This window comes from Equus przewalskii, chromosome 1 (assembly GCF_037783145.1).
Source record: "Equus przewalskii isolate Varuska chromosome 1, EquPr2, whole genome shotgun sequence".
NCBI classification, from domain to species: Eukaryota; Metazoa; Chordata; class Mammalia; order Perissodactyla; family Equidae; genus Equus; species Equus przewalskii.
The window spans coordinates 20,138,000-20,568,446 of NC_091831.1; the positions used below are offsets into that span (position 1 = coordinate 20,138,000).

The following is a 430,447-nucleotide window of genomic DNA, read 5'->3' on the forward strand; positions in this document are numbered from 1 at the left end:
CTCCCGGGGTGCCTGGGTTAAGTGAGTAAGACAACCTTGAAGAGAGTCCTATCCCTTTTTACTGGCACTATCTTCTCAAGCACGAATTTGAATTACTTTACAATGTCAAAAAAGTCAGGACTACTTAATTGGTTACAATAGAAGGTATAATAAAGACATCCCCAAATTCAGTGTCTTAAAGTACTTGCAAGTTCATTGCTTTCCCAGCTGCTAGTCCAGGGCAGGCAGGCAGCTCTCTCCATGAAGTCATCTGGGGAAGCAGGCAAGCGGGGAGGTTCTATTATCCTTATCGATACCTTCCAAGGTTGTTTGTCATTGCTTTTCCAGACGGAGGGGAAGAGAGAGTAGAAATTCATAGCTAAAGATCTCCTTTTAAGCATGGGATACAGAAGTTGCACCCAACATTTTTGCTTAAATTCCAATGGGGAGAACTCAGTGACAACAAGACTGGGACATATCACCTCTCTCCAGGCATGCTTTTTTATGTCCCAGAAGAAGAAAGGATGGATTGAGGTGGGAGACAAATACTGAAAAGAGAGGGCTGGTCTTAAGTATTTAATAAAAGTAGCTTTATCTCCATCATTGTAGTTAAATAGAGACGTACATCACATGGCATATAGTTAATATTTCACCACTCTACCATAAACTCTTTGGGGCAAGGATCGATATAGCGCCTAACACACAGAAAGTGCTAAATAAATATTTGGGAAATGAACAATTGAATGGATTAATGAATGAATAAATAAATTAATGAAATATTTTCTAGGTCCCTCCAGCCTTGTTTGGAGGACGTATTTCCAACCATCTCTATGGTACTTTTTCCCGTGCCATACTTCAATTGCCTCTGAATAAATGAGGCCTTTTGTCTACTAATCTGATAATCCCTTGAAGATTCACTCACTCTGGAGGTTTCTGACTCTGCCCACCTCTCCATTCAACTGGACCCTGCACCCCGGCGTCACTAAGCCCTCATTCTCTTCTCAGCTCTATTGACACTTGATTTTACCAAGAAAATCTTGTGGTAACAGAAATCCTGGGAAGATTTTAATTATTAGCATCAAAAGAAAATCAAATCAAAACAAAACACAAAGAGAGCTTACATCAAACACAAGGGAAGAAAGAAGAAAGAGGACAGTTATTGATTACCTATTGCATTAAGAATGTGAAAAACATCAAGATAGATCCTGAGTACCCAGAATGTTTACCTCACCCCAAGGAGGTAGTTATTATTGTCTCCAATTTGCAGATGAGAAAATGAAGTCTCGGAGAGGTTAATGACTTTTCAAAGGTCACCAATTAGTAAGAGAGACAATAGAATTCAGACTCAGAACTATCCAAATGAACCAGTTCAATGCCCACTGAACAAAACCATTCACTGAAGGTCAACAAATCCAGAGCTCATTTCTGAGTTGACCTGTGTAACTGTGGCTTGTCACTCTGTCTCTAGCCTAAAGAAAAAAACGCCCCTACAAAAATGGGCAGAGCTGAGGGCAATAAGAGACCTTAACTTCCGTTTTGTAAAGGGGATTTTATTGAAAAGACGGAAATACCACGTAAATCTTCTTTACAGTCAACAGAGCCTCTAGACCGGGAGACTTTGGCATCATATGACAGTCCAGAGCATGAGCAAGACAAGATGTTCTTTAGTGATTGACTCAAGAGTGACAGGCGACAGCTTCCCGGTTGGGGAGATACCCTTCAGGGAGCAGACAACCCAATTATTTAAAAAGAAAGCCAGCCAGGCTGACTAACACACCTTGTTCCTCTCCTTCTTCTTCAAGAAACTATCGCCTTTCTAGAAATGTGCATGGCATAAGATAGATGATAAGAATGAGAAGACATCAAACAAAATCATATTTGGCTGGGTAATTAGAAATAACTCCTGAGGCCAAAACTTGCACATTGCCCTCAAATGCAGGTACAGTGGTACCGAAAACAAGGAAGAATAGGTAACCAGCATGAGCGGTAGATTGTACTGGTTACAGGGCTTAGGGCTAACAAACCAGCGTCGCACCAGTCTGTCAAGGAGTCTTCTGCCTTCTAAGGCTGGATTAGGGATGGCAAATATCTGACACACATGCTTCACTCCCACCTCCATAGCAGACATAATTTATGAACCTTCACCAAATTTTAGAATCCTTCTCCACATAGTAATCCCTCAGCCACTAAAAATCAATCCAAATTGGCAAAACATAATCCCTAATTGTCACCCTTGCCTAAATGAACCTCCTGTAAAGTATTTTTGATGAAGGGGAGCCAGAACAGCCCTAAGGCACAGAGGAGCCTGAGAAATTTTAAGTGAAGGGAAAAATTACCCTCCTGCAGATCGGTCAATGGTTGAAAGCATGTTGGGAAATTCCCATAATTCCAAGCCTCAAAGCAAAATCCAAAAAGACAGCCACAAGGTTTTCTCCCCAGCCTGTCTAAAAGATAAATGACACCAAGAGTATATTCTAAAGCACTTAAAGCTTTGAGGCAAAACCGGAGAGAATTATCGCAATGTTTGCGTTCTACTAAAGTGGTTTCCAACCCATCTGAGGTAGACGGATGGTAAGCTTAGACTCTTTTTCTTGTTCAAAGGATTCTGCCTTGCCCCCAATGTTTTTCTCTTTTATGTGTTTATCTCATTCACAGAGCTCTGATTTTTAAATGGCAGCTGAGTTGCATTTTGCTTAGATCCTTCTAATCACTTCACCTGTTAGGAAGCCCACACTTTTCAGAATGGACCAACACATTTGAAAAGAATATATTAAAACTTAAAAGTAATGTCCCTTATATCTAATGACCAAATTTGTGCTAATCCCCAGCAGTCTAACTTCCTACTTAAAAGTGTGATCCATAAATTAGCAGCGTTAGTATCACCAAGTATTTGTTAGAAATGCTGAATCTCAGGTCTACCCAAAGCCAACTAAATCAGAATCAGCATTGCACAAGATGCTCAGGGAATTCTGATGCACATTAAAATTTGAAAAAGCTCCAACTAGAATAGAGACAATTTAGTCTCAAATATCTAGTTCTGTCTCCGAGGCTTATTGACTCTTCTGTAGCACACCGTGCTAACTGGTTTGCTAACAAGCTGCCCAGTCCCAGAAGACTAAAAGGTGCAGATTTGAAAGAAAACATGCAGAAGGCAATTAGGATTAGGAAAAGGAGAAAAAGAACAAGAGCAAAAGCAGAGAAAGCTATGAGCATACAACGAAGCACACACACACAACTTCACTATCAGACGACATCACAACAGAGGTCCTTATTAGCATCCTGATTTCAGAGAAGTGCCCTGCACATCATCACTCAAACAAATATTTATGAACCTTTGCTGATTAAATCAAAAGTTCTTCTACGGTCAGCCTCATTTTTAAGCAGCTAAGGAAGTTATTCTCAAAATCAAAAGGAATGCTATTACTTAGAACTCAAATCATTTGAAACGTTAAATCTGTGCTAAATGAATTTTCTAGAAACCTAAAGTTGACCTTTTTATTCCAGGATAACTGGAACTTTACTACACATACATACACACACACACACACACACACACACACAAATAAGTAATTAAAATTTTTATTTTAGCGACCTGAAAGTTTTAAATGATCTAAGTGGAAATAAGGGAGAAAATAGGGGAGGACAAAGAAACAGAAGATTTTTTAAAAAGGCTGTAATCAGTTTTTGTTATTACATGCCAATCTAAATTTATGAAAGAATATGATAATCATATTTCTTCAATAGCTACACACTATTGACCCTCATGGGATATTCCTCTGTGTTCTATGGTTTCCTCGTTTGAAGATTAAGAGGACTTGTATAGTCAGCAGACAACAGTCATTGTGGGTCCACAGGTTCTTGGAAGAGTCTCAAGGCCTTGGTTCTATGTGACTCTGGTACAAAGTTTGCCAGCAGCTATGGGATGCACACACACATACATATACACAGTCCCACACACAGATGCACAGCATTTGCCATCTTAATCTCCTTGGATTGGATTGTTAATCACTCCATCTCTTTCCAAGTGGGCCTTTGTAACCAGGGAACTAGCTCTATGTCTCATTTCTGTGCTATTCTCAGGGACACAAAGGCAAAGGAGACGGGACTCTTGCCTTCAAGACATATAGAGCACTTAAAATAGAGCCACGTTCAAGCTGATCTGGGAACACTGAAGAGACAATGATTCATTCTTCCTGGGGTGTGGGAAAGAGATGCGTCAGGGATTTCATGATTCCGTCATCTTTAAACCAAACATTGACAACACTTTTTTACACTCCAGTGTTGAAGAGTAACTTGGTCAATATATGGTCTCAAGAGCTTCTCTTCAAGTAAAGTACTTTCTGCCCCCTTCTCCTCTTAAAAAAAGAAATCCCCAGAAACAAAGGAAAAAGAAACAGAAACTTAGTTTGCAATGAAACTAAAACATATCTGTAAGTCCAAACAGTAGGATATGAAGATTGAAAGCTAGTAAAGGATATATCAGGCAAAGTCCCAGCAGAAATCAGACGGATCACACAAACAGGGCTATTGAGTTTTTTTAAGGCATAATTTACAAAGAAGGCCACCAGGTTAAGGGATGACCACAAGATGCAGTTACCAGGGCGAACAGGGGCAGGGAACTGTTTTCTATCCCAAGTCTGAGGGGAGGAGGTGAGGGAATAGTTTCTGTAACCCAGGAAGAGAGTTGTGGAGAGGACTGCCTGACAGGAGCTGTGGTCTTAGGCAGAGAGATGCAGAGACTTGTCAGGGAGGCAGGTAGGTGAATAAACGTCCAACTTCATTTTCCTCTTGCCCTCCTATCTCTGCTAAAACATTCTGTTGGCCCAAACCAGCCAGAAACCAGAGTACAAGGGAGCCTGTTGGTACTTAAGAAGTCTGGTTTTGTCAAAAAAGAAAAAGCAATGGTTACAAAATATTAGCATTTTATTATTAGCATTTATCATAACTCTCAGACAGAAATGTTACAAGAAAAGAAAACTACACATCAACATTCTTCATAAAGATGGATGCAAAAATTCTTAAACTATTAATAAATCAAATCCAGCACTTTATAAAAATAGTAAAATATCATGGCCAAGTAAGCTCTATCCTGAGAATGGAACATTGGTTCAACATTCATAAATCAATCAATGTAAGCTATAAAAAACGGTGGAATTCTGCCATTTGTTACAACATGGATGGATCTTGAAGATATTGTGCTAAGTGAAATAAGTCAGACCAAGAAAGACAAATACCATACGACTTCACTCATATGTGGAAGATAAACACGTGGATAAGGAGAACAGATTGGTTGTTACCAGAGGAAACAGAGGAGAAAGGGATGAGGGGAGGAAAATAGAGGTAAAGGGGCACATGCATATGGTGATAGATAAAAACTAGACTATTGGTGGTGAACAGATGTAATCTATACAGAAGCTGAAATACAATAATGTACTCCTGAAATTTACATAATATTAAAAGCCGAAAAGACCTCAATAAAATTTAAAAATATCGATGTACTTCAACATGCCAATAGTGTAAGAAAGAAGAAAAATATTTGATCATCTCAATAGATGCAGAAAAAATAGTTGACAAATTTTAAATGCATTCATGATAATAACTCATGGCAAACTAGGAAAAATAGGCAGCTTCTTCAACTTGATAAAAACTATCTCCAAAAAGCTGTAGTTGACATGATACTTAATGGTAAAAGAAAAAAAAAAAAAAGAACTATTTACTCCTAAGCTCAGAAAAATCAAGGATGTCTACTCTCACCATGCCTACTGAACATCATACAGGATATCCTAGCCAGTCCATTAAGGCAAGAAAAGGAAATGAAAGGCATAGAGGCATATAGGATAGAAAGGAAGAAAGAAAACTCCCTTTATTCACAGATAACATGAATATGTTATTTTCTATGTAGAAAATCCCAAATAAGCTACAAGAAGTTTACTAGATAGAATACATGAGGTTAGTAAGGTTGTAACACAAGGTCAATATATAGAAATCGATTGTATTTCTATTCCCTAGTAATTAAAAGTTGAAAATTGAAATAATTAAAAATTCATACTATTTACAGTAGTTTTTCAAACATATGATACTTATATAAATCTAACAAAATATGTGCAAGATTTGTATGCTGAAAACCAGAAAATTTGATGAGCTAAATCAAAGACCAAAATAAATTTTGAGATATATCATGTACATGGATTGGAAGACTCAGTACCATCAAGATATCAATTCTCCCCAAATTGATCTACAAATTCAATGCAATCTCTATCAAAATTACAGCAAAAGTTTCTATAGACGTCAATAAGTTCGTTCTAAAATTTATATGGAGATGTGAAGTACTTTTGAAACACTTTTGAAAAAGAATATCAAAGTAGCCTACCTGATTTCAAAATAAAATTACAATAATCAAGACAATATGATACTCACAAAAGGATAGACAGTAATGAATGGAATATAATAGTGAGTCCATAACTAGACCCATATGTATATGGTGAATTGGTTTTTAACTAAGATGCCAAGGTAAATCAGTAATGAATAGGTTTTTCTCAATAAATGGGCTAAAACAATTGGACTTTCACATAAAGAAATAACTTTTAAAATTTTCAACCCAGGGCCTGGCCTGGTGGCATGGTGGTTAACTTTGCATGCTCTGCTTCAGTAGCCCAGGGTTCTCACATTCAGATCCCAAATGCAGACCTAGCACTGCTCATCAAGCCACTCTGTGGCAGCAGCACCCATAAAATAAAGAGAGATTGGTACAGATGTTAGCTCAATGACAATATTCCTCAAGCAAAAAGAGGAAGATTGGCAGCAGATGTTAGTTCAGGACCAATCTTCCTCACCAAAAAAAAAAAGAAAAGAAAAGAAAAGAAAAAGAAAAAGCCTCAACCCATATCTCACACTTTATACATAATTAACTGAAAATAAATCATAGGTAAAACCTAAAACTATAGAAGAAAATCTCTTAAACAAAACATAAGAGAAAATCTTTGTGACCTTGAATTAGGCAAAGATTTCTCAAATTAAACACAAAATACACAACAAATAAAAGAAATCTGATAAATTGCACTCAATAAAATCTAACCTTCTCTTCGAAAGTCACTGTTAAGAAAATGAAAAACGTCATAGACTGGGAGAAAATATTTACAAAACACACGTCTGATAAAAGACTGGTAACTAAAGGATGTAAGGAACTGCCACAATTCTTTAATAAGAAAACAACCTAATTGTTTTAAATAATAAAGAATTTGAACAGATACTTCAAAGAAAAGATGCACATGGCAAATAAGCACATGGAAAGATGCTCAACACTTATGGCTCTCTTAGCCATGAGAGAATATAAGTTAAAACCATATGAGATATCACTACCCCCTATTAGAATGACTTTTTAAAAAGAAAAAAGGAAAGTGACAATTCCAAATGCTGGCATGGATATGGAGCAACTGGAACGCCTACACACTGCTGATGCTAATGGGAAATAGTATAGCCAGTTTAGAAAATGCTTTGGCAGTTTCTTACAAAGTTTAACATACAGTTACCATATGACCCAGTAATTCCATTCCTAGGTATTCAACAAATTAACTTGAAAACTTAGGTTCACACAAAAACCTGTATGCGAGTTATTATATCAGCTTTAATCATAATCATGATAAACTGGAAACAATCCAAATGCCCATCCACTGGTGAATGGATAAACACATGCAACGAAATAGCACACAGCAATAAAGAGAAACAAGAGATTAAGACATGCTACAAAATGGAAGGATCTCAAAAGTATTATGCTAAGTGAAAGAAGCCCAACTCAAAAGGTGTTTATCATATTATATGATCCCATTTATATGACATTCTGGAAAAGGCAAAACCAGAAGGACAGAAAACATGCCAGGAGCCAGGCTTGGGAGAAGGGGATTTTCCACAAAGGGACACTAGGGAACTGTTTGGAGTGATGGATGTAAACTATATCCATCACACTATATTCAGTGTGTTGGTGGTTACAAAATTCCGTTCGTCAAAATTAATAGAAGCTCTCACCTAGAAAGGTAAATTTTTCTCCCTTAAATTATACCTCAATAAACCTGACTATTAAAAAGATGTTTTCAGTGTCTAATTCTCAAGATCACAACAAGGTTAAGTCATATTTTTCTTTATCCTCTTTTCTATTTTTTAAACTTCCCAAAAATTCAGACTTTACACCCTACTCCCAGAAATTCTGATGTAATAGCTGTATGGTGAGGCTCAGGAATCTCTACATTTGGCCAAATCTTCAGGTCGTTCTGATGTAGGTGGGCCTCAGAACGTGCCTTCTCTCCCTGGTCTTGTGTTGCTCCAAGATGGACAAGCCAGTCTCCTCCCCACCCCCTGCCGGGAAGCTCACAATATCACAGGAGCTTCCCGTCCAAGTGACTTTCAACACAATTTACCTCGTATCTCTGAAACTCAGTTCTCTCATCTTCATAAGAAAAATATAAAATCTAACTCAAAGAGCCTGGGAAGGACTAGGAAAATGGAATATATGAAAGTGCTTGGCATAATGTCTGACACACAACAGATGCTCAGAGTACTATCACCAGTCCACCCTTTTCCCCTGATGGGTTACACGTGTCTTATGCCATACCTTAGGCTATTCTATCATTTTCTTAATCCTCGTGTGACTGTATTTTTTAATCCATATGTTTATGATCTACGTCCCTATCTGAGTTGCTGCCTCCTTGAAGGTGTAAAGATGATTTGTGTGTGTCTTCCGTATGGTAGAATGTACATTGTGGTCATTTATCTTATCTCATTGATTAGGAAAATGCTAATAAAAATCACCCATCCATCCATCTGCCCCAGCATCCTATCTGAAATTCCTCCATTACCAATTAGAACCTCAAGTTAAGCCATCGTTCAGAGCAAATGTAAAAATACCCATGGGTGGGGAGCGGAGGGAACACACTGAGTTATTCTCGATCTGTCCTACCTAATGAAGGAGGCTTTGGTCCTCAATCAGAGTTCTTCCTCATGAAGCTAGACATCTGGATCAGGGAAATCTCGAGGAGGTGGGAGTGAGAGATGAGATGAATAGATTTGAGAAGAGGAAGAAGCCAAAGGAAGGGAAGGCTAAGTCGTAGAGAGAGTGCTGGGCACCTGAGAGCTAACTAAAGAGAGGAGATTAATCCAGTCCATATAGTCAGCCCAGGACAACACAGAGTCCTGAGAAGAGACAGGGATAATGAGTGGATAGTGAGTGTAGTAGGAAGGGGAGGGAGAAACTCTAGGAAGCCCACCATACTGCAAAGACACCCTTCCATTTGCCCATTCCCCTAACAGGGATTCAGGTGGCACCGGCCCCTCACAGGCTTCTGAGTGGCAGCTCCAGGTGGACCCACATGAGCCTACAGTGGGTTGTCTCATAGTGCCTTCTCCCACCCAAGGCAGGAGAGGGCACCTGCGTGGATATTTGGCAACTTCCATCCTAGCACCACATGAGAGGAGCCATCCATTGGGACATCTAGTTCCTTCCGTGGTCACTGTTCATGTCAGCACGAGCCTTTCTCCATGTTCTCTGAGCTCAGAAACCAGTACGTGGAAAAAATGCACAGGCTATATTGTAGCTGAAGAAAAGTGAATAGTGGTATTTTCCAGAAAATTCATCTAGGGCCTTCAGGCCTGTGGGTACCAGTTGAGTCACACAAGGGGCACTCACCCACCCCATAGCCTCACCATGTGCTCATCTTCCTCCTCACAGCCTCAATGAAGAGTGGCCTTGACCAGAAAGGATTAGGTCTTTGTTCAGGCTTTTGCAGGGGCAGATTTCTGTGAAGAGGAAGTGCATATCCTTCTACATCTGAAAGTCAACACTCCTGAGGTTTCTCCTCCTCAGTGCCAGGCCCTGAATCCATGTGCCAGTGGCTGTAACTCCATCCACACGGAGGCTGAGGGCCAGGGCGGCTACTTATGGCAGGGGAGGGCACGGGGTACCTCAGGGGAGTTCACTTCTGGTCATGCAATGCAATCAAGTCTTCTGGTGTTCATTATATTTATGTGTATAAGATATTTTCGTTTAATATTAATACTCTGTGAAGGACACTTGCTTGTTGCTAGGGGAGACAAAACTAAGCAAGCATAGTCCCTGCTCATATTCCAAGTATGTAGGGCTTAGGAAGCTTAATAAATATAGTTTATTGACCATGTGCTAGGCATCCTATCATGTTATAATTTTAAATCTTGCAATATATATGTGTATGTGTGTATACTTATACCCATATATATAGGAATACATATACTTACATATATGCTTATGCAAATTTCTTTTTTTACCTATGTAAACATATATATCATTTCTATATATAAATATATTTTATGCCTTTATTTCTTATATATAATTGATATATTTTGGTATATATCTTTATTATATATATAAAAACATATGTTTGTGCTTTGGAATAACAATGGCATTTTTTTCTAATAATAATGGTAATAGAGGAGTGGTTAAGAGTACAAGATTTAAAGTCAAGTTGCCTTTGAACTCGGGCAAGATACTTATTTGTTTAAAAAAAAAAGAGTCAAGTAATTCCCAAAGTGCACAGAGAAGGAAATGGGAGTGTCCCATAAGCCCATCACCCAGAAGTAAACTAGTTGTTTTGCTAAATACAATTTATGCATGTTTTCTCTGCATTTTGCTCCCCTAAACACTTGTGTACTCTGCTTTTACAAAAACGACATCATATTCTACCAACTATTCATATCCTACTTTTTTCTCCAATATGAAGTAGACATCCCTATGAGTCAGTATATGGAGAACCCAACCACCTTTTTAATGGCTTCATAGTATTTCACAGCCTGCAAATCATGATATTATCTCCTCAACTCTATTTCTTTTCCTAATAGAATTGGCATGTCTGGAAAAAACACTACCAGACAATAGTCCTGACAATGAACATTCTTTTTGTGTTTATGTGTTTAATGGGAGTTTTACCCCTAAGCATGAGGCCAGCCATGGATTATAAATACCTGGTTAATAAACACTTTGAGCATATCCATTTATTGATATTTTATTGAGAGTTTCTGTATCGGGAATGGATGCTTTTTCAGCATCTGTCAAGATGATTAGTTACATTAGTTTTTTTCTTTGCTGTTAATAAATTAAATTATATTGATTTCCTAATATTAAATAATTAATGCAGTCCTATAACAAACCTTACCCTGTCATGGGGATTTTTGTCTTAACACACTGCTGGATCCCATTTGCTATGATGATTACAGATGCCAAAATCCCAAGTAAAATGGCTATGACAGATATATAATTGTTTTGTGTGCTCTTTGCATTCATATTAGGGTTAACACTGTTTTTTTATAAAACCATTGTAAATATTTTGTTCTAGCTTTATGCTTAAAAGGCTGGGTAGATTTGTCCTCTGAAGGTTGAAATTGTTTGCAAGGAAAACAATCCTTTAACAAATTTTTCAATTTTCAACCCTAGATACTATGTATTTTAGTGTTCTACCTCTCTTAGGGTATTTTTGGATCATTTACATCTTTTCCCATTTGGGAGCGAGATAGTCACAAAGCCCCAAGGCTCTCTAGCTATTTGATGGAGTCAGTGCATTTTCCTCCACACAGCCATTTTGTCTAATAATGTTTCTCTTGCTCTAAGAAAATGGTTTTTCCCACCTCTCCTACTATTTGTTGGAACCTCAGTTAAAGAATCATTCCTCCAGGGACAGCCCTGTGGCCTAGCGGTTAAACTTGACATGCTCCACTTTGGCGGCTGGGGTTCAGTTCCCAGGCATGGATCTACACCACTCCTCCATGGCCATGTTGTGGCAGCCACCCACATACAAAATAGAGGAAGACTGGCACAGATGTTAGCTCCTTGGCAATCTTCCTCAAGCAAAAATAGGAAGATTAGCAACAGATGTTAGCTCAGGGGTGAATTTTCCTCAAGCAAGAAAAAAATCTTTCCCCCTACAATATCAGAGTAAAATCGCCTGGCTGTCGAGAAGCTGGATCAAGAAACAAAACAAAACAATACAAAATGCGTGGTGACACGCAACCTTGCGTTGTGGCCTCCATCCCCCACCACAGTGCAGAAAGAAGACTGGGCATTGCCTGCCTCTCCCGGCCTTCCCAGTCCTCCAGTCCTCCCTCCTTTAAACTCGGAGGCCTATTTTATCTCATTGAATGCCCACCTTATGAGGACATAACTATGACCTCCATTTTGCAGAGGGCACTGAACATGGGAGATTTCTTAACCGAGCTGAGCTCACACAAATAGTTAGCAGTACAGAGCCAGAATTTGACCCCAAGGCTGTCTGCCTCCGAAGCCCGTGGCCCTCCCCCCTTGCTCTTACAAGCACGTTCGGGGGTCTGAGCTCCAGTGATCCTTGAAGCCCTATTACACTCTGTGCCTCCCACAGTGTTGGGGACATATGGCAGTAAGTGACAGGGTTAATTCTGTCATTTGCAACCAAAAAGGGCCCAACTAATAAAACTGCTAACATGCATTCATCCAGGCCTACCTACTTGCAAATCCTCTAAATGGCACACTGTGCTCCCTCCATAGAGCCTGCCTCACACACAGACTCCCGTAAAAATGCAGCCAAGAAAACCAAGTTCCAAGTAAGTTTGTAATCATTAGATTGATTCTGGGTTCTAACTATAAATCATAGGAAAACTAATTTAAAATGTACAACATAATTAAACATTAATAAATATAATATGCAAATGGAGAAAAATAGCAAGCTAGAGGGGTTGAACCTTAGCATCCTACACAGACACTCTGTGGTCAACGCTGGCTAATTTGATTATCTCTTTAGATTTTAATTTCGCAGCTGTAATGTAAATCATTAAATTTATATGGTATGAAATGTATGTGAATCCCGGAAGATTAAGAAGCGCTGGATGCAACCAAAATTAAACAAAGAAAACTTTTCTAGAGACGAATACAGCAAATCTCAGAGTCCCTTGATGACAGCAAGAACATGACAAGAAACCTATTTTGCCACTTCTCAGATGAGAAATCCGACCTCGGGCAAGTTTCTTTGCCAACCTGGTCTACCTGAAAGAGCTCAGATCATATCTTAAACAATTCCTGAGATCCACGGTGTAAGAGAAACTAAAACCTCAAGAAAAGGCCCCCGTCCTCCTTTTCTTCTTCATCTGCATTGGTATAGATATCATCTTGTGACTGTGAAAACTTAGTGCTACGGGAACACTGAAATCTCTAGGGTTTTCTCTTCCGCTGCTCAAGTATTTTCATATTTAGAGTTCTCTGTCTTCTTTCCTTAGAAAGGAAACATTGGTATCCAGAGGCATGCTGCATTTTTTTTGTTTGTTTTTTGCAGTTCTCATTTTGCTGACATTGCCAAACACTGTCATTTCATTTAATGGTATCATTCGTAAGAACAGCAACTGCGTCTATAATGCCCTGATTCTCCTGGCACGATAACAGCAGCAATACTGAAATGTGCCCACCTCCAAACACTGGAAGGAGAGCCTTCCCCACCCACCTGACAATCACTTGGGGGATGTGTAATGCTATGGGCTCAAGGTAAAGTAGAAATGTCCAAATGAATCATATAACAGCACTGTTTACTGGATTTACTCATTAAAAACATAGAAGATCCACTTAAAAGTTGAACAGCTATTTCTCCTTCTTCCTATCTTCAGGCTTGAAAAACAATTATTTTCTTGCAACTATAGCTGAGCTTCACTCATCAGCTGATGTGCTGGAAATTAATTATGCAGCACAGATTTTTGCTGCATCAGGGCTTTCTACAATCCTAAGAAATAAATGTGGTCTATAACTATATAAAAGGAAAAGATCAGATGATGGGCTCAGCTTTATTTCACCAATATCTGCAATGGAAAGGGAAAAAAGCACCTTTTCGTGAAAAACAGTTCATCTCGAGGGGCTAACACTGTACTCCATGCCCGGAATAACAAAGCGGACGTTGCTGGGGAAATCATGAGGATGTCTTTGCCTTTTTCTGAAAAAACAAAAGACCCTTACTGTACACAGCTCCTAAGCTCCAAAAGAAGTCGAAATGTGAATCTAGCCAGTTAGTGGGCATTTTAGGAAACAATATTTTCTCCATATTCCCCCCTGGACTCCTGCCGTTCTACAGCCAGATGCCCTTCCCCCATCTTCTGAGTGATGGAAAATCCCATCCATCTTCACTCCATCTCTGGTCTTCCTCCTCCAAGAACAACCCGGTGACGGAGAGCCTTCTGTGGGCTAGGTTCCAGGGCTTTTGTCGGTGTGATATCTAATCTTCACGACAGGTCTACTGTAGAGAAGAGGAAAAGTGAAGTCAACTGGCTCAGACCCTTGGCTGAACCACTAAAAAGTTAGGAAGGAAAAAGGCAGCCCTAACATCTGGGAACTGATAGCTGAGCCCTAATCATTTTACAAACAGATCTGATGCTTACAGTGAAATGATATTATTCTCCTCTTGGTCAGAAACAGTTTCATAGAACAGTCTCTCAAACAGGTCACTGTACACACCAAATAGCCCTCCTCCCCTTAGCTAAATGAGTGACTGCAACTTCGGAAGCAATTACAACTTTTTCCTCTCTGGTCTGCCCTCCTTTTAGATAAGATTTGCTAATCAAACAGAATTGCTAAATCAAAAGAGAATCTCTGCTTCCTTAGACACTCCCCAAATTTACCAATCTAAATCCCAAATCCTACAGTAGTTCTTTCTAATATCCTCTGATTGACATCCCACGTTCCCATGGTGTATGTTCTCCCAGCACTGCAATGAGACTCAACTTTCTCAACCACGGGTGTGTTCCTGGGGTCTAAAGCCTGTGGATTCTAGTCACTCTACCGAATTCTCTCTTGTTCCCTGAACTGAGCTAAGCCTTCATTTTTCTCACCTCTAAATTGGGAATAATCAAGGTATCTAATTCCTGGTTGTAAGGATTAAATGAAATGATGTGCTTAATAAATGTGAGCTCCTCTAGTTATTATTCCACCATGATCATAATTACTATTTTTATTACTATGACATCTGACTGCCTCACCAAGACCTTTCCTGAGAGCCCAGTTTCAAAGGAGCCTCTCCTTCTAAACCTCACACAGATGTTAAGCTCCTGCTGCATGCAAAACACTTTTCTCTACCTCTCAGAATTCCTTTTAGCTGACAACTTCCAAAATTTTCAGGGCATGGAAAGCCTTCACTCACCCTTAAAAAAGTTCTTTACATGCTTCCTTGTATATTTATTTCTATTTTTATGCTCTTTGTCTCCAACAAGATGGCTTCTGCCTTTAAGGAGCTTGCTCTATCTGGAAGTTGTAACGCCATAGCTCCTGGCACATAGTAAATGATCAATAAAACATGGGTTGATTGATTGAAGCAAAAGGCCAGTATGGACAGAAATGTACCACTGAAAGTGTAAAGGAGCTGACTTTTTAAAACCGCAGGCTCCAAGGCCTAGGGACAGGTAGGAATAAGCAATTCAGGTGCCCTTCGGCTTAAGGCTCCTCCTTGCTGACCGGTTCCCTCCTCCCAGGGCTCCTGGTTTCCGCATCCTCCAGGTTAACAAGATCGCAGTGCTAGTTAGAAAAGAGTCTTACAAAAAGAATAATTTCATAGCATTCCCTTTCGGGAATTTTTTTTTACACTTTTTTTCTTTCCCACTCTACTACCAAAACGTTTTCTTTTTTGGCTCCAGATAACATAAATTTCTATTAATAATGAGGAAGTTTCTGATCACTAATTTTTAACACACAAACAACTTTCAGTTTTATTTTTTTTTTAAATAGTCATGGGAGGCTTTCAATGGCATATGAATGTTTCATTTGCTGTATGTAGCAAGTACTAAGACGTAGTACTTCCTAAGTACTACTAAATACTACCAAGTACTAAGTATTACGTCCTAAGATTACTGTGTTAGATTTTCAGCATTTTTTAGAACGTGGGGTAGGGAAACTCCTCTTTCCGCTGGTAAATATATCATTGTCTTTGAAAATTGCTTAGCTTTTATTACTAAGAAAATCATTATTTTCATTAAAACTAGTGAGCAAGTCTCCCTACTCACACCCTGACTGTGAATATCATCATGACTGGAGGGTCCTGATGTGCATCCTAGTTCAGCAAAGATATGTAACTGTGCCACCACAATGACCCGGTTGAAATGACAAGTCCTTCTCCCCCGACCTCCCCACCAAGACTATTGCAAGAAGGACAATTCTTTTCCTAATTCACAACCGTTTCCATTTTTTCCTCATTCACTTCCAGAAATTAGAGGCTGGAGGTTGGCATCCACATCATGGACGTCCTGTGGCTATTTGCATGCATGCATTTAATCAATATCTGTGCATCTGAGATAGCCTCAATGTAGTATTTTAAGAGGGAAAAGTAAGACACAGATATATATAGTATATTGCCAGTTATGTAAATTCTGACAACCAAAATCTCTATATACGTGTTTAAATGTTTACGTATGATTGTTGAAACATGAGAAAGGTATAGATGGATATAGAGTTAACTGTATCAGTTACTCTGGGCCACCAGAGGATGTGGGAGGAACAGAGGGAATAGGACAGAAATTATTATATTTTCTTTATAGATTTTAGGATTTCTCTTTACTTCTTAGAATAAAGCATATGATTTTTTAAAATTAAGAATGAAAAAAATGTAAAAACACAAAGGTATCTTTTAGTCCTTTCTGACTCTTGAAGTTGTACCTGCTGTGCTCAAAAACTGGTTCTGGCAAGAGGAAGAAATAGAAACCTCAGAGGACCACAGCGTGATGTGAAGTAAAGAGCCCTGGCTTGAAGTAAAACGACCTGGGCAGAAAGAAATTTCAAATAAGCAAAATAGGTTACTGGATGTCCCCAAGGGAAATGTATGCATTGTTTTGCTCATAGCCCTCAGAATTATCTGAGTCTAGTTTTTCATTGATTTTGAGCAATTTCACAACTCTGTAAATCGTAGATGACTGAGAGCAATGCAAAAGAAGTTTTTTCTGTACACATGCAATTGAATTGTTTCTGGTAGAGGGACAAATCCCACTCCTCCTCCCACCCACTTTCCTGATCTATCACCATGTTCGTTCTTTGGATTTTTCTTTGAACTACTCACAACATCTTACCAGTTCCCTCATGAGTGATGAGTTAAATACAATCTTTAACACATGTTTATTTTATACCTGAGTGAGAGTCATCATGATTTTACTTTTTTTTTTTAACTAGCCCTTAACATGGGATTGAATGCATGGTGACCAGGGCCACACCAGCTGTGTCACCTAAGGCAAATTCCTTCACTTCTCTGTCCCCATCCATCCATCTCAGTACCCTTCTTTCTGTTACACTCTCTCTCTTGCTCACATCCCTCTGTCCACATGGCGTCAGAAGGCTACATCTGTAATGATGCTCACTGGTTAACTCTGGGTGGTGGGATTTGAGGAGTTTTGTAGCCTTTTTTCACTCGTCTGCATTGCTTGAGTCTTTTATTGTGGACATCTGCCATTTTTATAAATCAAGATAGTATGTGTGAGCAAAGTTCTGACACTTGTCCCAATTTGTCAAGTGCTTCTTTTTCTCCTGATTTTTTATAGCTTTGATCTTCAAAGAACCAGAGCAGTGAGAAATTTGAGATATTAGTAGAAGCCAGTGAATTTACGGAAGAAGAAATTAAAAGATGAGCACAGCTCAAGAAGCCAAGTTTCTGAAAGGCTGCCCCACATGCATGGATGCCTCTGCATACTGCCGTATTTTCACACGAAGGTCTCACCCATGAGACACTCCCAGAGCCCAGCCCCCTGCCCCTGGGTTCCTGCTGCACCATATGTTGTCCCTATAAGGTCTTTTCCAGGTGGCCAGCAGTGTGTTGGGGCAGGTTTGACCCCCTGATGTATTCCTAGCTGCACCATGGAAATCAGCACATCCATTTTGCAACAGCGTCCACCAAAGGCGTTTGAGGGAAACACACCACTCTGACAGCTAAGTGGATCACACCCGGGTTTACAAAGGACATCATAAGATGTTTAGCAGCATCCCTGCCTCTCCCCACTAGATGCCAGTAGCACTCTCCCTCCTCCACTCTCCAGTTGGGACAACCAGAAATGTCTCCAGACATTGCCAAATGTCCTCCAGGGAGCAAAATCACCCCTGGTTCAGAATCACTGGTCTAGGGCATTGAGCTGCTACTCTAACCTTCTAACCAAGCATTGGGCTAAATTCTGGAATTAGAATGTTCTACACAACACAAGGGGGCAGTTACCTGGGGGTTTCCACTTGCAAACCTTGATCATCATTTTAGCTGTAAAAAGTAGGTAAGACTTGTGTTCCATAGGACTCTCTTGGAAGAATACTGCTCTGACGCAGTTCCAAGTGAACCTATATACTCTACGATGCTGTCTGGAGCACAGCGCCAATGTTAAAAGGAATAAATCTCTTATGAAAACCCTGCACATCTGCCCTTCAAGACAATGCTCATCTATCTTTCTTGGCCCAGCTCAAAGGATTGTTATTTGCCAGAGCTCACAAGATTCAGACACCAATGATATTGAAACTCTTCATCTGGTTGGCACATCGGATTAGCTACTCCTCTGCTTCGATTGACTGAGGAAGCTGAAGGAATTGAAATAAGGCAGAAAGAATCATTTAGGCACGGCTCATCCAGTGAGAACTTCCAGTTCCCCCTTGCCTCAGGTACCAGTGCCTAGGGCTAGATTAGATGAGGGCCACCAACCCTTCCAAGGGTTGAAGCCTGAATTCCACCACAAAAATGTCCTTTTAAAAATACAGTGCCTACTTTTTAAAAAATTGTCCTAGATAGCACATGTAAATGATTACTTATTCATCTTCTTATCTACACCCAAGAAAAATATTTTTTTTATTTTTGCTTGGTTGCCTTTTTTATTGGAATTTTTCTTTGCTCTTACATCAAGAGCCACAAAGCCTTGGGACAGGAAATAAAGCCCAGCACTGATCTCTCATAGAATCGACCGTCTAGGTAAAAATTGTAACATAAGCAAATCCTACATCGTTATTGTGCAAACCACAACAAGGGGAACTGGATCATCTCCACAATGATGCTCTCTTTCAAAGGAGTACAATCTCCAGCTGATGCGACAACCCGGTTTACATGGGCTAGGCTGTGATCATAGGATCAGCCTGCAGATGGACTAAGCCCTCAGCATTCAAGCTTAAGACTCCCAACCTTAAAATGTGGGCACTTTTCAAAATTTAGTTTCCCAGTTCCTTCCCAAACTTACTGAATAGATTCTATGAGCATGGAAATTTAAACTTTTGCAGTTCTGCCGGTGATTTTGATGACTGGCCAGATTTTGAAATCATTGCACTAAGTTTTCAAATTCTGGTGATGTTATACCATCTTCAATAAGGAGGTTCACTGGTACTTGAGCTAGCAGCTACCATGTTCCCTAACTCAGAGATCAATGTAGTAAAAAATGGGAAACCAAAATACATTAGCATTACCAAGTGCTTTGTCCTATGGCAAATACTGGATAGGCATGTTGAAAGATCTTATGCCCTGATTTTCCTGGAATATTTCTGAGTTAAACCTTTGTCTTTGTAGACCAATAGACAATCAAAAATTGTGAAACATTCCATTTGATATCTATCTAAATCAAATATTGCAGACAACTTCTGATATATAACAAAATTCTTCCCAAATTCAACATACCAAATTTTGGTCCATTCAACAGAAATTGTGGACACTTTTACTTTTTAGGAGTTGATCTCAATAATCAGCTAGCTTTGGGGCTGGCCAGGTGGTGTAGCAGTTCTGTTTGCGTGCTCTTCATTGGCTGCTCTGGGTTCAACGGTTTGGATCCCGGGTGGGGACATACCCACCACCCATCAAGCCATGCTGCGGCAGGCATCCCACATATAAAATAGAGGAAGATGGGCACAGATGTTAACTGAGAGCCAATTTTCCTCAACAAAAAGAGGGGGATTGGTGGCAGATGTTAGCTCAGGGTTAAGCTTCCTCACAAAAAAATACATCAATTAGCTTTTCATATATTTGTGGCAGCAAGTGCTCAAAATTAGAATGCAAAGGTCATGCGTAAGTGAGTGCTGAGTTATGGAATGCCCCACAATATCAGAAAACGTTTGAGATTGGTGAAAACTAAGGCAGTTAGAAGAGGCATCCCAGAGAATAGAGGTGGGTTCTGAAGAATGGAGAGGATTAGGAGCGAATCTGAAGACATGCTCCAACTAACCCTTTACAATTTTTCCCCCACTGCCTGAGTCAGTAGCAAATAGCTAAAAAAACACTACGGTCCTTAAAAAGTTGATGCTTGGAAAACAGCAGTAGTAAGGCTTTGTGACACCTACTGGAGGACCATCCATGACAGCCAATAACTCCTTCACCATCAGCAAGTACATCTATTTGACCCAAGACCTGATCCTATCCACACCAAGTCCACTGCAGCTAGCTTCAGCCTCACCACCCACAGCAGGGAGGCATTAAAAGAGACAAGCAAAGCAGCCTATAAGTCAAACTTATAACTAGTAGTCTACAGAGACAGAGCAGTTGCTACACTGCTTAGCTCATCCTAGCTCATTGCTGTCTAATGGAATATACCAGGTCTTTGTGGGGTACTGACTTTTCACAGATCAAAAAACTCAGGAAATGTATGCATTTAGGATCTTGGCCAATTTACTGGAAAAATGCAACCTCTCAAGTCACTGGAGTGTGGTGTATAATATAATCCCTGGAGGGAATGCTGACCAACACAAAAAGTAATGCTCATTGTAGATAAAATTAAAATTTAATATGAAATGTATCAGCAGGCTGATTTCTCTTAACATTATTAGAAAAATAGAAAAGCTTTTTGTTGTATTATTGCCAAAAGCTTGCCTATTTATCACATTTACAAGCTTATTATAGATTGATATTTGTGCCTAAAATTATTAAACAAGAGAATTCTTCTCTCTTCCCAAACTTCCCTTTTAAATTCATTTTGATTTGTTTAAGCATCAACACAGAAATGATAATAAATATGAAGTTATTTTTGAAAATAAAGTTTATAGATATCTGGGGTCTTCTTGAGCAAGACTTAGTGGAAAAGCATTCAGAGTGACTTTGCTCATATCAGAAAAGCAGACTTCACAACAAAAATAGTATCAGAGGTAAAGGCCAGTTCATAATGATAATGGGTTCAATACACCAAGAATATGTATTACATCAAGAAGAAGATATAACAATCCTAAAACCGTATGCACCTAATAACAGAACTTTACAATACATGAAGCAAAAACTTATAGAAATAAAAGGAGAACTATACAAACCCACAGCTACACTTGGAGATTTAAATACTCCTCTCTCAGCAATTGGTAGATCAAGAGGACAAAAAATCAGTAAGCACGTAGAAGACTTGAATAATACTATCGGCCAGTTTAACTTAATTTACAGCTATAGAACACTCCACCAGCTGCAGCAGACCACATATTGTTTTCAAGTATACAAGAAACATTCACCAAGATAGATAATAATGTGGACCATACCACAAAGCGTAATACATTTAGAATAACGGACTCATACAAAATGTTCTCTGTGTTCACTAACCATAACAAAATTAAACTAGAAATAAATAACAAAAAGATACCTGGAAAAGCCTAGATTGTTGAAAATTAAACAATATGCTTCTATTTCACTTATGGGTCAAAGAAGAAATCAAAACAAAGTTAGGAATATTTTTAACTGGGTGAAAGTAAAAACATATCATATCAAAATTTATAGAATACAGCTCACACAGTGCTTAAAGGGAAACATAGCATTAAATGCTTATGTTTAAAATAAAAGAAAAAAGGTCTCAAATCAATAATCTAAGCTTCCACCTTAGGAAACTAGAAAAACGAGAACAAATTAAAGTCTAAAAAAGCAGAAGAAGGAAAATAATAAACATAAGGGTAGAGATGGATAAATTGAAAATAGAAAAACAATAGAGAAAATAAATGAAACCAAAAGATGTTTCTTGTAAAATATGAATATTGTTGATAAACATCTAGCCAAATTTATCAGGAGTAAAAAGAGAGAAGACAGAAACTAGCAAACTCACTCAAGAAGAAATAGAAGATGTGAATAGTCCTGTATCTTTTAAAGAAATGAAATGTATAGTTTAAAACCTTCCAATAAAAAAACACCAGTCCCAGCTGACATTATGGAGGACTCTACCAAACATTTAAGGAAGAAGTAAAATCAATTTAATAAAAATTCTTCCATAAAATAGAAGAGGAGGGAACATTTTGTACCTCATTCTTTGAGGCCAGCATAACCTTGATACCAAACCAGATAAAGATGTTATAACAAAATAAAACTGCATATCAATATCCCTTAGAAACATAGAGGCAAAAAACCTTAACAAAATTTTAGCAGTTTGAATCCAGCAATATATCAATAGGATAATATGTCAGGACCGAGTAGAATTTATCTCATGAATGCAACATTGATTTAACATTCAAAAATCAATTGAGGAAATTCAACATATTAGCAGATTAAAAACTAGATAACTTCGGGCCGGCCCGGTGGCGCAGCGGTTAAGTTCGCACGTTCGCTTCTCGGCGGCCTGGGGTTCGCCGGCCTGGATCCCAGGTGCGGACATGGCACGGCTTGGCATGCCATGCTGTGGTAGGCATCCTACGTATAAAGTAGAGGAAGATGGGCACTATGTTAGCTCAGGGCCAGGCTTCCTCAGCAAAAAAGACAAGGACTGGCAGTAGTTAGCTCAGGGCTAATCTTCCTCAAAAAAAAAAAAAAAAAAAATAGATAACTTCAACTCATGAGGTATTTAACAAAATTCAACAGTCATTCCTGAAAAAATTCTCAGTCAACTAAGAATTGAAGGGAGTTTCCCAAATGGATAATGGGCATCTACCAAAAACAAAACAAGGAAAAACAAACAAGGAAAAACATCTTGTAGTTAATGGGGAAAGACTAAATTATTTTGCCTAAGATGAAGGAAATGGCAGGATGTCTACTTTTACACATTCGTTCAACATTGGCTTGGTGATCGTAGCAAGTATGAGACACGAAAAAGAATTTAAAGCCATAGATTGAAAAGGAAGAAGTAAAATTGTCTTTATTTGCAGACTGCATGATTATATTTAGAAATTCTAAAGAATTTTCAAAAAAGTTACTAGAACTAATAAGTGAGCAAGATCACAGATGCAGTGTCAACATACAAAATATCTTCCTAATCTTTCTACATGGAGCAATAAGCAATCAAATGAAATTAAGAAAAACTATTCCATAAACAATAGACATTTAAAAATACTTGCACATACGTTTTAAAAACATTTTGCAAGACCTGTACACTGAAAAGTAAGGCAACAATTCAGAGAGAAATTAGAGATTTAATAAATGGAGAATATCATACCGTGTTCATGGGTTGAATGACTCAATACTATTAAGATGTCGATTATCCCTAAATTGATGCACAGATTCAGTACAATCTCAGTCAATACTCTAACAGGAGTTCTTGTCGAAATTTGGCAAGATGATGTCCTAAAATAGCCAAGGCAATTATTTTAAAGAACAAAATTTGAGGTCTTACACTACCTGATTTTAAGACTTTCTATAACATCCCAATAATCAAGACATGCGAGGGGCCAGCCTGGTGGCGCAGCGGTTAAGTTCGCACATTCCGCTTCTCGGCGGCCCGGGATTCCCCGGTTCGGATCCCGAGTGCAGACATGGCACCGCTTGGCTTGGCATGCCATGCTGTGGTAGGCATCACACGTATAAAGTAGAGGAAGACAGGCACGATGTTAGCTCAGGGCCAGGTTTCCTCAGCAAAAAAGAGGAGAACTGGCAGTAGGTAGCTCAGGGCTAATCTTCCTCAAAAAAAAAAAAAAAAGACGTGGTATTTGCAAAATAAAATATGAATGTGTGTATATACACAAACAGAACCAAACAGAGTCCAGAAACAGACTCACACATACATGGTGAATTGATTTTCATCAAAGATACCATGGCAATTCAATGGAGAAAAGGAAAACCTTTTAACAAATGGTGCTGGAAAAACTAGATATCCAGATAGGAATAAACGAATATTGTCCCTCATGTGACATCACACACAGAAAAAATAAATTATAAAACTCCTAGAAGAAAACAAAGGAGAAAATATTTGCAACCTTAGGGGAGAGGAAAATATTTCTTAGTAAGACACAAAAGCCATGAACCATAAAAGACAAAATTGATAAATTGAACTTTGTCAAAATTTGTAAAATTTTGCTCTTTGAAAAACAACATTAGGAAGGCAGAATTGTAAGCTACAGAAAATATTCACAATGCATACATCTGACAGAAGACTTATATCCAGAATATATAAAGAACTCTTATAACTGGATAATAAGAGAACAAACCATCTAATTAAAAAACGAGCAAAAGATTTGAACAGACATTTCACCAAAGAAGATATTCAGGTAGAGAATAAGCATATGAGGAAAGGCTTGACATCATTAGTCATCAGAGGAATTAAAACTAAAACCACAAAGTGATACCACTACACACCCACTAGAATGACTAAAATTTAAGACTGTCTTATTATTCTTCTGTTGCTATGTAACAAATACCATAAAATTAGCAGCAAAATTTTTGTTTCACAATTCTGTAGGTCAGGAGTGGAGGTGGATTTGACTGGGTTGCCTTCTCCAGGTCTCACAAGACCAAAATGAATGGCTACAATTCTGTACAGCAAAATACTCTGATCTTTTGACCCCTCTGAGGTTTCAGCAAAAGCTCCAATAACTTCACCCTCAGCCTTTTCTTTATGCCATGCGGTCAGCAGCTATGTCTAAACTGTAGACTCTTTTGTCATCTGGAGATGCTCACAATTTCCCAACTTTCAAGTCCTTGTTCTTTTTTGTTTAATGATTCTTCGCTCAATTTCTCTCTATCCTCTCACGTTTTACTAGAAGCAGCAAGGAGAAACTAGGCTGTACCTTCAACACTTTGCTGGAAAATTTTCTCAGCTAAGTGTCCAAGTTCAGCATTTCTAAGTTTTGCTTTCCACATAACTGTGGGACACAATTCAATGAAGCTCTCTGGCACTATGTAGCAGGATCTCCCTTCCTCTAGTTTCCAATAACATGTTCTTCTCTTTGTTCCAAGCCCTTAGCATTCTCAATGTCTATTACTATGTAATATTCTACTAAAAGTCTTTTCAAGGTAACCCAGGCTTTTTCTACTATGCTCCTCAAGATTCTTGTAACATCTGCCTGATTCCAAAGCCACTCCCACATTTTAGGTATTCATTACAACAACACGCACTTCCCAGTATCAAAATGTATGTTAGCTTTTTTATTGCTACCTAAGAAATTATCTCAAACATAACAGCTTAAAACAACACCTTTTTAATGCCTCACAGTTTTATAGGTCAGAAGTCCTATAAAAGGGGCTCAACTGGGTTCTCTGCTTCGAGTTTCATAAGGTTGCATCTGAGGCTGAGTTGGGCTTTTCTCTGGAAGTCCTGTGGAAGGATCAGCTTCCAAGCTCATTCAGGTTGTTGGAATGTCCTTGTGTTTGCAGGACTGGGGTCCCTGATTCCTTGCTGGCTGTCAAACAGAGGTCACTGTAAGCTTCATAAGGCCGCCTGCAGTTTCTAATCATGTGGCCTCCTCCATTTTTAAATTAGCAAAGGCAGGCCAAGTCTTTCTCATGCTTTAAATTTCTCTGGTTTCTTCTGCTGCTCCCAGGCAGAGAAAACACTCTGCTTATAAGGGACTCGTGTGATTAAGTTAGGCCAAGCTGAATGGTCTCCCTTTTGCCATATAACATATAGAATCATGAGAATGACACCTCGAAATATCCACAGGTTCCATCCACACTCAAAGGATGAGCTCCACTGCAGATTCTTAGGACTCTGCCTATCATCAAATTTTTGGTAATGGAGGTGATGGAAATGGTCATTATCTTGATTACAGTGGTGGTTTCAGAGCTGTACACAATGGTAAAACTCACTGAATTGTACACTTCAGATGGATGCAGTTTATTTTGGGCAAACTATATCTCAATTAAAGTTTACAAATTTCATCACAAGAAAAAAATTTTTTCTAACTATGTATGGTGATATTATTGTGATGATCACTTATTGTGATCATTTCACAATGTAGGCAAATATTGAATCATTATGTTGTACATCTGAAACTAATATAATACTATATGTCAATTGTACCTCGATAAAAAAGTTTCATCCGTCATATTCAAGCATGAAATATTGAAAACATTCCTTCTGGTGTCAGAAGCAAGATAAGGATATACTTTATTGCCCTGTGCATTCAGGATTGTGCTAGAAGTCCTAGCTAGTGCAATAAAGCCACAAACATATACATAAGGTATAAAGATTAGAAAGAAAAAAGCATAAATGTCATTTTGTGCAAGTGACTTGATTGGGTCTATAAAAGTTCCAATAGAATCCACAAACACTTCATTAGAATTAATAAGTAAATTTAGCAATGCTGCATGACTGAAGTCAATATACCAAAATCAGTTGGGTTAATGTACATTATCAAGAAAAATTTGGCAAATGAAATCTTAAAAGAATCTAATTTGGGACCAGCCCAGTGGTGTAGTGGTTAAGTTCATGTACTCAGCTTTGGCAGCTTGGGGTTCGCAGGTTCAGATCCCGGGTGCAGACCTAGCCCGCTTGTCAAGTCACACTGTGGTGGCATTCCACATAACATAGAGGAAGATTGGCACAGATGTTAGCTCAGCAACAATCTTCCTCAAGCAAAAAGAAGAAGATTGGCAACAGATGTTAGTTCAGGGCCTATCTTTCTCACAAAAAAAATAAATAAAAATATAATAAAAGATATAATTTAAAATTATCAAATATTTAATAATAAAGAAATGTGTACAATTCTCTACACTGGAAACAACAAAACATAACTAAGAGAAATTAAAGGAGACTTAAATAAACAGAGATATACACTATTCTCATGAATTGTGAGTCAATATTATTGAGATGTTAATTCTCCCCAAATATATCTATAGATTTAATTCCCATCAAAATCTCAAGATTTTGTGGACATTGACAAGTGTATTATAAAGCTTATATGAAAAATGCATCAAATATAAAACAACCTAAACAATTTTGAAAAAGAAATTTGTAGAACTTATACTACCTAATTGCAAGACTTCTTAAAATGCTATTATATTAATGTGCTATTATTTCAAGAATAGACGAAGTAACCAATGAAATGAAATAGAGAGTCCAAAAATAAACCACACATATATAGTCACTTGATTTACAATAAAGACATAACTACAATTTGATGGGGTGATGGTCGGTCTTTTATAATGAATACTGCTTCAGCAATTAGATATCCACATGGGAAAAAAACTTTAAACTTAATCCCTATTCATGCCACACATAAATATTAATTCAGGAAGAGGCCTAAATTGGAAAGAAAAATGTATAGAACTTCTAGAAAAAAACATAGGAGAAAATCCTACACTTTGGAGTAGACAAAGATTTCTTAAACAAGATAACAAAATTGGACTTCAACAAATTAAGAACTTTTATTCATCAAAAACAACCCTCAAGAATGCTTTTATTTATTAAAAGCAAACCATAGATTGGAAGAAGGTATTCTCAATGTGTGAAACTGACAATCCAATAAGAAAAAGACAAGCAACTCATATAAAACAGGCAGAAGTCTTGAAGAAACATTCACAAAAGTGGATCTCCAAATGGCTGATAGATCTGTGAAATGGTGCTCAACAGAAAAGATAGGTAAATTTAAACCACAATGAGATCGCCAATACACACTCTCCAGAATAATTTAAATTAAAAAGACTGAAAATACCAAGTGTTGAGAAGATATGGAACAATTAGAACTCTCTCTATACAGCTGCTCGAATTGTACGTTGGTACCACCACTTTGGAAAACTGTCAATATCCCACAAAGATTAACATATGCTTACTCTATGATCAAGCACCTTCACTTCTAGGGATTTACCCAAGAAAAATGAAAATATATGTACAAAGCAAAACACACATACAAAAATGTTTATAGAAGCTACATCCACAATAGCCAAAAACTGGAAGCAACTTAAATATCTACCAAGAGAGGAACAGATAAACAAATGGTAGGATATCTAAGCAATGGAATAATTCAGCAATAAAAAAAAAAAAACAATTAATACATGCAACAACATGGATGAAGCTTACAATAATATGTTGAACAAAAGAAACTAGCCATAAATGGGTCCAAACTCCAGCCCACATGCTGTATGACTGCATTTATGAAGACCAAGCACAAGCAGAATAAATCAACAGTTATAGAATCAGATTACTACAGAGTTTCTCAGTCTTTTTTTCCTTCATTGCCCACCCCCTTGCAGGAGTCTTTTAAGACAATTTTTTTTTCTAAAACACTTCCCCCATAAAATTTTAGTGTCACAGGTATATTGTAGTTTTTTGTCTATGTCTTGTGGCCCTTTGGAGGAACACAAATCATTGTAATGGGGGAAGGTCGTTTGCCTCCCTCCCCCAAGAACCATTTCTCATCCCATTGGTTGATATCACCCCATTGACAATGCATAGATTAGCAGTCCTCTCTGGGAAGTTATTATCTGGGAAGAGGCATGAGAGAACCATCTGGGATGCTTTAAATAGCCTACGCTTAGATCTGTGTAGTGGTAACACAAATGTATACATATTTACAAATATGTACAGATATAATGAGTTGGCTTCTTGAGATTAGCGTATGCAGGTTATACTTCAATTACAAAGTAAAATAACATTGGCAAAGAGAAGAAGGAATAAGGATCCAATCTTTCAACTATGTTTTCCTCTGCTCCATTTTCAGACAGACGTTTTCATCACGGTGCCAGGATGGAGTTGTGAGAGTACAGATCTTGGAAATGCTAGCAGTCAACTCCAGCAGAAAATAGAGACCTTCTCTGCTGTCACAGTTAAAGCAAAAGTTCTGCACTAACTCTCTTTTGTTCAAATTGGGTCACATGCCCATTTCCTAAACCATTCACTGTGATCTAGGAGGGAGTGAGATGCTCTGATGGGCCAGGCCTGAGTCACATGATGACTTATAGAGCTGGAGGCAAAATCAGCAACATTCAGATCACTTGGACCCAGAGTCAGGGTGGAGTATTCCACAGAGGAAAATGAGAGAACTGTTCCCAGGAGGGTAAGTGGACACTAGGCAAAAAAAGGAAGATAAAAGATCTCACCTTCCCACTGTGGGGAGTTGAGTAGGCTTTCTCAGAGGACTACATGCAAACAGACCATTGTGATCCCTTCCTAGGATCTCAGGGCCAGGTGGGAAAGCTTTAGTAGCAGACTAGAATTGATTCCAATGCTCTTTTTCCATCTCGCTGTTCCCCCAAACTCTTAGAAATAAAAATAAAATACCATTTGGGATAATGGATAAGCAATCTTCAGAAAAGAGGAAAGAATGTTAAACCAAAAAGCCAGGTAACATGGACTGTAGTCACTGTCACATGAATAAACCTCAGTTTCCTCTTCTGTAAAATCTGGAAAGTGCTCTGTGTCCAGTCGCACTCACAGGAGGTGGTGAGGAGGAAGACCGTACATTGAGGATGGCACTCATGGAATTAGAAGGGGATTCTGGGCTTCAAGATCACAGCTGCTCAAGGTCAGGAATTGTTCCCACTCCCTGCCACTTGGGATTAAGCAATCCTACAACACTGTGGCTCGCACTTCCCTATTTAATGAATAGAACCACCAGATTATTCCTACTTTATTCTCCACGTCTCACCCAGTTGATAGGCAAATGTTGTGTAACCTTGGATATCTGCCTGCTGAAATATTAGTTCTGGAAAAGATCGAGAATCCCACAAGCCAAGATGTCTGGTAATCCCAATTACTTGGTGTTCATGCTCAGATTCTGAAGATGCCAGAAGTTTACAAGGAGAAGGCAGACAGGGAACTCCCAGGGTGAAAGACAAAGGCTGTTACAGCAAGCGCAAGGCTCCATTCTCTTCCAACAATGCTCCCTCTGACCTTCCTCTGTCATCCTGCTTTACGTCCATATGCTGGGAGAAGGGAGAAATTTAGGATACTGGGGAAGATCAGCTGGGAGAGTGACTTCTAGTGTTTTGTATGTCAAGCTTGAACCCGTATACCCATGGGCTCTCATACTTAACACAAATATCACTTCTTAGATCATCTGTCAACTCTCTATCTTAAGTTATCCCAAAACCCAAAAAGATTTGCAATTACTTGGAATATAGGCCATACATAGCAGGTACCTCTGAAATTAAAATGAAAAGCTACCAGACAGGTGATATTTTTACAATCACCTCTCCTCTACCAGTATATACATTTTTACTGATACAGAAAATTACCCTTAAATGCTGGAGCTTGCATTAAAACAAGGTCAATGACTAAAGGGCAGGAGGTCAAAGAGGAGAAAGGATCAGTCCTGATCTTGCCAGCTCTTGCTTCCTGGTGGTATAACTGTATTTCTGGAGGAGATACCCCTGCCCTTACAGCCAGCCTGATAGAATCATGTTCTGGAAGCTCGATTCTCTGTCTCATGTATGCTGAGGGCCTGTCCCTGGTGGCCTCCAGAGCAATAATCCACAGCCTTCTAACAGAGACAACTGTGGGAGGTTTTATGAAATGAATAAAATCCTATACCCAAGGATGTATGTGCGGATGTCAGTTGGAGGATGAAGAAGAGATGGTTATTTACCTGCAATGCTCAAGTTTAACATAGAGGTGAGTTTTCTCCCTCTGTGAACCTATCACTCCATGTACGCTAACCTGTCTTCATTTCCAGCACAGAAGCTGCTGCAGACTTTTCAGTTGCCATAAGGGACAGGAGCTAAAGTGGAATATGAACCAGAAACGAGAATGAATATACTCATTTGCTAAATCCCACAGCAAATCCAAATATTAACTTTCTAATTGAATTGAAAGTTTTTTTAAAACTAGTGAAGCAGCTTACATTGGAAATGAACCTATATATTTTCTAAAACTACTAAATGGAAAAAAAACTACTAAAGGAAAAAAAGGGGAATTTATAAAGTCTCAGAAGTGTTTACCCAAAAGAAATAAAAACATCCATCCACACAAAGACTTGTAGGCAAATGTTCATAGCAGCGTTATTCAGAATAGCCGAAAACTGGAAACAACACAAATGCCGGTCAACAGAGGAAGGCATAAAGCAAGTGCAGTGTATCAATATGATGGAATGTTATTCCGCAATGAAGAGAAACGAAATACTGATACACCTCACGATATGTAGGAACCTCAAAAACACTATACTAAATGAAAGAAGCCAGACACAAAAGACCACATATTGCATGGTTTCATTTATATGAAATGTCCAGAAAAGGCAATCCATAAAGAGAGAAAGTAGAATTGTGGTTGCCTAGGGTTTGGAGTAGGAACAAGTGGGTAAGGGATCTTTTGGATGATGGAAATGTTCTAGAATTGCACTGTGGTGATGGTTGCATAAATCTGTAAATTTACTAAAAATCAATTAATTATTCACTTAAAATGTCTCAGAATCAATGGATATGGTTTCAAGTTGCTGATTCCTACCTTTGTTTGTTTGCAAACAGCATATCTGGAAATGCCTTGACCTACTGGGACCTGCTCATCAGTTCCACGAATACCCAGCTGTAGTAAAGACATGTTGGAGAAGCAGTTTACAAGTTTTCCCAGTGGTCATGTCTTCTGGTAAAACATCTGTTCCTCACACCACCAAGGTGGGCATATAAGCAATATTAGGCCAATCATTGTATCTCTCAGGCTGGGCATCAGCGATTGGTCCAAGGAATGGACATAGAATCCAAACCCCGCCAGTTAAGAGTTGCCCTATGAATTTTTTTAATTGGAAGCTGGAAGCATCTCATTTTCCTCTCAGCACAAAACTGGAAGATGTAAGTTCAGAGCTCCCTGGTGCCATTTTCCCCGCCTCATAGTGCAAGTCCATTTGCAACAGAAAATGAAACAATCCATAAAGAAGTGCAGACATGAAACCTAGCAAGCAAAAGGCTGAGAACATCCAACTCCAGGAAGCAAACCAAACTTCAACCCAGCTCCACCCCTGCCTTCTCTGAATTCTGGTTACATTTGCCAATCAATTCTCCCCATTTATTTGCTTAAACTAGTTTGATTTGGGATTCTGTTACTAGTAAATAAAACACCAGAGACCAAAATAGAACTCAAGGTGACCTCTCCTGGGAAAACTGTTGAGTCAATCTTCCCACTAGAAACATCTCTTCAACCCCAATGCATTCAAATGTCAACGTTTTCTTCTGCTGATCCCATGGCTAGGATCCAGTGTTCATCACACTCGTACAGTAGAGCACAGGTCAGCAAACTTCTTCTGTCAAGGTCCAGAGAGTAAATACTTTAGGTTCTATGAGCCATTTAGTCTCTATCACAGCTATTCGACTCTGCCATGGTAGTGTGAAAATGCCATAGATAATGCACAAACGAGTATAGCTGTGTTCCAATAAAACTTTATTTACAAAACAGGTGGTGGTTCAATTTGGCCATCAGCCATAGTTTGCCAACCCCTGCTCTATGAGATTCTATTTATTTATTTGACCACAGGTTCTCAGAACTGGATTAATCATAATCCTTAATTCATGACACAGTATCACCATTGGTTGATGATAGCCTTCTTTTTACTTGAGTTATTGATTAATTTTAATAACATAATGAACACTAGTGAACCCACCACCTGCCCGAGGCCTGAAATATTATTAACAAAACTGACCTAGGTCTGGTGATCAACAGAGGGCTGGCTTTCTAGGGAGAGGGAACAGCATGGGGAATGACATGAAGACATGTTACCACATTGTTCCTTTCAGAGCGTGGCTTGGCTGAAGTATACAGTGAAGTATGGAAGCAGTAGGAGATGAACCAGGACAGGAAATTTTGTCCCAGGTAATAAAAGGTTGCCCAAACATTGCTTTATATATATGTATGTGTGTGTGTATATATATATATATATGTATATATACTATGCTATATACTATAACTATAATTATAACTATATATATACTATTCCTTGGAGAACTGCCTTTTAAAGGCCAGCCCAGCCAAAAACATCCGTCAGCCCTAGTCCTTTCTAGGAGTCTGGAACTTGAGAACTTGAATTAGGACGCACCTTTAAGAAACTAGAAAGTGAAGATTTTAAACAGGTTTGTCCATTCAGCTGTGGGGTAACTCATCCTCTATTTCTAACGGGCTCTGGCAGTCAGGAATGCCAGGCGAGCTCTGGCACAGGTAAGATCCAAGTAGGGGCACCACTGTAAGCTTCCAGAAGGTAGTAGAAATGTTGTGGAAATGCTGACTTAGGCCAGGCCTGTGGAGACGAGCTGACCTGAGGATGCTGAATGAACGGCAGGAAGCAACCATTGCCCCACCTGTTGGAGCAAGAAGAGAACAGGGGCTTTCTTGTGAACTTTGGTCTCCCCACCTGTGGTGATCATTAGTGCAAAGTGCCCACCCCAGAATTCTGGCCCTCTCTCTGTGCATGTAAGATTGCATCCGCCTAACCCTTTGAAATTAGATGTGACCATGTGACTTGCACTGGCCAATGAAAAGTGAGTAGAAGTGACACCTCTTCCATATGGCAACTTCAAGATCCAGTGTGCCGTTCAACCATCTGTCTTCTCCTTGCCAAACGGACTGCGGAAGCGGCTGAGATGGAGCCTCTGTCAGTCTGAGTCCCTGAGTGACCGTAAAACAGAGCTACTCTTTTGACCTACACTGGACGTTTAGTAGAAGCCAGAAATAATCCTTTCATATGTTAATCCATGAGATAGGAAGTTTGTTTGTTTGTTTTAATCAAGAATAACCTAGACCAGGGTCAACAAACTACTGCTAGCAGGCCAAATTCAGCCCACAGCCTGTTTTTGTAAATAGTTCTTTTGGAACACAGCCACGCCCATTCATTTATGTACGTTTATGACTGCTTTCACACACCAAGGGCAGGGTTGAGTAATTGCGACAGACATCTGGTCCATACGGCCTAGAAGATCCACTGTTTTGCCCTTTACAGAAAACGTTCACTGACCCCTGACCTAGACGGTTCAAGCCGGGAAGCAATGATCACTCTGACGAGCTTGTTGTCTACACGCCCCAAGCTCTTCCTTCCCTCCAGGCCCTCCTCCCCTCAGGTGGGCCCTCGATTCTCTCAGGAGAGTACTTGCCCTCAGCCATGTGTACCTCGGTGGGAAACGCCTCTGAGGCACGGTGTGACCCCAGCCAGGAACACATTAGGCCATGCCTTTAAATTCATAGACCCCACTACAGAAGGCACTCATGAGAAGGCATACGGATGGTTTTAGGGAGAAAGTAGGGATCTCTCCAGAGTTCCTTGAAGTCACATCATGCAGGTGACTGCTTTCTGTAACTGCATGCAAGAGAATCCTGGGTGTAACGTAAGGACAGGTGTCTTTCAAAATCTCACCAGTTTACCTCCAAAACAGAGGCATTCAGTTTTCTAACAACTGAGAACCAGGAAGTAAACTAAAAAGTGTTCAGGGCAGCCAAAAAAGTGAATATTATAAATCCAATATACTAGAATACAAGGAATTTACATCTAGGGAATTTACTGTAAGTTTACACACAATTCTAACTTGAGGATCTAGATTATAAGATCTCATCAAGAACCAACTCATAAAAATTCACTAACTCCACCCATTCATTTATCACCTATTCATTCAACGACAAATTCACCCGTTGCCTCCTGTATTTTCAAATGCCACTTAACGTTTATAGAACGATATGTACTCTAACACTTACATTTGAGCTGGCTTCTACAGGAAACACAAACACGAGTGAGATTGGGCCCGGCCCTCAAGGAAATGATAACCCACTGGAAATGCAGGATGGTCAGCTACCGAGCCTGACTCAAGGCAAGATGAGGGAAAGGCTAAGGAAGGTAAAAGAGAGTTTCTATGGGAAAGTAGAGGGGGAACGAAGTCTGACTTAAAGGTCCAAGCAGAACCCAGCAAGGCGGACACTAGCAGTGGTCACGAGTGAGAGAGCAAACAGGACAATCCAGAAAGGCAGACAGGGCAGATGTAAGATCGCGACGATGTTCGCGCATCCCCCCTGCCTGGACCACCACCTGCGGGAGCCTCCCCTGCATCCCCCCACTGCGTTCTTCACCTGCAGTTCAAGTGACCTTCAAAATATAAATCGGATCATTCATGCCCCTGCTCAGAACCCTTCAGTGATTCCCTACCCCCGTGAGCACTTTAAGCCAGGCCACCACGGAGCCCCTGGAGGAGTGGCCTGCCTGTCTGTGGCGCAGCCCACATCAAGCACTCTGCTGGCTTGCTAGCCCAGCCATGGCACTCCTTTTTCAGCTGCTCCTCCACAGTCTGTTTCCTCCTGCTCTGGCCCTTGCAGCCTGATAGTACAAGAATAAGTCTCCTTGTCCTTAATAAACCCTAAAAGCATCACCGACAGTATAATACAGGGTGCGTGTTAAGGTTTAGATATCAGCCTCCATGCTTTCCATTTAGAGAACAAAAAAAAAAGCCTGGCACGCAATAGGCACTTAATAAATTCCACATGCTCTAATTTGGGAGGGAAGGAGGAGTGCCACATCTGAGAATGATTTCACCAAAACGGCTAAATCATTTTAAGTCCTGGTGTTTAAAAGAATAAGTGTCCATTTGGAAAACTGGGCTAAACCACACTAATTCCCCAAGCCTTCCACACTCATCACGTCTTCCTCTGAGGCTGGACGCCCAGCAAACGTGCTTGTATTCAGAGTCCACACCATCTCTCTCCCCTCTCCCTGCTGCCTGCACCCCGGATATTGCTGAGCAGAGCATCTCTTCGAGCCCAGGCGGAAAAGCGTTGATTCAGGTGGGAAGTGAATTCTGAGAACAGATGTTCTTGAAATCAAATATCTGGTTTCATGCAAATATTGTCAGAAATAGACAATGAGAGAACCACAGAGGAAGTGCAATTCGACACATAAACCTTGTTTCTAAAACAAATTTCTAAGCCACCCACGGGCCTGAAGTGAGCCTCCAGGAATGTGATTCAGAGGCAGCCTGAGATGCAAGCAAAATACACAACTGCCTAAATTACACTCTTTTAGGGATCCTAAGAAGTTCTCTCTACTTTTCAATAGCTAAACTATCCCAGGGCTGAAGTGTTAGAAATTTCACGATTAGAAACTCACTCCTTTGGACTTATTTTCTCTATTCCATTTTTAAAAGATGGGAAGAGGGAGTTGTCATTCCTGAGCAAGATAAAACATTAAACTAAAATCATACAAAGTATTAGATAATAGCAATAATCACGTTTTATGTTGATACAGCATGTCATACCTTCCAGATTCTCTGGGAAGTGGGTAGAAGAAAGACGCTTTATCCACATTTTACAGATAAGGAAACTGAAGTTCAAAGAGGCAGTAGGACTTGCTCAAGAACACAAAACAAGAAGTAAAACAACAGAGCTCAAGCAGGTCTCTTGACTCCTAGCACAGTGCTGTTGCAGAGGTGGCAGCAGTGGCAGAAGCAAAGGGGACGTGGGCTGGGGAGTGGTCTTCAGCTCACCAAACAATGTCCATCAACGCTTCTTTGATCTACACAAAGGTTTTGTGAATCACAGACGAAGTGCATTGCACACTGCCACATCAAGACCCCCACACACCCACCTCCAGCCCTTCCAAGCAGAGCACATCTGCAAAGCCCCTTCTCTGTAGAGGTCTTGGCACTGAGGGACCACTAAGTACCAGGTCCCCAGGGCGCAGTGAGAAGGAGGGGCAGTAAGCCCAGCAAGGGAAAGCAGAAGGAACAGATGCTAGGCGTGAACCATGCAGATTTTTCCACAGTGTGAACAGTCATCGTGTTTCCTCCGTGCCAAGTTCATTTGCCTCGTGGCAGTGCTCGCCAACACCCTATGAATAAATATTGTTCAATTCCCATGTAAAAAGGGTAAACTGAGACTCAAAGACAATTGACTTGCCTGAGACTGCACAATGTGTGAGCAATGTGTGAACTCAGGCCTCGGGCTTTGCATATCGGATCTCAGCCAGAAATCTTTTTGTCCCAAGAAACTAAGAGGATGATCTGTTCCACACCTTTAGGCACAAATCAAGTCTGTTATAAAAATTGTTTACACGAATAACAAACTATGGAAAGAATAAAGAGAAATGAAGAAAACAATTCCATTTATGATTGCATCAAAAAGAGCAAAATACCTAGAAATAAATTGGACCAAGAAAGTGAAAGCCTGTATACTAAAATCTATAAGATGTTAAGGAAAAAAGTTGAAGACCAAATAAATAGAAAGATATTCCATGCTCATGAATTGGGAGACTTAATATTTTTAAAATGTCCATAATCCCTAAGGCAATTACAGACTCAATGCAATCCCTATCAAAATTTCAATGGCATTTTTCACAGAAATAGAAGAAACAATCCTAAAATTTGTATGGAAATACAAAAGGCCCCAAATAGCCAAAGCAATATTGAGAAAGAACAAAGCTGGAAGCACCACTCTTCCTGATTTCAAACTCTATTACAAAGCTGTAGTAATTAAAGTAGTATAGTATTGACATAAAAAGAGACACCTAGATTAATGGAACAGAATAGAGAGCCCAGAAATAAATCCACACATATATGGTCAATTAATTTCCAATAAAGGAGACAAGAACATACAATGGGGAGAAAATTTCTTCAATAAATGGTGTTGGGAAAACTGGACAACCACAAGCAAAAGAATGAAGCTAGACCACTATCTTATGCCAGACATAAAAAATCAACTCAAAATGGATTAAAGACTTGAACATAACACCTGAAACCATAAAATTCCTAAAGAAAATATAGGCAGTAAGCTCCATGCCATAGATCTTGATGATGACTTTTTGGATCTGACACCAAAAGTAAAGGTAACAAAAGCAAAAATAAATAGGAGGGACCACATCAAACCAAAAAGCTTCTGCACAGCAAAGGAAACCATCAACAAAATAAAAAGGCAACCTACAAATGGGAGAAAATATTCACAAATCAGAGATCTGATAAGGAGTTAATATCCAAAATATATAAAGAACTCACACAAATTAATAGCAACAAACCATTCAATTAAAAATGGGCAGAAAAACTGAATAGACATTTTTCCAAAGACATGAATAGCCAACAGGTACATTAAAAGATGCTCAACATCATTAGTCATCAGGGAAATGCAAACCAAAACCACAATAAGATCACCTTGCACCTGTTAGAATGGCTATTATCGAAAAAACAAGAAATAACAAGTGTTGGCCAGTATGTGGAGAAAAAGGAAAACTTGTGCACTGTTGATGGGAATGGAAACGGGTCCAGCCACTATGGAAAACAATATGGACATTCCTCAAAAAATTAAAACTAGAACTACCATATGATCCAGCAATTCCACTTCTGGGTATTTATCAAAAGAAAACACTAAGTCAAAAAGATATGCACACCCCCATGTTCTTTGCAGCACTATTTACAATAGCCAAGATAAGGAAACAGTCTAAGCATCCATCAATGGATGAAGGGATAAAGAAGTGCTATGTATATATATACACACATACACACACACATAAACATACAATGGAATATTATTCAGCCATAAACAAGGAAAAATTTTTCCATTTGTGACAACATGGATGGACCTTGAGAGCATTATGCTAAGTGAAATATATCAGACAGAGAAAGACATATGCTCTCTCATATATGTGGAATCTCGGGAAAAAAAGCTCATAGATACAGAGAACAGATTGGTTGCCAGAGGCAAGTGGTGGGGAATGGGAGAAATGGGTAAAGGGAGTCAAAAGGTAAAAAAAAAAAAAAAAAAAGGGATCTGTTAAATGAATGCATTGGCTAAACTGCAATCTGAATTATCTCATAAAAAACAAGAATACAGAATTGACTTTATTCATTCAACTTTCATTCAGTAAATATATTTAATTCAATTGTAAAAGAACGAGGGATGAAAAAATGATTGTAAGCACAGGTTGAGCGTGGACCCACATCTGATTTATTTCTTCAAAGACACAACAGCCACAAAAGCCACTTGGTCACATCTTGGCGTTCACGCTCCCCGTAGCTGGAAACTGCAGTTTCTTCCATCCACTGGGCTGGTGAAGCATGTGAATGAGCAGAGGGAATACACGCAGTAGGCATGCCCACTCTTCCTTGCCATTTGCGTGAAGTAACTCAATGCCCCATGGGCACAGAATTCCAGTGGACCCAGGATGCTTGAGGGTTTAGCCAGACTCAAAGGGAGTACAAAGTAAGCATATTTAGCCCAAGATAGAGTAGACAGGGGCATTGACAGCCCTGGGATGCCACAATTTCCATTTGAACCAGAACTTACTTTGAACACAGAAAGAGGGTAGTGGTATTCTAAGAAACTCTAAAGACCTAGGAACCCTATCATAGCCTTTCTCACTTGTGTATTAGCCACCCTCACACTAAACCCCAGTCTTGTATCCCCAGCTGTCTGAGTGGTCCTGCTGAAGCCCGATCTTTGACTTAGGTTAATGGGGGAAGCACTCAACACAGAACTCTCCAAACAAATCATCCACACAAATTTTCCTCAAGAATCCTGCTCTCAAATAAAGTTCACATAAAAATCAGTACACAAATATTTATGGCAAATAGTTAGCAACAAAACTAGAAACAAGCCAAATATCTTCAACTGGTGAATTGAAAAACAAACCATATTATATCCTTACCATGGAATACTACTCAGCAGTAAAAAGGAATGAATTACTGATACACAGAATATAGATAAACCCCAGATGCATTATGCCAAGAGATAAACTTGTATGGAAATCTTCTGAGATGGGCTCCATCAGGGAAAACAGAGGCTCGGACTGATTCAACTCTTTTTGGAGAGGTCAGGGCTCAAGCTTCAAGGGGCCCAGCTGTGGAGCTTACAACTGATAAGAAAAGGCAACAGGCAAAATCAGCCGAAGATTCAAGTAAAACAAAGCCACTTGCCCTTCCCCACTGGGCGGTTCCAGAGCAGAACCAGGTGAATGAATCAGCAGCAGTTCACAACAGCTGCACAAGATGGTTCTCTGCTATGTCAGCTCAGCCCATATTGATCCAGCTGACAAGCCCAGAACTACCACTTTGCCTGAACTATAAACTGTCACTTACCAGGGTCAGTAATTAATACCAAGAAAATCTGCTGAGCAAATAGATTTCATTTTCCATTCAGGGTGACTGGAGCTATTTTTATTCGGGGTAATTTGAATTCAAAAGCAGCCATGGAAAAGAGAGAAAGAAAGAGACCCTCATTACAATTCATTTTTTTAAATGTATCAGAAATTATGAAAAATAACTCAACCATTTCAGCTGCAATAAGGCTAAGCTAGACCTTGGCTGCAGCCCCAGGCCCAATATACCTGCTGCTCTTAATCTGTTTTTAAAAATCTCCTTTAAAAAGGAAACTTTATTCTTGGCATCATTAGAGTGTGCCAGTCCCTTGACCTGGCCTCAGCCCAGCACTTTCCAAGCACTAGGCCATCAAATGGAAACTGCCACTAACCGTGTTCTTTTTCTGAGCTGCAACTATAGTCAATCCAGGAGAGTTTACACCAAATGTCTTCCATGAGTGGTGCTGAGCTGGGTGCAGTGGGGGATACAAGCCCTCAAGAACCTTATATACTTATTGCCTCACGCATGGAATAACTTTCTCCAAAAAGGAAATGAGGAAAGACAATATAAACCCAGTGCTAAAATTTCACACCAAGGTAAGGATATTGAGTTTAAAACCAATGGTTCTCAAGCTTTACTGCAGTTCAGCATCACTCAGGGTGCTGGTTAAAAATTCAGATGCTTGAGCCCCACTCACGGAAGTTCTGTATCTCTGAATCTGGCGTGGACCTTAAGAATCTGCATTTTTAACAAGCCTCCTGCAGCACCAGTAATTCTGATGCTAATGGTGCCAGATCATACATTGTGGCCCTCCACTAACTACTGTTTCTGCAAGTGAGAGGACCACTGCCAAGAAAGATCAGGAGAGATCATGCAAAGAGGTTCAGCATCATTAGGGAAGTTAGAAGTGTTTCTCTTATGAAACCAAATAAAACAAAACAGAGGACCTGGCAGAAAGGAAACAAACAAACAAACACCCCCTCCTTTCTCATTTCCACCAATTTCAGACATTCAGATCTCTGGTCTCATCTCTTTGATGAAGATGTCCTGTGATATGGGAAAGATCAATTGCTGAGCCTGCAGCTAAGGAAGTAGTTGCACTAGGAACATGATGGCCAAGAGAGGCCAAATGGGAGATCCAAAGGGCAGGTCCATGGTTAGCAGATGCCACTGTTGGTTTGCTGCTGGTTGACTGCCCCCTGGGTTTTGGCTTTGAATGAAGGAAGTCCCCAGGAGGCCCACGTAATTGTGAGAACCAGCGTGGAAGTTCTCCACAGGCTCTGGGAGAGGCAAGGAAGGTTAGAGGGATGACAAAATGGCTCCCAAGGACACTGACTGCCATCTTCTAAGTCTTGATCACCTCAGTGGATCTCACAGCTTCCTCTTTCTTGCCTTGAGTTTTCCCTGGCAACTGACCCATGAGAACTGGCAGGAAAATGGTTTCTCTATAAAAGTTGCCATAACAGATCTCTGTACAAAGGGGAAAAGGGAGAAGTCAAGGCAAAAATTCCTGTGATAGATGAAACCAAAAGAAGAGAGGCAACCTGGTAGTTTCTGTCCAGGCAAAGAAAATTTGAGCACATGTGGTTTCACTTATAACTATTTTTGTGGTGTTTTGGTTTTAGGCTATGTGAATTGCCAGTCAAAATGAATAATGATGATATGTAAAAAATGTTTAACACGATGTTTGTCACAAAGTAAATGCCCCGTGAATCAATAGGTCTCAACCTTGGCTGCACATGGGATGGAATTTCCCAGGAGCTTTATAAACACTGATGCCTGGATCCCACCTCCAGAGAATATGTTAATCAACCTGGGGGGGTAGCTGAGCATCACAAAAAATGCCATTACCTCACTCAGTTCACACAACCCTGCAAGTTAAGTACCCTAAGCTCCACTTTACAAGTGAAAAATGACTATCTTCGTGGTTAAGAGATTTGTCCAAAGTTATTCACCTACTATATGATTAACATAAAATGACCTGAACCTGAGTCTGTCTGATCCCCCAAATATTTATCCACTATGGAAATATTTAGATATTGAGCCACTGTGGAGATATCTAAATATCCCTGTTGGAGATATTTAGAAAAAGAGGAACCTATGGTTTGGGAAAATCAAAATCAAATGCAGTGCAGCCAGTGTAGAGGTTTTGGCAATAAAGCCTTTGGAGAAAGGAATTAGGGCACGGAGAGTGAAGCCAGGCCCTTAAATCAGCCTTCCAGAAGCCTCTGGAAGGAAGGACTACAGGAAGAGTCTTCCTATGAAGCTGTGAATTTTGTCTCCTAAATAGCTCTTGAATTTCTTTGCTTCTCACCATCTCCAAGGCTGCCACCCCACTCTAAACTACCATTTTCTCTCACCTAAACAGCTTTAACTTACATTTAACTGACTTTGGTTGCTTGCCACAGAAATCCAACTATATGGCTTAACCAAATAGTCTCTATTTCTCAATAAACACAGAGACTGGAGGTAGGCTGTGTAGGGTGGGACAGTGTGTACAAAGTTATCAGTGTCCCAGGCATCCTCTCAGTCTTGGGTTCATGTTTCATGCAGAAAGAAAGGCAGCATAAAGAAGGAACGGGTGGCATGTACATCAGGAGAGCCCAAACTAGACCAGAAATCTTTAGCAGATTTCAGTATATGTCTCATTGGTCAGACCTAGGTCACATGGCCTTCCTTATCTGCAAGGGCATCTGAGCAGATGAATATTGTAGGAGATGCATTTCCACTCTGAAAACAAAAAGAATACTGAGGTTTGGTTGGTAAAGCAGCCGGCCTAAAGCCTGGTTCCCCGTTCCCATTCTTGCCTGGTCTTTTCCCCACATAGTAAACAACGTGTTATTTCTAAAAAGCAAAAGTGAACCCACAACTGCTCCAGATTAAGATCTTTCAAGGACTTCCCACTGCTTGGGTGCAAAAGCAACGTGCCATACATGATACAGCCCCTGCCACCCCTCTGCCCCCAGCTCTCAGCACCCCATCCACTAGTCTTCCTCCAGTCCTTTGAACTTACCAGGGTCCCACCAGCCTCCAAGCCTTTGAACATGCTGTTCCTTCTGCCTGGCATACTCTCAAATACTCTTTCTTCTACTTTGTCTCTCAACTTGAAGGTCCTGTCCCTGACTTTCGTGGCACCCCTAGGCAGACCCCCTATTATGTGATCTCAAAGCACCTTATGTTCCTGTTTTGTCGTTCTTGCCACATTTTATTAATTGCATAAGTAGTTGTTTAAGGTTTGTTTTCTCCCTTACAATGTGATTTCCATGAAGGCAGGGTCCACCTCTGTTTTACTCACCATTGTTGTCCTGCTTCAGTGCCTGACACATGGTTGGCACTTGATATTTTTAGGAAGTATGAATGGACGGGTGAATAAATGAATGGGAAAAACTGAGGCAAAATAACATCAAGTTTCAGGGAGCAGCTGGAGATATACAGCCGAGACAAATAACCAAAGCTTTTTGTCTAAGTATTTATAGAATCCATGTCACTCTGTCCTCACGGGAGCTTGTTGAAGTCTAGGAGGAGGCTTCTAGGAGGTAGGAATTAATGAGTCCAAATCATAAGTCCAAAAGCATTGAACATCCATAGGAAGAGCTAGACTCCTAAAAAATCACACTTCTTGGTTATTTTCTGCAACAAAGCAAAATAAGTTGACAAACATCTTGTCAAAACTACAGGAGAAGAAGCTCTTGAAACATTCCTAATAAGAAAGTGATAATGAAGGAAATTAATTATCCATTCAGGATATGTAAAATGTCATTGATTTGCCTTTTGGTGTACAGTTGCTATCATTGGATTTTAATAAATGTTCAGGAAAAGAAGTATAAGACTATTCTGAAACTCACTCCTGGCTTTGTTCTCACAATTCCCAACTCCCCAATCCCCATACCCAGGATCTTACGCTCCTAAATGATTTATTCTACAAACCATGGAGGTCTCCATGAATTTAAACCTAAGAGTGGAAGGAACTGAGAGCATTTCTCCCAAGTTACTGAGATGAGGAAGGGTCAAGAGGTAATACCGCCAAGAGAGGACCTCAAGCCAGGTCATACTCAGGCAACTCTATTGTTTTTAATCAGGCTTACTGAGGTGCTTCACTTACGGTAAAATTCACAGTTTTAAGCATATATATGGCTGGATGGATTTTGACAATTGTCTAGAATTGTGACACCATGACCATAATCAAGATATCGAACAATTCCATCACCATAAGAAGCTCCCTCATAACAATTTGCAGTCAATTCCCTTTGCCCAACCCAGGCCCCAGGTGAACCTCAATCCGCTTTTTATTGTTGTAGTTTTGCCTTTTATAAACATTCGTATAAATAGAATCATAAAATATGTAGTCTTTTGTCTGGATTTTTTCACTTACAATTATGCTTTTAAGAAAAATCTCTTGCTGAATGTATAAGTAGTTCACTCATTTTTATTGCTCAATAGTATTTCACTGTACAGATATACCACAATCTACTTATCTATTCACCTGTTGATGGATATTCTTTTCCAATTTTTTGTGATTATGAATAAAGCTGCTGTCAACATCGGAGTAAAAGTCTTTGTGTAGACATGTGTTGTTATTTCTTGGGCAAATAGATAGGTGTGGGATTGTTGGATCCTATGATAAATGTGTATGTTTAACTTTCTAAAAACCTACTAAATTTTTTCCTAAGATGGCTATACCATTTTGCACAAGCACCAGCAAGGTATGAGAGTTTGATTATTCCAAATTATAGCCAACATTTGGTATTGTCAGCCTTCTTAAATTGTGGTCCTCCTGGGAGTATGTAGTAACACCTCATCATAGATTTAATTTTCCTTTCCCCAGTGACTAATGATGTTTAACATCATTTCATGTGCTTATTGGACATTCACATATATTCTTCGGAGGAAGCATCTGCTCACCTATTTTTCCCATTGTAATTGAGGGATTTTTTTTTTATTATTGAGTTGTAAAAGTTCCTTATATATTCTGGATATAAGTACTTTCCCAGATGTATATTTTTCAAATACTTTCTCCCAGTTTGTGGCTTGGGTTTTCATATTTTAAGTAGTTCTCTCAAAAATCATGTTTTTTGTTTTGATAAAATTAAATTTATCAATTATTTTATAGTTCATACTGTTTATATCATATGTAAGAAATCTTTAATCCAAAGGAATGAAGATTTTCTTTTCAAGTTGTGTGATCTTTAGCTTTTCCTATTAGATTTATGATACAGTTTTTCTTCAACATTGTGTGTTGTATGAGGTAAGAGTTCACGCTCATGTTTTTCCATATGAATATCCAGTTGTTTCAGCACCATTTGTTGAAAGACTATCCTTTCCTGTATCAAATATACCTTGACACTTTTGTAAAACATCAGTTGAATTATATGTGGGGTCAATTACTGGATTCTCTTCTGTCCCACTAATCTATATGTCTACCCATCTGTTAATTCCATGCCACCTTGATTATTATAGTTGTACAGTAAGTCAAAATCTTATAGGATATGTCTTGAAACTTTGTTCTTTTTCAAAATTATTTGTCTATTCTAAGTCCTTTAAGTTTCCATTTAATTTTAGAATCATCCTGTTAATTTCTACACAGATATTTTGCTGATATTTTGATTGTGACTATGTTGAGTCTATACATCAATTTTGTAGAGATGACATCTTAACAATATTGAGATCTCTGGTATACGAACAAGATGTATCACCCTATTTCTTTATACCTTTTTTTAATTTCTCTCAGTAATAGTTTATAGTTGTCAGCGAACAGCTCATGCTTATTTTATGTGGTATTTATACACAATGGAATACTACTCAGCCATACGAAATGATGAAATCAAGCCATTTGTGACAACATGGATGGACCTTCAGGGTATTATGCTAAGTGAAATAAGTCAGAGGGAGAAAGTCAAACACCGTGTGATCTCACTCATAAGTAGAAGATAAAAACAATGAAAAACAAACACATAGCAATGGAGAATGGATTGGTGGTTACCATGGGGGAAGTGGGGGAGGGCAACAGGGGTGATTAGGCTCACATGTGAGGGGATGGACTATAATTAGTTTTTGGGTGGTGAACATGATGTAATCTATACAGAATTCGAAATATATTATGATGTACATCCGAAAGCTACATAATGTTATAACCCAATGTTACTGAAATTAAAAAAAGAACAATTTTCCTAAATATTTCATGTTTTTGATGACACTGCAAATGGTATTGTTTTTTACATTTCAGTATCCAGTTGTTCATTGTTAGGGTGTAGAAATATAGTTGATGTTTTTTATTGACCTTGTTTCTGTGGCCTTGCTAAACTCACTTATTAGTTCTAGTAGATTTTGTTTTGTTTTTGTTTTTATTTTTGGTAAATTTCTGAATTTTCTACACAGATAATTGTCAGGGGGAACAACAGTTTGATTTCCTTCTCAATATATAAGGCTTTAATTTTATTTTCTTGACTTATTGTACTGGCTCCGACCTCCAGTATGATGCCGAATGGATATGGGGAGAGTGGACATTCTTCTCTTTCTCTCAAATCTACAGAGAAAACATTCGGTCTTTAACCGTGAAGTATGATGATATAGACTAGACACCCTTTATCATACCTTAGTAGTGGGGCTAAATTAGCCATGGACTAAAGATTTCTCAGGACATACTTTAAGAAAGCTTAAAAGGAAAGCTTGTACACATCACACTGATCCACAATTTACTTACAATACGCCAGAACAAATCCCAACACTCAGTAGCTTTTAACTTAGGGCTGACATGCTCTCTCTCAGACATTCATTTATGTGACAAATGTGTATGGTTGGATAGCTTATTTAAGATATGAATTACTCTTTGTTCTCCTTATATCCCCCACCCTGATCCACCCCACATTTCAAGCCTTTTCTGGTTTTTCTGGAAGTTTTTAATTTTTTTTTCCTGGGAAAAAGGTGTAAGATACTCAAGTCAGTTGTTCCTATCTTTTGCAAAAGCCTAAATCTGTTGAGGAAGAGTGGAGCATAGAGGGAGAGGGGAGAGAGGAGAGTAGCAAGATGGGAGAGGGGGATGTTTTCCCCAAACTGGGAAGTAAGCAGAAGACATGGACCCCAAGAGCAGTAGGGCCCCTCATGTTCCTCCCTGGTAGGTTTGGTAAGACATCAAAGGAAAATGATGTGTGACCCATGCAAGGAGCTTGGCCCTAAGAGCCTAGATTCTAGGCTTCAACAGGGCCTCCTGTGCCCTAGACCTGGCCTGGAAGTTGAAAGTTGTAGGGCCTCAGGGAACCGGGAAAGCAGGGACAAAAAGGAAATCAACAGTGAACCTGACAGACCAAGATCAGTCTCCTCCCTCATCTGGAAGCATCAGTAAGTCTAGATTCTTATACATCCCCAGGAAGGGTCAGAGACTGAAGTCATAAATAAATGTCTACTCTGCTATCTTGGATGGAGAGAACGCAATGGAAGAGTTGAATTGAAGTTGGTTTAGAGAAAAAAATCTTAAATGTCATGGTTCTCAGACATCTCGTTTCATGACCTATGATATGTACTGGCTATATAGATATTGAACACCTAGAGATGAGCATGTTGGGCTTAAAATCAATTTTTACATTGTACAGAGGTAAGTTGTAGCACTTTTTCAAACATTCACTAGCCTTGTTCAGGCACGATATTGTGGTACTAACATGTGCTTATGTGATTGACCTAATGTAGACATCCAGAGAGTGACAGCAAATGATACATGCCCCATCCAGTACAGACAACTCCCCTTAAAAATCCCTAAAGGGTTTCCTTTGGGACTTTATAAGAAGAAATAAGGATTTGTTGTAAAGCACTGTGCCCACACATCCAGAGGCATCATATACCTCTGGAGATGCCTTCAAAAGCCCTCTGCTTTGCACTAGCAGGGTGTAGTGGGTCTATAACCCTCCTCCCTAGACAAGCACTATGGTGCCTTCTGTGCTGAGCTATCCGAATGCCTCTTCTGTATTATTCAGAGGCTGTTTCCTCTGGAAGATTTTTTCATGTCTTGTCTCTTAATCCTTCTACTCCAGCATCTGGCCCAGCTGGAGCACCTTGGATGAAAAGACACTCTTCTTGCTTCCCTGGGTATATTAGGATCCTTTAGGTCACAAGTGACATAAATTCAATTCAGTTAAGTGAAAAAGGGGATTGGTAGCCTCAAGTAATCTAAGAACTGGGCGAACTAGAAGAGGGAAGGACACGGGGAGGCAGCTAGGACTTAAGGCAGTCCAAAGCTGGACTCAGACATCCTCATGGCCATCTCTCCATTCTGCTTCTCTCTGTATGTGTCAACTTTTTCTCTTTCCCTGAGACCAGCTTTCTGCACATGGTGGAATACATGGCAGCCGACAGCATCTAGACTTTTACCATATAGTTTCAACTACCAGAGATCCTGCTTTGTTGATCTTTCTGGTCTTAACACCAAAACTCTCAAAGAAATAACTTATGGGTCTGACTTGGGCCATGTGTCCACCATTGGTCAATAAACTGCACAGAAACATGCAGCCAGCTAAGAAGATGGCAACTCCTGTGGAGATGATACAGATAAAATGGTAGAATGGTAGGGGGATGTGGAAATGAGAGGAGCAGTAGTCAGAAGAAATGGGGGCCAGGAGTACTGAGCAGATAAAGCAATAGCTGTCCCTACATAGGGACTCTGTAATAACATTTTGGATATATGTTAAGTAAAGAGCAAATCCATGCAGTACCCATAGCTGAAATACCTACAAATGCATGCACGCACACACACACATACACACATGCATACACACACATAGAAAATGAAGCAGCAAATTGCATCAAGTTACTCAACCTTTTGGTCACTTCCTTAAGACTACTCAGGCCAGAGACCAACACTACTCAGGAATCTTCTCAAAAGACACAGGCCTCAGTTTCCATTTCTGCCACATTAAGGAAGTTGGAATGGCTAACCACAGAGCTCTAGTCTGACCGTCAACTCTATTCTTCTGTCTCTTTCAGAAAGTGTCACCTGCAGGGAATCAGGCCAGACCCAGGTTACAATTTTCATCCCAAAATAGACATCTTCCTACATCTGACATTTGGGGCCTTCAGTCGAAGCGTGGCACATTTCTGAGGACTTCTTCTGTCAAGGAATCACCTAATGGGGGGAAACTTCTTCTAACTAAATGGTTCTTTAGCAAATTAATTTACATATGGCTTGACTTTGTTAATAAAAATGGATTAAACCCTCTCTCTTCTGGGGCTGCCATGCTTCATTGCAATCAGAGCACCAGAGGAGGACGAAACAAATGAAATGTGATTGCCAGCGCTGCCTCAACGTGAAATCGACTCCGAGAACAGAGTAGGGAGGACTATCAAGACAAAGTGGGCAAAGGAGGGTGGGCAAGAGTTCAAAGGTCGGGGACAGAACGTTCAAGTCCACTTTCTCAAAGTCACAAGGTAGCCCAGAAGCTGACCATCTCTCACCAGCTAATTCCTTGGTAATCATCTTATTCTGGTTCATCCCAGTTGCCTTGATGCAGGGATTACAGTAGATAACTCTGCTTTTGTTCCAACATTCCTTTTAAAAATAGTTAAAAATCACTGGAATAGCCAGAGCCGTTTGAACTGAACCTCAAATCCAAAAGTTCAAATTCAAACTTAGGCAACTGGTGATCCTCTGGGGATTTGCATGGGCTAGCCTTCACGCCAGCGAACATTCCCTCAGCTGACAGCCTGTGCCGGACACAGGGCGTTACAGACACAAGTCTCCTTTCCTCCTCTCAACAACCCAGTGAGATGTGTTGTTATTACAATTATCATCAAAGCTGTGCGGTGCCACCGGAGTCAGACCTCCGGGCTCCAGATCCTGGCTTTACTGCTTTCCAGCTCTGTGACATTACGCGAGTTATTTAGCTTGTTCGTGCCTTGGTTTTCCTGTGGATTAAAAGAGGATGGACAGAATAACACCTATCTCAAGAGTTCCTGGGAGAATTATTAAGCTAATAAATATCAAGAGCTGGCAGCACAGTCTGACACTCAGTAATGTGCCCCATAAACGTGGGTGTTGTTAGTAGTTCCATGTTATTTATGAGGCACAAGAAAGGCGAAGGAATTTGCCCAAGGTCGCTCAGCCCATAAATGGCTGAGAGGGGATTCAAATTAACCCACGCCATAGCCTCTTGCCCTGCTGAACGAAAACTGATACTACACAAAAGCTACATTCTCATTGTTACTGTTGTTGTCACTGGTTCAGTTCAAACTTGGGAATGCATTTGGTCTCGTGGGTGTTCCAATATTTTATTTGCATGCCAAAGTTTTTTCTTCATTAGTGATTATCATGCCTGGTGATGCTTTCCAAATGGCCTGGAATGGATATTCAAGTTCAAACTATGGAGAAATGTTTCTTTAAGAAACTAGATACTGGGCATAGATACCTGCTGTTCTTAACAGATTACTAAAGAGCAGCTTTCCCAATGTCAAGTTCAGGTCTGAGTGGATAAATTCAAAAGGGCTTTGAGATGCCATTAAAAGGGGGAAAAAAAAAGATGCTCAACTTGGAGAAAAACTGAGGTAAAACAAATGTTCTCTGGAGCGTATGATTGATGTCAGCACAAAGTCTGAGACAGCAAAGCGAGGCTACTGGTTCCTCCAGCTCCGAAGGAAAATAAAGAGAAATCAATGCAGCCGGAGGAGGAGGGCAAATTTGCTGGAGGACAGAGAAGAGCTGGGTCAGTCCCGGTTTTGCTGAAACTCAAATGAAGCAAATAAACAACTATCATCCCCAAAATTATATTTTCCTCCCAAGGAATTTTTTCTCTGGATCTCTATTTCCTGGCAAGTGAAACAAGAAGCGAGAATCTGAAGTTCCCTCCAGGGAATATCTCTGTTTCATTTAAAAAAAAATATCCACAGAAGGCATCTGCTTCAAACCGCTCTACAGCACAACGTTTCTGACTTGAAATTAGGGTTGCGAGTCTGTATGGCTTCAGCTCACTTTTCAAGTTGTCCGCATGACTACCTTGTCATCGTCTCCCCCCTTGCATGACACTGGTCTCCTGTATCATTGAGCAGCTCCCACCACTGCAACGCAGGGTGCAGATCAGTGCCGCAGGGCTGGGCTCCCCGAGAAATGCCACCTGAGCCCAGCTACGCTCATTCTGAACTTAGCAGGCCTTAAATCAGAAGTCAGGGGTCACGTCTTCCCAAAAGCACTTCCTCGTTACCTCCCTCTCATCCCCAAGCCCTACCATCCATGGAGAGCCATCCTTTCACCTCATCCCTCCCTCCCACACTGCCACACTGAGGGTGACAGTAAAACTGGGGTGAACTGTTCCACAGCAAGCAGATGTGGTCACATGTCTCTCATTTTTACAATTAATAACTTGATCTGTCACCTGTGTTATTAGCCAGAAATATGGCGTGTATGGCTTCCTCCCTTAAGACATACCCCCTAGGGGTTTACACAGCCCAAAGATGATCTTGCCAGAGTCTCTGTCTAGAGACAACTCAAGTCTATTTGAGCCACCACTGCTTCTTCTTGCCACAAGGTGTCACTGTTGGAAACCCGACCCGCGCAGTCCAGTGCTTGCCTATTGCGGCTCAGATTGCTAGCTGTGGGTAGACATTCCCACACAGGCTACAATGGATTTGAGGAAGGAGAAATGTCTCCCTCATGGTCAAACCTGGCCACGGTTCCCTTGCTTGGACTCCAGGGTTGTAGCTCTTAGTGTCCAGTTCTGTCAATACCCACAGAAAGAATCAACCAGCCCAAAATGGTGAGCCAAGACAATTATCCCACACCCAGTGGGCTGCATTGCAAAGTTACCTAGGAAAAGTGATGTATGCGGGGAAGGGTAAAGCATTAGGGCCAAATGATGCAATCTACTACAGTGTGAGAAAAAATTATCACACATCATGTGTGACCATGGAGAAGGAGCACTAGATAACCATATGGATTCCTTGTGCTTGGTCAATCCAGACCTGTGTATTAATATGAATTTGCATAAGACTTACATACTAAAAATAAAACATTCATAACCTTTTCCATTTTTATATTCTACTTCTTTGTAAAATTTATTTGAAACTACCCATTAAAAATTCTCAAACACAATAAAAATTAAAACAAGAACCAAGTAACAATGGCAAGTAAGGGAAAAATTGCTTTAAAAATTCTAGGGTATGGAAGGTCCTGCAGTTGAGCTCCAAATTTCCTTGAGCTTCCAGGCAGCCAAGGCAAAGAGGGAAACCCAATGGCTTACATCTTTCCTATTGTCTCATAAAAGGACAAATTCTACTTCATCATGACAGACAAACATTTTCCTACACCTAAGAACTGAGAATGTGAATGTGGTAATAATAATTTGGTCCATTAAAAATAAATATTAAAAACATTTTAAAGGAAGATAGACCATGAGGTTTTAGACAGGGTGACCATATAACTTGTTATCTAAACCAGTGCACTTTTGAGAGTGAAATGGGGTGCCATAAGCAATGATGTTGGAACAATGATGTTTACTAGACCTGTTCTATGCAAGCTGGGATATATGTTCATCCTAGCTCTAGGACATGTGATAATGCATTAACTTTGGATTAATGCAGTCGGGTTCAGCACAATATACTATTTCTTTTCAAGAGATATTCTCAAAAATTAGGTGCAAATCCCCAAAGCAAATGCTATACTTCCTGTAAAAACTGCTAGGCACTTAACTCAGAAGATAGGAAAGTTTTATTTGCTGTTAAATGGTTATCTTAAAAATACGGACCAGCGGGGCTGGCCTGGAGGCACAGCAGTTAAGTTTGCACGTTCCGCATCTCAGCGGCCTGGGGTTCGCCAGTTCAGATCCTGGGTGTGGACATGGTACCGCTTGGCACGCCATGCTGTGGTAGGCGTCCCACATATAAAGTAGAGGAAGATGGGCACAGATGTTAGCTCAGGGCCAGGCTTCCTCAGCAAAAAGAGGAAGATTGGCAGTAGTTAGCTCAGGGCTAATCTTCCTCAAAAAAAAAAATATATATATGGACCAGCATCATGACCAACTCAGATGACTGGATATTTATCCCGGACACTATATATATCCCTCTCTATATTGATTTAAAGTAGGCGATAACTGAGCCTTTCTCAACTACCATTTCCTCTTGACAAAATGTGGACAAACTTTTCTCCAGGTTTGAAGTCCAAAATTAGGACAACTGTCTTCAGTTTCTCAGTATAAATGGCCTGCTGATAAAAGCGTTTCTGAAAGTCACATTAACGCTCACTCTGGACAAGTAGAGACTCCCTTAAGATTTATGAATTACATTAAAAATCCAGACTGATTCTTCTGCCCCATGACAGCATGCAAACCTCCTTAGATAAACTAAATTGTATCTAATTAAATTATATAAATTAAATACTGCAATAATAACAGATAACATTTACTGACCACTTAGTATGTTCTAGACTCAGTGCCAAATACTTTATTTATATTTTCTCCTTTAATTTCGCTACAATCCCAGAAAGGTATTATTATCTCCATTTTACAGACAAGGACACTGGGGATCAGAGGAGCCAAGCAACTTGCTCTTGTTATGTGGATGGTAAATGGCAAGGTTAGGATTCAAACTCAAGTCTGTCTGGTTCCAGAGCTTAAACCCTTAACCACTACATTAGTTCCCTGATCATCTTTGTCTCCCCTGATCCAGTGGGGTACGGCTTAGGAAAAGTATTCAAGGGAAAGGGCTCATAAATGGGAAAATAAAATACCCTACTTGACTATTTTCTTCTGTCTTCCCGAGGGAAGGGCTTCCCAAAGCCCCGCCCAAGAGGAGACCCCAGCACCATCTCTGCCACACAGGAGCTCTGGCGACCAAGTTCCAAGAAACAGGAGCACTTTCCAAAGTTGAATCTAGGACCTGATGCTTAGAAATATATATTGTTTATGAGTTGGACCAAAGAAATGCTGTGGTCAAGTAATGTGGTTAGAGAATTAAATTATAGAATATTGAAAAGGTCAAATTCATGGGGAGAGGTTTGCTAAGATAATTAGATAATGACATTTTACATCAAACTAAAGAAGTCTGAAGATGAAACGATATGTGTGATAGGCTGAGTGGGCAAGCAGAACGTGGCCATCATCTCCTCTGTTGCTTATTAAGGATTGCAGTTTGCTTTCCATTTCTGAAGCAAAAGATTCCAAGGTTTTAAAGTCTTGGGTCTTAAAAGATGACCAGCCTCTCTTGATCCCATTTATCCCAAAAAGGTGACCCCAAAGGAAGGAGGAGCTGGAATTGATGTGTTGAAAGCACTGTGAGAGCAAGTCTGTTCACTCATTGCCATTAGAAGTTAATCCAAAATGGTAACAAGACTGTAGATTCTGTCACACTAGTGACACAGATGCTACTAGAGCTTGTCCAGGTCCAAACTTTAAAATCACTGTTGAGAAGAGCTGCAGGAACTTGCATATGTGTGCTCTCACGTTCTTCTGATGGTACCATTCAAAACCGGATCTTTCACCAAGATTCTGCTTGCTGGGAGCTCACAGTCATTTTTACCCCCAGAATAAGAGTGAATAATGGTGGCAAGAACGTGGTCAGCCTACTCAGTTTTGAGCTGGCAGAGGATGGGGTGTAAAAAGAGAGGCGTGCTGTGCCCCTGCACATAATTAATTTAAAACCCGTAGATCTCTACTCCCAATCCTCTCATCCGTTCTCCAAAGGGAAAAGTAACAAGTATGTATTCAGCTGTTCTCCTAGAGAACACATGACAGAAACCCAATTTAAACGAGATTAGGAGGGCAGGGAAGAGGATTAACTTGCTCATGTAACCCAGACTGCAAGAAGAACAGACATCGAAGGCCTGAAGGGCTGATGCTTTCTGAGCTCTCCAGCTCTTGTTTCTGCTTCTCTCCAGAAGTCAGCTCCATTTTCATCTCCTTCACACTAAGTCCTTCCACAAGGCTGGCACAACAGCTGCTGATGAATTTTGGCCCCCAATTTTTCCGGCTTCGGTAATGTGGTAGACTATTTGCTTATATTACCGCAGTGATGCCCTCCAGCCCTGACACAAGACCCTTTGCACTACGATTTTGCTTTCCTTCCATTAAGACGTGGGGTATATTTCCTCTTGTCTTAAATCTGGGCTAGATTTACTTTGTGATTTACTTTGGCCAAAATACAGTAGAAGTAATGTTGTTTGATGTCCAACTCTTGGCATCAAGAGGCCTTGAACTCCCATTTTTGCCCTCGTGGAGTGCTCCCACTGCCATGAAAGAAAACTCAGGATGGACTTACATGGAAAGAGAGGCCCAGACAATGGCCAACACCAAGCCCCTAAAAATATAGTGAGGCCATCGCGGATCTTCCAGCCCTACTCAAGCCATCAGCTGGCTTCAGCAACATGAGGGTAGGCATTTGAGACCAGCACAAGAACCACCCAGGTAAAGCACAGAATTATGAAAGTAAGGTCATTGCTGTATCAAATCACTAAGTCTTGGGCTGGCTTGTTACATAATAGAGTGTTAGCAATAGGTAACTGATACAGGTGAAATGCCATCTTCAGACCAATCACTGCGCCCAAAGAGGCAGGACTATCCTCCAAAATGTCAGGTCCTATTGGACTACATGTCAGAATGAAAGACAAGGAAAAGCAATTCCCTCAAAAGAAAGGTAATGTTATTCCCAAAGCAGAGAAGAGGGTCAGAGAGGATGCAGAAATGCCTGGTACCATGCTGTAGCACTTTACAGTTAGTAAATATCTTGGTTGAAATTTCACAACTATCCAATGATGTGACACAAGCAAATATTATTCTAATTTTACTAATGGGTAATCTGAGGCTCAGAGAGGTTTCAAGCCTTTCCCAAGGTCACAGAGCTATTTTGTAGCAAAGCCAGAACTCAGATCCAAAACTTCTTATCTATGTCCAGTGCTCTTCCTCTTAAACAGAGTCCTGGAACACGCAGGTAGTTATTTAGTCCAATAACAGCTATTCTGTCTGAAATGGAAAACTGGTGGCCAACTCAGCCTCTCAGCCATTGGCCAAAGCATGTGACCAGCATCATACTCCCCTAGCCCAGGGCCTCCATGTTAATGGATGGGCCCCATCGGCCTAATGTATTAATAGATCCATCACCAGTAGCCATACTGAGGAATAAGCAAACAGCAGGAAGGCAGAACAATAAATCGCAGAAATGGGGAGCTCCATTAGATTAAGGTACAAGACTGCTACTGCATCTAAAAGAAAAATCATTTCAATTTACACTGAAAATCGAAGCCCCTTCAGTGGGAGCCACAGAGGAAGAATCCATTCTGTGATGTCACCTGGTGTCCCCAAGAGGACCAGAGGCAGCTCGAACACCCATACACCCAGTATCTTCACTGCAACAAGCCCCTGCCATTTTTTTTCCTCCAAGAACATGAGGCTTTGAAAGTCTGGGCTTCCAAACATACTGCAATTATTAATTAAGAATTTATTTCCTGGGTTTTTCTGCATCAAAGACGTGTCTGACTGCCAATTAAACAATCTAATCGGCATGAGATAGAGTGTTACCACACTGAGTTGCCATAATTTCAGCCAAAAGGAAAGAAAAATTTTAGTTTGCATATTTATCCACAGTTAGACTTCACAGGCTAGTTCTGTAAAACTTCTTTTAAATATTGAAGAGAGTTGCAGGACTCTCATAAATACCTTCTATGATTTATAAGGGCCTAAACTACTAAAAAGAAAGAAGAAAAGCAGTGAAAAGAAAAACAGTCAACAGTTTTTGACTGTCAAAGATCCATGAGTATTCATGGAATTATATTTATGCACATATATATATGTGTAGAGAGATTGAAAGTTTTACTTAACTCTGCCCTCACTGCCCCAAAACTGTGGAAGATAAGATTGTAGAATTATTCTTTATTAAAATGGGCACTCTGCCCACTTCCCAAGAGAATTTGAGACAGTTTTAAATAAAATAGTCTTATACAATAAGCAGAAAAAATGAAATTAAGATCATTAAATGCAAATTTTAAAATTGGAAGGGAGGAGGGAAGAAATAAGTTAATCAAAACCAAGGTTAATATAATTATTTCTATCAAACAATAAATTAACCTCTGAGCTTCCTGGCAGCCAAGGCAAAAAGCTAAGAATAGGAAGTATATTTCTAGGGACTAAAGCATATCACCACATTAGGGGGAAAAAAGACAACTGTATCAAAAAGAGAATCTTTCTGTACTTTTAATATTGACACATATCTAAGGTAAGTTAATGAAAGCCTTCTATTTTTTTTTTTTTAAGTATTGCAAACTTACTATAGAAAATCTGGAAAAGACCAAAACAAAGTAAAAATAGAAAAAGATGTTACTCATAAACCTATTAGCCAACCACAAGCCCCATTAGGTTGAGCTTTGGCATTCTTCTTCAGCCTTTTTCCTATGCAGGAGGTGGTTTTTTTGTTTTGTTTTGTTTTGTGAGGAAGATTGTTGCTGAGCTAACATCTGTGCCAATCTTTCTCTATGTAATGTGGGATGCCACCACAGCATGGCTTGAGGAGGGGTGGTGGGTCCACGCCCAGCATCCGAATGAGTGAACCCCAGACCGCTGAAGGTGACAGCATGAACTTCACCACTACGCCACCAGGTGAGCCCCTGCATGAGATGTTTTTAAGCTCAATTTTAATCTGAGTGCTTATGCAATTTTGTGTTCTATTTTTCTTCACTTTATATCATAATCATTACCCTGTTTTATCACTTAATAATGTCAGAAAAAATTATGATTATAAAATACTCCATTGTATAAATATTCCATGTTTTACTCAAATATTGCCCAGTTGTTGGACATTTTACCAATTTCTCACTATTTTAAATAAAACGGGCAGAGTAACTTCATGCATAAAGCTCTTCCAATTTCATATAGTCATTTTAGGATATGTTCCCAAGAATGGTATAATGATAAAAGAGCATTTTTGTTTATTATTTCTGGTTTCAAAAGGAAAGGGGCCTGCCTGGTGGTGCAGTGGTTAAGTTCACACGTTCCACTTCTCCGCAGCCCAGGGTTCGCCAGTTCAGATCCTGGGTGCAGACGTGGCACAGCTTGGCAAAAGCCATGCTGTGGCAGGCATCCCACATAAGAAGTAGAGGACAATGGGCATGGGTGTTAGCTCAGGGCCAGTCTTCCTCAGCAAAAAGAGGAGGATTGGCAGTAGTTCGCTCAGGGCTAACCTTCCTCAAAAAGAAAAAAAAAGGAAAATAAGTTTATCACGGACAACTTGGAAACTGTAAAGAAGTGTGGAGAAGGAGAAGAAGGAATCTCTCACACAGACGCACTGGCTGCCGACGGCTTATCAGATGTCTTTTAGGCGCAGTTCTGTCTAGCTGGGGGTCATAGTGTATCTAACATGTTGAACCCTGCTGGATTCACGAATGACACCATAACAGTTTTCCCCTCCTTATGAACTGTTCTTAAATACCGACATTACAACATTCTGCATACAGCTAATTACAATTTACTCCACCCAAAATTCCCTCAAACCAACCCTCAGAAGGATCAAAACCCAAACTCTCAATGATTCTCTACAACAGAGATTGCAAATTGGAAGCGAGGTGCCAAAATGTGGCTGTGTTTTGTTTGGCTCACACCATGTTTTTTGTTTGCGGTTGTGTGTTTTTTTAATTTTTGAATTGCCGATATTTAAAATGTGAGAAGATTCCATTTAAAATCCGGACTTCCTATTTCCCTTATCCAGTCAGAAGGTGTGAGAATCCAGGGCCCACGTTGCCGCTTGGCAGCAATAGGCCAGAGCAGAGGAGAAGGTGGTGGCTTCGATGGGCATGCGTGATCTAGTCGCCTACAGCCCTTCCCTGCCTGGGCTCGGGGGCCATTGGAGGATGTCTTCAGGTATGGATTTGTCTCGGTGGAGAGTGTGGCAGTGTCTAGCTGCACCCGCAAAAAGTTACACCCACAAAAACTTGCTTCCTGGGCCTGGCATGCACGTGTTTTAAGTATAGTGAATGTATGGGATGGTGAAAAAGGACCGGGATGACAGATTAACCACCTGGCTTCTAGGCTAGACTCCGCCAACAATTTGCTGGGTAACCTTAAGTCACAGAGAGTCTCTCTCAACCTGGTTTCTGTGTTGATAGAAGGAAATTTGACAGAATTTATGGTTTCTGATGTCCACCCTGTATATAAATACATTAATTAGTCAATTAGGACAAACAAAATAAAATACATGTCACATGATATCAAAGAATGAAGGATTTAAATTCATAACTGCCAGCGCCTTAGAAGTGAACAGATACTGAACATGACTTCTCTTTAAATGTCAACAGAAAGTTGCCAACTCTCTTTTCCTAGGAGAAACTATTCTTTGTTCTGAATCTCTATCCTTTCTGAACTTTTTAACGTTAAAGCGCTCTTCCATTTAAGAAATGCTGGTAGCGGTACAAGGTTGCTTTGTAAAAAATTATCCTTACTAACAAAATTAAAAGCTGTCCACTCAATCAGCCCCAGATATTTTTTTCACTGGCCTGTGAAATCAAAACATCTGGGAACCACTGAACCGGATGATCTCCACTGTCTCTTCCAGATCTAATACTATATTACGTTCTTTCCGCGATGGGTTGATTTATTTGAAGAGTCCTCTCAAACTTTCACTTCAAATCATCTGCTTCACTAAAGCGGTCTCCTTTTTTAACGAAAGTCGTTCATCCCAGAACGTTAAGCATGATTTCTACTTTACTTACTAAATGCAGTGAGTACATAAGGCCCCTCCAGCATGTGAGAACCCACAGGACCACAGACGGTACCGTCCTCTCTCTGCTCCACTCACTCGCCATCTTGGCTCCATGGGAATGTCCTTGCAGTCTTCACAACCTAAAAGCTCTCTCCACCTCAGCCTGAGGTTTTGAGATGCCATAAGTGTTTTGGTTCAAGTCTCAATGAAGCCATTTACACAACTGTCATCGGGGACAAGTCCCTCTGCCTTACCTGTAGAAATGAGAATAACATTAGACGCTACCTCATAAGAACAGGAGAAGGATTAAATAAGCAGTTGTGACTAAAACGCTTAGAAGAGTGCTTGGCACACAGCAAACTCTCAAATGTTCCAAAGAAACAAATTAACTTCTGAGGCTGTTCTTGGTAAACCCCAAACGCCCACAACTAATGAAGCCATTAATTGTACACTTCAAAGGAAACACAAATTCTCATTGTTTGCTATCTCCTAAGAAGGCAAGCTGACACCATTGGTCACAGCTCTACATCCTCTCAACAAGCACGAAAACTTGATCAAGTGGATGTCCAACTTAAATGACCCTTTTGTAGGAAGGAGGAGGGAACTGACAGTTCTTAGCAGGCCATTCTTTCTTCAACCCTAGACATCATGCATTAATTTCCTCCTTCCGCTCAATCATTCACCCAACCCACAAACATGGAGCCAATGTTTATCAAGCTCTAGGCACTGTGCTAGTCACTGAAGATATGAAGAATTAGACACAACCACTGCCCCAAAGGAAGAGGCATCGTCAGTGCCAACTCCTCTGGGGGGTCTTGGGTGCCAGGGGTTCATTCAAGCCCTGGCAGACATGTACCTAGAAGGAAAGGACTATTTTAGTAGAAACTTCCATATTTTCTCCTTTAAGGAAACGTGGATATGATTTCTTTTGCCAGTTTTCCTTCCTGGCATCACAGAAAGCGATACACTGCTGGTAGGAAGTTCTTCTTTTCCAGGGGAGCATTAATAATGGGGTAGCGCAGGCCTGCGTCCACTCAACAGTATTCATTACAGCTGCAACTCCGTGAGTGTGCAAACTTTTAGGGCTTTATTTAGTCTTCTTCCAGTCACATTGAAAGGATCAGATCGCTTACTACCCTGCTTCTCCCATCAGGCATTTTTTTATTTGCAGATACAAGGCAAAGTGTGTAAATGGTTATGTAACAGCAGGTTGGTGCGGCTTGCTGAACTTGGAAGGAACAAAGAAACAAGGTTGCAGAAAGGCCTTTTAAAGCAGAAATTACAGCAGCAAGGGGGCCATTGGCCAAGACAGCAAGAACACAACAGCCTGGGTAGAATGGCCATTAAAGGGTAATCAGTTCTCAGTTCTCAAGCCAGATCCGAGCAAGACAAGCTGATCCCTTCCCCCCACATTCTCGCAGCTCAATGTGCATTTCCAGCAGCCTCCATCGGAACTGCCACGTGACAGCCAAAACTAATATGGAGCGTCCACTTGCCTGCCATTTCAGCTTTTGTGACATCTCTATGATCTTTACAAACCTCATTTCGGAGACACTAGGTTTGCCTTCGTTATTGCTTCTGCTGTACCCACAGCCACTGAGCAGAACACAAAACAAATACTTGCCCCAAGGACTTTTTAGGTTCTTCTTAAGTTTCTGAACACATAGAGATTGCCACTTGTCAGAGTCTTTCAGAGACAAGAGAGGGCTAAGCCACATCTATTTGGGTTTTTGCTTTATTTGCAGCTCTCAGAATGTTGAAAATGAAAAAATGTTGTGCCATAGTTACAAAATTATATCATATTTTAAATGCTTACATTTCACAAATTGTCATCTAAAAAATGGACACAATTTTAATATCATATGATGAATGTCATCTATCAGTCTTGTCAGAGTAGATCCAGTAGACATGTCAGTGTAGACAATGTAAACAATGACATCAGAGTCTGAACTTGAGGCCCTTCATGAAGCTGAGGCCCTCCTGGCCGCATCTGTAAATTCCTTCAGCCAGGTCTGGAAGGGGCTCTCTGGGGTCTGCACTTTAACTCACTTGGGACATGTGTCCATCTCCTCAGTCAGATGTCTTCTTTTTGTGCCTTGAGTCAGACCCAGAGGAGATACTCAATGAAACCATGAAGGTGGGTGTCTGCACCTCCTGGAGGCAATCACGCTCCTGGGATCAAAGGGGAGAGATAGGAGTTGCCGTTACAGCGTGAAGCTGCACCCAAATGACACCGAATCTCTCTTGATAGGACTTATCACTCCTTCCAGTTGTGGAGATCGTTATATTTCCCAGATTTCCATGAGGAGTCAGGGGAAGGCAGACTGCGGGGCTGTTTTCTACAAGAAATGCATGTAGATTAGGGACCTGACTCCCCCAAACAGAGGGGGTGAGCAGGGAGAAGGTTAATGAGGCCAGACTGTGGGCTTTTGAAGGGGGCACCAATCAGTGGGAAAGAAGGCGACGCAGCCAGGAAGTCTCAGGGTGTTGGTACACCGCACCATGCGATGCTCCTCAGAGCACTGTGAGCATGCCGCTGACACCTTCACTGGAGGTGTGGGAACCTGTATGTCGCTGGATTTTGCATTAGAAATAGTACTCTGGGCGGAGTCTGTGTCCTTGGACCTAGACATTGCACAGCAGAGCAAAGCCTGCACAAGCAGGGCGGGAGGCTCTCACATGTCCGGAGGAAGCTCTTTAGCCATCCTGGGTTCAGAGCAAGTTTATCCACATCTCTGAGGGACAGAGGGCATTAGTCAACATCTAGATTACCTGAGTCACACATTACCTGGAGAAAAACTTCCACCCTCCTTACTCTTTCCCAGCATTTTTTCCCTTTCTCTCCATCTCCTCCACTCTTTTTTCTTGGCTCCCTCTCCCTACCAACTACCTCTAAATCTAGTGAATCTGGGGCTGTAGGGAGTGGGTGGGTTGGTCAGCTCAGTAATGGAATCCTGCCAATCTCCATTTCCCTGGCGGCTGCTACAGCCCTGGCCCCGGGGTGTGACAACAAGAGGGCCCACAAGGCCAGCACAGCCAGGAGGGAAGGAGGGAGGACCATTGGGTAGTGTCACCCCCAGGGGCCCTTTCTGGTGTCCACCACTGGCTTAAGGAAGCAGAGCCTCTCAAAATGGATATCCTCAACCTGACACCTGTACTCACTCTTCCTCACTGTGGGGAGCATCTGGTCCAACAGAGAGAACCATGGCCCCCAGTCATCCCACTTGCCTCAGCGCTGCAGCAACAGCAAAGGAACCTCACACTGGCTCTGTTCCACTGGACTGACGGCCATGAAGCCAAACTGTACAGGTAAATGCTACAGCTATTCCTATCGCATGTATTCATTCATTTAGCAAATGTCAATTGGGCTTCTGCTATATGCTAAATACTGGACAGGCAGACAGTAAAAGTTTGTTGAATTAGCAAATGATGAGCGAGATACCATCCTCGCCCTGATGAGTTAAGGAACGTGTGAAAGCGTTTTGTAAATCTTATTCTATTTATTTTCCTTTGATTTCAATTATCTTTACAACAAATCTATAAAAGGAGTATTATTACAAACAAGAGAGCAAACCAAACTTGGAGGATTTAAGTTTTTTCCTATCACGCAACTAATAGTTTAACCAGGGTTCAGACCACTTCCTTCTTTCTTAAGGCAGAGCCTGGCACAAGGGAAAAGCTTCTGTTAATATTGGCCAAGTGATCTGAATAGAACCAACTTCACCACACTCCTTTGTCAAATCAAATGTCTGCTCAAACTAGCTCATCACATAACTCAAGGATCAGTCTTGTTCTGAAAGCCAGAAAGAATATATTATTTTCATAAGATTTCTAGAACTTTCAGCAATAGGGAAAAGCCCAGCACACCCAGATCTCCTGCAGAAAAGTTGCTTGTTATCAGGCCTAATATGCTGAGACGCTCCCATTTCATGTACCAAGAAATTGAAAAGAAGACGGTTTCACCTCTGGGAACCTTAGACTTTCAATAGTGGTGCTAAAAGTCATTACTCTTAAGAAGGATACTGAAGCCACAGAAAAAAAAAAATTAAAATTAAAGATTTACAAAGTGAAGGATCATACAAACAAATGATGTCCCAGATTTCTGATAAAAATGGTCTTGGGTTATTGTTCCCACAAACTTTCTTTCTGTTATGAATCAAGCCTTTGCCCACACCACTTAATATCTTAGCAAAATCTTAGTGCCATGCTTCCTACCATAAACTGTCTTTCTCAACCATGCTACAAAGGATTTTCTTCGACGGCCACCACTCAGCCAAAGACCCATACTCTTACTCTCCAATGCGTCACTAAATCTGGAGTGGAAGGCAGGATTGAGCCTTTCCTGGTCTTTGCCCACAATCAAGAGACTCTATTCTCCTTTGATACTTGGAAAGTCTCTCTAGATGGCCAAGTCTCTTTATCCATCCGTGAGACATGCAAAGGCCTTGCCCTAGCTTCCTCTAAGGAAATCCTTCGGCCCAGACCTCTTCTCCCTAAGTAAAACTCTTAGGCTTTTATACCACCTGACATGTTTTAGAAATGAGGAGCAAGAAATTAAATGATATAGCATTGTTCCACTTATCTGTTGCTGCATGATAAACCACATCAAAGTTTAATGACATCCAATAATGATGATCATATGATGCTCACAGATTCTGTGAGTCAGGAATTCAAAAAGGGCACAGAGGGAAAAGCTCTTCTCACTCCATGATGTTTGGGCCTTCAGCTTGGATGGCTCTAATGGCCAGAGGAGTCGGGAACAGCTAGAGCTAGAACAGCTGGAACAGGAGGAACCCCTTCTGAGATTGCTTTTTCATGCACACGTCTGGAACCTGGGCTGGGAGGGTAGAAGAACCAGATAAGCTGGAACTGTTGACCAGAGCACCTACATGTGGCCTTACCAGCCTTCATGTCAGCTTGCCAGATATCTCAGTGTAGCTGGAAGTTTTACTTGGATTCTGAGGGCTCCAACAGCAAATGTTCCTAGCAGTACGAGGAGGAAATTGCATGGATGCTTATGATCTGGCCTCAGAAATCATAACTTCTGCTGTAGTCTATTTGTCAAAGCTGCCTAAACCCAGTCAGATTCAGAAGAGGGGACAAAGATACCACCTTTGCTGGGAGGAGTGACAAAGCATTTTCAGCAGTTTTAAAATCACTGCAGTCCTGGCTCTAGCCACAAAACTATTTGCGTTCCTCCCACACGCAAAATATACTCAGTCCCCTCCCAAGACCTCCCAAGAGTTTCATCCCATTACAGCATCATTCTCAAGCTCAAGGTTCTGAGCATCATTTCCTATAAATCAGGGCCACGTACAAATGAGGCTTTTCAAGTTCAGCGCCTTGATTATAGTTTCTCATGATCTGAAAGCCTGCTAACAAAAGAGACTAGTTATCAGCACCACCCTCCCCCACCAACACACACATAATGGTGGAACAGCCATGAGATAATGAATATAGACACTCCTGTTCAAAGAGGGGGAAAACTAGGGACACACAGCAGTCAGTGGTCCATGGCAATTCTGTAATCCAGCCAGACCACATGTTGCCAGTTTCTTTTCTAGGGCTCAGTTCTGCTCTTTAGGAGTGATTTTCCCAAGCTCTTGGCTCTGCCCTGGGTCATCCTTCTTGTCCATTAAAGCTGCCCTTGTCTGTAGCTGAGTAGTTTCTCCACCTGCCTCCTGCCCATAGCAATTTGTGGGGGTGAAACACTTCTTTTCATTTTGTAGTTTCTCTTTCCCTTTTAGTGCAATCTCACACAATTCCTTTAAAATCTTTGTGGGTCTCCTATAATCAAGCTAAAATCTATCCCATTAGGCAGAAGCTACATCCACCATATCTTCAAGATAAACCTTGCTCTTTCCTGGGCTCCCTGTGAGGCCACTGTGGGATACAACCATTAATATTCTTAGGGTAGGTGAGAAACATCCTTAAGATCCTTAGACGGTTATCTATTTGAAAGTGTCCGTGAGCCATCATCTTAAACTATTTTGAAATCTTACCAAAAAAGGGAGGATTTTGCAGCACGCTCTTGGCTGCTTCTTCACCCCGAGACCACATTTTCCTGACAGTGGCCTGGATTTAATTTCTTCCTGTGGGGCTCTTTGTTAGTTTGAGAACATTTTTCTGGGTGGAAAGACTGTCTGGGGGCCTTCATGTTTGCTCCAAATTCCATTCAAAAAACTGAGCAGTGTATTCTTTAATTCATCGTTCTCCACTCACATTTACTCAGAGGCATAGTGAAAAAGTCAACCAGCCCTTGCAACCCTCTGCCTGAAAGTCTCCTTAGTCAAATCATTAACACCATTAAGTACATTCTTAATTTCCACGTTACCACAGGTCACGGTGTTGACCAACTTCCCACCATTACACAACAACGCTCCCCTTTGCTTCAGCTTCCAATATCGTCTCCTCGTTTCCCTTCCCCTCCTCACCACAGCCTCCTCAAGGTCTGTCGGGCTTCTGCTAACAGTATCTTCAAGGCCTGCCTGGTGTCCACTTACCATCCAGTCTCGAAGCTGATGCTGCTTGTTTCAGGTTTTGTTTTAGCCTTTTGTTACAGTGGCACCCCATTTCTAGGTACCTCCTTAGGTTCTAATTATCTATTGTGTAACAAAGCATCACAAACTTAGTGGTATAAAACAACACTAATTTTTCATGCTCAGGGATGCTATGGGTCAGGAATTGGGAGATGGCACAGCAGGGGTGGCTCTTTTCTTGTCCACGGTGTTTGAGTCCTTAGCTGAGATGACTCATACGACTATCGGAGACTCAATAGCTGCAGAGCTGGAGGCTAGACTAGCTGGATTCGGAGGATTCAGTTCAAGAGAGCTTCTTCACTCGTGTGACTGAGTGGGGGCTGGAATGGCAGAAGGCAGGCTCGGCTGTACGTGTCCACTAGAAAAGCTTTTTGCAGTCGTGCCAGCATGACAGTCTCGGGATTGGACTTTTTCCCATGGCAGCCTATGACTCCAAGAACAAATGTTCCCAGAAGCCTAAAGCTTTTCATGACCTAATCATGGAAGTCACATAGCTGTGCTTCCAGTGCACTCTATTGTCAAAGAAGGCATAAGCATCCCAGATTTGAGAAGAAGGGACACAGATCCCATCTCCATATGAGAGAAGTGTCTAAGAATTTGCAGCCATGCTATAAAACTTCCAACAGCATTTATTGCCAAATGTGTAGTCAACAATAAAAATGAAAAAGTTGGAATGAAGAGGCTACTTGACAAGTTTACGATAACTGAAAAGTTGATCATCATCCATCTGAAGAGATGTGGGACCAATTCCAAGAAATTTAAAGGGCTGAAATAAATCTTCATCCCAGAGAGGCAGAAATCAGAAAGAAACCTTAAGAGGAAAAATCACAAAGGGAAGATGAATTTTCCAAAAGAATTAAGACTTTTGACCTCTTTTCAAAGACATGCCGCCAAAAGAGAGGAGCCAGGGAGGGCTACGGAGAAGGGAGGGCAGTCATGCGAGTATTCACAGGCCACAAGTCTTCATCTTTAAAAAGAAAAAAAATCACAACAAATGTCGTTTGAGTGCTTTGTTTGTGTATTTTTTGTTTTATTTTGTAGTTCTATGCAAGGAAGATTTCTTCCTCTAATGCTAGAGAAACAAGCAAGAAAATATTTTCTAAGACTTAAGTGATTGAGACCTTGGAAGAACCTTCTTATCAGGAAGGATGATGGAAGTGGTTGGGCATCTTCTCAGGTCATGCAGTGTGGTGCTAAACTAAAAGTACTGCACTGGGAGCTGGAGAACCTGGGTCCTAATCCTGGCTGCATCCTGATATAGCTGAGGACACCACAGCCCAGAAAGAGGAAATGATTAACCTAAGGTGATCCCAGGTACCAGAGTTTCTCACACTCCAGGCCCAAGGAACACCAATATTCTATGAGTACACAGAGTCATTCCACTACTAAAATCAAACAGTGACAGTCTTCCAGGTCACATAAGAGTAAGTTAATGTATGACATGCTCTCAATTTAAAAGCTTTATCCCATAAATTTTTTTAAGCCGTGGGTATATTTTACTACTTTTATCTAGTTTATTAAACTCTAAGATATCTAGTTTATTAAACTCAATATATCACAAAATAATGTATTTTGTGATGTTCCAAAAAGCATCATGAATTCCAGATTCACTTTGCTGCTGGACCAAGCTTAAGAACAATCTCAGCACTGATAGTGTATATTCAAGAGTAAGACATATTCTCATTCTTTTATTATTCCAGAAGTGTGACTTGGCACAACACCTCACAATCTGGTACTAGCAAGAGAATAATAGATGAAAAAGATTCTCAGGTGAAAGCAGGAGACTGGTTTGGGTGACCTTTCAGAGAGTGTTTTAGATGTCTGTTTTGGATAAAGGTATCTATTCAGTACTTCTAACTGTCAGTACCCATTATCCTGTATCTCAGAACCATAATTATTATATGTACTATATATACATAATCTCCATTTGGGCTGCTATAATAAACATGCCAGAGACTGGATGGGTGGCTTGAAAACAAACATTTATTTCTCATAGTTCTGGAGTTTGGGATGTCCAATAGCATGACACTGGCAGATTCGGTCTGGTGAGGCCTCACTTCCTGGTTCATAGACAGCTGTTTTCTCACTGTGTCCTCACATGGCAGGAGGGCTGAGAGGGCTCTCTGGGGTCTCTATTGTAAGGGCACAATCCTATTCATGAGGGCTTCACCCTCATAACTTAATCACCTCCCAAAGGACCTACTTCCTAATACCATCACATTAGGGGTTAAGATTTCAACATATGAATTTTGAACACAAACATTCAGTCCATAACACATATATAAATTGTCAATTTCATACTTTGAACCAAAATGCTAAGAAGTTTCCTGCCAGCAGACAGACAATATTGGGAGACAATTGGGTCTCTCACATTTCTGAACATCTTGTGAATAAAGACATTGATTGCCTTTGTCCTGGACTATCTTTTCAAGGATACATGTATAGTGAATGGTCTTGGAAAATAGAGATGGGTGTCTCCCTCCAAAGCAGAGGGTAAATCTGTTTACTGTCCAGAATAATAAAGACTCAGATTCCCTTAGTTTGGAGTTCCTTTCCTATAACACACTCTACTGTGTGTGCAGCTATCATCTGGCCCTCTTCATGTGGCACTGTGGGAATAGGGGCTCAGGAAACTGATGAAAATGCTGATCCTTGGGCTACTTTTATTGCTGTGAGTAATAAACCGTCCTTTGCTTCTGACCCAGGAGTCTCATGTCTTCTGCTAGCCTCCGCAAAACTGTGGCAGGCTAACTAGTTAATTTACATAGTGAATTTTCAGACCCTTCACAATTTTTGACATACAATGCCCAGCTACCAGACTTTGCTGCCAAGGAAAAGTGTTTTGCTGAACATTCGGGGCCAAAGTGTCCACTTTCTTATAGATATTCTCTGTATTTCTGTTCAGGGCCTTAGCTATGCAAAGGTATTCAGCAATTCTTCCATCTTAAGAAAGAAATGAGGTGTATGAAAATTGATGTTCCCTGTAGCATTGTTTATAAATGTAAAAATTTATAAACAGCTGAACTTTCCAAAAATTGGATATTGGTAAAATTGGTAAAATTGTGGCACAGCCATACAATAAAGATTGCACATCAAACAAGATCTGTATTCATAGATGTGTGTCTGTTTATATGATGCAACATTCACAGTGTTTTATGCGGAAAAAAGCAGGCTATGAAATAGAAGTGGTCCCATTTTAGTACCAGGAGGCATATCTTTACATAGAAAAAAACTCCAGAATGATATATACCAAGACAATAATGGCAGATATTCAAGATGGGAAAATTTCAGAACTTTTTTTCTCCCTTTTGGTTGACCCATGCTTTATTATTTTTCTACAATGCACACGTATTTCTTGTTTTTCACGGATGGAGAAAAATAACCTGATCAATAGTTCTCTTTCTTTGAGTGCTTTTGTAGAAGTTTTTGAAGCCCCAGAGAAAAAGGAAGTAGGACAAACACGAGCAGTAGTGGTAGGGAGACCACCACGGGGGAACATTAGGAGCCCAGACTCTCAGGATGGAGGTGTGCAGTCTGGTCAGAAGCACAGAACTCTCCAGACACAGTCTGCTGGGTCTTTTCTGGTTTTTGACTGTTTGTCCTCTAAGCAAACAGGCTGCTTTTGTGACAAGACCCATGTGTTGTCTTGCTCTGGCTTTATTGGAATAACCCTTTGAGCTTGTCAGAATTTTGATGTGCTCAGGAAGTAGATCTATAGATATACCAAGCAATAGCCCCACTCCCCCCGCTGCTTACCTTCAGCAAAAATTGCTGTACTATCCTGTCTCCAAGGCCAGCTCTCTGGCAGCTGGCTTCACTTACACATAGAGATTACTGTCAATATGTTGCTTTCTGGCCCAAAATATGGAATTCATTTCTACTCTGGCCAAAGGTCTCCAAATGACCTCCTACTATATGACTAGTTTCCCACTCATGCAAAGATCTGACTCTCCCAAGTCTTGGCGATATGGTTCCTGACACTCAAGTATAGGATATACTAAATTGTGAGTCCTAACACTTGGGTTTGAATTCTGACTCTGTTGTTTACTGGCTGTGGGTCCTTGGGTAAACTGGACTTCCTCCTCTGTAAGATGGGGATTACAACATTCTCTACTTCACAAGTAAATGGGGTACTATGAACTGAATGGCCCAAAGACCAAGAAAATCCTAAATGTACCATTTCAGAAAGGGGCATTTCAAACCCTTTCTAAGGCCTAAGGAGCTTCACTTCTGCAGGACTCATCCCAACATGGCATCAAACCTATTAAATCATAGTTATATCCTGTAATAGACATAAATGTACATGTGAATATAAATAAGTATTCACCATAAAAATATTTTGAAGAAGATTTTTATAATTTTGCCTTTAAAATCTGGTTACGAGTCATTTACCGCTGACTATGGCTTCTTAACGATTATCATGCATTTTCAGGAATTCTTGTGAAGAGAAGAAAAAAACCTAGCCTACAAATTGGTCTCAAATGTAATGAAATTTTTATGAATACTAAATTTAATAATGAATAGAGTTGGCATGTTATGTTTGGTAAACAATTTTCATTTTGCGGTTGTCTCTCGCTTCCTGTTTTGGAGTCAACACAATTTTTTCCAGTCTCAAACATTTCTGTCAGCCCCCAAAAAGCTTTTAGGCCCCAGACACTGTGCCTAAAATGCCCAGCAAATAAATGACTAGGTTCCCCAAGAGTGTCCCCAGAGGCCTGGTAGAGCAGTGGCCCACCAGGGATGCTGGTTAAAATGCAGATTCTCAGGCCTCGTTCTACACCTGGTGAACTAGAATTTCTGGAATCTATATTTTACATAAGCTCTCCAGGGGACTATTTGTGTACCAACGTTTAGGAATCAGTGACCTGGGCCCAAGTACAGGGAAGGTGGGAATAGCCAAAAGAAGTCGTTAGAAATCTTGGTTGCCACCCTAGCCCCACATAACAACCCTCTGCAGGCACTCAGAAGGGCGAGCAACCTGCAAGTTAAGAGAAAGCAGCCAGCACCCTATGTGCCCTGATGGAAACTGAAATTCCATCTTTATAGCAATAGCATAAGCGATCTGCATGCTGCATTCAGCCCCCAGATGTTGAGTCGAGTTCCTTTTTTCAACTGGGAATGAATAATTTACAATCCCATTGTGTTAAATCCAAAATAATAAGCCTGTCTGTGGAAGCAATGCTGAAGTCCACGCTTTGAGGACATACTCATAAATCCTTAAGCACTTTTCTAACTAGCTGAAAAAGATTTATGAAGTGGCTTTTGAGAAACAGTGAGCTGGGGTTCTGCAAAGTGTGATCTGGAGCACGCCTGTGACAGAATCGCCCAGTACCTGTTAAAGTGTGGATTCCTCGGCCGCGCCTCTGACCTCACAAACCAAAATGTTAGCAGGTAGGGCTCAGAAAACTGCGTTTTCAATAAGGGTCCTGGGTGACTTTTCTGCTTCCAGATTGGCTCACAGATTGGGCCCAGATTTGAGCTGACCCCTGGGGGCTGATTTCCACCCTGAGTTAGCTTTGACTTCTGGGTAGAACTGTGGCCTCTGCCAACAGGTCAAACCTGTTCCCAGGGTTGCAAGCATAACTCCTCTTTCCCCAGAAAACTCTAAAGGTACAAAAACTGCCAGCTAATCTCCCAGAGACCAGAAAATGCCCAGGTATTCTCTGGAGAATCCCTCCCTGTTCCCAGGAGCCATTTCCCAGGTCTTTCCAAAGACAGAGGCCACTTCATAGAATGTGCGATCAGACGCTGCCTGGGACGTGGAGAGGCCCGGAGTTGGGGAGGGGAAGCACTTTCTCCCAGCACTTTCATTTCTGACCCATCTGCTTGGCTTGGACAGATTTTGGTCCCCAATTGAGTCAACTTCACCTCATTTGTCTGGGTTACCTCGCAACAAGTAAAGCAATTTTCACCTCATCCGTCAAGACAGTGACTCCTGAAGTGTGACCAGCCACAAAACTACCCTGGAGGCTTATGCCCTCTCAAGAGAGAGCTTAACGGACCCAGAGAAGCGACTTATTTTTAAAGAGTAGTTGCCACACTTACAGGTTTGGTACCATGGGAGCAAAAAGTAATTGATTCTTACAATAAGAGTGTTTTATTGCACATTCTAGGAGACGTTCTTTGGGCCATTTAGAATTACCTTCACTCTTAAGGGAGACACCATTTGGCACGGGGTGTAGGTGGGGGTGGGGAAGGTCTAGAGAGAGGAGAGAGAGCCAGCCTGACACACTGTCATTAGCAACAAGAACGAAGTCTCTCTTTCTATGAGTCATTTGCTGGGGCTGAGTCCTTTTAAAGAGAGATAATGCATTTTGCTTAAAAATTTCCTCCTATAAAAGAAGGAAATCAAAGAGCTCTTTAAAATGGAGCTGGGTCTCCACAAGCTCATTTGCAAAAACAGAAATCTGACCGCTCCACCCTGCAGCCAGGAAAGCTGCAAGTGAGACTGCATCCACTAGTCTTTTGGCAGAGACATGGATACAGAGAAATACTTCCCCGTTATTAAAAAAAAAAAAAAAATAGCTCAAGCATAGTAGCAAAGAGCAAGAGTTTCACCCCTGACTCAGTGTTGAAGAAGGGTGGAGGGTTCGGGGTGAGCAGGCAAGCACGGGTCCTGCCTGAAATGGGGGCAGCTCCTCCTGGCCTCCAGTGAACCACTGGTATACAGGAACACGGCCTGGGCTTTGCCAGATCTTCCCAATTCACAAAAGACACTCAATAACCAGAATTCCAAGTGACTTCTCCCAATTCTTAATTATTGGCTCTATTTTACTTTTTCAACACTATAAATAAAATGCATGTGTAGGCTGCAATCTCTGCCCTAAAGACTAAGGGCTGAAATAGCAAATATGTTCTCTGCAGACCTCAGGGACTGAAGGAAAAAAGAGGTTGTCACTGTCCAGCTCGCTCAAGATCCACCATTGGACTGAGGACTCTGTCCTGTCTGAGGTACCAAGGCCACTGAGGGGTTTGAACCGTCTGATGTCACGGAGATTAGTGGTCAGGCAGTTAATGTAGGCAAAATGCCCAGCCTCCTCCAGCAGATCCCCAAGGGGGACTTCCTGAGCCCCTTTCACCTCCAGCCAGGTGAGCTGTAATTACCCAGAACAATGCCCAAAGTGTCTGTCTTCCTTCTTCCTTGTCTTAGTGAAATCCTAATCACTCTTTAAGACCCAGCTCAAATGTCACCTCCTCTGGGACATCTTGCCCGATGCTTTCCACAGAATCTAATCCCTCCTGCCCTCCCTTCTTCGTGTCCCACGGCAGTCCAGAGAGATCCACCAACTGGAGCACAAGGTCACAGATGGAACAACATACTGGGAACCCCGTAAAGGCTGGGGTTGGAGGTCAGGATGCAGATCACTGTCACTGAGCAATTGTAGTGGGCCTGGTGTTCCTCAGTCACTGTTTTATTTTCATTGCATGTGCTCTGATGTAGAGAGGCATTTAGGCATTTTACAAAGAAGAACGTGAGACTCAGGGAGTTTTAGTAAGCTGTTCAAAGTCAAGCAGCTGGAATGAGGCCGCTGAACTTGAACCCAGGCCTGGCTGGCACAGAGCCTGTGTTTTTCATACCCCAGGGTCCAACCCAGTGCCATAAGTATTTGTAATTCAAGAAACAACAAAAACAAAAAGAAGTTCTATTCTATAAGACTTGTTTAGAAGACGAAATGTAGAGTTCTACAGAGGTTGAAGTGTGTGTGTGCCCCAGGATGAAACTCTAAATTAACAAACGTACTGGCATGAACAACCACAAGGATATTTGGTTAACGAGAACAAGGAAGGTATGGAAGAGTGTGCACCATGTGCTGCTCTCTGTGTAAGGGTCTGTAGGTTTGAGCTTAGGTTCCCCTAAAAGCAGATCCCAAGCCAAGAATTTGGGAGCAAGTAGTTTATTTGGAGGGAAATTCCAAGAAACCCCCATAAAAGGAATGGGGAAGTGAGTGAGGGAAGGGAATAAAGCTAATAAAGGGTGTATTCATGAGCAGGTTTCCACTCTGGGCAACTGAGATTGGATTCCCCTGGGGACCTCTGGGAGACTGTGTGAACACACGTCAGAGGCCAGAGAAAGCTCTGAGCTTCTTTTTGAAAAGTAGGAGACGGGAGGGAGGAGAAGGAGAAAATGGGGGCAAGACAGAGGAAAATTGTGGGGGGAGAAGAGGGGGACAGAAAAGGAGGAAGAGGGAGAAGGGACCCCCTTGGCTACCTGGGCGCATACACCCAGAAACCATCCAAGCCAAACGTTCATTTGAGGAAATCCCTGACTCAAGCTGGCCAAGGCTGTGCTTACTTGTAAAAGAAACCCCCCCGCCCCCCGCTCCCACCCCACAGCAGACACACATGCTTTCTATCTCATTTAAGGAAAGCTCATGTCCATTTTTGACACCTTGTGTGGTTAGCTGCTCGATCTTTCATGCCATCGTCAGCTCTGGGTTTCTGGCCCCAAGACTCCAGTGGTCATCCATGGAGAAAGGTTCAAGTTCCCACAGCAAGTTAGTGCCAAATTCAAGGTCAAAAGGCACGAGAAACCAATGCCACCGACAGTAGCTAAGCTTCATCCAAGCAGCTTCGATGGGAGTATCCTTCCTGGACTCCTGTCTTAGCTGTTCAGAAGAGCCTGCACAACAAGCAGCAACATTAAGCCAGTATAATGCTGAAGATACTTTTGCCTAAATTGTGTCGTGCTTGTTTATTTTCAAAGAATATCTGTAATAACGCAGTATCATAGCTGTTGCTCATCTTTTCCCCGTGTGGGCTCACCTCGTCTTTCTTACGTGGCTAAACAGTAGAACCCTTTACACAGGATCATTTCCTTCCTTTCTTTGCAATCTCTCGGTTCATGTATGAATATGTGAACTCCCTGTATCGGCTTGGTTACTTTGGTCCACCATCCGGGGATCCCAGGCAATATGGTTATGGTGTCATGGGCAGGAACAATACCAGAGAGTAAAACCTAGCTAGAGGATAAAGGGATGGTGGGGGCCTTTAGCACCCCGTGAGATATCTCCATGAGTGCTGGGGCCTTATTCACTCACCACTGCATGCCAGGACGCAGAATAATGCCTGGCACATAGAACACCTTCACTCAATATTTTTTACATGAATAATCTCCATCAGCAGCATGCCCAGCTCCCAAATAAACTTGAAATCCAAGAAAAAGGAGTAAGCTTGCTCTCCAAACACAGGTTAGGGACAAGACCCCTGGCACCCAACACGCTTCCCACTTTCAATCAGACTATTCTTCCTCCCAGACAGGCATTCTAGAGCTTCCACTGAATCATGCACATGCCCACACCTACCCCCGACACCCTCCTGTCTCCATTCACACACTCCACCCTCCAGCTGGGCATCCAGCATGAATGAGTGAGTGGAAGTTTTCGAAATGTCTGGCCTGTTGGATTTCTATAGCTACAAGTTCCCTCCTGGGCCTGTGCGTCCTCTCTTCCATCCTACAGATCAAAAGATGCACACCCACAGGCCAGCCAGCCTTGCCCTGACATAACCCAGAACCTGATACACAGCAGTAGGCAGTACACGAGGAAGGGGCTTGCTCCAGTTCCCACAGCAAGGCAATGGCAGAAGCAAGACCAAAAGGTGCTGACAAAAGCGGGAGCTAAGTTGCCTTTTAAACTGTCCCTGCTTCTTCACAATCGGGCTCCCCGCAGGGCTAACCTGGTCAGGAGAGGTAGAAGTTTCATTTTAAACAGTTTACACATACTCTACCATGCTTAAATCAGTGTCGCAAGACTCCAGAGAGTTCGGGCCACATCTTAGTTGTTGGTGTATCTCGGGGGCCCTACTCAGTGTCAGGCGCACAGTAGACACTCAATAGGTAGGGGTGAACTGAGTCAGGCAACTAGTTGAGGGCCTGCTAGGTAGCAGATACCAAGCAACTTGATTTATATGTTATTTCATGCAGTCCTTGTATCACCTCTAGGATAAACATCATTTTCCTTTCACAGAAGAGGAAATAGATTCAACAGAATTGATAAATGGTAGAGGCAGGACTCAATTCCAGATCTGAGTGACAGCAAAGAGAATCCTTCTTCCAAATATTCAGTGCCATTTGAAAATGTTCTGATTCCCTGTAGCACTGCATCCTATCAGATGCTCCTAGCTCCAAAAGCATTGGGTCACTATGTAATTTGGGGTGTTAAATAATTAGGAGTTGTGGCGGTTCATCAAAATGTGAGGGCACCTGGACCAAAGAAATGATGGCGACAGTGTTTTGCTGGCTCTTGTTTGGGTGACAAATGGGCAGTTCACCCAGTGGGACCTGGGGTGGGGGGAGGTTTTATGCACACTTGCACTTTGAAAAAAAGGTCTGAGTGCAATGCCGGATGCCCCTCCCCATGCATTATGGCTCCAGCGAGAAACACAACAAAGCAATTTGCCTCTGTAACTAATTCCTCTTGTCTATAGCACTGAAGGAGCAATACTTTAGCAGCCAGTGAGTTGGATAATTGGAAATAAGGGCAACTCTCTGAGCAGGCCGAGGAAGGCTGGTTTTTATCAACCTCAGAGCTATTTTTTATAATCAGTGTTTATGTGCAAAAAATAAAATAAATAAATACAGAAGGAGAATAAGCAAGCCTTCCTCATCCACCAACACAAATCTTTTTTAAAAAAAAAATACTACCTTGCAACTCTAAAACGTTAGTGAAACTTTGCTCCTTGGCTTTGGCAGGAATCTTGAAGATCAGCTATCAAACTAACGCTTCTGCAGATTGAGCAAAATTTTGCCAGAATCAATGTTCTTTCCAATACAGACAGAGAGGCGACAAGGACGGGACTTTTCTGTAAGGACTTCTGTTTTCTGATTGCTAAGCAAGAGCCAAGCTCCTCTTTGCTTTTACAGTTACTTGCTGCCTGGAAATGCTGGCAGACCTGTGTGCCTGGGGCTTCAAAAGATCTGTGTATACACACACACACACACACACACACACCCCTGCCAAACTCAGCCCCTTCTCCATATGCTATCTCATACGTTTGTGATATCAACCAATGTGCACCCCAAACCAAACCAACATCCAATCCGTGGTTTAGAAAGTATCACGGAGCCCCACAGTAAGAATCTGCATTTACACGCCAGGCAATTTTTCATTCCCCATTTCATCAACCCACTTCTGATTTACATAGCCAAAGATTTTTAAGTGTAAGAGCTATGGGAAAAATTATAGGTTGGAGTCTTCTTTTGGGTGAATGATGAAGGAAAACCAGTCCTGGAACAGGGGCCTTTTTCCAATTAAAGATTTTACACATCGTACAACAATTCAGGCATAATCTTTGGTACTGCATATAATATAGAGAGAAAGATGGAGAATATTCCATTCACTAAAATCTTTCTCGAGGTGAACACTTTACTCTGAAGAAAGGCCTTGAGAACCTGCTGAAGGTCAAAGGTAAGACTTCCAGAGCAAGCTCAAGACACAAAGGAGATCAAGAAATTATTCTGGGGGGGCCAGCCCCATAGCATCGTGGTCAAGTTCACATGCTCTGCTTTGGCAGCCCAAGGTTCATAGGTTCAGATCCTGGGCATGGACCTACACACTGCTCATCAAGCCATGCTGAGGTGATGTCCACATACAAAATAGAGGAAGATTGGCACAGATGTTAGCTCAGCAACAATCTTCCTCAAGCAAAAAGAGGAAGATTAGCAACAGATTTAGCTCAGGGCCAATCTTCCTCGCCAAAAAAAACAGAAGAAGAAGAAGAAAGAAATTACTCTGCATAGGGGCCAGCTCCGTGGCCAAGTGGTTAAGTTCACACGCTCGGCTGTGGCAGCCCAGGGTTCGGATCCTGGGTGCAGACATGGCACCACTCGTCAGGCTACGTTGAGGCGGCGTCCCACATCCCACAATTAGAAGGACCTGCAACTAAGATATACAACTATGTACCGGTGGGCGGGGGGGGGGAGGAGGTTGGGAAATAAAGCAGGAAAAAAAAAAAAGATTGGCAACAGTTGTTAGCCCAGCTGCCAATCTTTAAAAAAAAAAAGAAAGAAAGAAAGAAAGAAAGAAATTACTCTGCATAATAAAGGAACAAAAAATTTGAACTTCCTGGAAAAGAACAGAGGAGGAAAGAAATTGATGTTGCCTGGCAGCAAGGAAGGAGGAAAAAAGGAAACTTCCCAGGTGATAGGGTGTTTATGTCTAACGGGGAATTTTCAACACTGACTTGTCAATTATTCTAAATAAAACATAGATATCGTAACATAGCTTCTGGCTCAGACACCTTCAGTGGCTTCCTGTTGCCTCCAGGATACAATTTAAAAACCTCAGCCTGCTATCCAAGGCCTTCCCACTCCAGACTGGCTCCAGCTGTTCCCCAGCTCATCACGGCATCAATGAGGACACTGCAGGCTGATGTATGAGGGCGAGGGGGCTCTGGCCCTGGTCCGGGTCTCCCTACATCGGGCAACCTTTGGGTTCCTCACTCTGCTCCAGCGTCAAGTGAGAGGCAACTGACCTCTGAAGGCCCTTTCTTCTCCACACTCCAGAAGGGTACGTGAGCTCTCTGGAGCTTCTCCTCCCACCAGCCTCTCCTCTTCTCTTGCTCTCCTTCCCTATCACTAAATGGCACTATTGCTCACTCAACTGACCTTTTCCTGCCTGCCCTCCCCCTCTTTGAGAACTACCCATCCTTTGGGTCGCAGCACGTTCTCACTAACTAAAATCCCCAAATGCCACACACACAGGCATCACGCCCTTCTGAGAACTGCTGTGGCCCTCACCATCTGGCTTGTCACTTGTTTGTCCTGCCCACTGCTTGGCATCACCGCTCAACGCTTCCACACAGCCCTGTCCTGCTTACCTGGAACCTAAACCCTCTGAAGCCTAAAACAATTTAACTTCCCTGTTGCTGCTATTCTGGTGTCACTAACAAATTCTTGTGCATTCTGAGCACCAAATAAATACTAAAGAAACAAATGAACAGTCAATGAACTGGCCGCTCTCTACCAGGCTTATTTTTTGGCTCAGATCCACGGGCTCCCTTTAATTTAGAACTTTCGCTTTAACTTTCTAAAACTCCACCTGCTGGAGAAAAACTTTACTGCTTTTTCACGGAGCCTGGTTAGGCCAGATCTGGGACAGCAAGGGCACCTGTATCAGCCCAGGGCGTGCATTTATACACGTACACGCAAAGTGAAGGAGGGGGCACTCATTTACAAACTAGTGAAGAAATAGCTCATTAAGGGTAAATAAGGGATTCCTACAACAGCTGGAATCGGATGCCTTGCCTATTTGGAGGGTCACAGTGAACAGCGAGAGGGGTCTTTCTTCTACTCCTTCATTTGGGCAAGCCATGTTCTGCCACTAGCACATGAGCTCCTTGGGAATGGGACCCTGGTCTGTCTGCCTCTTTCACCACTGTGTCCCCTGGCACAGATGGGCCCTTGAGGTGTGGGGTGAAGGAGTGAATTAGTGCACAACTGCGAGCACATTGAGAACCCTGGGGTATGTTCCTGGCTTTCTCACTGACAGCCCCATCAGATGGTGGCTTTTGTGGGGCTTCTCTTGAGGAGCAGTCAGGCGGATAGGGGATGTTGCGCACTGGACGATGTTCAAATTCTCGCCATCTGTTTCCTCATTAGCAAAACGCTGCTGCTGATGCCCACCTCATGGCACAAGTGTAGGAAGCGGGAGGGCAGTGGCTCGTGCGTGGCCCAGGCCAGGCTGCAGCCCAGGGGCTCTGAGCTCCTGACATTCAAATACGTTAAAAATGATGCCAGCTGACCTTGCAGCCTCCCTGCAGCTCGAGTGGGTCTCAGGAGACCTCCCTATGTGTGGATGAGACACAGCTTCCCTCAGATCTGGAAAAGGGTCTCCAGGCCCCCAGCAGCAGGGGTCGGCCTTCACCTGGAGGAGAACAGAGTCCTTCAGGTGGAAGAAGGCCACACCCTGCCAGGTACTGCTTCTGAATGGTCTGTCCGGTGGCGGGGCTTGTTCGCACAAGATGCTCACTTGCTCCTGTTCCTCCTGCAACACGATACCTATGGGATGGCTGCCTAGAGCGAGTGGTCAAAGTGCGGACTTGATTCAGGCCAAAACCAGCTGACCCCACACAATCGAACTTGAGACCATGGCACAGCTCTAAGCGTCTCACTCAGGGCGGAAAAGGTGCAGCCACACTCAGAGAAGCTGGGAGAACTGGGGGAGTAGAGCCCAGGGGTTCATTACAAGCAGGGACACTGGAGCCAGACTGCCTGGGCTTGAAATCTGCCTCCATGGCTGCCGGATGTGTGACCTTAGGCAAGTTTCCTGGCCTCCCTGCCTTTATCTCCTCATCTGTAAGGCCCTTAGCTTTCTGGATGTGAGACCAGGTCATGCACACTCAACGTGAAAGGGTAAATTAACCACACATTCTCAGTGGGGCTCTGTACTACAAAGGCTGTCATGAGAACAAAACATGGTCATACTCAGCATGCTCGTCTCAGTTATCTATTGCTGCGTGACAAAGCACCCCAGAAGTTAGTGACTTGAAACAACATTTATTTGCTCACAATTTTGCAATATGGGCAGGGTTCGGCACAGATGGCTCGGCACTGCTTGGTGTGAGCTGAGTGGTTCCATTGTGTCAGAGAATCAAAAGTGGCTTCACCCACATGTCTGGCACCTAAACTTGGAAAGGCTGGCATGGCATGGGGTTGTCCGAGTCTCTCTTTTTATTCACAGTCTCTCACCCTCCCAAGTAGCTGGACCCCTTTGCATGGCTGCCAAAAAGCAAAAGTAGAAGCTGCAGGTCTCTTAAGGGCGATGGGGTGGAAACTGACACAGCATCAAGTCCACGCATTCTCTCTCTTGGTCAAAGCAATTCACAAGGCCAGCCCTGATTCAAAGAGGGGAGAAATAGAAGCCCGCCCTTTGATGGGAGGAGTAGCTTGGGCATCCAAGGAGAGCTGGAATTGTTGCCGCTGCATTTGCAGACAATGTACCACAGCACTCACTATAAAGTCATTACCATGTGGGAAACCTCAAGTCTAGACACATGGATGGGCAGAGAAGTAATAATGTGCTTGACCTGAACTATCTCAAGTGACCATGGGCTAAACATAAAACACCGAGCTACAGCAAGGTGAAGTGCAAATCCCAGGACCATCACTCCCCAGCTGTGTCATGTTAAGAAAGTCACCTTATATTATATACTTAAAATACCCCAGTGGCCCCCTGCTGTCAGATGGGAGGAAATCTCACACCAGCGGGTAGTGCATAGCGGGTGCCTTGCCATTTGTAGGTACTCAATTAACATTTCTGAAATGAATAAATTCTAACATGATTTGTTGAATGGATGAACAAATGACAATCAATAAATTACGAATTAGTGAATAAATGGGGGAAAAAAACCCAACAACTAGCTCCTCTCCAGGACTGATGAACTCAATTTCCAGAGGAACAAGTTACATCAAGGACCCTCTAGTGTCTCAAGCCAAACATCTCTGAGTCCCAAGACACCTTTACCAGCTGTGTGACCTCAGGCAAGATAAGTGTCATGCACATAGTAGATGTTCAATTAATACTTGTGAAATTTGTGAATTCTAAACTGTTTTTTAAATAGTCGAATGAATCAGTGAATGAACAAGAAAATGATCTCTACAGCCAGCATTCACCCACCCTTGTGCTGGTGAACTCTGCTCCCTAAAGGTCCCTGCCTGCTGGAAACACCATTCCATGGAAATTTCCCCTCCCCTCCTGCTGCTTCTCTAATATCACAGCTGCCAGACTTAGCCAGACGCTGTCAGCCCACTGGATAAGGAGGTGCGGGTTTCACTTCTTTGCAGGTACAGAATCCACCCTAACACAGGCTTCATTTTTGACCATGCATGTGCTGGTCCAGCATCGAGAAAAGCTGAAGTCCTGAGTTTTGCCTGGGGCTCTCCAGACCTCCTCAGGCCGCAGTTCGGCTGAGCATCTGTTGCACTTCTACCTCGCTAAGCACCCCCTTGAGCTGTCTCCACCAGCAGCAAGAGCAGCAAGAAGCACAGTTACTCGTGTCCCCCAACGTTCCTCTAACTCATTAGCTCCCTGAGAGGCGTTCTGTACACTTGAGGCAACACATCCAATGCTGCTGCCTCCACCACTGCACTACGACTGCTAGGACTCCTCCTACGACTTCTCCTCCTACTGCTACTTCTAATACTTCTGGTACTACAACTTCCACTACTACCACTACCACTATCACTACTTCTACTACTACTAATAGTAATAATAATAATAGTCTCAGCTACTATTATTATAGTTGCAATGTGTCAAAAAATTTATCCTCATTATTTTCTTTAATCCTCTCAATAACTCCATGAAATCAGCATAACTATCATCCCAAGTTTATCGATGAAGTCCTGAAGCCCAGAGAGGTCAGGTGACCTGCCCAAGTCCCACGTTTCTAAGCGGTCAAGAAGAGATGTTTCGCCCAAGCAGCCTGACCTCAGGGCACACCACAGCCACGACCACGCTGTTCTCATCTATTCGTCTGTCTCTACCGTTAGATGGGGAGCTCCTTGAGGGCTGGGGCTGCTTCGGCCCCATCCCAGGGGCCTCAGTGTTCAGCACAAGGCCTGGCACAGAGAAGGTGTCCAGTGGAAGATGTTAATTGGATGAATGAGGGCTCTGTGACCTGACACACGGGGCCATTCATTCAATGGCATTAACCATTTGAGAAAACGTCCCATCCATCTGTCAGGCCTCATTTCTCTGCTGGAAACGGCATGCTGAAACCAGGCCTGGGGACACTATTATCTTTTGGCTCCAGGAGATATTCAATTCATCACTCCTGGCCATCACAGGAATTGGATTGAGTTGGGCTAAGATGCAACAAGACAGATTAGATTCCTCAAAGCTGCCTTTATTTTTTAAGGCTCTCTTTCTTTCTCTCTCCACCCTTCTCTCTCTCACTTTTCCCCTCTTGTCTGGTAGTACACAAGTGCCAAATACTTAAGCTTGTCACATTGGGGTAAACAATGACTGCTTTAATTTATACTTCTCTGGCATTTCTGCTGGGAATCACTCTCCAAAGACACGCCTCCCCAGCTTTCCTCATCCCTCTCCCTCTTCCTTAAGCTGCTACCTGTTCAGGTGCACAACCCAAACAAGGATGGGAAGAACCCCAGAGGAAACCCAGGTACCTCTTCCTGAATGAACTTCAGCCACCAGGATGGGTGCGGCGTGTGGCTGGATCCCACAGGAGATGGTCTGGGCTGGTCCCTGAACACCCAGAACATGTCGGTGCGTCCCTCGATGTGCCAGGTTGTGTGCTGGAGACTTCCATACATGCTACTTCATTTAAGCCCACAGCAGGTCAGGGTGTTGTTAACCCTTTGTGTACAGGTGTGAAAGTTGAGTCCAGGGGCTCACAAATCCCAAGAGGCTAGCATTTAAACTTTAATGAACTGGCTCATATCCCAACCTCTTTCCTCCTCACCTTGGAGAGTGTCACATGAAGAGCAGGTGGGGATGTGGAGGCTGAGTATGTGGAAGTAAAAACAGGACAAGGCCAAGTAACGAAGAATACAAAAAAGTTAGTCACCTTAGGAAATTGATCTTAATTCTGGCACAACTAGTCCATATGGAAAAAGATAGAATTTTTTCAATCTGAGAAATCTCCCAGAAACACTCAAAGCATGACCCATGAACCACCTAGGGAACTAGTTAGAATGCAGATTATTTTTTCCTACCTCAAATCGACTGAATCAAAATCTCTGGGGGCCTGGAAATCTCTGTTGTTAACAAGTCTTTCTTACTCCCAGGGATTCTAATGTCCTCTCAAGTTTGAGAACCTTTGTCCTAGAGGCAAAGGATGAGGTCCATTGCCCCTGGAAGAGAGTAGGCCCCGGTGGTGGGGTTGGAGGGACCACCACACACCTGGCTCCACAGATGTTCTCCCAGTTGCCACAGGAAGTCCTTGAGAGACTGGCCCAGAGACTCTTTCTCCGGACAATGCTGTGCCTCCATCTTCAGGGAAATACTGAACTGCCCTTTCTCAATGCCAGAACCATTGACTCAGAACTTTCACCTACCAGCTTTAGGCACAGGAAGCTGAAGCTCAGAATCTCTAGAAAATTGACTTATTTTGTCTTAAATTCGAAGACTCTTGTAAACAGAATTTTGTAGGGCTAACTCTTCTCTACCCCATTCTGCTTGCTATGCAGGGGGGCTAACTGGGAAAAGGAAAAATGTCAATGCATGAGCTTTATTTAAAGTTTCGGGTGTCTGCAGTCTTGTCCCCTCTGCCAGAGAAGTTTCTTGACGAGTCTCAGCATCTGTGCACAGAGCAGCACAGAGTGTAAATTTTCTCTAGATCTTCTGTGGATGCACAACTGAAATTCTAGCAAACCATGAGATAATAGCCTAAGAAGTCAAATTCTAACTCAAAAGTTCAATTCTCTACTTATCCTCCAATCTTCTCATTGGTTAAGTTCCTCCCGTCCTGCTGTCCCAGCCAGCCGTTGGCCCAGCCGATGTCAGACCTGGACAGAAAGCACTTTGGTCAAAAGCATCTCTCTTTCTTCTTCCTTTGTCAGAGGGATGTAAAGGTTTGGCTTTTAAAATGTTCTCCAAGTTGAAAAATGTGATATATAAACTCAGTACCCAGAGAAATAAAACTTGCTTTAGCGTAGATCTAGCCATTTTTTACAATTTGTGGGAAGGGCAAAGAAAACATACTGAATTCCATACACTTTTTAACATGTCGTAAAGTGAAAAGCCACTTTCCATTTGTAAGAGGAGTTCTGACAGGCTGCCGGGTCCCCTGGAAGAAGACAGAAGCCAAAGAGCCAAGAACAGAGCTGGATGTTCCCTGGGAAACATTTCCTGGGAAAAGGAGACTGAGAAAGTGATTCAGGGCGAATCACTACATGGTGTAAAAAAAAAAATGCAGGCCCTTTGCTGTCTTTGGAAAATCATGTCTTACGAGCTGTCAACTGATCCAGGATGGTGATGCTCAGATTTCTTTTCAGTTGTGTGTTGATCATTTAGGGATATGAATGCTACAGTGGCAGGATTTCTTGGCCCAGTCTCTCCTCTGGAACAGGGCTCCTAGGTCTTCAAAAAATTGAGCTGATTCAACTCTTTGCCAGGTGCCAGGACCTCAGCTCAGAGATAAAGACCAACTCGATCACCTCTGGAGTCTCGCTCTGTGGGCACGGGCTACAAGCTTTGAGGAATGGACTCACACATGCTGGTTTCTATGACAATGCTCATCAAGGCTTGGGTCAAGGTTATCAGACTTAGTTGAGTCCTTACAGAGACTGAAGACAACTTCCTCTCTGGTGCCTTCCCAAGAAGGATTTTTTCTCTTCCTCAGCCTGGCTTCCGATAGTCACTGACAACTCAGTATAACACTTATGCTTCTGCTTCCCAAATATATCCCACAAATTCCAGCTTCTAACAAGCTGTTTTTCTGCCTCCAAATAAGACTAAATCACAATGTAGCAGGTTGCAAAGACAGCATGGTTGTTTAACTCATGGCTTTCTTGCAGTGGAAGGTTATTTACACCTATTATTAACTACCATTTAACGAATACCTACAATATGCCAAGCACTGTCCTAGGCACTCCACATACATAATTTCATTCTTCAAAACAGTCCCGCAAAATCAGGGTTGCAATCCCCATTTCATAGATAAAGAAGCAAGTAGCATGCCTGATGTTCCACAGTTATATATGGTGGATCCAAGATGGGAATCCAGCTCTTCCTCATTTCACCAAACCCATTCTATCTTCCCATCACTCACTGCTGCCTACCTTGGACAACAGGTTGCCTTTATCCTCCTTCTTGGAATATGTAATCACTTGTCAAAAATCTTTGTTGTTTCCAAGCTTCTTCTCTGTGCTTTAAATTATCACATCTCCTTTAAACATTTCTATTGAATTATATCTTTTAGTTTTTTCTCCACCACCCATTTCTGAGCCATCTTAATATTTCTCCCTTCCTCAGTAGAGCCCTCAATGAGAAATATCATCTTAATAAGACTAATGGCAGTTTTCAAATTTGTACATGTCAATGCCACAACGTGCCAAGATCATGGCCTTTGGGCTGCCTCGTGCAACTTCTTTGGGTTATATTTATTCTGCCAATTATCTTTTGGGTTTCAATCTCCTGAAGGAAGCAGTGGTGGAGGAGGACTGAAGAAAGATGGGCGAAAGAGCAAACACAACTTGTCTGGAATAATTAAACAATCTGACATTATCAACAAATAGTGGAAAGGATAGGACTCTACCTTATAAAATATTCTAAAGCAATGGAGGAAGAGTGCTCACTGAAGATCAAAATTCAATGCTAATCTATCATTTGGGATGAAGGCTGGCATCTTTATCCACTTGCAAAATTTTCCCGAATGCCAGCATCCTAAGCCAATGATCACAGCAAATAGGCTGCCTCCTAAGTAAATTTCACATCTGCAAACTTGATTATTGTGTTTTTCAGGCATTAACGTGCAAAAAGGCTGAGAATATTGCAGCTATCTCTCAGCGCAGGGGTTACAGTGACAGGGCTAGAGCTGTTTCAGAGTCTTCTCAATTTTCAAATGCTTTTATACAGTTTACCTTTCTGTAGGGTTTATTTATTGGCCCATCCTCTTTTTACTGGGCTTTATGGTTTCTGCTTTTGCTTATAGCTTGGTCTCCATTTACAGGATCCCAGCAAAGGGCAACATCCAAGCTGCACAGAGAAACAACACACTACTGGGCATCAGGAACATAATAATTATCTATGAAATAAGACACCTAAGTTCTCTCTACAAAAGGCCAACTTTTCAATTCACAATAAGCAAGAAGGACATCATATCATCAGCTATTTAGTCGTTGTTAGAGTCATTAAACCTTTTAAAGCAGAAAGTAAAATTCAGATTCCTTCCTCTGCTTTCCAGGCACAGAGCATTCTGGTCCCATCCTCTCTGCCCAACTCCTCTCCCCACTGCAAATGAAAGAAGTGCTTTGCTCTGATCTACTAACAACTGGTTCCTATTGAACCAGGCCCTTTGAGAAAACGCATTGCACGGATTATCTTGAACTACCACCAGTTGCAGATGAGAGGACCAAGGCACAGAGAGGTTTGCCCAGCATCACACAATCTCCTAGCGGTACAGTCAGATTTTGAACCCTGGATAGTCTGATCCCAGATGCTGAGATCTTTATGATGACATCACTCTGTCTCTCAAGCCACCCAGGACAGGCCGACCTTTCCCCTCCAGCTACCCAAATTTTGATTGACCTTCAGAGCTCTTCTGACACTCCACTGTCTATGACCCCTTCTTGGACCACTGCAGGCCACGGCGAATTCTCTCTCTTTGGATCTCCTCAACCATTTGCTGTCACCACACTGATTCTGGAAATGATACTCTGCTGCCTTCTATTCTACGACAGTGGAGTATAGCGGAAAGAATTGTTACTACATCACACAGACTTGGATTCCAAACCCACCTTGGGCACTTTCTAGCTGTGTGACTGTCCACTCATTCATCCGTCAAATATTCATTAAGCACCAAATGTGACAGACTCAGGATCTCCATGGTGGCACATCACAGACCAGTCCTCTGTCCCCTTAGAAGTTACATGGATCTTGGGCAAGTGACCTCATCTCTTTGAGCTTCAGTTTCCTCATCTGTAGAATGGGAGTAATATTACCAATCTCATGCGCTCAGCTCATAATAGCCAAAAAGTATAAAACTACGCTGTAGAGTGCCTGGCAGATAATAAGTCCTCAACAAACTAAGGCTATTATGATAACTACCATTATAACTGCTAAGTTTTCTTCGCTTCAGTCTTATTTCCCCAATAAGGCTATAAATATCAGTGTATTTAGTAATCACTACTCACAGCACCTAGAATCAGGCCATACACATAGTTCACTGTAGAAAGAGCACTTGACCAGAGCCAGGAGTCATGGTGCCACCAGGAACTTGCCACATGGCCTGAGTGGATGAGTCCTCTCTCTCTCTCTCTCTCCCCTTGTGATTTCCAAATGGCAGAGTCAGGAATTGGTGAGCAGAGAGAGACATTCCTGGAGACAGTTGCAGTGGTGTTCCTGTGGCTTCCAGTAACCAAGAGTTAATTGCAACCCATCAGGTATTCTTGCAGCCAGACTGGAGCTGCTCCTCCTTATGGGTAAAGCTGGCCCAGAATCCAAAGTATTGGGGCTGATTCAACCCACTCAGCATTATCAGCTTCTACTGGACTGTAAGAACTCCCCAAGACATCTCTTGGTTGGTGTTATTCAAACTTTCTACTTTAAAAGGAAGTGGTTCTCTAAGTCCCAAACAGTAACCATCCAATTCACCATAAACTCCGGGCCCCTGCCAGTCACCCTTTTATAGTACAGCAGTTCTTTGCAGCCACAGGTGAAAAATGGCTTATAGGTAAGAGCATAGCTGTCCAGGCCCCTGGCTTAGACTCCAGATTAACATTGCTCCACTTGGGAACTGAAGATGCCATGCTCACCCCAAGGCTGGTCATCTCACAGCACATGTCACTGGTCCCTGAGGAAATGGGGAGAAGGGGATAAAGGATTCATTTCAAACTCACTCTCACCACCCGCCAGCATGCTCTGCTGGTGGTAACTCATCTTCATTTGCAAAGTCGTGATGAAGAAAATTAAACACAGAGGCAGATTTGATCCAGTCCTTTACTTGCACAAAGTCTGCCAACTATCCAGAGGATAAGGTCCCAGTTCCTTCGCTTGCAGGCACTGCCTTTTCTCATGTGGCCCCTGCCTACCTTTCCAGGCTTGTTTCTTGCCAGCTCCCATGCCCTCATGCTGCCCTCTGGTCATAACTTCAGTCAAACCTCTTGCCACCTCCCAAACACACTGTGCTGCTTCTCTCCATGTGCCTTTGCCACTCTTCTCCCTCTGTCATTCTTCACTTTGCCCACCTGGTCACTTCCCTCTTGGTTCAGGCTAACCTCATAAGTGAAGCCCTGTCGCATTTACCCAGGTAGAGCTGACCCCTCTCCTCCTTGGTCCCACACGATCCTTGTCCTACTCTTCTGCAATGGCTCCTACCACCCTGCAGGACATTTATGTGAGAATTGGAAACAGTGCCCCAAAACACGTGGGATGCCAACCCTGCACTGAACACAGCAACAGATGCTTCTTATAAACTCATTCTGTTGTCTACCTAATGCTTTCCCCATTAGATTATAAGAAGGGTGAAGGCAGGAATCACTTCTTTTTTGTCATAGCATCTGACACCTGCCACTCTGTAGGTGCCCAAGGATGTTTACAAATTTAAATTCAACTCACACCACAGTCAACAACTGAATGACCAATGACTACTATAAAAGCGTCCAAGTGGTTAACGTTTCATGTAGTAAGACCAGCAACAGAGACGTTTCTAGGCCTTCATCATTAGACGGAGCCCAGGAGGCCCTCTTTTAAGGTCAGCTTTCGGGGTTGGAAATAACAGAAAGAAGAAGAAGAAAAAGCTCTCACTTACCAAAGTAAACAAACATCAACTGCAAAAAGCAGGCAAGAGATAAGAAAAGGATATAAAGATTTGGCGATATCCTAGAGAATTCCATCCAAGCTACCTCGCCGCTGTGCTCTCCGAACTGGATGGGTGGAGATATAATTTATATGCCCAGACTTCATCATCTTGAATTTTTTTAAAGGTGATAAGTTGTTTTAATCAACCTGGCTTATTCTTTTTTCCCCGTGTCTGATACAGTCGTAAGCTGGAAGGCAGTTTCGTGCAATTTCTCCTTCTATTTGGTTGATGTATTACACTCTCTTCCAGGTTTTTCTCTCGAGAGCACCCCTCTTTTATTACTTTTCTTCTCAGTTCTTATAATGAAAGTTTTGCAAAGCATGACTACTGTTTTTATTCCTGATCTAAAAGGGAGATGGTGCAAAATAGAAAGAATATGAGTACAGCTGGAATGATTTTTGAGCAAAACATTGTGTTCTTATCGGATAAGCATCATGCAAATTATAGAAGCCGGGGGTCTTTGCAATCAGGGCACAAGCCTCTCAATTGTACGAAGGTCCCAAAGAGAAACAAAATGAAACCAGAGGCTACCTGTCCTTCCTCATTTAGGTGATCTGTCTTCCCCTGCTGCTTCCTTAAAGATCACTGCCTTTTTTTTTTTTTATGAAGACTGCATCCATATCTATGTTTGGCACTTTGCTAGCTACACTCTCAGTACACAATAAAGTTTTATCTTGATTAATGGTAATAATAATCATGCAAGGTGAGAAAGATTCAATCAATTTCCCACGGCTTTATTTACCAACTCCTTTGCAGCTTCCCTGAAGTTACTGAAAAGAAAAAGTCTCCATATACACACACATACACCCTGTGCCTCAACCATCCCGCTTTCTTTATATGCCAGGTGAATTTCCCAGGATCGCAAGGTGCCAGGAGAAAAGCACCATAATTCTGAAGCTCTACTCAAAACAGTTCTCTAACTCGGCTGCGTGTCCTTGAGCAAGCCACCCAGTGTCTCCAAGATGGCTCTGCTCCCTGCCCGCAAAGATTATGGCCCCTACCTCTGGCAGTCTACCCTATCAGATGACACTGCCTTGGGACCAAATGCACTGACGAGTGACATAACACTGCCCTTCATGGTCTATCAAGGGGTTTCTTGCATTTCTCTTCACTTTTTGCAGGAAAGGGGGTTGAAATAATGCTGGTCATAGTTGCTGACTAAATGACTGAACCAAACTGGATTGATCATCCATGGCTAATCTATTGTTCATTCCTAGAGGCTCAGCCCAACAGCCATTCCTTTCATGAAGCCTTTCTCATAGGACCACACACACAAATAGACACACGCCTTCTGCGCCCACAGCCTAATGTTTACACCTCAGTTTAACATTTGCTCCCTCTCTGTTTCTCCCTTCAGGACAGAGACCATGTCTTATTCATCTTTGGGTGCTCCACAGCAATGTCACCCAAGGAGAACACATAACCTTTGAAGATGGGTTGCTACAAGGGTTCAAATAGAGATCCACTGTAGAAGCCAAAAACATTATGTAGATAGAGTGCCCAACTAGGCAGTGAAGTGATGCCATCCAAGGGAGTTCACCTCAGTGAAGCCATGGAACAGAAACCGGAAACCACAACATAAACCAGATAGGACCAGGGAACAGAGGATGTGGGTTGGTGTTTGCTGTGGTTCCCTAATTTTGTGGCTCTTAAAGCAAAAGTGCACTGAAATTCAGTAACAGACCCAGAGTCTGAACAATGGTCCCTGACTGTCCTCAAGAGAGAATGAGAAGGTATTACAGTGGGATGGAGGCCAGAAGCCCAGAGCCGAGGTGAGGTCACCAGAATCAAGAATATTGCTCAAAGCAGAAAAAGATCTGTGAATACTATGGAAATTCTAGTAAATATGTCCAGGTCTGTAGTACTGGACACTTCATAAAGAGATATCACGGGTTTACATGGCACATACATTGTAGTAAAAATGAATACAATTATTACTCGATCAGTTAGGATTTGTTTAGTTGTAAGGAATGGAAAATCCAACTCAAACAGCTTTAAGTTAAAAAAAATAAAAAGATACTTACTGTTCATGTAAAGGGCTTTAGACCTAAAATTTCAGACACAGCTAGATCCAGGTGCTCAGATGAAACCATCATAAATCTCTCTCTCTCTCTCTCCAGTTGCTTCCCTTCTCCAAGTGGAAGCGAGGATAGCCATTGAGAGTACCAGGCTTAGAAGTGAATAGTTGAGGAGGCCCAAGGGTAAAAGAGAGAGCCTCTTTCCATTAGCTTCAGCAAAAATTCTGAGATTGAGCCTCATTGGCTGGTTCAGATCACGTGTCCATCCTTAAACTAATCACTGTACTGACATGAATGGATGCCCTCATTGGACAAGTCTTGGTTATATGTCAGAAGAAGAAAGAATGGATGTAACCAGTAGAAGAAGAGATAGTGGATGTAACCAAGTCAGGACAAGAAAGACTGGATGGACAGGGAAACCTACACAGCTACTTCAACAGTATTTAGCACTTATTATGCACCTCTGGTGTCCTAGGCATAGTCAATAAATAGAGTCCGAGCTGAGTTCACTTTTTCTGAACACTCAGCAAGGAGAACCATAAAGAAAAGCTTTCTCCCCCTAAAGTTGGTCCAAAAATGGAGAGCAATTTATTCCAAGAGCAATGTGATGTAGATTTCCTAGTCATTGTGTTTCAGACATTTTAGGAACCAAGATCAAAAGTTTAGCCATTAAAAAATGGAAAGAAAGAGGTAACTTACTTACAAAGTATATAATCAAAAAACCAAAAAGAATCATGGATAAAACTACTAAAAACAATAAAAGAATTTAGTAAAATAGCCAAATGGAAAATTAACATACTAAGCCACCTACAATGCTATTGTCCTTCAGCCCCAAACCCACTCATGTATACTCAGCTCTGTGATGCAGAAATTGGACTCTGTAAACCCAATTTTGGTTTTGTTGGCTGAATGAATAATGTATTCACTATTACTAGAATTTATAGGTCATGTAAACCTCTGAGATCTCTTTATTAAGTATCCAATACTACAGACCTAGATAGATATTTTTTTCCCTGTGTGGCTTTAACAGTAGGGGGCCCCAGCAGGAGACTGTAAGGCTGGAGGAGGAAGGAGCTCCTTGCTTCTTCCTGTTGGCTTCCTCCCTACTTCCTGTTCCTGTGAATATCTCCAAGCAATAAGTTCTCACTCCCAGAGCAGTGATTGGATCCAGTTTTCAGGTTATCAAAGTGTTACAGAACCAGCCTCATCACGTGCCCTTCAGAGACACCAGCTCCAGCCAGACAACGTCCTCTCCTCAGAGGTCCACTTCCCATGGACCCTTCCCCTGAGCTTGGAGAGGCCAGCACCAGCTGAGCACCACCCTCCTCAAATTCTGAGTGTCACCTCCACAGAGCCCCTCCCCAAATTTCTAGATTTAATAACTCCATCCTCTTCCCTTTCTACCCACCCCTAGGGGTGGTAGCCACTTCCTGCTGTTTCTTCCTCTGTGATACCTTGGGGTTCTATTTTCACCTCTTTAGTTACCTGCTTAACACCTTCATACTAGTTAACAATTCTTCGTATTAAAAAATCTCTTTTGAAATAATTGGTACTATTTCTGTCTCCTGACTAGATCTTGACTGATTCTATGCAGAAAGCAGTAGACTTCCCATATACAAAATAACCAATTCAAAGATACAAGGGAAGGGAAAGAAAAACCCATTCACAATAACAAAAGGGGGAAAAAAAGTAAGATAAAATACCTAGGCACTAAACTAATAAGAGATATGTATAACCTGTATGACAAAACCTATAAAATACTCCAAACACAAAAATAGTTTGAACCGATAGAGAGACATGATAGATAGAAAAACTCAGAATCATAACGATGTTTATTGTGATGCCTATAAAGTTTCAATCAGGATTTTTTTTTCTGGAGCTAAACAAATTGATGATGAAGTTGATATGGAAGAATAAAAAAGCAAGAACATCCGAGAAAGCCCTGAAAAACAAAGAGTAATGTTGAGGTGGGGGCTAGAACTACTGGATACTAAGACGTATTACAAACATATTATATTATAAAGTCTATGACTATTATAGTATGGTGTGCTATTATATCATTGATAGGCAGGCAGACCAATGATCCAGAATAGAAAACCCAAAAATAGACCTAAGTATATATGGCAATTTCATATATGATGAAGGTGTAGGGAAGGAAGACATTTCCTCTTCCCAAATGGGGGTTCGTCTGGCCGGAGAAGGAATTAAATTCACATGAGACAGAACAGCAAGAGAAAATTAAACAAAGCTTTATGAGGAACCATGGCCCAGGGCCTTTCTTCCCGAAGGAAGAAAGGGCACCACAGAAGTGGGGTGCACAGAGTGGTTATATACCCCCAAACAGGGTGTTTCACATATGATTGAAATGTCCCTCCCACAATAGTCACAAGATTGCCCTGTTGGCACAGTGCTTGATGGACACAGTAGGTAATGGTCTGCTATCTCGGAGGGCATAGCAGGAGGCAAGTCTATTGTCTGGAGCTGGGTGGTCACAGGTGAGCTCAGCAATCAGTTCCTAGCCTAAGGAAAGATGCTTAATCCTTAAAGAAATGCCAGCGTTGGGAGGGGGAGGGAAGTCAGTTACAGGAAGTTCCAGACAAGCACAATAAAATGCAGATTTAAGTCCTTGCCTTTGTCATTGACCAAGAGTTTCTAGAGAATAGGTCATCTCCTTTCTTCTTCCTGGTACAGAGAGGGAGGCACCTTTTACAAATAGAGATTTACCTTACCAATGTAAGTGTCCCAACAAAGGGCAAGTTCCATTCCTCAGAGCCTCCTTCCCTGTCCCAGTTCATCAAAAGCAACCAGCCTCAAATAATCCTGATGCCAAAGAGATATATCTTGGGGTGGCCAATTTCAGGTCCCTACAAAGGCAATATCTCAAATGAATGAGAAATGATAAAGTTTTAATAAATGATGCTGAGACTACTGGATGACCATATGGAAAAAACAAAATGGATTCATTTCTCATTTCATACTTTACAATAAATTCCAAATGAAGTAGAGGTTTAAAAGTTTTTAAAATAAGTGAGGAAAATCTGTCCTAGCTTTGACTCAAAGTCTAAAAGCAATAAAATAAAAGACATATAAATCTGAGGACATTAAAAAACAAACAAACAAAAAACACCTGCACAGTAAAAAGAAAAAGAATCCATTACTAAAGTCAAGGAAATGGCAAGCAGGAAAAACTACTGCAATGAATATCATGGACAAAAGATTAATATTCCAAATATATGAAAATCTCCCAAAATTCAGAAGAAAACGACTAACAACCAATTTTAAAATAAGCAAAATATACAAACTGACAATTCAAAAAATTCAGTGGTCCTTAATTAAATAAAAAGTTACTCAACCTTGTTCAAAATTAGAGCAAATAAAAGTACATACATATATGATGAAAGAGTCATATCTAGAATACAAAAAGAATTCCTAAAATCATTAAGGGAAAATTTAATATAAAATGGGCAAAAAAAATTTAGCAGGCATTTCACAAAAGAGCATTCAAATGACTATGACAAAGTACTTAACATCATTAGTCATAAAGGAAATCCAAATATAAATCATAATGAAACATCACTACATACCCACCAGAAAGGCTAACATTTTAAAAGACTAATAAAAAGTGTTAGCAAGAATATGGATCAATGAGAGCTCTCACAGGCTGTGAGGGAGATGTAAATTGGTACAACTATGTTGGAAAACTATTCGGCAGTGTCAGCTAAAGTTAAACAGATGCTTACCCCATGACCCAGAAATTCTACTTTTTCTTTCAGAAGTTCTGTTTTTTTATTTATTTATTTTTTGGTGAGGAAGATTGTTCCTGAGCTAACATCTGTGCCAATCTTTCTCTGTTTTGTACGTGGGACACCACCACAGCCTGGCTTGATGAGCAATGTATAGGTCTGTGCCCAGATCCAAACCTGTGAACTCCCAGCCACTTAACCACTACACCACTGGGCCAGCCCCCAGAAATTCTAATTTTAAATAAATACCCAAGAGAAATAAGTGCATATGTCCAAAAATGACATGAACAAAAATGCTTATACCGGTGTTATTCAAAAAAGCCAGTAAAACTGGAAACAACCCAAATGTCCATCAACAGAGTGAATATGTCACAATTTATTTATCCATACAGTGAAATACTACACAGCAATAGAAAATAACCAATATACTATATATAATCATATGGATGAATCTCACAGATGTTATGTTGTGTGAAAGAAGCCAGAAACAAAATAATACTCGCTGTGTGATTCATTTATAGGACGTGAAAGAGTTTCTGTGGTGCTAGAAATCAGAACACTAGTTACTTCTGGCAGCAATATTGACTGAGAAGGAGCAGAAAGGAGCTTCTGGGTTCTTGGAAATATTTTATGTCTTGATAATAATCACAGTTACACAGATGTGTATGTAAACAGAAATATATCAAACTTTACACTTAAAATTAGTTCACTATACACATTTTGCACGTTAGACCTCAATAAGCTTCAAGAATACAAGAAAACGTAAACTAAAATACCATTTCTCATCTGCTAAATTGGCAAAAATCACTAAGTATGACCACACTCTGTGTTGGTGAGGTTATGGTGAAACGCTCACTCATACATTGCTGGTACAACTTTTATGGAGGAGAATTTGGCGATGTCTAGCAAACCACATACGCATCTATCCTTTCCCCTAGCAATTCCACTTCTAGGAATCCTCACCATCAAAAAACACAAAAGGATGCATGTACGAAGATGTTTATTGAGGCATGTTTTGTAATGACAAGAGATTAGAAATAAGAGCAGTGTTCATCAGCTAGGGGTTTATTGAATAAACAATCTTCCATATGATGGAGGATCGTGCAGTAAAAAAGCTTATGGAACATTTTCCTGGTTATGTCCTTCTCTGACAAAAGGTGCGGAATGTTCTTTAGAGTATGTTAGTTGAAAGAGCAGGGGGTGTGGTGGTTTAAAGACAATTATGAATTCTTTGATACTCCTTTCATCCAGAATTGGGACCTACTTTCCTTCCTTTTGAATCCGGGCTGGTTTGCCACTACTTTGACCAACAGAATATGGTTGAAATGACACTAGATCAGTCAGAGCCCAGCCTTTGAAAGGACTGGCAGCTTCCACTTTACTCTTAGAACCCTAAGCCACCATGGAAAAAGTCCTCCTCTCCTGCTGTGAGACTATCCCATAGGAAGGCCCTGAAACTACTTGGAGAAGAAGAGGAGAGTTCAGCCAAGCCCAGATTCCCAGGCAGCCTTGCCAAATCACCAGGCATGTAAGCGGGCTGTCTCAGATCCTCCTGGCCAGCCCAGCTAAAGCTCAGCCACCACACAAATAACACCGACACCACATGGAGCGTGAGACTCACATACAGTAGTCATATGCATATCGTTATTTTTAAGTTGTTACGTGTATTTTGTAGCAAATAATTTGGTGTCATTAGGAATCAAAATGTTGAATACAGAAGAGTATAAGTCAAAGAAGTTAAAGAGAGACCCTGTAAAGTTAAATTTGAACGGAAAATATCAGTATGTACTCATACTTTTTCTTTTCCTAAAAATATGCATTTCCTAGTTCTGACAAGTGAAAAGGCCTGAAAGCAGTGACAACCCAACCCAGCAGCACAGAGCAGCCCTAGCGCCCAGACTGTACTCTGTAAACATCGTTACCCACAAAGAGGCACCAGGACTCCTCATAGAAATGGCTGATTCCAAGTCCGGGGTTGGAAATACGCAAGATGGGCCTGAGATATCTTGCTGTGCCAGGGAGGCAAGGAAAGTATCGAAGGCAAAGAGAGTCACGCAAAAAGGTCACAGCAACCAAAGCAAAGGCACATACTGGCCTAAGATGATATCATGTGAGAAAAAAGATGACCACAATGGATTGAAACATATCAAATATATAAAAATTCATGAGTTCATCACGATACGAAAAAAATCTCATTCATCACCACTGGAGGTTGCTAAGGCACCAACTTATTACTCCAAAATTTGATTAAGTGAAAAGATCAAACGTTTACTCTGCCTTTCCTGTATAAACTCCATTTCAGAGTAACGAAAAGGTTGTTGGGAGAAAGTTCTTCCACACAGAAAAAGCCCAGGTAAGAAAGGCAGAAGGAGTGGTGGAATTAGAAGATCACCATTTGACAACCCCATTGAAGTAACAGGTTTAGGCAATAAGTGTGAATGGATGCTATGAATTCATTAGCTGGAAGGTCGATGGGGAACATTATGATGGAGAGATCAGGCCGGCACCATTTAAGCACACAAATCTATCTTTGCAACACTAAAAGCAGGAAAACCACAGGTTATATTCCTTGTGATGTATTGTAATACAAAACATACAGCTCCACCTGTGAACCTATGAAATGCTCCTGTCGAAAGAAAAATGAACCTACATCTGCTCAATCTGTAAATATAGCTGCAAGATAACAGGAAATACCAGGAATTGAGGAACAAGCCAAATGACATAATGAGAATGTAATCAATCAAATCCAGAATGTGGAATATTCTGCAAGCCAAATGTTCTCAAATCTCCAACAAATAAAACCACATAAAAAAAAAGGGAAGGAGAGTTTGATAGAGATATAAAAACTAAATGCAGTATGTGGACCTTTTTTAGATTCTATTCAACTAAGTGAAAAACCACCTGGAAAAAAAAAGCCTTTGAAAAGTTTATCAGTTTCTTAGTTAACAAGGTAAAAGTTAAACATTTACCTGCCCTATGACCCAGAAATTTCACCCCTAGTTATTTTCCTAAGAGAAATGAGAACACAGATCCACAAAAAGATTTGTACAAGAAAGTTCATAGTCATTTTATTCCTAATAGCCTAAAAGTGGGGGTGGGGGGAATGCCCAACAACAGAAGAAGGGATAAGCAAATTGTGGTACATTCATACAATGGAATATTAGTTCTTAACAAAAAGGAATGGACTACTATATATACAAGATGGATGAATCTCACAGATATGCTAAATGAAAGAACCCAAACACAGAAGAGTATCGTATGATTCCCTTTATAGGAAGTTCTAGAATAAGTAAAACTCAATCATGGTGAAATAAAAAAGAAAAGTGATCATCTCTGGAAGGGAGGTTGACTAGGAAAGAGTATGAGAGGACTTTTTAAGGTGATGGAAATGTTCTATATCTTGAGAGGGATGTGGACTACGAGAGAGTCAGCATTTGCCGAAACTTGCGGAAATGTACACTTAAGATTTGCACGTCACTCTAAGTAAATTTTACCTTAAAAAAAAGAACTACAAACAAATACTGAACTCTAGTCAACAGGTTCTCTTTTCACAGTGGTGGGGATTAACATTCTGAAACCACTTTCTCTATCTTCCAGGCTTGAGCAAACAAGTCAACACATAGAGTATAACAGAGCCAGGTTCCTCAGCACTGCAGGGTGGAGATACAAATGCGGAAAGGGGAACAATTAGAATGCACTGATTGGGACTAGAGGCATCAGTATTAATTTAGACTTTTTAATAAGTTATAGTTTTACAAATAAAAGTCAATGTGTGTCTACCTGTATTTCCTATCTGTGTCCACTGAGACAACATAGAAACAGTGATACACCAGTAGCCATGAGCACTCCTAGCACAGAGCTTGGTTTCTAAATATTATTTTCCATGAAAAAGAATAAGAACTTCTTGAAAAAGCTGATTCCAGCGCTGGAACAAGGAAAACACAGTAGATCCTGGAACACCTTGCTGCACCAGAAATTAAGGAAGTGCTCAAAGAACAAAGAGCTCCCCCCAATTACTTGTTAATTAACTGTACAATGGAGAAACCTGGAGACACTATCTTAACCAAATGATCAAAGTCAACATCACCCAGATCCTCCTGATATGATGCACTGAGACCAACATGACATCACAGCTTTGGTATCACTGTCAAAAATGCCCAACTTAAATCTAAACGCAAGGCAATTTCAGACAAATCCAAATCGAGCCATTCTACGAAATAACTGTCCTGTAGCCTTAAAAAAAATGACATCATCAAGAAAGACAAAGACAGGTTGAGGAATTTTTCTATATGAAAAAGATTAAAGAAACATAGCAACTAAATGGGTGATCCTGGATCAGATCTGGACTGGGAGAAAATACATAACTATAAGAGAATTATCGGGAAAATTGCCAAATTTTGAATGTGGACTGAGGATAGATAATAGCTGCTAGTAATTATACTGTGGTTATATAAGAAAATGTCTTTGTCTGCAGGAAATACACACTGAAGTGTTTACGAGTAAAGGGATATGATCTACTCTGTCACATAATTCAGAAAATATATATATAAGAAATAAATCAAATAAAGCAAGATGTAAGTGTTTGGGGAATTTAGGCAAAGGATATGTGAGAGTTCCTTGTGCTATTCTTGCAACTTCTTTGTCAGTTTTAAATCATATTTTTTTAAAAAGTAACAAACCGAAAAATAATTATTTGATAAATCAGGGAAATGAGTGTGCACCGGGCTAGATGATATTAACCAATTCCCGACACTTCCGAGCGATGTGATAATGACGTGGTGATTATGTTTGTTTATTTTCTAAGAAGTCTTTGCTAGTTAGCAATACATACTGAATTATTTGTGGGTGGTACGACAGAGGTCTGGAATTTGCTTTAAAATACTCCAGTAAAGACAAAAGCTGAGGGGATAAACAAAAGAAGAATGGCTGAATGCTGATAACTGATAAATCTGGGTGACAGGCACAGAGGACTTCAATATAATAATATACTATTCTCTTTCTTGTTGCTAGAACAGAAATTTTCTATTAAAAAAAAAAAGGCCAGCCCTGGTGGCCTAGTGGTTAAGTTCAGCATGTTCCACTTCAGTGACCCAGATTCAGTTTCCAGGCTCAGACCTATACCCCTCATCTGTCACTGGCCATACTGTGGTGGCAGCTCATGTACAAAAAGAGGAAGGTTGGCAGCAGATGTTAGCTCAGAGAAAAAAAAGAAAGAGCCAGCCAGCCCTGGTGGTCTAGTGGTTAAGATTCAGTGTTCTCACCGCCATGGCCCGGGTTCGTTTCCCCATCGTGGATCCACACCATCCATCCATCAGTTGTCATACTGTGGCAGCGGCTCGCATAGAGAACTAAAAACCAGCAACTAGGATACACAGTCATGTACTGAAGCTCAAAAAAAAAAAAAAAGCATTGCCAAATATGTAAGGAAAGAATTCTCCAAATAATGGAAAGGGAACCTTATCACCCCGGTCCCAGTTCCCACTCTACGGTGGCTTCAGCAGGAGCCTGAGCAAGACAGTGACCATCTGGTCATCTCTGCCTGGTCACCTGCAAAATGAGGCTATCAAAGCTGCCCCTGTCTGTCTCACTGTCAGGGCTCTTCTGAGGTGCAGAGTGGTAACTATTTGCAAAGTCTCCCAGGCAGTGACCACGTGTGAGAGGGCGGAGCTGGAGGTCACCCCGCTGCCCACTCCCTGCTGGACCCTGACGGCCTTGCTGCACCCTGCATGCATGCCTTTTGCTTTTCCAAATACATTGGCAGCAGCCAGCTGTGGAGGCAGAAAGCTGGAGGGAGAGCCGCGATCAGCCTGCCTTCATTATGGAGGAAATAAATATATCAAGAGTGATTTTTCTCTCTCAGGAAGAAATTAATTTCTAAATGAAATAATGAGTTTCCTGATAGTCATTCGCAAGGCTTGGGACCTCAGAGCCGGTCCCTCTCCCTGTCTCTGCTCATGCCCCTCCACAGGCTGATTAACTCACTCTGCCATGTCTGCAGATTAATGCCTCTTTCCCTGGTGGAGCTCACCCTGGCGACATGCGAGCCCTTCTTGGTCAGCAAAATGGGATAATGAGACATCCAATTAAGGTGAGGTTCCATGAGCGACGGCTCTGGAAACAGCCTGGCTTGCAGGAAAGGCCTTTCAACTGGTGTTGGGACAAGGGAAAGATCACCTTGGGGACCCCTGTCTTTTCATTGCCTGAATGGGCCTTTCTCAGGGCAGCTGTGGACATGCCCAGCTGTGAGGCAAACAAAATGTGGCTCCCAGGCCTCTGGCAGGTGAGGGAGAAGGCCCAGGAAGGCCTTGGGAACCAGAGGCACTTGGGTCACTAGATGTCTTGTTGCTGTGCATCCTGTCACTCCCTACCTTTCAGACTGCTACTGGCCCAGCCACTGAGGCCACATGGGATGGGGAGGGAGCTGGGTGGTTCTCAAGGCAAAAGGAGTACCCCTCCCTACTACCAAAAACAGTAGAGACAAAAGAGCTACATCCATGATAAAAATAATGATGATCGTCTATCATGCATTAGGGTTAAGTGTTTGAAATGAATTATTCACTTAATTCCCAGATACTTTTATTATCTCCACTTTTGCTCTATTTTATATATTTTTAAAGTATTGAGATACATTTATTATCTCCATGTAAGAAACTTGAAACTGAAGATCAAGTGACTTCCAGAGGCCACAAGGTAAAAAGCGGGGAAGTGGGATTTGAACCTAAAACAAGTTTGAGTCTTGAGTTCCTGCTCTTCACCTCTGTGTTATCCTGCTACCAACTCTTAGGAATCAAAGGCCAAATCTGAGTGGCAACTGCCCAAGGGACCACCAGCTCCAGGAATGGAGGACTCAGTCAAGGGGAGTCTGGAATTCCAGGGCGAGAAATGTACCCCTGGGCCTGGGGTACGAGGTGACATCCAATCACTTAGAAGGCCACCAGGCAAAAAGCCAGGGATGTAGAGGTGAGAAAGTCCAACCTTGGGGGACAGAAATCCAGGGCAGCCATTGAACCAGAAAATTGCTTCTTCTGAAGCTGGGAAGAGAAGACTTGGTGGTAAGACCATTAAAAATTAATTAGGAGGCTTTGTCGGATGTATGACTTGCAAATATTTTTTCCCAGTTAGTGGGTTGTCTTTTTGTTTCAATCCTGTTTTCATTTGCCTTGAAGAAGCTCTTTAGGCTGCTGAAGTCCCATTTGTTTATTCTTTCTATTGTTTCCCTTCGCTGAGAAGAGATGGTGTCCGAAAAGATCCTTTTAATACTGATGTCAAAGAGTGTACTGCCTACATTTTCTTCTAGAAGCCTTATGGTTTCAGGTCTCACCTTTACATCTTTGATATAATATATAAAGAACTCACACAACTCAACATAAAAAATCAAACAACCCGATCAAAAAATGGGCAGGAGACATGAACAGACATTTCTCCAAAGAAGATATACGGATGGCTAATAGGCACATGAAAAGATGTTTGTCACCGCTGATCATCAGGGAAATGCAAATCAAAACTACACTAAGATATCACCTTACACCCATTAGAATGACCAAAATAACTAAAACTAATAGTAACAAATGTTGGAGAGGTTGTGGAGAAAAAGGAACCCTCATACACTGCTGGTGGGAATGCAAACTGGTGCAGCCACTATGGAAAACAGTATGGAGATTCCTCAAAAAATTAGAAATAGAACTACCATACGACCCAGCTATCCCACTACTGGGTATCTATCCAAAGAGCTTGAAGTCATCAATTCCAAAATTCCTGTGCACCTCAATGGTTATTGCAGCATTATTTACAATAGCCAAGACATGGAAGCAACCTAAGTGCCCATCAACAGATGATTGGATAAAGAAGATGTGGTACATATATACAGTGGAATACTACTCAGCTGTAAAAAAGAACAAAATCATCCCATTTGCAACAACATGGATGGACCTTGAGAGAATTACGTTAAGTGAAATAAGCCAGATAGAGAAGGACAATCTCTATATGACTCCACTCATATGAGGAATGTAGACAAAATGTAGACAAAAAATATAGACAAAGAGAACAGATTAGTGGCTACCAGGAGAAAGGTGGGCTGGGGGGGTGGGCACAAAGGGTGAAGTGGTGCACCTACAACACGACTGACAAACAATAATGTACAACTGAAATTTCACAAGATTGTAACCTATCATTAACTCAATAAAAATTTTTTAAAAATTAATTAGGAGCCACTGTGGGTGGGGCTGATTGAATTCAGTTGAAAATTGGAAGGGGGAACAAACTCTGTGGGCTGAGGCAGTCACAGAATGCTTCCTGGAGGAGGGGGCCATCCAGCTCACCCCTGATGGCAGATAGGATTACAAAGGGAGGAGGAGAGGGGGAAACACCTTCAACTGGTCGCCAGGATGAACAGGGAAAAGATGTGCTTAGTATTTGCTTCTCTGGCACCAAGTGAGTTTCTGATTTTCCTTCTTTCTTAAGATAAAACATCTCCAAATGGGACCTTTTTAGGGAACAGCACTCTACGAGGCACACAGCATTTTGCAGAAGAGGGATCTTAAGCTCAGAGGGAGCAACCTGTGAGCAGGAGCACTTTGCTCAGGAAAAGACAAAGCCTGTTTCAAATCCGTGTCTCAGAGACCTTAACCCCTGCCGGTCCAGGCACAGGGCAGGAGAAGGCCACTTGATGGGTTTGAAGAGGCTTGTTGTGGCGGCTGCTGGGCAGAAGAGTGAGATTCCAAATGGTGGTGTTTCATTTCATCGCTGATGCCACCAAGCTTTAGGTCAGCATTTCTGGTTAATGAGCTGGAGCCAAATACACGGGAAGGAGGCAGGGAGAGAAGAGAATGAGTCATTCACTAATGCATCCATTCATTCATCAGATATGTGCTGAGCATCCACTATGTGCCAGGCTTTGTGTTTGATTCACCCCGAGGCCCCAGTTCCTGGCAGACACAGCCGCTGTGCTTATGATGTGCACAGTTTTGAGGTGGGGGTGAAAGACATTGATCAAACAATGGCACAAATATAGAATTACATTCTGGAGTAAGTGACATGAAGAAGAAGTACAGGGAGGTTACGAGAATTGTAATGGGGGCCCTGATCCGATCTGGGAAGTAACAAAAGGCTTATTAGGAAGTGGCATTTAAGCTAAGATATGAAAATGGATAGGAATTAATATGGGACTGGCCCGGAGGCATAGTAGTTAAGTTCGCGTGCTCCACTTCGGCAACACAGGGTTCGCCAGTTTGGATCCCAGGGGCCGACCTACCACTGCTCACCAAGCCATACTGTGGCAGTGTCTCACATACAAAATAGAGGAAAATCGGACAGACGTTAGCTCAGCAACAATCTTCCTCAAACAAAAAGAGGAATACTGACAACAGATGCTAGCTCAGAGCCAGTTCTCCTCACCAAAAAAAGGAATTAACAAGAGAAACAGTGGCTTGAAGAGCATTCCAGGAAGAGCAGGATACCAGGGTCAAGGCCACGAGGCAGGAGGGAGCTACTACGAGGCAGGAGGGAGCTACTACGAGAGGACAGTGGAGCAGGGGAGAGTGGCCTGGAAGTGACACTGGAGAGGCAGGCAGGGCTAGACAATGGAGGACCTGGAAGGATGGAGGCCTTTGTCCTAGGAGCATGGGAAACTAGTGAAGGGTTTTAAGCTTGGGATCCTTGAGTAGAACTGTGTTTTAAAATGTCATTCTGGCTGCTAGATAGCTACTGAATCAAATGGGGACAAAAGTGGAAATAGAAAACAGAAAATTAGTGCAACAGAGTAAGTGGGGAGTAAAAGTGACTTCTACGCAGGTAATGGCCATGGACACAGATAATGATGGATTCAAGAGATACAAAGGAGGCTTTGTCAACAGAAGAACATTCCCCAGCGAGGAAGACAGATCTCACTGGACACTCCTCCTGTTCATCATCTAACCCCCAGAGGGCGTTTTTTAGTTTCATGAAAGAAGAACTGTTAACCCGAGAGGTGATCTGAACCACCCAGAATCACCCAGCCAGGAACAGAACCCCAGCCTCCAAATCTGTGCCCAGTAGCCCCGCTTCTCCATAACGGATCTCTCCCTGGGAGAGCACCGAGAGATGGCACTGCCTCCTAATGCCTCCCAGGGCTAGTTTAGCCTTTTCATAAAACAAGACCTATAGTCTAGTGATGTATTTCACACTCTTTATTCAAAAATTTACTATCTTAGCCATTTTTAAGCGTACAGTTTATTGGCATTAAGCCAATTCACATTATTTGGCAACCATTACCACCATTTATCTCTAGAACTTTTTTCATCCTCCGGAACTGAAACTCCACACCCATTCATCAATAAATCCCCATTCCTTTTCCCCTATCCTCTGGCAACCACCCTTTTACTTTCTGTCTGTATGAATTTGACTACACTTGGTACTCCACATAAGTGGAATCAAACAGCAGTTGTCCTTTGCAACTGGCTTATTTCACCTTGTCTTCAAGGTTTATCCATATTATAGCACGTAGCAGACTTTCCTTCCTTTTTAAGGCTGAATAATACTCCATTGTATGTATATTCCACATTTTGTTTATCCATTCTTCCATTGATGGACACTTGGGTTGCTTCCACCTTTTGGCTATTGTGAATAATGGTGCTACGAACATGGGTGTACAAATATCTATTTTAATCTCTGCTTTCAATTCTTTTGAATATATACCCAGAAGTAGAATTACTGGATCATATGCTAATTCTATTTTTAATATTTTGAGGAACCTCCAAGTTGTTTTCTATAGTGGCAGCACCATTTTACCTTCCCACCACCAAGAGGGTTCCAATTTCTCCACCTCCCAGCCAACGCTACTTATTTTCTGTTATTATTACTATCATTATAGCCATTCTGATGAGTGTGAAGCTGTATTTCACTGCAGTCCTAATTTGCATTTCCCTAATGATTAGTGATGTTGAACATCTTTCAGGTGCTTATTGGTCATTTGTATACCTTCTTTGAAGAAATGTCTATTCAAGTCCTTTGCCTGATTTTTATTGAGTTGTTTGCTTTTTATTGTTGAGTTGTAGGAGTTCTTTATATATTGTGGATATTTGGATATTGACTCTTCATCAGATATATAATTTGTAAATCTTTTCTCCCATTCCATGTGTTGTCTTTTCACTCTGTTGATAGTGTTCTTTAATATAAAAAAGTGTCTAATTTTAATTTAGTGCCGTTTATCTATTCTTTTGTTGCCTCTGCTTTTGGTGTCATAGCCAAGAAATCATTGCTAAATCCAACATTATGAAGTTTCTCCCTTGTATTTTCTTCAAAGAGTTTTATAGCTTTAGCCTACATTCCAGTCTTTAATCCATTTTGAGTTACTTTTGTATATGGTGTAAGGTAAGGGTCCAACTTCATTCTTTCCACTGTGGATATCTAGTTTTCCCAACACCATTTGTTAAAAAGACTATCGTTTCCCCACTGAGTGGTCTTGGCACTCTTGTCAAAAATTATTTGACTATATACGTAAGGGTTTATTTCTGGGCTTTTTCTTCTTTTCCATTGTTCTATATGTCTATCAACAGCACTATTGTTAATAGCCCAAAAGTAGAAATTACCCAAACATCCATCACTAGCAGAATAAATACATAAATTGGGAGATAGTTGTACCGTGGAATACTATAGCAATGAGAGCAAAAGATTGACAACTAACAACAGCAAGGAGGAATCTCACAAACATTTCGAGCAAAAAAAAGCCAGACACGAAAGAATGCTTACTTTCTGATTTAATTAACATAAAATGCAAAAGCAGGCAAGTTTAATTTCTGCTTCTAGAAGTTAGGATATTTGTTACCTTTAGAGGAGGGAAGCAATAGTGACAGGCAGGGGCAGGAGGGGCTTCTGAGATGCTGGTGATGTTACATTTCTTGATCTGAATGTTAGTTTCCTGAGTGTGCTGAATTAGTAAAATTCATCAAACTACACATTTATAATTGTTGCATTTTTCTGAATGGTATATTACATTGCAATAAAAAAAGTTTTTTAAAAAAATAAGTATTCTATAGCTATAAAGCCTAGGAAACATTATTTCGCTGCAAGAGCCATTATCACGGCCAGCAGGTCTGTCACTATCAGATGAACTGTCAGAAAGCTCAGCCAATCAGAACTCAGCAAGGCCCAGACTGTCCCAATTACATACATGGAGGGGTGGTCGGCCGAAAATAGCTTATAAGGTTCCCAGCGTCATCTACTACAGTTCGTGCTCTGAGTTCATAAACACAGTGCATTATCCATGATCAGTGTCTAATAATAAAACAATAAGATTATACCTGTTGCTAATATGTCTACAACAGGGAGACAGCATGACAAGGGCAGACAATTAAATCAGGATGTGCAATAAGTTAATCCTGGGAGACTCTGGAAGAATGAAACATGCCTCATCTATGACTGTCACCGGGAGCCTTGTGAGTCATTCCAAAGCACCTCTGGCTGCAGGAGCCTCGGGAAGGATGCCTTTCAGCTTGTTCTGCCCCTTGTACTGCCTCCTGCAAGGCTGTCTCTCTTTTGCTCCCCTCATGCCTTTCAAATGATTCCGTCCAACACTTGTGAGCACTCACCACATGCCAAACACGGTGCTGAACACTCTCTCTACCATCTCATTTGCATCCGCACAGCAACTCTGGAGGGAGGGACTGACTGCCCTCACTCAAAGGGGAGAAGACTGAGGCTTCCAGCAGGTGAGTACATGGGGAGGCTATACACACAGTGGGGGGCGGGGGTGGGGGGAGCATGTGGGAAATCTCTGTGCCTTTCTCTCAATTTTGCTGTAAATCTAAAACTGCTCTAAAAAAAAATCTTAAAAAAAATATATGTAACCATCTTGCCCAAGCATAACTAGTAAGTGGCAAACTAGGATTCAAAATAAGGCTTTCAGACCCTACAAGCTGCCTCTGAAGCACTATCCCATAGTGCCTGAGTATCCTGATTTGTCCCCTGCCACAAAGAACTTGGGGCCTTGCTGAGGAAATAAGACCTAAAAAGACCAAAGGAGAATCCAGTGTCCTCAGACAAAAGGGGCCCACCGCCCTCGGCACCCACGAATCCTGCTGCCATGCAGCTCAGCAATCATCACTTCACCTGTTGTCTTCCTCACTGAGCAGGGACTGTGTCCTGTTTATCTCAGGGTCCTCAGGACAGAGGACCAGGACACAAAGTAGGCATCGCAGAATGGGTGCTTCCTAAGTGCGTGTTGACTGAAAGGGAGGGAGGAACCATTCCTTTCACAAGAGACCAGAGAACAATCTAGAAGCCAGCATTACTCTCTGAACTTCACGGGGTGGAGAGTCACAGTCTCCTCCCACCAAAATATAGGAATTTGAAGGCTGAGTTTAGTGGGTGGCTTGGTGCTATTCAGATCCTGCCTTTATTTAAAATTTCAAATATTTTGTTCATCATGGATTTTTCCCGGTAATTTTGATTTTTAAAAATATTGCATTAAAATATCATTCATGTTGATCTTTAGATCTTTTGGAGCACCCTTACTTTTTGCTCCTGAGGTGAGTCTCTCACTGTCCTCTCCCTTGTCCACGTGACACATTATTTTCACACTTGAAGCAGAAGTCACACTCAGGATACAGAAATCCTGTGAGCGCAAGCATTGTGCTCTTAGCTCACAACCAGAGAGTTCGCGCCCAGAACATTCCAGCTCTGACGTCCCCAATTTGTTGGCAGTGCCTCACAAGATTTGAACAATGTTTCAGTGTCTAACTAAATTGCAAGAACACGTGTTTCATCAGCTTATAAATTCCAACTAAATTTTAAAAGGCTTCTGTTTAGCACGCAGAGTTTTTATTTTCCAGGCTGTAACCACAGCAACATTTTTTCCTTGAATATCCATCCTTCACTCCTGCCACACACACCACACCCTCAGCCCCACCTTGGGTGGGCACGGGAGCTCGCCCTGGCTTTTCACACTCCCCATTCAGCAACCTGGCTGGCAAAACAGCAGCACAGTAGCCTTTTGTGCTGTTGGTTTTCCTTTGCTTGATGGATCACCTAAAGTTTGGACGTTTGTACAAGAAAGCACAGTGATATGAATAGAACTTCCATCACTACCTAAAACCTAAAACAGTCACCCTTTGCTTCAGCATCTCTAGCCCGTAACCCAAGCCCTAGCTGCGTGCCTCACACACTCGCTCCCTCTCTGAGCTTCAATTGCCTGCTCTGTGAAAGGGAGGCGATACACTCACCCCACAGCACCGTAAGGGTTGGGTTACTCTCGCTGAGGTCACACGGCTAGGAAAGGGTAGAGTAGGGACTGGAAGCCGGGCCCTTCAGATTCCAAACTCTGCCTGCCTCACCGACTTCAGGTTCTAGGACCCCAGAGTGACTCTATGAAGGGTCACCTGGTGGTACAGCAACAAACAAATGTCAACAATGCCGTGGCTGGGATGAAACCCTTAATACCATCATCTGCACGAAGGCTGGATTGGGAGGGCAGGAGAGGTGCCACTCAACAGTCCCCACCTGAACCAAGAGGAAGCCCAGACAGACAGGAATAGGGAGACGGGCTGTGTGATAGTAATGAGAGTGGGTCTGCAGTCAGCTACACTCTATACTGACTGGCCTAACTTCTCTGTGCCTCAGTTTCCTCTTTTAGGAAATGGAGGTAGTAGTTTCTAACTCACAGGCTTGATGTATGAATTAGAGGAATTAATTCATGTAAAATGTTCAGACTCGGGACTGGTATATAGTAAGAGCTCAATAAGTGTTAAATTATCATTATCATTATTGTTGTTGGTTGTGCTATGTGCCATATAAAGTGCTTTTGCCATACCATTGCCAATAACTTCCACCAGCTCCAAGACAAGCTTCAGACTCCTGGCAGTTTGGGCAGCCATCGCTCACCCTCGCCGTGTGCTTTTCTCCGCAGCTTCAGCTCGCCTTGCCTCATGCCCTCAGGTCCCCCTGGGGTACCCTCCCCGAACCCAGACTGTAGGAGCACATTCGGGCCTGTCACTTCTGTCGAGCCTTCGCTGACCGCCCCAGTCCTCAGTGACGTCCCTCTCTTCTGCACTCCAGGGACACACGCTGCCTCGTCTTCCCATTCACGTGCCACCTCTGAAGGCCCCCTTGCCTTGCCTGTGCCTCTGGGGATGGAGACAGACTGCGGACCGTCCCACAGCCTGCGCTCAGTGCCCGACTCAGCACTCCCCAGTCCCGATGCTCCTTCATCAGTGCCTATCCTGAATATTTACCACATGCTTTGTGCTAGAACCTGGGGCACAGCCATGAGCGAAGCAGCTGCAGAACCTCCCCTCGTGGAAGACGATAAACAGGTTATTAGAGAAATAACTATGAGATTCTAAATTGTATAACTGCAATGAAGAAGAAAAGAGTAAACGAATTCTCTGGGGATTGATAAGTATCCTGCCCCTTTACATCGACTTAAAATTGAGAACCTTTCACAGCCTCGCCCCTCTTTCTAACCATCCCTTTACTAGGTACATCATAAGCTACCATCTTGAAGCACAAAATCCTCAAATTAAGGTAGAAAAGGACCAAATGAGCCTTCCTCGCTTTTCCCTGCCTGGGTAAAGGGATGGCTTGCTCCATGGTACAGAAGTTCCTGGGCCCTGGCTCAGAGGCACTCTTGGTTTGGCACTGGCCTCTGGTTTGCAACTGAACCACAGGGAGGGAACAGCTCATTGGGACTTATGGCGAGGCCTCCAGGAGACAGCAGCATTCAGATTGCCTTCACCTAATTTTTTCCCAAACTAAAACAGTGGTTGGGTTCCTAAAAACCCCCAAATTAAGAGAGTTGGTGAAAAATAAGAGACTGCAAGCAGAAAATGCAAGCTAAGCCTCATGGCTGGGTGCAACCTGTGCAAACATCTGGCGAACTGTTAGTTCTAAATCTGAATGGAATTTTCCAGGTGCTTTTAGGAAATCATGAGATTTTATTTTTCTCTGCCAATTAGAGCACTCTCTAAAGGGATTTTTGGATAAGCCTGGCAATTCTCGCCTTTCTTTCCTGGAATAGACGGCAGTCCACTTTCTCTCACCTTTACTTTTTAGTCTAACCTGCGATCCACTTACTCATTCTGGTTGCTTTTCTTGGGACTGTAATTACTGCATGTGTTGGCCGCAGCTGACCCTCCGCTAACAGGCCAGCCCTGCTAATGCTGGAAAGGACTCATTTCCCACACAGCCTGTCCTCTTGCACTGATGCCCCTGATCTCTGTAGCCCTCCCCTCCCGGGAAGCACAGGCCTGCGTCCGTTTGCTGCCTTTGTTGACTCTTCTGACCCCTGGACTCCAGAAATATTTTCCTACATCTGTCCTCCTTGCTGCCTCCCCTGCCTTAGCTGACTGCCTTGGACTTGACGTTACCCATTCCTGTTTGTGGAATGTTCTGCCATCCGCCAGACAGGTCAAACTCCTGACCATGGGTTGTGGGGTGTACCTGAGAGAACCCGGCCTTTGAAATCAGGCAGACTTGGGTTCCAATCCCCAGCAACACCATTACCAGCTGAACTTTCCTTTAACCATATGCAAAATACAGAGTTCCACAAAGTTGAAAAGCAGATAAAAAATATTTTATTAGTTTGCACATTGAAGACGCCATTAATGACATTATATATATTCGCCTGGACTTCCAGATGTAATGGACTGGAAGTGGTGGTAATGACACAAGCCCCACAAGACGATCTTGAGGATTAAAGGGGTTAATAGACGCAAAGTGCCTGAATTCCTGCCAGGCCCTCAGAAAAGACTCCATAACTACTTGGTCCCCTCCCTCTCTAGCCCAAACTGGTCCTTTTCCCACCTACACCATTATAACACATGCTGCATCACAACTGTTACATGCCTTCTAGACCCATGCTAGATGGTCTTAATGACAGTCCTCTGTGCCTTTCTAAGCAACTGTCAGTCAAAAACATCTACTCTCTTGGAAGGAAACAAAATCAGGGCTGGCTGTTGTCATTTTCACCCTGTCTTTTGGAGCCCCATGGAGCTTAGGATTTTTACCAAAGTATATCTTAGCAGTTGCAACCATCTCATGCTGAAATTAAGAAGTCAAGATGCTTATTTTCTATTAGAAGCCCAAATTTCCAGCAACAACCTGTACCTTGTCTATTAGGAGAAATGATTGGGTCTATGTATGACTTGGAGCCTCTGTGGGGGCTTGGTTTAGATTGTCTCCAACTACACGAGAAGGTACATTTTCCAAACCCAAGAATTTATCAGCATTACTTACATCTGCAAACCTGTCATTTATGTATGCTGTACATTACTTTGAAAAAAAATAACTCTGCTTTGTAACTAGAATTTCCTTTTGCTTGATCGTGGCTGTGGGCTGAATTAATATGACAAAAGGGGTTGTTGGAGAGAGCCTATTATAAAGGTGTGGTAATAATTGCTTTCCAGAGGAAGTAACTAAATACACTCCAGTCTTGTTAAAAAGTATACCTCTGATGAAATACACACGTGATTTCAATGGAAGACAGCTCACAGTTGCTTAGATTTTTAAACAACAAATATAATCTAGTTCAGCCTCTCCCCTCCCCCATAATAAGAAGCTCATAAACTATTTCAGTTTCTTGCATCCCAAAGACAAGATGCATATACATCTGTGCATCGGTTTGTCTATATGTGCATGCACTGCCCACACTGTTCCATTTTAAACCTCTACTTTTCTCTGCTTGGGAACAAGATAAACCACCAGGTGATGACTCCAAGGCACATGGATGGGAACATGGCACTTATTTCATTAACATCAATAAGTGCCTAGGAAGCTGCCTTGCAGGGGAGGCTTAGAAACACTTCTCCCACTACCCTGTAAGTCTAACCTTCTTAGGCCCAGGGAAGACAGCAAAATAGCAAGAGCCACACAATTCTGCCCCCAGCACCTCCACCAGGTAGTTCCTCTTGGCCTGCCCTGCTTGGATTCCCTCTATAACTAGCTTCTTCAAGGGAGAATAGCACACATTAGCGTTTCCCAAATGTACTTGGCCCAGGACCTCTTTTGGTGAATTATCTCATAGGATTAATATTTTAGGAATCATTGCTTCACCAAAGATGCCGTGGCTAAGAGGACAACTTAGAAGAGCCAGAGAGGCCATCCCAATATATTCTTACCTCTCATCATTTGGCATCCCTGATTGGCTCCTGGTTTTTCACTAAAGGCAGAGATGTAGAGATTTTAAAGGGCTTAAGCAAGCTCTGCTAGGGAATTCGAATTCTCTACAAAATAACTCCAAAGCCAAATGGCAGACATAGAGGCTGGAACATGCCCTCATTTGGGGTTCCCATAGCTAGGACCCACTATTACAGAACAGTGGATGCCCGGGTGTGTGTTGGATTCCTTGATGTAGATAATTCAAGAGAGGAAACCCATCAGCCATCTTTCCCCCTCCAACAGAGCTCAAAAAAGCGCTCATCCCAGGCCCTGAAGCGTAAGCACTAACTTCCTTTTCATTGGCCAAATGTGAGCCAGGGCAGGCCAAGGGGCACCACGGAACCTGTGTTCCTGGCCATTCCTGGAGGGACAGCCTTGGCACTGGGTGCCTGTGACAGAAAACTAACACTTTTCTTACCCTTGGAGAATTAAATGGTAAAGTACCAAATAGGAGCTTGCCTTCTTTCCCCAGGGCTCTCCTAGACAGGCTGCAACGTGTTCCAACTCCTCTGACTTTCACATCAATTCTCAGGTTAACTTAAACTCTGATTTCACATCTCCTTGGTCCCAAAAATCTCTGGGACAATAAGGAAGGTTAAGATTTCCCAAGGCTAACGCCAGGTGAATCCACTCATCCCTCCCTTGCCCCTTCAGGGACAGGATCACTGCTAAATGTAGAGATTAAGTGATGACCATTCAATTAGAAGCTATACTGATTGATAAAACTAACTGGTCCACCGAGATAAAACTAGTTGGGTTAAAGGCACTTAACAAAAGAAAAGCTTGTGAAATTTGAAGCCCAGAAAATGTCTCTGTTAAGTTGGTGGTGAGGTTTAAAATAAAAGAAAAAACATCAACCTGGGGGAACAAACGTTCCTGGAAGCAAACACATTCAATGAAAAGATACTGCCATTACATCATATTTTCCCTCTTTCTGTGAGGCTAAGACAGGACAGAACATAGCCATTTAAGGGTCCAGAGAAATCTCTTGGTCTCCTCAAATTTTGAAAACCAAGCAGCTGGCCTCAAGCAACCAGTATCAACTCAGAATGTAGTCCATCACATTGAAATTTTCCAAGAGAACATTGGTGGCAAATGTTCCTTAAGTTATAAAAATTCCCATGAGTAGTGTCACGGAACATGGAGTTTTTTATGTAAGTCTGGGCCTCCCTCCAGCTCTTCCAAGGTTCCAGCTTGGATTCCTTCACTTGTGAATTGTTATCTTTTAGAGCAGGGTTAGGGGAGCCCCACAGAGAGCTGTGATATCAGGTGCCAGTAGTCTTAGCAACTAACAGATGTATGCCCTCCCCGCTTCACTCTCCCCACCACCAAAAGCACAATGGGTTTAAAACCCTTCTCTCCAGTTCCCACTCCCAATAGCATAGGGTAGCTCAAGATCCAAGCCTTGGGACTAAGTGGATCCCTTGCAAGGACTTTGGCTAGTTTTCTAAGAATGTCTTCTCCTTCTCTCCCAGGCTGGCTTCCTCTGCCTGCTGGGGAAGTATCAGCAACTCTCACCACAGCACTGGGCGTTCATCTCCGAGGACAACTTTGTGATAAAGTCAATCCAGCCCACCTGTGCATTTGCCATTATCAAATATTCGAATGGAACCAATGAATGCCTTTTACTTCCCTTGAACATAGAGAGTTTGGAAGAACTCAAACCAGCAGAGCCTGCCGACTTAAAGGAATGAGTCTGGTCTTTGAGAAAATGAGTTTGTCACTCCCACCCCCCAAAACAGTTCTCAGTTCCTCATGCCCACCTAAATGGATAATAATATCTTCACCATTACTATGCCAGCAAGAAAAGTGTTTCTTTCCCCAGGAGGCAGAAACACATTTTCTGACTGAGCCTAGAAGAAAAAATGCTAAAATTTGAATTTACTTTCCTTAGACTATCTTTAAAATATCTGGGATCTGTCCCTGAGTTCTGTACAGTCAGCAGTTTCTCCAGTAAGCTCATTTATTTTTCATGCTGACTAGAACTAGAGTTTGATTTTCCCCAGCCCCATTTCTATCTCCCCTGGAAACTTCCAGAGGAAGGACCCTGATATCTAGGAGATGAGCAGCTTGGAAGAGAAGTATGGAAGGGCTGGCCACTGAACAGAGCCCACAGCGGTTTCCTGAGGAAGGCAACTTTGGAGAGCATGTCTCAGTGATTTTTCTCCATTTTCTTTCCTGAAGTTCCCCAAATAGGGCAGGTCCCTGAGAGGGCTCTGGGGAGAGAGTTTTGAGCATCTGCCTGTAATGCTCCATCACACCATTTCGCAACTGCATGAGGAAGAAAACCCAACGTGGTGCAGGATGGAGCGGACACAGTTTCTGCAGTCAGGAGCAGAGGAATCTACTACTAAATGAAACAAAAAGGGAGTCATATCAAGGCTCTTGTCAAAATGATGAAAGTAGTAGAGTTCTGAAACAAAAACATTCTCATGGGCTGAGCCCTAAGGACAAGAAGGAATCATTCATTCCCTATACTCCCTTATATGAGCTCCAAACCACCCAGCTAGAACTATTGGGTTGACTTCTCTCAAACTTTGGAGAGTTCTGAAAGGACAAGGATGTAGCCTATTGAGGATCAGAATTCAACCTCCCAGTCAGCCCCATCGTTCAGTCTGTCTTCCTAGCAGCAAAACCCCCAAACAGGTTAATAAATTATGAAACTGCTCTCAGATGAAAAAGGACGGCAGTTGTTAGAAGTGGACCAAGGCATGGGAGCTGTCCCTGGTGCTGCCTCAATGGCCACTGCAGCCCAGGCACCCAGAGAGTCTTGCCTCATGGCTCCTGTCCACGTCCAACTCCTTATCACTGTTCTTGCAGTTATATAGCCTCAATTTATGCATTTATAGCCACATTCATTCTTAATCTTGGCATATCCTGCCACACTTCACAACCTCAGTGGACTGAACTCCATCTGCTAATTGAGATCCTCTGCCCACAACCCAGGCCACTACTTCAGATCACCGAACGCAAACACATTTGGACTTCATCCTGAGAGGAATGTGGGGTCATTGAAGGCTTTTAAGGAGAGGAGTAATGTCAACACATTTGACCTTTAGGAAGATCACGCTGACCTCAGTGCAAGGAATGGAGGAGGAAACAAGAAACGAATTAGAGGCTGATGCATTAACCTGGCAAAAATATAATAGACTAGATAAGGGTAGTGGAAGAAAAACTAGAGAGAAGATAGTGGTTTCAAGAAATTTTTAAGCACTAGGATACACAAGATACGGCTGAGGAAGATGTGGCTTATACAGAGAAAAAAGAAGAAAGGATGTCAAAGATAACCCCAAATTTTCTGGCTAGACAGTAGGTAGGATGGTGCTGCCAAATATTGAGTTGGAAACACCGGAGAAGAAGCAAATTTGAAGGAAAAAGATCTCAAATTCAATTTTGTATGCATAGAGTTTGGGGAATTTGAGGGATATCCATCTGGAAAGGCTAAGTGTACAGTTGAATATAGATCTGGAGCTCGAGAGACACATCTGAACTCAATATAAAGATGTTTGAGTTGTCAGATGCAGGTGGTGATCAAAGGCTTGTGGCTGACTATGAATGCTCCAAGTCAAAAGATCCAAGGAAAGAACTCCAATGAACCATTACTTGATACTTTGGAACATGGTTTTTCAAAGTGATTAATAAGTAGTGGGGAGACAGATGAGAGATGCACATAGAGGACTGAGGGTCAGGAAAGCCAGATGAAGAGACTGTTTCCCTAAAGAGTGGTCCATGGTGTCACATAACACAGAGATCACATAAGATTAGACTTGAAAAATGTCTACAGGATTTAATGACAGAGAGACCTCAGGCAACCTTCATCTAGCTGGCCTTTACTGCAGAGAGCGGGTGAGAGTGAAGCCAGTTTGGAGTGGGTTGAAGAGAGACTGGAAGGTAAGGAATTGGAAGACTGAACAGATAACAACTCTTTCAGAGGTTTGGCTGTGAAAAGGAAGGAAAAGCCAGAGGAGTGGGCTGAGGACACCGTGAAGAGTTATTTTTGTTGTTAAGATGGAAAAACTCAAATATATTTAAATGCTGACTGCATTGAGCCAATTGAGATGGAGAGATTAACATTAAAAAGGAGATAATTGGTAGAAAGAAATCCCTGAGGAAGCAGGGGGAGGGGGTCTGGGATCCCAGGCAGGAGCATCTCTTCCCTAGAGAGAGAGGAATAGAGGTCAGAACCCACAGATCTATAAGTAAGTGGGTGGAATGAGCGGCTAGAAATTAGGGAGTTCCTGCCAAACCTGCACCAGAAATGCCAACAGTAACACACTCTCGCCCCACCACTTTATCATCCAAAAGAAGAAATAAGTGTGTTCTATCAGGAAAATTGGAACATATTGGTAGACGTTAGGAGGAGGCAGATTTTGATTCAAGAGAGGAAAAAATTTTCTAACAACTGGAGATGCCCAGTAATAGAATGGCAGCTGTAGTGAGCTGTCTGTCAAGGAAGTATTCAAGTAGAGAACAGAATGCTGGAGCCATCCCAGAGGATCTCAATGAATCTTTACTGGAAAGAAGCTTGAGCTTGATAGTGTCTAAAGACCTTTTCAAATATAAACTACTTCTGCTTTCAAGGTAGCCCCTGGCTTTTTCCCAGGAATCATGGAATTGGCTACTGTTTTGCCCATGAGGGATCCTGGGGGCTCTTGGACCACCAGTGCTACAGCTGCCATTTGCAGAGGTGCTCCTAAGAAGCGTTCAGGAGAAAAACTTGGTTGCTAATAAACAACCCTACATCCTGTCATTTCACCGTTAGAATTTTATCCTGTGCTTACCCTCAAGAATTCCCTATGAAAATTACATTTCCCTATGAAAATATAAACATGCTTAGGAAGATTTCCATTTTACACTGGCGTCCACCAATATCTGGGAGCAGACTTCCATGGGAATAGGCAGTTCATTGTCACAGCTGAGAGCTGAATTCTAGCATCATACTGCCAGGGCTTGCATCCAGCTCCATCAGTGTCAGCGGGGTTAGCCATTGGTGTTTTACTTAAACTTTCTATGCCTATGTGGAAGATCAGAAATCTAATACTCTACACTCAAAGTGCCCAGCATACAGTAAACACTCAATAAACATTCATTAAATGCACAAACAAGGCAACAATGCCAGAAACCTGAGAGAGACTGCAGTCATGGTTGGTGAGAAGATGCTAAAGAAATGGCATTTACTTCATTATCCTCCATCAAAATTTGTAATTTGAGATTTACCCAAATCCCAGCCTGTCAGAAGATCTTGTTTCAATGTTGTAATTACTAGCTGACCAGGAAACACAAACATATTTGTATTTTCAAAAAAAAAAATGCTCTGAGCTGTAAAGACGGACCAAGAAAGTAGGTTCAGGTTCCTCTTCATTATGCTGCAGGAGGATCACTTCAGTCCAGCTAAGGATGCTGTACTATTTCCACCTAAATGGTATCGGTAACTGATAATTATTTAGTACTTAATATGACCCAGGCAACTTAATTGCATATGTTTTCTATAATCCTACAAAAACTCTGAAGGGCAGGTGTTAACCCCATTTTACAGATGAAGAAACTTAGTTTAGGGAAATTTAACAGTTTATCCAAAGTCACACAGCTAGTAATTAGCAGGGTCAAGATTCAAAGTTAGGTCTGTCTAACCACCAAGCCCACATTGGCTACTGTGCCTCGTTTCTTTTCTGTGAAAGATGATAAGCTCCTCACAGCCAGGGTAATACCTCTGTGTCCCCTGCACTGCCTAGTCCCATCACATAGAAAGGGCTTAGTAAAGGACTGTTAAATTAAAATCCCAAGGACATAGTAGGAGTTTGGTACCTTCAAGAGTGTTAGCCACCGTTGCTGTGTCCTATGCTTTACTTAGCTTCCAACAAACAACAATCCACTAATAAACTTGGGTCCCAAAGCCTCTTTACTTTCATCCCTAAGAAATAAACCCTAGACAGCCCAGAACCCATAGAAAGTCATTCTACTGCTGGTCTTTAACCTCATGGAGAATCTACACTTCCCGTAGTCTGCAGTAATCAGCACTGGAAATTCACCTAGCATTTGGTTCAAATGGAATCAAGGAAAGTCAAGATCGGAGGGATGCAGAGCAAAGAAAGCCTCCGGTGGGGCTGCATCAGGAAGGTAATCTTGCACCTTTGGCGGAGGCCAGTGCATTCCAGGTTCTTTATCACCCAGTCTTCCTTGCTTCCCTACACCTCCCACCAGGGTACTTTCCAACCTGGCTCCTACACACATCCATTTCCTCCTCTGTGGTGTGATCTATAGCACTTCCTTCATCTGGCATAGCTCTTCCCACTACTTTGTCAATTCCTACTCATGTGTCAAAGATTACCTCCAGGAAGCCTTCCCTGACTGTTCTGGCCCTCTCTAATCCTTGTCTCTTTATTTCTAACCCAAAGCATAGCTTAGACATAACTATGTGCAGCCTTTCATCGGTCATCAATATTTCCTGCCTATATTCCAAGTCTCCACAAGTAGACTGAGCATCCTTTTTTAAGTAAGAATGATGCTTTCTATTCTTTCTTCCCCCACCCCAGTGCCAGGGTCATTGCTCAATGAACCCAAAGACACAGGATATCCCTAAACTGAGTTTCTCATGCTGTGATACAGAATGCTCCACCCCAACAAGCATGGGAAGTGCCCTTTCCATCAAATCCAAGAGCCACCCTCATCCCATTGGCTTTCCTAAATTATCTCTAAGCAGATTATCCTTCTCCCACAGAACACAGAATCCTCCAAGGAGGCTCAGATGGATCCTGGCCCCAGCTCTTCAGCTAATTGCTCTCATCCTCTTCCGATACAAGTCAGGAATTATCCTTCTCAAAGCAATACAGTCCTGGAAAGATATTGTTGGTGACTCATGCAGGCATGGGGGTGGGGGGCAGGAGAGGAATAGAAGAAGGAAAAGAGAGAACATACAGCCTAGTTATGGAGCCACAGAATGAGGCACATTAACCAATTTAGCCAATTATGCAGCTGAAGCAATTAAATAACCTCACAATGGTAGGAGGAAGTGTAAACAGAACCCACAATACTACCCTGTAGGCCAACATAAGAAGAAGCTTGGCTGCTGTGGTAGAAAGTCATTGCTTTCATCTCTCCAGCATCCCTTTTCCCCTTTTCATCTGATAATAGAACCTCTTCTCACCTTGGCAAGCCTATTCCATGCATTTAGGGTTGGACTCAGCTCTAGGTGAGGTGGGCATTAGCTGAGTGTGCCTTCCCCCAACTTCAGTGCTTAATTCCAGGATGAGTATAGCACTCTGGCAGAACTGATTAGAATCATGCCTGAGAATGGATATACAGATACTAGAAGAAGTCAGTCCTGCCTCCTTTTGGATTGTGAATTTTGAAGATGCCGGCTTGGGACTACCAGTTACCATTTCTCCTTTCACATGGTAAAAGCTTGCCTGAGAATAAAGGCAATATGCTGAGGGGAGCAGAGCCAAGAGGTGGAGAGAAAGTGGAGCTTTGATGCTTCATTTGAGTGCTAGATCCAGCCATGCCTGAAGACTGAAAACTTAGCACTTACAAAAGACAAAGATCTCCCCTTTCCCCTCAAACTAGTTAGATATGGGTTTCTGGATTTTTACTTTGTTTTGTTTTTGTTTTGTTTTGTTTTTGTGGAACAGAGACCCAACTAATATAATCACTGAGCCAGGGAGCCAATGTTCTATGGGGAAAAGATGCCAAATATCAGAGATCTGTGAAAGAGTATCGCCCCCAAATTTTATTAAAGCTGCAATTCAGCAGGACTTTCGGCCTCCTGCACAGTAGAAACAACCTACCAAACTGTGCTTAAACCAACAGAAGAGAGCCGTAAGAATAAGGCTCAGAGAAGATGCCGAAAACGGAATTATCTCAGTCGTCCCCTAAAATCTCATCTAACCTAAGCCTCAGGGTGGCTGGAAGCATAGTCCTACTTTGACAAAAGACTCGCCACCAGCTTCTGTGCACTCCGGCCCTCGGCCTAAACAGCTTCTGCAAGACTCTCACCTAAGCCCTGAGCCAGCTTTTCTAACGTCCTGCCTGGATGTAGACCATCATGTTAAAATCCCCACAGCCACCTTTCAAAAATGAGGGGCAGGGTACAGAGGCAGAGATGTCGCCAAGTCACTCACTTACTCCCTCCCAATGCATTGCTCTCCTCTCATTTCCCAGGCAGAACACCAATGAGGCATCCACAGCTCCCTGGAGGGCAGAGAACAAGTTATTAACTAAAGGAAAGATCTACACCTTCCAGGTGATTTATGCAGGGACGGATGTCTCCCTGTGGTGGCACTCACTCAGACGCTGGCCCTAGCAGAGGCTCTCTGGACAGAGCTGGCATCGATGCAAAACTGCTCCAGCCCACTAAATTCCTTGTGTACTCGCCATTAGAAGTCCCTGAAAGACTAGAGGGAGAGTACAATCGGTCCCCTGGTGCCACCAACACACAATGGTAGTATAACGCTGATTCTACGTGGGACTTCGTTTGGAGTCAGAAGATAAGGGACCATGAGAAAGACAAAAAGCAAGCCATTTTCTCTGGTTGCTGACCTTTGCAGCTCAGCTGGGAGCCTTGAACTCTCTCGCACAACCACAAACTAGAGCCAAGAAAGGGGCTCTCAAACCTGGCTACATGTTAGAAACACCAGGGTAATTTTAAAATTTTTTGATGCCTAAACTCCACCTACACCAAAAAAAAATTCCAAATTTCCAGTGGAATCACCCCAGGCAGGACTGAGAACCACTGAACCAAGAGAGCGTTATTCTTTCATCTACTTCCTGTCACTTCCAAGGTACCCTCAGTACAAGTGGTCCAGAGGAGCCAATGATGACATCTTGGTCTCGCTGCCTCCATCTTCTCTCTGCTTCCTCAACACACTCAAGTTTCCAGTTGGCATTAAGCAGGACTGCACCAAGGGTTGAGAACCCCAGAAACTGGAAGCAAAAGTGGCAGGGAAGAGAAAACAGATTAGAACCCAGCTGGTTGACAACACTTCCAGGTCCTTGTTCAGGACAGTGACTACTGAATGGACAACTTAGAGGGGTGCACGGATGGGCAGAAACACTGAGTGGAGAGGGGGCTTAGTGCTTGCTCAGCCCACCCAGCCATGGTGGACCAGACAGGGCTGGACCAGGCAGACCCTCTCCCCTGGGGCTGGAACACAGCTCCTATGGTCAATCTCAGTTGGTGTTTAAATGGCAAGGACATTTTTATCCTTGTGCAGTGAGGATTGAGATGTTGAGAGAGAGAAGAGGGGAGCAGACCCTGTGAGAAGAGGAATAAGCCAGAGAGAGGAAAGTTGTGCCATCTCTCGGTGCCTTTCAGGCTCGTGCCCCAGCCTGTCAAGAAGCCCAGCAGCCATCTTTGCCTTGGGCTCTGAGAAATGCCCCAGTGGTGAGCAAGGTAGCTGACGTCAGCCTCTCCTGATTGAACACACACCCCAGGGCTCCTGCCCTCCTCACCGCCGGAGCCGGGCAGCACAGCAGAGAGAGAATCTGGCTCCAGAGTGCAGATAAGGGCTTTCCAGTGAGAGAACTTGGACACGTTTCTTAACTTGTCTACCCCAGTTTTCTCATTATAAAATGGGGCCTGGTAAGCATTAAAGGGATTAATACATGTCACAGTATCCAAACAGTGTCTGCCACGTTCGCTCTTAAATAAATTCCAGTAAAAGTTGTATTTTACTTTTTTCTAGAAGCAAGTCCTCTTTCCTTCCAGTCCCAGAAAGGAAAATACATTGCCCCATAACCCAGGGGGTCAGTGCACTGACTTCCCTGTGAGGACGTGGTGATGTCTTACAGTATGTAACTCCGTGGGAATCACACAGCCAGGAATGCAGTCCACCCTTATCTGCAGGGAATATGTTCCAAGACCCCCAGTGGATGCCGGAAGCCACGGAGAGTACTGAACCCTATAGATACTGTGTTTTTTCCTGTAGTAAGGACTTATCACACACTGTGGCCTTAACTTTTGCAGTTTGAGGTATGACAGCAAAACTAGCATGAATTTCTTTTTTTCTTCACAATTTCATGAATAGAAGAGTCGTTCTTACTGTAGATTTTAGCAACCTCAGCATACAATTTTTTTTCTTTCCTTGAGTCAAGAACTTTCTCCTTTTCATTTAAAGGAAGCACTTTATGGCTTCTCTTTGGCATATCCAAATTGCCAGCATCACTATTCTTGAACTTTGGGGCCATTACTAAGTAAAATAAGGGTCACTTAACACAAGCACTGCAATACCACAACAGTCAATCTGATAACCGAGAAGGCTACTCAGTGACTAACGGGTGGGTAGCCGATACGGTGTGAATATACTGGACGAAGAGATGATTCACATCCCAGACAGGATGCAGCAGGATGGCATGAGATTTCATCACGCTACTCAGAATAGCGTGCAATTCAAAGCTTAGGAATTGTTTATTTCCGGAATTTTACATTTAATATTTTGAGACAGTGGTTGACTGTGGGTAACTGAAACCAGAAAGCAAAACCGTGGATAAGGAGGAACTAGCGTAGTTCAGAGCTCTCACTGCCTAGAGTAGAGTTGTGTAAGTTATGATCTTGGCCCTGAAGAGTCTTGCCTCTTAGTTGGGGAAAGCAGGCATGCACAAGAGAAAAAATAATGATAAATGCCAGTGACATTGTAGGTGTTAAGTACCAAGGGGGGTTGATAGATAGTGATTACTGAAAACATCAGGCAGGCCTGACCAGGCTGGTCATGGAGGCTTCACAGAGGAGCTGGGATCCAAGTCGTCATGCTGTGACACCAGGCCCAGCAAGGTGGCCACAGTACCCCTCCCCCACCCTCCCCACCACTCCTCTTGGGAGAGACTGGAAATTCCACTGAAAGGCATTCTCCATGCTCTAAAGAGTTCTAAGGATCACATTCCCACTGAGGGCCCATCAGATCCTATTTTTAGATGAGGAGATTTGGATTTGCAGTTAACCAGACACCAATGTCCTTTTTGCTACTAGAGGCGGAACACCCTTGGCCGTGCCCGTATATCGGCCGCGGAGCCACCCGAAGACGGTTCCTGGAGCTGCTGGCTTCCTGTGTCTCTACCCGGGGACGTGCTCTGCCTTGGGACCTTGCTCAACCATGTTCGGGGCAGCTGAAGTGCCAGGGAGTTAACATCCAGGGGCAACTCTGAACCACCAAAGGACGGGAGTTCACGATAAACACCCCCATCCTTTCTGCCCTCAGTGTGAGTAGGAAGGCCAACTCTGGGGTGTGTTCCACACAGTTTCTTAGAGAGTCTCCAGCAGGACTGAGCCCCCAGCAGCCCCCGGTGGTTCACACTCGTAAGCTCACCCTTTATTGGGTTTCCTCTGCTCCCTGGCTCACTTCCCCAATTCCTTCATGGTGGTTCCTGAGACCCCCTCCCAAATGAACTGCTCGTACCAAATCTTCATCTCAGGGTCTATTTGCAGAGGAACCAAAACTAAGCCATGAGGGGAGCAGCCCCTAACAGCCAGATGGAGTGTGGGTCACTCTGAGAAAACTTTCCTCATCTACCCTCATGCCTTGCCTTTCCTGTGCAATCTGGAATGTTCATTCCTGCCTCTCTCCTGGGTGGTTTCTAATCATGTTTGTTCCTGTTCTCTGCTAATCAACACCATTTGGTCCTCCTCGGCAGGTCTCTGCTCCTGCAAGTGAATTAGCAATATTTCCTGGATGTTTTTCTAATAAGCATCTTTATGGGGGTTTTATGGCGTTCAGCAGCTATACTCGAATCAAATGAGCTGTCACATGTGGAGAAAGGAAGTCAGCTGAATCCCTGCACAGGCCCCTGCAGCCCCACTCATTGCGTGATTGGGGTGAAAGTGGGGCCCAGATTAGACATTTATGTGGACTGAAGCTCCTTACAGGTAAATAAACAGGCCAGTTTCCCCACTTGGCATGTGAGCTGGGTGTTGGTGAGCAGGAGCCAGCTATTAGCCTGGTTGCGGCAACAACCCAGCTCCTTAATGAATGGCGCATTCCAGCCCAGACGATGCCACAGCCCAGATGACCAGAGTGGAAAAGGTCAGGATGTTGGCGCAAGGGAGGTGACACAGGTGAGACAGGTGAGAAATGTCATGGGGCTGCACCTGATTCCCTCAGCAAGTCTCTCTCTGTTGATTGATTTCAGCCCTGTTTCAGTAAATGCCATCCTCCTTTGAAGACTAGAATGAGATGCACTCAGAAGGAGCCATGTGGAAACCAAAAACAAGTGTGCCTCCTGGACATACTGAGGGCTTGATCACTCAGCAGGGTTCAGCGGCAGGATCATTTACCAAAAGTATTTTGGCTCCCAGGACAATAAAAGAGGAGAACATAATTAATCTGGGGGCACAGCGTTCACCGGTGACCCAGGGACTCAGACTATGAGACGGAACAGTTTCCTTCCTCCTGCTGTATCCAAGTATGTGCAGAAGAAGGTTGAAATCAGGAGGACCTGGGCTGGGAAGTAAGGACACACCTGAATCACGCAGGGCTCTCCAACGCCGCCATGCTTGAGAAGGATGTTGGGAAGGAGACGAGAAGGGAGACAAGAGGGGGAAGAAGGGAAAAGGTAGCCTAGGAGACAGTAGAAATAAAGTCACCCAAAGGATGAAATCCACTTTAGCAGATGCTGATCAGAACTGCCAACACTAATCCCTTCATTCAAGAAATAAGTACCAAGCACGGACTACGCGCCAGTCACTGAGCCAGGTGGTGGGAATATGAGGAAGATGCGGTGCACGCCCTCAAGAGTTTTCCACCAAGCAGAAAAGAATTTGAAAAAAAAAAAAGTCAATGAATATTAAAGGATTTCTACCTAAATGAAATCTTAGGGGACCTTAAACAAATGCAGCGGGGAGTAACATCATCCAGCTGTGAGGCATGCTCCCCAGGGTCTCAGAGGGAAGTCTCTGAAAAGGAGGAATGTGCAGGAGTCAGCCAGAGGGAGGCTGGGGAGAGGGAGTTCCAGGCAGAGGGAACAGCATGTGCCAAGGTCTCAAGGCCAGAAAGCACGGCTTCTCTGAAGACTCTGAGGAGAGAATGTAAGCAAGAGGATGGCGGGAGAGAGTGCTAGAGAGACAGAGTGAGGCTTAGACATAAAAGACTAGTTAAACTGTGGACAGATTCAACCAAAGAAGGAATTCACGAACCTGTAAAACTTACTCAGAATGCCACCTAGAGAAATACCTGATGGGGAATGTGAAATAGAACTTAGGGGGCCAGAAGAAAGCGCAACAAGTAAGGAAAATAAATAATGGAGGAAAGGCCATGTCCAAAGACATGATAGCGGAGAACTTTCCAGATTAAAGAGAGGCTCCTCAGACTGAAAAAGCGTCAGTCATGAGCAAGATAAATTTAGGTGGTTTCAGAATTGCTAAGCCATATCCTTGTGAGAAACAAATTTACCAACTAGAGTATCATGTTTGCGAGCAATTCTTTTTGCCTTTTTTATTAGGTTCTGTAAGTAACACTGTTTTTCCAAGTTTATTTCAGTCAGCTCCTTTCTTCGACAAACCCCTCAGGGGGATCACATGATTCACTTTAAATATATTTAGATTCATTTGTCCTAGTCTGCATTCCTACTCTCCCCCACCACAGGCACGTACACATCCTGGCTGATTTCTTTTAATTTACATACAACAAAATATATTCTTTGTAGTTCTATGCATTTTGATAAATGCATGGTCACGTACCCACCAACCATAGTTCCATACAGAACAGGTCAACCTATGATTTAGGGACTATAATGATCGTCCCCATTTTACAAATGAGGAAATAGAGGCATGAAGGGGTCAGTAACTTTGCCTGAGGTCATCCAACTAGCAAGCAAGGAGCTGAGATTTCGCTTGGATGGTCTTGGCTCCAGGAAACCAGCTAAAAAACCCTGTGCTACACTGACTTGGATTTCTACACCACGTCCAAGTCCACATGAACATTTAATTGCCAGAAACCCTGTCACAAAGGATCCCAAATGTGCATCTGCTGGAATCCTCAGTCATGGGCACCGCTAGGGGCATGTGGGAAGCTTGGCCCAACTTCCTGGAAAAAGAGTCATGAGGACAAAACATAGCACCCCTTTTCAAACTGTCAAGTAGGTTGGGATTGGAGAGCATGAAGGGGATAGACCTTGTCTCCTAGCTCAAGATTCACTGAGGATTAGTTTAAGCCTCCAGCCTGTGACTCTTGGAAGGCACAGATCGCATCTTACTCATCTCTATATCCCTAGTATTTAGCACACGGCAGGTGTTTAATCAACATTTATTGAATGCATGCGTATTTCAATGAATAAGAGATTATAAATTTAAATCTCAAGAGGTACCAGAGAAGAGCTGTGAGCTAGAGGACATGCTCCCTCTTTCAAATGACATTTTACATCCTTCTCATCATATGAGAAGACCTACAGTCAAGTTCTCCCAGTTTTACTAACAGGGTCTCAGGCATCACAGTGCCCACACTTAGAGGGCAGCAGAGGCCATAGACATGCCTGACCTGTTAGCTAAATTATGAATAATGACATGGGGCTTAGTGTTCCGCTGTAGCCCTTCTAGCCACATGGAATTATGTGGCAATGCAAGACAATCTGAAGCAAACACATGGATGGATGATGAGTGGAGGATGGATGGATGGATGGGTGGATGAATGGATCAAAAGACTGCAGTAAATTTAAGTTAAAAGCTACACATATACTCCTTGAGGACAGGAATTTTTGTCTTCCTTTATAGCCATACCCCCAGTGCCCAACACATTGCCTTAGACATAATAGTTTCTCAATAAATATTTGTTGAATAAAAGCAAGGTAAAGGAAGTAGTTAACAAGTGGTATCCCTGTGCCAAATGCCAACAGGTAGAGGCATTCTCAGCTTGTCCATATGTTCATACAAGTTTGACACCTGTGTCTCAGCTTCTCTAACAGGTTTCACTAACGCTGATGAGGAACATTAGAAGAGCAGTTCCTTCTAGGCTGATTTTTGAACACACAGCCCACATGAGTTGAGAATACCTAGAAGTCAAACAGGCTTTTGAAAGCCCTAGTAGAACAGCGCAGAGTAGAGGAAACAGGACTTTCCAAAGCATCCCTGAGGAGATCTGCTTGGCTACCATCGACTTTCTTCACTGCACCCACAAGAATCTGCAGGCAGTGGAGTTCAGAGGCGTGGCACTCCCTACACAATCTGAAAATAAAGCATTGCTAAGGACATCCAGGGCGACCCTCACCAGAGGAAGCTGGCCTGGGTGAGCATAGAAAGGCAAGAAGCCGACAGTCTGTGGCGGCAGATGTTCTGGGCATGACCATATGAAACAGAAAATCCTATTTTTAATGTTCATTCCTTTCCTTGTGTCACGTTGGGTTGGAGGAGGGCATGTTCTCCATTCCACGTTGCAGCACTGCTTTCTCTTCAATAATCGCTTATGCAGGATCATGCGTAGTGAGTCAACACGGGCATCACACTGTCCTTGAAATCAGTATAAATACGCTCGACTTAAAAATAACTGGAGTGTTGCTTGGTCCCCTGGGCATTCTCTGAAGAACTCCTGCCAAGGAGAGGCTCTGCTCCTCAGGAGCAAGAATTTATAAGAGAAGACTGAGTTTCATATATCATAAAATTATTTCTGCAGAAGCGAAATTTTGTCTTTAGGACACGCAAGATCACAAGGAATAGCCCCACTTTGAAAAAAGTTATTTGTAGAGACAGCATGCAAACACTGACCCTCAGAATCTGCAAATTAGGATTTGGGGCACTCTGCCTGTCATGGAGGAGTAGGACTTTGTTAGCAAAACCCAGTGTCATGGTTTGTCCAAACTCATCAGGTGCACACCCATGAATCACGAATGCCAACCGTGCAGAGACATCTGCTCTGGAACCCGGCACATCTCTCTTAGAGTTGCCCAGAGCATTCTCTGTCCTGTCGCTCATTCTCTCCCTCCACATGAGGAACCTTTTCCTCCCTGGTCCCTCAGAAATTCAAGCCCCTGTCAGAGGAGTCGACTCAGAGGGAACACGGAAGATGTTCACAAGCTCTAACCTCACCACCAAGTACACAGGCACCAGGAAGCCTGCCTCGAAATATGCTGAGGTCTTGCCCTGTCTCCATCCGCTACCCTGGGCGGTTGGAATGACTGTGTAGTTAAGTTGTGCTGGTCATGTTCTGTCCCCTCAGCTCCATTCTCTGCCTTTCTCTGCCCCTAGGAACCGTATCAGCAGACACTTTGCTGCCTGCCTTCCCGTGGGCTCACCCAATGGAGGCACTGCCAGAAGACTAGAGGACAGGGGAAGAGAAGTTGGGGTATCCTTCCGCTACCCCCCTCTGCTGCATTGCTGGCAGAGGCTGCCTGCCTTCACGCTTCAGCCCCTGCTGGAGGCCACTCCTCCACCCGCAGCTCATGTTGGGTTCCAATAATGCTATTTTCTACCCTAGACTCTTCAAGCTTAGGGACGGTGGAAGCTTCCTCCTCTTGCTCGTCTCTTGGTGCCTCAACATCCCTTCTTGCTCTCATAACCCTGCCCATTCCTCTATAAGACTTCCCCTCATCAAACCATCCAAGAGGAACTGTGTTTCCTGGCAGGGCTCTGGCTGGTCAAGAGGTGCAATGGAAAAGGCATTAATCTTGGATTCAGGGAAGCTGAGTTCTAGACACTGCTCTGCTTCTGACCAGCCATGTGACCTTGAGCCAATCCCTTCCCCTCGCTGGGCCGCAGCTACCTACGTCATCACCAGAATGGGGAGGCCGGATCTGTGCAGGGAAGCCCACTCCAACCTCTGGGCCTCCCTCTTGTTCACACAAACACCAGCTTCCCTGGGGCTCTGAGGAGCAGTGTTTGAAAGCTAGACGAATTCGTCATTTCAGTTCCTTTAGTGACTTTGATATTTGATATATAGAGATTAGGTGACCTTCTCTGGCGAATTAACACAATGATTAGAATAGCAACTCGCTTAAAAGGAGCTGTTTGGGGTTCATCAGGTACTCTGGAGGGATGTTGGGGCACCAATTGCACCACGGATCAGCCCTCTGGATGCCAGGAGGCCGGCCTTTCTTTTGTGCTCTCATGTTTGGCCATGCCTGTGGGCTGCAGGAGGCCAGAGGGTGGTCAGAGGAGGCGCCCACTCCTCTGAGAGCAACTCTCAGGAAGGGTGCAGTTGGGCATCGTCACGGCCAGCACTCTCAGCCATGGGTTCCAGGGGGCTCTGGGGCCAGCAGCCCAGCACCTACAGCTTCCCAAGGCCTTCCCGGTAAACCATCACACTCAGTCCTCAGAGCCTCCCTGTGAGGCTGGCAGGGCAAGAACATCTGACAATTACACTTGACAAGTAATAGACAAGTGTGTTCGAGGTAACTGAGTCAGAGAGGCGTTTCTCAAAGTCACACAGCTAACGAGGAGGGAGCCGTAACCAAATCCAGGCCTTAAGTGTCTTTTCCAGAACCATATATTCGATTTATGTAGATGATTAAACTAAATTCCTGGCTTTAAGGACTTTGGATTTGGAATGAGGCCAACTTTTGCATGTTTCTATTCATGATTAAAAGCTTGTCCCCTGGCTGTTCTCCATAATATCACAGGCTCAACGGGAAGTGGAGACAACTCTCTGGGAACCTTGGCCTCTTATCTCTACTTTCCCACGTGCTTTTGTGAATGTTCTCTCACACAGATGGGGCTGTTCAGGCCAAGGTCACACAGCTATTTGGCCCCCTCAAGTCTGCTCTAGAGCTCACATCCTTTGATTCGCATTCTGGTGCTGTTTTTGCTTCCTCAAAATCCTTCAGTCATTCAACAAACATGCTGAGTCCTGCCACAGGCCAGGTCTGCGCTGGGAGCAGAGGAGGAACAGCAGTGAACAAGGCCCAGCCCTTGCTCTTAGAGTTGTTTAGAGTCTGGAGGAAAATTGATGCACAAGCCACAATGGACTGTAATCCTCACGAGCCCTGGGGATTGCTGTGAGGAAGGTGTGCACTTAGGGTGTGCTGAGAGCACAGAAGGAAGAGTACCTCAGTCTTCCTTGGGACACTGCACAGAGGAGTAGGGTAAGAGCTGAGACTTGAAGGCTCTCTGGATGAGCAGGCATCTGACAGGCTGGAGCATGGCAGGAGGAAGCAGCATTCTAGAAGCTGAAAGGAGCTACCTGTACAAAGGCGTGAGCAAGCATGGCACGCCCAGGCAGCTCAAGTGAAGCATCAAGTGCAAAGGACACACTCGTGATGAACCAGGACAAGTCAGCAGGGGCCCAGGGATAGAGGGCTCTCTCCAAGTCCATATGTAGAGCAGCGACGTCCAGGGGAGATCACAATGACATTACGGAGTTGTCACAGGATTTCAAAGTCAGCCACAGCAGTGTCTTCTTGGCAACACCTGTGCCATGGCTGCCCTGCCTGGAAGGATGGTATCTGATGATTTTCAAGAGCCTCTTACCAAAAAGGATGGAAAGCAACAAGAACAATAACAATACTTTACAATACTAGCCGCCAAGCATGCTTGATGCTAGAATGAGCCCTCCTGAGTGTTAAGAATAGAGTCAGAGTTTTACTGCAACATCTTTTTGACTTACCTCACTCTATGAGATGAGGATGTGAATGTGTTTCAAAAACTAGAAGCCCTCACGGCCAGTCAGGCCCAGCTCCTGAAGGAAAGCGCTCTGAGCCTGGGAGGTGAACTCAACCCTCTGGGTCTCCAGCATCCTGGCAGGGCACCCAACTGACCAATTCTGGAGTGGCTGAGGGTTTCCTGAGTTCTGTGCCTTGCCTCCTCAGCAAGCCTGGGCTCCTGGGGCCACAGACCACAGCTGTACCTTCACAACACCTGGAGCCACACTGCACATGTTGAGGAGGTTGAGTAAACAAGGTTTATGGAAGTAGCTCCCTCCTTCCCCCAAACATGGTGGCACAGCACAAGCTGTGCGTGCCCTTCCTGACAGCTCGTCTGTCTGTGCATCTCCCTGGGAGAGAGAGCAATCGATTCCCCAGCATCCTACCTTCCCTGTGGTCAATTTCTCCCGGCATTTGTTAGACTCTAACACCTCCTCTGCGGCCCTCCAAGGGCCAGTTCTGCTCATGGAAACTGTGAGCACAGCCCATCTGAAGGAAGATGCCTTTTTTCTCTTTTCCTCTACTTTTCAGTAGAGGAAAATCAAGGCAAGGAGACCAGAGAGAAGAGAGGCTAGCCTACAGTAGAGACCCGAGAATGCAGGTGCAGGGCTCCCAGCGACCGGTGTTCTCAGAGGGTCACAGAGCTGGGCCAGGGAGGGGCACAGTTAGCAGCTTCCTACGTGCTGACTTTCTTTTGATAAGAAGCTGTGACTTTCCTCCCTGCCCCTAACAGAACCCAGAATTGCACCTTAGGGAAACAGACCCATGGATTCTGAATGTATTTTCACCTCCGAGAGTCCCCTTTCCTGTGTCAAGGGTCAAAGACGAGGTGATTAAACCGTAAACTCTTAGTAGCCAAGGTCTCAGAAACAAATTAATTTAGCAGATACTGCTGATAATTTGGCCCTGGGAAAGTGGGACCAATGTATGGCCTAGAGGGAGGGCGAGACTTCAAGTGGATGGAAAGATCAGAAGAAGGGAAGAGATGTTGAACTCACCCTGATTAAGCGCCCATCCCATGCCCAATGCACAACATACACCATCTATTTTCACTGCAAGAGCAGGTGTTATTATCCCTATTGACTGATGAGCTACCTGAGGCTCAACAAGGTCAGTTTACTTGGCCAAGGTCTTGTAGCTAGGGCAGGGCAGGTCTGGATTTGATCCCTGCTGGTGAGCACACAGCCACACGGGGAGCTTTTTAAACACAGATCTCCTGGCCCCACCGTTAGAGATCCTGATGTATCAGTGTGGGTTGAAACCCAGCAATCTGCATTTTTACTCAGTACCCCAAAGTGACTCCCATGCTCATGGATGTCAGGTGTGGTTTATAACCTGAGCTGTGGAAAGACACTTGGGTTAGAAGCCCAGTTCTGTGACCTTGAACAAGTCACTTAAGCTTTCTAGGCCTCAGCTGCTCCATCTGTGAGATGATAGAATGCACACTACACAGGCTCGTCGTGAGGTTTAAAGGGGATAATGCAGCAACAGTGGCTGGTATAGGCCCATCCCTAACATTTTGGGCACCTGGTGCAAGAGCACAAGCAGAGTTCTCCTGGCCTGTAGCCCACTCCCCTTCACTTCCCCCACCCAGGTTCCATTCTACACCACCAAGCTCTTGCACTGTCACATGTGGGTATCGCAGGCCACATTCCAAGCTTCATCCACACACAGCCCCTAAAAACGACACCCTCTCAATGGCCACCCTTTGGGCCTAGCCTTGTGCAAACTGGCAGCATGGTCTGACCTCAGGAATACGGATTCAGGGAAGAGGTCTGCCCGAGAGGGCCATTCAGGCAGAGAATTCTAGGGTTCCTGTTAGTCAATGGAACAAAGGCTTTGCTGGGCACATTCCATTGGTCCCCAGACACCTTACATCTGGGGAGGGCACAACAGGAGGACAGCCAGAGCAGGGCCCTCCAAAGTTCAGGGCACAAAGAAAAGGTCCGGGTAGCCTAGATCCAAAGCCAGGATCTAGTGCACAGCAGTGTGATTAGAGATAACGCTACTGTATTAAACACTTAAAGGTGCTAAGAGAGTACATCTTAACTGTTCTCACTATGACAGAAATGGTAATTATGTGACACGATGGAGGTGTTAGTTATGGTGGTAATCATACTGCAATATATACGTGTATCAAATCAACACATTTCACACCTTTAACTTACACAATGTTATATGCCAATTGTATCTCAATAAAGCTGGAGGGGGAGACAATCCTGCTTGGCAAAGGTTAGCAGATTCCAAGTGCCCAAGAGACACATTGCTATTGTTGCCTTGGCATTGGTCTTGGTCTTGGTGTCGCTATTGCTGAGCCCATGCTTTGCTACACCCCAAATCTGAAGCCACAGGCAGAGACCCATGGCATGTCTCACAGTGACACAATGTTGGTCATGGGATCCAGAGACACTGAAGCCTTTTCTCAAAGGCAGCTGCAGAAGAGGTGATGCGGGCGTGACAAACAGGTGAACACTAAGAGGCATGCCTGGCAGAGACCCTGCCACCAGTGCCCCTGGGAGGGCTGGTGAGGTCAGGGTCCTCCTCTCCACCCTCAGACCAGCCCTGGGACCAAGAAACACGTGAGTGGAGCAGAGACCTTCTCCTCCTTGTTTCTCCCCCAGAGAATGGCAACTCGCGCTTAGCTGAACAGTGAGACCACACGTGCCACAGCAGCCAAGGCTGTGAACACAGTGTCCTGCAGGAGGCAGGAGCTGCCTCTGAGCAAGCAGGCTCCTCCCGTGATGGGTGCAGGGAGCCCGTGTCACACAGAGTTTCTTCCTCTTTTCTTTCTGGACTCTAACCACCATCCAACCAGAAAACAAATGTCAATCACATGGCTCCCATGTGGCTCTTAAAACACTTCCACGCATCCTCTCGGGTGCACTCTATCTTCTCAATGGCCCTGTGGGGAGGACAGCAGTGGTGTGATCCCCATTTAACGGGTGAGAACTGAGAGATGAGAGAATTATCACTACACTAGTCCTTCCTTATTCATGGAGGATATATTCCAAGACCTCCAGTGGATGCCTGAAACCACAGATACCCATGTACCAACCTTATATATACTATGCTTTTTCCTATACACACATACCTACGATAAAGTTTAACTCATAAATTAGGCACAGTAAGAGACTAACAATAACTTCCCTGCGGCATATCCAAGTTGCCAGCATCACTACTCTTGCACTTTGGGGTCATTATTAAGTAGAATAAGCATTACTTGAACACAAGCCCTGCGATACCATGGCAGTCAATCTGGTAACCCAGAGGCTGCTAAGGGACTAGTGGCGGGTAACATATGCAGAGTGGATCCACTGGGCAAAGGAATGATTCCCGTCCTAGGCAGGCCAGAGTGGGACTGTGGGAGATTTCATCACACTACTCAGAATGGCGCACAATTTAAAACTTACGAATTGTTTATTTCTGGAATTTTCCATTTAATAGTTTCAGACCATGGTTGACTGAGGGGAACTGAAATCATGGAAAGCGAAAACTCAGATAAGTGGAGACTACTGTACAATGGCATTTATCACATTTTACCTTATAAGGCTTGGAGTTGGACAGATATGAGTGCAAATCCTGCCTCTGGCACTAGGACCTGGAACCAGCTATTCACTTCCCCAGCCTCAGCTTCCCCATCTGCAAGATGGCGAAATACATGCTTTGAGTACTACAACAATTGAAGGCAATGACATATGAAAATCAATTAACATAGAGTCTTCCAACTAGTAAGTGCTCAATAAATGTCACTTGTTATTTACCTTGTATTATTTACCTTAGTTGGGAATACAGCTCATCCCTCTGACTGAGTTGCAAGGTCTCGGATGAAGTCAAGACCCATATCCAATTTCAGATCCCTCTTCCCTCTAGGGCTGTGCACAGTGTTTGGGACACAGCAAACAATTGGTAAAGGGTGGAAGAAGAAATAAAATAACTTGAAAGTGAATGAGAAAGGGAGAAGAAATAGTGGTCCAGAAAACCCACGCCTCCCTGACCCGAGCAACATCCAGTCAGCCCAGAAGCCAGGTGAAAGGGCAACACCAGCAAACCTAAATCCACGCCCCTAATTGTTCCAAGCCTGGCTCAGGCTCCAGCGAGGCTGGAGAGGTGGTGGGAGAAGGTTGAGAAGGATCTGGGAACACAGCTGACATTAAATGACTCATTTCCAAAAGCCATCAAGCTAAATTCAAACCATATAGTGGGTCACATGAATAATATAAATTTTTAATATGCATATATATATATATATATATTCATTTAGTCTCCTTGGACAGTTTGACAACCCTCTTGGGACCCACTTTATGACAGGAAAGCTATTTTCAGACAGACATGTTAAGAAACCAAGTCTCTGTTGAGGACCTTAGCGTCCACCCCAGGGCCCAGTGGACTGGGTGGGGCTCCCATTGGCTCCTCCAAAGTGATCTGGGCACAGCCTCCCCTTTCCTCATTCAGACCAGGGCTGGGATTCTAAGCCAGGAAAAAGTTCCCAGAAAAGAGATGGGTCATGAAGCACGAGGGCCAGAAAACCAGAGGAAAGATCAAGTATTTGAAGGAATCTAAAGAATGAAGTGACTTTGCTTTCACAACAAATTAATTTAGGCAGTGTGCACATTCATTCTCTTTCAAGCCTACTTTAAAAAAATACCCATATTAGCCTTGGTGTAGAATGATCAAGACAATGCCCAAGTGACTCCAATGTGATCCACATTTCCAGGGCATTTTCTGGGTTTAGAGCAAGGCTGAACAAAGGTGAGAAGTAAACCAGAAGGCTTAGAAAAGGCTTAGAAAAGGAGGTGGGAAAGTCCCCCCCAATCAGAAGCGGCCCTGTCTCCATCTGAACTCTCCCAAGCATCCCCAAGAATTTCCTTAAATGTGAGCCTCCTGGGTCTTACCATGGACTCCACACCTCCCCAACCCACTCCTGAAGGCCTACCCACATAGCATCCACAGCCATCACTGACCATAGAAGTCACCTGATGCATCTGATTGAGACCTGTGTCAGGTACGTGACATCTTCTAGGAGGCTCCTGTTTCTCTAACAAGAAGTGCGGTACAGAGTCAAGTTTTCTGCCCTTGGAAGGCTGCAGGGCCCCAAATGCTGCACTAGCTGTTCCTACCTGGAATAGCCCTGTCTGCCAGCCCCTCCCGTGCGCAGAGCGCCCCCGCAGGCCAGCCCTGGCCATGAGCTCTGTCTGTGCTTCTCCTCCAGTCAAGTTTGCAGATCCTTCCCCAAAAATATACCAAGATTCAGTGTGGGAAAGCAGTAGCTCAGAGGGAAGGATGGAGGAAAGGATTCAGAGACTGAGGAAGGGAAGAAGGAAGGAGAGAAGGAAAGAACATTGCTTGAGCATCCTCCTAACAGCTCCATGAAATGGTCCCTTCTATTCCCCGCTTTACAGACAGGAAGCTAAAGCCTAGAGAAATTAAGTAACTCTCAGGATTACACAGCTGATCAGTGCAGAGCTGAGAGGTTAACCCGCAACGCCCCGGCTCCAAAGTTCCTATTCTATCATTTTCCTGAAGAGTCAAAAATGGATTCATTTCTGGAATTGTTAAAAATTAGCAAATTGCCTAGGAATACAAAAATCATCAAACCAACAGGATGACTCCAAACTCACCACACTTCCTGTCACAATTGCACCTAGCTGGACCCAAATTGAGGCTGTTTGGCGGATCAATGTCACAGCAAAGACAGGCTCCCTGTCTCCACCCTGCGAGTGACAGGGAAGTCCTGAGCTGCTTGTCACATCCCCTTGAGCCTTCTAGAAAATCTGAAAAAAAACAAAATTTGGTCTTTTTTTCCCCTTATGTAGTGCTTCCAGGGGAAAGGAGGCTGCAGGTGGTCTTGGTACACATCCCAGGGTTTGGGTTTCATAAAAGCAGTCAAGGTTTCAACCTCTTCAGGGTCTAATTAAAACTCCTAGGCCCCAACTGCCACCCCACATGTCATTCTATTATATATGTGTATGTAGAAGTAGATAGATTGATATTCATGTGCATTTTGTTTCATTTTAAGGTCTATTTCTATCACATACACATGCTTTTTGTTTTGTTTTGAAATCTATCCATATCACATACATGTTTGTGTGTATAGATACAGATATAGACAGAGACACAGATATAAAACAAAATATACGTAAGTTTCCTGTTGGGAAGCCTCTGTCTTGCTGACACCCTAAGCATATGTTTAGTCTGCCTGTGGACTAATATAACACTGTACTATCCAAAACTTTCTTCCCTGGAAAATAACCAGAGGGAATAGAAAGACAGGCAGAAGAAAGCTGCTTCATTGCATAGAAGAATGTGTGACCTGGGAAAACCTCTTTGTCCCTCCTTTCCCTTCTGGGTGCCCAGGAAGTTCTGTCGATATTTAAATGAAGGCAAGGTACTCCTGAGTCCTCGCTCAGAAACCATTTATCGTCGCTCACTTTCCAAGCACAAGCCGCCCAGAGCCTGGATGGAAAAGCCCAAGTAAGATGAGCCATTGTGGACAGAAATGCAAGGCCTTCACTGGCCACTGCCCACTCCCTCTGAGGGACCGGGAGCCCATGCGTAGTCACTCTGACTCATGACTGCAACTTGTTTTCATAATTGAAAGCAATTTCACCTGTGAGGTTCCACGCCCCTTAGAAGTACACACATAGAAATGTTTTCTTCCTACAATAAGACTACTACATTATGATCTTGGTACGAACTAAGCAGAAATCACTAAGCTAGGAAGAGCAAGGTGACTTTATCGACTGCTAATGAACTGGGGATTTCTCTTCAGAGGATGTTCATTTTTAATTCAGAGAATATCACTTTCTCTGTAATAGGAACCTCCCTCCCCATCACTCACATTTCTGGGGTGGATTCACAGTCCATAAAGTTCCTCCTTTGAGGCTCCCCTCCCCTCATCTCTACATCCCCTTCCACATCCACAACACCGGCGCCTTAAGGAAATACCCAAGTGGAAGTAGCTTTGGAAGGAGCCAGTGTGAAAAAGCAGGCGTGTGCCAGGTGTGTCTAGTAGAGAAGGGAGGGAACACTTCAAGTTATCCTGATGAAGAGGAATCTGAGAAGTGACAGAGGTGGGAAGCTGACTCAACCCAGGCGGCTGATGGGTGGGGATAAAAGACTTGAGAAGTTGAGATGAAAGGAGAAGAACTGAGGAAGAGTTGGTCGATCTAAGGCCAGCTAGGTTTAAGAGGATGCAGGTCGAAGACCTTACAGTAAGCCACTGTGACTCTCCAGGCGAGGGAACACGCCAGCAGAGAACCAATCTCCCATTTGGGGAGACCCAAATGACTGGATGGACGTTAAATAATGTAGGACTGAACTCACAGTGTCTCCAAATTTAAACACTGCCTCCCCTAAACCTTCTCAACCTAGAATCAAGTTGAGTTGTACATCAAATGGATTGTCTTGGTTTTGCCACTGTATAGTCAAGGCCTATGGGCCCAAGACACCCTCTGAGGGAGCATAAAGCAAGGCTCTAGGGCCAGAGTTTAGTCTAGCTTACCGTGCCCTCTTGCCAAACATATGACTTCCTTACACGTGGCAACTTTCCTCTTCTACCTGGATATAGTGGCAGAATTCTCCTTCACAACTAGACTACTTGCCTAATTTGAAACTGCATGTTTGTGTGTATATGTGAGCGTTTTCTCTAATTTAGACTATGGTGAAACAGTGAGACTGCTGGGAGACTGAGTTCCTATCAGGGGAAAGCAAGGAACAACAAATGGCAGATCTTGTGGGTACCGACATCAGGAGCTGGCACTGTTGGGAAAAGAGAGCTGTTCTCCTACTTTTTGCCCTCAAGCAATGGTGTCCATATGAGAAATGAGATCTCTTAAGCAGGGGACACCAGGCCTGCTTCTCTCTCCGGCTTGAAAACTTCTAAGCAGCTCAGGAGCAACCCTTCCCAGATAATGTGCACTTCCAGCTGAGCCAAATAAGGAGAGAGCTGCAAAACAGACGTCCCACAGTCATCAGCAGGCTGCTTTCCTTCTTGAGGGACTCCAAGCAGAGAGAGCCGACATGAAAATGAGACTTGCAATTTTCCAGAACCACTGAAATGGGTGACAGGTGTGCGTAATGAGCCATTAGGATGAGTGGGAAAGGCCAGGACAGTTCACTCAATAGAGGAACAGACAAAATGAAGACGCCTCTTTCAAGGGAATAGACATGAGTAAGGAATCTTTTGGTTCCCATAAGAATCAGAGGTGGAGCGTGACATCTTTCTCCAGTGTCTACTGTGACTCCAAAAGATATACGCTGAGATATGTAGCAAGAACTATACTGAAGTTCATATCCTTTACCCAAAAATACCATTCCAAGGATTTTTCCAAAGGAAGTCAGTAAACTGAAACAAAAAGCACATTATATGAAAAACGACATTAAGTATATTATTATCTAGACTGGCCCCAAACTGGAAATAACCTGTCAAACCAAATGGAAGGGAGTTAGTCATAGTGGTTTATATTTGCTTTATAGACTATTATCCAGCCATAAAAATGACCATTATAAAGATTACATAGAAATATGAAATTATGTTTACGGAATAATTTAAGGTTGAAAAATGGTTTCTATATATTGACCATTTATATGAGCTCAGCACTATATTTTGCAATTTACGTGCATTCTCTCTTTTCATCCTCACAGACCCCTGGGGTGGGGAGGACACCATTACTACCCTCATTGTACAGACAAGGAAATTGAGACAAAGTTGCTTAGTAATTTTAGTAACTTTCCCAAGTTCACAGTTAGTAGAGCCAGGTTTCAAACATACACTAACTGATATTGAAGCCATTTCTCCTTACCCAATATGCCATAAAAGCTCTAGACCCCAGAGGATAATAAGAAAAGTATAAATATACACATATGAAAATAGGAGAAATAACAGATGGGACAAATAGAAAACAAATAGCAAAATGGTAGATTTAAACCCAACCATATTGATGACAACATTAAATGTAAATAGTCTAAACAGTCCAATTATATGGTGGAGATGATCAAATTGGGTAAAAATAAGTAAGATCTAACTATACACTGAGAAACAGGTTTTAAAAGCAAAGACATACATAAGTTAAAAGAGGAAGGAAGGCAAAAAATCAAATTTATTTCTATATATTAACAACAATTAGAAATTGAAATTTTTAAATATCATTACAATAGCATCAAAGAAAATGAAGTATTTAGGAATAAATCTAACAATAATTACAATATCTGTACACTGAGAACTACAAACTCTATTAAGGTAAATTAAAGAAGACCTAAATACGTGGACTAGAAGATCAATACTGTTTAGATGTCATTTCCCAAGAAATTAATCTATAGATTAAATGTTATGCCAATCAAAATCCCAGCAGGATTTTGTATAGAAATTTCCCAGCGGATTCTAAGTTTTACGTGGAAATTTCAAAGGACTTGGAATAGCCAAAACAATTTTGAAAAAGGATACCAAAATGAGAGCACACACATTAACAGATTTCAAGATTTACTACAGAGTCACAGAAATCAAATAGTGTGGTAATGACGTCATAAAGATGAATAAAACAAAGAGAGTCCAATTGATTTTTGACAAAGATTCCATGGTAACCCAATAAAGAAAGGAGAGTCTTTTCAACAAATGGGCTGGAACATTTGGATATCAATAGGCAGACTGAAAGAAAGAATGAAAGAAAGAAAGATTTCCAACCCTTATCTTACACCATATTCATAAACAATATAAGAGTTAAAACTATAAAATTTCTTGAAGAAAGCAAGACAAAATTTTACAACTTTGGATTACTCAAGATTTCTAGATATGGCACAAAAAGCATGAACTATAAAGGAAAAAAATATGATAAATTGGACTTTGCCAAAATGAAAAACTTCTACTCTTCAAAAGACTGTTATGAAAATTAAAAGAAAGGCAACATATTGGGTAAAAATGTTTGAAAAACACATCTGACAAAAGACATGAATGCAGAATATATAAAAAACTCATACAGCTCAATAAAACAAAAAGCAATAAAAATGGGCATAAGATTTCAACAGATGGTTCACCAAAAAATGTATACAAGTAGTCAATAAGCTCATGAAAAGATGCTTACATCACTCATTTGTAGCTCAAATGAAAAGGACTGACAACCCTGAGTGTTAATGAGAGTGTGGAGCTACTGGAATTCTCACAACCTGCTGGTGGGAATGCAAAATGATACCGCCACCTCAGAAAACAATTTGACAATTTCTTATGAAGTTCAACGTATACTTACCATACAACCCAGAAATCCTGCTACGTGTTATTTACCCAAGAGAAATGAAAAGTCTAAGTTTACACAAAAACCTGTATGTGAATGCTCATAGCAGTTTATTTATAATAGTTGAAAACTGCAAATGAACTGTCCTTCACCTAGCAAATGGATAAACAAGTTTTAATATATCACCACACTGGAATATCGCTCAGCAATTAAAAAAAGAACTACCTGGAGTCGACCCCGTGGCTGAGTGCTTAAAGTTCCGCACAGTCTGCTTCGGGAGCCTGGGTTGGCAGGTTTGGATCCTGGATGCAGACCTCCTCCACTCATCAGCCATGCTGTGGAGGCAACCCATCTACTAAGTAGAGGAAGATTAGCACAGATGTTAGCACAGGGCTAATTTTCCTCAAGCAAAAACAGGAGGATTGGCAACAGATATTTGCTCAGGGTGAATCTTCCTCAAGGAAGAAAAGAAAAGAAAAGAAACTACTGATACATGCAACAACATGGATGAATCTCAAAAACATTACATTAAATGATAGAAGCCAGACACAAAAGCCTCCATCTTGTATGACTCCATGTATGACACATTCCACAAAAGGCAAAACTATAGGCACAGAAAACAAATCAGTGGTTATTGGGGCTCAGAATGTGGAGAGGGCATTGATTGCAAAGGGACACAGGGATCTTCGGGGGCAATAAAAATGTTCTAAAGTTTTATTGTTGTAGTGGCTACACAACTGTGTACATTTGTCAAAACATCAAATTGTAAACTTTAAAAGAGTGAATTTTGTTTTATGTAAATTATGCCTCAATAAACCTGACATTTAAAAAAATTTGATGGAGCTTGTCAGGCGTATTAAATATAAATACCACTTTACTTAACAGCAAATAAAATAAAGACGGGAAGGATTTTTTTTGGCCTAGCTGGGAACTCTCCTGACCCTCCTGAATTACGAGCCTCTGGGCTAACGCTCACCTCTGGGCAAAGTGGTTTGCTGCCTGCAGAAAGCTCTCTGCTCCGCCTTCCTTAAAGAGGCTCAGAAGATTCATATTTCTTTAACTGGCACTTAATAATCTCCGGAGCAATGTGCTAACTGTAAATAAATCACAAGCATGTAGACTGAAACGCTCCTTGAAACAGAGACTAACATTTAGGAGGGAGAAAAGGAAAAAGTTTTAAAGCAATCTATGTGGCAACTGAACCATGAAATAACGATACCAGAGAACAAGTAGACTGTTCCACACACACTCCTCACCCTGCCTCTCTCAACTCACCCAGGATGAGACCCATCAGCTGCAGGTTCCTGTCAGGGATGATGAGGAGGAGGAGGAGAAGGAGGAGGAGGAGGAGGATGATGAGGATGATGATGAGGATGATGGCGATGATGATGATGATGGCAATGGCTGCAGCAGTACAGTGGCAGGTACACCCTAAGCATTCAGTCAATTTTCACTCTGAGTTTGACGTATATCTCATTCAGACCACATGACAGCACTATGAGTAAGCACTTTAATTGTCCCACTTTACAGAGGAGGAAAATGAAGCACAAAGATGTTAGAGGTTAGATGTTGCTCAATCCCCACAGTTCCTAAGTAGCAGAGCTGGTGTGATGAATGTTATGTGTCAACTTGACTGGGCCCTAGGGTGCCCTGATACTTAGCCAAACATTATTCTGGGTGTGTCTGTGAGGGTGTTTCAGGATGACATTAACATCTGAATTGGGAGGCTGTGTAAAGCAGGCTGCCCTCCCCAGTGTGGGTGGGCTCGTCCAATCAGTTCAAGGCCTGAGAAGAACAAAAAGGCTTAATAAGAGAGAACTCCTGCCTGACTGCTTAAGCTAGAACCTTTAGTCTTTTCTAGCCTTTGGATTCAGACAGAAACATTGGTTTTTCTTGGTCTCGAGCCTGCCGGCTTTCTGAACCAACAGAATATAGGTTCTGTTTCTCTGGACAACTTAACGAATACAGAGGGGCTTTGAATCCACGTATCTGTAACTCCAAAGCAAGGACTCTCGCCAACGCTGCCCATTCTAAAGACGTAATATGTCAATGAAAAGTCAACTCGTCTTCCTAAAAGTTGAACGGCTTCTCCAAGTTCCAGGATGTCCAGAGTTTTATGGTTAGTTGTTTTACTTCTGTCCTTGACTTTCCAGTCTCTAATGCTCAGACATACAAGGCCTTTACCATGCATGGCGGTCCTAAGTCCCATGTTGGGACCCATAGTTTCTCATTCATTTCTAATAACTTCCAAGTCCTCCCTGAGTCCCAAGTCCTGATAAAATGAGGGCCTCCAGTTTAATTTGAAGTTTTTGTCAAAAAAAACAAGCACAAAATAGGAAATCAAACACTGAGACAAGGAGGTCAGGTGGCTAAGCAGTAAGTGATTAAGACCTAGGACAATAGTAAATTATGGGGGAACTAGAAAAACAACTCCCATTCAGCCACCTCTAGGCTTTATGGCCTGTAATCATACCCACCAATTTCCATCCTCACCATCAAGATCTACATGGAGGGAGGAGAAAAGAGTAGGGATTTGAAAAGTGCCCCGGAAATGAAGTGGGAGGAAAACCAAGTTTACCACCTGAGTCTCTGATACAATGAGAGAGAACAACATGAAACGTTTTCATCTCAGCCAGATCCTCCCAAAGTGGCTCCTCCAGCTGAGGAGCACCTCTCAGCCTTCAGTGGTGGGAATCTGTTCTTCACGAATATGTCTGGTCCTTCTAAGAGGACCTATTTCTGGACTCTCTCACTCCTTAGGTTGTACGCTTACTATCTGTTGGGTTATGTTGTATCTTCTTTAAAACACGTCAAAATACCAACTCCATCTGTAAAGTGCTTTACAGTTCTCATTTTTGCATGATCTCATTGTCTCTTTTCTGTGGCCCACGTGACCAGTTCTGGCCAATGATTTACAAGCATAAATGATGTGTCATTTCCAGGCCAGAGAATTATATTGCTGTGCAGAATGCGCCAAAGGTATCTTTTCCTCTGCTAGGAAAACTGCAGGGCTTAGGATGGGCTGCTCCATCAACCTGAGTCTCAGAAAGAGAAGACATGGAGCCAAGATCCCAGCATATACGCAATGGGTATGTGATGTGAGCTGTGACAGCCACTAAGATTTTGGGGTTATTACTGCAGCAAAACAGAGTCTATCTTAAAAGGTACAAGTAGCTATAACTACCTCTTTTATGCCTCAAAAAGGTATGTTCATGAATCAGAAGAGCTAATTCATGTTGACCTTTCTGAGTCGTTCATGAGTTGTAGGCCTTGATCAAACCCCTTGTCAGGTTTGGTATTTCTGGTCCGAAATTTAGTCCACCCTGATACACTTCCTCCACCGTGATCACTGCCTAGCCCACTCATGGATACACTCACACACACACTCACACATGTACACATGAGTGCACACACACATTCACACATACATACTCACACACACACGTGTGTCCGGCCAGCTCAGCAAGGACCTAGCAACCTGGTACCTTCCTCATTATATTGGTTGAAAGTCACTTCACAGAGCGACAGAAAGGATTTAACGTCAAAGGAATGTCCAGAGAGAGTGGCCTCTTCCATTTTACGACTATGTGGCTAAAGAGGGGAAAATACAATAGATGGGGCTTGGACTGCTGAATCCAACAAAGCAAGACAAATTGTGGGCAAAGTGAGACGCACCCCGGGGTCAGGGACAGAGAGGGGAATAAAACTGGAGCCTTGAACAAATTCCCAATCGGGAAAATCAGAAGATATTCCCAAACCAGGCTGTCCATCAGAATCCAGAGCTAAGGCTTGTTAAGATGCAGACACCTGGGCCCCACCCAGATGTCCGGAACCAGAACCACTAGGCACAGGAACAGGGACTATAACGTTTTTACAAGCCTGCAGGAGATTCTGATGATGAGCCAGATTGGGGACCCACTGAATTAGGGGAACTGTGAAGCCCTTGCTAATTCTGAAATCTCGTGGTCTATAAGTAAAGGCAGGAATTTAAGAAATCAGTATTCCCGATGTGAAAACAGGCGCTACTCTGTGCTCAGGTGAACCTCAGCTCATTAGGTGAATGAATGAGAGGCTTTGATACAGGGAATAGTAAAATATTTGGACAAAGAATAAGAAAAATGGCCTCCTATGGCCAGGGTTAGACATGAGGGTGAACTTCCTGGCAATGAAGATGGTCTAAGCTGGGCCGCGTGTGGTAAGGAACCTGCATTCCTCCAATTAGCCATATTCTGTATGTCGAGGCAGAGCTGGCTTCACGTGTGTGACCTGCGCAGTCACAGAGGGCCGCTCTTCCAGAAGGAGCCCATGCTTTGGTTTAATGCTCTACTGTTGTTCTCTTGAAATTGTTAATAATTTTTTTCTTTGAATGTGAGTTTTGTAAGTGAAGTCTGATGAGACAGTGAAGCATGCATGTGAGCGGAGAGGATACACCAGGCAGCAGTAATACAGGCTCAGGCCTTCAGGAACGGGAAACCGGGGACAGTCTAGGATGTCATGGGGCCCTGAGGGGTCAGCCAGCGCTGAGACCTAAACCCAAGTGGGTGGCAGCAATGGCAACAACAGCAAAAGCAGCAGCCCTGGCCACAGCAGTGGGAGGCTGGCTTGCCCGCCAGCCCTTGTGCCCACCTGTGTGACACATGCATGAATACGAACTCTGTCCTGAGTGCCAAGACAGGAACTGCTGGGGCTCAGACAATAAACCCTGTCAATAAATTATTACAAAATAAAAGTGTACACATGGATGCTACAAAAAAGCATATCCAGGAGTTGCTAGGGTTCTTCGAAGAGTTTAGAATCTCCAGTTTTGAAAACTGCTACAACATGGCAAAGCAAATATCCACAGGCTGAGAAAGAGAAACTGAATTTAAAGGTTGTCACACTCAACAGAAAAGAGCACCATTTTCACATGAAACTTTAAATGAACTAATTATTGGCAAGAAAGACAATTTTCAATCCATTTTTTCTTAGATGAAGACAAACAAGACTGCATAAACAGGCACTTTGAATTCTATACAAATCGTGAAGACCTTTCAGCTGCTCACAGGATCTCTATAAGTTGCAGGAAAGGTCAGAGAAAACATTAAAATGCCATTATATAAATTCACATTGAAAATGAAATTCAAACTTACACAAAACTGATCTGTATGAAGAGTTAAATCTTTTTAGAAAAAATGTTACACAAGAATTTGTCCGCTCTAGGCATACGGAACTCCACATTTCAAAATAATGTTTTAGAAATTTATTCTAATCTGTTACAGCCAATAAGACACCATTAAACCACTCCAGTAAGAGTTGCATCAGCATAAAGATCTTTCTCAAAATTAAAAATTACCAAAAATTATTTATGATCTTACATTTGCAAAGAGCAACTGACATCACTTTCAATTATATCAGTTGAAAATGAAATTGCTGAAAGTATAAATTTTGATAATCTGATAAAAGAATTTACAAAAAAAACAGCCAGAAAAGTCTCATGGTCAATCAAGATATCACTTTGATAAAGTATCATTTTTTATACTATATAAAATTATGACTACAAACATATTTTGTACTATTTATAATAGCTGTTACTCATGTATCACAATTACACCATTATGTTTTATAATAAAATATTTTTAAAGGAAGGAGTTTATATCTTAATACCTTTACTTTTTTGAACAAGGAGCCCCACACTTTCACTTTGCATTTGGCCACACCTACTATGTCCCCACCCTGCTTGGAGGGTAACTAGTCTGAGGCTTTGCTGGACACTTCAGGATGGGGCTGAGCTCCCCATCTTGCCAAAGGTCTTTAGTGATTTCATTAAGCACAGGAGAGTCCAGTGTATCCTGTAACCCAGAGACCAGGAGCATTCTGGCCACTACATCCTCAGTGTCTACATTCTTAGGAGTTCTAGGGCATCCTTGACTTTGGGTTTCTCCTTTTAGACTAAGGCCCTCATCCTCTGAAACAGAAGAAGCTGTATTTCAAGCTCTCACCCAATGATTCATGAGTCCAACATCTTTAAATAAAAACAGGGCAGGAAGGGGAGAAAGCATCAGACTTCTTTGAATTTGGGCCAGTGTTTCCAAATGCAAAATACTCAACAGCCAATTTCCCCTGGCTTTGTAGATAAACAACAAGATGACCTTTTATGTCAGAAAGGAGCAGTAGAATTTCCATTCCCTTGTGGAATTTTGGGTTTGGGACCAAATTTTTCTGTGTTTCTTCTCAAGATAACAACCCACAAAATGCCCCCAATAAATGCAAATTATGGGATTCCTGTGGCCAATCCAAAAGTTCAAACAAGTGGTCTTGTCTCTTTTCCAAGCAAAATATTACAAACACAGCTTCAGGAACTTTTTCCTGCAGGAGTGGAAATCCCCCTCTCCTTGTGATGTTGCCTCCTCAGTCTCCTGGGAAATGATGCTCTGTCAGTGACTAGGTGCCGTGAAAGCAGGGCATGCCTCCAGGCTCCTTCCAGCCATTTCATGGTGAACTGAGGCCATTTCCTTGAATCCCTTCCCAGCTGGGGGGGCTAGAAGGGTCGGGGAGAGAGTCCATTTCCCCCAGTGGAGAAAAATGAAGCCATTATTCATTCGTTACAGAACTTGTGATCCACTCTCTCTTCTTTCACTATTCCCAAAGTTCCCTAATAAAATCACATTTCCCAGGCCCCACTAGTCTGGAGATAAAACCAAGATGGCTGTAAGAGTCATGTTCCCACCCTCCTTTAAAAAAATCTGCTGCCCCCACCAACTCTAACATTCAGGGGGTTCTGATTATTCTTTTTACAGGGTTGCTTTAAATAACAACTCTTCGGGGCGAACTTAAAATAGAACTTGAGTTACAAAATTTTGGTTTACATGCAATCTTCCAAGACTGAGTGAAGTATATGCAATGGGGTTCACGCAACGATCATTTTACTTTTAACCTCTCACAAAATATTTAGTTCAAGAATGAAATATTGAGAAAAATTACTTTTTAAAACCTTTGTTGTGTTCTGTTTAATTTTTTTTTTAAATAGCCCTGATGTAAAAGCTCTTTGTCAGAGTTGAAAACATAAGGGAGCTCTCTTCCAAACCAGCCAATAGGAGAGAAAGAGAGAGAAGACCTTGACTTCACCTGGATGATATGAGAAGAAATGGATAAAACTGGAATAAGTGACTTTGAGTCTTTCTCTGACTCCTCAATGGAGTCATGATCCTTGACATTCATTCCACCTGCATCATCAACATCAACATCCATTGCAAGCCCACTGGACCAGAAAGCTTCTGTGTTCCTGCCAGCAGCACTAACACATTAGCAATGATGCAGGCACTGTTGGAGGTATGCCATCTATGAAATTGCCAGAGGTGGGGCCAGCCCGGTGGCACAGCAGTTAAGTGCATACATTCCACCCCGGGGTTCACCAGTTCAGATCCCAGGTGCAGACACGGCACCGCTTGGCGCGCCATGCTGTGGTAGGCATCCCACACATAAAGTAGAGGGAGATGGGCACAGATTTTAGCTCAGGGCCAGGCTTCCTCAGCAAAAAGAGGAGGACTGGCAGTAGTTAGCTCAGGGCTAATCTTCCTCAAAAAACAAAAAAGAAAGAAAGAAATTGTCAGAGGTAGGTGGACTCTACATTGGTAGAAAGCACTACCACAACCATGTAAGTTCCACACAGCCAGACACAGGAACAGTGCCTGGCCCAGAGCAGCCACAGACCATCTATTCATAGAGTGAATGAGCGAGCTGCATTTCTAAAGAGCTTACCATCGAGTTGAAGGTATGACAAACATGGACAAATTCCACCCAAACTTTATATTCAAAAAACAACAGATGGGGGCCAGCCCAGTGGCATAGTGGTTAAGTTTGTGTGCTCCACTTCAGTGGCCCAGGGTTCGTGGGTTCAGATCCCAGGAACAGACCTGCATACTGCTCATTAAGCCATGCTGTGGCAGCATCCCACATACAAAATAGAGGAAGATTGCCACAGTTGTTAGCTCAGGGACAATCTTCCTCAAGTAAAAAGAGGAAGATTGGAAACAGATGTTACCTTAGGGCCAATGTTCCTCACCACAAAAAAAAAAGCACAACAGATGAGTGAGCCAGACAAGAGTTACAGCAGCTCAAGTGAAAGAGAGAGCTCATAAGGTGTTTTAGAAGAAGGGTGAAGCTAAGAACTTCACCCATAGGCGATTCCAGACAGACTTTCATTTGTTCCCTTGTCAGACTGAGAGTAGGGATGAAGATGATACCTACAGGATTGCGGTGAGGATGATTTCATGGGTGACAGTACTTTGTAGATGCCAAACAAATGGCTCTGCTGGTGGGGAGTCACCCTCAGCATCATAACTCCCTGTTCACTTTCGGTGCCTAAGTGTGGAACTACCTAAACCTCTCAAGGTTTAGAAGCCACAACAAAATCATGATGAAACTGCTCTCTTTGTAAAGAGCTGGGAAACATACACAGCATAGGAAATTGTCTTAAGAACTAGCATTCCTGCTGAGTCACCAATGGTCACAAGAGGAGGCCAAAAGAAAGGAGCCTTCCCTCCCATCCACAACTGAGCGAAGCAGCCTGCAAATGGAGTCCGAGCTGCACCTGTGCGCTGGGCTGGTGACAGCGGCCTGGGAAGATCCATGGATGGCTGGAGGATGCACCTTCTGAACTGACTTTTGTGAAGACTGGCTCCTTGTTCTAACAGGAAAATTACTCTGTTCTTGAATAATACATAATTACTCTCTGCTTTTCTTTATTTTTCCCTCTTTTTGCTTTAGTGGCTAATAAATCATTTAAACGAATAGTTTAAAAGGCATATGAGGTAGTCATGTTCCATACGAGCTGGGTACCCAAGCAAACAATCCATTCACCTTAAAAATATCTCCAGTAGGTGCCATATTGCCCAGTGCCATCCCTGCACTCTTAAATGTCCTTGCCGTGCCAAAACCAGCCCTTTACATAGGGACATGTGAAATATTCCATGCCAACCCCTCCCTACACACAAACACACATACATACACACCCACACCCACACACAACGTGATTCATTTTATGCCTCATTTCATTTGTTCATTTGTTCATAATAACCAAAAAGATATTGGGAAACCAGAAGAAGAGTTGGAACTGGACCATCTTTACCTGCTCCTATCACAACACGGCCCACAGGAACTGAAATTTGAAACGCAAGGAGTCATGTCCCTTAAGAGAAGAAATGCTGACTTGCTCCTTTAAATAGAGATTTAAGAAACAGATATTTTATAACCTTGTTTTTCCTAGTCATCTGCTTCTCATTTCTATTTTCTTTATGCCAAAATTTGTATCTTTGCATAACATGGGAAGTAAGATAAAGGATTGATAAATCTTGTATTTCAGGGGAAAAAACCAGTCTCTTCCAATGAAATTTCACTGGTTTGACTAACCGCTGACTGCCATTTATATGTACTTAATGCTGTGTTATCTCCACCTTCGTAAAAATATACAAATGTCCAGTCTATGTAGAGACATAAAAAACCACAGTGTTTTAGAATGAGAAGAACCTGAAGGATCCTTTAACGCTGATTATTCACTCTATTGAAAGCATTAGCCATGGGGTCCCTTAAAATGACAAGCTCCGTGTGTGCCATTAAAATGGAATTCAATTACACAAATTAAATTTACATAGATGTACTCACATTTCCAGGAATATGGCCACTATATATACAACAAGGTGGGCCTATAACGTTATTTGGTTTATCTTGTGAGAGCTATAATGCACAAAGATAAAGCATAAAATGAAAGTTCTTGGTCATCTTATCATGCAGAAAAATAGAGTGGTTATTGCTGTCAAGCATGCTCCCACCCCACGGCCTTTTCACTGCTCTTCCTTCAGCCTGGAACACTTTTTCTCAGGTATGTGAACGGCTGACCCCTTACTTCATCCAGGTCTCTGTTCCCAGAGAAAGTTTCCTTGATCATTCCAGCTACAGCAGTTCCCCCACCCCTCCTGCCCCTAGTGCAGCCTTGTTTCTCTTCCTCATGCTTGCTACAGCCTGGCTTATCAGAGCTCCTCACTCATTATTGGTGTCCCTCACTAAAGTATCGGGGATTTTTTGTTGTTGTTGTTCATTAGTGATATTTCTAGCATCTAGAACAGTGCCTGGCACATATAGGTCAATAAATATTGAAGGAATGAGTGAATGAAGGAATAAGCAAGCAAACAAGTACTTGGTCATGCCTCAGGTAGATTCTGGAGAACCTTGAGAATCTTCTCATGCTGCCCCACATCTCTCAGACGTGACATTCTTGTAACGTGAAAGAGCTCTCTCCTTTGACAAGCCTCTCACAGATGGCAGTGGGTACTGAACAGGCTGTGTAATCCCTCTGACCCCTATTATTTTATTTATCAGGTTAAATGATTAACCATCTTCCCTCCCTATTTCCTCAGCTATTCAAAAAAATACCTGTCATGTGCCAGACAATGTCTGAACAAACAGGAAATGACTGAATAGTATAAGAAAAACTAAGATGAAAGTGAGTGGCAAGAAGGAAAATGTGAGCCAACCAGGGGCCACATTCTAAAGGATGAATCAGGGCAGCCAGACAAGGATGGGACATGGGCATTCCAGGAGGAGGGAACAAAAGACAGAGAGGTGTCAGGACAGCAGAAATGGAAAGGAAAGAAATGAGCTCAAAGGTAAAGCAAAGAAGAACAATAAATGAAATTTGAGTTTCTTGTCCTGGGTAAATGAAAAGTCTTTTGTAAAGGTCTAGCCCCCTAACTGCCTATAACCCAAACACAGACTATTCTATGATGATCCTAATTGGCATAATCTGTGTAGCAGCCCCTACAGCCTGTCCTGGTCACAGCTGCTGGCAGCCCTCGTGGAAAGGCCGCACAGCTGACTTACCAGGCTGCACGTAAGGGACAGAAACTGCTACCTGTGCAGCCAGTCCCCAAAACTGTCAGATAAAGGTCAGCCTCACCTGGCAGACCCAGTAGACTTTCACAACATGAATTTGATGATAACCGTGGTAGAGATCATCTGCCTGGTTTAATTTTCTGGTCTGTAAGCAAAGAGAGGCAAGGAAATGATACAGAGTCATTTTGGCATTCAAGTTCCCTGCAGCTCACATCTGGCCTGGACACATCCAGGCCATAGTTTTATACCTCATTTTACAAAGAAACTCTACAGCCAACTAGAGAAAACTTCTCCTATATCAGATGTGACAACTAGTGCTCTTGAGGATATTACCGCAATTAGACCTGACGATAGCCCTATGGGGTCACCATACTCATGCCCCATCTTACAGATGAGCCAAGAGAGGCTCAGAAGTGGTACCATGACTTTCCCAAGAGCACTTAACTACTGAGTAGGAAGCTGAGCCTCAAAGCAAATATGTCTGACCTCCAAAGGCCACGATTTTCCCACTTATATCCATCTGCCCGGACAGTAAGATCCTTATCTACAGGCAAAGGTATTTATTTGTCCTCATGGAGCCTGGAGTCCCAGGGTCCTACTTCCCACAGCCCAGTGCCCCCTCTCTCCCTGTCTGCCGAGGCCTCTTCAAGACTAGGGCACATCCCAGGGCCTGAATCCATTCCTGGTCTTGCTCTTCAGTCAAAATGCACAGGTAAATACAAGAGAACAATAGGCATCCATCTAAAACGATGTTCCTAAGGAGCTTTTAATGATGAGGCAAATGCTTGTGAAACAAAGCAGATTCAAAATCTAGGCACCGTAAGTCTTAAATACGTAGAAATAATAAGTACGCCTTGATGGAGTAACTGGGAATGCACATTCCCTCTTAGTGTAAATAACCAGAAAGTTGGGAAAATATACAATGGTTTCCAAGTATTAAACAACAGTCATTGTAGGACTATGATCTCTGAAAAGATGGAAACAAGGTAAGCCCTGTTTTTGCCCTAGCTCTTGAATGGAGGAACTTTACAGATAAGACAGAGAGAGGAGAATCCCAAGCAGGTTGGCAGGACTGAGGATATGGAGATCTGAATTGGAGTAAGCTGAGGCAGCTGGACTTTGCGAGGACAAAATTCCAGAGAAGAGAGAACTTTACAGAGAAAGAGCTTCAGAAAACTCCTAAGAGACCCCTTTAGTCTATTGCCAAAGCCTAAGGTGTAATTAATAGGGTGAAACTCCACAAAGCCATGAAAACAATGCTCACAGATCTGTAAGCTGAACACTTTCCAGAACTGAAAGGGTTGAGAGAAATTTGACTGCTGACCAGCAGAGTAGTGACTCCTTAGTGATCACCTGGACCATTCAGCAGAGTCTAGGGGTGGGGCTAAACTAGATCTAGAGTAAAGTTACTATAGAATTGCCCTAACAAAGTGAAAACGAGCCTTGAAAGATTTAAGCTGATCCCCAAGCAACAGAACTCCCTGCCAGCACAAAGCATGGCCCTCATTAAAGGAAAACAAAACAAAGCAACAACAATGGTATAGTATAGACTGAATTGTGTTCTCTCAAAATCCATACGTTGAAGCTCTAAGCCCCCATGTGACTGTATTTGGAGAGAGAGCCTTTGAAGAGGCAATTAAGTTTACATACCGTCATAAGCCCTAATCCAATATGACTAGTGTCCTTATAAGAAAAGGAAGAAACACCAGGGAAGCATGCACACGGAGGGAAGGCCATGTGACTCAGCTGGAGAAAATCAATCTGACAAACAGATCCAGAAATGATGGAAACAGCAGATAAGAATTTTAAAACATCTATTATAAACATGCTCAAGAATAAAAAATAAAGCAAACATAATAAGTGCTGATATTAAAAAACATGGGAAAAAAGAACCAACTGGAACTTCAAGACATGAAAAACACATCAAAAATGAAAAATTTACTGAATGTAATTGTATTAGTCAAGGTTCTTCAGAGAAACAGAACCAACTGGAAATATATCAAGACAGAAAGAGAAAGATTTATTTTAAGGAACTGCCTCATGCGATTATGGAGGCTGGTAAGTCCAAAGCCTGCATGGGGGGCTGGTAGCCTGGAGACCCAAGGAAGAGCCAATGTTACATTCAAGGTGAAGGCCATGCGGGCAGAATTCCTTCTTGCTCAGGGGAGGTCACTCTTCGTTCTATTAAGGTTTTCAACTTATTGGATGAAGCCCACCTCCATTATAGAGGGCAATCTGTTTTCCTCAAAGTCCACCATTTTGCCAAGAAGACCTAATCTTAAATTCATACATACCCAATAAGAAAGCTTCAAATTACACAAAGTTTCAAATTACCTAATAGACCAAAGGGAAAAATGGAGAAATCTAGAATTATAGAGATATTGACACTCCTCTCTCATTAAAGTAGCAAAAAAAAAAAATCAGTGAGGATATAGAAGATTTGAACAACCCTTTGAACCAACTTGACCTAATTGACATTTAAAGATGTTTTACCCAACAATGACAAAATACACATTTTTTCCAAGTGTTCACGGAAATTTCATTCAGATAGGTCATCATCTGGGCCACAAAATAAATTTCACAAGTTTAAAAGAATTAAAATCATGCAGAGCATGTTTTCTGACCACATTGAAGTTAAGTTAGTAATAAATAAAAGCAAATATCTGGAAAATCTTCAAATATTTAGAAATTAAACAAATATACTTCTAAATAACCCATGGGCCAAAGAAGAAATTACCAAGGAAACTAGAAAATATTTTGAACCAAATGAAAAGAAAAGCCAACACATCAAAATCTGATGATACAGATAACACAGTGTTTAGAGGGAAATTTATTATTTTAAATACGTGTACAAAGAAAAGAAGAAGGATCTAAAATCAAAGATCTAAGCTTCTACATCAAAAGCTAGTAAAAGAAGAGAAAGTTCAACCCAAAATAGTAAGAAGAAATGAGATAAAGAACTAAAATTAATGAAATAGAAACTGACAAACAATAGAGAAAACCAATAAAACCAAAAGCTGGTTGTTTGAAAAGATAAAAATAAATGAGGAGGCTGGCCCAGTGGCATAGCAGTTAAGTTAGTATGCTGCATTTTGGTGGCCCAGGGTTTGTGGGTTCTGATCCTAGGCACAGACCTACAAACCTATCGCTCATCAAGCCATGCTGTGGCAGTGTCTCACATAGAAGTACTGGAAGGACTTGCAACTAGGATGTACAACTATGTACTGGGCCTTTAGGAGGTGGAGAGAGAAAGCTTGGAACAGATGTTAGCTCAGGGCCAAGCTTCCTCACCAAAAAAAAAAAAAAGCAATGGATGGAGAAAAAATATTAAAAAACAATTTTTTTAAATGAGTAAAAAAAGGGAAAATAACAGAAGTGAATACTCAAAAATATTAACATTTCTTTTTCTTGGACAGTTAGATTATAATTAATTTCATTATTCATATTTTATATTTTCTAAATATTTTTAACGAGCACAAGATACGGTCATAATTAGACAATCAAAACCCTATTTTTAAAATTACCATTCCTGTGTTTATTTCAGAAGAGCTGCAGTGCCTTGCTCTCCAAGGAAATATATAGTTGTCCTTCCTAAAGTCTACTGATCAGGTAATGTAACTCTTAGAGGAGGAACATCTCCCACCCAGAGTTCCACTGAAAGGAAGAGATCCCCCTCCTCCACTCCTGGAAGGAACACTCCTATTTCTGCCCACCACACCCTTTCACCTCCTGGAAAGCCTGATATATGATTGGTCCATGTAATCCACTGGTACTTTAAAGTCAATCTGATCTTCTCTGCCTTCTCCTTCTCCTCCCTTACTGTCTAAGTCAAGTCTGCTTTCTTCTTCACCTAGACAGACATCCTCCACCTTCTACCCCCACCTCACTGCAAGTAAGATCCCCTGTTCTCTACCTCTATCTCAGAGCAGCTCTTACGGTACACTTGACAGGATGATGCCCCACTCTGTTCTGCAATCCACCTTCATCAGAATCAAATGCAATACTATGATCTGATTCCCACTTGGCAACTGTGTGTATTTCCAGTTGGTTAGAATCTTGAGAAAAGGAGAAGCTTTGCCTAACCTCCTTGTCAATATATCATTGGATGCGAAATCTGCTCCTCTGAGATAACATAAACCCTTTCCTCATTAAACTGTACCTGTGTGACAAATGAATCTAACAATATTACGAATGTATGATGTAACCTCACTGATGGGGAAGGGGAAGAAAGCAGTTGATCTAAATCACTCTGGAAAACAGGGTTTTATGTAGATACTGTGAAGGTAAAGACTTATAGAACTGTACAACCACAATACTCTAGTTGGTAAATTTGTTTCTCACGGGGCAGGCACAGGTTAGCATGTCTAAAACTATATAGATACAAGGATTGAACAATAAATAAATACATTGGACATAATGAGAATCAGGTCTTTCACAACCAGAGAGAGAAAATACAAACAAGAAGAGAGAGGAAGTCTAAAATGAGCCCTGTGGTACTAGACTTGAGTCAGAGATATCAGTAGAAACTCATGTTTTATTCAGACATATACAAGCAGATATAGAAATAAATTTAGATGTGGAACATTATGCGTGTGTGTTATATACATAATTTTCTAGCTCTGTCCACTGAGAAGCTCAGAAGCACTGACATCCCAGTAGCAACAAGCACAGCTAACTCCCAAATCTTGGTTTCTAAATACCATTTCCCAATAAAAGGAAATGGCTAATTCTAGGTCTGGGACCTAAATCATCTCACAGAGCCAGAAAGCAAGAAAATGTTAAAAAAAAAGTGAAATAAGCTAGTCACAAAAGGACCAATACTGCAGAGTTTCACTTATATGAGGTAACTAAAATAGTCAAATTCATAGAATCAAGGAGTGGAAGGAGAGTTGCCAGGGGCTGGGGAGACAAGGAAATGAGGAGCTGCTAATCGTAAAGCTTCCGTCAAGCAAGATGAATAAGCTGTAGAGATCTACTGTGCCACATTGTACATATTGCAACAATACTGTATTGTACACTTTAAGCATTGTCAAGGGTAGATCTCATGTTAAGTGTTCTTACTACAATAAAAAAAAACCTCAAAGAACACAGGAACCAACCTAAAAGAGCTCCCAACGGCCAAAACTTGAAAAATTTGAGCAACAAAATAAACAACAAAAGTATAGGATTATAACCCAAAGAATAAATATCCATGAGTCCATACTGATTTAAATAAATTACTGAATAAGACACATCTTTTTATAGAAAAATCCAGTTTAAACAAAGTAGGGATGAGACAAAAAGAAAACCACTATTAGGACACCACAGTAATAATTGCTGCAGCCAATATCCACTAATGAATGCTAAAATCAATGGGTACAACTTTGAGAAACACGACATTCGCATAGCCTCACAGTATGTCCCCTAAAATATTTATTAGTTACTATGAAGGCTTTAATGCTGCCACAAATCCTTTGATACTCCTCCCTCCAGGGGGTGGAGCTTACTTTCCCTCATCTTGAGTGACAGCCGACTTAGTGACTAACTTCTAATGAACAGAATATGGAAAGGGAGAAACAGTACCTGTACAGTGGAGAACTCTGGCAGACACCACCTTAACTAGGTGATCAAAGTTCATACCAGCAGTACTATGTCACACTGCTATCATGTAACCCGTGATATGATGTAACGAGAAGGAGTCATCCACCTCTGTGGTGTTCTTCTCCAATAACTGTAACCTCAGTCTAATAATAAGAAAACAGCAGACAAAACTAAGTTGAAGGGCATTTTACAAAATACCTGACCAGCAGTGATTAAAAGTGTCCCAGCCATGAAAGACAAGGAAAGACTAAGAAACTGTCACAGACCGGAAGAGCTAGAGAGACGTGACAACTGAACAGTGATATAGTATCTTGGACCGGACACAGGAAGAGGGGGGAGAAAGGACATTAGTGGAAAAACTTGGGGGATGTGAATAAAATCTACGGCACAGTTAACAGTATTGTACCAATGTTAATTTTTCCATTTTAAAAAAACGCACCATGGTTATATAAGATGTCAGCATTAGGGGAAGCTGAGAGAAAACTATATGGGAACTTTCTGTACTATTTTCCCAATTCTTGTAAATCTAGAATTACTGCAAAATCAAGTTTTTTTCCTGAGGAAAAAATATTTCCCCAAAAGGAAAACAAAAAATACATGGCTTCAATCAACAAAGCCAAAAGTTGGAATTTTGAAAGATTAATAAAATTGATGAACTCTTAGGATAACTGACCTGCAGGCGGGGAAAGGGTGACCTTTTCACCAATAGGTGCTGATTCAACTGGATATCTATATGGGGGGGAGAATTAGTCCTGACCCTACCACACCCTACACAAACATCAGTTTCAGATAACTGTGGACCTAAATGCTAAAGGTAAAAACCATAAGATTTTTAGAAGAAAACATAAGGGAATATTTTTATTACATTAGGGTAGGCAAAGATTTCTTAGATCACAAAAAAACACTAGTCACCAAAGAAAAAATTGATAAATTCTGCTACATTAAAATTAAGAACTTCTGTTTATCAACAGACATCCCTAAAAGAGTTTTTAAGCCACAGATATATGTACTTACAATACATATCTGCAAATTGCATACTGCAATACAATACACATGTGCAATACATATATCTAACAAGACATCCAAAATACGTAAAGAATTCCCACAATCATTAAGTAAAAGACAGACAGCCCAATAGAACAATGGACCAAAGACTTGCAGAGGTGTTTCAAAAAGAGGAATCCAAATCAGTCAAAGTAAATGAAAAGGTGCCTGTCTTCATTAGTTATTGGGGAAATGCTAAATTAAAACACCACAGTCAGATACCACTACGCCCCCACCAGAATGGTTAAAATGAAAAGGGCAGACCATGCCAAGTATTGGAGATGATGTGAGGCAACTGAGACTCCCATACAGTGCGGCTGGTAGGAGCGTAACTGGCACAACCACATCGGAAAGCCAGTTAGCAGTAGCTACTACAATGGAGCATACGCATTCCCTATAATCTAGAAATTTTACTCCTAGGAATATGCCCAGCAGCTATGAGCACATATGTTCACCTAAACACATACACAAAAATGTTCATAGCAAAATTCCTCATAATACCCCAAAACTCAAATAACCAGGATGTCCATCAATAGTAGGATGGGTATTCATAAAAGTGGACAATGGTAAGAATGCACAAACTACAAATAAACGCAACAACACAGATGACTCTGATAAATGTGATGTTGAACCAAATAAACCAAAAACACATAAAAGCATAATTCCCATTACATAAGGTTGAAACAAGGGCAAAACCTAAGGCCTTGGAAGTCAGCATAGGGGGTAGCCTGTGGTAGGGGGGTCGCCCAGGAGACAGATTTTGACTGGAGGGGAACCTGAGGGTGGCTTCCCAGGTGCTGACAATATTCCGTGTTTTGGTCTGAGTGCTGATTCGACAGGTGTGTTCAGTTTGTGAATATTCATCACTTAAACGTTTTGTGTACCTTTCTAAATGTATGTTATATACAATAATAAGTTTAAAGGGGGTGGAGCAAAAAGTGATACACATACCTCTAAAGGCCCTTAAGGAGACTTGCAGGGGGAGAAAACAGGTTAACAAGAGAAATGTGAGCACCCTCCAAACACACTTCACCAATCAAATGCAGCCCAGAGGCTGTGTAGGGGGCCAGCCAGCGGAAACAAACTGGTAGGAAACAAAGATCCCCAGTCAGCCCAGATGAAAATCCCTGGTTGGGCATAGCTCCTTTTAGGCAAGGAGTCCTTGCCTCTGTCGTCCCGTTCTTCCCATCAATTTGCCGATTTCTCTCTCTCACTGTCCCTCCCTAGCTCTTTATCACTAGAAGAGAGCTGGATAGACACTGCTCACATTGGACACACTCCATCCTGAACTGTGCTTCCTAACACCCTCACCAAGTCGGGAAGCCAAGGTCTAACAAGATGCTCTCCAGGGAAATGCAGCACCAGAGAGACTAACCGTAAAGACCAGAGAAAAGGGAGGCAGGTCACTGACGTGTTCACTAGAGCCCCTCGTGGCATAAATAAATGTGAGGACAATGGGAAAACATGAAGTTCTTTTTGTCAGCAACAAACTTGAGGCTCTGTCCTTCACCCTGCCATCAATCAAAGCATGCTGGTGATTTCATCTCTAGATAAATATTCACTCTGTTGACACTTGTGTCTTGCCTCTGGACCATAAAGTCAAGATTTAAGAACAATGTGATGCAGGAAGCTTAGGGATTAATTAGAATTGTCTAGAATTCATCCTTAGATCACCGCCTAAGTTCTGATTTAATGTCAAGTTCTTTCAAGTGGGGGAACGTGCAGCACCATGTGATTGGTCTGTAGAAAACCTGAGTTGACCCTCTGTGCCTCCCTATCTTTAGATACCTATAGATAGATGTACCATCTATCTTTAAAATGTCCCCTGCACCGTCTGGCCTCCAGTGGCATTTCATGAGTCAGAATGTCCCAGGGACTGAGCTACTTCCCAAGTTACCAACAGACTAGTGACCACTAAATCTTCGCTTGGCACTTGTTATAGTTGCCGGCACTCTGTGTACCCTTCTTCCAGACATAGCTCAGGATCACCTTCTCTACAAAGCCCTTCCAATGCCCCTCCCTCTCCCCTGCCCCGACACAGAGTCAGTAGCCCCCTCCTCACTGCACCTGTGCCCCTGTACACAGTTCTATCAGGGCTTACAGGGCGGTATAATTCCTTTAGCGGCTTTCCCTCCTTCTAGACTTTGATTCTTACAAGGGTGGGAACAGTAACTTACGCATGTTATCTGCAGCTCCCTGCACAGTACTTAGCATCTTTATTACCTTTTCTGATAATGCATGTAATAAAAGGCAAGATAAAATTCAAATCTTATAGAAATACAAAACATAGGCAGTGAAACTTCCCAAGAATCTCTGTCACAAGATAACCACTGCCAGTTTGGTGCATATTCCATCAATAATTGGTGTATAAAATATATATATAAATGATTAATTTTATAATCTTCTCTAAAGGTGAAATCATGGTCTACATGCTGTTTTGCAACTTGCTTTTACCACTAAGCCACATAAGACACAAGTACACTTCCTCGATGAAGCACATGGCTCTCCCTGTTCATTTTAACAGCTGCATGGTATTCCACTGTAGAGAGGTATCATAGTTTATCTGCCCACTCCCCTGTGGAAGGCCATTTGCATTATATCCATCTTCCTTGCTATATAGCAATACTACCATGAACTTTTTAAATTTACATCTCTTTGTGTCTATGAAGGAGTATTTTTCTGGGATAAATTCTAGAAGTTGAAACACTGGGTCCTTATAGCCTTTCCTTCCCTCTGCAGAGAACTGGTGCAGTGTCCATAACCAACAGCTCCCCAGAAATGATTGTTGACTGACCAAACAATGGGAGTCAATAAAAGAAATGGTCCTAAAAAGACAATTTCTGTTCTTTGGTAAAGTGCTTTTGGAAACTGGCCCCTGTGTTGTACTTGGTCCCTTCTGTAGGATTCTTATAATAAACTCCTCCCCACTAGGCTGAAGGCAAGGATCATGTCTGATCTGTATTTGATCCATTCACCAAATATTTTCTGAGGCTACCCTAAGCTAGAAACAGGTGATAGAATTATTAGCAGTAATTTCTGGTAAAAAGTTGATGACTCCTGATGACATACTGAGCCTCCTTTATTAGCTAATTTCCCTTTATGCCTCGTCTACCAGGAATCTCAACACCTGGTGCTGAGAAGAACTCTCTTACCTCGGATCTCTGCTTTATGCAGGTGTCCTTAGTAGTCCATCACATTGCTCTGTTACATTTTTTTACCCATACTTCTCCAGTTGTATTGTGTATGCATCTTATTGCAAGTTGTATCAAATGCACATTAGGCATAACAAAAATAACTAATTTCTTTATAAAAGATTTACATGTTATTTTTTTAAGTTGTAACGAAGATAGAACAGGAATTATCACTGTCATCTCAAATTTTTGGTGAACTGAGACTCAGGAAGATTAAGAGACTCACCCAAGACAACACAGCCAGGAACACACAGATTTGAGAATCGCACTGGGGTCTCATGATTTTATAACTGAAAAATAAAATGAACTGATGCGCTAAGTCATACGAACACCTGCCTCCTCCATTCCCCTTTACAGCTAAGTACACTTGCCTTCTCTCACCTGGGCACCCACAATCTCGAAGTAAACAGATAAGAAGTTCTTAGGGGAGGGGAAGTAGAACCTCGCCTCAGTATTGGCATGTAACAAGGTTAACATTGTCTCCCACCGCTGCCGCCACCACCGCTACACACGTCACTGTCTTCAACCTTGATTTCTCACTTTGCACTTTGACACAGTTATTTCTCTAATGTCTCTTATGACTCCTGCCTAATTCCTCTAGAATCTTCCAGAACTGTCCAGTCACATGATAGAAGAGGTGAAGAAGAAGGGAGGTTGGGAGAAGGGTGTGTAGGGAGAGAGGGAGAGAAAGAGAGAGAAATGAAGGAAAATGGGACTGTCAGATAGGTTCAGCCAATGAAACATCCTTTTCAATGTCCAAACCAAAGCCCTTCCTTTTCTTCCCAGCTTTTCGTTTTTTCATTTTCTGCTCTGATGGGGTGAGGAGGACTACGCTTTTTACACTGTTACAAAACAAGTAGAACTATGAGCTACATTTCACAATGTGTGCAGCGATTTCACTGTTAGTATTTTTTCCTCCTGGGGGAGCTTAGGAAGCATGGGCCTGGCACCCTTCCCAGCACCACATATTTGTGACCTGCACCCTGGGCATTTCACACGCTGGTTTCTATTGATGTTCCTCACCAGCCTCCCTGAACACCTGACTCAGGGCTTTTCCCTGCTCATCCCCGGTGTTGTTCATCTTCCTTGGAGCTTGCTTACCTGACCCTCGATGACTTTTGGAACCCATGGGTTGCTCTCCAGCCAAGACCTTCAGGTATGTTGTTTTCATCTGCTCTCTAGTTGATGACAAGCCCTGGTCCCACGAGGCTTGGTGACCACTGCCTGCTGCCTCAGCTCTGTGGACACTAGTTCCTCACAGCGATGGTTAATTTCATGTGTCAGCCTGATTGGGCTAAAGCTACCAGATGGCTGGTACAAAGTTACTTCTGGGTGTGTCTGTGAGAGTGCGTCCAGAAGAGATTATCATTTGAATCAGTAGATGAGTAGAGAGGAGCACCCTCACTGATGGATCATCGGCATCATCCAATCCGTCGAGCCCTGAATAGAACAAAAAGGCAGAGAAAGGCGATTCTCTTTCTCTGCTTGAACTGAGACATCCATCTTCTCCCGCCTTCAGACATCAGAACTTCTGGTTCTCAGGCTTTAGATTAAGACTGGGAATTACATCACTGGCCTCATGCTTCTCAAGCCTTCAGACTCAGACTGAATTATACCACCAGCTTTCCTGGATATCCAGCTTGCAGACGGCAGATCATGGGAGTTCTCAGCCTCTGTAACTGTGTGAGCCAATTCCTATAATAAATCTCCTCATATACATAAATATATATACACATATATACGTGTGTGTGTATATATATATATATAATCTCCTTTTGGTTCTGTTTCTTTGGAGAAGCCTGATCAATACACTAACCAAAAGAAAGTGTGAAAAACGAACAATGCTCAAAGATCTTCACTTTGAAGGGGTTTCAAACACCAGTTATTCAAAGTCTGAGTTGGTGGGACAAGCGTTTGGCACTTTTGTGGATCCCACACAGCAGTTGAAGTGGTAATGTTCTTCAAGCAAGGGACACTTGAAGGCAAGAAAAATCTGTGCTAGCAAATGGTGAAATTTCAAAAATGTATCTCTCTGGGACAGCTCTGTGTTCTGAGTGCCAGACCCACGTATCACATGCCTTCTTGCCCACTCCACTTGGAAGACTCATAAGCAGCTTCAGTTTCACAAGTGCGAAACTGAACTGGCCATCTTCTGCATCCCCAGTCCTCTCCAGGTGCCCCAGCTCAGAAAACAGCACTTCTGTGTGTTCACAGAAGAAATGCTGGAGTCATTCTGACACCTCCTTGTCCCTCAGTCATCAACAATTTTGCCTCCTGGATATTTCTCCAATATATTCATTACTCTCCAATTTCACTACCGTCACTGTTTTTAAACCACCATGATCTCGTGACTAACCTATTCCTGTGGCCTCCTGGCTGGTCTTCCTACTCCTCACTCATGACCCCCTTCAATCAGCTTCAACGCTAAAGTGAGCTTTTAAGAACACAAACCACTGCATAAGCATCCCAGTGGCTTCCTCCTGCTTTTGGAATTAAGCACACAGATGTGGCTTTGCCTTACAGACACCTGCCCAGGTCTGACCCCTACAAATCTCATCTCTCACCCTTCTATACCATATTCACCTGCTTTTGATTGCTCAAACGCACCGAGTCCTTCCCTGCCCCACAGCTTTTGCACCTGCTGCTTGTTGACATCTGCATGGAATGCTAGGCCCCTACTCAACTTCACTCAGACAACTCCTTCCCCATCACCCCTGAGGTCTCAGCTTACATGGCACCTACTCAAGGAAGCCTTCCAGGCCTGCTATACGGAGCTCTCACAGCACCTGTATTTTTTCACAGTATTTATGACAATGGTAATTAATTATCTTTGTAATTATTTATTAAATACCTATTGCCCCCTCCCTCATCCCAATCCTCAAGCTGCAAGCTCAGCGAGGGCAGAGACTCTATACCAGGTGCCATCCTACCTTCTGGGTATGCAACTTTGAAAAAAGACCCAGAGTAAAGGCTCAGTAGAGGTTTGTGGGAAGAAAGACGGGAAATGAAAGGGGAAAACAGGAGGGGAGGACAGTGGGTTCTTTCTTTTCTGAACTGATTTCTCCTTTATGTTTGAAATAAAGGAAATAATAGTTTCCTAGATGACTTGAAGGAAATTTGTTTCAAAAAACTTTGTGTATATGTGTATGTATAAATATATTTTCTTTCTTCCTCATTACTTTAACAAGGAAACACAGAAAATCCAAGCTTACGCTGACACATGGAACTAGATAAAAATGGAACCATTTGAAGAAAAGGCGTCCATCATAAATAAGGACTGTGTACAGAAACTCTGCTCACGATGGGAAACCACCATTTTCCCACAGAACTGGAATGAGCAAAGAACTGAAGTCAGCCCTAGGGTTTTACTCTTTGTGGGATAATCTTCTTTTAATAATCTTTTTTTTTCCCTCCTTCCAAAAATGGCACCAGTCCCTTGGAGATATTAAGGATTTTCAAAATCTTTGGTAGAATCAGTGTGGCTCTAGAATCCGTTGCTCTGGGACGCCATCAAGTCTGTCAACAGAAAATGGGAAATGTCCACACCCAGGTGCCAAAGCAGAAGGTCTGCGCAGCGGGGTTCAGTGTGAGCTCCCCTCACATGTGCCAACGTCTTCTGGGTTCAGGGCTGCTGTAGACTACGTGACAAACACGCCCAAACTCACCCATTCGTCAAACAGCATCCACGTCCCTACCGTCACCTTTATTCCTAATACTATTCCTGTGGCCAACATTTATTCCTAATACAGACCTGCTACTCAAACTAGTTTTGCAACCACCTTGACATATCCTCAGTGGTGGTTACTTTTACCTGTTGAAGTTCAAAGAATGAGCATTTTTGGAAGTGTCTAAGAGACATTTGGGGTCAAGCCTGGTGCCTAACTAGACGATCAAGCTGAGTAACACCATCATTTGGTTTTCAAAATACCTGCTGCATATTATCACAGGCATGGAAAGTCCCCTTTCTCATTAGGCTTTTCTGCAGGCACTTCCCAAAGAGGACTCGTTTTCTGCAGGCACTTCCCCCAAAATTATCTTGAGCTGTAGCAGCATGTAAGGAAACTGCACTTACATTTCCCATGAAAGTATGGATCACCCACGTTAGAACCACAGGGTCGGAGGAGTTTGCTAAAATGCAGATTTTGGAGCCCCATCTGGACCTATGAGGAAATGAAACTGGATCCACAGATGGAGAACAACCAGGGAGGCTGACAAGGCCTCTGATGAGACTAGAGGACAAGAGAAGCCACCGTGGGAGAAGCAGGAGGCCCAGTGCTCGAGGCAGCGGGAAGGAACACAGAAGACTCTGACCTGAAGATGTGTTTCAAGACTAGAAAGGAGGCCTGCACAGTGGGAGCCCCTGGGTGAGGAGGGGATCAGACAAGATGGGGCGAAAGGGCAGGCTGAGAATGGGGAGTCTTTGAAGAATCTTAAGCAGTCAAGTACTCTGGGTGGTTGGTGTTTTGTAGAGACTATCCTGATGCCGTGTGGAAAAGACATTTGGAGGGGCAAGAAATCAGAAGACCATTCGGATTTGGACTAGGTTGGTAAAAGTGGAAGTAGAGAGATGTGTGAGTTGAAGGTATGAGGTAGAAATGACACAAGCTCATGGGCAGAAGGCCGGGGTGGGGAGAGGGGATCTGGGATGACATACCAGCTTCTACAGGGTGGAGGGCAGCACCATGTGCTCAGATGGGCACGGCTGAGGAACAATGGGGGGATCAAGAGAGCTCTTCAGACATGTTCAATGTGGTGTGTATTAGCTGTAAAATGGAGATAATTCCACTAGCCCGAATGGTTTCTGTGATGACCGGAGATAACATATGCAAAGTACCTCAAGAAACATAGTAGAAGCTCAATGAATGAATGGCATCCATTTTTTATTATTGTTATTATTACCAAACATCAGAATATTTGTTGGTACACTGGTCATGTTTAAGCCGGTATTTCTTCTCCTTTTCCTCCTAAAAACACCATTTCTTGAAGCTGGACTGGACAATGCCCACTACACATGCCCAGCCTAAGAGACCTTGCACAGAAAAGCTCTCTGCCTCCACTTAACTCCAAGGTCCAATATCTGACACTGCACACTTGAGCCACTTAATGCCACTTTATTGACAGGAAACATCCAGAACCGTTAGGAGTGTGTTCCCAAGGATTTGTGTTGGGGGAGGCAATTCGTCAATTCTCAATCTTGCCAGCCAACGCCTTCTTCCCCTCTTTGGTCTGCCCCTTGCACTCCTCAAGCCCAGGAGTCTTCTCAAGGTTCCCCAGTACAGATCCCACCACCATCATTTCACCACCCCTGAGACTCAAAGATGTTGCAAAGAAAGTCAATCCCACCATTAAAATCAGCGAGCCGAAGGAGACTCCCCTGGCCATGGGAGGAAGTGGGTGATTGACGGGAAATCAAATCCCTAAGGTACTTTTGAAATGCATTAATGCGATCAAGAATACAGCCCTGTCTGCACCCAAAGAATTCTGACGGGCTCTGAGGAATTAAGTGATTCCAAAAATGCTTGCTGGAGAGATCTTAAGTCATTGGGGAGCAAGCAAAATACCACTTAGAGAAAACTGTTCCCTGACACGGGTGACAGCGAGGCCTCTGCAGCCATTCATCGAGTTTCAGGAAGGTAGGCTTGACATCAAAAGTCTTTTGCTGCCAGAAGAACAAGAAAGTGATGATTGTGGCTGAAGGGACAAGTAAGGAAAGAGAAAACTATTCAATAACTCCAAAGCACACAGGAAACAGCATGACTGGGGACAGAGACTAGGAGTTCATCAGAGCAGCCTCAGCCAGGAACAATCAAGCCTGTCTGTTCTGAGCCACTAGCGGGGTGGGGGTGGGGGGGCAGAGTAAAAGCCTCTGGAACTCTCAGGAACTGGAGCACTCAACCAGGAGGGAGTAGTCCTAACCAAGGGACCACACCATTCCAATCCAGCCATCACAACTGGATGCAGCCAGGAAGGGGGAAAAGGACAGAGAACAGGCTGGCCGAGGTGGTACTGAAGCAGCTGCCAGCCCCTCCCCATCCATCGTGATGGAGGCAGACTCCTCAGCTCCCCAGGTAGATTGCCGGCATGCCGGCCTCTCTAATCAGGGAGAAGACAATCGTCAGGCTCAAAAAGCACTCAGCACTACTGGGACTAGTACAAATGTCAGGCCACAGCTGCAGTCACGGATAAAAGGAGTGTGAGACAATCCCACTGTCCTCTCCCCAAAACTTCCTCCACAGGGCATTTAATGCAGACCCCGGCCCACAGTATTGCTTCACCAGCATCCTACTAGACCGAAAAGTGTCAATCCCACTTATCAATTACCTCCCAGTCATAGGCCATTCACGCAATTGGTACTCTTGATTATCCCCTTGGGACTGCAACTGAGGAAGGAGATCAACATCCAGAGAGCAGCTGTAGAAACGAGCCTTTCCCTTGCATAGCTGTTCCACAGAGCAGGACTCGCGTCTTCTCAAACGAAGTTGGAAAAAGCAGGGATTGAGGAGTTTTTGATTTATTTTTCATTTTAATTTCTGAGACAAAGCAGGATGTAATCAGCTTATGAGCTAAATAGAGATGTCTGTCTGGTTCTACCTGAGACCTCCCAACTTGCTATACACATAGCCCAGTGCTTTTTAATAAAGCAAGAGGATAAAGATATATAAATATGCACACACGAAAAATGGAGAGTGGCGCCAGCTCCTTCCCATTGTCTCCCGCAACTCCCCTCAATCGCTGGTTTCCTGCCCTATCATTGGTTCCCCTTGTCTACCCAAATGCAGAGGCACTGTTCTCTCCAACAGGTGAGAACCAATAGCCTGCCTGTAGCCAAACTTTATTGAAACGTCATGGCAGCTGGAGGGGCAGAGAGGCAGCTTCAAAAAAAGAGAAAAAGCCCTGCAAGATTGGGGTCTTCCCTGTTCTGCCCTGGTTATGGATTCCCAATACTGCTGCCACAACTGGACACCAAAGGCCTGGAAAAAGCATTCAGTCAGCCATTCAACAGGTATTTATGGAGCACCGACTTTGTACCAGGCCCTCTCCTGGATGCTAAAGAGACAAAGCATGATAGACACGGACGTTACGTGCAAGTGGGAGGGCAGAATGGAAACAAGCACACAGATGAGCCAAGTGAATGTTGAAAGGTGAAGGGCCACAAGGGAGACAAGTGGGGTGATGTAAGAGAGGGTCACTGGGGCGTGGTCAGGGAGGGCCACTCTGAGGACATGACACTTGGGTCAAGACCTGGAGGCTATGAAGAAGGCAGCTTTCAGCAAAGGGAGCAGAAACATAGCATTGGCATCAGCATGCATTGCAGTGAAGCCATTCCCAGCCTCAAGAGGAGAAAAGAGAGAACAGACAGATGTAAGGAATAACACACAAGGCAGTTCCACCTCATCTACATGCCTGGCAGCGTGTGCCCATGTACATGTGTATTTGCATATAAGATGTCCCATGTTCCTTCTGCGGCTCGAGTTCCCATCTGGCTTTATTTAGCAAGCCTAAGGCAGACCCAGAGCATGAAAATAAATAGCCAGATTAACATATCAAGCCAGTCTGCAGACCATGGAAAACCATTCTGCACTGTTGCTGGGGTTTTCTGTTCTTCCTCGCTCTGAGTGTAACATCACCTGCTCCTCCTCTGTGTTATTAGGGAAACCTATCGGTCACCCAAAGAGCAAGGCACCTTTCCCTCCAAGAGGTCTGGAGCAGACAGAGCTCCCTCACATTTCACAAGGAGCTTGGGCCTGGATTTATGCTGGGTCATTGCACCCCATTAAGGTTGCCATGGTTACGCCAGGCCCGTGTTACCTGGACTTTTCATGTGTTGGATGCAGGGGCTTTGCTTCTTTTATAATTCGCCAGGAAAGTGGCAGAGAGGCTCAAAAGGTAGAAACGCTGGACAAGACCCCAGAGTTCAGAGAGACTGCAGGTGGTAGGAAGAGCATACCACCCACTACTGAAAAATTAAGGCTCTTTCCTAAATCCACTAGCCTGTGAGCTAGCCCCAGCAGGGCAGAGACCCAGACTGATAAATCCTGGTCTCCCTCAGCACCTAGAACAGGGCATGGTGCATAACAAACTCTCAACAAATGTGACTGATTCATTTTTTGGCAAGACAAAAATTCACAAAAGAATTCCAAGAATCCATCTTGGGCTCTACCCTCTTTAGAAGTCAAGGGGTAATAAGGAGATTACAAGGGAAACTATGCCTGTCTCATTGCAAATGGGAGATCACAGTGGGTGAAATTTCTGTAGACAAGGGAAAGGATCTGAACACGTGGGAGGGCAGGCATGTTCTCAGTCCTCCAAGAAGCTGACGGCCAAGACAGCATTAAGGATGCAAGAAAACTGTTTGAGGAAAATGCCTGAAAAGGGTAAAAGGGAGGAAGCAGGAGTGGGAGGAGAGAACCTTCAGACCACAGTGCAGGTCTAACACCCAGAGAGGAGAAAGGGAAAAAGGAAGATTGGGTAGGAAGAGCCTTCGACTCCAGGGCAGTTCCGGGAAAGGCTCGGCCAGGTGCATGGAGAGGCTCCGAACAAAGACTGTCCGTTAGAGGAGTCCCATGCTGAGCAGAAATGGCCAACTCTACTGTCCCCTCCGTGCTCAGTCGCAGGCAAGGCCCAGGGGAAGTGTGGTCTCCACATGAATGTCATGGGGGATCCAAAGGCAGGCATCTGAGGCCGTCGAGCGGCTGTGCTCCCCAAGGCAAGGAGATCTGAGCAGGGCCCCCTATGACCACCCAGGGTCAGGGGTATTTGATGATTGGGGTAAGAAGATCCCTAGGAGGCTAAAGTCTGGAACCAATGTGGCCGGAGGTGCAGGGAACATCTTCAGGCCACAGAGGCAAGACAAGGAGGAGGCTAGGAGGCTGAGCCTCTCACTGCTGGTCCCCTACCCAATATCTGCTCGGCCCTGCCTACTGAAGCACAGAAACTCCCTAGATTCCCTTGCAGCTAGAAGCAGCTATGTGACCCAAGTCTGGCTGGTGAGATGGAAGCAGCAATCTGCTGGAAGTTACTGACAAAAAGGGACCTGCTCAACTGGCATGTGCCTGATGCTCTCTCCTCTTCTCCTCCTTCCGACCTGGAATGTGGACCTGAGGCCTGCAGGGGAAGCAGTCATCTCACTGCCATGAGATGACAAGCCTGAGGATGAAAGCCACATGCTAGAGATTACAGAGCACAAAGGCAGACAAAGCCTGGAAAACCAACAACATGGTGGAGCTGCTGCCTATGGGAAGCCCACCTCCAGAAATCTTGTTACATGAGAAAATAAACCCCCATGGGGTTAAGTCATGAAAGTCAAGCTAGCATCCTAAGTGGTCCAGCCCAAACCCTAAATAATCCAGAGGAGATTCAGATGGCGGGCTACCCTGAAGTGAGCAATGGGACTCCTTCCCCTGTCTTCGTCCAAGATATTCAGTAAAGGCAACTCACCAGGGCTGGTGGACAGCCTTGGCAGGGTGAGGGGGGCCTCCTAGAGGGAAGTGGGCAGGACAACATTACTCTGTGTTTAAAGCACACACAGGACAAGAGAAGAGGCTATCCAGAAGATCCAGTCAACTGCATCACAAACGAACATGTCCCAAACCCTGCCCTCAAGTAGTCTGCAATCGAATTGAGGAAACAAAGCAGAGAAATCCTGCCTTAATCTAAACATTAACCTCTACTTGCTTCGGTTTAATCACTATCGGCTGGCATTTCATCACCATGCCACTCTGATTCCCATGACCACCACCATGGCAGACACCAGTAACAGCCACATCACTCTTCCCCCTTTTGGTCTAGGAAACTCTTCCATGGTCCCTGCCTTCAGACAGCCCCGACCACTCAGTTGAGGTTAGCCCTTGAAATAAGACCTATTTACCTGACTTGATGTCATCCACACACTTGAAGATTTTAGACCACAAAAAAGAGTTGAATTACGTGTTTTCTCTCATCTCAACAGACTTGAGACGACTCTCCTCTAAAGATTCCCCAGAATATGATTTGCCTCCCAGATACCAGTGAACATGAAACAGGCACCCAAACCCATCCCCCTCACTCTGGCCGACCTTAGACAGTGATCCAGCCCTTCAACTGGTCTACCAGCAAGAACTCCTGCTTCTGAAGCTCTGCAAGGAGGACTAGCCCAGAGTAATTACCCTGACACACACTGTACATTTGCCGTGATGGAAGAGAGATTTCCTGGCCACACTTCACCTGTCAGCATGTCAATCTCAGAATGTCAGCAGAGACGTTCACTTACCACCACTGTTCCACGGGTCAAGCACTGGAAATCTGATCAGCCCTCTGTGTTCCGTGAAGGCACGGCTCATGGTCCAGAAAATTAATTAAGGCCTCCAAAGGAAAACAGAAAATTCTGGTCTTTAAAAAGTGAACCCGCTTCCCTCTCCTCTGTTGGCATCCCCAGGAGACTTGCAGAAAGTCAATCTTCTCATCTAAGCACAAGTTCCATATCCTTCCCTAATTGCCTTAATGAGAAAAACTTCCCCATGGACCTTTTGAGTTGTTTCTTCAATGCAGAGAAAATACATTTGATTAATAATCATGTAATTATATTTCCAATTCAATGACCATTATCACTGGACGGGGCAACCTTGGAGCTCCAAAGAGGAAGTCCATCAATAACTCTGACAGTGAGTCTTTCGTAAAAGGGGTGTGATGGGTGACGGGGGGAGGCTTTGTGAGTACCGCAATCACCATGTGGTTGAATGATTGGAGTCCAACCCTTTGCAGACGTTTTTTAAGAACAAACTTACCTCTATGAAGTCAAACAGATAAAATTAGGGTGACAGTGGTAAACGGAATCTGGTCCCTTAGAAAAGCTGCCGAAGAAGAGGTGGCAGAAGAGGCAGGCTGCTGGGTTCTGCTCTCCCCACCCATCCCCCAACCCCAACGGCTAAGCCCCAGATTGCTGAAATACCCATCACCACCACCAAGCACAGAAAGCCTCACTCCCAGGCCTTGAACTTGCAACTCCCTCCCTCTGGGCCTAACATCCAAACCACTTGCCCCACCTGTTGGCTCAGGTTTCTCAGCTGCCCATCATCTGCTTATCTTCTTCACAACCTCATCAGGCTATATATAATGTCACCTGTGCTATTATATAACGGAATGTCCTGTGTATCAACTTGGCTAGGCACCAGTCCCCAGTTATACAATCAAACACTAATCTAGGTGTTGCCGTGAAGGCATTCTGTAGATGCGACTATAGTCCATAATCAGTTGACTTTAAGTAAGGGAGATTGTCCTAGATAATCTGGGTGGGCCTGATTCCATCAGTTGAAAGACCTGAAGAGCAGAACCGAGGTTTCCTGGAAGCAGAAGAAATTCCACCTGGGGACAGCGGCTTCAGCCCATGCGTGAGAGCTCCAGCCTGCCCGCCCTGAGCAACTGCCCTGTGGATTTCAAACTCGCCTAGCTAGACCCCACACCATGTGAGCCAGTTCCTGGCAATACATCTCTTAATACATATCTCCTACTGCCTCTGTTTATTTGGTTGAACCCTGACTGATACATGTAAGATATATATAGTGTAGAATGTCTTCTTTCAATCCACTCACTTTCTTTAATTAAAATAAATTTATTTTGTACACAAAATTCATATCCCTATCCTAAGCAGAAAACCAGTACCACCAGCCATAATGGAAGGAAACCATAAAGATACATACAATTAAAACAAAAGCAATGCCATGGAATTCCAGCTGGATGCTACTGCCTGCTAAAAACTCTTGAGCATGAGGCCCATCCCGCTGATGTGAGAAAGAAAATGAGAGAGGTGACTGGGCTGGGGTGTGTCCACATCAAGGACAAAGTCTCAGGGAGATGCTGATCTGAAGGATTGATAAAGAACTCAGAAGAGAATACGTTTCTCACCACGTTCTCCCTGTTATTTAATGCTACGTCCACGTATGTCTTATCGGCAATCCCTTCCTGTGCAACCAGAGGTTTCCATCCAGCACTTGCAGATACAACACTTCAGGTTGTGGCAGAGCCGCCTGGGAGCACATGGAAGGATTTCCTTCACGGTGACTCCTCAGTGTCCGGAGCCACTGGTGTTGGCTTAACTGCAGGGAGTTGTCAAACCCAGTCACGAAGACAATGGAATCAACTCACTTGCCTCATCCTTCCTATGCGCCCGGAGAACAGGCCCCTCCCTCGGTAAAGGAAGCAGCAGCAGTCACAGTAATACGGTCCCTTCCCCAGCAGCAGGAGGAAGCATCACCCCCAACATCTCAGGTGTGACTGCTGGGGCTCCCTCGACCAAAGGGGAAGGGTCACAGGCCTGGGAAGCAGTATTCAGAAGGAAGAGACCCCTGGTGACGCCCCTGCTTCCTAAGGAACTCACTCTGTGCCTATCCTATCCGCTGGGCCACAGTTCTTTGGGCCCTACTCACTGCATACAGTAATCTGACTCACAGCACACAGCAGAGCTCTCGTCTAACCCCACACCTGTGTCACTGGGTTACTTCTTGTTCGATACCTGTCTTCAGTTGTTCACAAGTCACCTGCAGGAATCCAAGCTAGCAGAAAGACACAATAGGTGCTCCTGAGACAAAGACTGTAATAGATTTGAACAGGCCCAAAATAGGCCAAATAATGGGAGGAAGATAGGGTAAGGGTTCAAATCCCAGCTCTGACACTTCCTAGGGGTGAGATCTTGGAACGAATTACATAAATTCTCTGACCCTCAGTCTTTTCATCTATGAAATGGACCCAATAACAGAACTGTGTTAGATACCTGATGCTTTGTCTTCTTTGGGTTAAAGGGCCCTGATTTCCTTTGAGAGTACCATCCCTCCCACCTCAACCAATGTGCTATGGTTGGGTGAACCTTACTCCTCACCCTAGCCAAACACTTGGGGTACACACATAACCCAGCTCTGGCCAATCAATCTAATCTACCTCCCTGGTTCAGATATGAGCATGTGACCAAAAGTAGTCCACTGAGAATGAATGCTGGAGCCACTGGGCCAAAGCACTTTCTTTCTGCTTGGGTCTCTAGGTTGGTAGGATACAAATCAGAGCTACTGGTGGCCATCCTTGCCACCTCATAGAGAGTTTCTGCTGAGAACAAAGTCAATACATATAAAGGAAAGCAGAGCAGTATGAGGAGAGAGAAAGACTTCAATCATATTATTTGAGCACCTGGATCCAGCTAGACCTAAAAGCTACCAAGATTTATCCCAAGGACTTTTTTTTCAGTTTCGTCATTCAATAAAACTAGCTTGGACCTCGAAGAGAGCTGAGTCGAGTGACTATCACTTGATCCTCACCAGGTGACTACAACTCATAAGATGATATGAAGATCAAATGAGGCCATAAAATCACGGAGCACAGTTTGATGCAGAGTAAGCACTCAATAAATACCAGCTGTTGATTTGGGGTGCTCAACTGAAATAATGCACCTAAAGTACTTCTCTCCTTGCTCACACAGCGTAAGCACTTGATACCTGATACCTGATAGATGTTACTTCTCCATAGGAGCCACCTTGAGCACCAATTAATTCATCCAGCCACCCAACCAGCCAGCTGCCTCAAATGAAGATACTGCTGAAGCCACACATTTTAGGCTTTGGAAACAAGAAGTTAATAAACCAAAAAACTATTTTATTGTAAATAGCAAAGCTCATTACAGTCACCACTTGGTTCTATATGGCTTAGTAGACCTCAGCAGAGCTATTCAAATGGGAAAATCATTTTGTAACTGGTTAGGTCAGGACAAGCTCTGAAAAGTAGCCATTAGGCTGCTGCAGAGGCTGAACTGTTTCAAAAGGAAAAAAAAATTTGGCCAAGGAAAAAACTCATCTGGTTTCTAAAATCCAGATTTAGATGCTGCCAAGAGTTATCCCACTACATCTTGATGACAAGAGAGATTTAATAATTACTTTTTTTAAAGGTTGATGTACTTAACCATTCTTCCAAAAATACCAGTGAAACGGGGAGAGGGAAAGGGGAACAGATGGAGAGTGACAAAATGCGTCAACTGCCCACATCATTTCACAATCCCAGCAGTCAGGAGGAGAAGTCAACCAGCCAGCGATCGAACTGCCATCTCTGGATCCAGCTACCATCGGCAGAGTTCACTTGTACCTGCTGCAGGCAAGCCCCACCCTCTGAAAGACCAAAAAAATAAATCTGATAAGAGAAGACATTACAGAATAGATCTTGCTGGCTAAACCTCTCACAAATGATCTTTTGATGGCTTCTGAATTCTTCCAAGGTCTATGTCATGGGCAGGCAACTTATGACATTGGTTTCCTCTTGCTGGAGTAAGGGCAGGAGGAGGGAGGTAAGAAACTAACACTTATTGAGTAGCTCCCATGTAAGTTATTTCCTTTAATCCTCACTCCCATCCCATAAGATAGTTAAATAGTAATGCCACTGTATGGATCTTGAGTTCAAAATGGTTAAGCAATTTACTTAAGGTCACACTAGAAATGACAAGGGTAGGTCTATTAGACTCCAAAACTTGTATGTCCAACACAACCCCCACCCTACAGATCTTTCTTTTCTCTCCTCCTCTCTCAATTCTTTATTTTCTCTCTTCCTTTATGCCCAGTCTGTAAGAATTGGAGCTCAGTGAGAGCTGGACCAAGTCTGTCCTGTTCAAAAATTATTTGAGGAAGGACACAGGAAAGAAGGGAGGAGAGCTGGTCCAGCCAGGGCACTGGTCCTCAAAAGGAGCTCAAAACCTGGATAGCTGTTATGATGACCACGATTTGAGTGGCTTTCCTCTGTTTTTTCCTTTCAACCCGCCAGAATCCATGAGGAGTCTACGCCAATTAGAAATTTCCAATCAAGCAAAATCTAAGAACAGGAGAATAAGCTTGAAGTTACAATAATAACTGCTAACATTTTTTGACCTGTGTGCTTACTATCTGCCTGGCACTCTTTTAATCCTTTCATTCATATTAACTCAGAGAATCTCCACAGCAATGCTTGAGGTAGGTACTATCATTATCTCCACTTTACAGATGAGCACTAAAGTCCAAAGAGGTGAAGCCATGTGACCAGGATCACTCAGCTGATAAATGGTGCACCCCAAAGCAGCTGGCTCTGGAGCCCACGCGGGAGTCCACCAGATTGGACCCGATGGGTAAGCATGTCCCATAAACTATGTTCCCCCTAGACTTCAGGCACATCTGGACAAGAGGGCTTTGCCTGAAGAAACAAGGAGTCTAGGAAAGAAGAGACATGGAGCTAAGACAAGTCCTCTGCAAACATAATAAGCCAGGTCAGGCTGGGGAAGGGGCTTCGCAGACAGCGGCCCATCAAACCATCTCCCAGCCCAGTCCCCAAAGACTCACGTGAACCTTAGCAAGGAGATGAAATAACAGAGCCGTTAAAATTAAAATTGCTGGAACCCTGAGCAGACTCAGTTGCTACCAGAAGCAGCACCCTGCTGCAGACATCGTCCTCCGTCTCATGGGTGTGAGTCAGCTGGGCACAGACAGCAAACAGCAGGAGCAGCTGCAGAACTGGAGGCAGAGCTCCCACTGTTGGCATCCCCCAAGACGGGAAAACCAGAGCAGCAGAGATGGCAGACACATAGGTTATGAAGAGGAGAACAGATGCGTTCATGAGTGCTTTGAGAAGGGCTGGCATTTCCATAGAATGCGTGAGGTAGGAGGGAGACATTCTTATTTGTCTCTATCATCAAGAGCCTACTTTTACCCCAGGCTGGTGTAATCTGGAAAGTACAGTGATCTTTATCCAGAAAAAAAACCAACAGTAAATCAAACATCAGACAGGTACATATGCACCTGTACACACACGTGGGTATTGTATGTGGTATGTGTATAGACATGTGTATTCACATTTCCTTCATGTATAATTTTAATGAGGATGTACATTTTCTTCTCCCCTGAGTCACTGAGCCATTTGAAAAAGTAGAGAAGAAATTCTTACCCCTTGTGATGATTTCTTCAGCTCACCTGAATGGAGAACTTCGTAGAAGAGTCCTTCAGGAGAGAACCACTTGGAGCAGACCTCCATGTCTCCACTCATAAAATGCATCTTGACGGTTCTTAAGATCCTGCCGCAGCACCTGTCCCCCACTCCTACAGCCCTATTCCTCAAAGCCACACATTCTGTTCCTTCAGTCCTCAGGGGCACGGGCACCTGCTTCACCTCCCCAACCTGCTTGGAAATCCCTTCAGCTAGGGACCCGTTCACCTACTTATTTCCCTCCCACCCCAGTGCCCAGCCAACAGTGATGAACTCTGCAAACCTTTACTCCACATGAGGAAGCTGAAGTTTGAGAAGGAGACCCCCTAGTATCAGCTTTCTCCATGCCGTCCTGTCCTCTTGCCTGCTTCACCCCTAAGAGCCACAATCTCCAATTCTGCAAGGATTTGTGGAGATGGAGTGAGCTGAAAACCGAGCCAAGTCAGAGAAGCAGTGTTGAAAGGCACCGTGGAGGTCTCTTGCTCCATCACTCACTGAGCAGATGTCAACTGAGCACTTGCAGAATGCCAAGCAATTCTGGAACCCTGGTGGAGGGTCAAGCAATGAGATTAGCTTATTTCCTTAGTTGTCAATCCCTTCTCTTTTTGTACAGCTCTAAATCATTAGAAATTTCATTCACATATTGAATCAAAATCTTCCTCCCCATAACTTATTTCCTTTGATTTGGATATGAGCTTAAACTGCTTTGTAATTAAACTATGAGGAATTAAAAGTAAAAACAAAACCCAGAAGATATCAGGGAAAAAATATAGGTGAACATATATGATCTTAGGTCCAGAGAGATTTTTCTAGATATGACACCAAAGGAAAGATTAAATAAAATTTTGATAGATTTGGCAATATAAAAATCTAAAATATGCATATGCTAAATCAAAGGCCAGAAGCAAACTGAAAAGAAATATTTTCAACCTAGATGGCAAAAAAAAGAGGCTTAATAGTCTTAACATTAAAAAGTTTTTAAGTTAATAAGAAAAAGATTAAACCTGCAGAAAAAAACAGGCAAAAGACACAAATAGGCAATTCACAAAGAGAGATTAAAAATTCCACATATGAAAGAAAAAATATTTAACCTCACTAATAATCCAAAACACAAATTAAAACAAGACAGATACCACATTTCACTTACCAATCTGGCAAGATATTTTAAAATCATAAGACCCACTACAAGGGAGAATGTGGGGAAACCGGTATTCGCACACACTGGTAGTACGGCCTAGGGCACAGTTTGAGAACACATCATAAGCAACAAAATAAAACCCTTTAAAATGTTCATAACCCTTTGAATTCTAGAACTTCCATTTCCAGGACTTTATGGTAAAGAAATACTCAAGAGTCTGCACAAATATTTATTTCCAAGGCTATTCATCCCAGCATTCACTATATTAGACAAAAATTGAGGGGAAAAGTGTATAAATTACAGTGAATCTCTAAAATAGAATACAACACTTTAAAATGGTGTTGCAGAAAAATATTTAATGGCTTTGAAATTTGTTTATAATATTTAGTTATAAAAAATACAGTTTTCAAAATATGTTCTTTCAAAACTTGGACCATATTATATCTACCATGTATATTTGCCTAGGGAAAAAAATAGGTCATAACCCCAATGGGTTAACAGATAATCATGAGAGATGAGATTAAGTGTAACCACTGCCCCAAAAACTTTTTCTCTTTTTCATTTCTTTTTAATTTTCTAGTTTTCTTACAATGAATATGAGTTTCTTTTCTAATAGTAAAATTTCGCAATGTAAAATAAGATTAGACTCAATGTTTTAAGAAGCTCTCCCACACAATTGGTCCATGTTAAGCCTTTCATAAAAAATAAAGCCCAGGGAGCCGGCCCGGTGGCACAGCGGTTAAGTTCGCACGTTCTGCTTCAGCGGCCTGGGGTTTGCAGGTTCAGATCCCAGGTGCAGACATGGCACTGCTGGGCAAGCCATGCTGTGGTAGGTGTCCACATATAAAGTAGAGGAAGATGGGCACACATGTTAACTCAGCAAAAAGAGGAGGATTGGCGGCAGATGTTAGCTCAGGGATAATCTTCCTCAAAAAAATAAATAAATAAAGCCCAGGGACATTTTTTTCCTGGTCTTATATAGTTGACTTTTTGAACCTAAATGCCAACTTTTGCGCTTACTCTGCAAAATCTCATCATTTTGGCTTTGACTCTGACTTCCAGCCTGCTGGGGTCCTTCTGACTCCTGTTTCTGTCATGGATACCTTAGCTTCCTGGCTCTGTACCTTGGGGAAATTTATAAGCGCACTTTCTCTTCCCTCCTCCACTCCCTGTGGGTACAGAATTGAGGATGAGCCACCGTGGGGTCATCCCCCGTCTGATCCTGCGTGAGCAGTGGATCTGGAAGGAGGACAGACAGAGCAGTTTACCACGTCCACCCTTAGGACCGACAGATAACAGAACAGCAGAGGAGGGGAAATGGTATAAAAACAGAGAGACTGTGCGGAGGAGCCACAGAAAAACATTCTGCCTCCAATCTGATTACAGAGCTGAAGAAATAAAACCTCTCGGGCCAGCTCTCCTGGCTGCCTGCCTCATCTGCAGACCCAGGCACTGTGGTTGACCCACTCTGCATCACTCACTTAAATGGCAACGACATCTGACAGACAGAGCACCGAGCCATGCCCCGCTGTGTCCCTAATGCAGTTACAGTCGGAGAAATTATTCATCAGAGAATATACTAAAGCATTTAGTGTCCCCTGGATGCATTAGGGGCAGGTTCTGTCGGCCTCCACGAAGCACCTCTGCGTGTTTATCCTGAAACCCCCAAGCCGGCTCCACACTGATGCCCTCATTACTCATCTCCAGAACCACAGCCGGGCTCCATGACTCACAGCCATGTGGCCTCATCGCAGCCCTTTTCTCTCTCCACTCCCTCCCAGGACCCCTCTGGGCTACTTGCCTCCCTCAGCCCCAGGAGCCACAAGCTCCAGCCCAGATACAAAGGGCTCCCACTTGCTGGCCTTGCCCTCATCCTCCCACTCTCCCTGCCTACCCCCAGTTGTCCCCTGCTCCCCACCATCTCCACCTGTCCTTCCTGTCCTTCAGGGCCTGGCTAAGCCCACCTTCTCCTGAAGTCTTCCCACTCTCATTAGCCAGAGTTAAGAGCACTCCCAAGGGTTCACAGGGCACCTCTTTTGATTTCTCTCGAACACTTCCCAAGCAAGCGTGTGAGGGCGGCAGGGGCGTGGGTGGGCAGAGAGGCCTTTTGAGCAAGATCGTCAGCTCCCACCAGGAGGAAAGACCACCATCTCCTGCTCTTTCATGCTTTACATACAGCAAAAAAACAGTACATGGGCTTGGTGTGCACAGGCTGCAACTTTCTGTGTTCTGACTGCCCATGTCCCAACAACGATTATTCCATAGATACTTACTGCCTAATATTCTGAAGTCTGAGGTTAGGAAAAGGTCTCTATAAAAGAAACATCATAATTATTATCATTATTATTATTATTATTATTATTATTATTAATGCCTTCACTTACTAAGCAGCTGCTATGAACCAGCTCCTGCTCTATGTGCTCTACGTAAACTGTTTCTAATCGTCGCAATAATGCCACAAGGTAAGTCCTAACTCCACGTTAGAAATGAGAATATTAAGACACAGAGAGGGTCAGTGGCTTGCCAAAGGTCTAATGACCCCAAATTTGTAAAGTCAGGATTTAAACATCAATCTAATTGTACATGCCCGTTCTCTCCACTGTTCGGTGTTTCCTGGTAACCTTTAAGGCTCCTCCTGCACACTGTGAACTACTGAGCCGTCCTTGGGTGTTTTTGTTGGGTGAGAACAGTGTCGTGGTAAAGAACAGGGTTCTGCAGCCAGGTGCACCGGGTTTAAACCCCGGCTCCGCTGCTTACAAGCTGGGAGACCCTGTTCAAGGCACTCGTCTTCATGGCAGAGTCTCCTCATCTCCGAAACAGCAAGTTGGCCTGAGGAAGTCCCAGCGCTTGCAGACCTGCGTGCCAAGCACATCACAGCCATGAGCTCATTCATCCCTCCGAACAGCCGGATGAGAAAGACATCACCAACGTGGCAGGAAGCCTTACGACATGAAGGGCTGGAAAGAGTTTCGAAACCACCACAACTTGGAAGATTCCCTCAGAAATTTAAAAAATAAAATCCAAAAGTATCTTGCAGGTAATTTGGAAGTCATTTTATAGTTTAAAGAATGCTTATGATGAGCACATTTTCAGAGACATGGGGTTTACTGCTTGTCCTGGCAACGAGGGAAAGGTTGTTAGGGCATGAGGAGCAGAAAGGAGCCCTGTGCTCTTAGGAGCTCATTTAAAACTCTTCCTTCCACAGGTCCTTAATGCCAACAGGTCAAAGTCCAAACGCCTGAGCCTGCCCTATATGAATCTTATCAAGCTGGTCTCAGGCCAAATTTCTAGTCTTGTCACCTCATCCACTAATCTTTTATTTCTTCCTATTGCAAGCTTCTACTCCTCTTTCAAATATCCAACTCTAACGTCCCCCGCTCAGTCGAGCCTCCATTGACTTCCGTGGGGAGAGGTCATTGTTACTCCCTCCCCGTTGCCACAGTTCTTTTGTACACCTCTCTACTGCAGCACTTCTTACGTTGTGGGCTAATTAAAGGACAATGTGTCTGCCTCCACTATTAGGCATGGATAGTGAGCTGGTCAAGGGCTGGAGTCACGTGCTGGTCATCTTTCATCTTTGTACCCCTAGTACCTGGTATATATCAAGTACCGAGTAAATATGTTTGAGCACACACATAAATTAATAAATAACTTTCAATGTTAGTGAAAAAAATCACTCCAGTTAAGCCAGAATTTTGTTTGAGCTAAATAAATAAGTAGCTCCTTCATCACTGTCATCATCATCAAGATTATTAAGATCCCAGCAACACAACCTGTGTAACGGAGAAAACTTAAGATCCTCTGTGGAGGGTTTTCTTGCCTTATTCTTCTAAATAATCAGTGTCAATCAAAAGCTTTCTTAGAGGTCTCAGATATAACTACTCTCCTCAGACAGTCGGTCTGCTAACTACGAAACAGCAAAAGTGCAAGGACTCTTCAAAAGTGGATGTATTGCTCCAGCAGGATCATGGAAGCCCATGTTCACAGGACAGCACACAGTAGGCAGCCTGGTAAATATCTGCAGCATGATGAGTATTTGTGGTGTCAGGCAGCTCTCCTGTGGTGCCCACTTGGAAGCCAACTGTCCACACACCTCTGGTTCGACCACCCCAGGCATGAAGGAACAGGTGGTGCTGCAAAGAAGAACCGCAGTCCGTCAGAAGACCCAGATCCAGGCCCTGACCCTGCCACGAAGCGGCTGGGTGACTTTCTGCAAATCTTGTCTCTCTGGTAAGCAGTTTTCTCATCTGTAAAATAGGGATTCCCTTGCCTTGTTGTGAAGATCCCACAGATTCAACACGTGAGAAAGTATCTAACAGGGGCCTGACCTGGTGGTCAGCGGACATCTATAGAGTATGGACTTGGTTCTGTAGCTTCGCTCGACTTCCTTCCTGACCCTCAGCCTCAGGACCCAGAATTTTATTTGCGTCCATCCTACCAGACAAGAAGATGAAGGAAGAGTAGAAAAGAGAACTGAAGGACGGACTGCTTGGAAGAAAAGGTGCCTTACTCACCTGGACTAGAGGTGGGGCCAAGGGAAAGCATCAGGGAAAATCATTACACACATACACCTCCACTCCCACCCCCGCCTGAAGCTTAGTATGATACTGAGGACAAATTAAGAGGAAAACTCAGTTTATTTTGGCTATATAAAATTTGACAAAAGTACTCTCCTTTATGGGACCCACTGACCATTTGTGCCCAGTTTTATGACTATGCACATTATTAAATTTACGTTGGCTTCACTTGGCTATATGTCAGTATGCATGCTGCATTTTCATAATGTGTTGCTTATTTTTTGGAGTCATCACAGTTACTATTTTTAAAAATTAAAGGGTATGTTGGCTCTTGTTCTTGTTGATATTTGTGACCAAGGAAAGACCAACTTAAAAAAATATATGGATGTACTCATTAGAATGGCAATTAACAACAACAACAAAAAAGGAAAATAACAAGTGTTGGTGAGGACACAGAGAAATTGGAGTCCTTGTGATTGTTAGCGGGACTTTAAAATGGTACAGCCGCTGTGGAAAACAGTATGGCAGTCCCTCAAAAAGTTAAACATAGAAATTTCATATAATCCAGCAATTTCACTTCTGGATGTATACCGAAAAGAATTAAAGGCAGGGACTGAAACAGTTACTTATACACTAATGTTCAAAGCAGCATTATTCACAATAGCCAAAAGGTGGAAACAACCCAAATGTCTATCAAAAGATGAACGGATAGGGGCTGGCCCCGTGGCCGAGTGGTTAAGTTCACACACTCCGCTGCAGGCAGCCCAGTGTTTCATTGGTTCGAATCCTGGGCGCGGACATGGCACTGCTCATCAAGCCACGCTGAGGCAGCATCCCACATGCCACAACTAGGACCCACAACGAAGAATATACAACTATGTACTTGGGGGCTTTGGGGAGAAAAAGGAAAAAATAAAATCTTTAAAAAAAAAAAGATGAACGGATAAACAATATGTGGCATATACATACAATGGAATATTACTCAGCCTTAAAAAAGAAGGGAATTGTGACATATGCTGCAACATGGATGAACCTTGAAGATGTTATGCTATGTGAAATAAGCCAGACATAAAAGGACAAATCTTGTATGATTCTGCTTCTATAAGGTAACTAGAATAGGCAAATTCATACAGACAGAAAGTAGAACGGTGGTTCCAAGGGGGTAGGGGGAGGGGTAATGGGGAGTTATTGTTTAACAGGTACAGAATTTCTGTTTGGGATGATGAAAAGTTCTGGAGCTGGATAGTATTAAAAAACAAAATTCAACTGAGCAAATTTGAAGCTCTAATTGGCTTCAACTCATGAATGGCTTCAACTCATGGCTAACAACTCATGAATCAGGCAGTACCCCATCTAGCAAATAAAAGAGCACTCCAAGGAGTTGTACAAAATGGAAGGTTTTTATGGGCAGAGGGAGGGTGGGCATGAAGCCATTAGCAAAAGAAGAAAAGGGATTGTTTCAGGCCAGGACGTCTTCTTTTGGCGAGAAGGGGACTGCAAGTGTCTCATCATGCAGATTATCTCACTAGTGCTAGTCAGGAAATTCCAGACTGGTCCAGGAAGATCACATTCCTGTCTAAGGTCAAAACTGCACTTAGGTCAGGTGTTAAATCTAGGCCTGGTATCACAGGCTTTCACACAAACGATGCCATTTTGGGCCTGTGATTTTTTCTTTAACAATTCGCCCCTGTTGATCAGACTCTCAGCTTGACTGAGAGATATGATCGAAATTTAAGGCATTAAGGGGCCAGACCCATGGTCTAGTGGTTGAGTTCAGTGCACTCCACTTCCACGGTCCAGATTCAGTTCCTGACATGGACCTACACCCCTCATTGGCAGCTTATGCTGTGGCAGTGACCCACATACATAATAGAGGGAGACTGGCAAAGATGTAAGCTCAGGGCAAATCTCCCTCAGCAAAAAAAAAAAAAATTAGTCATTAAATTAACGCTACCCTCAGCTACCACTCTGTAGTTCTTGCAGCTTCTTTGATCCTTGGTGTGGTATCCACAGCTCATGATGTTTTGCTTAATCTCTGTGACTTTCACAAGTCACGATTCCAGGTTCAAAAATTTTAAGTCGGCCATTCTCTTTATTGCTTTTCTGATACTCCAGTCTTAGAGAGATCATTTGCTTGGCAATTATCAGCTGCAAACAAGCATTTAAGGCTTTTGAGAGAAAACAACAAGCCAGGGGAATTTTTATGATAACTATAAGTAGAACAATTTCCAATGTTTGGAGTGCGCTTCAGAGCCATGGTCCCCAAGACCCAAACCAACCAAAGAAAGGCCTCGTTGAAGCAGTCACCCTTTCCAGCTAAGTGGCTTGCTCAATGATCTTATGTAACTGAGTTTTAACTTCCCAAGGGGTGTTGATCCAGGTACAGCAGGTGGTGTTGGCCACAGCACAGATATCTCCTTGCGCAGCTAAAACATAATCAAGGGCTATCCTATTATCAAGAACAACCTCGGCCAGAAAGTCCAAAGATCTTTGATGAGCAGCGAATGTCTTAGGAATGGAATCTGCAGTATCCTGAAGAATTAAGGAGAGGTTTCTGATCATAGCCTCATTTACATTTACTTCTAACCAGGGAAGTAGGGCACTGCCAAAGGAAGTGAATCAGGAATCATGAAAGCCTCCTCGTACATCCTTTCTAGCACAATTAGGGGCACAGTCAGACATCCTAAGAGGCACTGCCCAGCTGTGTGCCAGTCATCCAGGCATTCATAGGCCCAAGGAGAACGCTAATCACCACAGAGAAAGAAAAATCCTGTCCGGACACAAACCACTTCCACGAAGGTGGCACTGTTAATGGATTCATTGGCAGGAATTGTCGCATTTTTCCTGTTCCAGCCAAGGGGTCAGTTAGGGTTTCTCCTAGCCTGAAATAAAGAGTTGTTCTAAATTCCAGAGGTTACTCCCCCTAGTAGTGGCCTGGGAGATACGACGACGGCGTTATCTTTTCAGGTCAATGCCATAGTAAAGGAAAGAACGGGAAGGAAAAAGGGTTTCATGTTTAGTTAAAGGATAAAGTCTTGGTCTATTGACTTGGGTGGAAGCAGTTTACCTCAGCCACTTCTCTTCCTCATCAACTCAGTTCGGAGGTCTTCGGGCTTTGTACGGGACCAGGTGTCGGGTGGGGCCTTCCTCAGTCCTGAGGTGGATATCCAAGGTTCGAGTCCCTGAAGTTTGGCTGCCATCTGGGTCATGGGGAGGACCTGGTATAGCCCCTTCCAAGCAGCCTAGTGACTGCAAATCAGAAGTGTGGGAGAAAAGTGGAAACATTAGCTTGGTGAGTCACAGCCAGATGTTCGCGGAGACCAGAAGTCAGGATCCAGTTCAGTCTACAGGTGTATAACAAAACCTCAAAGACAATTAACAAGACTGAAATCTACTATCTACAAAGGTGCACACATAATTTTTCTCTCTACAATTACCCCCATTTTTTACCAAGATAATCACAGTAAATCTAAATTTGTTTGCATTAAACTTGGCCTGATTATTTCTATAAGTACAGTGACTGACCATACAAGCTCTTTTTAAGACTGCTTTGCTGGAACCTTGCAAGCAGGGAACCAGGTGGACTTTTCCTAGCAGTTTCTTGAAGTTGTTGAGTCATACCTGAGCCTATGCACATCTCTCTCAAATATGAAATTCTAGTCAAAGCCTTCGTAATATAGCCAGTGTTTCTAAATGTGTCCTATTACAAGGAGAACAGATTCTTTTTGTCTGTGTGTGTGAGGAAGACTGGCCCTCAGTTAACATCTGTTGCCAATCTTCCTCTTTTTGCTTGAGGAAGATTGTCGCTGAGTGAACATCTGAGCCAATCCTCCTCTACTTTATGTGGGACGCCATCACAGCGTGGTTTGACGAGCGGCACTAAGTCTACACCCAGGATCGGAACCTGCAAACCCTGGGCTGCTGAAGCAGAGTGCACAACCTTAACCACTACGCCACTGGGCCGGCCCCTACAAAGAGAACAGATTCTTATTGATCTTATACAAACAACTAACTAAACTGCCATGAAAAGAATATTCAAGAGTTTCAGAATTCTGGAGCAATCAGGAAGGGAGAAAAGGTAAATGCTTTCATCTTTGTTTACAAAGGTATAATTTACCAAATTGCTGTAAATCATAGCTTAGCTAAAGAGGAAAGAGTACCTTATACCTGGAAAAAGAAAACATTAGCATATCCTCCTCAGTTCATGCAGTCCTATGTAATTAATACTTGTTCTGCTTGAATCCAGATTTTCCATTAGTTCCCCCGACATTGCCTGATAATCGAGGTTGATAGGAACAACGATAATTGCAAGCAGCTTACAAGGTTTTCATTAAGTCACATATGATCTGCCCAGTGAAGAGGGTGTCTTGATCACTGGAGATGGTGGAAGGTATACCCCAAGCAGGAAACACATTTTCTAACACTTTCTTTGCTACTGTGAGGGCTTCAGTCTTGCAGCAAAGGAAGGCTTCAAACCATCTAGAAAACATACATACCACAAGAACATATTGATAACCTATGCTAAGTGGCAGTTGAATGAAGTCCAGTTGCATGTGTTCAAAGGGTCGAGAGGGAGGAAGTCTGAGGTCTCTAGGGATAAAAACAGTTTTTCTTAAAGGCACTATGGTGGATGAATGAATGCAAAAACTAGAAAATGGGGCTTGCCAGGGAGCCGGGAAGAACCAAGTAGCCACCTTAGTTTTCCCATGGCCCCGACTATTCATTTAATTTACAGCCATTATTTACCCATCTTAATTTCTCTGATAGACATCAGAGAAGGACAAGGACATCAGAATGGCAAAATTCTGGCAATGAAGGGTCAGTTTTTGCAGAAGCAGAATGGACTTCAACCACATGTGCTGCAATTTCCTACAGTCTGTTGCTGCTGCCTTTGCATGAAAGTCAGCTAGGGAAATTACTTTGGCAAAATACGGAATCCTTGTTTTCTAGGCATGTTACACCTTTTCTTAGCAAAAAGGTCCCCCACATCCTACTTTGCTTGCATACAAAATTGTTTCCCTTATTATTTTTAGTAGCTTCAGTTACATATATTTGAATTTTTAACCTTTAAAAGCCTTAATTTCCTAAAAAATAAAGAAGTAAAAAATCATGAGCTGTCTTTTATATTAGCATTCTATAGCTTGGCAAGTTTATAAATACTTTTTCTAATTTCTAGAAATATATGCTTTTCAGCATGACATAAAACATGTTTATTAACAGACTCAAATATCCTTAATTCCTCTATAAAAAGAAGCAAAAAGTAAATAACCTATGTTCAGTAATTAATGTTTCAGTATTTCTTCTTATTTGGAAATGATATAAATATTCAATAAGTTTCCCATAATTTAATTTAACTTAGCAAAATTCTAAGGTTTCAGGCTACCAAAAAGATTTGGGGAAAGTATTATTAAGTACACATACCATAAAAGGTAATTGTCGCTAAAAAGTTTATCTATAAACTCTTATCTCTCTTACATCTATCTAAACCATTTGCTCCCAACAATCATGTTTAGATTACCCACAAAAACATCATGCGACATTAGACAAAGTCAGTCATCATTTTAAGTCCAAATTTTTTTTTGGCTGATAAATTTTATGACAGAAATAACAAGAACTTATTTGACTTTTAGTAAAGTTAGGTAGAATAAAAGTTGTATTCAGTGTTGATAGCTCTAAAAATGTGCCTGCTTTAATTAAATCAACAAACTTAAACTAGCTTTAATTAACTAAAGATTGATCCTAGATCATGTGAACTTGAAAAATATTTGAGTTTGTTTTTATTATATTTCTGGGAGTTTAAGCACTTAATTTTCTTTAAGCCAATTAAATAGAGCTCTTTTACCAATTAATTTTGACAGTACCATCCAGAGGTAGAAAACATCACATATCTACAACAAACATATATGAACACACACAGAAAGGTGCAAACAGAGATCTTACAGCTTTTGTTTTTACCAATATTTATGGGGAGGACATTTAAGATTTTTCATTAGCTTATTTTCCACATACCTTCCCTTTTTTTTTTTCCTTCTGATGAAAAACTTCTCCCTAAAGCTTGCATTTCAAAAAATGGCTCTTAGGTCCCAGAGAAGATAGGGGTAGAAAATCTACATTACAAAGGCACAGCAAAAAGTATGCAAGTTTTCTTAAGAAGCAGTTTGGGGGGCATATTTGCCCATTATCAGAGGTCTAGTGCACTATTTTTAAGCACAAGACAATTCTGTTTCTAATGTCCTGATCTTTTACACTATGCATGGGGAAGGTTTGGGGATTGGCAAAAAAAGACAGTGAACTTTGAACCACTCTCTAGAGCTGTACCTTTGGCCCTGCAGAGATTTGCAAGACAAAGACAATTCTTTCCAGTTTCCCAAAGAACCCCAAAGAGGCTGACCCACTCTTCCAATTACATTTTCTTCAAATTGCCTCTTTCCTTCTGGGTACTTAGTTTAGGGGAGAAAGCCGAAGGAAAAAAAGTTTCTATCAGGCTCTGAATATCAGCTTTCAAATTGGCCAAATTTTTGATCATAAGGTTATTAAATCCTTTCAAATATCTTGACAGGTTTCAGCCAGGACAAACAGTAAATGTTTCTCGCAGTATTGAATAACCCCATGAATTTTAATTTTAGTTTTTCCTTGGCTGTTTAAGGGAATAACGCAGCAGTTTACCAAAAAAAAAAAAAATCCCTCAGAGTTTCATCAATTCTGGGAGAGGCCCCTTTGGGGGCATTTAAGTCAATGCTGAAGAATTTGCACAGGGCCTTTGCAGACAATCTCTTTTCCAGTGTCCCAGTTGATTACAATTGAGCCATCGATTTCTGGGCGAGTGTTTTGATAATGGACCCCTAGGAGGGTAAAATGGGGGAGGCCTAGGTGTTGTTTTAAACAACTTTTGTGTCTTTAATTTTTCATGAGCTTTTTGTAACAAATCTCTCAATGAAGCTATTTTGGAATCCTGAAGACTTTCGGAAGCTTCTACATACCGTTTAAAATAGGTATTCCATTCTGTTTGTTCAAACTGGGTTCCCTTGCTCTCGAGTGCATTTCTTAAGTGAGCAATCCTGTCTAATGGTCTTATTGGAACATTCCCCATAATGGCTATTGTAATTCTAGATTGTCTTTAGTAAGATTTTGCCATTTTTTTAGATACCTACCACTTGCAGGACCATAGTTCTTAGATATAAAACAAGCAGGTGTGCCAGAAGGTGGCATACTCAACTCTGAATATAAAGGGTCCCATTTCTTTAGCTAGTCCTTTGGGTTTCTCAGAGCCAAACTGATACTTAAGAGGGTTATACATGGGGTCAGAAACTGTGGGGTGTTTTACAGTGTACCCACTGCAAGGAAATTTTCTTGAGGTTGACAGGTGATTTAGTGCCAATCTAATCCATCCCATGACCAGCTTATCCCAACATGGGAGTCTCTGGGTTAGGTGGCAAGCACTCTAACAGCTTTTAAATGTTCCACCTATGCCAATTTTGCAGCTTTTTCGGCTTCTGAGATTCCCGCTAGCAATGGTCTTTACTTCACGTGCACATTAACATACCAGCAGTAACCCAAAAACTAGGGACTGGGGAAAGGATTGAACCAGTAGACCCCAAAGAACGGGGACTGCAGACTGTTCCCAAACAAATGGGGAACTTCAGCTGCCACCGGTAGTTTCCAACATGGAGTCAGGGGAAGGATTCCAGACAGACAGGGAACTGCAAACTGAACCAGAAACAGTTCTCAACATGGAATCCAGGGACAAAAGCAAGGGCTGGGATTTAGATGTTACTGTGGTCTAAATCAGACCCAGGCGGATCCCAGACGCAGGGCTGTCTCGAACCCAGTCTGGTTCTTAAATCGGACCCATTCTGATCCTGGGCCTAACCCAGCCCCTGACCCAGTCCAGGTCTGGCCAACAATTCCTGTGGAACTTTGGACTGAGGGACAGGACTGAATCAGCAGCCCTCAAAGCATGGGGACCGCAGACTGATTCCAAACAAACGGGAACTACAGTGGTTCCCATGTGGAAATCATGGGATGGGCTTTCAACTCAAAAGCCTGGGAATTGTGGTCCTAAAAGCCAATTAGGTTGGGAGCTCGACACAAAAAGAGAGTGGAGCTCAAACCAAGAGGAACTTACCAACAGCTCTCAGAAACGGCAAGACAGACAGAGAACTCAAAGGGTTTCACAGGGTGCCACGCCTGTGTTTTTCATTGTCCCCAAAGCCACTGGAAGTTTCCTCCTATCCACCGACTGCCACCAAATCTGTTAAAAAACAAAATTCAACTAATTGGCTTGATTAAACAATTCATGAATTGGGCAGCATCCCATCTAGCAAATAAAAGAGTGCTCCAAGGAACTGTACAAAATGGAAGGTTTTTACAGGCAGAAGGAGGGTGGGCAAGAAGGCATTAGCAAAAGAAAAGAGGATTGTTTCAGGCCAGGACATCTTCTTTTGGGGCGAAGAGAATGGCAGGAGATTTATCATGAAGATTACCTCATTAGTGTTAATCAAGAAATTCCAGACTGGTCAATCAAGATCACATTCCTGCCAAAGGCTGAAACTGCAATTAGGTCAGGTATTAAATCTAGTTTTGGTTTTTAGCACAAGTGATGCCATTTTGGACCCGTGGTTCGTCTCTAACAACAGTGATGATTGCACAACATTATGACTGTACTTAATACCACTGAATTCTACACCTAAAAGTGGCTAAAACTGTAAATTTTATGCTGCATATTTTTTATCACAATAAAAAAGACTTTAGAGTATCCATACGGAATACATTTCTGTGACACGGTGATTGGGATGGTTCTCAATTTCTCCTTAATTGTTTCAGTATAATAGCTGGCAAACTGGTAGAGGGGGAAACATCCCGAGCTGGCAAATTTCAGTTCTCTTCTGGAGACCTGCATTTGGAAGGCTCCTGAAGGGACACAATTTTCAAGTCCTCCTCCTGAGTGTCCAAAACACTGCCAACAGGGTTGGCAAAATGTCGAACTAGGCCACTCTCATTCCAGAGCCTGGGAGTCCCCGGCAGGTCCTTGACTGAAAACGTCCCCACCCTGGAGTCCTGTCCTGAGCCTCTATATCCAGTCGTGAAGATGACTTGCTGGGGGTCCTCAGTGATGTGGGACTGGTGAGCCGAGGAGTCGAAAGAAAGATTTCTTGGGCTCTCAAGGTCTGGCAGTAGTGCTCTTTTATTTAGAGAATAGTGTGGAATAGCATGGGGACAGGACCCATGGGCAGGGAAGAGCTGCTGCCTGGGTTGAGGGTCGGGCTAAATTTAAGGCATAGGTATGTGAGTTATCTCTTTACAAGACAAAGGAAAGAATATGTAAAAACATCGCTAGAATGGTATCAGTGCAGGTGGGGGCTGGTTATTGGGTGGCCCTATACCTTTAGATAAGAATCAGACCAGATTAAGTCAGGACGTCCTATGCTTCCCAGAGGATGTTGGTGGTGGGGGGATCCAGCTACATGAGGTTACCAGACAAGCACAATAAACAAGACTCAAGTCCTTGCCGTCCCCATTAAGAGTTTCTAGAGATAAGGCCATCCCCCATTCCTCCTGGTGCAGAGAGGGAGACACCCCCACAGATGGAGACTTCCTTCACAAATGCAAATGTCTCTCATCAAAGGGCAAGCAAATTCCACTCCTCTGAGCCTCCATCCCATCTGCAGTTTTTAAAAGTAACCAGCCCAAAATAATCCTCATCACTCAGGATCCAGTTAGCTAACCAGAAGTCATTTAAGAAATTGGTGTTATAGACGTAATAGTTTAATAAGCTGCCTCTCCTGGAAAACACGCTTGCATTTTCACTGAGTTTTCTGGAGACAATAGTTTAAATGGAAGGAGCAAACACAAGTCCCTTCTCTCAACAAATATTTGTTGCTTACGGGACACACAGCTACAGAATACTTTTCCTTTCAAGGATGTACAGGTCACATGTTGCACGTAGCTGCAGTTAAGGCCCGAGTTAACCTGCTCCAGTGGAAAGAAGAGAACGCTGGGCAACTGCAGAGAACCAAAGGCACCTCTCTGTTTTGTGCCAGTCTCGGCATATCAATTGTGATGCTATTGGCCAGAAAAGCCTGGCAGCACTCACCTGGGCCCAGGTTCCCCTTTCAAAACTAATGTTGTGGCTGGACCAGCCCTCATGGTCCTTATGACTGGAGGACGCCCTCAGCAATAACCGTTAGGAAATTCTGAAAGACAAGGTTTATTACTCACATGTCCTGGAAGGTCCACCACACACCTGGGGCCACATGGCGAGGTCATGGGGAGAGGGAGAGAGAGCATGGGCTGGAGTTCTGCTTTTATTGGGGTCAGGTGGGGGCCTAGAGTTTCACAGGTTCATTCTTTACTGGTGAATTTAGAACATAAGAGCGGGAATTAAAGTGAGGGAAGAGAAGGAAAAAAATAGTGGCCAACTTGTCAGGTAGCTAAAGCAAGCAAAAATCTCTAAAATAAAGGAGCTAGGAGTTGGGGGAGGCTGGAAATGTGTTTATTTGAGATAGCTGTCTTTGAAGTGGATGCCTCAGCAATCAAAGCTTAAGTCAGGCACTGCATTACAAAAAGAAAAACCAACTGTCAGGGCTTACATTACGCTAAGCTTGGGTCCCCTTGCTTATAAAGGAGATTCTTGGGCTGCATTCTCTCTTGGGGCCTTTTCAATTCTAAATTTCAATAATTATGCTACGCTATGATATTCACCAGCTCAGCTCCAGCCACACAAGCCTCTCAGGTTACTCACCTGAGCCACATTGCAGACAGAGGGCTTGGTGAGTAAACAGCACTGCCTTCCTACCCAGCTAATCCCATAGGTTGCATGAACAAGGGCAAGGCCAATGCAGCTTTCATCCTCAGTGTGTGGTTATTGGAGTACCCCTCATGTTCCCAGCTAAATTCCCTTAACTCAAAGTTTGACTTTTGAAACAGACTGAAATTCATTTCCAAATGAACTGGGGCAGGGCCCCAGAGGCACCTTGCTTGTACTGGCAAAAACAGGCAAGATGAACACCCCAAAATGGCTCTTGGTCCAAAGGACTAGGGGGTTCATGGCTTAGCATCCTTGAAGGAGGCAGGAAAGAACAGGGTTCTATGAGAAGAAGGAGCCATGGCAACCTGTCCCTCCTCTCCCCACCCCTCCCAGGGAGCTCAGACCATGCCGTCCCAGACAAGCAGTTCTAGCATGAAGGAGTAAAGATTCTCTGGAAGGAGCATGGAAGAAAGGACTGAGGGGAGACTCTGGGCTGAAGGCAAGACCCACACTGCCCCTTCAGCTGGGTGAATAACCTCAGCCAAGAGGATAAGAGCAGCTGCCCGCCCTTCAGCACCTACAATCGGTCAAGAATGTAATGGGTACGTCAAGCTCTTACAATGGGTACTCTATGTGGGCATTATCTCATTTAATTTTCCAATAAAATAGAAACCAATATCTCCTTTTTATAAGTAATGAGACTGAGACTCAATGAGGTAGGCTGACTGTGCAAGAAAGCAAATTTGTAGCTCCCTTCAAAAATAACATTTTTTTAGGGGCCAGCCCAGTGGGGCAGCGGTTAAGTTCGCTCGTTCCACTTTGGCGGCTCGGGGTTTGCCAGTTTGGATCCCGGGTGCAGGCCTACACACTGCTTGCCCAGCCATGCTGTGGCAGGTGTCCTACACATAAAGTAGAGGAAGATGGGCACAGATGTTAGCTCAGGGCCAATCTTCCTCAGCAAAAAGAGGAGGATTGAGCAGATGTTAACTCAGGGCTAATCTTCCATAATATTTTTTAAAGGCTCAATTCATGGAATGCCTTTGGCTCACCGTCCATGAAGCATTTCTCATTTCCCAATTGCGGTCCCCAACCTAGGACAGCACTTTTCCTGGCATCTGCCCTTGATGCCCCTTTGGACTAGAAGCACATTGGGTATCAGGCTCATGCCTTATCCATCTTGGATCCCAATTGAGCTGAGCTCAGTTCTGGAGCCAGACACCCATGATGCCATGTGGGATGACACAAGAGGAAACCATAAGAAGAAGGGACGTTTTGTGAGGTGTTCCTTCCCATGGATGCTGACATTGAAAAGACACCCTGTCCCCACCCTCTAGGCCCAGGGGGACAGCAGGGCCGACTCTTGACTGCTGTCTATAACTAACATCGAGGCCAGACCTCACATTGTATAAGCCCCATGTATTTTCTTGGTCTTATGGAGTCATTTGCCTTGAAAATATCCAACAGCTGTGCATTCCACAGTCGATTGTACATTAATCACGCGTCAGAGGGGAAAGTGCCATCGTTGCTTCCAAATCTTCTGCTAACACGCAGACAGGCACCCAGCTTCTGAGCTGCTAGGGAAGAGAGACAGGCCTCCAAATTCCAGCTGGCCCCTCTCTGCATGCTGGAAAGCGTCAGACATCTGGCTAGAAAGATTGGCAAATGTGCAGCCCCTTGGCTGTGGAGTGCTTGATTATATAAGGGTTTGAGCACCATTTGACAAAGCTAGGCTCACTCTCTCTAGCCCTGGGATGGTTTAAGGGTGCCGATCTCAGCGCACCCCTTTTCCTTCTCCCTCTATTTTCTTTCAGTCTCTGTTCCACTTCTCTGTGTATGTGTGTGTCTTTCTCTCTCTCTCCTCCAATGGTTTAATTCTAAGTAGAATTAGACTCACAATATTAATTTTTTAAAACGCAGCATTTCCCATTTGCTGAAGGCCTACCACATGCCAGGGACTTTTCAGGCGCTGCTCTAAGCCTCATCGACACCCTGCAAGCTGAGGGGTATTATCCCCATCTGCAAAAGAAGAAACTGAAGCAAATGGAAATTAAGTGACTTTCCCAAGTGACACAGCTTGGAAGTGGCAGAGCCAGGATTCAAATCCTGGTCTGGTTGCTTCTCTTATCACACTTTCTTTTCTTTCCCACAATCCTATAGGGTCCTCCTGCAATTGCTATTACCTGGGCATGATCCCGAAGACCGGAAATGACAAATGGCTCACCAGAGAGGCCAGGCCAACTCAAGGCAGAGCAGAGGCCAAGAGGGGGCAGGGAAGGAGAGCTGTCAGAGCAAGAGAAACCTATAAAGAAGGTTATGCAGAAAGAAACTGTTGTGAAACATTTAATTATTGCACTTGGGGGTAATTTATTATCAGGGAAATTAAGTGATTCCGTTAGCCTTCTGTCGCTTTCCCAAATAAATCTGTCAGAGAGGGGTGAGGGAGAAAACGGAGATGAGAGCTTCTCTGTTTTAATTTGTTTTTCTGCCGATTGCCAAATGGAGGTCCAGGCTCCATTTATCTATGGAAAGGGAGTTGGCAATGGTCCTGCATGAGCCTCCCTGCTACATTCAGCCTCTCTGTGGCCACATTTCCATATCGGAGCAAAAAACGAGTCCAGCTTGGGAAAATGGGGCAAGTGCCCAGTCTACGCAAAAAGGGATCAGAGGTCTGGAAGCTGGAACCAGTTCCGCCACCAACTGGCTCTGGGACCTTGGGCAACTCACTCCCCAGCTCATAAATAAGATTCTGAAATGGTAATGCCCCTCCCCCCCAACATCCCCTAATCACCCACTGATTCAAGTTTCCAATAACCATGCCTTAGCACAACCTTTGGCTTAGAATGAGAGTTGGGTCAATGTCAATGTTCTCCTTCCAGCCTCACCACCAGGTACTCTTGCTATCTACACCTAACAGATGTGGCTCTGAGGGAGCAGATGGTGGAGTCAGAACAGGAATCTAGGTCTGAGTCCTCAGCCAGAGCTCTAAGCCACTGTCCTGCAATGTGACCTCCTTCCATGTGCACCCAGGGAACACTCTACATGCATCTCAATCGTTCACATCACAGCAACGTGAAATCCCGCCTGCCTGGACGGTGAGCAACGGGAGACAAGACACTGTTGTTTTCTTCGTTACATCTGAAATCGTCCAGAGCCCAACCAAATGCAAAAGTGCTTTATTACTCCCTGTATTCCCAGAGCTTGGCACTCAGCAAATACCCAACATATATTTGTTGAATTAACTGATCACTCTGTAATATGAAGTTTTTTACTTATTTGAATGGATAACCAGATCTTAACCACGGGAGAGGGAACTGTGCCTTTTTTCATGAAAAATCTAAACATCTGGAGAGAGAACTGCTGAGGACAGTCTCGTAATTCCAGTGAGGAGAAGCAAATTACGCTCCTCTGCCCAAGAGCTCTGATTTCCTCAGCAACTCCACTATGGCTCCACGGAGATGAATGCCTCCAACTGATAAGGGTGCCAGAGGCCACCGGCCACAAGAATCTGCCTCTCCCAGCTGCCCTGCCCTGGTCACGTACCCAGGGAGCTACAATCTTTCTCCTGGCACAGTTCCTGGTCATTTCCTCGTCCATAACGTGATAACAGAGCAGCATTGTTCAGCCCATGTAGACAGAGCCGGGACCTACAGGGTACCAAGATCTGTGTTCTGGCCACTGGCAGAGCTAGGCACCTTGTGAGATCTTCCAGAGGGTTTAGCACCAGGGGGTCAGGGCACTTCATAGTCCAGGCAGGCACCAAGCTCAGAGTCAAGGGGGCCCAACTCTACCATCCACAGAGTCACCAAGACATGTGGCTACCATTACCAAGGAAGCTCTCCAGTCACTTCCTGTGTGCTAGGAATGAGATGGTGTCCCATAGACACTGTGTCTGACCCCACCCTCAGGCCACCACCAGCGTTCACTCAATGATCCTCAGCTGGAAGGAACACATGTCCTGGACACACAGTCTGGATAGTTTTCTTAGTTAAACAAATAGCTTTGGTTACCATCAACCACTCAAACTGGTTGAAGACGTGCCTGCCAGGGGAGCCTGTGAACACAGGCTGGGAGGGAGATCCAGGTGCCTGACCAAGTCCTACACACCCTGGTCCCCACACTGCTGGCATGGGGTTTGGGGTACAGCCATAGCCATTTCTGGAACAATGGCTACCTGCATCCCTTATCCATATCTGCCAGGAGCTGGCTAGATAACGTCAGGTAAGTCCCCCAAATCAAACTTTAATGGGTACACGAACCACCAGGGGAGCCTCTTAGAACATAGATTTTGATATAGTAGGACTGGGTCAATGCATTTCTAACAAGTTCTCAGGTGATACTGATGCTCCTGGTCCACAGACTGCACTTTGAGTAGCAATGCCCTAAACTCTCTGAGCCTCAGTTTCATCTGTGAAATGGGGCTCATACTAGCTGCTCACAAGGCTGTTGGAGATTAAACACCATAATATATGTGAAGCACTTGCCAAGTGTCTGACACATAATGGGGCATGTAATAAACATGAGTTTTGCCTTCCCTGTTCTTCCACACCTAACTGACCCCTGAGCCAGTGGTCCTTGACCTTGTCTGGCTAATAGACCCCTCTGAGAACCTTATAAAAACTAGAGGCTATTTACCAGTCAGGATGAGCTATGCTGTGCTGTGGTAACAAACGTGTCCACAATCTCCGTGAGTTAACACAACCAAAGATTACTTCCTGCTCCTGCTACATGTCCAGCATGGGTCAGGGGTCTCTGCTCATTATAGTCATTCAGAGACCCAGACTGATGGAGGCTCCATCTCAAGATACAAGTGCATGATCATCACGGTCGAAGGAAGGCAGATGGTGAATCACACATTGGCTCTCACAGTATCTGCCCAGAGGAGACATATGTCACTTCCACTCAAATTTCAGAAGCCAAAACAAGTCCCAGGGCAATGCCTCATTTCAAAGGGGCCAAGGAAGTGCAATCTTACCCTGTGCTCAGAAGATGGAGAGCCAGAAGTATTTGGTGAGGAACACTAATGATTACTACCAACCCACCTCCCAGGGGAAAGAATGCAATATAGAAGCTTACCCATAATTCCAGGAGGTCCACGGACCCCCTCAAGCGGGATCCATCCTTTATACTTTCTGAGCATGGTCAAAAGAGACTGGGGAAAAGTAGTACTCAATCATCAATTCAATACATGTTGACTGAGTATCTACCATGTCAGGCACATTCTGGTTGGGGAACAAGATAGAGCAGGTCCATGCTCTCAAAGGTCTTATATTCTAGAGGGGATAAACAGAGAAGAAATGAGGAACATACAGCATGTAGTAGGCACTCTCAAGGTGAGGAACAATACCGTGATGTAACAGAGAGCAACTGGGAGGTACAGAGTGATGTACCTTAGATGGAGAGGTCAGGGAAGGCCAGTCTGAGAGGCAATATCTGAGACAAAAACTGGAGGATCAGAAGGAGCCAAACTTGTACTGAGCTAGAAGAAAAGCTTTCCAGGCAGAGGGAACAGCAAGTGCAAAGGCCACGTGGCAGGAAGAGATCAGTGTGCTGGATGGATAGACAGAAGGCCAGTGTGGCAAGGACTTAGTGAGTGAAGTGGGAAGTGGTAGGAGATGTGGTTGGAGGTGGGGTCAGAGAGGTCAGGGCCCAATTGCGCAGGTTCCAGGTATGTGTTCATGCTGCCTGACCCAGATCCTGGTGTCCTTCCACCACTGCAAGTGGAGTTGGAGAAATCCTGAAGATCCTGGGCAGGAGTCAGCTGGACTCTCACGACAACACAGCCTGAAGGCCAAGGCCTTGAGGGCAGATGACACTACAGCTAAATCCAGTAGCCTAGAGAACAGTATCCTTCTTAAAGCTTTGCCTTTCCAGTCTTCTCCCTCCTCCCTACAGGACCCAGCTTGAGAGCTTCCTTCTCTAACGCAACACATCTCTCTTTCCCCTTGTACAAAGACCCACGCGGCCCTCCTCTCCTCCCCTCGGCTGCACCAGACTGGCCTCCCTGTCTCCAGAACAAGTCTCCTGCTTTCCTACCTCCAAGTTATTAGGATATTCCTCCTTAAAATGCTGTTCCATGTCCTCCCTACCTGAACATGGACTATTCTTCCCGCAGAAAACAGCTTCAATCTTACCTCCTTTCTGACACCGCTAAGGACCATTAGCAGCTGAAGCCAGTTGATATCTTCTTGAATTTTTAAATTTTCCCAGCATCATTGACCTGGCCTAATGGCACTGGTTCTATTTCACACACATTTCTCATCTCTCTGGAGGAAACTGTAAGCTCTTGGGGGGCAGGATGATATAGATGAGCAACTGCCCCTTGGGCACCCACCAGAGTGCCTAGCACAGAGTTAGTTCTCAGGAAACAGTGTCACTCATCAAGACAGTGGCAGCAGGCTGGGAAAGGTGCCAAAAACGTCATCTGTGCCCAGGTCCCCTGGATGACAGGGTGAGGCCTGCTCATCGCTGCATCCCCGTCCCGTAACACAGGGCCTGGAGCTGGCCGGAATTCAATGAATGCTTGTGAAATAAACCACCAGACTCATCTTAGAATGGTGATTTGGGAAAGGTGATCTGACATCACCAAGCCTCTGTTTCCTTATCTCTAACCCAAGGATGATGAGTTCCTCCCACATAAGGTTGCTGTGAAGAATAAATGGAACATGAAAGGGTTTTGTGAACCATGGAGTCCTCACATATTATGAGTGGCTGAATGGATCCTTGGTCAACAGACTTTGTCATTTCCCAGCAGGCACCACACCCAGTGGAGAAGGATGTGAACCAGAGAGTTGGCTGAAGCACATCCTGCTTCCTACTAACCAGCCTACTAAACAAGAGCAAAGATTAACAGGGCCGTGTTTCAGGAAGAATGTCTGTGCTTTGAAGGGTGAGTGTCTTCTCACCTGCCATGTCTGATATCAGCTCTACTTGTCCTCTGGTTCTTTCTGATCTCATGGGGAGAGAGAAGGAGAGCTTGGGCAGCCAGGTTTCATACTGTTCTTGGCCTTCAGCCTCCTTTCCCCTTATTTGCTTTTCATGGTGCTTGTTTGAGTTGGGTTGCCCTCTGGAGGTCTGCTCTGGCTTCCTGCACATTCTACACATCAGAGGAGATCATGAGTAGCAGCAGGCAAGGTCAGTAAGTCCATCATATTCACGCACAAGAGGTTTAGATGCTGCCAAGCAATGAATGATGCTGACTGGAGGCCCACACCACTTTCAGCACCTACAGGCCCAGGTAACATTCCACAAGCAGGTAGGGTTGAGTGGCATTCTGGCTCTGCCATGAACAAGCTGTATGATCTTGGGCAAGTCCCTTAACCTTTCAACCTTCTGTTTCCTCCTAGTACCTACTTCACAAGGTTGTGGTAAGAACACATCCAGATGATGCTTATGGAGCACTTAACACAGTGCCTGGCACATGGAAGAGCTCAATCCATTTTGGCTATTTTCATTATTATACCATCAATGCACAGGTTTGGGCTTTGAAAAGTGTCCATGCAGAGGGCTGGAAGCTAGGACCCCCATGTTCTCTCACACACCTCCCAAAAGGAAAAGAGCCACAATCCTACAAGGCATGCCCCTAAGACACTTGGGGACCCCCTCCATCACTCATGTGCACTCCTCACACTCTCAGAGACAAAGGTGTCCGAGCCCTGTGAGCTCCCATTGTACAGCATGAGTGGAACAAACTGGAAAGTGTCTACACTGGCAATCCCAGACCCTGACCACTCACATAATGGCCACACATGGAAACTCCCCTTTTGATTAGGAAGTGAGGGAGGTGGTAGGGACAGAAGGCAGAGCTCTAAAACACTCCTATGCCAAAGCTGAGCCAAACCCAGGCACACACTAAGTACCAGCATGGAAGTCTCGCCTTGTCAGCTGGTGAACCAGGAAGTAAGTCTGCCTCCCCCTCCCACAGGGCAGGAAAGTGATGCTGTGCTGCTCACCCATCTGCCTGGCTCATCAGACTCTGAATCCCTCAAAGGCAGGGACAAGTCTATTCACCTTTGGGGACCCTACACCTGACAAAAGTATTCACTCAACAAATGCTTGTTTAATTCAATTGAGTTGAGAGAATCTTTTTTCTCTCCCCACAGGTGCAAAGAGCAACAAGCCCCGCCCAGGAGGACTGCTCCCTGAGAGCTCCACCAGCTTTCCTGGGGCAGATGCACATCCAGCCTGATGACCAATGTTCTCTGCTCCACACCGGCATTTCAGTCCTGGGCTGTTGGTTACCTGTTCACATCTTCCCTTCCATCTGGATGTATGAACTTCTAAAGAGTAGAGACACTGTCTTCTGGAGCAGAGGGGGCAGGAGCATTATTAGTATGAAGAATTGGCTGCTCTCCATTTGCGCCTCCAGATCCCCCCTCCACCCTTCTCTGCTCGGCTCTGTGTCCTGGGAGGCTGAACTCCATGAACTCCATCAACAAGTCTTCCTCGATATCTGGCTTCCAGATGGTCAAAGCCAATGGGAAGTGCTAACAGATCAGAAGGTGGGAGGAGAGAGGGCGGGTATTTATTTCTCCAGCAACCTCCCTGAAAGGTCACTGCTTGGCAGTGGCCACAGTCCACCCCTCAAGACTCCTGTCAGGTGGCCCTCTCCCTTACTCTAGCTCTCTCCAGGTTCCTTATCTGTTACCTCCCCTCAACTCTAAAAACATAGACATGGTAATGGCTTTCTGCTGTTACTAACCCTGGGTCCTTCACCATCCTTGTCAGTGTCCTTTAACCCTGCCCGCTCCTTTGTAAATAGTCCCCTCACTGAAATCTCCCTAATTACCAGCCTGACTGTGACATCTGCTTCCTGCCAGAATCTTAACAGACAGACTTGGGAATCTGAAGCGCTGGGTTCCAGGCCCGGCACTGTGGCAGCTGACTGAGTGCCTCTGGGTTTGTCTTTTCCTCTGGACAATGGATGACTTGACTAAGTGTCTCTAAGGCTCCTTATGTTACAAAATTGTTCTCACATGTCTCCCAGGGTCCCTAGGACAGGACTGTACACAGAGATGGTGCTGGAAACTGCTCGATCAAAGGCCATGAGGGTAGAGAAAGGAGAGAGCGTCTGGAGAACACAGGGTACAGGAGAAGGCCTTTGGGATAGAGATTAAAGCTAATCCCAGGTTGCTCATTGGCAGAAACATGAACCATCAGAAGCAGAGGAAACTGGTTTCCAGGGATCTAGTTTTTGTGCTTTATGTGGCTGAAATGGCTGGTCAGGGGCAAAGAGGTTGGCTGAGGAGAGGATTGGAGAAACAGGACAGTGCAATGGACAAACGAGCCTACGAGGAGATCAAACAATCCTGAGTTCAGGGCTCAACTGTGCCATTTCCTCACTGTGTGACCACAGTTGTTTCACCCTCCAAACCTCTCGTCCCTCACCTTACAGTGGGGATTATATGAACAAGTCCCTCAAGAGACTGATGTGACAGTAAGGGAGACATGTATTCACAGCATTTATCGCTGTGCCCGGAACATGGTGAGTGCTCAATAAATATTACACAATAAAAAGCCTCTCATGCCCAATCAGCTAAACTGGGAAGCGAGGCACTGTGGGGTGAGAACCAGGAAAGCTGGAGAACCACATGCCCCTATGGCCTGAGATAGGAGACAGGAAATGAAAGCCAAACTTTGTTAGGTGTTACATGAGAAGAAACAAAGGAAGAGCTCAATAGTTGCCCCTGCTGTCTTTCTAGGGAAAATTTCCCAACTTTGAAGCAATGAACTTGAGTCCAAGCAGACAACGGCAGTTCCGAGGAGCTTCAGCATCAGAGATCAGACACTGAGGCGGCTGAAGCAGCTGAAATCTGCAGGGCAGAGCACCACAGAGGAGAAAGCCATGCAAAGTGGGGACAGAAGTACCTGCGGAGGATCCCCGGAAGTCTCTGGCTGCAGGCTGGGCTGTACATGTGCAGGATGAGACTACCCAGTCCCTCCCAGAGAGTGACTGCTACAGGTTTGGAAGCTGAACAGAGGTACAAAAGGCTGAAAAGTGCTGGGGGGCACTGGAGCTGTGACTTGCTGGAGTGCTGAGATCTAACACCTCATCAACATGCTATGCATCCAGATGCGACGCCAGAATTCACGGCATTAAAGGAAAAAGTTGTCTTAATGAATGCACAGATGGGGAATTTCATCAGGAAGAAAAATGAAAACTATAAAAAAAGAAGCAAACAAATTACACAACTGAAAATGATCATTGCTGAAATGAAAGTTTCCCTAGATAGTTTAACATCAAGTAGGAGACAGCAGAATAAAGAGTCATTACTAAAAGACAGTTCCATAGAAATTATTAGTCTGAACAACAGAGAGAAAAGAGATTGATGAAAAAGTCACACAGAGCCTCAGAGACCAGTAGGATAATATCAAATGGCTTTGCACATCTGTAATTTGAGTGCTAGAAGAGAAGAGAGAGAGACAGGGCAAAAAAATTTTTTGAAAAAATTCTATTAAAAAATCAAAATTTGATGAAAAATATCAACTGACAGAACCAAGCAGCAAAAAATAAACAAAAACAAAAATAAAACAAATGAAAAAGCGCAAGCTGGCACATGATAGTCAAACTGCCGAATGCCTCACTTGCCTCACCCTTGTCCTGGCCCTTCACCCTCTTAACTGGTCTGGTTTGAACACTGCTCTGATTTCAGAACTGCCCTGAACCAGAAGGCAGAGAGACAGGTGCCCAGGAGGATCCAGAACCATGGGACCAGCAGGCGTGGGTGTAGGTGCGGGTGAGGTGTGACCACATAGCTGACTGCTGGGTCCAGACTTAGGCTACTGTCCACACTCTACACAGCAGAGTGCAAAGCGAGCTACGTGGGGAGGAATACCTTGTTATATTTCATGGCAGCAATGAGTGTCTCTTGGTGAAACAGTCAGGCTCTCCCTTCACATTCATCCATCTTCACTGAAATCCAGAGCGAGGTGTTCCCCAAACTGTGAGTCTTGACTCCAGAGAAGAGAAGGAGAGTGGGCTGTAGCTACCCAGGCCTCCTCATGCCTTTAAAAGCAGGATCCCTCAGGATTTAGGGCTTGAAGCTCTCTGAGATCTAGCACCAAGAAAGCACCCAGGCCACAAGCCTCCTCCTTAGACGTACCTTCTCAGGTGTGTTAGGAGACACAGTCCTGCTACATCTACTTCCCAGAGCAGGAGGGGAAGGTATCATTTGGACTCAAAGTCCAAGCACAGCCATTAGCTCAGGCCGTGTGTCCAAGCAGCCCAGAGCCCCAGAGGGGCCAAGGCTTCCAGAGAAGGGGATTCCACACCTCCATCCCTTCCTGCTGATGCCTGCAGCTCTCAAATCATGGCGGAGGACGGTGGGGGGCCCTGAGAGTGAATGCCAGGCTCACTTAAGACCAGAGAGGAGACCAGGGTAACCCAAGCAGCTTGGGCCTGGCCAGGGGCTGCTTTGGAATTTCTAATGGCGGGGTGCTCAGGAGCGCAATCAGTTTGGGGGGTTGGAGAGCAGCTCTGGGTTCCCAGGCATGGCACTCACTCACCACTGGGAACACTCAGTTGTCCACATCAAAGACGCGAGGCTGCTGGGGACTATTACATGGGAAATCTAATGCCATTCACCGCCTTGGTGCTGCCTGAACTCCAGTGACTGCAGCTGTAAGAGGGAAGGTATGGGGGGCCTTTCCCCCAGACACTGTTAGAGAAGAATAGGACCCCAACCCCCAAATTAGTGGTGAAGTTTCAGGAACCAGTAAGAGAGAATCTTGGAGGAAAGGGAACTTTCTTTCACTCTTCAACTCACACTGCCTGTTCCACCCAGGATAATAGCGGGCCCTGATTACTGGTTCAGCTTAGGGGCTAGACAGTGAAATAATAAAATTACCTGACTGGTCCTTGGCTATCTGTATCAGCCAGGGTTCTCCAAAGGAACAAAACCAATAGGATATATGTGAAGCGAGAGAGAAAGATTGAGATAGATTTTACAAAATTGGCTCGCGCAATTGTGGAGGCTGGTAAGTCCAAATCTGCAAGGTAGCAGGCAGGCTGGAGGCCCAGGGAAGGCTGACGCTGCAATGTGAGTGGGAAGGCAGCTTCTGGCAGAAATCCCTCTTCTTCAGTCTTTTTCTATTAAGGGAGAGGTCAGTCTTTTTTATTAAGGCCTTCAACTGATAAACTGAGGCCCACCTATGTTATGGAGGGTAATCTGCTTTACTCAGAGTCTATTGATTTAAGTGCTAATTTCATCTAAAAAAAAAAAACCTTCATAGAAACATCTAGAATAATGTTTGACCAAATATCTGGGTCCTGTGGCCTAGCCAAGTTGACACCTAAAATTAACCAACACACCTTCATTCTGACAAAATGTTCCTCCTGAGGGAAGGGCTCGTGCAGGACAAAGATGAGCGTGAGGACAACGTCAAATAGGGTAGAGAAGGGGCTGTGGCTATCAAATTCAAACGTGATCCAGCAGGATCAAGAGAACTCAAGGGACCCATTTCCTTTCAGGGAGGTTAGATCAGAGCTTCCCCGATTTAAACGTGTACGTGAATCACCCTGGGTGGCATTCTGGGGGGCCGGGGACCTGAGATTCAGCATTTCTCTCAAGGCCCCCAGCGATTTCCCGTTGCAGGACTATGGGCCACACTTTGAGTATCAGGGTGGAGGAAGGGGTTAGGAGGCCCGGGGGTCAGACTCCCAGGTCCAGGCCCCAGCTCTACCCGCTCACATTGCAACATAACTTTGATGACGGGAGGTCTTTCCTCTACCTGAATCTCAGCGTCCTCACCTATAAAGTGGGCAGTAATAACAGCAGCGACTTCAAAAGGTCACTGTGAAATTAAAGAGAAAATGAACATGAAGTATTGTGGCACAGAGTTCAAGCTCAATAAAAGCTCTTGGCCACTACCATTAATATCTACCCCAGATTTTAAAAGAGTCCATGTCAGGTAAGAAATAAATCTATATCCACTGATCAGCATGATAAAAGGACCTAGACATAAAACCACAGGAAGAACAGTTAATATAATTGAGAACATCCTCCCTAGAGAAGAATAGATGTAGGAAGGAGGCAGAGGGGGAGTGGAGGCAGGAAAAGAAATGATTAAGGGCTCCCTGAACATACTTGAAACAGAGCGTCATGGAAATGAAAGAGAATTATTCTGCAAGGGTCCATAAGTTAAACAAAGACCAAGACTGGAGCTTCCTAGGAGGCCAAATGGGATCGATAACAGAACGCTGAGCAACCAAAGCTGCCCAGAAGTGAAGCAGGCTGTGTGGACTGAGATATCCGGCTCCCACCAGAGCCAGGCCAGCAAACTGTGCCGCCACCCCTTAGTCAAAGACCAAGAGGCTGGTGCTGCAAACTCATATGACAATTCCCCAAACCCTCCAAGCACTTCTAGAACTCAGAGCATCTTACATCCATGGCTCTCTCTGGGAACCGTCTCTAGCATGGTGTCCTGAACACCAGGCCTGCTATCCGAGGGTCTCTCCTGGGGGACACTTGGCACATTGCAAGCTTAGGCATGACGCATCAGATGATTCATTCAGATTTCTTCAATCCCATTACCAGGCCCTTCGGGAGCCAAATGGGAAAAGGAATCAGTACTATGTGCTAGTCAGAGAAGCAGTCACGTCTAAACAGCCTGCTCGCATGAACTCACTGGCCTGTCCTCCCGCAGCCTCCCAGACCAGGGCTGCCATGTTGCCAGGACGTTCGCACAGCCACACTGCTTGGTCATATGTGGAACACTTTGTATACCAGTTGAGACAGTTCCCCCAGTACTCTCTGCCACAGACCCTCCCCGAGGACCCCCGGACTGCACCACAGTCTAGCAACAGAAGGGTTAACACCTGGCACAGCAGAGGCCTGGGTCTGCCCAATAGCCAGCCACCAGCTGTGAAATATTTTGGACATCACCCTATACCTTCTGGATGTGTCCCCAGGACCCGCCGGCCAGGTGCTCCTCGCCTCTTGCACGTGGCTGGGAGTCCCCTCCACACTGAGCACAGTCTCCTCAGGAGCTGGGACGACATGGGAAACCATTGCTTCCCAAACACATCTGCTCCACCCAGCCTTATATCCTCATTCCCTCCCCCCACCACCCTTCCCGTGTAAGATAGGCTGGAAGAGAAACAGGACGAGGAGGGCAGCACCTGGGTGGAGTGGGAATGCCTGGGCCCAGGCACAGGGCGGTGTGGTTGGACCACCCAGAGAGACTCTGCTTCACCGTGGAAAGGAGCAGCCCTCCTTGCCCTCCACCCCTTGGGGGTGGGCGGCTCACGTGTTCTCCCTGCGGGGACGGTGAGCCCCTCAAGGGCAAGGACAGACTTGGATGTCAGACAGACAGGCCTGACTGCAAATCCTGGCCCTGCTGCTCACTACTGTGTACCTGTGAGGTAAATGAACCTCCCGGAACCTCAGTTTCCTCACCTGTAAAATGGGAATGAAAATAAGAATAATATCTGCCTTGCAAGGATATCGTGAAGCTAAAAGAGATTAAAGCAGAAAAAACACTTAGCCTGATCCTTGGCATTCAGGACTGAGTAAATGAGGGAGTACCTGAGTACCTGTAGGGGTACTGAGTAATGAGGGGTACCTCATTAGAAACACCCACAGAGTAGGTTCTGACTAAATGCTCATCAAACTGAATCGAGTTGGAGTGTGTCAGGAATACTCACCGGCTCCCAGGTCTGTCTTAAAGTGGCAGCAGTCTCCCGGCACTTCCTCACCTGTGTCCTCAGGAACCAAGGCCAGGGAGATGGGGCTCTCCCAGTCTCAGCTCTCCCAGGGGAGACAAGAGCTCTGCAGAGTTCCGGGAGCCCAAGGTTCATGCAGCTGAAGCTGCTTCAAAGTCATAGCTCTTTCAGCCCAGGAGTGGGGAGTGTGCAGGAATTGGTGGGGAGACCTCCACGGCAGGCCTGCTCCCATCTCCATCAGCCCCAGGCAGCTTTAGCCTGGACATTCCGGCCTCTCTCTGTCTGACGCCTCCCCATCCTCAATTAAAGGGCCTCCTCTGCAGGGGCTTCTTGCAGTGAATCCAGAACAGACTTAGACCCACGCCTGTCACATCTGGCCCCAGCAGGCTCCAGTGACTGCCTGACCAACCTATTAAAACAGGCCTACAGGCAACTGTGGCCTTGGACAAGCTAACCAACCGTCAGCTGGCCCAGGCTCCTGGCGCTGGGCCTCATCAGACAACTCAGTTAACAGTCAGGCATCTGTTGTGCACCAGACTCTGTGCCCCTTACAGGGGAGAACAGGGCACTCAGTCTGCTGAGGGAGGAGGCTGGCTGTCCGATGCTGGCTGTCTGAGGCTGCCGTGGACAGGGCCACAGGGACCTCTCATAGAAGCAACGTGGAACTGCAGGGCTCCTGGGAATGCTTCCGTGGGTACAAAGGACGAAGAGCACGTCCATCAGAGAGATGCTTACACACCCGTGGAGAAGCGCCCTTGGGAAGAGGACAGAGGCAGCAAGAGAACACAGGGCTTTCCCGGTGAGGTGGGGCCACGGGAAAAGCAGGGGTGAGCACCTGAGGCAGAGGGACGTTAAAGGCCCTGCATCTTGGATCCGAAATGAGCAGCTCCAGGTGCTCAGAGAAAGACTGACCTGGAAAGGACACCCGCCTGCAGGGTAGGGGTGAGGGGTCGGGAGAGAGTGCCCTAGAAGCTGTTCTCAGGCCACACTACCCCTCTCCGTGGAGCATGGGGGGATGTCAGACCCCGAGGCCCCACGCAGTTCACACACCCACTCTCCTCTCGGTAAGAGGCTTCTGAAGAGGCCAAGCTCCTAGAGGCTGGTCTGATTGCTTTCAGCCAATCATAGTGGTCCTTTGGGCATGGTCGCGCGATTCTGGCCAACGAGATGCAAGCCTGCTGGAGGGCCCTGGGAAAGGGCTCCTTGCAGGAAAGCGATGGCCACCAGGTGGCAACCATGTGGATGTGGCACCTAGAGATACGGCATCCGTCTAGGGACCCTGAGGGACGCCATCCTGGAGGCAGAGCCTAGAGAACCTCGGAGCAGTTGGAGCTGGAGCCCAGGGGCCTCCCTGCCTCTGGGCTCGTTATGAGAACTAATAAATTTCCTACTGCCCAAGCCCGTGCTTGAGGGTTTGTTACCGGTTTCTGTGGACCTTCCGAGACATTTGGGGAGCCAACCTCCTCTCCTCTTCTCACTTCTCATTTGCTGAGAAACATCCAGAGCTTACCCAAACTAGGGTTGCCAAATAAAACTAAGGTTAGCAAATAAAAATTCGGAACACCCAGTTAAATTTAAACTTCTGGTAAACAGTGAATAATTTTTCTAGTATAAGTATGTCCTTACTATATTTGAGACATACTTATACTAAAAAAAAATTATTCATTGTTTATCTGAAATTCAAATTTAACTGGGTGTCCTCATTTTATCTGGCAGCTCCACTCCAAATCCCACGTTTTCTCTCTCCTAGTAGTGGACTATCCTCCAAAAGGGTTTCGCGGCCCCGAGGGGCGTCTGGGATGGCACCAATACACCCCCTGGAGCAGCGTGGGAGGTACTCACGGAGCCCCAGGGACCCCCCTGCAACCCGCTCTGTGCTGCGGGGTTAGGGCTGGAGGAGGCCCAGTGGACGGCCCCTCCTGCCTGCCAGGTCCTGACAAATGGGGAAGAGAGAAGAGTGAGGAGGAGGGAGACGGAAATATCCCCTGGTTGGCTAAGAATGCCCGTTTGAGGGAATGTGGCTGAGAACCGCAGGCCCCTGGGCCTCCTAATACTGAACCCCAGAATTAGACAAATCCCCTACCCAGGCCCAGGCAGCCCTGGACCCCCCAACCCTGTCCTTCTGTGAGTGTGGCAGGGGTGGGGCTGCCGTCCCCCTAACTCACCCTGTGACCAAGAACAATGGACACACGGGCAAGAGGAAATGGTGAAGGTCGCACCACCTGTCTCTGCTCTGAAATTCACCCATTGGCTAATGCCTTCATCCCACTTTCCTCCCCGCTTCCCTGCCACCTCCTTGGGGGAAGAGAGGGCTGGAGTACAGGCTAATGGAAGGGCCTCCACATGGAGGGATCAACCCCGGGCCTTGATCCCACCCTCATCCTGTGGGCAGCCCTTAGGAAGCCCCTGCCACCCTCCATGGCAGCAGACCACTCACACAGATGCCCTTTGATGACTCGGCCTGGATCATGGAGTTACTAGTCAAAATGAGCCGTGGCCAACACACAGAGGTCACCCCTAACCTCGCTGTGCCTCGGTTTCCCTGTCATTGAAAGAGAGGAAGAGCATTTACCTCAGAGGCTTGTTTCTAGCTAGGCCTGCAGAGCGGCCACCAGGCAGAGGGCGCTCGGCATGGGCTGTGGCTGTTGCCATCCCTAACTCTGATCAGGAGGGGAAGTTGGGGTGACTAGGCAAGAATGAGGCTCTTGAGGGAAAAGAGAAAAGAAGAAAGGGAGGGCAAAGCTGACTTAGTGTGAGATCCATACGTGGAGGGCAGCTAGGGGGCGGGCAGGTGTGAGGAGAAGAGATGAAGAGATGAACAGATGAGTGGAGGCCGGGCTGTGCTCCTAGGTGAGCTCAGGGTGGAAGCAATGCCCTGCAGGGAGCATGGGAACAGAGGAGGGGAAGCCCTCTGTCCCCCATCACACCCTCAGAACCTGATGGCCTTGGGGTGCTGGCAGGCTATGACTCGGTGTGGCTGCAGGCCCAGCCAGAGCAGGATGTTCATGGGACCCAAACAGAAGCCAGAGTAAACCAACAGCAGAGACAATGAGGAAAGATAAAGGGCCACTGGCTAGACCCTTGGATCCCCCAAGTTCACAACAGATTCCAGACTCAGGCATTCGTTCACTCACTTACTCACATATACCTTCATTCATTCATTCATTGAACAAAAATGGATTGTCTCATCTTCCCTGGGCCCTGTGCAAAGCCCTGGGGATATGACGGTGAACACAACAGCCAGGGCCCCTGCCTCCGCTTTCTTATATTGGGAGAGATGGACCCAAACAAATACATGAAATAATTGCACATCATGGAAAGTTCTGTGAAAGAAACATGAGAGCTGAGATAAAGAATTGTAAGGAGTCCAGTTCACAAAGGTGATCAAGGAAATCCTCACTGAAGTGGTGACATATTCCCTGGGATCTAATGGCTATGAAAGAGCCAGCTTTGGGAAGAACTTTTCAGGCAGAAAGTGCAGCAAGTGCAAAGGCCCTGAGGAGGAAAAAGGCAAGAGGATTTAGGGCAGCAAGACCAATGCCCAGCCCTGCCCTCTCAGAGGCCACAGTGCTTCCTCCACATCCCGCCAGGGGTGGAATGGCTCAACCTGAGGCTGGGATGACACCTGTTGAGTGAAGGACTAGGAGTAGGCTCAGGGACATGATTAGGACAATGGCTCCTGAATGTCCACTCATCTAATGGAGAGTCAGTCACCACAAAGCAGTTAGAAAGCATGCCTACTTGTGAGGCCACAGTGTGGGGAGGCTCCCTGAGGGCTGGAGGCCTCTGGAAGGCTTTCTGGAGAAGCCTCACAGGGGGCCCTTTTGGACAGGCTGGGGGTGTCCAAGAATGTGAACAACAGAAGACAGGAGTGAGCCCTGGCTGTCTGCAAGCGGAAAAGAAACAGTTGTGCCCTGGGTCCACTGCAGGGCAGCGACGACGTCACAGGGGAGAGTTTCCCTTGTTCTTGCTGGGGTGGAGGGAAAGGAGAAAACCCACAAGGGTGTTTGTTGGCTGCCCACCCATCTCCCAAACCTCTTTTCCCCCTCATAGCCAAACCCAGGTTGCCACCTGGACAGCGACCCTCTATACACACACACACACCCCCTCCCATGTGGTTTGGAGTAACTGAAACCTCCGGATTTAGGCCCCAATTGACTTAAACCAATCAGCACATTCCATCTCCTGTGGTCAGAGTCATTGGTCCGAGGGACCACATGGAATTGAATCCCATCCAATGAGAGGGATCCCCGCGACTCTTGCCTGGGGCTGTGAGCCCAGGTATGAAGCCTGAGGCAGCAGGCAGTCACTGTGCAAGCAGAACAGAGCTGGAGAGAACCTGGGTCCCTGGTGACATCACTGAGCCCTAATCAACCAATCCCGCAGCTGCCCACCCCCAGGCTTTCTGGTTCCACGAGCCAAACATTGCTTTTCATGACTAAACCAGTTCGAGCTGGGCATTCTACTCCTCACAAAGACAGCAAAAGTTGCCGTGCGTCTCGTATGTGTTGGGTCCTGAATTAATTATACACGTATATACCTTCATCTTCACCCTAAGGCACTTGCCGTTCCCCATCCGGAATCCACACTCTATAAGGCACTTCCTAAGGCTTCAAATATCCTTATCTAAATTTGCACCGTATGGTCTGTGGCCTAACCTAATGGAGGTCAGACATACTTATCAGGGGTGAAATAACAGGGGTTCGAGACAAGGGCTGGCTAGAAAGACTGTCCAGCATTCTGGCCTTTGCATAAACACAATTCAAGAATCCAGAAGGCCAGCCACCTAGCAAAGCACTGAGACTAGAGTGCTCTTTGGTCTGTGGGCCCCACCCCCTGCTTAATGGAGAGGTCTGTCACTTGGTCTGCCTAGAAGGGTTGGGGGTCTTGCCATCAAAACACCATTTCCTCCACCTGGAGTGTGGAGCAGGAAGCATTCTGAGTTCTTAAGGAATGGGCCTGACACTTTAGTAGTTACTCACCTAGAGTTCTTCACGGGGCAGAATCTGGTCTGAAACTCACTCTCATTGCCACATATCTCCAAGCAGCAACAAGAAGAAGCAGAACTCCAGTCCAACAGCAACCTTGGAAGCAGCATATTGACCCAAAAACCCTGACACTGGTTGAATGGCCACGTTGATTTAGATTCCTTCCCAGCTGCTTCTTCCAGGTTGTTGAGAGGATTCACGATAAGAGATGTGAAGTATTGGTGACCATTGTTATCGTCATTCTGGTTACTATCTGGGCCTCTATCTTTTAATCAAAAAACCTCCCCATGGTGGGAGAGGAGCTGAGAAGAGGAGGGGAAAGGAAACAGGGGAGTTGTTTGCTGACATTTAGGCCATGGCACGCCCAGCCAACATTCCCAGTTCCCAGAGGCTGCAATGTATTAAATCCAGGACACATGGGGCTTGAAGAGGCTCTTCCACTGGTGGCCAGAGCCCACCCAGGGCCTCCACAGCCACGGTAATGAATCCCCATCACCCTAATCTTGTGGCCACACAGGAGCTGCTAGAGCCCTCTTCCCTTTGTCACCCACCAGCGACACATGACTTTGGGATATGGCTATTTGATGCAGGCACACTTTGTTATGGAGATATTTTGGCGATGATTATAAGAATAATAACATCAGAAATAATCATTTTATTGCACTTTGTACATAGTAAACAAAATAAATGCTAGCTGAGTTCTTTATATGAATGTTCTCATAACACAATACCTTATGAAATATACAATGCGGAAAGTGAAGCTTTAAAAAATTAAGAAATTTGCCCAAACTTGCAGAGTGAATTACCATTGGGATTTGAATGTAGACAATCTCATTCCAGAACCCGTACTGCTAACCAGTGTTTTAAAAAATACCAACAGAATTTGGGACAGAAGGTACAGAAGTAGACAATCAGATTCTAAAGTTCAGATGAAAAGATAAACGAACTAAAATATCCATGGAAACTCTGAGGAGCTATGGGAAAGAACATACTATAACACTCCCAATAATTAAATCAGTGTGTCATAGCATATGCCCAGACAAATATCCCAATAGAACAGAATAAAAATGTGAGAACTTGTGGAATTGAGTGTGTGATAAATGTGACATCTCAGGTCAGTGAGGGAAATATGGATAAATCAATAAATGGTATGGGGTCATCTGGAGAAAAATAACGTGGGCTCCATACCCCACACCATACACTAGGATAAACCCCAAATGGATCAAAGATTTAAAACTAAAAATATATGAAACCGTGAGATGCCTGGAAGAAAACAGCAGAATTTCTATTCAGCCATGGTTAGAAATCTCTAGCCAAGGCTCAAATTCCATAAGTCATAAAAGAAAAGTTAGATCAATTTAACTAATAAAGATGAAAACTTCTGCATGGAAAAAAAGTGATGAGCAATGAAAAACTGGAAGAAAATATTTATAACCCATATCACAGACTGAGGGCTAATCTCTCGAAAATGGACAAACTCTTACAAATTGATAACAAAAGGACAATAACACAAATGGATGTGAGTAGACACTTCTTAGCAAAGGAAACATAAATGGCCCTTAAATATACGCACAGTTGCTTGACCTTATTCATAAGAAGAGAAACGCAAATGAAAATTACACTGAGATATTGTCAATCTATCAAGTTGGCCAAAAGCCAGGAGTTTATCTGCTCTGTCGTAGAGATTGTGGAGAAACAAGCTCCACATTCGTTATTTGGGGGAGACCCCCTGGAGGGGCAGGTAATATCTATTTGGTAATATCTATGAAAATTACAAATATTGCACGTGCCAGTTAACCCGGTAATTCCTCTTCTGGGGGCTTCTCCTACAGATAGTCTTGCAAGCACGTGAAGTGACATATTGACAAGGTTATTCACTGCAGCATAATTTATTACAGCAGGAGAAGATGAGAAACAGCCAAGCGTCCATCACTCGGGATGGCTCAATAAATCATGGTCTCACGGCACGTCCACCCCGTGAAGGGCTGTGCAGCTGTTGGAAAAAAATAAGAAAAATGAGGAAGCGCTTTACGTACTGATACAGAAAGAACTCCCAGATATATAACGATTAGGGGACAAGTGCAGAACAGTGTTTATAATATGCTATGTTTGGTGTAGAACACCGGAAGGGGGATTTTTTTCTTATTTACTTATATTTTGAAAAAGAAACTGAAACGTACAAAAGAAACAAATAAAACTGGTTGTTGGCACACCCAGAGGCACTCACAACTGGAATATACAACTATGTACTGGGGGCTTTGGGGAGAAGAAGAAGAAGAAAGAAAAAAATGTGATTGCCTGTTAAGGGTCAGGGGGCAGGAACTGCACAGGGGGCTGAGGTGGGTGGGAGATTTTTCACTCTCAACCGTGTTTTTTAACTATGTAAACATATTACCTATTCAAAAACTTAAACTTTAATTTAAAAAATTAATATTACATTTTCAGGTTTTTTCATGATTTATGAAGCACCATGTGAAAACACACATCCTCCCCCACTGCCTCAGCCTCCTCCCTCCCCAGACCCTGGCGTGAGGCTCAAAGACCATATAAGTGAAAAAAATAAGGGTCAAAAATAACTGCTGGGTGTGTTTCTTGGAAATTAAAAACAGCAATTTTGCATTTTGATGGGGCTATATCAGAATATCTCGCATCCGGTCACACCAGTAGGAAACTCAGAGAGCGCCCACATCCAGGATCCAAAGCACCCCCACGCCCCATGCTCTGCCTCACCACCCTCGTGGTTCCCAGGCCTGGCTGCACCTTAGAATCACCTGGAAAGCTTTAAAAATAATGTCAATGGCCCCACTCAACACCAAACTAGTCAGATCAGACTGGAGCTCCCCTGATGCCTGCTCTCCACCCCGGGCACTGGTTACAGTTGGTACCGCATGATTGTGCGTGCGATTGTCTGACTAGTGTTTCCCTCCCTTGGACACTAAGCTCATGGGTGCAGGATCTCTGTTACTCTGCTCGCCACTTGTCCCGTTTGCCCAGCAAACAGTGCTTATAAATACTAGATAGATGAATGAATGAATAAATGAATGAATCCTGGGACCAGAGAAGGAAGCAGTGGGCAGGGAGATGATAGGCAATAGCTGGGCCAAGAGGAGGCCCCTCGGTGAGACCCCCGAGGCCAAGCGGCCCACAGTGAGGGGCACAGGAGCAGGTTCACAGCCCCCAACCAGGCCTGGGCCCCTTACAGAGCTGTGTCAGGCAACTCATTTTCTCCAGGGAGCTGATCAGTCCTGCCAGGGGCCAAGGAAATATTGACCCACAACTTTGACGGGTTGTTGAGGGCCTTCTGATTGACACATGACACTAAGTGCACCCCAGGGCAAAAAGCAAGGCTGGGCTCTCTGCTCGGGACACCATCACTTCCAGAGCCACTAATGCAGCCCATATGTGCACATGGGAGAAGCTGACCAAATGGTGAAATGCTGTACGGAAGGTCCTGCCCCACGTTCTCGGCCTTTCTCCTTAGAGCGGCCAAAAGGAGTCAGGAGAACTGGCTTCTGGACCCAGCGCACCACTCAGCGCTGTGCCCATGGAGAGGTCACCTGGCCTCTCTAGGCCTCACTTTCCTCATGAGTTAAATGAGGAATAATTCCTACGGCTCAGGCTTACTGTGGCACAACATGCAGAAGTGGTCTGGAGGAAACAAACCACATCCCACCACCCAAAGCAGCTCACAGAGCAGTGCCTGGGGAGTGGGGGTTGAGGGCCCCTCCTTGGGAAGTATCCCCGTGCCCCTAGCGTCTTCACTCGGGTGGCTTGTCGCCCAGGGAGGCGTGGGGAGTCCTAGAGAGCCAGAGGGCAGGGACCAGGAGCCAAAGGGTCAGTAGGAGCCACTACCAAGGTGGACACAGGAGCCATGTCTAGAGAAAGTTGCTTCCGAACCCAAACCCAAAGGGTGTGAGGCGATGGTCCACCCAGGCATGTGGCAGAGTGACGGAACCGAGGTGAGGAGCTTAGAGTATGGGGTCCACAGGCAGTTAGGGAGGCCTAGAGTGGAGGCCACAGGGGTTTCTACCAGGTCACCCCCCTCCTTCCCGTCCAGGTTCAAGTCCATTTCAGACCCAGCCCCGTCAGCATGCCTCGAGCCTACCAATAATAATAAAATGAATGCACACAGACTAAAAGCTTTCTGAGCCAGGGGCTGTTCGAAACCCTGTGTAGGTATTATCTCTAGGTACTGTTATCACCACCATCTGTCAGATGAGGAGACTGAGGCACAGAGGGGTTAAATAACTTGCTTAAGCCTCTGAGACTCTGCCATCCAATACAATCGCCACCAATAGACGCAGCTATTGAGCACTGGAACGTGGCTGGTTTGAACCGGGATGCGCTGCAAGGGCAAAATACACTGTAGTTCAAAGTATGAAAAAACCTGTAAAATCTCATTACCAATTTTTATATTGATTTACCTGTTGAAATGATAATGTTTTGGATACATTGGATTCAATGAATTCAATTAGATTCAATTATTAAAATTAATTTCACCTGTTTCTTTTTACCTTTTTACTGCGGCTACTAGAAATTTTTAAATCGCATATGTGGCTCACGTTAGGTTTCTATCGGAGAGTGCTGCTTTGAGGAGTAAGTTGGGGGAACAGGGCCTGGCAAACATTTTAGCCAGGCCAGACACTGTTTATGACTGAAGCTCATCTTGCACAACTTTCCGAGGATGGATCTTTTTCCCCGACTGACAGCAACGGGCCACATCCAGACTGTGCATCTGTCAGCTCTCGCTGTTGGTCTCTCTCTCCTGAGCCCTGAGCACTCAGGGCAGATGCTACGAGTAAGTGCCAGGACATGGTGCCAGGTCCCAGCACAGCCTCAGTCAGGGTCAAGAGGGTGATGATGGAAATGACCCTTTTGGAATCCTCATCGCCTCCTCGAGAGAGAAGCTGTGAGGGCCCGACTGGGCCTGCTGAACTTCTCTGCCCTATGGGGTGGGCCTGAGGCCTCAGACAGCCCAGTTGTCCTGGGGGCAGCCCTTGTACGTGCCTGAGCTCCTTCTCCTCTCCACTCACGCTCAGCTCCAAGGGGCCTGGGGACCCCCTTCCCTCCCTGGCTGCACTCGTCCAAGGCTGCCGTGCCTGGGGCTGAGAAGGGATGGGTGATGGGTTAGGACAGTGGCTTTGGGAGGGTCACCCTCCTTCGGTGCCTTTCAAGTTAGTGGGAGAAGCTGAGTGTGAGGATGAGAGAGGGCCACAGTGCACTCCTCTCCAAAAGATGCCACCTGCCACACAGGCAGACACATACATTAATGTGCCCAGCCCCGGCACATGCTGTTCCTTGCCTGGAACAGCCTCCCCACTTGACAAACTGCCACTCTTCCTTCAATCCTTGGCTCGGGCCTCTTGTTCTCTGTGACACCGTCCCCGCCCTCCTCCAACCTCTGCCCCACTGCCTCACCTGGGACTGCCCTCCACTGAGGCTCGGTGCCACCTTCCCCACCCCTGGGCTCACCAGGGGAGGATTAGAGACACAAGCCTTGCCTGGAGAAGCCAGCTCAGATGTGACACCAACTACTCAAAACAAGCACTGTTTTATCTCAACCTTCCCTTTTTTATTCCAAACACGAAATGGAGAAGTTTTATCAAGCGCATTTAATCACTGCTCTTCCTCCTCTGCTCTCCTTACAAGGAGGGTGATTTAAGCCGCATCCTTGGCAGGCTGGAACAAATGGGAATAGAAATTCAGACTGCTTTAACACACGGCCAGGAGCTTCTCCTCACGTTGGTTCAGTCTATAAACCTTCCCATCCTCCCCTTCTGTGAGCCAGGGACGATGCCACACTGAAGAACCACACAGCGGTCCCCATCCTGTGGAGGCCGACGGGCTAATGGGGAACCAGCTTGCTGCATCTTCAGGTGTCTGTTTCTATGTCCACCACGATAACAGGGAGATGAACAGAATGCTGGGGAAAACAGAGGATGGGGAATAACTGTCTGGAGGGATCAGGTAAGACTTCACAGAGGAAGTGACGTGTTAGCTGGGTCTTATAGGATATGAAGAAAGGGAGAGACGTTCCAGGCAAAGGGAACAGCATATGCAAATGCAAGGAGGTATAAAAGAACTTGTGTTGAGGAGACTAGGGAGGAGGGTTGGGTCCAGAATTTGAAGGGCCACATGCGTTGCTGCAGACAGCAGGGAGCCGTTGGTGTCTACATTATAGGAAGTTCACTCCGAAAGCTGAGTAGAGGATAGAGGATTCTGGAGTGTGTAGGGCACTGTGCTGGGTGCAATGTATTGGAGTCCCTGTATAAGATGACTGACCTTTTATTTTAAAGTTCTTTTGACTACAGACGGGACAGGCAGGGGTGGGGAAATTTAATTTAATCCCCCAAGTAGGGGATAGCACTGGCACCACCACTCCTCTGTCCGTGCCCATGGCAGGCATTGCTAATCAATCACAGCATCCTCCTCATCCTACAACTGAGGAAACAGATAGAGATAGAAAGGTGGGCCCAGGGCCCCACCAAGTTAGGAAGCAGCAGAGCCAGGACTGGTGGCCACAACCATAGTGGGTAGTGACCAATGTGGTAGGCTAGGGGTTCAGACAGACAGGGGTGTGTAGCCGGGTTTTTCCATTTACTGGTTGAGCATCTGCACAGTCACTTATCTTCTCTGAGCCTCAGTTTTCTCAGCGGTAAAATGGGGACGATGATATCCCTTCACAGGGTGGGTGGGATAGGGTAATAAATGCCAAGTGTGAGTCCAGAGCCAGGCACGTAGCAAGTGCTCAACAAACGCTAACACTTAGTAATATTAATAATACTATTATTTCTCAGTGCTAATACACCTCTCTCCACATGCTAGCCCGATCTTCCTGCCTCCCCTCACTGCAGGGTGCCCATCTTTGCTACCTTTCAACACGCTGCCAAGGAAGCTGGTGTGAACAACTAATTCTGTAAAGAGCCATGGCACAGACAGCCGCAGGCCCGCGTCGGATGTCTCTGTTCTGTTCTGGATGAGCTGAGAGACATCCTTTGTCCTCTCGGCAGTGAAGGGTGATGAGGACAGGTGGCTGCAGTGTGGGCTCGGCTCTGACCCGGTATTGTCCGAGCAGTTGCTGCCCTTTATGGACCTGTGGTTTCTCAGAAGGGAATTATCTTGGAACCTCAGCAATATTAGCATGTGGCTGGCTGGCCAGCTGCCTGGAGCCCCATCTGTAGGGGACACGAAAACCTCATTGGAAATTTAATGTGATAGGGAACATTTAACACAGTTGTTCTCAGGGAAAGTCCTATGATGTTGGAAGACGTTTTGGACAAGCTGTTTTGGGGGAGCGAGTGCTCTCTCACTGGTGTGTGCTAAGAACATAACATGATCCCTGAACAGGGTGGAGACAGCGCTCTGATGAGCTTTTGGTTTGCTGGGGGTGTTTGGGGCCAGAGCTGAATGGTTTGGGGCCGTGGAGAAGAGGCTGAGGACTAGCACCCCGGGTCCTCCCTGATCTCCGAATTCAGGAGGACGTAGCTTTTAGGTGGTACCTAATGAATTGCCAGCCTGATGCAACCTCATCCTTTCTGCCAGGGCAGCACAGGTCTCAGGGTCCAAGGGACAGCTGCTGTGAGCTCCATGGAGTGCCTTCCATGGAAACCCTAGAACCCCCTTCCCAGGGGGTGTGAGGGTCTCTCTGTCTTGAGTCTGAGCAGAAACAGGAAAGCTAGATAGAGAGGAAAGTGAGGGGGTATCGGGCATCTAACTCTCCTGCTTTTATGTCACTCACCGAGAGTATCAGGCAGATGTGGGTATTAGACAGACGTTGTGGGAACTCCCTGAATGGGTGCCCAGCAGCAAGGGCCAACCCAGTCACACTGAGAGGAAAATGGACCCCGGCGGGAATTCAGGTGGTCCTGGAGGTGGGTGTGGGGAAGAGGGCATGTGTCATTAAGGCCACTGACCCAGAGGCAAAGGCTGACCCTGTGCCTTCTGGTCCCAATCCTACTTGGCATGTCATGGCCTGCGGGGTGACTGTGGACTGAGGGTTGGCGCAGCACTGCTCCTCCACGGGCAGAACCCTCACGCTTTACTTCTCGGTGACAACAGCAACCTCCCTGCCACCCGGTAAGAGTGAGGGATGATTCCAGCATCTTGCCCTCCCCATGGGCTAAGAGGGCCATCCAGCTGGATGTCCAGCTCCTTTCGCATGGATACTCCCTGGAGACAGCGAGCTGAGGCCCAGAGGACAGCCAGCACATGCTAAGTCCCTGTCATATGGCAGGTACCCTTTAGGTGGCTCCTACTGCAAATGGTCACTAATCCTCCTGACCAGCCTGCAAAGTCAGTGTTAGAGCCACCACTTTACAGAGGAGAAAACCAAGGCCCAGGTTAAGGACTCAGCCCCAGTTTGGCCAGGGACCTTGCCCTGGTCTGGAAGGAGCCTTCCATGGGTGTCCTACACTTCTAACGGTGACTACAAATGAGGTCTCTATTCTGCAGCATGGCCCTGCCTGCAGGGTCCCAGTGGGGTTTGCAGGGGTCCATTCCTCCATGGTTCGGGGTAATCAGAGCTCACAAGTGCCGGCTGGTTTTAGGTGTGGGAGGCGGGTTCCTCAGCCCAGCCAGGTGACGGGCTCTCAGCCCATGAGGGACATCAGGGCTCTGTACACCACGGTGAAGGGGAAGACAATATGTGCTTGTTTGCAAAGCCCAGCGAGGGAAGGGGGTGCTTGTCGAGGGAATGGGGTGCGTGTGCAGAGGGTTGGGGTGGGACCCCCTCTCACAGCACCTTGCAGACTGTTCTAAAGCCAGGGATTTGGGGGTTCAGGACACCAGGGGCCAATATCACTTTCCTTCTGCTTCTTGGGGTGGGGCTGGGAGATGTGAGAAGGAAAGGCAGGCCCTAGGCCCGGTCAAGCACGAAAGGGGAGGGTTGAAAGTCCAGTGAGGTGTTTGTTTGTCCCATTTGCTTGCCAAAGCCACAGGGAAGCTGACTGACTGGCAGCTGGAGCACAGGTCCCGGATCTTCCATGGAACTTGAGCCTTGCTGTCATTCTGGAATTCTCCGCCGGCAGAGGGCAGGGGGAAGTGGTCAGATAGAATCTCACGTCTTTCCTAGCCAGGGGCTAAGCAGGCCTTCTTGGGCCAAGGAATATGGCTGCCCTGCCCCCTTAGGGGCCCAACTAGACGATTTCTTGTTTATATCACACTCTGCAACTCCCTTCTCTTTCTGCAGGCCAAAGCGGAAATTGGAAGGCAAAACCTGGGGCAACAAGGCCTTGAAAATTTCCAAGTGTGTGGGAGAGAGTGTGACAGGTTTATGATGATTACTGTGTGATTCTGCTGCTTTATAGGAAAAGTAATCCCAGGTTACTATTTTTTAAATGGTACTTTCTCAAGGTTGTGAACTTGATTCTTCCCCATCAACACCCTGTATTTATTTTGGTGTTTTGTTTTTATATTGTTTTTATTTTTTGGTGAAGAAGACTCTCCCTGAGCTAACATCTTTGCCAGTCTTCCTCTATTTTGTATGTGGGTTGCCTCCACAGCATGGCTGATGAGTGGAGTAGGTCTGTACCCAGCATCCGAATCCATGAACCTGGGCCGCCGAAGCAGAGCACACAGAACTTTAACCTCTCAGTCACGGGGCCGGCCCCAACAGCTTGTGTTTATTTTGAATATGATTTCTTGGGAACTTTTATATTAAGCTTTCCTAGCTGGTGCTGCTTAGTTTGGACTAATGTCAACATTAGGCTGTATTTCCCTGGGGCAGGAATAGCAAATGTGCCTGATTTCATGTGCTACGTCAGCTAAATGGTGGTGGTGACCTGCAGCTCTGCATTGGGAAGAAATCCGTAGCCAAAGCCAGACTCAGCAGGTAACAGTGCTGTGAGTGATTAGCAATGCCTGCCATGGGCATGGGAGAGAGGAGTGGTGGCATCTGTGTTATCTTCTCTTTGGGGAATTCAATTAAATTTCCCCACCCCTGTCTGTCCAGTCTGTAGTCATAAGACCTTTAAAATCAAAGGTCAGTCCTCTTAGACATGGGGTCCAATTCGCTGTGCCCAGTGCAGCAACCTGCACACTCCAGAATGGTCCAGCCTCCAATCAGCTTCCAGGGTGAACTTCCTACAAAATAGACACTAACCACTCCTCACTGCCCACAGCAACACCAGTCACTCTTCAAATTCTCGACCCACATCTCCTCCCTAGTCTCATCAACGATGCTCCTGCATGAGCACTTTGTAGTCTAGGCATGTCACACTTCTTACCGTGCCCAGAATTCGTAGTGCTCTTTTATACCTCCTTGCATTTTCACATGCTGTTCCCTTTGCCTGGAATATCTCTCCCTTTCTTCATATCCTTTAAGACCCAGCTAACACGTTGCTTCCTCTGTGAAGTCTTCTCTGATCCCTCCAGATGGTCAGCCCCGGTTGTCTGGTTTCCCACAGCAGTCTGTTCATTTCTCTATTATAGTGGTAGACATATAAACAGACAAGGACAGAAAAGCATTCTGTAAACTGCAAAGGACTGTGACCGCCGAGCGTCTCCTGGCGTTCCTGTTGAATCCGAGTGAATTCCTCCAGTGGAGAACATCGCCCCTCTTGGCTCCTCATAACTGGAAGGCACTCGTTTCTCCTCTTCTCCTGGGAAACGCTTTCGGAAATAAACACGCTCAGTGTCAAGCCCCAATCACGCCAACTTTAGGAGCCTCAAATCCTGAGTCCTGATGTTCCTTCCTTCATGCACCCGCATGATTCAGAGCAATCACATGATGACACGCGAAGCCAGGTTATGTGGGGCCCCAACATGGGGAAATGGCTGGATTTTTCCCATGTGAATAAGTGACACAAGATATGAAAATAGAAATGGACAGAGGAACTCCGCTGCACTGAGGATTGGTCTCCCTGAGCTAAAAAGGAGAACGGGGTTTTAAGACCCAGGCAAGATCAACAATGAATTGGCTTGTGGGGAGGAAAAGAGATGGCATTTTCTTGAGCTAAGGGCACTAAAAATAGTGTGAGGTTTTCCAAGAGGCTGTAGTGGTACTTCAGGGTGTAGCCGGGAAGCGTTTCTTTCCACAGCTATGGGCGCCCTCAAAGCCAAAGCCGGGCACAGTGAGGACTGGTCGCTCCCCGCACATTGCTGGGGCACAGCGCCTCCCCGGATGCCCTCCCTTGTCCCCGACGCTGAGCCAAGTCGCCCCATGCCCTGCGTTGCAGCCACTGCTCTGAGCAGCATTTCTCGAACGTTTGCACCAAAGCACCCCAACAGCAGAGAAGAAACGCAAAAGAGGGGTGGGGAAAGAGTGGGATCTGAGACTTGCCTGTGGAGGTTATGCAAGCGTGAAATTTCCTCCGAATCTCAGTTTTATCCTAAGAATTCGTGAGAATATCTCAGTCTACTCCAAAACAAAAGTCCAACTTTATATTAGTGTTTAAAAATCAGTTTGTTCCCCAATCTCAAGGTTACATTATCACTCTAGCAAGGAGAGCTGTGTTTACCCTGTGAGTAAAGAGCCCCCTGGCTCAACGCTGCCAGTGTGTGATGCCCCACAGTGACGAAACAGAAGCCTTTGCTGAGAACCTCAGCCTCGGAGCAACATCAGCCACTGAGGCAACTCATTCATTCATCCATCGGTTCATTTATTAATTCACTCACCAGGTATTTAATGAGCTTCTTTTAAATGCCTAGAACTAGGGATGAAGCAAGAAGGGTGCTAGCCCTTCAGGAACTCAGTCTCACAGAAGAAAAAGCCAAGGAGCCCAGCTGTGACCCTGCTCTGTGACAAGCGTTCCAACAGGGAATGATCACGCAGGCTTTGGGAGCAGGGAGATGGGAGAGCCTTCCTTCCAGGCAAGGTGCAGGCCGAGCCACTCCAGCCCAACAGTTAAGATCATGCATCATTGGGCAAGAGGGTTGACTGCTCAGTTTCCTCATCTATAAAGTGGGTATAATAGCTTCATATGGTTTTCATGGGCATTAAATGAGTTACACAGTGCAAAGTGCTGTCTATTAAGTGTTCAATAAATATTATATATTAAGCTGAGACCTGAAGAATGGATGGAACTGGGATGCAGGGGAGCGGCAGAGATAAAGAATGGGGAGGGGAAGAGTGTGTTCCAGACAGAGGGAACAACACGTTTAAGAACAAATGTTCAATAAATATTTGTTGAACAAACAAATTCTTTAAAGAAAGTGAGAGTAACGCAATCTTGATAAGCCACACCCTTTATCTATTGTTCCCTGGTACATGTGTGTGCACCTGAGCCAGACGCCCACAGGCAAGACCACTGTATTTTCTAACTCAAGTGTCAAATTCTTAAGGGCAGAGATTGAGTCTTTCCCCTCTTGGGGTCCCATAGCCCTGAGCCTTTAATCCCCTAAGGGTGACAAATTCCCTGCTCTGCTCCCTCCTTCTGCTATTTCATCACCACTTCCATCCTGGGGAATTTGTCCAAGATCACTGGAGAGAGCCTCATGGACAGAGCTGAGAAAGGCAGACAAGGGGCAAAGAGCCCAGAACTTGTGATCAGAGGCCCTGGATTCAAGTCCTCCCTGTGCCAGCTAGCAGCCCTATGACTTTGGGTGAGTCACCTAGGACACCAGTCCAGAGAGGACACTGGGCCCCCATGACGAGCAGGTTGGAGGTTTCGATGCAGTAGGGTGACCAACCATCCCATTTTCACAGGATTGAGAGGTTTCCTGGGATTTACTAGTTTCAACGCCAAAACCAGGAAAGTCTCAGGCAAACAGGGACGAGTTGGTCACTCACAGCCTTGCTTTTCCCTCCCATGTCCTGCCTCCCCACCCACCAAGACCTGAGTCACAGGTCAGAGCAGCATCTGAAGCCTTTGGTTTCACAGCTGACCCATGGGGCCGCATCTACGCAGAAGGAAGGAAGAAGAGGAAGAACAAGCCTTTGGTGTTGCGCCATGACGTTCACACACCGGAGGCTGGCATCAATCCACTGTTTGAGGTGGGAGGGCCAGGCCAGCGTTTCTCAGAGATTCCATGTACAGCCAAAACCAAGCTAGCCAGGGTGTCGACAGGCTGGAGGGCAGCAGAGGCTGGTCTGTGCTACTCTCCAAAGGGTTAGGGTGACAGAATTTATGACCCCAGTGGCACTGAGCCCACCACTCCACCCAACAAGAGCCAATTGGGCTGGTCAACCTGATGCTGACCCACTAGCCAGAGAGTGGGCAAGAGGCTGCAGGGGGGCTGCCCTTGGCTGGGCCCCAACTCTACCCACACTGGTAAATCTGGGAGAGCCCCAGGGGCTTCTGCTCAGATCCCCATGGTGTGCTCTGCCAAAGAGATCACAGCAGGCTCCCTGCCATCCCATCAGAGAGACATCTTGTGTTTTCAGTTACCAGTCCCATTTACGTCCTGGTTTGGGCTTGAGTGCCAGGCTATCTTAGGTGATGCCAAGCCAGGCCTTTTGTGCTTTCCTGTTAGCTGCATCACTTCGTATTTTTAGGGGCAGCCAAGACTGGGACGATGCCAGTGGGCTGCCTTTCTTCCTGAGTTCCCAAACACCACCTCCATGAAAATGTCACACTTGAGGGTCCAAGGGCCCCCCTAGTTCCTGCTGCAGAATGGAAAGGAATCAGCTCAGAGAACAGGGACAAGTGACTGGACAAATCGGAGGCAACAAGGGACCTGGTCCCTCTGCCTGTTTTTCCCTCCACTTCAGCCCCCTCCACTCACCCCCTAAAGCTCTGCTGGGCCCCTGCTTTCTCGCGACCCAGCGCAAAGGGTGAAGACCCAAGACTTTTGAGAGGGCCAAACTGCCTTCCTCAGAGGAGCAACTTTTGCTGTCCCTCCCGTCCTTCTGCAGACCCACAGCACTGCAGTGTGAGGTCCCTGGGCTCTGTCATCTGTGACGTCCACCATCACTAGGGCAGGAACATTACAGTTTGCAAAGTGCTGCCTCACCTGTGGTCCCCTCTGACTTACCACTGGGGGTGGGGGTAGGATACCCATTTTATGGATGAGGAAGTTGAGGCAGTTAAAACGGAGATGATGTGTCCAAGTCATAGAGATAGCAGTGGGAGGCTCAGGGCCTCTGCATGGCCCCAAGGGCTCAGCTCAGAAGCCAGGCCCAGTGCCTATTAAGTCCACATACTTGGCAACCAAGGAGGAGCTGTTCGGTTTCCTCTCCCCAAAGCACATTGGTCACTGCTGGAAGTGAGGAGTCTTGCAAATGCCTGGGCCCTCTGTAGGTCACTCCCACCCCAGCCCCCTTGTGCCTCTGACAGTCACTATCCACAGGGCTGGGGACCAGAGCAGCGGAGAGAGAGGACATGCTTTCTGTGACTTTCCACTTGTCCCTGCCCCCATTCTTGTTTAATCTTAAATCAGTCTGTCTGTCTCTCTCTCTCTCTCAGACTCTTTCTCTCTCCCTCAACACACACACACACACACACGTACACGCAGGAAAGTCTGGATCCAGCATCCAAGAGACAATTCAGACCATCTCAGGTGGGAGGGGGAGGGACAAGGCTATTCCTCTGGAGAGCTGTAAACTTCTTTCCCGGTCCACAACCAAGCACAGTGCCAATGTGCATGGCCTACAGGTGGGGGGTGGATCCCAAGGAGGGGTAGCAGTCATCCTGGGGTGGAGGTTGTGGGGATGAAGGCCCATTTCAAAGCAGCTGCTTTGGGAACAGGGCTTGGACCTTCGAGATTCTGCATCCATGAGATCCTTAGGATAAGGCTGCAGACAGTAGAGTATTGGGGACCAACTCCAGACACCTTCGACACTCTCTGCTCAACAAGGGCAGGAGCAAGCCCTTTGCCCACAGCTCTCTGGCTGCTAGCCCTTCAACATCATTCCTACCTCTTGGGTCAGGACACAAACCACCTAACAGGGCTGGCCCAGGGGAAGGGCTCCAGACCAGCAGATCAATTCAGCTGGTTTAAGGGGCTGTGGTTGCTTTTGCTTCCACATCTCCAGCTCCACCTCAAGCCATGAGTCTAGGTTCACTCTGTTGAGGGTTCCGTGCAGCCAAGGGGGCACATGAGCACAGATTGGACAATGGACCAGGGCTGCAGCCTCCTTCTTGTACTGGCCACCCTACCTCCACCTCCCCTACCACACCTAACTTCTGCCCACAGACTCTTCCCTCACCCCCACTGGCCATCCCCCATTCTCCACGACAGCAAAGGCCCGAGGGTCAACAGGGCCACACCAAACACCCTCTAGATGCAGGGCACTGTGATAGATGCCAGGTGGGCAGTAGGAGAGGTTGGTTTGTAGAAAGGTAAGTCACAGTCTTGACCCACCCAGTAGTTTCAGGCTAGTTAGTGAGAGAGGAAAGGCTTACATAGACCGCCCTCCAAAAAATCAAATAATATGGCAAGACAAAGATCCAGAATTCAACCCCCTATGCGGTGAAATTAAGCAGCCCAGAAATGTCATAGTGGGAAAAAACACACAGGAATTTGAGGAGTTGGTGACATTCTAGCTTGTCTTAGCAAGATAAGAGAAGGTGCTATCCCCAGACATTCCTCTTTCTCTGGAATTGCATAGCTTATAAGGAACACAGGTCTGAAGACTACAGGTCTTGACTACAGTGCGCCTTCATTTTCCCTGGACTCACTTACACCCCCAGCTGCTTATTGGTGCTTACAGGATTCATGTCCAATCACCGTTGCACAGTTTTGTAGGCTGAACATCCACGGGAATGTGAAATGCGGCAGAATGTAAGAGCAGATAGCTAGAAGCCCAAACGGTCCAAGTTCTCAGCTCCTATGATGTCATTTCGCCGGCTAGATCAAAGAAGAATACCCCAAAAACTCAACACACAAAAATACACGCACATTTCAACAACTTCTAAACCCATTTCCTGGAAGGTGTAGCCATGAAATAAATCACTGGGTGGCAACAGCTCCTGTTCAGGGACAGTCAAGATTTGGGCCATGAAGTCCATTGCCTTCAGAGATGATGACTGTGTTGTAGTCTTTGCTCAGCCAGGAAACTGTTGTGAGAACAACTGTTCCATCCTCTTTAGAAATACTTGAAGGGTAAGCTGGACCCTGGGACTGGAAGCCCAGATGACCAGAAGACTTCCACCTCCCCCCCACAGCATAAAAGAATTCTAGGACTTGATAGATGACTGAAGGTTCCTCCCAACTCATCCAAGGACTTGTACCAACTAACCTGATAGACTCGATATGTTGGTTCCCACAGGACTGCAAGTGGGTTATGGGTTTCTGACTTTGGAATCATGGCCTCCAGACAAGCTCAAAGAACTGTTTACAGCTGTTGAAAACCAAGAGCAGTGTCAACACAGTTTGAATTAGAGAGTTGATCATAACACAAGGACTAAGTTGCACCCAACTAAAGAAGGAAAACAGCTAGACTCACTTCAAAATCATGCAACCTATGAGAATATTGATGAGGTGACTTTGACCCAAAGGTCACAGGGCTATCTCCATTAGGATTTTCTTGGTTGCAAGTAACAGAAAACACAACTGAGATTGGCTTAAATAAAATGAAAGGAACTTATTAGCACACAAAAAAAATGTCTAGAGATAGGTCTTACTTCATACGCATCTGGCTAAATTAATGTCATCAAGACTCTATCTCTTTCAGAGCTCTGCCATCTACTGTGGTGACCCCCATGTGATAGATGGACTCAGGAGGTCCAGTGGGAAAGTACACCTGCCTCTCTCCGAACAATTCCAGCAAAAGTCTGGTGGCATCTCATTGGCCCTGACTGATTCATGGATGAGACCATGATTGCTATGATCTAAATATTTACGTCTCCCAAAATTTGTATGTTGAAATCCTCACCCTCAATGTGATGGTATTAGGATGGGGCCTTTGGGAGGTGCTTAGGTGATGAGGATAGAGCTCTCATGAATGGGATTAATGTTCTTATAAAAGATATCCCACAGAGTTCCCTTGCCCTTTCTGCTATGTGAGGATACAATGAAAAGTCTGCTACCCAGAAGAGGGTCCTCATCTAATCATGCTGGCACCCTGATCTTGGACTTTCCAGCCTCCAGAACTGTGAGAAATAAATTTTTATTGTTTATCACCGCTGAGTCTGTGGTATCATGGTCTATGTTACGGCAGCCTGAAAGGACTAAGACAATGACCCAATCACTGTGTTCAGGGCAAGGGATACACTGGCAGGTTACAGGAAGTCTGGGTTTAGCCCATTTGGCCACCATAGAGCCCACCCCCACCACGTGGACTGAGAGTGGTGAGAGGGGAGTGCCCAAACATAGATTGGGGAGGACAGTAGTTATGGCCATAAGAGGAAATGGGGGCCAGGGAGGGAAACCACAAATGTCCACCACGGCACCTGTAACAAATGGATCCATTTTCACTCCTGGACTCCATCATACACGTGACCTCGATGAGCTACAGACAGAAACCATCACGTGTGTCCCCACTGCCCCAGTGCAGGGGAGATTCTGGGAATTGCTGTGGGAAAGCTGGGGATATGCAGAAGTCAAAGTGTCCAAGCTCATGAAAAGCTGGGAGGTGGAACCTAGCAAAGAGCATGCTATCTCTACTGCCTCCCTCCATTGTGGTCCCATGGTCCTCCCCGGAGCCTGGGAACTCTGCAGGCCTCAACTGGAAAGCTGAGATCAACAGAGTAGAAGTCCTCCCTGTCACTCTCAGTGTAGGGTCCCAGGGACTGCATCAGAGAGGCATGCCCAAGACATCCTCCATGTGCTGCTGGGACAGAGAGCTGATATCACTATTACTGAGGAAGTATCATCATCATCATCATCATCATTGAGAGGAGCCAAGACCCAGAAGACAACAGCATGTGCCAAATTCAAAACAAAACAAATTAAAAAATGAGGGAGCGAGTGACCACATCGGTCACCAGGACACCCAAGAGTAAGATACAACAGTGTGAGGCAAATGAGTTGTTTGAGCAGTTTAGGACTAATTCTAGAAACAGTGAGTATACCCCAGAGTTGCTTGAAGATGAGTGAGATGATGATAAGGAGGCCCAGCACCAGCCAGGTCCAGGCCACCTAACAGAGAACCCAGAAGAAGTGACTATTAACGGATGCTCAGAGTGACCCTGACTTTGAGGCTCTCCTCTCACAGTCTCCATGGAGAGTGACGTGGAGGAGCTGAGTCACCCAGAGAGCAAAATAAGACTTGTGTCTGTGGCTGCACACACAAAGGATCCCCAGGAACGTGATTGTGAAGCACTGACCATGTGAGCTGATTAGTTCTGACCCCTTTCTGGTCCTTCCCTCCTGACTCAGGGCCAGTCTTAATGAGCTGAGACCACACTTATGTGAGGGCTAAAAGCTAGGACAGCAACACCTGGCCCCCAGGTCCACTATCCTGAGTACAGACAAACTTCTAGCTCAGGGTTCTGTTTTAAACCCATCCATGTGGTTAATTTTCTTCAACTTGGCTAGGCCACAGTACCCGGATATTTGACCAAACATTATTCAAGACGTTTCTGTGAAAGTCTTTTTTAGATGAGCTTAATATTTAAGTCAGTAGACTTTGAGTAAAGCAGATTACCCTCCATAATGAGAGTGGGCCTCATCCAGTCAGTTGAGGGGCTTAATAGAAAAAGACTGATCTCCCCCAAGCAAGAGGGAATTCTGCCAGAAGACCACCTTTGGCTTCAAACTTCAGCTCTTTCCTGGGCCTCCAGCCTGCTGGCCAAACCTGCAGATTTTGGACTTACCAGCCTCTACACTGTGTGAGCCAATTTTCTAACAAATCTACATAGGTAGGTAGGTAGATAGATAGGTAGGTAGGTAGATAGATAGATAGATAGATAGGTAGGTAGACAGATAGATAGATAGACAAGAGATTAGAGATAGATGATGATGATGATGATGATGGTAGAGAGAGAGATGAGAGATAGATTAGAGATAGAGATAGAGATATATACACACACATCCTGTTGGTTCTGTTTCTCAGAACACTGACTAATACACCATCTCTCTGAGTTTAAATGGTGAAACCTTTTCCTATGTCCCCAAGCACTCACCCACTGCCATATGAGATATAGATATCACACACATGTGCATGCAGACACGCACACATCCACTCCTCTATGCCCTGCACAAAGGCATTCTCTCTGGGGGGTCCCTCAAGGACCCTTCAGCCTGTGCTCATCCAAGGCCCTTTGGGACCTCTACAGCCTTTAGGTCTGTCCACATACCCTGGCACCCCGGCCTTCATTCTCTAGGCTCAGGCACTAAAGCAGAGCAGAACCACAGCTCCTGGAGGTCAGAAGACCTGCAGATCTCAGCTGGTTCCACCTTAGCCCAAGAAAGAAGCCCTTTTACCAAGTCAACCTCTGCTTAAATACCTTTAGGAGAGGGGACTTCATCAACCTAGAGGCTGGTTCTTCCCCAACAGACAGCACGCCCCCGTTCTTCAAGAATATTAATCCCCTTGGTCTTAGCCAGTGGGCACGTACGTGTGCGTAGCGTTGCACAGCGTGCAGACCTGCTTTAGCCTTTCCTCTTCACACTTGACTCTATGTACTCACCCCTGCACTCACCATTCCATGTTTGAACATAGTTTTCAGTGGTCTCGTCTACTGACTTGGGTATATTCCATCATTTTAAGCATGATTCACTCAGTCATCTGACAAGTGCTTATTGAGTACCTACTATGGCTTGTTGGTGCCTGGGATTCAGGAGGAGACAAAGTCCCTCCCCTTGTGGAACTTACACTCTCACGGATAAATCATGAGAAATGTGTGGATATGACATGATAACCATGGAGACATGACACCATCAAAAAAGGTAATATTTTACCCATTTTTCAAATAAAGACATTGAGGCTCTGGAAAATGAAAGAACTTTCCCAAGTTCACATAGACAGCCAGAGATAGAGCTAAGTGCAAACCCGCATCTGTCTAACACAAAATCCAAGCTCCTCTTAGCCAGGTGCTAAAGAGAGAGCTTGGGAGGACTTGTAGGCTAAGTGGCTGAAAGGGGAGAAATCTTTCCAAAAGCAAAATGTCTACATTTCTCATGATTTCCTCTTGGTTTACATCTGAAACTCTTCTGACCAAAAGTTTCCCCAAGAAGTGGGCGCAGTATAGTTGGTGAACACACCAGTCCCTGGCGCCAAAGCATTGAAGCAAGAAGAAAGAGTGGTGAAAAGACCCACCCTCAAAGCCTTGGAGGATGGGCTGGGCAGGGGACAGGCCCACGAGCAGCCCCTCCCCCAGTTGCACGGTGTCCTTCACCATGCACGCTCAGTGGGCATTTGCCCCCTTCAGGGACAGGGAGGGAAGCTGACACGGAGCCAGACCCAAGGTTTAAGCCATGAAATAATTTATGCCAAACCCCAGGTTCTTTTCTATTATTAAAATAAAAAAGTGTGGGGTGTAGCTTGGCTTTCAAGCTTGGGTGTGATTTTGCTAGGCAGCTGGGGAAGAGTAACGTGGCATTCCACGTGCAAGAGAACTGCTTGAGCAGAGTTACCGAGGCAGAAACGAGAGCGTTCTAACCAGGAGACAGGAAAACCAGCCTGGGGTGCGACAAGGCAGCCAAGATCACTAACCTGGGCATCAGGAGACCTCAGTTCCAGGGCTTGACTAGCAACCATCGTGGTCATCATGGATCTTGTCTATACAAGAGGGCGTCCAGTCCCACCCTCTTGCTCTGTTGAAGAACACAAGATCTTTCTTTCTTCAGGCTGGAAAGAGAGAAAGCTAAGAGCGTAAGAGGCCAAACCCCTGTGACAAATTGCCCTAAAACCCCGGTTCTAGGGACATGATGCCAGCCCCACCCCAACTGGCAGCCCTGCCCGCCTCAGCCCAGAGCAGCTTCATGAGCAAAAGCAAGTCTCCAGCTCCCAAACTGGAGCATAAAAGGCTGGCACCACTGGATCTCTGCCTATGCCAAGCACTGGCCTGGGCAACTCATCAAAACACTAGGAACCATAACTTTCAAGTGACAGGTGGGGAAACTGAGTGCTGGTCATCTGTTCAAGGTTAAAATCAAAGCTTTGTGATGGAACCAGGATTTGTAATCAGGTCTTCTAACTCCCAAGCCTTAGCTTTAAAGTACCGTTCCCAGGAGCACCAGCCATTCCCTCTAATATCTGGACACCCTTTCTGGGAACTCCTGGGAGAGAGAGCTCCCTCGCAAACAAGCAGCTGTTGGAAGTGTAGGCATCAGGTGTCCAGCAAACAAGAAAGTGTGGAGAGTCATAGGAAAAGGCCCCGCCAGGGGCAGTGAGCTGGCTGTGGAGAGCTCCTCGGCCAGCAGAGCTGACAGTGCATCACATTGCGGGCTTCCCGAACTCCTTGCAGACAGAGGGCTTTTCTCCTGGAGGAGCCTGGACAATCCTGGTGCAAGAGTAAACACTTGAGGCTTATCAGGTCTTCTGATCTCAAGCAGAATCCACATTCTCATTCACCCTCGTCTTGTCAACCAGCCTTCGGGCTGCCCAGCAGAGCACGCAGCCTCCTTGTTCTCGGGGTCTCCTCTAATCCTCCGTGATCTGTCATGTAGATAAGGCAGCTGAGGTTTGGAAATAGGAAGTGAATCAGACCAGGTACCATGGCCAGTGAGGTCTGCATACCACCAAGGCTGACTGAGTCAATTCTCCAAGGAGAGGTTTGCATGTAACCGTGAACAGGAAGCTCTGAGCCCAGGAACCACTCTCTAAAGACGGGAAATTACAGAGGGGAGGGCGGTGGTGTACAGCATTTTGCAAGCAAGGGCACCTCTGAAATCCCAATATCTGGGTCTGCACGGAGACTGGCATTGCCTTTGGGTGGCCTATGGGGGAGGCGGGGTCCCTGAGCTTCCCTGAGTGTCATGTCAGCTCCCTAGTCAGGCCACTATCAGATCTGGGTTACCACTCCAAACACCCTCCACACCACGAGGCTCCGCTCAGCAGCCAGAATCATTGTTCCAACAAAACAAATCTGATCACGTTCATCCTTTGCCTAAAACTCCTCCAGTGGCTCTCCGTTGACCTCCAGATAAGTCTTTCCGGTGGCTGCATGATCCAGCCTCTCCACTCTCCCTTTGGCCGCTCACACTACACTGTCCGCCCAAAGTGGACTTCATTCAGCTGCTTAAACATATGATTCCCCCCCTCACCCCAGGCTCTTTGGCAGACCTATTCCTGCCTATCCCTCAGCTCCCATCTAGCTGTCACTTCTCCAGGCACCCTCCTCAGATGCCTTAGCCCAGGCCAGGTTCCCCCCAGTGAGTCCCTGTCACCCACTGTACCACCCTTATCAACCTGCTTATCACTGCCTGGTGTCCACGTGATATGTCTCTCCTGCAAAAGAAGATGCTCTGCATGGTAAAGATCCTAACTATCTTCTTCACCACTCTACCCGCAACACTGAACACAAATAGAGCAATATCAGTGACATTAGTTTGGAGATAGCGCCAAAAACACGGTTGTTGAATGAATGAATGAATGAGGAAAGGAATCTGTCATTTATTAAAACTGTCGGTGCCTTCTCCAGGGCCAGGGCACAGGAAAGAATCCTCAAGGTTTATCTGCTGAGAAGGAAGGCTAAGGGGTGCCCAGAGGTGCTGAGTAAGGAGCAGCAGAATCCTTAGTGTACCCAGGGCATTGGTGGGGTCTCTGATCTGGGCCGGTCCCCAAACTCTCCTCACTCAGCCCCCAGTCTCATTGGTCAGCACGGTAGGACAGCTCGGTATCTGCTCCTTGGCCTCCTAAGCTGGACCCGAGAACTAGAAGATAGAGAACATTGGCCAAGAGCCAGCCACATGGCTCCCTGGGGCTCTCTCTCACCTGACTCACCAGCTGGCAGGGAGGATGGTGTGTGAGTATCCGTGTGTCTGTGTGTGTGCGTAGTCTGGCCATCCTCATAACAACACCAACACATGCCCTCACATCCACAAAGGTCGAGAGGAAGGAGAGCCTATATGCTTCCTCCACAGCTGCCCAGTGGCCCAGGCAGCTGGCCTGTAGACAAACTGAAAGAACTAGATGGCTGGCCTCCCTCCAGCCTGTCCCCCAAAGGGACATCACTCGGCTGTAAATTCTCCTTGTCCACCCTTCGAGCCCAGAAGGCTGCCTCGGGAGCTGTTCCCTGCTCTCTGAGTTCCGGCTAGGGGCAGACATCCGGATACAGGAGTGAGATCGGCGAAGGTGTTCATTCCCTGGGCTCTCTCCCTGCCCAGAAGCGGTTTGGCAATGGCTGTGCTGGCTCTCGACATACAAGCCTGCCAGGCGTCCTTCCCCACAGCTGCAGTTCTAATGGTTTGGGTGACAGCTCCCTCCCCTCACCCCTTCCTGCCAAGGGTGCTGGCAGCTCCACTGTGCATGTCCCAAGGTGCTTCACCACCCCTTGTGGGTTTCCCTTAACCCTGCCTGCACCTCATAAATAGTCTCTTCTCTCTTCACTCACCCCTATGCAGTGTGCCATCTTGTTTTTCTCAGATACAGATTCCAAAGAGGGCTGGAGTTCCTGCCCTTGAACAGAATGGAAAGAGCCTTAAAGGCCACTTCCACCTGGCCTTCTGAATTCCCTGTAGTCAAATAAACTCCCCCTTCCACTGAGAACAGGACGGCCTATCTACTAAAGAAAACGTCTGCTACAGAACCAGTTTTGCCCTCTCTCAAATGCCTACGTCCCCTCATCCCGCCCACCTCCTTCCACTCAGCTCCATCCCCCGTAGGGGAGCGGTATTCTACCATGGGTAGCAGGGACAGGGAGCCAAGTCGCAAGTTGGAGAGGGGTTCATTGTAATTAGAGTCAATGACATGACACTATACTCCTCTTTAAGTCCCTTTGGGACCCCTTCTCCTGGTACATACATAGCTATCCTCAACTCCCCTGATGCTTCCACGCCAGGTCCTGGTGAGCAAAATATCCCTTTGAAACAGGTTATACCTGTTCACAGACACACAGACACATACACACTCACAAAAACTTTCACACATGGTGACATACCCATTCACATGTGTGTACACATACACACTTATTCACATGTACACACACCTACACAAAGGCATAGCCCACACTTGAAAAACACACCGAACTCTCACTACTACCTCAGCCCTCAATGAGGCCAATGACTCTTAGAGCCAGCTGTCCCCAAGGACAACATATGGCTTGGCCCCTGCCCAGTGTGCCTCACCTCAGGCAGGGACAGAAGGAGAGGGCAGAGCTGGCATTTCACAGAATCTTAAAACGGATCCACAGAAAAGCCCAGTGAGGTTCCTCAGCTCAGTATCACCCAACAAGCGTTCCAGCGAACGTGATTCACTGCGATTCTCTATAAAAAATGCACTTCTGCAGTCCGGGGAATTTGGGAAACAGAGCACATCTATCTGCTCCTCTCAGGGAGTCCCAAACCACGCTGGCATACTCAAGAATCCATGAAGTCCTGAAGAAAAGGTACCCGTTACAGGTCGCTTAACCCAGATCAATGATAGATGATAAAGAGACAGATGCATAGATAGATAAGTGAGAGCAAGAGAGAGATTGAGGTTGATTTTGTAGTTAAAGAAACTCTACGGAACACACTTTTAGATAACACTGTTCTAGACCAACCGTTTTCATTTTATAAATGAAGAAACGGGCTCAGGAAGGGCTTCGCCCAAGGTCGCATGGCTAGCAAAAGGCAAAGCCGGAACTAGAACTCAAGCCTCCTAATGCCCAGATACAGCCTCCTTCCAACAGGCCCTGTTCCCTTTTTGTATTTAACTCTAAACCCCAGGATATCTGGTAATCAAAGAGATCGATGATATTTTCAAAACAAATCCTGGTGTTTGTGATGGTGTTCACGGGGCTTCCCTCGCAGGGACGCCCTCTGCTGAGCGAGGCGCCCTTTCCTGCATCCCAGACTCTGGGGCCCACTGCAAGGGGGAGGACAGGGCCCAGGGCAGAGGCCTGGGGACAAGGCCTGATGTTGGGCCCTGGCTCTGGCAAGGGCAGGGGCCTGGGTGCCTAGATCCTGCCACTCTACTTGAGTCGGGGAGGTAGGCTTCCTGATGGTGTCTCCAAATGGGGACAGGAGCTCAGTCTGCCATCCCTAGGGATCAGGTTGGAGAAATGAAAGGTGAGGTCTGACTCAGGCCTGGGTGCACCACCTAGGCTTGCTTCCACAGGGCTCAGCTGCTAGAACCCCAGCTGCCGTCCCCACCCCTCCTCCCTCAGCCAAAGTCCTGCTACCCTGGCTTCCACATCCTACTCCCTGAGCTCCCAGCCACAGCGAGCTCTGTGCACACTCATGGTACACACAGATGCCCATTACCCTCACTGGGCCGCAGCATCCACCACCTCCCGCCACACTGTCACTGATGTATGGCTACTTAATGCTCCACGCAGGCACATCCCGTCTCCCCCTGCAGCCTTAATGCTTCCCGAGTGCAGGGAAGATCCTAATCTCTGCAGGGACCCTAACTCTCCCAGGGACAAGTGCAGGCTCTGCAGGGCACGAGCATGGCAGTAGCCTCGTGGCGCCTGGCACAGCCCTTGGCACAGAGCAGGTACAGAGGGGTACCTAGGGTTTATCAGCAATTCCCCATAGGGAACAGCAAAACAGAACTCATGTTGAATATCTATGCCATCGGACAGAGAGTCACAGGGAGGAGTGGGCTCGAGGGACCCTGGGATGTCACATAAACAAGTTGGCTTTTCAGGGTCTTAGGTCCTTCAACAGCTCAATGTGGGAGATGTGGGAGTCGAGGATGTGTGCCAGCACTTCTGGCTCTAAAACTCTGATTCGATTATAGAATCGTAGAAGGGAAAGCCTATGCCACTTTTGCATCCCTCTCTCCTCCAGCCCCTTAGCACAGAGTAAATTGAACAAAGCCTGTAGGGAGGAGGTTGTGTCTAGGCTCAAACAGGGCACCACCCCACCACAACTCAAGGCACCTTAAGGAGTCAATCCGGCAAGACACCTTCAGACCCCAAAGCCAAAGTTACCCCAACCAAAGTTATGTAAAATAGGAGGTTCAGCCACAAAGAGATTCTCCTGGCCCAGATAAGCAGGATCAGATGTAGACAGGAAGCTGCTGAGTGACAGTCTCATCGCCTGACCTTTAAGATAAGATCTGGTGTGAGCCATTTCTCCTCCTCAAGTCTCCTCCCACCCCAGACCTTGGCAGACTATTGCTTGAGCCCTCTGCAGTGAACAGTGATGCCTCCTGTGAACTCAGGACCCCAGCATCCGAGCCTGGTCTCCCGTCCTCTCTCCCCCACTTTCCCCAGGCCCCATCCATCTCTGAGGCTTCTCGGCTGCTGGAATTGGGGGGCAGGGAGTGACACCGGAGGCCTGCCCTACGTGGCACCATTGCCCACACTTCTCCCTTTCCCAGGGAGCAGGGCCTCTGGGGGCAAGAGCAAAGCAAACACTTCCCCAGCAGACAGAGCAGAACAGAGAGTCAACAGTGAGCAGTGTTTGTTTCTGCCCCTGCGTCTGGGACACACAGCCCAGTTCCTGGGGGCCTGCCAGGTTGGCCTATTGTCTGGCATTGTTTGCCTTTGGGGTGATGGGTGCCTAGGAGTGGGGAGGGAGAAAGAGGATAGAGTAGGGTTGGGGAGCAGGGCACAGCATCAGACCAGGTGGCCAGACTTGGTGCCAAAGGCCATGTGTGTGAAGCCCCCAGGCAAGAGTCTCTGGAGCCTAGTGCCTGCCCACCATCCCGCCTGGTGGGAACTTCTTCTGGTCTCTAACAAAAACCCCTCGGAACCATTGTCTTCCCTCCTGCAGATGCCTCAGAGCCCAAATCACTTCTCAAGCTTCTCTGACCTCTCACCCCTACGAAAGAAGTTAAGGAAGATAAGGAGACACAGCAAGTGCTGCCCTCTAGGAAGATAAGGAGACACAGCAAGTGCTGCCCAGAGAGGGCAGGAACGCCTCGAGGAGAGCTGGGGGTCTGTTGTTGGGGGGCATCCAGAGCTGGTCTGCACGTGTGTCGTAGGTGGCTGGCCTTACAAAGTTCGGCCTTCCCCAAATCACGACCTTTCACTTGTGATTATCCCTCAAACCCAGCCCCTCGATGCGTGGCTCTCCTTCATGAGCACTGCTGCTTCCTAACTGAACAAGGCAGCGTGGGTCCAGAGCCCTGTCACCCAGAGCTGTGGGACCCTGAACAAGTCACTTCCTCTTGGAAGATGAGGAATTGGATGCCTGGATCTCAAGGGGCCACCCTTCAAAGTGCCATAACCATCACCATAGGGTGAGCATCTTAAGCTCTCCTAGATGACAGGGTGGAACTTGATGGTACAGAAATGCAACAGGAAGGACTCATGTATCTGTCCAGAGACAATTCAAACCACCTACTAATGTATGGTTCTTCCTAGGCGTTCATACCATGCTTTGTGCATAAATCACACTAGGGGTTATATATATGTCGTATGTTATCACACTGTAAGGCATTATATATATTTTTTAGCATCTTCCACACTTTGTACATCTACTACACTTTGGGGGTATATACACACTTTGACGTATAGACACACTTCATGTCATATAGACACTTTGCAACATGTACACATTTTATGTATATCTACACACTTGGCCTGTATCCCATACTTTGTGCATATAGCACACTTTGCATAGAAACCTCACTGCTGGCAGCATTCTGCAAAGCATTAACGATGCAACCCCCGCGAGGCTTTGGGGTTAAGAGTACAGACCTGAAACCAGAAACAGTTAGATACAATACATTGCCACCACTTGTTGTTAACCTTGAGCAAATCACTGGCCCTCTGGGACTCAGTTTGTTCACCTGTAAAACGGGGATAATAATACTACTGACCTCATAGGGTTTGGGGGAAGATTAAATGAAGCAGACCTGTAATGGGCTCATGATAGTGGTCCAGCACATAAGAAACACTTGATAAATGGTAGCTTTGTTATTGCTCACACTATTAGCGAGTGTTCTATAATGTACACATATTTTTTAACTTAAAAAATATATATATAACCAGATATTCCCAGAGTCTTAAAGCTTTTGGAAACTCAGATAACAGGCAGAACCATTTAATTCATATTTATTTCACATTTGATCTGTAAACTTTTTATTAAAAAAAAATCCACTGTCATTAGCAACATGTGCTGACATTAGTTTTTCTTTAATGACAGGAGAGCGTGGGCCTTAAAGAGTCTCTGTCTACGACACGGAGAAGCTCAGATGGAAACAGGAGGTCTCTGCCCTCCTCCCTAGACAGTCCGATCTCATCAAGGACATGCTCTCCACCAGAAAAGAAGGGGAAAAGGTCAGCACTCTGAGACCTAAGAGCTCCTGGGGCAGGAACTGTACAGTCTGGCAGGCCCATTTGTCTTTTCAAACTGTTTACCTTGGGCAAATTGTATCAGGTTTGCTTCTTCCACATAATTTCCACTCCCCTGTGTCTAAAATCAGCAGCTAACAGATTTCCCGCAGTCAGCACTTTTGGGGAGGGAAGGGGCACAGAGATACAAGATAGAAACATACATATTCTTCAAGCAGGGGCCCCAGAGTGTTGGAGGAAGGGGACAGAAGAAAGAGATGGGTTTAGAGTGGGTTTCTGGGGCAAAGGGTGCCTCAGAGGATAATGGCTTTGTACACCAGGCTGATGCAAGGCAGAACGATTCATTTACTTCTGTCTTGGTCCATTGTTGTAATATTTACATAGGAAAAGGCAATTATGCTGTTAGGCACAGGGAAAAAATGGACAAACCTTTTCCCTCTTAGGAAATCTCAAAGCAGGTCCAGACCCAAGGGACAGTCACCAGTTGCTGGTGAAAAGGACACAGAGGCAGGTAATGACACTAGAAAAGGGTTTGCATTGCAAATGGGCTTAGCCTGAACCAGACACAACGTGTCTGCCTCAGGGGCATCTCCAACAGCCAGGATTCCAACATCAAAAGCCAAGCGACACTGGGACCCTCCCGCAGGTACTATCAAAAATAGTGTATATTTACAGTGGAGGAGGGGAGGGCGGGCAGGACTGCCCTGAGCGTTTGTTTGAAAATAGAGTTGGGAGGAGGGAGAAGCAATTAGCAGGGGCTGGGTAACCCCGTCCATTAACCCTTTGTGAGCATACGCTCTGCGATCCAGCGCTTGCTTGAAGTGCTGTCAGAGCTGGACTGGGAGGTGAAAATATCTTTAGGAAACAATACTGATTAGGAGCCGCCCATGAACCTAGTTAGATTGCTCCGAGTCAGGAGCGGCCCTACCAACAGTTGGGCGGGCGTGTGGCCCTCCCGGCCAGTACTTTTCCCTGGTAGGGAAGAGCAGATGCCCGGAGGCCGCAGAGCAACCTCCCGGGCCAGGAAACGCAGAGCAGGCAGGATCCGGGTTTCAGGATGCTGGGCCTGCGTAGACGCGCCCCTCGATCCCCGCGGTCTGCGGTCTGCAGGAGTCTGTTCGCGCGGCGCGGGCTCGGCGCTCACACGATCCGCTTCCTGTCCCCGCGGCAGAGGATCTTCTTGAAGGCGCGGCGGAAGTCGTGGTTGAAGATGGTGTAGATGACCGGGTTCAAAGAGCTGTTGCAGTAGCCGAACCAGAAGAAGAACTTGAAGAGCGTGCGCGGCACGGAGCAGCCGACGGCCGTGAGCGTGTAGGTGAAGAAGAAGGGGAACCAGCACACCACGAACACGCCGATGACCACGGCCAGCACGAACGTGAAGCGCTTCTCGCGGTTCTGCCGCCCGCGCCAGCGCGACGCCTTGGCGCCCCCGCTGCGCTCCTCCCCGGGCCCGGCCGCCTGCGCCCCCGGCCCCGTCGCCCCCGGCCCGCGCCGCGGCACGCTGTCTCCGGGCTTCACCTGGCTCGCCCGGGCCTTGCCCTTGGCCCGGGGGCCGCGATCGGACCTGCGGGGTCCCGGGGGCCGCTCGGCGTGCTCGGACGACGAGCTCTCCTCCAGGTCCAGCGCGTCGGTGTCGCGCGGCCCTGCCGGCGCGGGCTCCCCGGGGGCACCGTTAAGCTGGGCGGGCAGCGGCTCGACCTCGGCGCCCACGGGCCCCAAGCCGCGCTCCGGACCCAGGCCGTTGGGCCTGCGCTCGGCGCCCCCCGGCGGCGCGGCGGGGGCATCCGGGCCCCGGCGGCTGGGCGGCACGCGGGTGCGGCGCTTGGCGATCTGGTAGATGCGCACGTAGACCAGGATCATGATGAGGCAGGGCGCGAAGAAGGAGCAGATGCACGACGAGATGACGTACCACTTCTGGTCGTTGATCTCGCAGCGCGGCTCTGCAGGCTGCTGGTCGCCGCCGCCGCCCTTCTTCTTGATGGAGATGAGCGGCGGGAAGGAGATGACGGCCGAGATGACCCACAAGGTGATAATGATGGTCTTGATGCGGCGTGGAGTGCGCTTCAGGTTGTATTCGATGGCCTGCGTGATGGACCAGTAGCGATCCAGGCTGATGGCGCACAGGTGCGCGATGGACGACGTGCAGAAGAGCACGTCGAGGGCCAGGTAGATCTCACACCACGCCTTGCCAAAGTACCAGTAGCCCATGACCTCGTTGGCCAGCGAGAAAGGGATGACAAGCGTGGCCACCAGGATGTCGGCCGAGGCCAGAGACACGAGGAAGAGGTTCTGGGGCGCCTTGAGCGCGCGGCTTGTGAACACGGCGATGATGACGAGCACGTTGCCGAACACGGTGAGCAGCATAAGCAGGCCGGCCAGGCACACCAGCGTCAGCGTCACCTGCAAGGAGTAGGGGGTGGCCCTGGTGCCGCCCCCTGGCGCCTCAGTCCCGTTCCAGCTCCCGTTGCCCGCGTCCGGCTGCAGGGAGCCCATGGGCGCGAAGCTGCCCTCGGCCAGCGGCTGCTCCTGGCGGAACATGAACGCGGGTGCCCACTGGCCTGGGCCTGCTGCCAGCTGCCTTCCGCCCAGCGCCTTGGGTCCTCCTCTTCCTCCTGCGCCCCGCTCGTTCCGCCGAGCCTCACATGGGGAGGGGGCCGCAGGAAGGTCGGGCCCGAGCTGGAGGACCTCTAGCGGCCCATGGGCCCGGCTCCAGCGAACCGCGCCCGGCCCACGCTTCGGGCGCTCGGGGTGGGCGCCTTCTCGCTCCCAGCTCCTAAATACAGCCAAGTTTTATTTCTAAGAGACGGGAGAGAGTAGGTTCAGCCGATGGGGAAAAAGAGATTTATTCTTCAGGAAGGGAGAACAAAAGTCATCGGTGGCCTGATGACTTGAAAGGATGACAGGAAATTAAATATATACATATATCTTGGTTCTTGAGCCTGAGCGAAAGCAAGAGGTCTTACCGTGTGCGGGGCCCGCCCCCACCCTGGGAGGCGGCCGAGGGGTGCTGATGCGGGCTTGGGGTCCTATGTCTGTCTCCTTACATCCCTGAAGCGATTACCGACTCTCTCGCTTCCCCCAAGCGCGGCGGGGCCAGCGGGGCCCGGGCTGGGGCCGGGGTGCGGACTCTGCCGCCTCTCAGAGCGCCGCGGGACTTCCAAAGTTGCGTGCTCTGCTGGGGCTGGGGCGCAGCGCGCGGAGCTCGGGGGCAGCGGCAGCGGCGGGGTGAGGAGGGTGGGGACCGCATGAAGGCGCCCCGGTCCTCAGGCGGGCCGGACCGGGTGGGCAATCGGCCCTCCAGGAGCCGCAGCCGAAGCAGGAGTCTCCTGGGCGTCGGCCCGGCGAGCTGCGGGCGCTGAGCGCGACCGGACAGGCCAGGGTCCGAGGACAGCTTGAGTTGGGGCAGGAGCGCAGGGCTGGGGGCAGAAGGTGCTGGGGGAGGCCGGGCGGCAGCGCGCCGGCTGCTGGGCGTCTGCACCGAAGCCAGAGCCGCTGCTGCTCCGCCGCGCTCACCGTGGACTGGTTTTATAGCCCCAGGATCAAGCCGGCGTTGCCGAGCAGCCGGCGTCAGCCCCCACGTGGGAAACCGACCCTCCCCCGCCCCTTGCGCCTCCCCTCCGCTGGTCTAGAGCCCGCGCCCCGCGCCAGACCCAGGGGAGCGCTACCGTCTTCGCGCGACGAGCTCTTTGGAGAGGCGGGTACCTTGAGCGAGAGGTTTAAAGAGCGTGCCCGGGCAATGGGGAGCGGTCCCTGCTGGGAACTGACCGGGCAGCTCCGGGCCAGGCCAGCAGAAAGCAGCGGGCACCCGAGAGTGCCCCCATAGAGCTGGGTCCTGGGAGGAAAGGGTGTTGGGAACCCCCAGCACGAATCGGGAGAAGCAGCCACCAGTACGGGTCGTATCCGGAACAGCCCCGCCCTGGGCCGGGCCGCCCTCGTCTGCGAGCGCTCCTCGCGGCTGGGGCGAGTGGGTCCTGGTGAGAGAGGAAGGCGCAGGTTTGGATGGAACCCCTGGGGCTGAATGGGAAGCGCGCCCCGGGGAGCGGGACTGGCCAGAGTTCAGAGCTCCGCATAGGGGCGAGGTGGCCACGTGCCGTCCCAGCCACAGGGCTGTCTGCGAGACACACGAATGGCCCAGTATCTGGACCGCGACCCCTTAGACCGCGGTGGGGAGGGGTCCTGGAGGCGGAGGCCGCGCGCCGCGACAGTGCGAGAGCGCACTGACACCTGCTGGTCGCTCGTTGTCACGGCTGGGAAGCTCCCCGCCGGCGCCGGGCGCCTGCTCCCGCCCCTGTGGTCCCTTGACTACAGCGCCTTCTCCTATTTCAGGCCAAGTTTGGATTCAAGCTCAGGAAAAGAGAACCCAGACTTTAAATTGCACTTTGTCATGTCGCAGAAATCTTCCTAAAGCATGCACTCTTGTGTGTCTATCCCCGGCGGGAGTGGGGACCCGTCTGATAAAGTCACATTAGGTGGGGCTCGGTGGGCATTATTGTCCAGGACTGGCATCCCCCCCTGAACCGGCTTAGGGCAGCCCACGGTTCCCACAGATCCGAGAGGCCTGGACCGCGCCTCAGAGGTGCCCAGCTCTGGCCTGCTGTGAACCGTTGTGCCTTTGTAGAGGAGGAAAGCCAGCCTCCACCCTCCCCCAACCCCCATTTCAGATGCACAGGCACCATCTTTCAGTAAAGGGAGGGTGCTGGCCAAGGGAAGAGAGAATATTTTCTGTGTTCTCTCTGATAGGAATAGCATGGAGTGGGGTGAGCGGCCAGTTTTTCTCTGTGTGCTAGATGTCCTACAATAGATTTTAACAGTTGCTAGAGTACCAGCTTGTATTGTGCTATCGCACTTTTCAAATAAGCAGCAGGCAGTTTAAGGGTAAGGCCCAGGAGGATAGAAACTGTCAGCAGGAGAGAGATTAGACCTAAAGAAAAGTTGTCTTATTTAAAGACCCACTAAACCAAAATACCTTATGTAGTCACCTCACTGGAAGCTCCAAGGACTGAACAGATCGCCTCTCTGACCAGCGGGGTGCAGGCTCAGGTCTGGCTAGGGGCTAAGGACTAAATTTAGAACCTTGAGCATCCCCTTCAACTGAAGCTTCCGTCTACAGGCCCCACCAGTGATACAGTTATTGATGCTGCTGCCCTTGATGTAGATAGTCACAAAGTCTGTACTTGTTAAAGTACTTCACCGATGTCTCATTTGATTCAGTACATTTATCTTCTCAAATTTGCTCCAGTGGGATGAGCTCCCCTTCCAGTCTTAATTCTGAGGAGCCTCTCTAATCCCCTTTTCTGGAGAATCTAAAGAAAGCTGGAGAAGGCAGAATTTCCTCCCTCTGCTGACTCCATGGTTTTCCATCTTCTACTCAAATCTCAGGTCTGAGTCTCCTGGCAGGGCGCAGAGATATCACACTAGGTTCAGTTGGAAATGTGGTGACATTCATTTTTGCACAGCAACCGGGAGCCCCAGACCTCAAGTGTGAATACTAAGAGAGCCAAAAATCAAAGCCCTGGGCAGTCTGGGGTTCACCATGTTGTTCACAGAACTTAGGGATGGAGTATTGGGAGGCCCCCCCTGTCCATCTCCACACCAGCTGCTAACACACCACTCTCCTTCCTGTCTCATTTCAGAAGCAAAAAGGAAAATGAAAACAGAGGCCACAATGCCTTCCTTTTTTGAACTCTCTGCTGCTAGCCTGTGTGTGACACCTCTTGTCACATTTTCTAAATGCTTCCCAAACAGCCAGTTGGTCTCTTAATTCCTGGGTTTGGAGTCTTTTCCCCTAAAAATGGAAACAGGCCTTTCAAGGAACTAAGGTCTGTGAGGTCAACACACAACGATTATTAATAATAACAATAGCTGCCTTTTGTGCAGGACCTAGTACGCATCATGTCCAGGGTACAGAACCCCTTTATATGCAGAGTTCCTCATCTTGTCACATGTACCTTATCACCAAGGGCTCTGCCTCCTTCGTTTGACACACAGGGTTGGTATCTCCGGGCTTTGAAAAGCTATGTGGACTCCGTTATTTTTTCCTAGAAGATTTAGTGCTGTGCTAGCTGAGTGAGACAGTGTTGAGCAGAGAGATATCCAGGAAGACGATAATTCTTAACCAGGCTTGTATATCAGCACAGCTTGGGAAGGTAAAAGAGACTCACCAACCCTCCACCAGGGCAATTAGGATTCATCGAGGTGGCGGTGGGATGCAGCATGTGTATTTTAACAAAGCTCCTTGTGAGACGCTAACATGCACACTCTGCTGAAGACACACTGCCAGAAGCAATAAATCTCAGCTGCCGGCAGGAGTGATGAGCAAGTGCCTTGGTGGGGGCAGGGAGGGGCGTCCAAATGACCTGGGAACTTGTATCAAGCCAACCTGAGCTACAAAGAATGGGCCCCAGATTGAGAATCACTGCCCTGGTGAGCCAGCGGGACAGGCAGGAGGGTGTCACAGCCCTCCAGGGATCTGGGGCAGAACGAACAGTTGAGAGCCACCATAAATATAAAGTTTGGCCTACATGGCCTGAGGAAGAATCACTTCTGGGCACACAAATGGGGATCCATTATTATTTCTACTATTAATAAAAATAAATACTCTTAGCACTGACCCCATGCCAGGCACAATGCTGAGAAGTTGATATACTATATATTATTTTATATAATTCCCCCAAACAACTCTATAATGTAGATATTATTACCTGCCTTTACAGATGGGGAAAACAAGGTTCAGAGAGGCTAAGTAGATTGCCTAGCTAATAAGTTAGCAGGGTCAGCTCTGGCCCCCGTGTTTCCTGACGATAAGCCCGATGAGCTTCCTAACTCCCTTTCTGTGGATCTCTGCCCGCTCCCACACTGACCAAGGGCAACCTGCAAGAGGCTCACCAGAAAGAGTGTGTTGATGAGTTGGCAGATGCTCTCTATACCCCCGTCCTCCTGGTCCATTCGTGGTTACTAGAGCAGGCAGTAGAGGACAAGGCGTGCTCCATCATTCCGCATCTGATGCCTGCTGTATCAGAGGAAGCATCAGGCTCAGGCTGCACAAGACCGAACATTTCCCGACGACCAACCTGATGCAGAGCAAGTGCCGCACCACCTGATTGCACAACCCTGGAATTTCTGGCCTCCTCTTGGTGGAAGCAATCACTCCCTCTCATGGGTGCCCATGCTTGTTTCCACCATAACTTGGGTCAACCTTTATTGCACCAGTGGACCTGTTCCTTTGTATGATGCTGTAATAAGAGGGAAAGACTGTCCTGTTTATCTTTGTATTCCCAGAACATACCTAAAACAGATTTTTAAAAAATCAAATTTCTGGAACCTACCCCTTGGAGATTCAATAGGACGAGCATAAGACCTAGGCATTTACTTCTATTTTCAACAAATACCTGAGGAATCAAGTAAACACCAAAATGTAAGATGCACTGGCATAAATATTTGATAAATGCGTGTGTGATGAATGAATGAAAGAATTAGTGAATGAATGAATACTGCTTATGATTAAGCTACCCAACAGGTAAGCAGCCCAGAAGAAAGTGGCTAAGATGGCTAGCAGTTCATTCAAAATTAGGATTTAGTTGAGGGACATAGGTATAGGATTCTGTCATTTTTTTCTGTAGCTATCTATATTTTTTTTTCCTAAAAGGAACACGTTCTATTTATAACTATCAGCTAGGCAACTTACCAATAAACGAAAGCTGCTTAAGCTGAATAAGCTATTTGTCCTGGAATTACATCTGTCATTAACATGTCAGGCAACACCAAAATGCACCTTGACTTCTCCATCTTCCTTGATGGTGACTTCCTCTAAAAGGAGTGGAGGAACTAGGTAGGAGGTGGCTTTAATAGCTTACTTTTTTTTTTTTTTTTTTGAGGACTTAACTGTCAAAGAAAAAACTACATGCCTCCTTAGCTTGGACTCCTAGCTGTGCTATAACCCTCACAAACAAAGGTTTGGACAGGCCACACACCCACGCACAGACCATACTTAAACACTGTCACTCGTCTGAACATGATGAGCAGGTGGGAACACAGTGTTCCCACTGCTGCCCATGCCTTGTGCACAGCTGGAACCAAAGGTTGCTATAAACTACAAACATCTGTCCAGTTGCTGTATTGCTGACATGGAGGGGAGGGCAGTCACTAGAAAAAAATCTGCTGCTTCCTCTGAGCTGTTATTTAATTCCCCCACTTTCTGGTACCTGTGTGGAGCCCTTTGGAATCACATTGTTATTAAAAGCAAATTTAAGCCAAAAGAAAAGCATCAACTCCAAGAGTGTCATGAGGAGCTGCCTTATTTACCGCCTTCCGTGTTTCTCATCACTGATAGCCAGATCAATCCTGCTATACTCACAAAAACAAGTGAGAAGTCCTGCCACCACCTCCATCCCTTTTTCTGAAGTGCTAGCCCATTCTGCCCCAGGCTGGAAGATTAAGCCAGGTGTTGTCTGACTCTGCAAGGACCTCTGGCCAAAACCAAAAGGACAGCCGCCTGTGTCAGGATCAACTCTACCTTCAGGGTGCCAAGAAAGGTTGGGCCCTGGGTTGGCTCTTTGCTGCTGCCCAAGCCTGCAGGACTTGTTTGTGTTCCCACTAAAGTGTGTCTGTTGAGGGCTGTGCACATACACCTTACCACTACCTTCTGCAGTCTTCCAGGTCAGTCCTCACAAATAAGTGCCCTTTCCCCCAACACCCAGGTGAATTATCTGGCCTGCTTTGTCCAGAAGCATAAGTAAAAGCAAACGTGAATCAGTTATGGCAAGTGATGGCTATTTGTTCTCAGGCATAACAGGCAAGCAAGAGCCACTGGCCCTTGGGTGTAAAGGAGATATTTGTCACCAACTTTAATAACTCTTAAACTAACATTCCGTTCATCTAATTAGGTAAGGCGAATCACCCTTCACATTTACTAAAGAAACCGTGGAGACACAGTGCCTGAAACATAGCACACATATACACTATTTAAGAGGTGGTCTGGCCATCACTGCTCCCTGGAAATGATAGCTTTTTTCCATTCTCCCTAATTAATGAGACAAGCAAAGCACAAGCTCTTCCTTCCTAAAGGGACCCCTGCCTGCCAGGTCCTGGGAGGCATTAGAGTGAAGTCATTAGACATTTGGCCTTTGGAATAAGACAAACCCAGATTCTGGTCCTGCCTCTGTCACTTAATAACTGGATTAATTTACTTAACTTTCTGGACCTGTGTGTCCTCGTGTGGAAATGAGAACAATAAGTGTACAAACCTCATGCATACTCTTAAGTGAAGATTAAATGAGTGAATACATGGAAAATACATAACACAGGGCTTGGTACTTAATAGGTGCTCAATATACATTAGGTGCATTTGTTTATTTGGCAGCACTTTCTCTTTCATTAATCTAAACCTTCCTAAGAAGGCAAATAGATCCTAACATATGCCCAACTTAAAGGTTGATAGTTAACACATTAGTATGAAAACTAAGAATTAAAAACAAAATGAAAGTGGGAAATATGACTTTAATTTGTTTTAACAAGTATTTATAACGTTTTGTGGACTGCAAGGGAGAGAGTGGAAGTCTATGATTTTGAGCTGTTTATAATATGTAAGGAAGATACACTTACATTACTTCCAGTTACTTACATTATTAGCTACCAAGGAAGAGGCACGAACATCAATGAAGTTCAGAGAACCAAGAAAATTGAACACAATAAGGAAAGCCTTCCAACAGGGTCGTTAAGTACTAAAATTTGTGAGCAACGAAAACTGGGAATCGCCTTCTTTGGAGAACTAAAAGCAGGATTGATGGCCATCTGTTGATTTTGAGTCAGATGTGGGCCAGACCGGAGGTGTAGAAGGAGCCTAGAGACAGAGAAGAGAGTCATAGAGTCTTAAAGCTGATGGAACTTTAAATAAATAGTGTGAATAGGGTGAGGCTGTTTCAGGGTGCCTTCTTTCACAATAGAAAGTCTGACTTGAATCAGCTAAAATAGAATAGAAAATGGATTGATTCACGTAAATGAAATTCAGTTCAAGCCAGGGGCAGAGTAGGCTTTGGGCAAGGTTGATGCAGTGGCTCAGCATTCTCACTAAGAACCTGATTTCTTTCCATCTCTCTCTCTTTACCAGGGGAGAAAAGAAGGAGGATTAAGCAAATGCACAGAGAGTAGCAGTTGCAAGGAACCAGGTATTCCTCCAGAAAAACATACGAGAAAGAAGCTGCCTTGTTTTTCCCAGCATCCGATTTCCAGATTTCATTGCTATGAGGCTGAGATGGAGCTCTTGTTTTTGTTCTTGGATTTCATGAGATTCCAGAGCCCACAGATCTACTTTCCCTTTTTACTTCAGTCTATTTGAGTTGGTTTCTATTCTGTGCAACCAGAATACTTGACCAGAATGAATGCTGGAGCTTTATAATTTCACAAAATTATTTATTGTTCATCTTCAATGAAACAGACTCGGTGCTAGACATTGATGCTAAGAATCGTCAATAAGACATGATTTCCAAGTTCACTGACTGGGGATTCTCTGAGAAGACTCTTTTCCATTGACCTTACATATATTCAAGAGATTTAAATAAAATAGCTGAGCTTTTTAAAAAGTGCCAAGTATCTCCAGTGATCATAGCACTCCAAGTTCAGGCACTGAAGCCTCCCTTTATCCATCATGTAGAAAATAAAGGTAAAATAGAGACAGTTAAAAAGACATACCCACTTCCAGCATTAGAAAAGAAGAAATAACCCTGTTAATGCCTCTGTTTCCCAACTGATTCCAGCTAAAACATCTGGACAAAACACAAGAAGCAACTACTTAAAAAGTAAACAGAAGCAGACAGATTAGAAAGGGAAAACAAAAATTGAGGAAGAAAACCACATGGGAGTGAGTTTCCTGTTTATTGTTTTTTCGTCTTTTATCTCCCGACTTTGACCCAAGGAAGGCCTCTGTTGTGGAATGGAGCAGCAAGTGTGAATAACTAAGATGGAGAGAGAAATCCCATCTTTCTGGCCAGACAGCTGGGAAGAGGGTCCGCTGTGAGCTGGAAAATGTGGAGAGAATCTCTGAAATTGTTTTTAAATTCTCTTTCTCTTTTTTACTCTCCTACCCCTGACACTAGAGTGGCCCCAATTCTGGAGATGTGTGGCAGCAGCCTGGGCAGCTAAAACTTTGAGAAAAAAAACTTTTCTGGCAGGAGGAACGGAGAAAGGAAGACCCTGTGCTCTGAAGAGTAGGGGCAGAGGGGTATGAGGGTAAACTCTATTTTCCTTATTCTTTTGTCTCACCACTTTGTGGGGAGGCTGGACTCAGACACGCAGAACTAGGTGGTGCTATCATGAGTAACTAAAACTCTAAGAGAAATCTGTCTGTCATCAGAGGAATCAGAAAAGGGATCCGTGAGTTGGAGTGAGGGCAACCCAAAGAGAAGAGAGCTGGAGAAAGGGACCCTCTGATCCTGTATATGAGCTGACGTAAGCCCCAGGCTCACCTGTGAGCTGTGCCTTCACGGGACCAACAAAATGCAGCATACAAAAGCTTCCAACACTTCGCTTTGGAAACACCGGCCATAGAAGGAGAGAAAAAAACCTGTGATCTGAAACCAACTAGGTTGATAGCCTGTAAAAACAAATAAAGCAGATTTTAACAGGACCCGAAGTAATATCCATATGTCCAAGATATAATCCAAAATTACTCAACAGACAAAGAACCAGGTCAATGTCAGGGGGAATAACAATAAACAGATGCTTAATCTGAGATGTTAGAAGTATCCAACAAGGTATTAAAAGCTGCTATTATAACTGTGTTCCAAGAGGTAAAGGTAAATAAACACTCATGAAATAAATTAAAAGTTAAAAGTTCTGAGCAGAGAAATAGGAACTATAAAAAGAAACCAAATGCAAAGTTTAAAACTAAAAAACACACAATCTGGAATTTTTTTAAACAAACACCTCGCTGGAAGGGCTCAGTGTCAGTTTCCTATGGCTGCCCTAACAGTTTACCACAAACTGGGTCGTTTAAAATAGCGGATATGTATTCTCTTACAGCCTTGGAGGCTAGAAGTCTGAAATCAAGGTGTCAGCAGGGCCATGCTTCCTCCAAAAGCTTTAGGGGAGAATTCTTCTTTGCCTTTCCCAGCTCCTGCTGGCTCCTGGCATACCTTGGCTTGTGGCAGCATCCCTCCAATGTCTAGCTCCATCTTCACGTGGCCTTCTTCCCTCTTTGCCTCTCCATATCCAAATCTCTACCTCCTTTCTCTTGTAAAGACACCAGTCATCGTATTTAGAGCCTATCCTCAGTCCAGGATGATTTCATCTTGAGACCTCAGGCTCAACGGTAGGAGAGAGATGACAGAGGAAAGATTCAGTGAACTGGGAAGATAGATCAGTAGAAACACCCAAGGAAGTTGCTCAGTCTGAAAGTCAATGATACCAGAAGGAAACCTGGCGTGTCAGGAATGAAGGAAGAATAACAGAAATGGGAAATACTTGGTTTATTAGCTTTCTATGGCCGCCATAACTAAATACCACACACTAGGTAGCTTAAACGGTATAAAATATTTGTCTCACAGTTCTGGAGGCTAGAAGTAAGGTATCAGTAAGGTTGATTCCTTCTGGGGGCTGTGAGAGAAAGTCTTTTCCATGCCTCTCTTCTAGCTTCTGGTGGTTGCTGTCAGTCATTGACATTCCTTGGCTTGTATATCGATCACCTTGATCTCTGCCTTCATCTTCACATGGTGTTCTTCCTGTGTGTCTTTGTGTCCAAATTTCCCCCTTTTTATAAGGACGGTAGTCATATTGGATTCTAATGACCTCATTTTAACTTGATTACCTGTGTAAAGACCCTATCACTAAATAAGGACACATTCTGAGGTATGGGAGTTAGGATTCCAATGTATCTTCTTTTGAAGGACATAATTCAATCTACAACACTTGGGTAAATATAATAGACTATTTTTCCTCATAAGTTCTTTAAATATAATTGATGTTAAGGTGAAAATTACAACATCTGATGGAGCTCTCAATGCATATAAATGTAACATGTAGAACAACTATAAGAGGGAGTATAAAGGAGTGTATATAGTTGTAAGGCTGCTACATTTTATTTGAAGTGGAAAATATTAACTCTAGGAAGACTATGACAGGTTGGGTACATATACTGCAATCCCTAGAATGACCGCTAAAAAAAAATACAAAGATTCTAACCAAAAAATGGAATAGAGAAATTAAAATAAAATATAAACAAGAGTATTTGAATAATTCAAAAGAGACAGGAAAGGAGGAACAGAACAAAAACCTGAGATAACAAACAGAAAAGAAATAATATAATGTAAATCGAAATCCAACCATACAAAATAATTACAATAAAAAGAAATGGTCTAAACCCACCAATAAAAAGACAGAGGTCATTCGACTGGATAAACAAAACAAGACCCAACTAGATGCTGTCTACAAAAAACCCAAGTTAAAAATAATGATGTAGATAGGTTAGAAGTAAAAAGATTGGAAAAGGTATGTCATGTAAACATTAATCAAAAAGAAGCTAGAAAGGCTAAATTAATATCAAAGTCAACTTCAGAACAAGGAAAATTACCAGGATAAAGAGGGATATTACATAATGATAAAAGAATAAATACATCAAGAAAACATTAAAATCCTAAATGTGGGCCATGGCCAAGTGGTTAAGTTCACACGCTCTGCTCCAGCAGCCCAGGGTTTGCTAGTTCAGATCCTGGGTGCAGACCTAGCACCACTCATCAAGCCATGCTGAGGCAGCGTCCCACATGCCACAACTAGAAGGACCTACAACTAGGATATACAACTATGTACTAGGGGGCTTTGGGGAGAGAAAAAAGGGGAATATTGGCAACAGATCTTAGCTCAGGGCCAATCTTTAAAAAAAAAAAAACAGCCCTAAATGTGTGTACACATAAAAGAGCTTCAAAATATATTAAGCAAAAACTGATAAAGTTCAAAGAAGAAATAGACAAATCCACAAATATAATTTGAAAGTTTGACACTCCTCTCACAGTAACCATATATAGGAGTCCTAAACAAAGCTATCAACAAACATGGCCAAATGGACATTTACAGAACACTCCATCAACAAGAAAAGACATACTCTTTTCAAGTGCACAAGACATTTTCATCAAGATAGACCATATCAGAAAGACAGCTCCTGCTCATATATTGGAAGACTTAATATTGTTAAGGTTGACAATACTCAACAAACTGATCTACAGATTCAATGCAATCCTTATTAAAGCTCCAACTGGCTTTTTAGCAGAAGTTGGAAAGCTGAGCCTAAAATTCATATGGAAATAGAGAGGACCCAGAATAGCTGAAACAGTCTTGAAAAGGAAGAAAAAGTTGGAGGACTTACACTTTCTGACTTCAAAACTTGCTTGCTGTAAGCTACAATCATAAAAAAAAATATGGTACTGACATAAGGATAGACATATAGGTCAGTGGAAAAGAATTAACAGTCCATAAATAAACCCACACATTTATAGACAATTGATTTTCCACAAGGGTGCCAAGACAATTTAATGGGAGAAAGAATAGTCTTTTTAAAATACGGTGCTGGGACAACTGGATTTCCACATGTAAAAGATTGGATTTGGACTCCTACCTCACACTACATGCAAAAATAACTCAATGGATCAAAGACCTAAATGCAAGAGCTAAAACTATAATACTCTTAGAAGAAAGCATAGGTTTAAATCTTTATGACCTTGGATTAGACAATGATTTCTTAGATTTGACATCTATAGCACAAGCAACCAAAGAAAAAAGATAAATTGCATCTCATAAAAATTAAAAATTTTTGTGTTTCAAAGGACACCATCAAGAAAGTGAAAAGACAACTCACAGAATAGGAGAAAATTTTTGTATCATATTTCTGATAAGAATCTAGTATTTAGAATATCTAAAGAACATTTATATCTCAATAACAAAAAGACAGCTAAATCTCAAAATAGGCAAAAGATTTGAATAGACATTTCTACAAAGACATGCAAATGACCAATAAGCACATGACAAGATGCTCAACATTATTAGTCATTAGGGAAATGCAAACCAAAGCCACAATGAGATACCACTTCACACCCACTAGAATGGCTCAATAAAAAGATAGATAATTATAAGTGTTGGAAAAAATATTGAGAAATTGGAACTCTCATACCTTGCTTATGAGATTAGAAAATGGCACAGCTAGTTCGGAAAAATTTTGCAGTTCCTAAAACTGCTAAACATAGAGTTACCATATGACCCAGTAATTCTACTTCTACATATATACCCAAGAGAAATGAAACCATACATCCTCAAAAAAACTTATACATAAATGTTCACAGAAGCATTCCTCAGAAAATCCAAAAAGTGGAAACAACTCAAATGTCCCTCAACTGATGAATGGATAAAATGTGATCTATCCATCCAATGGAATATTATTCAGCCATAAAAGTGAATGAACTGCTGATATATGCTAAAATATGGATGAACCTTGAAAATATGCTCAGTGAAAGAAGTCAGACACAAAAAGTCAAATATTTTGTGATTCTATTTATATGAAATGTCTAAAATATGAAAATCCCTTGAAACAAAGTAAATACATAGTTGCCTGGGCCTGGAAGGAAAGAATGGGGAGCAACTGCTAACAAGTACAGGATTTCTCTATGGGGTGATAAAAAATGATCTGGAATTAGATAGTGGTGATAGTTACACATCCTTGTGGATATACTAAAAACCACTAGACTGTACACTTTTAATGGTATGCAAGTTATCTCTCAATAAAATTAAAAACCTAAACCACATTCTGGCTCATAAACAAACCTCACCAAATTTTAAGGAATTGAAATTATACAAAGTGTGTTATCTGACCATAACACAAATAAGCTAGAAATCAATAACAGAAAGTTATATGCAAAATCCCCCCAAATATTTGGAAACTAAATAACACATTTCTAAACAGCACATATGTTAAAGAGGGAGTCTAAAGGGAAATTAAAAAGTATTTTGAATGGAATGAAAAAACAAATACTATGTACAAAATTTGCTGGATGCAACTAAAGCTATGCTTGGAGGGAAATTAATAGACTATATGCCTATATTAGAAAAGAAGAAAGATCTCAGATGAACAATATAAAAAGAAAAAGAAGTAAATTCAACTCAAAAACAGAAGGAAGGAAAAATAAAGAGCAGAAATCAATTTTAAAAAACGGGAAAACTATAGAGAAAAATCAATGAAAGCAAAAGCTGGTTCTTTGAAGAGATCAGTAAAATTGATCAACCTCTAACCAAAATGACTAATGATACTTACACAGGATTATAACGCCTGTAGGTTGCAAAGAGTCAGGACAAGTTCATTCACCCTTAATGGCCACTCTTTCACTTCTCAGCCTGTTCCGTTGGAAGCCAAATTTTGAACTGAGACCGAATAAAGTGTGAAAACAGAGTAATTATCGCACAATATTTATAAACTAAGGGAAATTCTTAAAAAAAAAAATCACCCTAACATTAAAAAAAAGGCAGAGGTAAGAGTTTCCTGGCTGTGCCTTTAAGAGATGTCTGTCAAATAAATATTAAAAGTCTTTTATTTTCCCAGACTTTCAATATTTTAGTTTCTACTAAGAAATAAATGAAAATTACTTATTTTTTCATCTAACTAAACTAGTTCTTTGTGTATGTTAGGCAATTACCAAATAATTTTTTATAAAAATTGTTTATTTAAAATAATTTAAAACTTAGAGAAAAAGTTGTAAGAATAATAGTACAAAGAAGACTCGTATGCCCTTTTCCCAGATTTACCTATTAAGATGTTATCCCATTTGCTTTATCAATTACTTTCTGTCTGTCTCTCTCTCACAGACACAATATTGCACAATAGTACTTTTCAGAACTATTTGAGAGTAAGTTGCAAATATCATGGCACTTTACCCCTAGCTACTTCAGTGTTCATTTCTAAGAATAGAAATATACTTTTACATAATCACAGAACAGTTATCAACTTCAGTAAAGGTAACATTGGTACATTATTCTTTTTATCAATCTTCCATCATATTTCAATTTTGTCAATTGACCCAATTGCATTTTTTTTCTCCAACACAGAAGTCAGTCTAGCATCAGGTATTCCATTTACTTGTCACATCTTTGTAGTAGCCTTTTATGGATCATTTCTATAGCTTTTCTTTTTCTATTATGACATTGATATTTTTGAAAAGAGTTTTATTTTGTTCTTTAATAGAAGATTCCTCAATTGGGGTCTGTCTGGTGTTTCCTCCTGATTAGATTCTGGTTAGCCATTCCTAGCAGGAATACTAATATATGTGATATTGTGTCCTTCTTAGTGTGTCACATCCAGAGTAACGTTATGTCCATCTGCCCCATAATAGTGGTGTTAATTTTGATCACCTAGTCAAGGTGTTTATTGGAGTTTTCTTTTTCATAGTTACTATTTTTGCCATGCAACTCATAAGTAATCTGTGGGGACTCACTTTCTGGTCATGCAAATGTCCTGCTCCTTATCAAAATTTTCCCCTAGATTTATCATCCATTAATGATATTTGCTTGAATCAATTTTTACTATGATGGTTGCAAAGTTATTTTCTCTGCACTCTCTCCTCATTTACCAGTCAGTTCTTGGCATTCCACAAGACCCCTCACTTCTTCCCTACCCACCTATTTATGTATCTATCATTTCATGGCTTCTAATTTTTTTCATGATTTATAGTTAACTACTGTTCTTAATTGTTTTTGTGTTCAAATAATCCCTTGAAGCTGGGTTCTCTGTCCTTGTGGCATGTCCCCATCAATTACGGGGGCACTTCCTTGCTCTAACTCAACAAAATGTTTCAGGGATTCTCCAGCCTTGGACTCAGTCATTTGTCTGAGGAGCCCTGGTTCCTGTAGGTGGGGTAATAGAAACCAACATCTGGATGCTAGGAGTACCCATTACTACGGGAGTGTCTGCTTCTGAGTCCTTTCAGCAGACAGAGCTAAAAAATATACAGATGTGTACACACATACATATACTTAGATATATACACACATAAATACATGTGCACACACATATAAATCTATTTTGGAAATCATGAGTTCACATTGTTACCTCCAATGTCAGCCCATCCCACAGAGTCCTTTCTTGCCTTCCTCGTTCCAAATTTGTATGACTCTTCTTTCATAGTGATGACCCTGGCTCCCAACAACCTTACACAGGTATTCATTTTCATATTCATAGAACGGATATAAAAGAATTTTTAAATTGCTTCACCTATACCACTACAAAAAAAAATCAAGCTCCTAAAAAGAGTTCAGAGATAACAGTATGCTAAGTGAAAGAAGGTAGACATGAAAGCCATATATTGTATGATTCTGTTTATATGCAATATCCAGAATTGGCAAATTCATGGAGGCAGACAGCAGATTTGTGGTTGCCAGGAGCTGGGACAAGGGAGAAATAGTGAGTGACTCTTTCTTTGTCTTCTACACTTTTTCTGCCTTCAGTGCTTTGAATTGAGCATTTTGTGATTCCATTGTTTCTCCTCTCTTAGCATATTGAGGATGCTTTTATTTTAACTTTTGTTAGTGATTGCCCTAGAGTTTGCAATACACATTTACAACTAATCCAAGTCCATTTTCAAATAACAGTTACATCACTTCATGGGTAAGGCAAGCACTTGATAACAGAGTATTTCCAATTCCTCTCTCCCATCCCTTATAATATTGCTGTCTTTCATTTCACTTACTCATAATCTATAATCACCAAATACATTTTTGCTATGATTATTTTAAACTTCTAAGAAAAACAAAATATTTTATTTGACCATTTATTTCTTCCTTAATGCTCTCCTTTTCCTCATGTAGATTAAGTTTCTGAGCTCTATCATTTTCCTTTTAAGAGCTTCTTTTAGCAACTCTTGCTAGGCAGATCTACTGGTGAGAAATTCTCTAAATTTTGTTTGTGTGAGAAAGTATTTCTCCTTTTGAAGGACAATTTCACAGGGTACAGAAATCTAGGTTGATGGGGGTTTTTTCCTCTCTCAACACTTAAAATATTTCACTCCACTGTGTTTTTGCATAATTTCAAAAACAAGTCTGATGTAATTCTTCTCCTTGCTCCTCCATGGGTAAAGGGTTTTTTCTCTCTGGCTTCTTCCAAGATCTTTTTCTTTATCTTTGATTTTTCAGCCATTTGAATATGATATGCCTAGGTCTAGATTTGGGGGGTATTTATCTGGCTTGGTGTTCTCTGATCTCCCTGGGTCTGCAGTCTGGTGTCTGACATTAAGTTTGGGAAATTCTCAGTCATCACTGCTGAAATATTGTTCCTCTTTCTTTGCCTTCTGATATTCTTATTACATGTTATATCTTTTGTGGTTGTTCCATAGTTCTTGGGTATTCTGGTTTTTTTGTTGTTTTTTGTTTTGTCTTTTCTCTCTGTTTTTCATTTGGAAAGTTTCTACTGACATGTCTTCAAGTTCACTGATTCTTTCCTCAACTGTGTCATCTACTAATGAGCCCAACAAAGGCATTCTTCATTTCCACTACTGTGGTTTTTATTTTTAGCATTTCTTTTCTTATAATTTTTCCATCTCTCTGCTTACATTATCCCTCTGCTCTTATATGTTGTCTACTTTTTCCATTAGAGCCCTTAGCATATGAATCAATTATTTTAAATTCCTCATCTTATAATTCCAGCATCCTGTGATACCTGAATCTCGTTCTGATAGTTGCTCTGTCTCTTCAAACTGTGTGTGTGTTTGGGTATGCCTTGTAATATTTTGTTGAAAACTAGACATGATGTATTGAGTTATAAGAACTGACGTAAATAGGCCTCAGTCATGTGGTGCTAAGATGTGGGGGTAAGGAAATGTTCTAGTCCTATGAGCAAGTCCATCTTTAAATGAGCTTGTGCCCCTGGACTATGACTGAGAAATAAATACTTCCTAGTCCCCCTTTCCCCTTCAGTGAGACATGAAGGCTAGAGTTGGATATTTCCATTCCTCCACATGGAAAGCTAGAGGGCTTGTAGTTGAGTATTTCTCTTCTCCAGGTGAGTTAGGCTCTGGTAAAAGTTTCTCTTGAGAGCAGGGCTTGTTAAGAACGGAAATGCTCTCAGTATATAGCAAAATGCCTATTTTTCCCTCCTCATGCTGGAAGCATGGAGATTGTTCTCCAATCTTTTTTTTTTAAAGATTGGCCCTGAGCTAACATCTGTTGCCAACCTTTTCTTCTTCTTCTCCCCAAAGCCCCCCAGCATATAGATGTATATTCTAGTTGTAGGTCCTTCTAGTTCTGCTATGTGGCATGCCACCTCAGCATGGCTTGATGAGTAGTGCTAGGTCTGTGCCCGGGATCAGAACCCACAAAACCCTGGGCTGCCAAAGTGGAGCATGTGAACTTAACCACTCAGCCACTGGGTCGGCCCCCTGTTCTCTAATCTTCACTGTGCGAACTGGCGAGGGGTCTTGGAGGTACAAACTTGAAAAAAGTGTGGGAGCCCCCTTTAGACTGGGCTTCTGGGAGTTTTTAACTCTCAGACTTGTCCACACCAAACTATCAGCAATTTGTCAATTACAGTTTAGGTTTTCCTACTCTGGCACTGGTTTCCATGGAGGTTTATGCTCACGGATTTCTGCTCTGGTAATTGTGATTCTCTGTACCTGTCCATCTCTCCAATTTTGGGGGCAGCAGTTTGCCCTGTGACCCCAATTTTCTGATAAATCTGAGAAGAGTTGATTTTCAGTTTGTTTAGCTTTCTATTTGTTGTTAGAACAGAGCAACAACTTTGAAGTTCCTTACATACTGGACCAGAAACTGGAAATTTTTGTTTTTGTTTTAATAGCATTTATCAACTTCTAATAGAGTATAAAATTTGCTTACTGTTTATCATTTGCCTTGCCCCACTAGAATGCAAGTTTCGCTATGGTCTATTTTGTTCACTAATATATCCTGCACCTAGATCAGTGCCTGTTGAATGAATGTACATCGTTTTTTCATACCCAAGTCTAGGATATAGAAAAACAAATGAAATTGAATGCAGAATTCTCTATCAGCCAGTCCACAAAAGGCAACTGTGATAACTTTAATTTGGATTTATACGTTGTAGGCCACATGGATTCCATGGTCTTGGAAGTAAATACAATCTGGTTGCAACACCTGTCACTCCATTGTTCCCTTGGATTCATTTAAACTACTCAGGATGGTGAGCCAAGAGATATCCTTTCTTAATTACTACTCACACAGCTCCAAACATCTCTCTCCCAAAGCTAAACTTTTAGAAAGGAGGATGTGTTCACAATTAAGCATACAACATCCCAAAGTCAACATGATAGAGCCAAAAGAACATGGTGCTAGTAGAGGTAGTCCCCAGTTCCATTGTCCTATTAACAGCTAGTTGACTGAACAGCTCCTTGGGTTTGGTTACTTTAGCTTTAAAATAGATAGTGTCTTATTTACCTGAAAGACAGGGGATGGTCCATGTGATTTCTTTGAACCACCAACTCTAAAGTCATTGATCCTCGCCTTTATCCAAAACAAAAATTTTATTAGTAAATATTTCACCTATAATTAACATGGAAGATTACACATACAAAAACAGTGTTTAGTATACAAATTATACATTATAGTCTTAATTCTAGCACTTTGTAGCTTGTCTCTTTCATCTGGTTTAAAAGGAAGAGAAGGAAAGAAGTGTGGAACGCAATCTAAATTGTTCAAATTTATGGCTGTTACAATATATCATTCCTCAAATTAGTAGATTCCTAATGGAGAAAGTTTTGACTAGACTTTCACCTGGTTAACTATTTTAATCAGGGCCCCACATTATCAGCTTTCACCCGGTTAGCCTATTTCCATCAGGGCAGTGCAAAGTGGTTTGGTTTGGATGGAGAGCCAATATAGTGGAGTAGAAAGAATACTGACTAAGGAGTCAGAAGACCCAGGCTCTAATTTCAACGTTGGCATGATACTGCATCAGTGTATAGCTCAATTCCTTGGATATTCCCCCACCTTGGGGGAAAAAATGGAGTCACATTTATATAAAAATGGAAAGAACAGCAAGGGAAAATGAATTTAGCTTAGTTACTTAAAATACACAACTGGTGGCCAGCTCCGTGGCCAAGTGGTTAAGTTCGCGCACTATGCTGCAGCGGCCCAGGGTTTGGATCCTGGGCTCGGACATGGCACTGCTCTTCAGGCCACATTGAGGCGGCGTCCCACATCCCACAACTAGAAGGACCTGCAACTAAGATATACAACTGGGAAGGGGGTGGGGGGGCGGGGTTTGGGAAATAAAGCAAAAGAAAGAAAAAATAAAAACAGATCGGCAACAGTTGTTATCCCAGGTGCCAATCCTTAAAAAAAAAAAAAAATACAACTGATCTTAAAAAAAAACTAAACATAACTAAAACCAAAAAAATTGGAAAAAAATGATTACCAAGGTTGTCAAGTTTATAAAGATTCAGAAGTAACCTGAGTCCTTAACAATCCTCAATGAAATTCAAGCCCATGGAATTCTAGTAATCCAAATTGTTTTAAAATTCACTCGAACAAATAACAGCATAAAGTTATTTTACTACCAAGGCACTTGGGTACAAGCAAACTCTCGTTGAACTTAGAACTTGTTTTAAAGACTTCCCTTGGAAGAATAGTTTGTATATTTCAGAATTGTATATTTTAAAAAGCTGGTATTTATTACATGATATTCAAGTGTGCTTAGAAAAAAAGAACTGTAGAAATACAATCTCCATGAAATGTGTGTGTATGCATATAAAATTAGAAAAACCCTAACACTCAGGTATCTCATGTACAGTAACACCTAATGAATGTGGTAAGACTAATTATGCCCTGGGGAAAGTAACAGGATAAGTTATTACCGTACAAAAGCAGAAAACTAGAAAAATTTTGCTTTTAAAAAGTTTTCATCTGCAATCCAAATAAATTAGGGGTTAGAAGAGCTCTTGACTGTAGTGTTCTTTTGAATTGACATCAAAGGCCAAAATGTGTAGATTTATTACTTGCATCCAAGCCGATGTTCATAGAAAGAAAAAAGTCACCAAACATTTTAGAAGAAAATGGTAATCATTCTAAACCCAGGCTCATCCACAACTCTTCATGTTAATATTTTACTCTCTACAAACCAGTCTATCAGAACTTTTAAAAAGGCAATCCATGTTCTCAATCGCCTCTGGATGGCTTTTATTAAGCAGTAACAGGAAGTGCTTTGGAAGTTAGAAAAATTGAACTCCGAATGAAATCAGCTATTCTTAATTTTTTAAAAGTAGATTACTCAAATAGGTGTGAAATCCATTAGATTGTGACCTCCTCAATGGCAAAACTTTGTGTCTGTAGTGTATATTTGACAAGAAATGATAAACATTGTTTTTGTACCAAGGAATCGTGTTAGTTAAAAGGTGTGGAATCTATAATAAATAAAATTCAGCAAAACATAATGACCCTTCAAATCAAGAAAAACCAGGGAACTTCTTTACAAATCAGTCATCTGCCTGAGTGGAAATACATAAAGTTCACTTCATTTATGTTTTCATCATTCTGCTTTTACTCTCTCTTGAATTCACTTATTCATATATATGTACTCACATACACATATGGTATATCTTTACACTTCAGAAATTAAAAGCTAATTCCAAGCATTCTGGCTGCTATTTCCATCATAAGAAATATGGCCACTTATATGCTTAAACATTGAGCATTAAAATTCTCTAAGAAATAAGTTACATTAAGATTAGGTTTTCTAACTGATTTTCAACATCAGTGATAAAAACTAAAAAAAGTCCAAATATTCAGATTCTTATGTCTAATCTCAACAAGGAAAAAAAGTAAAGATACAGTTATCCAATCAAGTAAAATCTTTACAAAAATTTGGATATTCACAATGCCTAACTTTGAAGGTAGTATTTATAATATATATTCTCTCATTAGGCATTATTGAACTTGTAATTTAAAGAATTTATTACCCAGTTTTTAAAAATAGTGAAAAACAATAGTTTGAGTTGACAGTCTCATCACTTTAACCTATAGAAGTTATTAAAAAGGTGATAATCTGATCACTTAAATTTAATCTAAATATTTTTATAATGGTATTCTTTTCAAGTCAGAATTTTCCTGTGTATATTTTAGATTGCGCCATTCCCAAACAGAAACATTCTCTTCCTGGGCCTGATTTTTGCTAGCAGTCATAAGAACATGAAAATCTAGTTCTTTAGCTAGACCAGATAAGCAAATCTTGATCAAAGACGAGTTAAAAATAAATGTATAGACTTGGCCAGTTATCCCAAATCTAATCTATTCCAGAAGATTAACTACAAAGTAAACAGTTAAACAGCAAAAATGAAGGGAGAAAGACCACCATAAATCAACTGATTATATAATTAGGACATGGAAAAGAGCAAGCAATAAAAAATTTTTTTTAATGAGGATAATGGGTTTTTTTTTTTTTTCAGGAAGATTAGCCCTGAGCTATCTACTGCCAATCCTCCTCTTTTTGCTGAGGAAGACTTGCCCTGAGCTAACATCCATGTCCATCTTCCTCTACTTTATACATGGGACGCCTATCACAGCATGGCTTTCACCAAGCGGATCCGGGCGGCGAACCCCGGGCAGCTGAGAAGCGGAACGTGTGCACTTAACCACTGCACCACCAGGCCAGTCTCAGATAATGGGTTAAATCTTTAGGTGACATTTCTGGAGATGATTTAAGGGAATTAAATTTAAATAAGAAAGAATATAAGCAATCATATAAGATTGGAAAGACCATGAAGAGCTGCCCTTAACATTCTTCATCTGGCACCCCCACCCAGTTCTTTGGGTAAATAACATTGCACATAGGCCCAACCTGAAGAACAAGCACTTAGTGTAATCTCCACCTCAGTTTAGGGCTGAAAACCAATCAGGGAGAAAGAGTGACTACAAACTAGAGTCACTGCCCAATGGAATATTCTGATGACAGAAATGTTCTGTATCTGCACTAATATAGGAGCCACCAGCCACATGTGATTACCGAGAACTTGGTATGTGACTAGTGTGACTGAGGAATTAAAGCTAACTTTTTATTTAATTTTAATTAATCTAAATTTAGATAGCCACATATAACTAGTTAATGGCCATGAATTTAGACAGTGCAGAGTCCTATTAAAGTAGGTGTGGGAAGTAAAATATTGAAACAGAATACACTCAGAGGTTAGAAAAATTGAACTCTGTGAAATTGGCCATTCATAATTTCCTAAACACCATATTCCCTGTTTCTTTCCCACTTCTACAGCTACTTCTGTCTTTGCAGGCTCTTCTATCTACACAAAAACTAAATGCTGGAGTTCATCAGGATTCCATCCTTTTCCCATCCTATATGATCTCCCTAGGAAATTCTTACTTCATTTATCATCTGTAAGTTGGATCAACTGTTTCTATGCCTAATCCTCCAAGCACCAGATTTAAGTAGCCAATTGCTTACTTAACGTCTCTATTTGATGTCCCAAAGGTGGTAGAACACATCCTCTCCTTACATCCAAACAAAAGAACCTGGTCCTTCTGCAAAGTTCCGTAATTTAGTAAATACATCTAGATGCTTAAGCCATAATCCTGAAAGTAACTTTTGATTCTCTTACTTTTTCCAATCAGTCATGAAGTGTTACTAACATTTCTTCCTAAGGCTCCTTTAAATCTTTCTTTCCATCCCCACAGCCACAATCCCAATCGAAGCCAATGTCATCTGTCATTTGGATTACTCCAACAGCCTCTCATCTGACCGTGTGGCCTCTAGTTTTGATTCCCTTCAATCTATCCTTCTCAAGGTTGCCAGAGTGACTTTTTAAAAATACACATCAAAGAATGTTAAGAGGAAAGATGACAGTTAATCATGTTGCGCATAGGATGAATATTTATTACCTCTTCTAAGTTTTCTTCAGCCAATTAAATAATTTCCACTGGGTAAGGTCTCCTTTACCCTTATAGCTTTTGTTCTCATAAAACCTTTAAAAACACGACTTAAATAATCTTTATTAGCCAATATCACAACTTTCCTTTTCTAGGAATCTTGTACTCAATTTCCACCTTTAGTTATCAAGACATCTTAAACAGCAGAGCACACTTTCTTATGAAAGGTTACAAAACAAAACAAAAAGCATTTTCTTCATGAAGGCTCAGGGCATCGGGGAATTACCACTAATAATTCAATGTCTCCATTATAGGATAGTTTTTATTATAGGATATATTCATTATATACTCTAATAGGAAAAAAAAAACCACAAAAAAAACCCCCAAAAACTATAGTTTGGGATTTTTTAAATAGTAAATATAAACAATATAAACAACTATACTGAAGGTCACTAGTGATGGTACAAAATACTTTGTTGGGTCTTTTTGTGCACATACTTTTGTACAAATTATCCATGCCGTTTGCTGTTTTAAAGTTTTCTAGAAGATTAAATCGTAGTGAAGAGTCCTTTCAGTTCCACATTTTTGTGGTTCGATGGCATTATAAAGATTGATTTCATGTCCAACTTCAGTTACATGTAGCATTGGAATTTTTTAAAAGACTCATTGGTATATCATTTACAAATACTTATTTATACTGAATACCTTACTACAGAACGACTGACTAAAAAAGTAAGACAATTTAAGATAAAGTAAGATATAAGGCCAAAATAATCAACAATATAATTCAGGTTAAAAGTACATTTTCTGAAGGCTGTTTACACCTTTTGGCCTTGAATCATAATTCAAGATTGCTAAGTATTTATCACAGCAAAAGCCCTGTTAAACATGAGTGGAAGCCTGAGCTTTACCAGGAGACAAGTCAAAACTGTTAAATATTGTTTTTCAGATCCTATCATTTTTGCAGTGTTCTACCTATGCCTTGTAAACTGTGTACTGTAAAAATTATTGTGTATCTAATTAACAAGTCCTGACATGCATCTTAAAATATAATCTAAGGGTATTATTCATCATACAAAATACTTTGTTACATTCTTATCTAGCAATTACAAGACATCTTTCTGAACTATTAAAAATGAGTCTTGAGGTGAGAAAAAAAAATTATATATTAGTATACTTATCTATCAAAGACAAATATTAAAATAAATAAATGATTTGAGCCATACACATAACATTCCCTTTAGTAGTGGACACTATGTTTTAAGCACTAGATGGATAGACTTATTGAATAATAATTTCTACAAAATCATGAAAAGAAAATGGTAGAGACAACTAATGCAAATGCTAGTTGTATATTAAGCCTGATCAGACCAGTGGAAGGTTAAATTCTCCATATAAATAAAGCCATTAATGATAAAAGGTAAATTTAGATAACATACAAACTCTAAATAGTGGTCACTGATAAAGCACCTACAAACTCTAATTATTAGATTTCCCAAGTAAGATCACTTTTAGTAGTGCCTATAACATATAAAATGCTTATGTCATTTAAATATTATTTAATTGTTATTAGGATTGTTAGGATGGAGCTCCAACAATTAACATGAAGATCAAATCTCCCCACTAGCCCAACTAGAATTATTATGCAAATAAGGGGGAAAAACTCCTTCCTCAAGACTCTTCACTTCCATCTGTCAGAAATTTGATATAATATACTGATTTTGTTAGAACAAGGCACTTTACTGCCATCTGCTGAAAAATCGTCATAATATACAAATCTATGATGTAAATAAATCCCCCCAATATGTAGTCTTGCTGTACACTGTACAATCTGCAAACCTGTACATGATAGCCCTGCCCGTCCTACTCTCAATAGTGGACACTATTCCTACCAAACATTAAAAAAGTCCTCAATCTGAAACACTATAAACTACTATCCAGTTGAAGTCTTGATCACTAACAGGTATTTACATTCAAAAGAGTTTACATTTAGAATGTATAAGTCAGTGAGATAATTATGCAGTGCATAAAGTTTTTTTAAGGGTGATAACAACCAACTTCAGTTTTAAAAGTTAAAAACCCCTAAAAAACCTTATTTATATTTTAACTTATATTCCAAAGTTAAAAATAAACCCACAAATGTTTCCTTAGAATTAGTGTTATCAGGTTTAGAAGGCATTCTATTCAATAAAAAAAGTACTGATATCTATTTTATAAAACATTCTCATAATACTTTAATGTAACATTCAAGATACTCCCTTAGATACCAAATCAGTATCACCACTCTAGCATATGCAAATTCTCAGAGATCTGATAATCAACCAAAGACTGTCATATGTTCTCCAGTTGCCCCAATTGGCTTGTAAAGGCTAAAACTAACCAAAAGAATAAAGCAAGAGAAAAGTTTTAGCTAAGCTATTTGGTATACAATCTTATCCTCTGGTATAGGCAGAAGGAAAGTTTTCTTCACAAGTTATTCATTTCAGCTAAATTTGAAAATTTCAGGAATTTATTCTTCTGCTTATTTTGAATCGTGTCATTTGCTTTCATCTAATTTTAACCACGCAAGAGCAACTATATATCCTGGCTTTCCAGAGACAGTGTGTGGGATGGCTGTTGGCCGAACATAACAATTGATAGTGCCTCCTTTCCATTTCAAAGTGTTCCATTTTATACCCTTTAACCAGGACATTCTTATTGATAAAGGGAAATTCTGCAAGCTGAAATTTGGGCTCAATAGGCATGGCTTAAGCAATAACTGAGATGAAAAGTAAAAATTGTAACAAAAGTTAGAGAAAAGACTAGATAAATTGTGATGTAAAAGAGTTTATCCATTTTAAATGATTCAGGCTTTACAAAGAGATGACTTAGAAGTATGCAATTACATTTTTAGAACTCATTCCAATTGCATCACCCACCTTTTAATATAAGTACAAATAAATTTTTGTGTATTTTCTCCCCCGAGAGTTTCTATCTTCTACTGTTTCATTTATATCCATCAAGTCCATAAGTTATTTAGCATCTCCCCCTTCTTTCTATATGAAATAACCATTTGGGATTTAAAAAATATTAAACCACCACAAAAAGACTGTTTGATATTGTCATTGACATTTTGCTGCTATATATTAACAAAAAGCAAAGTTGAGAGCAATGTTTTTACAATGTAACATCCTATGACATTCCTTTTTATTTACTGAGCCTCAGGAAAGACTAAATCTAATTTCTTTAACAGAAAAGAAAATTTTGGACATGCCAATTAGTCCCACTGCAGTTTCAGAGAAAGTATTAGCTCACTGCAGTCATTCAACAATATCCCTTATTATATTCAAACTATTTAAATATCTTGATTTCACAACGATATCCCAATTAGAGAGGCCATTTTAGTTTCTTGTTAGAAGAAGCAATGAAATTTATGGGCTCTCACAAGGTGGCAGCCATAAACAGGGCATATGTTTTCCACTTTTTAAATTTTATAACTCCTCAGCTACATGTGGTTTGCATGTAACAACACTTTTACAGGTAAGATTGTGATCATTTTGCACTTGTGATACAGACTAACATAAATGAAGGCAGGGGACCCAAAATGTTTTAAAAACCATATCTATTTTCAAGAAACAATATTTTTTTCCAAGAAAAGACATTAGGTTACTGCCTTTAAAGTTCAAGTTCCATCATCTTACTATATAAACACACCTGGATATGAGATTTTAAAAAACCACACATACACACAAGCTCTAGGTAGAGCTGTAATAAACAAATTCCTTTTATAAACAAAATTTTAACTGAAAAGCCACAGTAGATGGAAAAAAGAAGAAAGGATATTACTTGGTAAAATCCAGTGACATCTACAATAGTTTTACAGCACATTTAAGCATTCTAGGGTTTTATATCTTCACCTGCCTTCCATTTCTTAGTTGCTCCTTAAAAAGTTGCCAATTATGAATAGGTTCAACCTCAAATTCAGTCCTGAATTTGAGCGTCAAGAAAAGCAAAATAACACTCCAAATTTCTATCTTAATATTATAGCCTTAATTCAAAAATGATTTTATTTAAAACACAATGCCCATCTAAGTGGAAAAAAAAAAAAAAGAAAACCAAGCAGCAATACGTAATTATACATAATATTCATTATATGGGAAAATTCATTATATCTTTTAGAATGATATCTAGAATGCACCCGCTCTGTGAGTCTCTTCAATAATTAAATCAACTTAGACTGACACTACCAAAAGTAAGAGTACTGTATAAGGGGCACACATTTACAATACTGCTAGCCTTAAAAGCAGTAAAGCAAAAGAAAATCTATCAAATAGCACATGCACATCTCACATAACTTCCACTGAACTATCAATGGCTTCTATGCAATGTGCCTCTTTTCCTAACTGTATTAACAACTACTAAGAAAGGAAAGATGAGATTAAAATCAATGGTACTGAACTGAATTGTTTGAAGCCAGTGCCCCAAATGTGGGGAAAAGTGCATTTAGTTCAGCAGCAATATAGCACAGTGTGAAGATATTGTGCTTAGACGCAGATATTCCAGAACTGAAAGATGTACAAGGCAAGTCAAGATATAAAACCATAGTACACTGTTAAATAACCTTGAAACATACATATATTGCAGTGTTCAAAGAAAAACATTCATTTCATTGTACAAGGATAGGGAGAAATCCTTAAAGTTACCTATTGTAGTTTATGATATAATAAATACATATCTATATAGCATTGTATATACATATATAGAATGTGTGTGTTTATGTGTATCTTTTTGTTGATTTTGCCAAATTATTGTTTGTTTTTGTGGATCTGCAACTTTCAGGAAAGAAAATTCCTTTGTACTACAAGTTTCTGTCCCCCCAAACTTAAGAAAAGATATTTACTAGAAAAGGTCTCAATACCCTCCCCCCAACCCAAGACTCACTTCAGATATTTTGCTTCACAATTGATCAGAGAAACACAATGAAAGGAATTCCAGAATTTTTGATTCACCTTGCCAGTTGTTTGAACAAGCAGATATCTTAATATTTAAACGAGCTGATGCAAATTCTTTAGCAAAGGATATAAACTCTAGATTTGACTGATTAAAACAGAGCAAATCAAAACCAAACAAGAAAAAAATTCCAGTGATTTACTCTGACTGTAAACAATATATAAAATTTAAATCTCAAATTTCAAAATAAGTTAAAGAAAAATTCTACCTTCAGGGCCTGTAATACTATAAAGATCTGACAATTGGTAAGGGGAAAATGTGTATGAAAAGTTGCAACAAAATTGTTTGCCCATTATTTTTGCTAAGAGAAAGTATATCTAACTATACTACCTCTGTCCCTTAAGTTTAATAACTTCATAATTTGTTGGCAAATGTTTTAAGCAAACTGGCATATCATATTACACAACAGAAAAACATCCATCAAGTTCAGCAAAGAAAACTTATAAGCCTTTTGTACAGAATTAAAAAAAATCTAAATGGCTATGATTCCTCTATTAGCAGAAACACATAATGTTGTCTTTATAAATCTGCCAAATATATCAATATCTACATAAATAGATACAGATATAGATATGAAACATTAATGGCAGTCTATTTTTGAACAGTGTGTGGGACCAGCAGATTTGTATCAGACCATGGCACGATATGGACCCTGCATCTTTAGGAACTGAATGATGAAAGAAGGACCCCCAGCAACAATCTGAGGTGGAAGGTGACTGAGTGGACAGTTCTCAATACTCATGATTGAAAGCTTGCTGCAAAGAGCCAGCTCAAACGGAAGGCTATGCAGGTTTGGGTTGTCATTCAAATACAGTTCTTCTAGGTTCTCCAGTGTACCTGTTTTAAAAAAATCAAATCAATTACTATTTTTAAAAAAATTAGTTACTATTAAAAAACTTCAACCGGGCATGATGCTATCCTAGGCATTATGTATACTGAATACACATTTCCTCTTATTCCCTTTTCTTAGTTTTAAAACTCTCTACAACCATGGATCTCAAACTTTGTTGCATACTCAAATCAACAGGAGAGATTTTTAAAAGCCTCATGTCTGGGTCCTACTCTATATCAATTAAATCAGAACCTCTTCCTTTATGGTTGGTTTTCAAGCTTGGAGAGTTTTTTGGAAATACACATGCTCTATCTCCAGAGATTCTTTTTGGGACAGCTTGGGATTCATACAGATTTTTTTTCAAAGCTCCAGAGTTCAGTTTATTGTACAGTCAGTACATGCCTATAATCACTTTCCTATTACAGACAAGTGATAATCTCTCCTATTAATAAATTTCTCATGTAGAAAGGTTTTTGTTACTTGGTATTAGTCTTTCACCAAGAGAGTTATCATATATTTGGCAGTAAGTCAAATATCAATTCTTTATTTTTTATTTTCTGCTTGAGGAAGATTAGCCCTGAGCTAACATCTGTGCCAGGCTTCTTCCACTTTACATGTGTGTTGCCACCACAGCATGGCTGATGAATGATGTAGGATCCATGTCCAGGATCCAAACCTGCGAACCTGGGCCACCGAAGCAGTGTGTGCTGAATTTAACCACTATGCCATGGGGCCAGCCCCCACAAAATCAATTTATGTAATCATTTAAAAAATTTGTGTTATACTCTCTTAGGATACTCATACTTTCTAGGCAAACGTCTCAAGCAACTGCATGAGGCGAGCTGAATAAATATATAAGAAATAAAAGTGTAAAACTGCCTCATGTGTTTCCAATTTTTAAATTTCAAATTTTGCAGTATTTGATAGTAGTACATAGAAGACTAATAAAAATAATGGCCACCAGGTAATAGATTTGTTTACGTCTAAGATTTAATTTAATATTCAGAGCAACCCTATGAGAAACTATTATTATCATCCTTATTTTATAGGTAGGAAACTTGAAGCTTAGGGATCCTCGTTTCCTTACCCAAAGCCACAAAGTCAATAAGCGACAGAGCTAGATTTTGAATTGTCTATTTTAATTCAAAACCATTTTTAACCACTAATCTATAGTGTCTCTGGAAAAGCATGGTATAGATGGGAGAACATAACAGCTGGAACTACCAATTTGAGAACTAGTATGTGACCTCAATTGATTAACTCACTTTGTAAAATGGAGTTACAACTTGCACTATCTAAAATTCAAGGTGGTCATGTTGATTATATGAAACAATGAGAATGAAAAAACTAGAAAATTCTAAAGTACTCTCAAATATTAATATTAATCCTAAAACCTCATAAGGTAATGTTCTTTTGGCATAAGACATCAGTAATTTAATTCAAGCCTGTGTAATTTTTAAATGTGGAAGAAATATAAAATAACTCTTCTAAATTAAGGTTAAGCCTATTAGAAATATAAGCATGCTAAAACATTCTCAAAAACATTTTAACATTAATAATTAATATTAATAATTAATTGGTTCCTATGAGGAAACCTAACCAAAAGCAACCAACAAACCAACCAGCTGCTGGAGCTCTACAAAAAAAAAATCTTGCACCTGATGTAACCTCAGCTGACAAAAACAGTAGATTTGTCTTATTAATCTGAACTACTGCTTGAACACACAAGAGCAAATTATTAGCACAGAGTCAAGCATCCAAAGGGTTCATACCAATTTCCTCAGGAAGATGAGTAAGTAGGTTCTCTCCAAGGCCTAGATGTGTGAGATTGGTAAGGTGACCGATGCCTCTGGGGAGAGTGGTCAACTGGTTGTTTGTCAAGACTAATTTCTAAAAGATTAACAAAATAAAAGATGGTTACATATATATTTCCTACAACTGATGTAAATTTAAAATAATACATCTAAACCAGTAAGTTAAATTGACAGGGATATTAGATTGGATAGGATGAGAATCACTCAGTAAGTTTTTCTTTCAAAAAACATTTGTTAGAAATTCAAAAGCAGATACATCAAGTTAATAAGAACATAAAACTCAGCCCTAATGCTATAATAGGAAAATCTATCTGGTCCAAGAATTAGATCACATTCTTAAGAAAAATGAGCAATTTGGAATGCATCCCAAAAACATTAATCATATAACTATAAAATTATCAGTTTTACCTGTAAATCCTTAAGATAAGCAATTTCATTTGGCAAGGATTCCAATTTATTCTCTTCTAGATCCAACTCTCTTAACTTCCTAAGGTTTCCAAGACCATGGGGAAGCTTCTTCAGAAGATTGTTTGATAATATTAGAACCTAAAGAGAAATTATTGATAGTGTTTAGAAACTCATGAAATGGAATTATATATTACCATTGTGTGGCTTAAAATTTATCAAGTAATGCCAATTCTCTAAATAGTGAATATTAAGGATAATGTTCAATTATATAACATAAACATTTAACTTGCTATTCTAAAAAAATCACCATAGTTTTTGGAAATAAAAGAGGCTTTATTTGCTATCCAAAGAACTTGAAAGCAGCAATTCAAAAAGACCCATGCACCCCTATGTTCACTGTAGCATTATTCACAATAGCCAAGACATGGAAGCAATGTAAGTGCCCATCAACTGATGACTGGATAAAGAAGATATGGTATATATATACAATGGAATACTACTCAGCCATAAAAAAGGATAAAATCATCCCATTCACAACAACATGGATGGACCTTGAGGGTATTATGTTAAGTGAAATAAGCCAGATGGAGAAAGACAATCTCTGTACGACTCGACTCATATGTGGAAGTTAAACACATGGACAAAGAGAAGAGATTAGTGGTTATCAGGGGAAGGGGGGGGGGAGTGGGCATAAAGGGTAAAGTGGTGCACCTACAACATGACTGACAAATAATAACGTACAACTGAAATTTCATAAGGTTGTAAACTATCATAAGCTCAATAAAAAGTAAAAGAAAAAGAAAGATTTGGTTAAGTGAAAATTTGTGAAAGCAAAAGGAAAAAATTTAATTTTAAATAAATTACAAAATATCCCAGAAAATTAACTACTTGCACAAAGATTCATATAGTTAATGGTATTTTGATACTAAATAGTTACAAATGTCTATCTAATAGGAAGCCAATTATTTATTCAAAAGCCCTTACAAACCAATATTTAAGTAAGAATTGACTTCTAAACTGCCTATATCAATCCACTGCACTTATTATTTGTGGTATATTTATTACATTGCAAAGCATCCTGCAATATCCTGAGAGAGAAAAAAAGGTTGAGGAAGGTAGTCCTTGTTCTCAGAGAAGTTACAACGTGAGGGGAGAACAACACTGGGTATTAGGGATAAATGAAAAGAGCACTGGATGGAAAGATCTACATAAGGTTCTGGATAATTTTTTATACCCACTTATTTCCTCCAAAGTTATACCACCCATAATAAAATAAACATATACAATAAGACCAAGAAGATAAGAACAGCAGCTGCTATTTATTGAGTTTACTATTTGTAGGGCACTATAGTAAAGGCATTATGTGCATTATCACATTTAATCCTAACTACAACTTTATGAGAAAAATACTAGATACTATCCCATTTCACACTTGAGGAAACTGAAGCTTGGGCAGGTTAAATCCATAAATAAAGAGAGATATAAATGTAATTGTTCATACAACTCAATAGCAAAAAAACAAACAATCCAATTTTAAAAAATGTGCATAGTATCTGAATAGACATTTTTCCAAAGGAGATATACAAATGTCCAACAGGTACCTGAAAAAGTGCTCAACATCACTAATCGTTAGAGAAATGCAAATCAAAACCACAATGAGATATCACCTCACACCTGTTAGAATGGCCATTATCAAAAAGACACGAGATGAGTATTGCCAAGCATGTGGAGAAAAGGGAATCTTTGTACACTGTTGGTGAGAATGTAAATTGATGCAGCCACTATGGAAAACAGTATGGAGGTTCCTCAAAAAATTAAAAATAGAACTACCATATGATTCAGCAATTCTACTTCTGGGTATTTACTCAAAGAAAATGAAAACACTAACTCAAAAAGATATATGCACCCCCATGTTCCCTGCAGCACTATTTACAACAGCCAAGCTATGGAAATAAACTAAGCGTCCACTGACGAATGAACAGATAAAGAAAATGGGATACACAGACACACACAGACACACAGACACACACACACACACGGGGCGGGGGGGGGGAATATTATTCACCCATTAAAAAGGAATTAAATCTTGGCATTTTACAGCAACATGGACGGACCTTAAGGGCATTATGCTAAGTGAAGTAAATCAGAGAAAGACAAATTATCATATGATCTCAACCAGAGGTCAGGGACAGAGGGGGCAAAATGCGTAAAGGGAGTCAAAAGGTACAAACTTTCTAAGTCATGGGGGCGTAATGTACAGCATGGCAACTATAGTTAACAATACCATATTGCATATGAAAATTGCTAAGTGAGTAAATCTTAAAAGTGCACATCACAAGAAAAATTCTGTAACTATGAATGGTGATGGATGTTAACTAGACTTATGGTAGTGATCATTTTGCAATATATACAAATATCGAATCATTATGTTGTACACCTTAAACTAAAATAATGTTGTACGTCAATGATACTTTAAAAAAAAGTGGAATTGTACCCAGATCTGTTTGCCTTCAAAGCCCATGCTTTTAACCATTACATCATACTATTTCACCTTACTAAATAAAAGAAATTAGGCTTTTTAGATTTTATTTATTTATTTATTTATTTTCCTTTTTCTCCCCAAAGCCCCCGGGTACATAGTTGTATATTCTTCGTTGTGGGTCCTTCTAGTTGTGGCATGTGGGACGCTGCCTTAGCGTGGTTTGATGAGCAGTGCCATGTCCGCGCCCAGGATTCGAACCAACGAAACACTGGGCCGCCTGCAGTGGAGCACACAAACTTAACCACTCGGCCACGGGGCCAGCCCAAGAAATTATGTTTTGTAAAAATATGGATACAGAAGAAATTTAAAAATATATATGTACTATTAGTAAGCTTTTTCATCAAAAGGATGAAAATTCTAGGGACTCAGAGGCAGAAGAAATCATCTTTGACTGAGGAGGTGACAATACGATGGATCTTTAAAATTTTTTAAAGAAAAAATTAAGGGGATGAGAGGAGGGCATTGTTGATATTGGGAACAGTAAGACTAAATGTATAGAGCCAGAAATATGCATACATTCGCAACAAAGAAAATAATCTATTTAACTAATAAATAGAAGAGTAGGTGGGTAAAATAGGCCAGATTTCATATGAAGGGTTCTGAATGCCAGTTTGAGGAATCCATAATAATCTTGGTAAACAATGGTGCAGAATTCTTAAACAGAGCTAAGGGAAAAAAATATGTTCTAAAAGACATTAGTTTTAGAGACCTTTTCTTTAGAAGGTACTTTACAGCACTCAAATCTACCAACTTTAATGGGCAAGAGTAACTCAGAAGCATTAAGCCCAGATTAAGTCAACATCTTATCATCCTAATAGGGTTGTATGTTTAAGAGAGCTCTAACATCTCTACTTATGATCTTCACCCAAATAGAAATTGCTTATTTTAATTGGAAACTTTATAAGCGAGATAACTGTGGAAGGGTCTAAGGAATTCTAAATGCTCTTTTATACTCACCTCAAGAGAAACGAGGCCAGACACATCCTCAGGGATCTTTGTGAGCTGATTAGTGGCTAAATTCAATTCTACCATACTGGTCCAAGTTCCAAAATCCAAGGGAAGTGATGTCAACTGATTGTCCTGGCAAAGATAAAAGAAGCATCTGAGGTAGAACTACAAAAACAAAGCACCATATATACCTATCTATGGAAAGAGAATTTCTAATTAATCAAAAAACCTTATTCCCTTTTTTGATAACCAAATATAGAAAGGAAAAAAACAACAAAAACTCTAAGCTTCTAAAGTTTTTCATAGAGTAATTAGGTTTTTATTTTGAGGTTACACTGAAAGTTTTTCCCTATGTGATTATCTGTATTGAATATGAAAAAATGCAGCATACAGACCAACACATCTGATTTCAAAGGTCTCAGTGATAAATGTGATGTTTTCCCCATTTCAAGAAAAAGTACAGAAATCAGTGAGTAAAATGTAGATGCTCATGAGCACAGTGGAAGAGGAAACATCTAATTATAGCCCACAAGGAAGCTAGATAACCTTAGCAATTCTAGAGATGCTGAGCAATAAAGTAGAAGAGGAAAAAGGTTTGATAAGACAGTAAATCGTTAAAACACAAATTAATTATCCACAATTTTACTTTAAAAATCCATAAGAAAAGATGGTAAGAACATATTTACCATTGAATAATAAAAACAGATGATGGAAGAGTGTGATCCTAATTTTGTTTAAAAATTATATATAGTTATACATAGGAAAAAAAGTGACATATATGCCAGCGATTCACTATTTTTTTTCCTGCTTCTTTATATTCACTTATAAAACATATTTTCATCATTAACAACTCTTACCACACTGTTCTGTCTTGGGGGTACTGGTATTGAGAGCGGACCATCAGTACCCCTGTCCCAGTTGAGTATCGATATATGCAATATGTTAACAGTGATCTTACCTCTCAGTGGGGGAATTATTTTATGTTCTTTGTGTTAATATGTATTTTTTAAATCCTCTGCAATGTACATTAATTGTCTCATTTTACACAAAATCATTCATAAGAGAAATCCCAAGTAGCAAACATCCATTTGAAAACCAAGTTTTTCTTGTACAATATTTAAAATTATTACCTAATTATTATAACATTTAAACTTATTATCTACCTATGCCCAAACTACTGATAGTTAATAGTATGATAAAGCATTTTCATTAAAAAAATTTACTACTGGTGCTTGTATGAAGAGGAAAATGTCAGTCTTCATTTTAACTTCTTTCAAGAAAAAGTTTTGTTAAACAGTTGTCATTATCTTGAAGAAAAATTAAGGCAAAGCTCTATGTAACTTTATTATTTCACTGAAAACAGCAAGCCTAACATATTACAATAACATCATATCCATAAAAATGAGTAATCAAATACAAAAACTAATGAACACCTCGACTGCTCTGTTCTAAGCTTCTTATTACAAACTGAATATTCAGAATTAATGTCATTACCACTGCTAAATCTCATATAACCAGACTGACTAACAATAAATTTTATACTTGTTAAAGACTATAAGATTATCTTGAATTTCCACTAGTTCACTTATTATATACTTCTGAAGAATTACTGTAAAAGATACATATGTTTATGAACAAGTATAGATAGAATCAAGAAACTGCACATTTAGACTGTAATTTAAAGAACCACGATTATGTTGAAATGGTTTGTCAAAGACAGAAGGACAGAAGAAACACTATACCTGGAAGCTGGAAACCTAGGTTTCCTGGATTCCTACCGCAGCCATGAATTAGCTATGTGGCTAATTTACTTATCACCTTTGGACCTAAAATTTGTTCACTACAAATTAAATTACTGAACAAATCGTTTTTCATTTCTTTCCTCTTTTTGCAATAAACTTTTTCCTTATTATGTGAAACTCATTCACTGTAGAGAATATAGATAAATAAAAAGAAACTAAAAATCACCCATAAATAATTCTCATATTCAAAGATAAATGTTATATTGTGGTAAACAGTGGCTATATGTATGCATAAAAATCTGTAGATATTTCATAAATAATTAAGCACATTAAAAATGGCTTTTAAAAACTATGGGTGGAGAGAGAGTCTTCCATGCTTTAACTTTTTCCAACTTAATAAATTGAGACTATTTCAACTGGTATTTAATATTCTTCTAAACTAGAGTATTATTTTTAATGGATTCATAATAGTCCATTGAAGATACAGTACTTTAAAAAAATGAAGTCCCTATTAATAAGTTTGTACCAATTAAACAGAAAGCTCTGCAATAAATACTCCTATCATTAAGCTTTTATGGACATCCAAGATTATTTCTTTAGGACAAATTGCTGAAGGTATGCACAGTTCTAAGACATTTGTTATCTGATAAAAACTGCCCTTAAGTATCCGTAATATCAGTTTAGACCCTGTCAGCAAGAAACAAGTACCCATTCTCCACACTGATAGAGAAAGCATAAATATTAGAAGTAGTAGTCATAGTAGTTTTTTCTCCTCCAACACAAACAGAAGCTTACCTTCATATTCAGCTTACTTAATACTTTTGCTCTGGAGAAAATTCCAAAAGGAATTTTATTAATTCGATTGTGTTCCATGTTGAGGGAATAGATGGTGGAAAACTGAGATGGACCACCTACTGGATATAACTGGAAGCAATTTCTAGCTAAGGTCAAGCTATTGAGTTTCACAAGACTTGATAAAAGACTCTGTGAAAAAATGAAATAAACATAAGAATCAGAACTGTAACAAGCCTTATTCTGTAGAGTACAGAGCAGCAGTCCCAAACACAAATGCCTTCAAAGTGCCTTGCAGGTAACAAATGAAAGAGACTGGTTGGGCTGGTTTTGTAATGCCTCATCTAGAGGGACAGTCACTTCTCAGCTGTAGCTAATTGTTGCCTTGCAGGGATGTGGAGCTAATGTAGTTGGATTTTCTGATTTTACAAGAAATAGGAAATTAATTTACTTATATGAAATCTCCTGATTTTTATTTTTTGGCTTCAATTTATTTTAAAAATTCTATGGCGTAAAAACAAAAATATATGCCTATGGGTAAGAGGTGTGTCCTCAGTGGCCAATTTGAGACTTCTATAGAGCAGAGACTTTGGTATCAGACAGTCCTGGGGCTGAGTCCTGGCACTGCCACTTGTTGTGTGACCATTCCTATCCAGGTCTTTGTCAGGTCTTTAGAGATAAGGTACCTATCTCTAAATTATTATTAAGATTAGCAAAATGCCTAGCACAGAGTAAGCTGTTATTTAGTAATTTAATGGTTTGTTTTAGGAATATTAAATTCAGAAGATGATAATACTTCCTGATATTGTATAATACCTTGCTTTTCCACACAGTAAAATCCCTGAGGGAATATGCATCCATCAAACAAGTATTTACTTAGCAAACAACCCCATAACCCCTTACTTCAGCCTCCTATCACGTAACCACAGTGCTAGGTGTTTAGGTATTATAAAAGAATCTCTGCCATTAAGAAGACTGAACTGTATTTAGAGAAATAAAGCACACAGATAGGAAAAAGAAAATAATATATAACTGTATATAATCAATAATAAATTGTAAAGAATAGGCTCTTGCTATTCAAAGTCTGGTTCAAGGAAGAGCAGCATCAGCACCCCCTGGGAGCTTGTCAGAAATGCAAACTCTTGCTGGCCCGGTGCCGGTGCTGAGTGGTTAAGTTCGCATGCTCCGCTCAGGTGGCCCAGGGTTTTGCCGGTTCAGATCCTAGGCATGGATCTAGCACTACTCCTCAGGCCATGCTGAGGCAGCATCCCACAGAGCACAACCAGAAGGATCTACAATTAGAATATACAACTATGTAGTGAGGGGCTTTGGGGAGAAAAAGGAAAAATAAAAAATAAAATCTTTAAAAGAAAAAGAAACGCAGACTCTTAGCCCCTACTTTCACAGAATCATAATACGAATCTTAACAAGATTTCCAGGTGATCTACAGGTGATCTACACGCTTATTAATGTTTGAGAAACGTTGTACAGGCTATACAATAGTTTTGAATCCTGGCTCCATAACGATGCCTTATTTTATAGATTGTAGTGAAGCCTTTTTGAAGAGATAAAATATATTAATAACTTTAAAACATCTAGCATATAAGAAGTGCTAAAATTTTAAGTTCCTTCTCTATTTAAATTCAAAGAAAAGAAGAAATACTGGAATAACCGGAAAAGTAGGAAGGTGGTTGAGAGTAAGCTGGATCTTGAAGGATGAAAAAAATCAAATATTCAGAGAAGTAGAAGAAAACATTCTAGACTGAGTAAAAGCCCAAGCAGGGAGAAAACAAGCAGTGTGAGGTGTGTATTTTAAACAATGTTCAAATTTCAGTTGTCCACCATGAGGAAATTGAAGACTTAGTACCTGAGGCGTCAGTTGATTTGCAAGGCCAGGTAAAGGAATGACATAACAATATAACTGAAGGTATAATCACACGGCGAACTGAAACTTGTTCTTTATAGTGAATATTAAGAAGCTACTCTTAACATCTGTCTATTGGTATACACATATAAAAGAAGAGTACAGATAAGAGTGGTGAGAAAACTGCATTGCAGTCAATTCAGAAAAAGAAGAGTACAGATAAGAGTGGTGAGAAAACTGCATTGCAGTCAATTCAGAAAAAATGTCTATATCCTACTTTACTGAAAACAAAGGAGTTCTATTGAGTCTCATGGCAAAAATGTTATTTTTATTATTCTCACAACTGACTTACTTCTCCAAATTGACACTCTTCTATGAAAAAATAACATCTGAGAATATCTGAAAGAATATTCAAGGCAGCTCTCCAACCTTTCATTCTCAGATCATATTGTGAAGCTTTGGGGTTGCTTATCATTGCTTTAAAGTCAGATACATCTGGGTTCCCATCTTAGATCTACTTACCAGTTTTGTGACCTTTGATGAATTAATTAGATAATCTATCTCTCACCATATTCCCAGAAAAATATTTAGGGTAAGAAATTTACCAAAAACATGACTTCTCAAGTCTTATTTTCCTACCTATTTGATGAGAATACTCTAATAACTAGTAGGATTATAGTGAAGATTTCAATGGGATAATATGTGTAGAGCTCCTAGCCTTATGCATTGAGCATATGTACTTAAATTTAAGTTCCTTTTCCTTACGTGTTTATGTCTACATTAAAGCAAGTCCATTTTCAGATAGTCTTCAAAAGAAAAAGTATATAGTCATGCCAGCTCTGCTTTCAGGAATATAACGAGCCCCAACTGAAAACCACTTTCCTGATTTTTCTTGTCTAACCCAGCTTGAATGTCTGGCTAAGCGCTGTCTCATGGATTTTATTGATTTCTTTATTGTGATTATAAATGCAGATAATTACACATCTGCATTAGGAATATGCTGCTTCCAAAGCACATAGACTACTTTTATGCCCTTCCCCCAGCCCCCCACTTTTTTTGGTGAGTAGGATTGGCCCTGAGCTAATATCTGTTGCCAATCTTCCTCGTTTTTGTTTTTTGTTTTTTTTCTCCCCAAAGCCCCAGTACATAGTTGTATATCCTAGTTGCAGGTCATTCTATTTCTTCTATATGGGATGCTGCCACAGCATGGCTTGATGAGCAGTGAGTAGGTCCACATCAGGACCAGAACCAGCAAACCCTGGGCCGCCAAATCTGAGCGCATGAACTTAACCACTCAGCCACGGGGCCAGCCCCTAGAGTACTTTTAAATAAGACTTAATGCTTTCCCCTATTTGGACAAGGGCAATCAAGGGTTTCCCTCATAGCTTCTCTCTGAAAACAGGCCAGTTTAAATAGACACGCTCATGTATGTACACCCCTTCTTCCACAGCCAGACTGACGAGGGCTGCCTTCTTTATAATTCTCTTATCCAAAATAAATCCTGACTTACTTCAGTCACAAAACATTATATATGAAAGTATTTAGCATAATGTCTGTATCCTAAGAGGTATTCAATAATTATTATTGACAATAAGACTGGATATATAAATAAATTTTAAAATTTCTCACTTCGTGAAACTTGATATAGACTCAAGTCTTTATATTTAGGCATACTGACATTGTAAAAGCAGTGGATCTTACTTAAGCTCACAAATCACACTCTAAAAGAATCCCAACAAGGTCTAATTAATGTGCTAATTGTTTGCCTTATTGTGAAGATGAATCACTGTTAGAAAAGGGGATGACATTAAACAGTAGAACCTCACCCACTTTGATCATTCTAACCACTATCAAAGAAAGACAAAAATCCAGATAGTGTAGCTATATTCACAATCTGTGGATTCTATTCCTTATCCCACTTAAACTGTTACTAACAATTGTACTCTTTTTCTTCACAGGTAAGATACTGTCATAGTTGTTTTAGTAAACTGGTCCAGTCTAGAAACTGCAATCCTGGGAAACTAATTTTTGTACTCTGATCAAGCTGTTTTCTGAAAACCCAAAGACCCAGATTAATAGGAACCAAATTATAGGTCCACTTTATTTTTGTATCCCTAAGAAATAAATCAATTGAATAAATTTATTTTATAAACTCATTGCTACAAGTCTATAGCTTCATCTACTCAAACTGTTCTTTATAAATCAAAGCATAAGCCTGAAAAACATTCATCCAAAACACCTTTATTCTTAATTCAAACACACACACACACACACACACACACACACACACACACAGGAAAACTAGCAATAGTCTAAACATAATAGGGCCACTTACATAAGACATTTTTAATTGTTACAAAAAAGACTTTGGAAAGTTCAATCAATCCTTAAGTCTACAATTCCATTCTTTTATTTATTAGATTACTGCAATAAGATATTATGCTTGAACAATCATAAGCAAACATACAAGTTGTTGGGTATGCTAAAACAGTAGGGAGTGAAGAAGGAAAGGCAGAAGTGAAAAAGTAAAGTTGAGAAAGATAATTAAAAAAAAAAAAGAGTATTGCATCTTGCCCAATCAATCTCTAAGCAAAATAAGTGAAAATATTTTTTTCTAATAGAAACAACAAAACCCAAATTAAAAATAATGTGTTAAAAAAATAACAGATTTTGGTGACTGGTATATGCTAAAGAGGGTTTAATATTATTGTATAAGCAGGGTAATAATTTGGGTCACAGGAGTGTTGCAGCTAATACTAATCTTGATAATAAATAGTGCCTTCTATGTAGTTCATTCTTCTCATTTATCATCTTTCTACAGTACCCTTTTTTTTAATAACTTGAACTCAGTGAGGTAGTTGAGTTTTAAAACCAGCCATACAACTTTTACGTAATAGCCTTTATTGCCAGTTCGAAAAATGACATGAGAAAGATTTACATGTTGCTAAAGGGAAACATAGCACACTGATTTTCCACCTTGGTTTCTCCCTTCTGCACATTAAAAAATAAATAAATAAAATGTTTCTATAATCATACCTATTCTTTTTTGGAATTTTTCTCTTAGTAGTGGCTACATATCCATAGCATACTCATTATTTAAGCAATCACAATCATCAAATTAGTTACGTAGCTGTAAACACCCACTGGTCTTTCCTTCATTATCTTATAGACTTGTTTCAAGAGTTTACCCTAATCCACTTCTTACCTCTGGTAAAGTAGAAATGTTATTGTTCTCTAAATTTAATTCTTCAAGTGCACTGCATTTTGCCAGTGATCTGGGTATTGCTGACAGTCTGTTATATCTCAGACCAAGACGACTTAAACTGGACAGGTTTCCTGTGAACACAAAAAAAGGAATTTATTTTTTTTAAAATCTGATGAGCCTGTCACTGTACCAAGCTATCCACTAGCTATTTATGAATTACTGTGAAGTACTATTTCAGCAAGATCCTTAACTTCTAGTACCAAGGAACTACACACTAGTCACTGTATCAATTAGGATGAAATTGAAACCACTTTTGTGTCCACTTGTCTTAGAGAAATAATGAAATACACAGCTACAAGTCAATTTTAAAAATAAAGAATTATTAGAAAGTATTGGCATACTTTAATAACAAAATAACTTTTAGATAAGGCCTAACTGAATAACATCAAAGTAGTGCATATTTTAAATTTACAATAGTTATCCCATTTCTATCTATGTGATGAGGATGCAACACAGAACAAGTAGTTACATGTAAAAACATATATGTAATTTTGAGAAAGAAATTTCCAAATTTCTAAAATGGTATTATTTAAAATATAAGATGCACAATTATTTTGTAAGATCGGAAAAGTTCATTATTTTTCATGAGTTTAAATATAAACATTCCAAAATATACCTGAAAAGCTGAGCTGATGGTAAAAACTTTCTCAAAATAATAAAAAAAAATTACAAACCAAAGTGAAAGTTATAGCCTCTCTTATTGTCTAAGCATATGCAGCTTGAGTGCAAACTAACCACTATGGAATACACAAAAAAAGCAGAAAAATAGGCATTTTCTAGTTTTATTGTCAAGACTACATGGCAAGCTACATGGATGAGTATGATGATATCTGCTATCATAAAAGGTTTAAATAAAATTTAATTTTCCAAACAATATACATTAGAAAATAAGTTCATTTTGTTACCAAAAAAAAAAAAAAGGTAACAGTATTGAGATTTTAGTTCAATGTATGTCTTTGTCATAGCTAGTTAATTCCTTTTCTGACTTCAAATTACAGCTGTTGCTATAAGATTTTTAGATGGGCCAGGTTAAAATGTCAAATGTAGCCTCTAGCGTTAAATTAAAAAGTATTACCAGTGTTAGAAATTATGGAAGTGGATGCCTATGTCACAGTTAACTTTCTGGAGAAAAATAATTTGATGCCTTTTGACTTTCAGCAATATTCTGATGTTTGTCTATTTCTTTCTTTTTGCTTTGACCATTTTTCAAGGAGCTGTATGAATAACTTCCTTTCTTAGATGCAACATTACTATAATACTTTCAGAAAACATATATTAGCCTATAGCATAAGTGAAGCCTGGAGGGCAGTCACTATGCTTCATACCCTTATGTAGTTATCACTCATCTGCATCTTTCCCTCTTGCTGAAGAAACCAGTTGATTTAAGTTATAAGAAATGACTAAATGGAACTAATTTTTACCCTTTAGATTTTCAAGGTAAGAATTAGTCATTGGTAATGAAAATACTTCGATAATTCTATACCATAAATTTAGCCAAATACAATGCAGAAAAACCTAGCAACCATTTCAATTCCGGCAATTAGAACTATTCCTGAGTTATGCTATACTTATTTATATTACTTTCCTGTAATAATGTTTGGAAACTAGCCCAAGAGTTTGCCGGTTCTGATTAAAAAAGATTTCAACAGGCAGAAAATCAAATATACAAAAGCAATAATAAAAACTACCACTTAGCAAAGACAAGTTAATTTTGTTGTTGAAGAGCTTTCTACATTAACTAAGGATGCTTCACTAGTGTCTTTCTGATGACACTCTGGTGAAATGTGTCAATTTTGGAGGAAAAAAAAAACTCAAGCAGAGGATTGGATGACTTTCTAAAGCCCGAGAGAACTTAGAGATTAGAAATGAGGGCAAGAATAATATTTACTATTGCTAACACTGCACTATTTCATTGAATATGATACAAATGTTACTTAAAAGGTGGGCTGTCAGAAAATAAAAGAATCTACTTTATGATTATGTTAATTATAGTCATAGTCCTAATGGCCAAAAATAGGGACAACCTATGTGTTCAAGAAGAGATGAATAATTATTTAAATTGGAAGCATCACAGTGTAATAGAAAAAAATAAAAGAGATTTTATATTATCTGTGTGATCCTGGGCAAGTTATTTAACTGAGTCTATTTTCTCATCCATAAAGTGGGTATAATGCCAAATACCTGACAGGGCTGCTCTAAGGGTTAAATACGACGTGTGCAAGACACTTAGCACAGTGATTGATAAATAACAGGTATTCAAAACATGATTTTATTCTATGATGTCTATATTGTGCTATGTTCTGTACCTATTAAAATTATGCTACAAAAAATTTTAAGATGCAAAAGACTAAGTTATGATGTTAAGTGAAAAAAGTAAGATAATAAAATAATGCATTTTGTATGCTTTTTTTTTTAAAGATTGGCACCTGAGCTAACAACTGTTGCCAATCTTTTTTTTCCCCCCTGCTTTTTCTCCTCCAATCCCCCCAGTACATAGTTGTATATTTTTAGTTGTGGGTCCTCCCAGTTGTGGCATGTGGGACGCTGCCTCAACATGGCCTGATGAGCGGTGCCATGTCCGCACCCAGGATCGGAACCAGTGAAACCCTGGGCCACCGAAGGTGGAGTGGAGCATGCAAACTTAACCACTCAGCCACAGGGCTGGCCCCCTTGTATGATCTTAACAATGTAAAAAACATATGGATGCAAAAAGAGTAGAAAGAAAACACATAAAACTAACAGTTATCTCTGCATGATAGAATTATGGAAGATTAAAAATTTTTCTTTGAACTTGTCTATATTTTTCCTAATTTTCCCAAGTTTTGTAATTTAAAAACATCGTTTTGATAAAGAAAAAACTATAATTCTAAAGTAATTTTAATTTAAAAACTTACAGTATCCTTCTACCATTCTTTTTTTTGAGTGAATATTTTACATTATGGAGACGTTTTACACTAATGTAGAGGTAAGACTTTGGACACTTTACATTGTGAGGCTCATCTGCTCCATAAAGTGAAGATATGAGGTAAATTGTGAAAAAACAGAGCATGGTGGCTTGAACTTTTAGATAGTCATCCTGATTTAAAAAAAAGATAAGAAAGATACCCAAGAAGTTGCAATAAGAGCCATCTGAGAGTAACCAGCGTGGACCATAGCATAAGTCACCAGCTTGTCAAAGTCACCAACTAGTTAGTGGCAGAGCTACAATCAACCTCAGTTGGCTCCTTACCAAGTAATCGTTCTTCAAGATCTTCCTTGACTTTGCTTCAGTTAGCTTGTTCTCTCTTGACACAGAAGCATGATATGTTCATTCTTATCTCCATGCTGTTTGACTATCCATGCTGTTGTGTTCATGGAATGCATTTTTATTTCATACGAGTCCAACACATTTGTTCATGAAGCTTTCCCTGGCCATTCTATCAAGATCTTATTAATCTCCTTGTAAACTGAACTCATGGTAGACAGAATGCATGGTAGCATATGGTTTTCACCATAAATTGGAATTTATTTATATTTGGTCTTACGTTGTTAGTTTTTTCATAAATTAGTTACCTCCCCCAATAGACAGAGCATCTTTTACGTGAGGGACCTTGCTATGTATTTCTCTCTCTCTCCATAGACTTTGTTTCAGTGCTAAGCACACAGCAAGCATCTGTTCATACTTTCTTGATAATTACAGAAGCTAAAACATTTCACTACTGTCCTCCTTTCCAATAGGAACAAGATGCAAAAACTTAAAATTATATGAAAAGCTCATAAAACTCTCTCCTCTTTAACTCATTCTCATTTTATAAAATTGCATATCTATGAAACATAGACTTTACTGGACATGATTTAAAATATACGTCAGATTTGCCTGGTCTATCTGAATACAAATTAACTCTTCTACAAATATTTACAATCATTTTTCCTGGGACATCCAACTTCTAAGCAGCTCATTTTTAGATATCAGCCAGAAAGAAAAAAATAACTATTTCAACTCTCTGCATTCCTCTCACCCCACCAAACAATTTTTTAATTACAAAATAAATGAATGCATCTTATTCTCTTCCCCAGGTAACCATAGTTTGTAGTCTAATATGTACCTACTGAGAGCTTTCTCTAAGTATTTACTTACACATATACAAATACAGGGATTTTTAAATGTTTGTTTGTTTTTATATAAATGGGATCATTCTATATTCTTTCCCCCATATAACAGGTCATAGAAATATTTTCTCGTAAATACAGATATACTTCATTTTCTTTAGCCATTATAAAGTATTCTATGATACGTATGTACCATTATCTATTTAATCATTCCCCAATTGACGGCATTTGTTTCTAACATTTAGAAAGGAATCCTATAATGAACATCCTTTTATGTATATCTTTGTGTACATGTGAAAATATTTCTGATGTATCAGAAAATATAGATATTTTAAATCTTGAGAGATAGTACCACAAGGCTATATCAATTTCATTACCAACAAAAGTGAAAGACAGTGCCCACTTACTTATATCCTTTCAAAATGGAGAGGGAGGGAAGGTATCAGTATTTTATCCCTTGCCTATTCCATGCCCATGGCCACTATAGCTACAGCTAAAGCTGCTAACAGTAGAAATTTTCCTACAAGCAGTGATAATGTCTGACTAGAAAGAACTTCAAAATCTTCTGATAAAATTTTAATTTGCTGCATGAAGTTGAAGATAAAAGAGGCAGTCAACCTTAAAAAACAACTGGAAATAAATAAGACCATCCCTTTATCTCCTTCATAATGCTGCTTTCCTTATGGAAGAAAACTGTTCCATTGTAATAAAATGGCTGAAGCATTCACCAAGAGGTCTTTGAAATCTGCCAGAAGAGGAAAGGGCTCATTAATAGTGGAAAGTCCCCATAATTTTGTTCCATCAACTGACATGCCTCATTCAATCACTATTTACAGTAGAATAGTAGATGAATACAATACTGTAACAATTTTTTATTCTCACTGAAACCTAAAAGCTTTCTCTGGAAACAAGGATTAGTATGGTAACCAAATTCTAAAGGCTTATCAATTCAAAAGCTGAGTAAATAGAATCAAATTCCTGAAACTCCTCTTCCAAAATTAAAATAACTCAAGTTTCTCACTTTTAAAATCAGGTTTCCAGAATTTAAAAATTAAAAAATGAAAATGATGTAATGAAATTGTCACGTGACATTAACTAGCACCAAAATTAGTAGTTATTTAAACAAAAATCATACCTCCAACTTTCCTAACCTTTTTCTTTTTCCCTTTTTTTCTTTTTCTGGTGGAGTAGAAGAGGCTAAACTTTAAAAAAAAAATCACCTATGAGAATATGCTATTCTGATGAAGAAACTCACATTTGCAAAGGCCTTATCACTTTGTGGAGCATGGCATGTTCAAAGAGTCATCCACATATTGCCAAAATCCATTACTGTCAGCAAAATAAAAGAGATGGAAAAAATTCAGGATAGAATACCAAAACTCTCTTATGCCAGAAAAAAATGTGAAATCAGAAGTGTGGCATTTACTGTGATTCACCTCCTGCAGTGGTTTCAACTCTAACCTCTTTCAATGAGTGGTTTTAACCACAAGCTAAATTGCAACCTAAAAATCAAGCCATAGCTTGCTTTAATGTTGAGCCATTGCAACTAAGAAATAAAATCAATGTTGCTGAGTTTCTGTGTATGAACGTAGGCTGATCACTGCCAATTATTGGCATTTAGCTTTTAAGTGGGTAACTTTGACTGTAAATTGTTCTGTGCTCCACTTTGACAGCTTGCTTTCTTATGCTGTCAGATTTTTAAAATATGGCAACATCAAATGGCTATGAATTAAAATTAGATGCTTTCGATTTCAGCAAATATAATCAGTATCTTCAGGTTAATTCAGTGTAACTTTTGAGTTAGACTAACTCAAATAGTTTTAATCTTATTTTTTTAAAGTAGCAAAAAATCAGCAGAAAAGACATATAGTTCTAACAATGAAATAACGTCAAAGGTACTTTTTTTTCAAACATTAAACTGGCAAAGTGAAAAGTAAGAAATGCAAAAATTCTTAAATTTCAAAAACTAAAAGAATGCTACCATTAAGAAGAGAACTAGTAAAGTCGTTTTATGTAAGCTACACTGTAATTACCTAAAATTTAATTACTAAAAGTCTACTTGTTGATATAACCGTAATCTACTGTAACAGTTCTTCAAAGCCCGGTGCAGCAAGATGACCTCTGTGAATTGTTCTGTGCTCCAGCCTTGAAGGCAAGGTCTTGTTGGATACTTCTCCCATTATCTCAATTTGAGAAGAAATAGAAAACAAAATATTTTTTTCTCCTTCAGACACCCTCAGCCCCTGCTGACTTCATAAAACCACCAGAGATCTCAGAAGGCTTTAAGATATCAGGTTCATAGTCTGAAACAAAATGACTCTTATAATGAAGCATAATATATTCTTTAGTTCATAGCTGATTCTTCAATTGGAAAATATTTCTATGAGAGATAAAACAGTTTTTATTCTTCAACAGAGCAGACTAATGGTTAAATCAGAGAAACTATGCGTATGTTTTTAAGCACTCTCTCGCTCAACTGCAACCAGCGGCCCCCTCCCCATTTCCTTCTGCCTCTTCTCCACATCCTATGAGCTGTCAGTGATCCTGGCACTGCTCAGCCTGGAAGTAAATGGCAGTTATTCCTACCAAGGAGTGACAACAACTCTAGGAGTATCCATGTTAAATAAAGAAAGGGGTAAGAAAAATCTTGTTCTACTTACAAGAAAAAAAAAAAGAAAAGGCAAGGAAATAAAGTGATTTTTGGAAAAGTGAGGGTAAAGTAATAGCTGGAAGACTTGATTTTCAATTGTGAGTTTAGAGCAAGATTCTTTAGCCCTAGGAAAGAGAGTAGGGCAGCTACAGGACTAGGGCAGTCTTTTAGGTGCCCTCCCTAAAAGAGAGTAGGGCACCTCTCCAGGATAGGTGGTGTTTTCTTTGTTTTTCATTTTAAGTTATACTTTTCAAGAGGTAGACCAGGATAAAAGAAGAAAAGTATCAGGAGAACTATATTGCAATTAAGTTAGCCACTAACTGTTTTTGGTGGATTGCTAGTCTCCAATAAATGCGAGGGAGAATCTCAAAGATCAATTAAAACTGCTGAGATCTGTAACAGACAAAGACCCACATGTTCAAATTTCTCACCAAATCTCAGCCTTCTGCTATACAATCAAAATACTGGGGATGAGACGGATGGAGAAAGACAAAAGAATTATTTTAATAAACATGGTATATGATAAATGGTACAATATTATAAAAAATTTCAATGAACATGACATTCACTTTGCCATTACTTGGGATAACAGCTGTACTTTATTTGCTGACAACTATCAAAGCATATAAAAAGCAAAATATTTAAATTTTTCTTATTGTTAATGATTCAGTTCTCACTGATTTTCAATACAGATTTGTAATCTGATCACGTAGAATGTGCTATAAGTAAGGCATGTGTCTTATTCTGAGATAACATCTTAACTACAAGATTAATAAACAAACTAAAAATACAGAAGAATTACTTCTGATAGAAGAGAGAGATGTAAAATTAAAGTCAGAAGAAAGAAGTATACATGAAGAAGTTATCCTTTGTCAGACGAAGTGAATCCAAAGGACTCTAGTGCCACTAACAGGAAGATTTTATCATCCACCACCACCTATGCTTTCAGTTTGCCAGGACTATTCATTTTAGTACTTTAATTCCATTCCCACTTTGACTGTTAATTAACAAGACAGAGATACAGAAACATGTATCAAATATTAAATAACAAAATATTGTTAGACTATTTGAGAGTAAGAACAGGGCTGACTGATGACCATGCCCGATATATCTATTTGATTGTTGAAAGAGTATAAGAAATTATGTGGATATTAAGAAAAAAAGAGTTGTAAGTAGAAAGACTGAGAAGTACAAAGACCCTGAGGCTAAAACTTGTCTGATATGCTCAAGGAACAATAAAATGTCTAGAGTCTATAATATCATAAGAAACACACTGTGACACAATGAAAGAAATAAGAACCTAACTTTACAACATTTCCAACATCTTTAATTTTGGTTCCTCTCTCTGATTTGCAGTAAACAACCTTTATTTTTCTTTCTAAGCCTAACAAGACTAATTTTATAGAAGAAGTTGCTTTTTAAAAGTGCTTTTATGTGACATTCCACTGAAAAATAAGATTATGCATTATTCTTTCTTTTCTCTTTTATTGTTCCAATTAGTTGGTTGTTCAAAACAAGCAAACTTGCAGACATACATTTCAATTCAAGAACATACAACACAAACTAAGTGTCAATATCTAATTCAAGAAAATTATACTGAAATAAAAATTAAACTTATATGTTGATTGCCCCACAGTACCTCAGGGAAATGGACCCTGAAAGATCAACACTGAGAAATATAAGAGTTCTTGAACTTCAGAAATAAAGAAATAAGCCTTTGGGTGGCCAGGCAAAAGATTAAGTCATTTACAATGGGAAAAAATTGGACTGGCCTGTTACTTTTATCTATTCAATTCCATATTTACTAAGATACTCAAGGAGAAGAAGTTGGACCCTATTGATTTTTATATTCATCCAAACTGTTCTTTAATTATTAAGGTTACAAACACACAAGAACTAGGGAAGTACTGTTCATGAACCATTTCTGAGAAAACTATTCCAAGACTGACTTTAGCCAACCAAGGGATGACTGGGGCAACTATGGCAACAGAACTGTTGAGGAAAATTAAGACTACAACAAAAATAGAGATTAGGATAACAAGATATACCATAAATGTTACATATCCTGACAATGTAATGAACAAAAATTAGGAGGAACAACTTTCAAAAAAGGACAGGAGGGATAAATTCACTGATTGCCTCATCTATGTCCCTCTACTCAACAAAAGTGAAATACACATTCAGTTGCACATGGAATACTTACCAAGATAGACCATATACTGAGCCATAAAATAAGTCTCAACAAATTTAAATGATTCAAATCACAAAGTATGTCTTGACTACAATGGAATTAAATTAAAAATCAGTAACATAGACACACTTGGAAAACTGTTAAATATTGGGAACTAAATAACAAATTTCTAAATATCCAAAGTTCACAGAAGAAACAAAAAGGTAAATTAGAAAGCATTTTGAAAAAAATAAAAAGGCAAACACAACATAACAGAATTTGTGGGATGCTGCTAAAGCACTACCTAAGGGGACCTCAAGCTTTCACCGTAAGAAACTAGAAAAAGAACAAATAAAACTCAATGCAGATGAAAGGAAATAATAAAGGTCAAAATGGAAATCAATGAAATAAAAAACAGAGAAACAATAGAGAAAAATCAATAAAATTTTGAGATAATAAAATTCATAAAATTGATAAACCTCTAACAGACTGATTAGGAAAAAAGAGAAGATACAAGTTACCGATATCAAGAATTACAGAAGTGGCATTACTATAGATTCTATACATATTAAAATAAGAGAATATTATGAACAATTTTATGCCTATTAAAAGTGACAACTTAAATGAACGGGACATACTATTTGAAAGTCACAAATGATCAAGTTTGCTCAAGAAGATGATAACCTAAATAGCCCTGTATCTATTAAAGAAATTGAAATAATTTTTAAAAACTTTCCCACAAAGAAAAATCCTGACCCAGGTGGCTTCACCAATGAATTTGACCAAATAGTAAAAGAAGAAATAGTATACCAAGCTTATACAAACTGTTCCAGAAATTGAGAAGGAAACACTTTCCAACTTATAATATATGGCTAGTATTACCCTGAAATTGAAACTAGACAAAGACAGGTTTTATAACATTGTACATGAATATATAATTTATTCAAAACAATTAAGTAAATCTAACTTTTAAAACTTCTCCCAGAATGTATATTTTTTCATTATTTCTTCTTGGTAAGCAATTTCAATCTACATCTGGGTTTTTGTCAAGTTCAGGGAAATATTATAAAATAGTATTTTATTAGTTTCTTCATTCTATTACCTCTATTCTCTTTCTAGAACTTCCAGTCCTGTCTCCCATGACTCCTTTTCACTTATTTTGATCTTTCTATCTTTTTGTTCTAGATTCTAGGGGACTTCTTCCACCTGTCCTACATATCACTATTTTGGTCTTTGGAAGTGTTCATTGTATCATACAATATTTTTCATTAAATTTAATTTGGCAAAGATTATTTCTAAGAAGTGTATTATTCGTTTTCTTTTTGTATCAGCCTGATCATGTTTTATAGATGCAGTATATATCTTTTCTATGTTCTTTTTCTTCAAGGGTCACTTCTCTTTGTTCATCTTAGCCATTTCAATAGATTTTAAAAAAAGAAAAAAAATAATTGTGTTTGGTCCCTATTGAACCAGAAATCCGATTCCTTTACTTATATAGGAAATTTTGTAGAATATTTACTATGAATATTAATAGGAAAATTCATTATGTGTTGTAGACCATCTTACCTTTCAGAGATGAATCTAATCCAGTTAACTAGAATACTTCATCTGTTGCCACTACAAATAGTAATGTGATATAAAGGGTTCTGAGCCAAAAATCAGAAAGCAATAGGTTCTAATGGCTAGCTATTGTATCCTGAAGAAGTCTCAGCTTGCTTTCCATAAAGAAATAATTCTCATGTAACCTAAGATAGTCTATTATAACTTATTAAAAAATTCCTTAACAATTGCTTCTGTTTCAAGTAATAGTAGACTAGGTAATTCAAGCAAACCCTCCTACTGAAAAAACTAAAAACACTTCTAAAACAAAAATCAGAGCGCTAACAAAATAATGACTAATTACCAGGCCAGAAACCAGTTGTGAACCCAGAAACAAGCAAAACACTGGAGAGGATTTTGTCCTGAGAGCAGTTCCATAACTAGAAGACAAGGCTGAACGGCTAAGGCACGTTTCTGCCAAGAGTCAAAATGTAGAGCCTGCCAAGGGTGGGGAGTCTAGAAATTGATATCATCTGGGACGCTACAGGGCTGCACTCTGGTACTAAGGGTAAACTGAAAGTCAAACAACCTTCCAATTAGTCTGTGGCCTGCCTTTGAAGGACTGGGGGACCAGAAACATCTCAAGTCTTAAAACATGGAAGGGTTAAAGTGGTCCCCTAGGCACCTGACAGAAGCAAATAAAAACCCCTCTGGAAAAAGATAACATCACCATAGGCCTCAAATGATTTAGTAATAGAACCTTATAAATATTCATTACTGAAATTATATAAATAGGTACAGATGTAATTTTTCTAAATAAACATTATAGTATCCTTATACCACACCAATAACTAAGAAGGTGTCCAAAATTTTAAAAATTCCCTTTAGTGTTTGTATAAATGTGTGGGCATTTAGAAAAATAAACAAGACTATATAAATATAGAACAATATCACAGTAAGCATAATTCAACTTTCTGTAGTTTGGCTAAGTCTTCGTAACACATTTTCCACTTCAAGACATCTCTCTTCTTAGTCCCTCAATACTACAGATGAAACTTTAAACTACGTTGGCCTTGTTTTAAAAACTAAACGGCATGGTTTTATCTTTCAGTGCGGTCTACTTTAGCATGCGACATTCTGAAATACAAAAAAAACAGAAAATGCACCCATTCTGCAATTTAAGCACGGACCTATAATAGAATATACACATATGACTCAATATTCTATTTTCTTTATAATCCAAGTGAGCTCATTTCCTAAAACCTAATTAGTTTCTCTGCTAGAAAATGGAAATAAAAAGCAATTATAAAATACTTCTTTTAGAAGCTTTACTACTTTGACAATGTTAAATTTTAATCTTTTAATTTCTATCAAAATGGATCAAAAACAGTCTTTCTAATGTCCAAGTAGCTATAAATGACTATCAATATCTTCTTTCTCCCCTCATACCTATAGTATCTGGGAGGTCTAGCAGTTCATTGTGCTGCAAGTCAAGGTTGGTTATTTGTGTGCAGTTTCCAATCTCCTTTGGAAGGTGTTCAAGTTGATTGTGAGCTACATCCAGCGTAATGAGGTTACATAATTCACCTGTAAATTGACCAACATAAAAATTTAATAAGAATTATTAAAGAATATGTTAAATAATACTGAAAGAAAAGCTTCATTTTCTATATTAAAATTATACTTTCTTTCTGAAAAAGTCAAACAAAATCTGAAACTCTTATTTGAAAATGATATCTTACAAATATTGAATCATTACTGTTGTACAACTGAAACTAATATGTTATATATATTTTTTATATATATATTCTACATATATATTTAAATTTAAGTAACCAATTCAACTATAAACATTTACACTTGTATATTGCATACTTTAAAAAGAGCCCACTAACTTTTTTCACCAAATTCAACACAATAATATCAGATATACCTTGAGTTCAATTTGAGGGTCACCTTCTAACTCAAAATATATATGCTCTCAAATAGGCATATGTTCTAATGTTACACAGATATAAAAATGGAGATTTATAAATCAAAAACTCCTTCTCAATAGTACTCTAAAAAGATAAAAAATAAGGTACATTTCTCCTTCTCATTCTGGTTGAAAGGGCAGTATTGGCAACTCAGATTATTCTTAGTGTTACTCTGTCTTCAAAAACCCAACATTTATAACAGATATATTGGTTCTCTCGTAATTTTCCTTTTTTTTATTTTTAAGGCAGAGGTTGGAGATACTAAAAAAGACAAGCAAACAAAGTATATACAACTCTGAAAAATGGGTGTGAGGCACATTATTAAGGCACATATTATAAACAAAAGAAAAAACAGATAAATTGAATTTCATCAAAATTAAAAACTTGTGCATCAAAAGACACTATCAAGAGAGTGAAAAGGCAACCCATAGAAGGGGATGAAATATTTGCAAATCATGTATCTACTAAGGGATTAATATAGAGAATATATACAGAATTCCTACAATTCAACAACAAAAAAACTCAATTTAAAAGTGGGCCAAGGATTTGAATAGACATTTCTCTGAAGACACACAGATGGTCAATAAACACATGAAAAGACTAAACATCAATAAACGTCGATAAACATCACTACTCATTAGGGAAAAGCAAATCAAAACTACAATGAGGTAAGACTTCACACCCATTAGGATGGTTACAACCAAAAAACAGAAAATAACAAGTGCTGACAAGGATGTGGAGAAATTGAAATCCTTGTGCGTTATGTCTAGGAGCTCCATCCCAGGTTCTCAGGGGATCTCAGAGAAAAAATCCCCTCCTGTTTCTACCTAGGCACAGCATATTCAAATTACAGAAAATCAAAGGCAGAGAAAATTCTGAAAGAAGCTAGAAGGAAAAAACACCTTACCTATAGAGGAACAAAAATAATTACATTGGACTTCTCTTCAGAAACCATGGAAGAAAGAAGAGAAAGGAATGAAACATTTAAAGTGTTGAGGGAAAAAATACACCAACCTAAAAGTCTGTATCCAATGAAATTATCCTTCAAAAGTAAAGGAGAAATAAAGACTTTCTCTAATAAAAATTGAGGGAATTTGTCTTTAGTAGACCTGTCTTGCAAGAAATATTAAAAGAAGTTCTTCAGAAAGAAGGAAAATGATATAGGTGGGAAACTTGGATCTACATTAAGAAAGGAAGAGTATTATAGAAGGAATAAAGATAAAATATTTTATTTTCTCACTGAAGTGATCTAACAGATAACAGTTTGTTCAAAGTATCAATAGCAACAATATATTGGGTGCTTACAGCTTAAGGATAAATGAAATGAATGACAGCAATGTTATAAGGGATGTGAGGGAGGAATTGGGAATATTCTGTCATAAGGTAGCTACACTACCCATGAAGTGGTATAGAGTTACTTGAAAGACTGATATTAGCTGTAAACGCATACCGCAAACTCCAGGGCAACCACACACATACATACAAATAACCAAAAAGTTAAAAGAAGCATAAATGATATGGTAGGGAGAGAGAAAATGAGTAATATATAATGCTCAACTAAAATCAGATAAGGCAGAAAAATGGTAAAAGACAAAAAAGAAATAAAGAGCAAGTTCAACTACTAGAAAACAGTTATATAGTTGCTATTAATCCAATTAAATCAATAAACACTTTAAACGTGATTAATATAAATCCACTAAATAAAAGACAGAGACTGGCAGAGCACATAAAAAAACAAGACCCACCGTATGTTGTCTTTGAAAAACCCACTTTAAATACAGACACAGGTAGATTAAAAGTAAAGGGATGGAGAAATATAGCGCAACTGTTAATCAAACGAAAGCTGGAGTGTGGCCAGGTGGTTAAGTTCATGCACTCTCCTTCAGTGACCTGGGGTTTCACTGGTTCGGATCCTGGGTGCAGACATGGGACCGTTTCTCAAGCCACATTGAAGCAGGATCCCACATGCCACAACTAGAAGGACCCACAACTAAAATACACAACGACATACTGGGGGGATTTGGGGAGAAAAAGAAAAAAAAGATTGGCAACAGTTGTTAGCTCAGGTGCCAATCATCAAAAAAAAAAAAAAGAAAGAAAGCTGGAGCAAGCTATATTAATTTCAAAGTCAACTTCAAAGTAAGGAAAATTATCAGGGATCTAGAAAGCATTACATAACGATAAATGGAACAATTCTCCAAGACAGAATAATCCTTAAAGTGTATGCATCTGGTTATCTCCTTCATATCTATCTAGTACAGTGCTTAGTACATAGTAACATGTTAACTGAAAAAATAAACGAAGATAACTGGAGAAAATAAAATTTGGATTCTAATACTGTTCATGCCAGACTAATAAAACATTTTTTGTATTTGCCATCATCTTTCCTAATAAATGATACTTTAGGTGGTTTCAGTTCCCAGTAAAGTAACTTCCACCACCCTAAAGGGAGGTGTACAAATCCAAAAATGTATCGAGTCCAGGCAAGTAAACAAAGCAAGTTAGAAGGAGATTATGGCGAACTTTAGCCCATTAGGAAAGCTGTGATTCAATCAGGTCAATTATTGCTATATTACAGGACTTCTCAACTTCAGTACTACAACACTTTGGACCAGATAATTCTTTGTTCTAGTAAGCTGCCCTGTGCATGAAAGCAGTATCCCTAGTCTTTACCCATTAGATACCAATAGCACCTCCCCACCAAGTCATGACAATCAAAACTGTCTCTAGACATTAACAAATGTTATTCTAACACTGCCAAAATTGCCCCGGTTGAGAATCACTACTATCTTGGAACGAGGAAGTTCAATATTGTCCAATCCTCACACTTTCCAAGAGAAGCTGGAAATCTAAATTTTCATATAAAATTTTCTACTGATTAAATGCTAACAACTAATTCTTAGGTTAAAACAGAACACAATACTATGTTACTAAACATACCCGTGTGGGCTTTTTTCAGTATTCAGGATGCCAGTGAACATAGGAACAGATTAATTACTAGCATCTTAGGACAGGAACTTGCATAAAACTATCTAATGTTAAAACTAAAAAATGTTTTTAAAAAGCAAAATATAATCACCTAGACTCAAATTAAATTAAATCCCTTTTGATTTATCCCCACATGATAACAATATTTTTGAGCATATTTTCTTTCCAGAAAATTATCCTCCAGCAATACAACTCTCTGCAAAGTCAGGAAACCATGTTAATACTGATACTTTAAGAATTATGTCATCTAATAACACTAATATCCCTTTTCATAATCTAGTAATTCCTAAAGGTTTTGAAAACGCTTAAAACTCAGGAAACGTGACAACGTTTTTAACAGCATCAGCACACAAAACTAACATGATTTTAAAATTTTAAAATTTGGTGTATTAGTCCATGAAATACAATAAACTCACAACTAAATTATGTATCATTGTGAGTTAAACTTGAAAATTATTTTAGATTTTCCCAAAAATCCGTGTATAAATTTTAGAAGACTAATGAAGAACATTTTTTTCTTAAGAACATTGAATTTTTCACTGGAATTAAGTCCAATGAAAAAAATCTAATAAACTTCTGGGAAGTTTATCATTTATAAAAACATAGTTTCCATGAAAATCTAAATTATTTTCAAAATTAATCCAAAATTTCCTATTTAATGCAATTAACAAAACCTTTTCACAATGTGGGGGGAAAATGTTTAAGATCTCTCTTCCTTACAGTAACACTCATACCTGTTCAAGCTCCTCTTATTCATATTCAAATAATCAGAAACATTTGAAAATTCTGAGTATACAATAACTTCTTCACTAGACAGCACCATGCCAGGATAAGAGTCTAGTTACAATTTGCAAAAAATAGGATACTAAATATTTAAGCAGTTCATAAAATATTTTCATGCTATTTACTATTCTATACTGTCCAGTTATACAGTACTTTAAAACATTTGTTTCACCACATATAATCCAAATATTATAAAAAAAAAACAAAATATAAGTCCATCTCAGATGGTTCTAAGGACAATGATCAAGGCATTAACAGTGACTTGTCTCTGGCCGGGTTTAAGAGTGGTTTTTATTTTCCACTTTATACATTTGTATTTTGTGATGTTTCTTTAACTGTTTTTACGCATTTTTAAATTCCAAGAGGAAAAAAGGGAGACTCAAGAGGTAAACACTAGCAATCTCTCCTATATTGTTTATTGAAAAGCATTTTCCAACCCATAAATAGAAGTTTCCTGTCTGTGGAACAGATACATCTTTTAGTGAAAATGAATGCATCATGCTATCACGTTGATGACATCATCCATTAATATTATGTATCTTATGACTCATATTCCATACTTACTAAGCAAGCTTTTGATTTTAAATTTGACTTCCCACATAAATTTGCCTACAGAGAGAACATGGACATCATTCATCTATTCTACCAATGATTATTAAGCATCTACCATGTGCTAGACACTATTCTTGAGGCTGAGAATACAAAAGAGAAAAAATATAAAATTCCTGCCTTCACAGAACTTATATTTTATTAAGGAAAAAATAAATATTAACATATAATCAAGTTGAGGAATTACTAAGTGCTATAAAAGAAAATAAAGCAGGCTAAGAGTAAAAGAATGTGATGGGGGAAGGAGAGATCAGAGGTCGATAGTAAGTAGACAGGGAAAGTAACCCTGATGACATAGTATTTGAGAAGAGACCTGAATAATGGGAGAGAGAAGAAACAACGGAAATATCTGGGGGAAGGGTGTTCCATGGTGAGTGAACAGCAAGCACAAAGAGTCTGAGGCAAGAAGAGTAGTTCAAAACACAATAGAAGGCCAATGTGGCTGGAATAATGAACAAGGAAGAAAGCGGTAGGAGATAAAGTAGCCAGGAGTCAGATTCACTTAGGGTCTTATAGACTAAGGTAAGGACTTCAGCTCTGACCAAGGAGGTAGGGGTGAGGGTAACAAGTGTTTTTTTGGTTTTTAGAGCAATTTTAGGTTTACAGAAAAATTACGCAGACAGTAGAGAGACTTCCCATACGTTCCCTTCCCCACACATAGTTTCCCCTATTATTAACCTGTTGCATTAGGTGGTACATTTGTTAGAGCTGATGGACCAACATTGATACATTATTATTATTGTTATTATTAACAACTAAAAGTCCACAGTTTACATTAGCATTCACTCTTTGCGTTGTGCAGTTCTACGGGCATTGATAAATGCATATTATCATGTATCCATCATTACAGTATCATACAGAATAGTTTCATTGCCCTAAAAATCCCCTGTGCTTCACCTACTTATTCATCCCTCTCTCCCTCTCCCAGAGCTCCTGGCAGTGATATTTTACTTTTGCCTTTTCCAGAATGTTTTATAGTCAGAACCACATTGTATGTAGCTTTTTCAGATTGGCTTCTTTCATATTCAGCAATATGCATTTAAGGTTCCTCCAAGTCTTTTTGTGACTTGATAGTTCATTTCTTTTTATCACTGAACAATACTCCATTGTATGAGTGTACCACAGTTTGTTTATCCATTCATTTATTGAAGGATATCTTGGTCACTTCCAATTTTTAGCAATTATGAATAAAACAGCTAAAATCACTTTGTGCACAGTTTACTGTGTGGACATAAGTCTTCAACTCATTTGGGTAAATAACTAGGAGCATGACTGATGGATTTGTATGGCAAGACTATGTTTAGTTTTTTAAGAAACTGCCAACCGTCTTCCAAAGTGGCTGTACCATTTTGCATTCCCACCAGCAACAACTGAGAGTTTGCACCAGCATTTGGTGTTGTCCATGTTTTGGATTTTAGTCATTCTAATAGGTATGTAATGGTGGTGGTTGTATTCTGAAACTATACCTTTACAGGAGATAACATAGCGTTATGGAAAGGCAATAATAATGCGACAGTGTTTGCCCTCAAAAAAACTTAGAATCTATTCTGGAAAATTAGGATCTACATAAAAATACAATAAAAAGCAGAATGTTGTAAACATAAAATAGGAGTTACACACACAAAGTGATGGGTAAATAGAGAAGCAGGATTCTGGCTGAGTAGACTGGAGAAAGCTAGACTTTAAAAGATGGTCAGGAACTACGTAGATACTCCAAGGAAAAGAACTAATATAAGGAAAATAAGGAGGTGAAAAAATCATGGGCTCAGCAATTCCTTTGCCAGGCAAATATTCGACAAAAATGAGTCCATATGTTTACCAAAAGACTTGCACTGCTATAACACAGTAGCACTATTTGTATTAGCCCCAAGTTAGAAACTACCAAACAACAGAATGGATAGATTGTGGTATATTCACATTATGGAATATTATGCAGTAATGAGAATGAACAATAACTATATACACCAACACGGTAAATAAAGCCAGGTGGAAGACGTCAAACACAAAAACATACATATGTTATGATTCCATTTATATAAAAACAAGGAAAACTAATGTATATCGGTAGAAGTCAGGGTACTAGATTACCCTTGACAGGAATAGTGATTTAAAGGGGTTTCCTAGGTGGTCTTGATGTTCTGGTTTCTAAGTTGGTTACAGTTTTAAGTTGGTTACAGTTTGTAAACAATCTTGAGTTGTTATACCAATAAAAAGTTTAAAAAAAGAGTCTCTGGCCCAAGCCCCTGCTTTGGACATTGCTTAATGCAAATCATGGCAGAAAAACAGAAAAAGGCATTTCTTAAATTTGTATTAGATGCATGATCTTCAGCATATTTTAGTAAAATGTGTTTTTTCTCTATGGAAGTTCTCTAAAGTCTAAACTATTTCCATTTTGAAAAATTTACTTTCCTTTTGTCCTGTCTTTAGAGGAGGCAAAGATCACAGACTGTATCCAAGACGTTTTAAGCATGACATTACCCTATATCCAGACAATGAAGTATGCTGGATATATCCCTTCTCAAAGATAACACTGACTAGACTCATGTTGGATTCTTCCTTCTATTTCTCTAAGCAACATAGTTTCCCAGGTTACTCTAACATATTAAACTCATTTTCATTTTGTGATACAGACAGGCAGTGTTCCATATGCAAAAAGCAGTGGAACACATGGCCCCTGATATCCAGAAGTTAGATAGTTTGAACTAAAGTTCAAACAACAGAAAAGCAATTTTAGAAGGAGAAAGGTTTTTTTTTTCTCCCTTTTGGAGACTGTAAGTAATTAAAATGCTTAAATACCAAATTCTTGAGATTATTTGGCACTTTTCTAAGTTTCCAATTTTTTTCACATCTTAGTTTAGAATAATCTTTGACTTTTATTAATTATGTTAAAAATATTTTCAGGGCTGGCCCAGTGACATAGTAGTTAAGTTAGTGTGCTTTACTTCAGCAGCCCAAGGTTCGCAGGTTCGGATCCTGGGTGAGGACATACACACCATTCATCAAGCCATGCTGTGGCGGCATCCCACATACAAAATAGAGGAAGACTGGCACAGATGTTAGCCCAGGGACAATCTTCCTCACCAAGAAAAAAAAATTAAAAATGTACATAAGGCTTTGTTCAGAGTAGAAGCTTAATGAACATTTGATTAAATAAATGACAAAACTAAATCTGTGGGGTTTGATCAGTAACAAAGGAACATTATTATACAAACATTTGAAGATACTATGTCCCTAAAACACAACAGAAGATAAATTATTGCTATAAGACTACTAATACGGTCAGTCAGACAAAAAATTCTTATGTGTGCATTCTCTTTACCAGGACCAACACTAGGCACTAAAGATACAAACAGACTAAAATACACTAAATACTGTTCTCACGAAATTCAAAATTAGCAGGAGACTATATGTGATTTGAGGGAGGCTGGAGAGGGCCCTGCTTATGAAATCTCACTATTAAAGAGCCATTCTTCTGGATCTTCAAGGCCATTCATGGTCAAAGTTCTTTATCCCTAAGGTACCATCTCATTCACTTATTGGGCACCTACTGGAGATTAAGCAGTGAACAAAACAAAGTCTCTATTCTCATGCAGCTTACATTTTAGTGTATGTGGAGTGGGGAATTAGAAAATAAGGAACTAAAGTGACAGGAAGTGGTAACTGCTGTAAACAAAAATAAAGCAGGGAAAGGAATCTGGAAATAAGAGTGCTGAGGGGGGAAATCAAGTGTACATTTGAACTGAAAAACAGGGTATGGGAGGGGAATTGAGGAAAATGGGGAAGAGAAGATGAAGAGAAGGGGGAAGGGAAGAGATCTGGACTCTTAAATATCAAACTTAGGAATCTGGAACTCTTTGATCAAATCATAAAGCACAATTTAAACTTTGAGCAAAGCATGATAATCAGAATGCTGTACTAAAAAAACTGTTTTCTCGGGGCTGGCCCCGTGGCCGAGTGGTTAAGTTCACGCGCTCCGCTGCAGGCGGCCCAGTGTTTCGTTAGTTCGAATCCTGGGCGCGGACATGGCACTGCTCATCAGACCACGCTGAGGCAGCGTCCCACATGCCACAACTAGAAGAACCCACAACGAAGAATACACAACTATGTACCAGGGGGCTTTGGGGAGAAAAAGGAAAAAAATAAAATCTTTAAAAAAAATTTTAAAAAAATTAAAAAAAAAATAGATAGATTTGAATGGATAGACTGGAGAAGGCAGAACTGGGAAGCACAGTCCGTTAGGAAGCTACTGCAATTAGCACACATGAAATAATATGAGGGCCTACACTAAATCAATAGCAGTGGAATGAACAGGCCCACTACAAGATCTACTAAGATGGATGGAAAAAGCAATAGGAATGCTCTAAGAACAGTGATTCTCAAATTATATATGGTGAAGGCCCAGTTTTGGGGTTTTATTTTCCCCTCAACTGGTGTGGACCAACATTTTATAAAACACAAAACTGCATGCTTGGATGCCCCAACAATGTCAAATTGTTCTACAAGATTCTAAATCCTTACTTTCACTTTCTGTTCTTAACTGGTGACAAACTGGTAACAAAAAATTGGTAGTCCAGCACCTGTCTGGGAAGTAGGCCATACTTTGATCAGAGCTAGAACAGAAAAAAATAATCTTCTGATTCCAAGATCTTGAACCTGGGTTGACAGAGAAGACAATGATGCAATTAAGAGAGACAAACACAACACAAAAGGAAGCAAAGTTTCTAGTGAGGAGTTATACTTTGATCATGCTGAATTTGAGATATCAGTGAGACATCTAGGTAAAATATCTAATGGTAAATTAGGGAAAAAATAAAACATACAAGTGTGAAGAAAATATCATGATAGAACATTTGTGTCCTAAAGAGAAAGTTGGGGTTAATATCTGCAAAGAGTCAAACACTGGGTTTCTGGCTAATGGTAATGGTGGAATCTTGGATAAATTATTTAAACTCTGGACAAATTATTTTTAAAACCCTGTACAAAAGCATGAAGAGACCAAAAGCAGGTAGAAAATGGAGGGGACTCAACTCTTGCAAAAAGAGAACTATGGTAGGCAGACTTCTAAGATGGCATCAATGACCCTATCTTGTATAATCGTATACATTATATAATTATCTCTCCCCTTGAGTGTGGGCTGAACTTAGTGACCTGCTTCTAATGAACAGGATATGGCAAAGATGATGAGATGTCATATCTGTGATTAGGTTACAAAAGATTGTGACTTTCATCTTGCTAGCACTCTCTCTACTGTCTTCTCAGCTTGCACCCTTTAATGAAGCAAGCTGCCACATTGGAGAGGCCCATGTGGCAAAGAACTGAGGGCAGTCTCTAGCCAACACTCAGCAAGAAACTGAAGCCCTTGGTCGAACAACTGGATAGGAAGTGAATCCTGACAATCACCATGTGAGCGTGGATGTGGATCCTTTCCCAGACAAGCCTTCAGATGACACCCCAGCCCTGGCTAACACCTTGATTGAGAGACCTTCTGAGAAACCCTGAATCATAAGATCCAGTTAAGCTGTGCCTGATTCTGAACCAAAGAAACTGTACAATAATAAACGAGTGTTGTTTTAAGAGCTATGTTTTAGAGTAATTGGTTACACAACAGTAGATAACTAATATAGAGGAATCACGCTGAGCGAGATCCACATTTGTGAGGTTTTTACCATGAAGTTAATAACAAATCTGCCTGTGGAAAATAAATCTCAAGTAGAAAGCCAGAATCCTCTTGGCCTGAGAAGCCAGAGGACAAGGTTTAGAGTTACGACAGTGGCTGGAATTCAAGGTTGGTTACCACGGAAAGGAGGAAACCACAAAAAGTTGAGTTCCAAATCTGCATATAGCGCACACTCAAATCCTTGACTGACTCCAAAAATACACCTATGGGAGAGAAGACTGCAAGGAGCCCAGGGGGAAAACAACAGCTGGAAGGCTAAAAGAGCTGAGCAGAGATTTTGACAGCTGCCATCCGTGGTAGATAAGATTTTGGAATTTCAGTCCTGCCAAGTTAGAGGGGTCAGGAGACAGAATCCCAAAAGGGCCATACCATATGAGTAAAGAAAATATCTCAAGAATAAGGAATTTGCACTGAGTTTAAGGACATAACCAAACAGAACCACCGTAAGAGAGTTAAATCCAAGATTCTACCAGGTCAAAGTGACTCAACAGTAATTTAATGACCTATCAGAATAAAATTTAACATTTTTCAGAGGCCAATAACAGAATCCACCGTCATAATATCATCCACTTATACTACACAATCAAGAGTTTCTAGATTGACTTCCATTTCTGGCCATGATACAACTAGAAAATGGAAAGTATATGAGAAAATGGTTTGTAGACAGTAGACAACAGCCATATACAACTACGATCCCTGATATCAAGGAAAGAAACTATATGAGCATTATGACTGCCCCAGGTTACTGCCTCTAGGCATGATCCAGGTCATACAAAAAGCAGAGAAGGACTATCGAATAAAGGCCAATAGTCTTACTGAGCTGTGGCAAAAAGTCCAACTTTAGGAAGGTCCAGGTGGCTAGAATTTTGGGGGCAGAATTTGAGAGGTAAGAGAGATCTGTGCAATCTGCAGGAAAATCCCTCTCAGTCTTTGCCTAAGTACTGATCTGTATATATGTGAAAAGAAATTACCAACGGCTGAGCAAACAACCAGCAGAAAGCAGCAGCCCAAACAATTGCTAGCAATCACATAGGCTGGGAATAGTTTGAGTGCCTACCAGTCAGAAAGAAAAGATCTCATAATATACAGTGACATCAAGGAGAGTCCTCAGAAAGGCATTGCCTTAGCAGTGGGGCTAAGTTAGATCTAGAGTAAAGGTTGCTCTGAAACCACCATAATAAAGCTTAAAAGCCAGCCACAAAAGGACCAAACTGACTCCAGGTAACTTAACTGTATGCCAGAACAAAGCCCAGCACTATTTTAAGGAATATAACAAATCTAAGACCCAACAATATACAAATTATAATGCTGGACATCCAATCAAAATTAAAAGCATGCAAAGAAACAAGAAAGCATCACCCACAACCAGAAGAAAAATCATTCCATAGGATAGATAGAAATAAAATAGATGATGAAACTAGAAGACAAACACATTGAAAAAGTTATTAAAATGAGCTCCACACGTTCAAGGCAAAAGAAAACTTGAACAAAAATGATACCAAATGGAATGTATAAAGGTAAAAAATACAATATCTAAAACTAAAATTGCATTGCATAGGATTAACAATAGATTTAGATACTAAGAAAGAAATTACATAGTAATATAAAAAATAGCAATAAAAACAATCTAAAATAAACACACACACAAAATGAATAGATTATCAATGACCTACAAGACAATATAAAGAGATATATATAATGTAGTTTGAGATCCAGAGACTAGAAAAGCAAAGGAGGGGCTAAAAATGGAAAAATTTCAAGAAACAATGGCCAAAATCTTTCCACTTTTGATGAAAACCATAAATCCACAGATCCAAGAAGCTTATAAACTCCACGCAGAAGATATATAAAGAAAACCAAATAGAGGCACACTATAAACAAACTGCTGGAAACTAGGTACAAAGAAAAAAATATTAAAAATACACAGAGGAAAAAAAAGACTTTACATACACAGAAATAAAGATAAGAATAACAGCAAAGCTCTTTGGGCAAAAGGAAAATATCAGACAGAAATTCAGATCTACCCAATGAAAAGTCCCAGAAGTGGTAAATACATGGGTAAATATAAAATATTTTTTCCCATTTTTAAATTTCTTTAAAACACAACTGAAAAGGATGATGGCATGTCAAAAGGCATAGGAACCAACCTAAAGAGTTCACAATAACCAAAGCTGGAACAATTTGAGCAACAAAACGAGAAATACTGGACTAGAACTCACAGACTAAAATAAACAAATCTAGACTGATATAAAAAGTAACTGAATAAATAAATACATGAGGGAGAAGGGACAGCTCTTTCTTATAGAAGAATTTCAATTAATAAATGCAAAAGGAATGACGGAAACTTAAAAAATGACCACAAGAGTACAGTAATAATTGTTTCAGGGAAGATCCACCAAGGAATACTAAAATTAGTGAGCACAAGATCAAGCAAAAACAAGACACTGGCATAGTCTAAAATGAGCAATTCAAGATAATTATTAATTAAAAGAAAAAATTATTAACCTTAAAGTGGAGCAGAAAGCAGAAACCACCATAACCAAGTGGTCAAGATCAAAATCACCAGTAATTAGACATACCAACATCATGTACCTGTTGATATGACTCATTGGGAAAGGCACCACAATCACCTCTGTGGTATTGTGGCCAAAAATGCATAACCTCAAACTAGTAATGAGAAAACATAATACAAACAAAAAATGAGTGAAATATTACATAATATCTAAGCAGTACTCTTCAAAAGTATCAACATCATGAAAGAAAAGACTTCTAGCCTTTCCGACTGTCACAAATTGGAGGAGACTAACGACACATGACTATTAAATGTAATTAAATGTATTGTGGGATGCTGTAACAGAAAAAAGTGGAAAAACTGGTGAAATCCAAATAAAATTTGTAGTTTAGTAAATAGCATTGTACCAATGTTAATTTCTTGGTTTTGATCAGACGGTTCTGTAAGAGGACATTAAATTTTATGTAACAAAATACAACAGAATGTTAATTTCTTGGTTTTGGAGGGATTCTGTAACAGAAAAAGGATATTAGTGGTAAAAGTGGCAAAATGTGAATAAAATTTGTACTTTAGTTAATAGTATTGTACCAACGTTAATTTCTTGGTTTTGATTATTGTACAATGGTTAAGTAGGATGTTAATTTTGGGGGAAGCTAGGTAAAGGGTATATGGGAACCCTCTGTACTGGTTTTGCAACTTTTTTGTAAGTCTAAAATTTGTTCAAAATGAAAGCTTAAAAAAGATAAAGTTTAAAGCAAAAACAATAGCAATGTATTATTATGGGATTTATAACATATGAAGAAGTAAAATGTATGACAATAATTGCACAAAGAAATGGGAGAAGTAGAAGTGTTCTATTGTATGGTTCTTAGGATAAATGTGAAGTGGTATAATATTATTTCAATGTTGACTGTGTTAAGTAATGATATGTACTGTAAATACTAGAGCAGACACTAAAAAAAGTAACAAAGATGTATAATTAATATGCCAACAGCTGAGACAAATGGAATTTATACAAAGTACTCAATCCAGGGGCCAGCCCAGTGGTACAGTGCTTAAGTTCACATGCTCCGCTTTGGCAGCCTGGCGTTCACAGGTTCAGATCCCTGGTGAGGATCTAAACATCAAGCCATGCTGTGGTGGCATCCCACATACAAAATAGAAGAAGACTGGCATAGATGTTAGCTCAGCAACAATATTTCTCAAGCAAAAAAAATAAATAAATAAACCTCAATCCAAAAGAAGGCATGAAATGAAGGAAAAAAAGGAATAAGTAACAAATAGCACAAAGAGAAAATAAATAGCCAGATAGGAGATTTTTAACCCAATCATATTTGTAACTATATTAAATGTAAATGTCTAAACCCTTTAGTGAAGGCAAAAACTGTCAGACAAGATAAAAATACAAGACCTAACTATATGCTGTCTACAAGAAACCACTTTAAATACAAAGACACAAAAAGGTAAAAGTAAAAGAACGGAAAAAGATATACAATGCAAGCACCAATCAACAAGGAAGCTGGATGTGGCTGTATTAACATCAGATAAAACAGAAATAAGAAAAAGAAATATTACCAGAGATGAAGACAGACATTTCATAATGATACATCACTTCACCAGAAAAAAAAAAAATCTAAGCATATATACAACTAACAAGAAAGTTTGAAAATATAAGAAGCAAAAAATAATAGCACTAATGAGAGAAAGACAAATCTTTTATAGATATTTCAATGCTCATTTCTCACTAATTGAAGAGAAAAACAGACAGGAAATCGACAGGGGTATAGAAGAAATAAATAACATTATCAACCAACTTGACCTTCCTCCCAAAAAACAACAGCAGACTATACGTTGTTTTCAACTGCATATAGAACATTTACCAAGATAAATCATATTTTATAAATCAGTAACAAAAAATATCTGAAAACATCTCTCCAATACTTGGAAACTCAACATTTCTAAATAATGCATGGGTTAGAGAAGAAATTACAAAGGATATAGGGATATTTAGAAAATATTTTGAACTGAATAATAATGAAAATACAATATATCAAAACTTGTGTGCTACTGCTAAAACATATTTGGAGGGATATTTATAGCTATAAATCCTTATATAATGTAAAGAAGAAAGGTCTGAAATCAATCTAACAACTTAAAATTGACAAAGAAGAGCATATTAAACCTAAAGTAATAAGGAACTAAGTAATAAAGAGCAGAAAACAAAAAAAGAAAGAACACAGAAAGACAATAGAAAAGAAACCAAACCAAAACCAAAAAGTAGTTTTCTTGAAAAGATCAATAAAATTGATGGCCTCTAGCCAGACTGATCAAGCAAAGAAAGAAGATCCAAATTACTAATATCAGGAATGAAAGAGGGACATGATAACATACATTACAGACATTCAAAGAATAGAAAAGGACTATTATAAACTTTATGCCAAAAAATTCAACAAATTATATAAAATAGGCAAATGCTTTGACAGAGTCAAACGACAAAATTCAATTGAGAATAGAAAGCCCACATAACTCTCTATTAACTAAATTAAATTAGTAATTTAAAACTTTCCTACAAAGAAAACCCCAGTCACAGATTGCATAAGTGATAAATGCTTCTAAATATTTGAGGAAATAATACTAATTCTACACAAACACTTCCAGAACATAAAAGAAGAACACTTCCCAACTCATTCTGTAATATGAAGTCAGCATTATCCTGATAACAAACCATTACAAACCAGGAAAAAAAGATTTACAGATCAATATCCATGATGAATATATATGCAAAAATCCTTAACAAAACTTTAGTAAATTAAATCTTCCAAGATATAAAAAGGCCCTATTAAAATGTATCTAGTAGGCAATCAAATATTGGCAAATAAATTAGGTTTGTTTCATAAGTTGTGCCCTTCCCTATACTATCATTTGACTCACATTAAGGAGGTTTATATTTTAAAAATAACTCTTGTTCCTGAACTTACAGGGATATTTTTCAAACATTCAAAAGTTTAGCTCTATCAAAAATCACATCAAATCTCACTAAAATACATTTGTAAAACTACATAATTAACAAGGGCTGGAAATACCTACCACATGAGCTTGAATAGATTATGAGACTTAGATCAGAATTTATACTATTACATTATTTAAATTTGTCTTATAGGCTTAATTTTCCCTTTCATTGCAAAGACGACTTCAGTAGCTCTTCTAAGCAAGTGCTCCTGCAACTAAGCAACATGGACAACAACGACTATACTCCTCTGAATGGGTAGCACGCTTATCATTAGAGTACAAGGATTGCCCTCTTCCCCACACCGCAGCAGTGTGAAAAGTCAACTGGAGCCTCTGATCCTAGCAAATCCTAAAATGGCTCAAGTGCTATTTCCTCCGTTCTCTTCCTGCCTCCTTCAGCAACAACAACTTTTTCAGGTTTTTGTTGTTTAGTGAAAAATCTGACAATTTGATAACAATCAACTAAGTTAACTTCATTTCTAGGTCCCTCAGGTTTCCTGCTGATTCCCAGTCAAAAGAGTTATTTATTAACAACTATGAATTCCTTTTCCTGATTTCTTTTTCCTGTCAAACTAAGTTACTCATTAGCACTTGTACGAAACACTCAAACAAGATCATTAAATAATGTTACCTGGACCGTGAAAGCAATTATATCACCTCTGGCAGTCTGAAAGAATTTCAAGAATTTTAGGGACAAGGGGTTACAATTTGAGTTAATATTGAAAAGTGGGTAACATACTGGGCTTCATTACATTTACTTCAAGCCACATTTACTGAAAACCTGCCATTTATTGTCTATAAAAATTTACAGAAAATTACATACTGGGGAGTTAAAATCTCTAAGGTCCGTCAACTTTAAAAAATATTGCTGATTCTGTTCTTTGTGTTTTTATCTATGGATATTGATTGTACACATACATTTCTCATATATGGATTATATATATCACTTGACATAAAATATAATACTGCAATACTGCAGTATAGCAGGAAATCGATTTTGTTTTCAATAAACGTTACTGAGTCAAATAGGTAAAAAAAAATTGCTGATTCTAATTTCTCATATATCTGAATGCTGTGAGACTTGTTTTTTAAATGGGCAAAAACGGTCTGTGTTCTTGGAAAGCATACACTTTAACATACCAGATCATTCTCCTAGGCAAAAGGGGTTATTCTGACAAATTTACATGAAATTGTATACTATATAAAAGATGTGGCATTTTATTGAACAATGTAGGAAGAACAGATTTTTTAAAAATATTCCCTCTAATAACTTAGCTGTTCTTATAAATAACAGTAAATAAGGGGGAAACTTTAAGGAAAGAGAAGAAATCATAAACTAACCTGTAATTCAATGAAGGAAAATGAACTGTGAGAATATTAGTAAGAGACAAAGATGGAATTTATTTCAAAGAGCAACCATTTCCTTCCTAGAAGAAAATCCTCTGAAACTTCATTGTCCAGTTTCCTGAACTAAGTTGATTAATTATTCAAACTGACTACCTGACAGCCCTCACTCTAACCTACCCAGGCAAAAAGAATTTTACAAAAGCACATCTCTAACATGAAACTCAAAGGATGGGGAGGGGAGGCAATTATTTCCTGTTTTACCTCTGAAAACACGATTTCTTGACTATCTTAGTGTACAACGAAGAGTCCCTCTCAAGATTACAAATGGTAAAAGGAGACACGGGCAAGCAGAATGGAACACTGATTTCTAAAAGGAAGCAACGATCAAGGTTTCCAAATATCTACTTAAGACAAAAAGATAAGACATTTACTTTATTTGTCCACACCTTGTCATACAAAAGGAGAAAAGTGAATATTACCAAATGAAGAGTTTTCTTGACTACTCTGTGATATATTATCTCTGGCTCTTCATATGTTTACATTTACTGTCTGTTCAATATCCTTTTACCGTTTTCTGCCACTGTTCAGCCATGTGGAATATGTATCACTGGAATGGTATTAATAAAGATGTCATTCATGCTTAAACAGATAGATGTTATTTTAATATAATTTCCCTATAAAGGCAGCAGCACAGCACAATCTTGTGTAATGGCTAAATTCCAAATATACTATTTAAACTAAATAGTAGGCTATATTTCAAAAACTTCTAATGTCTCACATTCCCATAATACACTGCTGAACACAAATTAGATGACTGAAAGTGGTACACTCATAAAAACAACAGAGAAGATAATAAACATTTAATATACATAATGTAGATCTAATATATATCTATAATAATATGGATAAAATATGCATAAATGGAAGTTTAACAAAATGATTATCAGCCTATATTTTGAACTATAAATTCTCTTGTTATGGGTTTCAGCAGTAAGTCAAATTACATTAAAGGTGAATAACACTTTAAAAAATGTCAAATTTCCATTTTACTTGATCTTTGTGCATGGGTCTTATTTTGTAAACATTCTCAAAGGAGCTCAGGATTTTATTTTTTTGTAATTAAAAATGCAGTAAAGCAAGATCTGCATCATAGAAAATAACTATTTCTGTCTTTCCTTTATAATAAAAGATAGCTTTCAAGAATTAAAAACAAGGGCCGGTTGGGTGGTGCAGTGGTTAAGTTTGTGCACCCTGCTTCAGTGGCCTGGGGTTTGTGGATTCAGATCCCAGGCGCAGACCTAGCACCGCTCGTCAAGCCACACTGTGGCAACATTCCATATAAAACAGAGAAAGACCGGCACAGATGTTAGCTCAGTGACAATCTTCCTCAAGCAAAAAGAGGAAGACGCAACAGATGTTAGCTCAAGGCCAATCTTCCTCACCCCTCAAAAAAAAGAAGAAGAAAGATAAAAAAAATAGAAAAAAATCTGTAATCCTCAGGGAACTACAAATGAAAACCACAATGAGATATCATTTCATGCTTATGAAATGGCTTTAATAAAAAAAGACAGATAATAACAAGGACGTAGAGAAATCAGAACCTTCATACATTGCTGGGAGGAATGTAAAACGGTGCGGCCACTGAGGAAAACAGTGTAATAGTTCCTCAAAAGGTTAAACACAGAGTTTAGCATATAACTCAGTAATTTCACTTCTAGATATATACCCAAGAGAAATGGAAACAAATGTCCACACAAAAACTTGCACACAAATGTTTATGGTAATTTTATTCTTAATAGCAGAAAGCGGAAAGAACCCAAATGTTAAACAACTGATGAATGGATAAATAAAATGTGGTATATTCATATAATGGAACATTATTCAGCAATAAAAAGGAATGAAGTACTGATACACGCTACAACCCCGATGAATCTTGAAAAATTATGCTAAGTAAAAGAAGCCAGTTGCCAAAGACCATGTACTATATGATTCCATTTATATGAAATGTCCAGAATAGGCAAATCTACAGAAACAGAAAGTAGATTAGTGTTTGCCTACGGCTAAGGGGTTGGGAGAAAATGGGGTGGGATGACTGCTAAAGGGTACAGAGTTTCTATTTGGGGTGACAAAAATGTTCTAAAATTGTTTGTGATGGTTGCACAACTCTGTGAACATGCTAAAAACCAGTGAATTATATACTTTAAACACGTGAATTATATCTCAATTAAGCTGCTAATATTCTCCCCCCTCAAAAAAAAATCTAATGTAATGGCTTTAACTGCAGCCACACATAGAATAATCCAGCTTATTCTTTAAAAGTATAGATCCCCTGGACCTGCCAAACCACTAAATCATAATCTATGGGAGTGGGACCAACTTTTCTAGACTTTGGGGTGCAGTAGAGTGAGACCTAGGTTGACAATCTGACTCTGCCAACTTCCTAGCTACATGATCTTCAGTAAATTATCTAATTTCTCTACATTTTCAGTTCCTTCTTCAATACAGTGGGGGAAGAAGTATCTATTTCATGGGGTTACTCTAAGAATTGAATGAGATAATATATGTAAAATACACCTGTATAGAACAGTATATGGTATATGACATACTGTGTTCAAACAACAGCTACTCTTATTATTATGATTATGTTATTGTTACTGGACCTTTATTTTCTTGTTCCCTATAAGGAAACAGATAATGCAGACTTCTGCAATGTTTGCCTCAAACCCATGCATCTAAGTTAAACCTTATAAATCTTAATTCCTTATAAAAAACATTGGTTTATTTTTAAAACACTTTACTTTCTATCTGATGCCTTGCTTGAAATAAAATGAATAAACTTATGAAGTTACTATTTTTACAGAAATACAGAAATTACAAGAGCCCACAAACTTTAATAATTTCACTAATGGTGGGAGAGTGCTCAGTAAAACAAAATTCAAAGGTTACTTTTTAAATTACACACTTAGGAATAAACGTCAAAAGATTAGGCAGCCATAAATATCAATCATTTAATTAAAATTTGCCAATTTTAAAAAATACATTCACTTTTTAGTAAAAATGCCGTATCTATATGTTCAAGAACAAACTGAAGTACATTTAAAATCCTATGAAATAATTTCTTGCACAAGAAACGTATGATCTTCCAAGACAAAAAACAACAAATGTTGGAGAGGATGTGGAGAAAAGGGAACACTCATACACTGCTGGTGAGAATGCAAACTGGCGCAGCCACTAGGGAAAACAGTACGGCGATTTCTCAAAAAATTAAGAATAGAAATACCATATGATCCAGCTATCCCACTACTGGGTATTTATCCAAAGAACTTGAAATCAATGATCCAAAGAGATTTATGCACCCCTATGTTCACTGCAGTATTAATTACAATAGCCAAGATGTGGAAGCAACCCAAGTGCCCTTCTACAGATGAATGAAGAAGATGTGGTGTATATATATATAATGGAATACTACTCAGCCATAAAAAAAGACAAAATTGTCCCATCTGAAACAACGTGGATAGACCGTTAGGGTATGGTGTTAAGCGAAATAGACCAGACAGAGAAACACAAATACTGCATGATTTCACTCATATGTGGAAGATAACAAATATATGGATAAAGAGAACAGATTACTGGTTACCAGAGGGGAAAGGGGTTGGAGGAGTAGATAAAAGGGATAACAGGGCACATATGAGTGGGATAGATAAAAATTAAGACTACTGGGGGTGAGCATGATGAAGTGTATTCAGAAAGTGATAATAAGGTAGACTCGAAATTACACAATATTATAAACCATTATGATCTCAATAAAATTTCTTGGAAAAAAAATAAATAAATGAAATAGCTTTACCGAGGTATATTAAAAAAAAGAAATGTATGTTCTTAATTCTCAGGTAATTTGATAACATCACTATAGGGAAAAAAATCCCTAAAGAGAGCCAATCACATTGATAAAAGCCAAAGTTTTAGGATCGAGTGCAATATACACACAAAACAATAATACGAACAAAGACAAGAAATAATATTTTATATTTTATAAGAATTCGGCATTTCTTTCTCCAACAGCCTATCATTCTATTCCACAAAGAGTCATAACATACATGTCAAATTCCTGCTGAATCTAGTATGAAATCAAAGGTCATTTAACAATCACATTCCTATCTGAAAACACGGAAAGGAGCACTTCTATTCAAATACCTGGGAACATTTTAATATCTCACAAGTGAGGAATACTTTAAGTACTGTATATTGCTTGAGAAAATCTACCATGGGTTTTCCAAATATATTTAATTAAACCAAAATTAAATTAAGATTTTAAGTGTCTGGTTAGAGTTAAATGTAGAACATTGGATCTACAATTTAAACCGCATCTTTTTCAAAGCTAAATAAAATTTTAAAACACCCCCAAAGCTGCAGAGCCTAAAAACAGAAAGTTTCCTTTATCACCCACTATAAGACCAACACTCAAAGCAATAATATATTTAATTCACCCGTTTTATTCAGAATAAATCAGTCTTTCATACAAAAAGAAAATTTTCCTTAAAAAGTTGCATAATCAATTTTTATAAATCTTATAAAAAGGGCCATGGAGACAATACTTGTATCATTTCTCAAAATTGACATCAATGGTTTACTATATTCTACATGTTTTCCAAAGTTTTTTCCATAATTAAAAATATCAAAACAAGTACTTTCTTTTTACTGACTTGTTTACACATGTATATTTCCTATTTTATGTCCTATTATCATTCTTTTCAAAACATTTCTTTTGTTTCAGTACACTTTAGCTTTATATACAAAGACTAATGAAATCTACCAAAATGCTAACAGTGTTGCATTTACTATAGGTGACGTTCCCTCTACTTTTCTGTATTCCTGGATTGTTTTAATGAACATGTAAGAAATTTCAAAATGAAAAAAGTTTTTTCAATTTTCTTACAACACTGCTTTTTCACAAGGCTCTGACACGCCAATCTGTTGCAGTAAATTAGGCAGAAAAGTGATGTGAATTTTTAAACAAACATTTTTCAGGCAAAGAAGGGAAAGTCAGAGAATGGGAAAATGTAGCCTTAATACATCTAATTATATACTTAAATACTTTTTACATAGATGACAACAGCTTAAAAATTAGGCAAACATCTTTTTTCTGCTTCAAATTCACTTTTTCTCCAATGAAAACACAAGCAGATTAGGTTAGCGTGAACAGGTCCAATTTACCAATCTCAAGCCACATACTATTAATATTCTAAAGCTGAATAATTAAAGTAAACCATAAAGAAGACAGAATTTAGAAAACAGCTGTTTTTAGACAAATATCAGATATTTTCTAATACGGAAAAGCACTCAACAATTAGCATAACAAATACTACAAATAATGACAGTAATTCAAGGCCGCTTACCAATTTCAGCAGGTAGTTGTTTAATTTTGTTCTCTCGAATGCTAAGCATGCTGAGTTTTGACAGGTTTTTGATGTCCTTTTCCACAGTAGTTATACGATTAAAGCGAAGGTAAAGAGTGGTGAGAGAATCTAGCCTATACACCACTGAAGGAATTTCTCTCAGTTTATTATGCCGTAAATCAAGCATCCGCAGCTTCTTCAAGTTATCAAGAGAGTCAGGCAAACTGGTAAGTGAATTTTCACTTAGAGCCAGTGTCATGAGATTTACTAGACAGCCCACTTCTGCTGGGAGGGACTGCAATTTGTTGCTATATAAATAAAGTTCTGTTAATTGAGTCAATTCTTTGATTGATGATGGCAATATGTGTATAGACCTCTTGGATAAGTCCAAACGCATTGAATTCTCTTCCCGGCATTTGTTGAGCTCTTTAATCACCTCTGCATTGCTAGATTTTTTTCTAGTCCCAGGTGCTGGATTTGGCCGTTTGATCGTATTGTCAACTGAAAAAGCCACTCCTGGTTGGGCAGCACTGGAGTCCTTCTTTCCATCTTTGGCATCTTTCCCTTTGGTCTTAGGTTCTTTTTCTTTGCTCTCTTTCCCAAAACCTCCAGAGGCTTTTGCTTCCTTTTCTCTTTCCTTGGCTGATGGTACTTTGGGATCTTTCTCTTTAGAGTCTTTTTCTTTTCCTAAACTACTACTCATGGTGACTGAAGCTTGGGCAAAAACTACATGAACTCCTTTTATTTTATTTGCCAACAACAGTAACTGGAATTCAAAGATGAAGAGACAAAGATCCTACGCAATCAAAAAAGGTGTTGGCTTGAAGACGTAATCACCATGGAGTAACAGCCATCTGCTACATGTTGGATCTAAAAGCACTATGCCCATTTCTAATAACTCATTCCAACTGGTAAAAAGGTGCTGGTCAATCAATGATTCATTAGAATTCCTGAAATATAATACAAAGAGAGTATTAAATCATTTTAGATTATAATTTATATTAAGTAAATGTGCTCTGAAAAACAATCTTACAGAACATTTTGCCACTTTCCTATGATTTGATACAGTAAATATTTATCAAACACCTTCTATTATGTATAATCCACTGAAAAACTATAAAAATTAATCAGCCAGGCCCTACCTTCAAGGAATTTACAATGAAACAGCAAAAGGTTAGATAAGTATACAAGTTACTGTAGCACAAAACCTTAGAAGAGCTGAAAAGTGGGAGAAATCACAATAGCAACTAATGTTTGAGTGCTTCCTATATAGAAGCACTATTACAAATATTAATTCATTTAATACATACAACAGCCCTATGAAATTGTTATCCCTATTATATACATAGGGACACTAAAGCACAGAAATATTTTTAAGTAACTAGCTTTGTGATTTGGAAAAGTACCAGGGCTGAGATTGCAAAGTAGGTAGTATGTATCCATGGCCTATGTTCCTTTCCACGACACTAAAACTGTTCTATCTGCAACTAATTGCCAGATAGCTTTAAGTAACAGGAAGGACTTCAAAGGTGGAGGTGACAGAATGACAACAGTCAGTCTGACAAAAGAACAAAATGAGCAAAATGAAATATGTAGGGAGAAGAGCAAATAGTTCAGGAAAAGGAGCATTAAGAATCTGCTCTTTAAGTTCCTTCAAGGCAAGGGAAAACAGGATTGAAAGAAAAAAACAACCCACTAATTGAGAAAAAATATTTGCAAGTCATATATCCAACAACGGGTTAATCTCCATAATACATAAAGAACTGACACAACTCAACAACAAAAAATCAAACAACCCCATCAAAAAATGGGCAGGAGACGTGAATAGACATTTCTCCAAAGACGACATACGGATGGTCAATAGGCACATGAAAAGATGCTCAACATCACTGATCATCAGGGAAATGCAAATCAAAACTGCACTAAGATATCACCTCACACCCATTAGAATGGCAAAAAATAACCAAAATAAAAAGTAACAAGTGTTGGAGAGGTTGTGGAGAAAAAGGATCCCTCATACACTGCTGGTGGGAGTGCAAACTGGTGCAGCCACTACGGAAAACAGTATGGAGATTTCTCAAAAAATTAAAAATAGAAATACCGTATGACCCAGCCATCCCACTACTGGGTATCTATCCAAAGAATTTGAAGTCGGCAATTCCAAAAGTCCCATGACCCCTATGTTCATCGCAGCATTATTTACAATAGCCAAGACGTGGAAGCAACCTAAGTGCCCATCAACTGATGATTGGATAAAGAAGACATAGTATATATATACAATGGAATATTACTCAGCCATAAAAAAGAATAAAATCATCCCATTCACAACAACATGGATGTACCTTGAGGGAATTATGTTAAGTGAAATAAGCCAGACAGAGAAGGACAATCTCTATATGATTCCATTCATATGAGGAATTCAAACATGTGGACAAAGAGAACAGATAGTGGCTACCAGGGTAAAGGGAAAGTGAGGGGTGGGCACAAAAGGTGAAGGGGTACACCTAACAACACGAATGACAAACAATAACGTACAACTGAAATTTCACAAGATTGTAAACTATCATAAACTCAATAAAAAAAACAACAAAGAATCTGCTCTTTATTAAGCACTCTAGGTGACTGTGACACTGGCAGATCTAGGAACCACCTTTGAGACACAGTAACAAAGAGGAATCTTCAATGATGTCTATATTCTAGGAACTGAAAAGGTGAGAAGGATTCTTAAAAGTAGAAAAAGTTCACTGGTAAAAGGACTGACCAAAAGTATCCACAAAGGCTGAAGAGATGAGCAAAACCTTTGTGAGGGAGTCAGTCCTCCCTAAGCAATTGGAAATTTAAAATATAATTTTTATTTTGTGACTCTCATTAATTTCACAACTAACTGATCTTATCTGGTACAAGGCCTTAAAGATTAAAGACAAAATGACAACATCTTACCTGATTAGCTTATGAGGTTAAAAAAGAAGTTAATAAAATTGTATCAAACCACGAAAAGTGTCTGATAGTCTAAATGCCCAGGATTGTGCTAAGAATTTCTATACAGAGAATGTGAGCTGTACCCTATATAAGGTTACAGTTTAATTACACAGCCAAAACACTCACATATGACAACTAAGTAACTGGCAAGGTAGTATATTATTAAATCCTCAAATGAGTGACATACACTATAGCACTTTTGAGAAAACTGACATCAGTGAGAATGGCTGAAAAAGGTTGTGTACAGAAGTTCAAGAAAGTAAAAGAGAGGCGGCAAATCATTCCATATGGATATAAGGAAAAGATAAGCTAGGCCTGGAACAGGGAATGAGCTTAGTTTGCCACAGAAAAGTGAACGCTGAGTCTTGGCTGAAGCAAAGGGTCAGACGTTCAGGAACAATAGGAGCTGGGTAGAAGACTGATGATCTGCAAATTCCAGACTAGAGAGTTTGAACTCTATTGGTATTTAAGATTCTACCATTAAATAAACATGGTATTATTTGCTAGTACACCAGAAAAGCTGTAACTCCCCAATACTCACGATCCCTTCAAAGAGAGAAAATAATTATTTTGAGCTACAAAGGGGAGAGACTAAGAAAAACTTCAGAGATACTGATTTGCAAAGTAATGCCAGTGAGCCAAAATGAAAGCACATTTACTAAAATCATACAACAGTGAATAATGGACGATATACACAGCAGACGGAACACAGGCACGGCTTATCAATTTGTATTTAAGAAATGTCATTATACCAAGTTTCTGAAAATCAAATTTCTATTTAGCAAGATATGTATGTACTGAATTTAAAACGGTACCTTCTATGAAAGGATCAAGTGAGATGCATAAAGCATAAAAAATATAGATGTTAGGTATTAGAGAACAAGTCTATCCTCATAAAAAAGTATACTAGAAAAACTTTAAAGTTTCTGCTTACTAAAAATTACATTGTTTTGTTTTTTCTTTCCTTTTTTTTTTTTTTTGCTGAGGAAGATTCACCCTGAGCTAACACCCGTTGCCAATCTTCTTATTTCATTTTAGGTTTTTTGGTAAGAAAGATCTGCCCTGAGCTAACATCTGTGCCAATCTTCCTCTATTTTGTATGTGGGACACCACCACATCATGGCTTGATGAGCAGTGTGTAGGTCTGCGCCCAGGATCTGAACCCATGAACCCAAGGCCACTGAAGCAGAGCGCGTAAACTTAACCACTAGGCCACCATGGCTGGCCCTAAAACAGATTTTCAAGTAATTTGGGGAGAGTTAAAAATAATACTTTTGTCAACACACTATGGCATTTTTAAAGATGGAATTCTTGATCTCCTATTCCAATGTTTCCCAAACTTCCCTAATGATAAAAAACAAAATAAACCAAACTTTGGATATTCGTTTAAAAAAACAAATTCCCAGGCTTTATCCTAAACCACTGAATCAGAATCTTTAGGGAGAGGGATCTAGGAAACATTTGTTTTAATAATAAATGTCTCAGCAAATGCTTATCAAGTTTGGGAAACAAATGTAAATCTAAAAACTGGTATATTGAATATTGTATTTCTTAAATATAATTCTAAAATAATGAAAATTGAGGGTAAAGGAGAGGCTGAGAAAAGGAAGTGTATTAACAACAAAACAAGTTACTAGTAATTTAAAGTACCCACTGAAATCTAAAGGGACTTCCCATAATCTATAAATACCCTCCACTGTATCTGAAGTTCATACTATAGATACTTGAGTTATTTGATAGCTTTCCTAGAATGGTGATGGATTTGAACTAACCAATCCCATTACTCATCCTGCAGTTCTTGTACCTAAGAGATTTACTGGTATATAGTTCAGTCACAGTTCATAAAAATATAGTCACAGAGAATAGAATTTGGGCCTTGACATTATCACCATGCTTTACTGAAAGGAGTTAACTAACTAACCAGGTTTGCCTATTAACTAAAAAGCTTTCAAATCCAGTAAAAATATATTTTGTCTAGGAGAATGAAAAAATGACTTGACAGCCCAAAATTAATTTCTGGGTCTAATCCACCTGAATTAGGTGACACTGCTAAACTATTTTTGATGAGAAAACATACTGAGAGTAATCTTTCATGTTTCCTAGAAATAAACCATTCAATAGTTTTTTTTTAATCACGTTAACTATATAATGTTTTGGGAGACAGGTACCTTTGCATAAAATTTGAATCTTGCACCCACTTATGTATGATAGTACCTATTCTCAAAACGCTTAAGATCTAATTAAAAAGCATAAAATTGCATCAATTATTAAGCTAAGGCTGGCACTCACGTTTTTATACTGGGATTTTTACCACCCAAGATGACTCCCCGGCACCTAACAGCTACCACATATGGAGCACTTGATAGGGGCTTTTTATCTTATTTCATATTCTCACAACCACATCAAGAAAGAGATTAATAAGTGTCTCTATTTATAACCAACTTAGGTCCCTTAAGTCCATTTTACCATTAGTCCAAAATGACACCAAACAAGAAACTACCACTTGGTGGAGGTCTCAGTAGATGCAATTTTTCTCTGATACATAGCTATGTTCCAAATTATGAAAACTCTTAACTTCAAATTCCTAAGCAGAAGAGTTCCTCTATACTGTATTTACATATGAGAAAAACGAGGCATGAAAGTCAGGTATGTAATAAGTGAGGAAAAATTCAAAACCAGGTCTGCCTGACTCTAAAGCCTATGTATGCTCTTCCCACTTGCAATGCTGTATTTCAAAGATAAGTGTCCAAATCATAATTGGATGAGGATGGTGATTATAATAATTTAGGCCTCCAATACCGTCTAAGTCAGGGGTCAAGAAACTTTTCCTATAAAGGACCATATATTAAATACTTTAGGCTTTGTGGGCCAGACACTCTCTGTTACAGGTACTCAATGCTGTCATTTTAGCATGAAAACAGCTGTAGACAATACGTAAATGAACAGCAGCTGCTGTGTTTCAATAAAACTTGACCAAAACAGGCCTCAAATTGGATTTGGCCCTTAGACCACAGACCTAAATCACTGTTTCAGACTTTAAATCATTCCTTTCAGGAACTGTAACTTTTAGGCAAACTGGATGTAAAAAGTAAAAAAAAAAAAAATATTCCTTGCTCTTGTAATATACTCACATTACTTTTAGCTGTTACTAAAATACTTACGATTTCCTACATTCTAGGGGAAGGAGACCTGGAGGGGAGATAGAAGTGAGAAAGCACTAGCCTAGTAAGATCTATTCTTGGTATAAGACAATAATGATAATCATCACATGCAGTAATAATTATTTACTTAAAAAAACACATCAATAGGTCATATATACTAAATATATTCCTTAGTCTTCCCCTAAATGTAGATGTGAAAGCTTTACAATGCAATCACACATTGCTTAACAATGGGATATGTTCTGAGAAATGCATCATTAGGCGATTTCATTACTGTGTGAACAGCATAGAGTGTATATACACAAATCTAGATGGTATAGCCTATTACACACATAGGCTATATAGTACTAATCTTATGAGACTACCGTCGTTGCAGTCCGTAGTTGACCAAAACGTTGTTATGAGGCACATGACCGTATTCGATCTTGAATTACAATAAATAAGACTTCTCTTTTCAGACAAGCTGAAATAAGTTCATTTCACCCTGTACCTCCCATTAACTACAACCTAAAATCCTGGGCAAAATACATAAAGCAACTAGCAGAAGATTCTGAAAGGCAGAGAAAAGAAGGTAGACTGGCTAGGGACCTTGGGTGAAGGATGACCTGGTGGTGAGTTCTCTGAGGTTTTTTTGGTTTCACTTTTGTGTCTACATATCCTGCCCTGAGCAGTAGAGAAGCTCATAACCCAAAAACACCAATAGGCAAAGAAAAAAAAGGTCTAAGAAAAGTCTGCTCTCTCTAGTCAAAGGACTATGAAGAAAACAGCAATGCAGGATAGAACCCTTTTGACTATATCCTCCTTATTCCACTTGAACACCACATAAGAAGTCATGTCCTACTCCTCCCTAACTGACACTGGGGCCACAAAGACTGTGGAGTGACACTCTGCCAACCATCCCAGCCCTACCCTAACTTGAACAGAGCTCCACACATCCCCCTTGGCATCAGTACTGTGGCCAAGATGGTGAAGAGACCTGTTGACCATCCCTACCCTGCACTAAGCAAATGTCAACCAAGAAGTGGTAGCCCTCTCCCTCCCCACTAGTGCAAAAGCTGTGCTATAAGGAAGAACCCTGTGGATCAACCCGCGCCCTGCACTAAGCAAATGTTAGCAGAGGCAGCACACCACCCCTTCAAAACTAGGAGGCAGAGGGAGAGGATTATGGAGAGGAGGGAGCTGGAGAAAGGGATTCTTTCATTCTGTGTATTCCCAGGCACACTCCCTAGAAGCTCATGCATGAAACCAACCAGAATGAAAACAAAAAATGCTTTGAGAACTTAACTGTAACGTGGAATACCACCTATGTTTCAGAAAGGACTTGGGGTGGCACAGAAGCAAAACAGACCAGAATACCCCTGAAAAAATTCTAAAAACTATACTGGAACCAAAGACACAAAAATGGGTCGAGATGTGTTTTCTGAACCAATACAGGTTATCTGCTAAAATAGAAGATTTAAACAGAAATCTGAATTTCATAATAGTCGCAAAATGCCCAGAGTACAATACAAAATTACTCATCATACCAAGAACTAGGAAAATATCACCTTGAATGAGAAAAGACAATCAACAGACACCAACACCAAAATGACACAGATGTTGCAATTATCTGACAAGTATTTTAAAGCAGCTTTCAAAAACAACAACAAAAATGCTCAAACAACTACACATACTCTGAAAACAAATAAGCATAAAGTCTCATCAAGGAAATAAAAAAGCAAAAGAGAATCAAATGAAAATGTTAAATCTATAAAAAAATAATAAATGAAATTTAAAAATTCACTGAATGTGCTCAATAGGAGAATGGAGATTCAGTGAACTTGAAGAAAGATCAGTAGAAATTATCTAATCTGAACAACAAAAAGAAAATAGATGTTAAAAACTCAAAAGAGCCTCAGTGAGTTCTGGGACAGAAAAAACCATCTAACATTTGTTTCTTCTGAGTCCTGAGGAGAGAAGAAAGAATAGAGGCTGAAAAACCATTTAAAGAGACAATGACTGAGACTTCTGAAATTTGGTTAAAAAAACCATCCACCTATAGAGACAAAAAGCTGAGCAAACTCTAAACAGAAAAAACTCAAAGAAATCCATTCCCAGAATATGATAATCAAATTTCTGAAAACTAAAACTCTTGAAAGCAGCCAGAGAACAACAATAAAAACCTATAGAGGAACAATGATTTGAATGACAGTGGCTTTCTCATCAGAAATCATACAGGTCTCTCTGAGATGGTTGTCAGCATATATAGAGGTACTGAGGCAACTATATGATAAAAGAGTGAAAGTAAAATGACCAAAATGATGCTCAGATTATTACACTCTACTTGAAGTGGTAAAATGTTGATACTAATAGACTACGAGAACTTAAGGATGTATACTGTAATCCCTAGAACAATCACAAGAAAAAATATATAGAAAGAAGTCTACTCAAAAACAATACAGATAAATTAAAATCTCTAAAATGTTCAAGAAACTCATAGTAAGAAACAGAAAGAGAAAAAAGAAAAACAGAAGGAATAAACAGAAAATAATAAACTGGTACATTTAAATCCAAACATAGCAACAATTACATTAGATGTAAATGGTCTTAACACACCAACTAAAAGACACAGATTGTCAGGATGAGTTTTAAAAAACACAACTCAACTATATACTGTCTACAAGAAACTCAATTGAAATTTAATAACAAAGGGGGGTTTAAAAGTATGCAAAAAAGTATACTATGCAAACACTAATCAGAGGAAAGCTTGAGTGGATATATTAGTATCAAAATAGAATTCAGGGCAAAGAAATTACCTGGGACAAGCAGGGAGATTATACAAAGATAAATGGCCAATTCCCCAGTAAGACAAAACATTCCTAACTGTGTATGCACCAAAGAACAGCGCTTCAAAAGACATAAACTAAAAACCGATAGAAATCCAAAATTCCACAATTACAGTTGGGGATTTCAAAACCCCCTCTCAGTAACTGACAAAACCACAATATAAAAAAATTAGTAAGGATATAGAATAACCAAAAAACATCATAAACCAAATGGATCTAATTGACATTTACAGAACATTTCACTCAATATTTAAGTAAAATACACATTCTTTTTAACGGTACATGGATCATTCATGAAGATAGACCATATCTTGAATCATAAAAGAAATCTTAAGTTTAAAAGAATTGAAATCATACTCAGTATATTCTCTGACCACAATGGAATCAAACTAGAAATCACTAACAGAAAGATAACAAAAATCTCTAGACATTTGGAAATTAAATAACATACTTCTAAATAATTGGTGAGTCAAAAAGTATCAAGGAAAATTAAACTATATATTGAGCCGAATGAAAATGAAAATATATCAAAATCTATGAGATGTAGCTAAAGCAGTGCCTAAAGGGAAATTTATATCACTGAATGATTATATTAGAAAAAAAGAAAGGCCACGAACCAGTAATCTAAGTTCCCACAACAAAAACTTGAAAAAGAAGAGCAAAAGAAAGCAGCAGAAGGGGAGCTATAATAGAAATCCAGGAAATTAAAAACTAAAAAGCAATAAAGAAAAAAAAAATCAACAAAACCAAAACCTGGTTCTTTAAAAAGATCAACAGAACTGATAAATATCTAGCAACTCTGACAAAGAAAAAAGACACAAATTACCAGTATCAGGAATGAAAGAGATGAAATCATTAAATACTCCACAGACATTAAAAGGATAAGAGAACACTAAAAATAACACTATGGACACAAATTCAACAATTTAGATAAAACAGACCAAAATCCTTGATAACCACAAATTACCAAAACTCACCCAATAGGTCATCTGAAAAGGATCATCTGAATAGTCCTATCTATAACTGCTAAAGAAATTGAATTAATAGTTTAAAATTTTCCAAAAAGGAAATTGCCAGGCACAGATGGTTTCACTGGAGAAATCTAACAAACATTTAAAGAAGAAATAACACCAATCTGACACAATCTCTTCCAGGAAATACTCATTTTATGAGACCAGCATTATCCTAATACTAAAACCAGACAAAGACAATACAAAAGAAAAGAAGAAATAAATCTGCTACAAACATCCTTGTGCAGGTTTGTGTGTAAACACAAGCTTTCAACTCATTTGGGTAAATACCAAGGAGAGCAGCTGCTGAGTTGTATGACAAGAGTATGCTTACTTTTCTAAGAAACTGTCCACCTGTCTTCTGAAGTAGCCATAGCATTTTGAATTTCCACCAGCACTGTTGCTCCACAACCTCGCCCCAGCATTTGGCACTGTCCAACTGATTTTTGACAAACGTGCAAAAGCAATTCAATAACGGAGAATAGCCTTTCAACAAATGCTATTGGAACTGGACCTTTAGAGGCAAAAAAAAAAAAAAAAAAAAACGGGGGCTGGCTCAGTGGCATAGTGGTTAAGTTCACACTCTCAGCTTCAGCAGCCTGGGGTTCACAGGTTTGGATCCCAGGCGTGGACCTAGGACTGCTTGTCAAGCCATGCTGTGGTCACATCCCACATAAAAGGAAGGAAGATTGGCACAGAAGTTAGCTCAGGGCCAATCTTCCTCACACAAACAAACAAACATACAAAAAACAACTCCCTTGACCTAAACCTCATACCTTATACAGAAATTAACTCAAAATGGATCAAAGATCAAAATGCTAAAAATAAAGCTATAAAACTTTTAGAGGAAAACATAAGAGAAAATCTTTATGACCTAAGGTTAGGCAAGGAATTATTAGATATGACACCAAAGCACAATCCTTAAAGGGAAAAAAATTGATAAACTGGACTTCATCAAAATTAAAAAATTTTGCACTGAGAATGACTCATTTAAGAGGATGAAAAGACAAACTACAGACTGTGAGAAAATATACCCAGGATATATAAAGAACTCCTTTAAACAGTAAGAAAACAATCAATCCAATTAGAAAATGGGCAAAAGATTTGTAGACACTCCACCAAAGCTACAAACGGTGAATAAGCACATGTTCAACACATCATTAGCCATTAGGGAAATGCAAAAATAACTACATATCTATTAGAAGAGCTAAAATAAAAAGTATGGTTGATACCAAGTACTGGTGAACATGTGGAGAAACTAGACCACTTATTCATTGCTAATGAGAACATAAAATGGTACAGCCACCCTAGAAAACAATTTGGCAGTTTCTCATAGTTAAATGTACACTTCACATACAAGCCAGCAACTGTGCTCCTAGTTATTTATCGTAGAGAAATGAACATTTATGTTCACACTAAAACCTGTATACAAATGTGCACAGCAGCTTTTTTTGTAATACCCTAAAACTGGAAACAACCCAACTGTCTTTTATTGGTGAATGGATAAACTGTGGTACATCCATACAGTGGAATACTATTCAACAATAAAAAGGAACAACCTATCCTTGCACACAAAAACTTGGATGGATCTCAAGGGCACTACGTTAGGTGACAAAGTCAATATCAAAAGTTTACATACTGTATGATTCTGTTCATATTAATATTCTTAAGTGACAAAATTATAGTGATGGAGAACAAATCAGTGGTTGCTACAGCTTAGGGGTGAGGTGAGAGTATGACTATAAAGGGGTAGCATGTGGAAGCTTCTTTGAAGTGATGAAATAGTTTTGTACTTTGATTGTGGTGCTGCTTATAATAATCTATATATGTGATCAAATTCCATAGGACTATCAACCTCTGCCCACCAAAAAAAAGAGTGCTTGGAAAAACTGGTAAAAATCTCAAACAAGGGCTGTAGCTTAGTTAACAGTATTGTAGCAATGTCACTATCAATGATTTTTATAATTGTACTATAGTTATATAAGACGTTATCATTGGTGAAAAATAAGTGAAGGGTACAAGGGAACACTGCACTATTCTTATAAATTCTATGAGTCTAAAATTATTTTGAATGATAAATGTAAAAAATAAAATACAATGGACAACACAAATCTACCATACGTAGATTATAAAGAAGCATATTGATATTTTTAAATAAGTGGAAGTTTAAAAACATTTTTGAAAAAACATATTTTGAAAATAAGAATTAAAAAGACAATAAGTCATTCAAATTGGCTGGGAAAAGAGTTCTCTCAATCTTCTTCACTATCAGATAAAAAAACATACCTGTTCACGATACCACTCATTTGGGAAGGGACATATTTCATAAATATTACCAGGAAAGAAAAGGTTCTTTTTTTCAAGTACAAATATATTTAAATACACTTTAGTTAACAGAATGATCATTCATAAAATAATGATGAGTAAACCAGGAACATCTTAGGCATACACTCCTCTATCTTCCAGATAAGGTTAAAAGATAATTAGAATTAGAATTAGTTCAAAAGCTGGGCTATTATACATCAAAATACTCAGCATCTCCACTTTTATTTGTCACAAAATCTAGCATAAACTGATTGGGCTTTTAGTAAAAAGAGGAAAAAGAAAAATTGAAGAGGGAGTGGAATGAGGGAAAATACCTGTGATGTTATATGCACTACCATCACCATGAAAGTATCCAGTAAGCAGTGTTGTGCTGATGTCACACCATTGCTCTTAGAATTTGAGAGTCAAATTAAAAGGACAGTTGCAATAGTTTCTTTCCTTGGGAATAAAGAATTTAACTATTTTGTAATTCATTCAATTAAAACCAAAATACAAGTAACATATTTGACAAGTATTACAGAACCAAAGATGAACATTATGTAGAAAAATGAAAGGCAAATGAGTTATAACTACATTGGGCCCAGGAGGAGGGGAACTAGAGACTATTATGTAGCATGGTTTGGGCAATATATTAAAGAAGCAATGCACAAAAACTTAGGTATTTTTATAAATGGTACACGTATGCAAGATGAACACTAACACAACATACATAAACAATTCCTAAATGGAATCCAAAGAAGACTTTAAGCAAAAGAAATACTGTAATTATGTTATTATACATTTAACAAATGTTTATTGAATTCCTCCATGTGCTTGGCATCATGGTAAGAACTAAAGAAATACAAGAGAGACGGTTCCTGCCCTCAAAGTGCTCACAGTTGGGTAGGGAAAAAACCCTAACAAATAAAAAGTAATTCGCAAAGAGAAAATAACATGTAAAGGCTGAGATATGCAAGGACATTGTGAGACAAAGGAACTAAATGGAGGCTAATGTTTCAGCATTGTATATGAGGGAGAATAATAGGAGATCAGACTGTAGTTATAAAAAGGACAAAATTATACAGGATTTAGTAGCCATAATGAGCTTAGATTTTCTTCTAGACCATTCAACTGTTAAGAGAATAATATGATATGTTTTAAAAGGATCTCTCACACCCTTGTGTAGAAAATGGATTGTTGAAGGAAAGAGCAGAAGCAAGAGACCAGTTAGAAGACTACTGCAGTAACAAGGTGAGAGTTGATATGTTACACTAAAATATTACAAAACAGGTGGAAAACAAGTACACTCAAATATTTAGGAGAGAACACTGACAAACTTAGTGACATATTCTACGTGCACAGGGAGGATGAGGATGATGATCCTGGTAATTTAGACTTTATTGTGCAGCATCATGATTTTCAAACTCTACTATCTAAAGCCTAATGTTCCAGGAGGGAACTTTCAGGGGCTGCCAAGAGTACATATGAAGAGCCACTAAAGGATTCCTGAAGAGGGCATGATCACAGGCATATTTTTAAAAATTTACCTGATACTGTTTAGAATGATTTTAAAAAGTCAGGGGTTCAGAAGGAAAGCAGAAAAACTAGTTAGAGGGCTACTACAACAATCTAATGAATGATTCTCAAATGCTCAATCAGTGCTGGACATGCTCTATAAGAATCATTTGGAGAGCTTAGAAATCGTAAGGCCTAAACCAAAACTGCTAACAAAATAAATATCTGTGGTAGGGAACAGTAACGTGTATGTTCAAAAAGTTTTCCAGGTGATTCCAATGCAGGGCCAAATTTGGAAACCATGCAATAAAGCCATGCCAAATATAAGGGTAAATTCCAACTACTTTGAATAACAGTATTTTGGAATTTGTAAGTTCACTTTAGGTTGTTTCAATGCTTAGGGAACTGCTGCTGGCATTTAACAGGCAGGATCTGGAGACGAGAAGAACTGTTCTTGCGTGCTGCACAACCTTCAAATGCCCACCAGATATATAACTAAGTGAAAATACCTGTTTATAAGTTTGAGTGCCTAGAACTTAATGCCATTTTACATATAAACTGAAATTTTTTACACTTTTCAGGAAGTAAAAACAATGTCTACATTCTAGAGGGAAGGCTACTTTGTTTAGCTCAGAACTTTAAGAGTTATTCATTACTTCTGACAATCACTGATACCCATAATGATCTTGGTATTTGACTCAGCAATACAATACACCTATATAAGTTTGCATTTGTAGCTGTTATAATGATGTAAGTACAAGCTTTTGTTCTTCATTATTTTCTAGTATTGTGCCTGAGCATTTTCACACTGACATACAAAATGTATAATAAATCCAGTTTTCTAAGTATTCTTGTGCCTAAGCATTTACATATTGACATACAAAATGTACAATATTTTCCTTTTATTTCTCCTTTTTAATTAATCAGGGTATTATATTAATTTTTAAAAATTATGTAGGTTACTATCATTTCAGAATAGTAAAGAAGGTATTACAAAACAATTTGTCACATAAATGAGATATTAAGTCTGAGGCACTTGAGAACCTCTAGTTTAAACTAAAAACGGAGGTAATAGGAAAGGATGAAAATAATTCAAGAGACATTTTAGAGAACCAGACAGATATAGCGTGATTATTCAAGTTAAGAAAAGAAAAGAAAAAGAAAAAGATTAGTAACATTTTGGACAAGCTTATGTTTAGGTTCTAGTGAAACCATCCAGGTAAGGAAACCATACTTGAAAACAGAATTTGGAATAAAGCAGGAAGCCCTGGGATAGGATATGGCTTTGGTGTCAACAGCATAGTGGTACCTGAAGGTTTGAGATGAGAAAATTCACAGAAAGCATATAGAATGAAAAAATACTGGTACTTTGGGGAAGATAAACATTTAAGGATGGATGGATGAAGAAGGGTCCAATAAATAGCTTGTTTTCTTGATCTCTAAACAAAGCTCCATGCTCACCTGAACAAAGTTGCCCAGATGTCTAATTTTGCAAGTCAACTAAAACTTTTTATTTCAATTAAACAAAGAGGCTACAGTTAACATCTAACTTTCTCACAAAAGAAAGCTACTTACAAGATATTTCACTGGTAATATGTATACATTAAAAAGAATACTTTGTTATTAAAGAAAGGATTTTCCTAAAGCCAAATCTTTTCTTTTTCTTTGATTTCTCATAAACATGAAAGACTTCATAATAATGGTAATATAAGGTGGTAAAAGCAGATGTCTAAACCCAAACAGATCAAGAGAAATGTAAAATTTAAAAAATCCATTTTATACAAGATTAAAAATTTATGAAACGTAAGAAAATTTTTCAAACTAAGAAGTCTTAGAGTTAATTTGTCATACCTTAATTTAAACATATTTTAGAACGAACACTTTAGGAAAAGGGGTCCCTACTTATCTCTCCAACTTCATGTCTTTCTAATCTCCTGATGGCTTACTATTATTGTCCAGTCACAATGCTCTTTCTGTTTCTTGAAAACAATCATCTTTCCCACCTCAATCCCTTGTCCCTTGTTGCTTCTTCTGCCTGGAATATTTTTCCCCCATTCTTCACATTGCTGGCTTTTTCTTTTATTTAGGACTCATCTTAAGCTTTATCTTCTAAATTTTGCCTTCTTTGAGCCATCTATCCTGTTTTATGTTCTTCACAGCATTTATCACTGTATGCAATTACCTTGTTCTTGTATATATTTATTTGTTTCTGAATTATCCCACCTCCCTGAGAGAATGTAAGCTCCGTAAGACTTCCATAAGATAAAGAGACCTTGTCTGTCTTGTTCACAGATACACTATTAGCATCTATGTTAGAGCCTGGAATACAGCAGGTGCTCAACAAATATTTGGTTAAATAAACATCGGTTAAATATAAGAGGTTATTCCTGGCACAAATAAATTCAAAACATTTATAGTTTACAAACTAAGACTATACAGCCTATATTAAAAGAATGAAATCAGATACCTAAACTTTAATTTCAAAGACAAAAGCATTTTAAGAATCCATTGCACAGAAGATGATTTACTATCCTATTTTAATGCCAACATAAACACTTTGTCACCGGACTAGGTAATGACAGATGTTTCCAAATAGCCAAGTCTTCCGATTCCTTATTCAATGCAGGATCAATTAGTGGCAGAGGCAGAAATGAACCAAAACTTTCTCACTTCCCACTGATTGCTCTGCTACCTCATTCTACTGTAAGACAGATATATACTATATCTAATGCATAAGTTATTTTCTTTTATAACATATCCAGCTACTTGAGTAAACTATTATAAATTTTCATATATATACAAAAAATTTAACTTATTAAAATCATTTACAAGAATCACGAACAATTGTATCTTCCCACAAAGTTAGTACGTTAAGTATTATATTAAGTGATTTGAGAAAACAGAGTATTTGCTCCTTGGAAGCTCACAATCTAAGAAAAATTATACTGATTTGGACACAATGTCAATGTTGTACGTTATTAGCTAGGTTATATCTTAGGCTGTAGCAGTTTTTTTCTTATGCAGGTACAGAACTAGAAAGTCTCAAATTTTATTTGTTTTAAACCATTCTACTACTAAGGACTCTTGCCCAAAATAATTTTCTAGTTCTAAACAAAAGAGCATACTCCTTTACTCTTCACATGGAGGTATACAATATTTTTCAGTTTATATTTTGAAATATTAAGAAAAATCTTTTTACCATAAATAGTATTTCTACATTAGTAAATTTAATGGTCAATTCCTCGTCCTTGTCTTACTCAAAACTACCAATAGCACTTAACAAAACTGATCAGCCCTCTCTCCTGGAAACACTTTCTACAACTGGCTTCCAGGATATGCTCTCCCTTGGTATTCCACTAGCACCCCTCAGTCCTCAGTATCTTTTGCTAATTCCTTCTCATCTTCCCAACCTCTAAACATTAAGTATCCCAGGACTCAGATCTCTTCTCTGTCTATACTCACTTTCTAGTAGGGACTAGATGATTTCACCTAGTCTCATATTTAAATGCTATCTATATGCTCTCAACGCTCAAATGCCATCTCCAACATGGACTTCTTTCCTTAATTCCAGAGATTTGTATTTCCAAATTGCCTATCTGGCATCTCCACTTGGATATGCAGTAAGTATCTCAAACTTAAGACGACTAAAATTGAACTCCTGAATATGCCCATCTCCTCAGTCATCTTCTTCACCTCAGTAATGGCAACTGCATCCTTTCAAGTGCTCAGGGCAAAAACCTTGGAGTTTTCATTGACTTTTCTTTCACTCCACCTGACATCCAATCCATCAGAAAATTTCATTGCTCTATTTACCCAGAATCCAACCACTTCTTACTACCTCCACATTTAAAAGCCCCCATCATCTCTTGCCTGGGTTGTAGCCTTCTATCTACATATAGTCCTTTCTCCCAAATATCCACATTGTTTGCTCCCTGCTTAAATATCTCATTCTTGACTACACATAAAATAGAAATATCTCTTTCCTATTCTTCTTGCTCTGTTTTATTTCTCTTCACAGCACTTACTACCTGACAAAAACTTATTTACTTATTTTGTTTACTGTCTCCTTTTCTCCCAAGAATGTGAGCTCTATGAAAGCAAGGACTTTATTTGGTTCACAGCTGTATATTCAGAGACTAGAACCTGGCCCATACTAGACAGGTGCCCAATAAACATTTACTGCATGAATGAAAGAAATTAATAAACCCAGACAATAATTTTTTAGAATAAATTCATCCTTCTTTAAGAAATATAAATGGTCAGTTTCAATAAAACAAAAACTAAAATGAAGGGGCTGGCCCAGTGGTGCAGCGGTTAAGTTCACACGTTCCGATTCTCAGCGGCCCCGGGGTTCGCCAGTTCAGATCCCTGGTGCGGACATGGCACCCCTTGGCAAGCCATGCTGTGGTAGGCGTTCCATGTATAAAGTAGAGGAAGATGGTCATGGATGTTAGCATCAAGGCCAGTCTTCCTTAGCAAAAAGAGGAGGATTGACAGTAGTTAGCTCAGGGCTAATCTTCCTCAAAAAAAAAAAAACTAAAATGAAAAACATAGAAGGCACAGTATACAACTGGGTCATTTCCCACACCTCTCATGAGTTACCACCACAATAACAAGATACCAAGGATTTCACTGAGTGATATGATATATACTATTCAAACTTCAGGGACTTTTATTTGTTTTAAGATTGCTTCTATCACAGCTGTTTCCCAACTTGTTCTGGGGACACCGAAAAACAGAAATAGAGGAAACAGAAAAGCAGGCATTTTTAACAAACTGTTTTCATATAGTGAAAACAATTATTCTAAAATATCTTTCCTACTCTACAAGTACTGACTTGAGAAGATTATTTTTTGTCTTACATTTCTAATCTATTAGGCTTTCCTCAAATTAGGGAGACATTCTAATTACTAATGAAAAACTTCTGTGCAAACTTTGAATCTGAAAGGAAAAACTACCAAGAAAACTCCAAGAGAAATGTGAGGAAAGAGAAAACAATGAAGGTTTTTACATAAAAAGGACACTATCATCAGCTAAACACATTTATCTGGTTCTCACTGGGCACTAGAAACTTGAATTAATGATGCCATGCATAAAAGATAAAATTGAACAAGCAACATTTTGTTAATAAATGAGCGAAACAGACTAATTTAGAAGGAAAAAAGAACACTGCCGAATTACAATGAATTGATATGCTCAATTTTTAAAAAGCCAGACGTTCCAGGGGCTTGCCCCGTGGCCAAGTGGTTAAGTTCGCGCGCTCCGCTGCAGGCGGCCCAATGTTTCGTTGGTTCGAATCCTGGGCGCGGACATGGCACTGCTCATCAAACCACGCTGAGGCAGCGTCCCACATGCCACGACTAGAAGGACCCACCACGAAGAATATACAGCTATGTACCAGGGGGCTTTGGGGAGAAAAAGGAAAAACATAAAATCTTAAAAAAAAAAATAAAAAAAATAAAAAACAAAAATAAAAAGCCAGACATTCCAATTCATCTATTTCTTAAATTTTTTCATCCTATAACATCAATCAAGTAAACATAATCTCTGGAAAACCTAACAAAATTGTGAGTGATCTTAGCTGAAATCAGCCTGACACACAATGACAGGAACATACTGAAATCCTGAACTTGCTGTTCCCTTTATGTAAGGGGAACTAAGTTTCATAAATGGACCACTCTTAGTCTTTTGTTGCTAACTAGCCCCTAATCATAAGTCACTGGCTTCATGTTGGTTTATCCTCCCAGTTTTTACCTCCCAATAACAAGGTATCAAATCTCTATTGTCCATGTTATATAGTATAAGAGGCCCAAACTTTAAATAAACCTAGCCTTTTCTCATGCCATTCTCAAGTTACTAAAATTCCAAATACCTTTCACCTCTACCCATTAGAGTTCTGTATTGCATTCTCCTTTGTCTTCTCAGTCTTAGGGCTCAGTCATCTTCTCATCTCTTCTGACAATATAAGACTCTTTCACTCCAGAGCTGCTAGTCAATCTCTTACATCTGTAACACCTCCACTTATAAGTCCCACTTTTGAATCTGAGCTTGCTGACAATTAATTTCTCCTTTCATTTCTTAAACCAACCACCTCTTTATATTCTTGATTTCAAATCCTAAACAACAATCCAATGTCTACACCAAGCTTTAGCTTTTTCTATTTCTTTTTCCTCTGGCTTCCTCAAATAACCAGTTCCCATGCCTGTCAAACTCCTTGTCAGTTTTTACTGTGCCCAATCACCACAACTCTTACTATGTTCTTGACTTTCACTGGACTATTACATAAGATTCCAAATTCATTTCCCTGACTCTAGACTCTAAAGAACAACACTTTCTCCATCCCAACAACTAATGCCAGACTGAGCATCTTCAGGCTAAATCACTGGTTTGAAATCACTGTCCTAAAAATACACACACATACATACACGCCTACACATATGTATAAACATACATTGGGTTTCTCCATAATCAGGCTCCAATCTCTCTTTTCCAGGTTTAACATCTGTATCCTCAATACGCTCTCCACTCCAGTCTTATCATACTACTGACACAGTGTGCTTAAAGTGTTTTCACATAACCATATCAGCTTGTTCCCTCCGCTTACATCACCTTTTCCTTCTCTTCACCTCTACAACCTAGTCTCCCTGGCCACACCCTTATACACTACCCTCATCACTGTTCTCAGTTTCCTGAACATATATATATGGTAGTGTTTCCTGCCTCCATGCCTATACTCCTATTGTTTCCTCCTCTGCCTGTATGCCTTCCACTGTGTATCCCTCAGACTTCCTTTTTCAGGCACAACCTTTCAGATGAAGCCATAAACATCTTTTAAGACTTCTAGGAGTCACCTTTTCCAGGAAGTCTTTCCTATATTCCTCAGATTAGGCTATCAAGAGCTCTTATGAAGGTCTATCATTATATATTGTTTTTTAAAATTATTGGTTTTATTTTTAGTTTCTAGGTAAATCTTTACACCTCAAATTCTTGTTAACTTTCATAACAGCAATACACTTATCTTTTATATGTACTCACTTATCCGTTAGGATCTGTATTTTTCTTATTTCTTTAGTAAAACTGCAAAAACATTCTTGAGAGTCAAAAAACTAAACATGCCTATTTCCCATCCTGAACAAGTCAGTAGTAAAGCAACTGGGTATTGCAGAACAAAGGTGGCACCACCCCAGTGATGGTGGGAGGTGAGAAGTTAAAATGTCCCATAGTAGAAAGTCAGAGCCCAAGTAAATTAAAGAGGGTATGAGTATAGAAAACCCATTCCATCTTGGATTTCAGAGCCTGAGTTTAGATAAGAAAGACAACCCTACAAGGGGCAGTCCAGTGAGAGATACAGAGCTGAGCAGGATAAGATGTACCTCAAGATGTGTTGGCAACTCACAAGAGGTGTCAGATGCCAAGTGAGGAGGGGACAGGGGTGAGAAGAGTCACGGTAGTGACTGAGCCGTGTTGAATACTGAAATCTAGGAGGGGCAAGGAAGATGTCTACATGGAGGGGTATGTGGTTAAGGTGGTAGGTGACATGGCATGGACAAGTAAGAATCCAAGTAAAGTGAAGAGGGCATTGACGTAGAGTGGCCTGGCAAGGGGAGTCAGTCTGAGTAGGGCGGGGGAAGGAAGGGACATTCAAACATGGAGGCCTGTCAGTGTAGGATATCAAAGCCCAAATGGAGGTGACATCAGAGAAAATAGCACAGTAAGTAGCTCCAAAAATTCTCTTCTCCAAAAAAGCAACAAGAAAACTGACAAAAACAGTTGAAATAAACTTTACCAGAACTCTCAAAATTAACCAAAAGCTAGCACCTAGGGGGCAATTTTGAAAGAAAGCAAGCTGAACCACAGTAAGAAAAACAAGCTCTGTGACATTTTAACTTGTTCTAGTCCCATTTCTTTCTCTCCAGATTCATGGTAGCTTGGAAAAATCAAAGCCCACATTCCCAGTGCAGCCTAGCAGCCACCAGAGAAAGCAGAACAAAGCTGGAGCTCACTCAAAGCTTTATTCCTCCCCAAAATTATCACTATTTGACTTGTCTGGTGGCTCCCAGAAAGATCCCTCTTGCAATGCTATCTGTATTTGACCTGACTTAGAGCTTGCCCAGTGCAAAAGACCTTTTCCCCAAGAGGATGTTTGTTGACAACAAAGAATTACAAGCAAGTGTTTTATCCTCATAGTTGCTTGAGGCAGTGGATAACAGCTTTGGCAAATGACAGACTAATGAAAAAGCTTAAAAGGAAAAACTTGGAATAAGACATCATAGAGACTTTGAAAAGCTCCAACACATTCCTGGGATTCTAGAAGCTCACGTACATGTTTAAGGCTGTGCGTATGCTCAGAAAAGACCTGAGAAGGTGCCCTGCTCTCACTTTGACTAACTTTAGGGCTCTGCACAAGCAGGAAGCAATGGATAAAGCAGAGCTGTCAAGTGCCTGGCTAAGTGTTGAAGGTATGCCCCAACACACAGAGAGCTCTTTAGCAAAGACAGGGAGATTTATCAATCCCAGGCATTTAAAGAAATGTCTGTCCAATCACTAAGCTAACTAAGTAGACACTTTAGTGGCTACACACAACATAATTAGTTCAGAAAAGTTAATAAACCAAAAACCACCATCACCACAAGCAGAAATAACAACAAACCCTGTGGAGGGGGCAAAAATCTAATTCCCATACTTGATACATTTTATTATTTAAAATATCCAATATTGTTATGTTATTTAAAATGTCCATATTATTTAAATGTCCGTTTATTATTTAAAATGCCAAAATGTAATTTTTCAACAAAAAACTATAAGACAGGCAAAAAGAAACAAGAAAGCATAGTCCATAGGCAAGAAGAAAAGCAAACAACAGAAACTGTCTGAGGAACCCAGTGTTGTATTTACTAGACAATGACTTTAAGAACCAAATAAAAATTCTGGAGGTAAAAGTACAATAGCTGAAATGAAAAAAAATCACTAGAAATGTTCGACAGCAGACATGAGCAGGCAGAAGACACAAACAGTGAAATTCAAGATAGATCAATTGAGATTATCCAGCCTGAGGAACAGAAAGAAAAAAGAATAAAGAAAAATGAATAGAGCATCAGAGATCTGTAGAACACCACCAAATGAATCAACATATACATAATGGGAGGCCCAGAAGGAGACAAGAGAGAGTGGCAGAACTATTAGAAATAATGGGCAAAAGCTTCCTTCTCAATTTTGAAGAAAACCACTAATCTACACCTCCAGGAAGCTGAATAAATGCCATGTAGGATAAATTCAAAGAGATGCACACATAGGCACATCATTACCAAACTGCTAATTGACAAAGACAATCTTGAAAGCAAGCAAGAGAAGTGACTCATCATGCAGAAGACAGAATAAGATTAACAGCAATTTCTATCAGAAAATATGGAGGCCAGAGGCAGTGGGAGGACATATTCAAAGTTCTGAAAGAAAAAAAAACCTGCCAACCAAGAATTCTGTATCCAGCAAAACTATCCTTTAATCAAAGTAAAATTAAAATATTCCTAAATAAGCAAAATCTGGAAGAATTCATTGTAGACCTGCCCTACAAGAAATAAGAAAGTGAGTTCTTCAGACTGAAATGGAAGGACACTAGACAGTAATTCAAATACAAATGAAAATAAAGAGCACCGGTAAAAGTAACTACAGAAGTAAATATAAATGTATTTCTTGCTCGTAGCTTTTCTCTCTTACCCAATTTAAAAGACAACACCATAAAGCAATACTTATAAATCAGTGTAGATGGGCACACAATGTACAAAGATGTAACTTGTATGACAATAACAGCAAAAGGGGGGGAGTGGAGCTAGCTATATATGCACAAAGTTTTTGTACACTAGTGAAAATAACTTGGTATTAATTCAAACTAGATTCTATGATTTAAGATGTTAACTGTAAGGCAACCACTAAAAAACAACAAAGGAATTAAAACAGTATGCTAGAAAATATCTATTTAACACAAAAGAAGACAATAATGGAGGAACAGAGAAACAAAAGAGATATGGCTACAGAAAACAAATAGCAAAGTGGCAAATGTAAAGTCTACCTTATTAATAATTATATTAAATGCAAATGGATTAAACTCTCAAATTAAAAGTCAGAAGCTGTTACAATGGATGAAAAAAAAAAGTTATCCAACTATATGCTGTCTACAAGAGACACACTTTAGATTAAAAAACATGACTAGGTTGAAAGTAAAAGGATGGAAAAAAGTATACCATGCCAATAGTAACCAAAAGAGAGCTGAAGCAGCTGTACTAATACAAGACAAAATAGACTTTAAAACAAAAATTATTATTAGAGACAAAGTACATTTGATAAAAATAAAGGTAAATCCATCAAGATATAACAACTATAAACATATATGCACCTAACAGAGCCTATCACTTTATAGAAAAACAAATGAGAATATTTGTTGCCAATGATAAAACTAGACCTTAAAACAAAAATCAGAACTTTGGAAAACATGTATCTTCTACTGTGAGCCTGAAAATCTACTCAATATTTAAGGACTTTTCTGATGAGATCAGTGGCATTATTAACAAATGTGGATTTTTTTAATATTGTATAATTAAATATGTCAACATTTAGAAAACCTGCATAACTCAATAAACCACTATTTTCCAGCTAACCAGTATATGATGATTTACAAATCACATGTGGGTAAAAGATCCATTCAAAGTACAAGACAGGTCACTGAATTTTATTTAACAGAGAATGAAAAGTTCATTGGATAGTACTGAAAAAACTGGACAACCAAGGCAAAAAAAAAAAAAGAACACTGAAAAAGGAAAAACGAACCTCAACCTAAATCTCATACTATATAAAAAAAATTAATCAAAGTTCATCCAAAATCACGGATTTTTAAATGTAAAACTATAAAACTCTGAGAAGTAAACAAATGAGAAACTCTTTGAGACATAGAGCCAGGTGAAGATCTCAGACGCATTACACCAAAAGCACAATCTATAAAAGAAAAATTGATAAATTGTGTTCCATTAAAATTTTAAAATTTTGCACTGCAAAAGACTCTGTTAAGAAAAAGGAAATACAAGATATAGGAGAAAATATTTGCAAACCAATATTCAAATCTTATATCAAAACATACAGAACCCTCAAAACTCAACATTAAAAAAAACAAACAACCCAATCGGAAAATGGGCAAAAGATACACACAAACATTTCACCAAAGAGGAGATACAGATGGCAAATAGCACAAGCAAGATGTTCAACATCCTTAGCCATGAGGGAAATGCAAATTAAAATCACAATAAAATATCACTACATACCTACCAGAGCACTTTAAATAAAAAATAGTAATAATACCAAATACTAATAAGGATGCAGAGAAACCAGATATCTCATATGTTGCTTGTGGGAAGGTAAAACAGGTGGGTACAGCCACTCTGACTCATTTAGCAGTTACTTATAAAATTAACCATATAATTACCAAATGATCCAGCAATTTTATTCTTTGGGATATAGCCCAGAAAAATGAAAAATTATGTTCACACAAAAGCCTATACACCAATGTCAATAACATTTATTTGTAAAGGTAAAAAAATGGAATCAACCCAAATATCCCACAGTGGGTGAATGGCTAAACTGTGGTATATTCACACAATGTAACACTACTCAGCAAAAAAAAAACCCAAAAACAAAAAAAACAAACTATTGATACACCCAACAATCTGGATGGATCTCAAGGGCATTATGCTTAGTGAAAAAGTCAATCTCAAAGGGTTACATACTTTGTAATTCCATTTACACAACATTTTTAAAATGATGAAACTATACAGACAGAGAACAGATGGTGAATGTCAGGGGATAGGGACAAGGTAGAGAGGGAGAGTTCCTTTGTAGTGATGAAACAATTCCATGTAGTTATATGAATCTATACACGGGATAAAAATGCATAGAATTATAGACACACCCAAATGAAAACCTAAAGAATGGCAAAAAACTAAATAAGGTCTATAGTCTATTCAACAGTATTGTATCAGTGTCAATCTCCTGGGTGTGAAATTGTACTGTCAAGCATCACATAACGACATTTCAATCAGCGACGGACTGCATATATAACAGTGGTCCCATAAGATTAGTACCATATAGGCTAGGTGTGTACTGGGCTATACCACCTAGGTTTGTGTAAGGACACTCTATGATGTCCACACAATGACAAAATCGCCTGTTGATGCTTTTCTCAGAACATATTCCTGTCATTCAGCAACTCATGACTGTACTACAATTATATAAAATGCCAACATTGAGGGAAGCTAAGTGAAGTGTTATATTTGCAACTTTCTATGAGTCTATCACCATTTCTAAATAAAAAGGAAAAAAAGTTCATTGATATAGTTTTAGATTCTATACTGCAATTAAACATCAAGAAATTATGTACTACTGTTGTTTTGAAGTAGTACCAGTGAATATCTGCAATTATCTGAAGAGGCTATTAAAATATTCCTATCCTTTCCAACTATGTATCTGAGGCCTGATTTTCTTCATATTATTCAGCCAAAATACCATTTTGCAATAGACTGAAGCAATCATGAGAATTCAGCCACTATCTATTAAGGTACACATAAAAGAAATTCGCAAAAATGTGAAACAAATCCACTTGTTTTGAAAAGTAGCTTTTATTAAAAAAAATTTTATTTATGTTAATATGTAATGAGTTTACTTAAAAAATTTTTCTTAATTTCTTAGTTTTCATTTCTAATATAGTAAATATGGATAAATATAACCCATATATACACCCTTTCTGGGGTTCTAAACAATTTTTTAAGACTGTAAATTTGTCATGAGGCAAAAAAGAGAACTGCTGCACTAAAGTACTCAGGAATGATGGGGTATTAAATGAACTACTTACTTTCAACTAATTTAAGGAGAAATACGTTATTTTACTGAACTCCAAACTTCTAAATTTGTGGTCAATTAACAATTTTTTACAGATTAGAAATAAAACAGAAACAAAATTTTACAACGTGCTGCAGACTAAGAATAGATCTTTGTAACTCATATTTCTAAAAAACTATTCACATTTAGACAATATAAAGAAACCAAGCAAATTGCTAAGGAAAAAAACAAATACTCTGCCAAAAAGTAGGCAGGAAATCCACAGAAGAAAATATTTAAATGGCCAATAAATATTGTTTCAAAACTACTCAGTATCCCTAGTAATTAGAGAAATATGAAGAGATATTACTGCCATCAGGTTAGCACGTAAAAAAGTCTGATAAAACCAATTGTTGTTGGAGAATGTGGAGCCATGAGAACTCATACACTGCTGGTAAAACCAACAACTGTTAAAACTGCTTTGGAGAGTAATTTGGCAAAAATCTGATGAATTTGAAAATGCCTATATCTACCTATTCAATCCATCAATTCTACTTCCAGGTTTTTACAGTAAGAAAATTTCTACATACTTACACAAGCAGTCACTGTGGCAAGGTCACACTACACAGTGGTAAAAACCAATCACTACAAAACAAGTACAGGAAGCAACATGGACAAACCTCAGAAACCATGGTGAACAACAAAAGAAATACATAAGTTGCCGAATGATACATAAAAAATAGTTCCATTTGTATAAAGTTTTAAAACATACAAAATAATATATATTGTTTGTGGATACATACGTATAAATTTTAGACACACACAACAGATTGAAAAACATAAAATTTAGGATAGTGGTTTCTGAGCTATAGTGAAGTTAAGGTAAGGCAGTATGCTAACCCAATGTTTGATAAGTTGATTTCAAAGTTCTGTTTCCTTTTCGAAGTAAACGCTCAGATGAACTCTGGGTTCCTCCCCTGGCTGTTTGAAAGAGCTGGGGAAGGCATCTTTGCTAGTCAATAGAAGAATATTTATTCAAAAATACAATGAGAAATAATGTTATATCTATCAAATTGATGAAAATATAAAAAAGAATAGCGCTGGTGAGGATACAGAGAAATGGACACTCTCATAGACTGCTGGCAGACATATAATCCAGTAAAGCCTTGCTGAAAATGTGACTTCATAGTATGACGTGGGTTTTTTTATTTGTTTGTTTGAAGAAAAATATAAATGTATGTGAGAGTTACACATCTGTGTCAGAGCACAGAAGAAATAAAAGAATATATCCCAAACTCTTCATTTAAGTGCTTGCCCCTCTCTCTGGAAAAGACATGAAAATTGTGGGTGACAAGAGAGAGGGAGAGGAAATGGCAGGAAATAAGGTAAAGAAATGGAAGTTGAAATCAAATCACAAAGGGCCACGGATGCTGAGCTAAAGAGTTTGGACTCTGCCACAAATTCATCTAGGATCTTATGAGCACTACATGGAGGACAGGATGAAATAGATACCCATTGTGAGCCTGCCAGACCTGGAAAGGAAGTTAGGTGTCTGCATGTGCCTCGGTCTGCCAGTACCAAAGGAAGACAGATCTGTCTTCAAGCTCTCAGCTAAACCTTTTACCAAAAAGCAGATCTCCACTCTCTCTGCTTTTACCTACCCAGTCCTAATGGTATAAGACTTGTTACCTCAGCTCTGATCGGTTGAGAATTTATAAATTATTATCACATGATTACATGTGATTTCCAAAACAACCCTGTGAAGTAGGCACCCCAAGTAGTGTTATTCCCATTAACAGATGAGTTAACCAAGACTTATGGAAGTTAAATTATTTTCCCAATAGCATGGTGTGAATTTGACAATAATACCACTAGAAGCAGGAGATAGTATTTATTGAGTACTTAACTCTATGCCCAGCACTGTGCTAAGTGCTTTTAGCTGTTATCTCACTAAGTCCTTGCAACAATTCTGAGGCAGATTACTCTGCATTTACAGATAAGAAAAATGAGGATCAGGATTAATCAAATGACTTGTCAAAAATCACACAGACCAGACTGTAATTGGCCAAGTCCTAAGACTAACACAGTTCCGACTCCAAAACCCGACTCTTAACCACTATACTATTTCAGAATACATGAAGTACGTATAAATAATCACACAACTAATCAGGATTAGACACATAAACCAAGAAAAATTTTTGACAGAACAATATTTGAAAAGGTAGGATTCTTTTCCTCATAATCTGAGGAAAGGTCAACTAGAAAGAGCCAACAAAATAGAGAAAATTTAAATATCTTTAAAAAATTATTTTTCCCCCTCATCTAAGACCTAATCCTGTAGATCACACTAATAGTTTACTGATCATTTTGGCATTTAAAAGAGAAAGTCTTTCCAATAATACATTATTATATGTCTAAATGCATCATTCATATAACTCTGAGTTCAATTATAACTAATTGATATCTTTCTAATAAGTATGATAAAAAATCTGTTTTATAAATTAATTTCAATTCAGTACCTTAGACTTTAACTCTATAGTCATTTAGGTCCACTTTTCCATTAATAGTAGAATTATAAATAAATGTTTCCATACAGACCACTAAGAAGTGATGATGCAGCTCAATTCAGAAAATAACCTGACTCATGCATCCTTGGACCATGTACCAATTCTTAAAAACTATTCCTTAGTAGTAATATTGTCAAGAATACATGCTTATTTTAAAACCATTTTTCTCTTGCCTAGAAGAAAGAAACTAATTCAGATAAGTGAGGGGGGAACTGCATGTCCAGAGACTTACTTGGGGAGTTCTATCTATATTAAATTTGACCCACCTTATAATCTAACTCAATCTCTACCCTCAATATCCATGTTAAATGGAGGTTATCTCCTGGCTAATTTTCATCTCAAAAAAATGTGATTAAGGGGCTGGCCCCGTGGCCGAGAGGTTAAGTTCGTGCACTCCGCTGCAGGAAGCCCAGGGTTTCGTCGGTTCGAATCCTCGGCGCAGACATGGCACTGCTCATCAAACCACGCTGAGGCAGCATCCCACATGCCACAACTAGAAGGACCCACAACGAAGAATATACAACTACGTACCAGGGGGTTTTGGGGAGAAAAAGGAAAAAATAAAATCTTTAAAAAAAATGTGATTAAAAGTAATACATCAAAAAGAAAATGTAGTAAAAAAAAAAAAAAAAAGACCAAAAGACGTGGAGCTGTGGGTTTGGATTCCAAGATCCCTAGTAAATTACAATGTGATCTTGGGCAAATGCTACATTTCTAGGTCTCAGTTTCTTTACCTGAAAAATGAGTTTGGGAGCTACATGATCTCATAAATATTTTAAAGCTATAAAACTCATACTGCTAAGTCTTAACAATAAGTAGTTCCTAAGACCAATTTTGGGTGTTTAACACATAGTAGGTACTCAAGTATTACTTTTAGACTGGAAGATCAATTCTAACAAAATGTCCATGTCAAAAAACAAACCCTTGGGGTTACAGAAAAGATACTACCATAATTAAGTGTGCTCTGAGTATATTTACATACTAGTACAGTAGTTACCATTCATCCACATTAAAAAGCTTATTAGGTCCTCATGGCTATAGATAATCATAACGGTCATGCAAACACATGTTTTGGAATACCCTAACAACATGTTAATCTGAAAATGTTCTGTGATACATTGTCAGCATTTCCCAAAATATATATTTCTACAATGCCTAATTCCATGGTCAAATAGGTTTCAGATAAGATGTGCTTCAAACATAATTATATGTTGTTGTCTTTATAGCAGAAATTATCAGTGCTTTTAATATAATAATGTAGTCCATGAAGAAGGATATAATATACAATATTTCTCAACTTATTTGGATCAAAAAAACATTTTCTGAAGAATCTCTCATTAAAATATCTCAGAGTTTCAAGTGCTCAAAGTACAAATATTCAGTAGTAAACATAGGTCACTCTTAGACAAATCAGAACAGATAGGAATTTCACAAAATTATTAAAAATTTGAGATTTAAAAAACACTGAAGTGATTAATAAGTGGAGTAACAAATACTTAAAACTAAAATCTCCAATAATCTATTAGGCATTAAAATTTTCCATGAGGCTGCTGGAATGTGCTTTTGTATTTGGGACTAAGAAAGTAATATATTCAGTCACATAGAAGGAACAGGGTGGAAAAAATACCTGGTTTCTTTTAGCTGTCACTCTGCTCTTGCTAATGGACAAAGGATAGGTAAAATAGAACTAGGTCAAATGAATATAAGAATATGTTCAAATTAGAGAATAGAAGAAAGCTTGCCCATCAAGCTATCAAGACTTTTCCAACATATTTCTTTTAATAGAGCCATTAAGGGAGGAAAAAAGTTGACATTTCCCTTGAAAAACAAGATGCCATTCAGAATATTAGATTATTCCAGAACTAACATTTATTACACCAAAAGACTTAGAATAAAGAATTGTAGTGGTAGCACCTAAAGCATAAAATTTCTATTTTCAGGTTCAACTAAAAAAGAAATCAACACCTAAAATAAACTAAAAAACTAATAAGCACTCTAATTCCTAACTAGAGGCATTAGTCTCTGGTCTCAATGTTTTGTAATATACAAGGCTTCATAAACACAAATTAAATGACACAATCAAACTCAAATGCTAAACTGTGATTTTTTCACTTAAAAAAATTTTATCTAAAAGAACCTCTGTAAATGAACTGCTTTTGGCTTTCAGGAAACTGTATTAGCACATATTTTATTCCTTATACCTTAATTCTGACAAAACTGGACCTAGAGCCCTTACAATTACTGGTTTGAAAATGGCAGGGTACAGATGGTGTGGCCCCTTTCTCCTCCTGAAAAATCTCAAAACAACTAGAAGAATGAGAAACAGAAATACAAACTACATCTCCACCCCTAACCACATATATGAGAATGGCTGCCATATGCAGTGAAGGTAAAGAGGGATGCTGGAAGATCTCACGCAAGGGAGAAGGCTTGCAGCTTCAAATCTCAAAACTAGCAGCTCAGTTCTCTGAAGTTCATGGCATAGCCAGAAAAGTAAGCCCAAAAATCCCTTGTTTGGAACACCTGAAGATTTCACAGATTTCATGTGGCATCATTAAGACACAAGAGTCACAGGTGAACATGAAATCCCACAGTTTGAAAAGGCACATCCTTTCCTAAAAGAAAAATTATTGTACTTCTAGGATTTAAAGAGAATTCTTTGAGAAGCTAAGCAAAATCATTGCTACCTAAAAATGAAGGGGAGGAGGGAATCAACGCCAAGAATAGTAGAGTAACACTTATAAAGCCTTCAAGGAAAAAAATTACGACTCAAGAATTTATACCCAGTCTAACATCATAGTTCAGTATAAAGGCAACAGTTAAATATTATTGAATATTTAAGAACTCATGGAATAGTATTTCTATGAACTGCTCTTGAAGAAAATACTAGCTGAAAAAGTTCAATCATCTAAAAGGTAAAAACTAAAATTAAACCTTTGTTAAAGGATAAGTTTTGAGCATAGAATCCATTTAATTATTGGCCTAAGACTAAAAAGAAAAAAGGAGGAAAAATATGTTTATGGCCACAGATATAATGTAAATGTTACAATCCCCAACAATGTCACAAACCGACAAAAATTGAGAAAGGAAATGGACTGAGGTATGCTTATACCTTTATACTGCACTGCTTTACACCTTTAAGTACACAGTAGTCCTCCCTTACTCTGGGTTTCACTTTCGTGGTTTCAGTTACCTGCAGTAGCCACAGTCCGAAAATATTAAATGGAAAATTCAAAAAATAAACAATTCGTAAGTTTTAAACTGCATGCCATTCTGAGTTGTGTGATGAAATCTCGCGCCATCCCGCTCCAGCCGGCCCAGGACGTAAATCATCCCTTTGTCCAGGGTACTCATGCTATATACACTACCTGCCCGTTGGTCACTTAGTAGCCGTCTCGGTTATCAGATCAACTGTCGCAGTATCACAGTGCTTGTGTTGAAGTAACCGTTATTCTACTTAATAATGGTCCCAAAGCGCAAAAGCAGTGATGCTGGCAATTTGGATATGCCAAAGAAAAGCTGTAAAGTGCTTCCTTAAGTGAAAAGGCGAAAGTTGTCAACTTAAGAAAAAAAACTGTATGCTGAAGTTGCTAAGATCTACAGTAAGAGCGAATCTTCTATCCGTGAAATAGTGAAGAAGGAAAAAGAAATTCATGCTAGTTTTGCTGTCACACCTCAAACACATACGTACAGAAAAAAACAGTATATATAGGGTTCGGTACTACCTACGGTTTCAGGCATTCACTGGGGGCCTTGGAATGTATCTTCTGCACATGTGAGGGGACTACTGTACTTCAATTGTTACAGCTTGATTTATTTCTAATCCTTTAGCTATAAAAGATGAGGAAACAAGTATAATGCTGTAATAAATACAGATGATCTAAATACATTAATGAAAAGAAAAAATCTCAGAGTAGATCATAAAACAAAATATAACTGCATGAATACAAAAACCACACCCCACCAAATCTGAAAGCATGAAAATGAAATACAGGCAGACTCTGTTTGTTCAAAGTGACACAGGCATTATACAGACATACGTTGGAGATACCTTGGGTTTGGTTCCTGACCTCTACTTCTCATAAAATAAATAAATAAATAAATGTGGGCACACTGGGTCAACATTTCTCAATGGCAAAAATCAGCTGGTGCTGAACAGAAGCTGTGCCCTCCAAGTGCTCTCCAACTCAATCATCTCATGCATTCTCCCTACTGTGTTCAGTCATTTATGTTAGCTGCCTGGTCTCCTGTAGGAATTTAAGTTTAGGACTCCATTTGTATTGACTTATTTTGTTATATACTAATTATCAGGATTCTTTATATGAAGGCATTCTTAATATCTTTTCTTATATCTATGTCATAAATATTTCCTCTTTGTTAGATGGCTTTTAACTTAATCATACCATTAATAAATATATATAAAATCTTAAAAGTCTAGAAGAACACCCATGAAATGACAGCAATGTTCATCTTTGGATATTAGGATGGTTTTCACTTTTCTTTTCTCTGTATTTTTTTTGCTGAGGAAGATTTGCCCTGAGCTAACATGTGTTGCCAAGCTTCCTCTTTTTGCTTGAGGAAGATTCGCTTTGAGCTAACATCTGTGCCAATCTTCCTCTATTTTGGATGTGGGCTGCTGCCACAGCTTGGCCACCAAGTGGTATAGGTCCACACCCAGGAACCAAACCCAGGGTGCCAAAGCACAGCACATCCAACTTAACCACTAGGCCACAGGGCCAGCCTCTCTCTCTGTATTATTTTTTAAATGTATACAATAGGCATTCACTCCTTTTATAATCAAGAAGAGGAAAAAAGCTATTTTCATTGTAAAACAAAATATCCTAACAGTGATAGTTTGGTTACATGACTTTCAATCTGACAAAAAATAAAGATAATTAAACATTATTTATTTTAAAAATCTAAACGTATAATACAAGAAGAGGTCAATACAATAATCAAAGCCCATTTAAATTAGTCCATGATAGCCTATGAAGAAATATATCCAGCACTTCAAATCTGAATTATAAGGTACATTGTTTTTACAAGAGATATTCAAAAGTACATGGAGTGATCTGATTCACATTGAAGTTACCCAGGTTTTGGGACACTGGCAGTTCAGAAAACCAGGTTTTTTCTCCAGTTAAAAATATTTAAATTTTTATAAATAAAAAAACTGTATTTTCATTCAGTTAACATTTTATTTAATACATACTAAGTGTCATGCACTGTGCAAGGTGCTAAGTATGCAATAATTATAAGGAACAGTCCTTGTCTGTAAGCAAGAAAAGGCAAAAACATAGTGCGGTAAGAGTTGCTGAAGCACAAAGAAAAGGCACTTAAACCAGCCTTGGAGGTTGGGGGACTCGGGAAAGGCTTCTTAAGACAGATAATACCTGGGGACCGGCCCCGGAGCCTAGTGGTTAAGTTTGGTGCATTCTGCTTTGGTGGCCTTTGTTCAGGTCCCAGGTGCAGACCTATACGACATTGGCAGCCACGCTGTGGCAGCGACACACATACAAAATAGAGGAAGACTGGCATAGATGTTAGCTCAGGGCCAATCTTCCTCAGCAAAAAAAAGGGATAACACCTAAAGAGAAATCAACTAAAAAGAATGGGAAAGAGTCAGAAATCCTGGAGTCACGCTGACTCCCTTCTCTCCTTCAACTCTCACATTCTAACAATCACCAAATCCTATCCATTCTTCTCCCAAAATTTCTCCTGACTCTTCAACTTTTCTTCATTCTCACTGCCACCACCCTGCTGCAGGGTAGACTGAATTCTCTCCTCTAAGAGCTTTGCAACTCGTCTCACCATATCCACTCCACTATCTTGTTCCTAACCTAATCACTATACTACTGTAAGTAGAGCGATTTTTCCAAATACTCAAATCTAATCAGTTACTGTCCAATTTAAAAAACTTACCAGGAGAGTGGTTAGCTCCCACAAGCATAGCCCTCAGGATAAAATTCAAAATCTTAGCAGTAATTACCAAATCTTTCAAGATCTGGCCCCTGCTTACTTCTCCTGCCACAACTTTAATATTTCCTAACTTGCAATCTGGTCACATGAACTTTCGGATCCCATAGCAGATCCTGCTATCTCTTGTCCCCCGGACTTTGCACAAAGTATTTCCTTCTGCCAGAACCATAAGTTCACAGTTCTTCACTGAGCTAATTTGCATGTAGTCTTTAGATCTCAGCTTAGAGGTCTGGGAAGCCTTTCCTGATTACTCAAAATTGCCTTTCTGAATATCTCCTCCTCCATGCTCTCATTTAAAACTTCCCATATTAGAACACTTATCACACTGTATTATACTTGCCAACTTAGTTGTCTGACTCCCTCTTTTAAACTAATGGGAAAATAAGGACCCTTCTGTCTTTTTCACAATTGTATCCTAGTACTTAGAAACAATACCTAGCACATATAGCAGTTATATTTTGAAAGAATTATAAACGTTTGTTAACTTGACTTTATCTACCCTACTAGACAGCAGGCTCCCTACATAAAGAGGTAATTTTACTCTTCAGAGCACTCTACAATTTCAGAGCTATTATGAACTTTTTATTAAGCACACAATAAGTGCTCAATAAACACTTGTTGCATGAACAGTTGAATAAACAAAAACCAAAACCTTGTCTCATGCATAGTTTCCCATATTCTACTTAAAATTAACTCTCAATCACTCAGATTTTGATATGAATACCTAACAATGCCAAGATTTCAACTGTATTTTCTTTTGTTTATAAAGATCTAAAACACTCCTTATTCTTTTAAGTAGTTTAAAGGACAAAAATAAACTGCTCTCCCTTCCAAATCACATAAAGATATATATATTTGTTTTAAAAACATCCTCAAAATTGGAAGACCAAAGATCAAGAAAGCACCCACAATTAACATGTTCAACAGAATGCTACTGTTCAAAGAGAAATGGAAAAACACATCCTTATAAGCAGCTTGAGTGAACCTGAGGTAAGAGCAGTTTTTACGGAGGCTAAAGAAACACGTGTCTGTGGGGGAAAAATCAGCTCTACACTAGTCCATGTTAACTAGAATTATGTCAAGAGTATACAACTCATAGCACCTTCAAATTCATTCACTCAACTTTTTTTCCTCTGGTGAGGAGGCAAGATGAAATAGTTTGGACTGACATGGAGAGAGACAGGACCAATTTATTTTATATAGTAGCAAATATATGAGAATTTTTCAGGAAATCTGTGTTCCTTCTTACGGGAAAGGAAAAGACTTATGTAATTTTGATCCTGAGCAAACAAAAGTTTTAAGCAAAGAAGTGAAAATTCCTGTTTACTCAACCCACAATATAAGCCACAATTAGGATTACAGTTCTCTTGTACAACACTTCAGCTTACCATATACATAAATTGTAAGATTCCCAGCAAAGTCGCAAAATAAAAGGTAGGGGTAGGGTAGGGGGGATTTGAATGTCTCAATATAACTAAGATATAACAGTAAACATCAAATATTCTGACCAAACATTATCTGAAAACCTCTTATGCCACAAAAACACTCCCGAAAAAAGATTTAGCCAAGAATCTTTGTTTAAACTGCCTTTCTTGTCAAGAAACTCAAAATATGTCACACACAACATAAGTATTCCCAAAATATACTTTACTCTTCATTTACCACGGGTAAATTGGCAATAAATCAAAACAATGGTTACCTAATTATCACTGTAAAGCAAAAGAGAGAAAATGTAATTGCCAACTTAAGTTACATCTACTAAGATGACTACAGTATTCAATAAAGTATTTTTAATTTAAAAAACAAATGATCACTACTTTTAAGCTAAAAATTAAGTTAATTACATTTAACTGATTCATTTTTGTATATATAAACCCACACATTCTTTCACTAGGTCTTATCTGAATACAAATCCTTCCCATTACTCATTTTATAAACTATTTATCAGAAACTGTCAGAAAAAAATACAAAGAAAAATAAATGTACTATACACAGCAAGATTAGAGTTGTGTGTGGTCTCAAGGTATCTTACAATTAAGAATCATCATTTAGTAACTTGCCATTATCATAAACAGCCTTTCTCATGTTTATATAGTCCATTTATGAGACTATTTAAAGACTGAACACTCAACTAGTTATTTTACTTATCTACTTATCCTGACAGTTGTTAAAATAGGATTTACATAATGCATTTTGGGCTTTAAAATATAATCTCATTATCTCTGTATTATATTTTTAAAACATCTCAAAGAAAAAATCTTGCTCATACAAGATCAAAAGAAATATATTGGGAAGCCAGGCCCAATTTAACTGAAGGTTAATAAGGAATTTCTCTCATCAGAAGCTACTCAAAATATTGAAAGGCAGCCCTTTCTTATATTTTTTGAATATACACAAAAGGACATTTTATTATTTTTCTAATTTAACACATTAAACCTAACCAGTTCCCAATTGATATGTACTACCTACTATCTTGTGAATCCCAAAACATAATTCCCACACAGTTTACAGAAGCTTTGCTGTAAAAAATTCTTACACCACAGAGATATAAATCATTTAGTAATCTGCAGGGAGCAAGTGATGTATTACTTAAATAACGCCAGAAAGAAAAAACATTATTTGGCAATACTTAATTTTAATTGGTCTCAGAAGCAACTCAAATATTATCAAATTACTACTTATAAAAACTGGATAACGGTATCGTCAGGAAAGAGATGTGCTAATTAAATTATTTTCAGCAATGAATCTACTATGTGTGGATTATCAATTTTCAAAGAATCTGAACATAATAAAATACAGCAAAAGATCAATAATATTAAACTTAATTTCAACTTTCTTTGATGAAACAAAAATCTTTAAGATCTTGCCACAGGATCATTATTATACCAATTATCACAATGTGATATTTTTCATATATACATATACATACATATACACACATACATATATGAAATTTGTCAGGCATAATTGAGTTCCAGCTAAAAGGCCAGATAAGTTTTTTATATTTTTGTATGCAGATAATTAGTCATGCATTTACGTGTTACTCACAGCTAACTCTACAAGAATTATATAGCTGACTTTTAAAACAAATTCTTAAGTCCTTCCTTTTTTGTATCATACAAATCTTTAAACTGAAACATTTAACTCTAAGATCAATTTGCATGATATTACAATTAGTGCAGATGAACTCAGCCCCTTTTTAATTAACAAAATAATTGGTAAAAGCATATTTTATCAAATGTCTTTACAATCATACTTCCTTGAACAATGAATATAAACTAGTAGATTTCATTCTTTATAGTCAGTTTCTAATCAGCTTCAGTATGTGGTTCTCATAAGTTGACAATGCTGCAATGTTTGAGTTGCACAATGTTCTGGGGGAAATGTTTAAAATTATTTCCACTGATATTTTTAAGTCCTATACAAAAGCATCATGGAAATGTTTATATTAGAGTTATCAAACTTTTTAAATAAAAATTTTAATAGAATTTTAAAAGTGTCTGTGTTTCAAAAACAATGACTCCATTTTTAAAAAGTTGTTTTTCTGAAGCCCAAAAACAATTCTTGCTTTTCATGCCTTATTTGCAACCTAAAACACTATCACCTGATTTATGTCACTCATTCACTATCACCATATTTCATTATATTTAGGTCCTTAGTGTCCAACACAAAGCCTAACACAGTATCACATATTTTTAAAGCTTCAATACACTTTGTTCTTGTCCCAAATACTCATGTTCTGTATGTACTACTATAAGCTGTTATATAACAGGAGGTGGCGGGGGGGGGGGGGGGGGGGTGGGGATTAAAAACTGCTGCACTACAAGTCATTTAGCATACTGAGTTCCCACAGTTGCTTAGTGGGTGTTCTGAAACTAGGCCATATTTCCAGTATTAAGAATTTCAAATCACTCCTTCCAAAGTACAGAAATAAATGTCTTCAAGATTAAATCTTAAAACATTACTATTTTCAGCTGCCTAGTATATAAGCATCCTATTTCCATGAGTTTAAAACTGTAATTAACACGTGATAGAGAAACCAATATTTGTTTTAGCAACAAAATAAGTAGCTCTTCTACCTATCCTTATATAGTCATAGGATTCAACAGATGACAATATTAACATAAAATGCAATTTATTTGAACCAGAACTAAAGCCCTTTAGTGAAATTTTGAATCCTTGATCCCAGAAGATATATAAAACAAAATTGAATTAAATATAATCTACTTCAGGTCACCCAACCTGTTCTAGCAGAGAAGTAATTATAACCTCCAATCTAATTTTTCCATTTCAGGTTACCAGGAAATGCCAAGAGAATAAAGATTACTCTCTTTAACAGAATAAAAGTTGCATAAATACTTAGGTCATTTTGTCATATGATTGCAACAGGTATGTTTTCATTGGATACTGATGAACAAAAACATGTTGTTACTCAATTTTACTATTTCATAGCTAAGTAAACAAAGAAATACATGGTAGGTATAAAATCTACTTCTCCAAATTGTAAGGTAGTAGTATTATACTATACTGATTCAGTACTTTCAGATAATTATTTACCTCACCTTAATTTTACTCAATACTTATGGTGCCTACTATGTTTCACTTCATTAAGCAAACCTGTCCAATAACAAAAGTTTAACATTAAAAATTTTAAATTGTATCATTTTAGATGGAAACCTTTCTGAAATACAATACATGGTCCTATGTCATCTTTAACATAATCCACTAACAGTAATTACTCTCTTCCTCATGATCTTACATCATTATTGCTATACTGTTCTACATATAAAACAAACGGCATCTTGAAAAATTCTAAATATGTAAACATATTTACATCACAACATTCAGCTGCCTTACACTACCATTTTTTTAAAATGTCTTGTATTTGCTTTTTAAATGCTTTTCCTCTCCTCTTATTTTCAACTCTTTCACGGCCTCTAGGAGTACCCCAGTTCTTTTTAGATTTGGTTACCAAATTCTTTTAAACTGTACGAGAGAGTAAAAAGCCCTCAATTAAGGCCTAAGGGGCTCTAACTGCAGAAAATGTGTTGAAGAGCAAAAGCACTATGACATCTCTTTGTCCTTGTTAGTGACCTGTTGGTTTGGGGGCGCTAGAATGTTAATTTAAACTAATTTTCTATTAGCAGCCTACAAGGGCTAGACACTGAATACTGGAGAAATGGTAGTAAAGAAAACAGACATCCTTGATGCTCATCATGAAGCTTACAGTCTAGCAAAAAAGACAGTCATTAAACACATCATTACAAAAATGAGGAGTGTTATAAAAGAGGAAGTACAGGTGCTAAGAGACCTTAATACAAGAGAATATAACTAGGGACCAAAGAAGGCCTCCCAAATGCGATATTGAGGACTCAAGGGCGATTAAGAAGTTAGCCAGGTGAAGAGTGCATGAGGTTGTATCCAAGGAGATACCAGAAAGTTTTAGTTTCCTAATAAATGACCTTGACGAATGAGGTATTATAACATTTATAAGGTAACTGCTAAAACGAAAAATGTTTTAAAGAGACTTCTCAAATTTCTATAATGAAAATAACTAGAAGGATCAACCTCCCTGCCCCCCTCCCAACAAAAAAAAAAAAAGCAATACAAGAATGTTGTAAAATGGGAAACTACGGCACTTTGAGGGTAATGGAGTTTAGGATGGAAAAGAAGGCCTCACTGTGCCCTCAAAGAAGTATTAAATCACACTGTAGGAAAAATTACTTACTATTCAAGTTCAGAGAACTTTTAAATCATGTAAGTCCATATAAAGACTTCTACCAGGATATAACTGCTAATTGTACAGTCTGACTTATCTGAAGGAAAGAGTGGCACTTTGAAATAAGTATGTAAAGAGATGTTTTTAATGTTCTCAGAAGAGTGAATTTTAAATGTCTGTATAATAAAAACTTACCATGAACTCTAAGGAAGTTCATAAATGTCACTCAATATGATGCATAAACGGAGAAAAAGATATTTAAATATAACTTTGAAACATATTATCATTATCCAAGTTCTAAGCCTGGTAACTATTCCACATCAGGCTGATATGTTCTCCCTGTATTTAATTAAAATATTAATGAAAAATATTATTTAGTTAAAAGTTTTAAATAACAATTTGGAGCAGCTCCTCAACATTAACGCAGGTCTACAGTTCAAGGCCCAAATTAAATAAAGTATACAAGAAATAACAATCTCTAAAAATATAAGCTTTAATGAAAGCCTACTGTATCACCTAAAATATTAGGTCATACATGGAATCCAAATTGCTATTTGCCTGCAATTCTCCAAATGGACGTTAACATCTCTAACCTCTACATGCTTTTTCTACCCTCTACCTATCCTACTTATTCCTCAAGAGTTAGTTCAGGTCCTATCCTCCAGTAAGCATTGCTGGTTATACTGGCAGTCTCAGTCTTAACTGTTCTTCAGCGTATACTGCTATCAAAGCACTTGTCACATTGTAAAACAATTAACTATTGATTTGTCCAGTTCATGTAACAAACTGTGAACTTACTTAAAGCAGGAAACATAGTATATTTATCTCTGTATCCTCAGAGCCTGGGACCTATAGGGCACTTAGTAGAAAATCTATGACATTAGTTAATATGAAACTGTAGTTAGCAAGATAAATATAGAACAAAATTTAAAAGTTAACTTAAAGACTATTTGCAAAACTGTGAAAGTCTTGAAAGCAGGAAGGAGTGTTGTACCACACAAAACTAGAAACTGAGAAAGCCCAAATTTAACTGATGAAATTAACTCCAAATTCTAGACATAATCAGTATAAGAAGAAGTCATTTCCACACTACCTCCAAGACATTAGAAAAATTAAAGAAAAAATATTTATCTTTGTCAACTGTAAATTACTTAATTAAAATTGTACGATTTAAAAACAGTGCTTGAGCAAATAAAGTGCTTAAATTTTGAATGGTTACAATGCCATAAACCTTAGAAGATAGACATGCCAAAATACTTCATAAATGCCTTTCAGGTTCATTTCACATAGGGACCAATTATATCCTCTTTAAGATCTCCTGTAATGTTTTAGCTTCAAGCAATATGTTCACTCTTTCCAATAAAAGAATCCTTACCTTTTACAGCATGCACTACTTTTTTGCAATCAGTTCTGATCTTTAGAGAAGTTAGAATTAAATATATAGTATGAAATCTAATTAGTTCTTTTAAAATCTTGATAATGGGAACTTCATACTTTCTCAAAAAGCACATATGTTACCAACATCTCAAAAGTTAAAGAGCCCTTTGTAATAAGAATATTCTTTTCATGTGTCAGGGCTTTGATTTGCTGAATTAAAGGTGCTGTGCCAAAAGGCTGGGAACCAGGAAAAATTACCAAAGATAGAATGAGCAACAGTTTACCTTAAAGTAATACAACTACATAATTTAGAACATAAATCAATTTTGGACTTATTCATGTTCCTTTCAACCTGCAATGAATGACAATTATATTTCAAAACACTCTATAATATATCAAGTTCAAGCACATCATAGGTTACCTTGTAACTGAGAAATATTCTAAAAATCAATGTGGCCAGAGAGGTAGAAAAATACAAAATTTTAACTATTATCTTAACAGAGAAAATATTTCCAGAAAGATCTATACGGTATAATTTTGATGCAGTTTAACAAGTAAACAAAACAAAATTTTGAAGACAAGGACAGCAAATATAAATATATATATATATATATATATATATATATATATATATATATATATAACTTAGTCTATGAAAGATTTAGCCTTAAATTATAATACATAATATATAATGCATGAAATCTAACAATAAGCAAAAATAGCAACCAATTTAATATTTGCAGTACATATTCATTTCTCATGTAGCACAGAGAAGTACTTAATGTATCACTCTGCTACTAAATTACAGCCAATTTCTACCTAATTCACCTATGGCAAAATATTTACCAATTCCCTACTAGTCTTATTTGGAAATGTCAATGTGTATACTTTATATCTAAATTTCTTCTCCTAATTGATATTTTATAAACTATTTCAAGAACACTTCCAGCAAGGCCAAGCTATAAACCTCAGAACTCAATGAAGGAATTATGGGTCAACTTGCTGGGGTGTTGTTTTTTATTATTTGGGGGAGGGAAGGAATCTTGTTTTGTTTTTTTGGTTAGAAGCATAGATTTTATGCTTTTTCATACATGAATGATATAATAAACTGAATTCTAAAGATACATTATTTCACTTAATCTTCAACCTCCAAAAAAATTTTTATCCTCATATCTGCACATGTAGGTTAGAGTACATTTTTTAGTCAAAAACACGAAAGATTATTTTTATACTTAAATATCTTCTTACTAGAAAAAAATCTAAAAATTATTTAAATTGTTTAAAGAAAAAAGTCTTACAGAAATATTAAATTACACAACAGATATCGATTATCCAGCATATTTTCAAAACAAATATGACTGCAATTTAACTGCCTGGATAACAAAGAATTCCAATTTTATTCACCCTTCCCCCACAATCCACATGGGTAAGCCAAGGCACAAAATATACTAGCAGCTATTCGGAAGCCACCTTTGAGAGTATTCCACATAGAATTACAGTTTATGTTTCTCTGAACATGGGACAAACCCTGTCCCAAGTCACTGATGAAACAGTAATATTTAAAAAGTATAACTCCAGTAAGTATAACAAAAGAATTTATAACTTTTGTGTTCCTTTTGGAAAATGATATGTTTCAAATTTGGCTTGTAGTACACAAGTTGCTGTATGAGTCTTACCTGTTACAATTATCAAAACACAGCTCTGATAAACCTTCTGAATATGGCAGTTTAAAAACTAAAAACTAATCCAGCTGCAAGCAATTACTGTATCTCTTAATATCAGTCTTTAATCCATAAAAAGTATAACAAGAGAAAAATTTAAACACTTAAAAATTATACTAACAATGAAAGATCAGAAAACAAATGCCAACCTGAGATAAATGTAATTGTTTTCTTCAAAAACTGAACAAACACCTTGGGAAAGAGTAGTAACCTTAGAGATGGGCCAGGTCCATACCTAGAAACTGGCGTTTCAAGAACATAGTTGATTGTGTTAGCTTTATATTACATTTAAGCTATTTCAAAGTTACAAACTTTAAACAAAGCCTTTGTCTGTAATTTCTTTTTCAAATATATTTCAAAATTAACTAAAATTTTACAGTGTACCTTATGTCCAAATAAGTATTTAAAAGATTTACCATATGTAGTCTAAGTTCCATATGTAAGAAATGGTCATTTATATACTTTATTCCTAAAAATTCTTGTCACTGGCACATAGAAAAACATCAACACTTGATAAATTCAAACTATAAATGTAAGCTTACTGAATGTTACAAATTGTACCCAATAGCTAAGTCTCTTCAAATACACGGTAACAAACAGTTATAAGGGCTATGACATGGAAGGGTGAGGGTAGAGATTAGTAGGCTAACAAAGTGAGGTCTTTAAAATTAAGACAATTTTTCAGTGTTGATGCTACATTTACATACAAAAAATACCTGGTTACAAATGTGTACCCTAGGATTCTGAAAAACATAACAAAAAATAAGTTTTAGATACCGTAATCTCTCTGAGTACATGCTAGAAGCTGCTGATATTTACGAAGTGTACAAAATTGCACAGGTGGAAGCTTAGATATAGACTGTTGGTAGTTACCATGACGGAGACAAATACTATACAGTCCACATCTGCAACCCAATTTTGCTTCAGCATCCCCAGAGACTTAGAAAACATTTCTTTGGGTAGGGTGTAAAAACATTGCTTCCTCTTTTATTCTCATCACTCCTATTATGATACAAAGCAAGAGACAAGAAAATCAAATCACCAACTGTAAGGCCTGAAAGCTTAAAAACACACACAAAAAGCATCTTCTTTCCAACACCAAATGGGTATTCATTCCACCTGTTTGTAAATCCATACTAACACAATAAGGCAAACCCTCTGCCGATTTAAGGGGGGAAAAAGGCAATTAATGGTTTGAAGCCATTATTCTTCTACCTAGGCACGGGGCGGAGGAGGGGGATGGTACAAAACAATGGATACTGAGGGGCTGGGGAAAAATCGTTTTGTCCTGAAGCCTTTAGCGCTAAAAGCTGGGGGGGAGGAGGGCCGTAGAGTACTTTTCCTCTATCCCCAAAAGCCACCGCGGAAAGAGGGTGCCATCAAGCATTTCCAACAGGGTAGTCTTGGATGGCTACAACTCGCTTCACCAGGCAACACACCCAAAGCCGACTCACCAGTCTTCACCGAAGAGAGGAGACAGGGAGAGCGCGGTGGGCTTTGGAGAGCGGCCGAGGAAAGACCCCGCCCCGTATCACTCCCGCTGCACCCGGGCACCCGCCAACGATTTACACGCCCCTCCGGACGCCCACGGGGCGCCCCACAGCCCGGGCCCGGCGCCCCCGGGAGCCGAGTGGAGCAGGACCGTCCGCCAGGCGCCCCCGGCCCGCGCCCTCACACCCGCTCGCCCTCGCCCGGGCGCTGTCCCGGCCGCCCGCCGCCACCGTAGGCCCGGCCCGGGCGGCTGTCAGAGCCGCCGGCTCGCTCTTAAGAGCCCGGCTGCGGGCTCCCCGCGAGAGCTGGTTCCGGCGGCCCAGCTCTCCCGGCGACAGCACCCAGGAAAGCGGCGGCGACGGCGGCGCCTCCCAGGGCCCCGGCCCCGCGGGCCTCGCCCCAGCCCCGCAGGCTCGCGCCTGTCAGGGCGCGCGGGGCCTCCCCCTACCGACAGCCAGCCCGACCGCCCGACGGGCAGGAAGGAAGGCAGGAAGAACCAACCAAGAAACACCCTCCCGCCTTAGCGGCCCCCGGTTACCGTCAGGAGCCCCGACTCCGCCATCCTCCTCGCTCGCCCTCCTTCCTCCTCCTCCTCAGAAACGACGCTGCCCAACCGCCGCCCCCCGCCCGCCCCTCCCCCACTCGCCCCGCCCCGCCCGCCCCTCCACACACTCTCGCTCCTACCGCCCCGCCCCACCCCTCCGGCGCAGGCCCGTCACTCGCTGGGGAAGAAAAACAGGCGGAGCCAGGGCAATCGACGCTGCCCAATCAGAGCAAAGCACTGGCGCAAGCGACGCTGCCCAATCAGAGTGAGGCGTTGGCGCCAGCTTCCCTCTCTCCGCCCTTTTCCTTTCCTCGGCTCCTCTACGCCTTCTCTCCTGCCCACTGGGCGCCGCTGGCTAGCTAGGCCACAGAGTAAGCCTCCAGCAGGGTAGAGTGACGACTCGCAATCGGAAGTTACTGTTGAAGCTAAGGCGGCCATAACTGATCATGGCACGGGAGTCTTCTGGCTTCCTGTCTCCAGTGTGACGTAGTTTTCCCTTCGCCCAATGTCACCGTTGCCCTGGGCAACAGCTGAGCCGTCTGGGAAGAGATGCAGCTGTAAGTAGGCCCAAAGAGACCAAAGGTGACCAGACATCCCATGTTAGCCAAATTAATTCATATTCTGGACTACCTGCCCGGGTTGGGGAAGCGGAGGGAGCGGGTTTCCTGGCCTTTATTTTGCTGGGACGTCTGGTCACTTACCTAGATGGCCAAGAGTTTAGGGCTCCGAAAATCCCTGTCCTGCCCGGAAGTTTCATTTGGCTCTTCTGAATGGGGTCATGGCGGAAGGGTGGGAATAGCCTGCACCCCCGGCGCCCCAGAGAGTGCCCATTCCGACAGGAGTCGCGAAGTGAGTCGAGTGTCCCTCGGCCCCGACCCGTGGGCCAAGCCAGGGCCGGACGGTCCCTGGGAGAGGGAGAGCCGAGGAGGCGAGCGGGGCTCGGAACCGCTTCCGCTGGAAGAAGGTTTTCTTTCCGGGCTGGCCAGGCTGCGGCCCGCCCTCCCTGCGCGCCTTTGAGACTCCCTGTGGGGCGAGGCCGCTCGACCGGCCCCCTTCGCCCAGCGGCAGCCAGCCGGCACGGGCGGGGCGCGGGCCGCGGGGCGGAGCCCCTAATTCGGGGAAGATGGAGCTGCTGGCCACACCCCCGCAGGTTCCTGTTAAGTACTTTCACCTCCCGACCATTGGAGGACGGAGAATTCGGGAGCTTGAGGAAATTGTTTTCTCTTCCCATCTGTAGAGGAAAAAGATGGTCCCCCCCACCACAGCGGCAGCACCTCTAAGTCTTGTTTCGCCGACTCCTGTTTTCACATTCTGACTTTTCTCCCTTTCTCTTCTCTCTTGGGGGTTTGTAAGCATTGACTGCAGTTCTGGATAAAGGTCTGCTATCCTAGTCCTGCGTGTCTACGGTTAAAGAAGTTAATGCTTGTGGCTATTGTAAAAATACTGTATTACTGTTATATGGCTCTTTACAAGAGTTGTCACACATTATCTCATGTAGTTCCTTCTGTAGGCTTGAGTCAAGAACTTAACAGTCATCTTGGTCATACCGGGTTGGATGCCTAAAGCTGCAGGAAAAACACCAGGTGAACTTTCAGGTAAATTGAAAATTGTTTATACCCAGCCAGTCAACAAGAAGGGTGTAAACCTACCTTCTTTATTTAAGTTCTTTCTGCTTACTTAGTACTCATGCTCCAGCCAAATGAACTGCTGTTGTTTCTTCCTAGGTTAATCGCTGAAGCACCAACCTTTTGTGATGTTGTATTCGTGTCCTAGTTATCTTTGGAGATGTGTTTCCAGAGTCTCCCCAGCAGGCAGGCATTTCCTCTGAGCTTACCTAGCACTTTCTGTACCTCTTTTATGACAACCACTATTTTATGTAACAGCTGCTCATGTTCTTAGCTTCACTACTATGTTTCAATAGAATGGTTTGTATCTGATTCCTTTGCCTATCATTTTACCCTGCACATGATATTATTTTGGTAAATATTTACTGAAAGTTGGAATATATTGGGTGTCTCCTGGATGCCCAAGACACTGCCAACAAAGTTTTATGGAAATTCCGTTTATCAGAGATTCAGCATAGTCCCTGCTACTCAATCTTTTCTTAGTCTTTCCCTCTGAAGTCTTTCCAACATGATTTCTTCCCCTAATTTTTTATTTAAAAAGTATTCGTACATAAAGTTGGAGGAATACAATGAACATTCGTATACCCTTCACCTAGATCCAACAGTTGTTAACATTTTGCCATATTTATTTCATCCCTTCTCATAAACTTTTTGATTATCATTGAACCCTTTGGAAATAGGTTGCAGACACCTGTTGTTAAGTAGACACCCCTAAATTTCCATCATGTATTTCCTAAGAATTATGAAGTTCTCCTATAAAACGCAATATCATTATCACAATTAAGGAAGTTAATAATTCTATAATATTTTTTTTTATTAATGTTATGATAGATTACAACCTTGTGAGATTTCAGTTGTACGTTTTTGTTAGTCATGTTGTGGGTACACCACTTCCCCCTCTGTGCCCTCCCCCCACCCCCCCTTTTCCCTGGTAACCACCGATCAGATTTCCTTATCAATATACTAATCTCCACCTATGAGTGGAGTCATATAGAGTTCGTCTTTCTCTGACTGGCTTATTTCGCTTAACATAATACCCTCGAGGTCCATCCACGTTGTTGTGAATGGGCCAATTTTGTCTTTTTTTATGGCTGAGTAGTATTCCATTGTGTATATATACCACATCTTCTTTATCCAATCATCAGTTTCTGGGCATGTAGGCTGGTTCCACGTCTTGGCTATTGTAAATAATGCTGCGATGAACATAGGGGTGCAACGGACTCTTGAGATTTCTGATTTCAGGTTCTTAGGATAGATACCCAGTAATGGGATGGCTGGGTCATAGGGTATTTCTATTTTTAACTTTTTGAGAAATCTCCATACTGTTTTCCATAGTGGCTGTACCAGTTTGCATTCCCACCAACAGTGTATGAGGGTTCCTTTTTCTCCACAACCTCTCCAACATTTGTCACTCTTGGTTTTGGATGTTTTTGCCAATCTAACGGGTGTAAGGTGATATCTTAGTGTAGTTTTGATTTGCATTTCCCTGATGATTAGCGATGATGAACATCTTTTCATGTGTCTATTGGCCATATTCATATCTTCTTTTGAGAAATGTCTGTTCATGTCTTCTGCCCATTTTTTGATCGGGTTGTTTGTTTTTTTTTGTTGTTAAGCAGTGTGAGTTCTTTGTATATTATGGAGATTAACCCTTTGTCGGATAAGTGGCTTGTAAATATTTTTTCCCAATTAGTGAGCTGTTTTTTTGTTTCAATCCTGTTTTCCCTTGCCTTGAAGAAGCTCTTTAGTCTGATGAAGTCCCATTTGTTTATTCTTTCTATTGTTTCCCTCAACTGAGGAGTTACAGTGTCCGAAAAGATTCTTTTGAAACTGATGTCAAAGAGTGTACTGCCTATATTCTCTTCCAAAAGACTTATTGTCTCAGGCCTAATCTTTAGGTCTTTGATCCATTTTGAGTTTATTTTGGTGTGTGGTGAAAAAGAATGGTCAATTTTCAGTCTTTTGCATGTGGCTGTCCAGTTTTCCCAGCACCATTTGTTGAAGAGACTTTCTTTTCTCCATTGTAGGCCCTCTGCTCCTTTGTCGAAGATTAGCTGTCCATAGATGTGTGGTTTTATCTCTGGGCTTTCAATTCTGTTCCATTGATCTGTGGACCTGTTTTTGTACCAGTACCATGCTGTTTTGATCACTGTAGCTTTGTAGTATGTTTTGAAATCGGGGATTGTGATTCCACCGGCTTTGTTTTTCTTGCTCAGGATTGCTTTAGCAATTCGCGATCTTTTGTTGCCCCATATGAATTTTAGGATTGTTTGTTCAATTTCTGTGAAGAATGTTCTTGGGATTCTGATTGGGATAGCATTGAAATAATTCTATAATATTTAAAATCCAGTCTTTATGCACATTTTCCCATTTGACCCAAGCAAAAAATTCAGGATCCAAATCAAGGTTTATGTATCGTATTTGGATATTGTAACTCTCTAGCCTTAATCTAGAACAGTTCCTCTATCTTTTTTTTCCCTTTTGACATTGGCATTTTGAAGAGTTCAGGTCAGAGGTCTTTTTGAATATTTCCTTTTTTCTTATTTCTTGTAAATCAAAATTTGGACTAGAGGCTTGATTAGATTCAATTTAACATTTTTTGCGAGAATACTTCACAGTCTTCATACTTTTCCAGTCATGATTAAGCCTTCTCGAATGCAACTACATCTACCCGTGCCGTGAGTTGCTAGTTAAATCCATTCCACTTATCAGCATACACACTCTTCTATTGTGTCCTACAAAGAAGAGTTTAGCGTTTAATCCTCCTGTCTGAGTATATGTTAATACCCTGCACTGGAACATAGAGTGCCTACCCTTAATAAAGTCACTGCAACTTTGCCTACACTTGGAGCTGATGCAATGTAATCTACAGCAAAGTGTACTGATGTCAGCATTGTTTCATGAGTTTCAACTCCTGGCACCCTGAGGACTGTTGATACAAGCTGTGTGGGCCCTGCAATTCAAGTATGTATGAATCTTGATGTTATCAAAGCAGATACCAAGGCAACTGCTGGCCAGCTGGCCATATTCCAATTTAGGCAATGTTATTTTTCTCCCTGAAATTCTCTTGCAAGTCCTAATTGGTCCTGGTGTTTTTGTGATAGCTTTTTTGGTAGCATTCATCACAGCCTATTAAAAATGGCAGAATCAAGATTATACTGAACACTTAGTACATTAGGAACATTCTCTGCCCAGTGGATAGAGAAGTGTTTATGGAATCTACTTCATAATCACGAGGAAAACTCCCAAGGCTGCCAAGCTCATGTACTCCTCCTATCCTAGACTTATATTTGATCATGAAAGATAAGCAAAAGGAAGAAAATGCACTTAAGGGAGAAGAAGAAAATGCTCTGGGAGGGCAAAAACTCTTAGATTGGTTTAGAATGTTTTTAGCCGTCATATTGAAAGTTAAGTAATGCACTCCATCAGTCACTTCTTCTGTGCAGAAGGAAATTTGCTCACATGGGACTATGAAACAATTTTAAGTTGACTCTAGGTTCAAGTAAGGCAAAATAATACACCAATTAAGACCACAGATTTTAGAATCAGACCTGGATTTCAGGAAGAGGGCCATGCACTAGCTAGTGACTTGGGTAGTTTACTCACTCTGTGTGTAAATCTGTTCTATAATCTATTCTCTCTAATCCATATTATAATCTATTAAATGGAGCCATAAAACCTCTTAAGATTGTTGAAGAGAATGAATCAAATATGTATAAAGTGCTTTAGCTTGGTGTATAGCACATTGTGTGTAGTCAGTGTTCGATAGTTATTAATAACTTCTAAAGCAGTCCAGTTTGGGCACATAGTAGGCATTAAATATTTATTGAGTAAGTGAATGAATCTAAGACAGTGGTCCTCCAAGTTTAATGTGGGGAACTTAAAAATGAGAGACTCTGACTCAGTGAGTCTGAGAAAGGCTCCAGAAAAATTATATTTTTAATAATTATCCAGGGGATTTTGATGCAGGTGATCTGAGGATCAGTCTTTGAGAAACACTAAGTAAAGTATCAAGCAATTCTTTATTTCCCTTTCCCTGCATAGACTTGAAATAGCTATATATCTCAGATGCTGAGAAGGTAAAAAGATCTTCACATACCTTTTTTAAAGTTTAATAGCTAACATTTTTAGGACCACTTTCTAGTACTTAATTTTGAAATAGCAAATATTATTAGAAAAACACATTTTGTATGAGTAGGATGTATCATTTTCTACTAATTTAACTAATTTAACTAATAATTCTACTAATATCTCCTGCTGGAGTGTACCAGAACCAGTAGCATCATCCAAGTTCACCCAAGAAGAACAGTTCCTGTTCTGAGGCCTAGGCACATTTCAGAAGCTGGACGCCACACATTTTATTCACATGAGTCTGGATTAATTAGCCAAACTGAACTTGTTGCAACATTTTTCTACCAGCAGATGCCAGATAACAAAACAAAATAGAATCTACTGTAGTTTCCAACTACATGACATATGATGTTATTTGGCATCTACAGCTGAACATTATCAATCCAAATTAAGCACCCTGAATGTGGGCAGCCACTTGAGTGAGAGTGAGCATTATTACTTTGTGTCTGGTAAAAAACACTTTCTTTGTGGGATCTCTCTTTCACCTTTTTTCTCATGTTAGTTTACATTCAGAAATTTAATATGTATTTGAAAATTATCTGTCAACCACAGTCTTAGCTAAGACAAAAGATAAAATCTTTCATTATTTTTCCTACCATTCCTACCACCCCCATCCACAACCTGCATTAGGCAGATTGAATTTACTTAAAAGGAACTAACAATGAATATTCACAAAAGAAAAATATCCTTTACTGTCCTTTACATAAACAGGATTGCTTCTGGTGCCTTCCTCGGTTTCCAGAGATTATATTTTTGCTTCTTAATGCCCATTAATGATAAAATAGGACAGCTTGGCATATAATAGCATATAATATCTCAGTGGCTTTGTATTTTACTGAAGTTGCAAAGTCAAGTGCCTGTAGTAGCTGGGCAGGTAAGGTGAATGGAAACAATAGGCAGTAGTGGGGCCTGGAGAGCTCCCTATACTCATTTAAAGGAAGCATCACTTCCCAGCCACAGCCAAATTTTGCCATGTGGGGCTATGGGCCTGGTGTTGTCAGATTTGTCAACAGGAGCTGAAATTTGGACTTCAGGTGAAATCTCCTGATTTTTAAACATTGATTCAAATACTTTTTAAACATTTAGCAAGCCAGCAAAACACTTAACTGAATAGGACCAAGAGCCACCAGTTTATGACCTCTGTGTTTCTTATATGAAAACACGATTGGTGCTTTGGTCGAGAATCTCAAAATGCTTTAGAAATGTTTTCTTTTTGCCATATTTCAGGTGCATTTACTTCTCTAGGTTAGGCAACAAGTCACTTATTCCCAAATCAAAAAAAAAATTCAAGCTAGATTCTTGTGTATACCAATCTTCTATTCCCTTGATTACGATTTTAAAGATTTTTACTCTTTGCCACCAACTGAAAAACTTGTCCACATTTTCTGAACCTTGAATTATATCATGAAATAGATTTGCTTTATTATTATATTTTTAAAAATATATTTAATGGGGCCAGCTCCGTGGCCGAGTGGTTAAGTTCGCGCGCTCCGCTGCGTTGGCCCAGGGTTCGGATCCTGGGCGCGGACATGGCACCGCTCGTCAGGCTACGTTGAGGCAGCGTCCCACGTCCCACAACTAGAAGGACCTGCAGCTAAGATATACAACTGTGTACAGGGGGAGATAAAGCAGAAAAATATATATGTATTTAAGAACACAATCTGGCAGCACATGCCCTTTAAAAGTAAATAAGTAAAATGGATTTTTAAAGGAAAACACCTTTAAATAGACCATGCTGTCTTATAAGTACCATGGTGTCGAGGATTCAGAGGATTTTTAGAGTCAGAAGATACTTAATGGGAAGTTAGAACAAGTCCTTTATTATAGCGATATGAAAATTAGACCTGGAATAGTAAATATTACAGTATATTTCTGAGCACTTTTACATCCACTTTTCACTTGAACCTTGCAACCTAGGACAGCCATTAAAAATATTTTTTCTGAGAAAATCAAACCTCCAGTTAGTTAAGAAATGTATTCAAGGTCACACAGCTCCTTAGCAGTAGAGCCAGAGCCCGTACAGTTAGCGTGTACCCCATTTAAAGTATAAACATGAAACAGATTGATCAGAAAAAAATGAAAAAAACCCTCCAGTACAATCTTGTTTTAAATCGTACATTGGATTTTACTGTCACAGCTTGTTTAAATACTTGGAACCCTAAAATACTCTGAAACATTCAACTTCAGACTTTAAAATGGGGTTTTGTACAATTAGGATAAGCTGATAAGTTTAGATAAATTAACAAAGGGAAAAAAGAATTATGAAGAGCTAATGGCAAGTTAGGAGTGTAGGCACATATTATGGAAGATAACCATATTGACCCACAGAATGGCTCCTGGGGGCTCCCGGCAAAGATCGAATATTAGACTGAGGAGACTTTAGTATGACCTAGTAAGACAGTTTTTGAAACATCCAAATCCTGTCCTTAGCATTTTTAGAAACCAAGACTTGGCTTTGCCATCCACAGTGTTTTCATTTTGATATTTCTGATCAATATGTATAGTATATGCTTTGAGTTACCAGGAATGGAATTTGGATTTTAGTAATCTCTTACCCTTCTCTGTCTGCCCCCCAATATGACTATAGCCTACATTTTCCAGATGGCTAGATGAAAATAGGGTACGATCTAAAGCTAATAGTCCTGTTCAGCTATTTAACCCAGGATCTTGGTCTTATCAGTATGTTTTCATATAAGCTAATCTGTGAAAAAAATACAAAACTTGTAAGCTTTTAAAGTGTTGCATATTTCTAATTAAGCTTGAAATTTGAAAGTCCAGTAGCATCTTTTCTAAAAATATTATTAATGCTATAAAAAATATCCACAGGCAGGGGCCAGCCTGGTGGTCTAGTCATTAAGTTTGCATGCTGCACTTTGGCAGCCTATGGTTTGTAGGTTCGGATCCCAGGCATGGACCTACACACCGCCCATAGTCATGCTGTGGTCGTGTCCCACATACAAAATAGAGGAAGATTGGCACATATGTTAGCTCAGGGACAATCTTCCTCAAGCAAAAAGAGGAAGATTGGCAACAAATGTTAGCTCAGGGACACTCTTCCTCAGCAAGAAAAAAACAAATATCCACAGACAAAAAATAGTATGTTTTCCTGCTAAGAGATTTATTTATTTTAGGGTGGTATCAAACATGACAACTGGCATGCTGAATCCTCAAGTTAAGGAGAGAGTGAGACAGAGAAAAAACATATGTTGGTTAGAGCCATACGTTGATCTGATTGTGACACAGTTCTCAAACTAAACAGAAAAAAAATGCAGTGCTTTAGTCAGTATGCTGCACTTCTATTTTTATCCTGAGATGTACTGTTTGACTCATATTTTATGTTCATCTTCCTTTGCAAAGGTCATTAGTAGCTTCAAACCTACTCATTTCAGAAGAAATTGAGTATCATGTGTTACTTTAACCTTCCTTTGCTTCTACACACCATAGTCTACTCTCTTCTTATCCCTCTAACATCTTCTTAAATGTTGGTATTCCTTCCGTGAGGCTCCATACTAAATCCATTTGGGGTCCTCAGGCCATTCCTACAGGTGCTGCGTAGAGAAAACTGAAGAGACCAGCCTTCAGAGGCAGGCAGACATGAATTTAAATCCTGTTTCTCCACTTATCAGCTATATGACGTTGGAGAAGATAACTTTTCCTAGACCCAGTTTTAGTCTGTTAAATTTAATAATAGTCATGTATCACTTAATGACGGGGATATGTTCTGAGAAACGCGTCATTAGGTGATTTCATTATCGTGCAAACATCATAGAGTGTACTTACACAAACCTAGATGGCGTAGCCTACTACACACCTAGGCTATATGTTACTAGTCTTATGGGACCACCGTCAAATATGTGGTCCGTCATTAACCAAAACATTGTTATGTGGCTCATGGCTGTATATGTATGTATGTATTAGGGGATGTAGTGGGAGGTGAGTAAATGGATAATTCAATTTTAAAATCACCTCTTAGGGCAAATGTTGTTTATTTTTCAAAATTACTGTAGAAAACCCATTAAAATGTCTATATAGTTAAAATGTGTGATTTTTTACTAAAACATCATGCTGTTATTGTTATTCTTAAGCAAACTAAAATTTAAGAGCCTCTATGCTAAAGGAAAGAAGCTAAAGTAGATTTCTGGACATTGAAACTACTCTTCCTTTGAGATAACTTTTAAGACATACGAGTGGAAAATTCTAAAGTGTTCCTGCTTGCCTATAGGTTTTTCTTCATTTTTTTTTAATATTAAGCCTCTATACTCTATGTCAATACACTTATTTTTTCTAAGAATCTAATTTTATGACAACATTGTAATGGTACAACACACTAAGAATCACTGACATTCACTGAGCTCTTACCATATGCTAGGGATTGGTCTCATAGCTTTATATGAATTATGTCATTTAATATACTATCTAAGGTCAGTGCCATTATAAGTTTTAGTTTACAGATGAAACTGAGGCTTAGAATATTAAGTAATTTGTTTAAATGACTAATCTGACTGCAGATCCATCTCTCAACCGCTACACTGTACTCATCTCTTTTTACCACCAACCCTACCACCATCTACCATCTTTCCACCTCCTTCTTAGATGATTATATCTACTTCTATGGCTTATACTACTGTACCATTGACTCTCTGGGCCTACAGTCCTTTTTAGCTTCCTGTTAGACTTCCACACTCTGGATCTGAACCTAATTCATGGTCTTTACCCTCGCCTCCTAATTATTTCTCTTCTGTGTTCCCAACTTGAATTAATACCTGCACCATCCAAACATGTTAGCTTGAATCTCAGTCATCCTTGATCATTTCCTTATCACTCAAAGGATCTGGGGGCTGGGGAGAGTTGTGCAGGAGGTTTGAATCTCAACTTCTTATATCCTTGGATACCTCTTGTATCTTCTCCTCTTAATGCTTATTATCACTTCTTTTGTTCATTCCCTCATCATTTTACCTAAACAATTAAAGCTTCCTTACTAATTTTGTCTTTAGTGTCTCGTTTTTCCTTTTTGTCTAGAATATGTTTCCAAAAAACAAATCATGTATCACATACCCACTCAGAGCCATCCAGTTAGCTCCCTCCTCTCTATAGGATATAAAGTCCAAACTCAGAGGCATGGCATTCAAGGCTGAGCATGAACTGGCCTCCACCTAGTCAGTCCCACCACAGTACGTACAAGGTGTGTACCCCGTACTCTAGCTATTCCCAGGCTTTTTTTTTTTTTTCATGCTGCTTTCTTTGAATATATTGTTCACTTTGTCTAGAACATTCTCCCCTTGCTACACAGCCACTCCTCTGTGTAGTAAACCCCCATTCATCCTTCTGGGACTAGTTCCAATGTCATATTTAGTAATTCTTCAGAGATCAGCCACTGTCACCTATCCTGAGCCAAGTTATTCATGGTTGTGGTCTCTTAAAGGCACAGTAGATATGCTCTTATTAAAGTATGTTGTAGTCAACTGTAATTATTTATTTACATGCATCTCTCTCCCCATCTCATCTCCCTCAAATTCCTCAAGGAGAGGAACTGGTTCTTACCCACTGTATCTCCCTCATTTAGCTGTTGCTTGCACGTTAGAGGCATTTAATATGTTTGTTGAAAGAAAAAATCTGTTTAGATAGGTACATATTATCCCAAATTCCTCTTCTTATGTTACATTTATTTTCCATTCTGAAAGAATAATTCCGTTGTCACCAAAAAGAGCATCCTTTTCTACTCCAGTCTTTACTGTCTGGTATTTACTACCAATTTCTCTGTACTTATTAACAGGTACATAGCCATTAACTTTATTTTTTATATTCAGTAATTATTTTATCAACATGTAATTTGTTTTGATCCTTTTTCACTAATAATTGTAATAACTCAATCCAGAATATTTTAAAGTTTTCCACTTAAATTTATAAACATTTTTGTAGCAGAGAAGTATGTAAGATAATCATTAAAGTATTTTCAAGCATGAAAATGTATTACATTAGAATAAAATTAAGTGGAGTGGAAAATAGAGGTCTAGGGAGAAAAAAGATGTGAAATTTCTGACTTAAAAAAAGAGGTTTTTTTTTTTAAGATTTTTTTTTCTCCTTTTTCTCCCAAAGCCCCCCAGTACATAGTTGTGTGTTTTTTAGTTGTGGGTCCTTCTAGTTGTGGCATGTGGGATGCCGCCTCGGCATGGCCTGATGAGGGGTGCCATCTCTGCGCCCAGGATTTGAACCAGCGAAACCCTGAGCCGCTGAAGCAGAGCGTGCAAACTTAACCACTCAGCCACGGGGCTAGCCCCCGAGTTCATTTTTTTTATTAATGCATGATGGTAGCTATCAAATTGCTATGATACTTAGATTATATCTGATTATTTTTAAAAGACTGATATAATACTTTTAAATATGCTGGAAATTATATCCTTTATAACTGTTTAAGCATAACAAATTTATGTGTCAATTTAGAAATGTGCAAAGGGGTACCTAGTTTTTCAAAATCTCTTTAGGGGTTATGCAGGCATAAAATTTGAGGGCCACTGACATATATTCAGAAGGATGCTTGTGCTCTTGTCTAGTCCCACACCCATAAGTATTTTAGTTATCAAACAAAATCACCCCAGTGATTTTTAACTTGTCCAAGCTGTATGATTAACTTATATTATAAGCATGTATATGAATGATTCAAAGTAGTCCTTCTTAGAATTGAGTGTCTTTCCACTCTCACTCCTACAGCTTAGTAAAATATTTCATGGCAAAGATTTGGTTTCCCTCCAAGTTCTTCTGCATTAATTTTAGTCATCCAGCTCAAATGGCTACAACAGGTTTGCTTACTTTGTCATAACTTTCAAATGCACTATCCATCAAAATCATTATTTCTGGGAGAAATTACAAACTAAAGAAACTATGGTGGAAAAGGAAGCAGCAGATTATTTTCCAGTTACCCAGACCAAGAGCTTCGAAAAATGATTGACATTGCATTCTCTAAGTATTAAAAGTTTGGGTTCTATTAGTGTAAGAATTTTATTTTACTTCTGCAATTTTAATATGTTTTCTCTTAAACTATGCCTTATATTATTTTAAAATCTGGCATAGTATTCTATTGTATGGCTGTTTCATAATTTATTCAACCCTTGACATATTGCTGAACATTTAGATTCACCTATTGCTAAACATTTTGCTATTCATTGCAATGCTTTAAAATGAACATTCTTATCCTTACATCTTTATACACTTGTGCTTTGTTTCTTTAGGGCTCATTACTAGACGTGGAATATTTGGGTCAAAGAAAATGTGCATATTTAGCTTTAGTAGATTCTACAAAATATAAATAGGTACTACAAAATATTCCTCTTAAAAAACTGTGCCAACAAACCTACCCACCAACAGAGAGTGCCCATTTCCTACACCTTCCCTAACTGTGAATGCTGTCAGGCTTTTGACTTTTCTGCAATTTCAAAAGACATAACACACACACCACAATGAGACCACAATGATTTTTACCTTCTTAATGAGGCCATAATTATCTTCCTATTTAAATTGCAATACCCACCTTCCCAGCACTCCTAAATCCCCTTAAGCTATTTTATTTTCTGTTAGCACTTACAACTTTCTAGCATTCTATTATTTGTTTCTCTCCCCTTACTCTAGACTGTAAGCTCCAAAAGGGCAAAGGTTTTGTTTTTGTCTGTTTTTTTGACTAATGAACAGTGCCTGGTACATGGTAGACATTCATGTATTTATTGAATTGAATGATGTGGCACTTGTATGATACACACAAATTTCAGCCAGAGCTGGTAAGCTTCTCCTTATGTCCCTGGTGTTACACACCTCTTACCTTACCAGTAAGAAAGTACCCTTAGGAGCAGCCACTGCTCCTTATGGCACATGACACCAAACAAAACACCCATCGTGTTTGGCTATCAGCAGGCCACATGGATAAGGAAATAAATGCTCCTTCCTACTCTGGACTCCCTGGGCAGTTGATTATCAAGACAATGTAGCCTTGCCATTGCAGGCCATCCAACCACCACCTTGCTTATTTTAGCCCTTCCCTTCCTGTTTCTCTCCTGCCAACGCCTAGGGGGGCCTAGGAATAAGAACCAACCCTAGAAAAGCTGACACCCCACCCAGGCAAGTGACAGCACACCAATCTTCCCCACACCAGGCCCAACCCACTCCCTACCAGGCCTTTGCCCCACACCCTTTCCAGTAACAATGGCAGCTTAGTCAGAGAACTAAGGTTTGGTAGAGCACCAAGTTTCATTGTTTTCCTCAAGGCAGATTTTGGATGTGAAAGAGAAATAGACAAGAGAAAGCAAAGGACAGTGACTGAATTCTAAGTAGCTGAAGTTGCTACTCTATAAGACAGCTAAGGTTTAAGATTTGTTCACCCACCATTTTAGCATTTTGGTGATAAAAAATTTGATGATATAAAAACTCTTAGCTGCTATTATTTCCATTATCAACATCTGTAATGTCTATCCTCCCTTTCAGTAGCATATCATGTCAGATTTGCACCAAGTAAGGGCCTACTGAATATTTTCATTGTGATATCTTTAACGGAGAGGCTGTGTTCTTATGGCTATATTCAGGCTAATTAGGGATCTGCAATGTTGTTAGCCTTCAACATAACCTGGGGGAAAAAAAAGGAAATGATTACTAGGTACCACTAGCAGGCCTAAGTAAAAAGAAGGAGAGAATGTGACAGAAGTTGTGCATTCTAAGGAAATTGCATATTGCATTTGTCTCAGATTCCAGTTAGTGATGAGTTAGTTGTTTTATTCCTGGTCCATTTCCTACTTTATCCTCACTCTCAGAGCAGTGTAGGGGTAAATTTTGATGACAAAGTTCTAGGAGACAGAGATTCCTCAGGAACTTTAGAAGTTCCAGAATAGGAATTTGACCTAGTATAGGAATTTTACCTACAGAGGGGAAAAAGCTTGGTGGATGGAGAGTAGGAAGCTTTTATTAGTAATGTCAAAGTAGTAGTAGAGTAGGAATAACTAAGACTAGAAGCAGCTGCACTAATAACTAATTTGCAGTGGGCAGTAAGGACAGGCACCAAGCCAGCATCACCACTTTATAAATAATAAACCTTTCTTCTGTGGTGGTGGTGATGTGAAAGCCACATGGTAAGGTTGCATCAGTATGGCGAAATATCACAAAATGGGTGGGACTGTCTGGAGAAGTATCTGTGTTTAGAAAAGGATCATGCTACAAATTACAGTCCACAACACCTTGCATATATAGCATAGCAATAGTAATCTGGCACTAACACACACTGGGAACAAATGTCATCAGCCAGAGATGGCATATATGCTGAGATAGTCATAACAAAATAGTCATATGATGTTATTTGCTGGCACTTTAGCATATAGTGTCTCTGTGTTAGAGGAAAATAGTAAACTGAAAGCATACCTCACTTCTGTTCTTCAAGAGTGAACTTTGACTGTTGTTTCCTTACAAATTGCAGCTGTGTAGTCAGTAACTGATTCTTAGGATGCTTTTTGTCTTTATAGAAAAGGGATTAAAGTGGAAACCAGCTGTTAGCTACTGAAAAAGTGGAAATGTTTACCTACTACCTCCTCCTCTCCGTAATTAGCTGCCTTACCCCATCTTCCAAATGGTCATATTTTTTACATTACCCACATTCCCAGGAGATGCTGTCAGTGAACCAAGATGGCTGCACATAAATGTCTTTCTCTGAAGCCCTACCAATTTTTCACTGGGAGGGGAAAAAGTTTAGAACACACAGCCTTCCAATTAACACCACCTTGATTAACGAACGTTGACAAGATCTAGATGCTTATATCAACCATGTTTCTATGAAAAGACCAGCAGGAAATTAGTGGGAAAATTATGCAAGGATAGGGGTCGTTCATTTTCTATAGGAACTGTGATTTTACTACTTAAGTTAAACAATGGAAATGTCTCAAGCAATATGCTTTGGGAATTCATTCTTGAATAATATTAATAACTGACTTTTCATTGAAGGAAAAAACCGTATCCAACAATTCAGATATGGCGGAAGTGAAGTCAATGTTCCGGGAAGTTCTCCCAAAACAAGGTATCTAAATCACAAATACTTAGGTCATAGAACATTACAGGGATCTAAAAAGTAATAGGCAGTGTCACATAGCATGCTCAATAGCTAAACATCTGAAACTATTTTGTGTTCTATATGCCACAATTACTGTTTTTACTATGCTGCTTTCATGAGTAGGTTGTAAGAGTAATCCATCTTTTTTTTTTTTTTTTCCAGTAAAAGGATGGCAAATGAAGCACTGTTTCTTAAACCTAGAAATCTTGTTATACTCAAGACTGCAGGTTACAATATGAAATTTTCAATGAAAAAATAGCACTGTAATTCACCATAATATTAAATAAGGTCTGAAATCAAGCAATAGTTAAAAAAAAAAGCTGAAAGTTTAAGTTAAACATTAATTTGAATATTCATATTAATACCATACTTTACTACATAAGTATTTTTATGCCGTATGTATTTCTCCCAAGTCTTTTTTCAAATTAAACCTTTGTCACAAAAAGTTCTCTCTCTCATGAGAGCTTAGAATCTTAGGTAGAAAATTCAAAACTGGTCTTCCTCATGAACTCCCTAGTATTAAATGTTGCTTTTATATTTTTTTATATTGAAGAAATGTTGTAGGCTAACTATGAGAACAAGAGATCTTCACAGACAGTGGATTAAGTCTTTAGACCTTCATTCTAGCTGCAAATCCAAACCACCAAGCATCTGGGTTATCTCACTCAAATTCTTATTTCTTCTTAAACTTAGGGCAGTTGTCTGTGGAAGATATAACCACGATGGTGCTGTGTAAACCCAAACTTTTACCCTTAAAGTCTCTGACTCTGGAAAAACTGGAGAAAATGCAGCAAGCAGCACAGGATACGATTCGCCAACAAGAAATGGCAGAAAAGGAACGGCAGATAACTCACTGAATGATGTATGTTATATAACTCACTAATGAAACTTGTTATGAATTTAACCACTTTGTTTTGTAGTGAACATAAGCTATTAAAAAACTTTTGAACCCAAATTTTATGGGTGTTGTTTTTTAACCCAAGATTTTAGAATTGCAAATTAAATTATTTTTCACCGTTCCTACTACTATCGGTTTTATAGGTAACATTCTTAGGCACAAGTGACTAAATGCAACTTTTTATATTCAGAGAATCTTTACATGTTTATTAAAAAACAATTTGAAGATATGTTCTAATCTTGCATAAAGTGTTAATGCTGGGCTTTTAAATTACCTAACTTTAGAACTTTTTTTATGAATCATATGTCATGTCATGTTTAAGGCTATCTTGCCTGACCACCTGATCCTACCTGTAATGACAAAACTGTATTTCTTAAATTCTTAAGAAACCCTCACCTGTCCAGTAGTCCCCTGAGCTTTTAATTATACTGATTTTAAGGACTTAAGAATTACCTGGCTACTTTCTCATCTAGGTAGCAAAACACAGTTAAAACTCTAAAAATGGAAAGTAATAATGGATTTGATAGATCCCAAGAGGTCAATATGAACATTAAATCTGGAGGTTTAGTTCTAAAATACTGCACCTAAACCTGTAATAGGTACATTCCTAAGAATACCTTGGTAACTTCTGAATATAGTTTTTGGTTGGTTTGCTGCAGTCAACAATAGACAATTTAAATTAGCATAGACATTGAGGCCTTGCTGAGTAATTAGGCTCTGCAAAAGAGGTTAGCAATATGATCATTCTTTAGATAATTATTTATTGGTAGCTACTATTTTATCAGACATTGGGTAAATGTAAAACTGAGTCTTTGGAGAATAATTTTTTATAACACAAACATTCAGTAATAGAACTTAAGAATGATGAAAGGCATTATATATATTTTAGAAATTTCATTAAGCACTAGATAAAATAAAAAAGGAAGAATGCATGCATTTCCCAAGTATAATATTAAAAGGTTTATTTACTACTGTACTTTTGATTTAAAAGTTTGCGAGGAACAAAGTTTAAATTCACTAGGTTCAAATATGCTCCCTTATGATTTAAAATTTGCTGTGTGAAATAAGTTTTTTCAAAGACCTAAAATAAATGTACTCTCAATAAAGAATCAACACCGCTTCACATGTTTTATTTTGTCATACATTCTTCTAGAACTGGGTTCATTTTTCCAGTTTTGTAGAAAAATAGATGTTCCGGCCACCATTTACTTAACTGTCTAGTCTTTAAGACCAATCAGTATGCTCCCTGGAAAGATGAATAAGTCTTGTGACTAACTCGTTTTCTTAAAATTCTTTAAGACAAAGAAATAACTTTTTTTTTTACTCCCAAAGCACAGTATTTCAACAGCAGCAGCCAACATGGGGTTTTAGCAGCTTAACTTTACCCCCTAAATAAAGCTTTGTATAAACCAGTGATTTTACTACAAAAACACTGTCCTTGAAAGAAAGGAGTGGCAGTCAGACATCAATGCAAAACTTGGAATGATTAGGTCATAAACATGGCACTTACAAAAGGTAGCTTATGAGAATATTCCACTTAAGAAGTGGTTACTTTTCTGTCCCTCCTTTATACCCTCAAAAAAAAGAAAAAACACTTCCTTTAAAAATTCCCCTTAAACGTAAGTTTATAAAATTTCAGAAATGCCTTGTACCCAAAACAAGTGCTTAAAAAAAAACAAAAAAAAAAAACCTGTGCTAACAACTCTTACAATTCAGATATATATTTTTTATAACATCTAAAACTGCAAGAGTTCTTTTATTCAGTAGCTCTCTGGTTTAAGACGACCTCCATCTCCTTCACTTACAAAACGTTTTCTGCCCCTGTAACGAAAAGAACACAAACATGAAAATAGATACAAATTCTGACTACGGTCAATTAAAAAACCTTAAAACTTGGTATTTTTTGGTTACTCATTAATTTCGGAGGGGTTTTATTGTTTAAAAAAAGTCAGCATGCTTCTAATTCTTTTGAAAAAGACTTTCCCTGCTATATATCCTGAGATATATCAAATGAACTGCTAATCTGAGCAGTTTTTATTTAAATAAAAGCTTTATTATTGAAATAAATTCATCATACAAATGGAGGCACAAAAAAACTTAAAATATAAATACAGCAAACATTCTGCTATTTAGAAACAGTATTTATTTCTACTGCATTGTTAGTATTATTTGAAAGCTAAACAGTGAACCAAATAAGAAACAACAACGTGATGTGGAATTATGCAAACTAGAGCTATAGAACCTATCAAAATATTCATGTTTAAAATTTTTTAAAAATGTTTTCTCAGATATAAAAAAGCCATAACCCGAATGTGGAGAAACAAATCAGAATCCAATTAATTCCAGTCTGTGCCCCATTCTGGGATTCCTGCTATTTCAAACTCAAGAGGCCTTGCTCTACAATGTAACCACACTAGCTACATGTAGTAGCAACAGCCCAGGAGGAATAGTTGACCACAGCAGCCTAAAACAGTAAGTGGAAAACAGAGTTGGGCAGAATTAGGTCTTATTTTGTGACCCCAGACCAACATACACAGGCCTTCAAGACCACAAACAAATGCACACTTCACTCAAATAAGCAAAAGGATAAAGGACAAAAAGTCATAGTTCTATGGTATACAGAGAAAGTTAGATATCTCCTCAAATCATCCTTGCGAGTAAAGCCACAACAGAGATAACCGTTAGACTTTTGAACACAGATTGGAAAACTTTTAAAAAGCCAATGCCAAGGTGTTGACCCCCTTTCATACTAAGTGGAAACCAGCTACTTTTCCTAAACATAAAGGCTTCAGACTATATTAGGTGACCAAGGAGGGGAACAAAGCAGTAAACAGCAAGAAGCCTTGGCCAAAGTTGAGTTTCTACTAATGTATACCACTTGGCACATCAGTACACAAATGGTGCCAAGTAGAGATCTACATTTTCAAACATTTTTATCAAGGCCATTAAACTGTATCTTCCACCATTATTTTTTCCTTCTCTCTTAATGGCTTCTAAACTTCCTAGAGCAAAGGATACTACCAGGAAGTATTTTTCTGAGATTTAATTCTCATAATGCACTTAAATAAAAATATACAAAGCTTATAAAATTTTTCAGATAAAAATTACAAAAACTTAAAATGTACATACAACAGACCCACACAAGAAGTTTAGCTATTAACTATAAAAGTTTAGCTATAAACTTTTATACCTATTACATTATAAGCTTCCTTATAAGCTTTAACAAAAAATTCATCAACTCCTAAAGCAACCCTGGTAGCACAAATATAACACCTCCAAAGAATCACACACACACTTTCTAGTGTGATAAGATCCAATTAGCCCCAACTGTCCAGTCTATAAAGGAGCAAAAGGGAGCTTCGTAGAGGACAGGAATAAGCCTAGATCCTGGAAGTCAGACATCCTTGGCCTCTACCGTGTGTGACCTTAGAAAAAGGACTTTACACCTCCCTAGCCTCAATTTTCTCATCTTATTGGTGATAATATTGGCTCTGAAACGGTTATTTACACTACTCAGAACAAAGCCTAGTACACAGAACTGCTCCACAAAATTAGTTTCCTTCTAGTGAACTGGGGCTTCATGAGGTAGTCCTGTATAGATTTACAAGAGGGCAAAATAAACTTCGCCTTGTTTCTTCATAAACTTAAAATAGATGATTTTTGCTCTTGAGTGACTTCAGGGAAGATACCATTATTTTTTTTCCCACAGATTAGAATGATAGAAAACTAACTTCAGCATCTCAGCCAGTATTTTATGTTGAAAAAGTAAAGTACCTTGAAGGACAAAGATCTCTGAGTTGTTTGGAAATTATTCCAGCCTGAAAACATTCTTCTACAAATCGTTCAAGCACAGAGTATGAATGTGGGACATCCAGATTAATATCCGGAATTTCATTGTAAATTCTCTCATAACCCTAAAACAATGAAGTTATATACAGAATCAATGAAATTATATACAGAATTGTTAGCCCATATAAAATACATAATGCCATACACCTATCACTGTCATGAAGTTATATTTAAGGCCAAATGTTCATATAATTAGGCTGAAGTCAGATCTGAACCTGGAAAAGCACAGATGATAGTAGGTAGATTTATTACAGAATGTTTTCTTTAAAACTGTTCTCTCGGGACAGCACTGTGGCCAAGTGGTTAAGTTCGAGCGCTCCACTTCAATGGCCCAAGGTTTCGCTGGTTAGGATCCTGGGCACGGACATGGCACTGCTCATCAGGACACGTTGAGGTGCCGTCCCACACACCACAACTAGAAGGACCCACAACTAAATATATACAACTGTGTACTGGGGGGATTTGGGGAGAAAAAGCAGAAAAGAAAAAAGAAAAAAAAAAGATTGGCAATAGTTGTTAGCTCAGGTGCCAATCTTTTAAAAAAAAACAAAAAACAAAAAACCGTTCTCTCAAGGGGCCGGCCCCGTGGCTGAGTAGTTGGGTTCACGTGCTCCACTTCCACAGCCCAGGGTTTCACCAGTTCGGATCCTGGACAAGGACATGGCACCACTCGCCAGGTCATGCTGGGGCGGTGTCCCACATTGCACAACTAGAGACACCCACAACTAGAATCTACAACTGTGGGCTGGGGGACTTTGGGGAGAAGAATAAAAGAAAAAAGAAAAAAGGGAAGATCGGCAACAGTTGTTGGCTCAGGTGCCAAGCCAAAAAAAAAAACTGGTCTCCCCAAAGAACTTCAGGCAGACATCAGACATTGGACACATTTCTTCTCATCTACTTTTCTATAAACACTGACTAAATTTAAGGCAAGTAAGAACCTCCCCAACATTTTAATAACAACACCTACAGTTTTAATAGGAATAAAGTACTTTAAATATAATTTGTTGAAATTCATGTTTCTCTGTACATATAAAATAGAAATCATCATACATTAGAACTCTTAAGGAAGAACCCACAGTCACATTTTTACAAATACAAGTAAAAAAAAAAACACTGACATGTTAGTTTCCAAGAAATGGCTGCAAGAGGTTCAAACATAAACACTACTATTTTAAAAAAGCAGGGGGGAAGGGCCGGCCCCATGGTGTAGTGGTTAAGTTTGTGCATTAAGTTGTGCAGCCCAGGGTTCACAGGTTCGCTCCCAGGCACAGACCTATACACCACTCATCAAGCCATGCTGTGGCAAGGTCCCACATACAAAACAGAGGAAGACTGGCACAGATGTGAGCTCAGGGACAATCTCCCTCAAGCAAAAATAAGACAACTGGCAGCAGATGTTAGCTCAGGGCCAATCTTCTTCACCACCAACAAGAAAAAAACTATAAGCATAATAATAGTGAATATACCTAAAAGAAAACTTCATTGAAAATTCATAAGTTTTATTCAATCGTTACATATTTAAGGTCAAAGCCTAGAATTGTCCAAAATAACATAATACTCACTCTTTTCATTTGGTCTAGAGTAATGGTAGAAGATTTCCAAAGGGATTTTAATAAATCCAAAATCATCTTAAATGTACTTTCTCCAGTTGACTCTAAAACCATTACAATGGCCTAAAAATTGAAGAAATGAATAAATTTTCAGTCATTAATTCATATAAGAAACTGCTTCTAAAATAGATCTCTCTGTAGTATGTAACTAAAATCATTATGAAAATTTAAAAACAACTTTCTCCCTTAACATTAAAATTTTTAAAAAGAAAAAAGTATGCTATTAAAGAAGCATTAACTCACTGTAGTGCAAAAAGAAATGCTTAACAATTCTCTTTGGAATGTTACAGTAATCTTACTTCATATACAAGCTCATGGTGAAAATGAGGTACTTCCAGTTCCTTAAGGCAATGTTCAGCCTCAGATATGTCTCCAGAGAGTAAATATTCTTTCAGCAGCATATCAATCTATGAGATTTAAAAATTGAGATGTATTAGAATTCCAGATTTTTTAAAAAACTGTGATTTGCCTAAAGGATTTATTTAGCCCAATCTCAATATATTACATGATGAAACAGCAGGTCACAAACAGCTATCTAAGAACATATAGACTTGACATGATCCTAACAGAATTTTTTCAGAATTGGAAAGTAAATTTCCAATTTTTAAATGGTTCATAATTATGAAGAACATGCAGTGCTTCAGTTTATCTTAATAATCACTGAGATCTACAAGGAGACTTAAGATGTACATGGCCTAAGTAGTGACCATAACGCTTCAATGCTCCTCGTAAAACAAGTGATCTTAAACACCACTAGAGGGCACCAACTGAAAGTCTCAAAATGAATTCTTAAAAGTGGCAAAAACTCTTTCACTTCCATCAGGATAACGTTAATTGTGCACTGGGAGCCAAAAAATGAGAGATGGTAATAAGGCTTTACTAAACAGGGCAAAAATTTCCATATAGTTTCTCTTTTCTCTATAACTGACAATTTGAAACCTTTTATCTAAAACATTCAGTAATTCAGCTTCCAGTTATAGCTAAAGAGGCAAGTCTTGACTTTCCTGTTCAGATTTGTATTGCAACATCTATGGCTCCAGAGAAAAGGGGGGGAAGTTTTTCAGCACAGGCACTTCAACTACGAATGTTCTTCCCCAGACACTGCCTGTTAAAATCACCTTTGCACCTACTAAGATTGAATAAAATAATCTTATTATCTACTACTTACAACTTCTACAATATATTTTCATAAAAGATAAAGTAAAATCTGATCAATAGAATTCATCCTGATGAATAATTCCTATTATCATGCTTTTAGGAAAGTAAATACTTAAAGCATAGCATTTGAAAAGTGTTTTCACTTTATAATTATAAATTAATACATTTAGTATTTAAATTATACCACTTAGTTTTTTAACTTTGCTATGTGAAGTATTTATGTTTCCCATCAGGTTCCTTGCATTTTTGAGAATGATAAATTATAAATGCACGTATACATTACTAAAAGTCCTCTTTGTCCAACTCATCCTTCTATGTAAAAAGTAAATGAGTACCTAAAAGTCAACCTCAAATTGACATATTGGTAGTTTTATTTCAATTTTTATCTTGACCATTTTTTTGCTGAGATAATTCACATACAATAAAATAGTTTGGCAGTTTCTCAAAATATTAATTTTGGAGAATATTATCATCTTAACAATATTAAGTCTTCCAACCCATAAACATGGGATATCTATTTATCTTTAATTTCTTTCAACGTTTTGCAGTTTTCAATGTAGAAGACTTGCACTTCTTTTGTTAAATTTATTCCTAAGTATTTTAATCTTTTTTATGCTACTGTAAATGCAACTGTTTTCTTAATTTCATTTCAGATCATTCATTGCTAGTGTATAGAATTAGAACTGAATTTTGTATATTGATCTTATATCCTGTAACCATGCTGAATTCGTTTATTAACAGTTGGGTTTTGGTTTTTGTTTTTTTGTGGATTCATTTGGATTTGGATTTTCTGTATACAGATCATGTCATCTGGGAACAGTGAGAGTTTCACTTTTCCCTTTTTAATCTAGATGCCTTTTATTTCATTTTCTTGCCAAACTGCCCTAGTATCTTGACTGTTTTTATACCTCAAATTTTTCTAACAACTTTCGAATTTTTTGAATTCCTCTACTTCCTCTACTTTTTATATGTGGGACGCCTACCACAGCACGGTGTGCCAAGCCGTGCCATGTCCAGACCTGGGATCCGAACTGGCAAACGCTGGGCTGCTGAAGCAGAACGTGTGCACTTAACCGCTGCGCCACTGGGCCGGCCCCAAATCTGGCATTTTAATGCAATAAATCAATTACTTTTTCCTTTAAAGCATGAATACAGGTAATGAAGTGCCTTACAAAAATCTAGCACTCTGATCTACTTTAGCATTCATAATTTATAATCTAAGACTACCCAGTTTCAAATTGCTCAAATAAAAATGGATATTTATTAAATAACTACAAAATAGAAAGTCTTACTTAAACAGTATTTGAAAAACTTTACATACCAATATAAGAAAAAGACTTGAGACATTCCTTTGAGGTTCATACACAGCCTTCTTAGAATTATTCATAAAAGCCATTTTAACTTAACACAGTCTCATTTTTAAGTCAGGGAAACCATAAAAATTTAATAATTATTATTGTGTAATTTATAACAAAAGGGTATAAAGCCAAATATACAAGGATTATTCAATTTTCCATTGGCAGCTGTAAGACTGATCTTAATTTTTGTCCACAAAAATACCAGCTAGAGGGCATAGTTTATTTCCCTAGAGGAATACATACAAACTAAGTTAAAGACAATACTCAATAGTTACCTCTTTAACAAGGTGGTTAACAGACTGCTGCCCACCTCCAGAGCCCCACACACTGTCTTTGCGCTTTCCACCTTTAGACATACTCAGGAGCACAGTAGCCTTATCCAGGGCAGCTCTACCAAAAAAAAAAAAAAAAAATTTAATTTTGACACTCAGACATGCTTAAAGTTGACCAAATTATGGATAAAGTTGGAAAAAAAAAACCATATGCACTAAAAGATTTCACATAACATTAAAGCAACTTAACATTTAAAAGTCTTCTAAAAAACTTTTTCAAAAAACAAAGTGAGGAGCAAAAAAAACTTTGTTTCTCATGTTTATATTCTCATACTCTATTATTTCCATTTCTCAGTCACCAAAAATCTAACATTATTACAAAATAATTGATCTATACCGAGAAGGAACATTTCACATAAAATTGTCATATAGATCCATGCTTTCCCACCAGGCTGACACTTCCATTATGACCCTGAAGTAGTCCTAGGAAATTAACATCTATACTGGATAAAACCTAAGACATGGCTAAATCCAAAGCTAAGTTTCCAGGAAGGTATGAAGTCATATAGCACAACCCCACATATCACGTTTAGCTTATAATTAATCACACCAAAGAACAAGATTGAAAAACATTATTTCCTAAGATTTCTGTAGCACATAAATATTAAATAAAATTTAAAATGGGGCTCCTTTATTAGAATATTAAATTATAAAATTATTACACAATGTTAAAACCTGAAGGACCTTTTTTAAGTCCAATCCTTTCATTTTAAAAATAAACAAACTGAGGCCCAGAGAAGAGTGGCTTGACATAAAGTTTGCTGATGGTTTAGCTAAAACTCAGTACTTCTGCAATATAGTACTGTCATCTTCTTGCTATATCATGCCAACTATCTCTCAACTTTGTTTTAACAGTGAAGGATAGACACAAATGACAGATGTTCACAATGTCTGATTAATTCAAGCATCATTTCAATGGACTCCTGTAGAATTTTCCCCTATTATGAAATGCTAAGCAGGAAAATTAATTTACTTACCTAGCCTGTACACAATCTACAGTTCCTTTGTAACTATCAATATAGGTATTACATAAAATTCCATCTCCAACAGCTCTAGCAATAAACTGGCCCACCAACTATAATAAAAAAAAAAAAGAGCTATATAAAAAAATCTGAAATAAACCTTTATAGAACATAATTTCTAAATACATAAATGATGAAGACTGGTTAAACTACACAATGAATACCTAAGACATCTTGGAATATTGAAAAAAACCTCTATTTAGCACCTCCTAGTTATGCTTGGCACATACTCCCACATCAAGTTAAGTGTCAACGGTGGTGGGGGGACATCTGTTTTGCTCACTACTGAATCCCCAACACCCTGTACATTGCCTGAAACACAGTATATGATCAAAAATACAATGACAAAGTCAAGAGAAACCTCTCTTCTGGGGAAAAAAAGAAAATGAGACTAGGTGTTCTGAGAAAACTGATTAAAGGAATATATCTTATAGAGACAAAGCTGCATAGAAATGTTTATCTGAAAGTATGTTTATAGCATTATGTCTTAGAAAAATTGGAAACTTTAGTGTCCAAGAATAAAGGTGTGGTAAAATGATACATACATAAGATGGCACACCATGTGGCCATAGGGAAATATGTTTACCACATTGTATGGTGTGAGAAAAAGTAAGTTAACAAAATAGCACATACAGTATGATTCCATTTTTTATTAAAACAAAAAATGTAAGGATATATAAAAACCATACATTGATATACACCCAGAGAAAGTAGAATGAAGATTTAACAGCAAAATGTTAACAGTGGTTATTTTTGCTGGCCTTTCCTTTTTGACTTTTATTTTTCAAAAATTCTATAATGAACATGAACTTATGTAATCACTTTTTTAAAGTATGGGTATGGGCATGGGCATAAAAGAAAAAAAGTCCATGTTTGAATCATAGCTCAATACCCTACACAGACTACTGTTTGTCGCAGGAAAGTATTACAGAAACGGCATTTAGGAATTAACCTACCTATACTCTTCCTAAACTAATGTTTAAGTAAAGTGCTCCTACCTTGATTTAAAGCTTTGGTCAAGTAAATAGCAATGATTTCACACGTTTTCAATTTCGAACCAGAAAGTCATATTACGTCATATTAGTGTCAGCATGTATTAAATCTAATAAAAGTATAAGGCTTTGAGGACAGGATCTTAACAGAAGCAAAAATCATGAATTGCCTAATTATTTCCCCACAATGGGAACAGACTTATTTGACTATTTTTACAATAAACATTAGTCAAGCAAATTCAATCCTCAATTATAACAATTACACTTTTTTAAATCCTAGCTCATATAACAGCTTAATGACGTACAATAGAGAATATCCAGAAAGCAAAAAAATATGACCTAAAAACCATACACAGCACTGAGGCAGGGGAAGCAGGACATGAAATTATATTATGATGAAAACTATGTTTGGAAAAAAAATTAAAGAACAGCTAGGGAAAAATACACCAAAAAGTTACAGGGCTATTTTTTTGTGTGTGGTAGGAAATACGGGCCATTTTTTCCTCTTTCATCTACTAAAATTTCCTAGGAGCAGGTATTATTTCCATAATTGGAAGTGTAGCTGGAGGAGAGAGAGAAAGAACACAAAGAAGAATCATACAAACCTGTGGTGCTCTAGGAGTATCCAGTGCTAATTCAGGTAGATCTTTCAACAATTTATCAAATGACTTTTCTACATCGTTTGTGCTCATTACCGTCCCACAAAGGTCAGAAAGGAGCTTAGATGTCATTTCTCTGTGACTAGCCTTTCCCTCCAATGCCAAGGACACTGCCAACACTGGTACTCCACTTTTCATTTCACCAAGATTTAAATCTCTTAGCATTTCCTATTCAAAAAAAAAAAAAAAAAAAGTATGTCACTGCCTTTAATTTAATATAATTTTACTTTTAAAAAACTCAAGATTTTGTGGCCAGCCCCACGGCTGAGTGGTTAAGTTCACCTGCTCCACTTGGGCAGCCCAGGTTTTCACCAGTTTGGATCCTGGGCGCAGACCTAACACTGCTCATCAAGCCATGCTGAGGTGACGTCTCACATAGCACAACCAGAAGAACCTACAACTAGAATATACAATTGTGTACTAGGGGCTCTGGGGAGAAGAAGAAAATAAAAAGAGAGAGAAGATTGGCAACACATGTTAACTCTGGTGCCAATCTTTAAAAAAAAAAAAAAAATCAAGATTTTATCCATATATCCTTACCTTTCTCCCTTTAGAAATAATCAGAGAAGCAGTCATATTTTGTAGGATAGGATAAACACATCTTTCTCTGCATATAAATTAGATATTGATCCACTTTGTCAAGCTTTAACTGTCTGAACATTACTAAACTCAAGAATGTGAATTACACCTAAAATAGTTTATTAATCCACCTAATATTGCTAAGTTTAGTGTTAGGAGTAAACTAACCTGCTTTATAATCTATTAATACTATTTCTAGGAATACTATTTTATGAGCACTTGTGGAGAGATTCATTTTACATTGTCTAAGCTGTTTATACTCTACTTTTCTTCAAAGCTTTCTCTTCACACAAAAATTTACTTTAGACTTTCATATAAAGTTTAAAATGAGATCTTAAACCTTTGTTTTTAAGTAGGATTATTGTTTTAAATGCTGGGATAAAGTTAAAATTTCCTATTAAAAATATAATAGCAGCAGCTAAGACTTACTGAGCACTTATAATGCACCAGGCATTATAACAGCCCCTTTATTTTATATCTTATTTAATACTCGAAATAACCCTTTGAAGGAGGTATCACACCCTACTCATCAGAGCCAAAGCACAGAAAAATTAAGTATTTGCTGAGGGCACACAGCTGGAATGGCCAAGTTGAAAATGAAATATAGGCAGCATGACTCTAGACAGTAAATTCCAGTTAGAGTGCCTTTCCTTTTAAAGCTTCCTCAGAATATTTACATCATACTACTAAAAGGGTGCCAGAACTATTTTCACAGGCACCTAACTGGTGGCCTTGTTAGTAGTCTCTTCCCACTCCACTTCATCTTCCTGGACTGCGCTTGAACAACTAACTCATTGCCTTTAAACATGATATTCCTCCTTCCTGGAAAACCCTCTTCAACTGTCTTATCCTGGCAAACTCCTAACCATCGTTAGATGCCTCAGAATCATCTCTTCTATCGCGCTCCATTTTATGCTTCTCTAACACTCTGCTCATAGTATTACGCAGTGAATAAACACATAGAATACCACTGGTCCCTTGCTAGGTAGGTAAGAGGATTACAACTGTCCCTGCCTTCACAGGACTTATTAAACTCTTCCTCTATAATAGAATGGTTCACATTATATTTTAATAATCTGTTTATATATCATTTCCCTCACTTGACTGAGCTTCAAAAAGGCAGGAATCTCCTATTACAAATTCCTCCACATGGTACACATCCAAAGATATTAAGCCTCATGGTATCAGACAAACCAAGAAAGCCCAGTCTGAATTAAAAGAATCTAAATTATAAGTCTTCTAAACAGTTACAATTCTACTACTTTTCAGTAATCTTAACTAGACCAATAATTTTATTTTGCCCTTTTAGATTTACTTTTTGAACAATGCATAACACGGTAAATGTTCCCATGGAAATTATGCTTCAAATTTATCTTGGTTTCTGTAAACACTCTTTTTTCAAATCTTTATATCTGTGTTATTTTTACTGGACAGAGTACAAAGATAAATTTTATCCTAATCCTGAGCATTGAAATGAATGTCAAAAAACTGGAACTAAGTCAGGCATTTTTAACTGAGATCCCTGAAAAGGTTTCAGAAGGTCCATAAATGCCTCAAAATTGTTAAAATTATATTTCATAAACTATAAATTATAAAAATGTTATAATTATAAAAGTTATTAAAATATCGTGTTGTGCCATTTTTCATAGCAGAAAATGACAAATAGCCCTCATCAGATCCCAAATAGGCAAGAATTGATCTAAATTAATGAAATTTTACTCCATTTCTTAGTTAGAAATTCATTTATACCAAAGAAAAATGCTTAATTATTCAGTGCTCCAAGATCATTCTGGACATGTTGTTTTGCTTCTAATAGGGTTTTTCTCTTCTATATTAGATAAACTATATTTTCAACTTTAAACCTACCGCAACTTCATTAGTATCTCCATGCTCAAAATATTCCTGTATGATTGGTGTTAAAGTTTTCTCAAATGCCGTTTCATCCAAAGGCAAAACCACAGTTTCATAAACACAGTTCTCCTGGGTGGGGAAGAGGGAGAAAGAGTTATAAATTAAAAAACAAAATATTCAGATAAATTTAAATTGTTTTCTAATTTTATATTCCAACTAGTTAGTAATCCTCATTCAGGGCAAGAAAAAGACACACTACATGCTTTGGTCACTTGTATTATATAAAAATAGAATCTATGTCACTGTTCTTTTACAAAATCTGAATACAATAAACCAATACTATAGATTAGAACCACTAACCACAGCAAATACATGACTTGTTCCCAACCTCCCATATCTTGCTACTTTTTTATATCTCTCACCAATCCTTCAGTAACCAAAAAGCTTTCAGATGGTTTCCTGTCATACCTAGTATTTTCATTAAAACTTTACTTTTTAAAAAAATGAAGCAGGAACCAAAGCCTTCATGATTAGTATTATCATAATAAAAGTCCCTATAACAAAAATCAATGTTGTAGTGACTAAAAAATCTCTAAGGAAAAGCACTATTCAACTGACATTTCAAAAAGATGATTATTGTCCATTAATCTTCTATAGCCCTTCTCCTCTGCAAAAAAGCCCTGAAATGTTTATATCCAACTTGTGACCGGCTTGAGTCTAACAACATACACTTGAAAGACTATACATTAAAATGAGAATTTTTAGCAAAGATTCTACAGTATTTAAATTCTAGTGATTTTAAAATATATTTTTTAGTGTTCTCTTAGAAATATTTCCACGTCCAACTATTAGTTAAAATAGATAAAAGTACATACAAACAATACACAATAAAAACAATCTAACGTATACTCTGATAATTTCCTTTCTAAAATTTTCAATCGTAATGCCCTACCTTATGCAAAGATAGTACTTTAAAAAATATGTCATAATGTTTGGTTATTTGCTTCAAAATAATCCAGAGCATGGGGAGCAGGGGGCTGGGGCAGACGGACACAAGAGGAAGAGTAAATGGAAGTACAAGATGAAAGGTGATTAGCCATGAGCTATTAATTATTGAAGTCAGTAAAGTTGGGAGATGAGTACAGCAGGTTCATTATACTATCCTACTTTTGTATAAGTTAGATATTTTCCATTAAAAAGACAAATACATATAAATGCTCTATAAAATATATTAAAAATTTACATTCCCAGCACTGTCCCTAGAAAAAAAGATCTACGTGTTCCAAAAATAAAATTTACCATATAGTTACCATCCTAAACAGCAATATTTAAAAGGAACTTAATATCTATAACTCTTTTATGATGTTCAAAAGAATATATATTCTTCTCTATTATCATTACTACAGAAAGAAACTATACTAACTCAACAGAATTTATTGAAAAGCAGTCAATTTGATAATCCTAAGTGAATTTGTAAAGACCTACTTTAAACTCACTTCAGAAATCAAGTGAAAATTATGCATACATTACTATCAGTTAACTTCGTTTCCTAATCCAAAATTAACCCAACAGTCTGAAAGTACTGACTATGTATGTGATTTAGACATATATACTATACATAATCATATATATAATTTGATAGATATTAGTATAGATATAGAATATACAATTTGAAAAATGAATGAGTAAACTACAAACATGAGGTCAAAACATTTATATGCATTGTAAATATATATTTAAAAAAAGTAAAGCAATGATACCTGGTCATCATCATAGTTAGGATCCTTCACATCTACTTCCTCCACATCATATACCTGTCCAGGTGTACCCCAGACACCTTTGCCTCCTGCACCACCTGAAAACGTTTAGAATTGAGAAAGGAAAGAGCACAAAGTTCATAAATTTTCATTTTAATTGAAATATGAAATAATTCGAGATGTTCAGATGTTAATTAACAGCTAAAAGAGTGTATTTTAATTTCTATGCTAGTTCTTTCTCCAGTTGAGAGTTATAAACATCTTTTTATTCAGATCACTGCTTTTTCAGTAATGATTATATACTATATTATTTTATAACCTATTTCCCAAACATCAAGTTCAAACAGCTTATAAAGTTAAAACTATAAAGGTAGATGCTTTAAAATAAAAGCAAAAACCAAAAAGAGATCAGAAAAATAGCTATATCAGGGACCTCAAGGGAGGTGATGTTGCAGTTGAGCTCTAAATTTTATTTGACATTTCTTGGGACCAAAACAAAAAGAAATACGTTGAGCCAGTAAGATGTGACATAGAAAAATCAACAAGGGAGAAATTATTTAATAAAGAAGCACAGTGACTACTATGAAAAGTTTTAAAGTCAAATACTCTTTAGATATAAAAGTATACATTAAACTATACTCTGCAACAAGCAAATCATTGCAAATAACTAATTGCTATTTAAGCACTAACAGCACTGATTATTTCTGTCTGCTTCTATATACAAACCAACCAGAAGTTTAGCAATTCCAACTTTCACAGTTGCTTTTCTACATAAATGTACTGAAATGATTTTTTTTAAAAAAAGACTAGCACCTGAGCTAACAACTGTTGCCAATCTTCTTCATTTTTTTTTCCCTTCCTCTCTCCAAAGCCCCCCCAGTACATAGTTGAACATTATAGTTGTAGATCCTTCTGGCTGTGCTATGTGGGATGCTGCCTCAGAATGGCCTGACGAGCCATGCCATGTCCATGCCCAGGATCCAAACTGGTGAAATCCCGGGCCACGAAAGAGAAGTGCATGAACTTAATCAGTCAGCCACAGGGCCTGCCCCTGTACTGAAATGTTTTTGTAAGACTCAATATACTGCATTATTTTTAAAGAACTTTACAGTATCACCAATATTTTTTGGAGGTTTTTATAACTAGAGTATAATCCTTACCACCAGAGTAAAGCAGAATCTGATAACTAAGTTTCATTTTGATACAACCAATGGTTGTAGAGACATTCAGCAAGAGTAACCATTGTTTTATTTCGTTATTCAGGATTTTTTTGCTGGGGAAGACTCACCCCTGAGCTAACATCCATTGCCAATCCTCTTTTCTCGCTTAAGAAGATTAGCTCTAAGCTACCAACTGGGCCAAGCTTCCTCTATTTTGTATGCGGGTAACCACCACAGCATGGCTGATGAGTGGTGTAGGTCTATACCTGGGATCCAAACCCACAAACCTGGGCCACTGAAGCAGAGTGTGCTGAACTTAACCACTACACCACAGGGCTGGCCCCAGGACTAACAATTTTTGACAGATCACAAAAATATTTTGCAAGAATCCTAGACCACAAATTGAAGCTCCCACCATTTGGAAGCCGGTGAAATCTCCAAGTTGCATCAAAATTCTACTATAGACAGAAGCTGACAAACCCCTCATTCAACAAACATTTAAGTACCTACACTGCTACTCACCATTCCAGGCACTGGAGATAGAACAGTGAAATACACCATTCCACTTCCGTACCCAAAATAATAGAGCTAAAGAAAACTCAGAACCCGATCTATGAAATCATTAAAATTCTGACCCAGGTATTACCAAATTTACATTTATCATGTATTATATTTATCATTACCATTCTTAACAATGGACCTAATTAGATTCATTAGATAATAGGTATGATAAATTTCTGACCCCACTTCTTTCAAGTAAAGTTAGAGAGTACACGCACAATTCATAACTGTGAAAAGCATCTGTGTGTATTTTGCTGGAAATGAGAGAAAATTCTGCTCAAGAAAACTAAATATATTCAAACAAGAAAAAGGCTCAACTTAAAGAAAAAGTGGGATAGTCCTCAGATTATTACTATGTAAAAATATACACAAACATAAAACCTTACATCATCATTGTTTAAATTTCTCTCATTCCTAAAGTAAGGAAATTGTAGTATAAGAACCGACAGTATTTTTTTTCCATTTGTTTCTTTGGCCATGGTATATACCAACCTTTCTTTGGTAGTCCCCTTCCTTTCCCAGATCTGGATCGCCTGTCTAGCAACCTTCCCTTTGGACTGGTTGGTACAGTTACTCCACTTCTAAGGGCTTCACTTCCGTTATCACTGACCGAATCGCCTCTGCCAGAGTCCCGGGATGAGTTTTTCCGTAGTCGTCTTTTAGCCTTGGCATTAATTCTAGCTTCATTAATGGAGGATGCCGAAATCCAATTTCCATTTATCTCATTCTTTATTTCCTCAGTCCCAGTATTTTCTTCATCGCCAGAAAAGAGAGAGTCACTTAAATTATCAGGATCTTAAAGAGGAAAATGAAAAAAGAAAATTCTATGTAAGTATTTTAATCATCTACTCTTATACCAGGTATAGTTTTAAATTACATTAGGTTGAATCACATGAAATTACCATTTTTGTAAGTCAGGAACAGTCGCATATTGTCAATTTCATATGGTTCAACCTAATAAATGACAACTAAGTATGATTAGTTTCCATATTATCATGCAAAGTAAACTAATGCATTGAATTTTAACGAACAAAGTTTACTGAAACCATATTATCTCATGAGTTTAGATCATAAAATCCATGTTAATATAAACACCAAATATAAAACCTTTAGATTTTTGTGAGCTAACAGAGTGAAGCAATTGGAGATAGTCAGAAGAGACTAAGGATCTTGAAAGAAGGGAGATAAACTAATATTTACAGAATGCCTACCATTCATCGGGCATTATGCTGTTATTTACCCACAAGTTTGAGAGCTTTATTACATCATTTATAGAGATACGGAAACTAAGGCTGAGAGTATTTAAATAACTTGCCAAACACCTCATGATTAATTACAGTTACCTAGGAAATATTACTAATCCAAAGAGTCTGAAAGGCATTTGGCAAAATAAGTGATCACATATGATTACTAAAGTGAACTGCTGATGCTTCACTGCTTTCAAAAATAAAGCTTGCTTTCAAAGTCATCATCTCAAAGTCCTAATGCATCTCTCCAAACTTGACTCCTATTACTTACCTTCCTCTGAAAATCTTCCAGCCTATATAAGATTTGCACCTTATCCCCTGAAAGACAGTAACGTATTTGGAGTTCCCAATGGTCCCGTTTAGAATGTCATCCTCACTACTCTTTTCAGTTATCAAAATCCTTTAAGATACAGCTCAAGTCTTACTTCCTCCCTGAAAACTTTCCTAACAGTTCTAACCACAAGAACACTAATGTTCACACAACATTCATTTACGACATCACATAAAACACTTTATTTTTATATAGCAGTCTTATTTTTCCAAATAAGTCATAAGCCTCAAAAGAGGAACCATGCCTATTCTGTACTTCTTTGTATCCTCAGCATCTAGCCGAGTATCCTGCCTACTATCAACTCAAATGTCCCTGGAGATCATATGACATGGAAACAGTCAACTTTGCTCCAAAAACTTTGTAAGTCAGAAAGTTACTGAATTAGTTACCCCTGGGCCAGAGTTGTTTATTATGGCTAACTCAAGTCAGAGTTGAATCCCTGAAATGGTTTTAAATATTCCCAATTGTAATTAGGATGTGTCAAGTCTACGTGCATGGGCTTTAACATGTTGTAAGATAATATACTGAAACTAAAAATTGTTTAAATCTACCTATAAAAAGCATAGATGTGTCAAAATCTTTATAATTCTTGACAAGAAGTATAAAAGTTAGGAACAAACATTGTGGTAATCAAAAAACAAACAAAAACATTAAGTAGAGTCAAATTACTTCCTAAGTCTCAGAAAGCAAAGCAGTCTCCTTGCCTTTGGTCTTCAAACCATTCTCCAAACTGCATAGAGACTGATTTTCTAACACATGCCCCCACTGAAAAACCCTTTCAAAGCATTCCCACTGGGTCAAAATAAAGTGTTAACTCATTACCTTGTAACTTAAGGTCCTTCCATGATCTTGCCCTTGCTAACATCACCAGAATGATTGCTGACCACTCCCACATTCAAATGGTCAGAGCTTGGACATCATAGGTAGGTGATGGGGGATGAGTTTGGCAGAACAATACAGAATATATTAGAAAAAAGAGAAAGTGGGACACTGGCTAAGAAAATGTTGCAGTAATTCAGTCACGAACTAACTGGAAGGGGCAAGGGTAATAACTTTGGGGTAAATAAGAAAGTGACACTCAAAGAAAAAATAAAGGCCTTTTAAACAGAATAGATTAAAGAAGAGTGAAACAATGTCTTAAAAGTTTTTAGACTAAGAGAGGAAGACAGTGTTAGAAAGGTGAGTTTGGGGCATCATCATAACTAAACTACTATGATTACTAGGAGTCATAAGTATACTAAACTACTATGACTACTACTACTACTTGTCATTACCTTCACTATTGTTACATTCTAGAAACTGTGCTAGGCACTTTAGATATGTGGTCTATAATCCTCACAAAGCTCTATAATGAAGCTGTTTATCCTCATTTAGAGATGGAAGATGTCTCATAGAAAAGTTACATATGTAAAATGGATTACGGCCAGGATTCAAATCCACATTTGAATCTCAGATGACCGTAACTGTAGAAAATATAAAGCCAGAATACAGCAGAGCGGTGACAGCTAAAGAGACAGGATGAACAAGAGAGTAAATGTAAAGAGAGAAAAGCAGAAGATCAAGAGGAAGGAGAAGGAAAGACTAGAGATCAGACAAATTAGATGGGGTTTCAAGTAAGTGTGGGTGATGGAAGAAAACATTAAACATCCAGTTGTAACGTACTGCTTTCATTATTCTACAATTAAGGTGAACCACCAAACTCATCCAAAAGATAAAGGACTTAGAAGTATAATAAAATACTCAATATTGTCCCTTGTAAAATATTCAATTTAAATATTTTGCCACACCTGAGTTTCTTTTCTTCAAATATTTTAATATCTTTTCAAATATATCTTTGTGTGTCTGCAGTGGCAGACACACCTAGGTATATTTTGTATATCAGACCTTATAACTTTTAACCCATGTCTATATCAATTGTTCTTTTATAGTTGCTATTCACACTCAACTAAGTTTTGAAGTTCCATAACCACTACCAATCTGACTTTAAGAAAACCAAAATTAAAAAGATAAAAAACCTGAGTACAGAATGTGGTAACCTGAGTACAGAATGTGGTGACTTCAAAATTATTTTCTACCATGTACTAATTCCCTCTTTCTGAATTCTCTGACATCTCGGTAGTAACCAATCCAACTTATACTCCCACAGTACCAGACAACTGCATTTTCAATTACTGGTCCACTGAGCGGGATAATTAGGATTAATATTAACATATTTTCACTTGTTACATACATAGCATGTGCTATGGGCATGACACACATACACTATATCTCACTTAGTCCTAACAATAAAGCTATAGAGATAATATTGAGTATTTATACCCCAGCTTTATACATAATGAAACTGAAGGTCATAGCAAATAACTTACTTCCCCAAAGTAACAGAGCTGGTAAAAGTGGAAGCTAGAATTAGTACACTAGTCTGTCTGACTTGGACTATTTGCTACAGGAAAAATTTACTGCAAAGATGGTTTGTCTTGGGCACATCCAAGTATTGAAGAACTATAAGTCTTTTTTTTTAAGGCATAAGTGGGCAGAGGCATCAAAAACAGGGTTAGAACTAGGACTTGTTATAGTCAGAAAACAAAAAGTATAAAACTTACAGCTGTGCTGTCTAATAAAAATATAATGAAGACCAAATACGTAAGTTTATATTTCCTTGTATCCATATTAAAAAGTAAGAAGAAACAGGTGAAATTAATGTTCATATATTTTATTTAATCTAATAGACCCATTTGATCATTTCAATATGTTAATGAATATAAAAAGTTATTGAGGTATTTCACCTTCTTTCCTTCATACCAAGTCTCTTGAAATCTGGCGGATATTTTGCACCTACAGTACATCTCAGTTCAGACAAGTAACATTTCAAATGCTCAATGGCCACATAGGGCTAGTGGTTATCATACCGGACAGTGCAGAAAAGAAGCAATTATCCATATGGGAAATACATTTTTAAATTGTATTATCATCATCCCCACCTCACTGATGCAGGAACATTATACCATTTATAATCCTAAAAAGCAAGTACTTATATAGCTATTGTATATAGCAGCACCAAAATAATCATTAATTATTGCAGTAAGTTTTTTTAACTATAATTTTCTAGCACACTTTAAATCAGAAAGTTTGTAAATATAAAATGGCAAAGAAGTTTCAACTTCAAAGTGTCTGCTCTGATCAAAGAAAACTATATAACTTTTATACAATAGTGAATCAAAGTCACTGAAAAAAGGAAGCTATAGTATTAAAAATGAAGTATGATAAACATACTTAAATTACAGAAAATAGAAATCCTTTCAATATTAATAAAATTATAAAGCAAAGAATTATCTAACATATACCAATATGAAAAACACTCTCTGTTGAGAATATCTCAAAATCCTATTTAACTCTCTACAAAGATTATTCTGAAAGCTATAAATACATTTTAAATTGTCTGAAGTTACTCAGCATTTGGATATCTATTCCACAAAACCAATTTTATGATAATAATGTGACTTTGAAACACCATGGAAAATCAAGGAAAATACCCATAGGTAATTTATATAAATTATTAATTAGGAAAGATATCAAAGATACCAATAATAGTTTTTATTGTAGAAATCACTAATTAGCTCATGTGAAAACACTAATCAGCAAGTTCACTACTCTCCATTCTGTACCATATAGTTTATTATAAATACTGGAGAATAAGAATGTATGGAATATCAAAGGATAGGCAGAAAAACAAAGACATGAGGGCCAGCCCGGTGGTGCAGAGATTAAGTTCCCACGTTCTGCTTCTCTGCAGCCCGGGGGGTTCACCAGTTCAGATCCCGGGTACAGACAGGGCACCACTTGGCAAAAAGCCATGCTGTGGTAGGCGTCCCACCTACCACAGCATGGATGGGCATGGATGTTAGCTTAGGGCCAGTCTTCCTCAGCAAAAAGAGGAGGATTGGCAGTAGTTAGCTCAGGGCTAATCTTCCTCAAAACAAATTAAAAAATAAAGACATGATAAATTTCCATAAAAATAAGAACCACAAACTTGATTTTAAAAATCAAGTTTTTATTGATTTTCTTGTATTTTTCATGCTATTTTGTAATAGCATGATTATATGTTACAATACAAGCATCATGTATTGTAATTTCATGCTATTTTCTTGTACATGAATAAGAGAGTTTTTAAAATAAAGACAGTATTAATATGATGTTTTCATAAAATCTGGTATGCCCTGAAACTTGCTCACAACACAACGTTCAACATAGGATTACTTACCTGTGGAGTTTACATTTAGTATCTGCTCGTTTTCTACATCCATTGTTCCTTAATTTTGCTTGCACTGATTAAATTACCAAATGGAAGTCTTCCTTTGGGAGCTATTTCTTTAAAAAAAAAAAAGAAAAATTTCAACATCTTCCAAACCGATATAATTAAGGTATATTCAGTTTACTTAATCACACTGTAAAAAAAAAAAAAAAAAAAAAAATCACCAAATAATTCCTTTTTTTTTTTTTTTAAACAGTTCACTTTCAAGGACACTTTCAAGGATAGCTTACCCTAATTAATGTCTGGTTTCAATCTCCTTGACAAGCTTATCTGTGTCAAAAAAAAAAAAAAGCGCCCGTATTTCCGGATGTATCAAAGCATCCCTTAAACTTGGAATTAAAAGATATATTTGCTATACAGTTTATTTCAAGTTAAAGGAGTATATACACACTCAAATTTTTTAGGAATACTCAGCCTTGTAATTAATCTGATATACATAAATACTGGAGACTTTGCTACCAATAAATTATGAGAACTACCACAAAATACAAACACCAGTTTTGGTTAATCAAGAATAGCACATGATAGTGTTACTTTTCATACTACAACATATCTGAAGGCAGATATATCTGCCATTTCATCACCTAGGTATCTATAATTACTATTCTAAGACATTGGGAGAAAATTTTTAAATCAGCATTTTCTATAATGACAGCATTATTTTTACAATCTGAAAAATCCATTCTTTTTTTTAAAAAGTCCTGCCTATTTTAGAAAGAAGTACAATATCAGCATCTTGATATTTTACACCTTGGTTTCAAAATGGCTTAAAAATTATTAATGCTGGAAGGTTTTGATGAAATCAATTAACTTCTATTTAGATAATTAAATTAGTGATACAAATTCAATCTTATTTGAAAGAAAGACTATCAAGATATACTTTCATAAAAACTATTATCAGAAGGTATAACCAAAATATGATTTCAGAATCTCTCTGGAAATATTTTTTAAATAGCAGTTTAGAGTACTTAAGTATTTATCTGTTTAAGTCATATAGGTTAGATCTAAGTCCTTCCAGTCACTTACAGTCATTTCACTAGCAGCGTGCTCTTCTAAGATATAAAATGCACAAATTAATGAAAATGACTAATAAGCTAATTACAGAGAGATATATCTTTTTCATCTAACATAACCTACTGTTAGATGTCATTTTAGGATAATGATATATGATGCTTCCTGGGACTCAAAGGTGAAACTGACTTAAATTCATCAATATATACTATTTTAACATCTTATAAGTTTATAGCCCTTTTCTCCAGGAAAGGATATTATTTAGTAAAACAAAAATAAACACATCTTATGCTAAAATCATAAACTTCTCAATATTATACTATAATCCTTAAGCTACTAAGATGCTATCACATTGCTTCAGAAGTTCAGAAAATGGTGCAACCACTCTTTAATTCTATTCAGAATAAACAGACACAGATGATTCTATATTTTTTACCTTTCAAATCCTAATTCCCACCAACTCCAGATTTAGGGGAAAAAAATGAACCTTAAAAATATGTATATAGAGATACACATAGATGTATGAACAAAAATAGTTTGCCAACCTAAATATTTAGTGTCCTCTGTGGCTGAAAATACTGTTTCATCTCAGTATAAGAATTATGTGTTACAGGAAAGCGAAAATGTCATATGATGTGTATATGCGTTTTTTAAACTAGTTACATTAAAAAATCTTTTTTCATACTTGATGCAAGTATAATCTTTGAGAGACTACTTTCTTCAGTACCTAGCTAATAAAGGAAATGAAATGATTATAACCAATATCATAAAGCCCTTTAAAATTCAAAAAGAACTTGGTACGCATTATTTCAGACACCTCTCAGAACAATGCTGAGGTAGGTACTCCATTTTGCAGACAACTCAACAGATTCAGAGAAGACAGGTGATCTGTCCACAGATAGCTGCTCAGTGGAAGAACCAGGATGAGAATCCAAACCTTCTAACTCCAGTACTGTTTGCACAAATTCAATACAAGATTTGAATATTCCACAGGAAGATTCTTTTTTAGGGTTAACAGAGAGTAGCTTATTAAAACATACACTCCTATTGTTATATCAAACTTTTAAATACTGCTTTCCAAAAACTAAAAATAATATTTTAAGCTATTATACAGAAGACATTCAGTTGGGCAAAGAAAATTATCAGGTAATGACTATTATCTATAACTTACCAAGTTTGTTTTTATTAAGTAATCATAACAAAACATATAGTCCTGTCTGTGTCTTCAGACAATGATAACACAATCAAGAACTCAGTCATGCTTGATAGCGACAGAGACGTTTTAAAAGTTTAGAGAAGGATAAAGATGTGTTTCATGTTTTTACTCTCTTCGAAGTAGTGGAAATTTTTTCCAGTTAACAATCCTCAAGATTTTTGTCCCAAACTTAAAATGTAAAGTAAAAATCTAAACCCTGCATCCTTCATATTAAACTATAAAATTAATTTTCAATAAGAAAACCAAACTATACATAAGTTAAAATTCTTTGAAATTAAACAGTTTTCATTTCCCCAGTGTGTTTCACAGAAACACACAATCAGAAGTAGTAATCAATTGCCAAAACATTCCCTAAAAGATAGAGCCTCACCCTCCCACTCTAGTCCCTCCCCAAAAAATGAACTTCCTGAAATATACCTCATAAACCACTCCGACACTTTCTGGAGTCAAGTTCAGACCATACGATAACTAGAAAATTACTTGCATTCATTCCAAGGCTACAATCACAGCTAATTACCAACTTAAAATCAGCTAAAAGCTTTCAACCACAATGATGCAAAAGTGAGCACTACGGAAAATATCAAAGTGTCATTTATTTTTGCACTCCTAGCAACTATTTTTCCTTTCTCATTACTACAACAGAAAAACCAATCAAAATATAATTCAAAGATGCCTGCTGAGATATTAAGGAATAAAACTATAAGGAAAAAGTTAAGGGTATAAATAACAATAGTTAAATTTAGAACACATCTACAGTGGTCCCTTTTTGAAAAACTATACGGTAGTTTCCTAAAAAGCCTTACATTAGCAAGAATGCCAAAATTCCAAAACTTAACAGTAAAAATACAAGTAAAAACAGGCAGTGACTTTTTTCCCCACACGATGCTGCATTTTTAATCGTTTTAATGGTTTGAACATACTACAGTTCCTGGCTCCGTAGCCAGTTCTCACAGGGGCCTGGGCAGACGGGCGATACTGACGTCTGCAGACAGTTTTAAAGCTCTGGCAGAAAAAAAACCCTCCCCGGGTACCTTGCGGTACCAAATTGACAAATGCAGCAGACACAGCACGCGTTTTACAGAAAGGGGGCTCCCTTCCTGGCTTTGTTGTCTCCGGGAGACTGCATTTAAACTGAAAGAGCTACCCTCTGCCCGGGGAGAGGCGCCGCGAAGTGCGCGCAGGGCCAGGGCGACGGGCACGTGTCCCCCTGCGGCGCCCTCCGCCCCTCCCGCGGCGGCCGGGCCTGCCGCCCCGCGACCCCCAGCCCCGGCCGGGGGATGCTGGGCCGGGGCGGCCGCAGGGCCCGGGGCTGGGAACGCCGGGTCGGGGCCGCCTCTGCGGAGGGCCTCCGGGGGGGCCGAGGGGCGGGGAGGGCGCAGAGTTTCCTCCCGGGATTCCAGTCGGGCCCGAAAGATGCCTCCCCACGCCCCCCGCCCCGATAAAAATGAACACCGGCCTTCGCGGGCCTGAGGAGGAGGCCCTCGCCGGAGAGCGCCCCTCTAAGTGAGGCGGGGGTCCTAGAGGGGGCGGGCCCGCGCCGCCGCGCTCCGGGTCCGGGCCCAGAAGGAGGGAACCGGGGCCGGCCCTCCGCAGCCTGGGGCGTTAGAGCGGACGCGGCCGGGCCTGCGGGACTCTGAGGCGGCGGCCAGACCCCCGCCCGCCGGCCCCGACCGGACCGGGCCGCGGCCTCCACGCCCCCTCCCCCTCCCAACGTGCGGCTGCCTCGGAGCAGAGACGCGGGCTGGGGGAAGGCGCAGGCCTCCGGAGCGTGCGAGCCGCCCCGCCGGTACTGACCCCTCGAGCCTCCGCGGCCGCTACTCGCCCGGGTCCCCAGTCCGCCGGCCCCGACCCCGCACCTCAGCCTCCACCGCCGCGTCCGAGCGTCTCTGGCCCCTCTCGCTCTGTTTGTTTTTGTTTTGTTCTACCCAGTAACACGGGGGTGAGAGGGCGGCGTTCATTGGCCGAGGCGAGGAGGGCGGCTGGCCAATCGCGGCGGTGGAGCGGGAGCTGCGGTGGAAAAGGGAGAGAAGTGAAACGTGGAAAGCTGGGCGCAGGAGGGCGCATGCGCTGTGGCTCCAGGGACAGGCGGGAGTGGGAGCGGGGCGGGAAGCTGGAGTAGCGGGAGGTTGGGAGGTGAGGCGGGAGGGAGGGAGGTGAGGCGGGAGGGAAGCGTGGGCGAAGGGCAGTGCCTTGGGGTGGGGACTAGGGTGAGGCTGCCGTGACCGGTTCACCCATTCCCCTCACTGGGCAGTCAGCAAACTTGGCTAAAGCAAAGGCTTTGGGCTTCCCGAGGGTCCTGCCTCCGTTTCCGGACACACCTCAGGGGAATACCCTCGTTCTCTCCAGTTCCTTCTCCTGTTGGCTCTTGCGCACTCCTTGGCTCCAACTCTGTGCAAACCGCGTGCTAAGAACTTTATCTCCGCGAATGCTCTCAACCCTTTAAGATAGAAATCATTCCCACCTCACAGATGAGAAAACAGACTCAAAAACTCTTTAAAGTCCCTTTGCTAATCATGACTACTCAGGCCACTGGGGTTCAGACTCCCGTGTTCCCAATTCCAAGGCTGGAGTTCTCAACCTCGGCACAGAAAAACCTTTGCTAGCTTCCCATTGCCTGCCTGTTGCATCAGTACCTCAGCCAGGCATTCGAGGCCCCACAGTGTGACTTCAAGACTTTCTGGACATGTCTCTCCACACCCTGCCCAGTCCACACACACCCTTCACTGGAACCCACTTGGACCACTCACAGCTCTGTATGCTTCCCCACCCTCCTGACAGTTCTTTATCAAATCAATTTGAAATGCCTCTCCTCTTATCTCCCATATCTGCCTGATGCTCTCCCGCATAGGCCTTCTTGACCCTCATGACTTGATATGATCTTCGTGTCTCCTGATTCCTCACACTACAGGCTTGTTGTACCTCTGGGGGCACTGATCACATTCTACCTGGCGTTATGTTATCTGAGTTCCTGTCCTAGCACTTCTCCCCATTAGACTGTCACCTTGTTGAGGGTAAGGCCTGTGTCTTATTCATCTGTTATTGTTGTAGTACTTAAGAAGGCACCTTGCACATTTATTGTACCTGTGCAATAAACACACTTTGTTCTGAGTTCACAAAGGTCCTCAGCAGTTGATGCTCATCTCCATTTCCTGGGCTGGGACCTCCTGGCATGGCCAGCATCTGAATTAGCCTCATGAGTCACTTTTACTTTTTTTGTTTTTTTTGAGGAAGATTAGCCCTGAGCTAACATCTGCCTCCAATCCTCCTCTTTTTGCTGAGGAAGACTGGCTCTGAGCTAACATCTGTGCCCATCTTCCTCTACTTTATATGTGGGACGCCTGCCACAGCATGGGTTGCCAAGCAGTGCCATGTCTGCACCCAGGATCCCAACTGGGAAACCCTGGGCCGCCGAAGCAGAACGTGCAAACTTAACCACTGCACCACCGACTGGCTCCCACTTTTACTTTTTAAAAGCAAAGCTTCCTGGTCACCCAGTGTGGTGTTTTTTGTTTTTTTTTGTGTTTTGGTGGTTTTTTTCCTGTCACCTGCAGCTGTCTCCTTTCCTTTCTCTGCCAGGGCTTAACTATCCTCCACTGATGAGTAACTGCTGGCTCCTATTTTTCATTCATCCCTCTCTTTCTCCACATTTTGCCTTTTCTCACTCTCTTCCAGTTCCTGACCCTTTCCTCCTTCCTTCCTGCCACCAACCTCCTCTGACTCCTGCTAGATTCTTTCATTTAACTCATTCATTTAATATATTTATTAAGCACCTATGGCATACCCAGGTTGCAATGGATAAGCACCTCAAGATCTATGAGATAACAAAAGAGTAGGATATGATTACCCATTTTTAAAAGCATCTAAAATAATCTCTATCTTTTAGCAACTTACCCCAAAAGAACCCATCATGGAGTAACATGTTCACATCCTTTTTAAGCATCACCTCAAGAACTACCCATGATGCCTGGCATCCTAGGCCACACCTTAGGAAATGCCTTTTTCGTTAGGTGTGGTTGATCAGCTTGGACCAGGGAGTCAGGAAGTGGGGTTCTAGTCTAGCTTCCCCCCTAACCACCTGTAAGAACTTCAGCCCCTCCCAGGACCTCTGTTTTTTCAGCAGTAAAATTCAGAAATTGGGTTCAATTAGTAGTTCCCAAGGTGTTTTCCAAAGAACATGAATTTTGTGGAACTTTAATGGATATCACAAAAAATATGGGGGAGGGACTGTTCCATAATCAAATCAACTTGGAAAAAAATTGTTTTAATGAAGTTAAAGTGGTTTTTGTGTTTGTTTTGACCCCAGCTCTTCTCAGTATCTTTAATAAGCTAATGTACCTTGATCTAGAGAATCTTGGAGGACCAAAGTAGGAAGCTAAGTAACGTTTCCCCAACTTATTTAAACACAGAATCTTTTTTTTTTTCCAGATACCCCAAAGTCAGTGTTTCTTCAAAGCCCATTTGGGAAATACAGATGACAGCTGCTATCACCAACATTCCCTGCAGCTGTATTGAACACTGGCCACCTGCACCTTTTCTAAACGTTAAAAAGAATAAAAAATAAAGCGAATAAGCTGGAAAATAGAAAAGTATCCAAGTGCCAAATATTTTTGCCCACCAAATCAATCCACAAATATTTATTGTGTGCCTCTGTGAAAATCAGGGGGCTGATCCAGCTGTGTTCTTGGCAAAAGGCATTATGCTCTACCTTAGGGTAGAGTAATGTCTGAAGTATAGAGCTGCCTAGGCTTCACAGTGTACATTTTCATTTCACATTATAATAATTTACAAACTGACTTTCTGTTTCCTAAAGCCCTGTGCCTATGGGCTTATGTTAATTTAGCTGTTGGATAAAAGAAAAGGAAAGCGCCCTTCCCCTTAACTCCAGAATGATAGAATTACAACTTTCATTTCCCTTAAGAATGACTCATTCCAGTTTAGGAGAGCAAGGACCACCACTGTTGCCCAGGATAAGACAGCTGTTCAGAGGTGGCAACGGAAACTCTGCGCTGTGTGATCAGATAGACATACACAGTGTCTCTCTCATCTTCCCCGTACCCCCAGGTTTAAGCACTATTGAGATGCCTAGAGGGACCCAAAGAGTGTTTGGTTTGTTGGGGTGTATGGGGATGAGGGTAGAGGATAGTTTCTAGTTTTTGCCTCTTAAGAAAAGTTGTTGACTGTGTCCCTAACTAGCTGTGTTGCTTTGGGTGTTTCATTTCCTTTCTCTCAGTCAATTGAATGCCTCAATTTCTTGTACTATAAAAGGAGTTGGCCCCTGCAAGGGGACTTTGAGAAGCCATTCCAGTTCTGACACCCCGTGATGCTGGACAAGGCACTGAGATCGTACCAGAGTCCTGGGAGTGGGGTACAAGAGATGAGAGAATTTGCCTCTCAAATACTCAGGGGACAATTCCACCAGGTGTGAACAGAGGGACTGTCACTCTCAACTGAGGGGCTTTCCCTGAATGCAAAGCTCAGATAATATCACCTCCCTCCATCCCAAAGGCAAGAGAGAAGGCTGGTGTAGCATTGGGAGTGCTAATGAGCTAATGTGGGTAAATTACTTGGAAATGCACAGAGGCAAGGTAAAAGATAAGCACCTCTATTACTGTTATTGCCGGTGGGACTCTCCAAGGCTTTTTCGTTCTTTGAGCAAAGCCCCATTTTAAAACACAAGTTTCTTACTAAGCACTGTTTATGTCCTTGAATGAGATCAAGAAAAGGCCATCTCTCTCTGGGGACTAAGGCAGGTTTTAGCCCACTTCCTTCAGAAGAACTTTCAGATGCTACTGTCATTTGCAACAACTTCATCTACCTGAACTGACACCTTGCCTCCTATTTCTTCAAACCAAGGACTGAATTTTAGGAATTCCTGTAAGGCACGGAATTGCTCTTTAGCACAAATGGTAAAAGACATGAAACATGCTCTGAAGAAAGAGAGAGCTGCATCAAGAATTCTACTAATGATCATGGCAGCTGACATTTGTGTTGTGTGTTAAGGCTTTCTGAGCACTTTCACCTACACTTTCACCCCCTCTTTATGAAGTGGACAAGCAGACATCACTCTCCCTGCTTTAAAGATGAGGAAAATGAGGCTTAAGCAGGTCACTGGAAATTGTGGGACTTTTATGCTAAAAGGACATTTGGGCATCCCTAATCCAACCCCTTCATTTTACAAATGGAGGGACAGAGACCCAGAGAAGTTAAGCAAATTGCCCAAAACCACACAGCTTGTTAGTAGCAGAGCCAGAGTGCAAATGAGGTCTCAGTGTACCAGCCTTGCACAGGGTGGGGAACATGTTGACAGGGGGTATCCAGACCTTCCGGCACGCAGGCCTGGACTGGATTCTCTCTGCCACTCAACTTTGAGTATCTTGAATAAAAGTTAAATATCTGAGCCCATTTCTGGCCCCCAGAGCCTCCTGCTATCAAATGAGTCCATCTTAAGGTCCTGGAAGTGAAAAGGAAGGGGAGTCAGAGGTGGGAAGGTTTTGTATGATGTTCAGAAGCTGTTGGTGGGGGCCTTTGCAGGAACCTCTTTCCTAGAGTAAAGAGCATAGAGTAAGGTGAAGCACAGTACGAAGCAATAGGTACAATATTTTAAAATAGTATATACCAAAAAATGCTAATAAGGTTTTACTTCCCCAATTTCAGTTTTGAGGGGTTTTCTTGATGCATTTGTCTTTGTGAGTTTTTCTCCTCCTACCAAATCACTCCTGCTACCTTAGGATTTAAAAACAAGTTCAATTAGGGTTTATAAACTCCAGCAGATCATCTTTTCCCCAAATGCCCATGAATTTTAACACATTTCCTACACCTGGCCTGAGTTCTAAGCCTGTGAAAACTCCAGCTCTTCAGAATTTTGCAATCACGGGACCATTCAGCACGATGCTTTCCAGTGCTTACCACACTGTCACATCCTGCATCTGATTAATTGTGTTGAGTCAGGATAGAAAAGAACTCTAATTGTATCTCTGGGGGCTTTATTTGCATTCTTCTGGAACACTAGGTCCTCAGGTAGCCTTCACATCTCACAAAATTCATCCTCTTTTATCCAGTGAGCCCCCGCTGCACTTAAGCTGCCATTATGCTTTCCTCTCCTGTATGACCACAGAGTTTCTGCTTGCCTCCCAAATGAGGCAATAGAGCCCAAAGAGCCTTGTATGGAAATGAGGGATTCTTCATGCTGGAAAATAAGAGGAATGAGTGGTCGTGGGTTGTGATTAAGAGAGCCTGATCTTCAAGGAGACGCAACCAGGGAGGGCTGGAGAGGGGTGGGCTCAAGAGGTTGGTGCTGGGTAGAGGGAGACACACAAAGAAAAGGAAGTTAATGAAGGGAACTAATCAAACCTCTATTTGTACAAAAAGAAATAAAAGTAGTGGAAAATAAGAACAGGGGCAAGCCCAGAGAGATACTGCTTTTTATTATTAAATGTTTATAATAAAAATGAAGTTAGCCCTATGGCAAGTCAGAGACAGAGGAAGGTCCTGGGAGATGGCCTAGTGAGGCCAACTTGCTCTGAATACAGATGAAAAAACTGAGGTCCAGAGTGGGGCAGAGGTCTGGCTCCAGGCAAGTTACTGACAGCCTAGTACCTCTTCCCACTCCATGCAACTGCCTTCCTTTATCCATATGTTTCTCTGCATGTGTCTTGCCCTTCAGCACTCCCTTCCGTCCTTCTTTCCTTCCTCCCTTTCTTTCTTTCTTTCCAAAAAGGGTAGCTTCCGGAAAGAAAAACAAGGACTGACATTTTTAAGCAGCTCCAGGAAATCCCCAAACTCTGCGCTTAAAGCAACATGATTGGCAGCGCTGCAGCACAATTGGCAAAGCCAGCATCGAAACAGGAACTAGCAGGCAGCCAGGCGCCCTCCAAGAACCAAGTTTTCTAAAGAAAGAAAAAATAACTCCTGAGGGGGCAGCTTAAAGTCTTACCACCTTTTCTTGTGTTGTGTATGTGTGTGTGCGTTTGGTTTTTAGAAAGTTCTCTCTGAGGGCAATGAATCTAGGTCAGTGATTTATTAGTGAGCTTCAAAGGGTGTGAGAACATCTGCAAATTTTATTATGAATATGCATTTTCCAGCACAAGGAGTCTATAGCCTTTTTGAGTGAGATTACAAAAGGGGTCATGTCCCAGAAAAGATGAAGAACTTCTGGAATACAGCATGTTATTAGGTGTGGGCCCATTGTCAGAGTGGGTGTTCCACCAAGAAATGCCACCGAACTTTCTTCTGTATGTCAAACCAGGTACAGAATCACAGTGCCTTCAAACTAACCACAACCAGGAGACAAAACAAAACAAAAGTGGTTTTTAAGACAGCAGTGGTCCTGAAAAGAGATGGGATGCCATCTTGGCATCCAGTCAGGTATGGCAGCTACCTTCCATTATGTTGACCTCAGTGGGCCAGAAATATAAGCTGAACCTCCCAACATTTCCTAAACAAAGGTCAACGCTCCATCACCCGTGAATTTATCTTTAGAAAACTCTTGAATTTATTTGAGAGGAAGCAGTATATGGTGTTTCTCAGAATATGCTCTGCAGATGTCCCACCACAGAAGGGTTCCAGGATGAAGTAAATTGGGGGAAACTCCTTATCATCTCCCCTCTTGTAAAACCACAATAAACGATGGTGTTTTAAAGGCTCTGAGAAATCCTACCATGAATAAACCCATTTAATTTTCTTTAACCCAATGTTTGCTGAACTCCCTTGACCATAACACTCTTTTTTACATGCTTCTATTCACATCTTACAGAATACACACTGGAAAGCAGTGCTGTAGTAGAATGGGAGCCGGGCTAGAAGGCGAGAGGCCTGGATTCCAATCCTAGTTCTGCCGCTAATCAGATGTGTGAGCTTAAACCATTCGACTGCTCTGAAGGTGTAGACCTTAGAAGATTTCCCAGATTCTTTCTGGGGCTGTGATCTATCCAGTTTGATTTCTGGGTTGGCTGATGGCCTAAGATTCCACTTACAGCCCTGTTCTGTGATTATGCATATTTCCATCCAGGAGACCGTACAGTACCTGCTACCCTTACAAGCCACAGTCTCTTAAGAATACTTGGGAGAGATAAAGTAAATGTCTAGGCACTAGAAGAGAATGGAACCAAAACTGCAAAGCTGGGGGGCTTTATTCACTGTGATGAGTGCATGTGGTGGGCCTGAAGCTGGAGACCTTAGTCAACACAAATGCAGCTGACTGGTAGCCATATGCGTTTGATGGGGCTGGTCTTTTGAAAATTACACAACCTCTTTGAAGCCAGCAAGGTTTTTTTACCAAGCATGATCACATGACCTTAAGAGCAAATACCTCTTTTCAAAGGACCAAAGTTGTTCCCACAGGCATTATCATCCTCTGGGAGAATCCCCTATCTCAGAGAAGAGGAGTAGTGACTTTAGCTCACTTTCAAAGGTGTTTGAGTCAGTAACAGCCTTGACAGCAAACTTTCCCAGGGAATACTAGAAGCCTCAGAACACTTTAAGCACCGCCTGTGAAGGTCTTGAGTGCTTGCACAATCCGTGGGGAAGTAGCCCAGGGTGACGCATTAAGACTACATGTGCTTTCTGCAGCCTAGGCACAGGAAGCTCTATAAAAATTTTGCAGGCGTGACATAGGGGAGATGTCATAAAAAGCAGGGGCCCAGGGCTGCAGGCAACAGGGCCAGAGATAAGTTGGAACTTGTTCCACAGAAGGGCTTTCCCCAGCCACCACTGTGGCAGTGTATATTTCCTTGAATCCAGGTGGGGCCACATGTCCAGGCAGGCTGTGCTGTGTGTAGCATCTTACCTTATATAAGGAATCTTTCAAAAATAAATCTATCTCATCACCTCTTTTGTTCCTTGGTGCCCCATGAAATTTAAACAGTTTAGCAAAGCATACCCACATCTTCCCTGCTGGGAACACACTGCCTTGTTTGAAAGGCTGGGATCAACAAATGAAGAACTATGCAGCTGTATAAAAGAACAAGGGAGATGTCTATATACTCCAATGGAAAATTCTCCAAGACTGCAAAGTACAAATCAGTGTTAATGTATACCATCTTGTGTGGTATCCAAGAAAGAGGGAGAAATAAGAATATTTATTCAGACTTGTTTATATTTGCATAAACAAATACTGAAAGGGTATATAAGAAACTAATATAACTGTTCACATCTATAAGGGCAGTGGGGAGATGGAGTATGCAGGGACCAGGAAGGGAGCAAGACATCTTAGCATATACCTGTTTATATTACTGTAATTTTTGAACTTATAAAACGTATAACAGCCTGCGCTCTGGAATCAGCAGCACTGGGTTCAAATACTGGCTCTTTGGTTTCCTAGTTTTGAGCAAGTGACTTCCTCTTCTCTGACCCTCTGTTCCCTCACTGAACAACCACCTGGATCATTACAGTACCTGTTGCATTAGGGCTGTTGTTCAGATAATGTCTGTAAAGTACTCTGCAGGATGCCTGACATGTTATAAGTACCTAATTAATAATAATACTTTAGTTGTCATTGATATTATTTTTACTTATTGAATTTTGGCTGATCCTTCAGACTGGGATAAAATAGTACCTCCTGTGAGAAGTTTTCCCCCGGGCCAGGGCAGAGTGCAACATTTCTTTCTCCATCACTCCCAGGACATGCCTGTTTGGCCTCAGGCCAGTCTTCCAGGCTCAGCTCTTTGTTTTCCCGTTGGCTCCCCATGGGGCTGTGGGCTCCTGAAGGGCAAAAACCCTGCCCCTGCATCACGCGCATAGTAGGTGTTTGTCAATAAATGTTTAGTGAAAGGAAAAAGGAGCTTATACAATTTTGATTTTTCTGTACAAGAGCCCATTTGAGGCTGTCAGTGGGAGTTTCACTTCCTGGTTTAGCCCAGCAGATGCCTGCCTGTCATTCACTGGGTCTGCAGGGAGTTGCTCAGGAGAATAAACTGCAACAAGGGCCTTTAGTGCTTGCAGCTGAAGCCTGACTTGCGAACGTGCCAAAGAGAGGAACTGTGGCAATTTGTAGGGGCCTCCAGGAATGGCAGGAAGCTGGAGCTCTCCAGGGCCCCCAGCCATGCCAGATCCTAGGCAGAATGTGCAGGATACACTCCAGCTATCTTGGGAACACTCTGGTCCAACGGGCTGAGGCAAGATTGATGTTTCTGCATCAGCCCAGGGGCCAGGCCCAACAGTCCCTAAACTATTTCTGCTCTCACTGAGCCTGCTTCACTGGGTTGAGGACTGGTTCAGAGGAAGAGCTGATAAAAATAAAACCAGAGTGGTAAAGTACGGTGCAGGAAGTTGCAGGTCTGGGACCCAGAGCAGAGCACAGGTATTTGGGTGACACACCACAAGAAAAGCTACCTGAAGATCAAACCATAGAACAAAAGCCTGACTCTATTTGCATTTGGGGGTTTCTTCTTTCAGGAGTCAAGTTGACAATACCCACTGTTATCAGGCAGATCTGGGTCTAGGGCTGGCCTCTGCCACTAACCAGATGGTTGAGCTTAGACAAATGGCATCTCTGAGCCTCATTTCCCTTGTCTAGGAGCCTTTAGGAGACAAGCAAAAAAGTATAGTAAAGGATTAAGCATTTACATCATAAACATTTTTTCCCTTCCTTCACTATTGAGAACTATTGAAAGATAAGCCCTCCAGTAAGCAGGTGAAATCTTACTGTAGAGATAACACATACACCACACACAATACACACATACTACACATATACCACACACTTACACACCACACAACACATGCACACACCACACAACACTTACACCACACGTGCATATACACCACACACATACACACTACACACATATACAAACCACACAACACATACATCACACGATACATATACACACCACACACATGCATATGCTAAGTTTAAAACATTTTTGGATCAACAACTCTAAAGTTCACAGTTCTATCGGCTGCTGCCTAATTAGAAACAGACTGTCTTCCCCCCCAACTGTTTCTGGGGCAGAGTTCCTCTAAATGTGGGTCTACTTGTGGTGATTTCGTTTCCTTTTCTCAGTCAACAGTCATTTGACACCATTGCCTGGGTGTTCTCTGCAGCCCTGTCCTTTTATTAGTTCATAAATCTGGGAACTGAGGGAATGCTTACAAAAATTCATAGAGACTCCACCATTTACTGAGTGACCACTCTGTGCCCAGCACACTCCATGGTGTCTGATCCTCACCACCCCCAGCAAGACACTCCTGTTATCCCTTCACACAACAGGTGAGGAAATTGAGGCTCAGAAGGGTCAACAAATTGCCCAAGCCCTCACAAGCAGGAAGGGGCAGGAATTGAACCCAAGTGACCTGTTAGCCTGAGCTGTTTCCACTGCCCACTGCAGCCTGGCAACACAAAACCTGATTTGAGCTCTTGCGGAGTTTCTAATCCACTGTCCTAATTACCACGCAGGCCATTTCTCTCCCAAGTTTCTACTAGGGTTCCTCTTGGCCCAAGCTCCCTCTCCCCACCTCTGCCCTCTTCTCTCTTGGGAGCCAAAGGCTTTGTCCTCTTGGAGCAGTGCCCTGAGAGCAGAAGGCTGGCAGCCTCTACTTCCCTTGCCCCTACCAGCATGGCCAACGTAAACTTTTCACTGCAAAACACCGCACCCTCTGGACAAAGGCTCTGTGTGATGTTCTAGTACCTGCCTGACGCGTCTTCTGTGAAAAGACCCAGCTAGGGTAGCTGGGCTGCCAGGCCTGGGACAGGCAGAGTTCATAAACAGCTTCTCCAGCCACAGAGCTCAGAATGGACTGGAGCCAGGTGCTGCCTGCCTCTGCCTAAGCCCTCCCTGGCCTTGGTCACAGCTAAAGCCCTTTTCTGGGAAACCAGCAGGACAGTTGGATTTTTGGGGGCTGAAGCTGGGGAACCCTTCACAACAGAAAGTGGGTTTTGGAGTCAGGCAAACCCAGGCTTAAACTCCAGCTCTACCACTTTCTGCCTGTCGGACTTTAGGAAAGGGGCTTCTGCTGGCCGAAACTCAGCTCTCTCAGCTGTAAATGAAATAAATAACATCCATGGTCCTTAACCCAGTCCTTGGGTCTCAGTCTCCCTATCTCTGAAATACGAGGGTTGGGCCACATGACCTTAAGTTTTCTATCTGACATGTTCTCTATGCAGGCTGGGGTGAAGGTGTCCTTCCTGCTCGTGGACTGTGGGCAATTGGATGTCTTGTTGTCTCTCTCAAGGTGAACTCAGCCCTGTGAGAGAGTTCTTGGTTTAATTCAACAAATTGTTTTTGAGCACTCCACAACATCCTGCACCATTGTAAGGACTCAGGGAACAAAGATAAGAATAGGTCCTGCCCTTAAGGAGCTCATAGACTAGACCAGTGGGAATGATAAGACCCATAAAAATAAGTATACTATTCAGTGGAGAGTGATAAGTGTACCATGAGGGCTATAGATAAAAGACTATGAAGGTTGAAAACAGAAAGAGGGTTATTCCGGGCTGGGAGAGAGGTAGAGCTGTGGCCAGTCCATGAAGGGTCTTGAATGATAGTCTGGACTTTTTTGGGTCCAGACTGTTGGAAGCCATTAAAGGCTTCTGACCAAGGCAGTGGGGCAGATCAGAGCCATGGGGGCTGCGGCCTTTTGTTAGTCCTCTACCGCTGGAGCCACCAGACTATGGAATTTCTAAAAGGGAAAGACAGGTTCCACCATTTTACAAGGTCTTTGTTCCCTGAATGAAACAGTTCAAAATGTGCAGTGGTCAAAAGCTGCCCTTTGTTCCTGGACTTGAGTATTCTGCAGCCCAGTGCCCACTCTCTCTCTCTCCCTCCTGTGTGCCCTCTCACTCAGCCATCTCCCTGCATGAAAGATGTGAGAATGAGGCACATGGGGCAGGAGGCAGGCACCCAGCTCAGGGAAACAGTCCCAGCTCAGCAGGCAGAGTGCCCTCGGACTTTTGCTCCCCTGCCAGCTTGCCTTGGCTCAGCTCACAGCCTTCTGGGAAGGAGTCAGCCTGTTGAGGAAAGGATGTGTCAGTGAGTTGTAGTTGGCTTAAGTTGCCTGAAAAGTGTGTGTGTGTGTGTGTGTGTGTGTGTGTGTGTGTGTGTTCAGGACTAGGTGTTTTGCAGCTGATTTCAATCTGGGTCAGAACTGTGCAGCTCTCAGCACATCACTATCTAGAGAAGATAAGCTTGAACAATCCCCTCCGGGACCACAGCAACAAACTAGCCCTGTGAATGTAAACACGGCTGTTTGCCAAGCTCTAATTTCCGACAATGAAGCGGCCTGTGTTAGTCGAAGGAATCCAGACAGATTTGGTTAAACCTCTCAGAGAGGCAAGGGTCTGCAGCTGGCCCACTCTTCTGGCAAGAAACACAAAAGAGGCCCCAGCCAAGCTCCTGCCACTTGGCTCATCTAAAAAAGCAGGTACAAGGCCAAACCTAACAGGGCCATGGAGTGGAGGAAGATACCCAGATTTTAGTGTTTGCTTTGCCACTCAGTTACCATGTGACTTTGACCAAGTCACCTTGCTTCTCTCATTGGCATCATTTCCTCATCTCTAAAATGGGACCAACACTTTCATCAGTATGAAAACCAGGAAGAAAATCTCAAAAGACCTCTAAGTAATCAAAAGAAATTAATCTACCTCTCAGTCTCATATTCTTTACTCAGAGAAAAGCCCCTTAGATCTTCGCTTGGAGCCTGCATTTTCTTAGTTTACGTATAATGAGAATATGCTTGGTTTTCTGGCTTCCTGCCCTATCACAGATGACAAACAATTGATAGCAGGGAGTCGGTCTGCTAGAGATAGACATGCTGATGACTGACAGAAACATAAAAGGCAAACAAGAGAGCAAGGAGGGAGAAAGAAAAACATTAGGGCACAAACAAGATCTTTAAAAGCAACATGAGCCATTTAGTACGAGGGCAAACACGTTTCCACATGTCAATAGCTCCAAAGGCCCTCATGCTAGGAGCCTAGTGTGCTAACTGATACTAACAAGGACCTTCCACAGAAATTTCAAATGCCTGCGCTCTATGTCTACAGTTTAGCAAGGCAGGATTTTACAGAATATTGTTTTAGAAAAATCTCCCTCCAAATGTTTCAAATAAATAAAGTTTTGGTGCTTAAAGAGGAAACTCTCCAATATCCTGAACATTCAAACATCAGAAAAAAGATGAATATACTCCACCAGTGCGCTGGAGAACACAGTCATACCTGTTCTCTGCATATCAGTGTTTGGCCCAAGGATCAAAGCAAATAGGAATGGAGCAGCTCCTGAAAAGGTGTAAAGCAGTATCCGAATTAACCATTGCGATAGTGAGGGGAAATCCCTTGGTCGTAAACTGTTCTTGAAGACTAACTGTTTAGAAATGATTCTAATATTCTTGCTGATGAGCTGGCCTGGCACATAAATTTGTCTTGCTTTTACTCATGTTTAGAGTGTGAACTTTTCCCAAGACAAGTGGTATACCCACTGTGTGAGGAGGGAGGAGGGAACCAGGAAATAAAATTTCTGACTAGGAGAAATGTCCTTTTCAACAAGCTGAGCTGTTATCTTTAAGCCTATGGGAACACCGAGGGCTTGCAGAGAAATGTAGCCAATTGAGCCACACACTCCTGCTGGTGAGGCCCCGGTGTTAGGTGTGTGGGAGGGAGGAGCTGCCCTCAAGAAGCTCACAGTGTAGTTGCTTTTCAAGGATATGGCCTAGGTCAATATGAGGTATTGGGTAAACAGCTCTCTTCCTAATAATTTTTTCTTTAAATACATTTCAGTACACAGATAATAGTCATTTATGTAGAAAAACAAGAAAATACAGATGAGAAGAGAGAAAAATCAAAAGCATCAATAATCCCATCACATAGAAATAACCAATATTAAATTTGTATTAACAACCAGTATTAACATGCTGTAGAATTGTTCTTATAAACAAATACATTAATAGGATCACACTGCACCCTGGACTTTTTTACTCAAGACATTGTGAGTCCCTTAATGCATTCAGAGTGATGAGAGAAGAAAACCTCAGAAGCATATCATCTATGCTGAGAACATAAATTCCTCATCTACTCCAAGTAGAAATTCCTGAAATATTAAAGATATGAATGTAAGTAAATGAAGGCATAGAAGTATAAGAAAACAGAATAATTACATAACATAAGGATGAGGAAGACTTCTTAAGCAAGACAGGAAACCCAGAAGCCAGAAAGAAAAAATAGATTTGAATACTGAAACATTTGCAACTCCCACATGATGAAAGATAGGATAAAGTTTAAGAGCAAATTGAGTAAAATATTTGCAGCATTTAACAGAGGACTAATAGCCCTAATGTCAAACACAGACCCCTGGCCCCCAATACCTGCTCCAGTTACCCTACCCCTTCCCCTAGGTGCTTCAAAACACGGTGTCCTTTCTTTCTGCCAACAGAGGTCCATGCTTAATGTACAAACAGTGCCTACAAGTAAGAACAACTCAAACATCCAAACAGAAAAATAGGCAAGGATTATAGACAAAGAATTCACAGAAGAAAGGCAGATGGCTAATAAACATAAAAAGATGTTCAACTTCACTACTGTCAGGGAAATGCAAAAATTAAAAAAGTAATAGAACCCAGTGCTTGCAAGGATATGTAGAAATGAGCACTCTCACACACTGTGAGTGCAAGTGTTATTTGGCACAAATCTGGGAGGAAGGTGATTTGGTAGAATCTAACGTGTGTAATTTAGATGTGTGTACTTTTTATCCGTCAATTCTACTTTCAGGTCTCCCTCCTAGGAAATAATAACATAGATTCATAAACATGCATGTCCTTTGCAGCAAGGTTTATAATCAAAAAACATTTGAACCAAGCTAAATATCCATTAGTAGGTTACATTAATTACCACATATCCATATTAAGGAATACTATGCAATTGGTAAAAAGAGTAATACGTGGACTTGGTGTATATGATAGATTGTTGAATAGAAGTAAATCAAATTGTAGACCGATATGTACAGTAATATTTGGTTTGTAAAAATATGCATGTGTTTACATACATATATGTATCAGTATAAAGCTAGGGAAAAATCTGGAAGTATTTGAGCCAAAGTATTAATAACATATGTCTAGAGAGGGGATTTGATTGGTCAAGAAGAAGACTTTTACTTTTCTTTTTACATATCTTTTAAACAGATGCAATTATTATCTTCTCTGCACCTGTAAGTTTACTGGGACTTATAGAAATTGTCACTTGCCCAGGTCAAATGACAGAGCTGCTACTGAGTGGCAGAACTAAGACTTCAGATGAGGTTCACACGGCCCAAAAGACGATGTTCTTTCAATGTTGCCAGGCTGTTCCCAGAGTATAGAGGTTCACAAGAATAGCTTACAGAATTCTACCTGCTCTTATCAGGCAGATAGGATTAAGTCTATGGCTAGTGTTGGAGTTATTTCTTGGTGGTTTTAGGTAGCAGAGGGGCAAGGGGTAACCTTTGGGGATGTCATGGGGAGGCACTCTGTTTCCTACCTTTGCCCCTGTTCCTGGAACCTCAGAATTGCATTGGAGGTTCTGGAGGATGGTCACTGAGGCACCCAGATGGTCTCTCCAGGATGCTTTTCTCTTAGATAAAAGGTTACACAGTCTAGACTAGGTTTTACAAGTGCCAACCTGGACACAGAGGGTGGACCAGACCATCAACTGATGCTGCCTCAGACCAAAGATGTCATGGCTTCAGCAGCCTGGAACACTTCACTTGTGCCTGTGAATCCCCTAAAGGCCGCAGCCATAAGAAAAGAGAAAATCCGAATGTAAAGGAAAGAACAAGTGTGTGAATTGCTCACCCTCTCGAGGGACCAATCCCTGTGCCCTCGCTGTTCTCAGGAGCCCTGAGCCCATAGAAGCTAAGGCAACTCCTTAGCCATCCTCTGTGGAGAATGTAAAAGAGCCTTCAGCACATGCAGCTTTGCTCTAACACTGTTCACCTCCTGTTTTTCATCTGCTGGTGCTGGTTTTGGCTGACTCTCTGGCCTCTCGCCTAAAACAATATGACAGAGCAAGCCTATCCTGGTTCATTTTCCTGGGCTTGGCTTCTCCGCTGCTGGTCTCGTGGTGCTCACCTGATCCTGCCTTTTTTTCATATTCCCTTCTGGAACTTCTCAGAGCGTTTCTGGGTCCTGGCCATGGTGACCCACTGACAAGGTGACACATTTCAAACTCTGAAGTTGTCAGGTGTCACTTTGACTCATCATCCTACAGATATGCACACACAGGCTGGTGAATGTACAACGACCTGACTTCAGATTGTAAGCTCCCTGAGGGCAGGACCACGGCAGCTTTGTCCACCAGTTGTACACTCAGGGCCTGGTACATAGGAGGCTCCCATAACATCTTGTTGACTGAATGAATACCGGACGAATTTACTTAAACTCTCTTCTCTCCTGCCACATACGACAGCTTACGTCATTCCAACACAGCAGATAATCCATTTGAGCAGGGGTTGGCAAACTTTTTCCATAAAGGGTCCAAGTTTTAGGCTTTGCAGGCAAGAGGCAAAATCGAGGCTATTATATAGGCACTTAAAAAGCAAAAAAGAAAACAAATTTTTATGAGGTTTTTCCTGATGAAATTCAAAATATAGTAATAATAATAGAGTACAGTTTTTTTTTTATAAGACAGGTCTCCTAATGAGAAGAATTCTTTTCTGAGGGGTAATATTTGCCTAATTGGGGTTCAAAGTCAATGTCTTCTATCATCAAAATCATTGCAAATATTCGTCTGTTAATGCTGATGTGTAATGAGATGTAATGTATTTCATCCTTGAAAATGAAAGTTGAATTTCGTATAATTTTCATGTGTCATAAAATATTGTTCTTTTAATTTTTTTTTCAATGAAGCTTAGCTCACGGGCAGTACAAAAACAGACAGTGGGCTGGATTTGGCTTCAGGATGTAGTTTATTAACTCCTGCACTCAAGAATAAGACATGGGAGGATATTCTCGTTCTCTCTGTTACCTCAGCCTCCCAAATCCTACACTTTCTAAACCTTGGGGTTTCCCTTCCTGGGTGCCCTTTCCTTCTCAAAGGACACATAGGCTGAGCCTGGCTCCTCCTGAGAAGGGGGTCCTGCAGCTTCGTTATTGCCCAACTGCCCCAGAGTGGAGTCAGAGCGGCTGTAGGCCCTTCCTTTTCCAAGGCTGATGTTAGCCCTTTGCCAACCACACGAAAACAGCTGGGAAGGGCTTGCTTGTGCTTCTTCTCCAGCCCAAACCACAGAGAGAAGGGAGGCCTCAGAGTGGCTGGGTTAATGGGAAACACTTGTGTTTGCCCAGCCCTACGCACAGAGGGAACAAATTTAAATGCCTAAAATCTTGTTGCGTCCTGAAAAACATACCATTTGGAAAAGATGACTGACCACAGCACAGAATTCAATTCTGGCAAAATGACATAAATAATTCATTAAAAGGGAGCCGGCCCCGCGGCCAAGTGGTTCAGTTCACGCACTCCACTTCGGCGGCCCGGAATTTCGCCAATTGAGATCCTGGGCGGGGACATGGCACCGTTCATCAGGCCATGCTGAGGCAGCGTCCTGCATAGCACAACCAGAGGGGACCTGCAACTAGAATACACAACTATGTACTGGGGGGCTTTGGGGAGGAGAAGAAGAAGAAGAAGAAAAGATTGGCAACAGTTGTTAGCTCAGGTGCCAATCTTTAAAAAAATAATAATAATACACTAAAAGGACCTCACT

General features: G+C 41.0%; 5 protein-coding genes and 3 long non-coding RNA genes across 36 annotated transcripts; 3 read left to right on the forward strand and 5 right to left on the reverse strand.

Moving 5' to 3' along the window:
* Positions 1-180,685: 180,685 nt before the first annotated feature.
* On the reverse strand, positions 180,686-246,709 carry LOC139085488 (uncharacterized). 2 transcript variants are annotated; one of them, XR_011543817.1, is made up of 5 exons: positions 246,171-246,709; positions 235,527-235,661; positions 192,782-192,907; positions 187,724-187,905; positions 180,686-184,272 (listed from the first exon to the last, which is right to left on the reverse strand). It is a non-coding gene; the product is annotated as an uncharacterized lncRNA (long non-coding RNA). The 2 variants fall into 2 exon arrangements; XR_011543816.1 differs by lacking the exons at positions 180,686-184,272; positions 187,724-187,905; positions 192,782-192,907 and adding exons at positions 230,458-230,776; positions 231,168-231,269.
* On the reverse strand, positions 242,951-246,120 carry ADRA2A (adrenoceptor alpha 2A). The gene has a single exon (XM_070632927.1). It carries the CDS (start codon positions 245,743-245,745, stop codon positions 244,348-244,350), a length of 1,398 nt encoding a protein of 465 aa, XP_070489028.1. The 5' UTR covers positions 245,746-246,120; the 3' UTR covers positions 242,951-244,347.
* A 5,973-nt stretch (positions 246,710-252,682) lies between the features above and the next one.
* On the reverse strand, positions 252,683-266,499 carry LOC103564766 (uncharacterized). The gene is made up of 4 exons (XR_011543819.1): positions 264,631-266,499; positions 259,493-259,599; positions 254,667-254,794; positions 252,683-253,045 (listed from the first exon to the last, which is right to left on the reverse strand). It is a non-coding gene; the product is annotated as an uncharacterized lncRNA (long non-coding RNA).
* Positions 266,500-272,648: 6,149 nt separating this feature from the next.
* On the reverse strand, positions 272,649-370,030 carry SHOC2 (SHOC2 leucine rich repeat scaffold protein). Of its 7 annotated transcripts, XM_070632811.1 has the most exons (12): positions 369,050-369,151; positions 367,894-368,022; positions 367,170-367,262; positions 364,118-364,261; positions 323,006-323,955; positions 300,158-300,295; positions 288,201-288,331; positions 283,135-283,323; positions 280,607-280,729; positions 277,108-277,245; positions 276,658-276,775; positions 272,649-274,890 (listed from the first exon to the last, which is right to left on the reverse strand). In XM_070632811.1, exons 5-12 carry the CDS (start codon positions 323,706-323,708, stop codon positions 274,682-274,684), a joined length of 1,749 nt encoding a protein of 582 aa, XP_070488912.1. In that variant the 5' UTR covers positions 323,709-323,955; positions 364,118-364,261; positions 367,170-367,262; positions 367,894-368,022; positions 369,050-369,151; the 3' UTR covers positions 272,649-274,681. The 7 variants fall into 7 exon arrangements, with proteins under 7 accessions (XP_070488912.1, XP_070488896.1, XP_070488919.1 ...); XM_070632795.1 differs by lacking the exon at positions 364,118-364,261 and having other exon boundaries at positions 369,050-369,155; XM_070632818.1 differs by lacking the exons at positions 364,118-364,261; positions 367,170-367,262 and having other exon boundaries at positions 369,050-369,113.
* On the forward strand, positions 368,428-369,324 carry LOC139081884 (uncharacterized). Its single transcript, XM_070609915.1, has one exon. It carries the CDS (start codon positions 368,428-368,430, stop codon positions 369,322-369,324), a length of 897 nt encoding a protein of 298 aa, XP_070466016.1.
* On the forward strand, positions 368,751-385,841 carry BBIP1 (BBSome interacting protein 1). 11 transcript variants are annotated; one of them, XM_070632938.1, is made up of 6 exons: positions 368,984-369,612; positions 370,554-370,650; positions 370,780-370,866; positions 384,781-384,853; positions 385,049-385,113; positions 385,580-385,841. In XM_070632938.1, the coding sequence occupies exons 3-6, from the start codon at positions 370,809-370,811 to the stop codon at positions 385,741-385,743; spliced, it is 360 nt and encodes a 119-aa protein (XP_070489039.1). In that variant the 5' UTR covers positions 368,984-369,612; positions 370,554-370,650; positions 370,780-370,808; the 3' UTR covers positions 385,744-385,841. The 11 variants fall into 11 exon arrangements, with proteins under 11 accessions (XP_008538872.1, XP_070489060.1, XP_070489039.1 ...); XM_070632952.1 differs by having other exon boundaries at positions 369,577-369,637; XM_070632944.1 differs by lacking the exon at positions 368,984-369,612 and adding an exon at positions 370,294-370,432.
* Positions 385,842-386,886: 1,045 nt separating this feature from the next.
* PDCD4 (programmed cell death 4) lies at positions 386,887-414,727 on the reverse strand. 12 transcript variants are annotated; one of them, XM_070632875.1, is made up of 15 exons: positions 414,678-414,727; positions 413,105-413,223; positions 412,581-412,793; positions 408,790-408,829; positions 408,509-408,615; positions 403,165-403,467; positions 400,955-401,049; positions 399,210-399,323; positions 396,711-396,932; positions 395,069-395,166; positions 394,035-394,149; positions 391,543-391,650; positions 391,196-391,306; positions 389,559-389,698; positions 386,887-387,605 (listed from the first exon to the last, which is right to left on the reverse strand). In XM_070632875.1, the coding sequence occupies exons 5-15, from the start codon at positions 408,549-408,551 to the stop codon at positions 387,545-387,547; spliced, it is 1,410 nt and encodes a 469-aa protein (XP_070488976.1). In that variant the 5' UTR covers positions 408,552-408,615; positions 408,790-408,829; positions 412,581-412,793; positions 413,105-413,223; positions 414,678-414,727; the 3' UTR covers positions 386,887-387,544. The 12 variants fall into 12 exon arrangements, with proteins under 12 accessions (XP_070488976.1, XP_070488937.1, XP_070488953.1 ...); XM_070632836.1 differs by lacking the exon at positions 408,790-408,829 and having other exon boundaries at positions 414,678-414,701; XM_070632852.1 differs by lacking the exon at positions 408,790-408,829 and having other exon boundaries at positions 412,643-412,793; positions 414,678-414,700.
* LOC103564721 (uncharacterized) lies at positions 403,411-415,372 on the forward strand. Its single transcript, XR_548148.2, has 3 exons — positions 403,411-403,500; positions 404,522-404,610; positions 415,212-415,372. It is a non-coding gene; the product is annotated as an uncharacterized lncRNA (long non-coding RNA).
* The last annotated feature ends 15,075 nt before the right edge of the window (positions 415,373-430,447 follow it).

Coding starts and splice junctions, on each gene's coding strand:
- PDCD4 (XM_070632911.1), bottom strand. CDS start 405,145: ATGTGGGAGTGGTCAGCAATCATTCTGGTGATGTTAGCAAGGGCAAGA. Junction 401,050..403,164: donor AAGGGGACTACCAAAGAAAG/GTTGGTATATAC, acceptor AAACGTTTTCAG/GTGGTGCAGGAGGCAAAGGT. Junction 389,699..391,195: donor CTCTAGACCAAATGAAAAGA/GTGAGTATTATG, acceptor TCATTGTTTTAG/GGTTATGAGAGAATTTACAA.
- SHOC2 (XM_070632790.1), bottom strand. CDS start 323,708: ATGAGTAGTAGTTTAGGAAAAGAAAAAGACTCTAAAGAGAAAGATCCC. Junction 277,246..280,606: donor CTGGCCTCGTTTCTCTTGAG/GTGAGTATAAAA, acceptor ATTTCTCTTTAG/GTTCTAATATTATCAAACAA. Junction 274,891..276,657: donor TCATCTTCCTGAGGAAATTG/GTATGAACCCTT, acceptor TTTTTAAAACAG/GTACACTGGAGAACCTAGAA.
- BBIP1 (XM_070632938.1), top strand. CDS start 370,809: ATGTTGTATTCGTGTCCTAGTTATCTTTGGAGATGTGTTTCCAGAGTC. Junction 384,854..385,048: donor GGAAGTTCTCCCAAAACAAG/GTATCTAAATCA, acceptor TTTTTTTTCCAG/TAAAAGGATGGCAAATGAAG. Junction 385,114..385,579: donor TGTTATACTCAAGACTGCAG/GTTACAATATGA, acceptor TCTTAAACTTAG/GGCAGTTGTCTGTGGAAGAT.
- LOC139081884 (XM_070609915.1), top strand. CDS start 368,428: ATGGCTACAACTCGCTTCACCAGGCAACACACCCAAAGCCGACTCACC.
- ADRA2A (XM_070632927.1), bottom strand. CDS start 245,745: ATGTTCCGCCAGGAGCAGCCGCTGGCCGAGGGCAGCTTCGCGCCCATG.